The 566,751-nt window shown below is 39.0% G+C and overlaps 7 protein-coding genes, 1 long non-coding RNA gene and 3 other non-coding genes across 31 annotated transcripts; 4 read left to right on the forward strand and 7 right to left on the reverse strand.

Annotated features, from left to right (window-relative positions):
- Positions 1 to 689: 689 nt before the first annotated feature.
- On the reverse strand, positions 690 to 32,536 carry UBE2V2 (ubiquitin conjugating enzyme E2 V2). Of its 3 annotated transcripts, XM_062568246.1 has the most exons (5): positions 32,476 to 32,504; positions 24,759 to 24,846; positions 13,459 to 13,604; positions 8,799 to 8,924; positions 690 to 1,552 (listed from the first exon to the last, which is right to left on the reverse strand). In XM_062568246.1, exons 2-5 carry the CDS (start codon positions 24,844 to 24,846, stop codon positions 1,406 to 1,408), a joined length of 507 nt encoding a protein of 168 aa, XP_062424230.1. In that variant the 5' UTR covers positions 32,476 to 32,504; the 3' UTR covers positions 690 to 1,405. The 3 variants fall into 3 exon arrangements, with proteins under 3 accessions (XP_062424230.1, XP_062424231.1, XP_062424232.1); XM_062568247.1 differs by lacking the exon at positions 24,759 to 24,846 and having other exon boundaries at positions 32,476 to 32,536; XM_062568248.1 differs by lacking the exons at positions 8,799 to 8,924; positions 32,476 to 32,504 and adding an exon at positions 31,817 to 31,892.
- Positions 32,537 to 36,882: 4,346 nt separating this feature from the next.
- On the reverse strand, positions 36,883 to 36,955 carry TRNAA-AGC (transfer RNA alanine (anticodon AGC)). Its single transcript has one exon. It is a non-coding gene; the product is annotated as a tRNA-Ala (tRNA).
- Positions 36,956 to 48,677: 11,722 nt separating this feature from the next.
- On the forward strand, positions 48,678 to 48,750 carry TRNAA-AGC (transfer RNA alanine (anticodon AGC)). Its single transcript has one exon. It is a non-coding gene; the product is annotated as a tRNA-Ala (tRNA).
- A 995-nt stretch (positions 48,751 to 49,745) lies between these two features.
- Positions 49,746 to 49,818, reverse strand: TRNAA-AGC (transfer RNA alanine (anticodon AGC)). Its single transcript has one exon. It is a non-coding gene; the product is annotated as a tRNA-Ala (tRNA).
- Positions 49,819 to 59,404: 9,586 nt separating this feature from the next.
- MCM4 (minichromosome maintenance complex component 4) lies at positions 59,405 to 71,900 on the reverse strand. Of its 2 annotated transcripts, XM_062568249.1 has the most exons (17): positions 71,839 to 71,900; positions 71,648 to 71,748; positions 71,253 to 71,417; positions 70,252 to 70,415; positions 70,065 to 70,163; positions 69,834 to 69,929; positions 69,657 to 69,752; positions 69,064 to 69,202; positions 68,371 to 68,591; positions 68,132 to 68,252; positions 65,767 to 66,026; positions 63,449 to 63,814; positions 62,887 to 63,014; positions 61,359 to 61,566; positions 60,583 to 60,811; positions 60,260 to 60,393; positions 59,405 to 59,858 (listed from the first exon to the last, which is right to left on the reverse strand). In XM_062568249.1, the coding sequence occupies exons 2-17, from the start codon at positions 71,715 to 71,717 to the stop codon at positions 59,766 to 59,768; spliced, it is 2,589 nt and encodes an 862-aa protein (XP_062424233.1). In that variant the 5' UTR covers positions 71,718 to 71,748; positions 71,839 to 71,900; the 3' UTR covers positions 59,405 to 59,765. The 2 variants fall into 2 exon arrangements, with proteins under 2 accessions (XP_062424233.1, XP_062424234.1); XM_062568250.1 differs by lacking the exon at positions 69,657 to 69,752.
- A 596-nt stretch (positions 71,901 to 72,496) lies between these two features.
- On the forward strand, positions 72,497 to 156,846 carry PRKDC (protein kinase, DNA-activated, catalytic subunit). Its single transcript, XM_062570376.1, has 86 exons — positions 72,497 to 72,690; positions 73,302 to 73,378; positions 73,494 to 73,586; positions 74,385 to 74,459; positions 75,301 to 75,409; positions 76,661 to 76,773; positions 77,469 to 77,568; positions 78,107 to 78,162; positions 78,253 to 78,283; positions 79,063 to 79,220; positions 79,443 to 79,589; positions 81,300 to 81,464; positions 82,454 to 82,622; positions 83,648 to 83,697; positions 84,295 to 84,432; positions 84,738 to 84,887; positions 85,340 to 85,455; positions 86,097 to 86,256; positions 87,393 to 87,479; positions 87,860 to 87,979; positions 88,351 to 88,510; positions 88,943 to 89,046; positions 90,024 to 90,114; positions 91,497 to 91,660; positions 92,325 to 92,477; positions 92,834 to 92,941; positions 93,761 to 93,987; positions 94,461 to 94,555; positions 95,158 to 95,257; positions 96,294 to 96,427; positions 96,983 to 97,237; positions 98,084 to 98,310; positions 98,813 to 99,021; positions 99,160 to 99,292; positions 100,484 to 100,642; positions 100,938 to 101,141; positions 102,665 to 102,850; positions 103,331 to 103,435; positions 104,421 to 104,588; positions 105,160 to 105,287; positions 107,223 to 107,430; positions 108,810 to 108,988; positions 109,868 to 110,036; positions 110,556 to 110,621; positions 110,963 to 111,035; positions 111,259 to 111,407; positions 113,033 to 113,170; positions 113,351 to 113,470; positions 114,409 to 114,552; positions 114,767 to 114,918; positions 115,490 to 115,621; positions 116,064 to 116,175; positions 117,593 to 117,717; positions 117,811 to 117,960; positions 118,466 to 118,639; positions 120,118 to 120,216; positions 120,933 to 121,143; positions 121,730 to 121,919; positions 122,292 to 122,507; positions 123,616 to 123,728; positions 125,472 to 125,603; positions 126,740 to 126,919; positions 130,331 to 130,539; positions 130,933 to 131,071; positions 131,650 to 131,838; positions 132,381 to 132,605; positions 133,222 to 133,330; positions 133,860 to 133,971; positions 135,542 to 135,725; positions 136,870 to 137,044; positions 137,132 to 137,322; positions 139,017 to 139,197; positions 139,706 to 139,866; positions 141,355 to 141,566; positions 142,722 to 142,809; positions 143,505 to 143,648; positions 147,267 to 147,471; positions 147,972 to 148,039; positions 148,291 to 148,511; positions 148,804 to 148,896; positions 150,921 to 151,010; positions 152,245 to 152,316; positions 152,402 to 152,603; positions 153,031 to 153,219; positions 153,768 to 153,907; positions 154,923 to 156,846. Exons 1-86 carry the CDS (start codon positions 72,525 to 72,527, stop codon positions 155,125 to 155,127), a joined length of 12,426 nt encoding a protein of 4,141 aa, XP_062426360.1. The 5' UTR covers positions 72,497 to 72,524; the 3' UTR covers positions 155,128 to 156,846.
- Positions 117,431 to 160,928, reverse strand: LOC134137434 (uncharacterized). 7 transcript variants are annotated; one of them, XR_009957701.1, is made up of 8 exons: positions 160,852 to 160,928; positions 160,034 to 160,101; positions 158,945 to 158,999; positions 145,913 to 145,981; positions 137,209 to 137,314; positions 135,449 to 135,676; positions 124,935 to 125,144; positions 117,431 to 118,123 (listed from the first exon to the last, which is right to left on the reverse strand). It is a non-coding gene; the product is annotated as an uncharacterized LOC134137434 (long non-coding RNA). The 7 variants fall into 7 exon arrangements; XR_009957700.1 differs by lacking the exon at positions 117,431 to 118,123 and having other exon boundaries at positions 124,366 to 125,144; XR_009957697.1 differs by lacking the exons at positions 117,431 to 118,123; positions 124,935 to 125,144 and adding an exon at positions 133,587 to 134,140.
- Positions 160,929 to 161,451: 523 nt separating this feature from the next.
- On the forward strand, positions 161,452 to 163,176 carry CEBPD (CCAAT enhancer binding protein delta). Its single transcript, XM_062570377.1, has one exon. It carries the CDS (start codon positions 161,732 to 161,734, stop codon positions 162,737 to 162,739), a length of 1,008 nt encoding a protein of 335 aa, XP_062426361.1. The 5' UTR covers positions 161,452 to 161,731; the 3' UTR covers positions 162,740 to 163,176.
- Positions 163,177 to 164,473: 1,297 nt separating this feature from the next.
- On the reverse strand, positions 164,474 to 371,398 carry SPIDR (scaffold protein involved in DNA repair). Of its 9 annotated transcripts, none has more exons than XM_062570378.1 (20): positions 371,317 to 371,398; positions 363,196 to 363,351; positions 360,151 to 360,229; positions 358,469 to 358,654; positions 355,956 to 356,110; positions 313,572 to 313,828; positions 304,886 to 304,986; positions 288,569 to 288,788; positions 234,408 to 234,618; positions 232,432 to 232,691; positions 191,509 to 191,667; positions 181,801 to 181,888; positions 180,305 to 180,448; positions 180,148 to 180,207; positions 176,446 to 176,644; positions 175,147 to 175,299; positions 169,993 to 170,086; positions 168,366 to 168,480; positions 167,824 to 167,877; positions 164,474 to 165,131 (listed from the first exon to the last, which is right to left on the reverse strand). In XM_062570378.1, exons 1-20 carry the CDS (start codon positions 371,329 to 371,331, stop codon positions 165,003 to 165,005), a joined length of 2,835 nt encoding a protein of 944 aa, XP_062426362.1. In that variant the 5' UTR covers positions 371,332 to 371,398; the 3' UTR covers positions 164,474 to 165,002. The 9 variants fall into 9 exon arrangements, with proteins under 9 accessions (XP_062426362.1, XP_062426365.1, XP_062426363.1 ...); XM_062570381.1 differs by lacking the exon at positions 371,317 to 371,398 and adding an exon at positions 370,986 to 371,144; XM_062570379.1 differs by lacking the exon at positions 371,317 to 371,398 and adding an exon at positions 370,304 to 370,444.
- An 8,447-nt stretch (positions 371,399 to 379,845) lies between these two features.
- LOC134137437 (ethanolaminephosphotransferase 1-like) lies at positions 379,846 to 437,354 on the forward strand. Of its 2 annotated transcripts, none has more exons than XM_062570388.1 (10): positions 379,846 to 379,940; positions 395,221 to 395,289; positions 400,470 to 400,578; positions 402,759 to 402,833; positions 406,667 to 406,935; positions 414,144 to 414,252; positions 425,033 to 425,081; positions 427,207 to 427,387; positions 434,029 to 434,211; positions 435,537 to 437,354. In XM_062570388.1, exons 1-10 carry the CDS (start codon positions 379,884 to 379,886, stop codon positions 435,981 to 435,983), a joined length of 1,548 nt encoding a protein of 515 aa, XP_062426372.1. In that variant the 5' UTR covers positions 379,846 to 379,883; the 3' UTR covers positions 435,984 to 437,354. The 2 variants fall into 2 exon arrangements, with proteins under 2 accessions (XP_062426372.1, XP_062426373.1); XM_062570389.1 differs by having other exon boundaries at positions 435,215 to 435,627.
- Positions 437,355 to 438,023: 669 nt separating this feature from the next.
- MAPRE2 (microtubule associated protein RP/EB family member 2) lies at positions 438,024 to 543,909 on the reverse strand. 3 transcript variants are annotated; one of them, XM_062570391.1, is made up of 8 exons: positions 543,842 to 543,909; positions 515,990 to 516,051; positions 478,776 to 478,903; positions 466,554 to 466,699; positions 464,308 to 464,521; positions 452,150 to 452,289; positions 447,355 to 447,513; positions 438,024 to 441,059 (listed from the first exon to the last, which is right to left on the reverse strand). In XM_062570391.1, exons 3-8 carry the CDS (start codon positions 478,894 to 478,896, stop codon positions 440,988 to 440,990), a joined length of 852 nt encoding a protein of 283 aa, XP_062426375.1. In that variant the 5' UTR covers positions 478,897 to 478,903; positions 515,990 to 516,051; positions 543,842 to 543,909; the 3' UTR covers positions 438,024 to 440,987. The 3 variants fall into 3 exon arrangements, with proteins under 3 accessions (XP_062426375.1, XP_062426374.1, XP_062426376.1); XM_062570390.1 differs by lacking the exons at positions 515,990 to 516,051; positions 543,842 to 543,909 and adding an exon at positions 498,782 to 498,984; XM_062570392.1 differs by lacking the exons at positions 478,776 to 478,903; positions 515,990 to 516,051; positions 543,842 to 543,909 and adding an exon at positions 498,782 to 498,869.
- Positions 543,910 to 566,751: the final 22,842 nt, after the last annotated feature.

Here is a 566,751-nt window from a genome sequence, read left to right on the forward strand (position 1 = left end):
AATTAGTAACAGAATTAAAACCATTGTTCCCACTAGACAGAAGGTATGGAAAAAAACAGGCCAACAGTCACAGGAGAGGCAGAAAGTGTTCTAACTAATAAGACAGTGATATACTGGCATCTGATGCACACAATGCAGATGGAAATACAATCTGTGCCACAGGTGTAACTTTTTATTAAAGCAAACTGAAGTGGTTTTTGTTTTTTTGTTTTGTTTTTTTGTTTTTAAGTATTTCAGACAAGGCAAAAATGGTACAGGAGGGAAGAAAAAGACAGACAAGAGGAAAAGATGAAAGAAAGGAAGAATCAAGGTAGCAGCTGCTAAAGTGAGACAAAGGACTGAGAAGTAGGACAGATTTCAACAACGTGGTCTGAAAACTGTTCAGAGGCCACGTAAGCCAAATGAAAGAGTTTGACACTCATTTCTCAAAAGAATCTGGGGGAAGGAGGAGGAAGGGTTTTTTCTATACAGTGCAAGTTTGTCCAAAGAAGTGGTACTGCAGATGACAGAACTTACTCCTCTGCAACAAATGAAATATCCTGATATATCAAGTAAACTAATCATACAGAAAAGGTAAGAATAAAAGGTGCATGTAAAACCAGCAGCAATATTATGTTTGGCTTTCCACTACTTCTGCAAGTTACTGTACATATATTACATCATTATTATAGAAATGGCACAGTCTCAGACACTTTCCACATTTTATTTACATTTTAAGACTAACTTTAATCTCAATCACATATCCATACATTTCCTTTGTTTCACTAAAACTTAAATGCATGGTTTATTAGAACAAAGACTGTAAACAAATATTTGCCATGTCCGATACATGTAACACACAGGAGCTGCTTAACAGAAATTAATCCCCCCATTTTATAAATACAGGTATCAAAACAATCCTGAACATACTTTGTGACACTACTAGTAGTCGGCACCCACACCTTTGCAAAATTAAACAAGATGAGCAACGGTATTCACTGTACCTGCTACTTTAAAACAAATTTAATTGCAGCTCTTTTACTAAGCAAGATGGATAAAGCATGCCATTTATATTTTGCCTTCTCAAGAGATTATTTCAGAAACATATATTATTCCACAGCAATCTGACACTTTCTGTCATGCTTTCATCTTGTAAAACCTGAATTCCAATTTTAGGCTATTTCAGGCTTATGCGTAAATGACAGTGCCTTGATAAGAGAAAAAAATAATTGTGCTGCCTTTTTCTCCCATAGTGCCTGAAAACATATTGGGCATACATATATTATATATATTCTTACAAATGTCCAGGTCATGTATACCAGCTGAAATTCTTTTAATGTGTGGGTGTTTGCATTGTGAGATTTAATCAAGACATTAACATGAGTAGAAGGTTGTTTTAAGACAGAAGTTTGAGAATCAGCTAAAATTAATTGTTGTAAGTTTGTCCTTCTGGAGGTTGTGGAAGCTTCATATTTTCTTTGGACATCATTAGACGTCTTAGCTCTTGAAGTACAACTTTAATGCTATAAGAATTTTGCCATTTTGCTAACACTGGTATGCTCCTTGCATCCACCTGGAAAGAAAGAAGAGAAAGTTATAAGGAAATTAAGTTACTATGAAAAACAAAATTTCTACATAAATAATTTCTCTTTTTTCTAATAAAGATTCAAAGCATCCCCTGACACTTTCTCTATGGTATTAATATAATCCCTATGTTCATAAAATACTTCTGGGAAAACAATCGTAAGCTTACATACAGATACAGATACTCTGCAATAAAATCCATACAGCTGGATTCAGGGGATCCCATCCCCTCCACCTTTGCTGATATTAACATTTGTGAGAAGGAAAGGAGAGGTGGGGGAGACAGGGAATCAACAGTTTACTGCAAAACTGCAGCCATTTTTTTAATATTAATTTGCTTTAAATTATGCAAACAAAAAAACTCCACCTTATTTCATTATGCCAATACATACACTGAGGTTTTCCCAGTTTTTTAAAAGATTCAGCCACACAAGAGTCCAAACAATACCAACATGAAGAGGAACTGAAAAGAAAGCACATAGGACTTCTCCTGTTCCTTTATGGAACCTGTGGGACAATTTACACAATTCACAAGACAACATGGAGGTTTCCATAGGCAAGTCAGCATGTAACAGTCAGTTTGGGAACTGTTTTAGCAGCAACCGCCCAGCCTAGCAAGAAGCATCTTAACACACAGGGGGCCCTTAGTTGGAAAAGGACTTTTGCACACTACAGAACTTCACTGGCGCAGTAATGTGGCAGCCCACATGGCTATCAATGTTGGAAATCACTGCTTTATGATTTAGACAGCCTAAAAAACCAAGAACTTTATTTTACCATTTTAATTAGAACAAACAGGAAAAAAATAAACACTGGAATCAGGAATAAGAATGTTACCACAGAAGTTTCATTGTTCATACATGGTTCAAATTGAGACTGTCTAGTTTCAGAACACCAGAAGATGGGATTAAATATTTTTGTTGGAGAAAACTGAGGCCAAGATTTAACCATATGCTAGCTGCAACAGCAATACTAGTTTAAAAAACTTCTGGTCTCTCTCACTAGACACTTGTTCCTTTATCAGTGCTGCTGCTTATCACCTTCTCAGCTAAACTCTGAAATGTTCACAGGGCTACATTCTGACCTGAACGGGAAAATCAATTCAAATGAAAAAACACATGCAAGGAAGTGCTTAAGCAGGATCCTTGATCCATTTCACAGTTGGACAGAAACTCTGGAGAGTCCTCCTTTAACGTCCCTAGGACTGGAGAGCAGGGGTCTGTAAGAGATCTTGACACTTCAGAATAGAGTTCAGGTTCACACAAATAATGTCATTCCCCTGCTCAAACTCCTCCAACTCAGTACAGTTGTCAAGGCACCATATCACCAAAGCACAGCATAAGGCAGTAAGATTACATAATACTTAATCCAAACATTAATAAGCTAAGAAGAAAAAGAACATTGAGAGGAAAGCTGTATTATACAGCAAGATCATGCCGATCATGCCTACTTAAAGTAAGTATACATGCATATCAGCTTGTATAGAAAGGTTTTGAAAGTAATGTTGATCAGATCACCACTATAATTGCTGGACTTTTTCCTTTTATTTTTTAAGGAGCATTTGGTCTAATATGGCAAATAAAGGCACAAAATCAAGCGAGAATGATCTTTGTAACTGATAAACAACTTCTCTTTTCTGAAAAAGCAGACTATTGAGCAAAACCAACAGGGAGAAAAATGGAAACTCTGAGATTTCCTGTACTATCAAAGTAACAGCTTGAATAATACAGCTATTCACACTGAACCCTGTTCTGAGGTATCAAGATCTCTTACAGACCCTTCCTCCCCAGTCCTCCTAGAGAGATTAAAGAAGGACTCTCCAGAGTTTCTGCCCAACCACCTGGTCCTACAAAACTAGCAACATGAATTCATTTCAAAATTAGAACAATGAATATCACACTATTCAAAACTATTCTCCACACAGAGAATGCAGCAAGAAATGCATGGCCCCATCATTTTTTTCTGTGGGGAAAAAGAAGAAAAATTGCAGTGGTAAGCAGCATGGGAGCAGAAAAAAAAATGAGGGCTTAGATCATATATCCACTTGGCACATGCAGCTGCAGCTGTTTAAGAGGTTATTTCTCCGCTTCTCCCCAACTTGTTAATACTTCTCTGCAGCCCACCTGACATCCTCTTATATTTAAGCAAAATAGAACAAAACATGACTGTTTCCCGAAGGCTTCGGTATAAAGTCTGCCAGCACAGATCAGAAGTTCAAACAACTTTCATATTACCTGAGTCACAACACTGTCTACTGAAGTAGTTAAGGAGAGATCACATGACATGTCATTGGCCTGACAAGAAGTCAATAATCTAAGAAAAATAGGAGGAAAAGAAACTACAGTAAATGAAGTCAAGGGCCAGACAAGACTTGCAACAGATGATTGTCAACCAGGAAAGACACGTGCACTTGGTGAGGCGGGGGTAGGGGGAGAAGAAGAGGGTGGAAGTCCATATGATAATTAACTGTTTTAAAGGAAGACTGGGTAGATCAGCAAGGATAAGAAAAGTTTATATTTCAGCAGCTTTTGAGGAAGAAAGCTTAATATAATTATCAGTTCAAATAAAGACAGGATCAGCAAAAAATAGCTGGAAAGGCAGTTTTGGGAATCCAAAATGAAAAGTCTGTTTTCAGTCTGGCAATTCTGCTGCCATACCATTTTCCCTTTCCTCACTTCTCCTCAGCTTCATCTTTGTTGGCTCTTCTCAAGATTGAAGGATCAGTCTCAGTTAAAGCATTTACTTAGTGTTGTTTAACTAGGTTTAAACCAATTAAACAGTGCAATTGCACATACACGGATTAAGTAGGAATGTAAGAATTGACCACATAGAAGTAGGCTCCTCCAGAAAAAGTAACTCTTCTTTCTTGACTATGAACTTGTAGCAGCAAACTCAGACTGTGAACTCTTTTTTTAATCAACGTTATGAATCTTCTGAGCAAAGATTTTGGCTCAGGTTTTATTCTCTACACTGCAGACGTTACTTCCAATGCAGAGAATGCACAATAAATTTACGAAGAAAATTTTAAGATATTTGGAAGGGCTACACAAACTGTGTAATGTTCAAACCAAAGCATCTAGCTAATATTAGAAGTATGCATTCTGGTAGGAAGATTTTCAAGATCATATAAAAGTTAATAAAGCTCAAAACTGCAGCCTCAAGACTATTTTATTGTGATCGTCCACTGTAAATCCTTAAACAATAGCAAGAGCAACAATATGTATAATGCATGAATTTTTCCACACAGTTGAAACCTAACTAAATAATTTCACAAAGTGCTGCAGTGTTCAGTGTTTAAAATGATCCCAGTGTTTATAATGATCCCAGATCGCAAAGACTGCTGCAGAGTGCTCTCACAGATGCAAAAATCCGACACCTCAGAAGACCATGGGAAAATAAATATCATGTCAGAACACAACCTGTGTTTTATCTACATATGATAGATAAGTCTCCAAGAGAAAAGACCCCACTGCATTAAGAATAATTTAAACAGAATTTTACAAGAGTGACACCATTAGCAGAGAAAAGCATTTTGCTCAGCCCTACTTACCTACCTGGAGTAGCTTTTCTGAAGTTAGTAACCTAATTCTGTATACAGACACAGCAGTTGCATGTGAAAATTGAAAAGCAAGCCAACATAGAAACTAACCAGCAGATTGAAACAGAAAGGTACTTAAGCAGTGTGATTCAGAACACCTGAAATTGGTCTCTTGATGTAAATTCTCCTAAGTAACTCCCCTCTTTTTCTACACTAAACATTTTTCAACTAGTGGTCTCTGAGATTCCTGAAGATAAGCTGTTGATGAAAAAGTTATTTACAAACAATCTCCTCCCAATTAAACAAAATAAGTCAAAAAACCTGTCATTGTCAATAAGGATAAATTTATTATACAGACCTGCAGTTTTCAGGCAAAAAGTGAAGGGACTTGAAAGTTAAAAATGTTGAGAACCACTGCCAATGAAGCAGTTTGAGATTAGCTTCTTTAGACCAAAGTTAGCTCTGGTGCACGCTGATCTTCCTCATTATTTGCATGCCAACTCAACAAAAATCATCACCCTCTAAACTCACACTGGGGACTCTACTTTTCTTCAGGTGTTACTGGCACGTATCTTCTGTAATGTGTTTCTTAACAATGTTCTAAATGTATTGAGTAGTATGAGAACACTGGTACAACGTAAAATTTGTGTTGTTATTATCTCAAGCCTCTTTCTTTTCTGCAGGTCATCAACTATTTTCACAACATCTATTACCACTGTGATCAAAAGCTGCCCAGATGTCAAAAACAGGGTGCAGAACCATGGCTGGCAGTTTATCTGAATATAAAGGCCTGTCTGTTGTCTACAACTGTTCCAGGAATGCAACAACCCTGGAAAGTAATTACGATCTGTTATACCAAACACAATCAAATCAGAAAGTGAGACAGCAGCTTAGAAGAAACAAGAAGAAACTTATAAAATATGAAGCAGCGATGTGAACTGTTCCAGAGAAGTTCAGGAGTGTTTCAAGAGAAAAAGAATCTGAGCTTGTGGTTAAGACAATAGCATAAGCTTCATGAGACTTAGGTTCAAGTTCTGATTTTCCAATTAGCTTTTTCAGAAATATTGGTTATTTTGTCTTCTAGTGCTCTCATCCATAAAATATCCAGATTTTATGTTTTGTTTTCCAGCATTATACATGCACAGACATATGCAGATGGACTCCCCTTTTGCTTCTAAAAATACATCTGGTTTTAGTAAAACTTTCCTAAAGCTAGATTTAAAAAGAAGTTTACTGAAAAACTATTTAAATAGCATGTGACATATTATCAATATTCTCACTATGACTAAAATATCTTATCTAAATCTCAATTTTCAAAATATATGCTTAAAAGACTGCAAATGAAAACTGCAGTTAGTTTCAGATTCAAGAAAATACACAAAAAAAACCGTAAATACGTTACCCTCTAAAGCAGTCATTCACAACCACTATTTAAATAACGAAGAAAATACTTTAGAGGAAAATACTAGAGAACTGAGTGTTCATCATACTCAATCTCTGAAAAATAAAGACTAATTCACTTGCTAGATAAAATACATGAACTTATTAAATTAATTCAGCATATGGATTTTGTCATTAGATAGCATTTACTGAGCTAGTGATTCTTAAACAGATTCTACACTTTTATTCATATCTTTATTATCAGTAAAAAATAACATACAGTCTAGAGGACTACAGACTACATGGCTGAATTTTATAATATTAACAAGTATTCAGCTAATTCTTATAACACATGTTTTTAATCTAGTTTACATTTATGGAAACATAGTTATTAATTTACTTATCCAAAGAGGAAAAAGCTGGTGTGGGCAAAGCCAAATTCAGTCAACCAAATCCCAGTTCTGTGCTCGGATTTGTAAAACATGCCCTCGTTTATCTGACAGATTTGGCACAACTCTAGTAAACAAAATGGCAAGATAAGCTAAAATACAAGATACCAGGATGATGGAGACATTAAAAATTAAATAATGAAGGAGCTTTAGTTCTGAAAACTGTTTTCATTAACAATTTAATCTAATCCTACTAAAATCCATTAAAAAATATAAAGGATTTGATACACAAATGCATAAGATACACTAGTTCATAAAACTATGGAGGGAAAAATTGAAGGAAGATTTAGTATAAATTTATGAATTTATTAGAATAGAACTTTTCCTGTAGAGAGACTTGGATTTCATTGACTGCTTTTAAAATCACCTTATTCCTCAGTAGGCTGAGGAAGTCTGCACTTCTCACAACAAAATCCCCAAGCCAACTGAGTTAGTAAATCCGAGTTTTCAAGCTCTGCAGGTTTGAGATTCTGCTCCCTGAAACCAACATCCATGTACAGATGAAGGCACAAGAGCATATTTGTTCACTGATTTAGAATCATACATGTTACTAGGGGGAGGTAACAGAATAATATTTCAAATATATAAAAAAAAACTCTGCTGTGTTCCAAATTGGCAGCTTTGTCTAGTCACAATCTCTTAATGAATAATATACCTAGATAACCAGCCACAGCTTGGATAAAGGGCAACAGTTGATTTGCAGATAACAATTGTATTAAGACTTGCAGGTAGAGCTAAGCTGGTGGCTATGCAAGTTCTTTCAAATTAATTTTAAAGTATTTCTGAAATGTTAGTGCACTAGCTTTGGACATCCAATCAGCACATTATTTTACCACCTATGAGAGCTCAAATGAATGTCTAAGGATTTCTCTCTCTGTTACACTCTTTCAGATACTTAAGTTTCATGTCAGTATTAAAATTACTCAAATGCAAGTTAATCTTTCTTTTGAATCTTTTAAACTATTTCGAATCCAAAGATGATCTCTGACTCATCTCTAAGTATTACCTTAAACCAATTACTCTGCATTCATTTAAGACAAATACACATAGACATCAGGATGATAAGTTGTTTCCTGTCCATATACACATGTATCGCTGTAAATGCAAAATAGCTTGCCCCTTTTCCACTGAGATCCAAGGTACCTCAGATTTACTCAGAGGATAAGAGTATACAATGAGTAACACTTGCCTGAGCACTGCTTTTCCTTCCTGCACTTATCCCACACTAAGCGTGAGGTAAGTCACTTATTGCAAATGGATCTTTAAAATCTGAGTGATTGCCATCTATATTAAAATATCTTAAGTTAGAAGCTCAAAATCATCTCAGAATAAATCCAGTATAAAGAAAATAAAAATTTAATAGATTGGTTCATTACAGGGTAGTTACTACATCTAAAGTAGTGAGGATGAGGCAGAACAACCTCTATTTGTAATTACTGAAAACATAAGATAAAATTTAGATACTGAAACGTCTTTACTGCCTAAATGAAGTAATGGCTTGACCAATACAGAACTCTTGCTCATATTGGAATCTAATCCCCCTTTTTAAGGGGAAATACTTACACATTAAACAGTCATTTTATTCTGTGCAAAACTAAAAGCTTCAACTTCATTAAAAAAAAAAGAGTGTGTTTCAATACATAAATAATGCTTATCAGGTCTTACCGACAAGCCACCGATTTATTATAAATACCTGAAGATTTGAATGTATACAGCAGGCAAAGAAAATTTGATTTAAACCAAGTATCTATGTTGCAAAATTTAAATATGAAATCTCTGTCGAACATGCATCTCCTCACCTGAGTTTCCCCCAGATAAAATTCATAGTACAGATTAACAAGGTGGTTGGTCTTACCATTTCAACTTACCATTCCATTGGAATTATTTATTCCATTCATATTAATTTTAGTTACAAATCTAACTGTTGGAGGTGCTTCTGGATATTTAGGTCCACACTCTACTTTCAGACTGTATATTCTGTTTTCATAGTTTGTCTAGAAAGCAAAAAAACAGACTAATGCATCTTACTGAAAGATGAATATTTAAAAGAAAAACAAAGAAAGGAGGAATAAAGATGAATTAGTATGAGATAATTATAAATCTGTTCGTATTATGTATCAGTTCATGGTCTTGGATTACAGATCGATATTGCATTCTTTTTTTGTTATCTTGATTACCTGACGAATACGTACAAATTACATTACTTCCTAAGACGACAACATTACTATACAGAAGTTAAAAGTAAATACGAATTTTAAAAGTTTTCTATTATCCCTTTATTCCTCCCCCACACATTTGCATTCCCAAATTGCCTTTGGCACAGAAGGGAGGATCAATGATTGTTATGAAACTTTTCCCTATAAAAATATCTAACACTGCAAAAAGGTCAGGAATAGGGAAAAACAAATATGTAAATAGCGCAACAGTTAAGACACAATAAAGAATAAGATAAGAACAGTATTTGAAAAAAAAATCTAGCTGTAATTAGCATTCTAGAAGATCTCCAGGACTTCCACAGTTAAGGATTTCTAAGCAAAGAAGTGCTTCAGAGAGGAAGAAAATCAATAGCTGATAATTCTGATAATTTAAAGTTTAGTTTATTAGAGGATTCATACACTTTGTAGAATAGAATTAAATAACAGTTAGTTCACAGAAGACATCACTCCAAAGTGATCATGAACTAGATCATTCTTTAACTGTTTCAAAGTGCAAATATATTTTGAGAAAGACCATGCAGAAATTAACACAGTCCTACCATTTTGTTTTAAATTTTGTCAAGTAGGCTACGTTTAGTAAGAAAGTATCTGTGGCTCTCTTGTCACTGATGCACATGCCTTTGTACTCCAAAAGGGAGGAAGCCCAAACCAGCTTAAATAGCTCTTTCCAGTAGCACAACAGAAAAAGCTACTATGAACCCATAGTAGTAACATGCCTCAAGATTTCCCAGAAGTATCACCTTTCAGTGGCTCTGCATCAGCCAGCTATCAGTCTATCGAAGTACAAGTATCAGACACACAGTCAAGTTATCAAGGGACAGTTCACTCTGTGGTCAATTAAAAGGCAGAGTGGAAATCAGATTAGTGAAACATCCTAACTGTGACACACAATCTTAGGAAGCTACAAAGCTTGAACAGCAGCAAGACGAGAAAGAGAAAAAAAAAACAAAAAAAGGGGGGGGGGGGTTGTTTGTAGCTGCATGTAAGATTGTCCATCACTTCTTTGCAAGATTTTTCATCATGGAATGGAAAAAAAAAATCCTTGGAGTAGTAGTCATGGTAAGATTGCTGCTTTATCACTAGCATTTCTTAGTTAAAAGCACTAAAGGTCACTAAAAGACTGAGCGCCATCAGGGATAGGCCTTTAATATTCACTGACAGGAGAAAATTGTTTTGTCTTGATATCTGAGACCATATAAAAATTTCAATCAAGTGCACATTGACCTGAAGCTATTAAATCACCATTTCTCCCTGTTCATAATAACCTTCTATTAAAAGACTGAAGTTTTCTAAAAAGCTGAAGATCACTGAAGCTACCATAGAAACTAGTAGCCAGATAAAGCTACCAAACAATTTTTAAGAAGCAGAGTATCTTTGGTTACCAGTTTTTCCTAACTAAAGACATTTTCTCCTATTTTTTCCCACTAAAAACTGAAGTAACCAATGAAAGTAACCATGTCCTATTACAGACAACAGCCTCTACTACAGCAAGAAAACATAACAACTCTGGCTATTTAACTTGATAAAAACACGCACTTCCTTAGGGTGCTGTCAGGAATAGAGGACAGGACAGAATGTATATTCCCTATTCAGTAGTCTGAAAAAAAAAAAACTAAGAATGGCACTCACTCTCATTCCCTCTTCCGATTCACATAGCATCTCAATTTTAGTCTGTTTTCCCACCCCCTCATTTACTCTAAGTCAAGTGTCTCTGCCACCTCTCTCCTCAAAATGTCTAAAAAGAATATTTCAGGGTCAGAAAAATATCTCCTTTAATTCAAATCCCCCTTTCCCTCTGTGTTGATTCACCCTGCAGACAAAACAAGAAAAACTTACCACTCAATTATTTGCACAGCCCTAGTGAAACCACATATGCAAAGAATTTCATGCTCTAGCCAGTATTAGCAGCTTTCTTTACCTTCTGACAGGCTGTACATCATCTACACAATGCAACCGATTCCAAAAATCACCCACCTTCTACAAACCCTGAAACTGGATGGAATTCTTCTCATCAGAGTCCTACCATGGGCTTGGGAACTGATAACCTTTTACTTTACAAAATCACAGCTGACAACCATGGCTATTTTTGCATGCACACATTGCTGTGCACTGGAAAACAAGTATTTGAATTCCAGTTTCTACCACCGGCAAGTAAGTCTGCTTATTTTAGACTAACACATTTTAAAAGCACTCGAGGTCTCACGCAATACAAGTATACCTTAAAAAGAGTTGTATTTAGAGAAGAGACAGTTGCAGTGGCTCAAAGCAGAATGAACAGCAAAACATTGAATGGGAACCATCCACAGTACCCAGTCAACACAATTCAGTCAAATTCCTTAGTTAAACTTACTATTCCAGTCCACTCTACTGAGATTGCCAATCACACTAGCTTTTTGAGACAGAAAAGCTCAACACTAACTACACAAACTATTGACTGCCTCCACAAGTTTTAATTACACTATCAGCAAGACTGCATTCTTCAGGCCCTGAAACAGCCTAGGATATTACCTGCCTGTACTCCTTCATAAAGGAAATATATATGGAAAATGACAGGCTTTTGTTTTTTCAAAAAACATGCATGGGCTTCCCATAATAATCACTTCTTCCGTAAGACGTGGCAGGAGTCTGCTTTAGGTCAAACCAGGAAGCAGACAGAGACACTTGGTGACATGACACAGAGACATCTACGTTCTCCTCTGCTGTCATCTGGCTCTCCAGATTTCCAGTTCTTAGGGTACTGAGTAAAATTGTAAACATCACATTTCTTAGAGAATCCATCTATATCTGCACCAAGTCCAGAAAAAATAACTAATAAAAATATAAGTAGGCACTATTTTGAGGGGAGTTAACTTCCATGATCTAAATTATGATCACCTAGATGACTGAATAATGAACCATTTTATCACTGTGTAGTAACATGTGTCTCCCTCAGATGCCAGGACATGGTAAGAGGGCAGTTATTCCTCCACCTCCAAGATCATAATGCACCACAACCACCTACAAAACTTCCCTATATCACACAGTGAAATTCTAACATGCACCTCTGATAGGTGCATATCTAAGAAATACCTTTTCCCAAATGTTAACAACTGCTCTGTAGAACTACATAAATTTACAGCAGCTATAAAGCGACTAGAGGCTGTTCAGAGAGTCAGAGAGATACTACTCTAGCGGGCTCACATTTGCAAGATCTTCTTAAAAACTGTAAGACTACAAACTTTCTTTAAAACATATTCAAAGACTAATTGTATGGAAAATAGTATCCAAAGCATACTGTTATGTCTGTATTTTAAATTGGTCCTCTCTCAAGTGCATCCAAATATTAAGAGCACCACATGATCACAAGGATGTTCAAAAGTTACAGCTAATGTTGACTTCCAAAATGAGTTTGGACTACACTGGCAGTAGAACCGTCAGGAGACAAAATTATCTTTACTGAGACCAATTTCTGATTTAAATTCTTGTCTTTACTACATCTTCTAATAAGCCCTCCAGCATGGAAGGACAAACAAGACAGTAATCTTACATAAGCAGCACGACACATATGGTAACTCATTACAATATGCTACTAGAAGTAGAGTCATTTAAAGTCTGCATTTACATAGTGATCTTCTGTATCATATTGTAATTGATGAGAATGATTGCATAAAATTTACTCCTCAAGCAATGGTATATCTATCATATCTGCGCAGGTAACACAGACACTAGAGTTGATTGTTTCTTTTGCAGGTTGTATCATTGCAAATGACATTCTACAGAACTTCAAAGGTTAGATAAAATGTATAAACAAAGTTTAAATCCTTCTTCTTGGGGTAACTAGTAACTGCCTGGTCTTTAGCCACGATCCCAGTGGACTGTATACAATGCTACATTGAAAAATTATTCAATAAACTTGTGAAAGTTTAAAATATTCTGTCACTGTGGAAATTACCCACTACATACAATAAATCATGGAGTGATGTTGCCCTGTTTACTGCATTATTACTGTCCAGATTCTGTGTGGTGATGATAGAAATATGGACAGAGTATAATCATAACTCCATGTAGTAAGTCTCGAATCACAATGCGCTTACAGTTACAGATACGTATACTAGGGCAGGCTAGACTCAAAACGCTCACTAACATGCCAGGATGTGATGAATTTTAACATGAATATAGTGTTACAGAACAAGTTTAGGTAATGTTACTACAACTTCATACATTAAACTTTAATTAATTTCTTGACACCGTGGCAAAGTTATCATTTATCTTTTTGCAATCTGTATTGCCTACAAAAAATAAAAAAAAAAATGTTTTAACTTGCCACACTTACCCTCGGTGGCCCAATAATCATGCCTGTCCATCTGGTAAGTGTCATATCTTCATCATCTTCAAGGCCCCAGCTTACTGTACCATCACCTACTCCTTTCTGACCTTCTTCAAGTTCTTCCAATAAGCGAAAATTACGAGGTACTTTAACTAGAGAAAATGGAAGAATGTAATTAATGTTGGTCACAATAAGAAAATGACGGTAAATGATTTGTTTTTGTATTTTATGCATGAATAATTACAGAATCACAGAATTGGTAATGTTGGAAAGGACCTCTGGAGATCATCTAGTCCAACCTCCCTGTTCAAGCTGCGACACATCCAGGCAGGCCTTGAATATATCCAGAGAAGATATTCAAGGAGACTTCACAACCTCTCTGGGCAACCTGTTCCAGTGCTCTGTCACTCTCACAGGGAATAAATTCCCGCTCACGGTCAGGCAGAACTTCCTGTGGTTCAGTTTGTGCCCACTGCCTCTTGTCCTGTCACATGGGACAACTGAAAAGAGTTTGGCCCCGTTCCCCTGACACCCTCCCTTCAGGTACTTGTACACATTGATAAGATCCCCTCTCAGTCTTCTCTTCTCCAGGCTAAAGAGGCCCAGCTCTCGCAGCTGTTCTTCATAGGGGAGATGCTCCAGCCCTCTGATCACCTTTGCAGCCCTACGCTGGATTCTCTCTAGTAGTGTCATGTCTCTCTTGTAGTGGGGAGCCCAGAACTGGACACAGTACCCCAGATGTGGCCTCACCAGGGCTGAGTAGAGGAGGAGAATCTCCTCCCTCAACTTGCTGCAACACTCTTCCTAATGCACCCCAGGAGACCATTGGCCTTCCTGGCCACAAGGACACATTGCTGGCTCACGGTCAACTTGGTCCTTCTCTGCAGAGCTGCTCTCCAGCAGGTCAGCCCCCAGCCTGTAGTGGTGCACGGGGTTATTCCTCCCTAGGTGCAGGACACTGCACTTGCCCTTGTTGAACCTCAGGAGGTTCTTCTCTGCCCAACTACCCAGCCTGTCCAGGTCTCTCCGAACAGCAGCACAGCCTTCTTAGGTATCAGCCCCTCCTGCCAGTTTGATATTGTCAGCAAACTTGCTGAGGAGGCACTCTGTCCCTTCGTGCAGGTCACTGATGAATGAGCTGAACAAGACTGAACCCAGTACTGTCCCCTGGGGAACTCCACTAGCCATTAATTATTGAATATATTTTCAAAACTTAACAAAACATATCCTGGCTGAATTTATGCAGCACTCAAATTGTTTTGAAGTGACTAGCCTCTCCACTGGAAGCTAGTTAGTACCAACTGATAGCAACACAAACTATAAAAGAGAAAATAAGAGAGCTCTCTTTAGTTTGAGATTGCTTAATTCAGACCTTTCTCTTTCTCAAGTACAGCACTGTTTAGAGCCAATACATTCCAAAAATCAATTCACTGTCAAATTCTACTCAACTGCAATCTTGATTAAATTGACAGGCTAAATTTCTTCCAAAAGTAAGGAAAGTCAAAGAATGCAACATTTAACACGAATGATCTTAAGAAATGTAAACTGTAACAGAAAGACTAAAATCAATTTCACTTGATTGATACAAAAAAAAAAAATCAAAGAGACAAGTATCTGAAAAAAAATCAGAAATTAAGTCTTTTTTAGTCCAGTGATTATTATTCACACTTAACAAAAAAAATTAATTAAATTAATTAAAAGATTAACTTCTTAAAGAGATATAATGATGTTCATAACAGAATATGAAGACATAGGGGCTCTACAGAGCACTCATTAATATTCACTTACTAAACTGGTATTACTCAATTCTGATTATTATACATAAAGACAGATAGATGCTGACAGGTATAAAAAAAGGGGAAGCTTAACTGCTTTACATTACAGAACATAACATTGTATTGCAGCATTAGTGTAAGGAAGAAGGATAACTAATACTCATGCATGCAATCAAGACACAATTATTTTCAAATACAAAATACACAATGATGTAGCAGCAATATTACGATAAAACAAAACTTCAATGTGATTATGGCCACTTATCAAGTTTTCCGTTATTTTTACTAGCGAGCCTTTTCTTCTTCTTTTTTTTTTTTTTTTTTTTTTTTTTTTTTTTTTTTTTTTTTTTTTACTGAAAGAAACCAGGTAGTCTGTAAAACTAAAACTTTAAAACTGGGTACATACAGAGGTCTTAGCAAGGAACATACACTGTGCTAGTTTGAAAAAGATGAGGATCAAAGAAAAATACCCATCATATCAGTCCCTTACTGCTGAGGATCTACGTTTGACACTGCCACAGTCCGCATTCCAACCCATAAGTGCAAAGAATTAATGCCAAAAGTGTATAATGTGAATATGTTCCCATATGGATGAGTATGAATAAACATACTCTTGAACAACTACTTAAATAGCTTACCCTTCCCAATTATGGTTTCTCTTAAAATGCATTTGAAACAGTTATTTTTATAACACATATTAGGAAGTGGCTCCTAAAAGCTTTAGGAACAAAAAGTCTCCAAGTAATAACTTCCCCAAATTCTCAGGAAAAAAAAATAAAGAAAAAAAAAAACATTAAGACTACACATCAGGACAGTATAAAGAAATTAAGTCACTGGCAGGGTGTCTCTTTCTCTTGTGTTGGTATTACTGCTCATCTGAGCTCCCAATGTACTTCAGCTTGCTAACTGAGCAGAAAATTATACATTTGGGTTAGTCTCCTGACAGTTTAACCAATTGACCCAGCTCTGAGAGCTCAGACAAGTACCAGCAAACACTCAGATTATCTTGATGCAAAACTACATTTTAAGGGAGTTAAACTACTCTTAAAGCTTATTTTCACAGATAAGCATTCACATACAATTACATCAAAGTGTTAGCACAATAAGCATCGAGAATTGTTTCATTGTAAAATGAATTTTGTAAATTTGGCTTCCCTTTGTGAGAGGATTCTTGAGCACCTTCAGTAAACAAGAACATGACCTCCAAATACTCAATTACAAAGGCATTTGGAGATCTGTGTAACATCTCAACATTGTTTTCTTAATGCCTCTCAATTCAGTTTTACAGTGCATATCATTTCTCTCTACTTTAGCATAGATCTTCTTGGAATGCTTGACTGAAATTCATTTGTTCATTTCCACAGACCCATCCTGACTTCTTATTAGTATTAGATCTATGCACTACACTCATTTAATTCAGATTAAGTATGAGAACAGACATTCACACTTCTATCATACTATTACTGAAGAGTACGAAGTTTTTACTTTTGTTCCATATTTGTATATGTTCTAACATAGAGTTCGCCCGTAAAATATTAACGCTAACCTTTTATTTTCCCAACTTTTTTAAACCAGCAGGATAAACTTACACCATATCAGTGTTTAGTATCACATGACTGAACAGCTTTTGACTGGTTCACAGAGCCTCAAAACAACATACCTGAGCATCCAATGATTATCTTAGACCTCTCCTGTGGCTTAAATCCACCATTTCTCAGAATTCTGCTCTGAGCATAAGATTTCCAATTTACAGTTTACTTCTTTAAAAAGCACATAAAAGATGCAAGCAAATAAGCTTTAAGTTTCACTCTGATCTATTTTAATCACCTTTCAGTGCAGTTGAGATGACTCAAAACACACTTGCTCTGTCACTTACTGGGCTCTTCCTTCAGCTGAACTGGCACACTAATGTAGCAAAAAGCTACTACTTCTTTCTGCAAAAGTCAAATCTGACCAGTTAACAAACTGAATTGACTCAGGAAGAAGGATCAACAAATGTCAGCTGACTGGCAGTGTCTTTAAATGCCTTCCTTTATGAAAAAGTGGGTGTAGGGATGAGGGAACTTTCTGTGCCTAAAAACCGTTACACTGGTTCAGCTGCATCATAAAACTGTAGTCAACACAAAACCACAGGAGATGACAGTTATGAGAAAGTAACAAACTTTTATGACTGTCCAGTGTTTATCACATTTTTTCGCACTAAGTAGTCTGTGCTCACTAATTCCCGCAAGGTAGAATACAGAACTTCCTAGCAGTGAAGGACTTGGGAAACCTCCAGAATGTGTTCAGTAAATAACAGACCATCTCTGCAAAAAAATGAAAACATCCAAACATAAGAGTGCCATCCTACCTGCACTCACACTCCAATCAGTGCTTGAATCAGGCAGCAAAACACTGCTCTGAAGCGAAAAATGAGTCAAAATATTGGGAGTGAGAGGGGGGATGCGAAGGGGCAACCCACAGAGATTTCAAAAAATTCCCCCCCCCCCAAAAAAAAAACACTTTAAAAATCCTAGGGAGGGAAAAAAAGTAAAAAAAAAAAAAAAAAAGATCTTCACTAAAACTAGAATTCAAGATCTTCACTAAAATTGGACCAAAATACATGAAAACAGCTTCCCTTTCAGAAAATTACACAATCTGTCAACATTTAAGCTGGACACATTTTAAATGACTGTTTAAAATAAAACTGTTTCATAAGAGCACTTCTGTATACAAGCTGTTTAGTTCACTTTTGCAGACATATTCTATTATTTTACTTATACATTCATAGGAAGTACACAAGCTCTTACTACCTATCTATCCAATCCTGTAATAATTCAAGATCTGGACAACAACCACCCCTTGTATCTCCAAAAAGATGCCTTCAATGGCTGTCAACTAACAGCAGTGGAGGAGAGCAAGAAGCTGTGCACATCTTAACTATGAGTATCTATTACAGCTTTTTGCAACAAAGAATTAATAGGTCTCTATTCTCTAGCTTACAAAAAACAATAAACTACTTATTTGTTCCTGGAATACATGATTAATGTTTTATCCTCAATACTTCTAAGTTCCATTTGAAGTTAGTATTGAATGTTTTATTTCAAAACTATTGTTCACGATTTGTGACAAGTGACTTCAAAATCTTTCAAAATTAACACAGTAGATTAAAAAGCAAAAAATAACAAAATCCCGTTACCTTTACAGTGATTGTCTTAAGAACTTTACCAGTAAAATGAATTGGAATTAAATGCTACTGCTCTTTTAAGAGTCCACCAGTAGAGTAGTGCATTCTATGGGTTTGCTTTAGTCATGCTTTACAGAAAATAAATCCACTTAGTTTGAAGAACTTGTCCCAAATATGAAGTAGAAATTCTTATTTGTATCACTATTTCACATACTTGAGAGAGCATAACTTAAATTTGCACATTATAGGTGTACACACAACTTGCAGTTTTATCTCTAATTCAGACAATACTATCCAACAAATATTTGTTAAGAACTTTGAAGTATTCCTAAAGGAACTAAGAATAAAAATCAGTGTCTCATTTACAGAATTTGGACAATGAACCAACACCCTCGTGTTCCAGTTAAACAACCCAGCCAAATATTACTTTCCCCAACTCCAGCTGCTGAAGAGACCACTAACTCGCTTCACACAGGAGCAGACAGGTCTCCCCCTAAGAGCCATCCCTCAGTTAAACCCTATCGCTTCCAAGGGAAAGGGATTAAAGCAGTCGTGCGATTTTATCAGTGGCAAAGCTCCAGAAAAAGTAATCTCCAGTCAGTAGCTACGATTAATGGCTAGGTACAGCACTGCACCCAGTATACCTATTTGCAATGACTAAGGCTCTCTATGTGAAAATATACCTGGCTTCAACAAGATTAAAAACAAAACAAACAAAATTCCTTTTTCCAGTTTATCTGCAAAGCTTATGACACTGTGGATTTTACTGCCTAAATGCATCCTGACTCCCCCCTGCCCTGCCCCAAAAATCACACATATCATTTGTTAAAAAGTACTTAGCAAATTTTCAGAGAGTTGAAGCAAAAATATTTCACCTCTTACAAAAAATCCACTCAAGCTCAAATATACCAGTTGTTCTTAATTTAAAATTTTAATCTTTAATCTAGACTACAGCAAATGATAGCTATTTGAAGTGTGAAATCATCAATGAAGTTAATGCCTTGAAACAATGAGAGATAAACAAAAAAGGAATCAGTAAATAAAGATTTAAATTTAGTGGGAAGTGGTACCTCTCAACAGAAATCAGATATGTTTTTACTTTTAAAAATATGGAGCTACTTCAGATATCATGTTCTAGATCACCAAATTTTTGGTGATAAAATGAGAAAGAAAGAAGAGAATAAGAACAAAGAGCTATACTACACAGTGCAAATAAGTTACATTTATAATTCCACCCAAAATCTGAACAATCTGAAAAAAAAATCTGAAAGAAGAAGAAGAAAAAAAAAGAATCTTCAGGATCCTTTACTAGGGCCAACAATTTTTACTGGCGCAATAAAGGAGAACTGAACAAGATAAAGATTTTCTAGATGGACTTGTTCTTGTCTTTATGTTCCATGCTAATGCCAGAATACCTACTAGTATAGATTTAATCGGGATCAAGAGAGAACACACAACTGCATTCATGTCAGATTTGACAGAGCACACAGGCAATATTAATCTTGTTTTAAAGACATTTATATTGATGCAGCTCCTTCTCTAGCCATATACATCAGTTTAAACTTAAGCGCGCTACACTGACATAACTGTGCCCTTACAGATACATGCATTAATTGCTTTAAAATGCACTTAGGCTGGCAACGTTTTGGTTTAATGCAATAAATTACGGAATATTTCAGCAGGTATTTGCCTTTCTGTAATTTCAAGCTAAGCAATGCAAGAATGAATACTTTTTGATGTCACTCTGAGCAATCTATCTGTTAGAAGCCGAAGGAAAATTATATTCCCATGCTCTTCTAGACCAAATGAATTAAATTTAAGGAGTGTTCAGACTAAAGCAACAGAAGTGATATAACAAACTGAAGAAACTGACATATGCTAGACTAAGGGCTTAACTTGACTTAAGGAACGGGCAAGCACTTAACTGAAAAGTAAGTGTTAGCATGTTGCATTGAACCTAGGAGTCCAAACTGCCCATATGTCATTCACGGCAAGAGGCACAAGTGTGATAATCCACACTCTTCTCTTTTCTCTGCCCCTTATAAAAGGGAATCGTAGTTCTAACCTTTCACAGACTGGCTCACACACTGAAATATGAGGTTTTCTGTCCCCCATCCCCCAAACTATTTTTCATAATCACTATATTTTCCAATATCCCTATCACCATTCAGTTCCTCATAAAAATCTTCCTCTGCTCTTGGCCTCAATCACTCCTGAACCCTATGTTTGTAATACCAGCTTTTTACCACAGTAATACTGGCACATCATACTGAAAACATACTCCCAAACACAGCTCTAGAAACAAGTCTCTGTACTGACCCAAGAACAAGCTGTATCAATAAAATAATGTATATTAGCCCTGCTAGCATACTTCCAGGGATGTTATTCTTCCTGAGATAGCTGTGTCAGCAAAGGTCTATAGCAGGGAAAATTTTGAATGTATGCATTACTTTCTACCCATTTACTTTTAGCTAATGCAACCCTAGAAAAATATAAATATAAATGATAACCAAAAAGAAAAAGCAAACCCCATTTAACGGCTCCAGGATGACCAAAAAAACAACAACAAAACAGTTTTAGATGATCAGGAGTGGGTAACAGGGTGTTAGCCTTGCAAATTCTAGATTCTAGGCCATTAGCTATTTTTTTTTCCTGAGGCAGGGAGGAGAAGAAATAAAAAGTTCCAAAAGAAAGACACAGAAAATGACAAGTTTCTTTCAGCCTGAACAAGAAGTCTTGCTTTGGATAAAACATAGCAAGGAGCCAACGTATTATTGATATTGTACTAAAATAAGTAAAGTACACAAATATAAAGGGTCTACTTTATTTCCCAATATCATTTATTTTCAAATTGAACAAAGTAATTGCACAGAAGATGCACTTAGCACAGTACACAAATTCCCAGAAAACTTCACCTATATTCTGTCCTTCAAGGAAAAAAAATAAATAAAATAAAAGAACTACCATCTCTGAGGTATTAACAGAAAAACATACCAACAAAAACCATCCAGAAAGCCTCTAGTAGCCCCTGAAATGGGAGAAACAAACAATAGGGAAGAGGACTGTGCACATGTAAAGTCCTATTTTGGACTTCACATGGCCAAAAAAATAATCACTCTTTGTGGAAATAATTTTTAATGATTGCAATTCTATATTTACATATATTTATTTAAAATGTATATATTTATAAATATTTTATTTAGTTTTAATAATTATAGAACACACACTTCCCTCAAAAATCTGCTTTAAGAATATGATCTAGATTTTTGTTTTTCAGTTATTCTGCTCATACCATGTACCTTTTACCCAGTGAAAGATTCTGTGAATACACAGAACAAAAATGATTAATCTACTGCCAGGAACTTAGTATCAAAGTGTATTACCAGGCTTACTGTAATTACACCATAATTATTATCTGAGTTGGATCACAGTAACCTGGTTCCACAAGCCAACAGTATTTTTAATAACTTGCATATTAACAAAGTTGGGCATGAGAGTTCAGTCTACAGAAGAACTCCATTGCTACCACTAGTAATAGAATGCAACAATTATGTAGTGTTTTTTTAAAAATCAAAAATGCTAAAAACAAACATAGTAAAGGTGTTTCTAATAAGCAAGAATCATGTTGCTTTCTTGTACAAGGCAAATAAGAGATCTTGGCAAAAAAGCAATACATTTTTCCAGTAGCTTAGAAAGCATCCAGCTGCTGCTGTAGAGCTCAGTTTATAAATCAACACTACCGCAGACTATGCAACACGCAATGGGTCTGCACTGAGAAAACCATAACTTTACTTAATGAGTTCGATATATATTGAAGTTTTTGTTCAATGAGACTTCCGCTTTCTTACAACTATAGACACATCCCATTTCATTTAACTGCCTTACAAATAAATTTCATACTTTCATAATTTCATATACAATTCTGTATAGCAATACTACTTACCCATAAAGTTACATTTACTATGCATTGTTCTCATCTACTTTCTCCAGTCAGTATGTTCTAAAGTAATGAAATTCAGACATCAGAATACTCTGCATTAACAGCTTTTATTTTAAATTAAGAAAGCACTATATTGTCCTAAATGAAGGCAGTGAACAGCAGTATTTGAACCACATAATTGCTCAGGATGGTAAATTAGGTACTAAATGACTGCAGCATCTAATGGTTAAAACATCACAATAACTTAAGTAAATATTTTCCACAAGAATTTTCCAATCATCACTGATTTAGTCATATAAAAAAATACAATCATTCCTATCAATGACAATGAAATAAAAAAGGACTTATTAAAGTACACAATATAGACGACATAAAAAGACAACACAGAGACCCAGCAAACACTCACTGCTTCTGAAATAATGGGCAAAGAAGACAAACCCAGCTAAGCTTAACTGTGGAAATCTTCAATAAACACATAGACTTAAAGAAAAATAGATCTGACATAATCAGGTAAAAATCCACTTCCATATAAGATAAAACTTTTCAACCCTCCCCCCCTCAAAAAAAAATGAAACCTCTTTAAATTTGGGCATTAATAAGAAAACTGATTATCAGCTTATAAATTTGCACAATTCAAGTAAGCAGATGCCTCTTAATTGACAAGTAGAGAGCAACTAGTCTTGTATTCAATCTGTTTAATGTTTTTTATGATTCAGAGTCCATTTTACTACAATCCTAAACTGTCAGAAATACGGTATTAATGCCATTGTACAAGCATTAATTACAGAAATCACCTGCACTCAAAGGAACTGATGAGATGAGTACCAAATGAGCTACTTGCCTTCACAGGAATAAAATGAGATATATACACACATACACACACGTATATATAAAACATAATTATAATATAAAACATAGCGACATATACTTGACTGTAGGAACTCTTGGTAACCTGGTTAACTATTTTCTGCTTTTTATAATATTTAAAATTTAAAATTATAATATTTAAAATTTAAAATACTATTTTGAAAACTTAAGTTGGAAGACTCAAGGAGTAGGTGTAATTCTAGGAACTGCACTGAAGTTACCTGGTTTTTGAAAAATAGGTCAAAGTATGGCATTCCATCAGTTTTGAGGAGTTTGTTTTATTTCCTTTTAAAGACACTTCACCTGCTGAAACACGGGAATGTTTCTCAGCAGAAGCCAGTAAATAGTCACAGCAACGTTAAAATTATAGACCTTAATCTTAAAACCTACCTTTTGGTTAAAGCTATCTAAAGTGATATTTCTTTTCAGAACAACATTAGTGGCAATATTTATGTACTTCACACAAAAGAAAATTTTATCTTTGTTGGTATCTTAGCAGACAGTTCAGAGCTAAAGCTGGGTCACATGGAGAAACTTCCACAGAAGTCTCTTTCATGTTTGGGTCTAGCTACAGCCATAAACATTCTATATGTAGTTACATTAAAAATACAGCTAATTAGAAACCAAATTTTTTTTCCATGTTCACACAGTTGAAGTCTCAGATTTTTATGGCATCACAGAACGCATCTTTTGGATGAATGGTAGAAGGCCTGGATGGGTGTCTGTGCCTTTTGCTTATTTTTTTTCCTTAAACACGAGTGTTTGTGTTCTACCCTAAAGAAATAATTTCATTAAAGACAAAAGGTAGATGTACAGAAGTAGATTTTCTCCCTTAATTTCATTTTCATTATGCATGTTCATAATATGATGTCAGTTAACTGCTAGCAGTAATAATTTTAAAAAGATAAATTCTAAATAGAATAATAGTACAATGTATTTGGTTTGGGGATGGAAAGGAAATTAGTAGTTGGGACTTTCATAAACAAACACCTGATTTACAAACATAATTTAGAGCAACTTCAACTACAAATCTTGATAGTGGAGTAATGGACCACAGTCTATTAGAACCACAGAAGTGATATCCACTTATTCAACGTGCTTCAATTTGTGTTGCTTTCACAGCAAGAATGAAGCCTTGAACTTGACTTCTCCAGCACAATGAACACTTCAAACGTGAAACTTCATAATGTTTGTGCAATTTTAGGTTTTATTAATTATGTTCGGAAGTGCGAGAAATTACTAGCAAAATAAATAGGTCCATTATCAAGATATCTCCACTGAGGAAGTGTCTCCATCTTTCCTCTTATCCTGCCTCTTAGGTTACTAGACAGCAGTGAAATAACTGCTCCTATTAGCTTTTGTGTTCTACCAACTCTGCTCAGGGAAGGTTTTCATCAGATTACTTACTCAAGGCAGCCTTCTAGACAGAACTCCTCCTATGATAGCCAACAGCCTCCAGGAAGATACTACACCTATTCAGTTTTTACTCTAACCATATCAATGCACACTTCTCTCTCCCATTTTTCCCTACTCCCCACAGACACTCTTTTCCCCTTACCTTTCTCAGAAGAGTGGCTGACACAGAGGGAAATAAGGCTGCCATTAGTTACTTGCTTCATGAGAGCTGCTCCAGCCTTGACCAACATCTGGGGAGAGACCATTTCTCACAAATCCTGGGAAGGTTATCAATTCTTCACTATATCTCCTTAACAAAGCTTCACTACCTCACTGAAAAACCTTCGTTCTCCATCTACTGCAGTTCAACTTCAAAATATCCTCTTACCTCCCGTTTTTTTTAATGTAGAAACAATACCTTAAACATCCCAAAGTTGTACAAGGTACAACAGTAAAGTGCAACAGCCATCACATGCACGTCAATAAGCATAAGCACATAGAACAGCTAAGATCAGACAGATGCACACAGAGAATATAGTCCACCTCTGAGAGATGTTCCAGCTTGACTCAACCTTACTAGCTATTCATATGGGTGTAACAACACTTACAGTTTATTTCAGTCTATCTTTACATTTTCACACAAACATGACCACCTTCAGTAGAGTCACTGGTAAAGAATGACTGACTATGCTCATACAAATACACCTTTGAAGAGGTTTGCTTCATTACTGTTACATATGTTATTAGACTACAAATCAGAGCATAAGCAAGCTTTAGAAAAAAAAGGAAAACCTTGAAGAGTTCTCCCACAAATAGCTTCATTCAGAGTAACTGAAGTTATCACACTAATACAAATCCGTAAGTTTGAAAAAAAATAGACTGCAGTCACAATAAAAAACAATGTATATAATTTACTTAAAACTTATTTATTTTATAAATTTGCACCAGTATTAGTGGTATAAATATATCAGTTGAAGTATATTCAAGTGCAAGTTTTCTACTATAAACAAGACCACTGTTAACAGGTCAGACACTGCATGTCCAGCTGTGGCTAACTGTAAGAAAAAAACATACAGGAAGCAAACAGTTAAGTCACTAACTATCTCATCACTGACACCCAAGCTTGTTTTGGTGAAGAGTGCAGATGAACAGGCTGACTGTGGATTAAAAAGCTAACTCTCTATATGCAACAAAGGAATGAAACACAGATGAGATACTAAACGGTGCAATTGATTTCCTTAGCTTTTACTACATGAAGTGGAGGATTAGGAAAAATGACACACTTTGATGGCTTATCAAGTTGAGAATTTTATTACTATTCAGACTTCTTTTACAAAACAATGTAGTGCAGAAAACTTGGAAAGCAAAGTTAGTTTAACACAGATACAAGTGACTTCAAAAAATAATATAAATATTAATTATGATTTAATCATTCTACGGAATCAAGATTAATTGCTCAGTATCCGCTCAATTCTTGCAAGTTTCATTTTAAATGTGAGATTGTGCTAGCAGAGAGGATAAAGGATTTCAAACACATACTTTCTAAGCTGACTGCCTTTTTAATGTAAAAATTTTTGTTTCATGTAAAAGGACAGGAGAATTGGAAAACTAGAGCAACACAGCAGAGGCCAAAATTTCTTATCATGAAATGACTTTCACAGGGTCTGCTTTAATAGGAAGCAATAAAATCTGTGACCCAGATAACACGGATTTAGTTTAGCAAAGCTGTAAATCTGTCTAAACAGGTTACAAATCATTGATTAGCAAACAGTTAGACTCGCATAAAGGTCCTTTCTAACATGACTCAGCATCCACTAACAGTCCAAAGCATAAAAATCTTTTCTCTATAAAAAACAAATACTGTGATCTGTCATTATTGCTGTGATTTCACATAACTTTCAGTTACAAACCTGAGTATATTCTTTAAGGATGTAATCAACAAATATGTATCATTCATCAATATACTTACAGTAACGAGACTTGTCACTAGATTGCTTTCCTATGCTATTTGTGTGATAATCATATTTAAACCTTTGAGACAATGCATATAGATAACTACAAACTGAAATTATTTAAAATTTACATGATCACAGATTCTACTTCAGTGAGAAGAAAAAAAAAGATTTTCTTCCTTGAAAAAGTTCTAATCAATGTGGATAGAATTAAGATAATTATTAACACTGTATTGGTATTTTGAGTAAAGGACACTGCTTTTACATGTACTTTTATTCAAGCGAATTTCAAATGCACTTAGCTTAATGTTTATGAATAGCTACAGATGCAATAAAAGATGTTTTCTTTTTCTTGGTACAGTTAAACATGCCCAATGGAATAATTTTTTTAAAAAAGGGACAATGAGTCTAATTTATCTAGATATTAAATTTCATTTTATTGACATCATTAATGTCGTTTTCTAATCTAGTTGAAGCTTCTGATGACACAAAGGATTAACTCAAAGTTCTAAAGTTTTATGTTGCTGTTGAAGGTTCCATTTGGGGCAAAATGCTAGCCAGAATTAATTCAGTCAGTTTATATTACTTGAGAAATATCACACATTTAAAAATATAATACAAGCATGTGTTATTACAAATGTAAAGCTGTCACACTGATTTTGAGGTTTTTGTATTAACATACTGATTCTGTTCAACATATTGCTCGAATTACTGTCCAAATGACAAAAATAAAGAAAAACATTCTTTTGGGCAGAAGGCAGGGCAGCATACTGCAATCCTTCCGAATATAGCTTGGATCACCACTATTTTGAATGCTTTCTCACTAGCATCTTCTTGTCTCTTCAAAAGCCACTTTGAGGCTCCCACAGGCTAATTGAGATAGCAAGGAAACAAAATCTAAGCACATTTGGTGACACTAGTAATTGACCTTGAACTAGTACTTTAGATAAATTTAGTTACTAAAGGACTTAAATACTTTTAGTCAGATGAAGTATACGCCATACTCTAGGAAAAAACCTGTTAAGAATGGGGAGTAAGAGGAGAAAGGGTCTGTCAACAAAACAAGCCTGAACAATTTCATAAGAAGTACTTCCTCTACCTTAGGAAAAAGTCTTTCGTAAGGCAAAACACCACAAGCAATAAAAGTATGCAGGTAATTCAACTCCCACTGACTATTCATGAGATTTAGGAACCTAATTCTCACATAAAAGAAGCCTTCTCATTTGTGCTTAGATTTATACTATGGATCATTTCTCTCCAAACACTGAAAGACTAATCTTATTGAAATTTTTTATTTTGTGTCTCCATCCAGGCTAGAATTTTCTCAGATTGCATAATATAATTTATATATGCATTTTAATATTATACCTAGTATCTGGTAACATCCTTGAACTTCAAACAAATTCTTAAAAAAAAAAAAGTGGCCTATCTTGTAATCTTCTATTTATTTACCTGAGAAGCAATGTGTTTAGCCTGTGAGCATACTCTTGCCTAGCCATCATGGCACAAAAATGTAAGTTGGGGCATGTATTTAAGACAGAACTGTAAAAACAACATGAGACAGCTGAATGGTAAGGGAAAAGCTCTCAGAAGAAATACAGTACTTTGCCTATATATGCTACAAAATGGGAAAGCACTGAAGGTCTATATATAACTTAACAGTTATTTGTGAGCAAAATTGTTTTCAACCCAATTTATGGTTTGTCAAGACATTTTACACTGGCAGAACAATACCAGTTGCAATTCCTCGTGCATAGGACAGGATGTAAAAATGCCCCACACAAAGACTGCTGTCTCTCAGAATACAGTATTTTACTACTTTTGTTTTCTCTGACTACTTGCAGCTTTAAGAAATCTCTTCTTACAGAGCTAAAAATATAAATATACAGAACAAGGTTTATGAGGACTGTAAAATTTTCAACATCTTTTTTACTGACTTCTTAGACAGATTTGGGACAAGTGATTAAAAATATCATAGAGGCATAACACAAAAATACAAAGGAGGTATAATCCATCCTGAAAAGGTAAAATATACCTTATTAGATATACAACAGAGGACCATTCAATCCACAAGAAAAGTAACACTCCAATTGATAAGATGAAAGGAGAAACCTATTCATGATGAGTATGAGGATATCTAGATACAAAGCTAATTGTTTTCAATAAGGAAAAGATATTCTTTAAAGTACTATTCCTACATCCGTTTATGAAAAAACTCCAAAGAAGAGTCTCCAAACAGGGTATGGTGATCCATCAATCTCTATGCCCACCACAGAGAAAGACATCAGGAATCGAGATGACATATAAGGGATTTAATGGAAAGTATTATGAAGTCCTACCTCACATTATGGAATCATCTTCAGTGGAAGTTTTTAAGAAAAGGCAAATGAACAATAACAACAACTTGCCAGAAGAGACACACTCAGGCCTTGCCTAACAGCTCAGGGAATTAGATTAAATGCCCTCACGATCATTTCCAGGCCTTCATTTTTAATATTAGCCTCTTCACAGCTAATGTTTTGTCATGCACAATTCTTAGAACAGCTTTCACCACCACTAAATATTTAAAAATAAAAGCAAAAATCAAACTGAAGAAAATAAGACGTCGACAATGAGCATTATGCCACTTCTGTTCAAAGAACTGGTCATACTGAAATTCAATGAGAAAGTTGTTTATGCATGGGCAAGGCAGTTTGGATTTTATAGAAATCGTATTTGTTTGGGATCTAGCAGTGCTCCTTCAAAGACATTTATGCACACTTTCACAGAAGGTTGCTTGTGATTACATACTCTAAGTAAATCAGGAGTAAATGTAAATTAGCCCTCTTCTCTCTCCCCCAAGCTACTTCAATCCTCAGTGGAAGGAGAGGACAACCTTTAATAGCCCAGAGTAAGAACATGTTACTACACACTGCAATCTTAATTCTCATGTTTTCATACATAAGTTGTAATAACAACTTAGTGACACGATCACTGCATTAAGAATACATTCATATTCTTAAATACATACCTTATATACATAAGGTACTTTTAAGTAAATTCAAAATTCTGGAAATGCAAAAAAATAACTCCTTTTAATGCTGTTATTAATTATTTTCTCTTTCTTAAGTTGCATAAGAGGTTTTAAATAGTATACTTTGGTAATTTTTTTTAACCTGAAAACATATTAAATGATTTTTCTCTATAAAATAAGATCAATAAAATGCGTCTCCAGCTAACCAATCTGAAATCAACAGATTACATTTCAACAACAGCCACTCTCTTCTTAGAGAAATTAATTTGCCTTTTTTCCCAAGAGCATCCACACAAATAACATAGGTTTGGATGAACTGAACTGCAACTTAAAAATGAATTTCTAGGTACTGTAATATTTACATTTGAAATTAACCAATAGAGGTGATTTTAGAAAACTGTATGATACTTATTCTGCAACAATATAATGCTGACATACACAGTTCCTTTAGAACATATGAAAGGACAGTTATTGTCAAATATATTACTTTTTCTGAAATGCATGTATTTTTAATGTGCTGGTTCAAAAACAATTTATCTTCAGAAAGAAATATCTGAACTAAGACAACTGACTCTAGTAAAAGTTTTGCTGTTGAGTTCCTTGGGGCTAGAATTCCACTCCTGGACTTCACGCAATAAAAATAATCCTCATTTATTTCAGAAAAATGAGTAAGTTGAACGGTATAGGAAGAGCAGACGAAATTCACTGAGCTAGCTAGAGTTCAGTCTTTTTATTTCTATAGCAAGTCATTCCCTTCCCTCCTCCACAAACAAGTATAACAAACTTTCCTGGCAAGAAGAGTACTTCTGGATGAGTTCTTAGAAAAATCTAAAGTTCTACCTACTATGGGGAAAAAACAAGACACCCCACCATTCCCTAGACCCAAAGCACAATAAGGAGACAACAGTATTTTCCCCATGGAAATAAGTAGTTTGCTTTGGATGCCCTGACTAATTTTTCCAAGCGTTGTGGTGATGATGATTCTGTCTAGTTGTTTCATGATGAATTAAATTTACTAAAATCACTTAAATTTACTAAAAGCATTTAATTTCTGTAACAATGCATGCATGTAGTATTAGCATCTTAGGCTATCTGGGGTAGATTTACATATAAATAATTCTGTACACCTTCCCCATTTTTTAAACTTTAGACATGGCCATATTTCTAAGATGAAAACTACTGCAGTAAATATGTGTATATAGAGGCTTCCAGATATCACATGTAAGACTGCAAAGAATGCGTCTAACAGAAAAGAAACTATGCGTTCAGTCAAAATAGAGCTAAATAGTCTGTAGGAAGACAATAGCTTTTTTGATTATGAATTTTTAGTAACTAGTAATCTAAAATAGCCAGACTGAATACAGCGAGTTGCCAAACGCCAATACTCAATACACATGATGTTGAATAACTTCTTATGTATTACAGAAAACCTCAGGCCAGAGCCCAGGCATAAGCAGAAGCCTTTGGAAGTTGCCGTATAATAAAGCTAATAATAAAACTTCTTTTTAAACTCAGAAACAAAGAAGTATTTCAATAAATGTTGAAACCCACAGGTAAGAAAATACTCAGTTTCTCTAACAGATCCATTCTAACTCAGCTTAGCATGGGCAATAATGCACCTTTTTTGGATTTCTCTTCCTCACCACTCCCAGAGTTCCTCTATGCCCTGCTTTGCTGTAAACTCTCCTGATTCCACTCTCTAAATCCCACTTCCCCAAAGTCACATCACCAAGTGGAGCAGACTCTGCCTATACAAAATAATCTGCACAAGATCTCCTTCTCACAGAATCCACAGTGAGGCACCAAGATCACTTTCAATACACAGAAATTTCTTTTTTATCTTTATAGTCTCTAGCCTTCAATGATCCAATAGACTAGGAACAGAAATAAATTAATTTGACCAACATTCACTCTAGGCTCAATACTGAGATCACTGCATTCCTCTGTCCTGAGCTCTGTCAATCCCACTTACCTCTTAAGAAATCTCAGGGGACAGGAAAGGGGGACAGAATAGGTCCTGAAGCCTTCACCTTTTGCACTAGGGTAAGGATTTTTTATTTTTCAAATCTCTTTTAAAATGAAACTGAGACAGTAGGTCTGTACTTCTTAAATTCTGCATTAAGTACTTAGAGTTGTACTTTTGTCTCTTCCTTTACCAAAATAGTCTGCCATGCAATTGCACAACACATGTTGAGGTTACTGATACAGGATTCTCTCCTGCTCTCAAGTTACAACTTGCAGCTTTTTTCTCGTTACCTGTAAGATAGGCCCTTTGACTCTAGTGTTCACCCAGTGAAAGAGAGCAATACGCTTCACTCCTCCTCCGTTGTTTCCTGAAATGCTGCAGTCAGCACCAAAATTTAGTACCTTCCCCCCCCAAACAAAATATAGGCCTGATACCTTTCCCCCTGCATCAAGGGTCAGGGGAGAGGTAGGACAGTTCTTACTGTAGGCACTACTGCATCTCAACTTTTATACTCACAACACAGGACACTAGCACTTTTTCCTCTAGCATTTTCACTAGGGTAGTGACATGCCCTCCACTCCCCATGCACACATAAATTTATCCATTCCTGCCTCTCAACTGATCAAGTCTCCACTCTACTGCATTAATTACAGAAACCTGATCCCTTTCTTGCACCATTCATTCCTTCGATCAGATTCTCGTAGGGTGCCGCTGCCCTACAGATGTAGCGTGATCGTGACTGAAGCACAGCCTGGCCCGGAGCCCCTACAGATTCCCTTCTCCCTCGAAAGATACCTCCTCCCCGCTCCAGCCCCCTGCCATCAGAGAGCCCCCTCCCCTTCCCGTGAAAGGAGACCTCCCCAGTCCCTGCGAGGGCGTTCCCAAAGCGCAGACCCACCGCCCTGCTTTCTCGCACCAACCCCAGGCCCACCGAGCCCCCCTCACAGACCTGTGGATCCAGCCATCTTGTCCAAACCCCCCCCCACCGGTCCGGGCCTGCACGCGATGCGCGTCACTTCCGCCTGACGCACCGCATCACTTCCCGTACGGCAACGCCGACAGGCAGGGCGGAAGCGGCGGGGGCGGGATGGCGGGGGCGGAGCTGAGGGGAGGGGAAGCCGCGCCCGGGAGCTCTGGGGCTAAGGACGCTCCCGCCCAGGGCGCCAGAACTGGACTACAGCGTATGACTATTTACAAGGAGATACCGAGACACGCATGCGACTGGGTCTCCCTCGACGCCGCAGGCCATGCGGTTGCTTTGGTCCCTCTGGCAGCTGGCTCCTCCTGCAGTCTCACCCGTGGAGACAAACACTCGCACTTGGCTTCCAAGCCGCTTATCTGCTCACTTGCCGGCTAGTTCAGCTTGATACTCGCTAGCGATCACGCACGTACCCTTGCTCCCTTCAGGTGCTGGCACCACAGGCCCGCATGACCCGTAGTCTCACTCGCACTTGATTGCACTTGCTTTGTCTGTCCAGCTGCTGGCAGCACAGGCACAAGGGCCCTCTAATCCATGGTCCCACTCTAGTTCCTGGTACTCGGGCCCTCACTCACTCACTCCAATTGCTAGCACACAGGTCCCTATGGCCTGACTCCAGTTGCTTGCACTTCGACCTCCATCCACACACATGTAGACAGAATACAGAGCCTCTCACCCAGGAAAATAGTTAGAAATGGAACTTAGTAAGAAGATAGGACAGTGTGCTGATCAGCTAAAGGGGCATGGCCAGATAAGCCTACTGACCAGTTGCATTCACATCCAGCTGGCTCTTTCTAATTCCTTATTCCTCTATTTTCCCATATTTGTTCATACCCAAACCATCTTGATTCCTCCCTTTCCCTGCCTTTTCTTCCTCCCCTGAACATCCTCTAAGTCTGCCGCAGTCCCAAAATGCTCTTCCCCTCTGCATCCCACATGGATTGAAGTAATTCCCCTCAGTTGGTAAGGCAGCTGGGAGAGCTGCTCCTATCTTGGGTTTTACACCTGGACCGCAGTGCTGACGCTTCGTGGGCCAGCCCTGGCAAGAGCCAGGTGGAGGGCCTGTTTCTTTGACAGGATTATTCCCCCACCTGTTCCCTCTGTGTTCCTTCCTGTGCATGGAGATAAGCCATTTAGGGGCTGACTTATCTCCCGCAATGGTCCTGGAACTAGCCATGAAAGGGTATTATTTGGGTTCCCCCATATGCTAGTGTTCCTCTGTGCTCCTTCGTGCATGTGAAGAGGAGCTCTTTAACACACTACCTAACCATTTTTAGTTCTTCTGCTGATTCTACTTTTTTATAATGGGCAGTTACAAGTTTTGACCAGACATCTGTAACAGGAATGAGTGGAAGCTTCAGTATTTACACTAATGGAACTAGAAGTAAGCCTTTCAAGGACAGTGAATGAAAATACTACTTAAGCTGCACTTTAATGACTTATGGAGCTCCCTATTATCACAATTTGATTATAAGAATTCTATTCTGTAGCCTGTTTCAATATTTCTTTTGGTGGCAACACTAAGGACACTGAAAAAATACCTTAATATTTACAAACTTTTCTCCACCAACTATTCTATTACCACTGTGGAAAATATTGTGGTCTGGGACAGAATAAAAAGCAACCAGAGTTGCTTTTTCCATTTCCTACTCTTTGTGATAAAGAAGGGCAAAAGGGATACTGAAGATCACTACACAAATCTTCTTGGTTTAAGCAAGCTGACTTACTGCAGTAATTTGAATGTAGCTAAGAGGAAATTATAGCAAGCTACATTTCACTAGCCTATTTCTATTTGCAGTAAAACTAGAACTCCAAGACCAAAGGGAGCACTATGACCATCCAACTTCTGTGTACTCAGACCACTTGTTTTTTTCAGAAAGACTCATTCTTCTTTTTTATGTCATCTTATGATAGCTAGTAATAATACAGCTGTATTTGTACCATTGAAGACATGATACAAATACAGCTATAGTTTACCAGACCAAAGATAACTTGTATTCAGCAAGTCTCTGAAAGCAGACAGAAGATTTCACATTTCATTTACATCTAGGTGTATGACTCATCTTAGGGTTATTAGCAGCAAATTATTCCAATACTGATTTCAACCATGGGAAGTAAAGGTAAAACAGTAGCCAAAAGGGACAAAAAGCATAACATTGCCAGCAAAGGTGAGGTACCTTGTACTAAGTGACTGTAACAGCTTTGTTTCACTCTTCTAATGTTCAGCTAAGCTTACTGGGATAAAATGGAGTTCCTTGAAATATTGATGGTGAGATAAAACATACTTGGTTAATGAGAAGTTGAACAAATTCAAAGGCATAAAATGCTCCTTTCCAGGCTATCGAGTGCTTACATATGGTAACAACTCATCTCTCCTTGTCTTCAGTAAAAAGAATTCTTCCTTGAAATAAAAGTTCTGCTTACATTTTGATCGAAATATTTAAAGTTATGGTATTCATTACTACAAAAACATTTCAGAAACTCTACTGTTAAACATCATATAGCATCACTTACTAAAAAAAAAAAAAAAAAAAAAAAAAAGCTATAGTGTGCTCAGCCCAGAAAATGAGTGTGCCACAATCATGTTGCTAAATAAATTTATTTAAAGAAGTGTTTCAAAGAGTTAAGATTTTTGAGCATATGCTCTGCACACAACCCTCTTGCTGGAAAACAGTGTCCAGAGTTGCCAGGATAGTGGTCCCCAAAACCCCCCTCGCTCCCCTGGTGATTTTCTAACTAATATTTGTAACAAAGTCTCAAGTGTTAGAGAGAAGATAGATAAGGAATAATTATTCCCCATTTCTCAGACTACAACAAACGCAGACATATGGTAGTATTACCTTAAAACAGGTTTACTATAAACAAAAGTTATTTTCCAGAAAATAAATCATCTAACTCATTTAAGCAAGATGTTATACAAGACAAAGTCTATGTGAATGGCAATAATAATAAAAGTCAAACAAAGGTGCATTCTCTGGCATTTTTTTGTATACTGTACTTCTATGCAACTTCTAATTCAGAAAGCACTGGAGAGACATACCAGACTGAATCTGTTTACTTTGTTTCTACACATTTTGCCTAAGCAGTTTGTACTGCCTATCGTAAGCAACAGAATTTTATGAAAGACCCTTTAATCTGACCAAAGCAGTCTTCCTTTGACACGCTCAGCTCTGGGAACTACTTACACTATCATCAGGTAATTTCCCCCACAGGTAGTGATTTGGGGGGCTAGGACCCTATCTCTACCAACACAGTAAATTCTTCACATGATAGCCTAACTGAAGACACAAAACTTCACATGGGATGAGAAAAAAACTCTTACAGCTATTATTCATTAATGTTTATTTATTAGTACTTAGAAGCTCTAACAAATACCAAACATTCAGTATAGGAAGCTGTGCATAAATATAATGGACAGCCGTTAGTCTAGAGCGCTTACAGTTGGAAGCCATAGTCCTAAAAGTGATTGCAGACTGAACCTGTACAGAGCTCCACTGAAGTCACTCATTTAATCAATGCACAATTTGCATCTGCTTAGCAGAGAAAAGCAACATTACTAATCCTCTTCAGAAGAATAGGATGTGTTGGCTATTAAGCAGTCACACAAAAAACTACTGCAGAGTCTTACTCCAAGCAAATGGATATTTAAGTAATTACATGAACGCACATGGGACTCCTGAAGGTGGTAACATTCTCTCCAGTAGGTTTCATTCTACCTACAACTATCTAGCAGTCTTCAAGTTTCAATACCTCTTCTCTCTCCAGTACTTGGAGACAACAAAGGAAATAAGCAAATTCAATTTCCATCCCATCACTCCAGAGGCAAATCCTATCTTTTCACTTCATACAAGGATGTCAAAACTAATTCTCTCCAGAAGTGCCACACATGCATCCATGCTGCAGAGTATCCTTCCCCCTCCTTAAAACCTAATTCACAATTTTTGTTTCTTGATTTTCATGTGTTTTAATATGTATAGTCCCAAGATTGCACAGAATCACTGTATGAATTTTTATTACACAATTTGTGAATGATTTCACTTTCAGTTTTTCCAGGCAAACAAGGGCACCACATTTACAGGCACTAAGTTTTGCTCTGTTTGCTCATGCTGCCAAGATAGAAGTACAAGCAGTTATATACCTGCATAAGATCAATAAGCTTTATTTTTTCTGCTAAGGATTAAATTTTCCTCCCTGTATGTAAAACAAAATATATATATAATTTTGAAAAGAAAAAATTAAATACTGAAGATAGTGATTTTTTTATAATTCCTACATATTTTTATACATATTTTGCTTTTGTATGAAATAGTAATTGTAGTAAGTATTTTTAAGTACTGCTTTTTAATTCACAATGAATAAACTGCTTAAAACATACAGTGGAGAATGCGGGCATCGATCCCGCTACCTCTCGCATGCTAAGCGAGCGCTCTACCATTTGAGCTAATTCCCCAGCTGAAAAAAAACCCACTGTAACAGACAGCTGTACACTCTAGACATACTGATAACCAAAATACAATTGCTATTTATTATAATTGATTGTTTCTTGCTGAGTCATTCCTTCCACTCACCAACAACTGACTGCAACTCACAGCTGGAAGTGTGTGATAAATCTTTCAAAATATACACTATCAGAATAATCTTATTTGTCATAAATTTCATAATACAAGTCTGCTATTTAGCTGTTTTCATACAGAAGCTCATCAAAAGATCAAGAGTCATTTAAAATGTCTTACTGAAAACAAAGTATTACACAACTGTTTCAAATTCAATATGGAAACCCATGTTTTTTCCAATTTTCAAGGCATACAGTTTTTCATGCTCATGAAAAACTTGCCAAAAATATTTAATAAGAGAAAAATATTATATGCTTGATTGAAACTGAGTTTTACATTCCAAGCTTATGCCTATATATATGCACATGTATATATTTATGTCAAGAAGTAAGGAAAAATAAGGAATAGATTTCTTCTCCAGGAAATAATACAGATAATGTTATCTTTTTAGCTTCATAACCCTTTAGGTTCTGAGAGCTTAAAAGACAAATCCACATCTTTCACTACAGAGAAAAAAAACTAGCTTTGCTCCATTCTTGCCATCTTCCCTCTTTCTACCAACTTCCTTTTGAAGGGACAGTGTCTGGCTGCTGCTCTTCTGTGGGGTAACACAGTCAAGCAGAATTAAAACACATCTGTACTTTCCTTGTTTATTACCTCCCCAAATGCACTTCCCTACAATAAATACATAGATTCTAGCAACCTTAAAACACTGACTTTATGAAAAATGAATACATACAAGCACGACAAATGTTTGCATGACTTGACACAGTACATAAACCTTGTACCATAGGCAGGTACACAATTATGTACAATAGTGGCTTGTCTTCTTAACGTATTATTAATTTACATCTTTATCAGAGCAAATATTTAACTCAGAAGAGTCTACAGATTATTGAAATGAATTACCAGACATAATAGTAACCTTTTCTTAACGCTCTCATATTTTTCTCAAATACTATAGTCATCGTAATACAAAAGTATTACCATGTTTTGCTGTGATTTCATTCAGAACTCAAAAAATACAGCAGACAAAACAAAGTTTGTAGACAGAAGCAATATCTACTACTAGATCAACTGATATATTTTGAAAAAGTCACACGCACACACACCCAGCCCCACACACGCCGGCTTCAACCACCAAGAGCAGGTGCCAGTTGCATGTGCACTGGACACTAGTGCCTACGTCCCCATGGTAGCAACCCTGCCAGCTTGGGCTGCCCCACTTGGGCCACAGTGCATCAGCTCAACCTGGCCAGCGTGGCTGCTGCTGACAGAAGCTGGGCAAGGGCGAAACAGGCCTGCTTTCCTGCTGTTGGGCTTGGGCCAAGCAGCCTGGGGCCAGAGGTGGCTTGAGCCCAGGAGGTTCCTCTCTGTTCTCTACGTGCTCTGTGCTTAGTCACCACTACTGCAGTGATGCACTCTCAAGAGACCTGTCTCCACACCTTGTCTTCTGTTGCTCTGCGCCTGCATAACCTCTCCCAGTTGTTCCATGCCTTCAGCCACATTTCCTCAGATTACACCTCTCCCCTTCCACAAAATGCTGTCCTCGGTATTCTTGTATACTTCTGCAATTTGCACCCCCTAGTGCTCTGGTCCTTTCCTTTATTCCCTCTTTACCCCAGCCTCCTTCCTGCTGCTTCCTTCCCTAAACCCAACTACACATACTGAAGCATGGATGAAATGAGAAGTGGGATCAGGAAGTCTTGATGGGGATTGGAAAGCTCTCAAGGGAAACATGTTGAACTTGAGCTGGATCATGATGTGCTGGAGTTTTGAACAATCTGCATGTGAATGCAAGCCAAAGTTGCATGCAGTTTTTGTTTCTGCTGGGAGTGAATGTTTTTGTGGGTGTTCACTAAAGGCCACCTGATCAGCAAGAGGAAGAAAATGAGGCCTTCTGCAGACAGTTGGAAGTAGCCTCATGATGACAGGCCCTTGTTCTCATGGGGGACTTCAACCACCCTGATACCTGGTGGAAAGACAACACTGCTAGGCACAAACAGTCCAGGAGCACTGACAGTAACTTTTTGACACAGGTGGTGGAGGAGCCAACGAGGAGAGGTGTGCTGATGGACCTTGTACTAACAAGCAAAGAAGGACTGGTTGAAGATGTGAAGGTCAGGGGCAGTCTTGGCTACAGTGACCATGAGATGGTGGAGTTCACGAACCTGTGAGAAGGAAGCAAGCCAGTAAGTAGGATTGCAATCCTGGACTTCAGGAGAGCGGACTTTCGCCTCCTACTTGGAGGAATCCCATGGGTTATGCCCTAGAAAGAAGCGGAGGGGCGGGGAGTCCAAGAGGGTTGGTTAATATTCAAACATCACCTCAAGCTCAAGAGTGGTGCATCCTTGTGAGTAAGAAGTCAAGCAAAGGGGGCGGGAGACCTGCAGGGATGAGCAAGGAGCTCCTGGCAAAACTCACACAGAAAAATAAAGTACACAGAATGTGGAAGAATGGACAGGCCACTTGGGAGGAATATAAGAATGCTGTTAGAGTATGCAAGCATGTGATGAGGAAGGCTAAGCCCCATTTGGAATTACATCTTGCAAGGGATGTCAAGGACAACAAGAAAGGCTTCTTCAAATACATTAGTAGCAAGAGGAAGACCAGGGAAAATGTGAGCCCTCTGCTGAATGCAGTGGGTGCCCTGGTGACAGAGAATACAGAGAAGGCAGAGTAACTGAATGCCTTCTTTGCTTCAGTCTTTACTGCTAAGACCAGCCCTCAGGAACCCCAGAGCTTGGAGATGAGAGAAAGTCTGGAGAAAGGAAGAGGTTCCCTTGGTCAAGAAGGATCAGGTTAGAGGTCTTTTGGGCAAACCTGACATCCATAAATCCACGGGCTCCAATGGGATGCACCCACGAATAATGAGAGAGCTGGTGGATGTTGTTGCCAGGCCACTTTCAATCATCTTTGAAAGGCCATGGAGAACTGGAGAGGTGCCTGAGGACTGGAAGAAACCCAGTGTCCCTCTAGTCTTCAAAAAGGGCAAGAAGGAGGACCAGGAAATTACAGGCCAGTCTGCCTCACCTCCTTCCCTGGAAAGGTGATGGAACAGCTCTTCCTGGATGCCATCTCCAAACATATGGAGGAAAAGAAAGTGGTTAGGAGTAGTCAGCATGGATTCACAAAGGGGAAATCATGCTGAGCCAATGTGATAGCCCTCTATGATGGAATGACAGACTGGGTAGATGAGGTGAGAGCAGTGGATGTTCTCTTGACTTCAGCAAGGCTTTTGACACTGTCTCCCATCCTCCTAGGCAAGCTCAGGAAGTGGGGGTTAGATGAGTGGACTGTCAGGTGGATTGAGAACTGGCTGAAAGGCAGAGCTCAGAGCGTTGTCATCAGTGGTGCCGAGTCCAGCTGGAGGCTTGTAGCTAGTGGAGTTCCCCAGGGCTCAGTACTGGGTCCAGTCTAGTTCAGCTTCTTCACCAATGACCTGCACGAAGGGACAGAGTGCCTCCTCAGCAAGTTTGCTGACCAAACTGCTGGCAGGAGGGGCTGATAAATCCAAGGACTGTGCTGCCATTCAGAGAGACCTGAACAGGCTGGGCAATTGGGCGGAGAAGAACCTCATGAAGTTCAACAAGGGCAAGTGCAGTGTCCTGCACCTAGGGAGGAATAACCCCGTGCACCACTACAGGCTGGGGGCTGACCTGCTGGAGAGCAGCTCTGCAGAGAAGGACCTGGGCGTGCTGGTGGATGACAAGTTAATCATGAGCCAGCAATGTGCCCTTGTGGCCAGGAAGGCCAATGGTATCCTGGGGTGCACTGGGAAGAGTGTTGCCAGCAGGTGGAGGCACATGATCCTTTCCCTCTACTCAGCCCTGGTGAGACCACATCTGGGGTACTGCATCCAGTGTACTGTGTTCTGGGCTCCCCACTACAAGAGAGACATGGAGGACTGCAGCACCTCTCTTATGAGGAATGGCTGCAAGAGGTGGGCCTCTTCAGCCTGGAGAAGAGAAGACTGAGGGGGAATCTTATCAATGTGTGTAAATATCTGAAGGGAGAATGTCAAGGGGATGGGGCCAGACTCTTTTCAGTGGTGCTAAGCAACAGGACAAGAGGCAATGGGTACAAATTTAACCACAGGAAGTTCTGCGTGAATATGAGAAAAAAAAATTTACTGTGAGGGTGACAGGGCACTAGAACAGGTTGCCCAGAGAGGTTATGGTGTCTCCTTTTCTGGAGTTATTCATAACTCACCAGGATCTGATCCTGTGCAATGTCCTCTAGGTGACTGTGCTTGAGCAGGTTGGATTAGATGATCTCAAGATGTCTCTTCCAACCTCAACCATTCTGTAGTTCTGTGAATGTAGTTGATTAATCCAGCATTTTCAGAACTCAACCAAATCCAGGGGCTGACTTTATCTCCTCACTCTGCACTTTCCCCACATTTATTGTTTCAACTATGGCAATCTCTCAGCCAGTATCTTTGAAACATAAACTTATGTGTATACACAAACTTTATGGATATAAAATGACATACTCGATAAGTGAACTTGGACTCCAGTTCTCTGTAGAGTATGAAGATTTTACAAACTTCTCCTGATTTGACAGGGCAGTGTGGATTTATGCTCTTCTCTGTAGGCCGTATGTATAGTTGCACATACGGCTACCTTAATCTACCACACTGTGGCATTCTGACTGTTGATTAAGCTTATGCTCTTCCATTTACAGAGAAGCAGAGGTTATTGCTGTGCTGTAGCCCTATACCAGACAATGAATGTTTGACAAGTTATTTTTCATTTCACAAAAAAACGCAGCATAGAAGAGATTAATCATCCATAAAGTTTAAGTAAAGCTAAAGGGAAATCAACTGGACATCTGAATGAAAGCAAAATTGTCACCTGACTGGTTTATAACTGGCCTGACTTGTTTTCATGTTGTCTTACCAGCTTCTGCTGACACTGAATCTGATAGTTTATTCACATTAGCACTGACATGTGATAGCTCACTTGTAGCTCTTCTGCATACACATTCGATTGTTTCTGGAGGTGGCTTATTTGACAGGTGGCAACATAAAGCAGGAATAGTTTAATCTACTGTCTTTATTCTGGATGGGAGTTCACATGGTGTTTGACATACTTTCAAGTCAATTTGCCACAAATTTCCTGATGGTGCCTGCAACAGCTAGCCACTAGAAAATATGTGAAGAAAGAATATAGTACCCAGAAAAAAGAATGGAGTTAGTTGTCAGCTCTCTAAAGGCAGGAAGGGTGCAAGTGAGAATAAGAATCAAAGACAAAGCTAAATTTGTCTAAATTTAAGTTGCATTAGATAAATTTCCAAAAATACTAAAGCTAGATCTGACAAAGTTAAATACAATTCTTGTTTTTGATGAGAGTGAACGTTTGTATGTGGTTTATTAATATTTGTAGAATGTTTTAGAGGTCAGAAACAGCATAAAAGTGATGTACTTGTAGCGCTTGTGAAGTAAAGAGGGATCTTTGCAATATAAATATCTCATTTCAGCTGCTAGAACATGCACACAAGATTCAGCACATTTTCTCTGCTGAAAACATTAGATGGAAAACATACTAGGTTTCCGTACCACAAAATCTGAGTTCTTTCTGAAAGTTAATTGAAATAATTGACCAGTTATTGTGAACACACAAAGCTTGAGCAGGTCCACAGAAGGCACTGTCAAGAAGGCACTGTCATTGCACATATCTCTCAGTGTTTAGACTTCAATGAGAAAAAAAAAGAGTCATTCTGGTAGTGAAGTTTCTGAATATTTATGAGGAAACTACTCTGCAAAGGCTACCAAAGCAACAACCACATTTTCTTGTGTAGAAAGCCTTCCTATAGCAAGCAGTTGGTTCGTGCTAGCAACTATGATATAAAATCCTAGGGAAGTAAGGCACATGTGTTTTTCATGTGATGTTTTTTAGACAGATTCAGCTACATATTGACTCTCATCTGTGGCTAATAGCACCTCCTCATCTAATTATCTATAGCAATTTGGAGTGAGGTAGCTAACAACTAATAACTCCATGGCAGAGCCCAACCTTTTTTAGTAGGATGACAAAATGCTTACTTAGAACAGGCAATCCTGAATACTTCCTGGTGGTGTCTGTGTTGATTTTGTTTAGTATTCCCATGATCTTTTATTCCTTTGAGAAGCTGAAATAGTTTAAATTTTACTAGCAGAATATTCAGCAAAAGGTATACTTGTGAGCTACTGAAAGGTACTAGCTTTTACCACCAGAAAATCTGCTCAGCTTTTGCTTAAGGTAAGTTTTTTAATCTCTTTTTTTTTAACTTTTTTGGGGAAAAAAGGTTCAGTAATATGGAAAGATAACAGAATTACAAATGTTCTGGGGATGGGTTAACGCTAAAACCTTCAGGGACACCAAGGGAGTGAGAAGAGAACAGACAGCTGGACAATCTTAGTTGCCTGCACAGTTTCACCAACCCTTCTGGCAAAACAGACTGAAGGTAAATTTTCCCATCCTCTAGTAAAACTGCCATTTCTGGACACACAGTTAATAAAGGTAATCTGATAATATGGTACTGAAGGTTCAGAGGTCAAGCTTTTTTCTTAGCGTAAGCCAAGTTTTTACAAACCAACCTGAAATTTTATAGTCTTTTTAAGGAAAAAAAAAAGTAACATACAAAAATATATTGTAAATTCACATTATTTAGGAGTCATACTCTCAAATGCTATGAACTACAAGAAATAGAGCTGTGAGATCAGAGTTCTGCCCTCCTTAAACATGAGTCCATAGGTATATTTACACATTACTTTTTGCAACTTCTATCCTCAGAGTAGTGCTAAGAAAATGCAGGGACATGAATCTAAGCATGAATTACATGAATCTAAGCATGAATTTACATCTTTAAAATATGTTTAGGTTTACCTACAGGTATACGCTGAGCCATTATTATTTCTATTCAAGGCCATCACATCCAGGGAACCCAGAACAAAATCTGCTTTTTTGCTCCATGTTGCCCTCTGCACCCTCCAACAGGTACAGTGGTGGGTAGCTTCAACACTGGCCTGCTAAGGAGGGACCACCAGAACTGGGTGCTGGGAAGCGCTGCTGTAAGGGTGCAGCTTGCTTTGAAGACTCACCCGCCATCCCACAGGCAGTACCAAAGACCGGGAAGCCACCTCTCTGCGTGACTTGTTCATAGTCCCACGTTAAGACAGGTGTGGTGGAGAAAGCCATTTGTGGCGGCGCCGGCGGCGACAGCGGCCGTTAGGGGGCGCTGGCGCACGCGCTGCCGGAGAAGCTTCTAGCACACAGTGGGGGGCGGGGCGGCAACGGCTGGTGGCGGCGGTTGGAAGCGCGTGCAGACGGTTGAGTCCGTAATCGCGGAGCGCGGAGAAGAGAGTGATTTGCAGCCCTTCCTATTGCTGAGAGGTTTCCTGTTCGTGAGTTTTGTCCTCGTTGTCGCTTTCACGAGGCTTTGTGTTTCGAGGTGTTTGGTGCTTGCTTCAGGGTAAGGTGCGGATGGGCACCCTCCATGGAGGGCTCTGGCTGGGGGTGCTGCCTAGAAGGGAGAATGGCAGTGGAGGTTCTTACCTTCTTACCCCTGCAGTACCAGTATGAACTGGGCCTCAACTCGCCTTCCTCCTTAAAACACCAATTTTACTTTGTATTAGTAAAAGGTGTTGTTTTCTTCTCAGATGTTCAGTCGAAGTTTATTCAGAACGTATCACCACATCCCAGAAACAAACAGAAGGATTGAATTGGAGAATTAACTCGGGTCAAAAAACTTGATGAAGTGGGTGCTAATTTAAACTTACTGTGTTTTTAATTCAGTTTGGTTGTGATGTTTTTGTGCTATACTTGTGAGTGCACTGTAATTAAATAGCTTCATCAGTGAGTGCAGATTTCATACTGATAGGGACGGTTTCCCTGTTTAAATTCTAGAGTGACCGGGCAGTACAGCAGTGTATGTAGTTAATGAAGACAAATGCTAGGGTTTTCGAGTGGGCCTAAGTAAGCAGATGATAAGCATACATTGAATTTCAGTGAGTTCTATGTGCCGTATACCCTTAATCTCTGAATACAGCAGCCAAATATATTTTTCAGATCATTCTATGTAAATAGTTGTTCTGGTCTTGTTTTCTCGTGTGTGTGTGTGTGCACACAAGTGTGAGGGGGAAATGGTTCTTCTCAAAACTACTTCATTATACTGGAGAAATTATCATTTACTGGTGAGTAGATGGTTTTATTCCTTAATCCACAGGAGGGAGCTCAAGATGCAGGAATACTAATAAGTTGTTTTTTTTTTTTTTTTTTTTTTTTTCTCCTACTGATGCATTTAACAGAAGATTAGGCCATTAGCCTTGCAGTGAGACCTGTAGTTCCAATTTGCACATTCAGAGATGCTCACTAGTTACATCTGGTTCAGAAATAGGATCCTTCCATTTAATTCTGTTACGTTTTTGTGTAGTGAGGGTGAGGCAGTGCCAGAATCTTCGTCTCACAGGAATGCGGCAAAAAGAGAGTTCAGTTTGATCATCTGAGAGACTTGGTTTTGTGATGTTACAGAACCACAATATGTAACATGTATTAAAATGATATATAATTAAAATGCAGCCCACCACTTCTTCCTTGGAGAAGACATAGGGTAGTTTTGTAGATAGAAGATGCTGCCTGAGTAGCTGAGTGTTTCCTGTTCTACTTGTGATGAAGTTGAGCACAAACAGGAGCTGCTTTTGGCCCCTACCTGTCTGTGAAAGACAGGAACAAGCTTCGGGACGTTCCTTCTGCTGTGCATTCTAGCATTTTGCTAAAGGGTTAATGCCATAACTCGTGTTCCAGTGCAGGCTGGTACTGTGTCTGATGGTGTCAGCAAAGTAAACTAAGTCTGACTTACATTAAATAGAAGATTTTTATACAGCAGAGTTTTTTTCTGGGGGAGTTGATACAGCAGAAGAATAACTTTCATGTAAAGGTAATGCAACCTAATATTGCCTAATAAACATTCACTTTCTCTGATTCTGTGATACTTGCTTGTGGCTAAGAACAGACTTAATGTTGGCAGAGCACTCCCATAGGCATTCTTTTTGAATTACATTATGTCACACTGAGAACTACATAGAGAATAACTTAGGATATATATCTTAAATACGTAGTTCAACAAAATCTTTTAAAAATGTATACTGAATGATTTATTTCATGAGTGCAAATATAACCCTGGTTATAAAAAAACAAATACTCATATTTCAGTAATAACCTAAATTGCAAGGACTAGGATTTAGCTACTGTGCTTTCTGAAATCACCAAGTTCTTAGCACCTTGAGAGAGTTGAAGGATCACTACATGCCAGTGTGATCTGTGTATCTTAAAGAATGTCAGGCAAATCAAGAAAGAAACTGTATGAGAGAAGGTTTTTTTTTTTCCTAAGAATTATTAAATAAATGTAGTTCCGGAGATTCTTTTCTTCAGAGAAGCAATGATGTAAAAAAAAATGTTTTTTCTTAGAATCAGAGCAAATAAAAATGCCAAATTACTGCAAGATTTCTGAAGGATTAACCAGATTCCCCTTTTGTCTTTTCTAAGCAAAGAGAAATACAGTCCTCCAAAATTCCTTTTCATAGGATTTTAGCAAAGTCAATTGTTTGTCTTTCCGTTGCTGGCTCCTATTTCTTTTTATCCGTTTCATGTTAATTTTCTGACAGATTAATGAAGAGTCAGCTGTCCACTGATTAATAACACACAAATTACAATAGTTAAAGACACTCTGAATCAGCAGCTGTTTGGGAAAATGTAAGTACATTGGATATAGCTTGGATCCTCCAAGTTAAATGATGATGTAGAGAGTGAGGATGTGAGAGGCTGAAAGGCTAAAGCATGTTGATACTTGATTCTTGTGGAGATCAGAGTATCTATGTCAGTCACCTTAGGTCAACAAATCTTTATGTTCCATGTGTAGCTAAGTGGATCTCATTATATTTCATGATTTCACACAAATGTAAATTAGAAATAAAGTAAACTAGAGTTACTCTTTTTATTTTTTTAGTGCCACTTTAAAAGACAGAAGACTAACCCTTTAACTTCAATTAACAGGAAACATTGGAGACCTGTTTTACTTAATGTTCTCTGACTGCAGCCAAGCCACTGTCTGTGCTGTTTCATTATACCTGTGATTTTTTTTTGTTTATACATATGTATTTCTGATAAATGTGTATCATGTATGTGTGACTGTATTACCAGATAATGTGAACTATTATTTTCCCTCACAAAACAATGGTACTCATTATTAAGGAAATTAAATAAGCATGCAGACTACAGTAGGGATGTGAAATACTTGCTATCTGAGCCTTCCTGGTTATGTGTTCTACAGAAACCTTTACCAAATGAGTGTGTTATTATTCAAGACAACCGTCTTTAAAAGTTGGCCAGTCTTTTGTGTCCTAGTTTTAAGAGGTGACTGTGTTCATATTACTGATTTTTCTACCTGTTACACCTTGTTAAGAAGATTAATTTCATTTAATCAATATGACATGAAAAGACTTTTATTTTTCTTTTCCAAAGGAAATGCTTTGTGAGCAGGTTAGAAAACCATAAGGGTTTTTGGAGAGTCGGATAGAATTTCTCCATTGTCTAAACTTTTGCTTTTGGCTTATTTACAGCTTTTAAAATTTTCCTGTTTTAAAATTTATATACATGGAATATATTTTAAAGTTTTATCTTTATTGTGCCTTAAGCCTAAGTGTTCTCTGTTGTCTAGTTTAATTTATATATTAAAATTAACTCACCTGTTTCTAGAACAATCACTTCTTTTTATTTGAAGTATTTGATGCTCGAAAGTACCAAGAACCTGGGCAGGGAAGGGGGGTGGTTGTTGCTGTTTTGAGGAGAACTAGAAAACCAGTGGGGAGATGAGCAGGAACATACTTGTAGAAAATCTCCCGTAATCAGAATGGCTGTACATTTGGAGTGTGAACAAACTGATCTGTGCAGGATTTTAGTGTAAAACAAAGATACATTTTGCAGTGTTCCATTTGTCAGGGAACTTCCCTTGCTCTTTGTGTAACTTAGGCCCAGAAGTCTGTTGCCCCAAGAGGCTATTTCAGTGGTCAAGAACAGCCAGAGTGAAAGAACACTACTGTTCATTATGCAGTCAAATCTATTATATTACGAACTCTGGAAATGGATAAAGTCACTTGGCTGATTCTCTTTCACCTAGGGATTATAAATAGGAAAAATCTATTTTAGAAACATAAAATCACATTTCTCTGAAATCATGATGTTTGCTGCAAACATAAATCAACCATTACTTGGAAATGCAGACCTTCTATTTTTCAGACTCAACTAAACTGGATAAAACATTGTAACATGCTGTTAAATCAAAGAGTCAGATTTCAAATTAGGCAAAATTCCAAATAAAGCTGTCAAAAAAATTTGCTTTAAGAAAGACGTAATTGTTTCTACAGTTCACTGGAAAATAATGTTCTGTTACCTATGAAATTGCAGAGCCAGGCTCTGACTGACCAGCTGCCAGTGCGATTTTTTTTTTTTTTTTTTTTGGTAAAAGGTTTTGTGTTTGTGCTTAAGACAGCAGATCAAATTTCAGTGTGGTTTCTACTGAGTCTATTAATGAGGAACACAAAATTACTGAGTGGCAGTAAGCTCAGTTGTTTTCTGGTAGGGGGAATTAGCTCAAATGGTAGAGCGCTCGCTTAGCATGCGAGAGGTAGCGGGATCGATGCCCGCATTCTCCATTTTGCTACTTGCAAGTGTGTGTCTTTGTTGCCAGTGTGATTAATACTTTGAACTTCTGTTTTCCTGCTTTGAGAAAGAGTTTTGTAAATTCCTGTTTTACATAAAATTATGATAACTGCCTGCACAAAAAAGAAATACAATTTCTGTTGATGGGTTTTAAAGAATAAATCAAAAGCACACTTAACAAGTTGCACTGTTTTGATTTTTTCATTGTGATACAATTTCAGGGCTCTATGTATTTCTTTATGGTCTTTTTTTAAATTCAGGTGCATTTTTTTTCTATAGCAATTTTATAAAGATATGAAATGAACCAATTTTAAGATACACATGCATGATATGAATGATTTATTTAAGTAGTTAAAGTTGATCAAATATAGGCATCTTTTTAAAGTGCAAATTATTTTCACAAGGATTGAGGGAGAAATTGAAATGTTGAGACGTTTAAAAGAAAGCCAGTGCAGGTGATCTGACACAGAAAAGAGTATGAGCTAACTAGCTAAACAAGCTAGTGTCAGAAAATAATTCTGTAAAATATAATGCAAGATTAATGCCTCTAGAGATTGAGGTTAGGAAGAAGTGTATCATGCCCATCCTTGGTAGAAAAGCTGGGGCAAGATAGTTGGAAAGATGGTAATTCTAAACCAGTGAGATAATACTTCTTCATACTTCTGTGTCTTTTCATAGGAGACTTTACTAAATACTCACAGAATTAAAATCTAAAAAAGGAAAAATAAACCTATTAATGTATATGTATGGGACAAGTGAATTTATTTCCTGTGTTACATATTGACACCATTGGTATTAAATACTTTCATAAAGAAATGATTCTTCAGCTCATGAGTGCAGTCTACTAATTGAGATTATACTTTTTTATGAATTATTTATTTGCCTTATGAAATAGTATGTGTTGATAGCTATGTATTTTCTTTTAGAAACCTGAACAACATATGGAAGAAAATCTATACCATTTCTTTTTCCAGTCTTCTCAAAACACTGGAGAATGCGGGCATCGATCCCGCTACCTCTCGCATGCTAAGCGAGCGCTCTACCATTTGAGCTAATTCCCCTTACATGTTAGCAGAAAAGGTGGATATAGTTCTGCTGAATCACAGCTCGGCTGTCTGAGATTTAGCTGTTTTCCTTTGCTGAATCAATCTGTTTATTCAGTAACAGCTCATCATCAGTGTGGAAATTATCATATGAAAAGCCTATTAGTTTAAGAGCCAGAGTATTGACTTGATTTAGGAGAAGCAGTGGTATCAATACACTTTCTGCTATGTTATTTTGATTAAATACTACTTACTTTCTAGAATAAAACCTCCTCCAATGTTTGTGCAGGAAGGGAAGAAGGAGAACTAGTAGCAGTTTTATCTCTGTTACAATGCAGATACCAAGAGGCTTGTAAATCTAGAAGAAACGCTGTTAGGAATTACTGAAGGAGACTGCACATCTACAGATGAGATCTCTCCCATGTGGAATTTCACAAGGTTCAATTTTTCCAATTCTCTTTGCCTGTCCTGTGCAACCTGAGTCAGTATGAAAACAGTAGATTACCTCTCCCTATTTTTCATCCCCAAATCTCACTCCACTGCAACTGAAGTGGCCTAATGTTTGAAAAGTTCATCTTGCAGAAGAAAGGTTGATTAGATGCTGGTCAGACAAAGGTGGAGGAAGACCTCTGCTTCCGTGATAACGGTTTACATTGATAAAGAAGTGTATATTTCATTAAATTAATAGTCCTTTGGCTTAGTGATGTTGAATTTGTTGTGATGGTTAAGTTTTTGCATAGATTTATAAACAAAATTTTCTCTTTCCTCCTCTTGATTAGGAGACCTTCCTTACCTACGTGACTGAAAATAGCCTGGCCTTTTTAATTCCTGTTTCTTCATCTCTCTATTGGACTGTGGAGGTTTTGTGTCCTGGTACTCTCATTTAATACAGATCACTGCAGTGTATCTCCTTGTCAACACTAATATAAACTGATAAAAACTAATATAATCGGATCTGACTTTTGCTTTCTAGATTGTCTTCTCAGGGTACATTAAGGCAAATGCCAGTCTTGTATCTCATCAGGCTGTTCCATTGCATTGTTGTGATTTGACTTTCCTCCATATGGAAGAATTAGTTGCCTTTATCAAAGAAAAAGAAAAATCTAGTGCAAATTTGGTGGCATTGAAAGGCTGCAGCCCATGTGATGCAAGCTAGCATGAAGTGTCTTACATTATTTTGGGAGTTTACAGGAAGACCTTAAAAGTCAAGTAAGTCATAAGTTCAGAAACATGCCAACTTTCTACCTCTCTCACATCCACTGCTGTTACAACTTGATGAAAATGGGAACTTTTGAGGGGGAGGAGGTTCACTGTAAGGTATTTGCATGAATTTGAATTAGTGAAGGATTGATGGTTGGACACCTGTTAAACCATATATTTGTATGTACCATAGCTAGTAGAAAGTTGTTACCTGTTTTCCTCGTTTTTGTGAGGGTTCTCTGGGAATGCCTCCTACCTAGGAAAGATTTTCATTTACATACATATCCACATACAGTGGATTTTTATCCTGGTACATGTAGATGGAAAAGAATATTACTGGTATGATAATGAAAATCGATGCAGCAGTAAGTGTGGTAGAAAACTTTCAGAAAGAATAATATGTAGTAAATAGCTTTTTACGTACGCTTTTAGGGATGCCTTAAAGTAAATATTGGGAGGAAGAACAAGCATTTACTGCTGGCTCTTTTTACTAAAGTGAGATAGGAAGAAATGAGTTCTGCTGTAACTGTGGATAAAATACTTACTTACATAGTAAGTCAGTCACAAACGCTGCATCAGCATGCACTGTTCTAACTTAAACTATATTTACAAGTATAAACATATGTATGTTTCCTGAAGATGCAGTAATATTTTCTGCAGTTTCACATGATAAAACTTTTTTCCCTTGTATTCACAGAATGTGTAAGGTTGGAAGGGACCTCCAGAGATCATCTAGCCCAACCCCCCTGCTCAAGCAGGGTCACTTACAGCATGCTAGATGGGATTGCATCCAGATGAGTTTGGGATATCTCCAGAGGAGAATCCTCAACCTCTCTGGGCAACTGTCACTCCAGTGCTCTGTCACTCTCACAATGAAGAAATTCCCCCTCACATTCAGGCAGAACTTCCTGTGGTTCAGTTTGTGCCCCTTGCCTCTTGTCTTTTCGCATGGAACAACTGAAAAGAGTTTGGCCCCATCCTCGTGACATCCTCCTTTCAGATACTTATTAATGTGTATAAGATCCCCCCTCAGTCTTCTCTAGGCTAAAGAGGCCCACCTCTTGCAGCCGTTCCTCATAGGGGAGATGCTGCAGCCCTATAATCATCTTTGTAGCCCTATGCTGGACTCTCCATTAGCTCCATGTCTCTCTTGGACTGGGGAGCCCAGAACTGGACACAGTACTCAAGATGAGGCCTCACCAGGGCTGAGGAGAGGGGCAGGATCACCTCCCTCCACCTGCTGGCAAGTCTTCCCAGTGCACCCCAGGAGACCATTGGCTTTCTTGGCCACAAGGGCACATTGCTGGATCATGGTCAATTTGTCATCCACCAGCACGCCCAGGTCCTTCTCTGCAGAGCTGCTCTCCAGAGCTGGTCAGCCCCCAGCCTGTAGTGGTGCACGGAGTTATTCCTCCCTAGGTGCAGGACACTGCACTTGCCCTTGTTGAACTTCATGAGGTTCGTCTCTGCCCAACTCCCCAGCCTGTCCAGGTCTCTGTGAATGGCAGCATGGCCGTCACGTGTGTCAGCCACATCTCCCAGTTTGGTATCCTCAGCAAACTTGCTGAGGATGTACTCTGTCCCCTCATCCAGGTCACTGATGAAATAAATGGAACAGGATGGGACCCAGTACTGAGCCCTGGGGGACGCCACTAGCTACAGGCTTCCAACTAGACTCCACACCACTGATGGTGACCCTCTGAGTGCTGCCTTTCAGCCAGTTCTCAATCCGCCTGACAGTCCGCTCATCTAGCCCCCCCTCCCTGAGCTTGCCTAGGAGGATGTTATAGGAGACAGTATCAAAAGCCTTGCTGAAGTCAAGGTACACAACAACTTTGTTGTTGTACTCCCTAAATTTCATTTAATACTACTGACTTAAATTTTGATGATGTTTTTGTTGACTTTAACCTAGTAAAACATTAAATTTCTTGGAAAAATTCACTTTTTTTGTCATTTCTTTGGAGAAGGATAAGCCATCTCCCTTGTATTAAGGCTTTCCATTTCTCTTTTATTATACCTTCCTTATCCCTGTCATTTCTGACAGAAAAACCCAGACAAGCTCAAGGTCAGATGGTAAATTAGTAAGCATAGCGAGTGTTCTGAATGGCTGCCTTTGAATTAGTACCCATGTTAAAGGAGTGGAATGAATCAGCAAAGGCCATTTATTTTTGTGCTTATTAAAATCTATGGTTACAGAGTAAGCTATGTTGATACAGGGGAATTAGCTCAAATGGTAGAGCGCTCGCTTAGCATGTGAGAGGTAGCGGGATCGATGCCCGCATTCTCCACTGTCATGTTTTGTTTGTGATGGGAGGAAAACATTAATTACAAAAGATATTTTCACTTGTTTAACTGAAATCATACAGTGAGACAAGCTGTTGTCTTTTAGATATACATACTTTATTTCTCAAATGCTACAATACATTTGACTAGAATTTAGCCTGGCAAAGAGAAGACTGAGGGGGAATCTTAATAATTATGTGTATAAATATCCGAAGGGAGGGTGTAAAGTGTATGACACCAGACTCTTTTCAGCATTCCCCCCAAGAAGACAAGAGGCAACAGGCACATAGTGAAACACAGGAAGTTCTGTCTGAACATAAGGAAAAATTTCTTCACTGTGAGGATGACTGAGCACTGTAACGAGTTTCCCACAGAAGTTGTGGGATCTCCATCCTTGGAGATACTCAAAAGCCATCTCGCAAGTAACAATCTTTTTTTTTCTTTTTTTTCTTTCTTCTTTTTTTTTAATTGCACATTTGGAAAATACATATTTTTCTGGTTTGTCCTGTTTCTAGTCACTTCATTTGGAAATGTAATATAAAATACTACAAGTGAAATATTTGAAACTTGTTTTGGAATCTAAGTTGAATGCTTTTTCATTTGTGAAGAGAGAGACCACTCCAAGACAGAGAAAATATTACATGCATTTAAAACCTGCAGTTCCATAAACTCTGAAGCTCAGAGTTTTATGGGATTAGCTCAAATGGTAGAGTGCTTGCTTAGCATGCAAGAGGTAGTGGGATCAATGCCTGCATTCTCCAGTGTTTTGTTAAACAAGAATTGTTAAACCTAGAAGTAGAAACCATAAAAAACAAAACATGTAATTATTTTTGTAAAATGCTCATTTTTGTTTTAATCAGAGAAAAATGAATACTTTCTTCCTTCCTCCCTTGACCTGGTTTACTAACAAAGTAAGGTTTATACAGCTGTCTGTCAGTCCCGACTAACTCTTCAATCTTCCTTGCCAATGTCAGTCAAATTTGGCCGAAGGATAAAGGATTCTACAATATTAAGCTTTTACAGGTTTTAAAGATGGTTAGGTACCTGAAGTAGAATGTCTGTTTCTCCACGTGTCCAGCTAGGGTAGTGTTTGTACAGACAATGGTGTCAGTGGAAATGGCAGTTTAAGAATGCTTGTGCTTTCCCAGCTGCACATCTGGTTTCTCTCCAGAAATATAGCACCTTCTTCTCATTAAACTTTTTGTGAAGTCATGAGCTGGATCAGGGAATCAACTCAAGTTTAAAGAAAAAAAAAGTCATCTCCCACCTCCAAGTCCATGTCCTAGAAAACACAGTAGAGCTGTTTTGTCTTACAGCCGTGGCATATAAGCAAGTTATAATTAAGCCCCTGACCATTGTCTCCTACTTTTGGTTCTGCTGAGGTTCTGCCTCTTTTAAGAGAGGCTGCTGCCTGCCACACTTGTGCGACAGCTTCAGAAATAAATTTGAGCATCTAACTGATTCATTAACTTCTTCTAAAACCTTATGCTAGATCATGTGTCTTGTGATCTCTATCCACGTTGAGTGGTTTTTCATGGAATGCTTCCCCCAACTTCAAGACACGTCAGCACAGCAAGTGCAGCTCTTCAGATAATAGTGAATAGTGCTATTAAATCTACAGTACTTGAGTGTTAACCAAGCACTTTACAGTGTGCAGAAGGACTTGCTGCTTTCCTCATGACTTTTGTCCCTGGCTGAGGAAGAAAATATGCCTGACACTAGCAAAACATGGGTATTATTCCATTTCTTGAAATGTCTTCTCGTACTTTGGAGGCTGAAAACCCACTTTCTGTTCTACTTAAACTCTTGAGCATACTTAAACAATGCGTACCAGTCTTCGTGACTACTTTCTCATACAATCAGTAGACAAATCCTAGAGCTGTCATACTAAATGCCATTGTTCCGATAGCAGTTATTCAGCTATCTTTTGGTGTCTTTGGTGTTCAGAACTATTTATGATGAATGTTATAAGCTTTTTAGTACCTCCGGTAGCTGTATAGGTGAGTAAAAGCTCATGAGTCACAAAGGTAAAACCTTCTGTATCAGGATTTTATTAAAACTAACCTCTTAAAATAGAAGAAGAGGGGAAAGCTACTCAACCTCCTAACATTTCCTTTGAAGAACATTAGGAGTATAGTCCCTCTTCCACATAAGCTTAGTGTTTTCCTAGCCCTAGTTATGTGAATTAAGAAAGACCAGGTATTATTGTATCTAGTAGCTCTTAAGAAAGGTTAGAACAGACTATATGGTTTTAGCTTCAGTGCTAGGAATGACTTTAATTCATAGAGGAAACTTTCTTGTGCTTTTCTTGCATGTCTGAAGCACTTGATGTTCAGTCAAGACTAACAAAGGAGTATCAGCTTAGATGTAATACAAACCTAAGATGGTCAGTAAATTGCATTAGTATAGAAAAAGGATTTGTGTGATAACTATTAGATTTGGACCACGTAACATCAAAACTGTAGGGTTTAAATCACCAGTTTATAAAGGAACTGAGTAATTTAATCTAAACACGTAACATGTTTCACAACATGGATTATGTAGGCATTACTATGTTCCCTGCAAAGATTTCCATTCACAAATGAAGCAAGTAGAAATCTTAGCAGGGAATGGTGACTGGAAATGCTATGCTTCATTAGAAAAGATGTTCCACTTTAGACAAAAGCAATCCAAACCCACTCGTGCCCAATCTTTTGGAGATAGGACATGATCAGGAGTCACTGACCTTGTGAATATTTTGTCTAAAATGAGAATACAGGACACTGAAAGAGAATGCTTTACAGATTAACAAAAACACGAAGTAAAACAGTATAAGCACATCTGCTTTAATGATCACTTGCTTTTTTCTAAAATGCCAGTAGCAAATTCAATGTTCTGTTTTTCTTACTGAGTTCAAACTACCAGTTACAAGGGGAACCTGGGTGTGCTAGTTGAAAATGGATAACTGTATTCTTGAAAGCTTACAACCTACATTTTTTAATTAGCATTAAATAATTTGAATTAGTGCCAGGCTGTCTGTAAATGTTACTGTAAGGTGGCCATGCAAAAGGAGAATTGGATGACAGCTTCCATATTGACAATCCATTTACTTCCTGGATTATGGATCCCGTGATTAGACGTAAACTATGTATTCCTACAAGACTATGCGTAGTCTTGCAGAGTCAGAAACAACAGTAAAATGCTTTTTTTTTCCTGTCCCTATTGCTGTAGCCAGATGGCAGGTTACATAGGTATAAGATTATTAAATTATAGAAACATATTGCAAAAAAGTGAGATAAAATCACTTCCCAGAAAAAACTATTTTACATGCAGTCTTCTGTACACTTCCTTCTTTTCCAAAGATGATCCTAGTTGTACAGCTTATTAGGAAGATAAAATTGCAATTCCAGAGCAACTGCCAAAATGTAATAGTGAAGTTTGAAAAGGCTGACTAGAATATAGTCTTAAGGAGTATATTAGTTATGATGGGCAGGGGACAAGCTTGATACACTGTTCTTGTGCAGGATTTAACATCTGTTACTGCTGAAGAACAATGACAAGGTGATGATGAGGACGAAGTCACTTTACAAACAATCTGTGAATGCACAGAGAAATGAAGTACCCGCTTTGAAACTACCAACAGTGATAGCAAATTATATTTTGCAGCCTATCTTGTACTTACTTTTCTTCAACTAGTTAGTGATTGCATTCTACCGTTCTATTTCACTTTAACAGCAGCTTCTGTTAGATAAGATAGCAGACTACTTGAATTATAGTCTCTAAAAGTGAGTTACTATAAATTTCTTCTGCTAGTAGGCTTGTAGCTGTTTAAATATTTCTTTTGTAAAGCATAGAGAAGACTTCAGTGCCTTTCTTCTGTTTTGTTCTGACATTAAGTATAATCTCATACAGGAGCTTTTTCTCCTATTTAAGTATTACCGTCTTTAAATGACTTTCAGGTTTTTAAATGAACTTAATTATAGCTCATTTAAAAACCTGAAAGTCATTTAGTATAGTTTCTCTAGAGGTCCCTTCCAACCTTACTGATTCTATGATCTATGATTCTGTGATAGCTACTGACAGTGTAGGGTAAATGCAGCAGTAAAACAATGTATGTAGGGTTTAAGATTATTCCATAGAATAGGGAAAATATTCTCAGCCTGCATGCAAAGTAACTTACTAAGTTACTTACGTCCTCTCCTTGCTTTCTGTATATTTCACATTAGAGAGCACATAGATGGTTAAAATCTTTTATTCAGAATCCTTTAGAAAAGTGTTTCAGTTCTGTGTCTACTTAATTAAAGTTGCACTTGTGCTTACTCATCCTGGTGTGGGGGGTGTAATAGTACAGCCTTCTTCCCCTCCCCCCCCATCTACAGACTGATAAAGAGCTCCTTACTGCATATGGGTCTTAAGAGCCACCTAGTGGGGTTAATCTGCAAGTGACTCTCTATAAACATCAAATACAGAATAACCCCTTAATAAGCATTGTACTTAAATAGAAGTAGGGGATGAAGAGTCTTCCTAAGTTGAAAGGGGAGCTAAAAATCTGACATAGGTGCAAAACTAATCTGCTGTTCCCTGGAACACTTGATTTCATAGATAATGCTGAAATGTGTATCTGGAATATATATATATATACACACACATATACATATATACATATATATATATATATATATATATATATATATATATATAGCCCAATTTCTATAGCAATTGTTTCCATATTGACACCTGATTTTAACTTAAGAAATTCTGCTAGTGTAGCCAGATGTATTACTATACCTGAATCCATATTTTACACAAAGTTAGTTTTTGTAAAACTCAAAAGCATCTTTGAGAAACTTTTATGATGCTGTTTTGTCCAATAAGAGAAGGTACCAAATACTTGGAAGTTAGTAGTCCTGTTATAGCTATAAGTGCACAAACAGACAAGACAATTTAGAATTGAGGTAGTATCATTTTATGGACCAACCAGTATAAATGGAAGAATTGTGGAAGTAACAGTCTTCAAAAAATAAACAACAATTGCTTAAGAGTTTTACCAGACCATTTCTGAGAAAGTAGATAGCAACTGTGGAGTAAAGATATATTACATGGGGGAAGGCAAGAAAAGGTCATGAGATGGTGCTTTTCAAGCAAAATAGTTAATAAAATTCCAGAGAGGAAAGTAAAACACCATAAAAATCAGTGTCACTGGAGTCTATTATTCTGGTCTTCCAGGGAGTTTAGAATTCTATTTTATAGACTCCCTTTGAACAGAACAGTAAGCCTTAACTCAAGAGACCTAGACTTCCCCTGTAAGAGCATAAGGTGCACTATGGTGCTACTAAGCCATAAAACCCAAGAAGCTGAGTAGACAGTAATCTATATTTACTAATTGTAAAGGCTGGGGAGATAGCTATGACCTGATCTAATACTTCTGACACACATTAGGTTAACTCTTGGATAGAAGGAAAGTTTCTCCTCAAACTCAAAACAAGTCACTGAAAAATAGATTTATTTTAAATGCTACAGCTAAGAGAAGCAACTGGTGCTTTACAAGCATAATAAAACAGTAGTAAAAAAAATATTTTTTTTAGGTTCCTTTTCACATGGCAAGAGCAGATCATAGACTTTGCCTCATCTCTACTGAAAGCAGTGCAAGAGCATCCATTGCATAGCTGAGTTAGTTCAGTTTAAATGGAGCTTTGTGAGCAGCTGAGGTCAGCGTGGTGTTCTCTGCACTGAAGTGAATTAGGGAACACTTCTAGCTCAGTGATGAAAACTGTAGCAGCTATTGACATTCAATGGCTGAGAGCATCTGCCCCAGTTACAACTGTAAAAGAATCTCTAGTCATGCCCAACTAGGACCTGTTCCTTTTCAGGTCTTATCACGTGAACTTCTGGAGAAGGTGGCTATCCTAGTTTATCCAGTGACACTTAAAATTTCAGGTAGAAACTATCTGCCCTTTTGACATTGAGGATACTAACAAAGCACACCTAAGTCAATAAGAAAAAAGAGAAACTCTGAACAGACTCTCACAGAGACCTTCCTAGAAGTCATAGAACTCTAGATTAAAAGTGTTTATATCACAAGATACATTCATTTTCATGTTAAAAAAAGAATGCTAAAAAATAAAACTTAAATCCAGTAATTTTATTTCAGGTTTTAAAGCAATACTAACAAATTACATTTACCAAATAAGTCATATAAGATGAATTTTTACAATTCAGTTTGAATACATACCTGTTGTTTGGATGTTCTAAAAAAATTCATTAAAAAATTGTGGCAGTAACATGTTAGTAATACATTTAGCTCAAATGTAAATAGCCTTATTCAGCTAAGCTTATTTAGGTCCTTCATAATCAACTATGCTGATAGAAGTGCCACTTAAATGGTCATTATTCTTGTCATAGGAAATGAGAGTCCCAAATCTGGAAGATCTTGCAGGTCAGTAATGTTGTAAGTAGTAAAGCGAAGTAAAACCATGACAGCTGACTTGTAACAAAAGGCTAACTTACAGCAATCTAACAGTCTTTCCAGTCACAGTCAAGAAGTCGTCATCAGCCAAGGCACGAAGTGCTTCTTCAAACATTTCTTTAGTGATAGCCTTAAAGAAAAAAAAAAAGGCAAAAAACTTAAAACACAGGAAAAAAAATAATGCTTTTAACACATTTCATAGCAGTTTTCATATCAGGTTTTTCCAAATTTCAGTGGGGTTTTTTTTCTGAATTTTGAGATCTGGCCTAGAACCATAAAGTTGAATTGTTTTCTGGCTTCTGCTATAGCAAGGATTCAGCGATCTTAACTACCAAATCCATTAGTCTTCAAGTCTATATAAAACTTAGCTCGTTTTATCTGCAGTGGAATTGGCTTTGCAGTCATGTCAACTTCAACTGAACAAGGTTTCCCTTTTCCTTCATACTGTGATTTGAAGACCAGATTATGTTGATTTGGAGAAACGCCACATTAAAAAAAAAAGTACATTTAAAAACAATAATAAAAGTTTACTGTGTCAGACTGTGCTCGGAGATCGTCAAACAGCTGTTGGTATTTTAAAGCTGGTGTTTTGCCCTTTGACTGGATAAGCTTCCTCAAGGCTTGAGCCAGCTCCTCTTTCCGCTTCCGAGCTGTTGCACTCATTCCTTATAAAAAGAAAAAATAACACCTTTCAGAGATAAGTTATGAAGGACAAATTTATATATATATATATATATATATATATATATACATACACATATATACACACATAATATATTATATACACACACACAATGTGAGTGACAAAAGCCCACTAGCATTCTAACTTTGAAAATCACTTTGAAAATACAAACCTGTAGTGAGAATGGACACATCCACAATTCCTGTCCTTGGATCAGTGGCAGACTGTTTCAGAGCTTCCCGATGGAGGCGTTTTGCTTCTTCCACATCAATGGTTTCAACTTTACCTGAAAATCGTATTTTAGCATGCGCTTCTGCCAGACGGATCAGAGACTCAAGTTGTCGAGGATATGCAGAAACCATTCCCCTGCCACTACCAATTTTCCTCATATCCACATACGCCTGGAACGAAGAAATTCATTAAACACTTCAGTAAATCCTGTTATTTATTATTCATGTCATTTTCAGAATCCCCTTCATCCCCCACCTACTACTTCAGCATACAAGCTATTTGGCAAAAGCAGTTCCAAACACTCTACTTCCGCTCAAATACAGATATTTTATTTTCTTTTGCCACAAAAGATATGTATATCAGGTGTAAATCTTCCCTTGATACAACAAGTCATGATAATGAATCAAGTTTTGAATCACTTGAAAGACTTTAGACTAGTTTTACTTAGTTGCATCTGTACAGACAAGCTTATTTAACTTCAGTAGAATTTTAAACTTTAATGTGGTAAAAGCAAACCAACATACCTGAAAGCAAGCTAAAAGATCCTAGCATAGAATGACTTCTATACTCATCCATTTTTCCTTTTAAATGCTAGCGTTTATAAATTTTTGGAAGGATCTTAGAATTTCTATATAGGTAAGCAGCATACCTTCCAAAACGTTTTGCCATTTTTGACAGGTCAGTAAAGACTCGGTAGGCTAACTGCAATTCCTTTACCTCAATAAGGGCTTGGCTCGCTTCTTCACTTAATCTGGGATTTACATAAGTACGAGCATACGCAATATAATCCCTCAATACTGCCATATCCATGTATTCCTCCTCCATCTTTTCCTCACTTTGATAGTACAAAGAAACCAAATGGCGAGCAAGACGTCTGTCATAAGCTTCATCACGTGGATCCAACATTAAGAAGATCAAGTCAAATCTGAACAGAATAAGAATCCAGTATTAGTGTGTGTACTTTCTTGCCATGTAAAATAGTTTGTTTTAAGGTTTTGATGCCACAGATGGAGGTAGGAGTTATTTGACTATTGCTTCTTCTAAGAAGGAGTTGCTATATTAAACTGAAAAGCTAATTTTCCTAAAATTTTTTTAAAAAATAAAAAGGGTAATTACTTTGAGAAAGCTCTAAGAAATCTACAGTTTGGGTTTACTTTCAGCCTATAGTTTTGAAACTTTGAAGATGAGATACATTCTGTGAAATTTAGTTCCTTTGCTTGGACAAAACTGTCGGGGGCAAAATCATTTGTTTGTTTCTTTAAAAAACAGAACAAAGTTACTACTAATGTTATTGCCCTAAAAGGCAACAGCAAGGGGGCATGCACAGATAAACACACTTCCAGTTTAATCTGGAAGAAAGTCGTTTATAATAATTTTGTAAACTTAATACAGAACATTGTAGGATATTGAATATGCCCAACTCTAGATACAGGTGGACAGCACATTTTGGTTTGGTTCAAATCACCTCCTTAAGGTACTGTTTCTCACTGGCAGTGGCTAAACTAATTAAGTAGCTTTATGATTAAAAACTTCTAGGAACCTTCAGTTCTGCTTTTTAATTTGCTCAGAACTGGCAAAGTTCAATGTCTATCCCCTGATGCAGACATTTTTTCCAATATTCTCAGCAAATTCTAAACCAGTTAAGTGTTTTCAGGCTACACAGTGTACCATCAGCATACTTTATATTTCAAGTGTAAAAGTTCCTCACAAAATGCAACTGCAGCAGTTTTAGTATAAGCAGCCACTGAATATTACTCTAACAGCTGTCCCCAAAAAGGTGAGTACTGCCATCTCCAATGGTTAAACTTTATACACATAACACAAAAACAAGAAGGCTTAAAACGTCAGATTCTACTGCCTCCAGTGTAAGTTTCCTCGCTAATCATCCATGTTTCACTTTAGACTTTCAAGGGGCTAGAAAAAACACCTTGAGTTTGTGTTCAAGTTACGAACCACTGTAAGTAGTTCATCTTCTCTAGGAGATGATGAAACAAGAAAAAATATAAAGGTACATACAAAGAGACCTTACAAATCTCATCAGCTCTTCTATTTTAGATGGAGATAAAAACACTAAAAGACAGTTCTCTACTCCCATAGAAGCTGCAGGAACATTTAACAGGAATGCTACAGAAGTTTTGCACTAAGCTACAGAGAACTCAGTATAGTAGAAAAGAACAATTGAGTCATTTCCACAAGAGAAGGTACATCTCAAAAGAAAAATGAGACATGCAAAAGGTTGTAATACCTTGATAATAATGTATGTGGAAGCTGGATGTTTTCAATAGTAGTTTTTTTGGGATTCCATTGTGATTCTATAGGGTTAGCAGCTGCTAGGATAGATGTACGAGCATTCAGTTGGCAGATAATTCCAGCCTGTCAGGGGGAAAAACAAAAAAACAAACAAAAAAAACTTCAATAAAATCTGAAACTGGTTCTCTTAGAAGAAGCTTTTTTTCCAGCTGTGTACCACCAAAACTTTCTGTATTCAGCTTCATGAGATCACTTGTGTATTATTAAATGGGTTCTCTAAACCAAAAACTGTATTGCAAAGCCTTCCAGAATGATGGAATAACATCATCAACTGGAAATGCTACCAATATGTGGGTTGCAGCCCTTTGCACTACAAAAATCTATGTTCTTACGTAAATGAGTTACGTAATACAGAACTAATCCACTGGTGACAACAGAAAAGTGTAATGCCTCAACAGAAAAGCATAATGCCTCATTATTCTGTTAACTTTTTGGTTTCAGTTGCCTAGCTTATACCATGGATAATGGAGAGAACATGGAATTAAACAGAAGCGTACCTTTGCAATGGAGAGAGTCTGTTGTTCCATTACTTCATGTAGTACTGATCTTGTACTTTCATTCATTTTATCAAACTCATCAATGCAGCAAATGCCATTGTCACTAAGTACTAAAGCACCTGTCTGAAGAACCAGTTGCCGTGTTTCTGGATCCTTCATCACATATGCAGTAAGACCAACTGCACTTGAGCCTTTTCCAGATGTATATTGGCCTCTAGGAACAAGGTTATACACATACTGGAGCAGCTGTGATTTACTTGTACCAGGATCACCACATAGAAGAATGTTGATCTCAGCTCGAAAGTTGCCTCTTCCTGTGTGACTGAAATCCTTTCTTGATCCCCCGAAAAGCTGAAGCAGAATACCCTATAAAAATGGTTCTCGTTAAAAATCTAGACATCAACTCTTATATAGTCAGAGCCAATCCAACTGTTGAACTAAAACATCTAACAAACTGAAACACTTAAAATTAACAAAATTCAGACATAAGAACACATTTGAAATTGTTTTCTGAAGCCTTAAAAAACATTCCTTATTTATAGATATCCTCAGTTTCAGTTAATTCAAATTTAGTGCTTGGGTCCCACAAACTCAGCTTTAAAAGTTTTGGGTTAGATTCTTTTCAAATCTATTCCAGAAGTTTGTAATCAGAATTTAGGTAATCAATTCTGCTGACAATAGGAGGGCTAGAATAGAATACCATTTTCCATGAGGCTGCTTTAATCTAGGGCTAAGGTATTATTACTTCTTTCAAATCAAAAAGTCATTCATATCTGCTTTTTACTCAACAGGAAAAAAAATCCATTTTTATTTTTCAGCTAAACTGCTTTCCAGTGTTCACAGAATAGTTACATACAAATGCCTTCTTTACTTCCCTATAAAGATCAAGAGTGTAGGTTTTTATTTTATTGGAGTTTACCAAAACTTTGTTCTTCATACCACCTGAAGAAAGTGTCAAATTGCAATGTTATTAAATAAAAGGAACTAACTTCTACTATTTCGGAAATAGTGAAATTATTAGTATAAATCATATGCTTGTGACTTTCAGTAAACTAGAATCATCAGGAAGTTTTTATTACTATTATTATTATTCACGGGTTTTTTCAATATTAGTTTTCCCTAGCAGTGTACAGCTAGAAAGTCTGAGGAGTTAAGTCAATACAAATACTTGGCTGCTAGAGACAAGAAGGAAAAAGGAAAAACTGTACACTATTTCATGCAAGGGCTTTGCAGGTTTTTACAGTGGAGAAACTTGCAAAGTGGAGTAAGCTGTTTGTATTACCTTTGTTCTTACTCACTTGGAACAACTTACTGAGGTTAATAAAACATTTTTGTTAGATTCAAGAAGCATGACCTGCCCCCGTTATATTTTGCTAAAGGTCTTCAGTACAGAATATTGATGCTCCAATCCATGTGGATTTCTAACACTTCTAAGCATTAAAAAATAGGTATTTTGGACATTGTTGTGAACAAATTTTGGTCTGAATCTGAAAAGCCTCTGATGAAAGACCCTTAACTTTCCTCAACTCCACCCCCAACAACTGATGGGTCACATCAGCATGCTGAGATGACAACACCACACAAATGAAAGAGACAATATTCCTGCTGAAATGGAAAATCTCATGGTTCTGAATTAAATGGCTAGCCATTTCAGCAACCAGTGAATTATGTTAATGTACAAGTTTTGAGAAAAGGCAAAAAAAAGCTTTATAAAAGAGGATTTTTACAGTGTCTGACATTACCTTGAGATGTACTATCAATTGTAGTTTGTACAGTGATAAAGTTTTAGTACATTAGTTGAACATTTTATTAGAAAATGATAATTTTCAGATAAATCTAGGCAGTTGTTTTGAGATCCCATAAATTAGGGTCAACCAAATGACATTTTTAAAGCTACTGCTCTTTTGCAAATGCTTTTTAATGAGCGGTCACTTCCAAAGTTACAGCTACTTGTTTTTCATTGATCACATACAGCCTGGACATTCAGAAAACTTCAAGAAGAATCTCTCAATTATGTTTTGGCAATTCTGCCGCTTTACTAACTTCTCTGTATCTTCCCTCTAATTAACATTCCCCAAACCATGAAAATAACTATGATACACTTATAACCAACTCCTGATAGGACAACTTTAAGACTGCTCAATCATGCACCAGACTTTAAGAAAAGTCAGGAATCATATCAGTTAAAAAAAAAAAAAAAAAAAAAAAAAAAAAAAACTTGCAAATTTGAGTCTTCCAAGACTCAAGAAAGTCTTATAGCAGATGTTCATAATAAGTGAACTTGCACATAAACATGACTTAAGTAGAATTTAATTTACCTTTTTGATATCTTCATGCTCATAGATACTTGGTGCCAATGCTGAAGAAAGTCTTTCATATATATCTGGTTTTCTAGAAAGCTCTTTTAGCATTTCCACACGTTCCTCTGCAAACATTTTTTGTTCTGTTTCTTCATCAACACCATGCAGGCGTTTTGCATCAGTTTTACGATAGTGTATGACATCGATGTGGGTCTTATAGACAGATTTTACATTGCTGACTCTTGAATTAATTCGAATGGGGACTGCCCTGTAGATACCTAAATACAATTTTGAATCACAGCATTAGATGAAGAAAACATGATTCAAGCAACAACAGTCCCCAAATCCCACATTTTTACATTTTCCCTTGCAAAAATCAAGTCTTTCAATACAGCCTAAATACTTTAATCAGTTTATTCCCCAGTACCAAGAAGTCAGTGGAACATATTTACATCACCTAGAGCATATTTTTGCAGGTATGCATATATTTAGCATTCCTACTGCAAATGCTCTCAGCAAGTGAAATGCTTAGGCTTTTTTTTCCTCTCTCTCCAAAAATGGAGGCTTGAAAATACTTTTGATACTGTTTTATAATGGCTAAAAAAAGCATTTTCCCCCTTTTTGAGAAATGCCGAGTTTGATAGGCTTCTAATTTGTCCAGAAGCTAAGTATTAACTGATAGTAGTACAGCAGTTGTTTTAAAGCAGTAAGTGCTTTATCTACTTATCTCTATCTACTAATAAAATACAGTTGTAACCAACAGCATGAGAAGTTTCATTATTTTGTATTACTGCTCTATTGACAGATCCCCCTGAGCCTTCTCCAGGCTAAAGAGTCCCAGCTCTCTCAGCCTCTCCTCATATGGCAGATGCTGCAAGCCCCTTCATCATGTATATGTGCATCATCATCACAGCCCTTTCCTTGGTTTGCTCCAGTACATCCATGTCTCTTTTGTGCTGGGGAGCCCAGACATGGACACAGCACTCTAAGTTTAGCCTAACTAGAGCTGAATAGAGGGGAGAGACCCCTGACCTGCTGGAAGCACTCTTCCTAACGCAGCCCAGGAGGCTGCATTCATCTTCACACCGCAAGGGTGCATTGCTGGCTCATGTTCAACTTCTTGTCCACCAGGACCCCCAGGTCCTTTTCTGCCACTCACCAGCTCGTTAGTCCCCAGCCTCTACTGGCAAAGGGGGTTATTCCTTGTCAGGGGCAGGACTTTGCACCTTCGTTAACTTCTTAAGACTCCCATCAACCTATTTCTCTAGCCTGTGAGTAGCAGCGCAACCATCTGGTCTATCAACCACTCCTCCCAGTTTTGGATCATCTACAAACTTACTGAGGGTGCAGTTTGTCCCATCATCCAGGTCATTAACTGGTGACTGGTTCAAGCTGAATTTTGTACTACTGACCCCAGCAGTTCAGCTAGTTTTCAGTTCATGTCACTGTCTACTTATCTAGTCTGTGCTTAATCCGTTTGTCAGTAAGGATGTTAGAAAGCCTAGCAAAGCTTTTGATACGGTCAAGATAAACAACACCCACTGCTCTACCTTCATTCACAGGGCCAGTCATCTCACACAGAAGACTATCAAGTTGCAGAGTATCACTTCCACTTTGTAAATCCACACAGGCTACTCTATCACCTTCTGTCCTTCACACGTTTGGAAGTTGTTTCCAGGATTATTTGCTCCATCACAATGGTGTGAGATTGACCAGCCAGTAGTTTCCCAGATTATCCTTGTTGCTCTGCTTAAGGATAAGAGCAACATTTGCTGTCTTTCACTCCTCAGAAGCCTCCCCCATTTGCTGTGATCTTTCAGATTAATCTGGAATGGTCTTGTAATGACAACAGACAGCTCCCTCAGCACTCATGGATGCACCCCATTAGGGCCAATTAAGTGCACTCTCACTCACTGCAGTGCACTTATGTATATTTACCTACTTGCAGGGCCATGTTATAGTCAGTGCATCTCTGAGGTGACCAATAAAAATAAATCTCCCCCCCCCTCTCTCTCTCTCTTTGAAGTTGCTTCCCATCCATCCTAGAGTTCCCTTTAGCGATCTGGTTTTGAGTATATTCATATAAACATCTCAAATGCACAACTGAAGATTGAAGATAGCATATCATGGCTAGTGAAACAAACACATGGAAAGAAGGAACCCTCTCATGCAATGGTTTTGTGTTTCTGATATGAAATTACAAACAAGCAGATGTAGGTAATACTCTGCAAGTTAGACTGTACTTCCATATCAGACTTAAGAGGTTGTTGGCTACACCAACCAGCCTAACTATAGACATATTCAATTATTAGTTAAGCATAATGATACATTAAGCCATTAAAATGCAGTAAAAAAGGCTGCAAATACTCAAATTAAATTTTACCTGTAACATTAACTCTGTCACCTGGTTGAACTTTATCAACAAGGTCATTATGAGCAAACAGGGCAACAGTATGAGGGGTCTGTCCAGCTGGCATATCTTCAGGAGACTCCTGCAGTTTGATCTAACAAAAACACTGAGGTTTAGTTTCAAACAAGCAAAACTTTTCTACAAAACAGTCTCACAGCTCATTTGCAGAGACAAAATTGTTTCATTTTAAGCACAACCAAGATGCAACATACCATCTGTTTATCAGAAAACATGGATCGATTGTGAATCAATGCCATACTGTGTGTTGTGTTACAGTTCTTGCATACTGATGGTTCAGCAATTCTGCCACGATCAATTTCTACTCTTGTGGTGAAAGCGCAGACCTGGCACTTAAAAAACGCTTCCTGCATCTCTGGAATTAACTGGGAGCTTCTGATTACCATACCACTGATGGTGATAAGTTGATCAATATCTACAAAATATAGATACCCATGTCATCACATCATGCTTTTAAAATAACCTTCCAAATTCCACATTAAGTTAATTTTTAGGTGGAAAGTGGACATTCACAGTTAGGCACTAGGTATTTTGTCTAAGACAGAAAAAAATATATATATATGAATTATACATATGTTTACATACACACACACATATATATAGCATAGTATAAGCATTCTAAATTGCATGAGTACTAAAGAAAGGATTTTTTGCACTTGCAAGACCATCAGTAGTTGATGTCAAGAGACTTCCTTTAAGGATAATTTTTTTTCCCTCTCCTCTAGACCGTTTTCTTCCAAAACGGACCAGTGATATTAACCAAGGGACATCAGTCTAGATGGACCTAAGTCTAGGTTTGTGCAATTATTTATATAATTCTTTGTTAACACCCAGTAAGTTCATATAAATCCTTACAGTTGTTTCCAACATGATAATCAAGAGTTTACCTTCAGGATTTAGACTTCTCATATTTCTAGTCTTCAGTGCATTATATGGCCTTACTTGAATTTGATGTTCTAATATTGAATCTGGGTAACGATCAAAAAAGATCTCATTGGCAGCCATGTCAAATGTAGGGATAACTTCCTGTATAAAATAATCAGGAATAGTTAAGTTTCGAAGTAAAAACGCTTTGTGCAAAAATATTTCATTCTGCGATTTTTATGTGCTGCTGAACAGCCTGGAATGACTAAAGTTATGCCAGGTAAGCATTCCCCTACCAAGGGAGAAACTTGATATTTAGACCAAATGAATAATTTGAGCATTATAAACACAATAAAACACAAGATTCTGGACACAGCCTCTGCATCCTAGATACACTACAGTCTAGCAGCTAACTTTTTATTTATGTAAATGATAACATACTATCTGTGATCAAGTTCTAAATACTACAAAAGAAAACGTTTTATATTATAGAAAAGAAAGAAGCCACAGGAATTATACTAAACATACAAAACATCCAAAGCGTTTAAATAAAAACATTAAAAGATAGAAACATGAAAAATCCTCTTAAAGACCAGAAACAAATGCATTATTTCACCTGAGGATAGCAGATCAGTTGCCTATAAAGATTTTCATCAAATGACCTTAGATGGTCACAATTTACATTCAGAAATGGCTCCCCAACCATATTAATCTGCAAAATATGAGAAGAAATCTTTAGTTTAGTAGCATCAAATAAATAAATAAATAAATTATTTAGCCATGCTACAATTACCTCTTCAAGTCGTTGCATATAGCGTGGCTCATTAAGATCCAAGCCAATGTCTTCATCCTCTTTAGCTACTGGGTCAATGAAACGCTGAAGAAATCTCTGGATGTTGAAGGTGAGAGAGAACCGGAAGAGAAGGATTAATCAGATTTAGTAGTATACACACACTTTGTACCAGATAAGATAAAAACTAGCTTTTCTAATTTAAAAACAAAAAAAGTCATTTTTTTAACCTACCTGGAACTTTTCTTTGCACGAAGCTACATTAACATCTGTTCCCCAAATAACAAGTTTTTGTCCAAGAGATTGCTCACTTGCCACTACATCCTCAGCTGGCTGTGTGAAAACAAATTAAGCACACACAAATATGCATAGTTGTTCTAAAAAGAAGTTGTCAAATACAAGATTTGAGTCATCTACTTACCCCATCTGAGTGTAAATCAACTTGTCTGGCTTTGCGGACAGACCCAAGATCAGGCCTCTGCCTAACTGGAGTTCCTCGTACACCACTTCGTGGAGTACCTTCTACCCTGGAGCTGGGTGTCCCGTAAGTCAGAGGTGAACTGATGTCAAAGTCGAGAGGAATAGCTATGAAGAAAACAATTATGTTTATCAAGCCATTTTACTTTTAGATCAGACTAAAGATAAAAATGCATGGCTGTATTTGTCATTCTTGCAGCTTTACTGTCATAAAATGAATAACATCAATCCATATAAATTCCAGCTTATTATTACAAGAAAAATAAGTAGCTAGTCTACCTAGACCTTTTCTTTGCACTGACATGTTCCCAAAGCTGAGAAGTTTTAGTTAAGCTTTATTAAATACCTGCAAAGCAGTAGTTTTAAAATATGTTGGCGTTTAACCATAGTTAAAATGCACTATTTTCCAGTTAAATACTGGTAGTTGATTGTTAATTGCTGCCATTTATTTCACTGCTCAAAAATACACTGAGAACTGTATTTAACTGGAAAATACTAAACAAGCAACTACCAACTACTGCAATTAAAAACAACCCTACTTTTTTTAAAAAAAAAAAAAAGGCAAAAGGGGGCTTTTTAGAGCTAACATGGCAATCAACTCTGATCCTTTATGTATTCTTGGTTTATTAAATTATTTTATTCCTCGCAGAAATACGTAACAACCTAATACATGCGACTCGGCCGTATTTCCTTTGTTTCCTGTTTGAAACTACAAAAGTGGATCAATTAAGGTAACGCCCCCCCTACGACACGCTGGCCCTGTTCCTGCACTGTTCGTTGTACCAGACTGGACTGAGCAAGAGCTAACACTTCCCAGCCTAGGCTCGCTGCGCAGCAGCGCGCACGGCTGGGTGCGTCGTACACCTCAGCCGGCAGCAAACGCCCGAGCAGAGCGGCAGGGCCTGCCTGAACTACCGCCGAAAGCTGCCGGCGGCCTGAGCATACCTGGGTGGCGGAACTGCGGAGGGCTGGAGAACAGCGCGTCCTGGGCGGTCGGGCTCTGCAGGTCCGCGGCTGGAGAGGTCGGCATGGGCTGCAGGTCGCCCGTGGAAGTGGAGTCATCTGTTCGCCGCTTCTGCGAAGGCGGGGAGCGGGCGTCCTCCGCGCGCGCTGCAGGACACAAGCGGCGCCCCGCAGGCGCTGGCTTCGCCGCACGGCAGCCCGAAACCCGCGGCAGACAGCCAACGCCGCCGGGCACTAACCACGCTCCCCTGAGCGCTACGGGACGCAAGGCGACGGCCCGCGGCCCAGCCGCCACCGGCGGGACCGGCTGCCCCAGCCCCGAGCGCCGCCTGCGACCCCCCGGCCTGCCCCCGGCCCCATCCCGCCAAGGCACTCACGGGTCGGGGGGTTGCTGCCCCGGCCGCGCTTGCCGCGGCGGCGGCTGGGCGTAGAGGCGGGCGACGACATGGCGCTGCTCCGGCTCCCGCGGCGATCCTACCTGGGCGGGGGGAAGGCGCAAGCCGGGAGTCGCTCCGGCTCCGGCGGCGGCCGCTCGGCGGAGCGGGGAGAGAACGACCCCCGCGCTTACCTCGGCGGCCCCGCAGCAACCCGAGGAACTCCGCGCCAAGCCGGTCACGCGGTCACGCTCTCGCGGGCTTTCTGACCAATGGGTGCGCGCGATCCCAACGGGAGCTCCCCACCAGGGCAAGGAAGGGGGGGGTGAGGCATAGAGAAGGAAAGAAGGAAGAGGACGACGGCTCCAGGCCCCCGAAAGAAAGATCGCTCCTAACTCGCGCTGCTTCGAGAGGGTCAGAACTACACTGCGGGCTCCTCGCTGCCCTAAGAGGCAGAGGCCGCCCTAAGGAACGTTGCGCTGCCCCCTCCCAGCCGAGAGTGGAACCGCCCGCACTCAGCCCAATTTCGCGGCAAAACGAATCCTTGTGGTGGCGTGGGGAGGCTGGAGCAGCCCATTCTCCGGGGGGGGGGGGGGAGGCAGGGCAGGAGTAGCAGCAGGATTAGGAGCAGGAGCGTCCACAAGCCGCGGCGTGTGCACGTACCGAGCCCGTCCTACAGTGAGAGACACATGAATTTCTCCGCGGCCTCTTCCGCGCTGCCGCCCGCCGGCGTCGCCTAGGGACGCGGCGCTCCCCGCCGCTTCGTACGGCCCAGCCCAGCACCGCCCCGCTCGCCGTTCTGCGCATGGCAGCCGGTGGGGGAGGGCGCTGCGCCGCTGCTTCCGCCTTCGCCCCGTGGCCGGTTGCGGCCGGTGGCGGCATGGCGGGCCGTGCGCTGGTGGGCGCGGACGGCGTCCAGGACGGGCTGTACCAGCTGCACCGCTCCCTGCAGCACGGCGATGCCGGCACCGCGGCTCTGCACGGCTACGGGCTGTTGCGCGGCGTGGGGGAAGCGTGCCTCACCGGCGTCGCGGACGGCACGCGGGGTGCGCGCGCGCGCGGGCGGGCGGCCGTTGGGAGGCGCCGGCCGTTGGGAGGCGCCCGGGGGGACCGTGTGTGGGGGGGGGTTCTTACCGTACGGGTTGTTTCTGCCCTGGCAGTTTCATACATTATATAATAAACAATTTATTAAAGATTGTTCTACGACAGTTGCTGGTTTGACTTAAAACGTTGGTTCTGAGATGGTCTCTTACTCCAAATAGCCATTTCTCTTCTTAAAAATATTTGTGGCCCTGGCCGTTGTCAGGAGCCGGGAGTGCTCTTGCCGCACGCCTGCTCTCAGGCCGCCTCTCACCCGGATCCGGGCTTAAGCAGGGGCCCCGGAGGTAAAGCCGTGGGGAACAAGCAGAACACAGGATGCGGTTCTGAGCCCATCCTTATGTTAGAAAGCCCCTCTGCTTCCTGGGACTGTTTGTGTAAAAACTGCAAAATCAGATACCTGGGTTTTTTTTGTTGTTTGTTTGTTTGTTTGTTTGTTTGTTTTTGTGAAAAACATCAGTCGTAAGTTGTTAAGGTATTCCTAGAAAGCTGGCACGCAGGTTAGTGTTCAGCGTTGCGTGCTCAGAAAGGCTGACTGTTCTGTTTGCTTTGCCTGCAGCACTGCATATATCCCTGGTGTTCTCTCAAGAGTATGGGTTGCTTGCATTTATCCACAAATCTCTCAGCATTGAGGAAGTAAGTTGATAAAACTTCAATTTTTAAAGAAATGTTGAGATAATTCTGTATGAAGAGCATGTTATGTTGTACGCATTAAAACTAACTGAAGAAACTTTTTTAAAAAACTTTCCAGTTTCGAGATTGCAGAGAAGAAGCGCTGAAGTTTCTGTGTCTCTTTCTGGAAAAGATTGGTGAGAAAGTTCATCCTTATGCCTGCAACGTTAAGGTGGGTAAAGGAAAATTATTACTTAAACGTTTTCATCAAAAGCAATTTTGCTGGGTCTCAAACTGTAACAGGTTCATATCTATCCTTCACCCCTTCTTTGTCTGTGGTATACATCTGTAATTTCTTGTCAAAGCTGAAATGAACAATTTGATTTATATGAAGTACAATGAATACAGCAGAGAAGTGAGAAATTGATTCTTCAACTGTATGGTTAATTTTTAATATTTAACAGGAGATAATACTGGCTGTCTTAATAATTCACATAGATTAAATTCATAGTTTAAATGTAATATTTTACCTCCTCTGCTTCTGTTGATGATGTTTAATTTTAAACACTGATTTAAAAAAAATTATTCCTGCAAAGTTGTTACTTTTGCATTCTGTACAGAAGTCAGTGGAAATTGCAGTACTTGTAATAATGACATTCCTTGAGTATAAACTGCTGAATACTATGGCTTTGCCTAGAAATGCTGAGCTGTACCATTGTACTTTCTGTTACCAAGCTCGTTGCTACTTGTCTTAAGGAGCAATAATCCAGAGTCAGAAAATTTTCTATGTGAAGAGCCTCTCTCCTACAAATTACACTTCCTTTGTCTGAGCCTGTATTTTTTGTCAGACACTGTTCTAAGGTTGTCTATGATACCACTTTCAGGACTGAAGATTTTTATTATTTTAGTCTTTTTAAACATCTGCAACTTCTTAGGAATAGGTACGTTAAAGAAGAGGGTAAACACATGGTTATGTTTTAGTTTCCTTTTGTATTTCAGATTATAATAATCTTTCTTATTTTCTATTTAGCAAACTTGTATTAGTGTTTATACAAAAGACAGGGCAGCAAAATGTAAAATCTTGGCTGTGGAACTTCTGATTAAGGTAAAATGCATTTTATAATCCTCGTTTCTTAAAAAATAGTAGAAATCTATTATATTTCTACGATTGTACTATATAATGCAAAAAAGTTCACAATAATGAGAATGTTAATGGTCTAATATCTTAAATGTTAATAAAAAGATTTGTCTTAACAACAGATTTTCTATGAAGATTACGTAGCTATGAATATGTGATCTCTAAACCTGTTATAGCAAGACACAATTGATTGTTTTGGAGGTAGTCACCAATTTTCTCTTTCTTAGTTTATAATGTTACTTTATTAGGAAATTTTCCACTTAATTGTATTCTTACTCCAAAATATTATGTAATTACTTGTAACATATTAGATACAGTATGTGAAAGGTGCAGAGAAGAGCTTTTTTTTTTCCAGAAATTTTATTATTATGTGAGACTGATTTCTTAATATACTTCCTTAGGACGCTTTAGACCTTTGTTTTTCAAATACTTTGCACCTGCTTAGTTTTGCTTATGAGAAACAAAACTCCCTTCTGAGTTCCTCTGAGTTAATTCTTCTGTGATTTGGATTGGCTTTACAGCAGCAGGGAGAGAAATACAATATGAGAAAGGCTATTGTAGCCATTACTAAACTGTTTTTCTCATCTATTTGAGTTTTTTTGTATAAAAATACACATACAGGAAGGTAGCTTGTTGTTAGTGTAGATTGCCTGTCAATACTCTTTCTTGGACTAGCCATCTTAAACCTGTTTTACTGAATAGCATATTTAGGATGTACGTGAACTACATTTTTATTTAGGCTGAACAAGGTTATGATGGTGATATTAATAAGTTTTCTGAATTGTCAATTGTTTTTTATATATTTTAGTTGCTCCAAAATTTACGACATTCTTGTCTGATGGAAGAAATGAAAGTTGGAGAGATCTTTAATAAATTCTATGGGGAGCTTGCTACAAGAAATAAAGTTTCTGATACAGGTAGTTTTTAGTTTTTCTATCAATGTCATTTGTTTTATTGACTCTTAGTTTTTGTTGTATTATTTCTCACAGAAATGTATAATTGTTACTGCTGTGACAAGTGTGTTCAGAAATGGTAGCTGTCGTATTTTAAAATGAGTAAAATTTGTTGAGGTCTTCTGATAACAATCATGTAGTTTGTTCTTTTTTTTTTTTTTTTTTTTTTTCCCCGTAGCAGACTTATAAATATTTATGTGGGAGAAAATGTGTAGTTGAATTTAGTGGTGGTTGGTTCATATGAAATTTTACCACTGGGCTGATTTCAGATTTTTGACATATAAGTGTGTTTATATCTCTATTCTGTGATTATTAGTCCTTGAATGCCTGAATCCTGACAGTAATTCTAACCCTCTTGGTATTAACTAACTTAACTTTGTTAGGCTCTTAGACTTCTTCTGAATTCTGTGCTAATGTGGTGTAGCTGAACTTTCAAGGTTACTCCTATACCAGTTTTATAACTATACTCTCATATACTCCTGTAACTGGGAGCTTTAAAAGTAGTCCTAGTCCCGAGGGTGGGTGCCCATATCAAAAGCAGAGTAAATTCTAGGCCAGTAATTCCTGTCAAAGCTCACATAATCCTAGCTCAGTTGCTAAAATTCTTAATGATTTTATTCCAACTCTAGTCAGTCTTTTCTTTAGAGCTGCTATTTTAGTGTGATAGTCCCTGCACTGGTCAACCCTGTTCTGAGCTCATCAGTTCCTGGCTATTCTAGTTATATTACTTATAATATTAAGTATATTCATAGGAGTTCTACTTTGATGGTGTTGGCTAGTTTGAGTTATATCGTAGCTTGACAGATTTAGTCCTTACAAAGCTTGATGTGCCTACCTATTTGCCTGAACTGAAGGCTAGCAACTTCTGCAAGCTATTGACCTTAATTTTAATGATGCTTACAAGACCTAGCATAACTGCAAGGCTAACGCCAAGCTTGGATTAGTGGTAAATGTTTCTTTGGTGGTATGACCTTAATATTTTCTAAATCCTATTTAAAAGAGTAAATGTATTTAATTTATTTGTGAGGACACATCTCACATCGTAGTATGTTGTTACATGTACGTCATAAAGAGTTGTCTTTCTCACATGATAATCACCAATTAAAATCCTCAGTGATGGCTTTTTTATGGTTGCAAATTGTATAGGAATTGCAATGGAAATGTCAAACTAATTATTTTAATAATTAATATTTAATAATATGAATTGTTTTCCAGTTCTGGAGAAGATATATGAGCTTTTGGGAGTTTTGGGAGAGGTCCAGCCTAGTGACATGATTAACAACTCTGAAAAGCTATTCCGAGCTTATCTGGGAGAACTTAAAACACAGGTAGGGTTGGAGTTTCTTTTCCAACTCCTACATTACTTTGCTTTTTTTTTTTTTTTTTTTTTTTTGCCTCTGATGTGAGTAGTGCTGTTTGTTAGAAGACTGTTGCAACTAGTGCAATTTATAAAGGTTTAACTGGACAATTATAAGTGCTTTCTTAAGGACTCTTAAGGTTTGCATTCTCTGATTCTAGTAGAGAAGTTGTCAAAGTAAAAATTTAAGGCCGTCAGTGACAGCAAATTAATGTGAGAAAAGATAAATAACATATGATGATTACTGCAGCATATATTGCCTTTCACTGGTAATTTCTGATTTGTGCTCTATTAGCCGCAAAATCCTTTTTTGCTTTAGCACAGCTTTGCCTAACTTTACTTTCCTATATTCTGTGTTTTTAAGAGGTTAGCGTGTGCTATGTAAGTTTTGCTATGATTAGTTGTGAGGGAGCATATTTTGTGCTGGTCAAAGGAATTCTCATACTTCTGTAGTTAAAAGTATTTTTTCCAAGTGATACGAAGTCTCTGAACAATAGATGTTCCTGTAGACTTAAGTTCATAGAAGTGGGTGTTACTGAGGGTGTTGGCACACTTTTATTAATTTGGAATATGATTATTTTATCTACACTTGTAGGAACTGGGAGGTCTTGGGGTAAATCTGTGTTAGATTGAGGACAATATTTTTTTCAATTCCTGCTTTTTTAGATGACATCAGCTACAAGGGCACCAAAACTGTCAATTGTAGCAGGCTGTTTGAAGGGACTGGCTGCGCTCATGTACAACTTCACCAAATCTGAGAATGAAGGTACGTTCTTTTTCTGTGTGAAAAGCAGTTATACAGTTTGGTATATTTTGATGGTTATACTGCCCACAAGCAGCAACATTTCTGGTTGTGTACTCTGAATGAAATTTTCTCCACTCTTGTAAGGTTTATTTTTGCAAGGCCTATCCAGCTACATGAACCCCTATAATCTGCCTTTGTGGAAGAAGGCTTGATCAATAGGTTTCTGTATGTAAAGGTTTTAAATGCTATTTTCTAACCAGAGATTGGGTAACTGCAAGAGCCACGTTGAAGCTGGAATGCATTTATACAAAAATACGTTTTCCTTAGCAGAGATATGTCTGTTAAAACATGGATGTTCAAAAAAGTCTGTGAATATAGATGTAGTTTTGTTTGAAACTTAGAAGAATTACTGGAAAAAGTGTGTCTGCCATTTAAAATTGAATGTTTAAGTCTTCCAGATGTTGTTTATTCATACCAGGCTTAGGATAAAAATATCTTTTTCTTCACTCTACCTCTTGTGTGTGAATAATGAAATACTCTTTATTGGATTGTTCCGCAGATCCTCAGACATCAAAGGAGATTTTTGATTTTGCAATGAAAGCAATCAGGCCACAGGTATATCTGCCACATGTTAATTGATCTGCATAAATTAATTAGCCCTGCTGAAGAACAGATCACATATGACAAACATTTTTGATATTACAGGTTGATCAGAAGCGATACGCAGTGCAACTAGGTAAGATTGTCTTATTTCAGCTGTGGATACCATTTGCATGATAGTGTCTTCTGGCTGGAGATGTCCTCTGCTGGTACTTTTTGGATGGACCTAGTATTCAGCCTTCTAAGCTGATAGGGGAGCAAAGCTGGTGTACAAAACTGGAATCCAAAGAGATAAACACTTATTGGTTAAACTAAGCAAGGTCTGATAGGCTTATGAACAGAAGTATTGTACTTGATGCCATATGCCCCTGTCTGGGGTGAGTACAAAGCCCTGGAACGAGAAAGGGATCATGAAAGGAATAGCAACTGTGAGGTGTAAAATCCTCTTTAAAGATAGACTGACTAAATAAAAATTCCAGTTTTTGAGGGATCTTGAAATTTCATCTGTGCTGAAATCTGAGACTGTATTGTTACAAGTATTCCCAACTCTTTAACTTGTCCGCATTGCAGTTTGGAGGAGGAAGAAACTTGGACATGTGTCCTGACCACAAAAAACAAATCCTTGTAAATAGCGCAATCAAGTATTCTTGTTCATAACCACTGGCGTCCCTCTCTTTTTTCACTGATAATATAAATAACTTCATAAAACAGTTGTATCTTCCATAATTGTGTACATGAAGAAAGAGGATCTTGGAGAGTTGCTCTTTAAGATTTTAGTGTTTGGATAATGATACTATAATGGTTAGAAGAATATATTTTATAACTTCCAGTCAACCTAATACTTATTTTATAGCCTGGTCCATTGAAAGTGGAACATAAGTCTGAGTTTTAATGAGAATTATTTTTGAATTGCAGCTGGTTTACAGTTGTTCAGCAGGCATGCTGCTCAGTTTGGTACCTTTCTCCTGGACAACTATGTTTCACTGTTTGAAACAATGTGTAAATGGTGTGGCTATACAAATCAAGAGCTGAAGAAAGCAGGTCATTCTGCCTTAGATTCATTTCTTAAGCAGGTATTGTGACTGAACTGGGACTTCTGAGATTAAGGCAGAGTTAAATTTCTCAAAATAGTGGGGATATTTAGTGCTTGGAGTTTCAGTGAATCTGTTTAATAAGTAATTTTTCGGCTTCAAAGTCCTTGTATTATGAGCTAGGTGTTTTTGAAAACTAATGTGGGATGAGGGAGTTACTTGTGTGTTTCTGGAAAGTCTGAAATGTTTGTATCTGCTCTACAGATTTCTTTAATGGTAGCTAAGGACGCAGAGCTGCACAAGAGCAAATTGCAGTTCTTCATGGAGCAGTTCTATGGAATCATCAGAAGAATGGATTCAAGCAACAAGGAGTTGTCCATTGCCATTCGCGGATATGGGCTTTTTGCAGCAGTATGTGTGGGAAGCTTATTCTGATAAAGCAATATACCGAATGGATTTAAAGTTGGGATTCATACAGTTCGTTTTACAAATTTACGCAGCTTGTTATGTAGAGAGTGCTTCCGTTTCTAGATTAAGTATTGAAATTAGTCAGCTGCAGTCTAAAACGTGTTGTGGTTCAGTGTTATTGAAATGCCTCCTGTATTTAGTGGGAGCACTGTAGTTTTGAAGTGCAAAAACTGAGGGCATCTTATACAACTATCACAAAGCTTCAGGATGCACTTAATCACCGAAGTTACCGACAGTATCTTACTAGGTCTGTCTGCATTCCAGATGCCAATCCAGTGGCAACACAGATGGCAATACAGGCCAGCTCTGCTCAGGAAGCAGTTCAGATATGTTTTCTACAGAGCAGGAATCTCAATCAGAGTGGAAAAAATGGGCTGTTAGCTGTAGGACATTAGGCACTAATCTGTCAAATGACTGAAAATTTAAAAATGAAACTGTATTCACATTCTTATGTGCAGGGCAGAAATGCTTGTCAGGAAGCATAACTAAGAACCAACTTCCATTTTTTGTCAGCAATCAATTAGAGTGGGAGTGTAAAAGTAAAGGAAAATGTAGAGAAAGCAATAGTATTAACATACGTGTAGCCTATGTACTTTATGATGTTCCCCCAACTTTTATATAATGAAATGCTGATTTTTTTTCTTTCAAAAATCAGATTCTTATTTGTTTAGGGAGACTTAGGAAACATAGAGTGATAGAACAGCTGTTTAATTACCTGAATCCTTTCCATTTTGCTGCCATTTGAGCAAAGTTCATTTCTTCTATAGACCATAAACATATATTGTTGAAACCTAATGTTCTTACATGGTATGGGCTGGAAATGAATCGAAAGAACTTCATTAAAAATATCAATTATGGAATACATTAATTAAATTATATAATATAAATACAGAGGTAAGATAATTCTGTAAACTTTAACAAGAAAAAAGGGGGGTTAATGCTGGAATTCCTATACATTTTTAATGTATTAAGGAACATTAATGTTATTGGCCTATTCAGACTAACTATTGGCCAAGATTCAGATGCAAGATTGTGAGGAAGTGAGTCTTGCTGCCACTGCAATTAGTAACTTTAGACTAGATACAAGTTCAGTGACTGTTTCAAGAGAGAGTCCCTTTTCCACTGTTTAATTGCTAAAATAAATTAATAAGTAATACTTAGTTTTACAAGTGGTAAATGGATATTCTTAATTTTGCCACTCTGTTTTTAGACAGACTAGATTCAACCTTTAGCCTAACTCTTATATTCTGTGGTTGTACAAATCAGACCATTCTTCTGTCGTCATTCCTACTATGATCTTTGCCTATGACCTTTTCCTTGTTTCTTTTTCCCTTGAGAGCTCCTTTTGACCGAACTGATGGTAATTATTACAGCTTACAAATCATTCTACAGAAATCTGTAAGCATTACTACAGACCCTCTATATGTAGTGAGCAGAATACTAAAAGTATTAGTCAAGTCACCTTTAGCCTTTGCAATCTAGACCTTACTTCTAAAACATGCAAAATTCATTCAGATGAGTTTCTGGAAAATGTAAAAAAAGATTATTTTGATTGTAGTTCATTGATGACTTGGTTAGGTTTTTAGTGTTACAGCATGAATTTGCTTGGTTGTATGAAGTTCCTAAATCAGTATCTTATTTTTTGTTTATAAGCCCTGTAAAGCTACGTGTTCTAAGGATGTTGACTACATGTATGTTGAGCTTCTTCAGCGTTGTAAGCAAATGTACCTCACAGAGGCAGAGACAGTAGATGACCATATATATCAGCTACCAAGTTTCCTCCAGTCAATTGCAAGTGTGATATTCCATATAGATACAGTAAGTGGAGTATTTAAAGTACCGGTCAAATCTTTTTATGTGTCTAGGGATGTATAAGAGTGTAGTAGCTGTGCACTTACCTGTGGTAGAAGACACTTTTTTGTCTATAGTGTAATTGCTTCTAGCTCTGAGAGAGTATCAAAGGAATATCTTCCTAGATTTTATTTGAATAAAGAAAATGCACAAAATGTGCTAAATAAAATACTACAAAGCACTGTTTTAAAGATCGTGGTAACCAAATGCAAATGGGTTATTTATTTATTTTAGGAAAAGCTATTGCTTGGATACAGCCATACTCTTCTTTTTATGTGATGAATGTTCAAGGGGTCTGTTATTTCACTCTACTTACGTAGTTCTTTTTAAAAGGCTACTACATCTTCCCCCCCCCGCCACCGCCTTGTGCTTACCTTTACTAGAGCTTGGTATGTAATCAGTTTCTCTACCTCTGAGTCTTTCATGTTATGTGAATAATTCACAGAAACAACGAAAGCAGGGGAAGTCAAAACACTGTACCTCCCTGTTGCTGCTTTTTCTTTCAGTACTGATACTTAGCCTGCCTTCTGGAGCTGATAATCTGAATTTCCTCTGATGACGTGTGTGTTCCAATGAGGGCTTTCTAGATTCTGGGTGGAGCTGGGGAGCAGGCTTGGGGTGGAGAAGAGACTTCTGCTTAACATTCATGTGTTCAGGTCTTTAAGGATGAATAGATTAGACAGCTGTGTTCTTATTGTTAATTAAATTGACCCTTTCCTAATATACTTGTGACTGATTTTGATGAAGCTCTAATCTACTCAGGAACTGAAACATTCAGTTTTTCTTGATACTTGAGATGTATTCACTTGCTATGTCTTTAATCATTCTCAGAGTAGATCATAATGCAAAAATTTTTCTTACAAAGGTTCTGGAGGAAAACATTTTGTATTATTTTGCTTGTTAATAGAGGTGAACCATTGTCTTCACATGATGGGATTTTTTTGCTTTTCTTCTAGATTCCTGAAGTATACACTCCAGTTCTTGAACATCTAGTTGTGATACAGATTGATAGCTTTCCACAATACAGTGAAAAAATGCAGTCTGTCTGTTGCAGATCTATAATAAAGATTTTCCTAGCCCTGACAGGAAAAGGACCAATTCTCTGGAGCTTTATTAGCACTGTAGGTGAGTCTGTTGACTTTTTTTTTTTTATTTTTCTGAGCTGTTAACTGTTTCTAAGAGAGGCTTGGACAACAGCCATTTCGGGACAAAAACGAAGCCTTTTACATCCTTCAACAATGGAGGCTTACGGTTCTCATTGTGTTATTTTTCAACATCCACTGTTAAATCACTTAGGGAATACATTTAACAACTGTTTTGGATGACAGATGGAATATGGTCAAGGGCAGGAGAATAGTTTTTGTGGTAATCTGATTTCATTTAAAGGCAAGATTCCTGCTCAAAGGATTGTGGGGGAAAAGAGCTTTTGCAGGAAAATGTACAAAAATCTGTTCCTGGTTCTTTCCTTAGTCCTGCAGAAAGCCATAGGAACTTGGAGTAGTATCTTCTTTACCAGAAATACACTTTGTATTTTCTGGAACTTAAACACGGTAAAAGTGAAGATTCCAAATATGTATAGTTACTCAGATTTAGTCCTGCAAATATTAAAAAAAAAGGGGGGGGCAGTATTAAATGCTGACAGTTCCAGGAGCTTGCATGGTACTGGCATTTCATTATAATGATATTCCAAACTAATTGAATTTCTTTCAGTTATTTACAGTGGCTTTTCTCTATAACTGTGGTATTTTCGTTGTCTCCCTTGTTCATGATTTGGAATGTGATGTGCTCCCAAAGTATTATGCTGGAATAAATCCTTCTCTGTGAAAGTCATAGGTAGTTCTTGTCTTTTGTAATATAGGCATTAGGCCAATGCATTGACCACCACTGCATTCAGACTCAGGAAAAAGTTGAAGCAATATTGACAAAATGTATTAAGAAGCAAGTTCAAGATAGCTGCCCTGTGAAACATCCTAGAGTATTGACTCTGCTTTGATTATGTTTGTCATTTAAGAAAGATATCTATTCTTTTACTTCTCCCTCATCTTGACAGAATAAAGGAAATAGAAGATTGATTTAATTGTTTACTGATGTATAAGTCATATGGATGTTGTGTCTTTTTAAGTTTATTGAGGCTTTTTTTTTTTCCCCAGTGCATCAGGGATTAATCAGAATCTTTTCCAAGCCAATCACTTTTTCAAAGGTAAAACAACTGTTTAAATATACTTGTTTCTTCTAGATTCGTGAAGTATTCACTCCAGTTCTTGACCATCTGGTCAAGTAAATAGAGGAAGGCCCAAAGAACTAAAAATAGTACTGTCCTTTTAAAACCATGAGCCAGTTATTATTACTCACTTGTCCCTACTTTTGCCAGAATAATGAGAATGTCTCTCCTGTAATGAAAATAAAAGAAAATACTCCTTTGTTCTCTGGAGTTCTTCCTTGCTCAGATTGTCTGTAATGAAGTAGGTTGTATCTGTGGTCATCTAACTTTCTTCCGCATTAATAAATTTTGCCAACTTTAAAAGAAGAGGGAAAATTTTATTGAATGTTTGTCTTAAAGGGGGATTTAAAAGGTTTTTAATCCTGTCCAGCAGACTAACTATAGAGTCTCTACAATAACGGACTGTTGGGAGGAGGAGAAATTCAGAGACTTCTTAAAGGAGCTGTTTGTTTTCTTTTCAGCTTGAAATTAGAAAGCTAAGCATTTCAGGTTCCTACCAGTAGTTTTACAACATGTTTTGGCTTGAAACAGCTAGTTACATACACAGTGTTTCTGAAAAATACTGTGTCCTTTTAGGAATATTTTGGAAAAAAAACTTCTGGATCAGAAGAGTCCCCAGCAGCTGGAGAGGTTGGAACAGGGAAATGGAAAGTACCGACATACAAGGACTATCTGTATCTCTTTAGAAGTCTACTGAAATGTGACACAATGAAGGTAAAGGCATAATTAACATGGATATAGAAGAGGAAAGGCACTGTAGTCCTGACTGAGTCTTATCATTGTTTTTATAATCCTAGATTTTTTCCAAATGACCAGCCTGCCATGCTGTAGAACTGTCTAATTGTTTTAGTAGGATATTGGCAATTAAATTAAAAAAAAAAAGGATGAGTTTAGACTATTATACCTGAGAAACCTCTAAAGCCTGATTCTCTAAATCATTCAAAACCTGGGTTGTAAATTCAAGAATCAGTTCTCATTCTTCACTGTTGTGAAACATGAACTTTTTCCCTCCTGCGAAGGAATCTGTTTTGGAAGACGAAAATTTTCTTGATGCAAATTCAGCACTGAAGTCCCTCAGTCGTTTGTTATATGATGAACTTATAAAATCTGTTTTGAAGATTATTGAGAAGTTGGACCTGACTGTTCAGAAATTGAATGTTAATGAACAGGTGAGACCTGATGACTTGTTCATTAAGTTTTGCTTCTGTAGGGAAACCAAAATCCCATTCCTTGCTTTGTTATGATTATATAGCTCCTCATAGTGTCCTTGAATTAAAATTCTGGTTGGTGAAAATGTTTTACTTCATACTTCTGGATGTTGCACTGTAGTTAGGAGGTGGAAAAAGAAAAAATTACAGAATCTGTTATTTTAGTCTCCCTTTTCTGGCATGTAGAGTGGTTTTAGTTTTGATGGTCACTTTTTGTCTTGTAAGCAAGTGACCCTTATTATTTTTGAACTTGTTTGTGTGTGAATTACTACATTATCTCTCTGTATTGGACTAGCTAGCAGCAGTCGTAAAAAGAAGAGGCAGTTGCTAATCTTTTTTTTTTTTGGATGAAGGTATAAATGCTTTCTGTGTTGTCACAGATCCAGTGTTCTGGCTTCAATATTCATTTGCAGGATGAAAATGAAACTTACAGTGCTTTGGTTGTGCCTACTTCTGACCCTACTTCACACCTTCAGCCAACAAAGCCTACAGATTTTATTGCCTTTATTAATCTAGTGGAATTCTGCAGGTATGAATACATCATTTGTGTAGTTTAGTAGGTGTTATGAAGTGATTGGAAGAAAATTAAAGTATGTTTATTTAAGATGCCTGTTTCTGACTTATGACAAGTGTGTGTTTTTTTTTTAAGAGAGTACAGGATACAAGTCATTCATATGCATTTTTTATTGTCATCTTTTAGTACCCACTACAACTTTTAATATTATACTGACCGTATTTTCTAAATGCTTCAGAGACCAGAAATACAGTCTTCATAAAGTAGTATTTGAGCATTAAGTGAAAGGTACAGCATTATTTGTGAATGTCCAGTTGATTGTCCATAGTAATGTTGCGGTCTGTGGAAGTAACACGAAGTGATATGTGAGTAGGTGTGTTTGTATAAAGTTAGTAACAAGGCATAATGAGGAAGAAATGGTTTTGCCACTCTAAAGCAATATATAAATCTTCCTATACTTATATCAGAAGTGATATAATTATCCTCTCACTCTCTTTGGAGATACTCTACTATAGTAGTGCTTGTCTTTTGTGTGCTGACTTGAAATTTGAAAAAGAAAAGATACAAATGTTTAATTTCTTTTTTTCTGTTTTTTTCTTTTCTTTTTTTTTTTTTTTTTTTTTTTCCTGAATATTTTCTGTGCATCTGTTCTATAGAGAGATACTTCCAGAGAAGCATGTTGAATACTTTTACCCTTGGGTGTATTCTTTTGGTTATGAGCTTATTGTACATTCAACAAGACTACCTCTTATTAGTGGATTCTACAAGCTGCTTTCTGTTGCAATGAAGATTGCAAAGAAAATAAAATACTTTGAGGTGAGATCTCTTTTCTCAGTGAAGGTAAATATTGTGTTAATGATGGTGCACATCTTTTATACAAGGCTTTACACATGTATGCACAACAGAAAATAGTTACTGAAACTGCTGCCTGGTTTGTTTCAAATGTTAATGTCATTCTATGCCTCTGTAGTTAAAAATGCATGGAACATCAAAATTAGAGTGGAAGCTCAGTTTCTGAAGAAATACCATCTCTTCAGAATGTGCGGTGCTCTTTCCCAGATCCTGAGCTGGAGATGTGTTTGCAGTGTAGACTGTACAGAAGATCCAGCTTGGATATCAAAAACAATTTAACTAGAACAGCAAAGACATCTGTGTGAGTTAGTTACTCAACTTTTTAGGTATAGTTGTACTTTGCTACTCATTGATTCCCACAGGAAGTATGGTGTTCTGTTGAAAGATGAACCATTTGTGGTGTGGAAGCTATTGTAAAGTGAAAATGCTTCATCAAACAGCATTTAGCTCAACACAGAGCTGGGAACTGCTCTTGCCACAGGTGATGACAGTACTAAGTAAACTAAATTTAGGAATTCATAGAGTCACTGAATGGTTGAGGTTGGAAGGGACCTCTGGAGATCATCTACTCATACCTCACTGCTCAAGCAGGGTCATCTAGATCGCATCCAGGTGGGTTTTGAATATCTCTAGAGAAGGAAACTCCACAACCTCTCTGGGCAGCTCATTGGCATGGATGCTTACATAGATTTTCTTTGGGAGATGATACTGTTTGTGAATTGCTGTTTTCTCATTCCATCTGCATTCTGGCCATATGCCCATCCTATATTAGGAATTTGTTTTTTCTTTTGTGGCTTGTTGGATTAAGGAGCAAGGAGGAAATTCAACCATTTCAAAGTACTTTTTCATTCCTATGTATCTCAGTTACTTTGATATTGTTACTTTATGTCTGTATGCCAAAAAGTTGACTCTCAATATATGATACTAGTGCTAGCAACTAATCTTTGTGAGAACAAATGTACATTTTAAGCTTTCCATTCATGCAGAGTTCGTATCGGGACAGTACTGTATATATTTTGAGTTGTGGTTCGCATTTGTGTACTGTGTGTTATTCAGGATAGTTTTTCTAGCAGTACTGACTTGTGGTTTCTGCTTGGTAGGGTGTCAGTCCAAAGTGTTTCAGGAACTGTCCTGAAAACCCAGAAAAAAGTTCTTGCTTTGCCCTGTTTGTAAAGTTTGGAAAAGAGGTAAGTAATTTTGTGGCTAAGTTTCTTTGTTTAAATATAAGCATAAATGACTCAATCAACATTACATAATGATATCTTCTTAGACTCTGTATACATATGATAGCAATGTTTGATTTATACAACATAGTAGGATTTGGACAGCTGTTTTTGTTTTTTTACTTAATGTCAATAGAAGCATGTCGGTCACTTATGGATATAAAATTGAGCAATAACTTGCTTGTGGATTATACACTTCCTGATAACTGTCTCTAGGTGAATGAGATTCCATTATTGTTTTTGAATTGTGTATTTTATGTGCATATTGGTGCACACATAAAATAGCTAACATCAAGGACTTGTAAGATTTATGATTGTTCTTAACCTATATATCTGAATTTTAGGTTACAGCAAAAATGAAACAGTATAAAGATGAGTTGTTGGCATCCTGTCTGGTTTTTTTGCTCTCTTTACCACCTGCCATCATCATGCTTGATATAAAAGCATATATTCCTGCACTGCAGGTGGGTCAAAGTGATGTACAGCTAATGCTTTTTCCTTTCCTAAAACATGTTCAAAAAATTTGGAACAAAGTTAGTATCCTGTCAAGCAAGTAAGATCATCATTAAGCTTTGCGTTGTCTTCAGTAAAGTCAAGTACAAATGAGTTGATCTTTGGATGAGCTAGTAAATCTTCAGAGTTTGCAGTTGAACTTACTTGACTGTGTTAGTGCTAATATTGCAATGTAATAAATATCTTCGGTGTGGATTTTGTGAGCGAGGTGTTAAGTAGACAAAAGTGATGAAGGAAGATGTAATGTATGCCAAATGCTTGCAAATATGTTTTTTTCTTTTTAAATCATAGTAGTCATGATAGTTTTACATTTGATATGTAGAATGCGTTTAAGCTGGGCCTTAGCTGTACTGTGGTGGCTGACCTGGGACTGGATGCTTTGGAAGACTGGTCAGCTCACATTCCCAAACATATAATGCAACCTTATTACAAGGATATTCTACCTCTTCTTGATGGTTATTTGAAAAACTCTACATCTACAGGTATGTTTGGAAAATGAATTTTTAGTCTTGAGGAACAGAGAAAGAAATTTTCCATAGCTGTACCTGGGGAGATGAATGTGACATACTTTTTGTCTGTGTTATATGTTTTTGTCTGTGATTGGAACTCTACAATTTCTCTTACATCCAAAAGCTTACCTTTTTCTTAAGCTACAATAAATTTTCTACTGCTGAACAGGAATTAGTTATTTTATATGTCACTTTTCAATTATTTGTCTTTTGTATCCTTAAATCTATCTTATTTTTCACTAATCGAGATTTATTTTCCTTAATAAGGACTTAAAATGAGAGAAAAGTAATTGTCACATCTTAACATAAAGGTAAAAGGACAAAAATTGTTTGTTTGGTTTTTTAAGGAACTTAAGGTGCGGGTACAATAAATTAGTATTTATATGCTGTTTTCTTGTTTGTCAGGTGAACCCCAGAATAACTGGGAAATAAGGAAACTTTCTCGAGCAGCCCAGAAGGGATTTAGTAAAGTTGTGATACAGCATTTAAGAAAAGCAAAGACTTCATTGGTAAGAGCTGATTCAGAGTTAAATGTGAATGTATCACCTCTGTCAGCCTCCCTTTCTCGCTTTCTTATCTATACTTTTCTGATTTATTTTGACTATAGATCAGTATAATGATACAGTTCTACAGTGTGACTCAAAAAGTTACTACATCAGCACAGCTGGAAGGGTGTTATATTTCAAGGTAGTAATGGAATGAAGCAGGTGAAGGGAAAAGGAGACTGAAGAAATCTTTTACGTGTGCATCAGTGCCACACTAATATATTGCAGAAACAAAAATTTAACTCCCTACACTTAAAATCAGATCCTAGCTTTACAGTGTGCAGTTTGCATGTAGCATGTTATGGAAATGTAAGATGTTTTAATCTTTTGGATAGATTCATAATCTTAGAAGTCAAGCACTGCTGGTCATCACACACGTGCGCGTGCACCCCCACACACACACGCACGTACCCCTCTTTCCAGCCTAATGGTCTTTAAACAAAATGAGTTAATTTTCTATTCTACAAAGATTCCTAGAAACATTTGAAAATCAATTGGCTACTTACATGTAGATAAAGGATCTAAACTTTAAATTATTGGATTAAAATAAATGAAAAGAGTAATTTTTACTTCGGATTACCATTTTATAGACTACTACATCTTTCTGTGAGTGTAGTATCTGATGATAAAACTTCAACCTTTATTTGAGAAATGATAACTGAAAGATTACAAAATATGATGACCCAGAAGGCAGAGGATCTCAGTGTGGAAAATACGTGTACACATGTTAAACATTTGCCAGTGTTCCCAGCTTCTGTTCTTTGAACCAAAACTGTTCTTTTGTTTGATGCTATTCCTCTCCTCACAAGTTTTTCACTCTTCCTTTTTCATCCATATGTTACTAAGGACCGTAAATCCTTCATTCACTGTGTAAACCAGGTTATTTATTTGCAAAGGTAATTCTTCCTTCACTGTTGTTATTAATCTGTTGAGTTATTCAGGATGGTGATCCCTCCTTGGAAGCAGTAAGGACTAGAGTGGCACAGCTTCTTGGATCTTTGGGAGGGCAGATCAACCACAATTTGATTACAGGTGACTGTCCAAAAAATATTTACATGCATCTGCTCTCTCTCCCTCTCATGTTGATTTCAGTGAAGTCTCAACATTACTTTGTGAAAATGCGTGAACTTACCAAGGAAAGCTAGTTTTTGTTGCCCTTTTCTAAACAGAACTGCCTTTCTTTTATTCTGTCCTGCTGTTCGGGAAAACAGACTATTGACCAACTTTGCTATGCAATGGAGAAAGGGCATAGAAATCTTCAGCACATTTGGTTAAATGCAAAAAATCACATGCCTCTGAGGATATGATTTGATCTATTTTCTCTCTTCGCCTCTATCCTCTGGCTGCAAAGTCATTTTAAGACTTTGTCATAGTTTGCATCTCCTGGACATTATTCACACCTCTTTACTACAATTCTCCTGTAATCCAGTTTTGCGGAACTGCAGCCTGTGAATTGTTTTATGTAAATCTCAGAAAGCCTGCTTCTTGACTTGTGAGTTTAAGGAAGTGTCCTGCCTTTAGTAGGTCTAGGTATTAGCACTCCATTTGTGTACCTCCTCAGAAAAACTTGTTTTCTGTTCTCTGTTCGTCTGTTTAGTCTATGAATAAATGTTACAATTATTAAAAATCTTAAAGTGTAACTATTATAAGAATGGAAAATGGTACTGTGAGTACCTGACCATGAGCTTTCAAGGGATGAATTCAACTCAAAATTTAGCCAGTCTAAAAATTAATCTAGTTATATAAAGGTTTTGTTCCTTCTTTTACTGCTTACATTAGGTTTTTCTGCTTTTACAGTCAATTCTCTTTCTGGCAAATACTTCTCCTTTGCTTATTCAGAAATACTCAGGGAAAGTAACAGATTATTCTTTGGAAAATAAATAAGAAATATAGTCAGACTGTTTTAACAAATATAGGAATATAGGCAGGGAAGGGAATACTACTGAACACTACTAAATTAATCATCCTGTATACAGGAGTCTATGTATGTTGGATCTGCTTTTCTGATCTGACCTTCAAGCATTGTTCATAACAGTAGAAGACAAAACTAATATACTGGACATTCTAAAAAAGTGTTTTAGATCAAGTGTGGTTCCGTGTCTTTTGACTTTTATAATTATCCCCAAATTTGTTTCTATTGAAATTGGGGGCTACTGCAGTTGTCTCCTGAAAAGTTGGCTACAATTATTTTTCCCATGTGATCGCCAAACATCTGTTTGTCTCTGCAAATAAAAGCAGACCCTTAACAAACTTCTGGTGCTTATAACATTCAATAAATTATAAAACAATGTTTTGTGACAATTCAACTGAAGTAGGAGGAATACAGATTTTTTTTGACTGAATTACATAAGTATTTGTTTTGGGTATGCTGTATAGAACTTATTTTTGCTTTTGATCTTTTTCAAATGCATTAGCTACCCCTACAGAAGAGATGATGAAGAGATGTGTATCCTGGGACACTGAGAAGCGTCTGAGCTTTGCTGTGCCATTTGCAGATATGAAGCCAGTCATCTACTTAGATGTATTCTTGCCTCGTGTGACTGAATTGGCTCTTTCTGCTAGTGACAGACAAACAAAAGTATTGATGTGATCTTTTTGTATCTTTGTTTTTGCTACCTGATAAATACTGCATAAAATATCTTCCTCATTAAGGAAGAGCTGTTTTAAATCATAGGTAGAAATGTGCTTCCTCGGTGCTCTTTCATAATGATAGAATTCTGAGTGTTTAAAAAACATAAAGAAACTGTTGCTAAAAGCTCTATCAGACAGCCTTGTACTTTGATAGTTAGACTTAACATAAAAATGAAAAGTTTTAACTCGTTATCCTACAGTGTTATGTTGCCTCCTTCCCCTGCCTAGTCTATGAGCTTGTGGCTTCAGTCCAGCAAAGCACTTAAGCAAATATTTTCCTGCTTTGGTAGATTGGGATGTTGATGTCCAAAGACAGTCCAGATCAAAGATATTCTTGAACATGTGATAACGGGCTGCTTATTCAGTGATGTATTTTTTCCAGTTGAAAACAGATTGCATGATGATAGACACTAACATTAGGAGGAAGGCCAGGTAGAATGCATGTGAGTTATTTACATGGATATTATCTGTCCCTAGGGTAATGATGTAGCATAGATAGGAGTGATTTCTTAAGTACACTCTTTCTTTGGACTCGCTTCTCTCCTGCCCTCAATATTCTGTTTTATGTGAAAGCATTGGGTGCATAATCAAAATGGATTTTTAAATTTCAGGTTGCAGCATGCGAGCTGCTGCATAGCATAGTTGTGTACATGTTGGGGAAAGCATCTCAAATGCCAGAAGAACGTCAGGGTCCCCCACCCATGTATCAGTTATACAAACGAATGTTCCCAGTACTGCTTCGTCTTGCTTGTGATGTAGACCAGGTAAACAGGTTCGCTTGTAAGCATTTTTGCTCTCAGTGTGAGATTTCAATTATAATTGTACTTTAGAAATTATCCTTACATATGCCCCCTATTTATTTATTTATTTATTTTCAAATGTAATATGTTTTATAAGTTATAAAAATTATAACTTTTGAGAACTTTTGAGACTAGGTGAATAAAAAGCAGCTAACCAGATGTATATTTTTAATCTGTGGTGAGAGAATATAATATGAAGTTGAGTATTTGTTTTACAGATGCTTTTTAAAATAAATACTGTTTTTATTTGCCATTTGAATAGCAAAATAGCATAGAAATATATTAATTCTACAAATGTAGTTTGTTTTTAATCTTTTCAGGTAACAAGACAGTTGTATGAGCCTTTAGTTATGCAACTCATTCACTGGTTTACTAACAACAAAAAGTTTGAGAGTCAAGATACAGTGGCATTCCTGGAAGCTATCTTGGTAAGGCAGAAGTCTTCCTTTTCTTTTTTTCCCATGTTGTATGCTATTGTTTTTAAATAGTATCATCTTACCCTTGAAGGAACCAGGGGCACAAAAACAAATGAAATGCCTCCTTATTTGTCTGAAAGAAGGAAATCAGTTTACCAATATAATGACCTTTTATTGTTTCTTAACCTAAATTCTGATGATAGTTTTCTCTATAGCTGCATTTTGAGAATGTCTAAGAAAGTGTCTTCAGAGTCTTTAAGATTACTGAAACAGTTTTTATCATCAGTGTATACAAGGAAGTACTGAAATGCCTGTTTACTCCCCTCTAAATAAAAGTTGCTGTTGATATGTTTCATTTTCCTTTAAGCTTCTTTACTTTCACTGAGCAAATATTTTAAATTTAAAACTGGCTTTTTGCACCATCTTGAAGTAGCTGGAGACAAGATAGACTCAGAGGTTTCATAATACTTTATATAAAGGAGATTAATGTTGCCACATTATGTTGAATGTCATGCTCTAGAGCAGAGGCAATGAGCTTACCAAAAAATGAAGTGACTTGTCCAAGGCCCCGATACTATTGCATAGCTGATATAAGAATAGAAGCCCAGTTCTTTAAGTCCTAATTCAGTGCTCTGATGGCTGAAAATGCTGCCTTTCCCTGGAACAGTACTAGTTTTGAAGCCCTATTATTTCCAGGGAACTGAGAGTAAATTATTTTTAACATATTTAACGTATTTAACAAAACTGTATTAATAGGCTGCTTTGGTACTGTACTGCACTGAGACAATGAGCTTTTTCATTCCTGTAATGAATTATCTTGTGTAATTTCAGGCTGGCATAACTGATCCCATTGACAGTACTCTGAGAGATTTCTGTGGCCAGTGTATTCGAGAATTTTTGAAATGGTCTATTAAGCAGACAACACCGAAACAGCAGGAGAAAAGCCCAGTGAACACCAAGTCTCTTTTTAAACGGTTGTATAGTCTTGCTCTTCATCCTAGTGCTTTCAAGAGACTAGGAGCTGCACTTGCTTTTAACAGCATCTACAGAGAATTTAGGTGGGCAAACAGAGCTTGGAACTCTAACTAACCCTAATTAAAGCTACAAGGAGATAAAAATAATGACACTCATTCTGTTCATGTGTATAACAGCTGTAAAATTTAGTTATCCAGAATATTCACTGAACTAATTTAATTATAATTATTATAATAATTAACAATATTTAGCAATATAAAATAGTTATGATCTAATTATAATTTTGAGGACTGTGCAAGCAGAAAACATAAAAGTTTAAGTTTCCATAACAAGTTTATGAAACATTGTTTATATCTTTAAAGGCAGTTAGTAAATCTTCACTCATATCTGAGAGTTATTTTATAATGGTCTAGGTGTGTTTTTTTTCTGCAAATATTCTGTGCAGTTGTTTATCAAATAATTCTGCAGTTTTTTAATTTCTATATTTTTATTAGAATTTCAGGTGTAGTATTTCTTCTACTCATGTTTCTTGTCATATTTATTCCTAATTTTAAAGGGAGGAAAATTCTCTGGTGGAGCAGTTTGTATTTGAAGCATTGGTTGTATTTCTGGAAAGTCTGGCCTTAACCCACACAGATGAGAAATCATTAGGTGAGCTACAGCTAACTAATTATGGAATGAAGAAGAAAGCTGTCCTACCGAATCTTGAATTAAAGAAGAAAAAGTAAACTAAACTATGACTCTGTAACTGTAGGAAAAGTAAAGTGTGTTACTTTTGGAACAAAAGTGGTATTATTTTACATTGCTGATGGAGAGGTCATTTGATTTCCAGTCAGTAGCTGCTTGAAACAAGTCCATGCAATGCAAAAGTGTAAGATTTTTGTTCTGTGCTCAGGAAAAACATTTCGTAAATGTTTTACAGTAATACTAAAAATACTAGTGATGCTTCTGACTTGAGTCTCAGTTGTACAGTTACACAATGGAAAAAAATGTAGTTTAGTGAGACTCTCAAAGTCTACTTTTATAAAACAAACACATTGCTAAAAAATGACATTTCTCTATAGTCTGTAGGAAGTTTCCATTATTTTTAATACCCTTTGATGGTTGCCATGTCATTCTTTACACCAGTATGGAGTGGAGGTGTTAGACATTATCTTGTGTATTAGTCTCTTGAACCATTTCTACAGTGGTAACTTGATTGAATGAATTGAGATGTTACTAGCATTTATTTATGGTCACTTCTTTCTTAACAGGTACCACTCAACAATGTTGTGACACTATTAATCATCTAAAGCGCATAATCAAGGTTAAAGCATCTTCTTTAAATAAAGCAGGGGAACGACGAGTGCCACGGTCAGCAACTTGTTTGCCATTTTTTGACTTTTAAATACTACATTTTAGTTAACAGTATATGTGGTTCTGTTAAAGACTTAGCATTTTGAATGGGAAATTCATCCTGTGACTGCTGTTAATGCAGATTTATGTTCCTCAAATGTCAGGGAAAAAATTCTTTTCCTCCTGATATGTCTGTTGAATCGCTGATAGAAATGCTGAACGTGATACAGGAAAAAGGACTACAGTGATCACTCTTGATTCCAGTATAGTGAGCTCAGAACAGAGAGCTTGCTCTAATTTTGCAAAGATAGGCAGAAAAGAAAACCATGTTTCCCTCACAGCAATGTTTGTCAGCACTGGTGTTATGAAGCCTTTGGAGGAAACTTCTCCCAGGTCTTTTTTCATTGCTGTAGTTAGTTTCATTGCCCTGTTAGAAGAGGCAGGACAAACTGCAACAACATGATCAAGAATTAAGGTGTAGTGAAGAAGATGGAAGTAAACATAGATTCAAGGCCACACTGGATGAAGCCCTGTGTAATCTGCTCTGAGCTCATAACTGACCCTGCTTTGAGCAGGAGGTTTGACTAGAGACATCCTGATGTCCCTTACTACCTGAGTTACCTTGTCATCCTGAGCAAATGGCGAGCAGAGTATGAATGTTGGCTCACTGGTGTGTCACAGAGTGTAAATTAAGTGACTAAATAAATAGGGAGGGGAAAAACTGTGTAGAGCTTAATTTTTCATCTCTATTTTTTTCTCTGAGTGATATGAAGAGTCCTGATGCTGCTCTTTAAATTGTTGCCATAAAGCCTACACTCTGAAGATCCAGAGTAGAGTAGGGAGAAAGGAAAGCAACATAGCTTTACTTGTAGAAGAGCTTGTCCCTGTAGTACAAATGGCTGGGCTTATCTTGTTCTTCCTTTTTCCTTATTTTGGTTAGATAGATAAAAAGATTTTCAGAATGCTCATGGATTATTTAGATTTTTTTAATCTGGAACAGATGGCTTCTTGGTAGATGTCGTGGAGGATTGTTAATCTCTCATATTTTGTGCAGAGGATTTCCAGCTACTAAGACAGTGTGTCTTCTGGACATTGTCATGTGGCTTTTAGTGCAGTGTGGGCGACCTCAGACAGAGTGCCGGCATAAATCCATGGAGCTCTTCTATGAATTTGTTCCTTTATTACCAGGTATTGTGAGTCACTGTGTACTGTGTATCATTGCTTTTGAAATACTGTGCGTTTCTTCCCCATATATTTTCTTTGGAAAGTATTAATTGGTCTGTATTAGGAAAATTACTTTTGAAGTAGATGTGTGTTCACATGCTGATATTAAATAAGAACTGAATAGTTGCTCGTATCTGAAATCAAATACTATAAGCACCTCAGGGCTTCAGGTGGTTATGTGGGTTTGGAAGAAGGTTTTTTTGCAGATGTTCTTCCAGTCAGGAAGGAGAACTTACAGGCCCAGAGCTGCTCTTGCATCCAGCTACCAGGGCAACATTTGCTGACTGAGAACTATTGGGAGTGTCTCACAAACTGACCTATTCATTGCAAGTAACCTAAGCAGTATGACAAGGCTATACCAATATCTTCTCTTCTAGAAGGCAGAAACAAGATCTTAATACATTGATCCACTGTGTAGATTAAAACAGAAAGTTGGAACATTTTGCCTCTAAGTTTCCTGCCGACTTGAAATGTTTTCTTTTTTCCTTGAGAATTTAGATATGTGTTTGTGTCTATCAGGAAACAAGTCTCCATCTTCTTGGCTGGCTGATGTTCTGAAAGAAAAAGGCATTTCTTTCCTCATTAACAAATTTGAAGGAGGTGGCAGGGCTGCCGATAGTCTGTCTGGAATCCTTTCTCAGCCAACTCTCCGTGGTATGCAGGAGCCCTTTAGCTTACGGACTGTTGTGCAGTGGATGGGTATGTTCTTAGCATCACTGGACTGCTACAATACATTCTTTGAGCTGCAAATGATCAAACCTTATGAAATACTGGGTAAGCAATTAACTGTTGTGTTAGGATCATTCGTGTCTGTTACCCAAGCTCATTCTAAGATTAGTTCCCTATTTGGACTTGAAGCTTTTTTCCTCAAGTGAAGGATTGATGAATTTTATAAACTCTTCTATCTTTAGAAATTATGCTGTACAGCTGTATCTCCCTCTGCTGAGGAGACCTATAGTTTGTTCATTTGTTTTTTTTTAATTATTTCCAAAGCCCCTTACCTACTTTATTAGTGTCTAGAAGGGGCTATCAGAAAGCAATGAAAGAAGTCCCCTTCTCACTTCAAGCCATGTATGTATTATCTTTCTAATGCTTCAACTGTATTGGATTTAAATTCCTCAATTTTAAATTTTCATAATGGAACCACTGGGTCTATATCAAACAGTATTTCTTTTAATTATTCATGCAGCTTTAAACAAAATACTCTTTTGTATCATTGACAGCACAGTTGGATAGTTACTTCATATATGAGGTTTTGCCTGTCTGTCATCGTGACATCTCTGTCTTCATTTAAAACAATACTGTAAAATTGTTGTTAGATGCAGTTAGCGTAAGACCAGATTTTTCAAAGCTATAGGTTTAAAAATTTCACCCTTTTTATTACAAATGCTTAAATTATCCTCAGTAGTACATGCTTTTATTGGACGTGTTTCTATCATTCGCTGCCCAGAATGTTAATATTTGGAACTAGCATATGACCTTCAGGAAATATTGTTGCGAGAAATGGTTATTTTCTTCATTTTCATTATGTCAACATACCACATTAAGATTGTTTTCTTCCAAACACAAAATAATGTTTTTAAAGTTGGAAGTTGTTCAATTTAGTGTAATTTTTCTTAGGTAAAAATGAAAGATCTTCATTCTTAAAAGCTGTGCAGTTCTTCCTTGAAACTATTGCTTTGCATGACATCCAGGCAGCGGAGCAGTGCTTTGATTGCAGTTCAAAAGGCAGCATGTTCAGTCCGCAAGAAAGAGAAGTGTATGATTACAGCAAATGTACAATTATAGTCCGAATCATGGATTTTGTCACCATGATCTTGGAATCTTGCCAGCAGGATTTCTGGAAGGTAGGCACTGAAATCTCTAGTGGATAAAAGATGCATGTTTATATCTAGTTAAAGGTTTCTCCATTTGGTATGAGGTTAGTTTATTGGAGAACATCACCTTTAGAGGTGTTTTAATTCAAATTGATGTTTAAGCATGATGATCTTCGGATTTTAGGGAAAAAATATATATATAGATATATAAATTTATATGTATATGTGTGTATTATATATATATATTTGTATACGTGAACAGGCCTATGTGGACATAAAAGATATTATGTGCATTTTGATGTGATGGTATATACGCTGGTATATTAGATACCTAATTTCTGCATATTAGCATGATTCAATGAAAGTCAGACATTTCATAGAGAAGGAGAATGTCACCTAATGAGAATAGTTACTGTTCCATGTTTTGTTTTATTTTAGATAAAAGTAATGAAAAATAAAATAGGGAAACCGAATTGATTAAGACATGAAACTTTTCTCTCTCTCTTTTATTTTTTTCTTTTTTTTTTTCTAGCTACTTGAGAAGGAATTGCTTAATGCAAGCTTTATAGAGCTTCTGGTGATGACTGTGTGTGATCCATTGCACTTAGGCTTTAACACAGCTGATGTGCAAGTTATGAAAAACCTCCCAGATATCACAGTGAGACTCATGAAAGCTTTGATGAAATCTCCCTATAAGGAATCTTTGAAACTAAGCATGAAAAAAAGACTCTCATCACAAAGGTAGGTAGGGACCTTTGTGACAAGCACGAAGACAGAATAAATGTCATTCACTATGAGAAAGAGAAAGTAAATAATGTTGTGTATGGTTGCAGATGAAGCTCCTCACAAGGTATGTTGTTGCTTCCCTTTTGTCTTTAGCCTTGAGGACCTTTGTTCTGTTGCTCTGTTTGATTCAGATGCACGTTTTGATCAAGTCAGGTATAGTGCTGTCCTGTCTGCCTGCAAGCAACTCCAGAAAGCTAGCCTGCTTCATTCTATTCTTCACAATCAGGTAATTGTTTATTCAGAAAATAACAATGAATGTTTTTACACAGTAAAGAGATTTTCATGTGTAAAAGGCCAGTATGAAAACAGTGAACAGATCAGTTGAAGAAATTGTGTAAGATGAGATCAACAGTGAGGAGCTGGTATTGAATTGATCAGAAATAAATGTTTTATGTTTATTGAACAAATCTGAGTATTATAATATTGAGATTTGAACTGTTTTCATAAACACATTTGTCTTTCTCCAATGTCCAGGACCTGGAGGCAACTGGATCTACCTAAAATTTTTCTTTGCAGCGAGCTTCACTGAAAACACAAAAAAATCAAAATTTGTTAACCCGTAAAGATGTAGGATAATCAAAATTTTAAACAGAGGGTATTCAAAGTGATGAGGGCATTTTTAAAAGCATACATTAAAAAGAAAAAGCTTGTATGCAACTTTTCTCTTGCACACTGTACTGTTGCAGCTGGTTCTTCCTTCCAGATTTTTTTTTTGTTAAATTAGTGACTTCAATTGGCAGCAAATTGCAGTTGAGGGATGGATATAGACTATTACTAAATAAACCAGGTTTTTGATTGTGATCAATCTCTATTTTACTTTGGGCGGTGAAAGGAAAACAGGTTATGCAACAGCCAGAAGGATTGAGAGAATTTGTCAGCTGGTGAGCAAGGCTATATTTAGCAAGTAACAAAAGATTTAATTTCTATGGGGTGTCTGTCCTTGGCTTCAGTAACATCCATCATTTACGTCTAGACCAAAGTTTGAGCTGTGACTATAGGACAGATATTTGAGGGGGAACTGCATGATTTTCTTTTTGCAGCACACCCATTCTTAGTAAGCTATTCATTTTATTTCTGTAGTAGTAGTGTTCACCTGAAAAGAATTTGGGGGAAGATCAGAATCTTCTGGGGATTTTTCAAATGAGCATTGGTTTGTTCTGAACAAAAGCATTAAAAAATGCTGCCCAGAAGCACAAATAATCTGTATTATCTTTGGACACATCAGGGTTGTCTGGTTAAAAATCTTGCTATTCAATTAGAAATGTATCTTGTCTTAATATACTTTTGCTGCTTTATTGGAAAATAGCCTGAAGTTAAAGTGTTCGTTAGCTAGACAGGTGGATTGAAAGGCCTTTCTGTTATTTTTCATCTTATATTCCTCCTTGATTCATTGTCACCTATTTGTTTATTTGTATAGGATGAAGTGCCTCATTTCTCACTTGGCCATAAGCTTCTTTCAGTTGTTTATAAAGGCATTGCACCTGGAGGTGAAAGGGTATCTCTTCCATCACTGGACATCAGCAGGAAGCAATTAGCTGATAGACTCTTGCAGCTAGCCTTTGCTATTGATGGCCAGGTAGGGTGCGATTCTTCTGTTTTTAATACTTAATCTTAACCCTTATATATTTTGGTTAAAAGAGGCTGATGTTCTATTCATAGTCCTACAGGGGAGCTGTCAGCATTTTCTGGCTTACTTGAGTGACAAAGGGAAGTTGTAGATACAAGTATTTCAGTATTCTGTTGGTGCTTTATTCTTGAGCTTTCTGGTTTTGTGTTCCTCGTTATGTAAAACAACTTCTCTGCTTTTGTAGGAAAATAGTAAAACTTAATGCACTAGGGATAATTGTGTCTTCCCACTTTAATTTTCACAGTGCGAGGAACTGGTGAGTCTGCTGTTGAACACAGTGGTGTTATCTGTGCCATTATCAGGAGCCTCACAGAAGAACCTGATAAATTTCTCCCATGGAGAGTATTTCTACAGCCTCTTCTCAGAAACCATTAATGAACAACTGCTAAAAAACCTTGATGTGATCGTACTCCAGCTTATGGAATCATCTGTCAGCAATCCCCAAATGGTATTAGGCTTCCTTAGAACATAGTCAAATGAAAATATTAGATGTAACTCTTCTTCTTCTTCTTTTTTTTTCTTGGTTAAAGGTTAACATAACTGAAAGACTAAAAAGTGTTTAGTGGGGAAAAAGTGGATTTGCACTTTGTTTGGATAGGGTTGGATTGAATTCATAGAGTTTTGAGATTTTTGTTAAGGCTCACTGGCACTGCTTCATGCTTTCTGACAACCTAGCATAGCTAACGTGCTCTGCAGTCTCACTTCAAACTAAGCGGAAGGTGCTTACCTATTACTTATTCTGAAATCTATGAATTTCAGGATTTTCTTCTGCTTGGTACTTCAGATCAAGAATATCTTTTTGAAACAAGTCTGATTGTCTGCATTTGCTGTTCTTTGATTTTTAACTGTAGAGTGGTCTGTGAGTCTGAGGACAGGATTTGTTTTGGATAAAACTAAACTAGAAAATGAACTCTAGTGGTTGGACTTGGAGTGCCACTTTGAGTGCCAACCCAGTTGGCATTCAGTCCATCATAGGACCAGAGTAGAGCTAGACCAAAGTATTAAAAAAAGACAAACACATACACACACTCCCATGACCTGAAATGCATACATGGTAGGTGTCATATACTCAGACTCAGCACCACTTGTTCTGCTCTACGGATTTTCCTCCTGTTGGTCCACACTGCTTATGTAGATATAGCCTTAAGTCCATGAGGGAAGTTTGTGATAGTTGGGAAGCCTTCTGTCAGTGCTGCTGAAAAACAGAAGGATCAAAAAGAAAGATCATAAGTTTACTTTTTCTCCTGCTTATTAAGATGCTCAGGGAAGTAAACCACCCTTTTATAAATAATTGGACTTTTTTTTTTTAAGATAAGATATTATGTTTAAAGGTGTTGAGATGAGCTATTTCTTCTGTAGTTTTATATACTCATTTTAGTGTATGGGAAGAAAAAAAAATAAGTATTTTTTATTGTACCCCTCCAAAACCTGGTGAAATCTGAAGGCTGATAAAATTAATCCATTTTATAACTACAAGCTGTTAGAGAGGAGCACACAGAATTCAAGTTAGGAAGTTAGTGATTACTAATTTTAATCATATTTTTCTTTATTAGATTGTGAATCTGAGAAGAAAAGAGTTTGAAACATACTTAATTCCTATCTTGTATGCCATGTTTTATTTTTCTGTTCAGAATGTACCCAAATAAGCTAGTGTATGTACAGTTACTTCTGTTTCTCAGTTCCATGCTAAGTAATATTTTCAAATGTTAAGCTTTAAAGTTACTTTGGCTTATCAATTATCAATTAAAAAAAAAAAGTTTCTAATTTTAAGTACTTTTAGGACAGATATCTAAAGTCAAAGAGAAAGGAGACTGTTGAACAGATTTTCTTCCTTTTTCTTTTAATTCTGGTCAGGTGTTGAGTTCTCCTGAATCTGTGATGATTTTTTTTCTTATTTGCCCATACAAGTGAAGAAATACTATAATGGTTCAATTTAGAATGAAAGAACATCTTTATTGTTTTCCATTTCAGGTTGGTAGCATTTTGAATGGCATGCTAGATCAGAGTTTTAGGGAGCGCACCATACGTAAGCAGCAAGGAGTGAAGCTGGTCACGGCAGTACTGAGAAACTGGGAGAGGCTTGACAGTTGGTGGGCCAAAGGTTCTGCTTCTGAGAGCAAAATGGTTGTCTTGACCCTTCTGGCGAAAATTCTACAGGTATATGTTGTTTTGTAAAATCCAGGCATCTCTCCTAACTCTGTAGGAGCACAGGAGCATACCAATTAAAAGAATGGTGTTTTATTTTGAGGTTTTATGTTTTTTGTTTGGTTGGTTGGGGTTTTTTTAAGTTGGAGAATAACAGTGTCTGGTGTATTTTATTTGCAAAGTACAAAAAAAGTACAAAAAATATTTTGACAGGCAGAAATGTTTGACTTTTACTCTTCTCCCCTCCCTGCCCCTTTTCTTTTTTTTTCTCCACTATCTCATGTTCTAGCTGCCTTTTCTCCATCTGGAGAACAGGTACAAGTTACAGGAAATAAGTACTTCTATATATACTTTCTACTGGTTTAATATTTTTTTTAGAAACAAATAATAATTTTTGACTTTTTTTTTTTTTTTTTTTTTTGCTGTTCACTAGTAGGGAAATCTCTTTGCTTAAAAAATAATAATAGTTTTTAATTTCTTCCTTCTTTCCAGATTGACTCTGCAGTCTCTTTCAATACAAATCATGAAGCGTTTACAGCTGTTTTTAATACCTATACCAGTCTACTTACTGATCAGAATTTAGACTTAAATCTTAAGGTAATTTTCTCACTTCAGTGACTCCTACTTTCACACTCAAGTTAGAATGCTTGTGGTAGATGAAATCCTTGATACTGGGCTTAGATATTTACCTTAGTTTGCCCAATAGCTTGTATCACTTCCATTTTTATTCTTTTGTTCGACATCGTGAAAATTGTAAATCATCGCGTTTGCTCTTCAGACAAAAGACAACATCACAGATTTTGCGTTTTGTTTTTCAGATGTTCTTTTCTTCTTGCTCTGCTGACATGCATGTTTTGAGGGCTTTTTTTAAATTATCCTGTCAGTTGCAGATAGTTTAGAACTCTGAAAGTGTTCATTTGAGAAATCACAGCTAATCAGACTTTTAGCAAGAATTGGCACTTCCTGTTTGCCAAATTATGAACCTCTGATTATTTTCATGTCCCTTTCTGCAAGCATGAGGCCAGTACTAATCAATTAACTGCTATATGTGGCTTGGTCAAGAGAGAGAGGTGAAGTACTGCATGCTGAAAGTGGAAGTTACAAAAGGTGTTAGACTAAAAGCTTTGGACTAGAAGACTGGACATTTTCAACTTTCTAAACAGCATCTCATGGTTCCTGCTCTGTCTATAACTAGGCAGATTTTTCTGTGCTTTTGTCTGTGTTCAAAATAAATAAAGCTTGGGATCTTGCTGTAGCTTCTAAGAGTGCAGTCAGGATAGTGCATTAGATCAGTGACTTCTGTGATAATGGATGCTTAAAAGAACAATGAAGTCTTCCTTATAGCTGTGTCAGCCTTGAGATACTAATTAGTTTTTAGCTCCCATTTAGCCATGAGCAAATCTGTTTTCTGAACTAGCGCCATAAAAATGAACAGCAGCATAACTTATCTGTATCAGTACACTGAGCCATTGTCCCAGTCTGTAGAGCCAAAGCTGAATATTTTGCAGCCCTGTTCAATTCACCTCATAGATAGAGGATATATTTGTGTGTGTGTGAAATTACCTTTTTTTTTTTTTTTCAGAGCCAAGCAGTGATTATTCTTCCATTCTTCACTAATCTGACTGGAGAAAAACTTAATGACCTTAAGAATGCTCTTGACCAACTTATAGCTTTCAGTTTTCCCATGAGGTCAGATGAGTTTCCCAAAGGAACCTTGAAGTACAATAACTATGTAGACTGCACTAAGAAGGTCCGTACTTTTTAATAAATGAGTGTGTAATTAAAAGCCTAAAGGATCTGTGTACAGAAAAAGACATTTTCAACATGTTTTGCCATCTTGGAGATGGCAGGATTTTTCCAGGCACGATTTAGATCACAAATCTGTCAGTACTTATTTCTAGAGTTAATCTCGAAGTTCAGCATTACTAAGACTCAAACGCAGTGTCTGGTGTTGCAAAGTTCTCCTTGGCAAATCATAGCGAGGCTGTTTTAATTGTGATTGTCTGTTACATTTAGAAAAATTATATTCTATTTAATCTGTAATAGGGCAGACTGTACTTCACTCATGGAAGTTGAATTGTAAGGAAAAACATTTCATTTGAAGTGGAAGAAGTTCTCTCACTTCACTTAGAAAATAGAAAAACTATTTCCTTAAGTAATGTCCTTATCTAGAAGCTTGACTTGTACATCAAGTACGCATATTCTTTTGAGTAGCTACTTCTGATCACTATTGAAAAATGATTACAAAATTAAATAGAATTGATTTGAGCCAGTGTAACTCCTGTCAAGTTTTTTTATTTTATACATTGCTTCTTTTTCAGTTTCTAGATGCATTAGAGTTGAGTCAGAGTCCAATGTTGTTACAGTTGATGACTGAAGTCCTTTGTAGGGACCACAGACATTTCATGGAGGATTTATTTCAAGCCAGCTTCAAAAGAATTTCCAGAAGGTGAGTTTGGTCCTGCTCCTGTTCATACTGAAGTTTTGCTGAAACAAATTTACTTCTTCTGTTATGTTGTCCTTATAATAATGATGATTTACAACAAAATAAAGTTTTGTTTGACACTTTTAATTCAGATTTTGCTTTCTGCATATGTATGAGGGGAGGCTGTATTATTGTGAACTGTAATTTTCTTACAGTCTTGTCTTTGTTTTTCCAAAATACTTCCATGTGTGAACAAATACCACTATCTTCCAGACTCCTAATATCTGCACAAATTCTGTAAAGCCTTCTGTCATTGGTTTGTTCCGGCAAAATTCAGAAAAAGACACAATTATTATGTGTGATATCTATATTTGCTAGCCTTGTCTAACCATATGATCGCTTAAATAAATAACATTTATATACTGACAGTGAATTACTTTGTTCATCACCTTTGGATGGAAGTACAACATGACATTTATTTAATTAGAATGTTTCAGGATAGTAAAATGTTGCCACAAAACACTCTGTCCACAGAAGAGGTGTTCAGTCTAGAAACAAACATTCCAATTCATGATAAATTGTTAAGACATGACTATTCTGGAGCATTTTGTTTCTCAGATGACATTGTTTAGCTATGCTCAAAATCCCATTTTTGGAGTCCTAATAGTTATTCAAAATAACTGCATCTGATAACCCAACACATGACAGGCCAGAGAAGCAGCTGAAAGCAAGAAGTCTCCCTTCTTTGGCTCCACCCATCTTGGATACTAGCTATAATTTTTTTAAGGTTGTTAGTGAAAAAAGGACTGAGAAAGCCCTTGCTACACAGCACATTTGGCATGGAGATATTCTTAAGATGCATGTGTTAGAAATGTTATTGTTTAGGCATTACTGTTTGTGTAGGATGTCTCTTTGGTCATTCTGTTGTTGAAGTCACTAATTAAAGTCTATTTGGCTAAAGTAGAATGGTCTTTAGCTCTTTTTTCTTTCTTTTGATACCTACTTGTTCTCATGCTCTAGTCATGAGTATTAAGCAACAGTGGATGTTGAGGAACATCAAGCAGGTTTTGAAAGTTTTTAAGTAACTGTAAATGGGTTTCTCTGGTTATTGGCTATTGCCTTGTATGTAGAGTTTTAATTACTTGGTTCTTCAGAAATTCATATGTGGTTTAGTTCAGTTGATTAAAGCGTGGTGCTGCTAACGCCAAAGTTGTGGGTTCAATCCCCGTTCAGGCTACACTGAGGGTTGAACTAGATGATCTCTAGAGGTCCCTTCCAACCTTACCATTCTATGATTCTATGTACCAGTTCTATTTTACATTTAGTGATACTTACCTTGCATGCTAAAAAAGTGTGTGTGTGTGTTTGTATATATTCACACTTCCCTGATTTTTCTCATCTGTTAATGAAAGGCATCTCTCTGAAGTGAAACGTGGAACCTTTGTAATTTTGTTTAGCTGTCTTGTGGAACGTGAAAACAAAATATATTGAGAGTATGTCATCCAGTGGTATTTTAGAACACAGGTGTTGGAAAATAAGTTTAAAAATGGCAGTCATTTATTAACAGAATTTAGTTTCTTAAACTTCTTAAAGGACAGACATGCCTGTGACTCAGTTTCCTAATCTGGATCATTCCTAACTATAGTGATAAACATTTTCTTCTCATTTCTTCAAAGAGATGCTTTGGGCTAGGGAAAGTGACATCATATCTAATGATGTGCTTTGGGATTAAACTAACAATACTTTACAAACAAGTTTATCATCTGTTGCCAAATAAGAAGCAGAGTTTTTCTTTGAAGATCTCCACAATAAGTGCTAATTCAACCTAATCTTGGATGTCATGTAGGATGATAACCCAAGTAGGTATGAATGCAGACAAAAATTTTAGATGTTAGGGATTTTCATAATGTAAATACAGTCTGGTAAGTGTTTTCACCTTGAGATTCCCATTTTGTTTAGGAATTGCAGTGACAAGCAAGTAATGCTGTTGGACACTGTTCACAAAATGTTCCAGAGTGAAGACCTTCGTTCAAATGCTACCCGACAAGCTTTTGTGGATCGCTCCCTCCTCACTCTGTTGTTGCACTGCAGCATGGATGCACTGAGGGAATTTTTTGGCAAGATTATTGTGCAAGCTATGGATACACTTAATTCCAGGTTTACAAAGGTATGAATTTTATTTTATTTTATTTTTTAACGATTGGATTGTTACTGTGCTGGTGTTTCTAGGTACCTTTTGCTTAACTTGGAGTGAAGTATTATATTTGAAACTATTTGGTTTCCATATTTCTATATCTCAGAGCACAAGTCTGTGCTGATTACATAGTTTGATTCCTCTTATTAGTAGGATGCTTTTCTTAAAGTTAATATATATTATCATATCTACTTTATATAAAAACTGAAGTCGAAATGTTATCCATATATATCCAAAAGCGAAAGCACATTAAAACTTGTATAAAACAGTAGCCTACTATTACATTGTAAGAAAGAGATGTTTGGCCTGTGTGATGAAGGCTTTAAAACTAGATTCCTTACCTGCAGAGAAAGAACCAGATTTTGTAGTCATTGCAAAGATTCTTCAGCAAGTGATTAGGAGCAGAGACCTCTGTCTCCATTTACAGCCTGTCCTCCAGCTTAGAGTGTTGTTGCCTGCCCTGATCTCTTTGTCAGTGGAGATCTCTGGTCTTGCTGTAGTTCTCTACTTCCTCAGTGTACTCAGAGTGTACTCCCTGTATCTCCCTAATAGAGCTGTTTGACTATAGCAACACAAACAAGACGCTGAAATGATCCAGAGTTCGTAGTAGTAATAAAAAGAAAGAAAACAAGAAAGAAACAGGAAAAGAAAAAGGCATGCTTCTGTAGAGTCAGACCCCCACTGTGTTTCTATTGCTCTGTATTGTTGGCACCAAAGTGAGATGTTTAAAGAAACTCATGAATAGTGCCAAATGTACTGGCCAATGTGTTTTACAAGATGGTGGTTGTAGTAGTGGCACAACGTTTTATTTTGACTGTTTGTCAGCTGTGCTTTTTTTAATCTTTGTTTAAAAGATTGTACGTTGTTTAAAAAAAAATCCGTCCTGATTTTCATGGGGAGAGATGTTCTGTGTTTTCCGGCTGTCGTGCTAAGAAAATTTGTGTTAGTCAGGTTCCCCAAATTGTTGTTATTTCACAAGAGACAGTTCAAACTCACAGATTCTTTTATCACCACACACATTTCTCTTCTTGTATTGCTCTTACAATTGTGTGTGTTTTCCTTACAGATGTCCAAATTTGAGCCATAATTCATCATCCTGCTTATTTTACTCTAGTAGCACTCTAACGAGTTAGACCAATTGTAGTTAGAAAGTTGTAAGGAGCAGGTCAACTTAATAAATGTAAGACACAGGAGCTAAGAATTTGTCTGTCTTTTACTATCAATTCTTTTCTCTGTTTTAAAAGATGGAAGAAAGCTGAAGTCTGCTTAGTAGAAACTAGAGTAACTGTGGAGCTATGTAGCAAGGGCAAGATCTAAGAAATCTTACTGAGGTTTTGCTTATTTGTTTCCAGACCAATGAATCTACTTTCGATACACAAGTCACCAAGAAAATGGGGTATTACAAGGTGCTGGAAGTGATGTATATACGTCTCTCAAAAGAGGATGTTTTCTCCAAGGATTCTAAAATTAACCAAGCATACTGTGGCTCCATAAGTGTAGACGGAAATGAACTTACCAAGACACTAATAAAGTAAGACTTTATTTCTTTAATTTTTGTGTAGTTTCTCTTTAGGTTCTGGGCAGATACTCTTTAAGTGTGCTATTCAAAGCAGAAGTTTACTTTGCTCAGGGATAGACATAATCTGTGATACAACTTCTGATTTCAGTTGAAACACAGAATATTGAATTTGCTGTGATAGAATGATCTTGAATATAGACTACAATACTTTATCAGGATAATATCTCCCTCTTCTTTTTAATGATTGTTTTCATTTATTAAGCTCATGCTTTTTGATTTTGATTTTAATATGATTTTTTGCCTTTAAACTTGCTGAGCTTCAGTATACTTGCTTGTTTATGTAGATCATAGTCTTTATTGTAAGGTGTAGGTATTTACAAAGTCAGTGGGAAGATTAGATGAATTTTCATTTATATTTTATAATGTAACAGCAAGCCTAGCAGGTATGATTTGGATTAATCACCACTGTAGTGGACGACAGAAGATAAATTCTGAATGTATATGCTAATGAACATTTTTTCATTTTTTGAATACTCTGAAAAGCATAAAAGGTTACCTTAATTGCTGTTCAGTTTTATTCCACAATATTATGCCCTAATTAGAATTTTAAGGATTTTTATTTTCTTGTGCAACATGCTTTAGGTGACCCTGCTTGAGCAAGGGGTTTGGACTAGATGATTTCCAGAGGTCCCTTCCCACCTCAGCCATTCTGTAATTCTATAAAGAATTTCTTAGCTATGGTTTGCAGAAGAGGTGGTTTAATGCTGGTAGTGCTGTAATAATAAAGTTCTCTTGAAATTTCTGTTGATTCACTGGTTTTTAGTTTAGCCCTTTCCTGTGCTTCTTGAAAACAATTTCTGACAATGTTTTCTTGCCTGCTTTTGTTTTAAGATCATGCTATGATGCATTTACAGAAAACATGGCAGGGGAGAGTCAGCTGCTGGAAAAGAGGAGACAGTATCACTGCGCAGCGTATAATTGTGCCATTGCTGTTATCAGTTGTGTCTTCACTGATAGTAGATTTTATCAAGGCTTTCTCTTTACAGAAAAAGTAGAAAAGGTAAGAAGATATTGTTGCTTTTAGAAGGCTTCCAGAACATGAGCCTGACTTTCTTGGATTTACTGTAATCAAGTAATCAAACCTGAATGGGATGCAGTTATATAATGAACTACCCAGACAGTTAGTTGGAGGAATAGTAGCTGACTTTCTTGGATCCTTTATGGCATTTGAATTGTTGATGAAGGCTGTACCCTCTGTTTGGGAATGAGTGAAGGAAACATTTACCCTGTTTTCCCTCTGCTCTTGATCACTCTTCTTAAATATAAGGAAACACCTATTATCTGAGTTCTCTGGTGCTTGGAATGCTTTTTGCAGAGCATATTGCCTATGCTTTGAATTCTTGAGTAGTTTACTTAAAAAAAAGTTCTTAAAAGTTGATCTAAAGGAGCAAACATGCCTTATGTTCCATAGTGAGCTTTGAACTGTTGTACTTTAAAAAGAAACAAAATATTTTCAGAGCAACAGTTATTGTGTGCAGCATTATAATTTTGGTATTACCAAATGTACTTTGTTTTGCAGAACTTGCTGATTTTTGAAAACTTGATAGATCTGAAGCGTCAGTATTCATTTCCTGTAGAAGTTGAGGTGAGTGAAAGTTCTAGATTTTAGTGCTTCTAAGTAAAAAATGAGTACAACTTTAACAGTGTACTCGCTATATATTGGTCCTTTCTCACATGCAGAGAAAGAGAGTTCTATAGTGAATTAAAAAATGGAGTATTCCTCTAATCTTTTAGAATACTTTTTTCTTTTTTTTAAGGGAAATCCAGACTTGAAATCCAGAATACAACTGGAATCCAAATTCAGAATACAACTGTTAAACTTACAACTTTAATGTAGTGTTTATCACACTTACTCTGGTAATAAAATAAAAACCGATAAATAAAAAAAAAACCATAATTCTCAAACAATTTCTTGCTCTTGTTTAGATGCCTCTGGAAAGGAAGAAGCGGTATATTGCTATTAGGAAGGAAGCCAGGGATACAGGAAATGGGAGTCAGGGTATGACGCTAATTTATGACTATGAAAAAAAATTCCTTCTTGCCTTTCCTACAATGTTTATTGACGTGCTGCTAATTGACTTCTACAGTATGAGGAATAAATAAAAGCATTCACTGTACTTTGTCTAACAACCTATTCCCACCCACCCCAACTCTCAGTGCTCAATAAAGATCTGTTTCTTTGTAATTGCCTTGATTAATGGTGTGTACTTTTCCCTATTTAGATGAGCCTAAGTATTTACCTTCTGCATCATACATGATGGATAGCAGTTTGAGTGAGGAAATGAGCCAGTTTGACTTTTCTACTGGAGTCCAAGGGTTTTCTTATAGCTCCCAAGATGTTGCAGCTAGTAGTCCTCGTTTCAGGAGAAAGGTAATTTAGTGAATTACATACAGTGAGGAAGAAGTGTTTTATACTTTCTAGCAATTGTGTATGTTTACTGTGATTGAGAAATAGAAGTTCCAAAGGTGAATCCTGCTGAGAAATATGAAAGCTTTCTTGACAACAAGGTGGAATACAGCTGCTTTCTAAATCAATCTGTTCTAGATAGTGGGAATTCTGAAATTTAAGAGGAAGAATCTTTATTTGATCTGTCAATATCGACTGTCAAATATTTTTCCAGACTTAGAGATAAAAAATAAATTTAAAAGCATGGATTGTTTGTTATTAACCTTACTGGATTTGCTCTTCAACTGTTTCCAATAAATATATCAAATGACGAGGAAAGTTGTCACCTACTGAAATATTCGCTCTGCTGAACTTTAAAGGTGCCTAAGTTAAAGGGCTTGTCTCCCATATTCATTGTGCTTGATGAAGAATGGATTCCTCCAGGTGATGAGTGAGAGGACTTTAAGCTGTGTTCCTTCAGTCAGTTGTCCTCTTCCCTCTCTCTACTGACTACACAGCAAGCTGAAGAAAAACAATGTCTTACCTTGGGTTTCTAAAACTGAATGATGTGAGTGCAGTTTAGGTATTGCAAGCATTCTTAAGATGAGACATGATTCGAAGATTAAAGTCCAGCCCAAGATGTAAAAAAAGATAAGCTTTATGTGCACTCAGGAGTCTCCTATGATGGTTATGTTTTGCTGTTATTCAAAGTTTCCCCATTTCCCTCTTCTTTTGGTCTTTTAAGGCAGTTCAGCAAGTTGGTTGTATCAAATGCATGGAATAAATTATCAAGTAGATTATTTTTTATTTCTATCCTTGATTGCTGCTGTACAAAGAACAGTATTTAAAATCTTCGAAGACTTGAAGTTGTGTTCCTTTAGCCGTCAAGAGAGGTCACATCAAAAGTAATGCTGAAAGAATAGATATTTGCAATAAAATAGAAAGCTTGTAAAAAGTATCATAAATACTGAAGATGAAATCTGTCAAAATATTTGTAGAAACATTGGATAAGATAAACTGTTTCCATGTTGCAGCAAGGAAGTATTTAATTGCAGTGAAGCTAGCCAGAAATGTATTTTCTGTTTGCTTTGTGTAATAATGTCCTTTCTAACTGTAAACAATTATTTTCTTTTGTGCTTTACTCTGTATGTGAAAGGAGATAGCAGCTGTGTTTGCTAGTCAGGGGGGAAACAACATGTCCATAAAAATCAGACTTTCTGTGAAATTCTGGCTAAAACTGGAAGTTGGGGGGTTGCATTATAAGTAAATTGCATTATGGAAAGTGTTGACACATTCTTTCAGCCATGAAATTAAATCTTTTCCATGAGCTTCAGCTAACTCTTCTCCTTCCAGTAGTTACTGCCTGCTAGGATAGGGTTGGCAAAGTCAGAACAACACGCAATTGATATCTGTTGGCACAGAAAGTAAAAGCTATGCACAACTGGTATATATTTGAGAAATGTCTGAACAACAGATCTGATTCACTGTAGCAAACTGAGCAATCAAATCTGTAAACAGAGACAAAATCAGAATGACACATGGCATTATCATGGTGTAAAAGAAAGTACAGTGTGTGTATTTAGTTAATCACAGTAACATTTTTTTTTCAGGAGCCCACAGAATACATGACTTCAGATGATGAGATGGAACTGGAAATGGATGAACTCAATCAGCATGAATGTATGGCTTCAATGACCACTCTGATCAAACATATGCAGAGAAACCAGATCACACCCAAGGTGGAGGAGGTCAGTATCAAGTATCACCACAAAAGATTGGTAGTGTTCACTAATTGCACCAAGAAAGGGAGTCACATGGAATCCCTCTGTTTTGTAATTTTCAAGGCTACATTATAATGAAACCTGGGTGGTAAGCCTGGTTTGATTCAAGAAGTGAGTTGATTTTTGCTTTTCTCTTTTTGATTTCAGGGAACAGTTCCAGTAGACCTTCCTCTTTGGATGAAATTTCTGCATGGCAAATTAGGAAACCCGTCAGTACCACTAAACATTCGCCTCTTCATAGCAAAGCTTATTGTTAATACTGAGGATGTGAGTGATTTTTGTCATGTTCTTTCAGTTAAAATAATAGGTTGTATAACTTCAACTGTGTAGCTCTTATGTGGTAAAATATTTCATCAGCTGAAACTTCTGGGAGTTCGACTTTAGTACATTGTCTTGGTAAAAGAGAGTATGTTCATAATCCAAGGTTCCAGCTAGTGGCAGCATTTTGAATATAATAGAAATACCTTTTCTCCCAAACTCTACTCCTCCAAGTAGACTGTCCACAATGTATGTCTTCTGTAACTGATTTCTTGCTACTGGGCAAGTGGTTTGGCTGATTGTATATGCTATCTTTGCAGGAGCAAATAGAATGGGTCTTTTAATGGTCACAGATTACTCTTACGGAAACTCTTAGAGCTAAATGTCATTCTGATTGCAGATGTAAGATAGTGTGTGGTGTCTTTGGCTGTGAAGAAGCATTTTCTAACTCTTATTCTTGGGTAAAACATTCTCGTCCAATTTCAGCCTGTGGTTTTGAAGTATAATGTTTCTGTTTTAGATATGTATTTTATATCTAAAATACAGAGGAGCTGCATTTCGGAATAAATTCATGAAGCTTTTAACACCAGTTTAATGATACATTCTCAGTAAAACTCTCTTGAAATGGAAATCTGAAAGGGTAGATAAATGATACACTATTTCATGTCCTGCAGGGACCAATTTGATGCGTGAAAAGCAATGCTGTATTATGTGGGCTTTAGTGAAATAATTCACTTAATGTAAATACTTACTTAAAGAGTTCTAAGCAGAAGTGAGGAATGCAGTTATGGAGACCTTTTTATTTTAAAGTTACTTTAAAGTTTCTGTAGTTATTGGTTTGGACTAGGTTAAGCAAAGTGGTAGAGGTTGAGTTAAAAATTATTGAAAGCAAGTTATTAAATATTAGGATGATTTGTAGTTGACTGCTGATTCTCCATTTTCCATAGGTTTTCCGACCTTATGCAAAGCAGTGGCTTGGTCCATTGCTGCAGCTTGTTGTTTCTGGGAATAATGGAGGTGAAGGAATTCATTACATGGTAGTGGAAATAGTAGTTACTCTTCTCTCCTGGACAAGTGTAGCCACACCCAAAGTAAGGAAATGCGAAATTAATTTTTATTCTAGTGACTATTAGTAAGGAATGAGATTGGTTTAGTGTATGTATAATCATTTTCTACATCAATCAGCTGTTTCTTTAGTTATTAACTTCTAAAATAGTATATTTACTTGTATGCTTTCATAAAACAGAATATGTGAGTTTGTTTTGGAGTCATTATGTTGATTATTTTTACTCTCTTTTATTGTAGGGAAATATTAAAGATGAGATTCTAGCTAACAGATTGCTTGAATTCTTGATGAAGAATGCCTTTCACCAAAAAAGAGCTGTGTTTAGGCACAATCTAGAAATCATAAAGACAGTTATAGAGTGCTGGAAAAACTGTCTCTCCATACCTTACAGGTAGTCATTTAGGCAATTGCCTTCCTTTGTCAATATTTAAAAATATAGTGAACATTATCAAAGGATTTGGGAGATAAAAAGATAAATTCAGCTGCAATATGAAACTTCTTGTCTCTTGAGTAAACCATAAAACTTCAGAACAGAACTCTGCCGAAAGTGGGGAATTTGCAAATTTTATTTTGTATAACAGCAAGAAGGGAGGGAAAGAAAATGTGTAGAGGATGAAGACAAGAATAGCTGAGTAGTAATAATCTCTGCAAAGAGATTATTTTTTATTTGAACTGTTTTTTTTTGTCACTGAATATAACCTGTTATTACATACTTAGTAAGACTTCTGTGATTTGCTGTTTTCATGAATTTGTGGCAGAGAATTTTTGTGGGCTTAAAACCTTTTTAGAATTTTCTTTTACAAAGACTTCTTTATGAGGCTAATTAGTTTACTTCTTTATGAATATGTACTTTTTAGTGTTTTTAGTGGGGTATGTTTATCTGTGTAAAGATGCATAGATTTATGGTTTGTGTATTTTGTGTTTGTCATGTATATTGTCACTTTTATGTGTTTTTGCAACAGCTTAATATTCGAAAAGTTTTCTGGTGGCGATCCCAATACAAAGGATAACTCTGTGGGAATTCAGCTTCTAGGCATTGTTCTTGCTAACGATTTACCTCCTTTTGACCCAAAGTGTGAAATAGATCGTGGCAGGTAAGAAATGCAGCTTTTTGGAGGGTGAATTCTGATGCAAGCTTAAAACCAAAGGAGTGATTCTAATTTGTCAACATGAAATATAGGGATTGGATTGTTCACTTACTTGGTACTGTTGTCTCAGCACCCCTTTGCTAGTCTCTGTCCTAGGTAATGCTTTTCTAGCTGCAAATTGCAGAACCCATTTATTTTAGAAAATATCTGGAAGGATGTAGGCATTTTTACAGTGTGCCCCAGGGTTGCACTTTCATGAGAAGTAACAGAGTCAGGAATTGCCAAAGTAGGGATTTGGGACATTGCAGGTGGAAATCTATATGGTGCTGCATTCTGCTCATTCAAAGGTAGTCACTGTTCCCCTAATAAACTCAAGTGATTTTTTTTTTTCCAATTTAAAGTTGGATGCTGGAGTAGTTGCTTACAGGAGGTCTACTTTTTGTGCTAGGTATTTTCAGGCTTTGACCAGTAACATGGGCTTATTAAAGTATAAAGAAGTTTATGCAGCTGCAGCAGAAGTGTTGGGACTCGCTCTTCGATACATTGCTGAGAGAGAAAATGTAAGTGCACTATACTGCATGTTTGACCATTCCTGTCTTGATTCTTTGTGTATCCTTTATATGACTACTCAGTTCTGTTCTAAAAATGAAAATACTTATAACCCCAAAGTCTTTGTCGAACAGATGAAGTTAAAGAATAAATTATTACCTCAAGAAGATGAGAGTTTGAGACCAGGCTAAATACAGGCCTAGAATATCATACTTCTGGTATTTTAAGATTAGGGAAAAAAAGAACACAGAAAGCTTGGAGGTTTGGAACTACCTTTTGGTTATCTGTATCTGAGGATGCTTAAGAACTTGCAAGTGTAGACTCAAAGCTATTATGTTTAATTTTGAAGCCTTGTTGTGACACATGTGAGTAGTGAATCCAGTTGTTTTCTAGATTGTGGATATGGTGAATGCAAAATTGCTGTTCACCAAATCCTACAGTGGTAGAAGTAAGAGACAGACACTGAAATTCACAGAAATCAGTTTGAGACAAATACTAGGAAGTTTTTACACAGAAGTTAGTGAGTTTCTGGAACTTGTTGTCACAGGAGGTTCTGGAAGTAAGTAGCTTAACCAGGTTCAAACTGAAATTAGGCAAATTCGTGCACACAAAAATCCATGCCTGTGTGATAAAAAGGCTAGGCAATGGAGTACACTCTAGCAACACTAATTTAATAACTGCAGATGTTGGGTGTTTAACAGAAACAAAACATGGAGGCTGGTCAGGCTTATGTGCTCCCCCTAAATATCATCTTCTCCAGCCTCTTCTGGAGGCGGAATACCAGATTACTGGGTAGATGCATTAAGAGTCTGATCTTCTCTTCCCTTTCCACTTCATTGCCTTCTGTTTGTTCTTTCTCAGTTTATGGAGCATATTTCAATGCTTCATAAACTGAATTCCTGCAGTCTTCTCTTTCACAGTTCTTGAGTTCTTCTTTTCATTAAAAGCTGTAATTTTGAATAAGTGAGCAAAGATGGTGCAAATATTTTATCCTATTTTAAAATTGTTTCTTTGACATTAAATGAAAATGGCTATGACTGTTAATTTTTTGCTATGGCTATTTTTTTTCACCTTTTCACTGTTTTTTTTTTGTTGGTTTTTTTTACATTCTTTAATGGGAAATCTGCTATACCAAATAGAAACTGCTCACCATTTATGTGAAGATATTACACAACTTTTATTTCAGAATTAAGGTATTAGTCCCAATCGGATCAATGGAAGCTTACAAATGCTGAAAATCAGGCAATCATGTGTTTCAGCCAGGCATAACTGTATACCTTCCATGAAGTACAGTAGATGTCAAGATGAGGCAGGTTCAATGCCACTAGTAAAATGCACTAGAAACAATGCAAGAGCAGAACTATACATCACTTAAGTTGTTATGAATGTCATGGCTACACCTGTCTTTACTGACTTTCTCATTTTTAGATACTTGAAGATCCAGCTTATGACTGTGTCATAAAACAATTGAAACAGCATCAGAATACCCAACAGGATAAGTTCATTCAGTGCTTGAGTAAAGTTGTTAAGAGTTTTCCTCCTCTTGCTGACAGGTACACCATGACTTACATGTTATGTTTGCAGTAGATCTAGAAGGTTAATAAAAAATAACTTGCTTTTGTTTGTGGGTTTCTGGTCATGTTAAGGTTTATGAATGCAGTGTTCTTTCTGATCCCCAAACTTCATGGAGTGATGAAAACATACTGCCTGGAAGTAATAATGTGCCGGGCAGAGGAAATAACTGATCTCCACTTGCAGTTAAAGAGTAAAGACTTCATCCAGATCATGAATCACAGGTGAGTGGTCATGTGGATACATAGTCTAAACCTCATCTTTCGTGGTAGCCACAAAAACTGTACAGTCCACATGAATTTACAATTCATATTCTCTTTTTTGTTCATGACACTCCTAATTTGAGCACATCGGAATCTGGGAGTTGAGCATAAGATAGTTAGGTCACTGTAAAGAAAATAATAAAATAAAATAAAAATAAACAAAAACCACTAAATAGAAACAAACAAAAAACACTAAATAGCTTCAAGCTGAAATGCTAGCTCCCATACCTTGGGATGTGAAATTCATCTCATATATATATGTATTTATGTAAAAAATATGTATTTTATATATATATATATATATATATATTTAACTTGCAGTCTTGTTTTTAGGTTAGACTCAAAAATATTTACCTAAAACCCTTTAGGCAAAAAGACATATCACTGAAACCTCAACTGATCTTTTGGGTCTATGTGTAGCAATGAAGAGGAATCCAGAGTAGCTGTTCTTTTTTTCTCTTTTAAGGGATGATGAAAGACAAAGGGTTTGTTTGGATATAGTGTACAAGATGCTATGTAAGCTAAAACCACTAGAACTTAAAGAACTTCTTCCTGGAGTAACAGGGTTCATCTCTCACCCTTCCGTAATATGTCGACAGCGCATGTATGACATTCTGATGTGGATTTATGATAACTACAGGTGAGTATTCACTGCAGATGTTGTTTCTCAATGGTTTCTCACAGGCAGAGTAAAAGTGTTTGTAATATTCTCTTCCAAATTTATGTCTTTCATTCTGGGATTTTCCTGTTCTCAGGGGCTGCCTCTGTAGCTCTGGCCTTTGGTTGCAATTGTGTCATTTCTTCTAAGGGACAAGATTTGGATCTGGACTTTAGTCCAGAATTAGGATGTTGCATCACTACAGCATGATGGCATAAGAAGTCTTAGTTCTGATGTTCCTACTTTTTTTCCCTTGGTGACAGAATTTGTAACTGTGGTAAGAACCATACACTAGATAAATTTACCTGGAGGTAAAGGTGTATTAAGGTACTTTGGCATGATATGGATCCCTTCAATCTGATAGTATAAACATATTTTTATTTTTCAAGAGCAGAAGGTTTGAAATACATCGTGTCTAGATCAGTTCTTCTCCATCTGTCTTTAGAGCACATTGCTGCCAATCAGTTGTTAAACAGGAGTATTTTGTAGTTAGGCTACTATGGCCAAAGAATAATACTTAATATAGTAAGGGTATAGGAATGTCTGAAGACAGCTGAGTTGCAGCAAATTACCGCCCCTAGGAGAGACACTGAACTGTAGTTTTCTAAGGACAGATGTCTTCCACCAAATTTTCAGGCCTTCACTGTCATTCCTTCAGTGGAGTTTACTGCCTTCCCAGAAGCTGTTGCACTAGTGTTCTTCAGTTTCAGTTTACAGGTAGACAGCCCAGAATCTTTAAAAAAAACTAATCTAGCTTTTCAGAAGTTTAAGCTAATTCACTGCAGTGTAAAGTGAAATTGTTTAACCTGATCAACATGTCACATTATGTATGGTAACCTCACAGAGAGGAGTAAGGTAGTATCTAGGAAGGGTATTCTCTTAGGAGCTGTGTTCAGTAGTGAAGCAAATGAATTGTCCTTCATTTCCATTTCAAGATGGCCCATAAGATGGCCACTTAAACCTCGGTGATGGTGATTTGAAGTTAACATTGTTTAGAGCAGAGAACAAGCATACATTCAATTTGACAAGGAGGTTACTTTACATCCTGTAACTTATTTGGGTTCTGTTATATGCTTTTGCCCAAGATAGTTATTTGAATGGAAGATTGTTGTGAAGAAGTGCAAGCAATTTTTACTGCAGTGTCACTTGGTAACACTCTACTTCTTGCTCAGTTTTAACCTTACCAACTCAGCACTGCCTCTGCTGGGACTTTATAATGAGTAACTAACAGGTATTACTTAGCTTTCTGATTTTTATTTTTCTAAGTACTGCAGAGATAAGACATTTCTGGCAACGAGGACCTCATGTCATAAAAAAGTGCAATGTTGTCATGCCAAGGTTGAGATTTTTGGGGGAAGGGCATGTTCTGCCTTCACCCCAATCCCATCCTTATCCTCTTCTTTTTACTACGAATTGTTTGAGAAAGAAGTCATTATGAGGCATTTTTCTCCTAACATCAGTGATCCAGAAAGCCAAACAGATGATGATTCCCAGGAAGTACTCAAACTGGTGAAAGAAATCCTACTTCAAGGACTGACTGATGAGAATGCTGAACTGCAGTGAGTAAATAGTGTTGTGATGGTTGTCTGAAATGACAAATTCCCAAATTGTTGTTTCTTTGTTTACAACAGAAGATTGATCCTTAGAGATTTTTAAAATATTTGTAATAATGTAACAGTGAGATAACATTATCTCCTTTTCTTTCAGTAAGGCACATTGTTAATTTATAAAATTATGTTGCAGTATGCCACACAAAATTTAAACTGAAATAGTTCAATATTTAAAATGATGACTAGCTTTTGGACAAACCTTTAAGCCAGGGAGAAGTTACTTCAATCTTGTGGACCTAACTCTGGGTTAATGTTTTAGAGTTCTCAGATAACAACAATGTCCTTGATAGAAGCAGTCCAAAAGACCTAGATTCAGTGTTGGAGAATGTTGGATTTTTTAAAAAGATTTACTCTGAAAAAGTTATTTGTACTGTTATCTTCTCAAGAAGTGCTATCAGTAGACAAACAGACAGCTCTCCTTCTCTAACTTCTGCTGCATCAAAAAATTTAACGTCAGTGAAATGGCATAGTGAGTGGGAGATGAATGTGGAATTTGATGTAATTCAATGTAAGGTTCATGGCATGAAAGGATTAGTTGTCAAGGCGTTGTAATTGTTATTATTATATTTTTTAAAGGGACTTTTTGATAAGTGTCATGCACATCTATAGTATTGCATTTCCTGTTTGCAGATAACCAAGAATAACTTTATTCCTTATCTTTACAGATTAATTGTTAGGAATTTTTGGAGCGATGAGACAAGATTACCTGCAAATATTCTTGATCGCATGCTGACATTGTTAAATACTTTATACTCTACCAAGACAGAAACTCAGTACTTGAGTCTAATCACAAATTTTCTGCTTGAAATGACAAGCAAGAGCCCAGATTATTCCAGAAAAATGTTTGAGCATCCACTTTCTGAATGCAAATTTCAGGTGAATTGTAGTGTTTTATTTTTTGTGCAACCATATGACAATTTCCAATCCCTGATGTAACTACAACTTTAATAAGAATGGCATGGTGGAAATGATTATTTGAAGTGCATCTTCTATTCTGTAGTTAAGACAATCATGTGTTATGTGTAGTATCATAAGTTTGATTTTTTCTTGGGGGGGATAATTTTGCTTTCTTTCCAAAAAAAAAAAAAAAAAAAAGGAAAGAAAGAAAGGAAAGAAAGATTAAATTAAAATAATTATATAAAATAGTTCTGATATGTAGAGTACTGAAATGCTTAAAAGAGAAGGGAGTGGAGAGAGGCATCATAAGCTGAAAAAAACTGAAGAAACAGGAATGTTGGTACAAGAGCTATAAATTAGTATGTCAGCTGACCAGTACAAATTAGTGAGCTTTCTTGCTGAGATATGCAGACCCTTTACATGTTCTTTTATGTTCAAGTTCTGCATCTTTACCTTGGATGATGTTTTAAATTCTCTAATTTCATTTCAGCTATCCTATCTCAAGTCAGGCAGGCAGAAAACCTCGCTTTACATTACTCTTATTAAAATCTTTTTGTGTTCATAGGACTTCATAATTGATTCCAGCTGGCGTTATCGAAGTACTGTGCTCACGCCAATGTTTTTGGACACACAAGCTTCTCAGAATGCCAACAGGAGTTTATCACAGGAAAGATCCCCTTCCACTTCTGGGTCAGTAGGTGGTCGAGTGAGGGCTACCCAACAGCAATATGAATTTACACCGACACAGAATATCAGTAAGTACAGACCAGTAGCCTATGGAATTTTCTTGTTTGCTATAGGAATAATTCTGTTGTCTTCATTCCTGTTGCACATGTATTTTTCACATAAAAGTAATTAGATGTAAATACATCTAATTGCTTTTAAGAGTTATTTTGCGTAAAAAGAGAAAAAAATGTATTGTTGCATTTTTATTGGCCTGATTTGCATTTTACCACCAACCTAATTAGAAAGTAGTTTTTTTCTTACCTAAAGGCTTGAAATCTGTTCAGCTCATAAACAGTGGAATTATGTCTTCTGGGAGGAAAATGACCTGTTTTGTAGGTGGTTTCACCTGGACTATGTACTGATATGTGACAGCATTTTTTTTATTTTTATTTTTTTTACAGGTGGTAGAAGTTCTTTTAATTGGCTAACTGGAAACAGCATTGACACATTGGCAGAATATACAGTTTCTTCATCCTCTGAATCCTTGTCTTCATCCATGCTTTTAGCTGGCAAGCGGAGTGAAAAATTTAAACAAACAGCCTTTAAACCAGTGGGACCAGACTTTGGGAAAAAAAGGTTGAGTTTGCCTGGAGATGAGGTAGACAGCAAAACTAAAGGTCTGTAGTGGAGTGTCAATATAATTGTAGTATTTTGTTAGACTATTTGTGTCACTTATTTGCCTGGATGTCCATTGCCCTTGAGATGTTCCAAGAGATTTTGCTTCCAGGAGTATGTGATGACACTTTTTAAATAAGGATGGCCCTAGGAACTGCAAGATTGTATGTTACCAGATTAAAATACTGACTGGGTAAGAAACCTGCCAGTGAGATATTTGCATTCCTTCCTCTCCTAAGGTGACCAGAGCATGAATGTCAGACAGTTCTGTCCCCTGTGTTAAATTTAACTGCTTATCTCTTTAAAGAAACTGAACAACTTGTTAACATTTTTTCCAAATCATTTTATCTATGCTGACACAGTCTGCAACAGATTGCAATCAGGCAGTAGAATTATCTGCTCTTATCTGATACTGCTCCTTCATTTACTCACTCTATAGTGGAAAACATTAGCACTGTAATGGCTCAGGCTCATTTTGCCAGGAAAATATCAGTTATAGTGGTACATTTTTGTTTTGTCACTTTTTTTTTTTTTTTAACCCGGGAAATGGACTGCAATGAACAGTCCATAAAATGGCCTTTCTCCGTGGCTATCCTGAGCAGGAGTTGATCCAGGGACAGCTCTGTAGTAGTAACTTTAAACATATAACAACCTTTTGGTGGTATTATTTCCCAATCTCACGATATTTAGCTCCTTCTTCTTGTAGGTAGCTATGTGCTTTACAGAATATAGTGCCAATGTCATCCCTTCCATGGGGATCTTAAAATAAATTTGTCACATGGGGCAAATTTATTTATGAATTTTAGAGCCTTTCTCAGTACAATAGTTCACCCCTATACCTCATCTATGTGCTTCAGGTTTTGATATAAGTGCTTGCCTCTTTTCCTAAGAATAACTTACAGTATTATTTTAATTCAACATCACATTGAAAGGCCTTGTGTTGAGTTGTTAAATATGAACCATAGGAGGCTAGTTGGTAAGCTAGCAAATACAAAGATGATGCTCTTTATTGTATTGTGTGCTTGCCTTACATCTGACGTTTGTTCAAGAAAGGAAAAGCTGTGGACCCAGAACTAAAGGTATAAAGACTTTAATCCTTTTAATGCCTAGGTATAGATGAATGGGCAGAAATTCAAAGACTGCGGAGGCGTTTCTTGAAGGACCAGGAGAAACTCAGGCTGATTTATGCTAGAAAAGGTGTGGCTGAACAGAAACGAGAAAAGGTTTGTCAATCAAAGCAAGTTTAAAGCCTTAAGTACTGATGCCATCTACAATGTTGTACTTTGTCTCTAGAAATAACTTTGTGAGGAAAAGGTATGTGTAAGATACTAGTTACTAATATAAGAGCTTTAAAAGGTGCTCTTAGAATTTGGAAATCATGCTGCTTATGTGCACAAGCAAGAAAAGACGTGGATAATAACACTTCCGGTGTTAGTGGGTATGACTACATGTAATGAAAACCACCATAGTGATGGGAGATGTTCACAACAGAAGCTTTTTACAGCTGTCATCCTAGAAGTGACAAGCCGTGAAGCTAGAATACTCTGCAGGTATGAATGTTGGAGAACATTATCTATTATCTAAAGGTAAACTTAAAACTACGAGGCAGCAGCTAATAGAGTAACCCGAACTGTTACATACTCTTCACCTGAAGGAAAGTCATTTTAATCATTTGCTGAGTGTTTATTAGGACTGAAGTGTAGTTTTATATGGATTTTTTTGGTTGTGTTAAGTATTTAAAATTAGTTTAAATGAGTTTTAAACTCTGTTGTAGTTTTTCAAAGGTTTATGTTACTAAAAATAACATGCATTGTTGTCCAAAACCGATAGCAGTTAGACAAGAGCAAAGAAACCCAGGACTGAGAGGTACCAGTTTGTCACTTTTATAATTTTGTTGCAGATGCAGGCATCTATATAAACAGAATTTAAATCCAAAAGAACCACAAGAACATCTATTTTTCCTACTTCTATTTACTTGCAAACTAAAGTTATCCTTTTCCCTCAACCCCACAAGAAAGAGACCCGTTAACAGACATCAGCCTTTTCTGTATGACAGTCCAAAAATTAAAAAAAAAAAAACCCACACACTGTGATATTCCATAGTAAAAAAACAGAGATGGTTGGTCATGAGTGCTGCCGGGACCCCTTAGACTTCTGAGTGGCAAGAAATTTGTTGCATGTAAACAATGTTTGTTAATATTATGACTAATGGAGAGATAGGAAAAAGTAGATCCTTGTCACAGAAATATTTGGAAATACCAAAAGCTTTAGCAAAACCCTAGTGTTTCCCAAGATATTGCTCCTCGATTTTTTTTTTTTTTTGAATATCATCCATTTGAAGTTGTGTAGAAAAAAAAAGGCTCAAATATCAGATTTAAGCTTTTAAGGCCAAGGGCAATGGACACAAGCTGAAACACAGGAATTTTCACCTGAGTATAAGGAGGAACTTCTTCACTGTGAGAGTGACAGAGCACTGGAACAGGTTGCCCAGAGAGGTTGTGGAGTCTCCTCCTCTGGAGACATTTAAAGCCCACCTGGACGCAATCCTGTCTAACATCCTGTAGGTGACCTTGCTTGAGCAGGGGGATTGAACTAGATGATCTCCAGAGGTCCCTTCAAACCTCAACCATTCTGTGATTCTGTGAAGGAAGAAAAAAAATCTTTAAGCTCCCTTCTGTTTCCCTCTTCCATTATATCAATGTATGCATTCACCCAGAGTCTCCTGGTTTTAGTGGTACTGGCAATAGTGAAAAAAAATCCCAGCTTGTAAACTTACTGCTGATTTCCTTATAGCTTATCAGTGCTATGAAAAAAAAAAGGCAGAGGAAGCATTGGGTTTTGCTGAGATGTGACAGTAGCTCTTGTTCAGTTAATGCATTTCTTTAAACCTCAGCAGTAGACAGAGCAGCTATTTAACACCAGTTTACAGGATTTTTTTTTTTTTTGACATAAGCAATGTATTTCAGGAGATGAAATCTGAGCTAAAGATGAAGCATGATGCCCAGGTTATTTTGTACAGACGTTACCGAGTAGGAGACCTTCCTGACATCCAGATTGAATACAGCAGTCTGATCGCCCCTCTGCAGGGCCTTGCTCAGGTTTGTGTGTTTTTCAAAGGTCATTTGTGAAGTTATATGTTCTTATAAATAAAATGGTGTGAAGTTGAGCAGCTGCTTTCAGAATTGATCATGAGATTCTTTTAAAGAGTCTGATGGCTCCTAGGCTGGTGCAGTGATGAGAGAAGATGCCTTGTTGCTGGCTTCACCTGATCAATTGAGTTTAATGCTGAGGACTTAAGACTTATTACCCATTGCTTCTGGGTTTTCCTGCTCAAGAAACAAAGATGGTCTTTACAGACATTATCACATAGGACATCTCACTTTATAGGAACAGAACAGCCATTTTTATTCTTTTATAGGATTATAGTAGAGTTTTAAAAGTACAGGTGAAGTCACTGTGACTAAGACTGGGCTCAGACTAGTCAGTGAAGCTGATCCAGTATTTCTTTTCCAATGTGGATACAGTAGAAACTGTGGGCTGGAACTATCAGATTTTACAGTGTTTGGGAGGTCACAGTGTTCCTGATTTCTTTAATTTGTTTTGATGATCTCTTATCTCTGTTTAAAGGGCGGAAGTAGCATAATTATCAGTGTTCTGAATAGCATTAGATCAAACTCCTGTTCGACCATAGGCTGGGATGAATAGGATTATGGTATATTTGCAAATGTGTTTGTGAATTGAAGAAATGCCTTTAAATCTCAAGTGGCACCATCTGTCTGTATGTGTCTCTCTGTGTTAGCTCCCTTAGTGTTAGGTCTGAGTTTCCCCACACATTGATGTCTTCCATGTTTTCTTGGAATCCTCTTCACTGGCAGTAATGTCCTTAAGATGATACTGGGTATCTGGTCCCCACAGTGAGGATTGTGAATACATGAAAATTACAGATTCCATCCTCTTCCCCCAATATTCTGACCTGAAATCAGTAACATTGTCTTGGTATTGCTTTATGTAGAATAATTAAGATAGGATTTGAATTTATAGTACAGTAACTCTGAAAGAAGTCCCTACATGGATATGATTTATGCCTGAGCAATTGTTTATTCCACTCCTAAGAGTATCCACGTATCTCTCAATTTTATGCATTATAGTGTCACAGCAGTATTTAGTAGCTTTTTTTAATTTTTTTTATTTTATTGCTTTTTTATTGATTGATTTTTGCCTCTGCTTTTTGCAGAAAGATCCAACATTTGCCAAGCAGCTTTTCAGCAGTTTATTTACTGGAATTTTGTATGAAGTAGACAAATTTAAAACTTCTTCTGAGAAAAAAATAATCACCCAGAAGCTGTTGAAGGACTTCAATCATTTCCTGAGTATGAGCCTGTCTTATTTCCCACCATTCATTGCATGCATCCAGGTAAATTTTCTATGTGACAGAAAAGTAGTTGAACATAATGTCTTAGTCTGAATGTGTGATAAATCCAGTGGTGGTGAAGTTTAAATATCATTACTGAGATTTAGGCAGAAATAGAAGGAGAATTGTTAACAAAGTGGGTATTTCAAGTGACTCTTTGAAGTGAACTAAGCAATTCTTGCCTCTGATGTCTCAAAGTTTCTGCAATTTCTAATCTGTAAAGTTTGAGTTGCCTTTTAATGTTTTTAATTGCATCAGTAACAAGAAGAGACTTGATTTTAAATGAAAGCCGAGAGAACAATTGAAATGGTTATGTGGGTGTTGCAGTGCTTATCTTTCCTGTTTCTGGGAAGTGCTGCAAAGAGGAATACTTTGATGTCTTGAGGATATCAGTAGCTGTCAGACTGTTTGTTTTTAGCATGTCTTGCTTATTTTTTTGGCAACCTTTTCAAATTATTCTCCTGCAGTAGTTGTCTGGGGATTTTCAGTCATGAGGGAAGGACTTGTTCCCCCCAAAGAGTGACTGGGAGCACTACCTTATCGACTGGAAAGGAACCACTAACCTTTCCTTTTGCTTCTGTGTATAATGCTATGAGACTATACTGACCTGCAATAGCTTGTGAACTTTATCTTTTATCCCAGTTATCAGAGAGATTAAAATACTTCTCCAACCCCTGCCATGTGCTCATTCTCATTGTGTTTAATGTTTCTTGTTATCTGTGTTGATCTTAATGTTGTCTCATTTGTAGCTCTCAAAATAATCTATTTTTGAGTGCCAGAAAAGCTAGTTTCATCTTTCTATTGCAGAAGTTTAAATGCTCTGTAACAGTAGATGTCATTCGTAATACAGGAGAAATGTGTGGTTTGAACTAGCTTTTTAAACAGTGACACAATTTGCTTCTTAGCACTTGTATTTACACATCTGAAAAACTATAGTATCTTGTTTACTTTCTTCTCTGCAGCTGCATAATAGGTCAAATGCTATGGGGATTTTTCTGGACTGTCTTGGTATTTTTCTAGCCAACATCTCACAATAGCAATCTGTTAATATTCCCTCTTGATGCTTCACTTCTGTTTGTTCATTCTCAGGCTTTGTACTATATTATTATTTGTGTTGAACTGTGCTATTAGGCCCTGTTAATAACACTGTTACGTTAGGCTACTTTTTATGAATGGACATAATGAAGAGTCAGAAATCAGAGAGCAGTTAAAATTAGTCAAAAATATGGACTTCTTAAGTGCACTAAGAGCCTCATTGCCACTGAATAGTAAAAGAACGAGGATCACAAAGGCGAGCCTCAGCTGCACACTGCCTATCTGAGCATCCTGCCTAACTGCAAGAGGAAGCCTTTTCTCCAACGGGGATTAGAGTTCATATTAATCAGAAGACAGAACACACATACCATGCTGAGGCTGTCACTTCTATTCACAAAGGCTGTCCTAATATCTTGGACATTAAGTAGTACAGCTTCTGCTTCCTGTATACCAATAGTTTAATAAGTATTGGCTTGTTTCAGAAAGTCCTACTTTCCTGTCCTACAGGTTCAAGTTTCATCGGGAGAATAATTAGGTGATAAAAAGAGCCATTACAATCTACAAGGATAATCTTAAAATTGACTAAGAGGCTCTGAGGTTGGCTTTCAGAAGAAAAAATGGCTGAAGTACAAAGAAAGAACCTGATAAACTCATGACAAAAATTTATGTAGACTTCATAGAGATACCTGGCCTCTGAAGAACATAAAATTGCTTATAAATATTTTAGCTATCGGGCTGGCTTGGATGCCGTTCCTCCCTGATCTTTGAACCTGTGATGCAAGTAAAGACAGAACACATTGGCTGTATATGGAGGAAGGAACATTCTCTCTGCTTTCAGAAGATAAGTGATCAGGTTAATAGTCAACCAAAGTCACTAAATACAAAGACATTACTTTTTCTGTAGAACAGTGTCTCTAAATTGGAAGGGTCCAGGAGAGTATTCTCTGGACATATTTGCTCAGTTCTTACAGTTTTTCATAGGCATCCCTGATAAAGGGCTAAACAGACTTTGGTCTGACCTCAGCATAGCTATTTTTAGGTTTTTAGACTGTGGAACTGGCATGGCAAACTTCTCATAACCCCTAAGAGATGGCTGCAGGGGAACATAACACTGTTGCATAGGAGTTTCTAGAGCACATACACAGCTCTGATAGAAATTGCTAGTTGAAAATTGCCTGAATGGGGGATGAAGCATGTACCCAGGCCTCATTTGGATACAACGTGTCTGTAACTCAGGAAGCTACAAGAAGCTGTTCTTGTTTTTTCAGTGGATGAAAATATAACTAGCATGGTAGTATCAGCTAGACAAAATGTATAATGGGTCTGCTTAACTGAAATGCATGTTCTGCATTTTTCAGTGGTTGCTATTATCAACCAAGTGTAGCTTAGTTGTTCTTACGTACATAGTCTCCTGTTAAAGTTTCCAGTTAGTGAATTTTTGTGTAGTATTCTTGGACATTCTGTGTTGCAAGAATCAATCAACTGCTGCCCTAAAAGTCAGTGCTTTTTCTTGTAACAAATGTATTTTATACTTTTCCAGAATGTGGGACTTTTCTTCTTGTTTGGTTAAAGTATTATTGCAGCTTTCTCTTAGGTTCTTAAGCTACACAGCCCTGGGGTTAATGGACTTGCCTGTTATTCTCTCGATGTATTTACATGTATTTGGGGTAATTATTTATTAATTTTAGGTAACCAAGAATATTTATCCCTGGAAAAGGGGTTATTTTGCAGTGGATTGATGTTTAATAGGATAAAGATCTGCTAGAGATACTGTCATGTCTTTAAATCAGACAGGACTTGATGAGCACAAACAAATGAGTCTAATGGGAATCTGTGGTATGCTAAAACTAGATAAGTATGTAGACAGAAAGCCTCTAGCTCTGAGAAAACATCACGGTTAATCATGCCTTTGGCTTAAAACGGGAATGCACTGTTTGGTAGGTTAAGTAAAATGCAGCTGTTGGTAGTGTGATGCCCACTACACAAAGAAGAAAAAAGGAGGAGAGATTCAGACTGTGAATGTCTTCACTTCCTTTTCCCCCCACTACTAGTGTGTTTCTGCTGAGAGTTGTCTGGGAGGTAGATCAGGAGTAGCAGGTTGAAATGTTTGCAGGGTTCCTCAAATAATTTCTAATTACTTTTAATTTCCTTGCTTCCAAGGTAACCTCAGTCTTTAGCAGCCCTGGAGACAGATGAAGTAGCGGTGTAAGTCCTAAGAGCAGCAGCACAGAAAAAAAGCATTCAATTTTTTCCAGAGTTAGGTACTTCTGGAGATTTAACTGCTTATCCTTAAGAAAAAGATACCAAATAAGTGGTCTGTAAAATGCAGTTATCAGTATAGTTTTAGACTAAATAGGCACCTGTTGTTTTGTTTTATAGGAAATGAGTTACCAGCACAGAGAGCTACTAGAACTTGATTCAGCGAATGTGAGCACAAGCTGCCTTGCAAGTTTGCAACAGCCAGTAGGCATCCTCCTTCTGGAGCAAGCTCTGATTTCTCTGTCACCTGCAGAGGAACCCCCATCCAAACGGATGCGTGGGAGGGCAGAGCTTCCCCCAGATGTAATCAGATGGATTGAACTTGCAAAGTAAGTTCTTGTTTGAGACAATTTACTTCTGTTCAGATTTGCCTTGTGAAGAACTCTGGCTTTATAGCTTGCAGGATTTCTGTTTTTATTTTTTCCCCTTTTGCAGAATTAGGTCGTCTTTCTCATTTCTTCTTAGTTAATTACTATCTTTCAGTTATAGCAGTCAGACTTAACAGCTCTGCACCCTGCAAGTGCTGTTGGATTGATGAAAAACATCTTGTCCTTAGCTTTGCAACTGCAGAAGTTGCTAGTATTTAGGTGTTCTCCTGCAAGATGAAGTTTACCTTGATAGATACATATTTATAATCTGGTATAATAAATATGATCCTTTCTTTTCATATTACAGGCTAATTGCAGAGCAAATGAAAGTATATGATTTTTTGCTTTTACTAGGCTCTACCGATCTCTTGGGGAGTATGATGTCCTTCGTGGCATTTTCAGTGGTAAGATTGGGACTAAGGAAATCACACAGAAAGCATTGTTGGCAGAAGCAAGGAGTGATTATGCTGAAGCAGCCAAACATTATGATGAGGTAAAATGACTCCTCACAATCTTCCTCTTCCCCCCACCCCCCATTGCTTAACAATAATAAGCCAAAATGAAAAAATCTGAAGAGCAGCATATAGTTTAAAATATCTCTCTGTTTTTGATGGTTTGGTCTATAAAGGTAGGAGAAGAAATGTAATGAGCATTCACAGTAGAGATTAGTAAGTGTGATACTTTTTCTTTTCACTGTTACAAAGCTTTGCATGTGCCATGACCTAGGCAGACAAGTAAAAGACTTTAGTTATGCTACTGCCTGTAGAGAGCAAACTGCACATGTTCATGGCAAATGTTTGTGTAATAGTGGGTACAAATGAAGAAGGATCTCTTTTACCTTCTTTTACAAACTTTTGCTTTATAAAAATGCAAGTTTATTGAAGATGGCTGTCTGAAATTAATTTGTATATAAGTATCAACTAGCTTAAATTTTCACTGTTTTACGTTACAGTCACATTCTGGTAAGAGGGTAAATATTTTTGAGATAACAAATTGTTCTTGATTAAATTCTTGGTGACTTAGAATTCAAACTAGCCAAGAATCTCTCCCCTCCTTAAATTTGTTCTCTAGGCTCTCTCTAAAGAAGACTGGCAAGATGGGGAGCCAACAGAAGCAGAGAAGGACTTTTGGGAGCTTGCATCTCTTGAATGCTATGATCACCTGACAGAGTGGAAGTCACTGGAGTATTGTGCTACTGTTAATATCGATAGTGGACATCCTCCAGACCTAAACAAAACTTGGAATGATCCTTATTATCAGGTTTCTAGAAATCACTGTTTTGACACTACATTGTTTTCATCTGTACGGAGACGTCCTACCATAATGTAGCTGTGTGTAGGAATCAGTTACGTAATTTGTAGTTAACAGTAACAGTAGTTAATTGTAGTCAACTGTAGTTAATTGTACTGGTTTTCTCAGGGAAATTAGTGGCGAGTCTAATAGATAAAATAATTGAAGCAATTACTCCTGCTATTTTAATGGATGCTTAAATTGTACCTCAAGTACAACTATGTATGTTGTGCTTGCTACAGCACCAGGTTTAAGTCCTTGTTCTTCCTGAAGTTTTTGTGTTGCTTTTATCTCTTTTATTCTTCATACATTTTGAGAGTTGCCAAACCACTGATTTTGAAAATAGTGGAATTTGCTAAGTATCTTATAACTTCTTGAGCCTGTCAGAAAAGTCAGTTGTGATTTGTTGGCAAACTGGAGGGAAAACTCTTAAGAAATCACTGTAAAAATATCATTATATATATTTGATCTGCCACAGAAAAAAAAATGATCATATGTATCGCCCCTTGTAGGAGACATACCTGCCATATATAATACGCAGTAAGTTGAAGTTACTGCTCAATGGGGAAAATGACCAGACTTTGCTGACTTTTATTGATGAGGCAATGAAGACAGAGCAGAAGAAAGCCATTATAGAAATGCGATATAGCCAAGAGCTTAGTCTCCTTTACATCTTGCAAGATGATTTTGACAGAGCCAAATATTACATAAGCAATGGCTTGCAGATCTTCATGCAGGTAACAATTCCTACTATCTCTGATGTGATATTTTCAGTATAAACTCATGGAACAATAAAACTGTTGTTGCTGTTATTACTGCAAGATAAACATTTTCCCAAATATAATGAGATCTAGATGCCTTTCAATCATATGACAAAACTTCCATTGACTCCAGTGACTGCAAAGAAAAGAATCGAGTCAGCCAGTGGAGTGCCTCCTCCCTGTTTTAATTTGTTTTATTCTGCTAATTTCACCTGTTAGAAATTTTTCACAGTCATTATTAGCGCAGATTAACAGCAATTTTATTTTGTTCATCCTTTTGAAAGTCTTCTGCCCCCAGAACAAACTTGAAAAGAGAGTACTAAATTCAGAGGGTATAAGCTCCAACCATTACCAAGTTTCATTAGCCTGGAAGACTATTCTAATTCCTAGGGATAGGAGTTACAGCTAGAATATGCTTCCATACTTCTCTAAAACAGAGTTGCTCTCCAATTGCGGGTTACTAAATTATCTATAAAAGATTGGTTTGTAAAGGGTAATCATCGCAGCATCAGATATATAGTTTGTAGAGCATTAAATAGAATCATGTTGTAAATATCGTGTATGAAATCTCAATCTCTACCTTTCCTTTCAGAGCTATTCTAGTATTGATACTTTGTTACATCAAAGTCGAATGACCAAACTGCAATCTGTACAAACTTTGACAGAAATACAGGATTTCATCAATTTTATGACCAAAACAAGTAAAGATTTTTTTTCTCAAATATATTCTCCTTTCATTACATTAAATAATAATGATTTTCTCAACTTTGAATTTCTAAGTTTAGAGGACTGAAGTTTTAAACTAAGGTTTTTGTTGGGGTCGTTTTTGTTAGCAAATAGTGATTAGCAGAGATAAAAGATGGATATAGTGTATAATTTATAGCATCTGTGGTATGAATGAAATATAAATTTATGCACATAAACCTAACCATATATTATATTTAATTAACAGTTGTACTATATTTCACCTAATTCCTGAATAGAAAGATGGCGATTTTCAGTGATAATTGACACTGATCTCTTTGAGACTACTGTGCTTCAGCAAAAAACAAAAGTGCTATAATCACCAATAACAATATTATCACCAATAACATATTTAATACAAATCCAGAAATAGAAATAGGCTGTTATATTGCAATTTTAGGGTTCAAATATTAGTTTGGCTTGTTCTAGGGCTTTTTCACACTGGTTGGATTTAAATGCTTTTAAAATGTTATTAATTGATTTTAGGTAACTTAGCTTCACTGGCTTCCCTTAAGAGACTTCTTAGAATCTGGACAAACAGATATCCAGATGCTAAAATGGATCCTATGAACATCTGGGATGATATCATTACAAATCGGTAAAATGAGATTCTTCTGTTAGTTCTGCATGCCTGTTAAGTTCAGAGAGATGCTTTTTGTAATATTGCTTGTGTACAAATATGGCTATTTGATTCAGTATTTGACGTCTTTAAAACTTTTATAGCCGCTTACCTATTAGTATAATATTTTGTTTTTCATATGATAACCCTGTGAGGAGAAACAAAGGAAAATTGAAAAATGAATAAACCATATTATAGGGAAACAAGGCTGTTATTTTAAGCATTGCTTTGCATCAGTATTTCTGTAAATACATTGTACAGGAATACTGGTGGTAAGTCAAACTAGTCCAGCTCTGCAGCCCTTGAGCACAACCACATAAAATTGAGTAGATTGGGGCATTTAGCTCCATTTTGAATAAAACTGCATGCCTACCCTGTAGGCAGTTAAAGTTCTAATGTTAGGGAGTGTACAAAAGAAGCCAAGCACTGTCACTATTATTACTTCACATGTTTATATGAAGGTTAATGATGACTGCTGTAACTAGAGACTTCTGCTGTGCAACTGTTGCTAGAAAGAACAAAAGTTCTCCAGAGACTCCTTTGGATTTGGATTCTGAAGAAGATGCAATGCTTTTCAAATTTATAATTTTTCCATTCTCTCTACAGTATTTATCTTGATCGCTATCCATTCCTCCAGTGCAAACTTAGATCCTTTCTCCTTTCCTGGAGACAGCTTCTTTACAACTCTGCTGATACCCACCATGCCCCGTAATTTATTTTATTATCTCTGAGTGTCAGGAGAGCATGGCAACAGAAGTACTTATTGCAGTTAAATATTAGGCAGAATACATGGTATGGCTTACTCCTTACAAAGTTTCAAAACCTTTATGATTTGAAGGATTGTCAGTGTCTTAAATGTTTTTTTGTGTCCTTAGAAAACCTTTATCTCAGATCAGGGTGACAGAGGATTTGCTGTTTGTTACTATTTTTATACAGAGCTGAGCCCCAGGACAGACTGCAATACTTTCCCCTGCATTGAGTAACAGTCAACGTAATTTACCAGTACTCCTATCTAATTTAAAAGCACCTTTCATTATTTAGCATTGGTTCATGGCAATTCTCTTTCAAAGGTTGAATATGGTTTCTGATCTTTTCTACAATGCAAATTTTAAGAAATTGTAATTATGGCCTTCTTGTATTTCTTGGTGTCATGTATATTTGAGTTTTGGGTTGGCAAAACACAGTTTGGAACTTAGACTTTATAAATAAGATGGCCTTTTGTTCTCACTACTGTAAAGCTGGAGTGGAAGTTACAACTTGGTGAACTTAGAAATTGTAGTTATGACTTAAAAGAAAGAAACGAAACACGTGCTCTATTATGGACATTTTCTGATATTTGATCTCACTGCTTCAGGATCATGGGATGCTCTTGGAGTCATCCTGTCCCTGTTTTTAACTGCCCAGAATCTTTGGGGAGTATGTTTAGCCCTAGGTAAAGGTGATTACTGTAGCTTACCATTGATTTATTGTCAGGAAGATCAGTATTATATTCCCTTGCTTCCCCTTGCCAGATACCAGACTGATTTGTACTTCTGTTGTCATTATGCAGGTGTTTCTTTCTTGACAAGCTGCAGGAGAAACTTCCCAGTGATCAGGCCAATGATAGTATGGAGATGGATGAAGAATATGGTGACCAAATGGAAGTGGATCAACAGGGTGAAGACATTTCTTCAATGATTAGAAACTGCAAATTTAACATGAAAATGAAGATGATAGAAAGTGCCAGGAAACAGGTGACTGTGCTGTCTGATAGCTCCCATTTTATTTGACAAAATCCATAGCAATTACAGCTGGAAAAGCCTCATAGACCATGCGGGGCACCTTCTGGAAGTGCAGAACTCCTCACTTCTTGACCCTGCTATCGAGGATGTTTTGAATGTTGAAGAAAGTCCGTTCCATAGAGAAAGCAAACAATAGATAAATGTTAATTAAAAACTTGATAATTTGTCATTACTGGAAGTGTGCCTGAAGGCCCCTTTGATCTGCAGATGGTTTTTGAAACTCTTTAGGGCAGAAAAATAAAGCAAGCATCAGTCACTAGAGGAGAGGAGGCAAGAAACCAAACATTGTGCTTTCTCATTTACAAACAATCTCTTCTAAATTCTAATCAAATTCAGAGTGAATCAGTATCATTTACTTCAATCAGCAATAATGAAACATTTATTTTTTCTTATTCCATTACTATTTCCATTACAGTGTCATGATTAGATGTTAAGGCTAACATTTGTATAAAAAAGTAAAGTTAAAAGTGACAAGATTTTGTTCTGGACCTGGCTGATAAATGACTGAAACATAGTCCTTTTTGATGGTGGACTTTTGGTATTTCAAGCTTAAACAAGACCATTAAATCAAGCTCTCCCTGGTCTTCAAAGATCGTGCAAATATTTGGAATCAATGATACAGTTCATTATTGACACTAATAGCCAAATATAACATTAATGCTGTGTTAGACTACAGACGTTAAAGGGCTGGGGCAAATTTATTGTTATTTATATGGACTTTGTTCATCAAAAGACAAACACAATGAACAGGTGATTTTCCAAATGGTATTATAAATCAAGTTACGTTGCCCCTATGTTTGGACTGCAGAACAGTTGGCACCTGTTTAATCATATAAAAAGAATTATTTTAATTTCCTCAGTTTGTCAGACCTCTATTTTTTCTTTCTTTTCAAATGTCTCCTATTAGCACAAATCTGTTTTTGAATATGAAACCAAAAAAGCAGTGGGCCTCTTTTCATCTAGCAGGTTCTCTTACTATATTTTTCTTACCTAAATCTTTCCATCCCTTAATTTAGTTGCAAAAAGATTTTATTTCCTCTTCAGATACATTTCCTCTTTCAGATACTGAAAATTCTGTCTTACTCTGTTAATACAGAACAGCTTTTCCATTGCAAAGAAGCTTCTGAAACACCTACTCAGAGAGGCCAAAACCAGAGAAGACTGGCTAGTGAGGTGGAATTATGCCTATTGCCGCTTTTCCCACAGTTACAGCCGGAATCAGAGTTGTCCTGAACAAGTGCTCTCAGTGTTAAAAACCATCTCCCTGCTTGGTAACAACCTTTATCCGTGCTTCACTTTGTTTATTATATGAAGCTGCTTTGCTGTAAAATTACCAGCTTCCTTTTGTGTTCCAACAGAAGATACCAAGTCTGACTACCTAAGCAAGAAAACAATGGCCTTCCGAAACCAGAATCTTCTTCTGGGTACCACTTACCGCATCATCGCCAATGCCCTTAGTCACGATCCAAGATGCCTTGAGCAAATCAAGGAAGAAAAAGCTAGAAAAGTAGCAGTACTGTCAGGAGAGAGTCTTGAGAGTCCTGAAAAGGTAAATGAGAATGGAAAAGAGCTTTTAGGTATTTCAGTGTTGTAATCACTACTTTAATAGGTAGTAATGGATATGGATAGATACAGGGAATGCAAAGACTGTCTGCTACTAGCATTGATTTATCCATGAAACAAAGCTATGGTTCTGTCTACTGTTTGTCTGGTTTTTGCTCTCCTAGAGTTCTGCACTGCTGTAGGTTTCTTTACAGGAAAATGTTCTTGTGTTTCTCTGATCTTGTATTTTGTGTGAAGACGAAAGATGTATACTCAAAGCACCTTTATGCTTGGTGGCAAGACAAGGATTAGGAATACAGTCCACAGAGAATGATTTTAATTCAGCTAGACATTTTTGAAGTTATTCATACTGTTAGGTTATCTTAGAGATAGAGATAAGGAGATCTTTGTAATACTCATATTGATACTGATAATTATACTGATATATTTAATTTATCTAAATAATCCTAGTAATAGGGAGGAGAGGGTTTTTAAAATACATCATGTGCAGATCATCTTTGCTTTATTGAGAAGGTGTGCAGTTGAAGAATACATTGGCAGACTGTGCTGCACCTGAAAACATGTGTTTTGTCAGTTGTTCCAGATGCTCTGGCACTGACTTTTTGTCTGGCATATTGATTTGAGTGAGAATTTAAAGTATAGTTACTGACTTCTATTAATTCCCAAAGCCCCCGTCAAGGCCCTGAGATATGAACTATATCAGTATAAAGCAGCAAAAAGCAATTCTTTGGTTGTATTTTTATGGATGTTAAAGAAAAGCAGATAAAGAAGAGGTTCCTACAAAAAGACTTCAATTTTTAGGGTTGTAGAAACTTCCAAGGTTTGTAGGGTTGTAGAAAAATCCAAGCTTTCATGATTAGCTAATTATTAGAAGCACTCTTAAAAAATTTATAAAAGATGAGCATAAAAGCTCCTCTTTGTCAGATGAGTCAGACTGGGATATCAAATATTTCTGCAAGACTATAGAGTTTAGCCTTAATGTAGCTTAACATAAAACAAAATTCTGATCTTGGTAACTTCCCTCTACCTACATGAAATTCAGACTAGTTTATTTCAGTTATGGTATTTTGCAGTTGATCCAACTCATTTTGCAGGAATTCTGTATTTAAAAGCTACAGTGTCTGAGCTTTGTAGGTCTGTTGGCAATGAGAAAATATATGTGCATGACTTACAAACTTTCATTTGCGAAGGATCTTGTAAATTCCTTCATTATGGGAACTCGTTAGAAAAGTATGATCATATGACTGTGTAATAGAGGAAAAGCCAGCAGATTTGAAATAGTTTGAGGCATGTTCTTTTTTTTAACAAAAATCCTGAATATACAAACATTGCAGATATATTAATACAAAAAATAGCATTTGTTTTATTGTGTTTTCTGTTAACTGTTTGTAGAAACGCTAGTAAAATTAACTTTTTTGCAGGTGTAAAAATTCTAGATAACATTTCTGGAGATAATTTAAATTAAAGTCTGTTTTACATTTTGATTTACATTGAAAATTCTGAGAGTTGCTGCTAGAAATAGCATCCTTTTTTTTCTTTGTGCTGCTGAAAATATTTAATACACTTCAAGTTTTAGCTGCTAAATATTTGCAACCAAGCTTCAGTTTCAAAAGGAATTGTTGAATGCTACTTACTAATGTCTTTTTTTTTTTCTCTCTCTCTCTTATGGATGAATTTCAGATATTAGCAGGGCTGAACAAGAGGGCTTTTCAGTGTTTCAGCAGTGCTGTGAGAAAATCTGAAGAGGAGGTGCAGTCACACTCAATGGAACATGTAGATGTTGCTGGAGTTATCGAAGCATATATGACTTTGGTTGGTTTCTGTGACCAGCATCTACGTAGGGAAGAGGAAGGCTTGCTTGGTATGTCAGGACTCCCCTGAGCACATAAGGTGGATTTATCTGAGATACATCAGCTTTTGTGCTACCCAGGAGATCTCCCTAAGCAACACAGTTTGAATTTAGAAGAACAGTTTGTCCTCCACTCTGGCAGCATTTATTTTTTCGACCTTTTTTGACCATTACTGCTAGCTTTACTACTAGTGAATCACTCATGTAGTCTCCATTTCACTTATGAGATGCATATATCAAGCAGATGTTTCCTTTGTTCCTTCCTAGACCCCAACAGTGCTGTATTTAAAGCAGGCAAGATACCAGCAGTGATGCAGCTTCCTGATAACACTAATCCTTACAGTCCCCAAATACATGTGTTACTGATGTATGCAGCTCAAACAGAGGGGAAAAAGAACAAAGTAAAAATACAAAATACACTGGAAAAAAATACTGAATAGTAAAGACATGTTCTTGATGATCACAGACATGGAACAAGTGATGGTGTTTCTGATAATTTTTGTTTAATATTTCTTGGCAGAAATTAACACTGAAGATTTGCAGCTATTCCCAGCTATTGTGGTGGAGAAAATGATAAAAGCTTTAAAACTGAACTCTAGAGAAGCCAGGCTGAGATTTCCTAGACTGCTGCAAATAGTAGAAAGGTATCCAGCAGAGACATTGGGTCTAGTGACACGAGAGGTTAGTTGTTTCCATTTTCCTGGCAGCAAATATTGCTATAAATAGAATTTAAAAAATTGAGTTTGAGTTTGTATGGATAGAGGGGTTAGACTGGTAAGTTTTGTTTCAGGTGAATCAGCTAAATTTTATCCAACCATTGTTGCTTTGTCTTTTCTCTAAAGAACATGGGTAGAAATGTTTTTCTTAAAAATTGAACTTTTTATCATAATTCTAATTCCAAATGTTAGTTTGAGAGCTGATGAAGAAAAGTTATATTGCATTTTTTCTTCTTCTGAAAAATCTAAAAGTGGCTTGGTAAAAGTGGATAGGAATAGAGTGATAAATATATCTTATTTCTGTAGGTTGAGTTTCCTGTATGTGGGAAATCAGCAGCTTTTTCAGATAAATTTTACACTTTTCCCACTTTTCCCTCTCCTGCTTTATTTCAGGGATTTACTACAACTTCTTCCTCCTTTGTTTTTCTCACTTCCCCCTTCCATTACCTTTTCCTTACTTTTATATGTCAAGGTGCCCTGTGCGACAATGCTTTCCCTTCTGTCATGAGACATAATCTTGTTTTACTTATGACTGTTCCTGTTTTGGACTGCCCGTGTTTTCAAACTCATTTCATGCTCCTAGTCCACGCACACAGAGTGGCAGGCACGATCAAAGGAAGAACTCAAAAGCATGAGAGAAGCGGAAGTACAGCTTAGTTATCCGAGGAAACTGAGAATATGGTTAAGAGGTGGAAAAGGTGTGATGACAATGAAATTTTGATTGTTCAAACAGAACCTGATGGCTGGTCCAGCTAACAAACCTCACCAAGAAAAAAAAAGAAAAAAAAAAGAAGTATTTCTTTACCCTCTTCCCCTCTCTGTGGGATAAATACTGACAATTTGATTTTAAACTCAAAATGAGACAGGAAAAAAACTCTTGAGTCTGGCCTCTTGCTATCATAAGAAAATGTATTCTAGAATTCCTTTCAAAAGCAATACAGTTTGGGGGGAAAGGAGCGTGGAGGAGACTGGGGAATGCTCTAGTGAAATGGTTAATATCTGTTACCAGAAAAAAAATGTTCAAAGTTGAAGAAAGAGCAAAACTGTGGTGGGAGGTCCAGTGTTCTCCTTCCTATTTTACTTAGATCAAGACTTCAACTATAATGCTTCAAATTCCCCTTGACATTTTCAAGTTGTTCCTGTGTGATGGCCAAAAAATATTACATTCCATCCAGATAGAAATGTCGTAAGTTTGAGTATAAAGCTCCCTATCTTGATCAACAAACTACAAGTCTTTGCAATGGAAAACCTATCAAGCAAAAATAATGATAATAAAACCCCTCTGCTTCACTGGGGATGTTTGGTGCCACCTAGGTAACATATTCTTCCCCTTCCCCCTGAAGTGTTTCTGTCTGCTGACCTGGGACATGGAGCAGTTTTGTTTGTATTTGATTATATTTGGTATTTTTAAGGAGGACCAAAGTTGAAAGCACTGACTGTGTGTATTTTGCAGCTTTCTTCAGTTCCCTGTTGGCAGTTCATTGGTTGGATTAGCCAGATGATGGCACTGCTTGACAAGGATGAAGCAATAGCCGTGCAACATACTGTTGAAGAGATTGCAGATACTTATCCCCAGGCAATCATTTACCCTTTCATGATCAGCAATGAAAGTTATTCTTTCAAAGACACTGCAACTGGCTGTAAGAACAAGGATTTTGTAGAAAGGTGCATTTACAATCAATTATAGCTCTTTTTTATGTTTTGTGTGTTGTTTGGGGAAACAGGGATTTGTTTTAAATAAACATTTTTCTGTAGTGAGCATGAGAAACATTAGGGGGTAGTCCCATGCACACTATGCTTTGATTTAAAGGCACAAGGAAAACTTGATACGTATTCTCTCTTAATATTAGACATACTCAGATAGGTGGCCTGACTCCTTTCAGAAATGTTGAGTACCTACAATCCACAGGTAGTAGAATACTAGGATTTCCCGCCCCCCCTCCCCTAAGGAAAACAAAAGACTGCAGAGAGGCATTCCCTTTTTCCTCATAATTACAGGGAAGTCAAGGTCCCCTCCTCTTCATTTCCCTGTTCTGCTGAGGTCAAAGGGAAGTCCAGCATGTATTTAGACTCTTACTATAATAAGTTCACAAATTCACAGTAGTTAGAATCAGCATCCATCAGAGATGAAGCTGACATTTAGGACTTTTCTAAAACTAAGAGCAGAGATGTTCAAATATAATAGATGCTCCCATCAGATATCAGAGAGGACCAGTGAAGTGGATTCACCTTACCTTTTGGGGAGTGACAGTTTTGTTCTTTGCTTATTCGCTCTGTTTTTATTCTACAAACCTTCCCTTCCCCATTTTGCCATACAATAAAACCTGAGTTAATCCCTAGGCAAAAATCAACTGCTATCATACAGTGCTGTGGAACCACTAATATAATTTTAGGTGTCTCTTTGCCTTTTTTCCAAATTTCTGCTAGATTTGCAGTATTTCCTAGATTGAAATGAAAAAGTAAAGGCTTGTACTTCACAAACTGTATCACCCTTGAAGAACTGGTATAATATGTTTAGTCTTGTTAATGTCTATTACTGTTCCAAGAACGTTTCCCACTCCCTACCAAGCTGCTATTTTCCTAGTGGGGCACTTAATTACAAAAAAAGAAATGGAAATGCACAGAGAGGACAGGTAATATTTTCAACAACCCTGCGACCTGAGAGAAAATTCTGATTGACTCCTCCTATACATTAGCTCCCTAAAATTATTTAATCAGATATTCAAGAATATAGTAGAGGATCTGAGTCATTGCTTATGTGCAGACAAAGTGGTGATGGTAGTTCCTTGTTGCCTTGTGATGCGCTTTTTTCTTTCACAGGATCAAGAAAAAGCTGGACAGAGGAGGAGTAGTTCAAGATTTTGTTCACGCTTTGGAACAGCTCTCTAATCCCATGATGCTTTTTAAGGTAAATGGATTTTTCCCCTTCCCCTTCCTTCCCCATGGTGTGTGTTTACAAAAGAAACTGCTGGGCAGAGGCAGCCAGAGTTAGGTTGACGTTGCGGCCACAGGAAGCAGTTCAGCCCCAAATCTATAGAAAACAATGTCAGGGTGCTCTCTACAGCTTTCACTCATTTCACTTGCTCATTTTTCTCGCTTGTGGTGATTGGCTATTTTGCACAAGGCTTTTTAGGTGTCTCCTTCAGAGTCTCTGCCCTGTCCTTTGATCAGTCTGTCTTCATTAATTATTCTGAAACTGTTACAGAATCATCATTTGTGGTCATCTACAAAATTTTTCTGTCTGCTTGTGTTCTTATGCCTTTTTCCTATGTTCTGCTGTGTTTCTCTATTAAGATTTTGAACCCATTGTCCAAAGGATTCTCTTGTTTTCTGTTCGATATTGCTCCTAGTCCAACAGGGCCTTTCTTAATTTGCAATAGACACTATCCTAATGAACATAATTATGCTAGTAAATTTTGTTTAAAGACAGAATAAAAGGAAAATGCTCATAGCCTTTTGATTATTGTAGAATAATTCAGAAGATACTTTCATTGGCTATTAGTAAAAATAGGAAAACAAATGCAATCTGTACAGATTACCAAAGAGCTGGGGGTCAATAAACTGTTTTTCTCAGTACCCATCTGTTTCCCTCTGTGTTTGAAGGATTGGACTGACAGTGTCAGAAATGAGTTGATAAAAGCTCAGAGGAATAAAAATAAACTTCAAGAAATGTATGAAGAAATGTATAGGAATTTGGGAAATTTAGAAGCTCCTGGCCTTGGATTGCTGAGAAAAAGATTTATTCAGGTATGTGATAATTGAATACCCTTGGTATTGTGTGCTTTTCTAGAAGGCCCTAGAAGATCATGGACCAGATCACAGCTTGACAGATCAAGTTAGGCATATGGGATTGGGATTTTGTTGCTAAAAGTTACAGAATTGTTATAGTTCAGATTCTATTTCTGACTGCGCTGCAGGGATAAATGTTCCCACTTGCACAGCTGCTGTCTCCCGTTTCTGGTGCACTGTCAGGTTCTCAGGGCCTTGGCCTCTGTCCGTCTGTGAACCTGCACAGAAATCTGACCAGTTTTTATCTTGGTGCCAAGTACAATGTATCAGCACTTCAGAGTGTTGTACTGTATTGTGATAGCAAACTTGCTGCTGCTACTAAGTTGTTTAGGATAAGTTATTCAGAAAAGTGGCAACTATGAAGAATTACAGAAAGGACTTTACAGAACTGACTGAGTTCTAAAATAGTGAAAATAAGTATAGGAAAATGAAGTAGTGCATATGGACAAAAAAATCCTAATTTTGCATAAAATTGTTTGTGTCTGAGCTAACTCTTACAATTCAAGAGCAAGATCTTGGTTCCTGATAGGTATGTGAAAAAATCAGCTGTGAATACTCAATAGCAATCAAGAAAGCAAAACAACTGTTATTATTAAGAGGAGAGCACAAAACAAGGATTTACACATTGACATAACCTTTTCTGTTTCTTGCTTCTTGAACACTATGTGGTTGTAGTCTTCACTTCTCAACAAGAATAATGGAACTGGAAAAGATTTACAGTGGAAAGAATAATTCCTCTGTACAAGGAACAATTTCAGGATTCCTGTAGTTAGAAAAGACATCATGATGGCAGGTACAATAAAGCTCTTAACATCAGAGGTAGGAAGCAGGGAGCGAATACCCTGTGGAAGCCTAAATTTTCCACTACATGAAGCATGGAGTAGCAAAGGACACTGAAAAATGGCAGGTTCCAAACAAACAATGAGGATGTGTTTCTTCATATGCTGCACAGCTGAGCTTTGAAATCCTCTTCCAGGGTACTGTAGGTGCTAGAACCTCTCATAGGTTTGAATAGCAACTAGACAATGCCATGGGGAGGGAGAAAATGTTCTGAGACCTTTAAATAAAAATGCATGGCGTCTGGGTCCAGAAATCCCTGAGTTGCAAATTGCTGCAAGCCAGAAGAGCAGTACTTCTGTAGAAGCACAGCTGTACACTTGTCCCTTGTGCTCACAGACCTATGGTCTGGGCTAGGTGGACCCAAGTCTCTCTGTCCCATATGGCCGTTCTTGTGTTTCATTACCATTAGATAAACTTATCTAAGTATCTCAAGAATTCCTGCCCTGTGCTTTCAGGTCGGGGGTGTGGAGGGGGAGCAGAGAAGCAGAGGATATGAGGAACCAGGGCTGGAGGGAGCAGAGAGCTGGTGTGGCAGCAGCAAAGGCAGTTAGGAGTTTATCGGGATATTAGCTCTCTGAATGTGTTGCTGCAGGAAAGCTGAGGCTCTGATGATAAACTTGAGAAAGCTGAGAATAAGTATTTGCAGAATGTGCCATAGTCAGAGGTGAGGGGTAGAAGGAGGAGGGCAGCTGTAGGGTGAGCTGTACAGTTACAGCCACAGCAAGAGCCCAAGTTGGAGTGGTGACAAACCTTTTGGGTTAACTTGGGTACTCTTTTTGGGTACTGGGACTGGTACTGAAGGAAGAAGGAGATGAGTATTCCTTTTACATGCTAACATGAGAAGATGGTTAGGATTATGGTGTGCAGACTCTGAATTCTTTGCCTACATGAGGTAATATTAATGGAGAATTAAAGTGTGTTGTGAGGGTGACTGCACAATTTTCTTAATGGAAAAATGTTAGATTTCTTGACTGACTCAAAGTTGATTTAATATGTAGAGTAATTCAAATATATAATCTTTATAGCTGTTACTTATATACAGTTACATGTATTTTAAACTATAAACATCTTACATTTATTTTTAAGATGAAATTCTAGTAATGCATAACTTAAACACTGATGGGTTATATTAATTAAAATACAGTATTCAAGCTGTTACATATTTACTGCCTTGAATTTTAAAGGAAGCTAAAGAACTGAACAGAAAAAGCAATTAGATGATCACCTGGAATCAAATTTAAAGTGATAAAGATGTTAGCTGTAGCAGTCTCTTCTTCAAAAAGACAATATTTTCTGTATCTTTATTTACTTCAGTTAAATGCCTGTGTCCTTCATAGCTTGGGGAAAAAATGATAAAGCATGGAAAAAGCAGAAGAGTTTACCTGTCTTTTCCAAGCTGTTAATTCTCATCAGGTCAAAGAAGGATCAAGAGATCTGCTTTTTTCTAGAACCTTAAATGTGAACAGGAAATATCAATTCAGTTAACTACTAATAGATACGACTTCCTTTGTGTATTAAGTAGGTCAGTATCAAAATGTATTTGCAGTTTTCCTTTGTCAGCATATTAAAAATACTTGTAAAATATGGTTTTATACATTTTTGCATCCAAAAATATCTCAATGCAAATCATGAATAATAAATCTGATAGTAAACAAAACATTGAAATTACCATTTTCTAACATTGATGCAAAAGTTAAGTTTAATATTATAAGCTATATAACATGCATCAAATATACATGTAATGGACCTTCTTCTTAGCAAAAAGAACCAAAATTAAGTAGACTGTAGTTAGTTGCTTACTACATAGCATGGTTACTGCTAGTTTAAAAAAATAAAATAAAATAAAATAAACACTGAAAAACACACTTTCTGTAAAGCAGAGTATGGAAAATTCTAGGGAGACAGAAAGGTTAATTAACTGAACCCGCTGTATTTTTTTAACCATTGGTAAATTACACAGTTAAGAGGTTTTCTTTTGTTTTATTGGGCTACACTTGATGTATCATATATGCAGCAAGAGTCAGAAGAGCCACTGAAATGGTTGCAGCAATTTGAAAGCGTGATAACTTGACTGGGACATCAAATACAGGTCCTAGTAATAATCCTACATTTAGCTTCATGATGGAATTTTTATTTATTTAATGGGTACAAATATGAATATTTCCCTAGCTGTCCTTATATTTTTGTAAGAGGATGAGGTATATTCTTTACATTTAATAAGCAACACTCTTGATATTCTCACTTAGAGTCCATCTGCAGCAAGAGGAGGTAAAAAGGGATAAGCCTCTGTTTTTAATACGACAAAAAAGCTTTCTGATCTATGTCTACAGTATAAGCAAATCTTTGATATTGCTGGATTGGTAAAATGTAGATATTTCTGTTGATACTAGCTGGTGGTTCAACCAAACAGGCAATGAAAAGTTTCTGACAGACTAGAAATAACGGAGGAAAAAAAACTGGAGTAGAAGGAAGGCTTAGATATTTTAGGAGGACAGATGAAACTGTGTATTCTTAGGAACCTAAAGGCCAGACAAGTAGCAGGTTTATCCTACATCACACTAGTGCATAAATGTATTAATTTGCCTTCTATAGATGTTTTGAATTCCTTAGTATTCTTAAGTATTAATGTTCTTGAATCATTGTCTATTTTGACTGAAAACTCTCTGGAGCAAATACTGTTTTAATGTTCTTGGGAGAATACTGTGTTAAAAAGATTACTTTTGGTAAAAACTTCAGGCTTTTGGGAAGGACTTTGACCATCAGTTTGGAAAACACGGTTCAAAACTGCTGGATATGAAGGCTAGTGATTTTGATGTGATTACAAATTCTCTTCTCTCAAAAATGACCAAAAGCCATAAAGAACCTGGAAACCTGAAAGAATATTCACCGTGGATGAGTGAATTCAAAGCTGAATTCTTGAGGAATGAAATAGAAGTTCCTGGTACGTTCCCTTTCAGTGTTGACAGTTATCTGTCCTTTATAAGAAAGTTGCTAGTCTTCTCATGTTGACTTTATGGCTCTTCATTTTGGCCTTACACAGAAGGAAATTTAATCTGAAATACTTTTATTCATTCGTCATCTCTTAAATCTATTCTTAATCTGCATTCTTGATGTGATTTTTAAAATTGCATTTCTTAAAGTATTAAGTTTTTAGATAAATGCCTCATTCCAAGAAATCTAATCAACAAGGGTGTATCCTCTGAAACCATGAAAAGCTTCAAATCTAATAGCTTAAGAAAGAAAGAATATTAGTAATTCAAAGATAAAATTATATGGTGTGTATGATGTGGTTTTGTGTATTTTTAAATATTTTCTTCAGAGTTATCATTCTACCAATTTGACAAAGTATTTGGAAGAATGTTCTGTTCTTGAATAAACTTTTTAAAAAGATATATTTAAAATCAGACTATCACTTTGAGGTATTTTTCTCTGCCACTTCAGGTCAATATGATGGGAAAGGGAAACCACTGCCAGAATACCACGTGAGAATATCTGGATTTGATGAACGGGTATGCTTATAAATTTGAGTCAAAATCCTGTTTGGTATAAATTTGTGTTTATATACTGTTCAGAGAATTTGACAATAGAAAAATCATTGCCATGCGTGCATGCTGAAGCACATAAACGAATTTCTGTGAAACTGCATTTTTTTTGTAGTGGTAATGGAATAACATGATTTTGCCATGTTTAATTTCAGTGATGATTCTGTAACTTTAAGCCTTTTGGACAAAAATATTTTGCTTTTTTTCTGTCTTGCAAGATAAAAGTAATGGAATCCATGAGGAAACCAAAGCGTATAACAATCCGAGGCAGTGATGAGCAGGAGTATCCTTTCCTCGTCAAAGGTGGTGAAGACCTGAGGCAAGACCAACGCATTGAACAGCTTTTTGATGTAATGAACATTATTCTTTCCCAAGATGCTGCCTGTAGCCAAAGGAACATGCAATTAAAAACTTACCAGGTCATACCCATGACAACGAGGTAGGAATTTATCCTGAGGGACAGAAATTCTTATTTCAATGTCTATCATTGTTGGAAAGTGAGTCTTCTGTGTGCAAGATTCTGGTTCAGAGTATTCTAGTTCTTTGACTTGATTTACATATTTATGTAAGAACACTGAAGTTGCTTTTTCTGGAAACTGTTTTCTGAGAATATCTAAACTGGTAGCTTTAGAGCTTCTCATAGCAGGCGTTAGAACATGTTGCTTCCTGTTTGCTTTTCTGCAGTTCAACTCCGAGCTCCTTGTTCACCTCTCTGATTTCTTTTATTCCAGGCTGGGACTCATCAAGTGGCTGGAAAATACCTGTACTTTAAAAGAGTTCCTTAAAAATAGCATGTCTGAAGGGGAATACTTTAACTATAACAGGTGATGCTTGGTTTACTTACCTGCGGTAATAGACACCACAACCATTGGGTTTCTCATGATACTGGTGACCTTGTGGCAGCAATTTTTTTTCTTTAAGAAAGAAAAGTGCCTATAAGCAGGGAGGCACTTTGGACTTCCTGACCCAAATTAGTAATTGGCAACTGTTTGTTCAGTGAGTACCACTGTGCCTTTAATATCCTCCACCCAGCTTGTTTGAACAAGAGGCTTATAATCACGCGTGACGTCATTATCATCACCATTTCCTTATCAGCAGATTGATTTTACAAGCAAAGGATTTTGATCTCTTGATTTGATCAGGCAGGAAATGGACGCAGGTCAGCGAGAGGGGGAGTGATGGGGAGGGGAGCAGGGGCAAAGCTGTTTAGATATTCTGTGTTGAGCAGTGAGTCAGTGACTGAGGAAACTGGCAATAATTGTATGGAATACACCTCTAGAGTGCTGCCTTTGACTTCGTACAACGGCTAGATTTGAATAAATAGACTTTCAATCTCTTGATCATTTGTAATTGAGGGATAAGTATTTGTAAAATTAATTAATTCTAATGTTTCAGCCCGTTTCCATCCTGGGATTTAGAAATGTGGTTTCATTTACCAGCTTTGTTCCTAATATGTAACTCTGTTTGGGCTTGTCTAAGTGTTGTTGACAGAATTTATTTTTACTAGTTCTCTTGCTTTTGGGCCAGGCTGGAGGAAGAAATCCTATACTAAAATTTGCATTTGGTGAGGACAGACTTGTGCTGCAGACTTTGGGTCTTCTGGGACACAAACCATACCTAAAAGACCAGGCAAAAACCTTTAAACTATGTCCAAAGAATCTCTTTTTTTCTACAATTATTTGATTATTGGCCCGAGCAGGACCTACTACTGTTCCTTCATTACTGATGTGCAGTTTACTTTTGTGATGTTACTAGACAACAATGGTATTATGTTGCTTCCATTTGAATTGCTGGAAACGTGTGAGAGGGCTTACATGGTACCATCACATAAGGCAGGGAGGAGCTAGTATACTAAATTTGGTAAGATCGGGGTTTTTCTGAAAATAGTTAATAATTTATACTATTTTATAGTGGTTGTGTTGTTGTTGTATAGACTTCAATTTCAGTCAAATCAATTTGGACATTTTATACTGAGCTATGATTGAGTAACAGCTCTCAAAGAAAAATTTTAATTAAATTCTTACTGGTAATATTTTGGTTGGGGGAATAATAATCTGAAGTTTTAGAATGCTTTGCTTTCTGCAAAAGTGATAGGCTATATAGTCTATAAATGATGAATACTACTACTTAAATGGAAAGAGTGTATCACAGTACATGCTTTGAAAGGGGAGGAAAAGAAGGGTGCTTTAATGAATTGCTGCCTTGCTGGAATAGCAGTTTAGTGACTGGCACAGTAGTAGTAAGTTAAGATGGGAGAAAAATCAAATTATTCTTTTAGAAGAACTAATGTTCTTCTAGTTGAACTAATGAAGACTGGTTGCTGATGGATTAATACCTTAAGGTTTCTAAGCCTCCATTTCTCCCCTTCTGTACAAGCTGAGGAGATTATGCCTTCCTGTCATCCCTACCTGTTTGGCTGAACAAGTATCAATACTTACTGTAGCAGGCTACTTAATGCCTCTCAATGGGATAGGTGACTTAAAAATGTCTTTCCCTCCCTGGAGAAATTATTTGGGGTCTTTCCTGGTCTTTCCTCTCATGGCAACTTCTAATTCTCACAATACCTATTAGAAATCAACAGCTTTGAGATCTCTGGTCCTCTGTCCAATATGATTGAAAAAACATTCAAGAGCTGGGGAGAAGGAGATGGGTAGGCAGATGAGCACATGTAATGATGCATAAATTTCACTTCCATTGCAAGCTAGGTTAAAATTTACTCTAGATTCTTCACACCTTCTGTGTATAAAATTCTCATGGGGCATTGAAGCACATACTCAACTTACAGATATTTGAGGACAGAGTGATAAGGTAATACAGAGAAATCATTAGTCCTGTTTTTTGTCCACAGCAAAAAGGGACCTCGTGCTACTTACAATGAGTGGCTGTCCAAGATGGCTGGGAAAACACAAGGTGTCCCTCGATACCAGGTTATGTACAGGTAGGTTTTAAAATAAACTGTACAGAAATGAAACACACAGACTTCTAGAGGTCTCAGGGAAAAATATCTGCATGATAATATCCTGGCTGGATTTCCTTTTTTGCCCATTTTGTCTTATTCAAGATGCTCTGCAGGAGTAGTTTAGTATTGATGAAATCCCACCAGAATGCAGGAAAGCTTCCATAAGGTTGCTTATCTTGTTAATAAAGTGTCTAGCTGATGTTCCTCTTCAACTTCATTTTCTGGGTGTCTTATTTCTGATTATGCAGATGGGTAGGCTGCTCCAGAGCCAGAGCATCTACTGAAGTTGGACAAATAATGTAATTGTGATTTACTGATAACTTAAAAATATTTGATGATGTAGGTCCCAACTTCAGAATCCTCTCCAAAGAATTTCTGTACCTGCCTAGATCAAATATTGTAGTGGTGGAAATGAAGTTTCCAGCTGAGCATTTTTTTGATGAGCTCATAACCTGCTTTTAAAGCAGCTTTTTGAGTTTTTTTAAGGGATAATTTTGATTGTTCTTCTGAGTGTGCCTACATTAATATTTTTATTCAGAGCAGCAATGCGCTTTAGAAGTAAATTTCTCCCAGTCACCTCAATTAGCTTGTATTGGTTTGCATCACAGAGCTGTCCTTGACTGCACAACTTGGTTCCTTTCAAATGAAAGTAATCCGGAAGAAGTGCACCCAGTGCATGCCAGCTGCTCGTGACCATTCATTTCACAGGACTAGATCTGGACTAGTCCAAAGTAACCCCCTCCAAAATATGTACGGCATGGATGTCCTCAGCACCAGCTATTCAGTTGTATTGCCTCCCCTTGTGCAGCACTACTTTCTTGTGTAAACACAGCCTCTGCATGTTGCTGAGAGATTTAACACTGCACTTAGTCTTTTCCATGCAAAGAAACTATCCAGTCAAAATAAAACTGTATCTCTGTATTAAAACTTATCCCATCTATTTAACTTGGGGGAAACCAAACAAAACTGCATAATATGTTGTATTAAGAAATTTCAGTCTTGGAAAAAACTGCTTGGAAAAAGAGAGAGGGGGTTATTTTTAATACCAAATAAAACTTTATTGCCTTTTTTAGTGATTTTGGGCAAACTCGGTGTTTCTTGCTGGAGTGTCACAAGTAAACAGCACATGCTAATGCATTCATGTATGTATCTAAACTTTTAACATCCTTTGAGCAATTTCAGTAGCTGACACTATTCTTTCATTAATTTACAGAAATGCTAACCGTACAGAAACAGTGATGTCTTTCAAAAGCAGGGAAAGCAGTGTTCCAGAAGACCTGCTCCGGTAAATACACTGTTAATGACTGTGTATTGTGAAATGAATGTTGATGTTTTACTTGTATGCAACAAGTGACTTTTGTTTTCTTAAGGAGAGCCTTTGTTAAAATGAGTACAGCTCCAGAAGCCTTCCTGTCTCTGCGGTCCCATTTTGCCAGCTCTCATGCATTGATGTGCATTAGCCACTGGATACTTGGTATTGGAGACAGACACCTGTCCAACTTCATGATTAACAAAGAGACAGGTGGCATGGTGGGAATAGATTTTGGACATGCATTTGGTTCAGCTACGCAGGTATTTGTCCTCTGTTTAATTTGTTAAAGCTTTTGCATATGCTATGTGCAATTAGAAGTATATTCTGTGCTGAATTCTGTCTCATTTGCCATCATTTTGATGCAAAATAATCTTTACAAGTTATTTCTAATTAATAGAATAGAATCTCTGTTTCCAGATATTCTCAGGCAAGCAGGGACCTACAGAATTTCTTACCGACAGGACAGGGAATAAAAATGGTCCTGTTCCATTGAGTCGCACATTATTTTCACTTAAGTAACTAATAGGGTTTCAAAATTTAAAAGGAGAATTATTTTTTCTAATCTTTCTGTTCCACAGTTTCTTAATTCTTGGGGGGGGGCAGGTTGGTTGGTTGGTTGGTTTTTGTTTTTGTTTTTGTTTTTTTGTTTTGTTTTGTTTGTTTTCCACTGACTCTGTTCTTGTTTAGTTTTTGCCTGTGCCGGAGTTGATGCCTTTTCGTCTGACTCGCCAGTTTGTTAATCTGATGATGCCAGTGAAAGAGTGGGGACTCATTTACAGTGTGATGGTACATGCCCTAAGAGCTTATCGTGCAGATCCAGATCTCCTCATCAGCACAATGGATGTATTTGTAAAAGAGCCTTCTTTAGACTGGAAGGTGGGTTTTTTCCTTTTAGGTCGTGTAAAAATCCATAAACTGCAATAAGGATAAAACTGATCAAAAAGGAAGTATTTCCTGATGCTCAGTCTCAGTACTACTTTTATCTTTGCTTGTTTTGTTGAGTTCCAAGTGAAACTGGGCTAAAAGCATTTAAAATGCCAGAATTCTATAATGATGACAAGGGATGAAGAATAGTAGCATGTCTATTAGTAGTGTACTGTCCTTGTAGTGTCCATGATAATCATTTATGACAACAGAGTAAGTATTTTCAACTTCTTGTACAGAGCCTCTTAAATTTTACTTAACACTGTACACCTCAAACTAACAATTACAGAGAAAAAAAATCTAAAACTAGCTGTGCTTAAGTAACGGTAAATTAAATTTGAAGCCACAGGTAGAAATAGTTATCATCCTCATTAGTTTGTCCTCCATTGCATCTGCCGTTAAAGAGTTCTTGGCTTCACTTGCTATGACTGTATGGAGGCTTAAAGGTCTTTTTAAGTGTATGATTTATGATAAACAGGGCAAAATTGTTTTCTCCTTAGAACTTTGAACAGAGGCAGCTGAAAAAAGGAGGTACATGGATTCAGGAAATAAACACATCTGAAGTAAACTGGTACCCTTTGCAAAAAGTCAACTATGTCAAAAGGAAGCTTACAGGTTGCAATCCAAGAAGAATCACTTGGTAAGATACTCTCCTTTTACTCTGAACTCCTCCAATAAGAACTTTTGCTGTCTCCCGTGTCAAACTAGCAGCTAGGAAAAGGAAGAGGCAGGCAGGGCAGAATTTCAACAAACCTACTCAGAGAATCATTTTGCCGCATGTACAAGCTCTCAGAATCATCTTGTCTGTCAAAATACCAGATATCTTCCTGTGAGTGTTCTTGCTCCAGCTGAGGCCTCCTAAGCATTTTTACTGTTCCTGGCAACCCACCCATCCCCTCCCCATAGGCCTGCTTAATTTCTCACTGCTCAAACTGCTCTTCTATATATTCTTCTATACAGCTTTTAGGCTAGGGGTAGTATGTGAAAGATACACCTCTGCTGGACAGTTCCTTGTAACGGAACCTGAAACAGCTGTACAGGAGACGTGGAAGTCAGCTGCATTCCGAAAGCATCAAATTCAGTTCTGATGGCTGCCTCAGATTATTTCTGTCAGTCTAGTCAAGTCTGGCTCCAGTCAGAATGTCTTTAAAGTTCAGTTAAAGTACAATTAATCCCTTCCATCCTCTCTTAAAAAGACATTTTGGATTAATCCAAAAATAAAAAAGAGAAAGAAAGCAAGGAGAAAGCAAGAAAACAAGCCTGTTTTAAAAACTATGCAAATAGTGAGAAGTGCAGGGCTCAGGTGGACTCATTTGTGCTGTCAAGGCAAATGGAAAAGGCAGCATAATGCTTGCAGATAGAAATGTGTAGGGCAGCTACAGATATAAAACAGCTTGGATGTGAACTGCTGCATCTTTTTCTCACTTAGAGACTTTTGACAAGACTGAAATATTCATGGTAAATATTTGCTAATGATGGACTCCTGAAATCACCAGTGAAGGCCAGGCCTTCTAAAATTATTGAACAACTTCCAGGTGTCTTGAAAAATAAAGCTACACGCATGATGCTCTAGTACCCTTTCACATTTAAGAATCCACACCTCAGATTTTTTCATTTGATTGAATAAGAACTTATTTTCGTGTTCTCCATTTTAGTGATGAACTGCATCTGGGCCATGAGAAGTCGCCTTCTTTCAATGATTTTGTAGCTGTGGCCTGTGGTGATGCTGCTCATAATATCAGAGCGAGAGAAGCAGAGGACGGACTTTCAGAAGAGACCCAAGTGAAATGCCTCATTGATCAAGCCACCGACCCCAACATTCTGGGCAGAGTCTGGGAGGGATGGGAACCCTGGGTGTGAAGAGTTACTTTCTAAAGCACATTCTGTCAAGTGGAGCCCACTCTACCATACAGCTGTGGCTAGATCAGAATTTTAGGGCCAAAAAGAGAAAAAACACTTAATTTATGCTTTTATCAACATAGGTTAACTTAATTAATATTGGGAATAAGTGTTTTATATTAAAGCTGTCTACAAACAGCGATTTGTTAATATGATCCTGAAACAATAGAGTTGTTATGTCTTTGTATTAAAGTCATGAAAGGAGTATGTTAGCTCTGCTCAGAAGAGAGAATGGGAGAGGTTTGAGCTTCAAGGGTAATTTGAAAGGCACTGTAATCATTGAGAAGAGCATAAATTCATATCCTCCAAACCTGCAGGCCTTCTTAGAGTGAATGTCTGTGTTTTGGGTTTTTTTCATATGTGAAGACCTTGCTGGCAATCAAGCTGCACCATTCTGCAGACATACATTATTTGCAATGAAAAAAAAAAAAAAAGATTTTCATATACATAAAAACAATAAAGCATATGTTGCAATAAAACAGAAAAGGGCTTTTGACTCTAGATAACACCTAAGGTATTAGTGGATAGTTATTTCAGCATTGGATAATAAAGCAGTGATGAGAAGCTAATGTCAGTTTGTTCCAGCAGATTTTTTAAACAATTAGAGGTTTTAATCTGTTATATCTATATTCTAGATGTTTATACTCATCATGTTGTATTAATTGAAAATAGGTATGTGCAATAGCTACCTGAAAATAGGCATACTGCAGTAGGCAACAGAGCAGTGTGTTGTAAGCTTCCTGCCTTAACTGCAGCAGAGCAGACTGTCTATTGCACTTTGGTATTTGCTCATGACAAAGTTTAAAAGCTGCCCCAGAACGGGATCTTAATCTCTGGCAGCCAGTTTTCTGGTAACCCTTGTGGCAAATAGAGCGTAGCCCAGATAGCGAGGTGGAAAAATATTCCTCTAAAATGTACGGCTGCTTATTACCCAGAATTCATTGTAGAAGATATTTTCCATAGATGCTTTTAATAATTATCATAAAAGAGATAATAAAAGTGAGTCTTTGCCCTTTCACTGCCTACAAGCTTTGCCTCCTCCTTCTGTGGTAATGAAGGAGTCTCAATCTTGTTCGGGGCTGCATTTACTGCTGCCCCTCTGGCACCAATTTCCAGTGAATGTTTCAGCAGGAGAGCAGAGTAGTAAGTCTTAAAAGTTATGGTAAACCTAAGATTGAGAAGATTGCAAGCTGAAGGCCAATGAACATGGAGGGAGCCAGTAAGTAAGTAGTGCGTCTTTGTTCCAAATACTCTCCACAACAATTACTACATGTCATCTTCCCTCCTGCTACATACGCTCGACTGACACTCTTTGTACTGGTCAGATTTGACCTAAACAATGCAATTTAGTGTTATGAATCAAGCAACTCAGATTCTTTTATCAAATTTTATTAATTCAAAATATTACACAGCTACGTTTTTGTAGAGAAAACTTATCATTCCAGATAAGACCTTCTCTTTTTAAAAATAAAAAAGTCCTTCAGGTGTGGAACTCATTTCAAAAAAAATTGACAGTTCAATCACTGAAAACATCCAAATTTACCTCTCTATGACAATGATAATAAATGTAAAGGGTTTTTTCCATAAAAGTGTGTGATATGTATTTTTATGAACATGTGCCTGTGTAATATGCCTTTTGTTCCTTTCATCTCTGATATCAATAAAGAAGGTGACATTATGACTAAAGATTGGTTATGTGGAGGCACCCCAGCTTTGAGTTGTCACATTACATACGCAAGAAAGTTAAAGCACAATAAAAAGCTGCATGAAATGGTGAGGTGACATTTAGAAATCAAGTGGCTGGTCATGCGAGGTGTTAAATTGCACTTTTGGCACATACCTCAGATATTTACTGAGTACTTTGACCTGTACCATGGGGGATAAAGTTTAGGTTTATAGTTTAACAAGGCTCTTCACGCAGGACTTCTGATACTTTCAGCAATAATAGAATTTTCTGCTTCCCAAGCTAAGGCGGCTCAGCAGGCCTCGCTCCAGAACAAAACAAAGGTTTGTTAGCTCTTCAGAAAGCGCTGGAATGAGGAATGTGGAGTGGGACTTGAGCAAGAGCACAGCCCACCTCTTTCAGGTGAGAGAGACCATAACGAATGCTGACCTGTTTTCTCCCTTCCCTTTGGTCAATACTGAAAGGCTCTCAGGCCGGGCGTGGAAGCCTTTGCATTACATGAAAGTAACCGTAACTAAAAAGCTTATACCGTGTCTACAACACTTAATGTTCTTGTGGGAAATCCCATGCAAGGTTGAGAGCTGTATAGCTAAAAAGTTTAGTTTTAGCAACAAAATAAGCGCTCTGATTTGAAGCCATGTCAGTGATGCTAGTGATACATCTGTCAGCCTGACAAATCACCACAAAACACTCCTCATACAAAATAAGCGATATTACCCTAATGGAGAAATAAAAGACCAGACTGCCTCTGTGTAGCTAATTCTGAAAGTGATCTCCAACATATGTGAATCCCAGCTGCTATCCACTATCCTGACTTACAGTGCTCTAAATAAAATATACAAATTAAATGGAAAGACAAAAGCCAACTCACAGAATATCAATATATTGATGCAATAATAATAACAACAACATTTAAAAAAAAATCTCGGTTACATTGCTGGGCTCTGTGCTTTATGGGGTGGTTTGGGGTTTTTCCCAGAAAAGGGTAAGATGATGGGTAGCTCAAAGAAAGTAAGAGATTGTTGCAGGGCTCATGATGCAAAACAAAACTCAACTATCCGTAAGTACAGCAAAATACTTCTTTCTCAGGTTAACTAACCAGATGCAGCTTTTATCTGGAAATTCATTACTTACATCTAAAAAGCTACATAAACCAATAGCAGAATCAGTAGGATTTTTCACAGTAAGTTGTTCAGGTTGGTACATGGAAAAATTAATCCACAAGCTCAGCAGCTCCAGGTGCAATTAAATGAATCTACCATAAACTGACATTGGCATGGTTCAAATGCCCCATGGTGAGTCACAGCACAGCATTTAAAAGAGCTAAAAAGAAAAATCCTTCATTTACAGGCAGTTCCTTCAGCTGCTAACAGTGGTGTAGCCACAGGCTGAATCAGCACAATGGACTGATCCAGGTGAGTATAAATGAAAAGCAAAATACTGTTAAAGCGCCAGCATGAGGGAGGGCACAAACCCTGCAAGAGATGGGAAGAGGGTGCAGGGAGGACGCATCCAGCAGTTGCTGTGCTGGTTTACGAGAGCCAGCTACAAAATCAGAGGAGGTGCTGGCTGATCCTTGGGAGAGTGTGTGGGAGGGGAGTTCTTCCTCCCTCCCAGTTTGCATCTCCTCACCCAGATATCCCAGTCTGAAGTCAGTTCCAAACTGCTGCAAACTGTTTTACTGCAGGATTCTCTGCATCTTCTCCCTTCCCAGCTGGCTGTTGTCACCCCCTAGTCAGCCTTTCCCCACAAAACCAGGTGTCTTGAGGTACTTCTCTTTGATAGCATGTCCTTCCTGCAACGCAGCACTGTAGCTGCCCCACTGTGACCAATGAAGCCAGGAGTCCCCAGGGAACGTCGGGGCCCTCCTTGCATGACCTCATTGCTGTATAGCTCAAGCCCTGATAAGGGCACCAAGGACTCTGCAGCACAAGTTCAGCCTTGGTCAAGTTCCTGATCCTTCACTGGATCTGTTTTCTGTTACTATGATTCCAAGAGGTAAACTACGCTCGGAACTTCGGAGTAGTTTAATACAAATTTTTTAGAAAGGACAAAGCTATAAACTCCTCTTCAGCCCAGTGATCAGCCACTCACCTGGAAGATGCAGTCAAGTTTAAATTCTCCTCCTTGCTTGATTTAGTGCAGGAACCTAAAATAAGGTTCATCATAGAAAATATTCTGAAATGTATACATTGAAACTGTTTCTTGCTGCTGTTTAAAACTCACCGAAAGAAGCATTGAGTCAGTGGTTCAGATACTCAGCAGGATGAGTAAGGGAGTTAAGTTCTCATCTCTGCTTCATCATCTATGACATTATTCTGGCATCAGCAACGGGTTTAATTGCCAAGATTTTGGACAAATTATCCCATAGATCCAGGATGTATTTCTACCTTTAGTCAGGTACTTTGACAAGCAACAAGTATCACCCACTCACACACTCCTGATGTTGCTGGATTTGCACTAAAACCCCACTACTTGAGGCAGCAGGTGGCACGTCGAAGCAACAAACACTAGTTCCAGGTGGCTTTGGGTAACAGCATGTGGCTACAATTTTGCCAAATGAAGTGTGAACGTGTCTCCTAGGTCTTGAAGACAAGGTAAGCAACTCAGCACCTCATCTTTGGCCTATGTTGGGGCTTTGATATGGTACAGGTGGCAAGTGTTGAGGCTTGCACATTTTTTTTCTTTCCATGCCCAACAGTTCACACAGATCAGTGAGATATTTTGAGAAGCTAAATGGTGTCCTATGGTGCCCAAGAGGCAGTTAGGTGACTAAGCAGAGTCCTTGCTGTGAATCTAGTCTCTTTTTTTGTGTTAATATGTGACTGATATCAAAGGAGACTGTTTGGGCTGGCAGAGCTCCACTCCAACATCACCTTATGACCAGTTCTCCTCTGGTGATAAGAACTTCAGTGAGCTGAGAATGTAACACAGTTCTAAGTACAAACAATTAATTGAGATAGATATTTTCCAAGATTAATTATAATTTTACAGATAAGACAGCTGAGAAGTATTTCCTTCCAGCAGATCGATGGACCCTGTCACAGAGAGAGGAGAACGGGTCTGAGACTGCTGATAGTGTGCAGAGGTAGGTGCACAAAACGTAGGCTGGTACTTTTAGAATTGTAAAGCAAAGGGGGGGGGGGGAAGAGGCAAAAAGCACCGGTTGACACTTGCACTTACCTGCTAGAAAGCTAAGCCGAAAAGCAGCAGGGTGGTACAGAGTCCCGCAACATGAACATATCGTAATGCTTGATCACAGAAAATGACAACATATGGAAAAGGATTTAACACATTAGTTTTCATAGCTCAAAAAAAAAAAAAAAGCCTTATTTGCACCAAAAAATGCAACTGCTTACTGTGTCACATCAAATTCAGATTATAATACTCGTGTAAAGCAAGTCCCTAAAGAGCAAACCAGATGATTAGGTTTATTTAAACGCAAAGTTTCTGTGGATCTAACTGACTGCAGCATTACAGTCGGAAGAGAAACAACCCCCCTCCCCACGTAAACCCTTACCTGCCGGGCAGGTACAGTCGTCCGGCTGTCACGCGCGCGCTGCCAAAGGGAAAGCGCGTGCGCCGGGCCTGGCCCGGCTATTTCACTTAAAATACAGCCTCCTTTGACAAAAACAGCTGCGTTTTACTGCAACGACCCGAGCAAGGCAGCAAGCGCCGCCGCACAACTGCCGAGCGTGACGTTACCTACAACCCCGAGATCCACCTGATCAGCCCAAAACTCCGCCGGCCGTGCCCTAACGCTGCTAACGTCACGTGAACGTTCAGAGGAAAAGCCAGCGACCGCGATAATCCTACCGAGTCATGATAAATTCAACTACGCCGTCCGGAAGAAAACCCTCGGTATGCTTTTCGAAAGTTTTCATGTCTTTCGGTTAATCAACAAGCTGGTTATGAACCTGGGCTTTTAAATCTGCTTCAGGTAACCGGAGAACTTGCTATTTATTTCGTGTATTTTAAGAAGTAAAACAGCAGCCGTTTACCTCGAGTGCAGACCGCCCCGCCGGCGCGCTGCCCCCGCGGGGCTTGTCGGCGCCGCGGGACGAGCGCGGCCCCGCCGCGGCGCGGAGGCGGGAGGGCGGCGCCCGCGGCTGCCCCGCGCGCCTCCGCCGGGAGGGGGCGGCGCGCGCGCCCCGGCCCCGGCCCCGGCCCCGGCCCCGGCCCGGCGCCTCCCGCCGCCCTCCGCGCCCGCGCGGGGCCGCCGCGCGCGCCGGCCGTTAACGGCCGTTTAACCGCCGCCGCGGCGGCAGGTGGCGAGGGCGGCGCGGGGCGCCCCCCGCCGGGGCCGGGGCCGCTCGCGCCTCGCCGTCCGCCCCGCACACGCGGAGTGGGGGGGGGGGGGGGGCGGGAGCGGCCCGTCCCGCGGCGGCGCAGCCCGGCACGGGGCCCCGCGGGCGCCCCCCGAGAGGGGCCCGAGCAGCGCGTCCCCCGCCGCGGGGCGCCGCCCGCGGGCAGCAGCACCCTCCGCCGCTGCGCGGCCGCGCACGCCGCCCGCCCCCGACCCGCCGGTGCCAGCAACACCCGCTCCCGTCAGCGGGGCAGGAGGCGGGGCCGGCGCCGTATAAGAAGGGGCCGAGCGGGCGGCTTCACTCCCAGAGCCAGAGCCAGAGCCGCGCTGCGCCCGCCGCCTCCCGCCGCGCTCGCAGGGAGGCAGCGCCCGCGCCGCCCCCGGCGCCCAGGAGCAGCGGCAGGAGCAGGGACAGCAGCGGCAGCACCAGCAGCAGCAGCGGCGGCGGCGGCTCTGCTCTGCCCAGCTGCGCGGCGCGGAGGCTGGAGCTGCGAGCGGCGGCGCGGAGCGGCGGCTGGTGCCCGCGGCCGGGAGCCCCTTGGCCGCGCCCCCGCGGCGCCGCTGCCCGCTCGCCCATGAGCGCCGCCGCCCTGTACAGCCTGGACTCCCCGGCATGCTATAAGAGCTGGTGCCTGGAGCCCGCCAACTTCTACGACGCCAAGGTGGGCAGCGGCGGCGGGCTGAGCGCCGCCTGCAAGCCCGGCGCCGCCGGCCGCGCCGGCTGCAGCATGAGCGCCGAGGAGGCGGCGGGCGGCAGCGGCACCGACCTGGCGGAGCTCAGCGCCGCCGCGCCCGCCATGTACGAGGACGAGAGCGCCATCGACTTCAGCTCCTACATTGACTCCATGTCGGCCGTGCCCAACCTGGAGCTGTGCAACGACGAGCTCTTCGCCGACCTCTTCAACAGCAACCACAAGCCCGAGCGGGGCGCGGACTACGGCGAGTACCTGCCGCCGGGCGGCGGCGCCGGCCGCGACCCCGCCAAGGACCTCGGCGCTGCCATGACCACCCTGCTGGGCGCTGAGCCCCGCACCGCCTCCTCCTCCTCCTCCTCCTCTTCCTCCTCCTCCTCCTCCCGCGGCGCCCTGAAGCAGGAGCCGGACTGGAGCGACAGCGACCTCTCGTCCTCGCTGCTGCCCTCGCAGATCGCCACCTGCGCGCAGACCATCATGAACCTGAGCGGGCAGCCCACGCCGCCCACGTCCCCCGAGCCGCCGGGCAGCAGCTCGCCCTCCAGCTGCAGCACCCGCTCGCCGGCGCCCGCCGCCCCCGCCGCGGCGCCCGGCGGGCCGCCGCCCCCCGGCGGCAAGGAGCGCGGCGCCAAGAAGTGCGTGGACAGGTTTAGCCCCGAGTACCGGCAGCGCCGGGAGCGCAACAACATCGCCGTGCGCAAGAGCCGCGACAAGGCGAAGCGGCGCAACCAGGAGATGCAGCAGAAGCTGCTGGAGCTGTCGGCCGAGAACGAGAAGCTGCACAAGAAGATCGAGCAGCTCACCCGGGACTTAACCAGCCTGCGGCACTTCTTCAAGCAGCTGCCCAGCGCCTCCTTCCTGCAGCCCGCCTCGGGCACCGACTGCCGGTAACCGGGGGGGCGCGGGACGCGAGACACGGACTGCGTGAAACGGTGGATAAATACCTCAGAGGGCGGCGCCGGGGCCGCGGGAGGTGCCGCGCCGCGCCGCGCCGCTCCGCGCCAGCCCGCCGGGGCGCCGCTCCCGCCTCCCTCGGCGTTGTAGCGAGAGGCGCGATGCCCGGGGCTTTCACCACGAAACTTGCAGGAGAAGAAAAAGGAAAAAAGCTAAATATCTGTTGTTGTTTTTTCTCCCCTTAAATTATTTTTGTAATGGTAGTTTTTTGTCTCTTTTCTACATTTTATTCATACTGATGCAGCTATGGTACATCTGTTAAAGTGATTCAAAAACCCATGTATTTTAGACATTAGGATGAAAAAGACTGAGCATGCTCGACCTTTTATATCAATTTTTACAGCATTTCTAAGAATAAACGAGAATATTTTAAATCGGTTCTGCTCTCGGTTTGCTGTGTGTGTGGAAGGCGGCGGGTCCGCGCGTCCCGGGCCCCCGCGGCGGCGAGGCCTGCGAGGCGCGGGGGGGCCGGCGCCGGCGGCCGCCTCGGACGGAGGCTGCGGGCGGCTCCCGCAAGGCGAAGCGGGGGCGGCGAGAACATCCCGGGCGCGCTGCACGCGGGCGCTCGGCGAGGCGGCTGCAGCCGCGGCCCCGGGCCGGGCCGGGCCGCTCCCAGCCAGCCAGCGCGACGGGGACGTGTGAACACAAGCACAATTACCGAAAACTCCCGTTGGGGAAAACCTCAGAGCGGTTTCCACTCCGGAAAAATGCAGCGCTGCACGTACGCTCCTGTGCTGGGCGAAGTTTTAAATAGATGCAGTCTGTAGGTTTTGTACACCTTCCTTTCAGCCCTCCCGCTGGCCACTTTCACTGCTCCTTTCGAGTGAAAGTGAGGAATGTAAAATGCAGATCTATGAGTGAGCGAATACATTAAGTGAGATTAGGCAACATGTTTGAATTTCCAAAGCAAACTTGCAAAGATGACAGCGTGTATGGGACCCCAGCAGCAAAACGCGCCTAATACTATAAGCGTCTCTGACACCTAGAGCTTTTCAAGACGGAGAGACAGGGATTTCAATGAGCCAGATGATTTCAGTGAATCAGGCCTGGAAGGGTGCAGGGGTATCCCTGCTGCAGGAACAGACTGCCTTAGCTTCCTTCCTTAGAGCAAGACAGGTCAGGAAAGAAAAAAGTTTGGAGCGAGGTAGAGGGAGGGAGATGAAAAAGCTGGGTTATTCCTTTAAGAATTCTGAAGTTGTCAGCTCCAGTCACAGAAACAATTACTGTAGCAACAATTTCATTTACTTTTTTTTCTGTTGGATAATCATTTAACTGAGGACTACACAAAACGAGCTACCTCATTCTCTGACTTGTTACAGTGTTGTTCAATATTGTGTTCTATACCATAAAAAGGGTTAAAAAACTTCAGCCTTTAACTAAACTCTTGTATTAACTAACTCCTGCATTGATTCTAAAACAACATATTGGAAGATTCTGATAATATTTATCTGATTATATGGTTATAACCTTGATCTGTAATCCGTGTCTCTATACTGTCAGGTGAGTATAGTTATGTGGCCTACAAACCAGTTTATTCTTTACACATAATTGAGACTATAATAAAACACCCGCTTTGTGGGAAGCTATAGATAACACGGTATGTCTATGTTTAGATACCAATTAGCTATAAAACATTGACTTTATATACCTTTGACACTTTAAAACATAAGCTTTGTTCAAATCTGTATTTATAATATTTATTGCAAAATGATAACAAATTCTACAATTTAGACTTAGCACATAACACTGTTTTGCAGCGGCCAGTACTTCTGGAAACCTGATGAAATTGTCAGCCTAACAGATTGATATTCACTATCTATAGCAAAATATTTATTTCAAAAGCATCAGTAAAATATTTTCCATTGACAATAAATAGACAGCATTACAAAAACATCCTCTGAAATTTTTACAACCATTCAAAATTCCAGAACAAGATGTTTTACATTCATAAACAATAAACATTCCGAAGAACTGTATTGCTAACTTCTGAATTCACCAGAAAAAGAAGAGTTCAGAAAATTGAACAGATGATTGTTTTTATAGGCTTTTCAGTGTTGGCAATTATGTGCTTTATAAATCACAGTTTTAATAAACTATTTTAATACTTATCACGTTCGCATTGCGCATTATCTATGGCAATAGTTAACAAATAACCACAATACAAAGTCCATAGATATTACAATAGCTGACAGTGTTCAGTTCAGTTTCTCACTGCTTCCAGAAGAACAATTTCCTCCAGTCCAACACAGTTAGGGTGGCTGGTTACAGAGTGGACATAGCAGTTCAGAAACCCCACCTCCTTTCCCAGCACGCTCTTCACCTCATAACTCTGTAGTGATAAAAGCATGTTGATTAAAACAAACAGTCCTGTACATTCTGTTCTAAGCAGCATATAACTCAAAAGATACAGGGTGTAAGGTCCTCTTCCAAGAGATTTTTTTTTTTTTAATCCGCAAAAAGAAAATTGCACTAGAACTGCTGGAAAATAATATATTTGACTAGTGAATAAATTAGATTTTTCAATTAGATGTCACTCCTGTTTAAAGTTGTGCTTCCCTACCAGGCTCTTAAAAATGACTCCGTTAAAAAAGCTATTGCAATTCTAAACTCTGTTTAGCTGAAGATTAACCATTATAAGGAATACCTTTATAAAGTTTTCTTACACTCACAAGCTTTACATGTGGTAAGAAGGTATATAAATGCATATATATCCATGCTGAATACCATTTAGCAAATATCCATTACGATAGTTAACATCTACAAAAGGAAAAAAAAATAGGTCACAACGAATTTAACTCCCCCAGCCCTTTTTAACTCTGTGTGCTTTTTTTATGCTCTGTCAGGTATTACTTATGATCATTTGCATCTACATAGTTCCTTCTGCTTAATGATCTGATTGGCAGTTTTCCAGCGCGAGTTGTGGCGCACTTGTGAAGGCTGCATTGTGTGTGGAGACCAGGGATACACAGGTTGGATGATCTCCCCACGGTGACAGGGCCCGCCAAGGGAAGGACAAGGACGGCAGCACCGACTGCCGAAAGCCTCCTGGAGAGGCATCTCAGATGAGAGCCTTCATGCGCCTTTCCTTCACCAGCGGGACTTGCCCAGACCCACCCTCTGACCATTCCCACCTCTTTATCTGTGCTGGGGCACAGCTGTACAGACACCTGATGATAACCAAATCACTTGCCTGATTCAAGGTATAAACAACCCTTTTTCCCCCCTAGATTATTTTAACCCAAGAGCAGTTCTGCTATCCAATTCACAGTGCAGCTGCACAAACAGCTCTGTTGGTATAAGTGAAGGGTTGCCACAATGCAGGAACAAGTGGCCAGCGCAGTGGCTAACACCAACCTCACTGCCAAAAGAAATGCCTTCCAAACTACACCTTAGACAACTTCGCAGCATCAGCAAAAAATACCACCCAAAGTGGTATTTCTTGTGATTAATCTTAGTTGAGATGTGCTTTCCTTTTAAAATGCAGCAGTTGGGAGATGAAAATACTTCAGAGGAAAAAGTTATCCCGTATTTTGAGTAGGAAAAAAAAAGCATGTTTCTAAGGTGACAGTCTGCTACATACTGATATTATAAAATTTGAAACATGAGAAAGGGGTTGTTTGAATTGTAATAACTAGGAAAAGAATGATATTTTGTCAGTCTTTAACAAAAACAGACTTTAAAACTTAGCCAGGTTTAACAGCTATTAAAAGAGCATACATATTTTGGATATTTCTCATATCTCTTTGTTTAAATGAAATATGCACTTTCCAGTATATATAGAAAAAAAAGTTCAGTTTCAGAGAAACCTTCCACTTTAAATACTATCAATAAATCACATTAAAACCATGTAGCATGTAACTGCAAACTACTGCAAGACTGTGTAATACAGAGGAAAGCAAACCAACCCCAACACGTGTCACCTAACTGAAGATAATTTAACCGGGATGAGCTTAAATAAGATGAGCTGGCCTTTGCTTTCTTCTATGATCAATAAAGAGAGAGGGAGGGAGCGATTTCCAGCTCTTAGCTGGCCTACAGCCCCTCTCTGAAGGTGCCGCTCCTTCTCCGCTGACCATATGGCAGCCAATGACAGCCACGCACCTACCTTAAATGCCTCACTTACTCGCGATAAATCTGGGTCACTGTGCCAAATGTCAGGGTTCTTCTGATATCTCAGATTAAAGGAACAACTACTTGATGATTACGTAAACTGTACTTTAGCCCACGAATTCCTGTGGCTTATGTGTGTCTTTCTTACACAGATCCCAATTAAAAAACACTATCTTGCATGCATTTTTAAATCTGTCTACTACAAATACCTGTAAGTAATTTATGTTCCATTAGAAAATACTTGCAGTTTATAGGGTTTAGAAAAGCAGTTTGGAAAGCTGAACTTCTGGGACTACATCTTCGTTGTCCTTCGGATCAGACAGAAAATGATGGGCCAGGAAACGGTGCGTGGGCCAGCACGGCCCCTGCCGTAGCTCTGAATGCCCATATGACCACTCGCAGCTAGCTCTGCAGGACCCCACGGGAGCTAAAGCTGTCTGCACACCCCACCAGCCCCATCCTTCTTTCCAAAAGGACGGTGTTAGCCTGATGCCAGTGATGCAGCAGCAGGGCATCGGCGGGGAAGGCGTGATTGCCTGTGCTGGGAGCCACACCAACTTACTGCTCTGGAACTTGCTTCAAACCCAATCATGCCCTAGCTGGGCATGAAAAAAAGAAAAGTTTTTCCTAGTGAAACCTCCTACCGCTCCTGGCGAAGCACTGGAACAAGCTGCCTGGAAATGCAGTAAAATCTCTGTCTTTAGAGGCTTTCAAGACTCTGCCAAGGTAAGTCACAGCTGACTTGATCTCATGATGGCAATAGCCAAGTTGAGCAGGAGGTCGGACAGGATGGCCTGCAGGAGCCTGTTCCATTTCTATGATTCTAGTATCTTCCCACTTGATTCACAACATCTCTAGTATTCTACCTCTGTGTAGTTTAAATGTCTTTGGTAAACTTTAATTATACTTACCCCATCCTCAGTGGGAGAGGACATCAGCAGAGAACAGATTGTCTGCTGTAGCAGCTGCAATAAGAAAATTAACAAAAACTTATGTATGCAGAAACAGTCTCTTTGTCGGTTAAAACAGTCATGTTAAACAAACATTAATCATGTTAACATACAATGATTTTATTTCTCTGACCAAGTAAGCAGAAGAGAGATGACACAAAAACAGTTCAGAATGGGAGTCTAAAAATCCACATTCCTTTTATGCTGTGGACATTGAAATTCCCCAAGAGCTCATCCCAGCAAAGTCCTTCAGTGGGACTTGACGCAGCCAACATTTTGGAAGCCCCAGGGTGAACTCAATGACTGTACTATTTGAATAAGGACTGCAGAATTGGATTCTTAGTGCAACGAAGCCCTAGTCTAATGTCAGATTAAATTATGGGATTCTCTTTTAAATCTTTTAATTTTTCTTATAACAGAGCTATTTATAAAAGTGTAGTTTAGAGTACTTATGTGTCTACACTCATTATATTCAATACACTCCAACTCATTTTGTACCATACCTTTACTTTTACTGTACTTTGAGATCGAGATGGACAACTCAAAAAGACTTCCAGTTGCATTTTCAAAACTGGTGAAATCACAACTTCAGAGCACTGGTGGCAATACAGCAATTTGCTGAAACATGCAAACCATGATGGGAAAACATATGGAAAAATTATTAATCAGAAACTCAATCCACAAACAACTAACATCTAGTCTATTCTGTAAAATGCTTTGCTGGTAGACCAATAGTAGAAGAGCCAATGGTGGAGATACTGAGTCGATAATAGCAGATAAAGTTATGTTGGTAAAGGTAAGTAACTTTCTTGGAGGATGTAAATTCTTCCAGCAAAAGGAATCTTCCTTTCTTAAGTTTTGTCAGACTTAGGGGAGGCTGCTGTTCACAGCCACCTCACCTAAGCAGATATGAATCTCACAATCTTCTAACAGTTATGTGAAAAAAAAAAAAAAAGCTGTAGTATAGCTTTGGCCTAAATAACGTATTGATTTAGGCCCTCATTCAGCAAACACTCAATGTTTTCAGCACACACTTAAGCCATATGCATGAAATTAAGCACAGCAGTAAGTGTTTGTTGGAACTGAGGGCTTGAATGAATGCTGTTGATGCTCAGCTATTCTCCAAATAAAGCAAGACAGTCCTTCAGAATATAGAAAAAAAATCTATGTACTAAACTACTATGTATACATGCATACACTCTTACTAGTATAATATGGGACAACCTTACTCAGCTTTCCAGCTCCCCACCACTACCACCAAAAAAAAAAAAAGTCAATATGGTAACAAAGTCAATAACAAATAATAAATAACAAAGTCAATATAGTAAAGTTTTTCTTACTTAGGAAAATGTTACCCATTTCAAAGTGATTAAAAACCACCCTACTTCTCCTTAAACTTCTGTAAGCTTTTCCAGTAGAAAGAACCTCCTTTCTTGCTTGTAACACTCTGCTCACTCTCTTACTACAAGGCTTTTATCCCATTAGATATCTCGGACCATGCTAGAGCAAGCTGGCTAAGTAGCTAAGGGGACACTTCCACAAACATGCCCAAGTGACGTGGACTTGACATTTCAGGCGATAACAGGTTCTGCAAGATCAGTTTTCACATTTGTAACATTAATATTGCCAGAATTATTCTACATTATTTTTAGAAAGGTTATATATTCTGTAGGTCTGAATGCATCTCTTTTGCATTTATGTAAATCATAGCAAGGATCACAGATCAATTTTAAAAAGCAGGTGAATTAATAATCTACATGGTAACAACGCAGGACAGAAAAACACAATAAACTATTGTTCAAGGAGCTTAAAATCAGAACTGGGAGTTAGGTAGCATGTTAAAACTAACGTTGTGATGCAGTGGGGTATGAAATCTTTAATAATTCAGTATTGGCTTGCAAAATTGTGATTACTGTACATTCAAACCATTTCATATCTACTTGTATCTTTCTTAATAAATTAATCTAACCTTGCCGGTATTATCAGTTCATCAACAATAAAAATACTATGTCTCACTGCTAGGAAGGAACAAAGTGCAGCCTGTGCCTGCAGGAATGATTGCATCACCTATTGCTGTTATGGCTACACTTGCAAAGCACCTGGAATATTAAGGAGCATACTGACTCTTACCTGTCCTGGGGATAAAGTTCCAATTTTCCATTGCCACATTTGTCGCATGTAGGCCAGGAGAAAGCAGTGCTCTCATTAACCCCAACAACAGTGCCTAAGATAATAATAATAATAAAAACTTACAAAATACTAAATGTAAGCTAGCAAACTCCTGGCTTCCCAGCAGGCTTCATCTTTTCTGACTCTCATCTTAAGAATAAGACTCTTTCTTTCATGGTGCCAGAGAAAGAATCAACTTTTCCAACAATCTCGCCCTCTTCCTCCCTCCACCTTCCAAAAAGGAAAGTCAGTGAGGCAGAATGCATCAACAGTCTAAAGACAGCAGAAGATAGATATTTGAAAATGAACCTTCCAAATAGGTTCAGAAGTTCTGGTTTGGGATTTTTTTTGTTTGTTTTGGTGGCAATTTTTTCATCTTGGACCTCTGATGTTTCCTTGGCAAGAAATACTTGCAAAAGTCATTGGTCAGATAGCTTGACATCAATATTTAGGAAACATAAGACACAAATCTTTTCAGAAACAGTGATGTCAGTTAAATTCCACTAACAATGGAGTTATTCTTCATTTATCCTGATTTAACAGAGATTAGATCTGGCCCACGGATTTAAGTGTGTGCCCAAGAAGGGAACGCCAAAGATACTTTCAACTAATATAAAGGGACTTGTTAGTTTTGGCAAGAAAAACATACCCAAGTTTTATGAGAAACCAGTTAAAAGTGTATAATAATTTATGGTAATGAGATGCTGAAACAATTAGCATTATTTATGGAGAAAACACAAGTATTTTGAACTGTACGAGGCGGATCACCTGGAGGAACAAAACTGCAATAAAATAAACCCTCCATCTGGTACAACAGAATTATAGGGAGCAAGAATCTCACAGTTTTATAATAGAGTCAATAAAATAAAGCCCTGCAGTCTAGGGATCACTTACACTGACAGTAAAACAGGGTGGTAATCCCTTTTACTTTCTTTGCTTTCCAGTCCCCTAAGACAAAGACTGGCAGAAAGCAGGGAGAGACATATCAGCAACAAAACCTTAATTTTCTCTGGGAATTCAAAGGACAGCAAGTCTGAAGATCAGGAAAGCTATTTCCCAGATACAACATTTATGGCCCAATTTCTACGCATATAGCAAAAGAACATAGGTTACCTTGACAAAGTAAGCAATTCTAGGTATTTTAGAGGGAACCTTTGGAATGCTACAGCAATAACTTTTAATAACTTCAGCTTTTATGATAAACTAAGTGTTTCCATCAGCTACTACGATGTAGGACACTTCCTGCCACAGCACAGGCATGTTTCCTCTGTTCATGAAAAACTACTAAAACTATCAAATTAGCTTGCTGAATAAGTTTCTTTTTTTTTCACACAATTTCACTTTTTCATTTTAACATAACTTTTTTAGGCAGATCTGTTTCTTCCCTCTAAGCCTTTTCAGTCGCCTCTCCCTCAGTTTTGTACTACATTGCAGCTGCAGGATACAAAGGCACAAGAAACACAAATGCATTGGAAGGAAACGAATCAGATCATACTGACTAGCCTGTGCGTAGTGCAAAGGTTTATTTTGATGCCAGTCCCCTTGTGGTGCCACAGAAAATCACTAAAGACTGAACAAATACAACTCAAAGCAGTAACAGATCCAATAATCCAGTGACAGCCATTTGCAGCCTGCATGTATATCCTGAGTCAACTGCTGCATGCCTTTGTCAAGACTTTAGATTTCCCTTGACTTTCAGAGACCTTTCAGATGCTCTCCTGAGATCCTTCTTTTAAATGGAAACATATAGCCTTAAGTTGATTTTCGCATCTACTCTGCATTTTCCTGTGTTGTGGTCAACACCATCAAGAAGAGACTGATAATAGCTCAGTCAAAACAACCTCTGGCCAAACAGATCTCTCGTGAGGAATGCAAAGGAGAGCTGAGGATTAAAAGTACCATTCTGGCTGAAGGCTCAAAAAATGAAAAGCTACATTTATTTTCTTTTCTGATCAGTTACCCTGATTAATGAATAGAAAGGGAAAAAGTTCAGTCAAAAACTGAGACTTAAGCAAGATAATTAATCTCATTTGTTCAGGACAACTGAAAAAAATATGAGTAAGGGATGAAATATAAAAATATCCAATATGAAATTCAATCACTAAATGTAAGTAAGTCAGATACCAGGAAAATATCATTACTCCGGTAATATTCCCATGCCATATATGTGGCATGAACTACCTAGAATCTGCTCATAAGAATATTAGGAGGAAAAGTAGTTCTGCACAGCATGAATTGACAAAATTTAAGTCATCCGGACCACTGCAATACAGGAAAAAGAAGCCAGAAATTACTTTGCAATGCACAGTGATGAGAAAATCTGCTGGCCCTGAGCTCACAGCCGAGAGCAACAGCTCCGTTTTCAAAAGAAGAATAAACTTTCCAGTAGTAAGCTACCACAGGTTTTCACTCCTCTGCTGAAGAGTAACATACTGTCCATCTCAGAGTGATACAACCGAGTCTCTCTGAAACAAAGATTTCTGACTAACTCAGTGGATCTGTTTGGATTACAACACTGCCCTTTTGAGGGGGAGGAAGAATCTGATCAAGTATTACTGGAAAATTTCATTGGCAGAACACTAATAAAAATAATTAAACACAAGTTGCAACAAGGAATATTCCAATTAAATATAAGCAAAAAATTCTTCCCAGTGAGAGAGGCTGAGTCCTGGAACAGCTTGTCCACACAGGCTGCGGGATCATCATCCTTGGAGAGATTCAAAATGTGACTGGACCAAGGCCCTGAGCATCCTGAATGCAACTCTGTACTTGGCCCAGCTTTGAGCAGGAGTTTGGACTAGACAAACTCCAGAAGTTCCCTACAAACAAAGTTATTCTATGATTCTATTTATACACCTGATAAAGTCTTTCCTAAACTTCCCTTCCAAATAATGACTCGTCTGCCTAACCCTGGCAGGCAGTATGGTCAGTGCCCCTGCCCTCCTCCCAAACTTGGCATCTGTAGAGGTGCTGATGCTGTAATTAATTGCTGTATCCTTGGATGGGGGGTTGAATGACCACCTACATTTTTCAGTGACTAAAAAGATGTTTTTTCAGTGAAGCTTCACTAAGAAGGTACACTGCCAAATCTCTGAGCGTCGGGAGGAGCAGCAGGGACAGGAAGAGAATGGGCAGAAGCAATGCTTCCGGAGGAGGGAGAGCCTTTGCAGCACCTTTGGGTGTTAAGTGCGAGGAGGCCTACGTACAGCGTACGTAGTTGACCAGAAGTACAGGAAGCAAAAGGAGGGCACAAAGAAACAGAACTAACATTGCAGCAAAGGACATATTGCATCTCACTGAAAGCCCAATTAATAACTCTAGGAGTTTTTCTAGAAGAGATAGAGACAGTGAGGGAATTTCACAGAGGATAATTTTTCCTGCATGAATTACTCCATTGGATACATATGTTCCCACCAACAAAGTAGGGTTAATGCTGTTAACTTCATTTCTTCATTAGAAAGATGTAAACATTAACTAACCAACTTTCAAAACAGTGAATACCTATCATAAATGCTATTAAGCAATTTTAGTTACAATAGCAAACACACACAAAAAAAGAAAATGAAGGCTATCTGTATGTAGAACTAGCATAAATATTAAAGAAGGTATTTTATATCCTACATCAGTACAAAAGTATGGGAGCATACTGATAACAGCTACCCTAGACAAATTTTCAGATTAAGCTAGACAAACACAAGACTGTAGGATTAAGGTTGTCATTCTTCCTCATATAATGAAGAACAGGGAAAGCCCGACACTTCTAAGGTACGTAAAGGAAATGCTTGTTTACACAAAGAATCACAAAGGTATATTTTCTTTGCTTAACAGGAAAAAGAAAGAACAAAGACATATTTTGCTTTATTCTATTATATACACTGTCACCTGGACAAAAGAAGAAAGGCACTTCTTATGATTGGTATATAAAAAGTAAGAGCAGGGAAGTGATAACTGTTAGCATAACTACTGGAAAGGCTGAAAAAAAGGCAAAAAGTATTTCATAACTGGCGACAAAAACACCTTTCAAGAAACTCACAATATTCATGTGAGCTGTGCATAATGACCAAGGCTTAGAGCGAAGTGCCTGTAGTTGTGCTTGTTTTTCATTATGCAATTTCAGAGTTTAAGATTTGTCAGTGCAATGTAATCATATATTAATCACAGAGACATTGCTAACGGGTGGCTCTACCAAAAGAGTAGTAATGGCTCTGAGTGTTTAAAAACACTCAGACACTTATACCAAAACCACTTTTTTAGTATATTGTTTTACAGCTGAAAGTATTCATTACTACACTTTAGAACCATTATTTGCTATTATTTTATAGAACATTTCAAATGTTTAAGTGAATACTTGAAGGTGTAAATGTGAGTCAGTCTCAAGAATTTTCTACAAGGATTACTGTAATCTTAAGAGTTAAATTAAGAAATGAAATTATCTTTGAAAGCCTCAATTTGTTGGGCTTTTAAGAATTTTTCCTTACAGGTATGCCACAACTGAGAAGGCTGACCGGACAAAGCATTAGAACACGCACTGTAAGAAATGTTTCTGAACGACTAGGAAAAGTTAGAAAATATATTGTAAGAAATGTTTCTTCGTGTTGGTGGTAGGACTGAAGTATTAGACAAAAAAGTGATCCAAAGAGGTAAGCAAGTATTGGCCAAGTTATGCTAAATCTCTATGGTGAAACATTAAATCGTCCTATTTCAGCAAAGCTTCAGGGAAAGCAGAAGCTAATCCCTACTATTCAGAATCTGGCTATCTATCTGCCTGAAAAATGTTGGTATACCTTAGTGCTGCCAATATCAACAAGGCTGGTGTGAACAGAAGGCTCCTGAAAGAAGACGGTGTAGGAAGGAATATAATAAAACAGATTGTACATCAAACATTTATTCTGGGGTATCAGTGAGTGGGAGCAGCAGCCAAGCAGAGCTTGGCCAATAAAAGACAAACAGAACCCACAAAGAGGTATAAAAGCTTAAATATCCTAATGACCTACAGCAGTACTACGCTTTTATATCCCTGTACACCGTTTGTGCAAGAAATCAATATGCGGACCTGAAAGACTAAAGTGAACACAAAGAATTAAGCTCATTCATTTCAGAAAAGGCCATACAAACCTCTTACAGTACAGACGGAATTGGCCGGTGTGGCAGAATCCAGCTCATCGAGTTTGACAGGGCCAGTCAGCTCACCGAGGTCAGCACCAGCAGCCGAGCACAAAAGAGGCTTTTGTAATAAGAGAACAGTACGTTCAACACAAATAATCCTACCTGCCAACAAAGACATTTCAGTTCAGCACAGTAACAAGGAAGAAGGTGACCACGTTAATTGTCATGGCCAATAAAGACAATGAACTCTGCCAGTTACTAAGCAGATGGACAGACACCATCAGGTTTTCTCCACAACAAAATATTTTGCTTTCAGTGATACATGCATCACTTTGTGACTCCTGGGGAAAAGGATTCCACAAAAAAATTCTAACACGGCAAAAGAGAAGCGGACTCCGTTCAGAGCAGACTGTAACAGATTCCCTGGAAACATGCAGTTATTGTCCCTTCCTCAGGAATCGGTCTGAACACCTCTTCCAGTGTGCTTACTTTATTTCAAACAATACAAAGAGAAGGTACATGCAATATTTTATTCTCTGAAGCAGAGATTCTTTTGCTCTGTTTGCATGAACTGAGTATGATGGCTAGGAAAGGAAATCAGGCAGGTTAGCAGATACAGTAACAGGGGACACAGCCATTTACAGAGTTCGGTGCTTCCAATCCACTTATATTTGGAAGTGACTGAAGGCCACTGACTTCAGATGTCAACTACATACAGATGCAACAAATGAAACGATAGGTGAGCCTAACAAAAGAGCAACTACAGAATGAACAGAGAAGCGAATTATCTTCTTTATGATCTGTGTAGTGGTAAAGGCTCACTGCTAAGATGGTGTAGGATAGTTTCTAAAAGTTGTGTGCCTAGGGAAACACAGCAATAAAGTCTCTGGATTCACCATCTTACTCCTTTTAGAGGTAGCAAGTTCAATAAAACAAGTTTCTGCAAGAACATCAAAACTATGAAACCAATATTCCTAATATCTTTGAGTCTTCTATCAGCTATCAAATTCGATTGACACTAGTCATTAAATTCAACAGTCATCAGGGAAGACAGACAGACATATCAGTGGACATACAGTAAGATCACTTAATTTCTCGCTTAATTTGGAGATCAAGCCAAAACTATAAAAACCAAAAACTTACAGAAAACCTATAATTACACCCCCTTCAAATTTCTCATCCAGAACTTGCCATGTTTCATCTTCACCTGAGAATGAAAATCTCTGTAGATCACTTACTGCAGTGACAGAGACGAGGATGTTATTTCAGTTTGATTCCAGCTGCTTCAAAGCCACGAATAAAGCTTACCATTTCCCCACAGTGCGTCCCTGAAGAAGACGAGGCGCGAGGCGACAGTGAGGGCTTCCCTCACCTCCGTACCGAGAACACAGGACGCAGCAACTGACACAGCGACAACTTTTGGAACTACGTGAACCATGTTTTGCAACGTGAAGTCGGTCACAAACAGCCAAATCTCCCTTTGATTTATAGGAACATTATGTTTTGTCTATGGTTTCCAAACAAACAAACAAAAAGATACAAAATTGGAATACAGTCATTAATTTTTAGAAGAATGAAAGGCTACAATAACATTTTTAAAGTAACTAATAAAACTGACATAATCTACTACATTTAGGGTTTGTACAGGAAAATGAATGAAAGCTTTATTGGAATGTCTTTTTTTTTTTTTTTTTTTTTTTTTCCTTAATGCATATACAAACTAACATCTTCTACCTTAAATAGACCTTCTCAGGTTGAACCACTGGGATCTTGGCTTTACCTTAAACAACTATCATGTCTTAATTGAACTCACTTTGAGTGTATTTGGGATCTGAAAATATAGTTTATAAAAAGCTAATCGTCTGTTTTTATGAACAAAGACTTAAATGATTTTTGCCATAAAAATAAAAGAAAGGCTAAGACTACTACTTTTTTTTTTTTCCATGTAAGCAAATTTTCCATGTATTCTTCTCTGATTCTCACGAGCACCATTCCTTGGCTAATAGCTGCTATAAGTTACAAAGCTGGGAATTTTTCTTTCTGTTGAATAAACACATCTCTAATTTTTTGAATGATACACAGAAGTAGGAAAGAAAAATAAATGAGAGGAATAGGAAAGAAGAATAAAATGTTTAACTCATAAGAAACACAGGACTCTACTATAATAATAAAAATTTCCTGCCTGTTTAAGACAGGTATAAAAATATTCTGGTATGGTTAAAATAAGGTCTATTCAAACAAATGATGTCACAACCAACAACACCTACATTTTATGCCAAGCTTCATATCTGAAATCAATTAACCAGCACTTGCGTTTGAAAATTTTTTTATATTACGATGAGAACAAGACAGAGTAGACAAACATTATATACATATCAATGCTTTTTCCAGTCTCTTTAACAAAATCAGATGGCTTACAATTTGACCCTCCATGCTTTTCTTCTTTTTTCTTTTTAATAAAACTTTTATAATTTGTGTGTGTATGTGAATTCTATCATGTTTTAGAAAAACTGTTTAATAACAAAACATATTTCACATTTACCAGTTCAAGCAGCTTGCATTCTTTTAAGATTCTAATATTTCTAATATTCTAATAAAATGTTTAACTGAAATTAAATTACTTTATTTAAACAATTTTCATTATTAGAATAGAAATAGAAGTTCATATTTAAAATATATAAATGAGATTTAAATACTACAGTGATTGGTAAGGTACATACCACATAAATATTTTATTTCCAAATTAGCATTTCTCAGTCATAATGCAATGCAATGAGAACCCTAACTTTTAATCTGCAATTGAATTCAAACCTTGAAACCATTAACCATACTAAAACAGCTTTTTGGTCATTTTAACAGCTCTTGAACAAATGCAAATAATGACTGGTAAAATTCATAACTCAGCTGTTATGGTTATCCTTTAATACAATATATGCTGCCTATCGCATTTTCGTAGTTTCTTTCTATAGCAGCTACATGCATTGGAGTGCCTCCTCTACACAGACAGTATTAAAGCAGCTTCAAAGACAGGATTTCTAATGCTGTCCCATGAGAGCTACTAACACATTAAAGGCTGGCCTTCAGAAGAATCATGCAAGAAGTAAATAATAATAACAGCAAAAATCACAAGTTAGTATAAAATCATCATCTTGCTATGTGTGACAATTTGTTCTGAACAGAGAGGACACAACAGACAAAGAGCAGCAGGATTGAGTTATAAGGAAGGACAGCTCCTCAACCACAGATGGAATATATTTCCTCATATTCCTTCTGCACCGCAGTACAGATTCTGAGTAATAATAAAAGCATATTTCCATTCCTCTTTTAAACAAATGAAGCATCTCAGAATACTGCAGCTACATAGAATAAATATTATTTTTAAAGCGTATTTGAATTAACCCGTGTAGCAGATTCTTTAATAAAAAGTCTGCAAAATAAGTCCCTTCACATAATCTAGCATGATGATTTTGCATGGGAAGGATGAATCTTCCTGGCAGTAAACAAGTTGCTATTTGTGACAATCTTCTGGAAGGATCAGGCAACTGATACACTAACAACGGGTGTGTACACTTACATTTGTAGAGCAGTTATGCAGAACTTAAATATCTTCTATTGCTTTTTGATTATTACTTTCAAAAATTTATGAGGTCAATATTGTTCTCTTATGCAAATTTAGTGCTTATAGTTCTGTGAATAGCCATTAAATAAGACAGCTAATAAACTTTCCAAGAGCAGTAAGAAATCATAGACTTTTTTTTTTTTCTATTAGAAAACCCCCTGTTCTTCAAAACCGTATCTATTCCTGGGTACTTCATCTTTTCTCTAATTTAGTGATAAAGTGCATCTACACAATAATACTGATGGCACACTGCGTCTAAGATGTGGATGGTTTTGGTTTCATACCAGAAACCAAAAATGTCTAGCTAAGATATCACTACCTAATCTCTGTAATAGATATATATATATTTAAATAAAACAGTTTTCCTGGAAATACAGCAAGTCCACACATACATATGTCCATCTTTCTACTAACATCCTAAAGATCTCATCGAACCGGCTGTAATTTCAAATGTATGTAAATGTCCTGGTGTCACTTACCACGGAAAAAACACTGCCAAGTGGGAGAAGATAACTCCCCATCATGGAAGGTAAAAGTACTCCCTGTCTAAAAATCAAATTGTAAAGCTCTGGCTGCCGAAGCGAGAGGACAAGATAAAAATTAAATTTAGGTCTCACAGTGGTGGGGAGCATCTCCAGCTATTTTGCTGTCCATTGTGGAATTTCTTTGTCTTTGGTTCATATGCTTCAATTCATACTTTGTTTTCTGTGGAGCTGATGGACAATTACAAATTATCCTCCACCAGAATTCTGTGCTGGCTATACTAGGATCCAGTCGCCAGGAAAAAATAAATAAATCAGGAACAAAAAATGCCTTTAACTACTAAGAGAGTTAGCAACATTTTGAAGAAAATTGTAGCATCATTCAGAAACAAATAAATAAAACATAATTATAAGCTTTCCAACATAATATGGATGACAGATGTATTTACCTAAGAGTTCCTCCTTTTCTACTAACTGGACCATAAAAGCCAAATTTGCCTGAGGGGCTTCTCTTGAAGTCAACAAGAATGGTCCACTTGCATGCAAAGAGCAAAACTGTATTTTTATATAACCACCGTCTGCTAAATTCTATCCCTAGACACTCAACTGGCTGGGAACTTTTCATATGTATTTAAGTATTTAGCTTCACTGGAAGTCTCAACTAACTCGCTGGAAGCAACTTACCAAAATCCTGGGTGAAATATTCTCTCTGATTATATAACAATTAATTGATAAATAATTCATCTTCTAGACTAAATGGGACTGAGATTGAAAACTCAATTCATTGCACCCATTCACAGAAAAATCCAGAAGAAAATTGTTTTTCCTCTGAACAAGATAAATGCTGGCTTCTTTGCACATACATTATACTGAATTTAAATATATTTCATTGCAAAATGAAAAGATTACCTGTGGCCTTAGATATAGCACTCGTGCCCAAAAGCTACAGCGTACATTACAACCGTCAATCTGGAAACAATTGTGCAAAAACAGGGAATGAGACAAGTATGGCATTGGAAAGTTAATGTTACAAAATATTTGTTACCTGACCTCTAAAACCGATTACCTGAAGAATTTCCTTTAGACCATGAACAGCTGGTGGCTGGTACAAGTTAGAAATCTGTTCTTCCTCATCTACTTTCACATGTATTTCACCAGACTGAACAGTAAGAATATAACAGAAGCTGGGAGGAGGCAGATTAGTTGTCATCTATTAAAAAGTAAGGAAAAGAAATAAGACTTTAAAAATGGCACTTTAATTTAGTCAGTCAGTGTTTATAATGACAGTTAAAAAAAATAACATTTTAAGAGTGATGGAAAACCAAAATTATATGGTAAGATAACAACAACTTTCTGAAGCATAAGTTGATTTTATAAAACAACATTCACATGTTACAAGTGAAATCAGCTTGTGTGCATCATTCTTTCCAGAACCTGACATTGATCCTCATCACAAAAACATCTCATGATTTGGCACACTTGGCAAACACTGTGACTATTTCAAGGTGGCTGTTGTTTTTATGTTTTTTTATAACATAGTAGGAGTGCCCTAGTATATATATTTTTTTTAATATCCGTAACTTCTCTGAGATTTGGAGACTTTTGCATGTGGGTGGGTTTTTGTGATAGTAAACAGCTGAAGAACTTTTAAAGCTGCCAAATTAAATCCAGGACGGCACAAGGAGATAATGAAGAACAGGAACTCAGAACTACAAAATTTTTTCTCTTTGTGCTATGCCAGATTTTTCTTTCCTCCTTAAAAAGTGCTGTGACGTAACAACTTTATCGATCTCCATTTAATGAGATCTCAAACTAGAACAGCTTCTCAGGTATGAAAGACAATACAACAAAATCATTTTCACTGTGTATTTGGTAAAATACTGTTCTAGGCATGTTTTCTGTTAATAAATCATTTCACTTACTGAAAGAAATAAAAATCTATTAAAAAAAGCCATTGAAAAAATCCTGCATAAGGAAAAAGAGGCAAAAAGACATCAAACTAAGTTCTGTTTGCTTCCGACAGTATTAAATAAGAAAACTGAATGTACATATGGCTCAAAGGAAGTCAGTTCCACAGAACTCTTCCCAACATTATCAGTGTGTTAGTAATATTATTTATGTTTCTATGTATAAAACTCTATCTGCTTGCATAAAACTATACTGTTTTTATCAAGAAAAAATTTATCACAACTAAAAAGCCCATTCTTCCAAAAACTTGTGATAGGAAACTGTAAGTCTTGATCTTCCTTAGAATTAAAGAGTTTTTCAGACTCATGACAGAAGTGTAAATTTCATGATTATGGAAAGTTTCCCCCATTTTTAGATTGCTAGTAAAATAGAGACAATGAAGAACGCATAAAAGTCATAACAATGCTAAACAACATTTAAGAGCTTTGCCCCATCCATAAATACTCTCATTCTGTTGTCCACAACTTTTTTTTACACATAAAGCAATCCATTCCTCTGAGAAGATCAAGGGAAAATCAAGGAGAGAACTGCAGTTTCACTCGGTTTCAATCTTGCTTTTATGGCTAAGGTCTGAACTTTTTATTTATGACTTACCATTTCAGAGTCTTGACTTTGTCCAGGAACTTTTACAGGAACGACTGGAGGCCACAAACTGTCTATCAGACTAAAAAGTCCTAACGTCCTTCAAAAAGAAAAATAAAATCAGGTTTTAAATGTTTTCCAGTATTATATGCTATATTTAAAACATCCATTTAATTATTTGAATATCAATTTAAAAGATTAATATAATTCAAACCATTGCATGATTATGCAAACAATTTTAAATCACATTTGTTTTTTAGAAGCTGGTTTTGATTTGGTCTAATTAAAACTCTATAATTTCTGCTGCAGGGTGGAGAGCAAGGGAATGGATACATCACATTCAGTGACAAGCAAGTCATATTTAATTCTGTGACATGAACAGCCTGCAGCATGATAAAATTCAGAGAAACTGGGGTAAATGCTACCTTACAAAGGACACTAATACCAATACAACTTCTTGACAGCTTCACCACCCAGCATTTTTTACTGGTAGATTGAACAAAATGTTTTGCCTCTATCGTTTCTTGCTTTTCTCTATCAGCTGATCATAACTGCTTTTACGAAAGTCTGCAATGATCAGCCATGAACATCTAGTACAAAAACTGTCAAGATTTTGTTATCTTAAATGCACTCAGACCTTGGAGTACAAACATGCAGAGATCTATCTCCTTCCTACACCCCTCGTAATTTAGCTATATTTTATTTATTTATTTATTTTTGCAAGTTTCCCACTTTTTCTTCAGAAACAAACATAAAATTAACACCCCAGCACATTAGGGTAAACCGGCACAAATTCTCCAGTTTCAGCATTCAAAGCTGGAATCTGCAGGAGTTCAGCAGCTACTTGGTCAGCTGATACATAACGCAGGCAGTAAAGGCAGCAACGTCCAAGGCAGAGGCCAAAAAGAGTTGAGGGAGTGGAAATAACTACAAACCAACTTGAAAAGGCAGGTCTTTTGGAATTAAAGCTCTTAATTATTTTGTCCTAGTTCTCCGGGAATGTTCTGTATGGTCAAGTCACAGAGATCTGGATTTTAACCCCACACTGCCTTCCAGAACAAGCAGTCTGTCCCTCAAATTAAGAAAGCCACTAGTCCTGGAACAGCTCTAGAAATGAAGTCAAACACTTGCTAAAGGTGTTACTCGCTCCTGAACAAAACTGCTGGAAAAGCATACTCAGTGTACAGCCCCGAAGCACCTTGCAACATGCTGCTTCCCCTAAAGGAGTTAAGGAAGTTCTTCCATTAAGTTCTGCTTAAAGTTCACTTCTGCTTAAGGTTACTAATTCTTATTTATTTCTGTATCTCTCTAGTCTTTCTCCTGATCCTTAAGTATTTATACTTTGGGTATCTGTAAGTGAGTGAACATCTTTGATGTTTCTTCATAAAGCATCATGTATCATCTATAATACAATGTTAATACATTGTTGGGCCTGGTGGACCAACCACCAGAAGAGACTTTTCAGCAAACTGACCACTTTTTGATTCCTTAATAAGGGTGACATTTTCTGTCCTGTATTGTACAGATTGATTTCCTCTCCACAGTCATATGAGGACCACTGCTCAGTGGAAGTGTGTGTGTGTATGTGTGTGTGTGTATGCACAGAGATCACATATACATCAAGTTATAGCAAACAAGCTATGTTGTTGAAGTTTGGCTATAATCACTTCTCCACACAGACCATATATAGATCTCTCACTGAAATCTGTGTTTTGAAGCTTGCACATGAGACATGAAGTTGTCCCTTATTCTGTAGTTCTCTTCCAGCTTGCAATCTCTTATCAGCATATTTAGGACATCAGGTAGATTACCTTCAATTACTTGTGTCCTTTTGGAGAAGGTGATCTACTGCTTGAACTAGGAGCCCTTAATTATTAGTAAATTATTGTACTTGTTCACAAGAAGGCAGAGGAATAGAGTGTATAGAGACTGTCTCCTCAACATTTTGGACTCATCTCCTTCTTTGACACCGGTCAGGCAAACAACAGGGATATTTATCATCTGAAGGATTTGCAAGTTCCAAATCTCAGCACGCTGTGACTTCCCTCTACTAAAATGGCAGCTCTGTTCTGGAGCCGTCATTTATATGCCAGGAGTCGGTGTCCTTGATGAGCCAGCTCCTGTCTTGCTCCACCCATGCGTATGCCTCCAAAAAAGTTAATGCTGCCCTTACATTTATGGATTTTGACTTCTTGGGGAGGAGGGGCAACCACACTGCAGAAACGACAACACATTGTGTCCTCCTCTGTAGAAAATAATTATCCTCACAGAAAGAACAAAATTCATTCTCTTTATTGGCCATGGAACACTCATACCCCACTTCAATCTGACTTGAACAATGAGTGTACTTTATCCAGTATGTGTATCCTTCCTCGGCTATAGAGTCGGGACAAGTGATGAACAGCTGGCTCTGTGCTACAGTGAAGGGATTTGGTTAGCCCCAATGTGCACAAAGGGTCTTTCTCACTTCAGAAAGAGAAATAAAACCTTAATTTAGCTCTGTCTCAATTACTAGCTATTCTATTAAAAAAATAAATAAATGACAAACATTTTAATGAAAACAGGACAGATTTCTAAAAATGGGAAAAGTAAGGTAAGAAGCAAGAAGAAACAGGCTCAAGGATAAAACAGAACACGGAACACATGAAGTATTTTGAATAGTATTTTTTCTACTTAAGAGAGAAGGAATCTATTCTAATATTCTAAAACTTCACTTCAGTGTGGGGGAAAAAAAGACCTTAAATCCTTTCCAGGAGAAGGACAGAAATCATCTAGTAGATTCTAAATGACAGAGTTAATCCCATACTAACTTTGAATAATGAATTGAAATCTATGTTAGGTAAAAATCCTTTGGTTACATACTAAATACATGGATATACAGGGTTTATCCACCAAACAGGAAGACCACCAGTAGCAATGTAATAGAAAGATATAGAGAAGTATAGATACACAAGTATCTTCAAGCTTTGTCTGTATATAATATTACAATTTTTTTTATATATATATATATATATATATATACACACACTTATGTATAGACACATATATGTTTTTTGTATACACACACATACACAGGCGCATATATATATATATATATATATATTTAATATATAAAGTAATTACTCTTAGTATCCAATGTGCTTTAACAGCATTCACTTCAACTGTAATTTGGCTTGCTGAATTACGGTATGTCTTTTCCGTATATCCATAAAGGCAAACTGTCTGCTGTGAACACACACAGCAAGCAGAGAATGTTAAATGTTTCATACTGTTAAACATGCCGAATATATGGTTGAGAGAATGCAAAATATACCTTCAGCATTGGCACAAAGCAGTTCTGACATAACTAACAGATCATCTTAAACTACTCAAAAGAAAAAATACTAGAAGATAATGACTGATACTAACAACAACACAGCATTTACTTTCCCCTCCTCACGATTCTAGCCACAGATGATTGTGCTGCTCCGTGCTGAGGTTGCTCTCCTTTGCTCATCTAACCACCTCTTCCCCAGCTTCTCAGCTCAGCTGGAGACAGAAGTCACTTTCTGCTTCTAACTTTCTTAGCTTGTTTTGCCCTTCACTGCAAAGTCAAAGGGTATACATTCATATGTGTGCACACACACAAAGATGTTTGCTCTATGACTTCTCATAAAACATACATTTAAAGAAAAAGGCCCTTAAAACTGTAGTTACTTTGTAAAAAGATAAAGCAATACCTACAGCTTCAGTACATTGCTCTGTCCCTGTAGAAATTTCACTCTTTTCATACTACAAACTATACTGCAAAAATCAAATAATTTCAAATGTTTAAAACCTCTATTTTACTAGCTTTCTGTTTTGTTTACTTAAATTAGATTAAAGTGTTATAACAGAAAGAATCTGATTTGACAGCTTAATTCACAATTTACTGAGCAGACTTTCTCTCACCAACATGAAGTTTCATCTACAGTTTCGGTCCAATAACATTACATGGGACGTACCTGAACAAACTTTTTCACACTAGAACTATACCACTATGATTTTTGATCAAAACACATAGTTTGGAGGATTTTTCAATTTTAATAATTACAATACAGGGTCGAGGGAAAATGACTACACAGAGAACGTATCAGAAACATCCAAAAAAGATGAACAAGGAAAACAAATGCACTTAATTAAGAAAAGAAAAAAGCCAAGTCAGGTTTATGGAAGGGAACGGGAAGTAAGACTCCAAGATTCTTCTCCAACATCTCTGGCGACATCTCTGAGTTCTCTGGGGATTCAAGACTTAGCATTTTCCTCCTCTCCTCTTCTCTCAGATTTAGTCTAACGTAAACAGTTTTCTTTTGGCACTAACAAATATGCAATTGCCTCAGTTTGCAGGCTCACATATTAAGAACTCAAAAATAAACCAACTCGTAGCTCTCCATGAAACATCTCTTTGATCAACACTAAAAAGAAATTCAGTAATAGTCACCCGGATTGCATGAGTATCAAAACGCAACCAATCCAAACATAAATCTGATATTGTAGGGTAGCTCTCCCTCCAATTTATCTAATACGACCCCTTTAGTACACAAGCTATGCAATACCATATTTTCTCAGGCTTGAGTAATACAAGAGAAAAGCATAAAGAAAATAAAAAGCTTACGTATCATCTCAGTCAAAATCTAGACAGGTAGGAAAGGTGCTGGCTTTTTTTCCTGAGTTTTAGGATAGGTGTCGAGATATATGCATTTTTTTATCTTAAAATCTTAAAATCTAAACTTCTTTTGCCTGAGTTCTAAATATCTTTTAAAGAGTTAAATATCTTAAAAATATGTTGTTTAGATATATGAAATTATTTTGTTAAATAATATATTTTCATTCTTTAATAACTCAATCTTCTGTAAAACATTGGAAATTACGTATAATACATTAAAATACTGAATTTCTTATATAGAATTCCTTTTGATACAACATGCCTATTTTGTATTCTTCAATGCAAGTTATCAACAGACTTAGGATAGAAGCACTGAAGATGGAAGCAGCAGCCAGTGTTTGTTTAAAAGAAGAAAACCCAAGAAATAAAATTCTTTTCTGATATATAGCCAGTCATTGAAAATAATAAAGGGAATACACAGATATTCAAAACTTTAAGGCAATTACTTAAATTACGCTTTAAACAGAACTCAACTTTTAACCACAGCAATTACTAAAGTGTTTCAGGACCTCAAAACCTCAGACGTGGGTGGCTCTTTTAGATGGCCGCCTTTTTGGAGGAGGGAAAACCAAAGGAAGGAAGTTATGACTTCCTTGCACTGCTCAGAGTTCTTACTATTACATTTCCTGTCAACGTCTAGCAGCTGAAAAGTCTTCTTTTATGGCAGTTAGCAGTGGTCCTCTCTTCTGAGTGTAAAGCAAATTAGAGAGAAAGCATACAGTGAAAAGCAGAGGAAAAAGGAGGAAAAGGAGAAAAAGAAAAAAAATAAAGCTTGGCAAAATAGTGAATGCTAGTAGAGATTAGGACAAATATAGGAAGATTTCACACTTCAGTGCCTCCTAACATTTTAAATTTTAAAATGACAAAAGAAGACAACTTTATTTGAAAACACAGAAATTTCTCAGTGAAACATGATACTAGTTGATCAAATTCAATATTCAGAGTCTACCCACTTTAGAGGAAAATGCACCAAACAGTGTAGTGAACAATTATGGAACAGCCTGTCATTAATTAATGGTCAGGTCATGTGCTAAAGCTTAAGAGTTGATGCATCCCTCCAAGTATCCCACCCTATCCAGAGTAAACGTGGATTGTAGCATAATCCATGCAACAGTTGCATCTACTTTTGAGTCTTAAGATTTTTTTTAATTTAAGCACAAAATTGGTACTGACACTCTGAGTTAATTATGTATCATGTTAAAGCATCTTTCCTTTCCATTTTTAAACTGGTGTAATCTTTCTCTTGTGCTGAATAGAAATTCTTTATGTTCCTACCTTATGAAATTTAGAAACGATAAAGAACCAGGCAGGTCTGCTGCAGTCAGAAATAAAACAACACACTGGCAAATCAGGTGAAAAGGCACAAATAGTCAAAATATAAATTATTATCCTCTGCATAACTCCAGTCAGGCCTAAAAACATAAAACCAGCATCTTTGTCCATAAGATGGATACACAACTGCAAGCTTATCTCACTCTTTGAATTGAATTGCTGTTAGAATAAAAGCAGATTATGGCAATTTATAGGTTATTTACTCCTGAGATATTTCAGTGAATGCTCTGTCCCTGCATCAAATTGCATCCATTTAGTTACCGGTTATAGTGGAAGTACTTGAAAAAATGGGATCTACTAGAATAGGAAGGTTACATATTAGCTGCACTGCATGCAGATTTTAACTGATACTACTATCTCTAGCAGTACTCCAAAGAAATCTCACTTCCTCTTTCTCAAGGGGCTAAATTTAAAAGACTGACATATGGGGCAGTGAGAGGACGAGAGATAGAATAGACTAAGGATCGAACATCGAGTGACAGATCAACGAACATTTTTCAGTTTTCTCTATTTAAACCATCATAACTTTCACTCTCTGTTCTGCTGATCCTAAATGTGCAGGTTGGGGAACAGCTGCAGAAAAGACTTGGCAACAAGTATGTGTAACAGGAAGAAGGGAGAAGAATATCTGTATCAGGAAACAGATATTCAACCACATATATGCTGTTAATTCAGCTGCTACAGTACTGATTCTGACCTGATTCCTCCCTTATTCAATTGTCTCAAAAACAGACTAGAAGAACTGCTCTAAAAAAGATACTGAACTGTTTTGATATTGAAAGATATTGCCACTGATACGGCAACTTAGCCATGACTCAGCCATGTCCATCCGTCTTACACGATTGCCAGAAACTGGACTGCAAAGAGAAATACCACTTCCTCTATTCGATTACCAAGGAAAAGGTTTCTTGCAGTGATGGTTTGGGGGAGTGTTTTCCATGGAGTTTGGGTTAGGTGGTATTCTGAAAACCACCTAAATCAGTGAAACACTTTCAGATGACCTCGTAACTCTTTAGAGCTGATCTCTTCACCATTTTTAAAAACATATGGGTATTCAAAAACAATATTCATCATTAACAGTGTTTCATATATGAGATTACTATAAATCTAATTTTGCACAGGCTTGTTCTTGGTCAAGACATGACATAGTTGTTTAAGTTCTTAGCCCATTTTTCTTTTGGAACACAAGTATTTTCTTATCAGGTGGAGAAAAGGGTTTGGTTTCTTTGACTCATCATACAGTACAGGCTCATTCAAGTTAAGTTCAGATCCAGGTTGTCACCTGGATGCAAAATACACATTTTTGCAGATTTTAGTCTGAAACGCAGCTTTAGCTTACATGAGTAATTTTAAAATTGCATTTAGTGGAACCATGCTGGACAGTATTTCAAATTAAATACTTGATGATGCAGATGGATAATGATCCCTCAAAATTTTTGAACAATAACAGGAGTCTATTGATGCAAAACATTTGAGTAACTCTTGTACCTGGTAAATGAAAATCTCCTTCATCTCGCAGAAGGTCTGAGGAAGCACTCTGTCTCTATAAGAAAGACTACAATCCATGTGACTGTGGGACAACACACACATATGGGATTGTATGAGTTTTTAGCTTCCTCCATATCATGTGTTCCAAAGGCAGAAATAAAAATCATGACTTTTCCCTTTTATTTCCTATATTTTATTCCCTTTTATCCATATTAAAAAGCCACTGTCAGACTCCAGGAAGCAAACAGTTTAAGAGCCTTGTCCTTCCAAAAATCAATTGGCATTCTGGAAAAAAAAAAAAAAAAAAAAAAAAAAAAAAAAAAAAAAAAGGCAGCAGTCTTTCTTTCTTGCAGGACAGACCACATAGCTTTTATTCACTCATGTGCTGCAAGCCAAGGTTGGGCACTCACAGGCATATCCCATCATGTGCTCAGATATACCGCTGGCTCTGTGAGCCACTTATCCAGTGGCTATGAGTTCCACAGTCTGATTACACTCTCTGTGAATAAGTACTCCCCTATATTTATTTCAGCTATGGCTTTATTGTCATTTCCATTACACCTAGAAAGGCACAAAATGTGTCCCAACATTTAAGAGTAACAAGTTATAAAGCAGAACTTTGGCTACACAATCAAGGAAAAAAAAATCCTTACACACAATTCCCTCACCTACAAAGAAATCACGTTTTTACCACTGCACTGTCCCTACAGCTACACTAGCCATTTTCTTTTAATGTTTCCTAGCAGCATTACCATCAGCACAGCTCCAGCTTAGCCACCAGCTTTTTCAGCAGAGTGTTGTCAAACCATCCTCAGAATAGCCAGAAGTTACTGCTGCTTTGAAATAGAATTTACATTAGAAAAAGTCTGTCTCTTATTAGCTAGGCAGAGTACTGGAAACACCAGCAGCCAGTTGTAAAACTTCATTTGTATCCAGAATTCCAAAGCTATTATTTAATTTGTTTGGAAAAAATGCAACTTAAAAAAAAAAAAAAAAAGCCAAAAAAATAATTAAATAAGAAAACGTGTTTGTCATTAAAGATCCATAAAAATGCAAGTAGGCTTGAAGAATCTGAAAATTAACACTGAAAGCACATAAAAAGAAAAGCATACTGAATAGGGCTGGCTGGAAAACAGCAATTCCATTTTACTAAACATTTCAAGGCTTTGAAATTTGTTTTTGTTCCAGCATGAGGCAAAAATGAGACTTTTTTGAACGTTTTCATGAAATGAAACTGAGAGAGAGAGAGAGCATTCACTCCCTCTGGACCTGAAAAAAGTCTTCCTAACAAAAATTGTATCCAAAGTAGACAATGTTTCCATGAAACATTCTGGTTCTGATGAAACAGCATTTTTCAACTGGGGGGGGGGGGTGGAGTTTCAGCAAAAATATCACAGCCATTCCAGTATCAAAGGTTTATCTACATGGGACACTTGCACCAGAGTAAATTGTGGTGAGAGTTGAACCAAATTAAGGACATTTACATAGCTCCACATGCAAACACCATACCACTTTCCTTAAAAAGATATACCACAAGATATCTTGTCTCTATAAAGAGCTTTCTCTTAATTAACTAAAGATATTTTATTTTAAAAATGCTAAAGGAATCACAGAATTATAAAAATTAAACAGGTACCACAATTCAATCTGTTACTTATTTGGGGAGATTTTTCACAAAACCTGTGACATTCCTATTCTAAAATAACAATGGTTTTGTGCTTCAGTAGATTTTTTTAAAGACATTTAAATTGTGTTTCCAAAGCATATAGGTTTAACTGAATTTAGCTCTCATACATTAAGGAAAATTCTTTCCTTGAAATGTCATCCCAGACTGGACAGCAAAGTAGAGAAATACACAGTAATCAACATTTTTGAAAAGAAAAGGAAGTAAACTAATGTTTTTAAGTCTTTGAATCTACTGAAGAGGAAGAAAACATTTATCCTTCCTGAATGCAACAATTCATTAGGTAATTTTTCTCTGTAACTTTCTTTGCTAAATGTGCATTTGTGTGTTAGTTTACTTATGTGAAATTTGGAGTACGGTTGGGTCAACCACTGTCTGATCCAGCTGAGGCTTACTTGATGCCCTGAATATGGCAATTAGAGCAGTTAATAGAACAAAGCCTGATTCAGTTGTTCCATCTGACTGCTGGAATAAATAAAATGGCACATTGTCTCTGCCCACTTCAACGCATTTCCCCTCGAATTGTCCTCACCTTCCCCTTGTGGTTCTCTGCAAAATTTTCATTCCAGCTAAGCAGCAAAATTTTCCTTCCCATCTTCTGCAATACTGTTCAATGCCTTCTGCAGAATCCAGGGATTGCAACTGTACTTCACTAAACATCCCATAGGCATCCTGGACAAGGAGGCATAACCTGCAAAACATTCTTCTGTTACTGAATTGCTTTTGTTCATAACAAACTAGTTGGCAAATTTCTAAAAATTGTATTACTAGCCTCAGAACAGTACCTGCAATACTACAATAACTAGAGATTTCCTATTAAATAGTAAATACTGGTACTGGTATGAGTAAATAAAATCAACAGCATTACAGATTTTCTTATATACATTTGCAGGAAGCCCACAAATGAAATAGTGAAGCATGACTGCAACTGAGAATAAAAGACTTGCACTGGGGAGCCGATAAACTAACTGCAAAGCAATATGCAGTTGAGAAGAAAGAAGGCTGAGTTTTCCCTAACTTAAGGTGAATTCTGCAATGCAGACAGAGGAATGATGCAAATGCATACACGTATGTACGCATGTGTGCATACGTAGTATATATAATCATACAAATTCTGCTTAGAAGTAAACAAAGCAACATTTCACAAGTTATAATCACAGATGCTGAAACTGGTAAAATTAATAAATATTACATTTTCACTGAATTTAAAAGCGTTCTGAGGATTCAAAACCAGTTAGGTGTCACATTTTTCCCCTCCTTTTTTTAGAAACACCAACATGAAACTACAGATTAGTAAATTCAATTTTTGGTACGAAGAAGCCTTGAGGAACTATTTTAAGGAGGTAATTAAAGAACCTGCTAAACAAAACCATTTGATTAAAGCAATCTATGAGACCAAGGCTGGGAAGTATTGCTTAACCAACTTGCTGGCATTTCTAGAAGATATTACTGTCAAAGTAGATAAGGCAAAATCAGTGGATGTCATACATTTAGATAGTCAAAAATGCATTTCACAAGATTCTGCACCTGAGATGAGTAGCAATGATACCATGAGTCATGGAGCACTGGGGGAAGGAGGCTGCTGTCTACAGGATTAGTGTAACCCCCCCAGAAAGAAGCAGTTAAGCATGGAAACTTTTGGAAAGAGCGATAAGAATTACTTCTGAGGGTAGCACAAGCATCTTTGTTTCCGACTAAAGATTAGGAATGCGATAGGCAGCAGAATTCTGTTCATTTTAAAAGTGTCTGACAAAACTACCTCTTTCCTGAACAAGACAACTCGAACTGCTTTGGGAGCACATCATATAATGTATTAGATGCACCTCGAAAGCATCCATCAGTAGCTATTACTTCTTTATAATACACATTTAAAATGAAAGGAGCTCCTGCACCTCCCTGGAAGGAAACCATGCAGGAAAGCTTAGGAAGCCCATTAATCACAGTTTCCTTGTTCACTGCGAACTGTCCAACTTCAACCGGCTTAAAGCCTCAAGAGGGCCATATCCTGCACCAAATACAACCTCAAAGTCTTTCTGGCATTAGCAACTGCAAAGGCATCGGCTGAGAGCCTTCATATTTCACATTCTAGTGCTGGTTTTGAGGGACAGGGAGCAGCAGGACTGAACATAAATGAAGGCTACCATGTTTTCCCTGTATCTGTAGCGACGTGCAGGCTGGAAAGATATGTACTCTTAGCTCTGGGATAGGTGACATTCCCAGCCCAGAGAACCAGCGACTGTCCTAACAACACAAACCTGTGTCTTCAATAGCTTTAGCACTCCTTTTATTTCCTATATAAAACAATCAAGGAGATCCCTTGTGGATAAGTATCACAAGATCATCTCCAACTCAACAGAACAAAGAGTATGTCGTGTTACGAACATGACGGCCCAGAAGCAGAATAACTACAGTTGCCTGCCACTGTCTGTCTTAGGACCCTTCAGTCACTTAAAAACCTTTGTCAAGCTTTAACTGAGTGGACTGAAATTTCTCATTGTTTTGTTTGGAAAAACAGGGACAATATGCTCTGGACATTCCTGAAAACTAGACTAAGGGGAACAGGGAAAAAAAAGCAAACAGTTTTACTTATGTTAACAAAACATTCAGTGACTGTTCACTGTGAAAAATTAGGCCTTCATATTTTGATGCAAGAAAGGGCCAACTGAGTTTGTGTCACAAATGTCTTAACTGTGTTCAGCAGTCTCTTAACTGTGAACCAGTCACTGGAATTTTTCATATCTTTAGTGAGACATAATCAAATGCAAGCAAGTCTCAGACTAGCTGGCACCAGGCTCACATTAAGTCTTCTGGGACACGTTAATTGACCAAATAAAATTAACTTGGTTGGTGTTGAAGACATCAGTCACTAGAAGTACATGTCCCCAGTCCTTTTAAGCCAAGCAAAAAGCTGGCTGCTGTCAAATATGGAAGTCTCATATTAGAATTAATATGCAACTTCCATGTTTTCATCCCTTCATTGGGGCAACTTAAACAGGCTATGAAACTGATCTCACCAAGATAGCACTATAGCCACAAAGCACCTCCAGCTGTCATCTAACCAGCTCCTTGAAAATGAACTATGTAGAAGTAAATTCCAAATTGTGTGGAGAACTACTTATAGGCAAGAACATATTTTCCAGACTGGACTGGAAGTCTGAAGTTTCCACTTGAGCTGACTACTGTATGCAGCATGAACACTGCAGGTCATATGACAGGAGAATGGTCATCATGCAACCATGCCATTGTTTGGTATATAGAGGCAGAAGTGTACAATTTGAGGATTATACCACTAATAATCTCATTCATACTAGTAACGTGTTCATGATTACTAGCATAATGGAAAAACACAGAGCAGTAGAACCTCTTGCACCATGCTCCGAACACTTTTGCCCTATTAGGATCATGCATGTGAACAGACATCCGATATATTACATTCTCTCTAAGAGTATCCAAAGGTAGTCATAATTTCTCCAATATGCATTTAAAATGATATGAACATATCCACTCACCTGGAAGACAGAATTCCTCAATGAAACTTCAGACATACAATTTTAGACTGGAAGACAAGCAACATCCCAAACTAATTCCATGAATGGAACTTTATGAACAAATGTTCCCTGCTTCAACATTGTTTAACTAAAAGTTCAAATGAAAGAATGACAACTTGAAATATTCTTAATAGTGTTTGATCTGTCTCACACTAGTTAAATAGCTAATGCTATAGATACTTAGACACTTCAATGAGTGAAAACTGATTTTCCTGTTTAATGGCTTACAGTGACATCACGCGAAACATACACCAGAATTCAGCAATCTATTCAGAGGATTATTCTCATGTTCTCTGCAACGGCTTCTGTTTTTACAGATTTCACACATGCTGTTAGCATCACTGCCAATGCAGAGTGGCTTTCAGGGGCTCCTGATTCAAGGCCTTAACTTCTTCACCACTACCGCGTTTTCCTTAATTTCACTTTACTTTACTCCCAGAAAAGTGTATTTGTATTATTTTCTCACATTACAATGTTGTTCCCATATTGCAGCAAATGTTCTCGTAAATTAAGTTTTACCAGTAAGTTTAGTAGTGATTAAAGCAATAGATTGTCACACGATTTCTCTCTCCCCTTTGAAGCTAACTAACTACCCAGAGGAAAACTCACATCTAAGCATCTAAATTACAAGACATGCTGAAATTTCAAAAAAAAAAAAAAAAAAAAAAGGGGGGGGGGGGGAGGTATAAGGAGGTATTCCCCCTCCCATGGAATTCTGCATTTATTATTTGTATGTGCATCTATCGCAAAACATTCTTCTATAAAACATGGCATTTGTACTGAATAAGTTAATCAGCTAAAATCAACCTCCATTAATGGCTTGCCAGTAGGCATAATACTGTACTATTAGAAAAGAGAAGGGAAACATGACTGTTTTTATCTTTTTTTTATTATTATTTTTTTTTTTTTTTATCAGTGGTGTTTGTGGCAGGGAGGAAATAAGACCACCTTTCTGTGTTGGACAACAAGGTGTGCAGCCCTGCATAAGAACTGAATTTTAAAGATGCTTTTGGAAACAGAAATTTCTCATGCAAAGGAACAGAGAATTAATTTCAGGACAGAGGGGTGGTGTGAAAGCCAGGAGAGGAGTGCCTGTGGGAGATGCAGAGTAAGGAAAAGGTGAGGTATGACTCACTAGTAATAACAAAGGGGGCCAGGATAGAGAATGATAAGAAGTGAGGCAGAGATTAGCTTTTTTTTTTTTTTTTTTTTTTTTTTTTTTTTTTCTCCTTTTAAGTAATGACACAGTAAGTCTCATGCTAAAGCTTGGGAAGATTTTGTTAATTTGCTAATAGCCAGGAGCAAGGCTAGGGGGAGGGGGAAGGGGGGAAGATGAGGCTGATTACTCTGCATTATTTCTATGACTGTGCTGATATTTCGGACAAAATGTTTCCCAGTGGAAATCTGGAGAGGATTACAGGATTACACTGCCATGCCCTTCTCCTAGTTAGTCACTCCTTATGGGGAAAGAGTAAAACTTTCTTTTACTACTGCTTTTATGACACATGAAAAAATCATACATATCCACAGGCACCGCCTTGTCAGGCAGCTGACTTTCTGGAGAAGTAAGAATGAGAAATATCTTCAGTTTGTGCCTACGCCAACAGTCACTTTCCAGCTTCCTCAATGGCCAGTGGGAAGGAATAAGCAAAAGGCACACCTGGCCGAGGAAGAGATGGTGAATGCAGGGAAGCTTGTGGTGGCCTTTACTGCGTCTTGTGAAAACAAGCAGCAGAGATTTGTCTTTAAAAATCTTAACTAACAAACAATTGTTTTACCGTAGCAGAGGAGGACAACCATGTGGACCACCCCAGCTTTTACACATTCATAGTTAAGATATGCAGTACAGTGTATGCAAGACAGTGCAAGCAACGTAGAGGAGCAGACAAATGCAACCTCCTTCACAGTGCTCACAAGGGACTTCATTAGTTACTATTTCTTTGGAAGGGGAAGAAAAGGAAGAATCAGGGAAATGCCTGCAAACTAGTTGAATTGTATTAACTGTGATATTTGCTCCTTCTTTATCGGAACCATCCAAGAGGCAGCTGTTGCTCCTTTGTTTGGCAGAAGGACTTCTTATCTCCTTGAGGCGCGGTCCTAGCAGAGGCATAAAGCACACACACATACACACACACAAACAAAACTCCCCTCTCTCTCAATCACCAGAGGCACAACACTCTACCTACACAATTCCAATTCAGCAACTTGTCTGGTCAAGTCTCAAGGTGGAGCTGATTAATTCCTGCTAATATGGCTTAGATTCAAATTGTAACCTGCAGGACACCACCCTGCCAGGATTTAATGTATCCTTACATTGTGCAGTCCTTGCATTCACCATACTTGTATTACTGCTGGAAAATCAAAACTCAGGGCACACAAAGGGGCAACTATTTTTTTTTCTCTCTCCATAACATTGTAAGGATTTTCCTGTAAAAGGCACCATATTCACTGGCTCACAAATTGTTTCACATTTTCATTCTATATTTCATGCCATTTTCATGCCATTTGCTGTCAGGAAATACCCAGAAAAGCTCTACAGAGCTAAAATAACTATGGCTTGAATGATACAAATAAAAGATAACAATACAGTGCCACTGACTAACCCTTTTAATACTTTGGTCACCAAGTACACAGGTAGAGAGGAGGACAAGAGGACTACTGCTTCCATTTTATAGAAGGGGAACATCAGACTCAAAGCAGAGTCCTAATCACAACTCCCTCCAAGCAAGAGATTTCGAGCACCCAAGCTGCTGCTCTGGTTTGAAGTACCAAGACGATCAAAATGGTAATCATTTGCCTTGAGAACAGAAGGCTTAAAATCACATAAAAGTAGAGTTTATGATCACGTACATTTGTATTAGACAACTATGGGAGCACTCAAAAGGGAAGAGAAAAAGGGGAAGACAGTTCAAGAACGCTGGCCCTTGTAGAGGAAACAGAGTGCACAGTTAACACCAGATCTGCAAGTTCTCTCCAGCTAGAGCCAGTCTGTCTTTACAAAAATACTGGTGGAAGCTGCACATGTGACAGGAATATCACCAGGGAAATAAGCAAGTCTTATCTCAGCATCTGAAATAGAAAATATGTAAGAGAGGCCTCCCCAGTCTCAGGAAAAGAATCATTTTTTGCAGGCACTTCTTAACACATGCAATACAAAATATTTATATAACACATTTTGCAAATAACTCACTACAGTAACTATGCCAAATCCATAATTTTGCATTTTCCAAGTTGTTAATTACATTTTTATACCTATGTTAGAAATGAAAAAGAGAGCGGTTATAAAATAACCTTAGATTATTTTTATTCACTTCCTTGAATATTCAATTACTTCAACAAAAACTGGAAAATCAAATGCAACTTCCACAAGATCTTTCATCAGTCTCCCACTGATGATTGTTTTTTTCCATTTCTTCACTCAGGTTAATTCTTCCATCTACTATTTTCTGTCTATGACCTGAAGAAGTAATATTTACGTGGGAAACTGCTGTTGTGCACAGGAAGAGACCCATATGGGCCAAGCTTACTGGCCAGCATGTCTGCTTTTGAATGCAGAACATGCACGTAGTGACTGAAGCTCAGCAGAATTTTCATTTTTCTCACTCAAAATGTCAAACACTGACTGTCTGGTGGGAAGCAAATATAATTTCTAGGGAATGGGTGTAGCACAAAAACAGAGGACTTTGATACTGGCAATGAAATCAATGGCCTCAGCCTTGACTATATTTCTGTGCAAAACATTTTTTCTATGAAGCTTTCATATGGCACCAAATGAACTGTTTAAAATCCCCAACCCACACTGTCTCTAAGTGCACTTTCCAAACATTAAACTGCTGATGTGTATATTTTATTTGCATGCAAAATTTTCTCAAAAGTAAACAAACATTTAGAATGATAAAAGGACATTCCTGTTGTCCACTCAAACACCATATGGAGCCAAAGTTAAAATTTCAAACAGTTACAGAGCTGCTTTTGACGAATATTTTCACTATCTTCTGATTGCGTCAGATATCTTACATTCCTAAAGGAATATTAAATTTGTTCTATATTGATAGTTTTCACTGAAAATAATTATACCATATAAACAAAAATTTATAGTAATAGTTGGTCTGGGAGATACTGAAAGTTAAGGAAAGTAACTTCCTCCTAAGTACTGCTTAAAAACTTGGATAAGGTTCAGCCTCAACAAACCAGGAAGGCCTTCCTCCCCACAAATTACCCACATATCTTCCCCTCACCATGCTGAAACTGCATGTAATTTACGCTCGTTTTTCTAGGATACACTCCATTCAGTTTGTTACATAAATAGAAAAAGATTTTGGGTGGTAACAAAAAAACCCCAAGTACATTAGATCATCCCAGCTTGTTTTAGACTCACTATGCTGGTAGCAAGGATGCTGCTTGTGTTCTTCAGGCTCCTCAGTGCCCAGCACCACCACTTCAGCACAGAATCCCATTGCAATCACTTGCTTATTTCATTACACATTATAGAGAAAATAAGATTTTTCTGTACATCGTGATTTCCTAAGCAAGAGGAAAAACGTACATTTAAGAAATGCACAGACTCAGTTGAAAACTGCAAGTCTCTATTACAGATGATCTCCAATAGAAAAATCCTGTTACAAATATAATATGTAATTACCATCCAGCCACTTAGAGTACTTATCTATGAATCTGAGGAGGAGTTCTTTGTTTATTTTTATTACCTTAAGACTTTTTAATTACTGTTTTGGCATCCAAGAATTCCAACATCAGTGGGTGAAGTGCTGCCAAAAGATCTTCGCTTTGCAAGGTGCTCAGCACCATCCTTTCTAAGAAAATCAGCATTGAACTGCTGGTTCTGGCAACATTTCACGTCGTGTTTGTCGAGCTATGTTTTCTCTACGGCTCATCTGCTTATATATAAAAATCAGAAAAAAGCCCTATCTTCAAAGGGTGATCTAAAAACAATAGCTGAATAATATGGTGATAACTAGGACAGCTCAAAAAGTCTATTCTATATGCTGGATCCCATTTAAGTTGAGAGAGGAGGCTATATACATATATATAGTGGGTTTGCAGTAGCAACCTACTCCTGAGCTACAGGATTCAGAGAAGTCCGAACTCCTCCGTGGCAAACACTCGACAGAATTACAGCATCTGGAATGAAGCAAGAACACTGCAGCAGCAGTAGTGGTGTTGCTTATCTTTCAAGAACATATTATTTGTGGATTCACTAGATTTACTTCTAAACCACACAGTCTCTGAATGGGTTCCTAAAAGATTTTATTAAAACAAACAAACAAACATGAAATGAGCACTAAAAACTGCTCATTTTGGAAGGCACAGAACATCCTAAAACACATCGCTGACTGTGTAGCATTGCACCTGTGCTTCTTCAGTGAATCTGCAAGGTAAAGGAAATATTGTAATACTGAAGGATTTCTTAGGGAGCTGCTGTGCTCAGTGAGACATTCTGCTGCTTCAATGCCACATCATCCCACTCAAGTAGTAAAAAATAAAAAAAATAAATAAACAGCAGCAGACCAAAGCAGAAGCGAAAGCTTCCTGCGGATCCTTCTCCAGCAGAAAGGCAACCTTCTCTTCTTTTTTGGAGGGTTTGCCACTTCTGCCTTTCTCCCATGCTATTTTTTCCTCTTTACTGGCTGCACTTCGTAGGTGCGTTTCCAGCGGAGGGGAGGCAGCGGGCCCGGGCGTGCACGTAGCATGTTTACGAGAGTTCTGGTAGCGCTTCTCAGCAGCCCGTGGCGAGTTCTAGGAAACGGCCCCTGTTATTTCGCGGCGGGTCAGTGTCAGCTCGTGTCAGGCTGCAGCGCAGCGCCGCGCTCCAGCGCTGGCCGGCGGCCGCGCGGCGAGCGAGGCGGGCGGCCGGGCGCTGCGAGGGGGCGGGCGGCCTTCCCAGCCCTCTGCCAGCCGCCGCACGCCGCATCGTGATCAACACCGCGCTGGAAACCAGATACAACAGTACATTGTGTTCTTCTTCGGAAAAACAACCAGACTTCTGCTCACTTAAAGTAAACAGTTAATCCTGTTTATCTTTTTTTTTCCCTCCCTCCTTGATGAGTTGTTAACAGAACAATCTCTTCTGCAAAGCAAATGAGAGGTTTGTCCCTTAAATTCATAGTGATTTTCTCTTTCCTCTGAGGGGGGGAAAAATCCAATTCAATATGTAAACTTTCTACTATCGGCAAACAGTGTGGAATAACAATCTTTCTTGGCTTCAACTGACTTAACAAAGTGATGCCAAAACTGAATGAGACCTTTCCCTCACATATTTTATTCTGGAAAACTGAAGTCCCAAACAGAGTGCTCTGTTCATCTCATTTAACTATTCCTTTTCTGACAAGAAAAAGCAAAACTGGTTAAAAAAAAAAGAAAAAAGAACAAAATCAAAACTCTGGGATCTGTGGTGTCCTTGCAGCCCAATTAACCAGTGCATTGCATGTACAGATTAGCTAATGCAGCTCGGGGCTCCTCTCGGTTTTTTCTGTGCAAGGGGAAAAAAAGAGAAGTCAGAATCATGTATAATCGACTAAAAGTGAAGTGATAAACTATTATTCTCTTTTTCAAAGTGTATGCTCACTGTGCAAATTCCTGATGGCCCTGACTTTGCATATTAAGGATGATTAATTAGAAAGGCAGATGGAATTGATTATCTTGTTTTGCTGCAGTCGCCACATTCTACCTATTAACTACTTATTGCTGGGGAGTCCAACCAAGTCTACTAAAAGCTACAAGCTTTTCCAAAGGGAGTTCTAATTTTTAGCGCTAAGGAATTTAAACAGTACCGAAAGTCAATAATGAAAGTGTGCTTAACATTCCCAGTCAGTAAAAGTTTGTTGATATAGCTATTTATAATCATAAAAATATACGATTTGCAAAACTGAAGGAGCAGAAGGAAAATACTCTGTTTCCTTGTTTTATTTTTACCCATCTTGCAAGCTCAGAGTCTAAGATTCTGGGTTTTCTGTGCTACCAATGTCATCAAGTGTAAAAATGTAAAATCAGGTGTTGGTAGGTAACTAAAGGGGAGGCTCATTTGCAGACTAATTAAGTTAGAATATTTTACATGTTGAATTTTTATATTTTAAAAGCTTGTTTTCCCCCTTGAGATCTTAATTCATTTCGCATTTCTTTTTAAATCCTCGGCAGCAACTGCTGCATTAACTTGGCTCTCGTGATTTCTAAAGTGACCGAACGGAACAAAGCAGTCCTATTTCCCCTCCTAGAAATTGAACTCGTGAGGCAGCAATCAACATGCCAGGGCCAGATTCAAACCTAAAAAGCCATCGCACTGGCGCAGCATAGGGTTTATGCCCCCTAGTCCACCACTTAACCCACTGTGGCCTCCAGCCAGGACTGGAAGAGCGACTATGCGTCCGGTCAAGACTGGAAGAGCCAGTATTGGTAGGACACGATTGCTGTTGAACACGTCATCTTGCTCCATGGGCACTCTGTCATTTAACCTCCTCCATTCCAAAGCCGCGACCTGCGTAGATGAAGGAGTCGCTCTCTTAGGACTGCCGAGTTTGGCGCATCAAATTTCTCCCACATTGATACATGGTCCACAACGTTTCAAAGGACCTCACGCAGGTTAAGATGATACAGCCAGAAGCAGAGCAGTTATTAGCTGCAGCACGGTATGGGAGAGGCAAAGTACTGCAGTAAAGCTTCTCCCTCAGGAAGCTGAGGAGAATGTGATGGTGCCACGGTCTCTGCCTCTTGGAGAAACTCCTGCGCACAGGAGGAGAAGCAGTAAATCTAAGTAGTTTAGGTTGCAGACATAATCCACACACAAAGGAAGATTTCCCTTTGATTCTCCCCACATTTTGACCCCGTGTCGGGCAGCGACGGTCTCACACCCTATTTCAGGAGGGAATGTCTCAGCTGAAAGGAACGCGGACAAGAGATGAATCGATAGGAGATCATTGGGAGATGAAGCAACAGCAGGAGGAAAATGTAGAAGGTGAAGAAAACAAAGATCAGGAGGAAATATTCTGATATTACCTCTTTTCCACTGCCTTTCTCACACCTTGCTCTTCTCTGTATTTCTGGAGTTAAGAGATTAGGGGGAAGACATGCCTGTCTGTGGCAACTCTAGTATAATTCTACAAATGAAATACGAGCATTATTGACAGACAACATTCTTCCCAACAAGTTTGGAATTTTCAGATCAGAAGTTGCCGATCCAAAGAAAAAAATAAAAATAAAACTTCTGAAAGGACAGGGTAGATGTCTACAATTTTCCCACTTTGAAAATAAAAAGAAAAGATTTTGTTACACTTTACATGTTCCTACTTGAAATTTTCAAAACGAGAAATCCCATTTTTTCTGTTTAAGTTTATAAATTATTTTTGAAGAATCAGCAGGTTTGGGCCATTATCCAAAACTCACTCAAATAAACATCTTTCCCTAGATCTTAAAGTGCTTTATTTCATGCTGAAAAGCAGGCAGAGAAAACACATAAGCACACTGGCACTATTCCGCTACCTTGATCTCATTCAACCATGTATGCAAATTCTGTGTTCCTCTTTTAAACTATCTACACTTAATACCAAGCAAGAATCAAACACAAACAATGAAATAATTTTATAAACATCACATCTACAACTTCCCGTAATTTCAAGGGATCATTTCTTAGCAGGATCAGAACCTGCAGCATAGCACACAATAGATGGAAAAGAATGTTAAATACACCATATATTGATTGGGGGGTGGGGAGAGGGACTTTTTTTTTTTTTTTTTTTTTTTGTATTTAGCTGGATAATCTTAAGACATGCATAGAGAATCTCTCATTTCCTTCATCACTCTGGTTATCTTCTGATGCATCAAGAGACTTTAAATATTGTGTGTGCTAATGGAAAGTGTCCTAAAAGAAAAAACCTCTGCTAAAGCATCCTTAGCGCAATTATCCTATACAGATGATAGCCTTTATTTTATTTCTCATGCACATGGAACACTGTTTTATTTAAAGGTGTTAATAACATGGTCAGTGTTATAACACAGTTTACCATAAATCAGTGATTACACTGGATTTAAGATAACAACTCTAATCAAATACTGAACAACATGCATGGCATACGTGATTCTGATTTCCTTTCCTCCTACAAAAACAAAACAGCCTTTTAAGATATAATCTCTTGAAACATCAGTCAGGCATAGTCTCTGCTCATTATTTCAAATATTCAAGGCGGGGAGGTGAGGGGGGAAAGCATCACATCTAATCAAAACTACAGGAAGAGTTTAGAAAGACAAAAGATAATCATGTAAATTAGAACCGGATTAAATCCCTTAGTAAACCTATCTATTCATGCCAGAAGAGGTGATTTAATATTCTGTGGTTAAGATTCTGGTTTTGTGCCTTATCCAAAAGACTATCAACAACAGCACATTGTTCTCCTACCACCGCGCTGGTGTTTCTGACCCTGACTCGATTCAGCACTGAGTTGGAAGGGAGAGTAGCAGCTAAAGAAGCGCCACTTCCCTAGCATTTGGATTTTCCTTAGGCATCAGCCCTTCCAGGCCAGCAGGAGATACAACCTCACAGCCAAGATAACAAGACACCTTTTGTCTTTAAAAGTGCAGTTTCCTGTTGATAGTATTTCATATTGTTACATTTGTTGTCTCGCCCTCTGCTTCCCCTCACACAACCCCACTCTAATTGAGATTTGACTAGATTGAATTGATTAAGTGTTAGGGCAGTGACCACGTTTTCTACGGGCCGCAGCACATCTCACACACAGTAAAGCCCTGATCCTCACTGGAGGGTCCGGGAATTACTGCGTCACAAAACCAACCCGAACATTTGGCCTACAGGAATGAGCCATTTAAACACCAGTTGCTATTGCTTCTCCTTCTTAGTAAAAGGCAATAGGGCTAGCATGTTTGGTTTTGGCATACTGCCAGCATCTTAGCAGTTGAATTTTCCCTCTGAGGCTCTCCACCAAGTAGGATCTGTTTGTCAAGGGTCTCAAACCAGGCTACCGGACCCCTCCTTCAGCCTGACTTGATCCCCATACCCAGAACAAAACATTCAGGAATCACGATTTGAGGGTTGTTTCAAGAGTGTTCTCTCCTATGGGATAGGTAATAAAAGACAGGGAGAACCGCCACATTAAAATGAGGTTTTGCCGAAAATCCAGGCCACACATTTTAAGCATTATCTGTAGTCATGCGACACATTGCTCATGGAGTTATCTCCGCTGCCAGGTAGTGCTGGACTGTGGAAACGTTTTGAATCGTATGACACTATGTACTTACGTACCCCTAAATCAGAGCATCAGAAGAGCCTAAATTAAAAACTGAAGCATTCTAAAAGTAATCCAGATAAAGCCTCTGATCTGTATTCTTATGAACAGGAGACAAAATACCAGTATTTTTAATAAAATGTGCTATAAAGCCCAGATATGTTTCAAAAATCTTTGCTGACTTCCATCATAGCAAGAAGTATGAAAATATCAACAACGCAAAAATACAATAAGTAAAAACACAGTAAATTAATCCCACTTGGATAAATCTAAGCATTTTGTTTTACCAATTAAAAAATAAGTTAAAAAATCATAACTGAAATGGAATTTCTAAACAAGTGGTTCTAGAGTAGGAAAACTGTTGTACATTGTTTCAGAACATAGCATTTCAACAATTTCATAATTTTTCAATTGGTTGTGATGAGCTTTTCATAAGAACATTTTCATTTTTTATAAAATGATCTGACAGCAAATTGTTTCTTTGAAAACTTCTCAATGATTTTTCCTAGAAATATTTTTCAAATCTGTAATACAGTAAATATTATTACTTTTCAAGGCTATGGTTTGACAAAACTTTATTGTCCAACATAATAAAGAATAATTATCCAGTCTGCCTATAAGCAAAAGCAATGAACAGTAAAAGATGAAAACGTAATATATAAGCTACAACAAAACTGTGTGCACACAAATTTTAAGTTACAAAACTACACAAAATAGAAGGGAATTTCTGTGTTTACATCTTTTTTCTAGTTGTTAAAAATACCCTATTAAAGTTTAGGAAAAGTAGAAGCCTAGTGTAAAAAAGTCATTTTTAAATTTAGAGATCAAAAATAAAACAAAAGCCTGAGTTCCACAGAAAAATAAAGAAGCTGAGACTGCCTGCATTATGGCTTAATATAATTACGGCTGTGTTCCCAGGGAGCAACTGAGGTTGGTTCAAGGTCCTGACTCTGAAAAAAGATAGCACGACAACTGACTGCTGTATTCACATGTACCTGAAACGAAGCTCCCGGGTTGCAAGCACAGGCCAGTAACCTGCCCAAACGCCGCTGAGGACTTGGAGGCAGCTGGAGAAAGCTCTGCTTTTGGCAGCTGGTGGAAAAGCTCAGTGAGAGCAGAACTAAGCCAAGAGCCCCACTTCATCCCCTGCCTTTGCCTCACGTTATCTACACAGTCTGCCAGGCAGTGCTGACTCTGAAAAGGAACTGCATTTCCAGCAAAAAGGGGGAAAGATACTCAAGGGAATTTTCTTGGAGAAGAGCTGATAACTACAACCTGTACCCGACACCATTTAGGTGTGCAATTGTCACTAATTTTCATTCAAAAATGGCAACAGGTGTGAACTTTATTTCACTGTTCTTTTTTTAAAAACCAGTTGTAAATATGTTCTCTTAATTGCAGTCCCACAAAATATGAGAAAAATATTCCACACGCAGAACTAGATTTGGGAATGTTTTTATTTGTATGGAAGTCTATTTCACCATAAACCTGCCTTTCCTGACCAGAAGACATCCTTTAAGCACACAGCTAATTGTTACTATATATATTTAAATATATATATAACTTCATGCAGTGTTAAACCAAGCAGGTAATTGCAAAGGCCCAAAAAAGCATTTGTTTCAGGGGAACAGTCTCGTCTCAGCTTGATCTGATATGAAGAGCCAGAACACCCAAGGAAAAGCCTGGAAGTTGGAGATTGAAATGTAGCAGAACAAGACAGCGGGAGAGCTGGCCTTCTTTGGAAAAGCTAACGCTCTCCAGGTTGCCAGCCAAATCAACACTGCACATCCAGGGTGTGCAAAGAATTAAAATTTTTAAACTGCAAAGAGTTACTTAGAGCAGAGACAAAGATTTATGTTCTTGTACAGCAAGCAAACGTGATACTATCTGATTTCGAATTAGATACCAAAAGAGCATTTATTATACACTTGCTACTAAACTTGCTTAGTTTGGATTCATAACTCTCCCTTCTCCCATCCCTCTTTCCTCCTCCCCTGCAATTTGCCATACCTCATCTATTTTTCAGTGTCATATGTGCTGACCTTTTTGTACATTCTGACTCCAAATTTCAAAATTAGCTATCAAAGAAAGACTCCCACTATTCCTCATTTTTATGTTCTGCAGTGTAGACACTAGTTTTAATCCTATAGCTAGGGTGTTAATGTATTACAGTCCTTATAGAGACAGTATACCCTTTCTATGTCTTAATTATAATTTTTAATGATTATTAAGTTTTATAATAACTTTCAAGGGATGGGGACCCTGACACACCTACTTGATAAATACAGCTATACTAACAAACCAACGGAACTATCTAGTTAGCAAGATCTTTTTGTAGGAATCAATTACATTTCTCTATTGGGCAATAAAGTTTTCTAGCTAAAATACACTAGTTAACAAAAGATTATGGTGCAGCGGCCAGGAGAACCTGAGAGTGAATGAAAGTTATTCTCCTTTTACATGCAAGAATTATTAACAGAGTAACAGAAATCTTTACTCATCGATATGGATTGTCTTGTGATGCTGGTCAACTTCTTTAGCATTAGCGAACAAACCTTTGCTAAAGAGAAACACTGTCTGCAATTATTCCAACAGGAGGCTGTAGAAACAGCTTATCACTTTTAAAAAACTGGGCTACTTCAACACCTGGAGAGCTAGTACAGATGTTTGGAAGGACACATACTTGGAAAAGCACCGTCCTTATTACTTTTTCTACCTGTGGAACAATAATGACAATTCACCTACTTCAACAGGTTTAAAAACAAACAAGTAGAAGATACTGTTATAACTGTAAAATATTAGCTTCATGAACATTAAATACTGATCTTCTGCTGATTACACTGATTTTCTGGCTTCACTGACTCAGTTAACTACAGTTGCCAGAAAGATTGCCTAACTCCGACCACTGTGTAAGAGTTATGAAGTGGCTGAAACTTTGGGTTTATATAATGGAGAATGGCTGCATGATTTCAGCATTACAGTAAAGAGGGTGGACCCTGTGGATTTTAAGTTCTTTCTAGTTCTCTCACCTGCGAGTTGACCTGACATGAGGTTGGAAAACAAATAAAGCATCAACTCTGGACAATGTTTCATTTGACCCATCCATTATATAAGAAAGACCAAACTGCACAATTTAGAATGAATAATTAATATTAAGTGTATTTACGTCAAAATTTCACAGATGTTTTTTACCTGTTTACTTCTCTTCATCCAGCAACAATAAATTCTGCCAAAGTATTAAAGTCTCTTCAAATACCTAAAATAAAGCCTGCTAGAAATCTTTTGGCTCATATTTAAAGTATCTGGTCTTTTAATATTTCCAGCAATGCATACTTTGGGAAAAATTTAGATGTAAATTATGGCTTATAACAATTATACAGTGGACTATTGCTAATTTCTCCAGAACTCGTCACAACAAGCTCCATGCTTTCCTTGTTTTGTATGTTGGAATACAGGTAAAGAGATGGTTTAACTACAGAAATATATAAATAAGATAAAGTACTATGCATTTATACAACACAAAAACAACTTAAAACCTTTGCACGGCTACTCACAAAGTGACTGTAGCAGAAAGCAAGAATACTATTCTTCAATACTGCAACAGCATTTCAACATACAGCAAGAAACTTTCACACAGGCTTTGCACTTCACTAAGTTTCAGTCAGATATTTTCCAAAAATACAACAATACCAGCAAGCCAGGATTGCCTTTTCCTTGACTTTTCAAGTTCTTTCTATGACTACTGTAGAATCAAATCAAAATACAGTGATTTGTCATGAGGTCAATCTGCAGTATATGGGTAAGATTCAGAAGAGCACCATGTAAAAAGAAATAAAGATGTATACTATCCCTGTGACATAAGGCTGTACAAAGCTAAGTAAAACTGCCAAAGGAAACAAAAATCAGAATTTGCAAAGCTCAGGGTTAGAATACTTGGTCTGTGTAGAGGCAGACATACAACTTGGTTTGTAAAATCTGTGTGATACTGAGAGTGATTCTGGGTTGAAACTTAACATAGGAAATCTTAGGACACAGCAAATTTATTTACATTGTTTTTAAATTTCTAGCTGAGTAATGAAAGAAATATTAACGTCTCCACCTACACTTCCCCACAAACTAAACTTTTTAATGACCAGATTCAGTCAGAAAAACTTTCGACTTCTCATAACATGCATTTGAATGTTCTGTAGATTTCAAGATTATTTTTGCTTTCTCTAACAGAATTTTTCTCAACTACAAGTAACGTGAAATCACGTCCACTGAGGCATTTTTATGTGAAATTACAGAATTACATGTTCTGCAAGAGCAGTAAGATTTTAAACTAAACATTTTTTCCCATACACACATGTAAGATATACAGATACATAGATAGATGGACATCTGTATCAAACCTGGAGACTATAAAAGTTCTGTTTGTTGGGCCATATCAACATTTAGTATCCACAGACTCTAACTTCAGAGACTGTAGTTTCATATTATGAAGAGTTGAGTGGAGATACCCAATGAAGACATTTCAGCCCTGCACTATTCGTTCTCACTCCTAAGCTGTAGCACACAGTCCCCACTCCTCCCTCATAACTGTGCCTGCAAAACAGGTTGAGGCAGCACTACAAATCAGATCAGGAACCGATCCAGCTTTAACAAATAAATCTCAGAAGAAAGAATAAAAATATATTCTTTTTCCTTTTTACCCTTTTTATCAGTTTGCAGACTTAGTGCACAGCACCCCAAGCAGCTCTTGCAGCACAACTGAAGGGGCACCTTGGCACGAAGTAGCGGCAAGATATCTCACCAAGGTGCAGAGGGGAGGAGGCAGAAGTAGAGAGAGAATAATTTACACCAGTTTAGAGAGGGAGGGAACAATTTATCACAGACTTCTGTAACAAGAGATCACAATTTCAGATATATCCAGATGAAGCAGAAAAACAAATCGGCCTTCTTCCGAAAGCTCCATTGCTACGCTCCTGCCTCAAGTGTTTGTCCTCTAGTTTGGTTTTGATACATTGGTTGAATCCCCTCACCTTGCAGAAACAATCTTTATACAAAATATTGATACAGATGATAGCATATGATATAATGTTAAAAACAGTATCACATTTTAATTGTATAGCTGCAGGAGGAACAGATCAATTTAAAAATAAAAGCTACGTGAAAGCAATAGAATAAATGCTTCAAAAACACAGCAAATCATTCTAAAGCAAGACATGTTAAAAGCCCTGCAAAACCTTCAGATCTTTTCATGTTTTAAAGTCCATTTAGTCTTCTCAGAATACCTACATACATTTACACCATGCAAAAAAACCCCCACACAAACATAATCTAATATCCCCTATTTCAAGAAGTTTACTAACACTGAATATTTAAAACAGAATCTTCAAAAGTAAAGACCAGGCTTTCATTCTCAAATTTTAATTTGTCTTCAACTGTCAGCCACAATTTCTGGCTCATTTTGCTTCTGATGCGTATTCCGGATAGTTTACTGAATTTGCTCAACTTTTCTATAATTTAAAATATGGATATTATTTAATGATCTGCTTTACAGACTTTCTATCTTACTGAGAGATCAATTTTAGCAAAGTTCTGTTTAGAAAAACTTGTAGTGATATCTGCAACTGTTGATGTATGCAAGAGTGACAAAATATTGTATTCAACTAAACAGATTAACTTTAGCATTTCCTTTTGTCAGACTGAGACAGATCAGCTGGTAAATGAGGCAGTTGCACACACAATTTCCACTAGTTTATCACTTTGTACTTGTCAGAAGTAGGGACAGCTAGAGGGGTTTTTTTGTTTTTTAATTTTCATAATAAGCAAAATCCTACCCATTTGAACAAGTACCTTCTACATTTTACAGTAGGAAATTAGTGACAAAATCAGTAACATCTTTATTGCTGATTTAAAGGAAAACAAAAAAAGAAAACAAATCATGTTTGCTGTTTTTAAAGAACTAAATGGACATAAATTGTCAGACTCTGGGTCATCACTAAGCACAGGCCAAAGCATTGGCACGAACGACTGTGTTGTGAAGCCTACAAGCTTTATTTGGTTTTTAGTTCACATTCCTGTAGAGTGAGACATTCTTAATTCGGGAGAGCTACGGGTAAACATTTATGGGAAAAATTATTAAATATTTCCTTTCACAAAGGTAGTAGGCAAAACAAAAACAAAAGCAAAACCCCAACTCTATGCCAAGGTGGTCTTTAACCAATGAAATGCACCAAGACAGATGAGGTATTTACCCTTGTTTCTGCTCAAAGCTCAAGGCTTTTTTTATTATTGGGAACTAATCTTCCCTCCACCCTTTGTCCAGCACCAACTCATACTACACTTGTTTATTTTCCAGCAGGGCAGCATTATCCATACAGAAATCCGCATACTGAAAGGACTGCTCCATCATATGGAGATAACAGCAATTATCTGGGTTTTCTGCACATTTGCACTCTGATTTAACATTACAGAGGAAGGGAAAACACTTACAAGGGTAGTAACACTTACTACAACACCCGATGTAACATGTAACTACTGGTCACTTCCCAAACCTCTCTCTGAACTCCAGTAGCCTTTGAGAGCTGTTTGTTGCAATTCAGTTTATGATGCGATGTTTTAAAGGTTGTAATCCACAAGCTTAAAGGACACTTGAAAAATGAAGCCTATCCAAAAATTTTCTCTCTAAATATGAAATATCTTACGGTCTACAGAAGACTTCAGAATTCTAAACAAGCCGGATTCACAGTTTATTTACCCGGTGAAAGAAGTCACTCTGCAGGTTGGTCTAACACAGAAGACGACAACATGCACGACTAAAGAAAGGCAGATCTCAGGTTCTGCTCCTGGCTATAGCCCTCGGCGCTACAGCTTGCTCATCTGTCTGAGTTAAGTTTGAGAAATCTGCAGCAACACCTAAGAATATATCTCAGTTGTGTTTTGATCACTATGTACAGAGAGCAGAATCTTACTCTAACTTCACAAGCAGGAACATGTTGGCCTGACTGAAGATCAGGGATATCCAAACTTTGCTCCTCCTTGACCAAAATAACATGCATACATTCTCTACAGAAGATTCAAACGTACGCACACTCACACAAAATATTCCCACTCTGCTTTAAATTGTATGTGATTTTTAATCTTTAATAAAGGAGAAAAATCATCTCATTGCCCCTGCATCTAAAAAATAATGGATACCAAATGATTCCTGATCTACAGGAGACTGAATGTCATGTCCTGCTTTCCTGCTTCTCTGGGCAGGTAGATGGATTGCATTTTTCCTAATTCCTGGCTTTGATATTATTATTCTGTTTTTAAACCTGCACCATTTATGTCTGCTAGCTTCAATAAATGTAGGATGAGACTTCTATTAAACAGACCTATTTCAAACATGTAGCTAAACCAGGAGCAATTCCTGAACATAGAGCCCATGGGTACACCAAAGGTATTGCCTTCCTTAATGGCAAATAATTTCCAATGACTCTCTTCTCCAGCTCCTTTCAAGGGTTTTCCTCTCCCACTCTGTTCTCTATTTACTTGTTAAGACTGAAAATACTCATGAAAAATGTTACAGTATTCAATTTAAGTAAATCAGAAGAGTTTGCACTAGACGAGTAGATCTCCAAGAGCAACCTGGTAGTTCCTTCCTGTCAGGCAACAAAGATTAGGCAGCTTTTCAGAATTTTATCATGATTGTGGTAGGGCCAAGGTTTTACTAGTACTCTTGATATCTGATGCGGTTTCCTATAATCTCCCCAATGTAGCTCAAAAAAAGTAATTCCAGAGCAGTCAGTATAGAGAAACTGGGCACACATTTTCCTGAAATGCTTGACATACATCTAGAGGATTCTTTTTATGACACTGTCATTATGGTGGGATACCAGAAAGCAAAAAAATAATAAAAATAAAATGAATTTTGCTTTTCAGATGACCTAGAGTCATGGACTGATATGCCAGAGACTTAACCTTCTAAAAGAGAATAAATAGATTGCCCAATTATTTCACAACACTGTGTGCCAGCACAACCAACTATAAAGATGTCATATGGCTTGGCATTTGAGTAGAGCACAAAATAATTCAAAAACTGAGCAGACAGAAGGAAAGAAAAGTACTTTCTCCTAGGAACAGAACTATGCTAAATGGCTGATCCTCCCGAGAAAGCTTGAAGTACCATTCTTGTTTGACCACTCTGCTAGTCAGAATTGGGAGTATTAATTAGATGATACGTATCTAATGCTTCGAAGATGACTAAAGTAACACAAAGATGGTATGCGACTCTAAATGTTAATTACATTTGTGCAAAAATTTTGGTGCAATAATTACAGCTTCTTACAGATGAATGATAAACTGATGCGTTCCAGTTCACTTTACTGGTGATTTCAGAATTTGGTTAACTGTGCATAGGATAAATGTAATTAAAATATAGCCAAAATGAGGCATTTTAAAAATCACTCTAACAAAAAATCTAGATATTATGACATGGTGAAACAGATATTCCTACCTGATTGCTGCACCTTTTAAAATTATTTATACGGAGTCTTTTGTTCCACAGTATTGGGAATGTCATGTAACTCATAAATAATAATCTGAACCAGAACATACTATACTTAGAAACTCCTTATTTAAATGTGAAATGACTAAATTACTTCAAGTATTTGCACAGCATCTTCTTCCCTAACCTCTCTTTTAAAATAGCCAACCTTAGACTATACTCATGCCAGGGAACAAGCTAATGGCAAGCTGAATTTTTTCTTCACCTGATTGAAAGATTCACCAGGCAGTTTTAAATACTATTAGAAATGTTTACTATTATTATCATTATGCTATTTTAAAGCAATTATCTTCATGGTGGAAAAAATGAATTCCAATGACTTTTTAAAGTATGTGCTTGATGCTATTACCTGATTTTTATACTTTGTCACTTTATCAGCAATGTCAAAGATTGTTAGTAGAATTACAAGAGTAGATGAAGAATGTGCAAAGACCCTGACAATGCAATCAAGATTTAAATAACCCCATGTGATGAAGGTTTTTTTATTTTTTTAGTAAGGGTAAATATTGCTCAGTCTTCACATAGGAGTCACTCCATCTTTTTTTCCTCTTTCCATGTAACACATATATAAGCTTAAAAATATTCTTTTAATCAAAACGGTTTCTTCAGTTACTCACAGAAAATGGCTGGTTGTCACAGTTGGCCAGTGGTTTGCATCAACTTAATAACATGGAGAGACATGTTTTTAAAGTAGGGAAATCCCAGAAACCCACAAATACGAGCAATAGTGGTGCAAACAACCCCTGCACAAGTAGATGAGGGGACAAAAAAGAAGCAAGGTCAAATCTGGGTCAGTGCACCAAGAAAGACTACTAAATTAGAGTTTGAAGTATTCCTTGACAAGTAAAGCAAAACTTGCCAACATCCAGTAGCCCATATTAAAAAAAAAATAATAATAATAAATGGTTGTTCTCAACCAAAGCCACACTTGCTTAAACATACAGTTTCTCCTATCCTCCCCTATTGTCAAGTCAGAATTGATGATTATCTGATGAATAAATTGTTACCCAACTATGACTTAACCCAATCCCCATCAATCAATCTTTGGCACACCTTTCAAACCACAATAAAAATGAATGTTCACCTCCTCCTTTTCCCGTATCTCCTACCTCCCCTCCTCCCTTTTCCACTCCCCCTAGATTAACACATTCCGAGATTTACTTTCTTTTTTCAGATCCAAAAACTAGGGAATCCTCTACACTTTTTCTACATGGGACAAAGAGGAGATGCTGGCCCAAGTCTACACTCTTCACAGACTGTTCTGCTCCCACCTTCAGGAAAGGTGAAATTGACTGCTATGTATTTCAGTTCTAGTAGACCTCCTCCTTAAAAAGTGGTCCCACATTGCTCAATGTCCCTTGACTCTCCTTTAGACTCCTTCAATGCTAGTCTTTCAGTTTCTCAGCTCCTTTCAGAGGAGCAGCTCCTCAACCCAGCTTGGTTCATTTGTTCAGACAAAACTTCTATTCACCTTGAACGAACAAACTGCTTTTAACACAATATGGTCAAAAGAAAAACAGATTCCCGAATTAAATTCTAATCACAAAAATATGCTGCTCCACATGCTTTATAAATAGTATATATCGTATGCCATAAGCTAACATGTTTCATATATAGTGTTCACATTGTTATGCTCCCCATAATCTATTTGGAATACCACACTATACAGCATGCAAAAAGATAAGATCATTAATGTAAGCAAAATATGACCTTAGATGTGTGTAAATCTCTTGTTTATATGAAAGAGAAATAGCTATGAGCAACAGTACTTGTATGTGTAATTATTTATTTTACATGCCACATCAATTTTGCAAACAAATACTATTTAGCAACATGCATCTTTTTTTCTTGTATAATACTGAACTGTAGAGAGAGAAAGATAAAATTTTAAAGTTTCATGGATTATACCGATTATACGATGACACTGATTATCAGATAATCATTATAGTGACTGCAATCTAACTGGTACAGAAATCTCAAGTTTGTGCTGTGAGAACAAAACTATGGCTGACAAAACAGCAGAAAATGGAAAGAGCAACTCAATCCTAAAATCAGAACTGCAACAAGCTATGCTGCTCTGGGAGAAAACATGAGTCTAGAAAGAATAAATACACAGCTTGTAAGTATCATACATACATATGTACACACACATACACACACACACACATTTTCACAACCCTTTGTGTTAGTTTTCTTTTAATTTACTAGGCAAATAAAAATAAAACTTACTAAACTCTCTTGCATTAGGAAACTGAAAGTGGCAATGTTGAGTGCTCTGAAATCAACAGATGCCACATTTAAATTTTTTAGTATATCCTTAAATTCTGCCCTGTAGGAAATATGGTATTACCTCCCTTTTGAATACTTTCTTTTGTGCCTGTGTTTCTTAACATATTGTTAAAGAATATATATATGTAATTAGCAAGGTTTACAGTTTGACCACAGTCTGCTACTATTTGAATTAGGGGACGTTTGAGTTCCACTAGCAGTTAAGAGTAGAAAGCTTTCAGCCTTGGGTCTGAATATAGCAGAGTAGACCAAGTAACTCAGTCTCACCCAAATCTCTTCTGGTTTACACATTCGTGAAGCATGATGTGATGTCCCTATAGAGGGAACCGGATCAACTGAATTTGGAGGATAGTCTGGGAATAGCTTCACTGTAGGTCTCTGTCTTCTATCTTAAAATATTTCCTGCCCCGGGTGGCACAAACCTCTTGGGCTGAAGGAGGCAAGTTTACCTCCTATCCTTCTCCCCCTTATCCCTTATCCCAACCCCCAAAAGTTTCCATGGTAGAACCTACTATAGTTGCTGCCAAAGAAAACAAGGCATTTTCCTACCTTGAGGGCATTCCCCTTTGAACATGAAAAGTCTATAGCAAACAATGGGGTTGAAACAGTTTTGCAAATAAAAGGTCACAGTAATTTTTCATGATGGAAAATATCAGCCTTCCTATAGGCAGAACTTGCTTCCAGCTCATGAACATTACACATGCCTGCAAATGTACTTTGTTTAGAGCTGAACTAGTCTTCGCTGAGATATTGCATGGTCCCAGTGAAGTAACTCTAACTCATCCTCCCTCTAGCTCTTTTGTAATCACCTTAATTATCAGGTCTTAAAAATAATAGATTTTTAGTTCTTTGGGAAGGGAACACTTGCATGCAGTAAGAAGCCAAGCAAACTTCAGGGTGTTCTGAAGTAGCAGTTCTCAAATCAAGCAGCACATGAAGTGGGGGAAAGGAGAAAGGGCATGTGCTCCTAGAGAGCCTCAGGGAGAGTAGCAGAGCATGTGATAAGCTGTTGATGGAGCTGTGCTTAGTAGGCTTTAGTCAAGGGATGATTGAGCAATGCAGAGCCCTTGGCTGCCAGGAGCTGCTGAACCCATACCAGAGGCCTCCATGGAGAATTGGCAGGATGAGATTCAGCAACAGCAGGAGCCACATGGTTTCTGGGCTCCTATTCTCTGCGAGTGTGCAAGCCCAGCCCTCGAACCACAGCGTTGTCCCGTGGGGTCACACAGGACAGCTTTCCCTCACGGCCAGTCTGGCCACCTCATCCCAAGGGCACCCTCCTCCCTTCTACTCCCCAGCAGTATCCCTCTGTCTTCGACAAACACTCTTCAGTGGTCTCCCCTCTCTCTTGCCTCTCAGAAGTGGAGAGGTTGACAGGAATCTGTGATACAAAGTCTGAGTGCTGCTGCTATAAAATGGTGATGCCAACGATGAATTGAGAATTTATAGTCTCCGAACAAACAGTGAAATATGGAAAGTGACTTGAGACGCATCTAGTGGGAAAAATCCTGGAAAGCTACTGCTGTACAACTCTCCTACACTAACCTTTAGTGGGACTAAAAAGTCCTTCAAATGAGTATAACAAAGTAATTTTACCACAGAAAATTAAGACAATTTAAATACACAACCTAGATATTTCACATTCATTTCTGTGAGTTCACCACATATGTAAGCCTTTAGCAAGGACTGCAGCTATGATTCTCTTCATTTTTCCCAGCTCTGCATTTGAGCCTTGTTGGGGTGGAAGAAAGGAGCGGGGGATCTAATTCGAAGGCTCTAAATTCTCAGGGCAACTCATTATGTCAAAAACGAGAAGTCCCTTTATTTCATAAGAAAAATAGCTTGCTTTGGGTTTCTCTTTTGATCTCCCACTCTGCTACAGAACAGTTTAGCAGACACCAGCCAGAAGAGCTGGCAACTGAAAATGTATTTGAGCACTTGTGCATTAAAAGAATTAATCCCACTACACCTTTCACGTATCACCATCCTGTCAACTCCCATGGGAATCTACTCTGCAAAACTATCATTCTTATTTATCATGTGCAGCTTTTCCAAAGATTTCAGCACTTTTCCATACATTAATCCTTGATGTACTGTACTCAGTCCTGGAACACCCCTCCGTTCCCACCTTCCCCTTTCTCTTCCCCACCTAGAAAAGCCTGATCAGCCAAACTGCCCTTCGTAACAGGAAAAAAAAAAAAAAAAAAAAAAAAAAAAAAAGTGAGTCTGACTAATTGCAAGAACACACTCAAAACCACCAGAATTACTGCTGAAAAAGAAAACACGTGAGTTCCTAAATTTTAAATGCGAGTTCTTGAGAAAATGGAATTTGACTAGTAGAGGAAACTAGTAATTAAAGGTCACCGACAATTCAAAAAAAGTGTAATTCAGATTTTGTCAGAGTCATGGAAAACAGACTGTTCCCATTTGGTAACTTTCAGTGCTCAACCTGAACTGACCAAATCCCATCTTGACAAGAAGTTTACAGACACCATGACTTACATTTTAGCAGACGCTATCAATTCAGCGTTCATCTGCAAACCAAACTCGGCTCAGTATATCCAAACAGAATTAAAAAGTAAAAAGTGTAACTGGCGATATAAACCATACGAATAATAAGGGGGGGGGGGTTGTTTCTGTTTTTTCTTTTCTGCCATAAAGTACACCTATTATCACAGAACAAAGGTCTAGAAATCTCAGTCAAGTTCACATCCCATCAGCCTAAAGACATGACATATGCACCAGTTTTCCTTGAAGTGCTCACATGCCTTAGCGCTAACATGGATTGAAACAGAGGAATAAAACAAATGCAGTATGTGTGTGGGGGGAGCAGAACAATAGGCCAGGTAAATTATCTACAGAGATCAACAGGTTAATTTATTCTGCTGCCTTTTATCTTTATTAATGCTGTAGGGTGTATGGATGGCTCTCCCAATCATGCTCAACAAGGTCTCTGATTCCAATATCTCATCAAAGCTCTTCCTTCTTCAGAGCCCACCAATCCCCTGCCACGGACACAGAGAGAGGCCCCCTTTCCTTCTGCACTCCCAGGTTCTCCTGTGTCCTCTGTGACTGCATGATCTTTTAGTCAAAAGGATGTCTTCCTTCACATCCATATCCCAAGACAGCTCTTATTCTTTAAAGCAAGTAACGTAATTATTTCTCAGAGCTGAAATATACTTGATGTCGATATGGAAAAAAGAGAGAGAGATTCTCTATTTTGCAAAGGGGCCAAGAGAAGGGAGTTTTCTATGGCAATTAGTCAGCATGAGCAATAAGGTATATGCAAACAGATTAGATAAAATAAATAGTTGTCAACCTAATACTGCCTGATGACAAAAAAGTCAGATTGCAGCTCTATCTCTCTCCTACATGACTCCTGACATGATATCCATGACTCCTACCTATCACGCGCTTTGTTTTTCATTAAGGATGTTAAGGACAGAACACACGAGATGATGATCATCCTCTGTCAGTCTGGCCATCAGTGAAATCTCTCCCCAGATTTGGTCAGAAAGATTTAGTAGGGTTGCAGGGCATAGTTTCATAGCATACAACACTATCACAGCATTCGAGAAATGGGAAAATCCGTGCCGTAACTAGGTGCCCAGCCAAAATTATTTTCATAATATTCTCAGGGTCAAGTATGTCTCCTTACCTCTAAACACAAGTTCTTTACATATTGAAAAAACTATTAAGGCCCTTAAAATTAAAGAGAAGAGACAACTGCCTCAGGGAAGGGATCAGTCAGTTAAGATTTGGCTGTGTTAAATTAGATACCACAGAAGCATGGACTTTGAGAAAACGCTAACAAGGTCTTTGACAAATATTCCAAGGAGAAATAAAGTGTTTGGAGAGAAGGAGGCTACACAGCCCTACAACACAGTATCTAACATACCAATCTATGTCTGCAAAATCCAGACCTAGTGGCACAGTGCTGATTGTCTCAGCCATCTTTGTGGGAAAACTCTGCTGGAGAAAACTGCTTTTCCTAATTCTCCATATTCCTCCACGTAAGTTCTTGCTCAGAGGATTTTATTTCCGATCACAATAGCATAAGGAACAAATGAAAAAGGACCCTGAATGGAAGAAAGTAAATTCAAAACAAGCCCAAGGACCAACATATGATGACACCATATAGGTCATTTCCATGTACATAGTAAAAACAGCTTATGGAGCACTTAGGAACATCGTGAATATGAACAAAAATGTTTTCTATCAGATCGCAATCAACAGAAATCTCCAATGTACTTAACAACTGGTGAAAAGCATTCCAGCAGAATTTTGCCGGTTTGCATTAGAAGGAAGAATGTGAGTACATCAAAGCTCTACTTTGCCTGAGTAAGCAAATGATTCTCCTGGCCTTCGTAAGACTAGCAAACTCAGAAATCGGAATGAAAGGAGTCTTGACTCACATGTGTGAAGGTAATATTGAGTCAAATCACTGCACATGTTCTGTAGGAAAATCTAGATATTGCTGATGTAAGTTTTCCACCTGTATCTCAAGGGTAGAGCTGTAGGCATGGAACACATGTAATTGATGAGCTGGGCTTCCCTGGTGTCACAGTACTTGCAAGAGCCTTGTCACATTCTTTTTCAAGTGGATCATGAAGGGTGGTGTTCCTAAACGGATGGGTGGAGAAAATTTATCTGAGCGGGAGACAGAACCGATTCAATTTTGGGAGATTTTTTTTGTCTTTTTAACAGACTATAGTCCGACTATGTGAGCTGACATTGGCATCTGGAGTTACTCAGCAGTTTCACGTACAGACACTGTCAGGCAGATGTAAATCAACAGCATTACAAAGCTTCTTATTTTGAATCATAAAGGTATAATTTTGACACGATGATGATTGATGTTATCAAAATTTTCATAAGAAGGCTAGGCAAACAAAAAGTTTCTACCCAGAACTTTCTGAATTCTGGACTTGGAAAGTTCATCACTAACAATCTGTAGGACTGTGACACAGGTAAAATGAATGGAAATTCATCCTATAAGACTGCTTCACAATGTTTTTCACAATAACCATCTGCTCTAGTCTCTGAAAAAAAAAACACGAAAACAAAAAAACAAGCAGAGGCAAGAGATGTGGGAAGAAGAGGAATAGCTACGATGATAGCTATGATGTTCTCTAATGCAAACTACCTTCCTCAGACGGATAAACTGGAGGGGGAGGCCAGTCCTGAAACTTTCAATACCAAAGTTTTAACTATTAAAATGAACAGATCAGCTGTGAAAAAGGAATATGCTTATTCCACATCATCTACAGAAATACAAAGCACAAGATAAGCAAAATTTCATACTTCTTCTTTAGGCACCTCCACTGTTGCCTGGAGGAACAGAGTTGTCAGAATTGTTTGGGGAACACTGACCGACCAGGAAACGAAGGTGTCACACTGACGCAAACACCAGAGACCATGGCGCTTGTCATAGCGAAGCTTGAAAACCAGCACTTCTTTTGTCTTCCTTGCACTCTGTTTTGCAGTTGCTTTAGTTATTTGTTAGTTATTTAGTTATATCTTCCACATGAAGAGCAAAGAAAAAAAAAAGGGGGCAAAAACAAAAAAAGCAAGGACTGTGGGGGGGGGTGACTGGAGAAGGAGAGCTGAGCCATCAGTTCCTCTGGGCCAAACCCTGCGGTCCAATTCACCCTCTGCTCCTGCCAGCTGCTTACATCATTCATAGCAAAGAGCTCAGCACTCCAAACTGGGGTGTTCAGGACTTGCAGGAATATTGCTTATTCCTGTCTCATCCTAAAACCTAAACACAAAATATTTCTTGTAGCTGCATAGTTGCAGAGCATTATTTAAAAATACTAGCTTTTTATCAAGCAATAAGCAATTTAGAGAGGCAAATTTATGATTTGCTATGCTAAAAGATTTTACATAAAATCCCCTCGACTCCTGGAAATTTTAGTTAATTAAAAAGGTGCATGCTGTTCTAATATATATTCTGTGGCAGCACGAACAGCCTTCGTGTAAACACACAGCCGTGAGTACCATGAGTAACAACTCTGTTTCCATCAGAAGCCCTTTATCCTGCGTAAGAGGTCTGCACGCTAATAGATGTCCTGGGCTAACGTTAACTAGCTACAGCTGGCTCCCAGCTATAAAAAGCATTAATGAAAACATAAACACTAACTTCTCCGCTTCCCTCAGCCTGTACGTCAGGGCTGCGCAAAGGCAGCGCTTTCCAAGCGCTCCGTGTGAATGAACCGGCTGCTCGGAACCAGCTCGCTCTGGTTCTCCAAAGTTTGTTTACTGAACAGCGTGTGCAGCGCCGCAGCGCGCGCGGGGGACGCGGGGGCGAGCGGCGTCACGTGGCCGCCCGGCTCGCCCAGCAGATCCTCCCGCAGCCCCGAGCCAGGGCCGCGCGGCGACGGCGCGCACAAAGGAAGGAAATATCTGTTAACCGGGGAACAGAGCCACGGGCATGAGAACGTCAGGCTGCGCCGAAGCTGGACGCGGTCTCATTCCTCCGATGCGTTACTATCAGGATATGCTTTGCTGTAATGGTGTTGGGAATTTTGTTGTAGTAAATAATGAATGCACCGATCAAAGACACTTTATACGTTCAGTTCTATGCACTCTCAAGTTTTAATACGCGATTTATATTTCTCTTGTGTCAAACATAAAACAATATTGCAGAAGATGCATTAGTCTCAAACTTAGCAAATACACACACACACACACACACACACACACATATACATATAAAAAAGGAAAAGACATCTATTTCTATTTAATGGAAAAGAAGGTGCATGTAACTCCAAGGTTACAGATTCAGACAAAAACATCAGGATACTGAAGTGCTTCCACTACTCAGCAGCTCAACCATGCTGAACACACAGAGTCTTGGTTATTCTTTGACTATCAGACTGTCTATATGCCATTTAAAAATAGTTAATTTTGTCCCGAAAACAGCTACTTTTTCACTGTCTGCTTCTGTTTACTTCAGCATGTGACCTCAGACAGAGAGAAGCCCTTCATGCCTACACAGGCTTGCAGACTGGGTACAGACTGGCTATTCATTCGCACCAAGATAATCGCAGTACTGGTCCTGTATTTCCTGATTTCTAAGAACTTTCACAAGCTGCTGGTGTTCAAACATTATCCTCCTCAAAGGAAAAAGTGGAGGCTTCTTTTAGAAGCACATAAAGCATATAACAGTACTACCTAGCCTCAGTTTTATTTTGCATCTCAAAATGCTTGACGTGGATCTTAAATTCAGCTGCTGAAATCCCGCCAATAAATAAGAATCATAGCTAACTTTTTCATTTTTAAAAAAGAAAATTATTTTATGTCTAAGGCTGAATAGGAAATTTTGGTCTTCACCTTAAAAGCTTAGAAACACTCAAAAGTACATTAAAAATTATTATTTCACAGCACCATGGTTCTTCATTGGTTCTTCATGGTTTTATCCAACACATAATTTTTAATTATCTTTGATTCACATTACCCAGATATCACTTGCAACCACACAAGTCACCTCCAAATCTAGCTTCCACAGATTAACTGAGACCAAACTAAAGTTAGAATAAAATCTATTTGTCTACATAGAAGTTATCTAAATCTAACATACAGATACAAGAAACGTGCTACCAGACATGGCACAACCTTTTACAAGCATTTAAAAATAAACTAGCTGATTGCACTTTGTTGATCTGCTCAAGTTACTACCTCCAAATCAGAGGTGGAACCTCTTTTTGCCTTGGCTTCTTCCCATTCTCTTCTCTGTTCATAATGTGATTTCCAACTCATTTGTTTCAAATCCACAACATTCAGTTTGGCTTAGCAGAGTTCCTTCCAGCTTACACTGTTTAAATGAAAGCAGTCTCAGAGTCACTGATTTTTCTGATTTTTGAGGCAACTACTTTAAATGCCTGTTTTCTCAGAATGTTACTGCTACAGTTCTCTCCCAAACCCCAGTAGTTTGATTACAGATGATAAGTCGGAAATACACAGAAGCATCAAAATATAGATGAGCTCCCATTTCAGGTATTCTTCAACATTTCTGAATAACCTAGGCTGCAAGAGTTTTTTGGCAGTTTAAGCTCTCATGCAAAGGAAATATGCACTTAGAATTTAATAGAAATAACAAAGAAATGGAAGTATTTTTGCAAAGATTAGGCACTGAATGTTTTTGTTAACAAGTTCTTCTGCTTCCTATTTATGTTATTTAATATGGTCAGTTAATTTATAGCTCTATATTGAAGATATGACATAAATTGTTGTTGCAATAGAATTAATTTCCTGGCACGTTTTTCATCACGTCAAATGGAATTTACAGATTTTGGCATTTGTTCAGAAGTAGAGGAAAATACATAATCCCATCATCATGGGACAAAGACAAAAACATCTGTAAATGTCGTGACTAGATCATATCTGAGTTCAACAATGGGGAAACCTGGTGCCTCAGACAGGTAATTCATAGCAGGAACTACTTGCTCAAGGGGAGTTAATGGACATACAGAAAGGTAAATCACACAAAATGGTATCTTACAGTTTTATGACTACTCTCATATTCCCCATATGATGACCTCAGCTCCATGCAGCATTTCCTTCTCTAACCACCTACGAGGCACTCCCTCACTTAGGACTCTAATTCCATGATCCCAACACCATCTCCTACCTCTCGAACACTGGGACTCCAGTACCTTCTCTTATCCCATCTCACCAGTACTGCCTTTCTTGCATTGCCCCTGTGAGCTCACTCAGAAACAGAAGTAAAAGTCTCCTTGTTGCTGGACATCCTGCAGCAGGCACTGTGCAAGGAATTGGGACCCCTTGCACAGTTGTGGAAGGGACTGTACCTCTTCCTCAGGGAGGCACTCATAAGTAAGCTCCCCTTGGTCTGGAACAGTTTCCTTAAAGCCATCTTCTCAGAAACGGGGATGCTATTGCACAGGAGAAAACAAGACGAGATCATGCAGTGGCAACGCAAGTTCCAAGAGCCAAACTGAAGCACAAACCCATGGAGACTGAAAACCCTGAACAGGCTCCATTACACGCTGCACTGGAGCTTACTCTTACTTAATATCTACGTTTGTGGGTACAAGGAAGACAAAGGATAACAACTGCCTGGGCAGAGGACACACCATAAAAACAGGGAGAAACTGCCTGCTGCCTTCATTTCCATTTTTGCCCTCTGTCACTGCTTTTGGTAGCAATGAATATCCTCACCATGAGTCGAGGTGGCTGCTTGTAGCTGCATAGATCAGTAAACAACTCTGAACTGCAGTAAGCAGCTGCACAGAGGTATTTATTGTTGGCTAGTGGTAACTGCTTAGGTGGACAGGACTGCCTGATGGCTCAGATTAGCACCTCCAGAAGGGCAGGGTCGGGAGCTGCTCCTGTGAGAACCTTCTCTATGCCTGGTGTACCTGGTACTAACAGCAAGTGAACCAGAGTCAGGAAACCACTGATACAGAGAAATAATTTTTAAAATACGTATATTAAATCATGTTACCATGCAATGTAAAATATTGAATGAAATTGGGCCCACACCACAAGCATGATCAAAAATTTGGCAATTTCACAACATCATTCATTGTCTATTTAAATGCGAAGCTTCCCTGAAATACATTTTGCTTTCAGTTCTAGCCTTACGTGCTTTTAAAACCAACCATTCAGAGAAGCTCACCTTGCAGCCAAACGTAGACCTCAGTATCTAAAGTATCTAAAGTATCTAAACTCAGTGAGTTGCAAAAACATTGTAAATATGTACCAGGCATAGGCAAATCATTTCCTTTTTTTCTTAATATAGGGCTAAAATTGCAAAAATAACTCTCTCTCTCTCTTAAACACCTTTCTGCTCAGGTTTTTACACTGTGAAGTCTAATACACAGTAAATTTATCTCAAGACTTTGTTCATAGCTTTTTTCATTTGAGGAGCATGTTCTTCTCCCTGCCCCGCAAAGACCTCTTAAGCAAAAGAGGGAGTTGGGGGATTAACTTAAACAAGCTTGATGGCTTCTGCATCTGTGTTGTGAATCCCTACCCAGTCTGACACTGCTGACTTTGGCTGGCTGAGAGAAATGGGACAAGAATAGCAGGTATTGCAACTAGTCAGGACTTGAGAGAGACTGGCATGTGAGCTTAAGATAAGTTCATTAAGTGTTACTAACATTTATAAGTTATATCCTAATATTAAACCACAATGCTTACAAAAAGACATAGTAACTAAGAGGGTCTCCTCTAAAGAGTTTTATTTTATTCTTTTTGTTCACTGAATCTTAATCTTTAATATTTTATAAAATGAAGTGCATACAAGATTAAGAGTCAGCTCTTCAAAGCCAAACAATACAAATCTCTATCCTTTTTTATATTTATTAGTGTGTGCACATCAGTTTTAAAACCACACAAGATGGACTCTAAGCCACACAAGATGGGCTTTGGTATAAAAGACTTCCTTCTTTCCCAAAGAGTAAGATTATGTTCATATCATCCTTCCAAGAAGTACTGATTTGTCATATCCAAATAGAAGCTTTTTAAAAGCTGATGAAAAGTTATTCCTAGCAATCTTCATTTTGGGAAACTTGCTATTGTAATTCAGTCTATACTGATGTTTCTTTGCACATCCACTGATCTATGCAGATACTAAGTGAGTGCTTACAGAGAGCATTTACCTGCCCAAGTTGCACAGAAATTACCTACAGTATTTGGGTAGTTCAGACTTCTCTCCCAACTGTTACCTCAATGTGTGTCCACATAAATATCTGTATTTATAACATTTACCAGTGCTCATGGCCCTCACCTTCAGTACCATAGTAGCAGGAAAACAAATTCCAGAGACACAATCTGGCTTTTATAAAAGTTTTGGAGAGCTGCTCCAGCATGATTTTAACACTCCCTCCAGGTCAAGACTGCAGTCATGCATTTAGTGAAAGGTAGGGGTGTAAAGCACACATGGAGGATTTCTGCTCTCAGTTCTGTCAGCCACATAACTTTCAGAGATACAAAAATTCAAGGGGAAGAAAGGTCAAAAACAAGGGAAAGATTCCATACTTTTTACGTAGGCCATCTTGGAATACTTCTTGACAAATAACAGGTGCTGGAAAATTACTATTCCTGGTTTCAACTAGACAATGTACAACAGTACATACCTTTATTGTAGCTCTAGGGCTGGAAAATTACCTTCTCAAATTGTTGCCTTTTGACTTCCTAAATTGGTTTCCACTATAGGATAACATACGGGTGACTGTATCACTGTCCCCCTTCCCCCTCATTTTTTATATTCTTTCCAAAATAATTTTTCAGTGGACAAACACATAAAATGGACAGCAGCAAGAAATGAGGTGTTCAGGTACAATAAGGTTTCTCCAGGTTACTAAAGCACTGTCTGCAATCAGATGTGGGAGGAGGAAAAAGGTACAGTTGCAAAATGAGCGGTAGTGAATGCAGAACTATGCATAATGATGCTTCCATAATATTTATCTCTCTACATTATTTACGTATCTCTGGGATTTCTCTATCATGGGAAACATACCAATCAGTAGACTTATTCCTTTTTCTTGACCAACAAAATAATCTTTAGAGGTCCATATTTGTAAACACATGGACACTTTATTGATCAGTTTAAGCACTTACGTTGACTATGGAGGAAATATAAGCTAGCAACCAGTAGCATCAGTGTACCTAGCTGTACACAAGGCATGCAAACAGTGTTGCCCATCATCTGACTGATTGATTTCTGTTCCTGCACATTTACTTTCCAAAGAGACCAAATCAGTGTCATGTTTGAGGTCTATCCTGGCTACCATCTTCATGGGACTCTTTTTCTGCATCAGCAACTTTACCACTGTCCTGACAAGTTTTAGGACAACAATCAATTAAAGAAAAAAATAAATTCTTTTTATTTAATTGTCTACTCCCAGCACAGGGTCTAAACTCAGTGGCATATGTGGGAGGGGCTTCCCCCCCCCATACCAAGTAGGTCAGATAACAGTTGCATTCACCTTGCCCTCGGACAGAATAAGATTATGTAAATATTTAGCACTGAAAAATAAACGGTAATGTCAAACTAACAAATTGTTATACTACAGTGGCACTGGAAGAAGCCAAAGTTCCACCCATCCATCTGCAGCATCAGCAGCAGGGAAACCAATTTTCAGGGCTATCTGGGCAACAACATAGGGAAACTTCGATGTTAAATATATAATACAGCTTAATGTCTCAGCTGGATAATGTGATTTCAAAGCTGTTTTTCCAAAAGCCATTTGTCTTTAGTCTCTGTTTTGGTGCCCCAGTTTGAGAATTACAGAAAGGGCAGGGTGGAGACAAAAGGGAATAATCCAAGTATCAGGGAGTCTTAACTGTGCTTAGAAAAAAAAAAAAAAGGAGGCTTCGAAGCAGAAACAGGTTACTAGACCTTGAACCACAGCTGCTAGGAGAACTATTAAAGCCACTCAAGTAGCAATTAGATGACTTTGCAAGAATATTAAAAGCACGTATTTTCACTTCTGAGGAGGATCTGAAAAGGGGAAATCAGAAAATATCTAGCTTATGGAGTACTCTCTACTGCACTTCAGTTACCTATTTCCTGTTTATTTCCCACTTGAAAAAGCACATCCAAGAAACATAAAGTAATTTTTTTAAAACTTACATTTATGACCACTCCATTTAAAATGTTTTGTTGAAAAACACAAAAAAAAAATGGAACGCTGTAAACAGATTTTAAGTCAGCCACAAAAAATATACAAACAGATGTTAGCATCTGTGAACATGGATCTTTGTGACAGTCCTTTCCAATGTGGACCTTTTTCAAAAAATAAAATCTCCACTGTTTTTTAAAAAAATATGCCTTACAAAATTTAAGCTGAGTTCAGCTTACCTCAAGTATGACTTACCAATATATTAGTGTACCTTCTTGAAATGCTAGTTGTAGCTCTTGACACTCAACTTTTACTTGTGAATGCTGCCAGACAGGTTGATGCATGGACTGCTTTTGCGTTAAGGTAAACAGCAGCCATTATTAGATGAAGAAAGAGAGGAAAAAGGAAGTACTATTTTGAATGAATCAGTTTTACAGGATTATTACTTGCCAATAAAACCATTTTACACAGAATTACATAGGCAGAGAGTACACAGAAATTTGCAACAACTTGCTAGAGCATAATCAATCCCAGCAACTGACTGTAATGTTTCTGTGGTCCTTTTCAAAAATAGAAATGCTACTTTCCCCACGCTTCCATTTCTTCCAGCCACTCAAACAAATGCTTGGCTGTTCTAAATATTTTTCCCCCCAAGGGTCCTGCTTGCATGGTAGCTGGCCTCTTTGTTTCTCTAAGATCTAGCAAATAAAAAACAAAATAGAGAGTAAAACCAAAAAAACTATTGGTGACTGCAGAATGGAGGCGTATTACTTTATTTTTTAAAGTAAATGTGTTGTCCTTCTTTTGATCTTGGTACAGAATACGATTGTGGGCTAGAGCGCTAACATTCAGGTGAGAAGTAGGTCAAAATAATATGCCAAGAGAAACGAATGGAAAATTTCTTTACTCACCCACAAAGATTTTAAAATGTGGATTCACTGCCATTGCTAGCATTGTTTTACTTTAGAATTGCTTAGCTTTTCCTCTTTAATAGACAACACCCTTTTCTGTCCAGCTTCCTAAACCAAATCTTTCGAGCCTTCTGAATGGTTTAACTGCCTAGTAGTCCTAAAAAATGTGCCTATTTTAGTTTCACCAACTACCACACAATGATCCCTCTCCTTTAAGGAATAAAACTGACCAACTCTGTTTTTTGCAGAACTCACGTGGCCCACTCAAAACAAACAGATACTGGCAATAGCAAAATCCAAATTATACACTGCTTTATCCCAGGAACACAAAGTACAAGGTCGACACAGTGAGTCAGACACCTCAATGCCAAAAGCTCCTCAGGTTGACAGGATTCTTTTTTGGATTTGTGTGTGTATAGATAAGGGTTCTTTCAAAAAGAGTCAAAATAATCAGTTTTAGACAAAAATGTGTTGTATCATTTGTAGAAGTTTCTCTGATCAGAAGGAAAAAGGCAGCAAAAAGTATGCCAGGAATGCTGGAAAGAGGCAGACAGTCATGGCAAGTCATACTTTCTTTTTTTGTTTGTTTTCCTCCTTGAAACTCCTTGAGCATGAGAAGTTCATTTGCGAGAACAGTCGATTACTGAGGGAAAAGGCAAATGATTTGACAATAACATGGGAAATGTGAGAATAATTTAAGTATGACAGAAGCTGGAGAACATTTTGATCTCTGTAATGGTTTTTCATCATCCTAAGAAAGTACACTTCAACTAAATAAACTTTAAAACATTAGACATAATTACTTGTCTATCCCTAAAGGCAGTATGCTATATATTTATCTTTATGAACAACAGAGGCTACATACAGGTAGGTATTACCTGATTTCTAGCACTTCACTCATTTTAGTTTTAAATAATTCAATTAATTAATTTCCGTAAAAGGAAAATCGAGGTTTCTCCCACAATTTGCCAGTCTCCTTCTAGAAACTAGATGCCCTGAACAAAACACATTACTTTCTCTGTTACATATTTGATTTCATGCCGCTTTCATTCTACTGTGTTTTTGTGCTTCCCTTGGCAACAACATCTAATTTAGTGTGGAATGATATAAAAAAAAGACATGCAACAAAATAGCCTGTCTAAAATACAAACAAATTAACTATTCATCTGCCTTGTAACTCATTAGAATCTTTTGTTTAACAAATCAATGGATTCTCTCACTCATCCTGTCTTCTGAAATACAAGTGTTGTTTTCACAGCAATTTTACTTTTAAAAAAGAAGTTTACCAAAAAAAAAAAAGTTTTGCTTTACAAAAGAATGATCAATCAGTTGGTTCAAAGGACTGCCAGAGGGTGTCAGACCTATTCATTCGCTATCAGGTGACAGACAGATATTTTTGATAGATGACAAAATCTCATATGGATGCTTATGAGCCATGAAAATGGCAGGTGATGAAGCAGTACTAGGTGTTTGCCACTCCTCAGTCTCTAGAAGAGGTGGTCCTTCTCTTCTTTTCAAAAGAGTAAGAGGGCTGATTTTTCTCCTCAGAGAACATGGCTCCAAACAATAGCCTGATAGCTGAGAAGGACAACATCTGAGCTCTTTTTCTGAGCTGGAACATCTATAAAATTAGAGGTACTTCCAAGATTTAACAACTGCACATGAGATTATCCAGCTACTGCATGTACTTAAAAGCAAAGGACCTTTTTAAAAAAAATTTATTTCTATTTCAAGTTTGATATAAGAAGTGCAATCTTCAGCTTTCTGTTAGCTTCACCTCATTCCTGCAAAGGGTGTGGACAGAGGCAGGCTAACTACCTGAAAACCTGTGATTGCAAGTTAAGTAGTATTCTTGGTTAAGACTTTAAAAGGAAACATGGAGAGGGTATTACCCTTTGAACTCAGCTAGAATTAAAGGAGTTAACATCAATTTGAATCAGACTGTCAGCTGGCCTGACTTTTGATCAATTGTAGAAAGAAAATCTATGCAGAGGAACATTGTTGTCAAAATTATTAGACTGATTAGATTTGGTGCTGATAAAGTACTTTTCTCTCATTTTTTATAATAGTTAGAAACAGCTAAACCAATATAAAGCAATGAGTTCACACAACAAAAGCTATCAATTACTCTTTAAAATTGATTTAACTTAATGCAAACTCCATATACATAAATGACCTTTTATAAAATAATGGATACTGTTATTAATTTTCTACAGGTGATCAACTACGCATTTGAGGAAAGAATAAGCCTCCTAAATGCTTGCGAAGGAAGATTACTGACTGATGACTACTGTAAATTATTCAGTGGCATAGAAGGCAGCAAGAGATGGGAGAATTCCAGCATTTCAAAAACTCAGGAAGAGGGACCTGTGAGCATGCTATTACTAGCAGCAGAGTGGTTTGGAGGAATTCAAATTCTCCAAACCTTTGAAGAATCCCTTCAAAGAGTATTGCAAATTATAGCTAGGGAATTCTCAATGCAACCCTTTAAACTGACTGCAATCTCCATTCAGGCCCTAAACTCTTCAGGAAAAGAGAATTTCCTAATACTCTGAAAAGCTGTACTCAGAACTCTGATAAAAGCTCTGCCACTGTAGCTTACTTCAATAAGCTTCCCAAGAGAAAACAAAATTGAGCGTATTTGCCTCATAATAGTCTAACAAGGCATGAACTGAAAGTTAGCACAAAACCTAAAGGAAGGAGATTCAGTAAATAGCCACAGTGATCTTAAAGCCAGAGTTGCCGAGAAAGACTCTGAAATCAGTCTTTGGCCTCAAACCTGCAGGAACATAAGGAAAAAAAGGAAAGGGTTCAACAGCTCAGTACTGGTCAGAAGGGAGAACTGTGTCTAGCATATCTGTTCTATTTTCATTTCTCCATCTCTGCATATACTCCCGTTTCAGAAGACAACTCTCTGAGTTACTTGCACAGAGTTACTTGCATATTGGAGGCTGAATTAGGTAAATGGGAAGTAAATGGGAATTGGTTGATGTAACAGTCTCTCAGAGACTCTCAAGTAATAGTAAACATCTACAATCATCAATGGTTTTATATTAACTTTCCTTTAATTCATTTTCAACCTTCTGTCATCTGTTGCTACAACACACTTACTGCAGGCAGAAAGACAAATCCTTCCCTTCTCCGAGCAGACAAACCATATTTCACAATAAACTGTTTTAAAAAATGCACCATCACCATCAAGAACCAGTACTTTGTGGAGTGTGCTTATCCCCTGCTGAAAGAGGACTAAGAACAGCAGTTCCACCCCCTCCTTGGGCTTCTCATATGTTACAACCTCACCAGCAAAATTCCCATGTATCTTTTTACTCACCTAACGTTTGGTTGGTCTGAATTCATGATGGATGTTGCATGAGTAGGCTTGTTTTCTTGAACCTGGCATCTGAAACCCTCTTTTGCAGGCAAACAGTACACCCTTTGGATAACCACTCGTACCTGCACTTCTCTCCATCCCACTGCTCCCTGACTTTCTACCATTTCAAGCAGAGAATCATTAACAGTACTGAGGGCTAAGGAGTGCAGTTTGGAATCACACTTGTTACGGATTTGTGTAGTCTCTGGAGCACAAGCAACCTGGTGAAGGAAAACCCATTAATAGAAACATTTCACGAGACTTTGAAATCACATAGTGCAAAAGAATAAAACTTCAACACAAAAAATGTTCACAAAAAGTACAAGTTTAGTTTCAAAATACTTACTACGTATAAACTAACTTACAGACTAATGGCCAGCATTTATTGTGGATTTTTAATTAACACTCAAGAAAGAGCTCAGCACACAGCTCTCTTGTGTGAAACTGGTGTCCTGGACTGAAATAACTCAATCCATGACAAATAAGGGTTACGCTAGGAGGAAAACAGAACTGGCATTAGCATTTATCATTTTTCTTCTTGAATTGAGTTTCCTTTTTACTTCTAAGATGGCCTGATTCTTCTTCTCCTAGAAAGGGGTATAATCTATCTTCAATGCTCCAGCTTTCAGATTAAGCTGCAAGTAAGAAGGGGTCTAGTTTTATAGGATAATAATTTAGTCTTCCAACTTAAAAGTTTCAATGTAAAAGAATCTCATGATTAATGAAAAGTAGAAAACCTTAATCTCTTTCTATTCTTTTTCTACTTCCAAAATAATTTCTATTAATAAAATCATGATACGACTTGCCTTAGTTTGAACAAGTAACTTCATTAATTTTCATTTTAAAAGAAGTTCTTTCTTTTAGTAAAATTGGTATCACATGTCTCCTTCCCAGCACAGTCAAATTTCCATTTCGACAGTGAAAGGTTGAATGCCAAGAAGAGTTTTTGGAGTTATAAAGACTTTGTCATAAACACTATGCACCAGTAGAGAAGAATATTTACAGTATTTAAAAGAAAATGCTGGTGCTTTGCTACCTCTTGTCCACAAAGTTGTTACAGTGAACTTGTCTCCTGAGTTTCAAATGAAGTGTTTTTGTTTGGTAGGAAATATGAATGAAACAGGTCAATTACACTGGTTTTGGCATACCAAAGCAGAAGCTGTTTAAAAGGTGCAGTGGTTGCTGAAATAAGATTAGGATTTGATTAACTTAACTTTTTCATTCCCAGGCCTAAAGGAAGAGTTAAATATAAGGCAAACAGAAAATGTTGGGACTCAAAATTGTTTATCAAACTCTTAGGCCATACTTCTCAAATGTTAAGAATGATTTTGGATGGTCAACATAAAACCTTTACAAGACCTTTAGTTTCAGAAAGTGCTGGCACAGAGTATCAGATCCCTTAAAATACCTCAGCTTGTACAACCACATTTAAAGACATGCACAGTCAATAGCAATTTTAATATAAACAAAACCACAATAGGGAAAAAAGAAACAAAGAAGGGCTCAAGTACCAACTGATACTTTAAAGAAAGGATAGGATTGATTAGGAAATGGGTAAAGAAATGTGAGTGGAAAGAGAGTATTTATTAAAACTAATAATTTGAGTCAGTTAATAGAAAATGGATTTTGTTTCAAATAAAACTTGGCTATTTAGCTGCAAAGAATAAGAGAAAAATCAATGAAAAACCAAGCTAGAATTACTATTTAGCACAGTAGTGAGACTTCAGCAAAGTAACTTCACAGCAGTTCAGCATCTGGATGGGCCAAAAGCCTCTGCTAAGAAAACATTATTTAAATAAACATCACATTATTCAGCTTTGGCTAAATGAAAAGGGAAACTGAACAGGTCAGTAATTCAGAATTTTTAGTATGATTTCCAAACATCTGTTCACCAACTTCTTACAAAGTGCTCAACTGCAAAAAAAAACCCACCTTACCTGATTTTCTGAAGATTCCTGTGGTAGATCATCTTCACTGTCATTTAATCTAAATGTCTGTGCCAAAGATATAATATTTTTTCTAATAAGCATCTTTGCAGGACCATGTGTCTTCTCTCTTGTCTCTAAGTGTTCACTAAGTAGCACCTTCTGACTGAAGTATGTATTCATGATAACAGGAACATCTGCATTTCGGAGCAGTAGTTTTTGCCTGCAAAAACAATATTTAATTGGCATCAAATGCATTACAAGTTATACTACAGTAAAACACTTTTTAAAAATATGCTTTGTGCTGTATATCTCCCCTCTTTGTTCTACAGTCCTAATTAAAACACCCGAAGGTGAGTTATCCAAAATGCAAATAAACTATCCCACAGATCTAGCCAGCTCAGATCAGTCTCATCAGCTCGGGCAAAGCCCTGTACAAGCTCAAGGGACAATTTAGGTCTGGAAGCAGGCTTAGTTGGCAAGGCCATGAACCTCAAGCGGCTTCCCATGAAGTCTGCTTGGTGTCCCAGTGTGGCCGTTCCCAGACAGGACCAGGTCCCTGAACCACAGTAGGAGTCACAATGGATTTTTAATTCTGTTTCCGTGCTCGCTTGGTTGGAGCTGGTCCGGCCTTGCAGAGCAGCACCCCTCTCTGCTCAACACTTCCCATGAGCCAGAGCATGCCAGCTTGCTCCTTACCACAGCCTCTGGAGAGCTGATCCTTCCTCTCTTTCTCCCATCTTTTTCTAAAAGTAAAATCTTACACTTTTCCTAAGATACACTGCATATTATTTTGCCTCATGATCTATTTCCTGTATGTTTGCTGCTGTTACAAACTTTCTCTCTAAGACGCAGTTTTGGTTTCTGGTGCCAAAGTAAATTCCCAAATAGCTTCACGTGCAGCAATTTCTTGCCTACCTGATTAAGGTAATGGTTGGAGAATCACTAAACACAGAATAAATTCTGTAAAGCATGTCTGGATTTTTTCACATTAGTATCACAATCATATATTTAGAAATACACTTTTCATACAGGATAGAAATCTAATGAAGTCAGTTAACCAAAACAACCTGCAATCTCATTTTCTAGAGATGATCAAAAGAAAAATAAAACCCACTTAGTGTGTTTATTACAGGCTGTGTTTTTCTACTATTAGATTTGTATCGTTTGGGAGTAAAACAAGGTCTCCTGCCTTGGCAGCAAAACTGAGCTGACCTGAGTTCAGAAGTAACCTCAGGACTTGAGTCTCCAGATTGCTAAACAGTCATATTATGGAAACCAAGTAAGTTTTCACAATTATGAAATTATTTGTTAGAATACAACCACACAAAGTAAAAATGAAAAATAAAAAATTATTTATTTCTGATCTTTACCAGACAAACATTGCAATATGGGCTTGCAACAAACTGTTTTACTCTGTACAGAGTGGATAGCTAAACAGAATTTAATGCATACATATTTTCAAAACAATAAGAACAGTTGCAACAAGCTATTAAATATAAACCCAGGTACTTTTTAATTAGAAAAGCAACATAAGAAAATGGGAAACAGTTTGCTGCCTTTCAGAAAAGAGTATACATTTTAAAATAACCTTGTAAATATAACTCATACACGTTACAAAAAAGATGTATTTCTATTTGTGACTATTCACAGAAATTATGATTTGAAAAAAATAATTTCACAGAAAATTAACAGCACAAAACTAAGCAGTGAACTTCATCACAGTGCCTTACTACCACTTTCTAAGTGAGCAGTTCTTCCTTTATGGACACTCGATCTCTTGACCCCAGGTAAATTTGGTAACAGAATGCCAATTAGGAAAAGTACGACGGTACCTCACAAGGCTACCAAATAGTTATTGGCTGATTATTTTCTGCATTATAAGATTAAATTCAGGAATCATCACCTTTTTTCCCTTCATTTTTTTTAAATGAGCTCTTCTCCCAGATTTCATGGGCTGTCCATCTTTTAGGCATTAAAAAAGTGGCTACTGAACCATATATTTCTGACCAGGATGGTTTCAAACCTATTAAAAATTTGTAATTCATTAAAAATGAACTTGTGCTAAAATAATCTTATTTTTATGTCAGCAAACCAAGACATCTCTGATCTTATAAGATTTTTATGTCTAAACTATCATTACTCCTTCACTTTGAAGAATAAAAATGTACATACAGCTTGCAATGAACCTCAGAACAGTTTGGGCTGTCTTTGCATACAGATATGCAATGAAAACGTTAGCACCTCCTTTCTTGAGACTTCTGCATTCAGACCCAAAGTAAACAGGAAATCTCTCTGAACACGAGTCTGCTACGTCACTAATGTCAAAGAATGTTTGCTTGATCTAAATCGTCGCATTCTCTATAAACACTGACGTTAATAGCAAATCGCTTTCAGGAACTCTGAGGTTTATGGTTTTATTTTTTATTTTTATTTTCCTGCTGCAGATATGTGCTCAGCTTTTCTTTCTTTTTTCTTTTCTCTCTTTTTTCTTTTTTTTAAAGCCAGGCAGGTTTTACTGATACCCAAATTACGTGTACCATGGTTTTGCTATGCCTATGCATTCCATGCCTCGATTACTTTTATAACCACCAAGAGCTTTCTCTGCTCAGTTTTACATGGGTAATATTTTAAATTAATGACTAATCAGCATTTCTGAAGAGGAAAGAATAAAGACAGATAAACACACTTTCAGAAGTCCTCTATTTCTTACCTGCAATATGAGTTCCCTAAGAACACTTCCCCTAATCGATCACTTTTTTTAGACCCTCATACCTGTCCACAGACTTAGTAGTCACTATTTTATTTAGTCAGTGGAATAATCAGAGTGATCTGCTTATTTTTTTCCTATTTTGCTTTCTCCCAATAGGAAATGAAAATAACCAACAATAAATAGAAACAGTAACCAAGTAAAATGAAAGAATGAAGAAGGAAGTTCATAATAAGCTCCTTTATTTTTATATAGGTGGATAGCTAAATGAAAATATTATATATACCTTCTCCCCAAAGAATGACAACTATAGTTATATCATTTTTTTTTTAAGTGAGAAAGCCAGCTAAATATGTTCCAAGTCTTGGAAACTAAGGAAAACAAAACAAAATATTTTTAAGAGAACATGTTCAACAGAAACTGCAACAAGCCACAAGAAACTGTAAATAGAGCAAACATACTTTAAAACTGATTAAAATATACACCAATTTAAATACAGTGAAAGGATCAAAGGAAAGCTACTTTTCTCTAAATAATTTCACTGTAGAAATGCTTTTTCTCAAAAATAATATAAAACAAAAATTGAATGAGATTAACACCCTATAATCAATAGACAGGAGCGCCTTGTTAAGTGCCTCTCCACAAAAGTGGAAAGCTTGTTCTCCGAGATACTGCTCTGAAGCTTTTCTTGATCATGCAACTAACAAGACCTAAGTCTCCGCAGACGGGCATAAGCCATTTTCAGCCCTGGTGTATCAGCACATATGAACTAATTGAACGAAAACTCTTTCCTTTGCTAGAAATTCTTCCTAATACTGCTCAGCTCAAACTAATTCTGAAGGACAGGCATTTTGATCATCATCATTACAGAAAACTCTGCGTTGCTGTTGTATAATGTTCATGAGCTCTTTACAACAAAAACAACTGAGGTAAGAAAAAACACATGCACCTAAATTCTTGTTGTTTACTTGGAAGATACAGAGCCAGACAAAGAAAGCTGAAACAGTTTTGTTTTTGTTTTTTTTTAAAAAACAGTTCCACATTCATTGCTGTCCTGAGCTGCAGGTATTGCCGTGTACCTGAGACACCAGTGCTGATCCCATAAGCTTTCCCAATCCATCTCGACTGCAGCTTCCCTAGAAGCAGAAGTAAGCCTACTTACTTTTTCACTTGAACACTGGTGGAATCAAGTGCACACAGAGCAAGCAAATATGGTTAACTGATGCAGTAAATGGGGGAAGGAGGAGTCCCCCTTGGGTCTTTCTGCATTGCTGTGTATTCTTTGTGTGTGTTGTGTTCATGGAACAGGGCCTCTTAACAAAATATTTTTCCCACTGCAAAGCAAAATGACTGTAAGGCGATTTAAAGACGGCTTTGAGGGATTTCTAGTACATTCCGCAGGAGTGCATAAACTTACCAAAGTGTTAAATAAGTATTGCCAAGACTTCCATGATCTCTCCTAATTTTCTTCTTTTCTAACTCCTTCACTGTATTTAAATGCTTACTTTCAAAGAACCAGAAGGAGATATCATGTTATTAATCAAATCATATAGAAACAATGGGAAGAAAATAAAGTTCACACACAGTCTTGTAAGAATTCCTCTCTCATTTTCTTCTTGCTCAGCAAAGTGTATTTAAACCTTGGACTAGCGATCCACTTCCTCGCTGACCGCCTTTAGAGGAAAGGTCAGTTATAATGACCTGCAGTAGAGATTGTGAACTTTTTACATTGCAGGACATTTTTTTTCCCCGTATTTACTTTCACAGACAAGCAACAATTGCTCTAACCGGTCACACGATGAAGTAATATGAGGCAATAATGTTATTTTTTTTCTTTTCCAGCAGCAGCTTCCCTCTCCTAGGACGTGGCATGCTTGTTCTCTTCCTCCCCCGTGACGAAAGGGCCACCCAGCCGAGCGGGAGCCGGGGTGCTCGCCTGCTTCTCTGCAAAACGTGGTCTCTCGTGGCGTGAGCTGCGAAACGCTACAAAAGCCTACAGCAAGGGACAGGCTAACGTAGTTGAGGTTTGAAATTGAGGCAGGGTCTTAATCCCGTTGTCAAAGAGCCGGCAGGTTCAGACTGTGGTTTGCCTCGTGCAGCCGCTGCGCTCGCTTGCTGCCCGCGCTCGCCGGCAGCGAGGAGTGCCGAATCTACGGCAGCAGTTAGCTAACAAACCACAGACTTCCGCCGAGTTGTGCTGACATCAAACAGCGGGGCTGGTTCATGAACTCACCATGACTTTGGAGCACTTTAAATTTGAGAATATTTTTTGTTTGCTTACTTGGGAGATTTTATTTGTTTTTATTTTTTTTGTTTGTTTTTAACAAAGTGCTGGGCTTTTTTTTGAAAAGGGCAGTGTATTAATGGAACACTTGGAACATTTTGGTTTCAGTGCATGTTGTAGGTTGTTACAAAACAGATTCATTTCAAGCCTCAAAACATTGCTTCCTGGTAAAGACTTGATATCATCAAATACAACAGCAGTTGTACATGCAGAGTAGGGGCATGTCCGTATCTAGCGCTGGTCCCCAGGAGCAGGAGGCCCCTTTCTCCCATGCATTCCCAAGGGCCACCCCTGACTTCCCAGAAATCATTTCTCTTGCCCAATAGTTGATTGGGAGCACTCACATTGCCCTTCCCTTGGGGTTGAGGGCCATTTGCACTATTTTACCTGTGAGAAATTATAAAATGTTCAAAAAATGCCTGAGCACTGCATGTTCAAAAAATGCCTGAGCACTGCAACTAAAAAAAAAAAAAAAAAAAAATTCCCAAATCCAGATAGATTACTGTCCACCCACCCCCCAAGGACTGTCTTCCCAATATCTACCCCAAATCAAAAAGCCAGCTTCTGCCACGTCTAGAGATTGCCCAAATACAGAATTTACTAGATAGCAAGAATCTCAACATGAGCAACATCCATGAGTGTCTTTATTCATCAATATGTGAGTAATTCCATTACTCACGTAAGCTTCCATCAGTGTCATTTACCATCACTTGAGTGAGCTGTGCAAATACTACCTATGCTTATGTGATAACAGCATCATAAACAAAATGCAAAATTTCTTCCTCTGCCCCACCTCAAAGGCAGAAAACAAAAATTCAACTGTTATTTCTCTCTGAAATTATCATATATAATGGGACACAGTTCCCAGGGTTGACTGTACTATTTTCTCCATGAAGAAATACTATTAACCATCTAGATCAAAGTCCAGAGTTACATATGCCAACTGTAAATTCTCAGCTGTGTCAGGTCTCCAAAGAAATGCAACTTCAGTACTTCAGAGTAGTAGATCAGCAGAGGCTATACAATTAAAAAGCTATTTGGTCTATGTTTAAAATGTGTAATTTTAGTGTATGATGCATTTTATTTGTGAATACATAGATAGTAATTATGCTTCCCTATGGGAAAAATATTTTATTAGAATGAATACAACATATAGAGAAAAGAATGTATACTAATGCAATGTATATATTGCTATATCCCAAACTGTTACTATTTGTTCCTCAACTTTAAGTAAAAAGTAAAATTAAAGGAAATCACTAAAACGTTACAAGTAATTAAAGCATATCTTCTTCATCGCAGCATAAGTTCTTTCTAAAAAATAATATTGTTCTTCTCAACAATATTATTCGTAAACCTAAGAAATCATTTCAGCAAGAAATTACACTACACAAAGCCAACATTTTTATCACTTTATCATTTTATTAATTTCAAAGTAATCTCATAAACTAACCACGGGCTTGCCATAGTGCTGCCTTTTGAAATATGACACCCTGCAACATGAAATAAGTTGTATGGAAATATTTATATTTAGAAAGAGCTCTGCTATAAAAAGCTTGTGGTTAACATCATGCACTATTACCTCACATAGCCAGTGCTCTCACCTCTGCAGTGAGGTAGTGCTTATCAAAAAGGATGTACCCATCTTCTCATGTAGGAAAGCACAGACATATCAAAGAAAGTCTCATCCAGCTCCACAAAATTGCTACAATACCAAGCCTTAACAAGGTTGGAAAATAGCGGAGTTCCTGCAAGCCTAGAGCTCTCCAGTCACTTCCTTCAGCTGTAGAGAAAGCACCAGAAATCTCTACAATTCTAGACAACAGCTCATCACAACAAAGCTTGTCCTTCAGCACCAGCAAACATAAAATCCCCTTACAGCCTGCACTTACGTACAGTCTGGCATGAAAACAATCTCTTGGGCTTACTAGGCTAATACTTTTCAGACAATTTACTAAAAATCTACTCCAACTGTGATACTGAGACTTTTTTAATACCTAGCACCCATGTCATGCAAAACAAGTTTTTTAAGATTTAAAGTTCTACTAGAAGTCTGTTTAAAAAAGTTGCACACAATAGACCATTAAACTAGAGAGATGTTTTGTGAAAAATCCAAAACAACCCCCCCAACACATACAGGATGAGGGTGTTACAAGTAAGTAGGGAGATATAAATATCACAGTTATCTTTTCATAATCGAGATGTTATGAAAGAATTCCAGTCTCTGTGTTCACCCTGTATAACAACTTCTGTCTGACTATCCACGAGCTCATTACTCAGAAGACTTATTCTGTGTGCTCCCAGTGCTAAACTGCACGTAGGGTTGGTTAAAGCTGGCTCAGTGAGGATGGCTGCAGCCAGCAGAAGTTCAGGGATATGTAGTAGGGATTCTGAGAGGCAAAAAAAAGGAAGTGAGTAAACTGCAAAAGTTACATCATATTAAAATTTATGGTGAATGTTAGACACAGCACAGAAATGGCCATATTGGTGTCAGGTCAAAGGTCCACCTATCCTGTATTTGGGCTTACAGCAACAAACAGCAGATGCTTCTGGAACACTTAAAAAATAAAAGCAAGTATATAGTGAAACTTCCCCGGAATACTCTACAATAATAACTTCTAATAACTTTCAGCTTCAGGACTTGCTGAGGCAGAAAAAATCTCTTTGTGGTTAATAGTCTTTGGTAGATTTTTCTTCCGTGAACTCATCAGTCTGCTTTTTGAACCCTTGTAAAACGTCTGGCATCCACAATATCCTGCAGCATCCACAGTCTAATGCTCTACAGTCCTTTTGTTTGTTTTGAATCTGTCACCTAGTGGTTACACTGCTGCCCCCCACTTCTTGCTTTGGAAGAGACAGTGAACCATCATCCTTCTCAGTGCACTTCCTAATACAGACCTCTACCATACCCTGTTCCGTTCTCATAGGGAAGCTGTTCCATACCTCTCTTTGTCACACTTCTCTGATATTTTTCCACTTCTGCTCTGGGTTTTTGAGTTGGGGGACTGAAATTGCTACCTAAGGATGCACCTTGAATTTCTAGATTGACATAATGATGTTTTCAGCTCCCTTCCTAGTAATTCCTGCTATTATATATATTTTTCTGATAACTAGATGAAAAATAAGCTGATATGTTAGTGAAACTATTAGAATTCTAAAAACTCATTCTCAGATAGTAACCACCCAGAGCCACCATTTCATACGTGCGTTCTTCATTTACCTACAACAAATTCTTCATTGGAAAGATCAGATCAGATCCTCCCTCCGGCCTCAGTTCTAGAGTGCGCTACTGGAGGATGAACATCTCCCTCTGTCCAAAGGATTGTGAAGACCACAATTTGCCATCAAAGAGGAAGAAAATCTGCAAAATATTCTGTTGTACGGAAGCTGTCCATTTTTTCCCCCTTCCTAGAAAGCATGACATGATGGAGATTTGAGGCATTAGGTCCCACCAACCACTCCTCTGCTTATGGCGGAAATGTGAGCAGCAGGGCTGCCCTGCTACCATCACACAGCTTCACCACCCCAAGGTACCAGGAGGACCTGCTTTGAAGGCCAGAAGAGACACACCCAGGCAGCTGAGCACTATGCTTAAGAGAGCAGAACTAGAGTTCAGAGTTTCTTTCTCTGCTATTAAATTATCAGTGTATAAAGAGTCAGGATACTTGGTTGGTTGATTCAAGTTTGGAAGATTATCAGAGAAACTTTAACAAATAAAATGGAATTTATTTGGAATAAAATACATTGTTTAGTATTTTGTAGAAACTATTAAGAACATCACCCTTTCCTTTCATAGAAGTTTTACATTTACTATTAACAAGGACATTTTTCCAGTCCATGCTGACATATACATGCTCACAAGTCTTCACATGCAGACTAACAAGAACAAATGATCCCGAGCAAAATACAATATTCAAAAAGACAACATACGCATGCACTTAATTTTCTTTATGTCTTGGAATATTAAATCTAATCTTCCTAAATAAAGCATCAGATTTATTCTTCTACTATTGCCTTGTTTTGGTACTCTTCTCTGGGCATCTTCTGTTGGGTTTCTGGCAGGACGTGGAGCAAGACAAACTTCTAGTCCTGTCTAGTGAAATTATTTCTTACACAGATAAATCACAGTTCTCCACAAAGAGCACTTGGTACAGGACTGGTCACTCAAACTCCACTTGCCCTTTGTCTCACCACTGATAGTTAACAAAAAAAAGGCATCCAATGCAGGTGCTAATATGATTGCTCCTTCGTTGCCCTGGTCTCGATAGGTTTCCTTGTGACATAAGAGACTTCTTTTAACACAGAAATAGGCCACTGCTGTCAAAAAGGAACTAAAGTTTCATGCTAATTTTTCTGGATTATGTTCTGTACTGCTCTGAATATAAAGGAAGAGTATTGTTTGCTTGTTCAGTTATGGCCACTTTATATAATCACTTTACAATTACGGACTACAACCCAGAAACACAGTCTCACACAGGGTCTCAGCAGCAGCCTGTGGCAATCCAGACCACTTGGCCACCTTGTAAAAGCTCTGGAAGGTGCCAAGAAGGCACTTCAGGATCTGTGGCAGAACTCCACTATAGCCAGCTTTAGAATAGTGTGATTACAGCATGCTCCAAGGGAGCCTCTGTCACAGGCGAAGCTGGTTCAAGGTATGTGGTAGATGCCAGCAAACAGATTCATGACTCATTTCTGCTCTCAGAAAGGAAGGGTCAGTTCTGATTTGAGGTGAGCTGATACTCAGGTTAATAAATTACTTTGTAGACTCTCTATTTTCAGCTTTCAGAAAGTAGTAAAAAATGCCACTGTGCAGACTACCTCCTGTTGCGTGGGCTACAACATTACATACCCCTCTTCCCCAAACACAAGGAAACTCTGAAATTGTAAAAATTCCATGGGTTCACAATAGGCTTATCCTGTGCAAATCCAATACATGAAAGTAGTATATTTTGAGACTGATTTAGCAAGGAAGAAAATACTTCTAAATTATACCATAAAATCATAGAAAAGTAGTTAAAACATGACCATGTCTGTGTACCACATAAATCTGTTCAAGCAAGTCAGAACAGTGGTGCTAAAACTGGAATCTAGATTACTGCAGTCCACCCACTGGAGTCATCAGTATAAACACAAAAATGATAGGGGCAAGAGTGCGATTTTTTCTTTTTTTTTTTTTTTTTTTTTTACAGAAGTATCCTGGGAGACATAGATTCAAGGAAACATGTCATATAAGCAAAGTCAAAAGACTAAGCCTGCCACAGAAACACTCTGTTCTATGATAAACAAAATACCTTTCTTCTTTTTAGGGTGGAAAACAGCCATCAATGTATGTACTTTAAAAGTTATCACTCTCAAGAATTATTTTCAGACTTCATTTATTTCTGTGTAATAGTGCATATCTTTTCCATTAAATCACAGTAGATGGAATTTGTGGCATTTCTTTCTCACAACTGAAATAAAGAAAAACCCTCTAAGAAATAACAATTAAAATTAGATATACTCATAAACCCTGCCTTCATTTTGCTTTTTTGAATCAAGAGCAGTATTACTATTTACACATTACTTTAAAGATATAATTGTACAGAGCAAACAACATTCAATTTAATACTAAAAGTTTACATTGGTGGTCACCAGGTCATTGCTTAGCTTTTGATTTGTTTTATTTCATTGAATGCTTGCAATAACAATTAGCCACCAGATCATGCCAGAGTGAATTTTCCTGCTGTATCACACTATTTTTACATGCCACAACTTTTCTTTGGACTCAGGCAAGAGCGCTGGCATCTTGGCAGACTGGACCTAATAACGCAAAGACATGGGCCTCATACCTCTCTTGAAAACCCTGAATTGCTTCTTCTGTGGTCTCATCAGCCTTTAAAGACTAAACAGCTTCAGTAAGTTCTAGGTTTACTTTTCAGTTTCAAAGAATATTTATTTCTAGATGAAATCAGTTTTTTCCACTTCAGATAGAAGAAAATTACAGACATATAGAGGGAAGTCGAAAGTAGTTACTAATTTTTCTTTTTCTTCTTTTTTTTTTAACTTCTACACAGCTAAGCTTCTATTTCTTTAAAACACTTCAAGATCAACCAACTAAAGAAGCAAAAAAACAAATAAAACAAACAACCCCCCCAACCTTCAAAGTTTATCTACCACAATTCTCTGCATAGCACAGTCTTATGAATATAGCTCCTTGAAACTAATTTAAGCCAAGTTGAAGGACTGGGAAAAATACCAGGAAAATCTATACAGAGTAAAAAAATAAAAACAACTTTTCAGAACAAGAACAAGATCTATATTTGTACCTTCCTATAGCGTCTAACAAAATGGTAGTGTAACCTGATTCCTGCCTGGAAGCACTGTCATAAATATAACAAAAATTCTACAAGTCTGATAGAAAAGTATCCACTACAGCAGCAAGCCCTCAATAACCTTTAAAAATTGAGGAATCTCTTGGTAGCAATGAAGTGGTGTCTTGTGCTCCTAGGTGAAGAGCCAGTTCTTAGACAATCCGCTTCAGCTAAAGAGCTCTGCAGGAGCAACACATTCCCAAAGGAAAGGAACATTTGGGCATCTGGGTGTCTCTTACTATCGCATCCAGCCCTGCCCTTGTGAAAAGAACACAAACAAAACCTTTGAAGACATGGAAAAATACCTGCGTAGGCATTTTGGAGAAAAACAGCAAGACATACAAAGAGAGGAAGGTATGCTATTATGTAAATCTTAGTCCTGACAAGAACAAATAGAACAAAATAAAATAAAAAAGAACAGAACAGAATAAGATAGAATAAGATAAAATAAAATGAGATTTAAAGCTAAGATGAAATTCCAGAAAAAGTGAAACTACCCAGTATAGAGAAATGATTATACAATAAAAGGTGAAACACATTTTATTTCCACACATATTTCCCAAGTATACAATTGTAAGGTAATCCAGAACTTAAATATATCTTTTAACATTCAACAAATAATGCCATCCTTATTCACAGGCCGGGAATCTGCATACAAAGTTACAGAAGAAAGAATTTTGCAGACAAATCTGAAGACCTGTGAACCTATCTAAGGACTGCTGACTGATAAAGAAATCATCACACATTTTGATTTTCTTTTCTATACTTTTCGCTGTACCTGTAATTTTATAAAAATAACAGTAACTATTGTTTGCCTTATCACAGTACAATAATTAGGCTTTATATTATGCATACAGGATCAAACCAGCCCCTGTTTTTGAGTCCCATGCTAGCACAGGTAAAATAGCAGAAAAAATCCTTTTGATAACATGACCAAGCTCCAGTCAAACTAGCTCTTTTGGCACCTGACTGCTCCTACTACAACTGAAGTACTAGTGGTAAGAAATCACCTCTAGGAGAAGTGGGTTTGTGCCAGCTGGCCCCCACGCCTTCGTAAGCCAGAAGTCTTCACTTTTTCCCACCCTGGTGGCAAGACGCCTCCTGTTCCAAAGGGCGACCCGCGCTTGCCCAGGCGGGCCAAAGGCAGCGCGCTGCTTTCGGGCACCGCTGCTGAGGCGCGCGCGCCGCTGGGCACCCAGCCCGCGAGGCCTTCGCCGCCCCGGCTTTCCTGGCGTCGCCAGCGGGGAGGGAGGAAAGTAATATTCAGTATTCACACGCACTCTGCAATTCAGGATGGACCTAAATACAAATGAATCTCTTGCTCAACCCCAGCATTAAACAGCACCTGAAAGAAACACACTCTTGCATTAGGTTTGGCAAGTAAATGTGTTTAGGGTATTGTATTTTAACGCATACTTATACACTTGTTCTTAATGCAAAGCTGCTTTTGTTCCGTATTTGCTCCTTCACAATTTCTTTAAAAAAATGAAATGCATACCTGAAACTACACAACTATCTGGTACAAATACTTTTCAAAGAGGAGACTTAGGGCTGATATCCTGTATGCAAATGTGCTCAGCTGAAAAAATGTACAGGGTACAATTCCCCGACTACAACGCAACAAAAAAGAGACGCTCCCTGGCTTAGTTAACATCAGAGGGAAGACGCAAGGGATTCATCAAGAGAAAAGAGGCCGTTCCATAACTGCAGCATGTGCACGTACACACGCGCACAAGCGCAGGCACACGCGTGTGCGCTCGCTTCCCTTGCCTTCCTTTCCCTTCCCGCCCCCTCCACCGGGGAGGCAGCCGAGCACTCGCCACATCCCCTCCACGGAGCAGCTCGTCAAACATCCGATACGTTTTTATATTCAACAGGCTGCATGCAACATTCCTTTAAAAAAAATATTATCTGTTTGCTTGCTTGAAGCGTCACAAAGATAATATTCACGTCTGTGACCCTGACTGTCTCTGATCAAGAGGCAGAGAGATTGTGCAGACCACGTTGCTTCCCAGCACCCCCGGGACGCCAGCCAGAGAACAGCGCTGCCGTCTCAGCGGAGACGGTCGGACCCCGGGCCTTAGGCTAATGCCGCTGCCGCTCTGGCATGGCTACCGACTGAGAGGTGAACGGGATGAAAAGGAAACGTCCAGTCCTACAGCTACGATACCGACGTGAGCAGCAAAAGCGCTGGTGTCCTGAATTTTGGAAGAGAATGAAGAAGATATTTTTTTCTTTAGAGATCCTTACCTCTAAATCATTTGTCCTTCTGTTTCTTCTTTCTCAGTTTTGTCCTCTAAATTCCTACTCCCCCCAAGTATCTGCCAAAATATTCATATCTGTTTTCTGCATTGCAGTTGCATGTACTCAGGGACTGAAAATCATTTAAAGAAACTTATTTAAATATTCTTTATTGTTCTAGGATTGTTCGGCAAATCAGCTACACAGAGCCAAACAGTATCAGAGAATATCCTTTAAAAATCCTGGTTCAACTATGGCAGCACTTACTTTAAACTGATTTTAATTTACTTTATTATTCCCACAAAAATGTGCTTAAGTGATTTTTTTTTTTAAGTGTTGTCAGGTGCAGAAATACCACCTCTGGCCTTGGAAGTCCTTGAACTAAAGTTTACTGAAGGCTGGCAGGTTAATCCAAGAAAGAATCACTATGTGTTTGCCCAGTTCTTTTATTCTCCCACTGATGTGCACTCCTGGAGATAGGATACAAAGATAGACAGAACTTTTATCTGATCTGACATGGCTCTTCTGTTCATCATACCCACCACATTTTGCCTCCATGCCAGTAAAGTCATAGCCTAAGAGAAAGGTAAATCAAGAGAAGCCGTTAGGCATTATGCACATTTTTTAATACTTCCCAAGCTCATCCCTTCATGACAGTATTCAGTGTAACCACGACTTAAGTCGTATATGTAAATCTGTATAGCTATGTACACAAGTACATAAATCCAGCATTTCACAAATTTGACACAATACATGAAAGTCTTAAGATACAAACACTTTCACTTTATTCTACTCTAAACTTGTTCTGGGACTACTATTTTTATTTAAAACTAGTCTGGAAAGGTTAAAAAATTCTTCGAAAAAATTCAAGACCCTAATAAAAACACAAAATTCCGCCTAACAGAGAACACATTTCAGAAAATAGGTGGCCTTTAAAGGGTGTCCCGAATGTCTGGCTATTTCTGATCAGGTGAGCACATGTTAATCCAGAAAGCCTCTTAATGTCCTCTCGGTAGTTTCTCTTTCAAACTATCAGAGAGAGTATCTGGCTTAAGGACAGATGAGTGGACAGTGAGGTGGATTGAGAACTGGCTGAAAGGCAGAGCTCAGAGGGTCATCATCAGTGGTGCAGAGTTTAGCTGGAGACCTGTAGCTAGTGGTGTCCCTCAGGGCTCAGTACTGGGTTCAGTCTTGTTCAGCTTCCTCATCAGTGACCTGGATGAGGGGACAGAGTGCCTCCTCAGCAAGTTTGCCAATGATACCAAGCTGGGAGGAGTGGCTGATACACCTGAGGGCTGTGCTGCCATTCAGAGAGACCTGGCCAGGCTGAAGAGTTGGGCGGAGAGGAACCTCCTGAGGTTCAACAAGGGCAAGTGCAGAGTCCTGCACCTAGGGAGAAATAACCTTGGGGAACCAGTACAAGCTGGGGGCTGACCTGCTGGAGAGCAGCTCTGCAGAGAAGGACCTGGGAGTGCTGGCGGATGACAAGTCGACCATGAGCCAGCAATGTGCCCTTGTGGCCAAGAAGGCCAATGGTCTCCTGGGGTGCATTGGGAAGACTGTTGCCAGCAGGTGGAGGGAGGTGATCCTGCCCCTCTACTCAGCCCTGGGGAGGCCTCATCTCGAGTACTGTGTCCAGTCCTGGGCTCCCCAGGACAAGAGAGACATGGAGCTACTGGAGAGAGTCCAGTGTAGGGCTACAAAGATGATCAGAGGGCTGGAGCATCTGCCCTACGAGGAATGGCTGCGAGAGCTGGGCCTCTTCAGCCTGGGGAAGAGAAGACTGATGGGGGAGATCTTATCAATGTGTACAAGTACCTGAAGGGAGGGTGTCAAGGGGATAGGGCCAGACTCTTTTCAGTTGTCCCATGTGACAGGACAAGAGGCAATGGGCAGAAACTGAAGCACAGGAAGTTCTGCTTGACCGCGAGGGGGAATTTCTTCACTGTGAGAGTGACGGAGCACTGGACCAGGCTGCCCAGAGAGGTTGTGGAGTCTCCTTCTCCAGAGATAATGAAGGCCCACCTGGATGCAACCCTGTCTACCATGCTCTAGGTGACCCTGCTGAACAGGGAGGTTGGACTAGATGATCTCCGGAGGTCCCTTCCAACCTTACTGATTCTATGATTCTATGATTCTAAACATAATTGTGGCAGTTTAGCAGTCATTTGTGTAGACAACTCCAAACTACTTTTTTAGAGTCTTAAATCATCAAAGACAGCCACTAGAATGAATTTTAAAGAGCAATAAAATCACAGGCTCATTATGAAATATGTACAAGGTCAGTTTATTTCCATTTAGATAACACAACCTCATATAGAGATCATTGCTGCATTTTAATAACATTGCAATGGTAGAGATGTCCACAGGAAAGATAAAAAAAATAGTTGCAACTTTTTGGATGGCCACCATCAACAACAAAATAAGCTATGCTAGACCAGAAAACACAACAAAGGAATATTGAAAATTAGTAATTTATGCAAGAGAATGGATGGTTGGTAGGATTTCTGATAAATCCTTTGCCCACCCTACTCTCTTGCACTATCTCCTCTGTGGTTGAACCTTCTCCATGCTCCAGTCTCACCTAGGCTTGGACTGCATCAAGTGTGTTACACTCTGAAAAAGTCATAATGTCTCTGCCCTAACGTGGCAGCCTTGGACATACAGGGAATACAGCTGGAGAAAATATAACTGCACAGTTCCACAAAGGAGTAGTCTGAAGATAGACCGGTTATTGAATGCTACCTTCTTTTTTGTCTTTTTCTCTTCTTCCCAAAAAGGTATTTGCAAGCCTTTGTGCCTTCTCTCACTAGGCCAGCAACGAGTGAGCACCGTCCCATCATGTGAGATCTCAAAGGCAGAGTTAGGATTAAGCAACAGCTGAACAGGCGCAGCCACAAAACTAGACTCTGCGGCTAGGAATTACACAGTTCCACTCGGGATCCCTCCAAGTGCTAAAAGCTTCAAATTCTTCTCTTTTTAAGAGAGGAAAAAAGACAATGCTTCCAGGAAAAAACAGAACACACAGTAGTCCTTGGATGACATAAAAGCTTGCTGCATCCTGAAACCTATGAGCACTTTCCAGTTCCTCAATCAGAAGACACAATTCAGCCGTATCCCACTGTATTGCACAGGAAAGTCTAGTCATACACGTCAGAAAGAGATCTGGTTGAGTGCAGGACAAGGACTGCAGGTATGCTTAGCAACAATATCTCATACTCAGTGTGAAAAACATTCCAGAAGCCAGTGCATTTTTCAAACCATTTTTGAAATATTTATTACCATTTAGATCAGTATAATTTACAAGTAAATAAACAAATGCTCATGCTGTGTTGCTTAGCCTCACCTATTTACCTTGATAATCAAGTCAGTCAGTTTTATTTTCAGTGCTTCTTGCTGCCAAATTTAAGTTGCTACAAGGCACAGATTACTTGATTAAAGTAATTCTGTCTACTGGCATACACATATGTATTTGTTTAATACCTTGGAAGTATTTCTACACTTTTCACAAAAATTAGATATAAGTTACACATAAAAAAAGGAAAAGAAAAGAAAAGAAAAAACAGTTCCTGCAGATGCCCTCCTCACAAACTGTAAACAAAGCAAGAGACTTCTAATGTTTGTTTGAACACACTTGCCCTAAGTGATAACCGTGATGGAAAGAAAGGAAGTAATTTTCCTTACTCTCTGCCTTCAGGTGGCTCATTAAAACAGTTCCTATAAAAGGAGGATATGAGTCTCTGGTGAGAACTTTACATTTAGGTTAAGCATTCTAGGGGAAGGATCCTGGCAGCCAACAAGTTTAAACTCAATTTCTTGTTTTAATTTTGAATTTAATTTGTCAGCAAAACCAAACTTCAGAAAGCAGGCAAATTTTGACAAATTACAACTGTTACAAGCTCTGCTCTGAGCAGGATGAAACATAAATATTATTCTTCAAGTGAACAAATTACACCCATTGCATCCAAATTAAAAATGCTTACATTATAAGGCTATTCTACAGTTTGACTTCAGGCTGACTGCTAAGGAGAACTTGCTAATGGGAATCACAGGCCTCACCTTCAGATCGCAAAGCAGCATCGCACAGGGCAGCAGTGTAAGATAACAATTGGCCAGTCCTGACTTCTGGACTACAATTAGCCCTTTTTGTCTCTATACCTGTAAGACCTTTAATCTGGGCACTTCTAAACAGAAGGAGGTAATATAGACAAAACATCAGTACTTCCAAATGCAATGTTTGCAGCCTTGCTCAGCCAAGTCATTTGAACCAAGAAAGAAGATGGTTGCTTACAAAAACAGTAATTTAACAGTGTATCTAAAGTAAAATACAGCAAGCATACCAGGTATATGGTAGGAATGTTCACTGCTCACTTCAGCCACGGCATACCCATGAAATTAAACCTTTAAAATATTCTGTGTCACACAGGCTGCAGCACAGTCTGCAGGGAAATGTAAAATATCACATTAGAAACTATGATATCAATAGGCAGAGCTGTTCCAATCTTGACACTTTTACTGGACATTTAAGACTGGGATTTATCTACCCAACTTTATGAACCACTCAGCTAGACTCTCTTCATAGCTGATGACCAGCAGTACCTTAAGAATGCAGCTCATTTGATGCCCTTAAGAGGAGACTGAGTCACACTCCAGAAGTGCTGCTTTCATTCTCTCCATCGGCTACAGAAGATTCAGGATCCCACACTTAAAGCATCTAGAGTATACACATATAAGTAAAATACAGATTACCACGAAAGACAGGCATGATAGAGTGCAGTGTAGAGGTAATCTCTAAATCAGCAATCCCTTTGCTAACGCAGAAAAAGCTGCTCTCTATATAGCAAGCCCTATCATCATGACATACAAGGTTGTGAAAAATCATAATTAAGCTTCACTGAACTGCTCCCTGCCTCTTGTTATTAAATACACCTCCTGCCTAAGATGCGTATCTTCCCTTCAACTCTGCCTCCTTTTCTGCTTTAAAAAAATTTGGTTTTTTTTTACTTCAAACTTTAAGAAGACTGTAGTAGAATCACACAAATATCCAACTAAATCACTTGCACAGAAACCAGACAGGTTATTTCCCATCCCTGAAAGCCAAATCAGATGTCATGTGCCAGAAGGGAAAAAAATGAGAATCCAGCACAGTATCCCACAGAAGATTTATATTCTGCATTCTTCTACATTTTGCCAAACTGTGGGAGCTAATTATTGTACAAATGACAGTAACACTGCGGCTCAGCACAGTTCTGTCCAGAAAAAGCACAAGCAACTCTGAAGGAAGGAGCAGTACAGCAGGTATAGCAAGGCTACACTTACGGCCATATGACCAAGAACTCTAATATACATTCCTGGATATGATGTGCCACAACCAGGTCATTCTCTTCCACATTTAACTGCAGTGGCTGACCAGGTTCCCACTCACAGCTGTTCATCACCACCGACAAACAGGACTTTACTGTCCCTACAGAAAAACCAGCAAAACAGTATCTGTAACAGCATCCATTCAGTGCAAAGCCAGCCAGGTTAGCACAAACTGCCTTAAATCACTGGTTTACACCTAGCTCCCAGGTTCTGCACTAACCTTTATGAAGGACATTCCCACAGTCCTTTCCACCGCCTGCTGCCCCTTTCCCGCAAGAGGGTTGGAGTCACTTGGTCTCTGCCACCTGCCAAGCAGGCACGAACCAGTGGCCTTCCACAAATCAGGCAGCTTGCTGCCGCTGAAATGGCTGATCTTGCTTCCTTTCTGCCTTTCTCCTTGCTGCTACTTGAGGATAAGTTTGACCTTAGAGCACCAAATCAACGCACCAAAACAACAGAAAGGGATGTTCTCCCTTTCCCCCCTTTTTTTCTCTGGTTAGTTTTCCACTGGTTTAGTGATCTGAATCACCTTACTGGTACGTCAGGTGAGTACCAACATCTTGCAAGACAGTGTAATGATGCAAGCTTCCACAACAGCTCTAGTTTAAACTTTATCCTAATTCTTCAGTTTGATATCAATATTTTACACAGGTCATAGAAAAGTAAATTATGCTGGAAATGAGTTTAAAAAAAAGATTCTTTCGCATCTGTTCAAGCTGAGCAACTCACTTGTCAGCTTTTCTCGCTGTCAGCAGGCGTGCAGGTACTAACAGCGTACACGGAACTGGCAACATGCTTGCTACGCTAACACTTCATGCAGACACATCTGCTATCTCATTCCTGGGCTATGGGCTATCATCTTGTGGTTTTGTGCTTGATGCAGTTATTTCTCTGAGAGGACAGAACAGAGTGAATGGGGATAAACCAGAGATATAAACAGAAGCCCAAATCCCTTGCTGTCTACAACAGAAACACGTCACTCATAACCACAAAGGATATCAAAATCAACAGATAAAGGTCAGATAAAGCACAAGATAAAGTAGTGCGTACTTTTATATCTCAAAGATGCTATTACAAGGTTAATCGGTTATGCTGTCAAGATTTAAATTTCAGTTATTTAATGCTTAAGAAAAATCAGAATAGTTTCTTTTTACTTTATAATCAAAATGTAAATCAACCATGAAATCAGTACTTACATTACCAAATGCATATAACAGAATAAACTCTAAGCCTTAAGGGCACAGCTATCCCTAAGGATTTCTACAGTAGTATACCTATACCCAGCTTAACGAAGTGTGCTTGGCCTTATTTAGACCAGGTTCCACCACTGCTCTGCTTTTTTTTTAAACCACGGGAAGTCAAACAGTGGGGCTGCATCAGAGTTTAGCTGCTCCAATGCAAAAAAGAAACCCAAACGTTTAACACAGATAAGCCCTGAACTGGCTGACAGCAAACAAAAGAGCGCTTGGTTCACTACATGTTTGCCCTCATTTAGTTCCCTACCACATAGTCCTTGCTTGCCTTCTTCCAGCAATGCTCCCAGATACCATGATTCATAGATCTATTATTTCACACAAAAATCAGGAATTCATGTTTTTTACTTCTGCAACTACCCTTTGTTTTTGATCCTTTTGTACAACAGATTTTGGGTTCCTCTAGAGATTCATAATAATGGCTCCAGGTTCTCACAGACAGTGCAACACAACGGTGCCCCAGTCTTGATATGGGGAATTATTTAGGCTCATCCTATTATAACATTAAAGAAGAAAAGCAATTGGCAATATTTGTTCCCACAATTTATTCTTATTTTTAAAATTATTCTGAAAAAATAATTTTTCAGAAAGAGATGCAGGCACAAACTAAAATGCAATGCTTTTTCCCTGGCCTACTTTACACCTTTGTAGTATTCTTTCTTGAACCCTCTCAGTTCTGGGAAAAGCTAAGTCACAAAAGATGGGTTTAAGACTTATTCTGAAGCCAGACACATCTAAGGGAAGATTACCAGGAGTTCCATAGAAGTCATATTCTAACATTTAAGGGCCCGGTAAACAGCTTAAGGAGAATTTTAACTCCACCTTTACCAAACTATTACCTCTTTTATATATTTCCCCACATAACAAAAACCTTAACTGCCCAGAGGCTCTGCCAAGTCTGTTTTCTCACAGCAGAAACAAAGCATGCAGACCTGTCTAAAAGGAATATTTTCAAGAGAAGTCTACCAAAACTCACACTGCAACTCTTGTTGCCAAGTGTTAAGCATGAAGTTTCACATTTCACTAATTACACATTTATATGGTTACCAGCTTGTCTTGGAGCATACAGATTCAGGAACAGGAGTATCAATCCCTTCCTTCCCAGCCTTTTGAGAGAGACACCTTAGACACTTCATAGCTTTGTTGCTTGCTTGCATACTTATGTGGGTGTATCGGCCTTTATCAGACAAAGAAAGTGCATGAGGAAATTGAGGTGAAGCTAAACTGCATGAAGACTTTTGAATTTAGGACTGAAAGTACGTATTAGCTCCATGCTTTCACTTAACTCCTGAAATTAAATACTGCAGCGCAGTTCAGGAATTGCATTGCCGAAGTGCAAGGATCTTGTATAGTAGCCATTTACTTTGCAACGATGTTGTAAGAAGGTAATAACAAACTTAACTCCAAAAACTGGTATCTTGTACTATTAAACAATTTTAGGTTTTTTTTTTTCCTCACAAGTTTTACTGTTCTTTTGTAGCAGAGAGGTCACAGAAAATCAAGAAACAAAAGCTTGTTTTAGGATAGTCCTATAGACTTTAAGAGAGAAATCACATTTAGTGTAGATTCAAAACAGAAAGGAGAACACTAGTGAATTCACTAAACTTCTACTGAACATTTGCTATGTTTGTTTCACACTGAACCAACACCTTCAGTCCTCACAACACTAACAAATTACTGTCATAAAGACAGGAAACTCGGCATGGTTAGCTGTGTCTCAGAGTGCAGGATGCATCCTTGATTTTTTTCAAATAAAATTAAAATTGTTATTTCATGAACAGCCAAACATGCAACTGTTTAGCCAGTTAAAATAACTGGTGAAAAAGCACTAACTAGTTCTTAAATAGTATCTTTCTCTTGAAGATCTCAGAGCATGGCACAAAAACCAAAAAGCTCTCACAACAGTTTTAATAAATAGGTGTCTCACAATCCCCCTTGTAATGAAGGCATTTTTCTCCTCATCTCATGAAATCAGAAATGAAGGTAGAGAGGATGACTAACTTGTCTGAAGTCACACAGTAAAGGAGGCTCTGGTTTCACAAAACAAAATATGTTTGTTAGTTATTGCAGTTAGAGATATTCCTACCCTTGGCCTGTGGCCACCTCCCTCCCACCCCCTTTTATGCTGACGTGTTTGTTGTTGGGTTGTACTGCAAACCAGATCAAGGACTCATCCAACTTAAAAAGCAAACAGAGACCTCTGCCTTCAAAGAAAAAAAAATCTTATAAGCTGGCCTGGTCCCCCTGCTCTGATCCAGTTGCTGGCAGCACCCCAGCTAGGCTGGCCGAAGCGGGGCGCGCCGCCGCGGGGAGCGGGAGGAGAGAGCAGGGGAGCCGGCAGCAGCTCAGCCAGGACCACTGCTCTCAAACTCGGTGCACGGCGAGGGCTGGGCCTGGGGCGCTCCTGATCCCCCGTCCTGAACTCTCACGGAGAATCAGCTACCTCTTTCTGTACTGCCTTAAAAAAAAGCACACTAATGAATACCTTCAAATGACAGCTTCCAAGGGAAATGAAGTCAATGCTTAGGCTAACTGTAACTGCTGTTTTACAGTTGTGGTAGACAGCCAGGAACGACCCAAGTGTGTGAGAGGTGTTTGCATAGTTGTTCTTTTAATGCCATCCTAAATGTAACCTAGTTCACATTAAAACTGAAGTACCAAACAGTCCAGACTCCAAGTTAGTAAAAATAAAAGAAATAAGATGGGCTAAACACTAAAAATGCAATCTAAACACTTCTCTCATAATGTTCTACCTAATCTCAGTTTTCTATAAATCATTCACATTTTATTTCTGAAGAGTTAATTTTAGTCTTTTTACAGTGGGAATTTACTCCCTCTCTTCCTTAAAATAATGCTCTGTATAAGGATTCTCTTTATTACACTTAAGACAGACAGTGTTCCGAACCTTTCTGAAACTGCTTTCAAATGCCACGTGGCAGACAGAAACTATACACATTTACCCCAGGGTAAAATGTGAGTGATTATTTCAAGAGCTTGATGGCCTCCAAGCAGCTCATGTTCAGGGTCTTTGGTGGGGGGGGGGAAGACAGCAGAAACCTTTGACACAGACAACTGACGTCATTTCTGCTACTGGTGTTATGACACCAGTCAGAGCAGGGAAGTTTAAGCAAAGTCTTACCATTGCTCCAAGAGTCAGTGAGAGACTCATGCTAGTAGCTAGTGTGAATTAGCTGGCTACAGATTTGCATGCTGCAGTAAAGACAAACAGTCCCAATTACAGTATGGAATATAGACAGCAAGGGAAAAAAAAAAAAGAAGAAGAAAAACCTAACCTCACACTTCAAACCACAAAAGCATAAAGTACATGAAACATCCAACTACTAATGCATTACAAAATGTAAGAGGATGATGCTGTCCAGAGAAATGCTTCTCAACTCCTCTTCTACATGGCAGACAGGAAAAACAGCTTAAAAGAAATCTAGAAATCAAGATAACTGTTTTCATAAAGTAAAATATTATAAAATGAACACTTGTACAAAATTGATTCTACATGTGCTTAAGATGCTCCCTTAAATTGTTTACAGAATACAGTGCACACTGATGGAATCCGTTAACTGCATCAGTGTAAGTAGTACGCTACCGGAATCTTTTATAGGATCCCATCTATTCTTTTGCTTTAAAGAATCCTTTGTAAAAACAAAAAGCCCAAATGCAAGGAGGCCAACTGAGTTTGCAGACAGGAAGTAACAGATTTTTTTTTCCCCGTAAGCTTCTATGACAGTCATCTACCCAGAATTACCACCTGTGCATCTCTATTAACAGTAGAGATAGAAGCATAATGTGAGCAAGGGCTTCTGAACATCAATTTTTGGAATAAAAGCTGAATCTTCTCCTTGCTACGTGCTTTATCACTGCTAACGTAAATAGTGCTGAACTACCAGCTAATGGAAAATCCTGAATTTTCCAAGTGGAGACAAAACCTCAGGAAACCTCCTTTCATTACGGGTAGTCGGAACTGATTAGAAATTAGTGTAGGCTAACGATATACTATCTGGAGTGAAAGGAGATCAAAGTAGTTGAAGTTTTTCATATCAACTAAAACTTGAGTTTTGTGGAGGAGGTGGACTGACATACAGATCTTTGAGCCAGCAAACTGCCTTCATTTAATTTCAAAAAAAAAAAAAAAAAAAATCAGGATTTATCTGCTAAGACACTGCCTTTTTTTTAATTTAACACACCAAATTAACTAGTAATTACATTACCTTTACAAATTCATGAGCTATGGGTTGCCTTTTGTTAAGGGCACTAGCTCCTTTAGTCTTGTCTGTAATCTAATCAAACAAATAGGCAATGAATAAAGCCCAAAGGGATGTGGCAGCCCAAAGAAGAAGCTGCAAGGAAAACACTGCAGGCAGCAGCCGGCTCCTCACGCTACCCGGGCAGGGCAGGCATGAAGTGGTTGATCCAATCCAGTGGAAACAATGCAGTAAAGGGAGCAAGACAAATACTGCTGATCCGTACTCAGAGTTGCAACAGTGTGATTTACACTGTTGTGGATAAATCAAACATCACATCAACCACACACATTTGCACTGAGATAACTGCACCATGTATAGGTATGGTCATTTATCCTAAGCTTATACTCAAGGGTTTAAACACATCTTTATGGTAACACAATGCCTCAAGCTCCAGTATTAAGCAGCAAGATGCATCTGCAAAGTGTGTATCTATTTGAACCAAGAAAACCCGCCTCATTTATTTCTTAAAGGAACTGAGAGCCCTTAGTTGTCACTGGAATTGATCTTACAGTTTTAGAAGTTTGGGTGTCTTTTTCAATATTTTCAACACAAATATTTCAACACTTTTGGGGTGTCTTTTTCAATATTTCAATAGACACTGAAAAAATTCCAAAATGTTTGGGGCCAGAAAAAAAATCACTCCTTTATCCCTCCCTTTAACAGGGAAAAAGAGAGAACTGTGAAATCTTTCAAGTAGCTTCCTATTGCAAGTGTTTCAGTTCTGGATGCTGAGCCTGGTTTCCAAGAGCTGTCAGCCAGCACCATCACAGGGCACAACCCCACCTCTCTCTGAGCAAGCACCCTTTGACTCTGCTAGTGTTGGCACTCAGTTTAGATTAGGGCTTACTAAAGCTGGGAAAGATTTCAGATTACTTTTTCTCCTTAGCAGAACATTTATTCGCCTAGGCCAAAATGACACATGGCAAGAGCAAGTTTTGACAACTACTGTTTCTGAGCTTTTCTACTTGAACTCAAATTGAGCATTTTTTTCATATAAAACTCCTGAGACACAGACCAAACTCAAATGCAACAGTTTGTTATCAGAAAAGTTTATCTTTACTTCATTTAATTGTCAGTCACCAGCTTTAAATATCTTAGTTCAAAAAAAAAAGATGTTAAGGAAGGGAGTGTGTTTCAATTGTTACATAGAAATAGTGAAAAATACAGTAAGAAAAAAAACTTCTAGGCATTTGTTTGGTTGGTAGTAGGCAACAGGAACTTTAACATTATAACTTATGTTTAATTTAAGTATTGTCTTAAAAATTTCCAAATAAATGAAGATAAGCATAGTGTCAGTATTACAATCATTCATTACGGAAGACTCCCAGAAATTTGAGTCATCTTTTGCTTTAACAGTGATCATAAAATAAACAACAAAAAAAAATCCGAGATTCTGTGATCAGCCTATACAACTCTGTCTTTCTTATTGTATTTCACTATGCTAAGATTAAGCTTTTCTTCTTTTAGTCTTGATCTTTGTGATGTGCTCTTATTCCTACACAAGCTTACACGTAGTTTCCCAAACATGACAGAAAAACTCAGCTTGCCAACAAGCAGAAACAAGAAAATCCATTCGTTGGCATGCAACCTACTAAATCACTTATTTAAAAGTACAGACCACAAAGAAACAATTGCTGATTAAATTCCATTCTTTACTCAGCAGTGACAAAGTAGAGAAACTTCTAAGTTCTTCAGTTAAATTTTAACACTTTGGCAGAAATCAAGCATTTTTTTGTGTGTGCAAAAGGAAATACTGCTTCTAAGGAAAAAAATGTTGGTAAAAATTATTTATGGGCTCCATTTTACCTAGACTCTAGTAACTAGAGTGCTGAGTCATAAATTAAACTAGTGCTTTGACCTTTGCAGAACAACTGAGATCATAATAAACACGTCTCATATTTTCAGTTGAATCCCAGCAGACAGAAGCCCCACAGCACTTTGAAAAGTCTTAGGAGATGCAGTTTCTTAATGCACATGTAAAATCTATTAGCATTCAAAGTAACTAAATGTGAAAAGTGAAGAGTCTCCTAAGCCACTCCTCCCTCCTTACATATACTTCACATTAGAAAATAAAAGAATACAGACCGAAAATTATCCACATATACATAGACAGGCAGGCAAAAATATGTAAAACAACTAAAGAGTAGACCAGACAGTACAGTACAGTAGTATTTTTTTTTTGAGAAACTACAGAGATATCAAACAATCACTTCAGTGACGCATGTCTCCTAAAGGTATCTTTGAACATAAAGAATTATAAGAACAGGAATGTTTAGAAACTATCTCACTATACCAAATTCACATATAGAAATATTTTCCTATTGTGTGTCATATTGCTGCTTCTTCCTCTTAGCTCCATCTTCCCTCAGTCCAAAGAAAATTAATCTCTTCCTTCTTCTGTATCAAACCCACTATGGCCCTCCTAACACGTGAGTGCATGAGCAGTGCTATATCTATATTGAGGTCCAATATACCTGTATAAAATCCTGTGTTCATGCACGTCTTTTGACCCCTTATCCGTCAACATGAAGTTAACATGTCGCTATAGGAACACAGCTGCACCAGTGTAAGTATGCTTATTACTCTAGTGTAACTTATTCCTAAAGAGGGTAGAGACTATCAGCTGCAGTATTCCTCAGTATAAGGCTGCTATACCAAACAACAGTATACAGTATATAAAAAGGTCTCCTGGTCTGGTTTCATTGATGTTAAGTCACATTAAGAAGTTACTGCTCCACCTGTGTGTCACAGAGTTGTGACAGGCTACAATCAACTTAGCTTAAATTTCAGTCAAAAGTTAATTCTGGAAAAAAGATACAGATGTTTGAGAGATCTCTTTCCCACCCTGAAAAAAATGCCCTAGTGGAGACAAGATACATGGCTAGATGACTCAGCTGAACACCCCTAAGGGCTGGTTAACACTAAAAAGGCGGGGAGCGGGTCTTGGGCCTCCCTCCATTAAGTGAGACCCAGTTCAGTTCCCTAACCCTGAAGACACTGCAGAGCTATCTTAACGGCACTTGCTGCCAGAAGGCTCGGAGGTATCCTAGTAGAGACAGCACAAGAGACATGGCAAGAGCACCTCCACCTCCACCTCTGGGCAGCAGCAAGGCCTCTTTGCTCAGAAGTGTAAGTAGCACAACGCGCACGCACACACACACACACACACACACACACACACAAAATCCATGTCAAAGATGAAAAATATCCAAGCAGATGCTAGAGCGCAAGATAAGCATCCAAGCACCTCATTTTAGGTGCTTTTCACTGCCCTTTCCACATAGCCAAGTTGTCAGTTAGACCTAAGCCTCCAGGGAATACAGATCTAACACAGGAAAGATGGTAAATTCATATACGTCAAACATTAGTAACAACAGCAGCAGCAAACAAATGAGAAACATCAACTATTGCCACAGCCTTCGGTCTTACTAAATACAAAATGTGTTATTCGTGTTACGTAATTAAGTTATGAAGTACTTTCACTCTCACTTACAAGTAAGAAATTTCAATGTTAGATCTATGCAGCTCAAAATGCCTCTCAATGGCTTTAGCAAGGCCAGCAAAAAGATTTGCTATTATATCATGTGATGAGCTGTGTGTGGGTCCTGGCACAATATGCAAACAAACTCACTCACCTCCTTGGGTTTTCCCCTTCCTTTTCCCTGGCCTTTAAGGAGGATATGGAGCTCACAGGGAGTAGCAGGCTGGAGTTTGCTCTGTACTTTTGGAGTGGGAAAGAAGCCAAGATACAGACACAATGACTGGATTCAGCTTTTTAGGCAAACACACCGGAATGGCATGCATCCTCCTCCGGGAAGAACGCTTTCCACCACAACTTTAACAGGAAACCTAATTCAAGAGCAAGAGTGGGCTATCCCCTCATTCGCTTTCCACACCTGACTGACCAAGCTGTTCTCCCACAAGAAAGGCCTTCCTGTTACCGAACCTTCAAAAATTGCTTAAAACCTATTTATTTTGTTTCAGTATGACCTTAAGCAGTAAAGAGTAAAGCAGTAAAGAGTAAAGACTGCATATTACATGTAGTCTTAAATCTCTGGCTTTTACATTAAGATTTCAGTAAAAATATGGTTAACACTTCCATACTTGAAAAATAGCAGAGAGATAAAGAACATGCAGCATTAGCTCGTAAAACATATCCATACACAAAAATGTCTCAAAGTTTAGTGTATATTCATTTTCTGCTGTTAAAAGCTATTCCAGGGGACACTGACCATACGTGCTACATTCCAGTCTTCATTAGGCTCCACCTGCTTCTTCCTTCATTAATCTCTCTTCAACTGCTCACGACGTGGACAAATTAATTTGTTTGACCTGAAGTTCCCCATGTTTTAAGTTCAGGTAAGTTCTATATTCTCACATTTCGTACGAACAAGTACAGCCTAAGGAAGAGTCTGCACATGCCTCAAAAAGAAGCAGCACAACAGTCAGAGCTCAATTCAGAGTGGCCAGAAGTGTCTTTAAATCTCTTTCAATATGTTACTGCTCTTCCAGACTAAAACAGTCTCTCATACAGTTCATCCAAACACCTTAGCAAAAGGAGACTTTTTTTTTCCCTCTTACAAAGCCAGTATGCCAGTAATTCAGTAATGTTAATTTTATTTACTAATATAAAACTGTAAAACTAAGAAGCACCATTATTTTCATTTCTCATATGCAGATTTAAGGCTCAAACAGGTAACTTGCTAAAGGTTTTACTGGAAGCCTGTGGCATAAACCAAATCAAATTGTGAATTTTGAAAACAAAGTTTATCTTTCCTCGATTTAGTAGTCCTTGATTATACTCCTTCGTTAAATTGCAAGACATGCAAGTGTGCCAAGAGCCAGGAGGGAAGAAGGAGGGAAAATCCACAAAGGGAGTATTTTGACCACGTGACTGGCACAGGTCCAGCTGCATGACACGACCAGGGTTGTGGCGTCTGAGGTCAGGGCATGTGATCCTCCTCTGTCCCCATATAAACCATGAAAGTGACCCCAGCAGTCCAGCAGAGTTAAGGTTACACATATGGACTTAAATTTAGGTTTGCCTAAACAGTAAAATCTGAACCTGGGCCACGACTGTTGAGCACCAACACTAGCTTAAGCAGCAGTATGCAGCCCCTTTCTCCACCCCAGTGGAGTATCATGTAAAATCAGTAAAAGTACAGTAAAGTACTGTAAAAGTACAGTATCATGTAAAACTTCATGTTTACTCATTTGCTAGAAAAGGGAAATGTCCACTTACAATATTACTTTGTTAAGAAATTTGAGGTTCATCTCCTGAAGTCTTTATTCCAGGCCTCAGCCTCTTTCTTACCAGTTCAGAAAGGTCACAGAAAAAGTGTATCAGTTTAGACAGCAATTATTTCTAAGCAGGTTAAAACAGAAAGGAAAGTAAAAATGAACTAAGTTTAAGACAAAAGTGACATTTTTTTTTCCTTACAGAAACTAACACTAACTCTAAAAACAGTGTTTTTAGAAGCATAAGCTTGGATATTAATACTGTTCCTCAAAACTGGGAGAGGGAAAGAAGAGATGGGGGACAAGGACAGAAATAATCAATACAAGGTTTCCTGAGATTTCTATACTGAAAGAAAGAGAAATAAATATATAATATGTATTTTAGGACTACAGATATAAAAAGTAAACTTAGAATCACTAGAGCCATATCCCAACTCTAAGGGTTGTGGACACAAATAGAGAAATTATTTTAAATGAGATTACTAGCATTTCAATGTTTGGGAAATGGGGGTGGCTAGGAAGGAAGGAAGGAAAACTAAAAACATCTTTTGTTTCTGGAAGACAGTTTTTGCCAGTTTGAGTGAAAGCTGTCAAAAGAGGAAAGTTGTATATCCTGAAAATAACTGACTGCATGAATACCCCTTACAAATGAGCAGATTCTGATCATGTTGTTTATTCTAATATGAGACAAAAACTAATTTGCTCTGCCAATTGTCCTGGTTTAACATTGCTTCTCTAAAAACAAGTATGACACAATAAAAAACTGCTAAAAGATTCACTCAGCTATGGAATGTCCTTCCGGCTCAGCCTGGCTCACTTTTCACTTCGAGACGTAAAAGGAATGTCACGCACTTCTAAACTATGTCTGAGAGCAAAGCCTCAAATAACATGAATAAAAACACTGACGTTCTTCGCTATACCAATAAAAATGCTGCGTGACTTGCACTTAAGTGCAAGCTAAGACATTTCTAAATACAGACAATATCCATCACCCAAAGGAAGAACATTAATTATTATATCTGACATCTTTCTTGTGAACTGCACCCCTCCTCACTGACCAGAGCAAAGCCTCTGACACACTACAAGTTGCCCAGTCTTTTTATTTCTCCGTCCTCAACGCATTGTGTATTCCCTACAGAAGAGGAAAATCCATGAAGCAACCATCCATTCTATATGGTACATTAATTACCTCAGCCTAAATTTTCTATTACCTAAGCTACCACAACACAATCTCCAGGCAATTACCTACTGACATACATATTGAAGGCTCAGTATTTTACCTGTACAAAAAAAAAAAAATCATAAAAACTTGCTACTTGCATGTTTGCCATTTGCAGCTTCTGTTCAGAAGAGCAAGCTGCAACAGCATGCTAGAAAATGCCCAGATCACACGCAAACACGAAGAAGGTCCTTCAGCAGACATCATTCTCTTTGATCACATGTAATCTGATTGACCCAATGCTCTGGCCTGCCTCTGCGTCCTAGCTCTAACCTGACCCTGTACAGGAATGAGATAAAAGTGTGCAGCAGCATGCTTGCTTCTGCTGGAAGGAAACCTCAGCACTTAAGCTGGACACTGGGGAGGTCCAAAGTCCATTACTGCTGTGGTGCGCACACTTTAACCAACCCGGACAATACCTCTGTCCTACTGCCTCACCAAAATTTGGCCTCAAAGTACCAGAAATTCTTTACAGGCTGAAGCATCACCACCTTACCTTCCTTAGCTAATACATACAGGTCTCTTCTAGGTTTTTATGTCATAGTAAATTTGGAACTGATTTCTTTTCAAAATTACAGTGTTTAAAGACTGTTTTCCCCTTTTAGCATTTTAACTATCTGTTTGCATATGCTACAGTGCAAACTGTCAGTGATTTCTATGCTAGCCATGGGAATGAAAACTTACCTCTTTCAAGTAAATATATTCATGCTACAATGGCAATTCTAGCATGTTATCATAATTTCAGATATTCCAGAGGAGAAGGGACGAAATAGGATAAGGTCCTGTACTCTATTTACTGCAAAGGTAACTAAACAGTCATCATCACCAGACTGAGCAACTCCCAAATATTTAAAAGCTGAACTAACCAAACTCTTTTTCTCTTCTTCTTAGTATATAAAAAAAGCAACTTATTATCTGGGTTTTATTTGTTTATGGCTGTGCATCTGTGTATATGTATGACAACAGGAATTCTCAGAACAAGCCAAACTAAAAAAGACAGATTAGTCTGATCCTTCATCAACTGAGGGTGTGTCCACACGAGTGTTTTAGTTCAGATCAGACATGTGCTTTTGAAGCAAATCTCCCGCTGTGCTTTCGTTTGAATTGTGGAGCTGCCTTATGAGCACACAAACTAGATTCCTTCTGGATGAAAATAAACCAGAAAATGTACTCCAACTGCAAACAGGCATTCAGAATATCAGGCCCAGACTACATCCAGTCTTATGCAAATTCCACAACACATGTGGGGTGATGCTGAATCTCCAGCACCAACTGTTTTACTGAGCTGCTCCTACTGCATCACACTACTTTCTTAGCCTGTGTTAACACCAGATTCCTGTTCCTTGGCAAGTTTTTCTTCTGTACACATAAGCCCACCTGCATCCTTTGACAGTTTCAGAAGAATATATTATTGTGGAAGGCCAGGAACACAGAAACACTGACAAACTTTTCCACCTATAAATCAACACAGACATTTTGAAATGGATGCTGGACAGCACAGCAAAGAAATCACTAACTAGCATGTCTGGGGTACCCAGGGGTGCTAGGCAGATGGATGATAAGATTTTTGTATGCACAGAAGCATTAGGTCTGAATGCTCGGTCACTAACAAAGTCCTGACCAGGCCTACATCCAGCAATGCACAGTAAGCCTTCTCACCAGCTGCAGATGTAGTAATTTGTTGACGTACTTATTTCTGGGGCCACAACAACTGTTTGGGAACCCCAGATCCAGCTGCTAATTTTGATACTATCTTGGAATTCTGATGTCAAACAAAAGAAAGCAAAGAAAAAAACAGTTAAAATTCAGAGAGAAGGCTTAAGAATGGGAAAATTGAAAAGACAACAAGATGCTTAAGAGGAGTTGAAATGAGGCTATAAGAGCTCAAGATCCTTACAAAATAATGGTAAGATATTTTTTTCTTAATCCCTTGTTCATTCTTTCTATTCTTGTTCTCCCCATTAAAAACAAAATAGCTACCATAGATTTCTTGATTGATTCTAAAAAAATTGATTGATTTCACTCCAAACTGCTTGAAAGTAATAGCCTATATTCTTGGAATATATCATTCCTATATTCAGATGCATGCACACCTGTGTTCACTGTGCCTGTTCTTTAAATTTTCTCACAATGAGCTCTGTTAGTATTTACTGAAACAACTGGACTGGCACTACTTAGGATCCTCAAATTCTGATTATTAATCTTTAAAGAGTATTATCTTTACCATCACAATTTCCTCCTTAATAACACACAGTCCACTGCCTGACCCTTTTGCCTTATGCAGCCAACAGTAAAGTTATATGTAGTGAGCTGTTCACAGCCACTACTACTGTGTGTAGCCAACACAGGCTACTATGGAGATACACCACAAGACACAATTAACGACAATGCTATCAGAGTAGCGACGATAATGATAAAGCAGCAGATCAAGGCTTATCATTAATCTGCCTTTCTTGCTCTTCTTGGGTACTCACTACACCCACAAAGAAACAGTCTACCTTGTACCAAATCAAGGTACAAGAAGGGCAATAGAAATTTCTCAAGATCAACAGTATACATGATTTGTGTAAGACGATGACACAGTAACAAAAGGTAGCATGACAACTGGAACAGAAACATCATGAATCACTAAGATTTCACATAGATAGCAAGATTATAGTGCAACTAGCAGAAAAACAAATCAAATAGCAGGGAGATCAGAAAGCTAGGCAAGCACAGGTAGCAAGAGGCAATCAAGACATCTGAGAAGTCACGAGTTTTACCCTGTCACAAGCAACAAGCTCGGAGGGCATGTCTGTATTAAAGACAGCAACCAGACTGCAAAGTATGGTATTACTAGAAAGAACTCCTGGATCCTACCAGTACAGATTCAATTACAAAAAGCTGACTGTAAAATGAGTAGGTGTTCTTACTAAATTGATACATGTCGTACCAATATTTTTCCTGGAAAGATGGACAACATTCATGCTTTCCTTTTTTATTTTTATTTTTTGGAAGTTTGGGGACAGAATCTTTGCAAAAAGGTACATTCTGTGCCTCATCCAAATTAGAAAAGGGCCAAGCAGCAACAGATTGTAGTCTGGATTATCTGGAGTCACCCTGTCCAGTTGAAGTATGTCCAGCCAGGTCAGATGACACATCCATCTAAAGGGGACACAAGCAAGGCTTGTAGGTCTTGGCTCTTGGCCTGAATTTTACTGACAGGTGGCTAGAAATAATGTAAGACCTATATTATTTTTCCAAGTTTACCAGTGAGTGCCAGGAACAAAAGAAGAAAGAAAAGATGCTTATGCAAGACTTAAAAGAGACTTCACAACTGCTATAAAATCTTTCAGAGAACTGGCAGACATTGTCAGGAGAACGGCTTTCTCCTAGAGATTGGTAGATGGCAGTTAGATTCGTTAATGTGGATTTGATTGGAAAATTCTGTGATATGTGTGCAGCTTGTAATAACTTCTGTTGGCAAAAATCATCAGCAGGTCACATCCAGGAACTGTATTTCCACTAAAATGGGTAAGACTGGGACCTTTTCACAATGGTGAGCTAATAAATAAGCTCAATGCATCTCATGGGAACAGTGTAAGACTCTGAATAGTCTGGCCCAATCTCACTGCTGGCTACTTTGATGTTGTCCTGCCTTCTTATGCTTTTCACCATATTCATGATTTATCTCTTCTTCCTCCGGCAACACCAGCATATCTGGACTCTCAACAGAGCTGTTTTACAAGAGGAACCCAGCAGAGAAATATTCTTGCTCTTTGCTGGTGACATATCAGTGTCCTGCAGAGCAGGTATTCATTCAGTCTCAGGGTAGAAAGTGAGGGGAGCAGTTAAACACCTTCCACTTACACAAAAGAAATCTCCTTCCTCATGGAAACTGCATATCAGTTATTCTCAAGCTACATGCTGTAGGCTTGCTAGTAGGATGCGTGGGGTCTGGAGTATTTTTTTTTCTGGTAAAATCTGTTGCTTTATACTACAGGTTCTAAAATTGTTGGCACTATGGTTAGAAGAACTCTGCAGATCAGTTGCTGTTATATAATTCACTAATAAGACGCAAAAATGGCTTGAAACAGTTATACATGCAGATGCACAAAGTTGTGAGGGAATTCAATTTTAGAAACTAGTTATATACAAATTTTTACAAATTAGTATTCCATTTAAGATACTCTGTAGGACATCATATACATAGATCACACCAAAATACTCAGTGTTCGTTCAACAGAAGGTGTTACTACACCTACACGTATGTTAAAAAAATACAAGACAAAATCAGCAAAAATGTATTTTGAGAAGTAATACAAATCAAAATGAGTCCTTCCTCACTCTATTTTCTGGTCAACATTAGCAAAAAGCAGTAGGCAGCATTTTCTGTTCAAAAAGCAAAAAAGAATCTGCACAGGCAACTACTTGTGAAATGACTGCTAAAAACATGGGAGGAAAGAACCAAAGTAGCAAGCTTTTATGATAAGCTTGTAATAGCATCAATCAAGCACCTGCTGCATTTCAGCTTCAACAACTGGAGCTGCAGTCCCACCTCAGCAAGAGTGAGAAATACAGTGAGTAGGTAACAGCTCAGTTTCAATCCCAGCTGCACTGGTATCTTCTGGCCTGAAAGGCATTTTGAACTGCAGCGGTGGTAAAAGCCTTGCTGCATGAACTCCTCAAGGCACCTTTACAACAACTCATCTACTAGGGAAACAGAGAAGCATCTGTCTTTCAGCAAAACAACCTGTTTTCCAAATTCTAAAAATAGAAAAGAAAAAAAAAAAAAAAGTGCCTGTCATTTTGAAACCACTAGCAAGCATCTCATCCTGAGCAACACAGCCTCCCCCCGCCCCTGCTAAAAATAAAACAGTACATTACAGCAACATTTTTTGCTTGCTTCAGCCAAGAAGTCGAAAATCTCCCTTCAGCCCAGCCTGCGCTGGATCACCGGACTGAATACTGTGAGTCAGCACTTCTCAGCAGCTCTGGAAATTCCTCAGCGAAGTATCCACCCCGTAACAGGAAGCGGCCTCTCCATTTCAGCCTGTACCTGGAAACACGCTGGGCTTCCCAGGCCTCACCTGAGCAGCAGATGCAGGCACCAATATTTGGCTTAGCTACTAAATGCTCCCTTTTAACAAGCTTCCCACACAATATACCCCATAAAATATACTCCCTGCATAACAACCTCAGCTAACTCCTCACTCTGAAGATAAATAACACTTCCTGACATGGTAATGAATAAGAAAAGGTCAGATTAAAACAATCATGCCGCATGAGGACACCGACAAGGCTTGACACTACCACCTAAATCATATTAGTTCTTCTAACCAGAGATAGCAGCAAAACCAGAGGTAGTTCTGCTACGTGAACTATGGGGAGGCTCTGTCCTGTTTGAGGAAGGCTCAATTCTTAAAACACAAAACCGTGCCCTGCCAGGTAGCTAGCAGGGGCTCTCCAAAGAGCTAAACAAAAAGCAGTAGCTTCCCCCCTCCAGGCTGCAAAGCAGCCGTGGATTCACAACACAGCCACATCTGCAAGTAGAAGTGAGGCATGATCTCAACCTACTGCCTCCAACAGTACTTGCTTTACACAGAAAATTTTATAAACCATGTAAACCAAGGCTTGGTGTTTGGAAAAGGACGTGCTCCTTTCTGGGAGACACCCCAGAGCTGCCTGTTCCTGTCATCAGTGTCACCAGGTGTCTTCTGCCCACCGAGATACAAAGCAGAGCTCATTACAATAGCGCTTGGTGTTTGCTATTCACCAGCGTACACAGTCTTCAAGGAGGAAACACTGTTCTTAAAACTTATCTTGCACTTTCTTTAGATATAAAGAAGTTATTTAGAAATACGACCAGTGCTGAATACAGTTCCTGATGCCTAAATGAGAATCTACTATTATTTTGCTCTAAATATGTGCTTTGACAGGGACAAAGAGAGAGTTAGGAGAAAAGGAAGTACCTTGTGAACAAGAGTAATTACATGTTCTAACCTCTCCAGCTCATACCACATTTATTATCCAAACATCACAAATCAAGAAGCAAACTGAATTTAAAGATGTTAACTTGCAGAACAAAACAAAACCAACAGAAGAACAAAACAAACACTATTGCCTTGCTTGTTTCTTGCTTTAATATACTAATTATCCCAGAAGAATTTTGTCTTTTTTTTTAATTGTAAAAGCAAGCTGCCTAAAGTCAAGTACAAAAATCTGTTTTTCTCAACTGTTTTTAAATACAGAGCAATGAGATTAAAGTGAGGCAGATGGCCAAATACCTCAGCCATCATAGTCATTAATAGACGCATTTAACATTCGTGCAGCTTTCGAATGCAAAACATCTGGTTCTAATTTCCAATCTGGCTTTTAATAAAAGTGCCTCCCCCACAATACTTTTATTATAAAGTGTTCTTTTCCTCCTTTTTTTTTTCTCCCTTCTTTTTGGAAGCGGCCGTTCCTTCCTTCTTGCTGGAAGCCACCTGACCATTGCCAGGAACAGGAATGCAAAACATTCCCAGGAGCAGCTGCTGACGTCAGCGCAGCATTCCACCTCCCCGCGGTCAGCGCTGTCTGGAAATTCCAGTCCCCGGCACAACGAAGGCAACGTGATAACAGCTGGAGCCTGCGCTGAATCACACTCAAAACTCCTGCATGTTAAAGTTAGAGACAGCAACGGTATCTGCTTACTGAGGAAGGACAGAGCCACCCTGCTGTCCTACGAAGTCGCGTTTGTTGTCATTCACTGCTTTTTACTTTTTTTTTTTTTTTTGACACTAGAGGAGTTAAAAAAAAAAAAAAGGCTCAAATTAGAAATGATGGCAACTTGCTCAAGTTGTTTGGAGTTTTGTTTGTTTTTATGGGATTGTATATCATTTCTGTGTGTTTACTGCTTTGCTCACTTCCCCACAAAAGACAGAGCTTATATAAACCTCAAAAGGGGAATTGTGACTCAGCCAGAATGCCTTATGTGGGCTCAAGCTACTTCAGGATCGTTCCACGTATCTCTTCTTCTTGCCCTTAAATAGGAGTTTCTACTTCAAATAAATTTTGGATCTCTGGTGGTTTAAAGCAGCTTAGGCACTAACTCTTACGATACTTTCATTTAAGTTCTCATTTCTTAATATGAAGGCGCTTTGCTGAAGCATGTGAAGGAAAACAGTTATGCACTGTTGTTGCACTGTTTAGTTTTTTACTTTAAGAAATTCCAGAGAGATCAAGACATGATAACAATACCTAGATAAAACTAAAGTCTGAAAGGGGAGAGCTGCTTATTAAATGTGATAAAACTTGAGATCTGTATATGGAAAACAGATACAAGCATGGACTAATGTATTTTGGGGAATGGAACTTTCTTCCTCCTCCAATCACACGTATTTGCAGAAGGGAAATACTCGACCTTCCTCCTTTCAAATCATCAGTGAAATTGCCTGCTGAGGAAGGGAGAAAGTGGTAAACGGCCTTCATAAAACATGCTTTGGAAGATAAATACTACTAATTCTTTTTCTTTTCATAAAATATCCATCTTCCAAAGTATGACAAAATTAGAAATAAAGAAATACATACTGAAAGGAGTAAACTTACCGACTGCAACTTAATCGAGAATCTCACTTGTATAACTTTAGACAACGCTTCCTTTGAGAACAGAATAAAATAATGGTTCTTATTGTTGAAGTGTTCTGATAAATGTTATTTTTGGTATTATGTGCATGAAATTAAAATGAATTTCAACTCTGTGCATTTCTTTATTTCTAATTTTGTCATCAGTTCAGCTAGTCTAATATTTTGAGGACATAAATTTTCAAAAATCTATAAAATGTTCCAGTTGAAAAAAGTTACTTCATATATTTTAATGAAATACTGTAGCAAGACGAAAGAAAAGGAAAAGAAACAGTAGCTGTTATCAAATCTATGGTGAAGTCAAAGAAGAACTCCCTAATTCCACCAAAGCATGGATGCAGGAAGACAGATTAGGAAAGACCCAAAGAGCTTTAGAAAAGAAAGTTCATTTCTAGAGAATACGAAGAGTGAGCTCTTCGATAAATGCTCTTCTATTTCATGTGTTATTAATTGTATAATAAAAAGTTCAAAATATATCTTCTTTCACTCCAAAAACAAAAAGCTTAATTAATTTTAGTTTAATCATTAGTTTCCAGGAAATATGAAAGAAGCCAACATCCTTCCTGAATATCCAAGAAATATGACTGGAGGTGGTAAAGTGTTTGCTTATACCACTTTTTTCCAGACACATATTAAATAAAAATTTCTCAGTGTTGACTGACCATACTGAAAAAATAAAGTTCTGGAAACACTAAGCAAAGCAGATGCCTCATCTTTAATACTAATTGCAATTAAAGAGCTATTTGTTGTTACGGTTATTCTACCTATGTAACCATAATTCTGTATGTCAAGACCCAGACTGTTCCCAAACCTGCACGCTGTTTATCAATCCCAGTTTGTTTACTTCTCATTCAATTCATGGCAATTAAAAGAGATAAAAATATTTTCTTTCTCTCCAAACGTAATGACTTGATATTAAAGGGTCAAATGAACGTCTACCTGATGACCGACTTCATGTTATCTATGACTTCCTCTTAAGGAAATCTCCTCTCTGAAAGAACCACAAGTAGATATACACATTGCTTTCCTGGTAAGAAACCTGCATGTGCTGGTTAAACCAGCAGGCCACATCTAAACAGCTAGAAAACCCTAAACCACCCTTTTTCCCTCCTCTCAAGAGGTCACAAATATTAAAATAATGTATTATGTGTAAAAATTGCTATTGTTGACAAAGATGACAGCAATAATATTCTTTCATTTTATTTTATAAATTTTAAGAGGACCTAGAAAAGCCTATTTCCTGTAGCCATCATAGCCAACAATGATGCATCCTGCTGAAAAAACAGCTGATCTATGCTTTTACATATACAAATTTAATTGAAATCTGTTGATTTCAGAAAACAGCCATTGCTGTACAAGACTATCAGAAAATAACTAGTTATTTTTTACACTTATTCTGCAAAAGGTGACATAAAAGGAAAGTACAATATTGAAAAATGTCTGAATTCTTAATACACCATATTTAGTCTGAATGGGGATTGGAATGGGCACAAAGTAAACAAGAGATTAGAACTGGGGTGTGTTCTAAGCTTCCCTGAAGCTTAAATTCATTTTTTGCTTCTGTATTTCAGTTGTTTATTCATTCTATTATTCTTTTATCATGAGCAACGAGTTTGAGATGTCAAAAGCATGAATGAAGTCACAGCAATAATTTCCTTCTGCTTGCGGTACACCGCTTTAAGCTTCAGGTATGTTTCGGGAGGCTGCCTCAACAAATTGTGACTTATAAGCCTTGTACCAAGCAATCACTGCTATATAGTCACGGCCAACTTTCTCCTGGCAGAACCTGGTAAGTGATTTGGTCTCCATCTGTCAGCAACACAAGAAAAGGAAACTAGATTGCAAATTCAATCTCAGAAGACTTAAAGATACTTTAATGAAAAGATAATTTTCATAGAATCATAGAATCAGTAAGGTTGGAAGGGACCTCCGGAGATCATCTAGTCCAACCTCCCTGTTCAGCAGGGTCACCTAGAGCATGGTAGACAGGGTTGCATCCAGGTGGGCCTTGAAGATCTCCAGAGAAGGAGACTCCACAACCTCTCTGGGCAGCCTGTGCCAGTGCTCCGTCACTCTCACAGTGAAGAAATTCCCCCTCACGGTCAGGCAGAACTTCCTGTGCTTCAATTTCCCCCCACTGCCTCTTGTCCTGTCACATGGGACAACTGAAAAGAGTTTGTCCCCATCCCCTTGACACCCTCCCTTCAGGTACTTATACACATTGATAAGATCCCCCCTCAGGCTTCCCTTTCCCAGGCTGAAGAGGCCCAGCTGTCGCAGCCGTTCCTCGTAGGGCCGGTGCTCCGGCCCTCTGATCATCTTTGTAACCCTAAATTTTCATCAAAAAGAGTATCACATTTGCTATCATCCAGCAAAATCACAGTAGCTGACTTCTTCCAGAGGAAGAGATACCTTCCTTTTCTAGAACTTACAGATAAAAGGATTACTTTCTGAGTAGCAAAATTTAGAAAATGGAGTTCAGAGAAAAAGTGATCAGAAAATTGAGTAAAATCCAGAAATCAGTGAGAAAAATATGCCAACTCCTTTCTCTGAGGTCCTTATTCATGCATGTTTTGCTTACACTGTCAACTCCTTGATTGGACAACTATTTTTCTCCAAGATTAGAATTTCTATGGACATCATTGTGCATTATAATACCTGATGTACTTCTAACTGCAAAGAAATAGAAGGAGGGGAGAAAAAAACTTAATTTTGTGGGTTTACTCTTACATTTGGTAAGTGAAACAGCCCAAACAGCTAATGCTGCACAGCCTTGTTTGTGTAGGGCCCAACAGCCTTCAGACTCCACACTCCTGTTGTGGCTGAAGAACAGTGGTACCAGGAGAACATAGTTCTTTCTTAATAATTCTTCACTTTTGCACACAATCTACACAGATTCTTTTTTGAAATTTCCTCAAATGTTTTTGAAGCACATTCCTCCGTCTTCCCTCCAGTTTTCATTTCATGCATCTTTGTTTTCTGCTTCTGGCTAGAACTGGCAGTGGAACTGCTGAACAACAGCAGCCAACCCATCTGTATTGCTGACTCAATTCTGAGAGCCTGTTCTCATCAGATTTCACTGCAGCATTCCAGATTTCAGTACCCAAAAAACTCAAGATACTTATCTAACCCAAACTTCCTGAGGGTGAACTATCCCTAGTATTAAGATACTAAGAGGGCCAACACGCACTTGAGAAAGATTCCATGAGAGCACAGGAGACAGCATGCCAACTATGCTTAAAGCAATATCTACCTATATAATTTCAACTCAGTCTGACTTGGTAAATTACTGAGTTAATTGCCTTGGTATTCATATTTACATTCAAAAAAGGATATAGGAATCTGAGGTCAAATCATTAAGCTGTTTCATTAAAAACTTTGTTTTAGGCAAATAGGCTTCAGAAAAATTCTTTTGTAATGTAAAATGGAACCATCTGCACATAAATTCTGAGACTTCGATTTTGATGCTAGGTTTATTGATATAATTGAGTTACTAAGCCGTTTACTGCTTTAGGCCCCCTAATAGCTATATGGGCTTGTTAACAATACTCTAAAATCAGAGAGGTCTCTTTGTTTCCTTCATTTTGGAAAGAGAAAACAAAAGTTCCAAATGTTTTTATTTCCATGCTTTTTTATTTGCACATAGCATTTACTTATTTTAATGCAAAGATTTTACCATGATAATGGTTTTGTCTCAATTTGTTCAGCTTTACTGCTTGGAGAACCATACTATTACAACAGTATATATTATTATTTCTAATCTCAATTTTATTTAGTTATTTTTAAAAGAAAGAAAAGTCCAATGCATAGTTTCAAGATGAAGTATTTGTTCATATTCACTTCACTCTTACAGCAATAAAATGACTGCTATTACAATTACTACAAAAAGTAATAATTATGAAAAGTCAATACTGTGATAAAAAACCCACCATATCTTAAATTGTTCACTGTTTGGATTTGGAGAACTGCTGGTCTATTCCCACAACAGACTGAAGGGTGGTGGTGGGTAAAGTGTCCATACTGTAACAGACTGTGCTACCCAGCAACCCCTATCTGTTTACCAGAGACTGAAAAAGCAGCAGAAACCTTCAGTATGTATTCAATGCAACGAGTATCCCCAAGAAATATGCTAGTTTGAAGGGGGGGGGAAGTGACAGGGGATGACAAGACTTTAGAGATTGACCATTTAGACTGCTGGGACTTGGTTTTTAATAATAAAGGGACAATTAACTAATCAAAACTTCAAACAAGATTTTTTAATCTATGTTAGAAATATATCTAAGTAGGAGAGTGAGTGATTACAAACGTAATGTCACCAAACTTGCTCTCTGCTTACCATAAAGTACATCAGGAATCTGTATTTTTTGTCCCATTTGACCTCCTAAATGGATTAAATCCTTTAAATTTTGTCAGAGAGCCTTGATAAGGAACACTGAATCAGAGGTGAATCCAGGAATTAAATAAAAGGTTCCAATTAAATAAGGTTCCATGATAATTTAAAATCAGTGATGGATTTACCACAGCAGAATCAAGAGACAGGTGAGTCAAAAGGAATGGAATAACATTGAGCAAGAGCAAAAAACCTGTATACTTTCTCCTGAGGTTGGGAAATTAGTATTAAGACTGAAGAAAATGTTAACAGTCACAAGAAACAAAAGTCTTGCAATGGATTGTTTGAATTATTTAAAAAGATTTAAAGTTAGTTGTAATATGAAAAGAAGAAAAAATCCCCAAACACTAACAGGTCTGTGAGGCTTTCAACAGGTTAAAAACATGTCATAGCTAAGAGGTAGCTCTTAACAAAGCCCATGCAGCATGCAGGAAAGTTCTCAATTTCTCCTCTGCCAAAAACTTGCTTCAAAGCAAAAGTTTGTAAGCATCTTTCTGGCATTGGGGGAAAATGTTACGGTGTATTTCAGAAACATTTACAAGTGTTTTGAACAAATCAAAGTTGATCTTATCAGATAACTTTTTCTTTTACTGATCAAGGATTATTAGTCAGTATGCAAAATCAGTAAGAACCAGCGGGGAAAAAATCTTTAAGAAAGTAAGTCTTGAGGGACTGAAAGTAAGTTGTTGATGTTGAAGGATGGATGAGGAAGTTACATAGACAGTGTTGCAACTGCCTAATGCTCATCCAAAACAGATAATGTACTAGGTTATTCAAAGCAGTGCAAAAAATACTGGCATACTGAATTTAACAAATCTCTCATTTAGAAACTATTTTCTAATAGAGGTGAAGCTTTGATTAAGAAAAAAGTCTGAGACATATAAATGCTGAAGCTATAGTCAAGAGATCAGTCAACACAGTGTTAGCAGAACTATTTTACCTGGGCTTACGCTGACAACATTGCCACCTTCAGCAGCAAGTAGGAAGAACATAAAGAATACACGCAAGTCAGGTTAAGGTTAGGAGGTGTGTGTTCACTGGGTGAAGTAGCTGACAGTAAAAATGGAGTACCAAAGTCAGCTACCTGGCTTACCTTAGGGTGATAAGTAACTCTATTAAGAGAAGAATATTAGAAGAATTATCTGTAACTGAGAAATAGATACAGTCTTTCACTGGATTTGGAAATTTTTGTTAGTATTTCCCTACCCCTGAACTCTATAAAATTTTTATGTGAGTAGGGATTTCTCAAAGAACTTTAAACACACAAAAAGATACCTAGCATATGTAATACATTTTTAGACAATTTTTACTAGCACTATCTGAAACATTTCCATCTTTCGATGCTCAATCCTAATCCTGCTGTTAGGTCTACTGTACAATTTGCAAGACCACACTGTAAAACAGATTGCTGAAGAACCCTAAGAAGGTCACAAAAACAACTGCTCTGGTGCAACAGGGGGGCAATTAACACACAGAAGAGAACGGATTCTTTACCAAGCAGGAAAATAAATGTAGCACTGAACATACCACCAACATGACTGCTTGTGTCACTTCCAAAATAAATTACAAAGCTCAAGAAAGCCAGAGCAGAAGTTAAAGGCAGGATACTACCACTTTGCTCAATGCCCAGACTAAGGACCTCTAATTCCAGACCTCAGCTTCAACACGTTTGATTACAATCACGTCCTGTCTCAGTCAAGAGCGATAACAATCCACACGTGTTATTCTCGCTTATAGGTTTTCATAACATAGGATTTATGTATGTCAACATATGCATTTTATGTAAGCTTTAGCATCTGAAGAAGTTACACAACACAGCTTGATTCCATCCTGCCGGCTTACAGGGTATATTTTCCTACAAAGTATCAGCAACATGTGTACAGCTAATTAAGCAGTAGCATTATGATAGCAGTTAACAAATTTGTTGTAGTATGCAGCATTCTAGTAGATATTCTGTCAAATCTTTTTGTAGTAATTGAAACAGTTATACTCCACAAAGTTCATGCCAGCAACACTTAAAGAGATGGCTGAAGGTGCTATTTCTTTACTCTGCCTCAGTTCACAGTTGCAGGATACTGAAGATGCTAACAGACTCGGGTTCGCACTAACAGATCAGGCTGTGAACAGCAGTAGCTTCAAGCTGGACACAGGGGACTTTCTCTTACTCCAGCAGAGGGTCAGGGAGGATGACTATGGACAATGATTCCCCAGGAGGACTACACAAGGTCCATCTGCATGATCTGCTTTACAACAAACACCTACCATTTATAAAGAAATCCAAGACTCAAAAAAAGGGGGAGATAAAAGAACCAGCAAAAATAGAAAAGTCCACAGAAACATTCAGTAGACATCATAACACCTTGGGAGCCTCAAAGACATTAAAGCAAAACACGCACACAAACACACACACACAAACACACTGATTTGGCAAGACACATAGTGACTCCCTCAAAGGTAAAACTAACAGTTGTACACCTCTTCTAATGCCATGGATATAGTGTCTGAAACTGCAGCTGGGAAAGACTTGGCCTGCCAAAAGTTGTGCTGGGACAGTAACAAGAGCAATACTTCTTCCAGACATCCCAGGAAGCTGTCAAAGGCATCCACCACTCCAGCAGAGGTAGTATATTGCCATCTGCATGGCTACTGCTGAATCAGAAGACTGTTAGGAAGAAAAGTGTCATCAAACATGTCAAAGACTGCACTGAATATTTCACAGTTGAACTGTTTTATACCAACCAAATTCTTGCTGCTAAAAAATGTTAAGAACAATGTTATCTTTTCCATGAACTGTTAGTGTGAGGAAGGCAATCTGCCTGATAGAATAATAGCAAAACACTGCTTTTTTTCCCCTGAGATTGCAGAGATCTTTTAAATATTGCATTTTTGTAGCAAAATTCCAGAAGTTCCAGAAATTACTCCAAAAATTCATTTTTGAAAAAGTTTTTTGAAATTTGAAATGCTTTTTAATCATTATTATTTCTGTTATGACTGTAGTCATTAACTTTTGCTTACCTACACTTAAATATGACACTTGGGAGGAGAAGCCTGCGAAAACATACCCTAACATTGAAGGGAATCACCAAACAAAAAATTGAGAAATCTAGATTTTAAATATTTCTTTGCCCATACAAAATTGCATAAAGACACATGTGCACCTAGTGGGAAAACTCACTGTGATATATCTAGTAAATTCAAAATCCAACATAAGCGCATGCACAGCTGCATGTAAAAATCTTTTTGTGACTAGCCACCTACCATTATGCTATCAAATCATATAAGTTTTGCAAAGAGAATAGTACAAAACTCTAAAATTAATAGTACTAAACTCTAAATTTTTTTCTCCACAATGAAGCAATGGAAATATATTGTATTCCACAAAGTTAATATGGTAGTACTGGACAGCAATTCAAGAAGAAGAAATCACCATTTTTTCAAAATGTGAATTTTAAAAAAGACTAGTTGATTACAGATAATCTTAAACATTTACACAAAACCCATTCACACAGACAAAACTTGTTCTTTAGTGGTTAAATTACTGCAGGAATTTTGGCACGTAATCTTTTTACAAATTAAGTATTGTTTTACATGCCCCAAATGTGTTAGTCATAAACATTAGCAGAGGAATACAAATCACAACTTTTTAATAACCATGCAGTAATACTGAACTTGTTCATCTGAACTTACTTAGCTTGTTTTTGCTTCACAACTGGATAAAGCAGACCGTAGAACTGTGTGCAGTGCCAGATCTTGGCTCCATCAGTTGCTCATTAAACAAGATCTGGAATTTAGCATTGGATTGAATGCACAAGGGAACTTATGTGAAGCTGCTCATATATCATTGATAGCTCTGTTGCTAACACAGAGTTTATCCAAGACCATACATTTTTCATTGACATGAACAAAGCTGCTCACCATCCTCTGTTTTTGACGTCAGTGAACAACTACCCACTAGCAGTATCTGTCACTGCAAAATGCTTGGAATTTCCTCACTTATAAAAGCTGGAAAGTTTCAAGTACAGACCTTTTACTTAACAACAACAAAAAGAAAAGGTGCATATTATTAAACTTTAAGAATTAGAATACTTTGTGATAATTACATTAGGACATTTTCATTCTCACTGAATATTTTTCCTCTAATAACTTGAGAAGTCAAAAATAAATTTTCTTTTCCTAAAAAAAAGCCATGATCTCAAATACATGCAAAATCCTTAACATATAAGCACCGTTGTGAGGTACTTAGATTTTTTACGTTAAGTGGATACTACAATCATTCAAGTAAATGAATAGAGTGATATCTAGTATTTAACAAAAATATCTAAATCTTCTAGCATAATACCAGCTATTTACATTCACTGCCTCTTTCCCATGCTTCCTTTTTACTTTCAACTGAAATGCCACTACTGAGTAAAGTCACTCTGGTTGAGGCTCCCTCTGGAGCTCAGAATTATCTCCTAAGAACAACACAGAATGCTGCCTCTAAGCAAGGTCTCCGAAGTTACCTTCATAGCTCTTGTGAGCCTAGGAACTTAATAACCAATTGGATATAAACAAATCAGACTTCACCTTGACAAATGTAAGTATTCTACTCAAACACTCCATCCAAGTTATTAGAAGCATGAGCTTCTGGAGACTTTCATACTGATAATGATGAATTTAGACCTTGATCTGAAAACCAAGCTTTTGCTTCACTAACACATCATTTTCTTCTGACCCCTCTGATTTGGTTGAAAGCAAACAAATACATCAACAAAAACCAGCACAACATTAATACAATACAATGGAAAGTCCCCTTGTCCAGTGTGTTAAGATACTATCAGCTATTACCCCATGGACAGATACTCATGTTTAAAAATCCGCTTTTAATCTTCTACAGATCTCTGGATCTATTAACTAAAGCCTCCCAATTTCTAACATGTTTTCATTCTTTTTCTCATGGAAACCCCCTTTCATAAAGAGCAGTTCTTTCAGCTCTGTTTTTCAGAATATTAATTGAGGTATTACTTCCATACAATACATCTATGTCAGTCATAAAAATAAATACATTTATGTTACTGGAAAAGGCAAATCATGTTACTGTGTTTATCAGATATACCCCACATCCAAAATATCATATATCTATTGCCTCAGGTGGTTCTAATGAATCACAGAAAAGACACAAATGGACTGCTCTCCTTTTGGAATCAAAACTTCTTAAGTCTGTGTTTTTCCAATTATGTCCTAATAACTTATGGAATGTATCTACCTATGAATGAATATAATTATTCTTCTGAAAGGAACTTCAGTTTTCACAACTGCATGATCTCTGAGAGGCAATTCCAAACAGATGATCTGATCTGATCTGTGGCTTCAAGGCCATTCCTGTATGTACTTTAGAAACAGTGACCACACTGGCTTTACAACTCTTAATTTTTGCAGAATTTTATCTTCTGACTGAGCCTCTTCCCTCTTATCAGGATTCTCCCACTCTGCTGTTATAACATCTTCAAAGAAAGAATGTAAAAACAGAGCTAACTTCCTTTCAATGGGAGGAATTTGTCTGTTGATTTCTTTTCTATTTGTCTGAGTTTTGTCCTTTTTTTTTTTTTTTTAACACACACATTTAAATGTATGTATGTATGTATGTATATGTATCTATAAATACTTATGTTTCAACAAAGGAAGATGGCAAGTATAAATTGCTTTTTCCAACTGATCAATGTGATGTTCAGAGAAGCTGCCTCCCTCAGTGGAGCACGTAGAGAAATTGACTTTATACAGAAGTTATTTCTCCCACATCTTTTAATTTGGGCTTGTATTTTATTTTTATTGAATGAGAAAATTTTAAAGAAAATAGATTCTTTCCCTCTTACCCAGCAGGAGGAGGTCATTTCTACATTTCATTAATATATGGATCACAAGGTCCTACTTTGACCTGATCTTTTTTGTGACAGTGAGATATTCTGTAACAGTGTTCTTAAATGTCTCCCTTAACTAGTAATAGCAACAGCAATAAAAACTATGAATCCTCATCAAATGGAGGACAAACCTTTTTTTTAAGCATCACTCACACTGGTTCAAAACATCTATTTTATATTAGCTCCCTATGTTGGTATTCTCACTACTCACCAAGAATACGTGCAATGCAAAACTCACTGTAACACATTTATCGTAAGTCCTGATGATGAGCCAACAAACAGCTTGGGGCATATCCAGGATAATTCTAAATAAGACGTATGTCCACAAAACTAGATTGCTTCTCATAAATAAGCTTGTTTAGAGCTTGCTTGGGTTTTTCTACACCAAAAAGATCCACCTTAAGGGACTTAAGGCACAAGGTTTCATTACTGCACATGAGCTATCTGTAGTAATGTTTTGTGTGTACTCTTACTTGGTAGTAAATGTACAATAATTTGAGCTCATTTAATCTTCTTTCATTGAGGAAAGACTGAATCTGATATAAGACAAGTATAAATTGAAAAGTTTACATGAAACACTTCCACGAGACACCAGAAAACTTTCAAAGTCAAGTGATTATGAGTCCCACTGTTTCACAGGTAAAAGAAACAAAGCACAACTTTCAAATTGCTTGCTGATGTCACAGAGTTAAAAGCGTTTTATGTACTAACCATACTGCGTTCCTAAAATTAACATTTTTTACATAGAGAAGTTGTACTAATAGTGGCTAACCAGCCAAGGATCTTGTATTCTGCAGTGCTCTATGGCCACTATGTCTGCAGGTAATATAAGGGTAGAACATAAACAAAGTATTTTTTACCCTCTCCATACTATCCTAGACCTTCAGCTATTAGCAGCTTGTGAACCTTCCGAAAGACAGATTTCATACCAGTCCATCATGTTTAACAGGATGGACCTATAAGCCTGTCCAAACCAACGATTCCCATATTGTGACCTGCAGTTTATATTGCTATTACCAATAACTATATGAACATCAACATACTTTAACTGAAGAAATGACAAAAAATGCTTTGAAGTTGCTAAGTTTAGTGGCAAGGGAAAAGAATTCTAGACTCCACCATTTTCCAGCTGTTAAATGAATCTTGAAGTCTTTAAAATACCAATTCTCATCATTCTCTGTTAGGTATAGTAAGTTACATGCTATCATTTTTACAACTATACAAAATAAAACAACAGGCAAGTTGAAGCCATAAAATGACCTCCAGAGGAAGGTCTATAAAGACCTTTGCTCTCCTTCTCTCACTCGTCTTTGAAATATCAGAGTCTTCATTTTTTTGCTGGATATGTATTTGTGCAAAGTGAATAGAGTTAGTAATCGATTTAATTACATCCAGTAATAAGCTTTTCCTTTCCCAGCTGTTAAAAACACTTAACGATCCAGAAGAAGTTTTCAGAAATTACTAGGCTTTCATTTAAAACCTTAAGCGAAGAAATTGCTCAGGTATTGCAAAGATAACAGAAAGCAAGCCTGTACAGGCAGCACTGAGTTCTTGTGTCTCCTGGGTTCCAAGCCGGCCAGACATAAGCCCGTTCTAGCCTAAAACATGCAACTGCTTTAACATGATGTGTCCAAACCTTTATTTAGGTAGATTTAGGTATTTAGGCTTTATTTAGGTATACCGCTGCAATAATACACCTATACAGCTTCAGGATCAGAGCAGGCTTACAGCAGACAGCTCCAAGGGTAGGAAGCTGAGGTCCTTCCTCTACTGGACAAGATAGCTTGAAAATGTTAATCAGCCTATCCAAGTCTTTTTTCCTATCACCAAAGAAAATGAAATCCCTTTCATTCCATAATGCAAATATGTACCTTAGACACTAAACACTGATCTGAAGAAAAACATATCCAATTATAGGGCTCAGTCCTGCATATTCTTATTCCAACATCCAAGCTTCCTGAAAGTCAATGGGAGCCGCTTCATGGGGTATGTCCACACTGATAAGATTACTATAACTGCCTTCTTGACACTATTCGATTTTTTTAAAGTAACGAAGTAAAGTAAGTATTGTGTTCAAATGCTGAAGTAGCATGAGATTCTGTATGTAGAACACATGGACAAATTTCTAAACACTGCTTCCCAAAGTATTTCAGCAAGTATTCTGCCAGAGACATTTCACATACCAATTTATGCAGTTAGTTCACAACACATACAAATGTAATTTCAAAAGCAGCATCTAGTATCACAAAGGCTCCAAACTGATGCACTCAAACTTTGCTCATTAATGCTGTCACACAGTGAAGTAACCTGCATATATTTGCTACCTTACTTGCTTGGTCAGAAAGCCCAAAGCACATACCTACAGAACACAATTCTAGAGTGTAATTTTGAAGGTATCTGAAAATTCTACTCTATGGACATTAGTTCACAGCAGCAGAAGCAGTCCACTTTTAACTCACCCCATCTCACCCCATTTTGCCTTATGACACAAGCATCTCAAAATAGACAATGATGATGTATGTCCCAAGTACACTCGAGTGATTTAAGGATTAAGTATCTGCTCTTGCATCTACTTTTTTTTTGTTCTCTTTTTTCTCTATGATTGACAATATAAATAAGATAAAAAAGTGCTTATTTTACCAGAAGTTCTATCTAAATAGCTTTTGATGTTTACAGACACTTCTTTGACATATTCACTAGTTGAAACTGGCAAGGCAGGGGGTATTTATTAAGAAATTACCAGTTTTCTTTTATTATGACAATTCTGCCTTAAAAGAACAAAAAACAAAATAAAAGGCACAAATGTACTTGGGTTAATGTTCATAGACTTGCTAGTTGCCTATCTTCTAACAACCTGAGTCAGAAAGCTGCTGCTGGTATTCCTTGCTAGTATTGCTGAGGTGGCTGTGACAATTCAAATAGTAGTTCCAGTATGGTTTCAAGAACTTTTTATAATGGCCACGTGCATTGTTAAAGACAAAATTAAGTAATTTCCCCTTCATTTTAAGAAGTACTGTCTATGTTTGAAAAATACATATTTACATTATTTCTTCCAATGTACCAGATGTGCATATTGAAATATAATGCAATGTTGTTTACTATAAGACAAAACCAAATTAGTCTTATCATAGCTCCACCTATTATAGCGATCTTAGGTCAGGGTTAGATTTGTTTCATTCGTTTTTATGGTAGTTGCATGTTTAATTTGATAGGAAAACATTCTATCATAAGTAATATTTGTTTTAATGACAGAAGCGCAAATTCAATACAGAATATATTTCAACAATTCATAGTCCAGAAATAAAAAATTAATAGAACAGAACCTTGGAAATTCAACAGAGAAAGCTTCCACTAAGTATACAAGTCAAATTTCTACTTACTGTAAACCAAAATTACCAAATAATAATCTAAACAAACAACAAAGAAAAACAGATTAAATATAGCAATATCCAGCCCAACTTCATTTTACTTTTGGTCAAGTGAGCAAAGAAACAATTGGCATCAAGATAATTCCAAAATGATAGAAAATTGGACTAGAGAAAAGATAAAATGAAAATTTGCCTTTATTCACTAAATTATAAAGTGGCCTTGAGAGCCTCAGAGACCAGGAGAGCGACACTGACAGCTCAGACATATCCCATGCAGAAACATTCTGGTTTTATGAAATAACCCTTTGCTTATATGAAAAATGCATCCTACTAAAACAAAATTTTTCAGCTATGAAGATTTCTTAAAATATATCAGTGTATACGCACACATAAACACATATGTATATGTAACATTTATGTCCAGGTAAGTTTAAAACTGTTTCAAACAATTGAAAATAGTATACTAGTACTATTGATACTATTGTATCAATAAAGAGATGCACCTTCCATCAGCACACAGAATAACCTAAAGCAGTCTAAGGCACTTCGCCATACTGGGCATACTGACAGTAAATGTTAGTAAAAACAGTGATTTGTACGCTAACTGAAACAGTTTTGCTGGTACAGAAATCTTTGTTTAAGTCAAACCTACACAGAAAGATACAGTGGTATAAAAGCAATGCCTAGTAGTTTAGAAACAGGGATGGAAGTCAGTAAGAGGGAGAAACAAAAAGAAAATGGAAACAAAAAGATCAAATATAAAGCACGGAAACAGGAAAGAAACAAGAGAACAAACATAAGCACTTGGAGGAAGAAAAGAAAAAAAGTGACTTATTTCTTATCAGACTTCATTTAATATTCATCAGCATTTCTCTTAGCTACGGATCTATTTACATTTGAATTACCATTAGTTGCATCTATAGCCACAATAAACTATAGATTAAGCATCTTCCCTTAATTTTTGAATCATCTCCAAAAACAGTTAAATATCATTTTAGAAGGGAGAGAGTATAAATTGCAGAACACAAATGACTTGCAGCTATCAATTAAGATAAAAAATAGATGTGGACCTTGCAGAATAAGTATTTTGCAAAAGAATATAGTAAAATAATTAACAGCAGTCTTCTACTGCAGTTACAATATAAAACTCAGATAATGCACTGCCGAAAAATATTAGACAAATATTCTCTGCCTTATAATTTGAATGGGGGAAGAGAGAGAAGAGGAATAACAGCCCTACTTCAAAATGTTCCTGAATTTTTATAATGACCAAACCTTCCCATTTACAGCCATACAACGGTCAGCTGCTTTACCAGAAAGCTCATCACTTTTTGCCTCCACTAAACACCAGGAAAGCAATCCAATCCAGAAAAATTGCCATCTAGACCAAAAATTTTGAACAATTCCAGAAAAGGTTCAGCGAGGCACACTGAAGAGAGATTTGGGGAAGTTAAGACAGTGACAGCAGCAGCAATGGTGAAACCATGCAAAAGTTGTTTACTAATTCCTGAAGAGTACCGTAGTCTCTCATTTCTTTTTTCTTGTTTTTAAGCTGCACATTATCTTTGCTGAATGCTATATAGTTAATACAGACTTTTCTTCTGAAACATTATACCCAAACTGGAGACAACAGATGAGCATTCCTGAACTACTTTGCTACCAGAAAGTATGCACTTTATTGGCCTTATCATTGATAAGGCATCGCTCATGCCATTCTATCACACTAAACATGAAAATATTAAGTGAAAACAAAACTGAAGCCGTGGGCAGCACTAGAGGCATTATGCTATACATTTAGTTGTTATCCAAATTATCAGCAAGATACCCAAGATACCTGTCAAAGCCTCCCAAGCCGCTAGAGACGGATTGCCACAAGGGAGCCCTGCTTTCCCCCCCACCCCTAACAGGTCTTTTCTACAACACCGTAACAAGCAGTCTAACAAAACAAGCACTTGGTCTACAGTGCTACAGCAAGTATGACCAGTTCTCTGTACTTACCATGGAGGATAGATGTGGATGATATCCTGTGGCCCACTTTTCAGGTGAGCTGCTGTTTCTCTTGCAAAGAGGACTTTCAGTATTGGTTCTACTGTACTGGTGACAACATCTTTGGAGGCAGTCACCGCAGGAGACTGTTCCAGTTGCTGGCAGATGGCAACTTGCATTGTACACTCCTCAAACACTTCTAAAATCTTCACAATTAGGACACCAGATTTATCTACAAATTTAAAAATGGGGAGAAAAATGCAAAATTTGAGTGAGGGAAAAGAAATTCTGACACACTGTAGATGTGCATGCCTCTACTTTGCCCCACGCAAATCTGTTTGATCTGTAAAAAAGCCATATATGAAGTAGAATGCATCACTACACAGAAAAAATTTATGTTAAAGTTTTCAGGTTGGAAATTTTTATTTTTTTTATGGATACAATGAGTTGTGGAAGACAAAAGTGTACATGCATGCCCTCCAAATATTGATGAAATCACAAAGCTTTTTAAAAAAAAAGAAGAAAAAAGAAAAGCAGAATCTACCCACCGTATTTGAATTTTTTAATCTCAACTCATTCATCTTGTTCACACTCTAATTGAATACTGCACAAACTAGTTTTATTTAAAAACAGAAAAAATGCACCACATTTAAGGTGAAGCAGTGTCTGTCCTTCTCAGTCTCCCCGAAAACAGCAGATGTCAGGGACCAAGCTAAAAGAGTACCTGTTAGGTACAAAGAATCTATACTCTGAGGATTCAAATTTAGGAGCAAACAGAGAGAAGGAAGGAGTAATATAGATACATTGTTTAAAAGTAATTATTGTAAAACTAATCAGCCATTTCATCACTAGGTGACTATTTAACAATTGCAAATTCTATTCAGGATATAGAAGGCTCTTGTTTTAAAGCAGTATTAACATGCACAAATATTCCTGCAGTTTGATTCTAAGCATTTTTTCCGTGCTAAATAAGTAACAACTTTACACTGAAACAAAATTACTCCCAGCTCCCTTTGCAGTCGCCTAGCACAGCATCTCCTCAGGCAGACTGGGATAACCCTAACTCTGCCCCTATTCAGTAAGATTTTTCCCTTTCTCCCGCAGCCCTACTTAGAATGCACTCTGGTCACTGACGAGAGAGTTACCATTTTCCACCCACTGAAGTTTACTGTCTGTGGGTAAAGAAGATAGAGTGCCGAAGAACAGAGACAAGAGAACCCCAAATCTACCAATTCCGATTCACGAGTTATATTGGGAAAAACAGAACATTCCAAAAAAAAAAAACAGCTGATATAAATTGTTGTCTTCCCACAGAAAAGAAAAATCTGAGGAGGGACTGTGAACTTAAAAGCAGAACTGTGCTTATTTGTTTATTTTTTAAGACTCATTTCACAATTATAAATGCATTTCCCTTGGAAAATATTTTAGTTTCAGTTTATGAGAAACTTCAAAAACAAAAAAAAGAAAAAAGAAAAACCCTATGCTTAAGAAATACAAAAACTAAATAAACTGGGGCCTAAAACCTTTTAGGTTTATTCAATAAAGTCCAATTCTACAAAAGAAAACAAGAAAATATTTTGTCTGTTTTATGTTCTCCAGTCTTTATTACATTTTATAATAAAACTGAAATAAATTCATTTTGAAACACCAAACTGCAATGTTCTTGAAACCACTTTTACTTCAACCAAGTTTTTATTACATGTAACATGTTTCTGCAAAGCACTATTTCCCACGAGCTGGTATTTTCCAACAGGATAAAGGTTCCTCCAGAAAGTCCCCCATCTGATACACGAGCCTCTTCTGTCCAAACCATTACAGTTTGGCCAAATTTTCCAGATCTGTTAAGCAGGATTAAGAGAGTTGAACCTTTCTACCAAGTTCTTTAAGAACTAATGATGAAGAGCAGTAGACACCACTGCTATTACTCCTCATCACCTCCTGTCACTTTCTTAGAGAAGGCTGCAGCATTGCAAAAATACTCTAGAACACTCCAAATACTCACTAGACTGGTTAAGGTCTGCTTATGTGCAAAATTCTGCTAAGTTTGAGTATGGACTAGTTTTCTACACCTAAAAGCAAGGATTTAGAATATTCACACTTGAATTATATTTTGCCTTACTAGCTGCAGTTGTGGTCCTCTGTCAACTCCAAGTCATCTGGCATGCATAAACAAATTCTTCCAACCACAAAAATTCTCAGCCTTCAAAGCAACTGAACGTTTACCTCTTCCCCTTTAGACATACAAATGGGATTTTCATTTACTTTAAAAAAACAAGTCAAAAAAATCAATTCTGAAACACATTTCTCAACAGTTTACATACATACATATATATATACACACACACACACACACACATATATATATATATGACATCTCATGAGAAACAGGCTGTTCCTCACTTTTGAGCTATGCATTTCTTCTGTATAAAATTTCATGACAGTTCTTACTGGTCAGCACCATATATTCTAGTTAGTTGATGAAGCACCTTGAAGAAATGACTAAAACAAAACAATGGTCTGATAACATTCTTCTTTAAAATACATAATTATAAAATGGTTAAAAGTCAGGGGCAAAAGAAGCAGCTCTGCAGAGAAAGACCTGGGAGCGCTGCTGGATGACAAATTGACCATGAGCCAGCAATGTGCCCTTGTGGCCAAGAAGGCCAATGGTCTCCTGGGCTGCATTGGGAAGACTGTTGCCAGCAGGTGGAGGGAGGTGATCCTGCCCCTCTACTCAGCCCTGGGGAGGCCTCATCTCGAGTCCTGTGTCCAGTTCTGGGCTCCCCAGGACAAGAGAGACATGGAGCTACTGGAGAGAGTCCAGTGTAGGGCTACAAAGATGATCAGAGGGCTGGAGCATCTGCCCTATGAGGAACGGCTGCAAGAGCTGGGCCTGTTTAGCATGGGGAAGAGAAGCCTGAGGGGGGATCTTATCAATGTGTATAAGTACCTGAAGGGAGGGTGTCAAGGAGACGGGGACAAACTCTTTTCAGTTGTCCCATGTGACAGGACAAGAGGCAATGGGCAGAAATTGAAGCACAGGAAGTTCCGCCTCAACGTGAGAGGGAATTTCTTCACTGTGAGAGTGACACAGTACTGGACCAGGTTGCCCAGAGAGGTTGTGGAGTCTCCTTCTCTGGAGATAATGAAGGCCCGCCTGGACACAACCCTGTCTACCATGCTCTAGGTGACCCTGCCTGAACAGGGAGGTTGGACTAGATGATCTCTAGAGGTCCCTTCCAACCTTACTGATTCTATGATTCTATGAAATGAAGAATCACATTTATAGGAAGGCTTCTAAAAGACATCGGAGAAAAAACCCTACCAAAGCACCAACTCTTTTGTAATCTAGTCTTAAAGTTGCCCCAAAAACTGGGAGTTGATACTAAATGGAGCAGAATGCTTCTACCATTAAAAGCAGCACAATTTCAACAACTTATCCAAGTCTAAAACTTGGCAAACATACACATTCTACAGAACCACAATCTATTTGTTTATTTAGATGCACAGAGATAGTTTAATTTAATTACTTAGAAATTATTATTACTGCTGATGATAGAATGCTCTCTCAAACAACATGAAAAAGCACTTTGGATTTCTGGCATGTGATGAAACACCAAAGTTCAGGACACAGCTTTATTTTTAATTCATTTGGCTCTTTCATTGCTATGCCAATCAAAAATAAATCAAACATATGTGGTTGCACACAGAAGGGAGAATTTGTGGGTGAAGAGATAGGCTGAATCACTTCAATTTCTATAGCTTCCAGAAAAGTCTGCTTGTTTGTTCAGTCCTGTGAAGAGGTTACTTTAAGGTTTTACAATGTTCTCTCTCACCCTTGGATAATTCATGGAAGTTCTTGCTTGGTTGCTGAAGTCTTCATTCACTTCATCTGCAAAGCAGAACTACAACCCAAGAAAAGTAAGCTTACAAATGTGAAAGTTTCATGGAAATAGCCACTAATTTTAACCAGGGAAGAATACCTTACCACAATATATATGAAAGCCTGAATATAATAAATGGGGCAGGGGGGAGGATCAAGCAATAACTGTGATGCACAACTTTGTAATTGGCTTAGCCAGTCTAAGAACATGTTGCTCCTAAATAGGACAATCCTGCCTAACCCTGCACTACATATTCCTCTTACGACCCATTCTACTGTCTAAAGCCCTCACAAATTTATTTCTTTATGGTTAGCTTTTAATGAAATCAATGAGCTAATCCAGCTAATTACAAAGGCACCAAAGCACAAGAGCAAACACTAGCAAGAGGAAGGAACAAATGACAAAATGGTAGCAAGTAGACGAAGGGAGGACTGCTCTTTTAAATGACACCCAACCAGATTCCATTAAGGCAGTTTCAAAACTCTACTTGAGACAGAATATCTACAAAACTATGATTCAAATACTTTTTTCCCCTTATTGTCCCCAGGTTGGATTGTCCTCAGGAAGCTCCTTCAGCTACCAGAAAGGACAGGCAAGATCAAGAGAAGTCACTGAACACCAGTACCCCATCAAGAGAAGTCACTGAACACCAGTACCAGTTGCTAAAGGTGTATGGCCTACAGGCATGCTTCATATGTATATTCCAAAACTCTTGGCCAGAGTCTTTTTTGTGTTTTGAGGCTCATAATATCCACCATGGATGCACATCACTCACACTGAGGTGATGAAAACATGGGCCAGAGCATATCTAGTGTTATCTTTCAACCACAGAATCTAGGCATAACACTACAGGGGAGGCACTCTGAGAAAGACCGAAGGAATAAGAACTGCAAATACCTATGGACCACTCATTTCAACGTGCCTTAGTTTACTAACTTGCAGGTAACCTTTCCTCTACCATTGACTGACAAGTCTGCATCCTGTGAGCACATATTTGTCTGGATACATTTTGGAATCTTTCACTCATACAGTAACTTGAGAACTGCTAACAAAGTTCTGTTTTGATGCCATTACAACAGTGCAATGCTTGAGAAAGATAAAGATGGAAATCCAGATAGCTGTCTGACCAGTGTCAGATGTGGGTACATTTCTGAGCAAAGCCCTGGCACAGAGTCTGAGCTCCTGGCAGCAGAGGACTGCTGCAACTTGGCTGTTCTGGAACACACTCTGGCATGGACAGCTGCCCCTTTCAGCACCTTCCAATAATGTTCACACAGAGACAGCTGGAAAGTCACAGAAAATATCCCCTGACATACAGAGACTCAAGGATCATTTGAAGGATCTGGTCCCAAGAACATAAAAAGAGAGGGCTTATGCATGACAGGGGCACGAAATACAGCTTCAAACCTTGATACACAAGACTTGGGATGCAGAGAATGAAGAGTGAAGGGCACTGAAAGTCATCTGATTGAGAGCAAACTCTGGAGAGGAATTTGGGACTCACAATATGCATCCTCTAAATAGCACCATTTAAAAGGAGGGGAAGTTAGCTATTAAGACTTGTAGCCCTCCTGTGCTCCTGTCAGAATTTTCAGTAAGAAGAAATACCTTCACTGCAAGATACCCCAACAGGTTGATTACTAGCAATTCCAAAAACTGGTCCCAGGAGGGCTGATGTACAAACCTTCAGGTACCAGTGAGGAGCTGAGTCAGTTTCCACCCATAAAAGTCGCATCAATCCCTTGCAGAACACTTTGCTGAGGCAAGTGCCAACTACTAGAAGGTGAGAGACAGAAATCATTGCTAGATGGACTGTGATCAAACACCTGAATTTCTCTGGTACTAACAAGTGGTCCAGAACAACTGCAAGCAGCAGGAGGGTTGACTGGTAGAAGCAACCAGACATTTAACCACATATGTATCTCTGGTGAAGCCCTTCTACTATTGACAAGAACTTCCCTCATTGCCCAAGCAAGAGATGAGAACCACTGACAAAAGCCAGCCAGTATTGCCGTCACGAGGACTGGACAGGCAGACTCAGCACAGCCAAGCTCTCCATCAGCAAGCACAAGAAGAAGTGCTGTGCACTCAGGCATCTCAAAGGCAGATGAAAAGTCCTAAGCCAAACCTAGGCAAATCAACCTGTCACTGTCACTTTTATCAGAACCTTTGAAATCAGAGGGGAAGGTCTTTTTGGCAACAATAAAAAACCTGATAAAGATCTTGTGCACCGTTCCTGAAAAAGAAAGCCTGATACGTCACAATTATGAGACCAAAGCAAGCTTGTATTCTAAGTATGGGTTCAAAACAAAAACAAACAAACAATAAAAACCTCAGCAACTTTCTGGTAGGAAAAAAAATATATAAATACATGTTCAAAACCACTAAATACATAGACACTATTTCTGGTTCAGAAAGTCCCTGAGCCAGGGCTTTTTCGAAGTTGGCAGAATATTCCAGGGAAATGTCATTACATGTTAGCCCTGTTACAATTTTTCCTAGGTATTCTAGAAGCTCTTGCCACTGCCAGAAACAGGATCCTAATTAAGATGGACTTTTGATCTGACGACCTGGCATGCCTGCTCTTATGTCTCTAGTCAATTATTTAATTCCACATGACCTCTGGGATGTTGGTCTCTCTCGCTCCAATTTGCAACCCAGACAAAGAAGCTCAGTTCTTCAACTAAGATACTTCAACTGTGTGGGAGATAAACAAGCAAATCTCATACTTAGTGCACCAATCAAATTCCCCAGTCAATTCTTTAAATTTCTGTTTATTATTTCAGTACTTGGAGCAATACTGCCCTTCATTATATAGCATCACTCCAAAATTAATGTGTTGACACAATACCTTGCAGTTGTTCCACATTACCCTGGATTCCAGGAGGGGAAAAAGGTTTACTGTTCCTCTGGAGATCATGGACCCTGAAATCTTGAGCCTTTTAAAAACTTCTGCACTACTCTGGAGTTTCTGATAGTGCAAAGGACTGTATTTAAGGCACAGAGCTGCATCAATACTGAATGGTAAACGGTTCTGAAGGATGTATTGCCCATGCTAAGGGTAGTCTAGGTGCAAACAATTTAAGTCAGTCTTATCCTTTACCTCCAAACAACCAAAAAGTAGCTTAGAAAGAAGAAAAAAATGCTGAGGTATACAATCTTACAGAAGTGTTCAAACATTCTGGTTTCAGTCCCTGAAATATAATTCTCAGGTCTGCTTTAGTAACTCCATAACTATCAACAAGGAAGGTAACGGAGAAAGAAATACAGAAACGAACTCTTGGGCCTGGATAATTCCCATTTTTCTTGTTACACTGTGACAGGAAGCTGAAAACACTGCAAGCACAGGACCAATGGGCCTTGAAATGCCACATGGCAATACATCAGATATCAAGATATCGTTAAGACTCCAAGCAGGTTTCACCTCACTCAAGTGAATTCTGCTGAAATGCCACCGTTCAAGGGCTCAAAAAGAGCAGCAGTAGCCTTGAATAGAAAGACCTCACAGGGAACAAACTCTCTTTAGAATAGAACGAAGCTCTCCAGTAGTGAAGAGTCCCTACAAGACTGACAGGATGAGGAAAATTGCTTCAGGATTAAGCGGAGTATGCAACACTCCTCAGATCCTGAAGAGAAAGATAGCTTTGGGGGTAATTTACTATGTCCTGCATGATTAAACTGTGTTACCTGGGATACCCAAAGCCTCTCTGTGCAGCTTAGCTCAAGTAGGTTATGGATCTGAGAGAAACAAAGTAGACAGAGACTCCAACACTAGAAGCTCTTCATAAGTGATGGTACCATGTCCTGCTATAAATGCTAATCTTTGCCTGCATCTATGCATTTAGCAGTGACAAGAAATAGTAGTTAAAAAAATGACTGTAGTGATGGAACAGCTCATTCTGGATGTCATCTCCAAGCACATGGAGGAAAAGAAGGTGGTCAGGAGTCGTCAGCATGGATTCACCATGGGCAAATCCTGCTTAACCAACCTGATAGCCTTCTACGTTGGGATGACTGGCTGGGTAGATGAGGGGAGAGCAGTGGACGTTGTGTACGTTGACTTCAGCAAGGCTTTTGACACTATCTCCCATAACATCCTCCTAGATAAGATCAGGAAGTGTGGGTTAGATGAGTGGACAGTGAGGTGGATTGAGAACTGGCTGAAAGGCAGAGCTCAGAGGGTCGTCATCAGTGGTACAGAGTTTAGCTGGGGGCCTGTGGCTAGTGGTGTCCCCCACAGCTCAGTACTGGGTCCCGTTCTGTTCAACTTCTTCATCAATGACCAGGATGAGGGGATGGAGAGCCTCCTCAGCAAGTTTGCCAATGATACCAAGCTGGGAGGAGTGGCTGATACACCTGAGGGCTGTGCTGCCATTCAGAGAAAGACCTGGAGAGGCTGGAGAGTTAGAGGGAGAGGAACCTCCTGAGGTTCAACAAGGGCAAGTGCAGAATCCTGCACCTAGAGAGAAATAACCCTAGGCACCAGTACAAGCTGGGGGCTGATCAGCTCTGGAGAGCAGCTCTGCAGAGAAGGACCTGGGAGTGCTGCTGGATGACAAATTGACCATGAGCCAGCAATGTGCCCTTGCGGCCAAGAAGGCCAATGGTCTCCTGGGCTGCATTGGGAAGACTGTTGCCAGCAGGTGGAGGGAGGTGATCCTGCCCCTCTACTCAGCCCTGGGGAGGCCTCACCTCAAGTACTGTGTCCAGTTCTGGGCTCCCCAGGACAAGAGAGACATGGAGCTACTGGAGAGAGTCCAGTGTAGGGCTACAAAGATGATCAGAGGGCTGGAGCACCTGCCCTATGAGGAACGGCTGCAAGAGCTGGGACTCTTCAGCCTGGGGAAGAGAAGACTGAGGGGGGATCTTATCAATGTGTATAAGTACCTGAAGGGAGGGTGTCAAGGAGACGGGGACAAACTCTTTTCAGTTGTCCCGTGTGACAGGACAAGAGGCAACAAGCAAAAATCGAAGCACAGGAAGTTCTGCCTGACCGTGAGGGGGAATTTCTTCACTGTGAGAGTGACGGAGCACTGGAGCAGGTTGCCCAGAGAGGTGGTGGAGTCTCCTTCTCTGGAGATCTTCAAGGCCCACCTGGATGCAACCCTGTCTAACATGCTACCTCTGTCAACTCGAAGAAAATAGGAATCAATAGTTACAATCACAACTGTCTCAAGATCCTTTTTTTAATCTCAATCATTGGGACTAGCACTGGGAAACCGTACTCAAAGACTTCACAGAGCAAAGGCTGCTGCTGGTAGCAAGCAGCCATCAGCAAGATCAGACCAAAGGCAAGAAGGTTCTGTGGTGTAGTTCAGTGATTACTTCTGCATTTTGGATTCTTTCCTCTTCTGTAAGAAAAAAAATCTTGCAATGGCCAGGGAATGCATCTCATGCAGATCACTGAAAGACAATATCACATCTTCAGACTGAATATAACACCAGGTAAAAATAAATGCTCAGGGAGACCATAGCAAAAATGGTGAATTTTAAGCACACAGTACAGAGCTTATAAGCAAAGAAGAAATCTGAAGTTAGAAAAATGCCAAACAGTACACAGCTCTGCTCCATTAAGCATTTTGAAAAATAAATAAATAAATATGCCTATGTGTGGGCATGTAGAAGAACAGGGTGCAAACTATTACTGTAACAGAAATACTCCAATACTAAAGAGTATGTACATCTACCAGTAAAAAAGCGTATGTGTACTATCATTCAAAGAGAGAATGTCAAAGTAACAATCACAGAAAGGAATGTTTTGTAAACTCTCCTTATGCACAGGAGTTACACCAGTCCGTAAGTAACGAGGATGAAAGAAATCAAGTAAACAGGGTAAGACAGAAAAGGAAAAATACTTCAACATATTCCTTCCAAGTCAATAAAAATGATTGGAAATGATTCATGTAAGTACAGAGTCTTCCGAAAAAGCAAGACAAACTCATACGAAAACCCAAGAGACTGGGAGGAGGATGAGACTGCTTTAAATCATGATATTCTTGGGGGGGGGGGGGAGGGAATAAAAGCTAACAAATATTTGTTTTGTACAAAGGCAGTCAGGACAACCTGTATTTGTTCTCACCAGCTAAACAGTCACAATGTTTCATTCTTGATCTTAATGGTATCTGAATGTTATGGGAGAAGGACAGATGCTTTTAAGAAAAATTATTGTTACTTCTGCTCAAAGAACTATCAAATACAGACATCATATGTATGAACTGCAGTTTAGAAGCAAATTTGTACTGTATCTGACATACACTTAGTTGACTTCTAAAGAACAGTCTGAAGAAGTTAAATGATACTTTCAGTTAAATGGCAAGTTCTTTAGAAATGTGAACTACATGAAATACATGTGTTTGACTCTCTAATTTCTCCTAGTCCTAGCTAAAAGCTCTCATAAAATAACATTTCCCATTGAATGTGCAAACAAACTTGTGCGATTCATTTTGTTAACAGTATTTACTAAGAATAAAAGTCAATTTCTGCATTTGATTCTGATGGATTGATCAGATATAGAACACAAAACTATAAAATAAAGAAAACCCCACATTATCCCAATACTATACCTTGTTTAATAAAGCAAGCTAGCAACATACTTTCAAATTTGTCCCTTGGTTATTTTTTCAACAGTATTATTTTATCCCGAAGTCTCAATTTTCTGCCAAAACCATGCAGTACCCTGGAACAGCACTTGCTATCTGCACTGAAATAATAGCCAATTACTTTCATTCTCAAGCATAAAAAATATAAAATGTCCAATGACTGGCATAAAAGAAAAGTGTTCTTTTGCTTGACATCCCTTTTTTCTGTTCTGCCTTCTCCCCCTCATAAAAGATGCCAGGTACAGGTATACCAAACTTGGCAGCTAGGTATATACCAAGCTGATTCTTCCAATCCAAAGTCAATGTTTAAAACCAGAAGGCAGCATAGAGATTCTGACATTTTCACAGCCTGTACAAACACATCTGGTTGCTATTCTGATCTACACATATTGTTATTCTGAGCTGAACTTCTGAAGCCATTCAGAAATATTTTTCTCAAAAATACACTAAGTCTTGCAGGCATGATGGCTGCTTGCCATAGCTATATTCATTTAAAAGAGGCTGCTAAATTTGGCCCTACTTTAAACACTATACATTTCTTTATAAGAACATATGTAAGCTACTTAAAGTGACTGTGCCTGTCATTATTGTTTCTCATAAGAAAAGAAAAATAATACAAAGAATTCTTGTTTGAAAAGACAGGCTTATATTTGATTTTTCCCCCAAATTCTATAACAACTTCAGACATTCACCTAGGATAAGAAGAGAAACAAAACTGACCACTTGCCATTTTTTTAATTTATAGTATTAACCCTTAAATAATATCCAAAACATACTATGAAGAACTAAGATAATATGCAATAGCTAGCAAAGCTCAGACTTTTATATTTATAGAAGAATTTTGCAAGGTGAGCTGGAATGATGTTAAGGACTATTCTTTTTTTCTTCATCCACACAGATAAATTTGTGCATGTCTCATCTCATTCAAGCTGCCAAAATCCTTTCTCGCCCTCATCTTTACTAATCACTGAAAGTGGAAGGGGGGAAGTCACTGTTTATGTCCTCTTTTGCAAGCCTTTCAGCCTTCCTGCAAATGTGCTGTTATGCATGTAGTCTCATCTTCAAGGCTTTTTAGGGCTTTGCCCTCCTCCCTTTCATGTGTTCCCTTGCTTCAGTAACTTGTAGAATTGTTGCTTCTTCAAGGCCACCTCCCTCAAGGGGAAGGGGCAGTGTGGAAGTGAACATGAGTGTCCTAGGTTTGTTAACAATTTATTGTTCAAATTCAATTATAATCCAAACACAAAATGTTCATTCTAAATCTTAATCGCACCCCAATCTACACATATTAAAGGTGCTGATAGTGTATAGAGTTAGGTATACCAAATATTTCATAGCAGATTACAAATGCTAAAGTATATCTAGAATACAGAAGTATACTAGAGAACTGCCTTAATAATAACTGCAAGAGAAACAAACTGCAGAAAATAAAATGTATAAAAAGTAAAATTTCAGAAGTTCCTTTTAAAAACAATCTACACCAGGTTGCTCCAAATATTTTTTTGTATCCTCTCCTATAGACAGGAGAGTTGTCTGATGGAACTTAGAAGAACACTGTTTTTTACTTCTGCATCATGCAGTCCCCATATAACCAGCAGATGTTGACAGGAAAAAGTGGTTTTTTTGTTTTTTTTTTCCTTTTCTTTCTTCCCTCCCCTCTTCTCCCCTCCCTCTCCCCACCCCTCAACTGTCCACATCTCCTCTTTGCCCAAACAGGAAGCTTCACAGGGAAGTTACAGCACTGAACAGAGAAAAAAAGTTTGCAAATGGTCTAAAGGCCCTTGCACACAATACTCTAACCATCTGCTTGACTGATCACATTTACTTTATGGGGACTATGTATCTTTCAGTCTCCTTTTTGTATCTTGTTAGGAAAAAATATTGTTCTGGATTTGTGGAGAAGATCCTGATATCATTCTCTGTCACAGGATTTTGACTCCAATGACCATCAAACTAACTCTGTGAAGCGTAGGCAAGCTTTGGTGTTCTTCCTTTCAGGCCTTTGGCTGACAGGGCAAACCAGGGTGCATTCAGGGTGTACACAACTGTCAGTTTAGCTTTGGAAGTGGAATTACCAACCAGGAAGAACTCAGTTAAGTTGAATTGCTATATTTTGTTTTCCTTGCTTTAGGATATCCCCAGCTCCATAGTTGTCTAAGGTTTCAGGAGAATCACCATCAGTGTCTCTCACCTTGCAAAACACAGTCCTAATTAGCATCTATCCCAACCTGAGGAATGGCTGCTGAATATAACATTGAAAAATTTTCCAAAGGAGAAAGAATAAATCATGTTCTACATCTTATGCTCCATATGTTCTTAAGTGTTTTATGTCCACATGTTCTTATGTCCTATGAAATGATTTAGACAAAAGTGAGATCCCTGTGTAATGGATGATGACCAGAAAATGCTTGCTGAAAGGAGGTGCTATTTTCCGAGGCGGTGATTCGTCCCAGTGACCAAGAGGCAGCCAAACCACAATGGTTACTGACAGAAAGAGGTCAGGGGAGCAAACAGAAAGGAATTTTTAAAAAACAAAGCCAAAATTTTTTTTTTTTTTGAAAACATGGACATTGATACAATAAAAAAAAAAACAAACAAACAACAGCAAAATAAAAGCATTAAATTCTGTAACATGAAATGCCTACTGGGGGGAACGGCCCACGCTTCTGGAAACATTTTTCTTCTTAAATATCAAATGGAAGCAGGGCTTCAAATTGATCTTGCTGGAAACTGCCACCCTTTGCCTTATCACTAAACTTCTGGTTTGTATGTCAGTGTAAGATGCAAAGTGATTTGACAGCTCTCCCAGCAACTAAATGACTCCAATTCCTCCACATCGATCTTTGAGCTCATTTGGGTCTTCTGTGTCTGGCATTTGGTAAATTCTGTTGCCAAAGTCAGAAGCAATCCTGGGTGTGGTTTAGAAATACTAATAGGCAAAACTGAGGGAAAAAAAATCCCAGAAGAATCTCCAATCAGTGAGACCCCCTTAGTATGAAACTAAACAGATGAAAACTAGAAGTGGTTTACTTTTGCTGCAGAGTGCAGACAACTGGAAGTTCATTTAGTTACATTTCTAAAATTTCAGCCATCCGGGTTGATTCTTTCAAAATTAGGCACCAATTTTATTTGGGTGTCATAAAACTGTTTTGCCATTCTAAGAACAAACCACCAAAAATAAGTTTTGCCCCAGACTACAAAGATACTCCCAAAATATTATTATAGTTATTTTACTGATAATCGTACCACCTTCATGCCTTAGACTAAGGATTGAGAATGGGAAGTGAATGGTTGTGATGTTAAATTAGTCTTGAATTAAGACATGCTCAGCATCTTTCAGGAATTTAGTTATAAGCTTTAGCAAATGTTCACAGGACAAATGAAACAGTAATTTTTCCTGAAGACTTAAAACTTGCCTAAATTCTTGCAGATTTTCATCATGATAACAAAAGGCGTATCCAAGAAGCGGCTCATCTTCTGCCAAAATGAAACTGTCTTGAAGACACTCACCCAAAATTTTAAAGCATACTTTATTTTAAAGCAAACGATTCTCCCACAGCCTTTTTCTCATAAAATACTCAGCAATTCTGACTCATTTCTTGAAAGAAAGAAGAGCCAAAGAAAGAAATTCAGCCAGAGGCAGCTATTTAGCAAGGAGTATTTCAGCCTAAGAGTTAAAGTCTAACAAACTGGTAAACAGCCAAATATAAGCTTTGTAATAACACATATGACGCTAGGACAAAAAGAATATAACCAATGATTCAGATCCATCACTACAGAGAATATTAGAACTTTTAATGTAACTAAAATTTGACACAAATTTCTGTTTCATATTTCAGAAGAAGCAAGAGGATAGCCTCAAATGACACATGAATGATGAAGTAATCTCCTACCCATTAGTAACTCAGGATGAGAATAAATAAAATGCAGAAGGTACAATTAGTTTTAAGTCAGCATGCCTACATAATTATCCACATAGCAGTTCTGAAAAGAGTTGGCTAAAGATGTTTCTAGTTCCTTGATGTTACTTTCTAGTGAGCCTTCAAATACCAGTGAAATCCAAAAGATTGAAAGAATGATGACAGCGTGCTACTATTCAGGAAGGGCAAATTAAGTGACCTAGATAAATAAAGACCAGCTAGCTTGACATCAGGCAAAGTGATTGGAAAAATAACTGAAGAATTAAGGACAGAAATATAAGTAGTGCCAGTCCGTATGAGTGACACTTCATGAACATGTAGCATGCAAGTGACTACAGGATGTAAGCCCTCTAACGTCCCTGTGAACAACTATGAAATTAGTTTTAGCCAAAAATGTGTTCAACACGTTAGAATTAGTAAGGACTTAAAATTGTACAATATTCTAATGAAAAAAAGCCATTTCCATGATCAATAAGGTACCCTTTAAAAGGAGTGCAAAATATATTTCAGAGAACTAGCTTTCTGAACTCCAGTTAGAGCTCCTCATTAGCAGAGAACCATCATTGAATCAGAGCAGTTCCCACAGTATTTGGAAGTAAACACATAATTAAAAGGTTTCATCAATTATGTAAAAACAAGTTCCAAAAAAACTAATACCAAAAACATTGTGGATACCACAAATTGAAGCAAATTCATGACTAAATGAGTGAGCTAAACAGAATCTGAACTGCCTAGTTAACCGGGCATACAGACCCAAACATAGGCCTTCATACTTCCCTACATTTAAGCACAAGAAACAAGCCCTAACTGAAGAGTGGGGAACTGCATCTCAGAAATCAACAGCTGCAGAAGTTACAGAATTGCACTGGACAACCAGTTAAACATGCGCTCCCAGCATCACGCTGTGACCAAGAGCAAATCAAACCCCGACACCTACTACAGGCCTTTAACATAACAGAGGCTGAGTAGTGAACAGGACCTGGGTGACGGATTTGATGAGACTAGGACAGGAAGAATAAAAACAGAGGCAGTAGCACTGTATGTAAAATCATGTTGAAAAGCTTGAGAGGGAGCAATAAAAAGCCATGCAAATTACTTGAAGGCTGGAGAAAATACTTCAGAGAGCCTTAAAGAACTCAATCTGTTTAGTTTATGAAAATGAAGATTGTGACGCAAGTTAGTATGTGCTCAGAAACAATTATTGGGCTTAATACAGAGTAAATACTTACAGTCACACACACAAGTAGATTAAAAAAACAAAAACAAAACTGTTTCTTGAGACGTAATAAACTCACAGAGTTTAAGGAAAAAGAAATCTCACAGCAGAGTGGTGCTATCAGTAACTCATAACAAACTACCAGAGCCCCTCCACTCCTTCATTTTGACTGAAGGGCCCACTATACTCAGTCTTTCCACTTATTCTACAGTCATGTTCTATTTGCACATACTTGCTGTCATCCACAATTTCAGCACTTACCCATGAACATGGCTGACTTCAAACTAAAGATATATCAACACATTAAGAGGAAAAAGTGGTTACAGAGAAGTAACAAAGATCAAAAAACTGTCTACACACCCAAACCCACACTCTCACATAAAATAAACCTTGATTTGACCTACAGCCTGCTGGAAGTACCATTTCCCCAATGATGCAGGAAGTCTAGGAGCTCTAAAAGTTCTTCATCCCTTATATTCAAATGCTTTGATGATGGGGACATTACAAATCACCTTATTTAACTGAAATGAGATGTAAGTGCTGAAAAGAATCTGTAGAACATGAACCCCATGTTAGGCAATGGATACATTTTATATAAACTTTATTTATAAACTTTAATTGCATTGTGTACATATACATACATATAGAGTATATACTTTCAGTATTAGTAGTGAAAATTTCATGCTTTCACATAATAGTATAATACTTCTTACCTGGTGGGATTTCAACCTCTGAAATACACTGATGTCTCCAAAAGCTAATGGCAGACCTTTCTCTGTTCTGCAGTCGACATAACCTCTCAGCTAGCCCTCCTCTGCAGAGAATAAAGGAATGTTCAATTTTGCCAAGAATCAGTATTCAGTTTTGCCAACTGACAAGCCATAAGTCAGATGGAGTATGCATGCTTTTACCCTTAGAGACAGAAACATAGGGTAAAATTACATTTTACAGATTAGTTCATCTAATTTAGATTTTTCAATGGATATACACCCAATAAAACAGAGTCAGGCACAACACAAAAAACAAAACATTTTCATTATCTGGGTATTCAAAACCAAGTTTTCAGTCCTGTCTCCTACACAGAGACTTTTAAGGAAAGGTTACTAAATTTTCTCCGTACTTATCCACATATCCTGATAAATACTGAAGACAATTCTGAATTCAAAACAAACACCCTAAATCGTTCAGCATAACCACCCAACCACTTATAGCAGGTTGGGTTTTTTTTCCCCCAGATTTGTTTGTCTGTTGGCAAGGAGTGAACACAAAAATATTCTTTTACCCATACTTGACCCTATGATTCATTTCACAGCTGGGTCAAATGAGCAGTTTCAGAGGTCTGAACACTCTCCAAGACTGAATTAATTCAGCATTCCCAAGGTGAGGTGCAGAGGAGTGGCATCTAAAGCATATGCACTTAAGGTAACACTGAAATGATTCCTACTCCTGGATTCAAATCTGGAAGACCTCAGTTTCCTGCTAGGAGAACAAAAAGACTACTATGTTGGAAGCTGTATTTGGGCTATTCCAAAGAGCTTTGGACTACCACAGGAGCATTTGAGCATTTTTCTTTGGCTTATGTGCATCTGAATGGTATTTTTCAGAAAAAGAAAACAACTTGGTGTAGCCGGCATTGCAAATGTGAAACTGGGAGGACTCGTCCCTGTGGAAACCAAGAAGGCACTAAAAAGGCTAAGCAGCACTTCTGGTAGTCAATAAAAATCTTTCTTTGGTTAGTAATTACTAACAGTGACTTCACCTGCAGACAAGCCAATAGGTTATACAAAAATGAATTACCAGTCTTAGTTGAATTTCTAATGAGCTATGGATTTGCAAATTTGTAACTATCAGCAAGAATTATCAGATGCCATGGCTGAACATCTTAGCAGTGAAGACCACAGAGTATACACTCTGAAAAGCAGGAGCCATGTTTGACCCAAAGCGGTTAAAGTTATATAGTTTACGTTACAGAATCAGTCGCAGAACAGTTGAGTTTGGAAAGGATCTTTAGAGATCATTTAGTTCAACCCCCCTGCTCAAGTAGTGTCACCTAGAGCACATTGCACAGGATTGTGTCCAGGCTGGTTCTGAACATCTCCAGAGAAGGAGATTCCATAACTTCTCTGGGCAACTGCTAGTGCTCAGTCACTCTCACAGTGAGGAAGCTTTTCCACATGTTCAGACAGAGCTTTCCATGTATCAGTTTGTACCTGTTGCCTCTCATCCTGTCACAGGTCACCACTGAAAAGTGTCTGCACCCATCCTCTTTATACCCTCCCTTCATAAGCATTGATAATATCTCCTCTCAGTCTTCTCTTCTCCAGGCTGAAGAGTCTCGGCTCTCTCAGCCTTTCCTCATATGCAAGATGTTCCTTCATCCTCTTAGTAGCTGTCTGCTGGACTTGCTTCAGCAAGTCCATGACTCTCTTGTACTAGGGAATCCAGTACTCCAGGTGTGGCCTCACCAGCCAGAGCTGAGTAGAGGGGAGGATCACCTCCCTCAACCTGCCGGCATGGCAGCGCTTTCCCTAATGCAGCCCAGGATACCATTGGCCTCCTTGGCTACAAGGGCACATATCTGGCTCATGGTCAACTTTCTCCACCAGGACTCCTAGGTCCTTCTCCACAGAGCTGCTTTCCAGCAGGTCAGCCCCAAGCTTGTACTGGTATATGAGGTTACTCCTCCCTGCGTGCAGCACCTTGCACTTCCCTTTGCTGAGGCTCTCTGCTCATTTCTCCAGGCTGTCCAGGTCTCTCTGAACAGTAGCACAGCCCTCTGGCCTATCAACTCCTCCCACTTTGTATCATCACCAATCTTGTCCCTTTATTGTCCCCTGTAATTGCAATCTTTGCAGCACTGTCTCCGTTACTGCAATCTTTTCTATAGCTGTTGTAGGGAGGATAAACTCTGAGACTCTAAATTGCCATCTTTCAGAAAAAGGGGGGGGGGGGGAAGAAAAAGAAAACCCCAAAGATAAAGCACTAACTCTCAAGAAGCTACAAAACCTGTTATATCAAGGAGGAAAACAAATAAATAAAACAATGAGCAGCACAGTCAAGTTCAACACAGAACCTCATATAAATTATAACACTGTGCTCAGTCCCATTTCCTCCAAATCTTGAGCACACAAGTACTACTGCACTGCCACAGCTATGTACAAAACAGTTCTGTGAACACTACCAAACTCTGTCCACTCAATTTTTCTTCTTGGTAAGTTACAGTTTGCAGCTGCAGTCCTACTGCAGCTTGGCTGCACGGGCTACCCAAGCCATACTGGAACCTACTATCTAGCTATGCTTAGAAGCACAGCAGTTAAATGCATTTTGAGTTTGCTTGCATGCTTAAGTCTTGCATGTATGAGCCTGCAACTGAACTTTATGGCAGACTACAGCCATACACAAAGCAGCTAGCAGCTCAAAAACTTATTTTGGTGAAAAAACTGTTCAGCAGAAGCATTCTAAAACTTCACCTCATTCCCTCCACAAATCACATCCAACTAAATGTATCTTGTTTGTTCAAGCATCACTAGGAAGCCTTCCTCCTATCCAGTTGCTGTGCTTAAGGTACCTACATAAAACAGTAGCTATTTCAAGCTCACACTGTTCTTCCCTCCTCGAACTCACCTACAGCTGTGCCCAGTCACTCATTCCCCACTATTCCTTAAGTCCACTATCATCTGTGCCAGAAGCATTCTGTAACATTAAAGAAAAGTCCTGATTCCCTCACTACTGCCCACAGCAGAAATATAACACTCCTGTTTCAGGCCTGATATGTCTACCAAGGAAGGGAACGATTACTTTACTCTGATATTTACAACTTCATTACTAATTTGGTAACTATTGTGATAACTGTTGTCCTAATACAGAAAAAGTTCAGGAAACTCAAGCTATGCCTTTCCCTAGTAGCTCTTTGGGCAAATAAGAGTCACTGGTCTTTATTAATAATTACCCTTCCATTCACATTCCAAGTGTAATTAAAAATAGTTTAAACAGAAAATATAACAGAGCACTTAGCATTTGCTTGGGTGCAGAATATAAAATACAACCAAGTCATTTATGAGCAGTTCTCAGCTGCTCATTGGAAATATTTTTTTTCTGCATCTATTTTTGTACATTGCGAAATTGGAAAATAGGGTTAAAGGAAATGCCATGTACAAGAGGAACTTCCATGGCAGAAGAGAGAGTTTTTCTTTTAAAAAGTAAAAGCAAAAGAAAAAAAAAATTCAAAAACTATCCCAAAAGCAGGAGAACCAACTCCCTCTTTAGCTCAAATACTTTAAAAATACAGGTGCATGTGCTTTCTATTGCATATTCTGACAAATTTGATGACAATGATATTTGAGAACCATAAATTCATTTACATACAACACAGGTACACATTGTTGAGAATGTTGTATATGCTCTGAGATAACGTGTACAGATGAGAGATCATAACTGAGACTTGCAATCTAGTAAAATTTGATAGGCGGTTGATGTTCCTTTTCTTCTACTTAGACAAGTTCTCCTATTGAATATGTTCGAAAGAATTTAGGAATATCTTCTGAATTAAGCAGCTTCTGGAGCCTTCTTTTTTTTTTCTTAATTTTCAAAACACTGGTTTCTTACCAGCTCCTGAAAGAAAACAAGATTGCCCCAGCTCTCCAGGCCCATTCAGCCTCTTTAATGGTGGTGGGAGTGGGGGAGAACATTCAGACTGTGCTGTCTCTCTGATAGCAGACACAGTCACCAGAAGGAAGAATATAACTTAATAAGAATAGCTTAATAAGAAGCATCCTCATTCACAGAAGTCATTCCTTTTTTTAATGGTAGTTAAATAAATAAAGCGTCAGATTCATATCAAAATTTCTGGTAGAACAGAGAGACATAAGATTAAGAGGAACACTCTGCAGAAACCAGCTTTGATGGAATAGCTCAGCCCCACCAGACAGGAGACAGCCTCCCCTTCAATTCTGAAAGTTTTGTCTTGCCTGACCAGAGATCTTGCATGGAATAGTAAACTTAATGGTTCAATAAATCAAAGGCACCAGAATGACTTCTCTCTGATGGGGACTAACTACATTCTGTTAAACCACTGCAATCAAGAAAATCCACTATAGATGAAATAGGGGAAGTTATTGCTTTAAGCACAGACATTTTTGCACAGAATAACTTTTTTTCTGTTAACACTGATCATCTGGTCTCATGAAACCATCCTCATCTTCTAAAAACAACAACGCAGATTTTAATTTTCAGTAAGTGCAAGATCATTTGCCCATGTGCATTACCACTGATTACAAATGGTACCTCTGTACTGAACCCATGATATTCTTCAGTTATATTCTCCAAAACCAACAAGTTATTCACTAGCATGAGAAATTTATCTAATCTTTATAATTTCAGCATAAGATCAGGATGGTCAAAATGACTAGTCTGTTGCTGTTATACCCTTGTGCAATCTGTTCGTGTATTCAAGAAAAAAAAAGAGACAATTTTAGTGTAAAAGCTTGCTTCATTTGTGCCAGCTTCTTCCTCTCTTGGCATCTTCCTTTATTTTCAGGACCCCAAATGGCCTCATATGACAGAAATGGGTTACACTTACTACACAAAGTACCAGGACATTCTGTATTTTTCTCCTCTTTTGATAACGAAAAGTTATTTTCAGCAATTCAGATTTGTGTGGTCTACTGTTCTATACACAAACAGATATGAGCTAATTAAACAATTTTCCAAGATTTTATTTTACTATTAAAATAAAAATGGGCAAACATTAAAAAAAATGTGAAAATAATGCAACTGCTCTTCATAACTAAAAAGCTCAAGGTGACAGATTTAGGAAAAAAGGGGTTAACATTATATAATATATCTTAAGATATCCATTTCCTGAGCTGAAACCCAGACTTCAGTGGGTTTTTTCTTTTGCTGATGGAAATAAAATCTTACTAGAAAAAGCAAACAATTCATAAACCCTTCAAGAGAGATTTACTTGTAGACCAGAAAAGCTGAGTGCATAAATTTTTGAGTTTTCTTGTTTACAAATATTAAACAAACACTGGTTACTGGTTTAACTCGTAACAAATTTTGAGACTTTGAACATGCTCTTCATTTCTCCCTTGCTTTAGAAAGGAACTCAGAGAGTTAGAACTAATGCAAGTTTCAACATCTCACCCTGTAGAATTAATGTAAAAAACAAAATCCAAAAAGAGAAGCTTCCTGAAAAGTAGTAGTTGCAGTACATTCTTTTCCCCTCCCTTGTATCTGCAAATCACTTGCATAATTTTTCCATACATTGTCAACTCAAACTGAGAAACTGAAACTCTGTAGAGGAATAAAATGGCGAAAACATCTAAAACTAATACCTCTACCTAATCACCAAGCCAACTCACCTCAGCATCAAGTAATACTGGTCGCACCTCCTTATCAGCTGTCTTATTAGGTCAGCAGTGCAGTACAATGACATCACCTGTCAGAACACCTGGGAAAATTATGCTTCTTTTTTTACCCTCTTCTAATGTTGTTCAAATAAAAAGAGATAGCTACACAAGGTAGTATAAAATACCAATGATATTTAGGGTGAGGATGACCAGTAGCCATGGTAATGGTTGTGAGCAAAAGAGATGATGCCCTGCTAGCACAACAGCACAGCTGGCACCTTCAGGGAGCTCCAGGACTGGACTGGGACCACCAGCACCGCTGAACGACAGCGCTGTGCAGACTGTGGCTCTCCCTACACACTGTCAGGGAGAGAAGAGCAATCTTCACTCAGAACAGCTTTGAAAAACAAAAACTACCATTACAGGGGATATATGAAGAGATATTAGAATCTGGCAAACGAGCATAGAATACATCAAGCAGCAGGCAAGGCACAGAAAGATAAATTGCTTCTGCCATGCCTTTCTTCAGACGCAAATCACTCAAACTCCATTTAACCCCTAACAGAGGAAGACTGCAACATCTTCCTTCAATTTCCACTAACCATAATCAACTCCATAAATTTTTAGTATTTCTTTTGGGGAAACTGACTTCTCATTTTCATTCCACTCCAAGGTATCGAATTTACATTCAAATGTCTACTACTAGGATTATTAGAATTTATTTTAACCATCCATAAATTTTTTCTGTTCAAGTTAGTTCTTGGGTTTTTTTGTGGATAATGATAAATACACCTTTAATAACAGTAGTCTATCACAGTCAAACAATTTGAAAACATTCCTCCCATCCAGGCAACCACTCATTTACATCTTGGCACCAGGAGCATTTTAGGCAGACAGCACAGCAGAAAGTTAACTTACTTCAACTTTTTGACAGACTGTTACAGCTCAGAGATATATACACACACACACACATATATATATGTATGTATATATATTTTCTTGCTGGGGCAGGGAGCGGTGGTGTTTGAGATTTGGTATCAGAATGTAGCCACGGAGGTAACAGGAACACAGCTGTGATCAGATACTATAAATAATAATGCAGTATACCTAAAGAATACTGGAAGAGAGTTATACATATTTTTCAGAAAATATAAGCTAAAATTTTCTGACAACATCCTCTCTACCTGTTGAAGATGACTTTAGTCATCTCAAACATCAGAGACAGATGAAAACAGAAATAAATCATTTCGTTTTTCTCAAAAGTGGAAAAACAACGTGGGAGACCTATTCTACTTGCATCAGGACTCTTATAAGAATTAAAGATACTAATATAATTTGGCTTTGGATTAGTACCTTTCTCACAAAGAAATTCACACAGAAAGACCATAGCTTTATCATTTGCACCATCTCTTCTCAATCCACACTTCACGTAGCTAAGCTCTCTCATTTTGGGCTGGTACTAAGTACAGAAGCTCTCTCTTCCACCTGCTCCTCAGCATAAAAAGGTCCAAGTGGGAACCTGCAGGCCAGATCCAGCTTGCAGGATGAATTCCTTCACTCACTGCTTTTTGTACTGTGGTCTCAATTTTCAGGGCAGGTGAGAAGGAAGGAGAAGGGAAGAACGAGCAACTTTTACATAGCTTATAGCTATATAACTGGAAAGGAAGGGTTGTCCCTTTACCAATCAAGAAGCCAATAATTCTTTCCCTAAACTGGCCTCTAATTCATAGCACTGCAAATCTGAACCTTCCCATTTAGGATTCAGACTCTGATATCCCCTGTTGATACACTAGTGAAAATGTGAGACACCCTCAAAGTCAATGCCCTGCACGTGAGAAGCAAACAGATGAGCATTACCTGGACAATCAAATAACTAGATGAATGAAACTTGTAACTGAGGAATTTCCTGCTTGCTTCCCTGTTCCTAAAGAAACCAAAGGCAGTTTGTTACTCTTCCAGCCTGTGTTATCCCTTAAACTGTGCTCCTCTCTGTCCAATCTAAACAGATTACATTCTGCATTGTTAGAGAAGAGCAGTTTAATCTCTTAAACAACTCAGAGTATCTTTGCTCTAAAGTATAGTTTTGTACTAAGGTAGTTGACAGTAAAGGTCATTAAATAAAATTGGCAGACGCAGACTGAAATCACATTTAAGCTTTGGAACTCCAAACCATGGGATGTTACTGCAGCAGCCAAAAACTTAACTAACATGAAGATTTACTGTTTAAGCATCATGTTTTCCAACTGATTACTGTACGTAGAATTGGCTGCAACTAAAGTGAGAAACAATTACATTGTTAAAAAATACAATAGGTGTCTAAAGGAACACTCTTTACAATTTCAGTTTCTGTAGTATGAGACATACCCCTGCATACACCATGCAAGTTAAAGTTGTTTTTCCAAAATCAATACAGGAAGCGACTATTTCTGCACTGTAATTAGCTTGATAAATTCTGAACCATGAACATCATACTTACCCTGCACAGGTTCAAGCTCTTTCCCTTCAGCAGTTAGATTATCTTTTTAATGTATTTAATCTTGTCACAGACATTTAAACTTCAGGGGAACAAATACATCCCACTCTTGCCTGTCACTCTGTCCTGCCTTAAGCACTATTGCTCATCCACTCCCTTCACACAGTACTTGGATAATTTTACCCTGACAAATCTGGAAAGGACCAAAAAAATGTCAGAGGCACAGCATTTTTGCAGACCCTTTGGACAGGCATAAAGCCAGAAAATGGTTACAAGTTAAAAGAGAAGTATGCACACTCAGGTATCTGTAAGATGCCTTAAAGCATTATGAACAGTGCAAAAACTTGTACAATTTGTACAAAGACAGGAGTTCAACATTAAGTGCTATCACTACAGACAATAACATTGAAATAAGTGCTTTTTCTTGACTGCTTGTTTACAGATAAATGACATTCTTTGAGTTTTTGGAATTTGCATCTTTAAACTATTTATCCTTGAAATGCATTTGTACTCTTTTGTTCATTAACTTTAATTATTTACAATAACATTTTTTCTTAAGAAAGATAGGACATTTACCTTAGTAATTTCCTCTTTTTAGCAGAATCTTCTGGGGTTCTTGAGGCCTTGTTTGATAGTTTCTTAGGTGTTTGTAGAAGGGCCTGTGCAGACTTTAGCCAGTCACTGGCAGGTCTTGTCATAACCTTCCCTGTATCCAGTGCTAAATTCAATTGTAACCTCTCAGTGAATCCTAGATTAGTAGTCTCCATGTCCATTTCGCTTTCTTCCACGCTGTTATTATCAGATGAATATTCAGAAATTTCTGTTGAAGTTGTCTACACATTAAAAAAAAAAAAAAGTTATTTAAACAGGTTGCTAACAAGATTGATTTATAATTAAAAAAAAAACCCCAATTGGTTTACATCCCATGACAGGTGTGTGCAGACCATCATTTAGTAACCCAAAAATCAAATGTCAATTTTGTGATTAATATAAGTTGGACAACTTCATTTTAACTGCATAGCAGTTATCTTCTCTAAGCCAGTACAAAACTCCTGACTACAAAGACTACCTGTTGAGGACAACTGGGATGAGTAATACATTTATTTTTTAAATAACTAGACACAAAGAATTAATCAAAAGAAAAGCTGCTATCAGGAGAAGTTTCCAAACAGGTGCCAGGATTAAAACAAGTTTATAGGCAAACAGAAAGAGATTAATGAAGGAAAAGGAATCATGATTGGCAGGTGGACCCCACACACATACAAGATCTGTTAGCAAGCAGGACAGATTCTCAGAAAGAGTATACCTACTTAAACTCAGAAATCAAGATTCTTCATTGCTAGGAAGAGGATATACGTAAATGTCTTGTAAATAACTAAATTAAAAAATAAACAACCTAGGATAACATTGTATTTCAGCAATGAAGAGAAATGATGCATGCGTCCAAATGGAGGAGAACTGAGTAGACCATTCATGGCTGGATTCAAATAAGCAGGGACATCCTGCAATTTAAACTAAGGAAAGAAACATACACATCTATGATGCAAGACAAACCCCGACAGGCAAAAAGCACTTAACATTTTATTAGAACAAAAATGTGACAACTAAAGCTAGCCTTCACACATGTCCAGGCCCATAGCTTCCAGGGAAGATTTCGAAAATTTAGCACCCAGACTTAGAAGCTATAAGGCCATATTCATGCAAATCGAAAGAAGATTACTGTTCAACAGCCAGAACTATGAACAAGAACACAGCAGAGTTCAGATTTATAAGAACTTGCTGAAGAAGCTCTTACAGAATTCATAGGATGCACAGACCAAGAAAGGAAGGGAGCAAGTAAAGGGTAAGAAAGCCCCCAAATAAATCTGAAAATCTATATGAAAGTCTGAGGAAAGTGCTTACAATGAAAATCACCTCCTTTGGCCCGGATTGCTCCTCTCGGGCTCTATCACAAGCAGGACACAGTAGCAGGTTTGGCTCTCTAATGTATGCTATGCAGAGTTAAGTCCTTTTATGTAAATTATACTCTATTAACCCAGTATTTCTTGAAGTATGTAATAGGAACACTAAGCAAAAATACTTGAGAAGTGACATTTTACCCACTACAGAATGAAATATCCCAGAACTCTGAAGTAGACAGGAGACTGAGAAACATAAGGTGAGCTCAGTCTTTAGTAATTAGTTGGAAGAAAATCTTTTCAATTATCTCCAAGTCTTCAAATAAGGTATGGGACTTCTCTCAGTCAAAAAGTATATACTATGGTAACAACTCTCAACTTCACAGAAGCAAGGGCAAATCCTAGAATCATTCTGTAACTTCAGGTAAGACCTTGTTCCTTTCATTTGGAAGGCATACATCTGATATTCTTAGTTCTTCCGATTGTGAAAAACAGTCAGTGAACCACCTAGGCATCTCTTCATCTAGATTAGTAAAAAGTAGAACTGTTCACTTCCTAATAAGAGAATGGATATAACTCCTTCAAGAGATCTTTTAATGAACTAATTTATTTACTGGAAGAGACTTCAATGGAGTAATACAGCCCACAAAACTCTACTAGAGCTAAGCTACAAACCATGTTTGTAGTTGAGGTTTTTGTCGTATTTCCCCATCATTCTAAGCTAGCTAAAGATGGAAAAAGCAGTACAAGTCCTGGTGGGAACAGCATACTATCAGTCCCATCAATGATGGCAGAAGCTCTAGGATTAGCTTAACTCTAGAAGAGTTGGACATAATCATTTTTTAGAATAGGCAAGTTGGGCAACTCAGCCTGATACTGAAAAAACAAAAATCAATGGGTAACTGCAAAGTATTGTTTGTGTTACTAATGAAAAACTGAAAAAACTCAAAGACTGACTTTACTGCAGATAATGGTGCTCCGATCATACAATAGGTCCTCAAAAGAATTAAAATTAACCCATTTCTCTTGTCTAGCGCAGTAAACAGCTCTCCACACAGGCTGTTTGAACGGACAAATGGCTCTGATAATGACTTTAATGATAAAAGGAGGGGGGAAAAACCATTGAATTAATTGTGTTGTACATTATCAGATAGGTTAATTATCTGAAACCAATGTGGTATCTCTTGACTGTGCACAAAAATGAAAAAAAAGCCATTGCTTGTTATTTAATATGTTCTTAAAATAAACTATGAGACACTGCAGTAACATTTTAAGAACTTACCTAAGTATTCTGGAAATTGGAAAGATGTTTTTTGAAAGTTATCCAGAGAAGAAGAATAGCTAAAAGAACGTAATTAATATCAGCCTGCAATTTTTCTGTTTTAAATACAACACAGTCAACATTCATCCCTTGGCAACAACATTTCTGTGAAAACAAACTCCTTCCACTCTGGAAAAGAGCCAGAAATAAAAGATTTCAAATAGTACTAAAGAAGTAAGCAAGGTCTTCATTCTTAAACACCATTTTGATATGTTCTTTTGCTTTAGGAGTGCTTTACTTTTATTCAAATTACTACAGTACCATGGCATCAAGAAAAAGGATGTAAACTTGAAGTTCTTTGTGCAAGTAAAACACAAAAAAGAAATGCTACTGGGACTTGCTTAAAGTTAAGTACATGCTTTAATCCCACTTTAAGAGTTATAAAGCTTTCCAAAGTAAGGATGTCTAATAAATCATTTACTACTTTTACTAATATCTATTATTGTATACTCATTTAGGCTTAACTTCCCTAAGGAAACCATATTTGAGGGGGTTTTCTAATTAGTCGGTTCGAAACTTTTTTTTAGAAGAGGAAGTTATGGAAACGGAGAAGAAAAATAAGAACAAAAACCACTCTTTCTACTCTTTCCAATGCTATACATTGTTGAACTTTAGCCAACAATAAAAATATACTCTGAAAAGTATTTCTGATATTTACAAACATGATTTTTCACATATCTGCTTAATAAACTAGCATGTCAACGTAATTGTGGCAGCTATGAGAAGAAAAAATTAATAAATTTCTTAAGCTCATTTTAAAACAGTTATTGATAAACAAATTGTTTATTGTTTAAAAATAAATCTTAAGCGTCATGAAACTAAGTTTTCAGAAGTGTTTTTTTTTTTATAATAATAATGTTAACCACTCTAACATCACTTAAGAGATTTCTAAAGAGTGTCATTAATAAGCACACAGAAGTATCAAATTAAAAGTAGGTGACTTTTCCACATTGCTTATTGTTTTAAAATATAGTCATTTACCATTATAGTGGCCAAAGGTATATTGCTCCATACCATACATGGACTCAGTTTCTCTACTACATGCTCAGTAACACCTTAATCCCTTCCTCCAAACCCTATTGAGCCCAACCTCATTCCGGAGTTTTTCATTGCTCTCTCCCATATATCCCGGCAACTCCAAGTCCTCAGGAGCAGACTAACGTCTAAGATTTACTCATCATCTCCAGTGATGACCTCATCACAACATCCTCACCTATATCATCCTAACCATTCCTCCATTTCCAAGAGCTGAATGGAAAAAAAAAAAAAAAAAAAAAAAAAAAAAACCAACACAAAGGCTGACTTCACTATATCGCTAAGATTACAAACATGACTTATTGTTTTAACATAATTTGATTTGCTCTGTGACTGGTTTCATTTGAAAGGCTTCAAACACTCCTTTCTTTTAAGGGAAAAATAACTTTAGAATAAACGTACAGAACTGTCATTTTTTTCCAACAAGATTGGGCTACAGAATAAAGAAAGAAGTTGCTGACTACTGCATTAGAGCATCCTGAACCCTGTATAGCAGTCTTTTAAGGATATGCATGTTTAAATAAAAACGCATCAAAAGGGAGCTGTCAAGATGGAATTATTTCATAATGCATTTTTGACAGCATTCATCAGTACTAGCTAACATATGGGATGGTACAGATCTAAAAATAGATCCCAGAATGAGAACCAGCAAAATCATCCCCTGACTAAACAGTTAAGATTGCTAAAGATGACGACTGCTGTTTAAATATGTCAAATAAAAAAAAAAAGCAGAAACAGTAAAATCATGACCCAAATTACTCATCAATAAAGCTCTGACTTCAATGAAAGTAAAATAACCTCCTATGAGCATATATATTTTGCACCAAGTAGTGCAAAAGATAATAAGCTGTTACTTCTGTCATCAAATAGTCCCTTCCTCACCTTCAAGAGGTTTGCTTAAATTGTCTATTATTTTGCCTTGAATGTCTTTTAAGTTCGTTGAGACTGTTGTTACAGTATGCACAACACTTGCCTGAAGAAATTACCTTTGACTACAATAACAGTGAAAGCATGAAATATGCCTATTCGATCATTGTTAATAAAAACTGTGGACATTTCATAGTAGCTAGCAATAGGCTAATATGAGAAGTTTTAAATTTCCATTTAAATGGAGTACAATATAAGAGAAAGGTAGTTTAGGGCATATGATGCAACTTCAGCACAGAAAGCAGAACTGTATAAAACTTCCTGTATAAATGGAAAACTAACATAACATAATTCTACTTTAAAAACTTAACAGCTTCAAATTTTCAAAAAGGCTGTATTACACAGTGATTGGTAATTAGAAGCAAGAAGATGACCAGCTGGCTCTCCTTCCAACATACATTACCCATTGAAACTTTTCTGCAGAATAATTTCAATATATCACATACATTTGGACCTGTTAGACACTATCTTACTCACTCAGTTATCACACATTCATAAAGCATTGTAATCCTTTTTCAATTATCATGAAGGTACTTTGCAGATATGATACTTAGCAGAAGAACACAGATACTGTAAACAAGTCCACCAGCTAAAACTAAGATGCTTCAGCACACTGTAGAATGTTAGAACTCTGCATAGCTTGTCTCACTTTTTTTTGTCTGAATCTTTTTATTGACATAAAATGGCTGTCAAATTCTTCACAAACACTGAAATAACATTTTTGCAGGTGGAGCTTGCTTAGTCTGTGATTTCCCTTACTAAAAAGAATAAACAGCAAGATACTTCTTCCCCTCTATTACCTTACTATATACCTCAACCCAAACAGAAGAACACTTAGGTAACCAGGCTTTCCCAAGGCCACAAAGCAAAGCAGTGTCAGAAATGGAAATAGTATTTGAGAGCTTCAAACTGATTACTGATACATACAGAGGAAAAATAATCCTGTGGCATTTTCTCTCCTACTTCTCTTCTGACATATCTTTGCCTCTAACTTTGGATATCTTTTCCACCATCTCCTGTCTATTTTCTCATGGATTAACAAGTTTACTCCATTCTCTGATACAAGATGTGAGAACTCTTTTCAGAATCAATTTGCATTTCTCCAAACTGCTCTGTCACAATGGCTCACAAGATGGGTAGAAATTGACTATTTTCTAACAGACACCACACCCCAAAACTCTATGAATATCTTAACACCTCTCATTTAATATATTTTTCCTTTTTGGTAAGCAATGTTATGTTTGAACTACAGATAATCTTTGTTCTCATGCAAGCAATTGCAGAAAACTTCTACTGCAGGGAGGCAGCAACAGGTTGGAAGGAGGTTTTCCATCTTGCACAGTACTTCCCCTAAAAACAGACTGAGCAGAACACCTACTGAATTTGCCACAATAAGTATTCATGGGTCTGAATCACCAGCACAGTATGTCAAAGGCCTAAGCTATGCTAAAGAACACTTGACACTTAATTCCACCAGGAGCTGGCATGCAGGTTGTTAGGGAGTAGGGTAAAGGTATAACAGAAGTTTCCTCTTCACTTAATTAATCAACATAAAATTAATTCAAGAATTATGCAAACAGATAGTACAAAATATTATTCAGCTCTATAGAGATAATTAAAGATTTAAAGGGTTTAAAAGCTATAGACAGGTCTCTTTAAAGCTTTAGGCTTTTTGAAGCTCTAACTGAAGCACTGAATTTAAGTTAATGCCAAATACTTTCATAGCATCTTGAGGAAAAGGAATTTAGTTCATGGTAAGCTGGTTGCTTTCAGTCTAAAGAGAGAAAAATTCAGATACAGCTTCACAAGAAACTTGATTTTTAAGTGTAAAGTTAGGTGTGTGCCATTCTGTGGGCAACACCAAGCTTGCTTTGCACAAAGCAACCACAGAAACAGCAGGCAAAACGTGCAAGTTTAGGTAGCAGTGCGTGGGCAGAGATAACCATATGACAAAAAAGAACAATGAAAGACATAAATCATTAGTAATATATTTTTGGACCTACAAGCCCAAACCAACACAGCAGATTAACTGAAATTTAGATATCTGGAACAACAAAACAGTGTTATTATAGAGACAGCATATATTTAAAGTGGATCTTAGATAACGCCTGCTTGTTTAGCTAAGCACAGCATTCCTCCTCAGCACATACGCTTGTACCATCTGATCTGTCCTAAACATTTCTGAGCAGCGGTGGTTCAGCACACTAGGAAATGACTTGGCTGGCTCGCCACACGTATTTTGTGGCTGCCATCACAGGAAACAGAGCTGTACAATCTTCAAGAGCACAAGAATGGTCACCCCAAGCAGGCTGCTGCTTTTAGCTGCAGCTCTCCACAGCTCCCCGAGAGACTACCACTGAGCTGCCAAAGGGTTCAGTTCTTTCTCCCCTCTCAGCCACCACTAAGCATCAGCAACTTCTCCCTCCCTTCCCGTTGAGATGGGAATGAAACTTTGCTACCTCTTGCCTGTCACCACCCCTCGGCTGGAATGCAGTAGTTATTAGCACATAGAAAATCATTTATGCCAAGAAGCAAAGAATGCTGTATCTACTTGAATGTGGAGAAGTGTAGGCAGCAACACTATAATTATTCAAAGCAGAATTTGATCACAGACTGCATCCTCATCTCTTAATGGTGTTTTGAGACCTTTAAATGAGTGGTTAGGACTGCTCTTCTATGACTAAGTAGAAAAGCTCACTGCACCCGGCAGCCCAGTGCCTCTTATCATAAAGGAAACTAATTCATGATTATCTCAAGAGAAAGGAGGCCAGCTACCAAATCTGAAGCACCACTGCTTACACTACTGGGCCTTCTTCTGGAGATCTCATGCAGAAGTACTTATTCCATTTATTCTGTAAGCTCTGTCAAAAAAATACAGGTGCATTAGCCACCGTATTAAAAGGTTACCCCTATTACACACACAATTCAATTCAAAGCACAATTACTAATGCCTATTATCAAACAGCAAGCAAATTGGACACTTTTAGAGAAGCTTTCATGAAATGAAGGAGTTAAAAGGGCTTTGACCTAATTCTGTAGAAATTAATGGAATGATGTGCCTGCTCTTGAGCCCTACCATCAGTTATCCTCTTGTGATCAACTTCTTGCAGGATACTGAAGCAAAGAAGAGGTATGGAGGATGGCACTAGTAAAATAATTATTACAATCTTCAAAACACAACAAGGCTGAAGTACAGTACACAAGTACTATAGTTCTAAATGGTATAACATTGCTCATTGCCTTTAATAGTTATTTCATTTTAATTCTTCAGGTTCTGAAGAACTGCACAATTTTCACAATGCCACTTGTATCAGGAACACTACTTCATGTCTTAAAAAAAAAAAAAAAAAAAGGAAAAAAAATCCCACAACCACCATACTAACAGTCTCTTAGAAAAAAAGCAACCCAAATGACTCGGGGAAAGGAGACAGAGATCATGCATTCAACTGCTTCAGAACAGAATAATCTAAATCCCGAATGAGGACACCCATGGATTACTCAACCCATTTGCTCAGGGGAAAAAAGGTTTTTATACCACAAACAAAATAATAAATAACCTGTATCATCATTTATCAGTTCCTCTATCTTGTGCAGATCATACTGCCTTGATTCAGAAAATTAAGTATTGATTTGGAGTTCAAATGATGTTTGATTGTCTGTTTTTATTTTTATTTTTTTTACTGTTCAGGAGGTACTTCCTTTTTTGTTTAGTTTAGAGGTCTCTCGCACATAATCTGTAGATATACAATTAATAGTGTGTGCAAGCGTACTGCCAGCAGAGTGTAAGAGAACAGGAATGGAAGAAATAGAGCAAGATTTTACGCAAAGATCAATACAAATATTTGATGTTTGAAAGGAGTAAGGAGTTTCAAGGAGTTTGAAACTTCAGGAGGGTTTTTGCTTTGTTATAAATTCAAATTGTAAGAAAACAGATATTTATAGACCCAGTGAAAAGGTGGTCTGCTTTTTTTTTTCTTTTAAGTTAAGGTTAAAACCTAAGTGTCAAGGAAGAAGAAATTAAAGCTGTAACTTCTAAACCTGAGCAGAAACCTGAGTTTTTACAAGGCAAACAGGTTTAGCAAGATATATTGCTGAAGATACATCCACAAACTGTTCCAGCTTGCCTCTCCCAGAACAGGTTGTTCTGAGCCATGGATCATCCAACCGAAACAGGTGAGGCTGTCTTCTCAATTCAAATACGTTTTTATACAAAATAAGTAATTAAACAGGAAGTGTTATGTTTCTTTCTAAGTGTACTTTATAGGTGTAGAATTAAATGGAATTCTGAATATAGATATTAAAAAAAAGCGTAACTGCTGTCTGCTGAGCACAAGGGCAGGAAAGAATAGTAGAAGATAGCGAGCGAGTAAGGTACAAAATAGCCCGGAAGTAGAAGTTTACACAGCAGCAGTTAAGGTATACAGATTTGCACTGTAAGGAATGTGAAGAAAAGTCTGCAGCAATCTTGGCATCTGTAGCATTTATGCTGCAACTGTAACTCCTAAAGGCATCTTTTTAGGAGTTTAATGAGGCTTTAGAATGGAGAAATCCATCTAACACTAAAGTTTTCTGCAGTACTGGTGATGTCTCCATTAGTCTGTAGTACAAATAACAGTCAAATTCCAAGACTGCATAATGCTGAAAAATCCCATTACAGACAATCTAAAAGTGTTTCTTCTGCTTTGGCTAGACATTTTTTCCATCACACAAAAACACCTTTGGCTGCTCCGAGTGAAAATGGTTGTCTGTTAAAGACAATTTGGACCAGTTCGTGTATATTGTTAGCCAACATAATATGCAACCAAATTACTTTAACTCTTGCTCTCCATTCGTCCCTTTAAAAGAAAAAAAAAAAAAAAAAAGAAGAAAGAAAAGAAAAAAGCGGGTGCGGCAGGGAGAACACCTCACTTGTCCTATCTTGCAAACTATTCAGGGACAGAACCAGGTCTCCTCTCATGTAATTGTGTATTATCCCACGCATCTGCGCTCTCATCTTGATAAGGATTCTGCAGATGATAAAGACTCAGGTTTTCAAATACAAATACCTGACTCTGACAGGACATGCAGATAATTACATCATTTCACACAGAAGCCTCAACCTAACTTCATGGACTGAAGTTTGGACACTTGAGAAAATTTTAGTCGGTTTACAATACCACTTAAAGAGGAGTTGGTTCTTGACACTGATATAGGTACTTTCATGGTTTCAACGAATAGATGTCATCACATGATTTGATAGATTTGATAACCTACTTTCACATTTCTGTTTATAGTTATTCACTCAATTTCATTTATTAAAGTTGGTAAATATAGGCCATGAAACCTCAGCTGTATTGTCTCTATTTTAGGTGATGCTATGGTAATTCTCCAGGTTGGTAAATATAGGCCATGAAACCTCAGTTTTATTGTCTCTATTTTAGGTGATCCTATGGTAATTGTCCAGGTTAAAACTTGGAACCAACAAGAGTAATCAATTGAAAGGCATGATTAAGAGCTAAATTATTATTTATGTGCTAAATCCTAAAATACCTAGACTGAACACCTACTAAATTCAGTAGGAACTGATAAGGGAGAAAATATATTTCCAGTTGCAGCAGCTCTTTTGTTTTAAGTCTTCAAAGAGAAGAAATACTTGTAATGAGAGGTATTATCTTTTACTGGACAAAGAGATACACCTATGAGAAAATGAATAAGTTTTCAGGGGCTAAGCCCTTCTCCAGGTCCCAGAACTATTATCAATTATTTTCCTCAAAGCAGATCACTTGGTCTAAATCCATGAACTCTTTCTTTACATGTTCCTGCTCTGTTATATCCTTACTCTATACAGTTATGAATAATAATAATAATCCTTTAAGCCTTTTTTTTAAAAAAAAGAAATGAGAAAATACATACACAGTAACATGGCTGTTTAGATTGAATAGAATAATAGAATTGGTAAGGTTGGACCTCTGGAGATCATCTAGTCCAACCTGCAAATGAGTAGCCCACACGGGGATCAAACCCGCAACCTTGACATTACTAGCACCATGCTCTAACCAACAGAGCTAAGAGAACAGTCAGACTTCAAAAATAAAGTCACCTTTCATATTAAGTATTCTGGTTCAAAAAGTGTATGCAAATATGTTAGTACTGACATGAGAAGCAGCAATTCCAAGATAACTTCCATTTACAAGTATTACAGCTTTCAGTATCATTCCACCTCTATGGGAGTGGAATTTTGTCTCCACAATAAAAATTCAAAAAAAAAAAACCCAACAACATAGATTATGCACACTATACATTCATGTGGATGATAAACTACTGCAAAAAAAAAATCTCTGAATGAGGGATTGTACATAGATTCTTAATGGAAGCTCACTTATGCACACAGACATCTCATCTCTGGTTCATCTGCTTGCAGTTTCCTGTGAAACCGCTTAGCAAGTGTGTGAGAGACAACATAATTGAAACATAATTGAAAATACAAATTCAATACAATCAGCAATTCTGCAACAATGCTTAGCTCTTGGCAAGTACTTTTTTCCACATTTTTCTGCAGACATATGTACACAGGTCTTGAAACTCAGAATATTGCACAGCACTTCCAGCTCCTGCCGCGCCAGTGTTCACGGTCACGGCACCAACAGCGAGGCACCGGGCTGCAGTGAAGCGCAGCACAGGGCAGCACGGCGTGGAGCACTACATGCTTTTTCTTCTACTCCCACTCACTTCACATTCTTCTCACTTGACTCTTCTCCCCTTTGCCCCATTTACTGCTTCACAGCGCCTGTGGTACTGCCCCCAAAGCCTAAAATAGTCACTTCATCTCTTCCCTCCTCTTCATTTCTAACTTCTTCCAACCCTTTCTTTCCTCTCCAAAAGTCCTTTCAGAGCCTACCTTTTCTAGCACATTATTCCACATTTCTGCATTGTTAAAAACATTTTAAACTGCAAGCACTTCGAGGCAGGAAATGTCTTACCATGTCTGAAAGACTATATTAGCTATGACAGTGTATGTATGCATACAAAAGCACCACCTTAACCTAACCTGATTTTTAATGATGATGACAATATATGCACACATACAGACTAAAGAAACAAAAGATCATTTTCATTGCTTTTCAAGTACACTAAAGAACATCAAATAAGAAAATTAATTAAAAAATACATGAAATGTACTCTCTTAAAATTAATTGCATATTTGGTTAGAGCTCATGCTTAAGCTTTGGAGAAGTAGAAGGAAAATAAAGTAACAATGGATTGGGTCAGGCATTTCAGAAATGCACTACAGTGAGCGTTCTCAACATCTGCTCCTCTGCCTGCATAGCAGCATCTGGGCTGGTTCTAGGTAGCCACTCTGCGACCATGGAGAAGGGTGAGTGACATAAAAGATGTAATAATCAATTAAAATATTTATTTTTCTAAAATACTAAGCAGTGTTTATCAATCTTTATTTTCTCTAACAGCTGTTATTCTTTCTGTGGGGTATGTTCAGCTTAGTTTTCTGTGTAAACTATCAATAAATTGAACGTCTTTAGAATTACAATTTTTGTATTTTTTTAAATAATCTTCTTCACCAAATCAAAGACAGTATTTTTGCTGGGCAGCCTGACACACACTAAACAAACAGATGAAGAAAGTAAAAAAAAAAAAAAATAATAATAAAAAAATCCTAGTTAATTCATCAATCACCTTTCAGGCACATCAAGTGTGCTCCAGATGTATGGGCACATAGCTTACAAATATCACTAAAAATTAGAAGAGCCCTCCCAAATTTGGAAAGGGAAGTTAGAAGTTGTATGAAAATTGTATATGCTCAGTTATAAGAGCTACACAGACATTCAGTTAGTTTTGCAGTCAACTGCTGCAAAACTATTTGACACATTTAGTTGTTCAGATTCTTCAAATATGAACACAGTATTTAAACTCAGTTTAAAATGAAGAGTATTTAAAACTCCTTTGAGATATAGATTAGAGTAAAACATGCTGTAATGTATATTTTAAATTATATACGTATTACAGTGACATAATTTTCATAAGGTGTGTGTAACGCTCATTTAAAGGATACACCGAGAGAATCACAGATATTTAAAACTTTTACTAGTAAATCATATCGTATTTTTCACATAAAGCATATCATGTGAAAGCACCAGGAAAAACACTTCAGTGTCACTGTCAGGCAGTAATCAAACTCCAACCTCAAACAAACTCCAATCCCCTGCAAGTCCCTAAGAACGGGCTAAGAACTGGCTAGCAACTGACGTGCAGAAATTGTAAAGAGCCTTGAATCAGTAATTTGAACTAAGCAATTCCTTATAGGGATTATAAAAGCTGCATGAAGTACAAAGATTAAAAAGAATTAAGATAATGTTTCTCAACTGTAGGCAAAGAGAAAAGAAAAGCCTAAGTGCGTGGCTACACACTTTAATATACTTTAAAAAGTAATAGCTGATTGGTTTCCACAGCATTCACCAATTTCTTTTGGCTTCCTGCCTCTACTACCTCAAACCAGATCAAGAGATTGTGTTGGCTCAATTTTACTTCCATTCTCAAATCATTTCTTTGTTTACTTCAGAAAAGGGAGAGAGGGGGAAACCTGTAGAACTGTCATTTTCTTTTCCAGTAAGTTCGGACATGTCAATTTGTATTTATACATAACTTCTGCAAGATTCAGACTTTATTTTTTTTAAAAAAAAATAGAAGCTTGAAGTTGACAAAATAATGCTAAAAAACAGTTAATTCAGTTTCTCAGAAAAACATTTAAAACCAAAATCTTTGTGTTGTCCTTCCTTATATTATTAAACATTCTCTGCTTATTTTCCTCTTCTCAAAGTAATAATACTCATGTGATGTTTGTCCTTCATACTGAACTCTGCAGCTATCAGGATTACAAAAAATGCTGCAATTTTTTTTTTCTTAAACTGCTAAATGAAGTATTAGTGTCCCAAACAGAAACATGCATATAAAACAACTAAAAATAGTGAGCAAGATGCAAATTTCTGAAGTGTTTGCTATTTGAGGACAAACTCCTACCCAAAGTTTGTATTAAAAGGAAATGGAAGAAAAATATTTTATTAAACAGTATTTAAATCTTAATCATCAGCAATTGGAGGTCATGTTCTAGGAGCTGTGCTCAGGACAGAGATATGTGCGGAGGCGGCGGAGCGGGGGAAGAGTATAGGAAAAAAAACCCACAAGTTGAAAAAAGAGAGCCACAGTAAGGACAGCTTTGAATCAAGTGAGCAATTCTGTATGCCTGGTTGCAAAATTTTTAGGAAGTGGCTGAGATAGGTGACTTTTATTTCTAAATACAGAAGTGTAAATGTTGGCATCCACTTAAGTTTGGGATTATCTTATTGGCAACTATATTAATTAGAAGTGCTATTTCTTAATGGTTCCATTGACAACAATGTATCAGTCATATTACTCAAGTATTAATGAATGGTCACAAAAGTCTATCATAACTACGTGAAACATTGCAACATTTTCTTTTCTCCACCCCAAATCACCAAACGTACTTGTGCATATGCTATTCTAAACTGTAGCCTGGATGGTTGACAACAATAATTTCACTTTGGCCAGAAAGAAGGGTAAGATATTAGAGCAGAGCTGATTAAGAGGAAAAAAAATCAATTAAAATTCAAATAATTTCACATGCTTTTAAGGTGAAGCATTATAACATAACTGCAGGACTGCACTGAAGCAGCAACTTGCTATCTACTTCCCAAAAGCCAAACTGGCACATCTACATGCTACTTCACTGATTTTAACTCCAACTCTGTAGTTATAGTACTTTTGGTCAAAGCAAAAAAGTAAGAGATGTCAATGCATTGGCACTCTGCTCAAATAAGGAGAGTCATGGATAAAGCAAGACAGGTTTTTAGACAACAACAGAGCAATAGATACCACATCAGTTTTTCCAGGGCCATAAAGAATTCTCTCTTCATTAAAAGCAACACACACAGTAAGTAAAAAAAGTTACTAAAATAAAACAACAGATTCAGTTTCTTAAGAAAACGGAGAATGGAAACAAATGCAGCTGTTGCATTATGGTACAAGATGATTTAGTCCAGGCAAAAAGGGGAATATAACTTAGGATTCAGACAAGAAGTTGAGTTTTCTTGTAGAAAAGATTATTCCTCAGTTTTAAACTCCTCTGTCAAAGTAACACTTGAACACACTTGCAAGTGCATCATTTAAATTTTTGGTTTCCAAAATGCTTAAGATTTCCATTGGAGCTACTGCAATTCAGTACATTAATGTAACTAGAACACATACTTCAGGATAAAAAAAAAAAAAAAAAAAAAAAAAAACACCCTTCTGACATGTTTATTGACATCTACTACAGCCAAATTTAAACTTGGAAGTCTTAAACATTTTAAATGCATTTTCTCCCCAAATTGCCAAAAGTCTGATTCTGTTATGTACTAATCACTTAAGAGGGAGGGGAACCAAGTTTCTAGATCATAGGTTGACCATTTGTGTCAATTTGCAAGAGCCTCAAATGAAAGTGGAGTCTTTTTGTTTACATTTTACTACAAACAAAAGTCCTGGAAAATTACATCATTATAGCCAAATAGAAGTGTTATTATTCCAGGAGTGTGCTTATACAAGAAATGCAGAGTTTATCCTATGTAAAATAGCAAAACTTTACAATTACGTTTAGACTACCTTTAGAGACAAGCTATTCTTAAGGAAAAAAAGAGGGTTCAAGAAATTCAAAGTTCAACTTAAAAAGCCACCCACATGCTCAAACACCACAATGGAAAAAGTATGTGCACATGCCCCACTATATCCTAAGCAAAGGATTTTACAATTATTTGTTTTAATGTAAACAAGCTTGCCATTATCCATTTTGGAAACAGTATACTCCTCTCCCTAGTTTTAAGTTTGTCTTTGTGTATTTTTATTCACTTAATGTCAACCTGCTTGCAAACTTGTTCTTGCTGACCTAAGAGAACTCTTCCGTAAAGGGGTTCCTGAATTCAGTCTGCTTTTGCAGAATAGAAACTTTAGTTATCTTCAGTAACTTCTTCTATGTAAGGTTGTAATATTTCAACATAAATTTTAATTAAACAGAGAAAGAAGAAAGCATACATATGAAGCAGATACATGCACCTACACATTCATTCTTCGTTGTGTCCAAACCAAACTCCACTTCACTGCACAACACACTACCCGCACTCCGCATACACTCTAGGTTTAAAATCCAGAACAAACATTTGCAGAATTTTCTGTAATCCTTCAAATGTAAAGTTAGCTGCCACAAAACATACTGCACAAGATTGAGGGGGAAAAGTTGTAATGAGAAAGAGCTTTACTATACTGAAAAATTCAAAACTTAAGTTAAATAACTCAAGAGATTCTGCAGTTACTAGGGACACAATACTGACAAGCTAGGACTGATGACAGCAAAGCAGTGCCTTATTCAAGTCCTAAAAAGCATGCATGGAACTTAATAAAAAGTAAAGATGGATTGGCAAAGTCTTTCTATTTCATTTAAGAACTGTTTAAAAAGCAGCACAGTGTAGGCAGAGGATTCAGAGAGTGTATTATTAATTATTTTTCTCTTAAAAGCATCAATACTACATTTAAGTGCATGGGTTATGGAGATTATAATACTACCACAGATCCTAGCCAAGATTGTTAGGACTGAGTGCATAAAGCCGGGCCTCCCTAAGGATACATCTACAGGGACGGATTGCAAACAGCTGAAGGGGTGGCTTTTTTTTTTCCTTCCCCTCTCCTTCCACATGCCAGGCTGGCCTGAGCTAGCACCATGTGGGAATGCACACTTCCATAGCCACATGACATAGGACCCGACGTCCTTGGAGAGCCCGCTAGCTCTCCAAGTAGATATCGAGTCAGCAGATCTCCCCTCCCTCGCCCGCCATCTCTTTCCTATTGACATTCATACACACACACACACACACACACACACACACACAAAAATTCTGTCAGTCACTGCCTCACCCTGTTCCTTCCCTCCAACATTTGGGATTTTATCATGAATTTATAGCTGGACTTAATGTTCGTATTTTGCAGGGTTGTGGAATCTTTATTCTGGGTACTAATTTTTTCACTTAAGCTGCTACATGTTTCAAGTTTTCTTGTGGTTTGGCATATCATTTCAGAGTTGTTTAGAAGACCTGGATACATCAGAGCATGAAAAGAAAATAACCTCCAATCCTGGCCAAAAGAAGCACTGATGTCCAAAGAAATACGACAGACAATACATAAAACCACTTTGGTGGTGGCAGAAGAACACTATTTGCTGTAACTGGCAATCACCACCAAAAAAGATCGCTCATGACTGATGAAATAAAAACCAATTAGAAGACTTTTGGCAAGAGAGACTTTAGAACACAACCCAGAATTCAATAAAATAAATAAGTAATTGCTCTTGGGAGATGTACAACTCTGGGAAAGTCCTTGTAGAAGAAAAAAACATAGCTGTAATAAAAAAACAAGGATCTACGTAAAAAAAAAAAGCGCATGAGGTTTATAAAAGGACTGCCTGAACATGTGAACCTTCACAATAAAATATAATCTAGTGGAGTAAGCACAGGACAGTGAGTCAGAAAAGCCTGACATTTAAGACTAGATCTAACAAATTCCTGTGGTTTGGGATGCACTGTTTAAGACAAAATTTTCACAAGTGACTCTCAATTTTATTTGGCAACCTGGCTTTCAAACTTGATTTTCACAGGTGCTTAATGCTGAAATGCTGTCTCAAATTTAGAAGTGTGTAGCACCACTGATACTTAAAACCCAAGGGTGGAGGAAACAAAACTGAGAAACTTCTGCATTTGAATTTATCCTAGACAGATGCTCAAAAGTTAAAAGACATTTGAAAACTTTCACTTAATTGTTTAAACCTTTAAAGTAGGAGGGTATTGATCATTCTTGACAACTTCAGGGAGACCATGGAAAAAAAACTGTTAGCATTCTACACACATATAAACATTAGCTTAACCGCAGCTATGAAAGCTAAGACTTAAACTCCATAAGCCACTTAGATGGTATTTAAACACCAAAGTCCACGAGTTCTGTCACAAAATCCTCTACTCTTCTCTCCAAAGCCTCTAGACAAACCCAGTATCTAGTATTTCAAAAGTCCCTTAAAGCACCTCTCCTGCGCATACCCAGATGCAATGCAAATCTGCTGCAAATCCTTGTCTTATGTGACATATATGTGCCTGTGAGTACAAAGTCAGTAGTTCTATACCTAAGCATCCTTAGGAGCTTGATTCAGTAGGCAGGTGTTTATTTTCAGTAGAGATTTCAACATATAGCACGCAATAAAAAGCACTGCTTGCACTGAAAAGCATATTCAAAGGTGTAAATGCTCACCTCTTGCATAATAGTCTAAAGGCTTCAGCCTAACCAGTAAGCAACCAAAATTCTAGCAATAGTGGAAATTCTCCCCTCTCAGGAAGCATTCAAACCATACACACACATACAAAAAAAAAAAAAAAAAAAAAAAAAAAAAAAAAAAAAAGCACAAGATTCATATGCTCTTAAAGATCATAACTAAAGAAAGTACTGTTACAAAAACACATTCACTTGTAAAAGTAGAACAGAACCACCACGCTTGAGTTCCGACCCCTGTTCCACATCAAACAAACATTAGATAAAATGCAGTAACACCAGAGAGCTTAAGTGTTCCTTGGTCTGAAGGATGGTAGCTGTGAATCCTGGTATGTAGTATTTAAGCTCTCCTGTTCATTGTATACAGAATGCAGGCATGTAATGTAAGTTTAATTAATGGCTATTCTGCAGTCTAGGATGTGGATTCCTTTAATTCTGACATGGTGATAGGCTGCACTACAGCAATCAGTCCATTTATGTATTTGGCTCCAAACATATCATAGCATTTTTTGCAAATGCACTCTACTTCCAAAAGGCAAATCTCCCAAAGCCAATGCCAACCAAAGCAAATATGCTATAATTCAGTTCTCCTTAACCACCTAACTAGATTTAAATTAGTGCACTTTGGAATTTTACAATGACACAGCATGACCAAGTAGAACTTAATTGGGTTTTCATTTGTTTATTAGAAACAAATGAAAACTTCTATATTCACTTCTATACTTCCTCTTTCAGGCAGTGAAGAAATTCAGGCTGTGAAGATGATACTGAATTTTGCAATACATTCAAGACTTCAGAAAAAAAATACATTAAAGTGGTCAGATAAGTTAGTACTCAATAGGAAGTTGTTCCTCCAAAGGAAATTGCAAATTTCAGTCAAAGAGGAAGATGGAGAGTAGAATTAACTAACTGTTCCAAAAACTTTAGAAAGCAGGAAGGGTTTGTGAAGGTTATGTGAAGAAACTACATGCAACCACAAGAACAAGTTGTAAGGACTAAGTAAATATCTTAAGAGTATGTCTCCAATTAAAAGCAAAACACCCTAAATCTCCCATCAAGTTGTTATTTTTTCTGAAAGGACATAATTGAGATACTCTAACAGTTGTCACATTTGATCCTACTTATCAGTTGGATAGGCTAGAGGCATATGTCTAAAACTGTCACCTAAAACAAGGATATTTATATTATGCTTCTATTAAGTTACCAGAAGATATATAACAAATGTATTTAAAATCACAGAACTTTGAGAGGGGTGTGTGTGTGTGTGTGTGTGTGTGTATTTTAAAGTTTTCACTATGACTCACAACTTTCTATCATTCAAGTAAGTATCTAGTCTTCTCTACGATCAGTGATTATTTCAATCCACATTTGGCTAGCAGCAAAGCAACTGGTAATGTGATTTGGGCAATCAACCCATTTAGCTTAACTTATGCTCATATTCAATGCGTAAATTGTGGTTGTCTGACCACAAGCACAAACAGAGCAGTCTGCTAGACAGATCTTTCTAGTCCATTCTTATAATTTTACTAGAAAATGTTCCTCTATAGCTGAGGAAGACACGTATATTTATAAGGTTATTTAAACCAACATTTAGATATAAAAGCTACTGAATGAAGACTATGTTCTCTAGTACCTGGCCAGCAACAGAAACTTACTTTGCCCTTCATACACTAAAGGACCCACTTCAAGCAATTCCACAGTGTTCAGCTCTAATTATGCATATACACACGCACACACACACAACAGGTAAAAATTTTCCAGTTGCCTTCTTGATGTACCTGATTGTAACTGGGAACAGGTATAGTTCACAGATGCCGCTTTTGCTTTAATACTGTGACAGTGTGGACTTGGCACAATTACATCATATGAATTACCTTGGCAGTCAGGTGGCAGCAGCTCCAACTGAGCTCAAGGCCAATCCGTCAGCAGCTGCGCTGAATGCAGTTGTCTGCACATTTTTGCAAAGGCTTTCCCATTTATTATGTTTGTTTTAATTTATTGCCCTTATCTTAATCCTATACCAACATCCCTATGCAATGTTTGTATACCCATGTTTTGTGAGAAAACATGAAGTAACAGGCAACCAACTCTATCCTTGTCAAGACCACTTTGAAAATACAAATCTTGAGGTTTTTCACTGCTGATGGAATAAAATGGACAATGAATAACTAAGCCTGAAAACCCTGTCTAGTGTAAGAGGTCACGCACATGTTCTCAGAACCACAGGTCTGCTTGTTTCAGGCTTCTGGACCTTTTAGTTTGAGATCAGTTACTAGAACTGATCTCAACTAAACCTGAACTTCAGGTTCTTTCTAACCTTTTAGAATAGTATTCTCAGCTATTTTCTATTCTCCCAACCAATTTAACCTTTTAGCCTCAAACTAACCTATTGCATCTATGGAAAGGACAAAAAACCAAAACTGTACGTGCCTCCCTGCAAAATCTATACACCTGGCTCTATCTGGCAGAATTGCCATTCCAATTCTGCCTCCTTCTTCACTAAGTGGTATCTGTCCCTTCCTCTCTTCCATCTCAAAAGTTACTGTATTTCTGACTAGAGCAAAATATATATTTTTTTTAATACCTGCTAGTTTAAGCAAGGTCTGCAAGAAGCAACACTTACTAGGCTTTATTAAAATGACAGAATTAACATACCAGGGGAAAGTTGTAAGCTACAAAATTCATGCATTAGTTATAACACTACATTTTTCCTACTTTGAGGCTGAATATCAGTATGCCAGCAATTTGAGTATTGCATTTATTTTGCATAAAATGAAAATGACAGTTGCTGGGCTGTGCCTTTGAGAGGCTGTGAGGGCAAACTCACCTAGACCATTGTTTAGAGGAAGAGAGGATTTCTGGTGGCCATGCCTCTGCACTGAACAAGTTGCTTTCCACACCCACCAGCCTCCCAGAAGTTTAAGTAGCCCAGATGTACTACAAGGCAAGACCAGAAAACATCCTCTGAAGGTAGGGAAAAGGGTGAACAAATAGAGTAAGAAGAGAAAAACAATAGTGTCTCTGCAGATTTTGAGGCAAAAAAAGGAATCTACAGAAACATCACTCTCTCCCCTTATTCTCACCCTCCCTCTCGCCAAAAGAAGTAATAGTCATTTATACTCCTGCATTGGCTTTAGTACGCAGCGTGATTAAATGTGATGATGATGACTACAGGCCATACTATGCATCTTCAGTGGCCCCTCAGTGTTGAGCTGAAAGGCCTAATGGGGCTGTGTATCTGAAATATTTTAACTCTGATTAAAGGTGTAATTATATAGTCAGTCATAATAGCAGCCATACTTTAAAGAAACCCACCTCTCCTTCAGGGGAAGGGAAGAAAATTATGCGACTTTATTCATCCAAACATACTCTGTTAAATTCAAATACAACATGTGGACTAGATAAATCAGTGACACACAGCCACAAACACTTAGTGATCCAAGATAGAACAAGGAGATGAATCTTTTAACCTATAATCTTAGCAAAGGAAAACTAAATCTTATGATTAAGAGTTTTGTCATATCTATACAGGTATCAGTGGAGGCTGTGTGTTTTCTTCTCAACTGTCATAAGAAATTCATGCTGTTTTTAAGGTCTCCTAGATAATGAACAAAGACACTGCAAATGTGAGGTTTGACACAGTGCTTAGATTTACTTTTTTGCATGGTTAATGTTCAGGATATGTACAGAACTTCTCTGGGCATCCATGTATCTATGCAGACTATTCTGGCTCTGAAAATCTTACTCAATGCAAACCAAACAGAAAGGCATCTTTTCCTTCCTCTTACTGTGTTCTTAACCCTGCAACAGATTTGCTCTGTTACTGTTACCTTCAGCAAATCATCACTCTAGCTCCACAGGAATAGTTATTTTTGTATAAGAGGGGCTTTTCTTGATTTAGGTTGCCTTCCAAAGAAATAGTAACTGACGTAAAATAGCTGCTAATACTGATACAGAAGAGAAAAATGGGAAGATAATTTCTGTATGTATAACTATCACTTACATTAACCCTCCTGGTTACATGGAGGAGAGGGAGAAAAAGAAATGTGTGATAGACAAGTTATAGGCTTTTTTTTCCAGTTTTTCACTAATACTCTGAAAGTACAATTTTAACACCACCTAAGCACTTTAGAAATTCTTCCACAGCGAGTTCTGTCTGGAAACTCTCTAGGACATTCAGTTTCCTGAGAAGACTAATTCAGACATAATATAGAACTGGTTCACTTGAATCTGAATTGAGGTGAGGCAGGGTCTATGCAACATCCTGACGCATAGTAGTGCCAGCCTCCGAACTGAATAACAGAATTGGGTTGGAACCCAATTCTTCCAGGCAGAAAGAAAGGGGAAGGGGAGAAAATATAGGAGACAAAGCATCACCCTGGACAGAAAATTTTCTAGTTTTCCATATTGACACTTACCCTCCTTAGAAATTCCACCGCTGAAATAAGATATTCCAAGCATTTGATGTGTATTGAGTCTATTGAATTTTACTGCCTAGTGCCTCTCTCACTCTTTTTTTTAAGCATTGGTGTTAGAATTTTTGAATATTTTATAGTTTGCAGACTGAACACACACTCTCCACTCTAACAATTTGATAAGAGAGGGCTGACCAAGACCCAGGAGATGTACCACATTCCAGTGTTTGCTAGAAAACAGTAGTATAAGTCATCTTGATAGATGTGTGCAGTTTTTGATCACCATCCTTTGCTAAGCATAATTCAGCGATCAAGTCCCAAGAATAATGTTGTAAGTTTGGCCATCAAATTTTTTTCTAAGTGTTTTTCAAATAATCCAGTAGTTCTATTGCTATACGTTAAATTCAGTATCTTTCAAAATATCAACTGCTATTCTTTAAGTTTTTCATACTTGATAATGGAGGGATGAAAACATCAATAAAAATATACAGGTAAATTTTATCTTGCATCAGCAACAAAAACATAGATCAAGATATGTTATAAAGCAATAAAAATTACAAAACACCACATACAATAATTTTATGGGAAAGGAAGATGAGAAAATTCTTTTCCACATTTTACATCATTTCCTCCCCCTCCACACACATCCCCAATTTGGGTGAGGCGAGATAGGAAACAAAAGAGTTTATTACTTTTCATTTTGCACTGAAACATACTTTAAGTAATTGCAAGTGAGTGACACCTAGTGATGAACACAAATCTGATCATCCTCCACTCTCCCACACAGAGAAGATAAGCCTGCAAGCACCAACAGGTAACACAAGAGTGGGTGTTGAATCATGGGAACCTGACATTACTATGCTTCTCTCTCTTAAAGCCAAACATCAAGTGAGCCAAGACCTAGAAACTTGATGCACGGCTAAAAAAAAAAAAAAAAAAAAAAAAAGAAATAAAATAAATAAAATAACTAATGCAGCCAAATAAAAAGAAATGGTTCAAATAGATGTAAATTATGACCTGCAAATTCACTTCTCCATTCTCTTTAATATTCACACTGTGTCTCTAGAAACAAACTGTCTTAGAGATCTCATTCTTTATTGGAAAAAAAAATCCCAGAAGCAAAAGGGAAAATGGGTTTTTCATCAGATACTAAAATATCAACAGTTGTCTTAGAGACCGCTTACTGATGTCTCTGGTATTATAACTACTGTCTCGTTGTAAGGATTTTATGAGATTGTCAAAGACTCTTATTTTGCCAGTAGTTCCAAAATTATTGCTCACAGAGCAGTTACTGGAAGTGAAGGGGAGGGGAGGGGATCTAGTGTGATTTGTGGTAGGGTTACAGGAAGGAAAAGTATGCTACTATGCAAAGTAGCAACAACACAGTCCCCTGAAAGGGAAGCTGGAATAAAGAGACCAAGAAAATTGATCTGACTTTTCAGCACAACGATATAGGACAATTCCCGTAAATGGGAAGCTCACCCTGAAGAAGGGATTTCTTCAATTAATACATTTTTAACAGCAGCCCAAATCCCACAGGACAAAGAAAACAAACTGCAGAATTCTTCAGGGAAGGGAAGCAATTAAACTACCACAGTTATTGCAGCTTTCACACACTAAAAGCCACTTCTATTTTTGTCATGAGCAGGATTTTGTCACTAGAAACTCAGAAATAGCTCCCACTTTAAAGATCAGAAATATACACCATGGCTACAACTTGTCACAACAACAGGAGTCAAAAAAAGTCACTAAACAGAAGAAAAGAGGGAACACTAAATACATCACAACTTGTAGATCTTGTTTTCTCCTCCATAAACCACAATCATCTCATTTGCTCTCCTCATAGTTTCACAGGGGTTGTTTTGTTTTTTGTTTTGAATTTCTACTCTAAAGTTAAAGAAAAGTCAAAAGCCCCGAAATTTAAACAGTTTAAAGCCCCAAAATCCCAACTTCGTTGGAAAACTAGCACAAGAGAGCCACCTATCATGTGAAGACAGTACTGACATTGCTCAGAGCGAGAGCGTACACTGAAACTTATTTGAATGAACTTGACCCAGGTTGGCGCCAGGCCAGCACTCAACGTCACTAAATGACTTAACAGAACACTGTGTTCTTGGCACAAGCACAAAAATGTGTTGAAATCCATGCTGGAGAGAGGGGGAAAAAAGTCAGTATATGTTTCAAATTAATAAAGGAAAAATGGTAATAAAAAGGTAGTAAACATAGACAGTACTGGGCATTTTAAAATACATTTGATGCATCTTTCCCTCCTAATTGATCTGCATCTTTTGCTATTCCTTCATTTACCAAAGTGAAGCATACAGACAGCTCTCCTTATGACAAGCCCTTCCCTGTCCAAATCCCAGCCTACGCGCTCTCCCTCTCACCTCTCCCAGTGCTGTACCTGGAAAATTCCAGCACACCTTTCTGCTAGTGAACAGAGGGAGTGACAAGCTGCAAAGCCAAAACTACTTATGACTCACTTCCTCTTCAAACCTTCAAGTAAAGGTGACACTGTAGGAATCTCATGCAATACTTCTATATGGGATAACCTATTATAAAAGTTATATCATTCATAAATGGGTTATGTTAACTCTCTGCCATCAGATGAAAAGCAAACAAGTAGGAGGAAGACAGGCAAAATAAAGTTTATGAACCATGAACTTGATATACTTCCCCTATAATAGCATATGGCTAGTAGCTCCCTTTTCTATTTCCTCGCCCTGGGATTTCCCCCTTCTCTCCAAAGCCTGTTCTCAAGTCCTTTTTCCACTTCTTCTGTTACCCCTTCTTCTGTTTCTCATATCCTATCCTATCCTCCTTTCCAGCAAATGATCGAGATATTTGACTTCTGTAAGCACAGAATCAAAACCCTCTAGCAGATACATGCTCAGAGAACCCACTCCATTGAGTCACTTATTTAGGGTTCACTCCTGTCTTCTGTGATCCCATCAGTATCCTGGCAGTGCAAGCCTCCAGCAACACCTCCAGCAACACCCTCCAGCCAGGTCACAAGCACCAAAGGCAGGAAGATGGACCTAGTTTCATTCTCCTAGCCTTTTGCACACACATAGTCAGCCAAGCAGTTAGACAGATACATCAGAGGCAGTATGGAAAACATGCTCCCCACATGGACAGCCCAATGAATTTTAACCATTTCAGCACAAATCTGAAAAATAACATCAGTTAACAGCTGATCTAGTGCTCTACCACCCCTCAGCCACCTGCTGAAGGGGGATGACATTTTTATGTAGTTATAGTTCCACTAACAACACATGCAACGCATGCATCTGGGAGATGGTACACGCCTCTGGCCAGTCCTTCCAACATCAGGAACCTGTGTTAAATACCACAGTTGCACTGATTTTTTTTTTCCATCCTAAGTACTACAAACTGCAAGCTATTATGATTATAAACTACTTGCTAAACAAAGAGACAATAAAACTTGTATGAGAAGTACTGAGCTCCCTGTTTAGTATCACAGAAAATCCTTTCAGAAGTTCTTCCAATCAGAACCCTGCTCATGTCTTACAAATTAAAATACTATTACCTCCAATACTGTAATGTTAATTTGGGAAAGTAAGTCTGCTTTGATGCCCTAAGGATGAGGAAATAATAGGAAAGAAATCACATCCTTGAGGTTTTGTGGATATAGTTTTTTTGATTGCTCAAATTGCCATTTTCTGAGTAACTGTATTCTAAAGGAAAAGAAAACCTTAGGGAGATAATGAAAAATACAATTCTCCTGCCATTTTCTTTCACTTCTGTGTGGAATATCCTAAAGATACATTTACACAGGCGGTTAAAAAACAAATGTTGATTAGGACAAAGTAGACAACAGGACTACTTAAAGAATAAATAATTAAAAAGATTGCTATAAACAATTAATGATCACTTCATAGGACCAAGTGAGTATTTGACAGTGCAAGAGAAAACAGTAGAGTCACTTCTAATCTTCTGTTTCTATGATGGTCAGACTGCAGAAAGAAGAGGGCACCTAAAATGTAGCAGAGAGACTGTGAATTCAGAGTTGAGTAAGTTTCATGAAGGAAAGGAATTCAAGTAAAAAAGTATGTAGATTGCTAATAATGACAGGAATTTCATATTGAGCTATGTAAGTTTCTGAAAATAGGCCTTGACTGGGTAGATTATCTTTAAAAGTCCTCATGGAAGGAGAAGAAAGATTTTAGGATTTATTTAACAAAGACGCGGTAGCATTCACTCTGTATGCATTTAATGTCAAAGCCGTTAGCTGCTCATTCTCCTTCAAGCACAGCCAGAAACACCACTCAGCAGTGGAAATGGGGGGGGGGGGGGGGAGGAAGGGAGAAGGTGTTTAGAAAGAAAAGGGGAACTCTTCAGTAGTCTCATGCTTACAAAGAAACGTATTGGATTGCCAAGGAGAGAAGAAAACAGTAATTCCCACACAACATGCTTTGAATACACACAGTTAAATTCATCACAAAATTACAGGTTAGTTCTCCACCTAACTTTGAATGCCTGCCCCAATACCCAAGCCTCTCTCCTAACTGGGCTTGGCAAGGCGTCTCAAGTCACTGTTAAGTCTGAAAGTTTGCTCGAAAACCAGATCCACAGGTTAGTGAAGTTTTCTCGAGCCACTCCCAGTTGGCTAGTGGGCAAACCACTCGGAGGGAGACTGCCGTAATCTCCAAGGAGGGCAAAGTTGAAGGGAGGATGTGACACACTTACCACAGTCACGCTGGCTACTTGTCTTAATAACATGCAGAGTGGTTTAACCCTCAAGCAAATGCACAACAGTTGGTTCAAACAGGATGAGATCAATTTTTCACTGTATTGTTGAAGCAAGTAGTCAATAAGGTAGTTTCTTCTTATTCTCTTCAAAACTACAAATGGGACGTTTAAAGAATTAGTTGGGATCTCTTACCATTAAAAAGAAAGCAACGAATCCTCTTATTTTGTAGCTGAGTACAAAAAGCCAGCAAGCCCTGTGTTCCATCACCCTCTTCCTAAACCATCTAATCTCTCTGGAGCATTAAGTATTTCAGTCTGTTAAATCCTGAAATATTTTCATTTGTGGTTTAGAAAATCTCAAGTGACTGCATACAAGCTGAACAAGGACCAAAACTAGGATAACACATTCCTTGATTTCAGTACATGCTGTTTGAATTTAAACTTTAAAATTACAGCACACTGTTTGTTTCTTCTTTAACATACAAAAGAAAAACCCACCTATTCTCCAAATTCCTTAATGGCAAAGTCCCATCTTCAAAGCACAGCTGAATCGTAAACTGTAAATACTTCTTTAACCATCTTCAACTATAGTCATATAAAAGTAACCACAACAGCTCAAGACTACACCTAGAGTTACATACCTGCCAGATGTGTGCATCTTGGGGGGAGAGGATGGAATAAAACGAGAGACTGATTTTTTTTCTTTTATATGTAACGTTGTATTTATCTATTTAAAAGAAGTAAGATTATACTAGATGGATCATCTTCCTTAAAAGCAAGTATAAACAAGATTCAGATACTCATAAGCAACAGTAATACGTTTAGTTCCGTTAACATGTCAATTTACTCATTTGAGAGTTGGGTCATTTGGCAATAAAACTAAGTACTTACTGGACATCAGCAATGCTGAAGAACCTGACTATCTAATATGTTTGTCTACTTTCTCCTCCCCCATTTTTAAACATAGCTAAAATATCCATTTATAGGGTCAGAGAGAAGAATCTAGGACAGATCCACCATGATGAGTTCTAAGTGCAGAAGCAACAGAAAAACATGACTTCAGAGGAACAAGAAGTGCAATATCACATATGAAATATAATCATGTCCACAGGTAGTAAAAACAGGATAGTCTCAGAATTAGTTTAGCATTGCATTTGAGCTACTGGGAAATAAAAAGTCAAAGTCTTTTAATTGTATTACTATTTTACATAATACATGATCTGTCACAGTATTCATAATGCTTTGGTCTGGAAATGACTTTGCAAGGTGAAGAGCATACAAAATAGCTAGACATTTTTCCTTTCACCTACAGGGCAACAAAACAGGATTTACCTGATCTGTACAATAAATGCAGATAGAGGCAGACAAATTGGACCTGACAGTGCATACAAAATGCAAGACTCTCAGATTTATTAAATTACTATTGCTTGCAGTGAAGGAGGTGATATTCATTGCCAGCTATATGTGGGGACATATTTCAAACAGGTTTCTTCAGTCTTAATTTTTTCCTCAGACTTTGCATGTTCCTTTGTGTTTGTATCTATCATTTTCATCTAAGTTTTATGCTTCCACTTCATTAGTTTGTTTAGGCTAGTATTTTATCTGTGTATGCTTTTTGTTTTAAGCATTTTAGCAAGTATTGATTTTTCCATAATACAGACTTAATTTATTCTCTCTACAACACTATGTAGTCCAGCTGATAAGACTGAACAAAACAATTCCATTATTTTTCCAGTAATGTTTGTTTATATTTCTTCATATGCAATGAGATCAATCTCATCTTGCAAAAATTAAAGCATTATTACTTTTAGAAACTGAATTTCTAAAAATTGGAACTAAAGCCTGTCAGAGACTAAAGTTTCAGTTTCGCTGAACAGAAGTAACCAATCAGATATTACCTCATGTGAAAGGGAAGTATTCATTCTGCAAATTTTAAATGTAAGCGGCAAACCAAAACTTCCTTTTGTTTTTATCCTATAAACATTCAAAATACGCCACATAAGACATTATGCTAACCAAAGTCTGAAAGCTAAGGATTTAAATGCCTGACAAAGCAGCAATCAAAAATTTGTGGAGATCAAGGTGAAAAAAGTAAAAATAGTAATACCACATGAGGCCAAAGAAATGTTTAATTCAGTATCCTATCTGGCACAGAGGCATATATGAGATGTACTAAAAAACCAAAACAAAACAACAAAAAAACCCCCCACACCACACACACAAGTACAAGGCATGCATATACTTCTGCCCTAGTATGCTCTTCCACAGTGAAGTGATTTGCAAGTCCAGAACTTACTGAGCCAAAGATAATATTATTTGACTTATTAGTTCAGTGAATTCCCTCCCCCCAAATACTATTCGATTACTTTTTAACCAAATTCTGCACAAGTCTGATAATATCATACAACTTTTTAACATCCTTTAAAGTCAGTAAAGAAAGCAACCAGAAGGGACTGCAATCAGATCACTAGCCACAGGTTTCCAATCTAATCCTTGTCATGTATTACTGAGGCAACACCTAAAGAAGCCTGAAAAAGCCTACGAACTGCTATGCTAAGAACTGTACAGAAATGCAAAAAAAAAAAAAAAAAAAAAAAAAAAAAAAAAAAAAGGGAAAAAAAAATAAGGCAAACACTGTGCAAAGGCTTTGTGAGCTAAGGAGCCTGGAAATGAAGTGGAATAACAAGAAAAGTCCTTGTGCTGGGGGGTGGGGGACACATACTGAAAGGTGCTTTTCTTACAGGCAAACTCCACAATATCACTCACACTTGGGGCTCTCCTTCAGAAGATTTCTTCAGTGAAATCATCATTCCCACCTGTCATTCAGGAAAACACATAACCTACAGTATCATCTCCTTTTAAAACTGGAGCACAGTGCTACTAACAAGCAGATTGAGAACTATGATCTGCTGGCTGCAAATCTCAAAAGTTAAACGGAAGAACAGCAAATGAATTTAAAATATGCACGGTAACAAAGGAACTAAAATTAGCATTCAGTGCTCTCTTCAATCATCTCTCCCCGTCCAAAATGTGGTAATAAACTACCACATAGTATATCACCAGTAGTCTTACTCTTCTGCTCTATGACAACAACAAGGATTATGACTGTGTCAAAGCTGAATGGTTACAATCTACATTATTACTCACTGTTCAGAATGTCTGGAGCATGCAAGACAGATAGAAAACTCCCATCATCACTTTCCAAAATACTTACAAATTAATTGATGTCAACTAAGTAATAGCTGAGCAGCACTGAAAAAAAGTGATTCACATACAGACTATTTATGAATTTTTTGTTTCTTTACAACCAAATTTTTGAAGTCACAATCCACAAGCAATTGCTGTATTAAACCATGACTTAAATATGCAAAAATGCCAACTTGAGATTGCTCAAGTTTGTTGGTAAGTCATAAATTTAACAAAAAAATATTATGAAGAGTACTTTTATAGTGCCTTCCAATACTAAGTAAAATCATGTTCTGATTTTCCTTTCTTTCATTTCACCAATTATTTGATTTACCTTCCAATACAGTGACCTTTGCTATAATGAATTTATCTTACATACTTATAAATACTCAGCATCCAGGATGGAAGCTAAAGAGTTACATGCAGTATCTTTCACTTAGAGTCATAAAAGAAAACGATAAGTCAACTCAGCATCTTCATTATTATTAACAAAAGTGATGCACTCATCTTTGCTAATTTATTTCCTTACACTGAAGAAATCAAAATAGACTTTTTCTCTGATCTAGTTTCTTCTTAGAGCTCATTAGATTTAAGAAGCCATCAACAGATATGGGAGATACCTACTGAAACTATAAGGTTACATAAGAAAAGAATTCTCTGCCTTGTTCTGATATCCACTTCACTACTACTTCCCTCCACAACTCTTATGATTAGTACTAGGTTTTTAACTAGGAAATGGTCTATGAAGAGAAAAGCAATCGCAGACTCTTTAATTTAACGTAAGACATGAATCTAGCACTCCTGTTCGCGTAGGAAAAACAAACTTGGAAAATGACACTCAAGTGCATCTAAAGGTTAAAAAGCAGATGGCAACGATCACTCTCTTGAGTTTTTTGGGGTTTGTTTCTCGTGAAAGAATCAATTTTGCTGTTGTTTAAGCTGACAGTTTTATAATTTGCTGTCCAGCTCATTGCTGTTTAGGCAAATGAGAGTGGCAATTGTGCTCCATTTTATTTCCTTTTCATAAGTCTGTGTTAATATTCTAATCCTTTAAAAAGTCTAAAACAACAATCTTGCTGTTTTCTTAACGCAACTTTCCCCCACAAACTACATGAGAGAGATACTTCTCTTTCTTCTCCTACCTCCTCTTCCAATAACTACAGGTTAAGGCTCGTGAAAAAATACAGTTCTGCAGCACAGCAAAGAGCTCCTTTGGGCATTAAGCCCTCCTTTTTAAGCCAGTAAGTAACCTTCACATGAAAATTCTATCTTCCCAATACACCACAAGTATTTTATATTGTAAAAATGATCCCACTGAGTCCTGTCAAGCAGGAATACAGTAGCCAAAGTTCACTGTCAGTGAAGTTTCTGTGCACACAGCTATATAATCTGATTTTACAAGCAGTTACGTCAGGATCAATCTATACTATAGTTAATCCTTTTCTCTGAACATGCTGCCTGCAAAGATCACAGTAGTATGAAATAAGATGCTTTCTCCACAATTACCACAAATGAAATGTCGCTTTTCTGATTCTGTCTTAAATACACAACGCATTATTAGATTGGGGAATATCCACTGACCCACTCCAACCCCCACCAACATCTGGAGGCTATAAACATAAATTGGTTCAGAAAGACAGGACAACTTACTGAAATAAAAATTTCTCAAATGTCAATCAGATATAAATCTGATTTATATTTCAGTGCAGCTTCTTGCTCAGAAAGCATCTAAGCTGCAATAGAGATCCTTGTCCCACTGCACAGCATTCAACCTATACTTATATTTTTCTCCCAGTACTAACCATTATCATTCAGGACCCTAGCTAGATGAACCTTCAATATGATAATCCTCTGTCATCATGATTTATGAATACCATATTTATTTATTCCTTTGGTGTTATGGTCTGATTTCCAAATGTATCCCATACCATTATGCACTCATGCATTTACACACATGCACCAAAAGGAAGTTGCAACTATCCTGCTCATCTCAGAAAGCAAATTCAGTATTGTAGATTTATACTAGTTATTCTTTTGATACTTCTAATTATTCTCTCATTCCAAAATATCCTTAAGTTCCTCAGATTCTAGATGGATTGATTACTAGAGCATACCAGATTCACAGTGAAAGTCAGCAACATTGTTTTTTTTTTAAATTTCATGATGTTTAGACATAATTTTATATATTATATATATAAAATGTTATATAAAAATATATTAATATATATATACATGTGTGTGTGTATATACATATTTTATATATAAATATAAATATAAATAAGGTGCTTTTCCAGGAAGTCACAAAAATGAAGGATTTCATTTCAATTTAAAAATAGGTAACTCATGTTCCTTCAAATAAGAGCACACACAATTTTTTTCCTTTCCCCCTGTACCCCTCACCAATCAAGCAAGTTAAAGAAACTTAGTCAGAGAAGCCTATCAGCAACTCATTCCAAGAAAGCAAAAAGCTTCTCTGGGCAGGTCTGACTGTAGTCATCACTGTCTCAAAGAGCCCCTCTGAATGCCTAGGCTGTTCAGAAAGCTTTGTGAAAATTACGAGGAAAGCATAAATTAGATCACATAAAAAGAAACTTCATAAGCCACACAGAGCAGCAGGTGATAGAGAACTAAAGCTACAAAGGGTACCAACTGGAGATCCATTTGCTACATCATCTTTTGGTATCTGACTTCTCATTTGCTCTATGGAGAAAGCACCGAGTGTGGCAATGGAAAGAGGATGAAATCCATACACATTGAAAAATTCACACCAGATAAGCCTCGGATTAGTTGTAGGGGAATCTATCACAGAAAGATCTAGCCCCTTATTTTGTCTCCAACAGTGATTAGCAACAGATATCTAAGAAATAGTTTAAAACAGAACAAGCACGTGGCAATACTGCCACAGAAGTCACCCTAACTCCAGTTTATGGCTTCAACTAGAAGAAAGATCTTTGTATTTATTCCTCAGCAGATTTTTCTTCCATGAGTTTGTCCAATTATGTTCGACACCACATGATCTTTCACTATCTACAGCATCCTGTGGCAAGGAGCTCCACAGTTCAATCACATATGGTGGGATGAATAATCTGTTGTTTATGTTGAATCAACCTGCTAGTTATTGTATGAAAGCTAAAGGAAATCAAGTGAAACTAGTCATTTTGTTTATTTACTTCTTCCTATTGTGATCCATGAGTTTTTCATACCCTCTTCACAGCTTTTTTTCCATGCAGAAAACATTCCATATATCTGATCATTCTAATCAGCTTTCTCTGAAGCTTTTCCAGTTCCAGTACATCTTTTCTTGGGAATGGGAGGACCAAAACTGCTAGGCACAAGTACCGATGACATGGAAACGCAATGAATTTTTAAAGTTACAATGCCTCCAGCAACTTTTCAGTCTATTTCAGTCCCAACTCAAACCTTTTCTCTTCTGATCCATGATTGCTTTATACTAGGATGAAGCAGCACTCCTCTACCTTGTTGCCTTCACAAGCAGGCAGTTCCAGTCCGCTTTTCCTACTCAGATTCAGTAGCCCCCTTCCTATGCACAGGAAAAGATCCGCAAAATACCAACAAATCATTTCCTCTCAGAGAAGCATCAAAATTCCCAGTAGCCCCATGAGAATTCATATGAAAGGAGAATAGGAGCTTTACTACACTGATGAGAAGAATACAAGCAAAGAGAGATGAAACATCTTCCACAAGATACTGGAGATTGCAGCAACAGCATTGGCAAAACACCTGATCTGAGGAGCTGCTCCAGCTATCATTTTTGAAGAGTTACTACCATAGGAGAAGATTTAGCAGTGCAGAAGAGAATAGTTCTATTAGGCAAGAGAAAACAGATGAACTGAGTCCAAGCAATGACCAGGTGAGGGTGAATGGGGACAAGTGAATGAAATAGTGACTGAGCTGGGAAGAGGAGATTGAACAGGTGGACAGTAATTGGGACTGAGTCAAAAAACATGTCACCAGGTTAGACCAAGCAGTGAGTAAACAGTGAGGTGCAGCAGCTTTTTTGTGTGTTTAAGAAGTAAGGGTGAAATTGGCAGGGTGAAGTTGTAGGTACTGGGACAGATACTGTAAGAAGTACAAGTTTACGAGCATGTCTCCAGTGAAAGCAAGAGAAAGCCAAAGCTGCCAAACAGTCAAGGCTGTGTTATATTAAGAGAGAGAGAGAGAGAGAGAGACAGACAGACAGACAGACAATGTAGGGGAGCAGGGTTCTATACAGCTAGCACATGTGTGGAGAGTGTGCTGGTAAGTCCTTGAAGAACAGGCAAAATTCTCTTTAACATGTTACAAATATGGAGTGAACACATGAGTTCCAGCCTGTCTCTATAAAACTTCTCCTCATAAGGGGTTAATTTAGTCCAAGTTATTAGCCTGGAATGCAATTGTCCTGATAACAAAAGAATTGTAAATCTGAATTGTCATCTACAGATGATTCAGACATTTGTATAGAAACTATTTATCACAAAGTAAAAAGAAACAAAAGATGATACAGACCCTGTCAAACTGGTATAAGAGACATTAGGATTTTACCCCACCCCAAACCCATTTCATCATCTCCAAGAAAGCCATCCCTCATGCCCCACAGAAGTCCCCACCTCCAAATTTCTTAATTTTACAGTAAATATTCTCAGCTTTATTCGGCCTGTTCTGCTCCAGTTCACTCCTTTCTTATCTAGCCAATGCACTTCCACAATGCAATTGAAGCCAGAAATAAATGCTCTAATCCTCATAGCATGCCACCCAACTACATTCTTTCCAAGCAAAGGACGCAGTGGCAAGAAATAAATAATTAAACAGAATACAGACTTGCCTTCTTCCATGTGAGAAAAATAAGCACAAAAGTTACACAGATACAGAACTTGGAGAGAGCTTCAATCATTAAAAATATGGAGAAAGCACAGAGAAACAACAAGGTACTTTTAATAACCATCGATCTAGCTCTTAAACTTTGGTCTTCCCCTATTTTGCAAAGTATTTTAAGTTTAGTTCCAGATATTCAACATTCAGTAGACTCTACGGAGAATTACAAAGAATACAATAACCCTTACCTCAAAAGGAAATATTCTGTTCCTGTTAAAAATGGCAAAAACCTCATGAGCAGATGAAGCCTAAATGTTTAAAATACAGGGATAATTGGATAATTCTAGGGTACTTAATGGTTTACTCGGTTCACCAAGAATTGGATGACTTTGGATATTTAATACCTTATTTTCACTTAATAGACATTCTACATACAGCATTACACTTTTAATAGTTATGCATATTTTTTTTTGTATTGCCACAACAAAATCCCAGACCGATAAGTTTCAGCTTGTGAACAGATGCAAGCAGTAACTTCACAAGGTACCTTAAATGGGCAAGAAACATTTGCCTCACTAAAGGATGCAAAAATAAGTCGACTGTAAGAAAGCTTTTTACTTTTTCTCATCAGCAACTGAGTTCTTTCTCTGAGCAAACTAACTGGCTGGTGAGAGAAACAGCCATGTAAAGACTATAAAATTATTTTTAAAACAAACTTACAACACTAATATAAAAACAAAAGCTCTTCTGAGTGCTTTGTGAACACTTTGATAAACAAATTCTAACATATTTTAGATATAGATGTTAATTTCTCTTTGAAGTATACAGATCTCTTTTTGCAGACGGAAACAAAGTTCAAACCAATCTACTCTACTAAACCCTTTCCACAACTACGGTATTCAGAAAGCTCATTGATCATAACAGCAGATGATCAAGACTAGTCCTATGTATTCCACTAAAACTTCTCTTCCACTGTTGCCCACAAAAAGGATCTCAAACAAACTGAAATCAAGTTCTTCCACAGTTTGGCCTGAAGAGTCCTGAGGAAGACAAAGACAAATCAAATACCAGGAGCTTTCTCACTGTCCTCATGGCTCTTGGCAGAGTGTGAAGCTGTTTAGCACATTATCCATTATGAAAAACAACAAAGGATCTTGTCAGAGGTGAGGATAATATGGCAAAAGCCCTGCACTTCCTATTGATTCTGTTAACTCTTCTGGCTTCATCCTTTCAGAGTACAGCACTGCACTACCCAAGGCACATGTTCTACTCCTCCCTCATCAGTTCTACAGCTCTTTTCTGATCTAAGGTCTTCTCTGGGCTCATCAGCCCATGGAAAGGGAGATATGAGACTCTCTTTCTTTGCTTCACCTCCCAAGGCTGAGGTCAAGGCCCTGACAGGACAAGCATATACCTCTTTGCTTCTCCCCAAAACTTCAAAAGACTCTCTGCAATGTTCTTGAGAGTCACATCGCCAAGAGGTTCCCAGTCTGAGAAAACCCAGATCCCTCTCATGGAATGCAGCCACAGTAAAACCAAAACAAGCCACTGGGATCTTGTTTAAAACACTAGGCAAATGTGCAAAAGAGAGGATGGGGCGGGGAGGGGGGGAGGAAAAGAGGGAGGGAGGGAGAGCAATGAGTAGGGTATTTGATATGTGTAGGCGGAGATAGCTGTGCTGTCAACTGCACTTAAAGTTGTTGCTCTCCAGAGCCGTGTAAGAAAAAAAAATATACAGCTCAGCTGAAGCCTTAAGTTAAACAAAGCAGAGAAGCTGGATTAGTGCACACAAACAGCCCAGCATTTACATCAACATAAAAATATGGTCTTAGAATGACAGCACATAGCATCAAGGTCTAAAGTCTGTCTATGTCACCGTGGTAACTTCTGCAATTCATCAGATTTTGTACACCCAGGTTGTGGTAACAGGATTTGATTTTATACTTGTCTAATAAAATATCCAGATTATTCCACAAAATAAGCACAAAGAATTACAGCTACCCTGAGGTACAGTTGGATCTCATACAAGAGCACAGAAACATACATGCAAGCACATACAAGCATACATGCTTTGTCACCAGAGAAACTTCTTTCCAAACAGGCACCATGGATCTTGAATATTTTTATATTGCAAGAAAAAAAAAACAAACATTTATTGAGCATCAAGTCTCTCATATGACTGCACCATTCTTGAGGAGGATAATAAGCCAATTCAGCTATGCTGAAATTTGAACTCCTGTCTCCTGGAGTCATAAAGAAAAGTCTTCCCCAGATGAAATTTTAAACTATTCAAGCAAGCATCATCTGAACAGATTAGGTATTAGCTGAACCATTATCTTCAGTCCAGCTTTAAAATTAATGGGGTCATTGCTTAGCTGGAGACATGAGAGAAGCTAGTTATAAAAGAAATAACCACAGCTCACTCAGAAACATACTATTTTCTATCCCAATATTCTGATCAAGTCAGAATAACAAAATGCTGAGAAAACTATTGGTTTTGACTGAAGAAAAAAAAAAGGTGTTTACATTTTGTTTTTGGATCAGAGGATATAGCAACATGTCTGTAGCAGAAAGTAGCTGGTGCATTAGTTCAGTTTTGTCAAGTAGGTCAGGTATAAATGATTTCATCTCACTGTTATGAATTCAAATGGCATTTGTTTCGGTATAGTCATTGACTTGCAGCATTTTGACTAGTAAGTCTTGCTAAAAATGCCCACATAAAGAACACTGCTAGAAGAGACTAGTTCTGCATTAAAAATAAGCTGCTTGCTTAAAAAAAAAAAAAAAAAAGGAAAAAAAAGTGGCAGTGGTGGTGATGGACCAAGCAGACAGAAAAGGAAGAAGAAAATTACCCAGATAAGTAGTGTTGTCTCCTGGGTTTTCCAAGATTTGACCAGATAGAGGACTGAGCAACCTTGTTCAACCTCACGGCTACCTGCTTTGAGCAGTTTGGACTACAGACATTCTGCGGTCCTTTCCAAACCAAATTATTCCAGGAAGTACACTTCTAGAAATTATAGTATGCTTGTGGGTGTTCTTGTACATATTCTAGTATGCTTCCTTGGTAATGGACTGGTAAAAAAAAATAATTGCTTTCAACAACACGATCATATCATCATGCTTTATCAATGTTAAGTCATCAGCCTGACAGGATGACACAAATTCCATTTGTCATAATAATGATTTGCTACCTTGAGATAACCTATTTTAAATTGTTACACAACAGTAGTGCTAGACTCAATTCTAATTACCAAGCCAGTGATAATTACCATTATAAAGGACCAACAGAGCAAGGACATAAAGGTAGGCCCAGAAATAGTATGTATGTCGGTGAGCTCTACAGAATACCATTCAATATTTTGAATCTTCTCCATTCAACACCACAAAAGGAAATAGTCATTTTTTAACAAAATCGACAGCAATAGATCAATATACTTAAGTAACTGAATGGGCATAATTTCGACAGATCAGAAGGCCTCAAATACAAAACATGCACCTATGTATAGCCATAAGCAGGAAGAATTTTTCAAGTATGCTCTTCTTCACTCAGGAAAAATAAAAAGAAAATTAACTCTTGAACAGTATTACAAGAGTTTTTTTGCACAACACCTCACAAAATTGCACCAAATTTCCCACTGATAGTGCACACAGACTGCAGCACAATAGGAAACTCAAAATTCTATTGAATTCTCAAACGCATAAAATGTAGCCATTCTCTTTTTTAATTGACTATTACCATAGAGCAAGACCCTTTGGAGATATTACCATTCTATATGTATTTAAAGAAAATAAATTCTTAATTACGTGGTAAGTCAGCTTTTTGCTGAATTTTCAGCAAAATTAGATGTTAAGATTGCAGAACTAGTAAGTTTGTCTGTAATCAAGAGTGCCCACTATAACCAGGTAAGCTTTATAAGTGCTTCATAAAAAATACAGAAGACTGTCTAATTCCTAGATATTAACAATGTAAGGGTCAAAAACTCTCCTCATTTCGTTCTGGGATAAATCTCACTTGCTCTGCATATAAAGCAAGTAAATCTGGATGCACATCAGACACTGATAAGTACATTTAACACACAGGACAAAACAAAAGAACCAGGCTCCATAAGATACAGAAATTATATACTCCATAAAAATGCTGGCTACTTTAAGGGATTAAGTTACCAGAAGTGTTTCAAGGAGGGATCTGACTGTGGAAGAAGCAGCCACTCAGAGCATAGGAATGAGAAAGCTCCCAGTGTAGAAGGTAGTATGGCAGGAGGCATGTATAACAACACTAAATTTCATTTAATCCCTAGCATTGAAATATTTTCAAAATCTAAGTATTTTAGAGATTAATAATTCTTATTAGAAACTTTGGCCTATGAGATAAGCCCTCTACACAAGTCAGGCAACAAGCAGTCCTTCCCATTCCCAGCATCCATGGGACCAAATGCACCCTCAGCAAGCTCACAGAAAAATAACGAAATGGAGAGGAGTAGTTGACAGGCCAGAGGGTTGTGCTACCATTCAGAGGGACTGGGACAGCCTAGAAAACTGGGCAGAGAGGAACTTCATAACAATCAGCAAAGGCAAATGCAGGGTCTGCACCTGGAAGGAATAATCTCATGTATCAGTACAGCCTGGAGAAGAGAAGACTGAAGGGGGATATTAACAGTGTGTATAAGTATCTTTAGGGAGAGTGTACAGATGAAGCCAGACTCTTTGCAGTGCTGACCAGTGACACAACAACAGGCACAAACTAAAACACAGGAAGTTCCATCTGAACATAAGGAAAAGCTTTCTTCCTGTGAGGGTGACAAAGCATCGCAACAGGTTGCCCAGAGAGGGTGTGGAGTCTCCTTCTTTAGGAACATTCAAAATCTAGCTGGAGACAGTCCTGGGGAACATACTTTAGGCGACCCTGCTTGAGGAGGAAGGACTGGATCAGATGATCTCCAGAAGTCCCTTCCAACCTCAACTATTCTGTGATTCTGCAATACCCAAAGCAGAAAAATGTGTTAGAATAACTGAGGTGATTATACGGTGTGCTTTCAGAAAAAGACGTATGCTGAAAATTAACGTTAATCACTAGACATTATTTTAGCACAATAGTTTCCAATAAAAAGGTCTGTTGGGCCTCCTCCACAAGCAACCGAGAGCAGAAGAATTCTCAAGAGAAACAAACAAACAAACAAAAGACTAGAATCAGGCCGTGCCAGATCTTTGTCCTGCATCACTTTAAGCAAAAAAAAAAAAATAGTTCTTTGACCTATAACTAGTTGACAAGGGAAAAAAAAAAAAAAAAAAAAAAAAAAAAACACTCCCCAATACCCAGCCACTTAAAGTATACACAGAGGAATGTAAAACATGACCATACCATATCTCACATATAACTTTTTCAAAAAACCTGAATTGAACTAAAAATTAGCCAAGAGTTGCTTACCACAACACCAGCTTCAACTTGTCTTCCTCATTATTCCCTATCAAGTAGCTTTACACTTCAGAGATGACTAGTTCATAAGTAAAACATGGCACAGGGACTTAAAACGTAACACAAACTTAACTGGGAATATATTTTACACCCTAAACATAAGCAAAAGCTTTATCTTTACACCAGTACATCAAGTCTTTATATATAATTTTCACTAAACAGAAATAATTTTCAAATTAAATCTACTAGTATATTAGAGGGGGAAAAAAACAAAACACACAGCTGACAAGTCATTCATCTTTCAAGATTTCCCATTAGAAACCTAGCACACTCTTACCATGGGTAAATACTGCAATAAAGATATTCTGGCAGCAATCCTAAACCTCCTGAACCTCTTGGCATTTGGCATATTTTGAAGTGGGGTAAAATAAATTTCATGGTCTTTTGATTATCCACACACTCCATTAAGTTCCAGAGATTTAGTAAATACCACAAAAATGATGATATATCTACATTTGGCTTTTTTTCCTCCCCGCACTGTGAACCAGGCCACACAATTAACAGGCCTTTTTAAAGAATACTCATACAGCAAATAACCTCCTGTAGCGAACACTTCCTTTGTATTCTGTTTTCTTGGAACCCTCTCAAACAGCTTGTCTGCAACTTTTCCTAGGAAAACAGCAAATCCCAAGTAAAGCAAAGCAAAGAATGCAACAGACAATGATCACTGCAGATCTACCCTCCTGCATATACCAAATTCCCTGAAGAAATTTTACTGGTGAGGCTGGCTGCCCATGGAAATTCCCACAGCATGACACTGGCAGGGGCTGGGAGACGGAGGGAAAACTGCACAGGGATTCTCGGATTTCTCATGTGCCTACAGATTTTGTAGTAGCGTAACTATTCCAGTTAGGATTAAAAACTTTTTATTACAATATGGTGGCCCCTGAACAAGCCCCCTCACGAGCACCGAGCGCCGGCGCCTCGCCACCACGGCCGCGGGGGCACGAGCGCCGCCCGGGCGCCGCTGCCCGCCGCTGCCCGCGGGGGCGCTCCCGGCGGCAGGACGCGGCCGCCTCCCGCGCCGCCGCCTCCCGGCCTCTGGCGCCCCCTGCCGGCAGCGCCGCGGCGCCGGCGGCCTCTGGCCACGGTCTCCGGCCACGGCCGGGCTCGGCGGCCGAAGGCAGCCAAACTTGGGGGTCTCGGAGGCGCTCCGGGCTCCTTTGGCAAGCACCAGCGCAGGGCAGCAGGCTGGCAGGGGCTGCTGGAGGTCACCCGGGGCACCCTCCGGATCCCGAGAGATAAGTTCAAAGGCAGCTTGTTTATCTAATCAAGCGTTGAACCCTCCAAAATGGGGGCTCCACAGGCGCTCCCGAACCTGTTCTAGTGCTCTGCCACCCTCAGAGTGAATACCGTGTCCTCACATCCAGTTTTGGGCACAAATTGAAATACAAGAAATTGTGCTTCAACATAAGAAAACAATTCTTTTACTGTGAGGGTAATTGAACAGTAACAGGTTGCGCAGAGAGGCTGTGGAGTTTCCATTCCTGGAGACATTCAAAACCCATCTGGGCACAATCCTGGCCAACCCGCTGAGGCTGACTCTGCCTGAGCAGGGGGGTTGGACGTGACCTGTTGAGTTGCCTTCCAGTCCCAACCACTCTGATTCTGTGACCACATAACAAATTTCTAGGTGAGGGCACTGTTTGGTTTTGACGTTCGGCAGCCCAAAAACACATTGAACATCTTGTGTATAGAATTCCTTATGGAGAGTCAGGAGTAAGGAAAAACTTCACATTCCTCCAAATAAAATTCAGTCAGATATAAATACACTTGATAATTATTGCTTACCTTTTTATTTTTTTAAACACAGAAACAATTTCTCACCTTAAAAAGGTAATCATTATCCTCTTTGGCAGGCAGAGAATTTAGATTTGTGCAGGAGTCAGAGTCTGATATGTACAGCGAACCATCATCTTTTTCTGATCCACACTTACTGGGAGAATCACTGTCCTTCTCCCACTCAATGAATTGTGGTTCATCTAAAATAAAAACACTTGTTAAAAGACAATCATAATCCATATACTATTCATAAGTATGAATTCAGACACACTCATACTACAATTAGCTGAAGAAAAATGCAACATTATTTTGTTACACGTGTTCAGTGTATCTTTCCTATTTTTATAGATGATGAATGTGATCTTATCTCTCATAAAAGCCACTTTCTATTATTAGGCAACCGAAGTTTCTGTAAGTGAAGATAAAAAAAAAACAAAAAACAAAACACAACACAGCACACACTTCAGAGTGCTGCCCATAAGGTGACTGCTTAGGTAGGCATGTTTTTTAGTTTAGTTTTTTTCTTTTATTAGAAACTTTTTTATCGCTTTTAGTTAGTTTTTTTTTTTTTTTTTTGGTCCAGTTGCATTAGCTTTTCAAAGTGTACTTGCCCAAAATTAGCTGGTTTTAAGTACTTCAGACAGTTATCTGGAGCAGCTAAAAAGCTGGTATGTCTTAACATCTACTATAAGAGTAGTACACCCCAGAGAAATGAAAAGGCTAATTGAAATGGTAACCTTCTAAACCACCATGGCTAAATACACAAGTCTGTGACTCAAACCTTTAACCACATCAGACTGAGGATTCCTTCGTTAATGCAACTCCAGAAGTCCACTGGCACCATCTGATAACAGTGCAAGGATCTCTGAATTCAGAAGAAGCCATAGCCACCCTGATGACCTTCAGGTCTACCTGAACATGTGACCATAAGTTACTGAGATGAAAAATCTCATTTTATTTTATATAAATGATCTTACTTGGAGAAGAAGGGGCAAGGACTTCTTTGATTGGTTTTGCTTTTGTGCTTTTGCAAATAATGTAAATGTCACATTTCTAACACCGAAAGAACCATATACAGGGAACAGGAAGCAGAGTAAGGGGAAGGGAATATCTTTCAAGTGCTCTAGGCATTTTTATAGATACATGCATCTGTGATAGTACCTTTTAGAATTCACAGACCTACTATAATCTAAATTACTCATTTCTTAATGGAACTCTCAAATTCTGAATTCATCCAGACAAACACACGCAGAGCTCTGGTGTTTGCTTTTTCACACACACAAATGCATTTCTTTATCTAGCTACAAGGAAGCTGTATCAAAAAGAACTTTTAAACATGCACATTGGTGTCTAAGTAACACAAACAGGTCTGTTGAAGCTGTGTGGCAAGTATGACTGCAGCATAAACTCCTTAATGAAATATGAGACAATCAATTTTATCAAGCTGTCACTGTCTCTGAAGGTGAACTTCATATGAAAGGATGTAACACTTTCAAAAATACTTTCTCAGCTACCATCCTCACACATATGGTTATACATATATAATATTCATATACACAGATACAGTAATTACAGAATTGTGTATGCCTGTCTGATGTCTACCTGAAAAAAGAGAAAACCCAATGCTCTTTCTCCTCACTTCTTTCAGTAACTCGATACATTTGGAGGTTTAGAAGAATAGGAAAAGACTGGATTTCCTCAGTACAAGCATGTACTTTTCACAAAAATCAAGGTTCCTTCATTTATATGGAGAAACCAAATTTTGCTGTCTCATGAGTATAGTTTCTTGAGTAATAGCCTGCATATTCTCTTTAAAAAAATTAAAGGCTAAAAATCTGCAGGATATATTCATTGATACTGAACTGTTCATTATAAGGGATATATAAGGGACAATTGCAGTATGATAATACTAAAGACAGGTTAAAAAGATCCCTGTCGAACAAACGGACAGTCTTTCCATTTCAACAAGAAAGAGAGTTACTACGAATTACACCAAATGACCATTTCCCTCCCTTCTGTTGTCCCCTGCTCCATCAATCAGAAAGTGAATCGTAAGAATGCCACTCACTGTTGCTCACACAACACAGCTAACGGGAAACAAGGAGTACTGTGTACTGAAATGAAAACTTGTGCGACAGAAGATGATGATAACTGCAGCTGCAAAGTCTGCTACATCTAGGCAGTGGATGCAGACAGCAATATCACTAGTAAAACAGAGTGGGCAGGTGAAGGTGTCCACAAGCCCATTATCTATACCACAGCAAAGACAAAGAAGAGGGACAAACAAACTATAATATATTGAAATGAGCTGATAGGCTTCATTTGGTATTGTATAACCTCCCAACTCTACTCCTTTACCCCAAAGTTTAAATATTTTATACATAATTTATAGTAAGAGCTTATTCTACAATTAGTGAAATGGATGGAAAAAAAATCCAATTGATTTAACTGAAATAGGATCAGATCTTGCTCTTCTGTTAGAATGGCCCCAAAGTATTTTCATTATGATATCTGAAGATGACAGGTTTCTTGACAAATCTGCTTGCATTTGACCTTACCTTCACCACTTCTGTCCTCTGACAATAAATCATGTCTGCTATATGATTCCTCTGTTTTGGAAGCATGACTTTTTTCATTACATAACCTTGAAATCAATGTTTTATTTTCATCATCTGAAAAATCACTGCCACTAGAGCTCCATACTATGCTCTCAGAATCCTTGGAGCTTTCAGCAGCAGAAGATCCTATTAAAAAGAATTGTAAAGCATTAGAATATTATGGAAGAGTAATACAGTCACAGGTAATTTTTTTAAAAAAAAGCTATATGCTCTTTGAACTAGAAAAATATTATCAGTTCTGCCCCAAGCATCAGAGACAAATGCAGGAGCATTAACTCACAGGCATTTCTTATACATATCAGCATTGTTTTCATTTCAGTTCTGCAAGATAAATGCTAGCATTTCCTTTTACATGAGGAAGCAGTTGTTCAGCAGAGCAAGGAGTAAAAATGACTGTCTGACATACAGTCCTCTACTCACAGTCCTAATGCTCTCACATATGCCCTTTTAAAATGCTAAATGATTTAAATGAAGACTATCTGTACAGTTCTGGATTTAGGACTTCTCTTACTTTATATGACAAATAAATATAAGTATACCACCATTAGAGATAGCTTTCCAGTTTTGTTCTGAGAGAAAAATCAACAAAATTTTCAGGGCTAACAAAGAGTATCTGTTGTGTTTTTGAAGTTGAGTGAGACATACTTAATTCAAAACATCTTTGTTATTTTTAATAATAAAAGCAAAGAAAATGAAGGATTAATGCTTAATAGTAGAGCATTCACTATTAGCAACCACAAAAAGCATGATTTTCCACCTACAACCACTACCAAAGCTTTTTAAGTAAATGGGAAGTTCAACAATTATTTGGGATTAGGCAGGAGGGCCAAGGAGAGACAGACAGATGACTGTCTCTTCCTACAACACACAGAGATTCTTTTCAGAAACCTGGAAAGGCATGATTTTGAACCCCAAAGGAAGGTAGAGAAGAGCTCCCTAACATGTCATTTACTTTTAACACCAGGGGCAGCCTTGCAGCTAGAGCAAGCAGAAATACAAGAAAGAAGAAGCCACTTTCTCTTTCTTTCCTTTCCTCTGGAGTCAAAAAGTAAAAGAACCAAGCATAGTCTATAAATGCTCCTCCTCTTAATTATGCCCAGAGTTATTTTTTACCATGGTATCAAGTGGACTAAGGTAAGACTCTGAAAGCAGGCAGTTGACAAAATCCTGTTTTACTGTCCATTTTTTATACTTTAAAAATAGATTTTCCCTCATCTACATCTCCTTGTCTGTCTCCGGGAGGAACAGAATTGTTTCACCCTCTATCTAGACAGCTAAGGGTTCTTTCTCATTCTCTCCTCTTTAAACATGAATTAAAATATCCTGCCCCTGCTAGAACACCCACTATATACAGTATTAGCGATGCTTCTTCTATCTGTTCAAGACCAACAGCTGAAGTTCCCTCAGTTCTGCAGAAAATATTTCTGGTGCTCTAAATGAAGAGAGGAGCCCAAATGCACTTAGTATCAAATTCTGTCTCTTAACAAAGTTAGCCTCTGTATGCACAGATTATAATAACAAAAGAAGAAAAGAACCAGTATTTTGAGCCATTCTACCTTGAAAAGAGAAAAAGCAAAATGACAGTCTTTTAATAAAGCAAACATGAAATAGCCGTAACATACCTACTGTGCTTTCAGCAGATGTTAGCAGTGGTCCAAGATGCTTCTTAATCCTGGATTGCTTATTGGTAGGTTTCAGAGACTATATTAAAAAAAAAAAAAAAAAAAAAAAAAAAAAAAAAGGGAGATTTAATCACCAAGATGGATGTTAACAACAGTTTACTTGTAAGGCCAATATACTCATTAGAACTGTTATTATTCACGCACCTCAACTTGATAGGAGGATTTTAAATATTTTTTTTAATCTTATACCAGACTCAATACAACGATTAAGATAACAAATCATGAAAGTACAATAACAGAAAAGATGAATTTTCATTGTTTTTGAACATATAACCTTATGTGAAATATGACAGAAATTAGATCTGACCTTGCAAAGAACAAGAGGGGCTCAGGGAGCGGCAATGAGCATGGGGGAAAGCTAGCCCAGCTCCTAAAGCTCAGCACTGGAGTTCAGCTTTCTTTCCTCTTGTCATGGTCACAGGTTGGGGGCTGTTGACACATGGAGCTGAGGGGGGAGTGTCAAAGGCTGCTGCAGCAGTGCCTGGTGCATGGCATCCAGTGATACTCTTAGCCCCTGAGAGTCCCTGGAGTTTTGTGGTGAGGAGGAGGGATTTCTGTTGGGAAAAGAGCCCCATGAGTAGGAAGAGGCTTAGGGGAGAGGGGAGCAGCTGCTTGCATGGTAGGCCTGGGCTTCCAGCACCTGGAAGAGGTGTTGAAAGCAAGCCCGCTGCAAGGGTGTCAGGCTTTCTTTGGCAGGAGACTGTTGCCAAGTGTTAAGCTGACGGTCAATCAGCTGGGCAAGCTGGTGAGGAGAGCCTTCTAGCAGGAACAGATTGGAGCAGAGGGTGACTGCAAGAAAGTGAGGAAGTAATGGCCTGGGATGGCAAGGAAAGGTGCCAGGTGATTTGGGAAAAGGCAAGCCACTCAAGAGCAGCAGAAATGCAGGGAGCTGTGTCGTGGCCCACACAAGGAGCCAACGGAGAGTGTCAGGCTGAGGATTAGCAGGCAGAGCAAGGGGTAGCCTTGGAATGGATGTGTTCTCTGGAGTGCCTGAAGAAAGCCAATGTCACTCCAGTCTTCAAAAAGGGCAAGAAGGAGGACCCAGGAAACTACAGGCCGGTCAGCCTCACCTCCATCCCTGGAAAGGTGATGGAACAGCTCATTCTGGATGTCATCTCCAAGCATATGGAGGAAAAGAAGGTGGTCAGGAGTAGTCAGCATGGATTCACCATGGGCAAATCCTGCTTAACCAACCTGATAACCTTCTACGTTGGGATGACTGGCTGGGTAGATGAGGGGAGAGCAGTGGATGTTGTGTATGTTGACTTCAGCAAGGCCTTTGACACTGTCTCCCATAACATCCTCCCAGATAAGCTCAGGAAGTGTGGGTTAGATGAGTGGACAGTGAGGTGGATTGAGAACTGGCTGAAAGGCAGAGCTCAGAGGGTTATCATCAGTGGTGCAGAGTTTAGCTGGGGGCCTGTAGCTAGTGGTGTCTCCCACAGCTCACAACTGAGTCCCATTCTGTTCAACTTCTTCATCAATGACCAGGATGAGGGGATGGAGTGCCTCCTCAGCAAGTTTGCCAATGATACCAAGCTGGAAGGAGTGGCTGATACACCATAGGGCAGCTCTGCAGAGAAGGACCTGGGAGTGCTGGTGGATGACAAGTCAACCATGAGCCAGCAATGTGCCCTTGTGGCCAAGAAGGCCAATGGTCTCCTGGGCTGCATTGGGAAGACTGTTGCTAGCAGGTCGAGGGAGGTGATCCTGCCCCTCTACTCAGCCCTGGGGAGGCCTCATCTCAGGTACTGTGTCCAATTCTGGGCTCCCCAGGACAAGAGAGACATGGAGCTACTGGAGAGAGTCCAGCATAGGGCTACAAGGATGATCAGAGGGCTGGAGCATCTGCCCTATGAGGAATGGCTGTGAGAGCTGGGCCTCTTCAGCCTGGGGAAGAGAAGACTGATGGGGGAGATCTTATCAATGTGTATAAGTACCTAGAGGGAGGGTGTCAAGGGGACAGGGCCAGACTCTTTTCAGTTGTCCCATGTGACAGGACAAGAGACAATGGGCAGAAATTGAACCGCAGGAAGTTCCACCTGAATGTGAGGGGGAATTTCTTCCCTGTGAGAGTGACAGAGCAGTGGACCAGGTTGCCCTGAGAGGTTGTGGAGTCTCTTTCTCTGGAGATATTCAAGGCCGCCTGGATGTGATCCTGCGCAATGTGCTCTAGGAGACCCTTCTTGAGCAGGGAGGTTGGACTAGATCTCCAGAGGTCCCTTCCAACCTTTCTGATTCTACAATTCTAAGAGCTAGTATCTTTAGCATTAAAGCATCAAAGGTGGCATTAAAAGCTCAATAAAGCATATGTCCTAATCAAAGGTTAGGGAAAGAAGCATTCAATGGTCTCATCTCTGTTTTTATCAAATCCCACAATCTACAAAACACATGACTGCTCAGTAGCAGAAGAGGAAACAGAACATTTCAGTTGGAGAAGAGCATTTTCAGCACATAGCACTTCTCACTCAGAGCTGGGTGAACATATGACCAACATTGAAGAAAATTAAGCATAGTTTAATTTATCATCCAAAACAGCATATGCACCATGATCCACATCAGGGTCATCAAAAAGCAGAACTGTCTACAGTAAAATCATGATTGCAAATATACTCTTTGTATCTAAAATAAATTCTTCAGATGCAGACTTGAGTATTTTTGTTTCCTAGTTTTTAGGGAAAGGCAGTACTCCACTCCAAATGGCAAATTATTCGTGCACATCTAAGTGCACTTTGGCAATTTTTGAAGTCATAAATGCTATCCAAAACATAAGACATTAACATAGGTGCAGAAAATTATGCTGTTAAGACAGTGCCCTTAAATAACCTTGCTTTCCACTTCTGTCTACCTCAGCAGTTAATATGCTCTTAATTTGAAAACAACACTAAAAGAAGGGTCACATCTTGTAATTCAGTCAAGCATGGAAACTTCTTCAGTTGTCAGTTTAAATCTCTTCCTGATGCTTCAAGTAAGCCATCCTCTTACCTCAAGTACAGAAGTGCTCTGAAATCCATCCCCACACCTAAGCCATGCACTGGAAATTGAAGTAGTAGCTACTGATGTCCTGACATTTGATTTTTTCAGTTGCAGAGGTGCCTCATCTGGGAAGGACATGCATTCTGCGTTCCAAAATCGCTTCCGCTGGGAGGAAAAAACAAATCCATTAAAAATATTAAGTATTAATTACACAATTCTTTCCAGGTGAAGCTTACTTAATCTGGTCAGCCCCTTTATCCCAAATACTTACAAACATAAAATCCAATTTTTAATGAGATGGAAAAAAAAATCTTGAACACTTGCAACCATTTCATATGCAACATCATATAATAATACTCCCAATGACACAGGCAAATTTAATCTTTGATAACTGCATTACTTTCTGTTGATCGAAGCTGCATTTGTAGTTATCTGTTAGCTGTCCAGTGAGGCTGAAAATATTATGCTAAACAGGAATAGCTCAGTAAAATACACTTTAAGTAAAGAAGTGCTTCAAAATTACAATGTTGATTGTGATTTTGTGATACACTCTCAGCCAGGCTGGTCAATCAAGACTGTAACATACACTCAGAACTAAAAAAATAAATGCAGAGGCAAAGTGTCTGGCAGCTTTTTTCTTTTTTGCAGCTTATAATTTGTATGTTTTCTCTAGATCTTTGAATGCTTATAGGAAGGAAAAATAGCTTTGTCCCTACAGTCAGTGAGCTTTACTGCATGGTGAGACAACTAAATAAAATAAACTACAATTTCCTTTGATGGCAACTGACCTTACTAAGAACCTATTTGAAATCTGCTGAGGGTATTTAGATTGCAAAGTGGCTACTATGAGAAATCATTATTACCAAAGCCAAACTGTCCTCATATTTGCTCCCACTGATTTTTTGTTGTTGTTGTTGAATGACAAGTACAGCTTTGAATGTGCTGTGGTATTAAATTAAGAGTCAAAGCATAATTTTAAGGACATGGAAACAAATAAAGAGGCTATGGCAGTTTAAACAAGAAAGTTTACAATTATTACACAAACAGATTTGAAACCCTTCCCTCCAAGTAATGACACTGTCTCAATCCTCCATTTTCAGAATGTTTATGTGGGAACTTCTACACTGTGCTATCTTCTTGGCAAGTACTTCTGGTTCTGCATGGGCTATGGAAACATTAATAACCAAAAAAAGCTAAGGCCAATGTTCAGGTTCTGTGGCAAAAATGTCACTGTAATGCCTTAGTCCATTCATCTACATTCTCTTCATCTCCCTCTCTCCCACAGTGGGTGACATTTTCCATAACTGCCAATTATAAACAGGCCTGTGCTATCCCCTAAAAGAATGTGACATGTGATAGCTAGCAGGGGATAGAAATGTGCCAGGGTGTAAGGTAAGAATTAACAGTGTAGCCTGTGTGTACCTTTGCTCAAGCCCATGCCCTAGTTCTAGTGGTTTATTAGTAAGAGACATAGCAAAAGGGCCTGATTGTTCAAGCTTCATTTGAGATTATTCACAAAAATCCAGATAACAACATTAGACACGTATATAATGCTGTGCTATTTGTGATCTCATAAGAAATTATATAGGAATATCTAGCTATTAATTTGAGTGAAGAGTAAAACCCTTTATCACTTTGTAGAAAGCAGAAGGATAAAAAATGCATGGAGTTTTATAATTAGACTCACGTGATTTTACTCTTTGCAAAAAAAAGGAAAAAAAAAAAAAAAGAAAGTTACTTGTCCATTTGGCTGGAAGCCTTGCTTACATTTACATTCTTGCATCTTACAAAAACTTTTTAGAAGTCACAATTTACAGATAAAAGTTTACAGTATATGAGAAAATAAAATGCAGATCACTTTAGCTTTACTTGTTAAATGGCACTTTCCAGTTTTGAAGAACATATATCCATGCCAATAAGAGCACTATGACTTGCGAGGAAGTTTACTGTAAACTTCTTTCTATGGCCAATTAAAAGCAGAAACAGTCATAAACAAATAAAAAAATCCACACAAACACATTCATGAAGTTACATAAAGCAAGCTTCATAATATATTTCTATTGTTAAGAGGCCTAATAAACATAGAACTATAGAGTTATTCTGTGTTTTGATCAGCTTTTCATCCACGTTATCCTTAAATTCAGAAAATCCCTCTGACACAGAATCCTGTTTCTCTATACTGAGCAGTACCAAATGAAGTTAAAAAAAAAAAAAAAAAAGGAAAGAAAAGAAAAAACAAAAAAACACAAGCACAGCATAGGAGGAAGATAAAGAATAGCAGAACATGGCAGCTATAGCTTGGCCAGTGTTTCACAACTGACAAGACCTGGGAAGGAACTGCTGTATAAAAATGGGCAGGAGAAAAGCTAATGCATCAACCTCTCTTCCTAGCTAAGGAAAGTCCAGGTGCACACAGAAAGGGTAAGTCTTCAAACAGACACAACTGAAAAAAGCTAATATGAATAGAGTAAGTAGTTTTTTCTATGCTTAGATGGTTTAGCTCATCATGCTTATCTTTAGATGGTTATAGTAAACCCAAACTCATTTTGAAGCTTCAAACCCAATTAACAGAGACTAAGATATAAATTACCCTACCCAGCATAGAATCTTGCTGCTCATTAGCGCAACATGAAGTGGCACTGGAAGTTACTTTTAAACAGCTGGGAATATTCCCTTCAGTGGCCAAACAGTCATGACTCAATAGGCAAAAACGGTTTTAACAGTTAATGACTATGAAAAGTGTTATTTAATCCTCTACTTTCTTAGCCTGAGTAAAAGCGAGAGCTGAACAGATTTCAGAGCAGTACTACAGGGATGCATCTCAATGTGTTTTTACATTACAGATGAGGTGGCCTAATGACAACCACAGACCAGAGTCCCACTCCACTCTGCATTGCTCCCCCTCTCCCTTACTATTTCACTTGCACTTGGTACTCACGGGACCCAGTGCAGACCTGGTGACAGGGAATTAAGCTGGTGGAAAACTTATCTTGTGTGAGAAGAAGCATTAGTTACCTACAGCTGGCACAGAGGCAGCAAAAAGAATACAGGGATCGGTTGGACCAGTCTAACAGCTGTGTGACATGGTGTCAGTTCAATTACAAGCTGAAAAACTGTCAGTACTGCTAGCTCTTAGTAATTACATTGCCACATGTCATGGTATACAGATACAGGAAAATCTTAGAGTTTCTATTACTAGCAAGAAGCAATTTATAGCCATCATAGTCACTGAGAAACACTGAAAACAATTCCTAAAGCCCCAGTACCAGAAAGCAGAGAAATACGGTCTCTATGTAAGTTCTTCAACTCTCACAAATTCCAGACAAATACAATTGAGGGAGGCCAGAGAAGGAGTTAACATCAGAAATCCTGAGCTAACAGTAGTAACTTACAGATCTGTGCCTTTAATGCAGGTATCTTTGCATCATTTTCCTTATCCCACTCCTGAAGACAACTCCACTCCCCAATTTCCTGACAACATAAATCTCTCTAAAGAAATACCTGATGTGAATTCTGGAAATTGGACCTACAGCCTCACCTCATAGTTACTGAGGCAGGAGTCTGTGGTGGTAGTAGTACCACATGCATGTACACACATACAAACACACACACTGAATATTTTTTTTAAAAAGAAAAACATGTTGTATAAAAAGTATATCATTTTAACATGGATAAAGCCATATTTATGCGTACATGCACACCTGAAGCATATAAATGTATTCTAATTAAAAAGCTGTAATTCAAACATTACCTGCAGTGGAGAAGAGTTACAGATATACAAAGACAGAAGACATGCAATTCCTCATTAGAAAAGACCTCCAGAATACAATGACACCTGAGGGTAACCTTGGGTTACTCAGGATTAAGACAACAACCAGAAGAGTAGGAGGCAGACACAGTGACGACGCTCTCTACACAGAACTAGTATCGCCGCACTTCAAATTACAAACACATGATATTTTGAAGGGAGGCTGCCTCTGACACAGTGTGGCCATGGGACCCAGAAACAAGACAGAGCTGCGTGAGCGCAAGTGGGAAGAAGCGCTGCAGGGGCCTCACCGCCGCCGGGCCCTGGCCATGGGTCCCTGCCTGAGCTGAGCACCAGTCGGGCCGCTGACCCCACGCAGCCTGGGCTTTCCAGCTTCACTACAGACCCGCTCTATCGTGACAGGCTTGTCTGCCAGCCACTGGGCTGGTTAGTGTCACTGGACCTGTCTGGCTGTTCTCCTTTGGGCATGGGAGAACTGTGCCCTTGTCCGTGAGGGCACTGCTCTGCCGGCCCCTCAACTCCCCTTCGCCTGCAGGGCAGCCAGCCCTGCTGCTCCCTCACACTCTAGCACAAAGATTTAGTTTCCTAGGACCTCAGCTGCAGGAATATGTCAGCTAGCTCACAGAAATGAAAAGTTTTAATGGCTCTTCACTTCCGTTCTAGTCTGCTTCAAGGCAACAAAGAAACTAGTATTTAAAAGAACTGGTTTCGCTCAATAATAAATATTTATAACAACGCTAATCCCAAGGACATACTGTTCCCAAATAAATGCAGTGACAACAGCGAGTTCTCTTAATCTTGATTCACAAGGTTAATCATAGTCTTTTTCCTCTGACATAAAAATAGGACACATCAAAATATTTTGAGTAATTTATTAATGCTATAAATGGAGTGCCTAGCTATCTAAAAAAGGAAAGAAAACACCACACAATCTGGCTCAGAAGAGCTAGATCATATAGACTTGGTGTTCCTCATAAAAAAATATTAATTACAAAACAGAAGTTATGGAAAAAAATTGTGGATTAGGTAGACTACCTGAAGATCAAATGTGACACCTGAAATCGTTTTTTTTTTTTTGTTTGTTTGTTTGTTTGGTTTTTTTTTAAGGAGACAGGAGACTACAACGGTCAACTTACGCAGAAATTTTTTGCTGACCTCTATTTATTGCATTTTGTCTTGGAGCAACTCTTTCTAACAGAGTGAAACAAAAATCCTGTTGTTGGTGTCAGTGAAAGTAGGATCAAGCCCTCCATGCAGAACATATAGAATGTAATCCTTTGGCCATTATTCCTTCAGTTATTTTGAGTGAGATAAAGCATAAGTCACCTACATTTGGAGTGGGTAATGAGGAAAAAGGAAATGTGCTGAAAATTCAATAGATGCATTACGATTATATACTGAGCTCAAAGTATAAGGTGAGGTCAGGGGGTTGGTTTTGACTTTTAAATACACAGACCTGTCTAGAACATCTCCACTCAACCAACATACTGTTACTCATGCCAAACATATTAACCAGAAGCAACCTCAATAAAGTCCTTGGATGGTGTGTTCAAAGACTGCTCACTACATAGCCCTACAAACTCCAGACAATCTTACTTCTTTGAGGCAGTTTCAAAAACCACGGAATTAACTCCAAGAGAGCATTTTATCAATATATTTTCTATTTCAGATGCAAGCAGTATTTTTTAGACACTTTACCTTCTTTAACATATACAGAGCAGCATAAGTGTAAGAATAAAATAATAATAAAAATGCTTCACTGCGTAAACTCTTTCTGCTACTGACACATAAAACCATCTAGAAGGTAGTTATGTCATTCAAGTATTACTAGAAAGCATTTAAATACTATTGTCATATTCTCTCCTAAAACAGGGCAGACCGAACAGCAAAGCGCTGAAAATTCCAGCTCTGGTTTCCAGAGGTGTGTTGATTAAAACAAAAACAAAAACAAAAACAAAACAAAACACTTTTGAAAGGAACAATTGCAAAAAAACATATGGCAAGGTCAAGCAGACACTCCAGTATTTCCATCTTTCCCCTCAGTCCACATAGACTTCAATAAATAAATAAATATCCTAGGCTTTAAGAGATCTATTTTAAAACAGTAAAAAACATTATTTTTTGCAACGGGTGTCTCATTTTCAGCAAAACTCAGTATTCATATTACCAAGCTCCTGAAAGCGTAGTCACTGCTTTCGGTGCCTGGATAGAATGTAATTTTTGTTTAAGTCAGAAATGCAAGGATGTTTAAGGATCTGAAAGAAACAAGGATTTAACTAAAGATTGCAGAGTTAAAACTGTAGTCTGTATTTACTCAAGCCAAGACTCATTTTTTATTCCTATGAAAACAGGCATATATATTTTCCAGAGATTATTCATGTGAACACCTAACATCCTAATTGAGGAGGGGTATCATCAAGTTGTAATCATTGTTAAAAAAGAATTTGAACTGTATAACCACAGTCACGATGACCTGACCTACCTCTTAATGACTGTCAGTATGCTGTTTTAAAATTTTTTGGAAAAAAAAAAATTAATCACTGTTGATGTATGAGACTAAATCACAGCTTTAGTTTTTTTTTGTTTTTAGCACTCAATGAAAAACTATTTTAATTGACTGATATATATAGATATCTACAATATTACCTTTACATTTTTTTTAAACCTACACATCAAAACAGTCAAAACAGAAGTATTTTAGAAAAGCTTTTACAGGATTAAATTACTCAAAATATTTAGGATACGTAACAAAAGCTTATGGTATGTTTTAAAATAGTTGAATTAACAGAATAGTCATTGAGTGGAGAGGTTAGATAGCAGTTGCTTTGCATCTTACTTGATCAGTATAACTTTGGCAGATCCAGTAAGGAAAAAATGTTATCTTTGTTTTCAGAAGAAACTATTATCATCAAAAACTGTAGTTATAATACAAAAAGATCTGGTTCAACCCCAACATAGCAGAGCTTTTCACTAACAGGGTGAAAGTTAGTCAGAAGAAAATATGCCAACTGTTTGTATTTCTATGTAACTTAGGTGGATTATAACAGGTTACTTTAAGTATCTTGACATTTTTATTTTAGAATAATATATTTAAAATGTATTTATTTTTTAAACTGATGGTGGGAGGAATATTCACACTGCTTTGATGCATATACTAAAATTCAAAAACTTTTAATTAAATCTGCCATTTGAACTCTATTTGCACTTATATAGCAAACAACGAGGCTCTTAGTCTGTCTAAAACCTTTCAGCAGTACCTTTATACCAGCATAAGCACAATTAATCAGACAGAAAACTGCATCCAGCTTACTATCTTGGAAGTATCATCAAAAGCACCAAGCAAAGTACCTGAGTGAGAAGATAGAAAGCAGGTGATGAACTGCCTTTCTACTCGCAGTCCTGTGTCCCCTCAGCACCCAAAGAAAATAAGCTTTGCTTTCAAAAGAAAGGAAAATATTATGCCTAGCGATTTGGAGAAGAGTCTCTTTTCCTCTTGCAGTTTATCTTTACACACACTTATTTGAGTGCCACGTAATAAAAAATCTCAAAGTAACTATAATTTCTGCTCACTAGAGTTGTGCTTCCACTGTGTAACTACAAACAAAAGATCCGAAGATCTGTTTAGCACAATTATAATACAACCCAAACTGTTATGAAATTGGTATAAGTTTTCTTATCTGCCTTTTCTTCCAGCATGATGGGCTCTGTTTACTTTGTACATGAGTCCTACATACTAGTTTTGCTTTTGAAAAAGTCAAGGTTAAAACACCTTTTCTGGTAGTTTTAAAGACCGCACGTGTAGGCCTATAGACACCGCGTAAAAATCAGCATTTATACGGGGGATGATTTCACAGGGATCACTTGCACACCTCTAGGATCCCAGTCACATCCTCCTTAACACAAAGGGGGTAAAAAAAAAAAAAAAAAAAAAAAAAAAAAAAAAAGCAGCATCCGAGCTAGCCTAGAGAACGCATTTCTAACACTGCTTAGCTTTCAGAAGCCGTATTACCAAAAGAGACGGTTAAATTACGTTATCGCGTCCTCTCCCAGGAAACACTTATTTCAGCCTGTGATGAGGGGCTCTCCGCACCACCTCTCCCAGCTCGGCGGAGGGAAGAGCCGCCAGCCGCGCTTGCCCTTCGCCCGGAGGCGCCTCCCTCACCTACGCCCGCGCTTGGCGCCAAGCCCGAGGCACCGTTAGCCGCGCTCGCGGCCGCGGGGCCGGCGGCTGACCGGGAGCGCAGGCGGGCGCCGCGCAGCCCCGGCGAAGGCCGTGGCGGCCGTTACGCCGCCGCGCGCGCGCGCCCCCCCCCCCCCCCGCTGCTCCCCCCTCCCCTCCCCACGCGCGCACACGCAGGTACCTTCCTACTGGGCATCTCCCCCTGACTCGGTGGCCACGTCCCTCGTCACGTGGCAGGGGAGCCCCGAGGGGAGGAGCCACAGGGGAACCCCCAGCCCGCTCCTCGCACGCCCCCTCCCTTTCCAGCTTTGGCGCCACGACAGCCTCGGCGTCTCATTGGCGGACACGGTGCAGGGCGAGTGACGTATAGGGAAGACGGACGTTTTGGGGGGTGGGGGGGGGAAGTGGCTGCGCGGCGTGCGCGCATGCGCCCTGGGGGGCGGCGGGAGGCGGGCGCGGGTTGGTGACCCCGCGGCCCGGCCTGCCCGTGAGGGCTTGGGGCGCGGCGAGTCCGCGCCGCCGCCGCCGCCGCCGCCGCCGCCGCCGCCGTCGCGCGGGGACGGGGACGGGGACGGGGACGGGGACGGGGGGTGGGGGAAGCGCTGGGCGCCGCTGAGGCACCGCAGCCTTGGCGAGGCCCGAGTCGTCTGGTCGGTAGAGCGCTTAACACCGCAAGGAAATAAAAAGCAACTGCTATCTAAACTCTCACTAAATAGTTAAGTAATACCTAAGCGCAAAGCAAGATGCTGTATGAAAAAATATGTTCCCAGTTAAGCCATTAATTTTTTAGCTCCTGAAACTAAGATCAAGCAAGCAGATAGATTTACAGGAAAAAAGTCGCATCAGTGCTGAAGATACACAGAATTGCTTTGTGACTTGAATTTTTCTTCTGTAAAACAGTTAATTGCAACTTACTGAAGGGAAAAATTTCATGATGCAAATAGAAGCATTGGCAGGAAAGGGGTATTTGGGTTATTTATTTTTTTATTAAACTTTCTGTGTGCTCTTGAGAAGGTCACTTAGGCTGTCAGTGCTGCTCTTAAGAAGCACTAGGATAAAGAGTCTTTGCAAATAGAGGTAATTGTATCTTTTACCTCTTAACTAGAGTTTCTAAAGTACGCATTTTGATGGAAAGCACTATATGGCTGCAATTTTTATTATTAAACCCTAATTACATACATCTAAGTCTGCAGTTTACATGTATTTTTTCCAAGGCACCCTGTTGCCAATACCCATCTTGCATTCCCTTTATAAAACTGCCACTAATTAAAATGGATTTTGCAATGAGAGCAGAGCCGGAAACATCATCATCCAAAGCTCATACTGCATGTTATTGTTTTGTAAAAACAGAGCTAAAAGCACTCTGTTTGCCTCCTTCCAGAACTTAGCAGTATTTCTTCTACAATTATTAGATTGGCAAATGGATTCTAAAAGTGGTTTTTTTGTGATATTTGAAGAATTATGTTACTGTACTATTGCATTAAATGGGCTATGTTAGAGCTAAATCACTTTGTCATAAAGCAACCCTATAAATTAAAATAGAAATGTGATTGTTTTTAAATTAATATTTCTATGAAGAAAGAATAATCTGTGCCTAGCTTCTTCACAAGAGCTTCAGAAAGTGGGATAATACCAGTACATGTTTCTTCAAGTTCATTAAAAATCTTTGTAGGTTATGCTTGTGGCTGACATAACTAACATTTTTAGCTACACCATTTTTGAAGAAAAAAATTCATATACATCTGCAAGCACGTCTGTATTGCTGGCTTAAAGGAGAGTTTGAGTCTGCAGTTTCATCTGATATACTGATTTACTGTGTATATGCTCAAGATCAAAGTTGTCATTGCTCAAGGAATACTATGAAATAGTATGCTTTTTGTATTTTACCTGTATTATACTTCTATGAAAAATGTAAAATTCCTGTTAACAAAACTGTCTTTAATGAAGTTCTTAAGGAAGATCATTTATTTATCTGTGATGCTCGTGATTGCACAGATAATATTTCTCAATCCATATGCAAAAAGAACTCTCTCAAAGAAACAAAATGTAGTTTATACAAATTAATCAAAAGACAAGGAGGCTTAAATTAATGAAGCTTGGAGAATTTGTTTCCGTTGACCAAATACATTTGTCTTTCATTCTGATGAGAATTTATGGATTAATTTCCTCCTGTGAAACATTAAGTTACAGTCTTAAAAGTTTTCCAGTGAATAAAACCTAGTAAGAACCATGTCAAATTCAAATCTGGAGATTTGGGGTTGGGTCATTTCCTTAGTAAAGTCTATAAAAAGTCACAAACATCCCAGCCACTTAATTGCAATGAGGTAGAGGAGAAAAAAGTGATTAAGGGTTTACTGGTGAAGGATTTTAGAGTGTATCCTTCAATGTCAGCTTGATATTTGTGAATTATCAGGCAATAGATGATCCCAAGGCCTACGCTAGTTCACCCAGTCTAGAGCCAAAATAACATTCTGTTCTGCGGACTGCATTACATTGATGATTACCAGCTTTCTAAGGTTTCCTAGGGAACCACATGACAAATTCAGACTCTTTAATCCCAAAGGTGTGGTATCAATTCTTCAATAAATTAAGCTGGACTATTCCACAATATGATATATGGCTTGGCTGAGAGAAGGTACAGACTTGGCAAAACCCACGCAGGGGATGCCAGGTTTCAGTGAAGCAAATGGAGTAAACTTTATACATTCACGAGAATGAAAAGCTCATATCTAATCATTAAAAAATCAAAAGCAAAAATAGCTTTTAAATGAATCAACATATTCATGAGGAATCTTTAAACAAGCCTTCCTGCCCTCAAGTCACAAAGCTACATCATGCAGGAGATCCATCCCAGGGTTGCTCCACACCTGACCAGCAGAGGGTGGTTTTGTACAGGGTAGAGGCCTTGTTGGCATATATTGTATTCCTGTTATCTCAGTATCACGCCACCACACACCATGCACTATTTTATAATGGCTGACATTTTTATATCTTTTCCTGGAATTTCTTTGTGTTCTGTGCTAAAAACGAAATATAATTAAATAACTTTTTCATAGACAGTTAAACTTGGGACCCATATTGCCTCTTATATATCTCTAGTTTAACGAGATAAATGCAAATAAAATAAGGTTTTCAAAGCTAAAACTGAACAGCTATCATGAAAGTAATCTGTTTTGGCTGTATCTAGGAAAAAATTGTATCTGTGTATTTTAAGCCAGAAAAATGGCCTTTTTTTCACTTCAGTCTTAATGCCAGTTACTCACACTAGAGTTCTTGCTGTTTGTTTAATTCAGCAACATTTTAAATTTGCTGAAATAGTGATAACACTGCATTATATAAATTTGAGTTAATCTGAAACAGAATTTCCTTGCTTAGGTCAAATATTAATACTACTTTAGCAAAATCACTTTTATCTCCTTTTTTTATGGTGTGCCCTTACCTTGAATACTTTGCTAGAATTTTTCTTGAAAAATACTTAAGATGCACAAGGAAGAATAATATGTTGAAGAGTTTATGGGGACTGCCAACTGTTTACAGGCAGGAAGATCTTGTTAGTTTGAAAGCAAAAAGTTGATCTTTAGCTTCACTTAAAGCCACCCTATCTATACTTTTAGGCTACATCTATGCCACTAAGGGAAAGAAGGCTGCATGGATGGACTCACTTGCATCTGTACAGCTTAAGGAGCATTGCTGTCTAGCAAACTGAAGAGACCCATCTGGAGTAATCCAAAGCAGGGCTGGGAACAAGGTAAACATGTAAGCAGTGTGGTCAGTCAGATCCCACGTGCCACAGGCTTTCCCACCAGCTATGTCTATACTAGTGAACTAAAGGGAGCAAGGTCACAGGCTTGAGGACTGTCCTTGCTGTTCAGCTGCCAGCGGGCTTCCTGGCCTGGTTTAGGCCCATGCTAGCTGGCGCATTCCCAAGCAATGTCCCTGGCACTGTTTAGGAGATGGCTCAAGCCAGCACTTGTTGTCAGTAGGCAGTATGGATGGACCTTGACTTGGAAGGAGAAAACAGATTAATTATATGGTCACAAGATGTACTTTGCCATTTGCCTTACAAGCCAGAGAATGGGCTCAAGCCTGTTTTATTTATTAGTATAGTATTGCTTGATTTTTTGTTTTAAGAATATTTCTTTCATCACTATGGCAATATGCAGAAACCTCTGAGGAGCTGTGGTCTGCAGCATGCAATGGACTCAGATGAAACAAGAGTTAAGCTGTGGTGTTTGAACAGTCCTCAGTAACGGTAAATCCCTTGGGCTCATCTCAGTAGAGGCTACCTTAAAATTATAAAGTTTGCAGTAATGCTGCTAAAAACCAAAAAGTACACCCATTGCCACTGCCTAGGCATCCCCAAACCAAGAGCCTATTTCCTACTTCCCCCCTTTTCCTATTACTGATTCCATCTTCTTTAAATATATACCTTCACCATACAGTGCTTACTTTGTGAGCCTGCCTTTCTCTCAGTGTAAGGTCTGTTCAATGCTGTAAATCACAGCCTGGAATAAGGAAGAGCTGTCTGTCTCAGGAGAAAGTTAGCATGCATTGGTGTGGAATAACTTGCTGTTGTGCTCATTTTACTTCTACACGTACTGTTTTCAGAACAAATGAATTTTCCTTTCTGGATAGCAATTGGAAAGGCATCCCAGAAACCTCACACAAGCTGCATCTTCTTCTGGGAACACGGTAGTCTATATCTGCCCAGAATCACCAGTTACCTTGCCGTAGGGTTGTACCCAGACATGTCCAGCACAGCCTGTGGTACTCAGCACTCCTTGTCCTTCAGCTGTGTGAGTCTCTACACCATATTATCCATGTCTCCTAAGCAGCTCCAAGATCACAGAGAGTCCAAACACAGAGTGAAGGAATCACACCTGCTCCTTTGGCTAGGTTACACTTTACGTATCTAGCAGATACGTTCTGTTCTTTACAGAATCTAACATACTTCACTGACAAGTGCCATAGAGGAATAGAGAGGCTATAACAGTGCTGCTTCTCCTGAAATGGTCCCAAGAAAGCAGTGCACACCTGAACATAGCCTAAAGCAGTGGTCACTGTCCCCACTTGAGACCCAGTGCACTGGAGATACAGCAGAAAACAGTCTAAAGAGAGGACTGCGAAACACACTGATATCTCTTCGCATTTCCATTGCAATCTCTTATGGCTAACAAACCATAATTTGGTTAGACTATTTGCCCTTTTCCCCTATCATTTGTTTTCTAAACACTACCTGTGAATTCAGTTCATTATCAGTGAAGCAAGTTTCTAAGCATTAGGACCATATTCTGAAACTCACAAACTGGTCTTCAAGTACTTTTGTTGATGTAACAAAAACAGGTCTCATTTAACTTATTAAACAAAATTGGAGCTCACCTTTAAATCCCTTAGTGAACTCTTAGTACATGTCTGTCTTCATGGAGCAATGGGCAAACTGAAATGGCAAATGGACAACTGGCTCTGGAACTGATATAGCAATTTTTGAGGACAAATGTGATCATTTTCTACTGTGCAGTACAAATACTAGGTTAAACAGCCTTGAGTTATAAATGAGGTGAAAAAATCATGAAAAGTTTACAGGGAGCCTGAAACTTAAACTGAGCCTCTAGCCTGACTCTAGTAATCTTAGAACAGCTTTCTGCTTTTGCAGCACAGGCATCCTGAATGTCAACAGATCCCTGATTTAGCTGCTTTTGTGTCTATCAGGCAGTTTTTACCTGTTCACGTCATGATATTTTTTTTTGTGAGACCTCATGGTAATTCGTAGGGAAGTACTGCCCGAGTCCCACATATTACACATTCAAGGAAAATTTGTGGAGCCTCAAGTTGCTCCCATTTCACCTGTTCCTCCCAGTTCATTAGTGTCTTCTTTGGCTGCTTTGGTAGGTAATCATTTGGGTGTGCTCTCTGCTTTTTCTTATCTTCTTAAAGGCCAGAAATGTACTGTTAAATATCTCCTAGATAAAAGTTACTGCGTAATAGACAGCTTTAAGTTGGGGATTAAACAAGCCACTGTCATAAATTATCAAAAGCTTAAGTTGCCATACTAGGCAATATTCCCTATGTAAGAACTTCTGTCATTATCATTTTATTAATACAACTTGTAACAGAGACAGAAAATTCCTGAAAGCCAAGGATATGTTCTAAGCCATCCTGGGCCCTCATCTCCTTTCTTACTGTTTTGATGGATAAAGAATACAACCTGTCTTGATGTTTGGTTCCCCTTTTTAAAAAAAAAAAAAAGTTTTTGTAGATCAGTTATTTTTTTAGCATTTTTTTGCTTATGCCAGCATTGCTGTTTCAAAATAGTAAGTTACTATTTTTCTGTCATTGTTACAAATAATTAGTAAAAAGTAAGGCCTGAAAATTCCTCTGCTGATTTCACTGGATTCCGATCTGGCGTTGAATGATTTCCCTGTTAAAGTTGTTACAAAACTTAAGTCATTTCTATAGCGAAAGTTAACTGTGCTCTGATTTGGGATTTTGTCTTAGTGCCTGTCTTATCCATACTCAAACACAAAATGAAATTTCTTTCAAGTTACAGTACCCACTTGCTGGTGCCAGTTAGAACTGAGAGCTCCACTTGCACTCAGACTACAGCTCATTCACTTTCTGGAAGGGACACAGGGGAATGTGCTACAGCACTGCTGCCATTTCCATGGCTTTTCCCACAATCCTGCATATAGGACAGACAGCTTGAACCACAGTTAAGACAACTGTCTGGAAAAGAATTCTAAAACAGTTCAGCCTGAACAAAGTAACCGTGGGATAACCTTGAAATACACACACTTGTGTGCATGGAAACAGGGAGAAAATAAGGTATAGTGGTAAACCACATGGTTCAGAGGTGGCTAGCCTAAGTGCTTGATCTCAATGGCCAACTATTCATATGAATTGTGATGTCTAAAAGTTGTAAGTTTCTAAAATAAAAACCTAACACATGTCAGTATAATTTCCATAGTTTTCTCAAACATCATGTTACTTGTGTCATAGCTTGTTCTTTCCTTCTGTAATATTTCATACCCAGTCAGTAGTCCTTCCCTTCTGTTTGGCTGAGCTCATCTAAAGCGCCTCCTTTGATGTGGTCATTCGCAGACATAAAACATCATGCTGAGGTATAAATTCATATAATCATATTCTTACATATATGCAGTCTTTTACCTTCCCCATTTAGTGGAATATTTCTATTTTTTTAAGTGATTCATTTATCATCAAGACAATTTTAAGAGAAACCTAGGAAGTAAAACTTGTGTTCTATAAATGCTCTTTTTTGTTGTCTGATCTTGATCTCTATTTTCTGAATAGTAAACTGTTAAATGGCAATTCTCCTAACACTCCTCTTCCTTATGGCAGCTCTTAACATGAATTTAGAGGAGGTCTGCAAAGAAAAAATAGTCTGTGACCTTCTCGTTTTCAAAAAAGCAAGCCCCTTTTCTAACAGTGTTCTTCTATCTCCCACTAGTTCAGATAATCCTCTGCCTTTTTGTTTGAGACTTAGGAATGTTGGTGTTAGGAAGTGCAAGTGGTAACTGTAAACCTATTTGGTCACTTTTAGTAACTTCCATTAAATACTTCCATTAAAAACCTCAGCTGACTGCAGTAGCTGTTACAAGTCTTTTCTCAGTTAACCTTGTACATTAATTCGATAGCATATCATAACTTAAACCCAGTAATAAGAGGCAAAGGAGATCCCAACCCAAAATCCAGTACATTAATTAAAATTAGAGTTGGCTCCTGAAAATTTTCAGGTCTGAATACTCTTATCTTCAGGAAAAAGTGCAATTGGATTTTAAATCAGTAATCTGAAGCTCTGCACTGCAGTTTGTGTTGTTTTCAAGAGCTGAAGTTCAGAGGCTGCTACTGGAAGCAGAACGTAGGTGTAAGCACATCTCAGGTGATTAGTGTGTAATTAATAATACAAACAAGACCTTTCGTATGCAGTTTGCACTTAATGATTTTAGCTTGTCTGAAATTCCTGTCAGACTAGTGGAGTTTGTGAAATAACACACTCGTAGCCTGGAAGAGCTCGCAGGGTCTAAGTGATGGATTTTAATTGGTTTCTGGATAGATTCCATAATAAGAAGATCTCAGGGGCGGATGTGTCGTCTCCCCATCTAACAGTGCACAGTGACGGTAATACAAGGTGTCAAGCCATAGGCTTAAATGCATTTCCAGCTGAAACCTAACCCTGCATTCTTCCTCAGCTTCATGCCTACCTTCCTCCCTGGAAACCGGCAAGCTCTGAGCGTGCAGACGGATGGGAGAGGAAGGTCTCTTGCTGCAGGTGTTTTAACAGAGAGATGCAATATGCAGATTACTGCTCAAAAGCAATGCCAATAAAATCGTCAATCCTCAGTACCACCCGTTTCTCAAACGCGTCACTTCAGCAGCACCGGTTTGTACACCAACTTCACAGGCGCACATTAGCACGCGCTACGGGCGCGGCAGCTGTCAAAACACCTTCAACCGCCCCAAAAACCGTCCGGAGGGCCCACTCCCGCTGCGCGCCTTCAGTTACGGCCGGCTGCGGCCGCCGGAGCCAGCAGGCAACCGCGGGCTTTAGAGCGGCGCCCGCGCGGCGGGAAGCGCCGCGGAGCCGGCGCAGGCCGCGGCCCGGCGCGGGGGGGCGGGCGGGAGCCGCCCTCGGCTCGGCCCGGCCCGGCCCGGCCCGCCCCGCCGCCGCCTCCCCGCCCGGCTGGGCGCGGCGCGGCGCGGAGCCCGGCGGGGCGGCAGGAGCGCGGCGCCATGTGGCGGGCGCGGTATGTCACCGTGCAGCAGCTCGCCGGCTTCCGCCGCTACGAGGTAACGGCGGCCCCGCGCCGCGCGGGGAGGGCGGGCGGGCCGCGGCGGCGGCGGGCGGCGCGGGGGGGCGCCGCGGGGCTGCGGTTCTGCGACCCTCTTCCCTCACGGCTGCTGCAGCGAAGTGCTGCCCCCCCTTCCTATTTTCTTCCTTTCTTTCCCCCCCCCTTTTTTTTTTTTTTTTTTTTTTTTTTTTTTTTTTGTGTGTGTGTGTGTGTGTACGCAGTGGTCTTTTCGATCATTGCGCTATTTTTAGAAATCTTAAGATACAGCAGGATGAAGTTGTTCGGAAGCGGCCGCACCTGCGCATCGCGCCGGGTGTTCTCGGTTGTCTCCCCGCAAAAGTCCGGGTTAAATTCAGCGGCGGGAGTGAGGGCACGGGCGGGATGCTTAACCAAGTGCCGGGTCTTGGTGAAGATGTGGTGGGAGCAAGGTAACCGCGTTTGGAGTGCATATCAAACCCGGCAAAAGTTGTGTGCATTTTAAAGAAAAATAGGCTAGGAATGATTAAAAATTAATAGGTTTGTGAGAAAACGTACGTTGATGGTGCTTGTTTGCTTCCACACACACAAGAATGCTTTGGCTTTGGGTACTAAATAAGAAAACCAGAAAAAAAGCTTGCTTTTAAATAATTTGAAGTAAACCTCATATTTGCAAATATCAGGACTGCAGAATTCAAATGAATGGGTGGGTCATAAAATATTTTGATTTACCAGCGTTAGGTTGCAAACTGATGAGATACATGAGTTTTGTTCCCAGCACATTGCACATGCATTGCAGGGGATTATCCTGGATTGCTGCAGCTTAGCTGCAGGTATCTTGCATGTGCAGTGCTACCGTGTTCCCGTACCATCACCCCGCTCCCTGTTGCAAGCGCTGTGGACGTGCCAGCTCCCACCAGTCCAACATCCAACCACTTGTTTCACACTGAGGTTCATAGAACAGCTCCCACCGCACGTTCCCTCTGCTTCTTGGTCCTTGCTCTTACCACAGGCCTCCAAGCTTGACCTCCAACCCAACAGCTCAACTTCTCTTCCCCCAGCCTGGAGTTCTGTCTGTTCACTACCGTGGAGAAACTGTGGTTTCAAGAACCTTCTCAAGGTCATTTGAACTTGTTATGTGCAGTAGCTTGTTAAAGTGTAGTAACTTGTTTGTGTGTCCCCAGTGTGAGTGGGTTAAAACATGCTGCAGGCTGCATACGGCCAATGGCTGCGTGGCGCACAGGCCTGCGCTTGCACGGTGAAGCCACAGACTTGACTGAGATCATTAGAGGAAAAATTAAAAAAAAAAAAAAAAATAGCATGAACATACATTAAAATTGAAGTAATTTTCCCAGATTATTTTGGTTTGTAGTACAAATACAAAGAATTTTTATTACATTCTTCTTTATCATTTGAATTAAAGTTGCTGCAAACAAATGCAAGGAGGAAGATTATAACATTTTGTTTAAACCGTACTGTAATGATTGTATACTACTGATGAATTAAAGGGCAGATCATTATCGAAGGACTGAATCACATACTGAAACATGTCAATCCAGTTTATTAAATTTACTGTGGTTTCTCAGGAGCATTGCAAAGCCTCGAAAATATGTTAGACACTTTTGCTAACCATGGGAGGTGCAAGCACACTTGAGAAGTACCAGTCAAACCATGTTCTGGAAAACTATGATAAATATAGGCTTTAGAAAGTTGAAATCAAATGGTCAGCTCTTCATTATCTAAGGTGACTAGGCCCTGAGACATACTGGAAAATAAATATGTATAAATAAATCCAAATGACAGAGGCTACACCCAGAGAAATGCAGCTGTGTGAGGTCACTGCAGCTAAGCAGCTGGGGTATCTGCACCATCTTCCTGGTGCTCCAGATAGCAGGAGGACAAAGCAGGGACTGGCTGCTCTGCACTTGAGCTGACCATATTCCTGAGTGCTGCTCACAGTGTGTTAAAGCCCTCCAAAAATACAGGAGGAATGTGGCAAGGAAACACTTACCACAGTCACCATCTCCTCCTCACCTCCTCACATCACCTTCCCACGCCCAGGGCTGTGATCACAACTACAACTTTGCTCTTTTCATCTCCGAGGCCTGAGACATGCTCTTCAGCCTCGCGTTACCTTCTGGCTGCCATCTCCCCCTTTCTCCATATCGCCCTAGGACCTCCACCTTCCCAGTCCTGATGAGGAGACTGCTGTTGCTTCTACTGCTGAGTTGGCAGGACTGTCACTAAACTTGGATTACTGGGCCCAGTGAGACAAAAGTTGCCTCTATTTGCAGTCGCCTGAATATCTCTATAGCTCGTTCTCCAGAGCTGCTAGCTCTGGAATACAGTGGAGGGACAAATAAGTTGACCCTGTAAAGAGCTGGATAAACTCTGAAAGGATTTATTAGCATATGGTCCAGCCTGAGCTAAAATAGGATATTGCTTCCAGACATGAAGTGTGTGTAGGAAACGGGAAAGAGGCAGCCACCCCTTCATCATGCAATATTACATTTTGCACTGGTATCAGTGGCTTAGGATAATCCTTACTTTGCACAGTTTATCCATAGATAGCTGATTGTAATGCTGCTTAAAAGAATAATCTGTGTAATTAATTCTGTTTTACATATGAAGAAAATACTTGCCAATTTTCAAAATTTTCGCACAGGTAAACTATTTTTTTGCCATGAATGCCTCAGTTATGTGTCTTAGCCATTTTCTGTCTCCTGTTCATGTTCACAACGGATCTTGGTTACAAAACCAGTACAATTCTTTGCAAAGAGAATGGCAGACCTCATGAATTCAAGTTCAACACTGTTTAGCATCATCAGATGCATGCATGTTAGCATTTTAGTTCAGATCAGGAGTGTGCTTTTGAGGCAAAACTCCCAATCTTATGCAATTACAAAGCTGAGGTTACTATGTCAGAGTGATCTGGGAGAACACAAACTGAATTCCCGTTGAATGAACTAGAAGAGGTACTAGGACCACACCAATACACTTAACTGCTAATGAGCATTTAGAACATGGAATCAGAGTAAGTCCGGTCCTGTGTAAAACTTCCTAAAATAGCAGCACACGCTGTTTTACTCTACAAATCTACTCCTGTTGGAGTAGACAGTACCTGTTAATGTGGACATAGTCGTTCAAAGCTTAGATTTTCTTTGCTGTGCTCCTGTGTGCACAGGGTGCGGGTGGAGATGTGAAGATGCGTTGGTGAGATGCAATCCTGGGTATTGCTGCTGTGGTAATTTGGCCATTTTCCTGCCTTTGGGGTAGATGGGCATGCACAGACACAGGACTATTGCATGCTGCAGCTTGCATGTTTTGCTGCAGCTGTAGAGGACAGTAGGCTAGCAACTGGAATGATACACCTAAAAAGGTTCAACTAATTGCAATTGTAGGACTTGGGTCATGTTTCTTGTTCCTGCTTCCCCTTAGATATCTGTTACTTGCATTTTTTGGTTCTTGAGGAGCATCCATGGAATTACACAGCTGTCTTTTTCCTTTCTTTTGGATTACTGTTGGAAACAAGTAGTCCAGAGCCAGCCAAGCGATGAATGAAAACAAAACAAGAATTTGATTCCTTATTTTTATCCTCTTCATCAGGATCTAGTAAAGTTAATGGTGAGCTCTTGTTGCCAGTGCTTGTTCTCATCATAATGATTTTTGGATCTCTTGCAAATCTATCTTGAATCAGATTCTATAATACTATGGATTGAGCATTTGCAAGACTGAGAATTTGACACCATTTTTTCTTCCAGAATAAAAATGGTCCAAGAACAAGCTATAGTGATTTCACTCAACGAATAGGCTTTGCAAAACATCATAAGGAAATTGGAGACAACATTAAAAATTAAAGTTGAAGATTTGATATTTTCACCTTCATATGTCTAAACTATTTCTGTGTTTGTCCTGTAAACCATTTCTTGGAGGATAGCTCTCTGGGCAGAGAATGGGGAAGCAGTGAAAGAGGTGTATGTGATTACATTTCAGTGAGGCTTCTGATACCACCTTCTGGTAAATAAAGTAGATTGAGACAATTAAGATGAAATCAGCATCAAATGGAAATGCAGTGGGTTCAAAACACCCTGTTAAGGATAATTTTAAGTTTTCTGTCATGGGGGGAGGATATATCAAACATAATTCTGCATCCATCTTTCTGTTCCAGCTCTATTACTGTTTAATGCTTTCATTAATTGACAGAACAGAGAATGTTCTTGTAAAATTCTTGTGTGTGACACTAAAGCACCTTGAGGATACATTTAGGATTAAAAATGTCCTTGAAAAGTGGATTAGATGACCAGAACTCAATAAGGTGAAATTCCGTAAACAAGGCACAGTGCTTAGGGGAAAAAAAATCAAAATTTCAAATATGAAACCAGAGATAACTGACTGCAAAAAAGATACCTGGGAATCAGTGTGTTGGCAGTGTTTTGACTTATAAAAAGAGAAAAAAGCTTATACGTGTGTTAACAGAAGTGTTACTTATGCTGCTGTACTTGCATTGATCAGATATTCACTGAAATAATACGTCCTGCTTACTTTGGCAAACTTTACAATCCCCAACAAGATGGCATCGAGAATATTAAGCAGCTCAGAAAACATTAAACTGTGAGGAATAGTCTGAATCTTGTGAGAGTAAGAGTGTAACAACTGGTTATTCTTCATGCATGCACTTTTCAAGCAGGATAATATATAAGTTTAGTTGCGTCAAGAGACATTTATGTTGGATGCTCTTTCAGCCTTGTATTTGTAGGGATAGTTAAGCACTGGAGCAGGTACCAGGGGAGGTTGTGTAATCATTTTATCAGAGTCTTAAGAAATGATTAGATTTCTCTCAGGGAGAATCTAAAGTCTAATGGGAGTTGAAGAAAACAGTTGCTTATACCTCTTTTAGCAAAGTTGTTTTTACTGCGTTTTACTTGAATTTGCTCTGAGTACATACACTGTCATTTATCTCAAGCAATTGGAAGCCAGCAGCTCATTAACTCATGGTAACTTGATCTCCTTCCTGAATGTCAGGTAAACTTTATTATGCATGAGATGAAAGGGTAGACTAGAGAACCTCTAAAGTTACATCTCAGTCCCCATTTCAGTAGGTTAGAGAAACAGTATCAGAAGACACAATATTAATGTTTCAGGGACTGATTGTTTCATAGTGACTTACACCAAAAGAGCAAAGTGCATTAAGTATAGTCTGGTGAATTATATTACGTAAGTCCAGAACTAGACTAGCGTGGAAAAACATGAGACTGGATTTCTGTTAAGTTTTTATGTGTTTTCAAGGCTGCCTGTAAAACCATGAGGTTTAGAAACACAATGGATTCTAGTCACATTGATTAACTACAAGTTTTGCTTTCAACTCCAGTGGAGCAAGGTTTTTACACAATTTTGTAAACTGAAAATTTAGATTCAATAGGACAGATGACTTTCATTTGTATATTTATCTGGACCTTCTTAGGAGACAGGTAGTATCCTTCATGCTTCTGTATAGACAGTTTTGTATATGTTAAGAGTACAGTGTTTTTTATATAGTACTTTGCAGACAATATTTGTAGTCTTTTTCCTAAATTGTATTTAAAATACATCAGCATTTTTTCTATTTAGTTAGTTTTTTCAAATCATGTCAGTTTAATAAAAGCCATGACAATCTGAGACAATGAAAAAGATTCTCTGAAATTAATATTTTCCACTTCCGATAAAATTGGAGAGTCAACAACCCACAGTTTTGCAAATAAGATCTTGCAGTATTCTTCATATGACTTTGATGAATTGGAAGACTGGCAGTCTAATTAAAACTTGGTGAATAATATTTAAAATAAATCATTCATTACCCTTACATTTTCTGTCATTGCATACATGCATAGAAGAGTGCAAATCTATTACGTAATTCTAAAGGGCTGTCTTTGTACAGTATTTGTTATTCCTCATTCTGCGGTAATGGTAGCTGACATAATGTAGTATTTCAGGAGCTGCATGATCATTAATTTCCTTATACACAGCAAATGCTAATGAGGTAACAATGTAACAAAATCACATCAGAGAGCTGTTGTATCTGACTTGCCACAGGACTTTTTCCCAACAATGGTGTAACTGTATGTGTTGTCAAGTGCCATGTTACACCCATGAATTTACAAAGGTTTTCTGTTTCTAGATCATTTAGGGGACAAATATTCTACATATAAAAAGTTACATACTTTATTGAGCCTCATAAAAATGCAAGTAAGAAACACATGATTTCAATTTATTGCTTTATCAATAGATATCATCAAAGAGACATTAATGTTCTAGATTTTTAGTGTTTTGGATTTTTATTTGTAGGATATGCATGTATATACATATACATGTATTCATATGTGTTTATCTCTGTTTATTCATCTGTGTTTTGATAGCTCCTCTCTTCTGGGTCAGGATACTAGACCACACAGCTGCTTGACATGTGATACAGAACCGCTGTTTGGCATCCCTGATGAAAACTGCAACCCACTTCTAATACGTCTGTGCTTTTGGGCCTAGAGTTGTTTCTTTGGGTTCCCCAGAGATTTAAGTGCATCCTTTGGCAGAACTCCAGCTGTGTGGGAATTCTGGCTGTTGTTTAATCCTGAGCGGGCTGATAGTACCTGTGAAAGCACGTGTTTGCACACACATACAAATAGATGTAACGCAAAATCTATTTACTTTTACCAACCATAGGAGACAAAAAATACATAGAAATCAACTTCCTTACCACATTAGAGTATTTTTTGATTAGAGATGATTAAGTTTCTTTTGTGCAGTTCCATGAGACTCTGCAGATGTTCTTTTTACTCAAGTTAATGCTTTGGCTAATCTAGACCAGCTTCTAGGTTTGTCCCCTTACAGTAACAAATGTGTGTCTACCCTCTGTTATCTCTTTGTATTTGAGCCTATTTCTGTGTTCTTTTCCCATCATACTGATTTCTTTGTTTTGTATTTTGGACACTTTCCATTAAACAAACTCTTTTTCCTGAAGACAATTTAGGGCAACATCCTTAATATAACTACTGTTGATTGAAAAAGAGTTGTTGATTTCCAGTATCATTCCCTCTCCCAGGTTTGGGTGCTAACAGTCCTGTTGATAAGGATTCAGATTTGTCTAGTCTCACATATTGAGCAAGAACCTTACTCCTGAGGCCAGCACATTATGACTTCTTACCCCAACACCTGCTTCTCACTTGGTTGCAGTGTGGCTCTGATATCTCTCTCCACAGATTGCACATTTCAAGCATAGCTAGTCAGCAGATCTGTGATCCGTCAACGTCCTACTCCTGCAAATGGCATTGCGGTAAATAGCAAGCTGAACATGAGCCAGCAGTGTGCTCTGGTACCGAAGGCCAACAGTATCCTGGGCTCCATTAACAATAGCAGAGTCAGGAGAGTGGGGAGAATATTATTGCCCTTTACTCAGCACATGTCTAGGATACTGTGTCCAATTTTCGGCCTCTCCAGTATAAGAAAGAGAAACGAGTACATTCAGCAAAGGGATTCTGAGATGATCAGGGCTGGAACACCTACCCTGTGAGGAGCAGGCTGAGGGAGTAGGACTTGTTCAGCCTGGAGGAGAGATGCTTTGGGAGCCCCTAACAGCAGCCCCCCAGCACCTATTGGGAGCTCATCAAGAGGCTCTTCACAGAGGTGCAGGACGGGTGGATGAGACATAATGGACATAAGTTGAAATGAGAGATGTTCAGATAAGGAGAAACATTTTCGCCATGAGGACAGTGAGGCAGTGGAAAAGGCTGCCCAGGGAGGTTGTACAGTCCTCATTCATGAAGATTTTCAAGACCTGACCAGATAAAGCCCCAAGGAACCTAATTTGGCTTCTGGCTGAACATGATTAAAGAAGGAGGTTGGACCTCCTGAGGTCCCTTCTGGCCTTGATGAATTATCCTGTGGTCCTATGATCGTGTTCTGTGATTCTGTCACCTTGGAGCAGTGGCACCACTCTGCAGGCAAGCTGTGTTATTGTCATTACTGTACTTTACTCCCTAACACGTCTTTGCCCGTCCTGTGGCACTGCATGCCCCTTGACCTCATGGGCATAGGTGTGTACATACCTCCATTAAGTGACATGATGTGGCATAATGCCCAGTGCATGTGTCAGGAGTCATGAAAACGGGAAGGTCTGAATGATGAGTATACATCCACAAAGAGGCAGCCACAGCACAGCAATTTCCATAATAACAGCTTCCTAACAACTTAGTAATATCAACCAGAATCAATGAGGGGTGGGGGGGAAAAGGCAGGGTAGTCCAAACTAATTAAGGAAAAGGAGATACGGAAGAAGTCTATTATTTATGAAAAATTAATTAGATGGTAATATCACATAAAGTAATTCCATTATTAGGATTATCAGCCTTGTGTTTTTGAATGTATGTTATGATGGAGATGGAACAGGTCCCACACTGGAGCCTCCTCTAGGGCCAGCACAGAAGGGGGCTGCCCCATGGCACTGCCGCTGCGCCCCGACATCCAAACTGCCAGGAGAGAGGATGCTCTCCAGGCCCACAGGGAGCAGTAAGGACAGTAAAGCTCGCTTACTGCCTCTAAGTAATACCTTTTATTTTATCCTCCTGCAATTTTTTTAGATGTGGTGGAATTTTAAACTGGTAGAGTGTTAGAGCAGTTGGGTCACAAATAGTAGACAGTAAAACGTTACTGCTTGTTTAAATATTTCTTCAAAGATACACTGTTGAACAGTGTTTTCTCAAAGTATTTCCATTGGCAGATCCCTCAAAATTTTGCATTTGAGATGCGGATTGCTCCATATAAGTGTAGGCTGGATGACAATAAGCTTACAGTTTGCTTGTTTTAGAAGTAATCAATAGGCTCCCATGAGAAAATGCTGTTGAAAACTGCTTCTGTAGAGTTATTATTTTCAATAGATCATTTATTCAAAGAGTACAGTTTATATAATTTTGCCTATTTTGAATTTGATGGATTGATTTTCTGCTGTTTTTAATTGTCTTCCATTATTTTCATGAAAAGTTAAATGAGAAGGAGGATAAAATTATTCCCTCCCCTACTCGTGTTAAATAGACTTAAACAACTGTACAAATCCAGAGCTCACTTAAAACTACAGATCTGGCTCTAATTTGGTAACACTTTGAAACAGGTTTAGATTGGAGGAGAACAGTGTAATTGATGTGGAATAAGCTTTGGAGGGAACTTACTGCATTTTAGCAGCTCTCATTCAGGTGATTCCCCGAGAACAGATAAGAAGTACCTTACCATTTTACATTTAGGCGTAGGTTGCCTCAGTTCCTCAAATGCTCATCGTGCAGTAATGACATGCACGGAAACAATTGCTGTGGGGCATCTCCAGGCAAATAATTTGTTACCTTGTAGTAGCTTCTTTGTATGTTTTCACTCCTTTTCATCATTTACTGTTTTGCCAGACATCTTTGCTCACTAGTAGATGGTGAATTCTTGTGTATATATAAAACAGATAGGATTTAAGAGATATTTAGATGTTCACCAAGCCTACAGGATCACTGAGTTGTTAGAATATCGGCACATATATTCAGCTATGGCTCTTCCATACTTACGCCTGGCCTGGCTGAGTTTGCCTGGAGGAAAAGAGCAAACATCACAGTATTTATATTCTTCATGTAAGTCCTTAGGCAGTTGTTAGATGGCTTTCTTTTTTATGTTGAAACAGCTAGTGTATTCTTCAGTAATTTAAGAGGCATCTCTTTTCACATGACATACTACAGAGTTCACAGAAACATACATTCAGTGTATTTCAACCTAAATTGTGAATATTATCTGATACATAGCTGTTTTAAACATCACTTTATCTGAGAAGAAAGCTTTTCAGTCTTTACATTCTTAATTGTCTTGCTTATTGCTTTTGATAAAAGTGAACTCAAGTATAAAGTTGAGCTAAAATGGGCAGACTTTATTTGAATAAACTGATATTGCTTATACTTAAATTATGCATTTAAATATGACATTTTTAGCAATATAGCATTTATATTCTTCACTAGATACTCTTGGTGAATCGCAGCCCATCTGTGCTTCCGTCTTGCAGCATATACAATGGGGATAGTAAATCCTGTCTTGATTCACAGAGTTATTGCAAAACTGAGTGAACTAGCTGAGTCAGCTGATTTCGAGGCAGGAATGAAAAGTGTTGTTGAAGATTTGTCACTACTAATATGAAATTAAAACTCATGCACTCATTTTGGTAGTAACAATTAGAAAACACAAAGGTTTTGTTCTGTATCTCTGCACGGATGTGACTGTGTTGCACAGTGCTATGTTACAGATAATTTAAGAAAAGCAATTGTCTATTACAATAATGATCAGGTTGAGTTAAAGTAGCTATCTCCCAGTAGTTAATGCAACTGCATTGCTTCAGGGTTACCTCTGAAATCCTTTCCTGATGCTGAAGTTTGTGTAGACACACTTGATGTTCTTCCCTTGTAGTCATTCCAAAGGTTTATTCTAGGGTTACCTCCACCCTGTGACACTGGAGAAGACTAGGCAGGAAAACAGGGGGCTAGATGCAGCCGTATGCTCTGCTTAACAGATAGTTCACTCCTTGATTCTTTTTTCTTTCCAAGAAGCTCCCTCCATGACAACTGCTAGGCATTGTTTGGGAAGCAGTCCATTCTAGAGACTGGTACCAGAAGGCGTTGTGCACCATTTCTGGCTTTCACCATCCTTCCGTGCTATGCCAACAGCGGCTTTTGGATCTTCGAGCAGACACAATACAACCCTCACTTTCATGCTGTGAAAATAACATAGTGATGAGTTGCAATACAGTCTCCAAATTATTTAAGGTGCTTTGAACTGAAATATGCTCATTACTGAAGAGGAACGAGCTAATTTCCATGCTTCTTCATTCAATATTCCTTTCCCATCCAGAACACCACAGTTCATCCAAAGGCATAGAAAGGAACTGGGTGCAGTATGAATGTTCTTGAAATGTCTTTAGATGACATTACAGAAACTGGCTGTAAACAAAAAAATTTTTTTTTCTTTTTTATTAGTAACAGATAAAGACCATTTGGATTTTTAGTGTTAGACTTTGGAAGCCTTCAAGCAAACAAAACACCGACTTTGTCTTATGTTTTCTAGAGTATTTATATTAGAGCAAAAAAGTAATTCTAAAGAAACAAGATTATTTCTGCTTTTTTTTTCTCTCTTGGAAGCACGTGGTTGTTCTGGTAAGCCAGTGAGTGCTTTGGATAGAAAGGCAAGTCTTGCTGTTGTTATTTAATAAAGGATTTTATGATTTTGTGCATGGCTTTGAAGGATTGGAATGCAGGGGGGAAAGAGGAGAACGCAAAAGCAGAGGGAGCAGGAGCAGGTCATCCAGGTATTCTGACCTTTGTTCTTGTCTGAGTATGTCTGATTTCATTGAACGTGCTCATGGCAAGTTATCAAATATCTGAACTAGTCTTTGAAACTCAATCTTTCAAGAACAACTGAGGTAAGGAAAGGGGCAGTAGGTAGACTGAAACTTTTGGCTGATTTGTGGCCACTTGGAACCTCAGTAACTCTAATGAATACTTTGAATTTCCTTTCATTTTCAGAGGTTCTTCGTTGGTTCTTCTGTGAATTAGGTACTAGCTGACTGTTGCATTTGTATAGGCATTTTATACCTTAGTATTATTGTTGCTTTTGATAATAATGTAAATACAGCCTGTGGACAGTTTGGACTTGATTATTTGCGTGCAAGCAGTAATATCAAAATATTGATCAGCTGTAATAATCACTGTTTTAAAGATATAGTATGAATTGCAGTATCTGGAGCTGCTAATACATTTACAGAATAGTGAAAGCTGTAGTTTTAGCTGCAAATTCATTTTTGCTGATATAACATATTTAAGAATAATTTTAATATATATTCTGGCAGAAAAGTTTCTAATGATGTAATTGTCTCCTGTTTAAATAATAGTGGTGGCAGAAGGAGAGAAAAATGGTAGACTTAAGTGATCATAGAATCAGTAAGGTTGAAAGGGACCTCTAGAGATCATCTAGTCCAACCCCCCTGCTCAAGCAGGGTCACCTAGACCATGTTAGACAGGGTTGCATCCAGGTGGGCCTTGAAGATCTCCAGAGAAGGAGACTCCACAACCTCTCTGGGCAACCTGGTCCAGTGCTCCGTCACTCTCACAGAGAAGAAATTCCCCCTCACGTTCGGGCAGAACTTCCTGTGCTTCAATTTCTGCCCATTGCCTCTTGTCCCATCACATGGCACTACTGAAAAGAGTTTGTCCCCGTCCCCTGGACACCCTCCCTTCAGGTACTTGTACACATTGATAAGATCCCCCCTCAGGCTTCTCTTCCCCAGGCTGAAGAGGCCCAGCTCTCGCAGCCGTTCCTCGTAGGGCAGGTGCTCCAGCCCTCTGATCATCCTTGTAGCCCTATGCTGGACTCTCTCCAGTAGCTCCATGTCTCTCTTGTCCTGGGGAGCCCAGAACTGGACACAGGACTCGAGATGAGGCCTCCCCAGGGCTGAGTAGACGGGCAGGATCACCTCCCTCCACCTGCTGGCAACAGTCTTCCCAATGCAGCCCAGGAGACCATTGGCCTTCTTGGCCACAAGGGCACATTGCTGGCTCATGGTCAATTTGTCATCCACCAGCACTCCCAGGTCCTTCTCTGCAGAGCTGCTCTCCAGAGCTGGTCAACCCCCAGCTTGTACTGGTGCCTAGGGTTATTTCTCTTTAGGTGCAGGATTCTGCACTTGCCCTTGTTGAACCTCAGGAGGTTCCTCTCTGCCTGTCCAGGTCTTTCTCTGAATGGCAGCACAGCCCTCAGGTGTATCAGCCATTCCTCCCAGCTTGGTATCATTGGCAAACTTGCTGATGAGGCACTCATCCTGGTCATTGATGAAGAAGTTGAACAGAATGGGACCCAGTAGTGAGCCGTGGGGGACACCACTAGCTACAGGCCCCCAGCTAAACCCTGCACCACTGATGATGACCCTCTGAGCTCTGCCTTTCAGCCAGTTCTCAATCCACCTCACTGTCCACTCACCTAACCCACACTTCCTGATCTTATCTGGGAGGATGTTATGGGAGACAGTGTCAAAAGCCTTGCTGAAGTCAACGTACACAACGACACAACGTCCACTGCTCTCCCCTCATCTACCCAGCCAGTCATCCCAACGTAGAAGGCTATTAAGGTTGGTTAAGCAGGATTTGCCCATGGTGAATCCATGCTGACTACTCCTGACCACCTTCTTTTCCTCCATATGCTTGGAGATGACATCCAGAATGAGCAGTTCCATCACCTTTCCAGGGATGGAGGTGAGGCTGACCGGCCTGTAGTTTCCTGGGTCCTCCTTCTTGCCCTTTTTGAAGACTGGAGTGACACTGGCTTTCTTCCAGTCCTCAGGCACCTCTCCAGTTCTCCATGACTGTTCAAAGATGATGGAGAGCGGCCTGGCAACAACATCCACCAGCCCCCTCGGTACCCGTGGGTGCATCCCATCTGGGCCCATGGATTTGTGGATGTTTAGCCTGCCCAGAAGGTCTCTAATCCTAATGTCATGCTTTGAATATTTATAGAAAATGAATTAGTGGTGTACACTTCACTAAATCATACATTTTATTCCCTGCAGAAAGTTATTCTGCCCTTCCTGACCAGTAGTTCACAGGCGATTCCTTAGATATTTGCACGTAGATAACATATAACCATGTTCTAAAAATTTTATAAGTATACTACATTTATTGCTTGTGACCAAAACTTAACCACAGGTTTTAAAATAACTAAGCAAATGCCTTGTTTTTCTGGAAAGTAGTTAAATTTATTCTTTGTATGTACATAGAAAAAGGAAAGCTAGTGAAGAGTTCCAGAGCATCCTGCAGCCTGTTATCTTCGGTAGCTGGGAAAGATTAGACTAAAAGTCTTAGACTGTGCATTCAAAGACTGAGGCATGCTGCATTAATCTTCAGTCCTGCTTGAGCTTGCCCTCTGAAGGTCCATGAACTGCTCAGAGGTGTGCAGGGTAAGCATCTGTGCAGGTGCTTGGAGCCTGGGGAGACTGCAACGGGGATTATTGTTGCCTTATTTCAGACATCTAAAATGTGCCGAAGGTTAAGATAGATATCTGGGCTCCTTTGATAACTAATGAAAAGGAACAAATATTTCTGGAGTGCAATCTCATCCAAAGGTGTAGTTGGCTAAGAGGTGAGATAAGTTAACTATAGAGAGAATCACTGTGAGGAGAACCATTACTTGTTAGTTAAAGTTAGGTGAAATGGATTCGTCTTTATTGTCAACTCTTCTGCAAGTGAACACCTTCAAAAAGTTTTAATCTATGGAGTCCTTATCTTACATTATCCGCACATGTATGTTTGGACAAAGCTGTATAAGAATATATGTGAATTTTTGTGTGAGTTATATACTTCATGCTAACAACATAGGCCATATACACATTTTCCAAGTCCAAGAATCTCTGTACAAAATATATATTCCACCCAAATGAATACTAACTCCTGCCACAGTGGACCTGCCCGTGCTCAAGAACATAGTTGCAGATAGTATTATCGGTTAAAATCTTTCTTCTGTATAACTTCTTCTGTATAAATCTTTCTTCTGTATATGTTGTTCAGAGTTTGTGTTCTGAAATCTCAGGGCAAGATAATTATTGATACTGGACTGTAAGGAGAAAGTAGACAACACCAATTCAGTGTAGGTTCAGATTTCTGAAATACTTTGGGAAAGATGCAGGTATATGCTTATTGGAATTTATAAGAATATAATATTTTTACAAGTCTATCTAGGAGGGAAATTTTATTTTGATGATTAATTATAGACTCTGCTAGAGCGTATTTTTACAGTAACTTTGCTTTACAGCAGATTAGCATAGTGGAAATGTGACTGTTTTACTATGTAAAAACCTGTATATCTGTGTGAGGGAGTGTTCCACTTATGACCGTGTTCCACCTGCATTATATATTCTACATACTAGTAGTGAACTGCTGCTGAGACTATGCATTACATTAAACCCAAAATACATTGAAATGCAGAGTTTGGCAGTCTTGTAAAATGAGTAAGAATTTATAAGGAAATGGGACTACAGAACAGTTTGCTGTTGCATCAGCCTAAACTTTTGTGTTTGAATGTAGAGTTGCTAACGATGTATTGTAAACCAGGTCACTGCTTTTTAGTTAAACTAAGACTGTATGGGTGGTTATCAGAATGAAATAAATTTATTCCAGTCTCATTCAGAATGATTACTTTTAGTTGCTGAAGGATTTACATTGATAGAAAAAGATTAATTCTTCAGTGCTTTATTTATATGTTTGCTTATCTCTTCGCAGTACTGTGCTGTGGATACAAACCCTTTATCTGTGTATGTTATGCAGCCCATCTGGGACAAAATTATTAAGGTAAGAGTCTTGTTTAATAGAAATATGAAATGATAACATAAGAATTTGTTTTAAGATACAACAGAGAGATTTCATTTTTTGGTTGTATTTGTTTTTTTCTGATCATTGTGCAAAAAACATCAGTTTCTATTATAGCTTTCATTAAACAGCTTTAAAGCCATTAAAGGATTTACTTAGTACAAATTATTTTCCTCCAGCGTATGCTGCCTAACAACAGCATTCCTTTATCTCTGTGCTGTGCTCGTGATTTTATGCAAGTGCCGTCTCATTTTCTCCCAAGGGTACTTGCTCCAGCGAGCTGGGCATTTCTCTGAGAAGCTGAAAATGAGAGCGGTTGCCATGATCACCATAACGGCTGAGAGGTGGCGTCTCTCAGATGCATTATGATCTGCAGTTTTTAAAAATAGAACTGCTCACAATTAGTTTTGCTGCCATTGGCAAAAATAGAGGCTATCTCTCAAATAAATATAAACCGTATTGATCTTTAGGGAAGCAATGACTTCTGCATCTGTCTCTTAAATAGAAATCACTGGATTGGAACAGACTTGGATATGAACCTATATGCATAAAATGGATGTATGTGGTCAGAATGCTGTTGGAGTCATATTTGTGTTTTATAACCCAGCTATTACTTATGCTTAATATAGCAGGAAAATCATGATCTCTTGTTCATAACCTTAATGTTATTTCATGAAAGTTTTTATATGATCTAACTTCAGCATCAAAAAATATCAGAACAAGGTGTGAGAAGAAAACAATTCAAAGATGCTGAACTGAATTCAGAAATTCAATTTAGGGCCAGTTGTTTCTATTCCCACCACAACAGTGAGGAAAGCAATGAGGTTGAAAAGCCTCCCATTGCTCTGAAATCCACGTGGAGGATGAGCAGAGCCTTCACCATGTGTTCCCTCTGCCTTTAGTCCATACTCATGTTCTGGGTTAGGAGATCCATGTGTATTCAACTGCTATCTGACTGGAGGCAGAGTAGTAGTAGTATTGATGCAAAACTTCCTTTTGAGGTAGGTTTCTCTAGTGATTGCAGGGTTGTCTCAGAAAGAAAATAACATTCTGCTGCCAGTCCCCATGTAGTATAAAGGGTGGATCACAGATCCCATTAAAAATATAGTGACCTCTTTAGTTTTTTTAAACCTCCTTAAATTTTGCCAATCATGTTCACTTCCTGCTAGAGGGGAACTCAAACCAGAACAGTGGCCTGAAACCCTGTTTCGCAAAGTGGGAAATCTGAGTGTAGAAGTCAAGTCAGGAGCGCGCACCATGTTTGCTTTGTTCATTTTGTTCATTTTGAACACTGAAGACACAGCAATCAATTTTCAACTTTCCCTTCTGATCCAAGAACATTACAGGATAGTTCTCAGTAATGTATCATAAAAAATAAAAAGAGAAATTTTTACATTGCTTTCAGCTTTGGTAGAAGTAGTCATTCTAACATTAAATAGATACTGTCAGGTAAACTTAGCAGTGAGTTGAGTTTTCTTTTTTTGGAAAATGAGAGACTTGTAGAGGGCCTGGGAAAGCACTGTTACAGTGTAGAAACCAGTATGTAGTGGAGATTGCGACAGAGCTCAGGGCTAAAAATGAGAACTGATGGAGCACCAAAATTATTGGCCAAAAATCAGTTGAGCAAAAAACATTAAAACTATTTACTAGAACAGTTGTGTTTCTGGCTGAGTGCTAAAAAAAGATGTGTCATTAAATATTGTTCCAAACTCAGTCAAAAAAAATTCTACCCACTTGCTCACCAGAGAATATCCTTTTCTCCCCCCTGAAATGTAAATAAAACAGTGATATCATAGTGTGATCAAATCTTATTTTGAGAAGGAGAAACTTTGCATCCATTTAACTGTTGATTTTTTTTCCTGTGGCTTACACCTATAGTAAGCATTATAACTGGTCTATGAGCAGTGATCTAGAATGTAGTATTCAGTGTTGTAGAATATAATTTTGAATTTACATCTTACGGTATATCATTTTATTGCTATTTAAATAGAACTCTGCATTACAATAGGGAGATCAATTAAAGCTGGAATAATTTTTAAGGATAAGAAACATATTGTTTCTAGTATATTCATGGAAAATTAGGTGGTAAAAGTGTGCCGTTTGGTGACTGGGAAGTCTAATTTCTCTCAGATTAGACATCCTAATACACGTATTTGGATAAGATGGCAGACAGGTATGAATCAATTTTCTTTCAGTTTCTAATCTGGTGAAAGCATTCCATGGGCAGTATTTTCACTAGACTCTAGAGGAGTTAAGAAAAACAATACAAAAAATACTTGACAGAGCCAAGCAAATAAAAAACCCTCTGAGAACAGAGGCATGGGATTCAAGTCTGACCCTTAACGTGTCATTTTAGTCCTCGTTATGGAACAAGTTTCTTTATATTCCAAAACACAAAGGAAAGCCTTAGTGTTATCCCTTTTCATTCGGCAGTATCATTCACTGTAAGATGTGTTTCTCAAATTACAAGAAAGTAAGGAGAGCCGACATTAGACACGATGCAGAAATTTGTGAGCTCAGATGCTGATACACCTAAGAAGTGAGAACATACTGTCATAACTTCGTTCATGTAACTGTTGTGGGGGTATCAGCGAAGCGGACCGTGCATTTAGGCTAGACATTTTCCTAGGAATCTTGAGCATTACAGCATGATGAAAAGGGTGTTGTGCTTTCCTCTTTCTTATATACTGTGTCATGTCCGTGGGTCGGTTTGTGCGTGACTTTTGGATGTCTGTGCTTTAGATATCTGTTGACTTTTTACTGAAGTTCGTGCCCATACAAAGTGAAAAGGAATTGTTTTTTGCCTTGATTTTGTAATGTGCTTGAAGTATTTCCATAATGTGTGTGTCCAAGACAGCTTTTCCCCATTGCATGACAGTACGTGAAGAGTGGCTCAAATTCGGCATGCTTGTGTTAGTCAGCAGGGTGACAACTAACTTTCTCTGCATGTCATTTAAAATGATTCTGATTGTGCTGCTGTAGACATATTGTAAATACAACAAAAGGGATTTTGCCAGTTGGAATGCTTTCAAAATACATTGACAAATTAGGTCAGTTAAAGATCAAAACAGTAGGCATAGGGGGCTAATTGGAGAAGAGGTGGTTTTCTTGAGGATAGGTTTCTTGTAACTGTTCCCTGGGTGTCTACCAGCCAAAGAGGCTGCAAGTGTAACAACAAGCTTTGGTGGTTTCCTTAGAAAGTGCATGATGCCAGAAAGTGTGTTAAAATCATTCCTTAATGTTTGTACTGTGTAAACATAAATTATTTCCTGTAATAACATTAATAATGTCATTGTGTCTATTTCGAATAATGAGCCAAATCAGCGAGCTGGCATTTACAGGGCCCTACATAATTTATAGTCAACAATGATTATGAATCATGCAGGAGAAATCAGTCATTTTAAAACAGTACACTGGAGGGCATCTTTATCTCCATGTAAAGGGCTCGTCTACAGGTTGTCTTAAAGCACTACTTTGATCCTGGTTTTAGAGTAAAAGAGACCAATCCAGAATGTCTTCATCGGCAACAGTCATTCTTATTCCAGGTAAGGTCAAGGACATCAGGCGAACTGCGTAGCAGGAGATTGGTACCAGGCCTCCATCTTACTAAGTTTCTGCATCCACAGGTGTCAAAATTAGATGTGATGCTGTCACTGCATACTTAGCGTGCAGTGGATTTCATAAGGTGGGAATGTGCATGGAAGAGTTGTTCCTTGTCTGTTCTCTTGAAGGAACTTCAGGAAATATTTGCTGTCACTTTTTCTTAGGAATTTTGGCTTGGGCTTTTAAAAATTCATATTGAGAGATATATTAAAATATGCATAATACATTTTTATTGTAGCTGTAGGTATTCCATTTTATGTTTCTGTTACTGTAAAGTCTGCCAGAGTTTAAAATTCGTGATAAAATCCTATTCATGAGGAAAGCGGTTATCAGATGTAATAATTTTTCCAATGTTATTAGAAGAAATATCTAGAAATATAACTGAAAAATATTCAGGAATTTCCCTGGTTTTGAAAGTATACATTGTACATTATCAGTCGCACAGTTCCCCCTGAATATTATTGATTCTTTGTATTGTAATAGCAGGAAGAGGATCTAATCAGGATGATTAATGTTAGACATTCCAATTTTATATGTGGATTTTTCACATAGCAGTATGATAGAGGAAAGGTAATGGTTTATAATGTTTTATAGCGTTGAGGTACTTCGTTAAGTGCATTTTCAGTCCTTCATCATTCCAAAAAAATGAGTATAAGCCTCCTTTTTAAAATATTTTGAATATATTGATAGTGTATTTGAGTGACAGCAGTGGTCTACATTTAGACTGTTTTTCTGCAAATAGGTTCTGGACAAAAATTCTGTAAAAAGCTGTGTGTACTATTTCAGAAAATAGTTTGGAGAAACTGTCATGCTTGGTAAGAACTTTACAAAAAAATCCCTGTTGCACTGTAAAGAATGAAGCCACAAGGGACTAACATTTGGGAGTGGTTAATAGGAAGGAAGAATTAGAGGATCAGGTGAAAACAGGCATTTCTTGTCACCACTCTGCAAAGTAAAATGAATTAACGTAGTATTTATAATATATGGTTAAAGAGGGAGGCTTTGCCAAAAGTTAATATCTGGAGAAGTAGGGAGCTATTTGTAGCAGAGAGTTGTTCAGAATATAAAGAGTAATGCACCCAATGTCTGACTGTTTGGTGGATGTTTTGAGTTGGAAAGTATTAACATATTTTAGAAGAAGAAATTTGCTTAGTATAGTATGGGAACGGAATGCTTTAAAAAACTGCCATGTAGATGCTGAATTACCACACTGGGGTGCTGCAGTCTTCTTTCAGTTGTGTTAGACAAAATCATGAGAAACTTTCCTTAGTGTATGGGAAAATAAGGAGAGTGCATAATATATGAAATATAATGTTTTTAACTTACATTTTTACTGCAGTCACAAAATGCAGGCAGAGACATGACATTTAAAAATAAGTTCCTTCAGAAATAAAAACTATATTTTTAATTTGAAAATGGAAACATATACAGAAATCTGAACATTAGGGAAGTCATATAAAGATTTTCCCCTTCCTGGTAAAAAATATAAATATTTAAATAAAATAGGTCTTTTTATTGGAAATGTTATTTTTCTTAGTTTTTTTTTCTTTTTTTAACAGATCGTGCCTTTGTGGATTGCTCCCAATGTGTTAACATTCTCTGGATTTGTGATGATTTTAGTTAATTATTTTCTAATATCGTTTTATGACTGGGACTACACTGCCTCAGGTAAATATCTTCGTGTTGTAATTTTTCAGAACTACAGATTTGCCTGTGTCATAGGCCTGAATGATACAGGGAGGTATCAAATGTCTGAATCTTCCCATGACTTTAATGAGCTTCTGTGAGCATAAAGGAGGATTTGCCCTCACACATGACATTATAAATTTATTGGAAAAGCTTATTTAGTTTCATCCCTAAAAATGGATTTCAATGTGTGATGCGCAAAGGCTATGATAATATCTCATTTGACTTAGTATTCTAATACACAGTCATTTCTTAAATAAGATAACTGAGAAAAACAGAAGCACCCTAATGTTCTTCATAAAATTTTCATTAGTCTGACATTTCTTGATACCTAAATCCATGCCTGAATTCATTAATTCTCCTTTCAATAATCCATTAAAAAAGTTTGCTGTCCCCACAAGGAAAGACTGCTTCTAGACATAAGAAATACTTTTTAAACAAATCTTCCTTGAAATTATGTCTTTCAAAGTCCAAATCCCTATTTTCTTCTGATGATAAAACAAGTCAAAAGCTTTCCGGAGCTGATTGTTCCTGAGCATAGGGAATGTTCAGACCTGGAATTCTTAGACTAGTTGTTGAAAAAAACAAAAAAGCCTACAGTAAGTATCTGCCAGGTGATTAATACATAAAATCCTTGCTTTTCTTTAAACTAGGCAATTTGGAAAAGACTCAACACTCTATGTCTTGAAACAATTATATTTATTTTTTTGTTCCTTTTAGTATCTTAAGCCTGTGATTAGATTAGAGGAGGTACTTCTTGGTTTGAACTGTTTGTAGATTTATTAAGACAGTTCTAGAAGCAGACATACTTATTAGTAGTTTTGCCTTAAAAATAATCCTATATGAATATTAAATTTTCAAGGGCCAGTTACATAAAAATCTAGCCTCATCTTTATACACTTGTATTTTTATCAAAACGGTTGGTATTTACCACATTTTGTAAAAAAGTAGCATCCAGTTCAGACCTTTTCATTGGATAATTTTATCACCCATGACACATTCCCAATGGATACATATTGAATTTGAAGAGATGTGAAATAGTGATATAATGTATGTTAGAGTTTAGACTTCTATATGTAGTTTGCAAGCCTATTCTTAATTCCACATGAAGACACTATCCATCATTTCTCTATTGACTGAAAATGTTCACGCAACCCAACTAGTCTTTTGAGTATCATATATCAATTCCGTGCAGAGGATCAGAAATAAAAGCTGTAATTTCCTGGACAGCTGTTTTCCATTCTAGAGTTTGCAAATGTGCAGCTAAGAATCAGGAAGTGCCATCTTCTTTGCTTTCAGAATGGCAACATGAGACTGGAGCACAAACTTTCAGGAACGCTGCCTTCGGTACTGGCATCTCTCGGTTTAGTACGGGTACGCCTCCGTGTGCTAGCATTCCCTTTTGCTCCGTGCAGGATGCCAGAAACGTGAAAGGGTTTCCCACCTGCAGTTGTTCACTGCTGGTTTGTTCCCTGTCGGATTATGTTTAATTTAAATAGAACAATCTTTGGAGAAAGGCCTGATTTCTTTAAAAGTGCAACAATAATCTTGGGTTATTGTTACTAGCAGAACAATAACAGAACCTTGTATTCTGCCCAGTTCAGCTTTCTCTTCCGGGTTCATAAAAAAAAAAAAAAAAAAACAGGCACCTTATTGAAAGGGAAAAAAAGGGGGTGCTATTCCTGTCTCAGCCTAAGGGCAAAGTTTTCCTGTTCAGATCTATATGGTAAAGCTGCTGTACAAAACTCACATCAGTGTTAATAAAAATGATCGTGCTTGAAAACTATGCTATTTTATATATTTTGAATATTACATAAGCATTAACTAATTTTTTTGATGGGCAATCTTCCCGTGAACAGTGAAAAATGCCTAGTTACTGTCATTATTTTGTGGAGTATTGTGCTCACTTCAGCACCGAAAAGCTCTACCTTGTCTTCTTCTCTTTATCATAAGAGTTTATGCAGGCCTGGTCACTGTTTCCTTGAAAAGTAGAGCTCACTGATGACCTAGGTTGATTGAAGACCAAAAACAATTTTTAATTTTAATCCTGTTTTACATATTGGGCAAATTAGTGGCAGTTTGTTCTTATGTATATGCATATCTTGGTGCATTTCTTTAATCTTAACCACTGCTGTAGTGACTCTCTGTCCAATTTATTGCAGGTACCAGCCCTGGACTCGTTCCAACCTGGGTGTGGCTGTTCAGTGCTTTTACCACCTTGGGTGCTTATACTTTAGGTAAAGTACACGGAAGTAACTTACACATCTGAAGTCTTCATATAGTTTAATCGACTAGTTCCTAATTCTGCTATCCGAACGAAAAGACATAGTGGATAAATTATTGACCTCTTTCCAAAACAGTTGCCTGATACTAAAAAAAAAGAATTATCAACTATAAGACCTAAAAAAAAAACCCCAGCAGTTTTTAATGATGTATGGAGCTGGTAGCTGATAGGAGTGTAGCTCTTACTTCTCTTTAAAGTTCCTTTTTTTTTTTTTTTTTTTGTAGAGGGACAGTAGAAATCATTTCACAGCAAAAGCCATTACTGTTGGGTTTTGTAAAAATCTTCGCACTGAATAGCTGACATTCTGAGAAGCTACCTGACGCTTGCTCTAACAGAGATTGCTTTCAAGGTCAGGAGAAACAAGAGCAAAATAGAGAAAAAAGGGAAATTAATGTAGCATTCTTTTTTAACCTATGAGGCACATCAGTGCTTATGTGTGTCAGGAGAGACAATATGAATGTGGCAACAGAACTGAGCTTCAAGAAATGAAGTTTGTGTTCTTTTTTTCTCTCCTGTTGCTGCCTTTCTCCCACATCACCTTTATCTCATTTTCAGTTTTATGTTCCATATTCACTTTTTATATCCTTCCAGGGCTGTGTACTTTCAGGTCCGTTGCACTTTGCGGTGCAGTTCTGTGAAGATGCACCTCAGTGAGTTCAGATATAGACCTGAATTAATGCAGATCTCCAAGAGAGATCCTCATTAACATGCCTATCCTGCTTTCTCTTCCAAAGTAAACTCAGACCAAACTCATTTTTTCACATCATGGTGCAACAGAACTAAGTTTTCCTTGCACTTAAGCTGGCATATTTACGTGGACTGCAGTAGGTTGTGTTAACATGTCAGCTCTTGTGGAGCTAGTTCATGTGAGGAACTGGATGGCACAATGTAGCCATGTATTTGTGTACCATATTTAAGATACCTAACCAAGATATAAATATGTACTCTGTGTACACTGTTGTGCCGTGCAAAGATACAAGCTTAGAAAATCCTGGGAAGAGTACTGCATCTTAGCACAGAGTGTAATGAGTCCAGAAGGGCTGTATCGTGGGGGATAGACCAATTTTGTTTTCCAAGACGTGCATTTAGAGCCATCTTGATGAACCAGGGTTTATCCATTGTGCAGACGTCCCTCTCTATATATTTTGAATGCCTTAGCATTTTTAGCCAAGTGCTGAATTTGTGCCAAAATTATTTTGTCCAGAATTTCTTTATATTTCTACCATGTAAATTGTTGATGCAGTGATCACTTGAAGCTGCTTATCAGTCAGATTTTTGTAGTAGCTGTCTATAATCATCAGAAGCCTTTTCTTTTGTAAACACCTTTCTGTAGGTGTAGGGAATTTAGTGAAGTGGCTATTGTTTCATAACTAGGAATTCTCTGTTGGAGCTAAGTGTCTTATTGCATAACACCCCAGAAAGCTCATTGGAAATTTAGCTTCCAAGGTCTTAATGTAGATGTTACTTGCCAATGAGACGTATAGTTCCTAATACTCAGAAGACGAGATATGATGGTGACAGTCAACGCTATAATGAACTGATGCATGTGTAGATTTTTATGTCTGCTGTCCAAGCCACTTTATGAAATATTTAGTCTCAGAATTAATTCTGCATGGCAAAAGTTTTCCCTTTGGAAAACTGCAGAGAGCCATAATAACTAAGCAAATATTTAACTTAAATCTCTCTCAGTTTCTTTTCTAACGACAGAGTTCCTGTCTCCAGATTCCCAAGCATGCTGCTCTTTGTGTTTTCTCTGTTAAGGTAGTTTTGTAGCTTTGCCCTTTCTATAAAATGTAATGTTCCTGGCTGTTACTTTGAATTCCATTATTTATGTTACATAAACTTTAATAAAACTAAAGACTTGCAAACCTTCATAATACAGGAATCATAACATAGGAATTTGAGAGTAATGGAAGTATGGACAATGTATGTCCACTATTAAACATATACTGTTATTGTCATGAGTTACTTGAAAACTGACACCTAAAACAGAAAATATTTTCAAGATCTTAAACAGCTAGTGAAACCGCGTGGAAAACTGGGTAAGTGTTCTGTGAAGGTCCAGTTTTACTTATGTGTTACACAGTTTCCATATTTCCGCTAGTTCATTATTGTTAGAAGTACTGTATTCCATGACACCATTATAATGATAAGTCTGTTTAGCAAAAGGTTCGTACAAAATAGAAAACCCTGTTTCACTGTGATCTATACATTTTATCATCTATGTGAGTATTCTTATGTGAAGATCTAAAATAATTCATGAATAGACCAGTTTTCTCTGATTTGGGCTATGTGAAAGACCGTTTGTTCAGGAACATTAAGATCCCTATTTGCTACTTATTTTTCAGAAGCATCCTTTAGTAGAATAAAGGATTTCTACGTTTCTCACACCCTATTCAGGCAACCTCAAACATATACACACAACTTTCTTTCTGTAAATTTCTGTGAGGTGCTGACAATTCCATGGCACTGTTGCTGGAGAGCGAATATGGCTCAAGAGGGGACAAGACCTGTTTGGAATCCCCTATGAGATCTTTAATTTTTCAAGTTGTGAGAACCAGCTCAAGAGATTTATATTTGAGTGGAGGATATCTCCCAGCTGTTTAGGTATTATAATAGGGTGATATTCTAAAACCTGTGACAAAATGAAATTCCACAATTTTCTAGTTTAGATCCCTGAAGTATATTTACATTAGGCAAAACTCACAGCCCTGCCAAATAATCCAGCATATGATCTATAGCAGCTGTGGATTCTTAGGTCTCATCATGTTGAAGTTTCCCTTTGGTCAGTTATGGGTTAATAATGCTATCACTAGCTAATAATTGTTAGCTGTAGTACTTTCCAGGTAATGTTAAAGAAAGTTCTTCTCCATGTTATTTTGAGTTTCAGGATAACTATACTTAACTTTAAGAAGACGAGTAATTCTGAAAGCCTCACCAGCACACTCTCGGAGAAGAGACTAAGGGTACGGTGTGGCAATACAAGTAAGAGGAGTTACAGCTGCCAGGCCCCCTTCTTCCTTCTCCCTGTATTCCCTGTCCATCCCTTACACCACCTCCATGGCTTTTTGTACCCTTCATTGAGCCAATTCTTTTCAGTAACTCAGAAGAAAACTTAATTTTTTGTTGTCTTTCCACTAGTTGAGCAAGCTGCAGGTCTTTCCCTGTGCAACAGCAGTGAACTGTCAGATCGGCTCAAGGCGTATAGTCAGTCTGTATCCTCGGAGTGACATCTGTTAAAGTGACTGGGCATCTTTCAAGCTCCTGTGTGCTAAAAGCAATCAATATGTAGTTCACCTTAACTACACCCTAAAATGCACCCTAAAATTTTGACCAGAAGACTCTTTTTATCTTGTTCACACATACCAATAAACTTATGAAATTCACTCTTTTAGGCAGCCATTTGACTGTTAGTCATTGAAGTATTTAACATCAGGTCACCTAAATGTCACTAAATCTCCCGAAAGCAGTTTCCTAGAGTCTGAACTCTGAGTGCCATACAGGTGCATAGAAGTCTGTTAAGACCACTGGGGACAAGCAGTTATGAAAGTCTTTATAAAGCTTGTAAGGAAGGTGGCATTCAGTAGAAAAACTGCGGGAAGAAAACTGCCTGAGAACTGAGGTAAATATTCTATGAGCAATGATACATTTTGATATTGAAGGGACTGTTGTGCTTCAGTTTCCTGTCATCAGCATTCATTACGTATATCTATGAAATCTGTGTGAAAAAAATTACTCCTTTTTCTATGTTTTAATTCTTTCTTTTTCCTTTCTAAACTCTTCTAGACTCCATAGATGGGAAACACGCTCGAAGGACTCAGTCCAGTACTCCCCTGGGAGAATTATTTGACCATGGACTGGATAGCTGGGCTACCTCCATTTTTGTGCTTTCTTTTTTTTCTGTCTGTTCCCGTGACAATGGGAAGACTGGAGTTTCTGTATATACAATGTATTTATATTTAAGCATTGTCTTGTTTAACTTTATGTGTTCACACTGGGAAAAATATAACACAGGAGTTCTTTTTCTTCCTTGGGGATATGATCTAAGCCAAGTGGTAAGTAATTATCATTCCTGTTCTTTTTATTTTTTAACTATGTTAGTGTTTTCATAATATTACAGAAATAGGAAAATATAGCTCAAGGCAAATGTATTTGACCAAAAGTTTGAATGTGAAATAGTGTAACCCTGAAAGTACTTCAGGAGTATTTCCTGAATTTGCAACAAAGAGACATTCTCAAGCAAGTTGTCAGGATCAGAGATTCATTGCCTCACAGGCTTGCAGGAAGCCTAGCAGTCAGATGGCATACATGAGAAAGTCATTTAACTGTATTTGATTTATGATAGTAATAAGAATTATCTTGCAATCTGAAACCAAAAGCAATTATCCCACAAAAACTAGATTTTGAAATACTATGTGAATTAGTCCAACTAGTATTTATTAACAATTGTGGTATTGTTGGTATTATACAATATTAGACTTTTTCCATTCTGCTACCTCTTATATTGAATATGTGAGTGGAAATAATATTGTTTGTTCCTCTGCAATGAGCATACACTGTAATTAAATGGCTTTTACTGTTGAAAAAAAGTCAAAGTCATACCTTTAGATGTTTGTTTTTTGGGAATGGTGTAAACAGCATTCAGTAACATGAATTCCTTACTAGCCTGCAGCCAGTTCCCAGCTGACTTCCTTGACTGGCTTTCAGCCCTACCTCTGAGTGGATCTCTTCGTAAACCTGACCAGGCACCACAGTGAGTGATAGCATCATTGCACAGATGAGGTGGTAGTAGTTAGTAGTAGTAGCGGTAGTAGCAACAGTAGTAGTAGCCTCATTGCACAAACAGGCAAGAGCCCAGCCCTCGGATTTCTGGGCTAGTGAGCTGCTTAGATAGCCAGGCTCTTGGAGCCTGAAGAGGACAGTCCCAGTCTCCAAAGTTTCCTGTCATAGGCATGAGATGAAAGGTGGAGCCAAATATATGTAATTGAGAGGAAGTTTGACAAATACTCAAATATGTATTTTTATGGAAAAATGGTATTTGAATTGATGGCTGCAGATGTATTGTTGTAAACATGATCACAATCCAATGGTTTGAGAACAACTCAGAGTTGCTGGTCCAGCTGTGATGCATCTGTTTCGTCCCCTAGAAAATGAGTTCTGGGAGAAGAAGTTGGCTCAGGACTAAGACATTAGGCAGCCAGCTGCTCTGGAAGTTTCAGCCGTATCTGTGTAAGGCTTCTTAGTGAAGTTCTTTCAGCAGGAGAGGAATGGCTATGTTCAAACCGATTTCACTAGTTGCTTAAATGATTGCTGTAGGTGTGTATGTGAATACTTAGAAAACTCTTTTTGGCTGCTACAGCATCAGGACTGTATTAGTGGTTAAATATGGGAGTGGTATCAGCTAATGGAGCACTACTGTTAACTCTGCCAGTGCCTGTTAGGGACCTCAGCCACTGTGACAGCTTTTCCATCTGGGAAATAATGGTGATAACATTTTCCTGTCTTGCACATTTGTGGTGAGGCTTAATTTCAGTAAAGACTGTAAAGAAGTATGATTAACTTGGCTGCAAGATGCTAACAGCTATTATTTCCTGTTCCCCTTTGATGCTGAATTGCTGTCTTATATGCTTTCTTTCCTAGTAACTTCTGTGATGATCTACTTACAGTCAAAATGATAAGCGAATAAGTGTAAGGATTTTTTGATGCTATATAGCACAATCATGGATCGTATCAATGGAACAAAGGCTCTTTATTAAGCTTCCTGACTCTAGTACAGTTATCACTGAAGCAACCCACTGTAGTGGAAGATAAAACTTGAGAATAGCAAGTGTGATCTGGTTTCTGGTTTTTGTTCTACTCATCTTGCTCGATAGATAGACTGCCTAGGACTTAATTTTGGCATCCTTCCTTTTCTTTTTTCCTCCTCTTTTCTTTTCCTTTAGCACTCCAGCAATGGTAGATTGTACCATTAAAATGTCTGTATGTCAGTTTTCCCATCTATTAACTGAGGACAAAATCAAGACAAGGTTTGTGGGTCAAATATATGTATAGTTTTTTTTTTCTTTAGTCTGTATGTTATATATACCGGAAAGTTGTATGTTCTTTTCTAGCTGTACTAAGTGGTCTAGTAAAATATGTTAAGCCTATTACAAACATTGTTGTGCTCTTGTTTTGTAAGCCAATTCAGCAATTTCATATGATGGATGCACTATTAAAAGCAGTTATTCATCTCCATCTGCTTGGAGGAGAGGATATTGAGGTCATTAGCAAAGAGCTAGTGATAAGAGAGACAAGTATTGCCCTTGCTGTTTTTTTCACCACCTCTTTGCCAGATATTAACACAGTCACACTCAGAGGAACAGAGGGAGGGAGCACTTGTAGGCTGCTTTCAGACACATTCCAGGCCTTTAGTTCATTATTTCTTCTGTGACATTTTAAGCTAGATTGCTAAGTGAATGTGTTTTAAATAATTTCACTGGCAATATGACGCTGTTGCATTAGCATGTCAAACTCTCAGGTGGTCCAGTCTCCTATTTTTGTTTTTAAAATTTATGGCAGGCAGCAGCTCAGGACCTTATTATCATCACAAAGCTCAGAAAATACTGCAATTAATGCAAGTGTGCAAACAAATAACTGTGGACCCCCGTGAAAACCTAGCTGTCGTGCTGCTCCCAGGACACTGCTGCTGAGTCAGCTCATTGTATGCAAATCCGGACAACGCTCTCCGACTGGCTGTGTGCTAATTGCGATATGAAAAGAAGTATTACTCATGATAAAAAACCTCGTTCCAAGCAGAGAAATTTGCAGAACTTAACGCGGATTGAGTTTATTTGTGACTTGATGACTCGTCAGAATTGGTAACCTACTTACGGTATGTGGGCTATAATTGGCACCTCAATTAGCTTTGCTTACAGCACACAGCCAGTTATAAGAAGCTGTGGTATGTAAACTTGAAAAACAGCTGTAATGTGTCTGAAAGGTAATTGGTCGGAAGACTGTTATGTTTGTTGATACAGCAGCAAGGAGAAAGCGTCTGCGGTAATGGAACCTTTCCCCTGCCTCTTCCCTCGAGCGCAGCCAGCTATCTAGTACTCACGCCTCTGCAGCCGGAAAAGGATGCAGGGAAAGGAGCCTTTTTATACCATGCCATCTGGGCAATTTTGGATGAACACACTTTAAAATAAGCACATCGATTGGCAACCCCCAAAATTATGGCCTGAGGAAAAGGCTAAAAAAAAGTGCTTGCTCTATTTTTTGAGAAACCATTTCAAATATATCTTGTAAAAGGAAAAAAAAAAAAAAAACTCAGTCTTTTGTCGCAGGCCCAAACAAAGCAAGCTAATACCTACAGATTAAGTTTCTTGAAGAAAAGATAAGGCAAACTTTTCCCGAGAAATTAAATTTTTTAGCTTTATGCTGTCTGTTAATTTTTGTGGACATCCTCTTTGTTGTGTAAAAAACTATTTTTTCCCTGAAATATTTAAGTATACCCCAACCCTGCAGTTTCTTTTCGTAAGCCACTGCAGAGGAGTTCGTAATAGGGGAGCAAAGTACTTTTTTTTCCCGAACAATAAACTAGTGCTACCTCTGCTTACATTGGTACCGCAGGCTTGAGATCAGTCTTGAGTATTATAGGAAACTAACCCTTTTTCAAAATAGAAGAGAAGATAAGAACTGCATGAGAACTGGACTGATCCAGACAGATTCTCCACATCCCTTCCGGGCCGTGGGGCTGCCCCGCTGCCCAGCACCGTCCCACGGCCCCCGGTGAGGACACACCACCCACCTAGGAACTCCAGACAAGTGACGCATCTCAGGCAGGCAGCAGCCTAAGCACTGTAGGAGCTACTTTTCTCCATCCTTTCAGTATTTGTCAGAATTGGAGAAGGAGGTTTTCCAATGCCATATGCCAATTTATTTTACCTTGCACTCTTTTGTCAAACAGTTTACAAAACTTGTTCTGGAGCAACTACTGTTTTGGGAATCAACAAAGAAATCCAGAGCAATGCAAATACACATAGATCTTTCAAACACTTTGAAACTTCTTTAATTAAAAAGGACAGATCATGCTAAAACTAATTCCTATTCAAGTCATATGTAGGAAACTGTTAATATTACTTTTTTAGGCAAAGTTTGTCATATTTCTTTTAAGAGAATATATAACCCTATATTTTAAATGACTTTGTTCTTCAGTTGTTCAGCTGGAGCACAGGATTAACAGAACTATTGTAATATGCTAGAGAAATTTAATTTTACAGTAAAATTAATATTTTGTATTTTGCAGAGTCATAAAGATTTTAATAGCATTACCAGTATACTTAAAAATTGATGAGAAAATGTTTTTTTTTTCTGTGCAATACAAGCATGCACCATGCATATATGAAAAACACATTTGCAGAAAAGGAAATCATTTAGAAGGAGGGAATTTTGTGTGTGTGCATGTGTGTGTGTATTTTAAAACACCTTGGTCACAAAACTAATACCCATTGTAGTGGAAAGACAGGAAAGGGATGATGATTTTCAAAAATCAGATTTCTGAGAGAATTGTTATAAGGTTAAAAGCTGAGAGATTTTGAGGAGTTACAGTACCTTGTGTAGAACAGAATTCTCCAAACATCACGTGGAAGAAGCATTCTGCTGATTTTACAGATGGAGAATAGTGACTAAATTGTTGTCATTAAAAAAATGTGATAATATGTAGTGAGCCACTGCTTAGAATCCAGCTGTTCTGCTGTTCAGCTAGAGGCTGCCATGTCAAAGAACTTGTAAACTAACGCCATGTATTTTCTGATTTTGTTTTCATTAAGTACTATTGCCTCCTCGTAGATGAGGCCTATACAAACCAGAATTTTGCCTGGTCAGATGCTGCAGTGAGTTAGAATGTCCCAGTATGTGTCGGACACTAACTTGCCATACAGTCTTTACTTGTGTCATTTAATTTGGACTTCTCATTTTACAAAAGATTATAATTATGCATACTTGATAAAAATTAGAGTTGTATCTGAAAAGTACTAAAGCAAACCTGCCAGAGATATGAATAAAACACTTAGTCTTATTCTTAAGTACTCAGCTGCGCTTGGGAACACTGCTTTACTTTTTTTTTTTTTTTTTTTTTTTTTTAACTGGCAATGTCTTTTTAAAGTGGTCAACAAGTTTATGTAGCTGACTAACATACTCAGTTTTTATCTAATAATTTTGACAGTCTTCAATTTTTGCAAGATTTTAATTAAACCAAAAGAAAAAAAATTAAGTCTTGTGTTAGATCAAAGGAAACAGCTATAGTTTCTTATATTTCCAACTTCCAACGTGTGAGAGTAAGTTCAAGATGTCCATCAAAGCCAGTTAGAGTTTTATCATCAACTTTGTTGGGGCCAGGAGTCCATCCATCATCTTCTGTGGATAGAATGCAGTTTCTTTATAACACCAACTGTTAGCTCAGCTGTAGTCACTTGTAAAGCCCATTAGACACATCCGGCATTTAGACCAAAATTTTTGCTTACAGTCTTCAGTGACCCAAGGTGTGTTTTTATACTAGTGCCTGCACCTCTCCATTGCAGATCTCTGGCGCTGCTTATTCTTGCACAGGCAATTCAAGCATCCAATTCTGTGATTGCCCATTTGGACAAAACTTTTTAAAAGTTATATAATGATAGGGCAGGAATCTAGAATTTATAGTCAGAGAGGTAAGTGACGTCAAACATAGTAATATCTAAGTTTAATTAGAAGTTTAATTAACAAGAGTGTTCTGCTACTAATTTGGCATCTTAAACAGGCTGTTATCTATCAAAAGCTTTTCAGTTTACCTTTAAATTCAAGTAGTCACATATACCTTAGTTTCATTTAGAAGACTGGAAATGTGTTCATGAAAGTTAAAAATAAACCCATAATATAGTAAAAACTAGTTGTTTTACAAAACTAAACAAAAAATAGTAAAATCTAGAATACAGGTAAGGTTGAAAAATATTTGTGATTTCAAAGTGAGAAGGTATATTGAATGGAAAAATGACAGTTATTGAATGTTACCCGGCAATAAATAAATAAATACCTGCTCTTTTAAGTGGCATTATACTTACCGTGGTTGTTCTAATTTAGAGCGAGGGTGAATGTTCACAGGTCATTATTAATCCAGGCCCAGAACAGCTCAGGAAGTTGAGCCACTGAGCATGCAACACACGGACACTTAGGATTGCTTTAGCAAAATTGTAAATGGTTGAAAACTAAGTATGCCAGAACGAAGGAGGAGAAAAGTTAGGGTGGCTGGGCACCAGCACCCAAAGGAGTTGCAGTAGAGTGGGTGCCTGGAGTAGGGGAGGAAAGGGGCTTCAAAGGGAGGGGTCTGACGAGATGGCGTCAAGGGCAAAGTGCCTAAGAAACCACTGTATTACATTCAGTACTGCGTTTGCACATTACAGCCCTAAAATGGTCAAACTTCAGCAATTTGTGCCACAAACAGTGCTGCTACAAGTAATGCAATGGGAATGAAAGCTACTGCTGTAGGCTTTCGGCTGCACAAAGATTTCTGACCTCAGCTGGGTCACAAAATTCTCTCTGAATAGAAAGTAGAAACTGCATTTACATCATTACTAAAATGGGAGATGCTTAAGCGTATCGAGTGACTCATGAGCCTTGGGTATGAATCCTTTCATTATTAATGAAGTTTGACTACTTGTTTCTCTTTCCATCTTGTAATGATGTTATCTGTCAAACAAATTAAAAATCAGGGAAGACTTCCATTCCCTCCCCCTCTTTTGATGTCTTCATATTCAGTTGAATTCTTTGCACATTTCCTGTGAACTTAGATTTTTCTCTCTCAGATATTTCAATGTGATCAGTCCAAGAGAAAATAGATTGTGTAGTGGCAAAAATAATTATATTGCTAAATCAGATTTGGATGCCTGTATTCAAATACATGGAAGTGCATTTGTGGTGGGAAGATCTGGTTTTAAGAAGGGATCTAAAAATAGGACTTTTTGAAAAGGTACGCCAATAACACCACATGAGAACAAATACACACATTAGCAGGGAAGTTGCCTGCTTAGTTTATTTCCTACTTTTTAAATCATTTTGTTGGTTTTCTTGGAAGCTGCTTCGGTACCTAGAAGTAATTATTTTGGGGTGGCACCATAAGCTCTTGTAATGTGGGGAGGAGACTGGGAGAAAATAAGAGATCTTTTGTTCTTGATTGTGTGTTGAGGTGATAAGTGAATTTTTTCTGCCTTTAGAAATAAAGGATTTTTTAAAGGACTTTATCCTTTTTCTACAGGTATTAATAGCAGCATATCTGCTGACTGGTGCTGTTGGTGTGGAAGTTTGGCACAAGCCTGTCCTGTTTGGTTATTACATTACAGATATATTAGTAATCTTGCTAATCGGTAAGTGTCCAACAGATCTGTGGAAAACTGTGCTGTTTTTTAATTATTTTGATTAGATAGTTCTTATATTACCTTCATAATTTTTTGTCCGTCTGTAAGTGTTAGGAATTCCAAAAAACGCATTGATAGAGCTATTTAATAGGTTTTATACTGGAATAATTTGAAAAAGTAGATCATTTTGGAGACATTTTTCCTTGTTCTATTCATACCTGCTGTACACAAATGATAAAGAAAATGTTCCTTAATTCCATGTGGAGTTGAGTATTCTATGCTGGCAGGTTAACTATTTTTCAAAGTTGCAGGAATTTCTGCTGTCACTCAGATAACCTGTCCACATTTACATATGGTATAAATCTAACTTTTTAGCCTGCAGCACAATATGATTCCAAATCTTATGGAAAGAAGGAATAAAGGTATTATTTAAATAATGTTAGGTGGCACAACTGTAAATCCGACAAGGAGTCTAGGGGATTGCTAAGCACTTTGAAAAATTAGTTGTAGAACAGAAAAAATTACTTGTAGAACAGAAGTGATGCATTTTTCATACATACCAATAGCCTCTTTGCTCATTTGCTTATTTGATGCTGCTGCTGTAGTTTGAAAAAGTATTGAGCATTTCTTAAACTGTTACAGCTAGGTTGAAGCAAAAGTAGTTATATTTTAACAGTTTAAAATATGGTAGTCCCAGATAAAAACATGCATGTGGGAAATAACTTCAATATGTTGCTTAAAAAGTGAAAAAAAAAATCTTATGCATTTTATAGATTTTTATGTGAACATTCAAATTAGGAAAAGAGGGGACCAACAAAGTGTTTGACACATCCGGTAAAGACATATATCCCAGGAAATGTCTTTAATCCTTGAGCCAAAAAAAGGATATTGAAGTTCACTGACTCTAACTAGGAACTATCTGAGTATTTCCTGGAGGAAAATTTGAATCTACTACATTCACATATGTTCTCACCATCTTTTCTCATAGACAGATCTTCAGAAGATACTGTCCTAAGCCTCTGTGGTGCTTACCAGAATTCACAGATCCTAAAGAACTTCTGAAATGACCCTGTATTTTGGCTTTGTTTTTTGTAAGCTGCATGGACAAGGATATGTTTTGACAGTTCCTTGTGTTTCATCCAGAGTGTAAAGTTGACCGCATGTGACTGAGGTGGTACAGTGTTTTTATTTGTCAGGCTTGGTTTTTGCACTCTTAAGAAAATAAATAACAGAAGGGGAAAAAACAGAGCTTGCCTTTTTAATAGTTGATAAATTATTCAATTTATATCATCACATCATTGTGCTTACAAAATGCCCTCTGGTGGCTGGTAATAGATGAAGGGAATAGGGAATGATCTGAGCTCAGGAAGTTGCACTGCAAGTCCCGGAGAGATGGATGCTAGCTTGTCCAGAAGTGGCAAGTTAGATATGTGTTAGTGTTATATGTCAGCATGAACTACCCCATTGAACACACTTTTTCTGTGCCACGCATATCACTTCTTTCGTTCTTGTCACTAAGGGACATGACAACCAGTTCAGTGCATAAAGTGATGACTTCCCTAGTGCTTGGGAAGTCATGGATGAAGGTTTAGTTCACACTGTTCAACATGTGAAGATGATTTGTGGTAGGGAAGGACATCAATGCCATAAAATCTGCAGAAGCAAGCAGCCTTTTACGTATTCAGCCAAAAATAACTGTGAAAAAAAGACTAATGTCTCTTTCCAGTTACGAAGTGCTGCTTCTGTCTCATACAGTACTCATGCATGAATGGATCCTTAGGCAGAGCACTGAGTGGTTCTTCCATCTTTGTCCCAGGCAGATTAGGCATAAATTATTTAAAAACATTGTTTTCACACAGTATCGACAGTGCCACTAGCAGGGCAGCCTTTTCAGCTTAATATAGCTAAATATTGGTTTTAGGTATGCAGTGAACTGTCTTGATTGACTGTATTATTACCAAATAGTCACAGTACACTGTAACTTTTTAAAAACCAGATGCTAATTTTAAATTGTATTGTGTTAAAATAAGAGAGCAACTTCCACTTAGGATCACATAGATTCAGAAAACAATTCAACTTCATTACAGGTTTGAATCTCTGTTCAGCGACAGTGATTAAAGTGGTTATCATTGGGTGACCTGTGTGCAGTGAATATGGATGAATGGATGTATAAAGTTAGCAGAAGCTTACAATAAATTACAAGACTTCGCAGTGATTACTAAAAACCTGTAAGTAAGTCTAACCTTCAGCAAGGGCTGAGCAAGTAGGAACATTGAGCTATTTCTTCGCTTAGAGAGAGACTGGAGCAAGTTTATCTTGCTCATTCAGATCTGTTTTTATCAGAAAACCTATTCTCTAGCATTTTCAGTTAAATGCCCTTGTGACTACTTAAAATACAAAGCGACGTAGTAGGTCTGTGATGCTTTTTACGAGTTTGTTTCCCAGGACCCTGAGAAAAGCTATTAAACTCTAACTGGCTATCCTTTACTATTTGATGGCATTTATTAGTTGCTAGTGTTTGTTTTAACAATGAACCTGTATCTGTTTCATGAGTATTTGGCAAAGTACATGCATGTAGTTTCTTGCTTTTACTGTTCTGTACGCAACAGGAGTTCATGTGCTGAGCTCTCACTTTTCCGGAAACAGCTGGGCTTTAGCTAGTACCTTTTAAGGTGGGAAGAAATCCAAATGAAAAGAACAAGAGTGGAATTTTTCAAATGTCGTTCCTGGAGTTTCTGTTTAAAAAAAAAGAAAAGAAAAGAAATATCCCATATATAACCTACAGATGAACTCTACTATAAGCACATCCTCAGTGGAAGCTGTGGTTTCACCAGGTGACACTCATTCCCTGAAAATGGAATTTTTATCAGGTGCCAGAACACACAAAGATATACATAAAACTGCAGCAATACTGGTGTTTAGATTAGATATTTTAGGAAAGCCTCCCAAGAGAGGATTTTACATATGTTCTTGGGAACTCTCTAGCACAGTGAAGGCCAAGGCTTGAGCTGCTGAGCAGTGACCTTGGAGGACTCCCTTGTGAAGCAGAGAAAACTCTACAGAGTATTTTATGGGGATTCTTTTGCTACCCAGTGAATAGAAACACATAATTTTCGCAGTCAGTGAATGCAATTCCATCTTGAGGTTCCAGTCCTTAAGCTCCAAAACACACACCTAGCTAAACACCAAACAAAATAAATAAGGCTCTTCTTCTGTTTCCATAGTGTGTTATCCTGGCTGCTAGACAGAAATGCCTCTTCTCTCTTCACATGAAAGTAGCCAGACCTTTCTAACGTTATGTGCATGAGTGCTCAGCTGGAACTGATTACTTGTGGTCTCAGCAAGGCTCTTGTGGATGACACTCCAAAGGCCTTGTTGGGATTTAAACACAATTGTCCCATAGCACTGTCTGCCTAACTAGGGTCTCTCCAGAGGACACCACTGGGGTGAGGGCTATCATTTTGGCCCCTCCAGGGTACCCGAAATGTCTAGCATTCTCTGTCACTGTGCTATCAGGTTGTGAGTGATATAAAATGTTTATAATGAGCATTCTGAAACAGTTAATTCTCTAGATGAAGTCTAGTACCTCAAATGAAAGCCACAAGATGCTATAAACTTCATAAGATTTTCATTGAGAAATAAAAACCAGTAATTCAGGGAGGCGCATTATTAATTGATCATGGTTTCCTGAGGATTTCTGCCATCAATCTGCAATTAGATGACATATCAGATGCGTGTTCTGAATGAAACTTTTCCCATAGTTGGGACATTCATGCTAGCTCCCTATGCGATGGATTCTGTTACGTCTAATAAAGTTTGAGTTCAGGCTGCAGTCCTCTTTAGTCTTGGGTCGTAAGTGTAGATAGGTCATAGGTCTGTTCTCCTCTACCTGACTGTTTATCTCCATGCAACTTACAGAAAGTTTCTTCCGATCTATTGAGTTTGTTCATAATTGACCAGAGACTCAGTAGTTATGGTAGGATGCACACGAGCAGGCAAAGTATGATCACATCAGCTTCATTCCCTAGGAAACCAGATTGCAAAAATGACTCCTGGATGCACAGAAAGATTCCTTCTGCTCCTCAGTATTAACTGCCGCCAGGGGAATATACTTTGTGGTTAAAGGGCCACTAGAGCGTAGAGTGGATGCGATGCAATTCAGTGGTGTGTGGCACATAGGTTGGATAATTCCGTAATCCAGAAATAGTGGCACGTTTGACTCCACCTTATCTGGTTGGTAGCACTCAGATCTCCTGGCTAGTGAAGTCTGTGGCAAAGCTGGCACAGATTTCCACAGTACAGGTTCAAATACACAGGTTCAAATGTGAATGGAGTACTAAGAGCTGTCAGAGATCTGAAACTTGAACTTTCTTTTAGAAAGGGGACCAAAGTATTCAGAATTTTTTCCTGTGATGTGTATTGGATTGAGTTGCATGTTCCTTGGGATGCACTCATTTTCAGAGCTATTTAACTGTCTAAAGTACGGAATAAACATAAACAGTAACATAATAGCAGCAAAAAACTAATGATGAGACCAAGCTACAACATTTGAAACATGCCAAGTATATGCATTGTCATGCTGGATTAACCCAGCTATCCATCTAAAATAGTGCCTTGTTCTTAAACAGTGGCCTATATCGTATGTACCAAAGGAGGACACAGAAGTTTTTGCAATGAACAGTTATACAATAGTCTGTCCTTTTTTCAGTATTATAAAAGGTTTAGATGGACATGACCAAACAGTCATGGTCAGAAAGTCACATTTCTTTGGTTAAGAACATATTTTTTTGTCTATATCAGCATTAAAGTAGAAGTTAAAGTGTACGTGTAATTTTATTCACTTGAATATATCTCAGAGTCCTTAAGGCTAATCCTTAGGGGCGTTTATCCCCTATGAATCCATTCAGCAATTCTGCATTATAGCAAGTAGGCAGATTTCTTTTGGCTGAAGCAATCTGAATGTGGTACTCTAACTCTGCTCTAGGAAACTGCTGCTGAATGAGACAAGTTGCTTTCTCATGCTGTTTTTAGAAAACTTGGAATCTTGTGAACCTCTGTAGCAAGATCTTGAATTTCTTTTGCAGTAATGCAAAGCACTAATGACAAAGTCAACAAAATGCATTTCTGACAGTAGAAGGAATGAGCTTTTGTTCGTTTACATCTATTACTTACTTTTTTTTTTTTTTTTTTTTTTTTTTTTTTGCTTCATATCAATAAGTCATTTTGTGGTGGCTTCCTATGGCTCCCGTTGGAAAGTGGTTGATCATTCTGCTTTACTAATGAATAGCTAAGTGATTAAACAGAAAGTGATATGTTCTCAAAATTTTATGACTTGTACAGGCCTTGACTGGCCTTCTTTTAGAAGTGTAGTTAACATGTATTGGCTTGTGGATATGTCTGTCACCATTTTAGCATCCTTTAAAGCACAGTTGTGACAGATTGCATGAGACTTCATTGAAGTAAAGGGTGTGAAATACCCACCTGTCATTCAGGATAAACATAAAAAGCAGCTAAGTTAATGTTTGGAGTAACTCATCTGAAATAGCCAGCACAATAACCCAGAAAGCAAGAGCACTGAAGGCCAAAGGCAGAGTGGTTTCATGGGGTACTAATTGCAAGTGGGAATGGGTGTTGGTTCATGGTGTAATTTGTGAAGAGCCACTTCACAGCTAGCAAGAGCCTAAAAGAAAGCAAAACAAGGGCGCTCACTAGGCAGAGCGCTTCTGCCACCCAGTCCTGGGCTTTCAAATAAAGAAGCGCTTTCTCTGGTGCTTGATTCTTGCTGTGCCCAGAAAGGGAGAACTTCGTGTACATGCTTTGTAAATAGGACTACATCAAAGAAGCAATTGTATCCATAAATATATTTCTTATTCTGTACTACACTGACCAATTCAAGAGAGAGATGTATAGACTGTAAATCAGAAAGCATGCTAAGTGCACACCTTTATAGCCTTTGTTCTCCAGAAGCATCTTGCATGCTGAACATCCAAAACATACACTGCAATTTGCGCATGAGGACAGTGCTCATGTTTACATGGTGCTCTTTATCCATATCAAATCATTTTGTACAGTGTAGATATGTTTGGATATGTTTTCATGTATGTTTAAATTGCTTGATTTGTTCAGACTTTACAGGCTCAATTAAGTCTGAAAATTACATGTTCATTTTCCAAGAGTTTTTTTTTCAATTACTAAGTGCTTCTAAGTTTGCTATTGTATATAATAATAAAATGTAATTTTATGATCAGTGGACAGCTCAAGACATAATTATCTGTTTGCACAACCAATTTAAAAAGTTGTCTTCTCTAGAAATGGCCACAAAAATCCAAATGTTCCATAAAAAGCTGCTGTTCTAGTTACAAGTGCTTCTAAATATTCATCTTTTAATGAAACTTGCTTTTAGATACTGATTGGTGTGCTAAACATTCAGTGTGTTAAGATCTTTCCATATGTCTAGCTACTTTAAATGTGGAAGAAATTGAAAGAAATGTGGGAAAACTATACAGAGATTTTTTCAAAGCTGTGAGACCTAAATATTTTTAATCTGGTTTTTTTTGGTCTAGTTGCTAAGAAAGTGCAAAAATGTATTTAACATCCCATTTCTTTAACAAGCATTGACTATGATGAATTACAAATCTAGAGGTAGAAAGGGTAAGCAGTTAAGCAGTATACTGAAAAAGGCAACGTGGAGTGATGAACAACTGAAGCATCAGACAGGAGTACGACACATTAATTTTGTAGCCTGAAATGCAACTACAACTACTCAGTGTTAAAAGAGTTGTTTTTTATTGAGCTAAACTTCTGCAATATTCCAAGGAAAAGGTCTGCACAGAGCTCTTCACTGCAGCCAACATGGGAAGAAATTTTATTGCTCTGAGAAGACTTTTTTTGTTGGGGGGATGGGAAGAGGAATGGAAAGATCCTTATCTGAACAAATTCTCTCCGCTTCAAGTGTGGTGTCCACCTAAAAATGACATCAGGATATTGTACTGTCTGAGTTTTGGACTTTGAAATATCAGGAAGATACAATTACTAAAAACTATTTCAGCTGCTGGTTTTACTACTGTTTTCTTAGGACAGTGTAAGGATGGTTCACTTGTCAGAAACATAGCAACAAATGTGATTTGCAATTAGAAAGGAATGGAGAAGAAACAGCTAAGATAAACATAATTCCTCCTTTGAAGTGATATAATTTGTTAAAATAGTGTTTCAGGTGTACAGTTGCTTCTTTACTTAGTGTTTAAAATCTGTGAAGTTTGGTATGTTCAGGAACCTGGTTACCTGAGCTAGACTTTTCCACCTCTGTCTGAAAATCACGAGAGATATCTCTTGTTGGCTACTGAAAGAGCATTTTCTGGAATGACAGTAGTGTTAGGACTTCATGTCTGGACTTACCTTCTCTTTCTGTACAACAAAGAAGTCCGTATTTTACAGAAATGTCTAAATTCAGGTACAGAAGCCACACTAAGTAAGTACGTTGTGCTGTGGACTCATAGGCCAGCAGTCTACAGGTTTTGGATAAGGCATGGTTAAGATGCCCTCATGGAGTTAAGCTTGAGTATGTTGCCATTGGATTAGGGTGAGAGACTAACGCAGGGCACAAATATACTACGGTATCTGTCAGATGATAGCCTTCTTTTTGATTTCACTTAGAAATATTACACAGGTAACACAGAATTGTTTTGGAACTGAATCTGAAAGCACCAATTGAAAACTAAAGTTGTCACCAGAATTGATGGAAATTATCTTTTCGAACACACACACACACACACACACACACACAAGATCTTTATTTGTATGGAAAGCCAGAAATATCTTCATTTCTGACCTATCTCTAATCCTGAATTACTGAATGCATTGTTTGGGTTTTTCTTAATACAGACAAAATAATTCCTGATAAACAGCTTTGCAAATGCTTATTTTATTTCTTAAAAAAGGGAGTTAAGATAGTACAAGGCACACAAATGGGCACAGGACTGTACTTAAATCCTAGGCTTTGGGCTTGATACTTTCAGCCGAGCGTGACACAGGAATTCCATGTATGTGTCTGTGCCACCCATCTGTGCTTTAGTTTTTCTGCTTTTAAAACAGGCCTCTTTGTTACAGTTGTGTCTCAAGAATTAAGTCAGCTAGAAAATGGGGGAAAATATTAAAGGGAAAAAATACTGCAACAGCAATAATACTTCTAATAAACACTCAACTACTTCTGTTTGCTGTAATACGTTGAAAGTATGCACTCAGTATGATTTTTAAAAATAATTTTAAAATAAAATATATGCTTTTGGGACGTTTTTTTAAAAGTACCAATATCCTCCCTTGGGCAGCACTGGAGGTGGTTCAGTGCCAGAGCGATAGCCGTAAGGTTAGCTCTCCGGGCTGTACCTTTTGTTCCCAAGACCAGCAGGGAATGGCAGCAATGCGGAAGCAGCAGTTTAGCTCCTGGGCACAAAGGAATCCTTAATGCCAATTAAAAACAGTCTTAATGAGTTCCAAAAGCAGCCCCCAAACCAGGCCTCCTCAGCCAAAAAAAAAAAAAAAAAAAAAAAAAAAAGAAAAGAAAAGAAAAAAGAAAGATGGGAAAGCAACATGTTGTAGGAAATGATGGAATTTTGAAAATCCCGTAAGAAAAGGGAAACACCCTTTGCTTTCCCTGCCGCATCCTCAGCTCTCACTCAGTTAAAAGGGAATAAAAATGCAGAGGAGTAACTGGTGTAATGGTCCCATTCTGAAAGTGACTTTTGGCTAACTTGGGGATTGTTTGTGGTCAAAGTGTTATTTTTAACTAAAATGGCACTTCATAAAAATAACAAATTGTTGGCAACTATTGGTCTTTGAATTCTATTTCTAGTTCTAGTCTCTATTTCTGTTCCTCTTGGTTGCTTTTCTCCTAACAAATCAAACTTCAGGATTGCAGCAGGAAATTTAGATTTAACCTCAAGAGTCAATGTTTTGTCTCATGTCTGCTCTAATGTGATACAGATGTTGGAACTGCTGTACGTAACTCAAGATTTTATTGAGCTAGCCCTCCCTGCCTAATAGAAAACATAGCTAACTGCAATGCACATTAAACACAGATAATTTTGAAAGTGCTAAGCTTGAGAATTTTATAAATATATTTTTAAAATATTTGAGATATTACTTCAATTGCATATCATTCAGCTATTTGATGCTGCCATGGAGATACTGCCATAGTAAAGCAGCAGAGCGCCTTTTCTAATCTTTTGTAAAAGGAAATAACACAAGTAATAAAACACATAAAAATGCAATACCTGAAATTTTTCATCTGTATATTCTTTTTCCACATCTTGGTTTCTTCCTCTTTAAAAGATAATAAAAAATGCTGGGATTATACACTACCTATTGCATCTCTTCTTCGTGCTTTTGTTTTCTAACAGTCCTGATCTCCACTATTCTTGGTGGTTTAGTTTTCCTTGTCTTTAGGTGCTAGGCTGACTGGAGCATGCTAAAGACTTAGGTATTTCTGTGATGAGTACTGAATGGTAAACACTGACATTTCTTGCAATCCTACTGTGCCATGTTGGCCACAGTACAAAGTAATCTAAAATAGGTCTTTCCTATGTTCATTCTTACTGCATCTTAATTTACCTTATTTCCGTAAGTGAGATAAAAGTTTGGTTGTGTTCTGTATAGACAAACATTATGCTATTTTGTAATGGGGATTTTTTTTAAAGTTTAAACCAAAAAGTTTACATCATCAGAGAGTGCTATTCTACCCTGTAACAAAATACTAATTTTGCATGAATTTAGTGCACCTATGACAATCCTCAGGCCTTATAATATGAAAGACATAGAAATATGCTCCACAGAGAATTTCCAAGCAGCAAACGGACCAGGTGGAAAACACTTGATACCTAGAAAAGAGCAAAAACCAAACCAAAACAAAGACTCCTCCAGGGAAACACAGAGCAGCGAATGTGTCACAGACCAAAGAAGAATTATGTACTTTCTCACCCCCTTGTTGACTAATACTGGCACTTTGTTTTTCACCTTCATCTGCACTTCCTGCTGGATATTTGTCTTTGTCCCTTAGAGGTACCAGAATATTGTGAATGTGCATGTTAGGGCCTCGTGCAGCGGTCTTCGGTTAGCTCGAGGGCTCACAGCTGCTACGCTGGTGATCCCAGAGGTGGTTAACAAAATTCCTTGTCTTCTGCTGCTTAACTCTTAGCTCCAGGAAGGTCACAACTCTATTAAAAAAAAAATCGCTCATTCAAATGATGGCTATGGCAAGAGCTGTGACAATGAAGTCATTTCATGGTCATTATATCAGCAAAGTAGGCCATTAGGTGAATTAGTATTTTAAACTATAAGGCTATAATTTCCCCAGTAACATGGGCCGCATGGTTTGTTGTTAATTGTCCTGCCCTATCCCATTTGAAAGTGTTTGATGTCAGACCTGTTTCCTTCTCCAGGAACAAAGAGCAGCTAGGAAAACAGGGCAGGAGCTTTCTCGGCTCCTGCAGAGGATCTGTACTGCAGATGCCTGATCCTACCTAGTAACTATAGCATCATTGCTAACGCTCTTCCAGGTCTTGTCACTCGTTACGCAGGAACATCAGCAACTCTTTCTACTAACTAAATTTTGAAAAAATAAGGGAAGCTATGTTATTGCCCATATCCTCTAAACTCAGTTTATATACTGAGGACAGGAGTACTGAGTCATGTTATAAATATCAGACTGTCTCTGTTATCAGGGGAGAAACCTGTGAGGCCATCTTCACTGCATGACTGTAAATCATTGCATCTCAATCTTTTTTTTTTTTTCCAGGCTTCAGTTTATTTCTTTCATTTCCACAAACACTATACAACATTCACAGGTAAGTGTATTAGCATTAAATAATTTCTATCCCCTCCTGTTTAACTGAGTGTATTTAATGATTTCCTCACTTGAGAAATAAATGTAATGTTTGAAATGGCCTAGCTTCTTTCAGCCAGATCCTGTCCTGATAATGCGCGGTAGGGTTTTCCTGTGGTCAAGTTTTCAGAATCCGCCTGGCTTCTTTTCCATGTTTATAACTCTCTAGATTTCCTTTCCCATGTCATTCTCCAGTCAGTCCCACCTGGATAGTAAGTTGATGAATGCTCTGTAGTTAAAGATAGGTATTTTATTTGCAGTCAAGTGTGGTTTGTAAATTCTACCTGCTGTAGGTAAAATTCTGCAGCTGGCCATGCTCCACTCCGTCAACTAGTTTATTGTCGTTCAGAGCCATCTGTAAAACTCTTCTCCATATGAAGTCTGCAGATAACTGCTATCAGATACAGGCTAGGCAGGTGGCAAACTGTGATTACTGCTAACAGTTAGCTTACTGCACCTAGAAATTTTATCCACAGCTAATTTGTGCTTTGATGGCCTGTATTAATGCTGTCCTGCCTTTTTCCATACTTGCTTACTCATTTCACTCATGTGTCACATCAGGTCTCTCAGAGTCTACGTGTCCTGGGGCGGGGAGGGGCGGGAAGGGACTGTCACTCCCTGTCTTGAGGAATTAGTAGAAATGAATATTAATGTTTAAATTTGGAAGAGAATACAAAACAGTAATACATAGTGCCTAAACCACCCTTTTCACATTGCAGTACTCCCTGTAGTTTATAAAAGCATGAATAGCCTCGAATCTGGGGCAGGAGAAGTGGAAAATCAGGAGATCTGGGGCAGGAGAGGTTGAGGGAACTGCAGAAAGGCAGAGAAACCTGGAGGGGGAGGAGAGCACCTCTGGCACCACCAAGGCCCTCTAGCAGCATCATTTAATCTGAGGAATGCTTAGTTTTTGCTTTCTTCCTTCTTCTTTCAGGACTTTGGTGTAGTGTTTTCCTTCTCATGTCATGATCTGAGCTATTTTCTCTCAGGCCTTCTGGTGGGATTTCTCGTTCCTTGAAACAGAAGAGCACAGTAATTCTAAACATCCCATCGAGATTGCTTGGACTCACAAATTATTTGATGATGAAGAATTTGAGTTTTTCCAATAACCTTCTCCTGTTCTTCATCATGCTGCCAGTTCTCAAGTCTTATTTTATTGGAAGACTATTGGTTTTTAGAATGAGGGAAATACTTACTGGATTTTTGTCTAGCTATTTTTTATAAACACAAATACTCAGACATTTTAAACAAGACATTTCCCAGTACACATCAAACAGAATTTTCTGAACCACAATTACGAAGAATTGATTTATTCATAGTGAACTTTAGTGAATTAAACCTTCCATTCATTTAGTAGCCTCTCAATAGGAATTTTACTTGAGTGAGAAGGATGCAAAAGCTATTGATCTTGCAGTTAGCCTCTCCCTAGCTGACAGAAAATACAGTCCATCATTACTACCTGTAATGTGACTACCGTTAGAAGGAAGCTTAAAATATCCAAGAAAATATCCAGGAAGACACAGTAAATCAATAATTTGCATGTACTATAATTAGGAAAAAAAAAAAAAAAAAAGAACAACCCACTTTTAGGCAAGTTTGCTGCAGGGTGATGTAGCAGCATCACTCTGGACGTAGACAAAATCACTATCTGCCAGTCGTGTGCATGACTGTTGTCTCTGAAAATGTTTGGGCCGTATTGGCTGAAGTCATTTCTGTGTCTCATGAAGTTTAGTGATCTACAAATTTATATATGTTAAATTCACAGCAAGTCTATGTGCTATGCCTTTGGATGATAACAAGAGTAACAGAGCTACTGCAGCTCACTGTGCAAGCTTAGTAGTTTATTGTGAAACAGTGATGAATAGGTGAAGCTGACCAGAAGCTAATGAATAAAACGTAATTTTAGCCCAGAAATAAATGTTACTAGGGTATCTCACAGATTGTCTTTAAGTATCTGGGTATCTAACATGTTTGCACAGGTAGTCTTGTTTGTAAGATACATTCTTGAGGCTGGAGTTTGAAGTTAATGTGGGGAAGTAGACTGGATAAATTTTCTTACTCCGTAAAATCATTGTATTTATTTACAGAGCACATTTAAAGAAAACACTGAAGAATGATTCTTTGTATGAAGGACTGCTACCTCTTGTGTCACCTCTGTTGCTGTTCATTCTTCTTACAGTCTGGGTTGCTTTATCGCCAGGCAACATATTAGCAAAGCAACCAAGATTGTTTTTGTGGATGGTTGGGGTTACTTTCTCAAATGTTATTGTAAGTATATTTGTCGTGATGGTATGTATTTAGAGATAGCTTTCTGTCAGTGAGACTTCTAGTTTTACATGAATAAAAATAAGGGAACGGGAACTGTAGTTAAAACTCAGCAGAATCACTTACACTGCTCCTCCACCTCTGTGTTATGCTCTCTCTTGTAAATATAAACCACACTGCAGCAGTTATCCAGAGTAGTGAAACTTGCAGTACTGGATTTTGGATATTTATTCTATGACAGCATAAAATTTTTATGAGTTTTTCTTTCTTTTTTTTTTTCCCCAGAGTTTTATGAACAACCCTAGAGAGGCTTTACTTCCACAGATATAACAGATATTCACCAACTCATAAGCGGAACCAGAGACTTGGCTAAGTACAATAAAGCTAAATACAGACACAGATTTACCAGCAAGAGCAGGAGCGGCTGTGGCCTTCCCTGCTGTTCTGCCCATTAATGTGGTGCAGGCACAGTTCAGTTGATCTCGTATTTCCCCTTCACCGTTCAGTATGAGGTACCACTGACAGCAGTTTTTAGGGAAAGACGTTTAATGATACAGGGGCCTTGCAGTGGCTTTCTGCCCAGAGGTTAGTTTCTCCTATACAACATCATCACTGTGACCAATTTCCCTCTTTTTAATGCCAGCAGGGGAATGTAAACGTTGGTGAAGCCAGACAGTAAAGCTGGCCTTTGCAGGTAACCCTGGGCTTTCCTGTTTGGCTTCTAGGAGAGGGGGGGTGAGCAGCAGCCAGGTACAAAAGTGTTCCTCCGGTTGGCACTGAAATACCCTGAGGGATTGGGACTATTGTTATTTTAGGAACATAGTCTCCAACACCATCTAAAAAACCCTGTCACTGAGCACCACTACATCCAACTTAGAAAGTGAAAGTCTTAGAGTTCCCTGAATGGTGAGAGAGATCTTTGAAAATGCAGGATTTTAAAATGGAAAGCATAATCCCACTAGAAATTTGTATTGAGGAATGGAAAAGAAATCAGAACTGTGATGCTTGTTAGGTGCATTCTATGAGTGTGTGCTTCTGAGGCTCCAAAATCAAACAGTTCTCTCTTAAGGACTTAATCTTGCAAGAACTGACATTTTTATTTCATGAATTATAAGTTTTATTGTGTGAATTTTTCATTACTTACTGTATCCTTTTCTCTTAAGAGAAGAGCACATATTCCTAAATGAGAAATACAGTTTCGTACTGGTGAGGAAAGTGCTTCCAGAGCTTGACAGATGGCAGGTTCTGCATATACATTTTTAAACAAGCAAGAGCAATTGTAGCAGGATGCTTGCAGAAAAAAAATAGTAAGGCAGACCAGAAGTGGCTTAGTAGGCTGCAGTTTATTAGATGTTGAGTATAATGCATATTCCTAAGGCCTTGTTTTTTCCTTTTACCAAAACAACTACTGCATTATTAGAGGTTTACATGAATTAAAAATGTATGTGTTTTAGATTGAAATTTATAACATTTTAAAAGCAAAAATAAGCCCATATTTCCTTTTTTACCTCCTCTGCTACCACCTCCTCTGCTACCTTATACACCCTTTTCCTTCAGCAACAGAGTAAAGGTTGTCATAGCAATGCTTTTTTTCTGCATGATATTCTGACACATTGGGTGTTCATTATCTGTTCTGTAGACCACAAAGTGCAGCCTACATTTCTCTACCTGCCAGTATCTTGAACTTCTCATGCCTTTAACAACATATTTAGTTGCCCAGTAGATGCTTTTAGCTAAGCGCCAGGTTTTGAACGTGACCTCTCAACTCTGCAATGTCAAAACAAGCAAAGAAGGCTTCAGCCTCTTGGGAAAAGGAAGAAAGAAGGACTTGCAGCATGAGGATTTGAAAGATGGGCATTTTCCATCTTTTCGGTTAAAGTAAGGGAAAAAGCTTGCAAGGCAGCCAGAAAAAGAAAACTGCCTATCTCTGAGAGGAGAGCTGCTGTTTCCAGTCCCCGGCAGTGAGAGCAGGACTGCCTGCCAGGGTGACTGCCTGCCTTTCCCAGGAGTTCAGGCTCTGCTTTGACACTTGCATAGTGTCATATCATCGAGATAGCTCAGAAACACCTGCCTCTGAGTGCATACCCACACAGTGTAACTCACTTCCCATTTAGCAAGCCCTCAGAGGCAAGATTTCCAATCTGAGTTAAGGATTCGGGCCCCACGGAGGAGCCCACCCTGGACTCTGGTCCTTCCAAAGATTTTGAGCTCCTCTGAAGCCAGCTCCCTTCATTTCTGCCTTCACCTCCTTGGCACTGTGGCCCCTAGCATCTCCTTGGCTGCCTGGTCCCTGTCCTCTTGCCCCCTGCATACTTGCTAGCATTGCAAGACTGAAGGCGACAAGGACTGACAAGTGCGGGATGTAACCCCTCTGGCAGTGATGCCTCTTTCCATCCTGCGTCTCCTGGCTTCAGTGCTCTTAACTTCCAGTGCTGGTCTTGTCTCACTTTTAGAGTGAGTCTGTGCTTCAGGAGCAGGGGGACTAAGGACTTGAGGGAGAAGCAGAGAGCATACTCCATTTTGCAGCCTTGTGATTGTGAAACTGTTGTGGGTGTTTACTGCAGGCCACCTGATCAGGAAGAGAAAGTCGATGAGGCCTTCTACAGACAGTAGTAGCCTGCAGGCCCTGGTTCTCATCGGGGACTTCAACCACACTAATACCTGCTGGGAAGACAATGCTGCTAGGCACTGCTCTGCAGTCCAGAGTGTTCCTGCAGAGCACTGATGATAACTTTTTTGACACAGGTGGTAGAGGAGCCAACGAGGAGAAGTACACTGCTGGACCTTGTGCTAACAAACAAACAAGGAGGCAAGAGGCACAAACTGAAACATGGGAAGTTCCACCTGAATATAAGGAAGAACTTTATTGTGAGAGTGACAGAGCACTGGAACAGGTTGCCCAGAAAAGCTGGGATATCTTCTCTGGAGATATTCAAAACCAGCCTGGATGTGATCCTGTGCAATATGCTCTAGGAGACCCTGCTTGGGGGGGGGGGGGGAGTTTGGACTAGATGATCTTCAGAGGTCCCTTCTAACCGTTCTATAATTCCAAGCATTCTGTGATTCTGACTCATTGGAGATGTGAAGGTTGGGGGCAGCCTTGGCTACAGTGACCATGAGATGGTGGAGTTCAGGATCCTGTGAGGAGGAAGCAGGGCAATAAGTAGGATTGCAACCTTAGGCTTCAGGAGAGTGGACTTTGGCCTCTTCAGGGAACTACTTGGAGGAATCTCATGTCCTAGAAGGAAGTGGGGGTGAGGGACCAAGACAGCTGGTTAATATTCAGACATCACTTCCTCCAAACTCAAGAGCGATACATCTCTTTGAGTAAGATGTCAAGCAAAGGGGGCAGGAGACCTGCAGGGATGAACAAAGAGCTCCTGGCAAAACTCAAACAGAAAAAGAAAGTACACAGAATGTGGAAAAGGGGACAGGCGACATAGGAGGAATATAAGAACATCATCAGAGTGTGCAGGGATGCAACATGGAAAGCTAAGGCCCATTTGGAATTAAATCTGGCAAGGGATGTCAAGGACAACAAGAAGGGCTTCTTCAAATGCATCAGGAGGACTAGGAAAAATGTGGGCCCGCTGCTGAATGCAGTGGGTGCCCTAGTGACAAGGGATGCAGAGAGGGCAGAGTAACTGAATGCCTTCTTTGCTTCAGTCTTTACTGCTAAGTCCAGCCCTCAGGAACCCCAGAGCTTGGAGACAAGAGAGAGAGGAAGACTTTCCCTTGATTGAGAAGGATCAAGTTAAAGATCTTGACACCCACAAATCCATGGGCCCTGATGGGATGAAACCACAGATGCTGAGGGAGCTGGCGAATGTTGTTCCTAGGCTGCTCTCCATCATTTTTGAAAGGTCATGGAGAACAGGAGAGGCATCTGAAGACTGAAAGAAAGCCAATGTCCCTCCAGTCTTCAAAAAGGGCAAGAAGGAGGCCCCAGGAAACTACAGGCTGGTAAGCCTCCCTCCAAATGTGATGGAACAGCTCATCCTGAATGTCATCTCCAGACATATGGAGGAAAAGAAGGTGGTCAGGAGTAGTCAGCATGGATTCACCGTGGGCAAATCCTGCTTAACCAATCGGATGGCCCTCTTTGATGGAATGACTGGCTGGGTAGATGAGGGGAGAGCGGTGGACGTTGTGTACGTTGACTTCAGCAAGGCTTTTGACACTGTCTCCCATAACATCCTCCTAGATAAGATCAGGAAGTGTGGGTTAGACGAGTGGACAGTGAGGTGGATTGAGAACTGGCTGAAAGGCAGAGCTCAGAGGGTCATCATCAGTGGTGCAGAGTTTAGCTGGGGGCCTGTAGCTAGTGGTGTCCCTCAGGGCTCAGTACTGGGTTCAGTCTTGTTCAGCTTCCTCATCAGTGACCAGGATGAGGGGACAGAGTGCCTCCTCAGCAAGTTTGGGGATGATACCAAGCTGGGAGGAGTGTCTGACACACCTGAGGGCTGTGCTGCCATTCAGAGAGACCTGGCCAGGCTGGAGAGCTGGGTGGAGAGGAACCTCCTGAGGTTCAACAAGGGCAAGTGCAGAGTCCTGCACCTAGGGAGGAATAACCTTGGGGAACCAGTTTAAGCTGGGGGCCTACCCTCGGAGAGCAGCTCTGCAGAGAAGGACCTGGGAGTGCTGGTGGATGACAAGTCAACCATGAGCCAAGAATGTGCCCTTGTGGCCAAGAAGGCCAATGGTCTCCTGGGCTGCATTGGGAAGACTGTTGCCAGCAGGTGGAGGGAGGTGATCCTGCCCGTCTACTCAGCCCTGGGGAGGCCTCACCTCAAGTACTGTGTCCAGTTCTGGGCTCCCCAGGACAAGAGAGACATGGAGCTACTGGAGAGAGTCCAGTGTAGGGCTACAAAGATGATCAGAGGGCTGGAGCACCTGCCCTATGAGGAACGGCTGCGAGAGCTGGGCCTCTTCAGCCTGGGGAAGAGAAGCCTGAGGGGGGATCTGATCAACGTGTACAAGTACCTGAAGGGAGGGTGTCAAGGGGACAGAGACAAACTTTTTTCAGTTGTCCCATGTGACAGGACAAGAGGCAATGGGCAGAAATTGAAGCACAGGAAGTTCTGCCTGACCGTGAGGGGGAATTTCTTCGCTGTGAGAGTGACGGAGTCTCCTTCTCTGGAGGTATTCAAGGCCCCCCTGGATGTGATCCTGCGCAATGTGCTCTAGGAGACCCTCCTTGAGCAGGGAGGTTGGACTAGATGATCTCCAGAGGTCCCTTCCAACCTCAACCATTCTGTCTGATTTTGTGTGATTCTGTGATATGTTAAAGGTGAATTGCTCCAAACATTAATAAGAAATCTTTATGTAAAATAGAGTACTGTACTTAACATGGTGTAATAATGGTTGAAAACATTTTGAAATCCATTCACTGGATAGGTCCAATCATTCAGCAAAAAACCCCTCAACAAACAAAAGAAAAAAAACCCCAAACCTCTGTATATTCATATACTAGAGAGAGTGCTTTAGCACTTCCTGATAGTCTCTGGAACAAATCCCAAAGGACTCATAAAATTGATGTTATTTAAAAAATTCATTCATAATCAATACTGATAATGCATTATAAGCAAATATGTTTATATTAGGTACAAGTGCTGAATTCTCTACATTATTGAAAGTTAATTAATTTTTCATATTTTATTTTTGCATTCTTCAGCTTCCACAGCACAAGGAGTAAAGCGCGTATTTTTTTCCCTATGGTGGTTTCATTCAGACTCCTACTGTTACCGCCAAGCACTGCATAGGGATTGAATAGCATGCATGCATACATACATACATACATACATACATATATATATATATATATATAAACTATTTTAACTATTTTAACCATAATTTTAAACACATTTAAATTCTGAGTGAAATATAAAATGATAAAGTATTTCAGATGTGCCTAAATTCTGTTTTCAGTAAAGAGCCTAGGCAATGAGACAGATATCTTAAGGAGCTGAGAAAAACGCTTAGCTGCCTGACTATTTGAGCTCATCTCGTTGCATTTCTAGAGCTCCATGAAATGCGGCTGAGGTTTTCGGTTGAATCCTCCATCGTGCATTCATTTTCTGCCACGCGGCGAGGGATCCCTTACCTGCCCTCCCAGCTGCTTCGTCGGGGCTCCGATCGCCATAGCTGAGCCCAGAAGTGGTGTTTCCCCGGGGTGTTTGAGTACATGAAGGAGTGCTAGAAAAGAAGGAGAGAGGCAGCTATTGCTGCCCTGCTCTGGCATCCGGCGAAGCAGAATACGTTTCTGTCCTGCCGTGTGATGAAAGCAGCTCTGCCGGGGAGCAAGTGGTGGCGTTTTCAGTTTGGGGTTGCAGCTTTACGATTCGGTGTGAAAGCCTGAAATGTCAGGCAAATTCCCCTTTTGCAAACTTGTACTTCGGCTCGTAAAGCGTAGCCCGGCAAAGCGCTTGTCTCCATCAGAGGTGCACGTTTTGAATCACTTATAAAGTCCTTCCAGAATCACAGAGCCCAAGGCACGGAGGTGATCGTTCGTAGCACTTTTCGTCCCAGAAACAAGCCCCATCCTGCACGCTAGCTGGCTCCCCCCACGGAGAACACGGCAGCAAAGGGGCAAACGTCCTCTAGAGCCCCTGGCGCTTCTCACCCGCCGCCTTTCCTTCCCGCAGTGCAGAGTGATCGTGTGCCAGATGAGCGGCACCAGGCCCCCGCTCTTCCACTGGCTCCTGTTCCCGCTGGCTCTTGTGGTCTACGCAGCGATCTCGGGGCTCCTGGGCTGGACGGAAGAGGCGGCGCTCGCCGTCTTCACCGCCTTCGCCACGGCCGCGCACGTGCACTATGGCGCTTGCGTGGTGAGTGGGCGCTCGTGGAAGGGCGGAGGGGGGATTACACGGGCTGCGGCACCCGGGAGCGATCTCCGTGCTAGCCCGCTGGGGCGCTGGGCAGGATCCTGCACGGGAATTACGCCTTGTTTTGTTTTTTCTATTACTTGGTTGATTCAGTCTAAAGCAGAAGAAGGCGGAAGGAGCTGCCTTTTCGCCTGGACAGCAGCTGCAATGACATGAGCCTTCCCAGCGAATTAACTAGTGATGGTTCAAACCTCGCTCCACCGTAATACTGGAGCAATCTGTGCGTGTGGACCAGTTCCCCCAGCCATGCTCCCTTTTTTCCTTCCTCAGGTCACCTGAGTGAAAAACAGGAAGGTAAACTGCAAACTAAAAAGGCATCAAATTCATAAAGTAAGGTGGCTAACTTGGTTTTGTATCCACAAGCAAAATAGATGTCCAGACTTCTGCTGTTTTCTTGGCCCTCTGGGAGCGTCTCTCACGGTGGAGACACGAATGGGTTTCCAGGTCGTTCAGCCTTGCCCACACATTCGTGTGTCTGCTAGGTATCAGTGTTGTCATTTATTGCCACCTGAATTACTACTCAAATTCATTTTTCCCCAGTTAATGCCCTGTTTTTTCTACAGCACATTGTCAAATAATCCTTAGGAAAATATCTTAACAGTGGGTTATTTTCAGCTAAAACATCCTGTATGGCAGAGGTGTTGTTTAGTGGGGATTTGGGCAGCACTCTTTCATTTAAGCTTTGCTGTTGGACTGTAGGAGTTGCTGTTCCCTGCACTGGAAAGAGGCCTTCTGTCCGCAGCCGCCCGGGCACTGCAGGAGCTCATGCAAGGGGCTCCATGCTCCTGCCAGCGAGGAATTACCTGGGGGGGAATTCAGCCACGCAGGAGCAGGCCCCGCTGCCCTGCTCCTTCGGGCCGGCCGTGCGCCGGGGCCGCGGGCGCTGAGCTCCCCGCCGGGGCGGTGCGAGCCCCGGTTTGCTGTAACCTCTGCGCTTCATCCGTAGGGGAGGCAGCTGAGCGAGCACTTCCACATCTACGTCTTTTCACTGAAGAAACGTGTCCAAGAGTGAACGTTCGCCCTACGGTCAGGTTGCAATGCTTCATGTGGAGATTCACAGCGCTTTTTCTGTGATAAATACTGGAATTAATCTGACTAAAACCAAAGAATAGAATAGACCAGATATTCAAGTCACTGCGACTATGAGCTATGCAGGAAGATGCTTCATCTCAGAGAAAATTCCTCCCAGCAGCGGCGTGTTTACTAAGTTATTCAGCTGCTAATATTATTTATTCTCTTCACTAATGCTGTGTAACTACCCCCTCCAGAGCTTTCGCCGTCCTCCTTCTTGCCACTGTCGCTCCAAAGTCCTGGATCACTGCAGCCTGGGTTACACGGGATCTTTGGTATTTCATAACCAGCACTGGCTTCGTCCGTCCGTGCCGGCTCCGTTTTCCACGTTTCCGTGTTCGTTGCCTCACCTCTCATCTCTTCCGTACAGCCTCACGGAGGGCTGCCCACATTCAGGCCGCTCTTCACCTCCAACGAACGCACGAAGAAAAGAGAACAAGATGAGAAAAGGATGGGCACAGCAAAGCGCTTTCCAGAGCTGGTTAGCTGAGTGCCGGCTGACCGGCGTCTGTCCGCATGCGGCCTCCAGGCAGGAGGCAGTGGCCTTGACAGCTATTTTCTATGCAGTAACAAGCACTTTACTGATATTTAAGTACCAACAAACCTTTGAAGATTCTCATATTCACTGCAAAACTAGTGTCTGACCGATAGGCTCAGCACACGGCTTTCTAAACCAGGAAGCGAGTGGTGGGAAATGGGCCAGGTTCGCTCATTCTGCATATTTTTAAACCTCATCTATCAGTGCAAAATGCTAAGCAAGTAATTATTTGCCTGTACTCTTGAATTAAATCTTGTGATTTTAGATAATGACTAAAAAAAACTGAGGCAAGTTTTTTAACACTAGACATTTACATGCAGATGTAAACTGCTACCTTCATACGTAAGGTAATGTAGGTTTTCTGCATGCCTTGGCGGAAGGATGAGGGCTTTGAGTTTCGACTCTTTTCATGTGCTGCCCTCGCCAAAGGACTCTGTGGCCTTGAAGCACTAATGAAACAATCTGCCTGCTTCCCCATGAAACGTTATCTTATGTATCTTGCACAGAGGAATGTGATGGACTGACTGGCATTTTTGTTATATAGTTAAGTATCTGACTTGCCAGAAGCAGGGCAGAAGCAGAGTTGTTTAGCCAGTAAGCCTTAAGTTCACCTTTTTAAATTCTGAATATCTGGTTTTATCTTTTGCTTATTCATATTTTCCCCCAGTCAATGTTTTCTTACATCAGTACTGCTTATTAATATGTTCAGGTGAGCGCCTACTAGTTACATCTCCCACCTGTGCGTTACGTGAACTGCCCCGGTTTAGATTTGCGTGGCCAGTTACAGAAGGTGAGCTGCAGGTTTTCAAACCTACCACAGAGTTAGCAGAGTAGGTTTCCCCTGGCAGCTAAGTTAACATACAAGCCAGGAGACAAGTCTGCATAGCAGGTGACAGGAGAAGTGAGAGTTTGATATAGGCATGCACTCAGCAATCTCACTGTGCAACGAAGGTAAATGTCGAGGTGCCAGATACACTGGAAAAGTCTCACCTATTTTGGCCGTTTATTTTTAACCCGTTCATCAAGCATCTGGAGGAAGCCCTGATGAGAAAAGCATTAGAATACAGCAAACAATGTCTGGATTAAAAGTGGTTGTGTGGAAGAACTGCTTGGATAGGCCTTCCTGCTGTTCCCCATTTATTTATAAAACAGTTGGAAATAAGGGACAATTTGATGCACTGTACTGGAATACTTCGAAAATACTTCAACAAGTAAAACTGTAAAACTTGAAAGCCACTGGCTTTCTAAGGAAAAGTATAGTATCAATTTTAAAAGTAATTAAGCTCTGACCAGCTTTTTTGTATTTCATATAGTCATAGCAAATAACTTTTTTTTCCTTTTTAAAGCTACTTGTCAATGGAAGTTGTATAAAGACAAGTATAAACATAAATGCTGCATTGCACAGTGTATATACTGAATTGTTTGCCATCACAGATGGTAACTGGCTTAACAAAAGGAAATAAAGATGCTTTGGTCACAGGGTGGTAAAGTGCCAGATTTATTTTATAATGTCAGATAATAGCATGAAGAAGACTGGAGTTCAGTCTTCAGCCTTTCTTTAACCTGCTTTTTTCTTTTTGGTCAGCTCAGCTCCTATACGGCGAAAAATTCTGAACTAGAAAAAAAATGGCTTTTTTTAATGCACGGAGCATTCACAGAAGCGCATACACTTGCTACCCCGACTCCCACTCTCGTGAAGAGCAACGACGCTCCGTCTGCTCATCCGCTCTCCCCAGGGCCGGGCGAGCCGGGGCGCTCTGCGGCGCAGGAGGCTGCCCCCTCCCGCAGCTCCATCCGTGGCGACGCAGCGATGCAGCAGCGACTGGGAATTTCAGCGTCTTCGCTATAGCGTTCTCCTCACCGCCTGGCTTTTCCCCACTTCTTTGGCTCTTCATTACTTTTGCTTTTGCTGTATCTAAACTGAGTGATGCTAAATAAGATTTAGCGCTCTGAAATTGGAAGTGTTTGCCAGAAGAGTTTTCAGTGATTTTTGGTTTTTCTTTTTTTTTCTTTTTTTTTTTAATTTGTGAAAAGTGACACAGTTGCTGGGTTCGTGCAGAAAGAAACACGCCTACACACACACAGCGGAAGTGAACCTTTTTCTTCCTGCTCCCATACACGGTCAATAAAGAAGCAATTAAATATATGTGTTTAAAACAGGCAAGTATTATTTGAGAAAGTTTTGAATAGTCTCTTGAGCTACAGATTTTCACATATATTTTTTTATTAAATATGTAAAAAGATAAACGCAAGTCAAGTTATTCACATATTCAGACAAAAATCTACTCTACCATGCGACAATTTGTGGATAATGTAAAATGACTGATACATCTGAATAAGACTTTTTGTATCTATTATGCCATTACTTATCTTTTTATAATTAACAATACATATGTTTACATTCCTTTCAGTTTACATTTAATATATAACCAAAGCTTTATGGTGTGCTATTTAGTAAAGATAATTACAAATGCATATTAAAACCATAACGGAATAATGGGTTACTCACAGGGGAAGGGGGGGAGGACAACTCTTTTCCCTTTCAGAGCATCGCTCTCCCCTCAGCGCAGCCAAATTTCTAGTGCCCAAGAGGTAATTTACTGCCCCGGCTCCTCAGTCAGTCACTTCCTCCTTGATGCAAGCAGTGAGAGTGCTACGGCTCTCAGACCAAAAACAGGCAAAAGGGGATTTTCAGGAAACAAAACTCAGTTTCTGTGTGTGTGCTTTGAAGAGAGGAAAGGACAGTGGCACAACAGCCTGGCTCTGCTCCCGCTGGGGAACTGAACAAGTCAACCCACTTACACCTTCAGAAAAACATTTTCTCTTAAAGAGCTCTCCATGCATGCATCTGCTCAAGCATTAGCAGAAGGATGAACCGCAGTAATCACAGACCGCTGCTGCTGAAATAGAGTTTATAGCCTGATCCCAAACTCCTTGCACCATCAGAAATCCCATGTGCATTAAAGGACATTCTGAAGACTAGAAAAAAATAGTAACTGCTCTTCAGTTCAACAGTATTATGAAGAACTACTGTTTATTACAATGACAATTGTAATAAATACATATGTTCTAATAAACAAATACAATGAAAATGACAATTCCCCCATTTATGGTGATTCTTGGAAATAACTTCGGAAAATACACATTTTATAAATCAGATCTTATTGTAACCAATCGAAATTAGAAACGAAAGTGCTGCCCTGCAGGTTACAGTACTTTCACTATGATCAGGCAGAAGTGAGGTCAATGCTGGACGCAGCGCCAGAAAACTTTCAACCCAAAGAATTTAGAAACTCTTCTGCTGAGCAGAGGGAGCAACCAAGAAAATGAAATACCTGTTATAATGTTTAACAGTATTTTATATTTTGTCTGTGGTGCAAGCAACAGCAGTGATCTCATTTAGCTAAGAGCCACTTAGCTGCAGAAGATTTATTAAGAACAGAAAAGTGCATGTGTGTGTGTGTTTGTATTTCAGGAGCGGGAGGAAAGACAGATGTTAATTAAAAGCCTTTTGGAAGTAATATAAGCTGAGCGCTTGCACTTTAGGGTTCCATGAAGATCTAAGATGATTTAGCTGATCAACAGGTTTTTGAATTTTTCAGTGACTGCAGACTGGGACAGGACTTCTGTGTACCTGCTAAATCAGAGTAGCAACTCGGAATTAAGAAATGAAGTGAGAGACCAAGAATACCAAGCATTAAATATTCAGAGAGACTAGAATGTGCAGTTTCAAGATAAAAGTAAGGAATGCTTTATAACACATTAATATGTTTCTGTTTATAAAATACCATAATTTAGAACAGGATAATAGGGACCTTATTATGAAGGACCACTCTTGGTGCAGACATCTCAAGGTTAGACGTAGGTCTGCACGGCACTGGCCTCACCAGGAGAAAGGTCAACCAAGTGCAGAACTGCTTCTGTCCCCTGTCCCCCCCCCCCCGCCATCAGTTGGTCCCTCTCTGACACGTGCCCTGTCTCCAGAAGGACTTCTTGCTACTTCTCCAAGCTTCAGAAGCAGCCTCAACACTCATGAGATGGTCACTAAGCGCTTAGAGAGCGTGGGGTTTTCAGGGCTACTTCTGTTGCTGGCCTACAGGTAAGTTGTGAGCATGCCTAGCACTAACAAGGAAATTTTCCATCTATGCTTGTATGGCCAGGGCAGCAGGGGGAAGATAGCAGAAAGAAATGGTTGGCCTACTTTGTCCTCTTCTAGGGGGCTGAGAAGTCTTACGAGGTCAGAGATGGTGTCCTGCAGCTACAATTTCATCAAGGAGATTTCTCTCCTGAATCAGCCCTGAGCTCTGCGGATGCAGAGCTAAGGCTGGAGGCTGGGACAGAATTCCTCAGGAAGGAAGAAAAGCTGGGAAATGTCTGTTGACTAATCAAGAAACTGGGAGGGTTTAAAAAAAATGTGGATGTCTATCCTCCAGAAATAAGCCAAAAAACATATCATGCAGCTTTCTAACAAGCTTTCTAACACAGGGGTTTAAATCTTTCCTAGTGAAACAGATTTCTGCCTTCCATTTTGTGAAGGCAGGAAAGGAATAAACGTGAGCAACACAAGCATTTTTCCTCCACAACACACCTCATCGTTATGGCTTGAGTATAACTCCCACTGTATCCCTTTATTCCAATTGTTTGACCAAATTTATGCCCCAAGGCAGATGTACTAGAAAACGTCAAAGCACCACAAAGTGAGAGACACAGCTAGTGGTACGGTACTTCTTGCCACACAAAATGCCAATATAAATATGTTAGAACAAGTTACAAGTGTATCACACTTAAGACAAAAAGAAAAAAAATAAATATATATATATATTTTTAAAGAGCAGAACAAATCTCAAGCAGCCAAGTGGTGAAGTTGCAGTGATGTACAGTAGGTGATGTAGCCCTACAACCTCTTGGGAAGATACACTGAAAGACTTCTGCAAATGCATCTTGGCAAAAAATGGGTACAGAATGCAGTGGTTGGCTGGCACTCACTATGGTACATAAATGTTAATGGCAGACTGGGAGTGAACTGATTTCAAGTTTGAGGCCACACACGTTCCATTCTCCAGAAGAAAGTTCTCGCACACAATGAAAATTGTCAGAGACGTTGGGTGAGTCAGTACTCCTCCTGCTGCTGGGGCTGTTCATGGACTTGCTCTTCACCTTCATGCTCTTCTGTGTGGCTCTCCTGCAAGGGAGAAAAGACCCCAAAACATTCTTTAGCAGAAAGCATTCCTCAGGCAACCTAGTCTCACACTTCTCACCATAGCCTAGAGCTTAACTTCTCTCATTTTCATTCTAGTGAGAAAACATCGGTTTTCTCACTAATAATTTTGAAATCATCAACAACTTACTTGGACACTTGTATTTTTTCTCTTCCTGTTCCCTATCTGCACCCAATGTTTCTGTAAGTCCTTTTACACAAAGCCATAATTGTAAAATAACTTAACAGATAGTAAACATATTAAGACAAAGTTAAAACGAAGAACCTTTTTTTAAATCCATCTCAAATGCAATGGAAGTTAAATAAATGTTAACTCCTGAATAACATAATTCAGAACTGCAAATCAGTGAAACTTTCAGCAGCGATTTTGCATAGCTTTTCATTTAATGAGTTTTAAAACTGTAAGTTTGTTTACTGCAATCTCTTGCTGCAGCCTATAAGGGGTGAGTAGTGGTAAATAAATTCAAATGTACATTAGGCTAATCCATGTTGACCTGTTTTTATGAAGTTGTAAATTGTTTATTATTTCTCAAGTATCTTTGGACTTGCACATAAATACAAAATGAGTTGTTACCTCAGAAAAGCAGCATCTGGTAGAATTATAATAAAATATATTTACTTGTTTGTTTTTAATCAGTGCGTATGCAGTAGTGATATTTCCCCAGAGAAAGTGTCAGTTTTTGACATTAAGTGATGATTGCATCAGCAAATGAATATTTTAACTAGCTAGACAGTGAGATGCCCAACAGTTAAATGCTGTATCACAGCATCCTAATGTCATCCCATTTTCAGTCTGTCTAAGGATTTCTGAACCTGTTTGCTGTAGTTTTCACACAATCTTCACTCTAGGTTTATGTCACAAAAAGGACTTCACACTTTTGCTATCAACTGCTTTAAAAATTAAACTCAGCTACACTTTTAAGTCAGATATTCTCTCTCTCCAAAACAATTTACCTATGCTAATATAGACCAGAGTTCAAAGGATGCCAAAATTTTGATGTTTAACATTATCAGGAGAGTACAACAGAAGAGCTGCCGAGCATGAACGTTTTCCTATGAAAAATATTCAGTTCAGCATTCACAGAATTAATTAACAGCTACTGTTAAAAGTCAGATGATCCCTAATGCATACTCCCCTATTACAAATAAATACAATGCATAGTTATTTCCAGAGTTGTGGAAGGTACATTCTGAAGGTACATTCCTGCAGGAAGAAGACTCCCTGACTGAAAGCAACCCTGGACCCACAGAACAGATGCCACTAATTTTAATCAAATTCCAATTTATAGACAAGAGAGCGGGTACCTTGAGTTCGACAGGATATATCAGAGCTCAAGATGACTGATTCTTAGAGCACTACTTTTGTATCCTCATTAAGCATAGCTATATTCGCAGCTTCTCTCTCGGTGGATTTCATTTTTGTGGAGAATGGTTCACTGAAAAGATCCTATAAACTACTGCCTGCCCTGCATTAGTAGCACTCAGCTGGAAGTGACTTGGAAGGAAAACACTCTTCCAAGATGCTGAGCTGCCATTCAGAATGCACTGGCGTGATACTTCTGCAGAACCAGCCTGGCTCCCAACAGTTTTTTTAAAAAAAGGAAAAGCATTTTTGAGACAAAATGAAAACGAAATGGAGGTCTTAACTTTAATTTTCCCAGCATAGTTCAGAGTAGCTTATGCAATAACAAAATATTTTCCGTCTAGCAATAAAATATTCATCTTTCTAAAGGTCAGAAACAGGAGAGTAGGGTTCCTAACATTTGCTGAAACAGCAGAAATGTTCAGCTGTTCATCAAATCCAGAAATAGCGAAATTACAAACGAAAGCAAGCCCTCTATTACTCAGGAGCTATTTTCAGGTAGAAGCCACATAACGCCAGTGAGGGCAATTGCAGCTGGGCACCTCACAGCCCCATGGGGGAACGATGACCGTATCACATCATCTAGTCAAAACGGCTTGTTGGGTAGCAGCTAGAAATCACACCTTCTGCGATGGGCTGCAGGAGTGGAAGACTCGTACAGGACGCGAGCTGCACGGACACCAGCCGACAGCTGCGAGAGCACGCTGATCCAGCGTGACGGGGTGGCAACACCAACGTGCATTTCGCTGCGGGGAGTTACGTCCCCTTAACCCCCACTAGGTAAAGGGCGCGTAACATCGACCCTCCTCCTGCGTTCAGGTGATCTGCTCTGCAATGCACCTGTTCAATGGGCTCTGCATACACGCGTTTATGGGATACACCTATTAAAAAGGCACATTCAGGCAGATTTCGTAGGTCACATACATGCCATCCTTTCATGCATAGGAGGAAAAGCCTCCAGCCATAGGGAGCGGCTTGGGAACCTCCTCTGTGACCGTGAGCAAGAGCAGCAGCTCCTCTCCTGCCAGGCTTGCCTTTGATGGAAATGGTAAATCTTCTGTTGCTACTAAAGAAGTTGCCCGGAGATTTGGACATGTGCTTCTCAGTACGTACAGCTTGTATAAATACTTGAAACAAGAAGGACAAGAGTCACGATGCACAATTACCTTGGGACTGTGGAATCTCTTTGAATATCATCCCCTAATAAGGAAAGCAGTGGAAGGTCTATTTAGAGCATTTATTTCTGGCTCAGATCATAGGACCATGGTCATCTTTGTCTCCCACTATAAGAGCTGCTAGTTTCTGACCCTTCAATCCATCTGCTTCGAACTATTCAGGTGGGACTGCAGACTGAAGCGCTAGACATTAGGAAAACCAGCTGCCATGGGGCACCCTTTCCAGTAGCAGCAGCAGATGTAGTGGCTGCTAGAGCACGACGACACAAACCCCACTGAATTTAGAGCAATTCTCTGGAAACCTGAGCCAAGCAACTGATAGATCAAATAGCAGCAATGCATCCACCTCCCACCTGGACTGGACCAGAACAGTCCACGAAGGAAAGCAAAAGCAGCAACATTTTCCTTTATGCCAAAACCTGTATGGCTCAGGGTGTTATAACTAGACACAGTCTTTTCTGGTTCATCAGTCTGAAAGTCTCCCACTGTAAAACCGAACAGGCTACCACCAAATACTGTACGTACAGGCTGAGGCCTCAGTCCTGCCTTTAGCAGTGACAGCATGAGCACTATGGGCCACTTCCCTTGCTCCCCAGTGTATCCTTTTTTTTAAAATAGTTGTCAACTTTGATCTTTTTGACTAAAATGTGAGGGGATTACAAACGAGCAATTTGTAATTAAAAACTAAAAACAAAGGATTACAGACTAATCAGTCAGACAAACTTTAAATGACATTAGCAAATACAGCATCCCTCTTGCATAAGCAAAGACTGATAATGATGAGGTTTAGCATACCAGGGAAAAGAAAAAGGATCCTTTAAAATCAAGGAACGCAAACTGACATTTGTGCTGTAAATCTCACCTCTCAAATCTAAATAGCCCTTCCCTCACTAAAGAAAAACTCCAATTTTAAAAATTTAGCCTTCATTCAACTAAAAAACAAACAATCAAGCCCACCATACACACAAAAAAGAAAAAACAAGCAAAACTTAGGAAGTGGCATGACTGGAGCTATTTAGTGACTTGGAATTCTAAAAAATAATAATTAAAAAAAAATCCATGATATGAACCTGGTGAAATTCTCTCAAATGCAAAGCCACGATAATTACACTTCTGGAGAACACTTGTAAACAGGCTGTTTGTATGTATTTTGCATCACTGCACACAGAATTCACATGACAGCCTGCAACTCTCATGGGGGATCCATTAGCTACTGGGAGACGTGAGCTGCATCTCTGGACACATCTGTTGTCCAGATTTTTTTTTTTTTAACAAAGATTAAATTAAGTGTAACAAAAAATTAGTTAGAGATAGAGAGATTTGTCCCTCCTGAATAAAAACATTTGGCATGAATAAGTAAGACATGATCTCTATGAAGAATACAATAGATGCCTGTCAAGTTGCAGATAGGGAAGAAGAGTTTGAGAATGCTATCAAAAGGTTATTGGAAATGTGAACTGAAAACAAATTTAAGTCAGTAGAGTGATAGTCAAGTACAAGGCCTTGTTCAGGGATGACTTGTATAGCATGTTGCATCCCCTTTCTGAAGAAAAGCCTCATGGCCACAGTATCACTGATAATTGTAATGAATTTGGTAAATTAAGGTAGTCCTTTTTTCTACTGTGCTCCTGACAAATTGAAACACTCTGGAAGAGATATTTTATACACACACACACACACACATCTCTCAAAGGATAGGTTTACCATGAACTTATTAGCAAGAAACCAGGAATGCTGGAGTTGTTTGTGATTTGGGAATTGGGGTTATTTTCCTTTGGGGGATCAGGAAATCTAAACTGCAGTTACCAAGGGATGAACCTGAAAAATGTTGTGAGATAAGGAAAATTTAACTTGGAGATGAGGGGAAAAAAATTCAGTACAGAGACAGAAAGATACCCAGAACTTAAAGGCAAAGCAGGCCAATGAGAGGACACTGCAAGAAAAAAAATGTAGGCAGGATCTGCTCATGTCCTTCCCATGCAAGGATCTGTGCAAGGATCACAAAAGCTTTTGCTCTCAAATCTACGATCTTGCTTCAGAAAACCACAGTACATCTGAGTTCCAGTGGAGGAGATGTAACCAGGAAAATCAGTTCTCCCACTAAAAGATAGAAACAATTCAGTGGAGAACAGCCTCAGTGAAAAATAAAGTCTGTATTCTTCTCTAGGAGAACAGTTTTCTTCTCCCACTGGAAACAAATTTTAGATAAAAGCATAGTCATCACATGTAGTTCACATACAGGCACTGATGATGCTTTCAACAGGGAAAGGGCTGGAGGGAGGAAGCAGGTAAAATACTGAAATGTGGACTAAAGTAGGACATTTTGTAATGTGTTCTGCCAGTAATGAAAACTGCAGGAAGAAAGCAAGAAATATATTCCTTAGCTGGGAGTCACTTACTATTTAAGCCAACAGTTGTGGTGGGGGTATGGTGAGAAGGGGGATTTCTCTGGCTTCACTTTAGAAATAAATCATTGTTCTTGAATCCAGAAAACACTTTCTTTGACCGCTATACATGTGTAATTCTTTTATTCTGTTACTCACATGTCTGGCAAATTTATTCCATTTGTTTACTCCCATGAAAACAATGATTTCCTTTTCCTCTCTAGCACTCACCCCACGCTACTGGACAAATCCTCTTTTCTCTATCACTTCCAGTGTGAGTGGTGACCCCTGTCAGTGGCAACTTTGTGATCTCACATTTAACTTTCATTTATGCTCTACTGATCTTTTTTAAAAGAGCATATGGGTTAATAATTACTTCAGCGCTACTTCAGACATAAAATTTTAAGTCAGCTGACTACTGTAGAAGCAGCTTTCTGGGAACAAATATAAGAAAGTCTACAATATAACACAGTGTTACTGAAAAATTAAGTTGATGCTTATACACTCTGCAGCCAAAGCTATCATTCACTGGAGACCGAAGGGTCAATCATCAAAACAGGGCATACAGGGATTTAGTTAGAATGAGTAGGAGTTGTTCAGCAAAATCTCTACTGAATAATTATCTCTGAATGTGTCTGAGGAATTTAAGCAGCAACAAAGCAGAAAGCTGCAGAGCGTAAGTGTCTGTAGTGTTATGTCCAAGATGCAATGAGATTCTTGCTTAATCTTGCAGACAAGGTATTTCTGAAATTTTGGTAGTGGAGGATTATTGGGTTTGCACAGTGAAGAATTTTGCCTATAGCAACAAGATAAAAAATGCTAGAGCATTATCTCTGCAGACATAATTATGTTTTGGCAACCTGCACTGTACTTTAACTGCAATACATGGGCTAGAGACGGTTCTTAGCTGTAGACATTAAACAACAACTCTATGAGAATTTCTCCGCTTTTTAATTCTCAACACATTAAAGAATGTGGGTAAAAGCCTTTATGTTGAAAGGCAGCAGAGGAAAAAAATAAAACTAAGGCTCAAGAACATATGAAATCAATTTAAAATTGTGACGTACCCCTCTGCTTTCAGATTAACTTCAGCAAAAGTGCAGCACAAAACCTTTCCAGAAGCAATAAAAACCAATCAGCCTGCTGAATCCATTCCCCAAGCTGAAAAGTCTGATATTTATGAATGCAAACTTCCTTTTTGGGGGAGGGCGTGTGTAAAATCATAGCTGCTGTAGTTTCTCCTAACCTAGATGTAAGACATGACCCAACAAACAACCAATAAATTTGTATGGAATTAAGCTGTTTTGTCTCATTAAAAAGATTATTCTTGAACTTACGTGTTCTTCTGAGGCATAAAGAACTTCCATTAGCCGATGGACAAGGTCATTGTTCTCTCCCCCATGTTCTTGGCAGAGAAGTTCAATATCCCTTAATTTGCCGAAGTAGAAATCCCTTTCCTTCTCCACGCCTTCAAGTGCAAGTTTTAATGAATGTACCTGTGTATAAAAGCAGTGCATGATGCGTAAGTTGTGAGGTGCATCACAGAGAGAACAACTCAGTCTAAATTCATGCATGTCAACCATCATTTTAAATATATTCAAATTTTGTATCTTAAAGTGGATTCCATGCTTTTTGAAGTGCAAGACTGAATGTTATACAATACAGAATACTAAATCAAGCTTCCTCTTTATGTTGCTTAGATATACCTCAACCTTGATTTGAGAGGTTAGCTCTCTTTTATATCAAAACCTCAAGCAGCAGTCCGGGAAACAGGCCTACTTAAGACCTGGCTTTTAACAAAGCTGCCAGAAGTATCACAAAAAGGTAGTAAGTAAAATGTTCTTCACAGAAATTATACTGCTTTACCAGGATTAGTATGGAGTTATTGGGAAACCAACAATATCTACTTGCTTAAAAATATGTAAATTTGATAGAAAAGGGAAACAATCTAGTTAGGAAATTAAAAGGCCCTCTAGTTGCAAGTGCAAGTGTTCCCAGGTTGGTTTTTCATCTCTCTTTCACCTCCCAATTGCTGAACCACTGCAGAGCCGCGTTTTGCAGTTCCTACGCCACTGCTGCACCCAGTGACCACTCTCCACCAGGAACTTTCAGGTCTGACAAACAGCCCTCTGAACTCTCTCAAATTACAGAAATCTTTTCTGATTGTAACTTTGTTCATGAGTCTTCAGGCTGTACTGTTAGTCTCAGTTTCACCACTAGGTTTGCTGCAGTTCACTTACGGGCAACTTAACTATTAAAGAATAGGCTTCGTATAAGCCATGACAGATGTTGCAGGCTGTTTTTTGTTTTGCTTTGTTTTTAAAGAAGTATTCTGTGGGAGTCAAATAGAAAAATGACTTACTTTCAGAGTATAGACTATCAGGATAAAACTGGCTCTCAAATATGGAAGACAGCACCGTAACAACCAACAGAGATCATCACAGATGAGGCTGCCTACAGTAAACTCACTGACCCCAGTCATATCCCTATTACAGCCAAATAAGGACCCACATTTTAAGGCCTGCAGTTATGCAGATGAGTTTTCTGAAGAAAACATGTTAAATAAATTAAATTTTATCGAACTGTGTTTAAGTCAACACAAGTCAGAGTTTTGTGTTGCCAGTTCTACTCGAATGCAAACAAATTTATTCCTTCCACTTAGTAAAAATACCAGAAGACTTCAAGCACTGCTTTGACAGCTTATTAAATCCTGTCATTTCAGTTTTCTGTAACTGCAGAGCTAGTGCTGCCTTTTGCTGCCCCGTGACTGCACCAGCGCAGTGCAGCCACACAGCAGCCCTGGCCTGCTCCCGGGGCAGAAGCCCAGAGCAGCTCGTTCCCACACCGATTGCCTGCCAGCTGCCCGAGTTTGACACCCAGGTCTCCCAGTTTGAACCTACAATGAGTACAGTGACTAGATACCTTCAAGTCAACACTTAATCGTGAAAATAGGAATAGCAAAAAGGAACAAAAGCTTAAAATATTCTCATCTACTGCTATCTACATCCTATTTAACGGCGAGGAAGACCTCACATTTAAGAGCTGTCTTCAGGATCTGCAGCAGCGTATTCCTTGACAGCATCTCCTGCATCTGGATGGAGCAAGAACTTAACTGCTTCCAGATCTCCTGCTCTGTGTATGCTAAAGCTTGCAAAAATAACAAACATCAGCTGAAACATTTGCAACTAATAGTAAGTAGGTAAGAAGACTGAGACTGAGCTATGAAAGTATTCTTCTGTTTCCTTGGTATCACATTCACCCCATTTTCAGAAACGAGAATCACTGAACTATCCATATATGCGCACAGTTAATTAACTACAGTATAGAGTAAATATTGTTATAACCAAATCGTATATGCTTTTCTTAATTATGTATCAGCTACTTGTCTGCTACACATTAATTTCTGTTCCTTCAGTGACAGGTAATTACCACTTCCGCGCACTACTTTTCCGTCTAGTAACCAGGCGAAAGGCTAATCCTGCGCAAGGAAGAGCACGTGCCGCCTCCTGCGCTTCGCTGCTGCCGCAGCAGCTCCCCTCTGCAACCCCGCTCATCTGAGCTCGGGTAGCCGTCTCCTCCCAGCCGCCCCTGGCTCTGATACTACTCCTTGCTAGTCCAGCCACGCTGGAGATCACAGAATGGTTGAGGTTGGAAGGGACCTCTGGATATCATCTAGTCCAACCCCCCTGCTCAAGCAGGGTCACCTAGACAGGGTTGCATCCATGTGGGCTTTGAATATCTCCAGAGAAGGAACAACCACCCCCTTTGCTGAAGCCCGGGCTTGAATCTTTAGATCTTCAGTCTAACTGAATACATTATGACAACACCACCACCTTGGCTGCAGGTTTACAAAAGCTCCCTCAGTGGTAGTAAGCCGTTAACTGCTCCTGGGACCATTCTCCATATGGAAAGGTCCACATCCACGCTGTCAAAAAACATCTACCTTCCAAACCTGTTACCAAAACAGGATGGCTACATCTGACCCGCTTGCTGGGAATGGCCCCTGCTCTGTGTTGTCTCCTAATCTGCACTCAGGAACTCTCTGGGAGAGTGCTAGCTGGCACGGACTGAAAACACAGCAGGGACCGTTTCAACGCTTGAATATTATCGATAATCAAGTTCCAGTGCCCAGGGTCATTCCTCGGAGTTGCTTAATTTACTTGCATAGCCCAGGGCAATAGCTAAGACCATTTTAAGAGAAACTTTAAAATTGTTGGAAGCCATTAAGCTAACAAATATTATGAACAGCTCATGATTATTGCAAACAGCTCATAAAGCAACACTGTAGTAAAATACAGTGTACGGACTGATTTACACGTAAGTTTAAATGTTTCAATCTCCCTTAGTTGCCGTGCATGAAAAGGCTCCAAAATCTTTTACAGCCACATAGGAATATGGTCCCCCAGTGTGTCAGTCCATGTTTTTTACTGGTAATCTAGACAGCAAAAGGGTAAGCCTAGTGCTGCCCCTATCTCCCACTGGAGATAGCTGGTGAGTGGTAAAAAACAGGAAATACTGCTCTTCTAGAGTGTTCAGATGGGAGTCAGAAAAACCTGGCTCCAGAGCTGCCCGAAGCATAGCTTTTTTAGCTCATGTCATATGCCCAGGGTGCCCAAGTAATCATTAGTGGGAAATAAAATACCAAGTACTGCCAGCATTGAAAAAAAGGTCTCCCAGACCCTTCTAGTTAGAAGAGAGCTCTTAAGAACCAGCTATTAAAACAACTTTGCAACTCTCCTTGCAGTTTCTTTTCCATGATGGGGGAACTCTTCAGTTTTCCTCAGGATTACTGGTACATAAAGCTCAAAGTCTTTACAAATAGAACTTGATGCAACTGTATTGGTAGTGAACACAATAGTGACCATTGGTTTGTATTTTAGTAAAGATCAAAAATTGCTACCATTGCTCAGATCCCAACTAATCCTTCCCACTGAAGTGAACACATTGGGACTTTTAAGCACAAATGTCATGATTTTAACTACACTAAGCTGACATCTTCACTCTTACAACGATAAACATCCATTCTTTGCAGAATACTTTAAAACATTTTATTAAAGCAATAATCAAAGACTCATTCACAAAGCTGGGGGGGGCCTGTTGTGGTCTCTGCTGCCCAGAATCATACCCTAAATATGCAACACTTCATGTTTTGGATGTGGCTATTCATCACCAGATTAAGTACATAACAGTACCGAAGAAATTACCAAATTCTTTCTGCCAATCAGCTCATGCTCTGAAACATGATGTTTCCCCTTTCCATTTTTCACCATCCAGGGCAAATACAGGTGTCAAACCTTATTTATAGTACTGGCATTCACACCACCCTGACAGTATAGTCTTGAATTAGATGTAGATAGTATTCATATCTAATGCAGAGCCTTTAAGAGTGACAAAATGGTGTAAAAGTTGCATAGCATAAATGAAAACTAACCCCTTATCTTCTTACTATTGAAGAAAGTTTGAATTCTTATTAATTGTATTGCAGAATATTATTGACATTGGTTTTATAATGCAATTAAGCATTTTCACAAAGGTAAATCACATTTTAAAATCAAAAGGTATATTACCATCTTAATGCCCTCCTTCCAGAAAGCAAAGTGCATTGCCCAATTCATCTGCCAATCTCTAATACCCAAATATTACTAATACTTTGTTTTTCTTCATAAAGATACATTAAAATGATTTATTTCAAATCTGTAATACACAAGAACAAAGACCCTACTGGGATTTTCCTGCCAAATGAAACAAAAGATACCTTTCAAAATCTAATATATGCAACATAATATTCCTTGATTTTTAATTCATATTAAACATGGTGAGGGGACACGAATTCCTCTTGAAACTTTGCAGTTAAGTGTTCAGTTAAAAGTAACTTTAACAAATCTCTTAAACCTCAGCACGATTCAATCACCATTCTCAATATCACCTTTTAAAAATACTGGTACAACACCAGTTGTACCTCTTATATGCTATTTTTTAACAATAAACCACTTCTACTCTTCCCATCTGAGCTATTTCATTCTTTTGTCCCTTCACAACTTTGGAGACTATCATTCAACTGAGCGCAGTATTACATTTCATGCTTTTCTGTGACAACGAATGAATCTAATTTTATGCCCAAAGTAAATGTACCTGTTCACTGAGCTGTATGACTTGAGTTTCCAAATCTTTATCTGATTTGGATGCTGAACTGCTTGGTGCAGCTTTTTTTGCTGAAGATGGGCGAGAAGGTGTTGATCCTGGTTTAGAAGCTGGACTGGACTTAGCAGCACCTGAAAAGTACAGTACGTAAATAATAATCAAGATTTATCCTCATAATAAATGCATTCCTAGTAACCTGATACAGAGATAAAAGTATTCAAATTTACAAAAATGTCATTCTCACTGTTGCTTCAAGTTTACAGCGGAAAAGTCACTGCTGTATCTTAGGAAAAGTAAATTTCCTAGCCGTTTTGCTTTGCGCTTGTTACTGAAAATGAAGAAACTGAATTTAAAAGTCAAAATAAGAGTATAAAGTTCCCTTAGTTGTTAGAAGCTTCAGCATTAAAAAAAAAAAAAAAAAAAAAAGACAATACTCCCCAGCCTAATATTTAATAGACGTATGTATCTTCAAATCCACTGGAGAAAGACAGACTTGAAATAAAGCCAACTCAACTGCCTCAAAGCTTTCCTCATTTTCAAATGTAAACCATCACCAAGACAAGAGCATTAAAATTCAGACAGCGCGAGCAAAATTAAACCCATCAGTGAACTCACAGTTGCCATAGTGACCAAGACATCAGTGTTGATCTGCTTAGGTTTTGTTATTTGTTTTTAATTACTTGCGCTGCCAGTCCAACAGAAGCCAGAGCAACATCTCTTCCAGCAAAAGCGGCAACTAACAGGTGCAAGCAGGAGCTCGCTCACAGGCACGCAAGCAGAGAAGCGTTTCTGTGCGAGGCTGCGTAGCATCTCCACACGACCCTCGCGCAGCGCTGGCTCTGCCCTTCCGCCTCCCCGCGACCCGTCCGACAGCAGCTTCGATTTAGCCCCTCGACGGCCGTACGCACGTGCCCGGCTCGCAGCTTTCCACCCTGCCTCCTCTTCCCACGAGCACTCTGCTCTGACTCCTAATCTTTTCCTCCTCCCTTCCCGTTAGAAGTGAATTTCAGATGCAGCGACCATACTTCTGGTGCAAAAATTCCTTGAGTTCAGAAGAGAGAACGAACCAACCCCCCAGCCCTGTCTCCCACCTACTTTGCGCATTGAGCAGCCACGTGAATCAGAGTTTACCACTGCTTCTTGCAAAGACCAAAATGCAGATGTCTGGATCTGCTGATGGGCTCCATGGCCATCTCCTGTAATCAGTTGCCAGCTCTGAGCTACACTCCTTAAAATAATCTACACTTCTTAAAATAATCATGCAAGATTTTTTTTCTTTTACAAATTGATGACTCCAACCCAGCAACTTCGACTTCTAAATCCTTATAAATTACAGGCACACCAAGTCACCTCTAGCCGGTTTCAGTTAGAGTACACAGACTGGCCAAGCTGGGTAAAATTCAGTGTTGCCTACATGCCTGAAATTATATGTCTTTTAATATCATGCTTAGACCAGCAACAAACATGTAATTTGTGGCAAAACAGTAGAACTGCCAAGATCTTTTGCTGCTATTTCTTTTTTTTGGCAATCTCAAACTTTAGCACCCTGCTTTTATTTCTATATTTTCAGAATATATTTTCACCAACCAAAACTAAAATGTTTAAGAAAAGGATTGTTAAGGCGCTCTCAAAGCCAAGAAAATAACTTTCACTTGTACTGGCAGATAAATAAAAGAGAGCAAAAATATCAAAAGATGCAAGATAACATTCTAGTTATATCCTCAGGTTATTATTTTTTACTGTAGTCTATATCTGCAATAAGCAGTTAGGATCTCGACCGAAAATTAAATGTTGTAAACATGCTAGGGACCTTCAGATGTGAAACCTCACTTGGTGCAAATAGCTTCTCCCTCTGGCTCCCCTACACTTGTACATAAAAGCAGCACTGGACTTTCTCTCTAGGCAACAAGCGGCTCTGCATAAGCACAGGACAAGTTGCTGAGCCTTTAGGGCAGCACCCCTGGCCTAGGAGCTCTTCACCACGTCCTCCGGAGATCACGGTGCAGGACCTGAGCGAGGCACTGAACGTTGCTCGCTCGGATGTTCAACAGCCTTGTGAAGCAAGCTTGTTTTCTGTAGCTTGGGGTACTGATCACCAAAAGCAGAAGCTTTTTGTACATCCCTTTTTAACCTGCAGAGAGTGTAAGGACAGAGCAGGCATGAAAATTTAATCCACAGATATTCTAATTGCAGCTGAGACACCCTCCCAGGGTGTGCTGAGCAAGCTCACATCACCACTGTCTGCGGACAGAGAGAACATGATAGCACCAAACACACTGCAAGATTTTCTGCCCTCCTTTTGAAGCAAAAATCCTTTTGAATCTCTATAGTCAAGTGTTACAAAGCTTTATAAAGTCCCAACAAATCAAAAGAAGTTGACTTTTGCTTCACTGCTCAGGATCAGCTCCTGTTTCAGTAATGCAGTTAAAAGCCAGCTACATAATCTCAGTATTCCAGACACGATCAGTGACAGCTGGCTAGAAATTAATTGCAACATAAAATGCCCAGGGATTTCTAATTTAAAATTCTCTGAATTAAAAACAAAACAAAACAAAACACAAAGGCATAGAAACCTTTACTGCACACGTATTCTAAAACGTCAGTTATAGAATCAGTTCAGAGGTAACTCTCCTAATTTGTATTAGAACCTTAGAATTAAAGGATGCAGGTTGAAAGAATACTTCAGTGCAAAATGCTTGAGACAGTTAGGTATCTAAATGCAGGTGAAAGATTTTGATAGACATAATGACTTTGCTATAAAGCACCACTATGCCTTTGCAGTCAGTTACTGCAAGTGTGCAGTAACTCCTAATTCACTGCTCAGAGATGCTATGTTATCCAAGCAGTTTCATCTCCCTCAATGTAAGATCTTCTATGAAGATATTTATTATCTATCTGCAAAAAATTCAATTCCTAGTGGTGGCGATTATATCTTCAGCAAGACTTTTCAGATATCCCATGTGATCAATGTCACACAAAGAAAAGTAGTGCATTTTTTAGCATGCACAGCAGTGCATGAAGTTCTATTTACATATTTTGAGAAAGGCCAAAATTCTTCATACAAATATCGTATAACAAACACTTTTTACTGAGCACTGAGAGAATCAAATCATAGTCAGTGCCTTAGGTGTTACCCATTACTAACTTCTAGTCAAACTTACTTTTAAGTGTTCAAAACGGGAAGTGCAGAGTCCTCCCTGGGGGAAGAATAACCCTATGTACCAGTACAGGCTGGGAGCTGACCTGCTCGAAGGCAGCTCTGCAGGGAAGGACCTTGGGGTCCTGGTGGACAACAAGCTGACTGTGAGTTAGCAGTGAATAATCACAGCAAAGGTGCTCAACAACCTCCTGGGCTGTTGCCAGCAGGTTGAGAGAGGCGATTCTTCCCGTCTATTCAGCACTGTTGAGCCCACATTCGGAGTGCTGTGTTTAATGCTGAGCTCCCCAGTACAAAAAAAGACACGGGAGCTACTGGAGCAAGTCCAGTAAAGGGTCACAAAGCTGATGAAGGGACTGGAGCATCTGTTATATGAGGAGAGGCTGAGAGAGCTGGGACTGCTTAGCCTGAAGGACAGAAGGCTCAGGGGGATCTTGTCAACATATATAAATGCCTCATGGAGAGGAGTAGAGACAATGGAGCAAAATTCTTGTCAGTGGTGCCCAGGGAGAGTACAAGGGGCAACAGGCACAAACTGACACACAAGCAAATTCTGTCTGAACACAAGAAAACTCCTCTTCACTGTGTGGGTGACCGAGCTCCAGAAAAGGTTGCTCAGAAAGGTTAGATTCTGAATCCTTGGAGACACGCAAAACCCAACTGGTCACAGTACTAGGCAACCTGCTGTAGGCGACCCTGCTTGAGCACAGGGGTTGGACCAGACAATCTCCAGAGGTCTCTTCCAGCCTCAACTAATCTGTGATTCTGTGAAAATTTCCATTACAGCATGCTCTGATTTGAGATCAATACAGGCTCTAATCATATATATATATTTTTTCAAGTATCATAGCTGCTTCAATTAGCACCTCAATAACTTTTTACATCTGCCAAGTTCACACTAGTGGAGATAAGAAAAGCAAGTTAACTTCCAACCTTACTGATTCTATGATTTAGCACTGACTGTTTCCAAAGACAGAATCACAGAGTGGGTAAGGCAGGAAAGGACCTCTGGAGATCATCTAGCCCAACCTCCCTGCTCAAGGAGGGTCTCCTAGAGCATGTTAGACAGGATTGCATCCAGGCAGGCCTTGAAGATCTCCAAAGGAGACTCCACAACCTCTCGGGGCAACCTGCTCCAGGGCTCCGTCACTCTCACAGGGAAGAAATTCCCCCTCACGGTCAGGCAGAACTTCCTGTGCTTCAATTTCTGCCCATTGCCTCTTGTCCCATCACATGGGACAACTGAAAAGAGTTTGTCTCCGTCCCCTTGACACCCTCCCTTCAGGTACTTATACACATTGATAAGATCCCCCCTCAGGCTTCTCTTCTCCAGGCTAAACAGGCCCAGCTCTCGCAGCCGTTCCTCATAGGGCAGGTGCTCCAGCCCTCTGATCATCTTCGTAGCCCTACACTGGACTCTCTCCAGCGGCTCCATGTCTCTCTTGTCCTGGGGAGCCCAGAACTGGACACAGGACCCGAGATGAGGCCTCCCCAGGGCTGAGTAGAGGGGCAGGATCACCTCCCTCCACCTGCTGGCAACACTCTTCCCAATGCAGCCCAGGAGACCATTGGCCTTCTTGGCCACAAGGGCACATTGCTGGCTCATGGTCAACTTGTTGTCCACCAGCATGCCCAGGTCCTTCTCTGCAGAGCTGCTCTCCAGCAGGTCAGCCCCCAGCTTATACTGGTTCCCCAAGATTATTTCTCCCTAGGTGCAGGACCCTGCACTTGCCCTTGTTGAACCTCAGGAGGTTCCTCTCTGCCCAGCTCTCCAGCCTGGCCAGGTCTCTCTGAATGGCAGCACAGCCCTCAGGTGTGTCAGACACTCCTCCCAGCTTGGTATCATCCCCAAACTTGCTGAGGAGGCACTCTGTCCCCTCATCCAGGTCACTGATGAGGAAGTTGAACAAGACTGAACCCAGTACTGAGCCCTGAGGGACACCACTAGCTACAGGCCCCCAGCTAAACTCTGCACCACTGATGATGACCCTCTGAGCTCTGCCTTTCAGCCAGTTCTCAATCCACCTCACTGTCCACTCGTCTAACCCACACTTCCTGATCTTATCTAGGAGGATGTTATGGGAGATAGTGTCAAAAGCCTTGCTGAAGTCAACGTACACAACGTCCACCGCTCTCCCCTCATCTACCCAGCCAGTCATTCTATCATAGAAGGCTCTCGGATCGGTTAAGCAGGATTTGCCCACGGTGAATCCATGCTGACTACTCCTGACCACCTTCTTTTCCTCCATATGTCTGGAGATGACATCCAGCATGAGCTGTTCCATTGCATTTGCTGGGATAGAGGTGAGGTTGACCAGCCTGTAGTCTCCTGGTCCTCCTTCTTGCCCTTTTTGAAGACTGGAGTGACACTGGCTTTCTTCCAGTCCTCAGGCACCTCTCCAGTTCTCCATGACTGTTCAAAGATGATGGAAAGTGGCCTGGCAATAACGTCTACCAGCTCTCTCAGTACCCATGGGTGCATCCCATCAGGGCCCATGCATTTGTGAACGTCAAGTTTGCAAAAATGTTTTTGTTCTTCTATTGAAGCAAGTCAGATGAAACAGTTCTGCGAAGCATTACAGTTTTCTATTTTTGGTGCTCTAGAAACAATTAGTAGTTAGCCCCATCATAATTACATATTTCCTCCACAGTTCAGCCTTATTACTCTTTTTGTTAAAAATAGAGGTTTCACACACAGATCTACAGTTCTGAGATTTAAAACAGTAAAAATGTGGCACTGTAGAAGTTTTGTGTACAAACAAAGCTAAGCTTAGAATTCCAAATCACTTTGTATTACAAATGTGGTCTTATAGACTAGAGACTTATTTACTGCTGGAGGCAAATCTTCCTTGAAGTGTTATGAGTAACTAGCATGCTGTTAAATATTTATGTAAAATTCCATGAAAACATGTGCACAACTGCAGTGTGGAAATGCATGAAGACAGTGTGGAGAGCAATGGAAACCCTGAGCAAGCATCAGACTTGACTGACTCCTCACGACCAGTGCTTCGATGGAATTTGAGAATGATCTGCTGTATATCTTCGGTCAAATTTAAGGACTTTATAAAACCTAACGTATTCCATACAATTCCTGACACATGCCACAAAAGCAAAAACAAAAAGGCAAAGAGCCCCAAGTCAGAAGCTTACACTCTAAAAAGAAATAAAATAGTCCCAAAGGCCACAGAGCTAACGCTTTCTTCACGAGCTAAGCAAAAAGTCTCTCTCCAGTTTAAACAAGTGAGAACAGTAAGTAAATTCATATTTACACATGCTTATTGTCATAACTACTCAGGGATGCAAGAGACTCCTCAGATTTGGGATGCTTAACGGGACAAGTGATGACAAGTGATGCTTAATGGGAACGAGATGACCCTGGACAAAACCCGACTCGACCTCTGGCACTCCAACACGCAGCAGCACAAGTGCTCAGTTATTTTGTGCTCTCCTCAACTCCTCCATGGCAGTCAGATCCCTCTGGCTCGTCAGCTCTCCTGCATCCACTGCTGCTGGTCACAGTGCAGTCTGATGAGCTCTCTCATCATCCCTGCCAGAGAGCTGGCAAAGAAAAGTTTGTATGAATACTTGCAATTGAAGCTTCTTTTACAGATTTCAAGGTGAGAACTCATAATGGAGTCTACTCGTCGCATGAAAAGGTTTCACTGATGGTGCAGCCTCCTGGCTCATCTTTAATGGAAGCAGATTTCAGAGATGGTAGCTAACCATGGCCTTCTCCCTATCGCAAACCAAGACTTTTGCTATTTAAAATAATCAAAATGTTAATGGTGAACATTAATTGTTCCTAAATGATATCTCCGCTTTCTCTTGAAAAAAATATTTAAGCAGGGAAGTACAGCGTATGAAACCTACCTGGCACAGGCCTGACAGAAGAAAACATTTTAAAAACTAAATCCTCTGAAAAAGCTACATTTTATAAAATTCTGCAACTATCTGGCTAGCTGTCAGAAGCAAGCAGTCTCAAAAGGGAAAACAGAAAGAAAACATGCAGAGAGAATCACACTGATATATGAAGTATCATGGAAAGCAAAGTAGACACTCAAACTTAGGTGGAGCTTTCACCACTTTCTCAAACGCTGTCGTCTTTCCAGATGACACTGTCGTCTCTCCCAGACCTTCGGGCCTGCACTGCCGACAGTGCTGCTATCCGCTCTAAATCCCCCGTCTCAACGGGTTTAAAAATTAAACTCTCCCCACGCTGGCAGAGCGAGTGTGCCTATACTAGGCCGGAGACGCTTTCCTCCTCACCTTGCCAGGCCAGCCCCGTCACCGCACGCGCTGCTCCCGCTGCGCGGCGCGGTTCTTCGCTCTCGCGTGAACCGGGCACAAAAGCATTCCCAGTTCGTCACCTCCCAGCTCTCGCTGTCTTCAGCTCTGCCGCACAGCTCCGGAGCAACGTATCACAACGGGCAGATGTTAACGTTGCAAACATCGACTGCTGGCGGTGTTCCCACACGAGGGGGCAGGTTTTGGTGGAAAGCAAAGGAAGAAGTAGTCTTGGAAGGGCTCTCTAGTCTCTAAGACTCTTAACACTAACTGCTAAAGCAAAGGCTGCTTTTCGTTAAGCACATTTATTCCTCGAAATTAATTTAGAGCACATCTGCCACAGTAGGATACACCATGTCTCTAGAAAATCAGGGTTTTCCCTACATAATCGGCTCTTCGATGGCATATGCATTATATATAAAACATTCGTGGACAAACAGTTCATTCTGCCCTGGTTATTTTCCCCGTCACAGAGTGATTATTTTTAGCCCTCATGTGATCCTCCAGTATTTTCCAGCTCTGCTTTAGTCATCCTGCTCTCACAGAATATTTCAAACTAAAAAGTCTAACAGCCTTCAGATCTCAGAACCTCTTACATTTTTAGCTTACTATGTAAATAATTAATTTTATTAGGCTCCATATTTATCCATATAACACTCTGCATCCATACAGAAAACAGTGCTCTGTGTAGATTTGCTCTGATATACAGGAATACTTACATAAGACACTGAGCTACAACCCTGACTACCTGATATTTCAATCTGATCAGATGAAGCTTTCAGTTATTTTCTCCCAGGAGAATCAGAATTGGTGCAAAGAGCAACGCACTGATATTTTAATCCCTTACAATAATTTTGGCTCTACATCTGCAGGTTGTTTACCGCTTAGAGAAAAGCAGAGGTTTTAAGAGAACATCTAAAGGCTCAGAGCTGGCAGATGGCACCGTACGTAAGAGCAGCTGTGGTACTGTTGGCAGGAAGCCTGTAATGGTGGTCCGTGCTGTTGGTACCAATCCTTAGAGGATGAGAACAGATTCACTCCCCTCGCAGGCGCTGCTACCTGGCAATCCTTCGTGCAGAAGACTGTTTCTACAGGGAGCCTTTTATATACGTTATCGAAGTCATGCACCCTCCATACGCCTGTCAGCTTCACAACAAATTGGATCCGTCCCTCAAGGAAGAGGCAAGGCAACATGAGGGTGGCAGAGAAGATTAGTTGCAGGGAACTATTTATGCCTCCATTTTCGAGCTGCATTATCCGTGACCTCCACTGACTCTTCAGACTGATCGCCTTTTGACGGAGTAGGGAAATGCTTGTTGGAATGCCGATTAACCCAAAACCTGGTGCGTTTTCAGTTTTCTCCAAGTTTTTGAGTTCTTTCTGTTTACTTCACTTTTAAAAATGTTTTTAAGACCAAAACCATCACTTGCACAGCTACAGGTAAATACTCACTAATACAGTTACCAGATACCATGGGTCTACGAAGCTTCAGCATCAGCTTAAAACAACCTAAAATAATTCCTCCTCAGGACAGCTACCTTTCGGGGTTAGCTTTCATAGCAGCCTTTAGAGAATTTGCAATTTTTTTTTTAATTGAGAAACTGTTATATCTAGTCTACCTCTGAAAAGACAGCGTTAGAACAGAGTGTTGTAAACTAGTTGCGCATAATTGAAGAGATTAGCACCTCTTAAATCACTCAAAAACAAAGCTCTGGCAAACGGTACTGCAACAGTTATTCTATAGACAATACAAACCATCTGAAAGACATTTCAAATTACTTTAGTAGTAGCTAAATATATTACTCCTCTAAAAATCATATATTTGATCAATTTAGAATATTTAAAGGTCAATAATAAAAAGATACAACGTCATCTAATGTCCATACGCCTGCTTGCTCCTAACATTAAACAGATGACCACATTTAGGTATGTCTCTACCACACTGTTTAAAAACTTTTGGATTAGGTTAAAAGAAGTGCTAGTTTCTTTATCTCACTGTTGCTCTTTTCTGTTTTGTTAATAAACAAGATCACACTAACATTTAAAAACTTCAGCGTTAATGCAAAATAAATCACATAAAAATATCATTTAAAATGGAAAATGTATAAAAAAAGAGGCAAGCTATAGTAACAAACTACTTCTGACGCTGGCAAATGGTGTAAGAGGCTATTACATCAAGCAGCCCACAATGTTTACCGCTTCCACAACAAAGTCAGGGGAAGTAAAGCTGTGCGTAAAACCTCAGCCACTTCACTGAAGACCCAGCAACTTAGAATAACATTACGATGGACACAAAAGCTATAGATAGCAGTTTAAACGATGCCACCCGATGTTGCGCTTATTCATGGGCATGCATTACCTTTTCCCGATTGTGCCACCAGGAAAGATAAAATTCCAGATGGGGTGGGAAATTCTTACACTGCCATAGGAAAATTCACGAGCGCTTATCTTTTGTTGCCTTCTTAGTATAAATGGCTAAACTTGTTTTACTCACACGGCTTGTTCCATTTTAAATCAGCACAGTACTCACATGAGTAACTCACTCAGGACTTAGTTCATTTGTGTAATACAGTAAATTATGGTTCCCATAACAACTATGATGAATATTCCTTCATTTCCAACCACGTGCGCATGCACAAACACGCACAAGGCAGAGGCAGAGATGCCCACCTTTTACGAGCATTTCTCAACTACAGAGGACATGTCCACCACTACAAGGTACTTCCACACCTTTCCAGTTTTCTTCCAAAGCACAGGGGGCACATCAAGGTTAGTAGATGCATACAGCACTCCTCCTAGAGCTCCATCGACAAGCAGCAAACAAGGACTCTCGTCCTTTTAAGGAACTGGACTACACAATGTCACGAGGCAAGATGCAATACACTGATGAAATTAAAACATGCTTCCCCAGAGCCTGAATGAACCTATGAGTGACCGATACTTAACTGAAATAGTCCTGTTCTAAAATGCAATCAGCAATAAAAGTTAGATCTCTTACTTCACCTAGTATTATGTAATATTTACACACTCTCCCATCCCCCAGAACTACAGAAATTAAAACTAGTGTCCTGCCCATCGTAATTCTGAACTATTCTTAAATTAATGAGATGGATACTTTCCCAGAAAAAGCTAACTTCCAAAACCACAGAATCTTACCTAAAAATCTTCACGTGATACCTCAGTTGCCCTATTTCACACATACAAGGACTGAGGATGCATGTAACATAGTCCCTATAGAAGCAGCAACACGATGACATGACATTATCGTATCATTCTTCTCAACTGGCTAATTCCAAACCAATAGCTATCCCATTTCTCTAGCATTGTCACCTCCCCAGTTTTAATGAGGATCCCACAGCGGTGACTATGGTAAAACAGACTGTCTGCACAAGGAATTATAATTACAGTAAAGTCTATATTTAACCGAAGGGTATTTTCCAACGACTCATTTGGACAACAGCATGACACTTGGGTTTTTTGTTTTCAAAGAACGCGCATCATCCAGGAAATTACAAGGCCCTGAAGTTCAAAAATTCAGACAAAAAATGGTGCAAAACAAAGATGTAAAAAAACATTAGAAGCCCAGAGCACTACTGGTTTGTTATTAGATGTTCAACTTGCTGGAAATGTTAATGAGCTGAAGGCAGCTGGCCATGTATGCCACACACTGACAACAGAAATAATGAGAGCAGAATGATGAAATCTGGATGCAATTCCACAGTTTAAACCAGTCTGAAACTGAGCTTGCCTCATACCTGCCCCATCCCTTTTGTGAACACTGGTGCACATTTGAGCCCAGGACAAGACAGTTCACAGAATTAATCCCACTGAAAACTAACCATTATTTCAGGACTGGGTTATCATGAATGAGGGGAGAAGGGAGTTCATGCACTTACATACTTCTGTATGTACAAACCAACATACCCTAGAAGCACCCAACCCCAGCACCACTTGTTCAGAAGTAATTAAAAATTTTGTTGCTCTTCTGTTTAAGTCTGAATTACAAAAACAAGCAAACAACCAATCCCTTCCCCCAGCTCCCAAACAGGTTTTAATTTAGTGACCAATGTTCCCATATTACATAAACACCACAGCCTGGGCATAGTTATTTGTTTCTGCTCCAGAAATAAGCATTGAAAAATTAAGTCAGAGCTATATTGGAGAAAACTGGAGCACTAGTTGCATGTTGCTCACTTACAAGTCTAGTGCACCTGAACAATTAGCATTTTAAAAAAATATCTAAATCGATTCATTATATTGTTTTCTGGATAGCCATTAAGATTTGGAAGCATTCCACCGATCACAAAAAGAAGACCCCTTCCCCAGCCTGTGTTAGCAATTTCCTGCAAGGTTGAAGGTATATGAGAGGAAAAATCCCCATTTAGTAAGTTCTTAAGTACAGATACACACATCACATTCTGCAACAAAAAAATGAAGTGTGTTTGCCTCCATGATCAGAGATTACTAAAATCCACATGATTTATTAGAAGGGTTCAGTATGAGAGACCCTTTGGCTGATGAGGCTAGGCCAAAATAGAATGTGCCATGAAAAGCCAATTTATGCAGTCTCACATGCTAAGTCTATGACAACACAGGAAAAATAGTCACTGAACATAAGGCAAATATTTCTAACTAATGTTTACATAAAAGGGATCACAATTTATAATCATCTTCAGAAACAGAAAAGATATTCTGAGATGCAAAATACCTGCAGTAGGAGAGTTTGCGTGGTGAGACTTTTTGGGCAGGTTGAAGATCTGTTCACCAGGATCTGGTGGGGGAAGAGCATCTTGGCCTTGTCGAGCTTCCACAGGATCATATTCCTTTCCATCATAGTTAGCATCAAAGAACTTCTTAAACCACTGAATGAAATCCAAGTTGTCTTGGAAGCGCCCTTTGACCAGTTTTTCCACTGGAATTACCTGAAAGTTAGAACAAAAAGTTCCAATAATATATTATTGCCAAGGATTTGTTTTTAAAGATAAGAGTTACATATACATATTCCAATATTCATATTTCAATATTTCATATTTCATAGTAGACAAAAGGTCTTCTAACTATATATAGTAATATAGTAATATATATTCCTGTCTTCTTGTTTTCTTCATAAAAGAAAGGAAATTATGCTGGACTAGCAAGTGTGCTTAGTAAGAAATAAAAATGAAAGAAAAGAAAGATCCAGCCCTTGAGGTAGCCATATGATGCATATAAGCCTTTGTAACTGCTCTTCCAGACTTACTCCTTTCTTATTGCAGTGACAACCATGACGAATGAAGCTGCCCTGGGAGTTATGCTATATTCAGCTACCTAGAGATTTCTATTTTTTAATGAAGGTGCTGTAGTTGGGCATCTAAAAGTAAACAGCTCTTCAAAAGGTCCAGATGAAAGTTCTTGTTCTCTATTCTACTGCCTGAACTACGAAAGCTCAGCAACTTTTACCAGACATGTTGAAATTCAAACCAACCTACATTTTAGTAGTATATATTCATACTAACCTTGAGGTTTTAAATTTGTAACTTCTTCCCTTATATATACAGCTATACATAGAATAGTTTGTTGATGTGTAAAGTTGACTAAAATGTCTATGAATTTTTAGCAAAACAGAAGAGAGGCTATGAGGATGTCTTCTTATCAATATCTTGTAAATTTTTCATAGAAATGAAGTCTCTGAAAGGTGACCCTTGCCAGTACTACAAGTGTAACGATGGAGTTCTCTGCACTGCAGGAGGCCACAACTCCCTAGACTCTGCAGGCAGATGGGGACTAAAAAGGTAACGCTGCAGAAGGAGGGCCACCCCGTCTTGCTTACCTCACACTGCTGCCTGAAGTACCAAGTTTAATAGATCTTAAGAGATTTTCAGCTGCAAAAAGGATAGCTTAAAGCCTGTAGTTTTCATTTCTCCTCCAAGACTAAGCAAACTTCATAGTATTTTAGAAGTCTAGAGTACTCTAAAAAGAGTTCATATAGAATTTTGCATAATGTCAGGTTGTTCCGTTTGTATGTTTAATGCTGCACTGAAGAAGTATAACAAGTTTGCTCCCTATAGAAAAATTCAAATATTCAACTTCATTAGGCCTTCCGATGCTTCACTAGCAAAACAGGCTTTAAGTTTATAGTAGAAGCATCCACAACACATTGCTTTATAAAAGTCTTACAGGACTCTAGTAAGAATACTTAAGTTTCAGAAGAAGGTATGACTAAAAGCCGGAATAGAACCTTAAAATGATAACAGGTACTGCATCTGTGTAAAACTAAAACACAAAAACAAAGCTTTTATTACTCATTTTTATGAACATAGTAATTTTTTTATTTGTATGTCCATCAGAATTCATACATTTAAGCAGAAAACTTGAAGTGTTTCATGGTTGAACTACAACCCATTTTATAGGAGACTATCTTGCTTTACAAGTTCTCATGTGCTAGCCAACCTATCAGATCACTGGGTAAATTATTCCAATCCTTGAATACTTTGAATTCCTTAAATTCAGCTTTAGACAAGAAACATGCAATACTTATAAGAGCACAATATTTTCAAGTTATTTTGCTGGAAACTCAGGGCATGAGTAATCTTACTGTGCCTAAAATTAAGGCGACAGTGTTCACTGATGGTAAGGAATTTCCAACAGATGGTATTTTATTAAAAGGGTCTCTGACATTAAGACGTAATGAGTTAGGTTGTGCAATTCCTCAACAGACACATGGACTCAATTTTCACTTTGTAGCTAAATGGAGCATGCCAATTTTCTTTCCTTATGCCCAAATACCCTTTTCAGTTGCTGAAAAGTCAAGAAGAACATTTTCACATAAAACTTGTGACTCCAGTTCAGGATCAGAAGTCTGAAAGAAATGGACTGTAAGTATTTTGAAGCTTGTTTTCCCTATTTGATGACTTTAATCAGTTTATAAGTTTTGTGAAACTTCTAGGGGTTTAAATATAAATACAGAATGCCTACCTTATCCACATTCATTCTTTTAAATGATGCTTGCAGAAGTTTGAAGTTGTGAATGTATTCATGCTCCAGCTTTGCTTGAAACTTTACTTTCTTCAAGCTAATGCACCCTGGGAACAACATGTCCATGAACTGGCAGTAAGCTGCTCCTGTAACAAGACAGTGAACTGACATTAATCCAGGTGCACCCACCTAAGACCAAATGTCATCTTTTGTAAGAGGAGAAAACAGTTGTGCTGAATAAGTCACTGCTGTAATTCATTTAATAGTACGATCCAAAGACCTACTTGTCTACGGTATGCTGAACAGTGTGACACAATTAATACGGAGTTTTTCCATTCAGTCTGGATGCACCATGCACTGTTGTGCAACATCTGAAGTACCACCACTGCTAACAAAATGTAAATCTTTCTTTTATTAAAAACTGATGTTCTTGAAGTCCCTATACACAGTAGAACTGTCCATACAGGGAGAAGATGGCATTCAAAAGTTGTGAGTTATTCTACAGCCCAATGGCAATCAAGTCCACAGCAATCACTCAAGACTGCATCATGGTTTTTAAACCACGGTTTAAAAACAAGACTGCAAAGCTCCAGCTCATGGATACACACTAGTCAGTTTTAAAAACAAACATCATTACTGACTCTGCATCTCTGGTGAGAAACATTTCTGTAAGAGGCCTTTAGCATAGTCCACCTACTGTCCATGGATCTCGTAAGCTGGGCTGCCAGCTTTAGTTCCCAGGCAAAACAAGATTACTGAGTTCAACTTCGAGGGCTATGTGAATTTAGATATTAGCACACAGCGAGTGAGTGTGCGAGCATGTGTATGTGCAGTCCCACACAGGACACAGCTAAGTGTTTGGTAAAATGTCTAAAAAGCATACTGAATACAATTAATAGGAGTAGTTTCTATTGTATGCAGAGTTCTTCCTCCTGGAACATTTTCATGTCACCATCACCTGCCAAAGAAGTTTTTATTACTACAACACTCAAGTGCTTGGAAAATTTAGGCTTGCAAATGTTTGAGGAAATCAGAGAAAAAACAATTTCAGTTCTTTAAGAGAGAGCTCTCTACTCCATGAAGTGCTTTATATGCAACACAGATCCACTGAAGACCATTTCTGAAGTAGAAAAGCATGGAGCATTGTCGCCTCTACTGAGTGCGCAGACCAGGGAAGCGATCACCTAAGTACTCATCGCACGTTACATTTCATGTCCACAGAAAGGACTTCTGTGCATTTAGTGCAGATAAGTTTTGATAAACATGTCAAGATCTCACCTAATGGTTTAACTCAGTATCTACAAGAACTACCTTCATCATAAAATAATGCTCTTTAGTGCTTAGAGAGAGGCCAAATTAACAAAACTGGTTCCTGGCTTGTCCAGTTTTACAACAGGGACAATGATAATTTAAACTTTACCAAATTTGCCTCTATCAGTGTGCATGCATGCATTTTGAAGGGACTAAGTCCCAAATAGTTCTTATTTGCTGTATCCATCCAACCATCACATAAAGAGTTACAGAGCTTGTAACTTCCCCAAAGGCAAAGTAGACTTTAAGACCGGAGTCCAAAAAAGTTATCTAATATATTGACATAAGATTTGATAAGGGACTGACTAAGATCAAGCTTTAGTGCTTTTTAGTGCTGAAAACCACTGGTATCTTTTAAAACTATTTTTGCATTGCCTAGCTTTGTGGGAGAAAACTGGAAAAAAAATCTGATGTTTCAAGGACACCCTGTACTTGGTTGTTTGCAATGGTTTTGATATGGTTAGGAATCAAAGTGAAATATTCCCTAAATGAAAAGGAGCCTTCTGGCAAGTTACAAACGTCAGATGATACACTTGCATCTTCCTGTAGAAAGCTATGAAAACAAAATTATTTATTCAAAATTAATTCTGAGCAAAATAACTAATAAATATAAACCAACAGAAAAATGATAGAAAGCACATACATACAGATTATTGTATCACTTGATTACATTTATTACTATTTCACGCAAACGGACTATTATGCAATCATTGTGCATGTTATAAATTGAACTCGTTGCCAACTCTGTCCTTTCATCTCCCCCCACCCTTACCAAATTATAAGCTTTACTCTGATATTTAAGTAACTGCCTGAAGGGTTTGAAAATTCACTGCACAACCTTTCATCTATATCTTTTTAGAAATCTAGAAACCTATAGTGTTCACATGAGATATTTTTTTTTTCCTTCTGCTGGTAATACAAATTCCTTTTGCATGCCTTTAGACAGAGTCTCACTAAGCTTAAGACTCTAGTTAAGATGCTTCTCCATGTTTTCTTCTCATCATTCTGGCAGATGTCTCCATACTTTTTGCTAATCAGGAGGTGTTTCTAGGTCCACAGAATACTCAAGGGCGGGAAACACTGGAATATATCCACAGTACAGTATAAACCTCACCTGTGGTCTCCGATACAATAATGAATTCTGCTGCCAGAGCCCAGCAGTAAGATTTTATTACATTGACAAACACAATTTATTACAGTGTTCCTTCCTGAAGTACAGTGGTAACATAAATACAGCATGAACTAAACACTATAAAATACAGAAAGAGGAAACTCTTTGTGACTCCCAAAAGACAGAAGTCTACCTACCCCTGCAACAGGAAAAAAAAAAAAAATCAGGAGTACCATTACAGTTAACTGTGACTACCTGTAATCCAACTTGACATTGAGCTTAAATATATAGATATTTATACATAATACAACTATTTTATTTATAGGTTTACCTCCTAAAGCTTGTAAATTAATTGATAACTGTCCTATTGCATTTCAGTGCTAAACCTTCACGGGGCAGAGTCAGGACTTCACTTTCTACATCAATGACTGCCGAGATCTCGGAGAGCTAGAGGAAAGAGCAGCCCTCCTCAAGAAATACAGGATTGCTGAGCCTTTACTTCTCAGCCAGAAACATATAAAGAGACTTGGTTCTCTGCACACTGGAGAACATTTTGAGCCTATTTAACTTACTACACTATTGAACTTTCAATATAGCTGCAGGGAAAGGAATACTTAAAAATATAGTGAAAACAGCAATAGAGATAGTGACACCATGGCTTCTGACACATACCTCCTGTATAATTTATGTGAAAAATGGGGTTTTATGCCACTATGTTTTATACAAGATTAAAAAATTTCTTTACATTTTCTACAAAAAGAAAATCTAACAAACATATGCATGAGTGTTGGAAACACTGTCCAACCAGAATTGCTATCTCAGAGTTAATAAGTCTTCATTACCAGCAAACTGTTTTATATGCATAAACATGCACACACACACACACACACACACAATCATCTGAAATCTCTTCAAGTGAAAGATGAAAACTACAGCTGGTAGCGCTCCAGGAGAGGGATTATTGAGAATGTGGCAGGCACATCAGTGTTAAAACCCTCCTATTCTGTTTTAGCTAACACAAGCAATTCAGAATCACAGTGTAAAAACTCATTTAAATTTTTTCATCTAGAACTTTTACGCAGTCATTGGGTACAGGAGCTATTCAGGGGCAGGGTCCCAGAAAGCACCGGATTACCTGCCGGCGAGCGGTCCCCGCTCTCGACCCAGTCGGCAAGTGGAAATCCTGTGTAGCTCACGTAGAAAACTGAGGGCGAAACTGCTCAGTCAGACTTGTTTTAAATATTTATAAGAAAATAACTGAGTGGAGTCACTGTTACGAGACTCACTAGCCTTGAATCTGGCTAATACGCTTTGATGCTGCTCCTTAGACCAAGGGGAGACGTATGGCTTGGTTTTTCCTCCCCTTCTTCCGGAGGGATTTCACCGTGGCCGGGATCCAAAGGCCAAGCGGCATCGGCACGCTCGCGGGGGGCGGCTGCGGACACGCGGGGCCGACCAGGCTCCCAGTCAGCCAGCGGGGCTGCTGCCCTTTGCTGGGCTCCCCCACCGACGCTCGGAGTGCAGCACGCGGTGCCGAGCAGGCAGGCGCTGCTCTAGGAGGGGAAGGGATGTCGAGAACGAATTAAAACACAGAAGAAACTTTTTAAAGCTGTCACAGTTGAAAAGCTTTGGTGAATGCAGTAGCAATGCTGGAAACTCAGCAGAGTCATAGAATGGTAAGGTCGGAAGGGACCTCTGGAGATCATCTAGTCCAACCCTCAGCATAGCCCCGTACGGGGATTGAACCCGCAACCTTAACTTCTACTGTATTTATAAAAATCAGTACATTTTCTACACAACAATCAGAACATTTTCTACATTTTCTCCTTTGAGTACACAAAAGTGAACTCGTTCTAGCTTTCCCTCCCCATACCTCCCTTTCCCTGCTTCTCCTTCCCAGTTCATATTGTTTTATAATTCGCTCTGAGTCATAGGTACTTTCAACATCATGGATTTTCATTTTTCTCCTGTCTCCTCATTTTCCTTCCTCCTCTTCCAACACTCTACAAATGCATAAAAGTGTGTTCTTGATAATCAAAAATGCTTCTGCTTCTGACTATTTAAATTAAAAATAAATTAAAGCATATAGCAGTGAACACAGCAGAATACTGTTCACTCAGAGACGCTGCTTTCTATGAAAGGTCCTAGACTTCTATGTGAGAGCTAGATTAGATGCCTGTTTTTTGAATGGGTATGGTTTTACACTTAAAAAAGACTACTGAAATAATTACTCACAACCTAACTTCCTCTTTTAATGTGAAAGACTACAACATAAGCTCAGCTATTTCCAGTTTGCTCTTTGTCACCCTGAAGGATGAGTTGGATCAATCCCTCACGTCAACTAGCAGAAGACCGTCTCTCCCTGTTCATCCCTCCATCCCCTACCATGTGTAGGGTCAAAAGATCCCAGAAAGACACACAAAACCATACCAGACAACACTGGAACAGACAGGACCTGTCTGTGTTGGGGGGGCATCTTATTTTAATTCCAAGGTCAAAATCACAGCAAGAGAAACTAAGTTTTAGACTGGTGCTTTGCTAGAAATGTTTAGGAAGAACATGCTTCTAAAATAGCATGGAATTCAAGTTCAAATATTTCAAGCATATCCTAGTAGCACTGATTTTCAGCTAGTCAATTTTGAACAACTGTATCTGGAAAAAGGTTAATCACATATTTTTCTAAGAAATTAGTATTTTTTTTCTTTAATTCTTCAAATTATTCATTCACCCTGAAGTTGCAACAATGTCACCACATATCTGGGGGGGAAAAAAAGCACTATTTGTATGTACTTCAGTCATAAGCACTTTAACTTATCAGTGGTGGTGGCTAATGGTGATGGGAAAGTACACACACCCAGTGCTTCTGTTGATGGGATCAAAACAAAAAAAAAAAAAAAGTAGTATCTTGCAAGGAGCATGTGTGACATAATAGTTTTGATGAGAAAGGGGGAAAAAATGCAGTGATTCTTTACACTACAGCAGCATTTTAGGCTCACCTTTTAGCTCAGATTTCCCAGAAGTGCTTCGTTAGAAATGCTTTTGAAATAGCTGAATAGTAGGTTTTTGACTTATATATTGGAGTATAAAGCTTAGATTTTCCTTTAGATTTCAAATGCTTATGTTCTGTCATGCCACGCTTCAGTGGTTTTTAAAAACATTTTCGGTGATAACTGGGCAGGTCTGTGAGCATGAAGTCGTATTACATATAGCCACGTGGTTAATAGGTAGTACAATTCCTGTTGAGCACTTCACTGCAAGACACAGTCTTCCAAGTCCTAATTGCCTTTCCAGCAGCACCCATACAACCTACGGTGCAGATCACCACAGAATTCAATTGCTCCAATGAAATAATCTGATTTAAGAGGATCCAGCCCCCTGCAATTTACTGGTGCTTAGTAGTAACAGGGGCCATACTGAAACTTAACTGATAACTGTCATATTGCATTTCAGTGCTAAAGTTTAGCACTGTTTAGCACATTTAGTGAAGAGGAGAACTTAGCAGTTCACTGGACCATACTGTAAGCCATCAACAAAGCAACTGTTTCAAGCTTCCCTTCCTCAGTAACAGTCTTGCAAGGGCACTTAAAAAAAAAAAAAAAAAAAAAAAGATGCAGTGTAGAGTGCAGAGCTGCAAATAGTTGCACGAGCACAACTGACTCCGTGAGCGCAGAATGAGTGCCTGCATAGACAGGGACCTCTTAATGCAGCTTTGCTAACATCGAAAACATACAGAACTGTCTACGTCCTGCAAACCTAACTGACTATTATTGAGACATGCTTCTAGACTACAGAAAATCCTATGCCACACAGGGAGGGATATGTTTGACATAATCCAGATATCCACCCAACTTTTTAAATAACTGGAGGGAGGTTTCCTCTGTGTTAACTTATATTCTTAGTTTCTTAAGTATGTATATCATTAAGTTGCTCATGAATTATACAGAATTTTTAATTCTTAATTTTTAGTAATAATTTATTTCAGAATTCATTAATTTTGAAATGGGCAGAAAAAGACAATTTCAGAAAATGTATTTCCCATGTAACTTAAAATAGCCATGTATCCCACTATGCCTAAAGAAAAAAAAAAGTAGCAGACAAAATCTGACAAGCTCTTAAAAAAAAAAAGGGAGGGAGATACAGCAACTGTGAGAGACAGTGTTATGAGTAATTAAATAAAAAAGTGAAAACTTTCTTTAAGTTCTATTCCTTCCAAATTCTTAATGAATGACATTTTAAGAAAGAATTAGTATTGGCCAAAAGTCTCATGATACTGCTTTGCAAGTCTCCTTAGAAAGTTTTGAAAATGATCTTAAATCCTATCATCAACATTTATTGTATTTCTTTAATCCGAAACATCATATGGAAGACATCAAGAAGTCATTTACACTGAGTATCCTCAGTGTTGCAGGACCCAAGTACAACATGTCAGTTCCTTGAAACATGCCTTGGTTTCAACAGTACATATGGGATCAAGCCATGTTTTAACCATGTTTCCAAATTACTCTAGAGACTGAGGCTTTGCAAGGCTGCAAGCTGAGAAAAAACAACATTGCTATACGCTTCAGCTCAGCCTGTACCAGTACCCCAACACGTGCAGAAACCACGCTGGCAACAAATGCTCTAACAAGGTCCTATCACGCAGATTTTAGTAACACACATGTAGGAAGTTAATGGCTTAACACTGATGCAGAGCAAAATACATCTTCAGAACCATGAAAACTGAAACAAATACGCAACCAAGTCGCTAAACATACTCCCTTTGCCTATACAAATGACATGCAGAAGAAAAAAATCCTTCTCACCATTTCTCTGTCTTGCAAGTAAGCTTCTCCTCAGCCACCTCAGCCTTGCTCTCAAGATCCTTACTGTGTGCCACACCAAAACCAGAGAGAAAAGCCCCTTCCAACACTGACTGCACCTCCCAGGGGAGCTTGTCTGGCTCACTGCTTCGTATTGATACTGCAGGAGCTTAAGGCAAGCCGGTGCCGGATGCAGGACAGCTGCACTCCAAATGCCGCTGTGCTGGTAAACCTAGCGACTAGCCCCCTTAGCAGAGGGCTTGCTGCAAGGCACCAAGGCACCAAAACACCTCTGACAACCTTCACAAGCAAAAGAACAAGTTTCCTCACTGCAAATCACCAGCCAGCAGGGACAACAGGCCAGTACAGACGGTGATGAAGTTCTCCCTAAAAAACGTAAGCTGCAGAGATGACGCAAAGTCAATGAAGAAAAAACATCTGCCCTATCTCCTGCTTTCCCTCCTTCTAGATGGGGGGGGGAGGGGAAGGGAAGAGTACTAAAAATTTATCTATAAAGTGACCACAACATATTTTCACAGTAGAAGGAGCTCCAATCAAGATATACTATAATGCCAGCAGTCACCATAAGAAAAATTCCTGGTCATGACTGCCTTTACCCAAGGCATCTGTGGAGAAAGCATCACAGTCCAAAATTTCAAAATGCATGTGCTTTTACATGCTCATTTTATAATACAGACATTTGTTAAAAGCAAGGAAGGAAACAAAATGCATTTAATCCTTGATCTTTGCACACAAATTCAGAAAGACAGAAGACTGGTACACACTGGAGGCTAGACAACTTGCAAGTTTGTAGTTCTATGGAGAATTTTCAAATGCAGAAAGAAAATAAGGTGAGATTCTGTATCTGCTTCATCTCAAAGAATCACTTGAATTCAGCTGAGCCAGAACTTACACTTCATTTCAAACTGCATTTTTTTTCCTATGTACATATGCTATTTCTAGCTTCCTTGCTCATAACTTATACAGCTTATACACTTCGTACTGCTTCTTTACAATTCATATGCCAGCTCTCTGTAATTTTCTGTAATCATCTCCTGCCTGACTCTTATTTTGAATTTACTCTCCTGTAGCAGCCAAACACTCAGTATTCCCTATAGCTGAAAAAGTCTTAGGGAAAAAAAAAAAAAAGTTATAAGCTATTTAGTTAGGATTCTTAGAAAGCCACTGTTTATTCATTGCAAAAATATCATGACTCCTAATAAACAAATAATGTCATACTTCATTTGAAACTCCTATTCTCCATGAATATGGCTGTTGTACAGGGGGTCCTACTACATTAAATCTTACCAGTTCTCTATCATTACTCATTCACTTGAATTGAATTAAATGCTCCCTAGTCTAATGCCCACCTAAAAGCAACACACTGTATAAACGTGGTTTACAAATTTCAAATGCAGGTTAACAGTCTTGCGGAAAGTCAGCCTGGAGACCAACACTGACAAAATGACACTTCCTAAAGCTAAAAGAATTCTCTTGCTTTGAGACACTCAGAGAGTTTTTCCCACTTGTATTGTCAAAACTAAACTACCAGAGGAGATGCAAACTAAATTTAGACCCTCCAGGGCGGCATTCATCCATAACCTGGTCTTTCTGGCACATCACTGCTACAGCAGGCATTCAAAAAGCTCAGGGGACACTACACTTTGCTCGGCCTACTTAGCAAGGACAAAAACACATCTAAGACTCAAGAAGAATACAAATACTTTATGACTAAGCCAGCTTCTTCCTTTGCTGCTTCTCATTCGAGCTCTGTTGCTGTAACTGGCAACTGGGAAACAGGCTGGCATTTCCAAAGCACGTACACTATCAAAGCCACTTCTCCACAACAGTGGAAAAACAAAGGCTGATTGATTTTTCTTTATTAAGAACTGTCACATCAAGCTTTAGGTATGCTTTCGAGCTCTGAATAAAGGCATTAGTAAAGGCAGAACGTCATATTATTCCTTACTGTTTAACTTCAAAATGTCCAAAATTAGTGCTAGGCTTGATAAAAATCTTAGGCACACGTGAAGTCTTGCATTCAGGTGCTGAACACCAGCATGTAAGATGATGATGATCACAGCTAGGTGGCTCATGCCTCCTTAAAAGAAAACTTCTGTGCTGTTCATTCAAACTCAGCCCCTCTCATTTCTGGAGCCTTGTTTTTAGTTTTTTGCGGTCTTTAGAGTACTCCTTACTGCAAGGAATGAATACAAACTGAATATTCACATGACAGCCTGACAAATCTTAACACCTTTTTCTTGAAAAGAAGAAAAGTCCATACAGTTTTACATTAGCATATAAAAATCCAGTTGCAGTGGCTCTGTAACTCACTGTTAATACTGTGAAATGCTTCATCGTGTTATAGCACTTCCCACATATTCCTTCTCTTTGAAGTTTTTGAGAAATGCTCATATTTTATGGCAACTAATGTTAAGCAGCATGAAGCCTGCAAATGCTTTAAGGAACATCAACTAAAGGAATGCTAGAATGAATGAGAGAGACCACCAGTTCTCACGCTATGGTCCATACTGTGCTTGCTGGTGGTTTGCCTTTTACTTGGCCCGTGGTCATCTGTGCTACCACTCCTCCTAGTTTCCATCTGGTAAACTACACTAAATAAACTACACATTCATTAAATAAACTACTTGTAGTTTACATGGTAAACTACACTGAATACAGAAAGATTCCCACAGTTTATTTTCTGCCTACCTTCACTACCTACAAGGATGTTTTGCAACAGCCTCTGAGAAATGATCTACGCAGTCTCAAATGGAAAGGAACTAGCCCAAAAGACTACTGTGCTCTAGTATCTGCAGTCATCTAGTAGAGATTAGATTCAACAGTTCACACATTAAAGTCCTTTGAACCACAACAGAAAGGACTGTACTAGCATGAGAGAATGCTTCCTCATATAAGGAAATATAAAAGCCCATTTTGGGATTCTAATGAACATTCATGTAAAAGTAGCAATATGTAAGCCAAATTGCGAAATTCAAATTTATAGGTTTATGAGATATGAATGTAAAAGCATCAAGTAACAATAGCAATTAATACAACCCAGGAAATTCTAAAGGAATGAAAGATCAAATTTATACAAGATAGGAGCAAGCATTCTAATGAAACAAGTTTTTTTTTCTGTTTTTCCCTTGTGGTATGTCCTAAAATCCTTATTGGAGGTCACAGAAAAGAGTTGTATAAGAAGCTGCGCAATAAAATGGGACAGTGAGTTTGTGACAATTTCCACACTTCTGCCTGCCTGCCTTACCCAGCTGAAGTCTCTACATCCAGATCTTCTTAAGTAAATTTAACTAATTGTCTTCTGCATAATCAAAGCTTTCTTAGATCACCTCTTCCCTATTTTGGGAAAGTTGTTTTTGTAAGCCCACACACATTTAACTTGATGGAAAGCTAACTTCAAAAGCTTCCTTTCAACTGTTTAGGAGCATATGAATAGCTATGTGGGAACAAATCAATAACTTACCCTGTCTAGTATACTTCCTGCTTCAAACAATGGCAAATGTTGGGTATTTTGGAAAGAAAATGTGCATTTTCTTGTATCTTTCAATTTCTTTATAGGTATCCATATATACACTTGTATATAGAATACACACATGTGCACCCTCAAGCCTAGATCTCCTCAATATACAACCCACCAAAAGCAAATACTCAGACTAACTTCCAGAAATGTAAATATAACAATAGATAGGAATAACATTTCAATTTCAAGTTCTTTGACAGCTGTTAAACTTATATCTCATGTTCTGATGTCATTAGTCATGTCAATCAGTAACTAAGTATATATCAGTTACTTACATGCATTTTAACCTGCACTTTGTCAACCTTAATTTCATGATCATTGCATTTCTTTAAGCATGTCAGACTGCTGCTAAAGATCAGATTTGTTTTGTTTGTTTGTTTGTTTTGAATTAAAAAAAATATGCTATAGGGTTGTCATCTTCAAATGGATTTCCTCTATCTTTCAGGAAACATCTATGAGAAAGAAAAATCATCAAGAATGGTAGGTAAAATCCAAGTATCTGAAGAAAATACCTCATTTATGCATTTCAACTGGACCAGTAAATAGCTGAGAAGTGGTAATTTAGTTTCAGTTCTATGCATTAGAGCATTGTGGTTGTAAATAAGATATTCCCAGCATGTCACTAGTGTCTGGAGAGAGTGATCTAGTTAGATCTCCTCCAACACAAACATCTTCAATTTTAAAAATCACAGTAGGAAATCAGAAAGAATCACTCCCCAAGGGCATCTTGTGTTCTCAGTAAAGCACTGGCCTTTGTCTGTATCATTTCTAGTCATCATCTAGTTATAAAATCCTGTTATTTCACATACATCTTGTGGCTTCCACTTTGGTTAATCAAAGTGTCCAAAATATTGAAACCATTACTGTTTTACAGAGCTCACTACTAAATTTACTTACAGGAGTTCAGTCACGTTTAAAGAGAAACAGGCAAATTTGCCTGACAAACTGCTGAAACATCTTACAGCAGCTAAATGTTGGTTTCCTACATTTCATATTTTTCTTCACTTCACACAGTCATACTTTGAGTATTTTTATGCAAACAGCAGCAGGGATTTCAGAACCCTTACCAGGAATGAACAGGTGCTGGAGAATTTTATTCACTTGGGTTTGCTGTAATCTGTCACATTTTAGCTATATCCGCTCTCTCTCTAAAAAGATACCTCCCTGGTAGCATTAAAACACAAAAGCTTACCATTGTATTCTTTTCTTGCTTTTTATTACTTCCAAGTATCTTCTGCTACAATCATGCTGCTCACCTCTGCATTTGTCACGCTTTCTCAAGGCACTTTATCTTTCCATAATTAACATGGACACAGAAACGTTTCCTTTGTTTCCTACGTTAGCCTCTTTTCTCAGAGAAACTGTTTTATGTCAAAGCTAGAAGTTATCTATTTTCAGCAAATCAGACTTTTAAAGTGGTTTTAAAATAAACATTGGTAAAACATACCATATTTTCTTACCTGAACAGAGTTGTTCGACTTTTGTGTAGTTTAAAGCTAATATATCATTAACCCATGCGATGATGTCATGTCTGCTCATAGTCTCTTGGGTTATAGAGGTAGAGTACACGTTGACCGCCATTCCCCAACTAGGAAAAAAAAGGACAAAAAAAGTATTTTTGACATTTTGGTAATTGTTTTCCAAACAGAATGAATTTAAACAGCTTGTTCAGAGACAGGGAACAAAAAGAAAAGCTGCATTACTACAGAACCTTCTCTTTTATGGAGAAAGGAGGCTCATTTTTAATCTTAAGCAATGTATATAACCTTCCCAATGTCCTCTTAGAATCTATAAACATATTTCTCTTGCTGTCATTGTACTCAAATAACATACAAGTCTGCATACATACAAATCTCTCTCCTTCATGCTAATGAAGTAGGAACAAAATGAATCAAATATAGCCTAAAGATATAAAGACAGAATCAGAAACCTGGTGTTGTCATTTAGTGTTGCATGAATACACAGATTTGGTATCTCCACAACACCTTTTGCAATTGCAAGATGATCATATTCCCTAAATCAGTATTTTAGTTTAAGATAATTTACAGAAGATTAAGCTGTTCTGTTTACTCAAATACTGAATTCTTACTCAGATAGAGACCTTTTGGATCATCAATTCAGTGTCCAGCAGTTACACAGCATGCCAAATAATCCTTTTTTAAAATTTACGAACCTCTATCCTAAAAGTAAGTCAAATGTGTACTCCCCACAGTCCAGTTAGAAAGCTGATTTAAAGGAATTGAGTTCTGAAACATTATGAACATTTCCTATTCAGTTCAAATCCACTTATTCTTCTGCTACCACTATCCTACAGTTCAAATGGCTTTTCCCTCCCCAGAACTGATTTCCTGACGTGTTAGAGATTGCAAATAGAGTCTGTCCCAAAGCCCAGACAGGCTAGATTAAACAGATCAATTCTGAGTCTCTGATAAAGTCACATTTTCTTTTACTAGTCATTTTAGTAGTCCTTCTTGAATACAGCTACATGGAATTCAAATCACTGTTCAAAAAAACTTTCACCAAGACCTTGGATAACAGCACTTTGTGCTGAGAATTTTCACAGCCACATCGTTTCACAGAATGGTTGAGGTTGGAAAGGACCTTTAGAGATCATCTAGTCCAAAGCCCCAGGCGCTCAAGCAGCGTCAGTTAGAGCAGGTTGCCCAGGACTGTATCCAGATGGCTTCTGAATATCTCCAAGGAGGGGGACTCCACAACCTCTCTGGGGCAACCTGTTCCAACGCGCAGTCACCCTCACAGTGAAAAAGTTTTTCCTTATGTTCAGGCAGAACTTCCTGATTCAGTTTGTACCCGCTGTCTCTCGTCCTTTCGTTGCACACCACTGAAAAGAGTCTGGCCCCATCCTGTCTACATCCTTCCTTCTGATATTTATAGACATTGAGAAGATCCCCCCAGAGCCTTCTTTTCTCCAGGCTGAACAGTCCCAGTTCTCTCAGCCTTTCCTCATATGAGAGATGCTCCAGTGCCTTCATCATCTTAGCAGCACTTTGCTGGATTTGCTCCAGTAACTCCATCTCTCTCTTACACTGGGGAGTCCTTCACTAGACACAGTACTCTAGGTGGACCTCACCAGGGCCAAGCAGAGTGGAAGGCTCACCTTCAAGATTTCTTTTTTTTGTCTTAAATACATCTTCCTAGACAATCAAGGCCTTTTTCAGCAAGTATTTATAACTGACAGCAGGATTTATCATCAGTACCCAAATGCATATATGAGATGCATACTACTGATTTTTATTCCATTTCTATTATGCGACACTAGCCACATCTTTCTGTTTGGAGATGTTGCTAAGAAAGATGAGCATATTCAAGCTTATATCATCAGCAGTTTCAAAAAGCTCAGCCAAGTCATGATTCATGAAAATAGTAAACAACAATGTTCCCAAAACTAATCCTTCAGGAAGTCCACAAGTGAAAATCAGAAGTATAGCATCATTCAAAAATGATCAAATAATCAGCAAGTTGTAATATTATTCTTCAAAGGAAATGGTTTGGTTGGAACTTCACGCTTTTTTCTCTAGTGACATCACCGTCTAGTGACATCTCATAGATAACACAATTTGCTCCCTGCAGCACCGTCCTGCTGTGTCAGCCTTGGACCTCAACCTTCCTACTCAGTAAAGGAGAGCAGGATCTCATCGGTGGAATCTGAGGCTTGCCTGGATTATTCTCTTTGAGGATTTACAAAGACGCAACAGATTTGAAGCTTCATAAACAATTCTGCAGAGAACATAATGCCTGCAAGTTACCTCAATCCATTTTTAGGTAGCTGGAGCAAGTGGGCTAGATTTTTTTTTTAAGGCACGAAACGACTCAATAACATCTAAGTGTACAGATACATAGAGCAGAGGTGATGATCAAAACACATGAAGTTTGGGATAGAAGTCGCTTTTTTAAAGCGAATTTCACAGACAGAGGAGGTCATTTAAATTGTCCGCATCTACTGATGTGAAGAACCAAAATACAAAGTTCCCAAATTTGCCTTATCAGAGAGAGAGAGAGAGAGAGGCAGGCCAGTCGAGGTAAATCAGCCCTCAGAAATCAGGCTCTGATAGGCTACTGTCAGTATCCAGAGCAATTTGTTTAGGAGCGGACTGCCTCCCTACCCACGTCTATATGGGCACATCCCAGTACAGAACAAATTAGACTCTCCTCAGCCTGTGAAGTTCTTCCAACTTGGAGCTTCCTGCAGGCTCCCAGACAACACAACTAACTGTACGAACACTGCACTGTATTCAGCCTTAGGTTAGCAAAGGTTGTTCTCTTGGTACACATTAAGCTCCTGGAATGAACCGAGTGCAGGATTTAGAAATAGGGAGTGCCCTATTATTCTTAAAACCACATTATTACGGCTAATTAGGAAAACCGAGCTTCTAGCACTAGAATTGGAGATAGATTGTACAGATAAAAAGCACCTTTGTTACTCATGGTATCTCAAGTTTAAAACTTAATTTCTACCACATTTTAGTATTTTTAGCTCTTTTATAGATATTTTTAGCTTTTTTATAGTAGAAAGATACTAATATTTTCACTATTAAACAGATTAAACACTTTGTAAAAACAAAGTAACAATTTAATAGTGAATTTAACACCCATTTAAGATTCACAATATTAAGTTTAATATTAAACCAACAGTTCAATATGGAACAGTCCACTCGTTCTAAAGAGGCCAAAATATTTAGATAACATTTAAACATTTTAGATAACATTTGAAATAAAGCTACTCTGGTTTTGGAATTGCCATTATTTTGCTCAAATTTTAATTGGCCTCCTTAGGCCAAGCAAAACACTCAACAATCATCAGCTCCCAGTAATGAAAGCAGCAAGTCTATCCTGCTAAAAAGATTAAGAATATCTACACGCAGGAAAGAAGCACCACTCTCCTCCCAAAGCAACCGTAAAGAGAGACGCGTGTCTTCCAGTAAGCGAGAGGAGGGCAAACAAGCTCTTCGCAGCACTATATGGGACTGAGAACTATACATCAGGAAATGGTGACAGAATGAACAACCTGAGGTTTAAAATAACATCCCGAAGCACACCTGTAATGTTATTTACACTGTGTCTGCAAACAAAAACAATTATTATGATCTCTGGGTCAAGCAAAAGTTTTGCATATTTGCTGGAGACAGCAGCTTCACATTCCTATACCTATGTTAAGTTGAGTATGCATCAATTTGATTTTAAACAAACCTCTGCAAAATCAGTATTTATTTTGGTAGAAATCAACAAAATTATACAACCCACTATTTACAGTGACTTGGTAACACGTGTCTGAATCTTCTATGGTCTCTTCCCTTGAAAGGGTTTACAACGCCTTTGGTTCCTTCGTCCCCCTCCCTTCTAGGGTTATGTTTTAAACAAACACAGCTAGGAAAGATTTCCTTTACAATAAGTGTGTTCTAATTTGGTGCTCAGATGCACACGTATCCTGTTTGCCACACAGGCAGACCTTGGAAAAAATGAACAACAATTAAATAGAGAAGCTAAGGTATTCTGCGACAAGCTCAATTCCTGCACTTGAACCCCCAGCTGAGACCAGCTTTTTCTAACTGACTCAGTTCCCTGCATGCTGAACTACTAAAAATCTGATCCGGACTCAAAGCCCGTATTAATAAACATCTCTAATGCAATGCAAGAGAAGAGCTGAGCAGGTGGAGACCTGCATGCTCTGTGAACGGCCAAGTAGCTAACAACTTGTTTGTATGTCTTAATATACTACTTATTCCTATCTTCCCAATACATTATTTACATTTTCAACTTGTTATGCCTTCTCTTGTTTAGACTGAAGGCTCTCAAGCATAAAGATGTCACGAGGCTTATACAAGCCTGAAGAACAGCATCCACCTCACGGTGATGTTTAAGTTTCCATCTTCCACACAGATGCCTAGTGACTCCGTAGCAACCACAAGTAGCTTCAAGACAGAAAATCGCATCCTCCACTACACCCACGGGCTTTGAAGATTTAAAGCCTCTAGCAATGCACTGTTACAGTACTGCCTAGATGTGAAAGACTCTCTTTTATTTTACTTGCAAGAAACTGAAATTAAATCCCCAATAAATAAGAGCAATAGACTCTTTACTTGCTAGTTCAAGCCATTTCAGAAAACACTTCCACCCATGCACGACTAAGCACTACAGACATGAGTTCACAGGATTAGTTAGGTGCCAAAAATCATGCACATGCTTAAGTAACTTCCCAAATCAGAATCATACCAGCTCAGCATGTCCAATGGTCAACAGAGTATTTGTTTTTTAAGCCATTACACACAGCACAGAGTCTCCAGGTATTAGGTATTTTCCCATTGCTCTTGCCACAGGTAACAGCTGCTTTACAAGATCTTATCCAGCTGTGTTTAAGGATGGTTTTGCAAGAGCCGTATTTGCTTTGCTTCTTGAGGAGAGGGGAGAAAAGCAGTTGTTGACAGCAGACACTGTCTTATGCCAAAGCAATTGAAACACCAAGATTAGAAGGATTATAGCAATGAATCTATCTCCAATGCAATTACTGATCACATGTGCAATCACCTCTGAACCTACAAAGCTTTCTTGTGTTGTAGAATACGATACTGAAGAATATGATACTGAGTTTTTAAACATAGAGGATATCTGTGTAAAACTACAGAGCCTTCTTGAAGCTGTCCCCTGAAAGGGTTTTTCAGGTGAAAGCTACTGGAAAGCAAAAATCCATGAGAAAGGAAAAATAAATAAATAAATAATAATAAAAAAAAAATGTGAGCCTCTGTGGCCACAGCCCTACAGAAGGAGAATTTATTCTTTACTATAATCCTGAAATGGTAGTTGATTTGCAGCTGGACCTTGCCTGCTATTTTTGCATTTCATTACATACAGCCTTGTCCATACCATTAGAGTCCACTTACTCTTGGAGACATCTTTGCTGAAGGGAATCTCGAGGACAGAAAAATATTAAAAAAAAAAAAAAAAAAAGACAGCACATTCTGTCAATGCACTGTTCTTACCCTACCTTTTGAGCTGTGCTGTGCTCCTCTGGAAAATGCCATTGCAAAAACCAGCTCCCTCAAGGCAGAGTACTGTAACTGAAGTAACTTTTGCAGCAAGCATTATAAAATGCTCTATCCCAGTCAGAAACCTCAAACACTTAGAAATGAATCACTATGAGATATTGCCACAGAAAAAAAAAGCAGAAAATAATGCTCTGGTTGTAATACTGGGAAAAAAATCACACCTTTTAAAATGCTGAATGTCAAACCTCTTGTGCACTGTACCCCTGTTACTAACAGTGTTGAAATATTAAAAATCCTTTATTATTTATGTATCTCATTCACTTCCAAATGCCATTTTAGCTTCACAGCATGGATCTAACTTGAAGACCTAAAATCATGTGAAGCATGCTACAGAGTCGAGACAAGACTGCATCAATCCACGTACATTTTGATTGCTTGAATGCTGCAGCATCACCACCACCTAGCATGCTGAACCGTGTATTTTCTATTGTTCTCATCGCAGTTCTCTGTTTAAAGGCAAGTGAGGTTAGAGCACTAAGAGATTTATTTTGATTGGATTAGTGCATTTTTTTCAGTTTTGTTCTTTTAAATTAGAGACTGCCTGCCAATGCTGGGCTATTCTGACCTACATAAATGTTTATGATGCATATCAAGGCCTGGTTTACACCCTAATCTGAATAACTCCTACATAAACTGATGGTAATTCTGTTCTGTGGTACATAAGGCTTTAGAAAACAAAGAAAAAAGAAGACAAAAACAAAAAACCCATCCATATGGGTTTCTAAGGGGCAGAAAAATACTGTTTCTTTTCCAGACATTCACATCCTTCTGAAAAACACAACCAAAAGCATTCAAACAATATACACAATCTGAGCCAAAAATTCTGAGATGGCCCAACCACCACCACTGCCTTACCCTGTCTACTGCCTACTTTTTGCAAAATACTTTGCTTGAAGTTTATTCACTAAACAGTTGTGAAATTAGGGTAATTTCCATTCAGTGAGTCACTGGAATTTTATAGTTTTGATCAGCCAGCCAGATTTGCACAGCATAAGTGACAATTTTTCATTCTTGGACTACCTTCCGATTCCTTCATTCCTGCTGCCACTGACAGTGTAGAGCAATGGAATACGCTGCCCGTATCATGTCTCCACGGCAATACTAATGGATTTTATGCAGGACTCCCCTTTGCCTGCAAAAGTACAGTACAGCGTTAGCCCTTCACTACATACTGTCTTAATTTGGGTTGGAATTACCTGCATAGCCTGAAAGGCTCTTCCTATCAATTTCTATGAGTAAATGAATCTCAACTAAAAAAAAAATACACTCTGAGCAAAAGATAGAGACTCCAGAAAGGCAGACTTCAGTAGCCTATACGAAACAGAAGCCATTCACAGTCTTTGGCCGACACTGCTTCTAAAAAGGTATATTCACTAAAACTATTTACAAATGAACCACAGCAATGTACAGCATTCTCAGACTAGACCTTAGAAAAACTATAATCTAACACAGCGTTACCAATTCTCAGTGCTGTGAAGACAGGCACTGTTATTTTAGGGAAAGCATGCATGAATATGAATACAAAATGAATGTTATCACAAATTATGAAGGCATTTTTTAAATGAAGAACCAGAGAAACCTTTGAAATGAGCTGAAAGAGAGGAACATGGGCGCTAAAAAATAATATGCTGTTACTTACAATTATTATCTCCACTCTCCTCCACTAAGGCCTTTACCTCTAAAATCTTAAGATATAAGGAAGATATGCAACTGGTAATGTTTTCATAATAGACGTTTGAAAATAGCCCATTTTTCACAAGAGACACCAGGATTGTGAAAAATGCTGATTCAGAGAAAACTATTTCTCAGGCTTATATAAACAGGATAGAAGAGAATCTGCAATCATTTTGTAGCTAGAAAATCTTGAAAAAGTTGATGCATAAGCAAACAGTCTTCCATGAAACACATCTCAATTCACCAAGTCAAACATCGGAGTTTTGATTCTCTTTGTATTAATTTTTAACTCTTGTTGAAAATAACATTGGTAGGCATGCATACAGAACACAAGACAGCTAAAGGATTTCTAAGAAGTTAAAAACAAGATCTGAAGTAAGGTAACAGCATCGCTGAGTACAGTCATTATGGCACAGAAAGGATGCCTAGGGAGGCAGCACATTTTAGCAAGTCTCCAACTCCTGGCCTGGGTTCTGCAAATAGTCGATGAACCTTTTATCTGTTCCCACTACACAATTGATGAGTAGTTACATTTTCACACAGTGGATCTCCAAGTGCTCTCACAAATTCAGATTTGCTGGAGAGCGAAGACAGCAGCTGAGCAGAGCTCGTCCTGAACTCGCTGCCCACCTCGAGGGCAGCCCATCAACTCCCAGACAAAACACTGCAGATGCACCCAAGCAGTCCCCTGCATTTACACCACGGAAACATCTGCCCCGAGTAGGAGGGGATAAGAATAATCAGAAATCCTGATTAAGAAAAAACCCCAACTCTTGGAAGTAGCTTACGAGCACCTAGATTATTAGGCCCCTCAGGCTTTATTTTTAGCGATGCCAAATGCAGGCTACGCTCCAACCTTGCAGCAACTCCGACAGGGCAGGCGGTCCGCTGTTTTCCTGGAGGTTCGCGCTCGAGCTCGTTTCCGCCTTTTAAGTCCAGAAAATGGCGTGGGCAGGCTTGGGAGTTTCAACAGGGACAAGATCCAGCTAGTCAGCAAGATGAAGTCACCAAATTAATTTAGTTTTGACCCATCTGGGATTCCTCCCTCCCCCTCGTCCTCCCCAACGTGTATACGTTCAGAGGTGAAAGGCTAAAGTAACACACCAATTTACTCCAAGCATAACGTAATGTCAAATGAGATTTTGTAATACTATACAGCCCTCCTCAGAGGGGGCCGAAGCGGGCTCCAAGCGCCTCACATACTTGCTAAGAGCCAAGTATGCACAGCTCCGCGAAGCCGTGACTCAGCAGGAGAAGGGAACAGGACAGCCAGGGACTGCAAAAGAGTCTGGGAAGAAGAGAAAAGGGGAAGATTACACAAACAGAAATGCAATGATTTCTTCCTCAGTTTCCTCACAGGCGACTGCAGCACACTTAATAAAACCTGCTTATTCACGGCATGTGAAGTTTCACCTGGGAGCACTCTAGACGGCGTCTCACGGGAACAGTCTTGTGCTAGCTAGAGATGGACTACAATAAATCTTTTCCGCCCTCAAATTCTGTAACGTGATCGTGCTGGAGAGAACGAGGACCCTGTCATGGATCAACCGTTATCTCTTATGGTACAAAAGAACACAGATGCATCCAACTTTCATGTATCACAACGTTTCTTCTGCCCTTAATAATGCATCTTGCTGCAACCGTGGCAAGCGACCATGGCAGAAAGGTGATGACACTGAGCGGGGGTAAAGACAAGACAACATTTATTTTAAGCCACTTTTACCCTGCAGTTGTAAACAAGTATGTGACAGCAAATGAAGCAACATGCAACCATGCTGGTTGCTTTCACTGATGCAGCACTCCTTGAAACACTACCTTTTTTTCACTGCATAAAAGCTTGGGCTCTAGCACGGCTGTCCTGGGTTCCCATTTCTACTGCGGCTCTGCGGACATTTGGGGTTCAAAGGGCAATTGCCAGGCAAAACCCAGCTTTCTGCTGGGTGTGCAAGGCACTCAGTAGGCAAGTTTCTAGGACTCATGCTATAGAAGACAGCCACGAGCTGAACGATGGGTCCCGCCAGCTCTACCTCCTCACACTGCTGTGCCAGCACGCTAAATGCCTTTTAGTAGCTTGTGCGTTCAACATCTCTTTCTCTCTCTTTTCCCTCCCACCATCCCTGATGAAGTCTAGATTAAAAATGTCTGTTTTGACACCAAGTTTGTTGAAACAGGCCCAAATAAATACCTCTATCTTTGGGTCATACCAATTCCCTACAGATCATTATTAATATTACAAAGATTTCCAGTGTTAATGTTCCATGACAATTTTGCTTTTGGACACCAAAGTAGTGTTCACTTCCTCCTCCGTTTTCAGGACTTAATACTACAACAGCCAAAGAGACACTCTGCAATTATTCTGGTACTCAAGATATCTCCAGCTGATGACCTGCACTTAAGAATTACTCTTATTAAGGACTATTCAGAATATGAGACGTTCCAGTTGCTTGGAATAGCAGTTCAAAGTGGAACTCTAAATTCATTTTAGAGAAACTAAAACTACTATTCACTAATTCTTCACAGAGTAAATTGCCCTCTATAAATGTTAGCTCAATCATGTGTGATTTATGTAACATACTATTCTTGCTGTGTGCCAGTAACCACAAACTTATTTTACCACTGTTGCCCTACCAATGCAATTGCTGAGACTACCAGTATCAAGCAAAGCTTCTTCAAAACTGTGTTGGTCTTTGAGGGTCCATGCAGTGTTCTTGTTTTTAGTTTTAAAAGTCTCCTTCCCCTATTTAAAGGGGAAGCTTTATTTCCCCCCAAGCTTTATTTTCTCAAATAATGTTTTTTAGATGGTGCTTACTGCTTTGGTGCAATCGGAGCTGTAAGAACAGGCTTACTGGCAGTTACAACAGTCTTTATCTCGGAGCTCTGGTAAAGCCCTGCACCTTAAGCTAAGAGAAGCATGGATGTCCTGTTTAATAGGATTTGGCCTCCTTTCATGGAATATCTTGAGGTCAATTCCTAAAGTATATTGCTTCCAGCTGGCAAACAGCAATATTAGCAAGTTCAACTCCCACAGTAAACATGGAGGGGGAAAAAAGTTGATTGTATGAGTTACCTGCTAACTATGTATAATTGCAGTTAGAACGTAATAACCTATGCTATAATGTGAATATTTGTTTAGTTTTTCCAGCCCTCACAATGTTGGTGTGGGTCATGTGAGAAGACAGTTTCACACCACTCCCTGTAAAAGTAGGTCAAACTAAGCACACATCTGATACAGTTTAAGAGCTGTGCCTATAGCCAAGCTTTCTGCAGATTAAACGTATCAATAACATCAGTATTTTCCTCAGGAAAACAGATACGTACAATTTATTAAAAGCTGAGAGTGTGATTCATCAGGTTTTAGCTTCAAAACGTAATCCTTAATTGCAATGTACATAATAAACTGATTACATAGCAGAACTATTCTTCTGCTCTTCCCTATAACTTCTCTATAACCTTTGGTCATTCCTGGGTACTGCACTGTGAAAGAAGCTCCCAGTGATGCACAGAATGCAATATTAAGTAATTAATGCACTGAGGCAGCAGTAGAAATATAACATTGGCAAGACTTAAGTTAGCAAACAGTTCAGCCTGATGTATGTCTAGAAATTGTATCTTGAGTTTTTTAAATCCAAAACTGAGACCGTATATATACACTTTCAACTTGTAACTTTGAACACAGGATGATCTCATCCTGGTGCCAATAATAAATTAGTTGCCATATAATTTTCCTTCCAGTTTTGAAATGACCAACTTGCTGACTCTGTTTTTGTGTGCCATGTTTTAAACTTGGGGTGGTAGGGAGAGGAGGTTCACATTTATTTTAGTTACAGAATCAAATCACAAAGTAATTTAGGTCTGCAGGAAATTCCAGAGGTCATCTGGTCCAACCTCCCGCTCAAAGCTGAGCCAACAGAGAAGACAGCTGAAGGTCTCACCTAGCTGAGTTCTGAGTATCTCCTGGGATAGAGATTCCACAGCCTCTCTGGGCAGCATCTTCCAGTTCCCACTGTGGAAACGCTTTTCCCAATATTTAATTGGAATTTCCATTGTTGCAGCTAATATCCGCTGCATCTCTCTGTGCACCTCTGACGAGCATCTGGCTGTCTTCTCACTACCCTCACATCAGATGGTTAAACTGAAATGAGATTCCCCCTCCCCTGAGAAGCAGCTCAGGTGCTCCAGGTTCCAGACCCTTTTGGTGGCCTTCCGCTGAACTTGCTCCAGTACATCACCACCTTTCTCTATTTGAAGAGGCCAAAAATACACACAGTGCTCCAGATACACCCCCAAAGTACCAACTAGAGGGGAATAATCGCTTCCCTAGAGCTGCAGGCTACCCACTTGTCAACGCAGCCCAGTATGGGATTGGCCTTCTTCACTTTGAGGGCATGCTGCTGACTCATGTTCAACCTGTTCGACAGGACCACTAGGTCCATACTGTATAGCACTTCAGTAACTAGTTGAGAGGTAGTGCTTAAGGTGGTACCACAATCTATCACGTGTAGGGTGATAAACCTCATCCCACAAAAAAGTAGGGTGATAAACCTCACCCCACAAAAAAACAAGATGGTTTAAGACACAAGGCAATTCTATGGCATGCCAGCTGCTAAAACTCATTTCTCATTTGCGGAACACAGATCCAAAATGTACACTGGAGATCCCATCTTTGGCAGACAGAAACATATATGTAAATTCCTTATGCCTCCTCAAGTTTGACAAGTAGCACAAAAGGCATGTGTTGACTGAAAACAATGTTTTCAAATCCTGATTTACAGTCCACATCTGAAGTAACATTCTGAGGAAAAACATCTCAAAATGTTAGCGTGGGCAAAGAGTGATATGGACCCCAAATAATGTTTCAATAAAATATAAATTAACCCTATTCTGCATAACAAAGTTTTCAACAGAGCAGCTGTTTATATGTGAATGTTGTCCTTTTACAAAACGTATCCCTTTTATTCAACCAATTACCTTTTCACTGCCTCCACGTTCTCAGCACACACACATTTCAGTCTTTCTGAATGTGAAAGTTCCCAGGGGACTTTCACATCACTAGGGTATATACTCCACTCTCACACAAACTGCTACACACAGATTCTGTAAGTCATGATTTGTGTAACATTGAATACACGAATAAAGCAAATCCATATTTTGCCTTAAATATTTTAGTGCTTCCTATTCACGGTATTACTAGACCAGCTCCACAGAGATGAATCTTACAAAGTTAAGCGTAACAGCCATGCAAAATTTGCCTAAAATTAATTTTCATTCCCCCCAAATTGTTTAATACATATTGCCAGCAAGCCATTCTGAGAATCAACACTGCATTCCACAGTGACAAGCAAGAATTTGCATTCAAGTGCATCTCTGAATAATTACAGCTGTTTGGGGTAGGGGGTTTGTATAGTACTAAGAAACCCTGCGGTACAAGGGATGTTCACTTAAGTTACTCTTAAATGACAAAATTGAAGCCCACTAAAATGAGGCCTCCATAGCCTTTCTAACTACCTTTGAGAGTTCCAAAATGCCAAGAAACATATTAAAAATTAAATTTCTCAAGCTCTGCCAAAAATATATATACAAGCATATGAAAAAAAACAGGAACAAACACCATTCCTTTACCATCTTCCATTACAGCAAAATGTGCTGTTCATTATTCTAGCTGTCAACTGCCATGTTGGTGAAAAAGTGCAAAGCAGAAATCCCCAAAATTCCAAAATGAGATTTTTTTTCAGTTTACAATATCTTTTTAAATTACGATTCTAGATCACTACATGTTTCTGTTTAAATTCATAAGAACTCGGTCCAACGCTCTCCAGTGCTTCTGTCCTTGTCCTTCTATCCATGCAGGATCCCAATTCATATGCTTCATCTTCTCTTATCTCATCCATATTTGAAAATCCCTTCCCGCCCCCAGTCAACAGAAGAAAGAGATGCAATATGGACATAAGCGAGGCTAGAATATCAAGACCACAACCTGCAAGGGATATTCCTCTCCAGGCAGAACAACTTGGCACAGATGTAGGATTTCCTACGGAAGCTACATCCTTACAACTCTACACACTGATTAATGTTTACATTTCCTGTTTGGACAGCATAGCAAAAAATAGATTCAATACAAAAGCACAATTCAATAAGCATAGAGCTTTATGTAAAATGAAAAATCATTTGCAAGTGGTTAAGCCAAGACATTTAATGGGTATGTTTTCAGTATATAGAGCCTTCTCTATCAAATATTTAGTACTTTTACATACCACTAGGAAACTAAAAAAGCTTCTGTCAAAATATTACAGGCAGATTTTCATTTTCAATTAATATATGTTAACACGAGCACAACAGAACTGTTCTAAAAATAAAAAAGCCATCACTTAAAAAAGTTAAATAGATGTTCAGTAAACTTTTACAGACAATATTCCCCTTCCATCTAATTATAATGAAACAATATGAAGAAGCTTTATTGGTGGCTCAGGCAGCAGAGATCTGAGCATGGCAAGACTCAAACAGTTATTCAGTGTTAAGCTAACGCAATCCATGCACAGAAGGACCACGGATGTTTTTCCTTTATGTTTTGTGCTTCTGAAAACGGTGGCAAGCGATCTGTACCCCTAACTGGGGATCCGGCTTCAGCAAGCGCGTAGCATGCAAATATTCTTACGCTGTCTCCAGTGCAGCCCTATTCTCACTGCTGTCACCACTGTTATTCCAAGCTACAGCCTTCATGCCATCCCGTTCAGTGGTTTGTGTGATTGAGAACAGATGTGGTGGGACCACTCGTTTTCAATTATCAAACAAAGGCTGAAAGTTGCATCTCCAAAATGAAAAGCTGGCACATGCTTTATCTGCTTCCTTACCAAGCCTCTGCTATAATCATCTTTGGGCACAAGGAAGGCAAAAAGGCTGTCAAATTAAACTAACCTCCCCTGCCCCCTCCCACAGCCCCAAAACAAAAGCTTCTGAAGGTATTTTTAAAATGTCACTTATTCAGATGCAAAGGCCTCAAATGCAGATTACTACACTTGTTTTATTCTACTGCCCCTCAAAAGCAATTTTGCACCTTGAAAGGTTACTCCAGGGATTCTACCTGGGTGTAGTCTAGCCTATCTGCAAAGAGATAGTTGGGTCTCATTTTAACTAGCTGTTCATGCAGTAAAGGAATAACCCACAGAAATAGCTTTAATCAGGCTACCTTGGTCCATAGCCTCACTTCCAAATTAACTTCCTTCACACAGGTTCCATTATGCAGTATTTTTCTGTACCTGCCTTCCAGGGATTGAAGAAACTAGATTCAAATCAAAATACCTACTTCTAAAAAAGGCAGAATCAAGTTCACTTCCGTCACATGCTAAACCTATCCCTTCTTTTGGCAGCACGCAGGAAATACACCGGCGCTACTACACAGCTCAACAAGGTAGTTAAAAACCCTACGAAACAGAACCCAAACTCCCACCTACAGGATGCTTCAGAAACCCACAGAGTTCGGGTGCAACTCTGATCTACTCCGACTTCTTTGGTGAGAGCACTTGGGTACAAGCTGAAAAGATGGGGGTATCTGAAAGTCAGGTTCACTTCTTAACATGAACCGGGTCACTTGTGTGGCACTTTGTTTTCCCTTCTCCATCCACCTCCTTATAAAGTTATCTTTCTCTCTTAGTTTCTGATTTTTTTTTTGGGGGGGGGGGGGGGGGGGAAGGAAAGAAGGTAACAACACCTCCAACCCCCAATACTGTGCACTTGCTTTCTTTGAGGAGAATTTAAATCTAGATTAAAAGAGGTAGCCCACTAATGCAGATACAAAACATGTAAGCATCAAACTGCCAAAGTGGTACTGAACAGACACGGTCATCCTCATAACCATCTGAAATATTTACTCACGTTCACATGTGATTCTCAGTTATCTATAAACAGTTTCACATTGTACTCTGAGCTCCTTTTTGAGAGCTGGACCTGTCCAGCACACAGCACTCACCAAAACAGTTCTCCCAAGGCAGAGAACTCCATAATCAGAAAACAAGATTAAGGAAAAGCAGCAGTGGCAGCAGAGACAGGAAGCCAGCTTTATGAAAGTGAAAGAAGAGAAAATAGAAGGTACCTAAGCTCACAGGAAACCAGGGAAGATTTCTGCATGATACTGCTTATGCTGGCAGGTAGTTGCTTGCTGTAAGTCATCAGGATAGTTTCCTCTTGGATAGCGAGCAACTATGATGTTGCATTCCAGATGCTCGAAAGACAAGGGGATTATCACAAATGCCACTTTTAGAAAAACTCGAGCCAAATTTATGGGGTGTGATTTCTATAAACATTTATTATTGCCTTTCTCTTCCTTCCACGGAAGTCTAGAGTAAAGTTCCCATAACCTGCAATAGGAGCAGTTAGGCGAACAGCCAGCATGTCTGGAAATGGTGTTTAAATTACTGATGTATTTAGTAGCATTTGCTTTGACTAGCATTTACCATTTTACAGGATGAAGATGGTCATGCCTGTCAATATTATGAAATGAGAAAACAACTCACTGCATTTATTCAGCATCTTTTCCCCTGTCTCATCAAGAAAGGTTTGGGCCTTAATCCATTATTTTTTTATCAGCATAATTGGCCTTATTGATTTCAATGGAATTACCTACTTACTATATTCAATGGAACTTAATTTTGGAGTAAGATATGCCTTCTGTCCAAAGTAAGGTAAAGCAATAAATCTGTCTTTGTACCTCGAGTAAGGTTTCACAGCTCTACATGTATGGAAGAAACAGGCTTGCTACAAACTAAAGTAGGAGCAGTCCTGCACAACATTTCCTATGAAGCATGCACAGTGTGAAGCCCAGCGGTGCCCTCTGACTCCTTAGGAGCCAGGAAGGCAAGGACCAAAACAGATTTTTATATAACAGAAATCTAGACTTCCAGTGTGGAAGCTATCAACTCATACTGCAGCAAAATGCAGCCAGATATACTTTGTAATACACTGCAGCTTATTTCAGTAGTGGATGAGGAAATCATCATTTCCGCTCAACTTTCATTATTATGCACAGCACGCTCACACATCAGCAGCTTAAACAATGGCTTCTAAAAGGGAGAAGACACTTAGAAGAAAAATATTTCAACAGATACCCATTAGAAACTATATACTCATGGATACAAAAGGGTATTTTTAGTTTGTTTTTTGTTTTATAAATTGAATATATAAGGCCAAAACTTAATAAATGGAAAAATAATTGAGAAACTAAGAAAAAAAATCTCTCTTGAAAGTTCTGGGTATAAAACTAAATATAGCTAGTTTGCAAAGGACCAGTTAAAACCAATTTTCTAGCAGCATGTGGATAAAGAAAAAGTTAGGGGTCATAGCCTGCAAAAGAGGGTACAGTAGTTTTTCCCAGAGTATTTTAGGCTAGGTACACCATTCAAAACCTGAAATATTCAATCTTTTTGTCGGGCTAGCTTTAGAAAAAGAAAGATGAGCTTATCAACCACACAAAATGCCCAGACTGACCAAAAAACCCTGCCAACATGCCCTATTTACAAAATTCTCCACACAGCTGTTGATTTGGGTTTTGATTGAATTATTTCAGTCTTCTTTGAATATACAGTTGTGATGCTGTTCTCAGAAATGAGCCCAAATCTATTCTGGGGCAACAAAATGACACCTCACTTCAACCAAACTTCAAAGCTAGTCTAAGCTGAAAAGTCTGCAGCTGACATGTTTGAGTACTTCCTTTGGAAAACAAACAGCATTTTAACAGAGAAATATAGGTTTATTACAATTATTTATTGTCAAAGGTGATAGTCACATCTCCCTGTGACTAAATTTTATGCCAAAGTGCCTGGTTTCCATTTACCAGCTAAGTGAAGCTGGATGAGAAACTTAACACCCCAGGCCTGTATGTCCCAGTCTGCAAAATATAATACGTCCTTTGGAAGCCTCATGAAAACTATTTGTGGCTTTGTATACAGAGCACATGGTTGGGACTCGTGTGGTATAGGTTCAGTTCCCTGCTGTGTCCTCAACTTGGTCAGTAACTTAAGGCAATTCCTTTCATGTCAGCTTTCCAATCTGTAAAATGCTATAAACTTTACCCCCTTTTCAATCTGCTCCAAGCATTAGATATCTAGACTTTGACAGGAGCTGGGTATTTAAAAATAGTAAAGCTTTCTATTCAGATCTGAAAAGAGCTAAATTGGTAAAAACAGTTTATTCTGATCAACAATTATTTTGTGTAAAAAAATTTAAGAAATGGAGTATGTTAAATCAGAATGAGAAAGCATTCTGGATATTACGAGAAATTCAGTATTGGTGTTTCACCTCTTCATGTATAGTAGGCACAGTTACTTAAGAGCAAATCTGCAGTATGTTAAAAGTGTGCTGTGAGCTGAGTACGTACAGAAGCACGTCCCGTAAAACTGTGTCATATGGTAAAGTTGTATAGGTTGCTCTGAAAGCCTGCCTCAAAGTCTGTGTGGCACCAACATTGCAGCATGGCAGTAGGCATAGTAGTGCCCATCTGACAGAATGTCTTCATCTGTTATATGTAGTGATCTTCACTTCAACTCATCCTTAGCAAAGCCCAAACTAATCTAGTTATTAACGATTTGTATGAAAGTTAAAAGGACATTTTTTCTAGCATTAAGAAGAAGTTTTGCCACAGCTTTCACATATTTTCCTTAAGGTTCCCTTTCTGTTATGGCTGAAAAAAAAAACACTTCATAAAGTACTTAGAGCTACAGATGGAAACAAATTAAGTATCATTCTCCCCACTGGAGAAAGGGGGAACTGATAGAGTTGGGTACCGTGTTTCTGCAGAATTCTGTAAGCCTTCACAGGGAAAAGGGAACCTAAATCTGATTACTCAAATTAGTATTTTATTCACGCATTAAAGCTTTATTTCTTAGATACATTTAATTGGATTATTCATTTACTACTCTAAAATAACATGTAACATTAGCATTAGTAGTTCTGGATTCCATTATGTCCCCGCAGATAAACAATGCCCTGTGACACTGTGAGAAGTACTCATCTGGATGAAAGACTATTCAAATGCAGAGCAACTTCACGGTTTCTGGAAAACTGATATAATTATTTCTGGCACCATGTGCTTAACGCAGCAGTCAGGCAAAAAGTCTCTTCTAGTCATCACGCAGTGTGTAACGGGCAGAAGGTCAAGAAAACTGACTTGTTGACGGGTACAGAAACCACACGTAAACATGTGGCAAAAGCATAAGGGAGAATCCAACTCAAAGGTTTTCATAACCCTTCTGAAAAAAAAGATAGTAAAAAAGCAATCAGTAGCACCTAGGACACACATTAGGGTAACTGCAGATAGATGCATGGTAATTCAATTCAAATCAGCCTTCTATTTCTACTTAGCTGCATGACAGAAATACAGCCTTCCATGAAAGCAGAATCTTTTACTGCTCAGCAGAAATTCAGATCCGAGAAGTGAGAGCTCCAGTGTTTCTGCAAATAGGATTTGGTCTTCACAAAAGCTTTTTTTAAAAAAACAAGCCATCAGAAATTTGGTATTGCTAAATGTGTGCACTGGGTTTTCATTAAAGACAGTAGCAATAGATTCTGGGCAGGGGGGAACTAAATTTTGTGGTATTCAAACAAACCACACACTAAGATGTCACAAGTGTTTCACGATCACACGTACGGTCACGATCATAAGATCAGCAATGAGATTCACTACTAAAGGTTATTAGTGGTCAGCTATGCCAGTAGCAGCTACGTTACCCCTCAGCAGCAGCAAAAACACCGTGATTTTCTTCAGACAAACACGCTAAGTCATGCACATTTGTTTTGGCCTAACCGAGCATACAACTTGCCACTTCAGCCAGGCAGTCTGAAAACAGCATCATTTCCTGCTGCTCGAAAAATCAGCTTTAAGGGGCGTGTTCTCTGCAGAGGCTTCGCTCGCTGTCATCGAGGCAGCGTTTAAAATAACTGTGCACGAACGGGAGAGGGGCCACGGCCGCCCGCGCCCGCTCCCTTCGGGCCGCCCGCGGGCGGGCGGCGCACGGAACCGGCTGCGCGCCGAGCCACCCCTATCGAGCAGGGCAAACAATTTTAACGAGCTTATCTGCCCGAACACATTGTCAGATGCCTTAATGAAAAAAAAAAAAGGAAAAAAGGAAAAACAAAAAAACCAAACAAAAAGACGGCCCGAACGATGAATCCAAAAACGCTCATAACCGTGACAAAGGACATCCCTCCCCCTCCAAAAAAAAAAAAAAAATAATGCTCCCAAAATACGGATAAATAAGACGGCGCTGCCAACGGGGAGCGGCGCTCCGGCAGGCGCCGACCCCGCGGGGGCGGCCCGGCCCCGGCGCCCCCCGCGGCGCGGCTCTGCGCGGCTCTGCGCGGCTCTGCGCGGGTCTCCGCGGCGGCGGCCGCCTGCGCACCGCCATCCCCTGCCCCCTTCTCCCGCACGGCGCCGCCGCTGCCATCCGCAGCGAGGTGCTGCGGCTCTCTCCAGGGGGAGCTGGCCGGCCACGGTTTGCCATCATGCACACGCGTGTATTATTTTTTTAACATATAATCTGCATTTCCCCCATCAATAGGCGAGGCAGGAGGGGACCGCAAAGCGCTCTCCATCCGGACAATGCAAGCGCCGCTCCCCGCTGCATCCAGGCTGCCGGCGGCGCGGGGCCGGGCCGGGCCGGGCCGGGCCGGGCCGGGCCGGGGGGTGTCGGCGCCCGGCCCCGCGCCCCCCCGCGCCGCGCCGCGCCGCAGTGCCGCCCGCATACCTGTAGGAGCGCTCCCCCCGCACCGTGTGCTTCCTGAAGGGGATGATAGTCCCGTTATCCTGGATGATGTCGTTGTTGTTCTCGCCATTTGGGGACAGCGCTTGGGTCGGTCCAGGCATTGGCGCTCCCGCGGATCCCGCCGCCGCTCCCGCTGCGGAAGGTGGAGGCAGCCCGAGTCCGCCCGCGCCCCGCCGCGCCGCGCCGCGCCCGCACCGCCCAGCCCCGCCCAGCCCCGCTCCTGACGTCAGGCCCGGCCGGCGGCGCCCGCCACACGTGACCCCGCCCCTCACCATAGCAACCGCGTAACTCCGCGCCGCGCCGCCAGGCCGCGCCGCGCCGCCCGGAGCCGACGAGCGCCCCCCCACCCCGCCTCCGCCCGCTCCGGAGCGGGTACAGCGGGGCGGGGGGCGCCCTCGTGCCCGGCGGCCGCCGTGAGGCCCGGCCGCGACGACGGGGGAAGCCCCGGCCGCGGGCGCGGCGCGGTAAATCACCGCTCGCCATGTTCAGGCGGACAAAGCGCCGAGGAGAGGGGCACCCCCTCCACACACACACCCCGCAAGCTGCTGTACCGGCGGCGCCGGCGAGGCAACCGGCATCTTTTCTTTGACTCCGCCAGGTTGTTTGTACGTGCGCGGAGGAAGGTGGCACAGCAACGTGCCGTTTTCACCTCAAAGGAGGGTGAAGGGAAACAAAGGCGATTTATCTCCAGCCACCTCCTCACGACAGCGGCGGTCGTTATTTTACCCCTTATTTCTGAGACCAAGCCGGCGTACTTCGAGTATTGCTGCTCCGCAGCATCTCTCCTCCTCATACTCCAGCGCTATTTTGGGCTCAGGCTTTTGCAGTTAGCACGAAACAAGCCTCCACAACATGCCGCTCCATTACAATACCCAGATGGCAGCAGTATAATTCAAACATGAGAACAGCATGCAGCACCCTTCTTTCTGCTTTCAAGTGCCCGCGATAATCGCTATCTCCACTGCAAGGCTTGCCCTTGCTCTCCAGCTCGGCTGGCCACAGCTCCTGAGAGCAGGTTTTGTGTCGTAGCGTAGATACTAGGTGAACAAAAACGTACATGAATCTTGAGCGATCTTAAGGAACATGTCAGAAATCAGGCACTCCTAACAATAAAGAAATGTAAGAAGGTCTCAGTTCAGAGATACTGATTTTTCTTTCCCAAATCTGCAACTTAGCCTGGATTTCCCTTCCCTCTCCCAGCCAGCTCCAGGACATCTGAGTTACCAAGCTCTATTTCCACCCCTACAGCTTCACTGGAGGTTATAGTAAAACAAATGTTGGGCTGCATTGCGCATTTCCAGATTTCCCCTACTCTCACGCTTACACAGAGAAACCATTGGATGGCATGTCCTCCAAAACCTTGTTTGGGTCAAAGACAAAAAGGGGAAAAGCTGCCAATACAGTAACACCGGCCTGCTGGCTCTGCTAGTCCTATTAACATGGCCATTCACACAACTGCTAATCTCTTCCTCCCCTTCATTTCAAAGTGTTCCTTATCCCTCCCAGGCTATTTCCCTCTGCATACCTCTAGGTAGCTAAGATCTCTGCATATTTCTCCATGTCTAAATAGCAACGTCCTTCAAAATTTGAATTCAACCACAGAGCAAATTCTAGTCACCTCCTCAGAAGCATTTCTGCAATTTCATCGTGGTAAAATCTGCCACATCACAACAACAGAGCCAGACTCACATGTTTACATTTGAGAAAAACAAATGATCAAACTGTTTACAAATTGTCTTCTCTAAACCAGCAATAGCAAGAGCAAGGATGTCTCTGCATAGCTCTGTGTGACCTCAAGGGTGCTAAATGCAAAAGAGCAACAACCAATTGGAGAGATTTCCCAGCTTCTTCCTGTTCTTGAGGTGGGATGAGGGGAACATCTCAGAACCCAACTCTCTTTAAAAATGAGATTTAAAGTGATAGATCAAACTGAAGCAATAAGAGTATTTTTAATATATTAGCATGCACCTATGAGAACATTTTAATAAAATTCCCAATCTCAGACGTATTTTGATCAGAAAGTCTGATTCAGACTTTTTCTGCATAAAAGAAAATTGATGTTGCAAAATTTTAATGATCTTTTCTAAGCTTTCAGATCATTTAAATGGTGCTTTGGTAAAACTTAGTTTACGCAATTTTACCCATAATATAGGCTCTGAATTCACAGAGAAACAGGGAGGTGAATACAATCAATAAATAAACTAAAATTAGTCTGCCAGTTCACCACTGTCCTCTGAACATGAGCAGAAGAGCTTGTATTTATTGCTTCCCTCAGGTTTTCAAATATACTCAAAAAGAGAAATTTGCTTTCAGTATCCAAACTGTAGACACTTGCAGTTGGTATACTTTATTGAAAAATACTCCATTCATTTGGCAGTAGTAAACCCACAGGAGAAAGTTGCCTTTTTTTTTTTTTTTTTTTTTTTTTTTTTTTTTTTTTTCTCCCAAGAAGCAAGCAAATACATTCTGCTATAAAGGCCAGTAAGTATCTTGGTAACACTCAAGAGCAGGGAGAAGCCAGAAATGCTACACGGTGACAGAATATAAAAATAATCTATAGCAAGTCTTTAGCTGCCAGACATAGCCTTACCTGCTCTGCTAGGCAGTGAGCAGTAAAACATTCTGCTACCCTAACTTGTAAAAACATTTTTATTTCTTCAGCAGTGGCAAAGAACAGAAGCTTCTTTATTGAAGTCTCCAAAACTGTTTAAAACATGTACTGGCAAAGCTACAGCACGGAGCAGTGCGGGCGAGGACAGCACAGCAGCCTCACTTCAGACCCCTTACTGCCTTTGCATTAGGATTCCAGTTCAGAAAACACAGTTCTTCAAGTCCTGCCTCACCTTTATAAAAGCTGAACAGGCCTGGGCACTAGAAGTTTGGCTCAGAAAAACACACAGAAAGCACATATTTTTTCGGTTGATCTAGCACACCTTTGTGGGGCATGGAGTGCCATTTGGATTCCATACACAAGGCAGCCCTTCTGCTTATATCTCCATTTCTGAGCACTGTGTGGCCAACTGACACAACTCATTTTTTATGTCCACTAAGCTACTGTTTTGTCTTCCCACTGTCATTGTTCTGAGCAGAGGATTCTTAGATCTCAATCCAGTGACACAGAACAAGAAACAGGAACTTGTCACTATTATTAAATGACTGTGCATGACTTTATAGCTTTTATTTGCAATAGACATACAAATAGAAATGCAACTATAAGAATAAAGGTCAAGTCAGAATTGTGTAGATAAAATCTACTTACAGGAAGCTGAAAGTGGTTTTTACCACTGAAATGCAGTACTCACATGTGATACACAGCAAAAAAAGATCCAGGAAACCAATTAATGTATAAGGGTAGAATTAGAAAATCTGACCAAATAGATCTTCAAGCACAGAGAACCACAGAAGTGATGGCTGGAAGGGAACTAGGGAGACCGCCTAGCTCAATCTCCCACTTGGAGCAGGATCTTCACCAACATGAGATCAGTTCAAGTGTGGCTTGGTCTGGCTGAGTCTTGGAAACTTCCAAGGATGAAGATGCCACCACTTCTCTGGTCAGCCTGCTCCAGTGCTGCAACAGCCTGAATACCCTATTTCCCACCTAGTTTTGGCTACAAGGTAATCCCACACTTCCACTGCAAAATACAGATAGTCCTAGTTGTCATAAGGACAATCACCTTCCCACTCCCCTCCAAAAACCACCACACTGCACTAGCAGATACATTTTAATACTTAGATTTCTACCATGGTAAACCTGGCAGAGTGAACACCAGCGAGCATCACAACTACAATAGCCCAAAATATCATTTTCCGAAACATGGTTACTTCTTCCTCCTCAGAGCTTTCATTTTCAGTTCCTGTCTCATTACTCTTTCAGCCTCACTTACTGTAGTACAGAGGCCATGAAGCAGAGTTTGTAAAGCCTGAGGGTCAAATCCCTTAAAGACACCAAATGCTGTGTTAAAAAAACCTTACGCATGCTCAAGCCAAAATTTTAATCACAGAATAGTTAAGGTTGGAAGGGATCTCTGGAGATTGTCTGGTCTGATATTCTCCTCTCCTCCCCACCCCCCACCCCACTCAAGTAGGGTCACCTACTACAGGTCATCTTGAATATTTCCAAGGATGGGAACTCCACAACCTCTCTGGGCAACCTGTTCCAGTGCTCTGTCACTCTCACAGTGAAGAAACGTTTTCTTGTGTTTATGTAGAATTTCCTGTGTTTCACTTTGTGCCTGTTACCTCTCACTCTGTCACTGGGCACCACTGAGAAGAGTCTGGCTCTGTCTTCTTTACACTCTCCCTTCAGATATTTATATGCATTGATAAGATCCCCTGAGTTTTCTCTTCTCTAGACTGAACCCTCCCAGCTCTCTTAGCCTCTCCCCACATGACAGCTGGTGTCCTTTCATCATCACTGTGGCCCTTCACTGGACTCACTCCTGTAGGTCCAATGTACTTGTAGGTCTTGTACTGAAGAGCCCAGCACTGAACACAGCATTCCATGTGTGGCCTCATCTGCACTGAGGGGAAGAGTCATCTCCCTTGACCTGCTGGCAATGCTCTTCCTAATGCAGCCCAGGATACCACTGTTCTTCCTCAAGGAGGCATTGCTGGCTCATGGTCAGCTTGGTCTCCTGCAGGACCCCCAGAACCTTTCCTGCAAAGCTGATCTCCAGTCAGCTGTCACCCAGCCTGTATTGGTGCATGAGGTCATTCTTGCCCAGATGCAGGACTTTGCATTTCCTTTTGTTGAACTTCATGAGGTTCCTGTTGGCCCATTTCTCCAGCCTGTCAAGGTCTTTCTGAATAGCAGTACAATGATCTGGTGTCTCAGCCACTCCTTCTGGTTTTGTGTCATCTGTAAACACGCTGAGGGTGTATTCAGGTCCATCATCCACATCATTAAGATGTTAAATAGTAACCCTTTAGTATCAATGTCTAGGGGACACCACTAGTGACTGGTCTCCAGTTGGACTTTGCATCACAACCCCCTAAGCCTGGCAGTTCAGCCAATTTCCAGTCCACCTCACTGACCACTTATCTAGTCCATACTTCATCAGCTTGTCTATGAGAATGTTATCAGAGACAGGGTCAAAAATCAAATTTGACTTTGAGCTAACACTAAAATAAATTAGGAGTATTTTAATGCTGATAAGAAGTGACCAACGCACAGCATCTGAAATCAGGAGTGACAGCCACACTAGAAACTTCTGTCAATATAGTTGTCAGAAAAATTTTAAAAGTTTGTGACATCTACATGTGACACAGTCAAAGTACAAATACAATTAATGCTTGCAAAAATTTCCCACTACTTGTATAACATTTTTCTTGGATGGTAGTAGATCAGGAAAAATGCATTTAACACTAGAAAAACCAATGAGCATCTTTAGTATGACAGAAGTGCTATCATCTCCTGCTAATCAGCATATCACCTGACATCTCTGTTCACCTTCAAATTAGTAAAGGAAACTGAGCATAATACTTCTTGTACTGCGCTTATAATATGCCTCAGCTACAACTTTAAACCATAGCAAAACCCACTTAAGTGTAATCATTTTGGCCAATGTTCTTCACTTTTCAGTGGTGTCTCATGAATCCTTCTGTCACAAATGCAGTTTTTCCACTGGAAAAGCCTAATTTCAGGCAAACCGTTAGAAAGTAGCAACATCTTTTACAAAGCAGTAATCCTACCAATGTAGTCTCCTTTTCTAATAATTATTCTCATAGTCTAAATTAATGAGAAAGAGGGTTAACAGATTTCTGAAAAAACCCAACTGGCTTACACATGATGAAAAAAATTATCTTTTAGCATTCAAAAAGGTATTTTTATCTGAAACCTGTACAGAAACAAGTTCTCCCTGAAGGAATTAGCCAATACTGATTAGATTTGAAAAAAAGTGAGCAGGAAGAAGGCTTGGGAAGAGCTACAAAAGTTGCTCTAAGGCCTGGGCACATCTCAATTGTTCAGGTAAGCCCCGCTTCATTAAAGGTATGTAGACATGTATTTTATTCCCAGTGTGAGCAGTTTCAGTAAAGCGAATATAACCATGAGTATACCTAACGAGGCTGTGTCAAAAAGATTTCTTTTTCTTTCTGACAGCATAAAACCTGAATACAAGTTTCATTTAATAAGTAAAATCAGAAACCTTAGAAAATTTGGATTTCATGTCATCTAGTGGAGCTACAAATGAGATATCTGCAGCGCATATCTATTACAGAGTACTGTCTTGTGCCAAACTAACAAATTCACAGTTCTAATCTCTAATAACATATTACACAGAAATGTCCGTAAAGGAATTAGCAGCAGCTGACAAATCGTAGTAAGACAAGGAACATGTATCAGATATGATATAGTATATGACATGCTTCAGGTTAACCTGGGCTATGCAGAATAATTCACTTTTCATGTTTCACTGATGTATCATCAGTCTCACTGATTAGCCCGAAGGAAAGATGTGATATAACAACAGTGATATATAATTGCTTGGAGTGAAAATCCAAAACTAGAACATTAAAGATTCTAAGATTCTGTTTAAATAACACTGGATAAAATCTCCCACCTCCATCCTGTTACTTCATTCTATGCCTTAAATTTCAAGCTGTGTTGCATTTAAACTTACCATACCAAACAGAAAATGATAATTTTGTCAGGACAAAGAAACACTGCATGAATTTTATTAAAACAGCTACTTATCACTCCAGACATCCTGTAGATAAAGAATGAGCTTCCCACCCTTGGGGATTATAGTGTTGCCACTTTAGGCAAAGTCTTGATTATTTGCTCTCCCTGGGGAGATTGACAGAGAAAGAGAAAGAAAGAAAGGGCTGTCCCAATTACACAATGTGCATGGACCACATCCCTGTGAGGTATTTCAAGTCTATTTTTAAATATACGGGCATATTTATATTTCAAGGGTCATATTTTATATTTTAAGAAGCGTTCTGTGCCTATTAGGAGAAGTAAAAGAAGAGTTCAGATCTTTGTCAGCTAAGCAGTCTTGAAAATTTAGCCATAAACTGCAAATCTAGTCTGACCATTAGTGTATAAATTCCTCACTACAGAGAGTGATCTTGAAGAGCCACAGCCTGCGGGTATTTTTTTGTTAAAAGGGCAGCAGCTACCTTTTATAGTTACCGTAGAAATCAAACAGAAATCATAGGATTACTAGAGGATTAAAACATTGTCCACAGAAACAGAATTTTTCGTTCACAGAAACAAGATTTCAGAAGCCTTTAAGCAGTACAAATGTTTTAAAACAGTCATATACCATTAATATTATTCAAATAGTTAAAGTTATTAAATAGGTTTAGTGGGCATTGATTAAATCCAAAATTGTTACGCTTTAGCTAAATCCAGTTGCTTTAAAGGGGCGAAAAAAGCCTCTTACTTAGACAGGAGCATTCTTCAATATACACCAAAAAATACCATACTTAAGAACATTTCAGATATTTGGTGCAAACTTCTTATGTTTTATCCAACACTGCCTAGATAACAAAAAGCACTAATGACAGCAGGAAAAACCCAGTGAAGGATGGTTCCAAACAAGAAATTCTTACTTCCATTAACTCCAGATAAAACCAAAATTTTGAATTCTTTTAGTGTGTGTTACATTTGTCTTCAGTGATATCCACTGGGTTCTAGCCAAGTTTCAGGTACAGCTTGGGGAGCTGATTTCATGTGAAGACCAATAAACAGAGACCATAATCAATAAATGCTTGACATGACCATGCTGTCTCACTTTACCTTTAATACTGATTGAAAAGAACTGAGACAGGAGACTGACTCATGTCTCATTTATGCACACTTACATGGAGTTACTTGATTGGAGCTGTTCTAGATTTATAGTTAGTTCCATTTAAAGGGAGGCATTAAGTTTGAAACTAGTTTTCTCAATTTGTTTTGTCAGAATGCAGATGTAAACGTTGTATTAAGCGTAAGATCTAGATCAAAAGCATTAGAAAAATTCAGATAATCTGGGTAACGATAAAACCTTAATTAGATGTAAGTGAAATTAGATGTTCTAGAAAAGAAGGAGGTATTGGGGATTTTATACTTACTATATATGTGTGTGTGTGTGTGTGTGCATGCGCACACACACACACATAAATATACAGACACAGTTTCTATTAAAAAAAATGATTATTAGCATTTGTGTCCAGAGCTTCAGACATTCATATTATAAATACATTATAAACAAAACCAATCAAATCAATTATAAATAGTAATAGTGTGGAAGATTTAGGGAAGAGGAAAGAGTGAAGAAAGATCTATCATTTCTTTATATATTTTTCAACTGTTGAGGAAGCTTTGGCTTTCCTGGGGTTAAAGATAGATGGCTGAACAAAGGGAGGAAGAAATCCAATGCTTTATGCTATACCTTCTTGTGCTCTGCACTGGGAGTAACAGGAATACATTTTGATGGCATTTCAGTCTAATTTCATAAAAGCAGTACTGGGGAACTGAGGACTAACGAGCAGCTTTGCAAGACCGCTTACCAAGATTCTCTCTAGTGTGAGAATCTGATACGGCTACATCCAACACTCAAGTGATGCTGTATTGGTAGAGGATGATTTTCAACATTACTTGTTACATTGCTCGGCTGAAACTGGACTTGGCCTTGATATTATATACTAAGGGTTCAAAAAGAGCAAATAAAGATGCTCGGGACCAATGGTTCTCTGTTCATACTGTACAGCAAGCATTTTGAAGGTGGCAGTCATTTGATTTGCACACACTATTCAAGTAATTTAATCCTCCTCACAAATATCTGATACATGCATATAACATAAGGAAGAGAAGTTTAAATGCTGTGGAATGATTACTGGCTAAGGTCTGTTCAGCACACAGTGCTGCCCTTTGTCCAGCAGCAGCATTTACAGATCTTGAACATGAGAAGTTTGCTCAGGGGTTATAACCCACCGCAAGGAACACTACATTTGCCAAACTACCCAAGACATTCACCAGCGCTAAAGAGCACGTGAAAGCAATGCTTCCAGGAGATGGTCGATTAAGGCTTTGGATGCCTATTACTATATCAAAAATGCTTCAACTAGCTGATAGAAAGGGCTGGACCATTACAAATCAAAATGTGAAGGGGTTACTTCGTCCCAGGAAACTGTTAATTAGTTATCTGTCCTCCCACACCCAGCACAAAGCCAACATAAACATTATTACATACTCCAGCTAATGTGAAAGAAATATAGTGTATTCATGCTTGACTCTGATCAAAATTGTGCTGCCAAGTCATTCAGTAGTGCATAAATGTTTCAACAGTTGTAGAACCCTGGCCTAAGAATTCAGTGCCTTACTACAAAATATCCCGTAAATACTTTTCTCATGTTCCTGCAGTGTGTTACAAATCACAAAGAGAATGTCTAGTGTGTGTCCATCAAATTAGCAAATGCCAAGAAATCACACACAAATGGGTGTGCTTTTTTGTCTATTCCCCTCCCCCCTCCCACCCCATTGGGCCTTCATAGCATTTTACAAAAGCTAATCTCTGGCAGCTTTCCTCATTTTACAAACACCGAAACAGGGCAGATGTTATGATCAGCTTCCTCAAAACATACTCTCATAAATCTTGGCAAATTTCGCTTGCTTCACAACACTACTACATTGGGGCCAATCCTTTCTTTCACGGTTTCTCTTCCGATCAATATAGTCTTTCACCTCTGTTCACTTTCTATTCCCCAAACTAGCTCTGCAGCTAAGCAAATCCTATTCCCTTTCTCCATCACTCTGAGAGGGGTGTCTCCTGCCTTTTGTTGCAGGATTTCTCCCACTTTATAGGCTTCCCCCCCCCTGCTTCTGCCTCCTTCCTTTGTCAGGCGGAGCCCTTTGTATCGCTTGGGCAATTTCCACCCTCCTTCATCGGCCACCTGCAGAGAACCTTGCTCGGATCGGTGTCCTTCCCTCAGACAAGGCGCCTGGCGTACCGCTGCCCGGCTCACATACTGTCGTTCCTTAATTACGCTCCATTTTGTCTAGGCGAGAGGAATGTGCTGCAATCCTTGCCTGCCGAGGGACACGCACATTCACGTGCGGCCGGCCGGCCGGCGGGACACCTGTACTCAGGAGCTGCTGAACGCTGTCCGCAATTCACGCACTGGGTGACACATCGCCTCTATTAACATACTAAACAGCTGAAATCCCCGAGGCACTTTGGCACCTCTGAAAAAACAGGTGGCAAGGATTAGTTTGCGTTCATTGGAGGAATCCAGGAGTGCTTCCTCTTTTAGGCTAGAACTAATGCTTATTATACACACACAAATTTATCTTACCATTTTATTAGACTTGCTTTTATTTATTTCAGGCTCACTACAGGCCAAAAAGCAAGTATTTGAGTACCTGAGGCACTCTTTTTAATTTTTTTTTATACACATACTTCTTAACTTGCTGTTCATATTTAGATCTGTAACACATTTGCAAATAAGAGCAACTATGTGCAAATAGTAGAGCAAAGACTGACTTGCGAGCAAGCAACTGTTCTTCCAAGTACAACTTCATCACTAATTTACACAATCCCATTACTAATCTTAAACAAGTTTTAGTTTATTGTTTATTGATGGAAAATACAAACTTTTTCCAAAGGTAGCAGTTTTTATCCTCTTAGTCTTTATTAACAAAAATAATCTTCAGATGAACAAAAACTTTCACAGGCAGCTTCAACTGCAATGTTCCACTTAAGTTAGTACTCTGAAGAAAAAATAACAAAGATTTGCAAACTATGCCTGGAAACTTATCCCACTGACATGCATTTCTTAACAAAACTTTTGGAACCTGCTCTATTAGACCAAGTTTTTATGATTTCTTTTAGCCCTTTATTTGCCTAGCACTACAATTACTTTATTTAGATACTAATACAGAAAGCTTAACACTTCATAGTGATGCTTAAGCATCTTATGGAATCCTGAAATTCAAAATTAGCTAAAAAATCCCCTTGCCTGAGTATTAAGAGGCAAAACTAGCTGAACAGAAAGGTACTGTTGGCCTGCTTTAGTGGAAGATGCATCTATCTAGAAAAACATGTGCAGACACTAGGGGAAATAAGGAAACTGGAAAGCTTGTGAGCAATATGCAATAGTAAATTTCATTTTATAAAATTACAAATTAATGACTTTTTGTTTTAAAGATATACAGTAATTAAATTAACTTTACCAGATAACAGTGCTTTAAACTTGTGGGTCAAATGCAATATCAATTGAAATACTACAGAAATTTTTTGTTGTTTTAAATCTAACTGACAGGAGTAGATGAATATGTTATATTAAAACTCTTATATAAAACTCACATCTCTCCTCCAAAGGAGGGAGGGAGTACCATTAAAACTGTACATATCTCCGTTCAGAGCAGACAAGAGCATATAAAAAGTGCACGCATCTTACTGAAAAAATAAACAGCTGGATTTACTTGCTTCCATTAACCAGTGACCTACTTGTCAAACATAAGCTTTAGATTTAAAAAAGTGATTACATGAAGCCTCTTATTAGACAGAAAAGATCCTAGTTATGAAATCAGATCAAGTCTGAAAATACTTGAATGCAGTTTTGATACTGTTCTGTTAGAGATATGAAATGAGCACCAATTATTTGTTCTAAAAACATACAATATAATGTAACAGTATTGTCTATAACACTATTCAGAATGTGTTTATCCCATGTAGCCTGCTCAGGTCACTAGCAATGAGCCAAATCCAGACCTCATATAAGAGGATGAAGCTCTAATGGAAGCCACTTCATAAAGCTTAATTTCACGGCACTATCAGTTTGTCTTTACAAATATGTATTTATGGAAAAATCAAACTGGCACTCCCCACATTAAATGGTAACTATGAGATTTACCTAGCCTACCTCATCCCTCAGAGCAGAGTTTTAAACAGAGGCAATGTCTGCGCAGACTTTGGTGGCAAAGCTCCAGCTGAGGCTTTTGTGGCTCGAGTCAGCTGCATTGACTTTGCCCGCGCATAAGCTACTCCCACCACATGCCTAGTTTCTTGTGCCTACTCCAGGCTAGAGGATGAGCCAACGCACAGAAAATAACAATGATTACAAAATTTGGGGTTGGTGTAAGCCCTAATATCACAGAGGAAGCATACCAAGGACAACAAATTACCAGGTGTTAAGACACTGAAAACCTCTTTAATTCTGCCACCTTTTATTGTAACACAGCTGCAATGCACCCAGCAGCAGCCTGCCCGCATTTTACCTAAGGCTGAACAGGTCTCTAGGAAGGCAGCCCTAGCCATTATTATGAGCAATACTTTAATGTAAAGACAACTTCTAAAATTAAATGTCTCACCTCATATTGCATCCACCTGACCTCAGTAGCATGCTGCTGTGCATTGTCAGCAGCTCACGTTTTACTGTAACTCATTATGTAGGGTGATTTTCTGGGTGCCCTGGATCATGGTGTGTCTTAATTATGAGAATCTCAGCAGTCAGGTAGTAAAACCTAAGCTTTCCAGCTCCAGTGATTGCACAGAAATATTGGAAAGTGTTGACACTTGTACTGGGATTAATAAAAACAAAAACAAAACAAACAAATCCCACAGGAGTGTTTTAAATAGCTCTTTAAAACTATTTCTTTACTTTTGGGGGCAGAATTTTTCAAGATGGTCCCTACCAGGCACAGTGGTTTTTGGGGAGCTAACACAGAGCTGATCTGCTTCCTAGACCCCTAAAGGAAAGTACAGTGGGGAGTCTGGATTTTCCTCAGCTCCTGGTGGCCAGGAGCACTGGAGCATCACAGTGCCTGCTGCGCAGGTGCCTACTCGAGCTGCAGCACCCAAGGGGAGACCAGCTAAGGCCAGTGGCTCCCACCACACCACCAGATGGGAGCACATGTACTGCACAGGAGGTACCAGCAAGGACACGGCCATGGCGTGGAGCTCCACGTGCCCACCCACCACAGCCCTTTTGGTTTTGCGCCGTTCTTTGCTGTATTCCTCAGCAGCACTTCAGCGTGCTTGGCAGTGCAAGCCCTGCTTTGTTCCCATCTTCCGTTCAGTCTTCTTCTGCCTTCCTCGCCCTGTCTCCCCTCCCTTGCTCTTTGCTTTTCCTCTGATAGAGTTAGAGAGCTACTTACCACTTCGCTGTAACCACCTTCCACCTGCTACAGTGAGCGGCACTCAATCGTGGGCGCAGTCAGTATCACAAACAGACCATGAACAAGGCACTGAGGTTACTAGAAATAGATCCTCTGTTTTCCTAACTGTCTAACTTTCCTCACAAGTCTGTCTCCACGCTCAGGATGACTGCCCAGAATCAGTGTGTCTTCTGCTCATATTTTCAGGATTGTACTTATAAAATCTAAATCCAATTTGAAAAACAAAAATGCTATTTTTACAACATTTGGATGCACTACAACCACTTCATATTTGACATGTCTGACAAGGATTTTTTTGAAGCCCTTGAAGTATTCCTCTCTGCTGGAGCTAAACTTAAATCATTGCTTGAATTGTCCTTTAATAAACATTCTCCAGCTTTTAAATGGAGAATCATTGATAGGCAAAATGCAGAAGACAACAAAAAAGACAGTAAGGGTATCATTCTTATTTTGTTAACTATAGTCTGCCTTCAACAGCCATGACACAAAGTAGCAACATTTTGTAACCTCTGAACAGTCATACTGTGTATAAACTGAAGAAAGGTTTCTGTAACATTTTGAGAACAAAAGGTACTAGTAGGATTACAATAGTGTAGTTTCCTCATTACAGCAGTGTATTTTCATTATTACAGTAGAAAATGAGGTTTCTATTTAATAGAAAAAACACTCATCCACAAGTCTATGTATTTTTGTAGTTGTGAAATTTATGTCAGGGCTGTTGACAGCTTCTGCATTTGAAGGCATCTCATTATTAACTTTTAGCAAAACAACACACTATCTATTTGAAAAGCTAAATTAAATTTTTGATGAATCAGTTGCTTTGCTGAGCTCCCGTGGGATAATTCCTGGTATTGGACACTGAAAAAATAAATATCACCCCAAAGTTCAGAATATTTTCAGACAATACCAAAAAAGGATATTCAAGCTATTCAATTACTAAGTTAAGAAGGGAAAGAGAACTGGAGAGTATGAAGCCATAAACAAACATTCCATTTAAGTTAACTTTTGTCCATTAGGTTCAGAATTTAGGTCTCAGGTTTTCTTATATCAAATCAAAACCGACTATAAAGCAGCTGTGTCCAGTGCAGGACTGACTCTGAAGCAGATTACTGTAGTCCACTACATTTTGGTGGACCTTAATGCTGTTTCCACACACTGAAAAATGCTCTCCAAGTAATCCACTGAGTCTTTTTGTTCTTAATTCCTTTGGCTGATAAAGTACAAAATGACCATTACAGAAGTCAAGTCTTCCTTGGTGGAAATTAAGGTGATCAACTTGGGGAAACAAGCAGTGGGGAACAGAATGGGAAACATGGAGTGCCCTTATTTAGGAATGATATCACGTTCAGCACCAAAAACGGGCTTGGAGGAGGGCGGACAGAGGAGGGTGAAAAGTAAGGGAAAAATACTTTATTCTCCCCAGTTTAAGTTATTATAAGCATCTTCTGCAGGACAATTTCAGGGCACTATCAGTTTGTCTCTGCACTATTTCAGTGCAGAGAAGAAAAGATCATACAGCACTTTTTGTTCAGGACTCCCCCAAACAAATCATGAATTAGTAATTAAACATACGTATATGTTTTTATGAACATTTACTTTCTCTTCTCCTCTCTCAAAATTACTGAAGTATTACAGGTAATTCCTGAGCTAATGTTCCAGTTGAAGCCAGAACTGCTTTCTAATGTTAGGGTATATTGTAAATGTACATAATGCATCAAGCAAAGAACTACAGCTGCCAGTGAAAACCACCCTATCTACACATGGGAGATCCTAACATGAGAGCTGTAGAGTTCCACACTCATTCCTCACGTTTGTCTGCAGAACTTCAATAAGCTCACGAAAAAAGTATGCCTGTATCAGGCTAAAACACATTCAGACACTTACAGAAAGGTTTCCCAAATAAAAGCTAGTATACAACATGTTACATGGATTTAGCTTTTGCAATTGTAATAGCTCGGCTAATGCTCTAGCAATATAATGAATCTCTAAAACTAAAAAGTTGATAGCTAGATCTTTATTTGGACATATAATAGGCCATAAAGACTACAGGATTTGGAGAGGAAAGGCTACACAGTAAGCAGCAATCCACAGGGAATACACTGGAAAGCTGTCTGTTGCTTCAAGGATAGGGTTACTCATTCCAGGAAATCTGCATGTCTCAGATAAGTTTCTATTAGACAGGTAGGATGTAGTTTGCTTTTACAAGTGTCCATTTGATGGCTGTGTACTATCTGTACACTCAGTTTTCTTCAGATTTCCTGTTGTTTCAAAGTACTTGAGAGAATGCTGGTATAACCACAGTAATGAAGCTTGATTTAAACAGCATCACCTATTCCGTGCAAGATTAGAAAGTGACAGATTAAATCCACTGCAGATCTTCAGTGGATTTAATAATAAAAATGCAGGTCTGCACAAGGCACTGCCCCTGCTGCAGTTCCAGCTGGCACCTTCCTGGGAAGGAGTGTCAGCAGGGAAGGACCTTTCTTCTTCCCCTCAGTCTTTGTTTCAGATTTTCCCTGTTGTTCAGAACTATTGCTACCTCCTTGAAGCACACAAGCCTCTTGCAGCTCTAAATTATAGACTGTTTTTCACCTGAGCATTTCCAGGTGCACTTGGGACCTGCACATCTTCTAATTACTCTAAATTAACTCTTCTTCTCCAACCTGAAACATCTGAACTCTGTGGCTGCTCTTAACTTCCTCTGTCCCAGTTTCAATTTCTTTTCCTTAACTGCATCTGTGCCAGTTAACACAGGTAGTTCTTGTATTTGCCACAGAACTAGCCCTGAATAATCTCTCATCCATTGTGTATTTGGAGAAATTTTTCTGTACACATTTTTTTCAGGGCACTAAATAACTTAGAGCAAATCCCTAGTTTCACTATGAGGTCTTTAAAATGGCTAAGACACAAAACTCTTCTACTTTTAGCTTAAATATCAAGCACGAAAAGTGCTACAGCAAATCAAAATACCTCCTGCACCCAACATTAGGCTTTATACACCTTCAGAACTTTTCAAGCATTAGCAGAAACATGTTGCTATATTTTAAAATGAAAGCTTCTCACTAAACAGCCCTAATATCATTTAAGAGTTATATATATTTTTAGCACTAGCTGTGACTAACAACTATGCCCACCCACACACATGCACTTTGTTGCAAGGCACTTTGCCGCAGCAGGACGTCCCTTGCCCCGAGTTAAGGCATTCACAGCATCCAACACAGCGCTAGGAGCGGCGCCAGTGGCCAAGCTGTTCGAATGGGAGTTTCGCTACCAGGTACACCATGCTCCGTTTGGGCAATGGTTGCGGTTTCTTGTGTAATGGCACAGATGCAGCAATAATGGTGCAAGGGGAATAAATGATAGTTGCTCTGGGAGCCACAGCACTGTCGTGGGCACGAAGGCTTTCTAACATTGCCACCTTGTGGGCCTACCTCTCAGCATGCCACTGCTCCCTGCTGCTCTCAGTGGGTAACTCCCTGCCCAGATGTCAAGGACTCCAAGCTCTGGGTGGGACAGTTTAAGCAAAAATAATAATAGTAATAATAATAATCCAGCTCAGGTAGGATGTGATCTAAACTCAGATAGTTGAGAATTAAAACAAGGACAGAGCCTCATGATTTCTGATATAAATACTAACCACATATGGCAGTATTTGGTTTAGTTATCTCTTCCTCCATTTAACACTATGAAGGCAGCATCAATAATGTACAGAAGTGCTAGCATCTATATTCTTGTTTTCCCCTGTTGTTTTATTAATTTCCCAAAGTTCCTTAACAGAAGGGGAGAGAGAAGCTAGATTTATCATCTATCCTTAGTTTTTTCTTCTACTTTTCTGCCAGCACTTCCTTGTTATTCCAGTCAAAAACCAAAATATTTTCAAAAGGTTTGTGGCATCTAGCTTAGCTTTCATTATTTCTGTTTCATGAATGGATAACATTTAGCGACGTGAACCTATTCATTTTGTTGCAAAAGAATGTAACTTACTATTGACACCGAACTTACCCAGCTATTCCCTTAAAGACAAACGTTACTTTCTCAGTCAAAAGCATTGCAACAAACATGTTCAAATACACAAATGTACTTACCTTGAGCATCCAAACACTCTCCCTGGTTGCTGGTTTGAACTGTTCCTTGCAGCAATTTGGTACTAGAAAGAAAACATGAAAACATTTAGTTCAACAAATGAACAAGGGAGAGGAAGGAGAATAAATAAATAAATAAAATCACTGAATGCTCTTTGTCTATATCAGTCGTGCAGTGATGCAACAGTCATGTTCTAAAAATGGAATAAGTCCATCATTACAATACCCTAATTCAGCTCCTTTCACAATGGTTCAGTGTCCAGCACATCTGCACAACAATCAGATGTCCCTCTGATATAGTAGTAAATCTATTAGGTCCCTTATGCAAGGCTACATTCAGACTTTATTCATAATTTCAGGGCACATTACTGTTCCTTCATCTGGCCATGCTTCTTCTGAGCACAAACAATCAGTTATGACCATTGCAACATGGAACTGAGGTCTTGCTGCACTTGCCTGAATGGCTTTTGAGAGGGGGGAAAAAATCTACCACTGATCAACATGAACTGATGGCCAGGAAAGGCTATATTTTTGCTAACACAAAACTAAAAACACTGACAATCCTTTAAAGTGATGCTTCAAGGAGGCTGCCCACTTATAGCAACTGCATTTAAGGCCCGCTCTCTGCTTCGTTGCTAGATGTGATTTCCTAGAATTGCTATATTTACTCTCATATCCACTTTTCCAAGTACTAGAAACTGGCTACATTACAGAAACATAAGTGGGAGCAATCAAACATGGTTTTCAACTTGTGTCATCAGTTACATACTGGGGTTACATACTGGTATGGCTAAGTTTCTTAACATGACTCCTTCCCAGTCAGCAGGAAATCTCATTCCTAGCAGGTAAATAATTGTTTACAGTCAGACCAAGGCTCTGGTTATTGCTTGTCTTGCATTCCTAGTCAACTAGTTGAGACAGTCCAGAGGGAGGGGTACTGCAAAGGCATCTCTGTGTAACAGCATGAAATGGCATCAAACGGGGTACTCAGGCTGAATCAGGACTGAGGGATGCAAGAAGCTCCAGCAGGTGAATTTATATTTATCATAAGCCTTGTCTTTAGAGGAAGGAAATGTAAAGCAAAGCCTCACTCCAGTTCATTATCTCATCTGGGAAAGGTAAACAGATCTTTAAATTTGGCTTCTCTAGAAGACTGGATCTCAGCTCCAGGAGCTGGGTGAGTCATTTGGCAGATGACTTGACTTAAGAAGGCTGCTAGCACATTGGAAGGCTGAAGTTACCTTAAAGCCAAACCAGAATGGCAATTAGCTGTTAAACATGTTATTCTTTCATTTCTTTGAATCTCTCCAAACCTTTTAAGCTTTGCATTCCAATATATTATTCCTTTTTTCCTCTTCATTTGTTTAATGTGGAAACCGAATCCAGTACAGCCGACAGACCTCAGGCACCCTCTTGGCAAAGGAACATGATATGTTGGCTCTTACTCAAGCAGACCCTTGAACTTACATTGAGATCTAAGAGCACTACGCAAAAAACATGTAAGAATGAGGGAACTCATAAGACAACGAGTAAGGCAAGCAATCTCACATTAGAAAGTGTTGACCAGAATTTCTAAAAGGCAACAGTAGTGAAGAGACAAGCAGATTCCCTTAGAAACATGAAAAAATAATTTGCACTTCTGCTCACACAGCACTTACCACTCTGTACAGAGTGTATAGTGTGGAATTTATATGACATTGAAAATAGAGGTAACAATTTCATTTTCTTAGTTAAGGAGACCTCAGTTTGAGAATGATTTGAATAATATCACTACAATGAATTTCATTAATGAAGAGTACAGTCTTAAAAAAAAAAACTCACAGCAGAAGTTTCTAAAGCTTGAAGAAATGGACATGAATATGCTGCTGTGCAGCAGACATCCCAGGTTGCCACCTGCTCTGAAAGTCACGTCAATACCTGGACCTGTACTTCTGGCTCGAGGTGCAGGAGCAACATCCAGGCAGGGAGTGGTAGGAAATGCAGGATCATTAAGGCAAGGTTTAATTTAGGGGGACGAAGGAACATGGTAGAGGTCCTAGTTAGTGGGTATGAGGCAAGTAACCACAGGGAGCCAGAGCCCTGTTTGGAAGGGTGGAGGGGTAAAATCATGCAGTAGGAAGTTGAGGGAGGAAAGGATGCCATGCGTTTCCTCCCCCTGTGTGCCAGGTCACACACAGCTCGCATCTGCTGGCACAGGCATCGTATCACTGATCTACATAGAGCAGCACACAATTCAGTTCCTCAGCCAAAATTCCTAATGCACAGGCCACAGATTTTAAAGATGATCCCCATCTCTTGGGGTCACCTACCAAGACATCTAAAGAAATTACTCAGTCCACACTGGTAAGTACATAGGAAAAAGGCCAGGAAGTCAAAAAGGAGAGGAGAAAGATCTAGAGGATTTGGAAAAGTAAAAACTAAAGACCTAAGAACAGAGAGAAATATACTTCTCTACTGACCACTCAAAAAGAAGTCTCAAACCCCTCCACAATGAAACAGGTGAGAAAAGTGTCCTGGTTACACACTTCTCGGGACAGGAATTTATGTCTTTTTTGAGTTTTACAGTCATACATTGCTTATAGTACCCTGTGTTACATTGTTGCAAGTTTCCCTGATAGAGGATTGAGCTGCAGACACGGATCACAACCAGTGTTTAATTAGAGTGCCTTTTATGAATTAAATTTTTAAATAGAATCAAACTGTGCTATTCACATAGCAGATTCAGTTATTCCCTCACACAGTTCACCCCCGCAGTCACTTGTAGTTACCCAGATGGAGCAATAATCAGGAGGCCAAACGCAGCGATACTTTCAGAAGCCAAAGGAGGTCGTGCCACAGGGCAGGAGTTCAGAGATGCCCGTGTTTCGCCAGGGGTATGCATAACCCTGTAACCCTGCAGCCTTCGCTTGCGCATAGCAGCGCCTACGTTCTCAGATGCAGCAGGGTTACACTGTTGACGCTCGTGCGTGCTGGTGGCCTTGAAGGGATTCAGCAGACTCTCACTGTTCCGAGTTTATCAGTCCTTGTGGATTAAGCAGGACCACTGGTCTCCAGAGCTTATCAGTTCTTGGGAGACCTTCACACGCTGCCTCTTAGTGCATGCTTTTCCTCTCTTTGGCCCTGTTTTCTGGCCCCTATTGCTAAATCCACAAATGTAGGTATCAAATGCATTTACACAGACTGATGTGTACCCCACAGGAGGGGTTTCTGCAAAAATAATGTTTTACTGCATTTTAAGTGATAGTTTCAGTCAGAATAAACACTGTCCAAGGAGAAGGGAGAAAAAAAATAAACCAAGGGCTAGGCAAGAGGGTTATGAGAAAGCAGGACAAAAGCCAAGCAACTAAGCCAAAAGACAATAAAACAAAAGTGATCAAAAATAAGGCACCAGAGCTTCTAGAAACACATCACCATAAAGCCATACTATAAATGCAGCTGTTAAAGAATTGAGGACAAACTATGACAGAATCATACTAAAGTAATTCAAATCACGTGAAATGTGTACTATTTAATTTGTAAAACACACAGTCAATGGATTTTACATAGTTTGAGGAAGCTGGCATTTTCCTCGCAGTCGCAGAGCCCCATGTTCTGCTCCTGTGTTTCAGTGGCCTGGATGCTTCCTTTCCCCCCACCACCCTGAGCACTGGAAATGTGATGCCGCATGATGTAATTCCTAAAAACAATTCGTAATATAAGCTGATAGACACCTATTCAAATATCCTCAACAGTTACAGGAGGGGAAAAAAAAAAGCTTCAGAATCAACTTATTTTTAGCAACCGAAAGAATTCAAGTAAACCAGCTGTGGCTGCTGTCCAGGCATTTAGTGAGTGGAAAATAGCTTGACAAATTGCAGAAATAGGCAAACTCAGAGTATAAGCCAGAAAACAATGTATATCACTGTTTAAATCCCCTTTCCTTTTGTAAAGATGAACTGAAAGATTAATTCTAAAGCTCCCAGTGTCAAAGGAAAAAAAAATGCTGTTTTTTATGACCTGTGCATGAATTAAACCTTAACAGGTGGGAAGATACCTCAACATGCTGGTAACCAACAGCCCAGCCCCATGCTGTCTGACAGTTCTTGTGTACTCCTCTGCACTTATTTGTGGTTTCTTGACTGAGTCAGTTCGGGCTCTGCAGCTATGTGCTGAGGTACTCCAACCCAGGCACAAAGCAAATAAATCAAATAACAGAGTTGAGTTTAGTACCGTCTTCACCTTCAAAAAACATGAAAACTGCCCTAGTTTAACTCTGAACACTTCACAGGGAAGGCGGTCAGCAGCAACATAGCAGCAAAGAGCTGCTAGTGAGCACACAACAGCGCAGTGGACTACGGTTGCCTTTGCCATTCCAACCCGGCGTTGTTCCAGGGGTTCTGCTTCCCCACCACTGCCCCAATTTCCAGTCATAGGTTGGCAAGAAAAAAGATGCCTCTAAAACCCTGTTCCCTCCTTCTCATCAATAAAGCAACCAATCTTTTTTTGCACTTTCTCAGATAAAGAAAATCCAGGTGCCTTCTCCTTAACGACCCAGTAGCCTGCATACCATTTCCCAGGAAGACGTCTTCTGCTTTGCTTGCTTAGCTGCTAGATTTTCTCCCTATGGAGCAGTAAACCAGCTCATCTCATTTCTGCTGCCCTCTCCCCTCCTTCCTCAACATTTTATAAACGGGAGTTCCCAAGATGCGAGTGCCTTTGAACACAGCGTTCAAAGCTGCAGCCAGCAACAGTGTGACATCTGCGTCCTTGTGGCAGCCAACCTGTCCTACTCCTGTTGGCAGATACCTCACCTGCCTTCCTGACTTGGACCTTGCACACACAGTCATTATCTTCCAACTGGGAAAGGGTGTAACAGAGCTCAGGTCATCTGACATTAGAGCTGGTATGACAAATCTGGCAAGCCTTTTTTTTTTTTTTTTTTTTTTTTTGGCATAAACAAACAACGCTAAACCAGTATATCAAGCAGTAGGTGGCAGACCTAATGGGAAAAACAGATGAGAACATATCTATCATTCCTTTTATTTAGCAGCAGGCTGCCACATTATACTTAGCTCCGCTTCCACTGGAAAAATTTCTTCTTTGCTCCCTTTTGAGCAAACAATCTTTCATCAGTGATTTGAGACATCCTCTTCTATTTTTTTTTATTAAACTTTGGTTGAGCTATTGACATGTGCCTTTCAAATGTCTATCACACTAATTAAAAATTTCTTCTACTCGCATTGTCAGTGCTTACATCTGTTGGCTTCTACAACCAACACATGATCAGTTTTGTTAAGCATCTATCTGTCTCTTGCACATTTGACTGCAGTGTACTATTGAGGCTCTTCTGCACATACCAATTTATCATGCATTTCAGTGAATTTTTCTGGAAGGCAATACAGCATCTTCCAGGACGCATGAGGAATGAACAAAGCTCATCGGTTTTCTGCCTTTTGTCATGAGCTAGAATTGCTTCACACTTCTTCTGAATACTTTCCTCTTTGCAAACAAAGTCATGCAGTAGTGGTGCACATGTTTCACATTGGGGCAAGAAAAGCCAGCACTGACCCTAAGATTTCACATTATGAAGAAATCAGCAAAAATACTGGCTTATGATATTCTTGCCATCATGTTTTCTTGCAGTTTTCTTAAAAAAAAAAAAAAAAAAAAAAAAAAAGCCGTTGCCTGCATCAGAGCCTGGCGTGGCCCCGCCAACGCTTGGGCTGGCACACTGTGGCAGCAGCATGCCCTCCCGGGAGCACAGAACTCGCCACCCGCCACTGCCGACTACGAACGGTGCAGGGAAAGCGCCACTCACTAGACTGCAATATCAAGCTTTGAATGCACCCCTGCGCTGCTGTTAGGACACAGCCTGGAGACTAGTGGGCTAACATAGGGTTACAGCATGACACATATCATTTTCCCCGTTGTTCAACAGGGAAGGAGTAAGAGCCAGCAGCAACTGCTTTAGTCCAGGGTATTAACAGTTTCCAGTACCATTTACAGCTTCCCATGCTAAGCTTTAGGCTGAATTTTGTGGCTGAATTTTTATAGGCTAATCAGCAACTAAAAAAAAAAAAAAAAAGAAGTTGAGGAAAAAGCATAAAAGTATATATTCAGAGGTAAAAAAAAGTATTTTCTGTGTTCTAATCTGAGGTATTTTCTGAAGTTCTTTCGAGACAGCAAAATCTAGAGTTTAACCTCAGGAGCCCTGATGGCATAACAGTAATAACAGTATCTTGAATTACCAAAGTTAACATCTTTCAAGATGAGCATGCTGCACATTTCTACACAACAAGCATAGTTGAAAGTGCCCAAAAACAATTCTCATAGGAGGTGTTATACAGGCAGCTACAGTAAACTTTTGGACTTCTGGAACTCTTTGACACATCTAAATTGTACCAGATTTAGGACCAGCAAAATATTAGGCAAATAAATTGTGTTAAAATAAATTGTGTTAAAAACCAGACATTTAAGCTAAGCAAAAAAAAAAAAAAAAAAAAAATGCATTTAAGTATTACCCACCACTGTAATCCACACACATATGCCCTAGAAAAAGGCAGGTAACTCAGTCCTAAGATTAGATGGCCTGAATCCTCTTCTATTGTGAGATTTCTTTTTCAGATCTCCTTTACAGTAATTGAAGAGAAATAAGCATATTCAGAGAATATTCTGCAAAAATCAGTTAGATGTCCACAGAGAAAGCGATAAAGGCTCCTGCCAAACTTCTGTTCTAAAACTTCACTCAGCAAGCAGAAGTTGGCCAAGTCTGCAAGTTGTGGAGCCTACAAACCAGTAAGAAGAACTGATTTCTGCAAAGCTACATAATTCAATTTTTAATTAAAAAAAAGTCTCTAGAACACCAACATTCAATTACTGTGCCTATTTCATACCAGGAAAGAGGCAAGTGTAATCCTGGAAAGCAAGTATGCAAATTCTTGTCCCTGGGATGGAGTGACCCTATTGAACAGCACAGGTTACATGCCAGCTAGCTAGAGAGCAACTTTACATGAATCTGGGGGTCTTGATGGACAACAAGCTGAACATCAGTGTGATCTTGCAGTAGAGGAGGACAACTCCTTACTGAGCTGTGTTTGCAGGAATGTGGCCAGCAGTTTCCCCCATACGCAGCATTTGTGAGACTGCATGGGGGCGTACTTGTGTCTGGTTTCTGACTCCCCAGTACCTTAAAGATGGACATGCTGGAGCCCAGTCCAGTAAACCAAGATGCGTAAGTGGCTGCAGTACATGATGATGCACAAGAAGAAGCTGAGAGCATTGGTTTTGTTCAGCCTGGAGAAGAACAGGTCAGAGGGGGAACTCAATGAAGCCTGCAGTTACCTAATGGGTGTAGAGAAGATGGAGTCATGCTCTTCTCAGAAGCACATGTTGACAGTGCAGCAGGCAACAGGCAAGTTTCAACAGGGCAGAACCTGATTACGTGTTAGGAAAAGCATTTTCACCATGAGGGCAGTTGAACACTGGAACGAGATCCAGCAAGGTGGAGTCTTTATTCTTTGAGATATTCAGAGCTCAACAAGCCCCTGAGCAACCTGATCTATCTAAGGCTGCTTTGACCAGGGGCTGGACCAGACCATCTGGAGGCCTCTTCTAACCTGTATTGTTCTATGACTCCATGTAGAAGTACCATAACTACAGCCTGCTCATCAGCTGCACATGTCTTACCCAGGAGACAGACTCAGTTAAGATACTGAATTGACACTTTAGATATCTCAGTCCTTTCACCAACTCTGGCACGTCTTTCTCTGCCTGGTCCCTGAACAACAACAACAACAACAACAACTACAAAGAGAGAGAGAGAGAGAGAGAGAGAGAGAGAGAGAGAGAGAGAGAGATTAACTCACAAGGATGTAAAGGTAGACTGCAGTATCTGTGGAGTGTCTAGGTGGCAAAATAGCTAAAATTTTATACTTCAATTTTAATTCCCAAGCTTAAAAAAAAAACTTTGTTTTTTATGGGACTGGTGAAATAGTTTAAGAGTTCTTGGACTCCTCTTTTATACAAATATAATAGGTTACTTAAAATCAATTATAGATGTACAGGCCTACTGAAGGAGATAGGGCTACATTTTATAGAAAAGTAACCGAGAACCTCCAATTAGATAGGATGCTTACGTGACAGAAAGATACATTTAAGGGCGTAGCATATCTCTGTTGCACTGCATAGTTCACCACACTTGCTCTGGGCCATAAAACACAAGCCAAGACGTTAGAGCACGTTTCCCTCTTATTCACCTAATTGTGACTAACCAGTCATTTTTCCTAGGTGGCATGAAGAAGTCAATTATTCATAGCTCCACAATGGGATTGGCGTCCCCCAAGTGCCAAACCCTGTTTCCATCCTTTTCATTATATAATCAGTGGACAAGTCAAGTGCTCCCAACAACATAAGCACAGCCAGGTAGTCAGAATTTTTGGGAAGTCTATGTTTTAGTTTTCTCCCTGCCAATCAGGGACAGATTTCTATTGCTGTGAAAACTGAGGACACTAGTATTATGGTATTGACCCCATACAAATAATTTATACAGCTGAAATAGCAGAAATTGTGTATCTGACACAGGAATTATTGAACCAACGTAGCTTTCTGGATCTTGACTGTTTGTAGAGCTGGAAAATAGAAAGGTGTGTCTATTTTATGCTAAAGGAAATGAGGAACCTCCTAATGAGGCTCTTCAAAGCAAGACTACATTTGAAAGTGGCCTGATACGTTTCACTCCTTCAATTAAAATAACATCACCACTGGATCACAGCTTGTGAGCATCAAGTTGAAGGAAAACATTCCAACCTGTGAGGCAAGAATGATATCTTATCTCACTTAGTTTATTTTTGATATGCAATTAAAGCAAGTAATATGGGAGGAGGTTCTAAAGGTTGTCTGTCAAACTTCAGTCTCTCAAATTAACATTGTTGTGTTCTGAAAGGATAGTTTATATCTGATTTTTACCAAGTTTGCAGCTCTGTGGCTGCTTTCCTGCGCTGCAGTATTTCATCCAAGCAGCAGGAGAGTGAAATTCACAGGAGTTATCGTTATTAACTTTGTTCTGCAGACAAAAAGCCATAAATAACAGACCAGTGCACTAATTTCAAGACACATGCATTCAACAAGGGCAAGTGCAGGGTCCTGCACCTAGGGAGAAATAAGCCTGTGTACCACTATAGGCTAGGAGCTGATCTGCTGGAAAGCAGCTCTGCAGAGAAGGACCTGGGAGTGCTGGTGGATGGCAAGTCAATCATGAGCCAGCAATGTGCCCTCGTGGTCAAGAAAGCCAATGGTCTCCTAGGCTGCATTGGGAAGACTGTTGCCAGCAGGTGGAGGGAGCTGATCCTGCCCCTCTACTCAGCCCTGGGGAGGCCTCATCTCGAGTCCTGTGTCCAGTTCTGGGCTCCCCAGGACAAGAGAGACATGGAGCTACTGGAGAGAGTCCAGCGTAGGGCTACAAAGATGATCAGAGGGCTGGAGCACCTGCCCCATGAGGAACGGCTGCGAGAGCTGGGCCTCTTCAGCCTGGGGAAGAGAAGCCTGAGGGGGGGATCTGATCAATGTGTACAAGTACCTGAAGGGAGGGTGTCAAGGGGATGGGGCCAGACTCTTTTCAGTTGTCCCATGTGACAGGACAAGAGGCAACAGGCACAAAGAGAACCACAGGAAGTTCTGCCTGACTGTGAGGGAGAATTTCTTCCCTGTGAGAGTGACAGGGCACTGGCGCAGGTTGCCCAGAGAGGTTGTGGAGTCTCCTTCTGTGGAGATATTTAAGGCCTGCCTGGATGCAACCCTGTCTAACATGGTCTAGGTGACCCTGCTTAAGCAGGGAGGTTGGGCTAGATGATCTCCAGAGGTCCCTTCCTACCTCAACCATTCTGTGATTGAGATGTGACACATGCTCAGGAGAAAAAAAAAAAAATCAAAAGGATTCTATAGTGTTAGGGTGAATGCAAATTTCCTCAGTGTGCTGCTCTGGAAAGCTTTTTTCCTTCAGCTTACTGCCTGCAAGCACTGATTTGGAGAAGCAGTAAAAACTTATTTAAATAGTGAAAGAAATAGCAACACTAGCAACACTTAAAACTGTGTATACCGTCTTTCCTAGATGCTTATTCTGTTTCAGTTTGATGTCAAAGTTAAGCAAGAAATGACACCACTTGACCAAAGAAACAGATACTTTGGACTAATTTATCATTTACATGCACATTATTTCCTCTTTAGTTGACCTAACTTCTCTACTGGCAATTTTTCACAGCAAGAAGACAGTCTTGTAGTTTAGACAGGGTGATAAAGCTCCAGGAGCTTTTTGATCATTACTGTTCGATGGAGAACTTGACAATAAAGCTTAGGTATCTGTCTGACCTAATCTAAACGGGAAACCCCATATGTCTGAACATAAACAGCAGTCTCCCTCTTCATAAACCTGCTAGCTCAGCAAACTGTGTTGAAGAATCAATCTTGCCGTTTCTTCTTGGGCACATGCAACCTGTCCTAGACAACCAAGCCCCTGTTAATGTTGCTAAACAAGCTTTCTCAGACTGCAGACTCAGAGTAGGGCAACTAAGATTTTTGTACCTCGTGCCTTAATGTGGTAACCTCCTAGCAGCTAATTTTATATGGAGGCACCACGGTGTCCTTCAGCTGAGTCTGAAAGCTTGGCACATCTCCTGGTTTGCAGAAACTCAGCAAACTCTTTGCACCTAAGGTGCCCAGAATGGCTATTATTAAACGTTTTTTTCCACAACCACTTTAATAAATAGTAGATAAAAAGTGTGCATTTTGAGGATATAACTGCTGCAAATGAGATCCCAACTTCCCAAACATATACTCACTTAAAACCATTTTATTTTCAGTAAAATTAGTTACCTATAGGAAGTCCCTGTAATGTGGTATTAGTGAACATGCCCAAGGTGAATTAGCATAACTTGTTCAACAAATGAAGAGTTAACAACATCCACAGCTGAAGCCATCCAACATTATCCAAAAGCAGGTCTTACTTGTGCAATCCTATTAACAGTTTATGTGTGCTTATGGTATAACTCCAATTTTTCTTCCTTTTTGGTACCCAGCTTACATTTTTGCTAAGTGAGTTAACAAGTAAGGCTCAACCTACACTTTTCCAGAAGACTGATTTCCCTGCAGGCTCCATCTCAGACACTGCTGTGCTCTGCTCAGACACCCTTAACACCCTCTCATTCCTGGTCAGAACCCACCACACCTTCTGTCAGCAGAACAAGGCAGCATCTCCCACAGCAAACTGGAGCCTTGTGAGCAGGTGAGAGGAGAGTGATGCCGTGGCTCCACAAACACAGTCCTTCGATTTAAGCATAGGATAGGATGCTCAGAAAAACGCTGTGCTGGCCAAAGAGATTATTAGAAGATTGCTACAAGCTGCACTTGTGCGTGAATTAACAAGATTAGACAGGGTCTCTTTGGACAGAGGGTCACATGGACAAATTCTAATTCACCCACATAGTTCATGTATGCAGACAGCTGGAAGTCTTTGCAACACCCAAATGACAATGCTTGGCAGCTTATCAAGCAAACTAAATGCCTTATGCTCGTTGAGAGTACTAGCACATCATTTTACTTCAGTGTTATTCTCTTCTTCCTCAGTGTCATTTGTCAGCTTCTCAAAACTTCTGTATCCATAAAGAGTGTCAGTGTTCATCTTTGCTCCTCCTTTTGGATGACAAATAGAAGCTGAAGTTTAATTTCCAGGATAATATATTTTGACAGACAAGATTTGTAAAGAATAATATAACTGAAGCTGCCCCAATTTTAACAGTGAGGTATCGTTACATTTTAAAGTGCACTAGTTTTACTCCCAGAAATATTTCTCCTTTCTTTAATCAGTACAGGTCCTTATAACCTATTCTGTTTTGAAATGCTGTGTTTTTTCCTGCTATCCTACACAGGCAAAGCAGTAAATAGAATGTGCAAGCCAGTGTAGCAATTTTCTGACACTAAGAATGCAATGAGTTCAGAAACACAACTTGCTGCTTATTTTACAGTTGACTTGGCAAGTTGGAATAAAGCCACACATTCTGGCACTCGGAGTCCAGGACACGTATGCCTGTCTCTGCTTGATGCCTATGGAAAGGCATCCAGTGGCACTGTGAGAGGATCCGACTCAAAAGGGAGCTTTTATGTTCTCTTTCAAACACACATACACACACAGAGCGATATTTGATTGTTGCTTAGATTTTAAAGCACTTAATGAAACATCATAAAATGGTGACTACTCATCTAATGACCCTCCATGCCACGACATGCCATTTTGCCCTGTCAAAGCATTTGTGACAGCCAACACAAAGGACACTAAATAGTAGAAAAACAGTTCTTTCTTTTAAAACAGGGGGATGGTCAGGCAGCAGAGAGCAAAACCACCCAGGCAGTCCTGGCCCCCATGCACTGAGGCAGGTGAGTGCCTCTGGGAGGAAGGAGGACAGGGAAGAAGAGAGGTCAGCAGCCTCACTGGGACCACCTGGGTACTCTCATCTATGAGATGCTGTGGTGGGACAAGCTTTTAGCAAAACAACCCTGTGGTCAGTCTGCTGTGCAAGCAGATGTCAAGGGATGCCTGCAAGAAGAACCAGGCTCCTGCCAGGGAACAGAACCAGGCAAGCCCCAGGAGAAACAGAAAGAAACTTTTCTAGGGATCCTAGGGCAGTGCAAGATTGCTTCAACTTCAGATGCCACTAGAAAACTAGAAAACGTGGGAGGGAAAGACCCTACTGCAGGGCAGGGAAGGTATATATTATCCATTAATCTCACCTACCAGGTCTGTCACCTATTGGAAAGTGCTTTTTGTTCTAACATCTTTTGTTTCAAAAAAAAAAAAAAAAGTATTGTAGACTAGAAGCCTCTAAAACTCCATATGTGCTCACACACACTAGAAGAGAGCAGGCAGCTTCCCCTCAGAGCCTGCGCAAGCTCCAGGCCTTGCTGGAGAGCTTTGCATGCACACAGGCTAGTTCCCAGCTCCCATCGATTACTCCAAGCAGGCTCACCAGCACGTTTCAGGATGAGCCTTCGTGCTTTGAATAGATGACAGCAGCATGCATATGCTGCAAAGCTGTGCGAGAGACAGAAATGCCATTCTGCTTTACTCGGGACATTGCTCTGAGTTAACTTCTACTGCAACTTCAAGTTTTAAAACTCAGTTATCAAATGTAAACAGGTCATTATGAAAACCTTCCCAGATAACACCATATTCCTCAGGGGCCATATACAGGAAATACAGAGGCCTTACACCACTGTCTTAGGGGATTTAAATGGATGCATTTATGCTGAAGAATAACCTCTACATTTTCTTTACATCTTATTGTATCTCACTGAGCAAAACAAAACCTTGAATAAAATCTTCACTGTCAGAAGAACACAAGTCTGATGGTTTTTTTACACTAACTCCTAAAGAACGCCATAACAAAGCAGCATTCCTGCCAGCCAGCTCCTCTGTGCCCCAGTGCTTTAATGGACAGAAACTGTACCAGCAGCCACGCGTTCCTTTCAGAGGACACAAAGGATATCACTGCCATCGGTCAGACAAACATTTCTTGTTGATCGGCGCCACAGCTGCACAACAAGTTTCCCTGTCATTTGACAAGCCCATCATAGTGTTTCTCTGTCTGGTTTTGTAACATGTTTGTGTGTTGCTTGTGGTCCCTGTATCACAACAAAAGATTATTACTGCAGCAGAGACAATACATCATTCTAGAGTCATATGGAGGATGCTAATCACATCCTTTAACTCATGTGGCCTTCAAGCACTTGACAGATACACTTCACTATTGCAGTCTCAGGTCAAGTGACATTTGACTGGCAGTTATATTTCTTTCCTGGCATGTTATTTTATATGCAGCCATAAATAAAACATCCCTTTAGATCTCAGTTTTCTAAGGAGAATCTCCACGGTCACTGAACTAGCTGTAGAGCATCGTTTGCAACTCCTGTTTCAGCATTTACAAAACACAAAGCTGAACTTCAGACTTCTGCACTGCGATGGGAATTGTTGCTTATTTGAATGTCTCAGGTAGACAAGAACACTGCAAGAGTTGATGTCTACAGGAGGCACACTATTTAAACTCAGTAATTTTGTTTGACTAAAAGCTAAAAGATGATAGTAGAGGCCAGCCTGCACTTTCCTCTGACAACCCTGCTCTGAGGAAAAATGTTATTTAAGGAAATCCAGTCATGTTGAACAAACCAGAGTGATATTAGGATCTGTAAAACCCTTCTGATTTCAGGAATCAAAAAATCTAAACAAACCAAAGTTGAATCCCTCGGGGTATGTAAATCTAAAATGTAGTAAGCTCCTCCCTGAGCACCCATCACCACCACCAAGACCCTCATGCCTGCCTGCAAGCAGCCCCAGCTCAGCTCTGAACGCTCCCGCACTGCCATGCATGAATAAGGAGGGACAATCCAGATGAAAAGTCCATTTTAGCATCCACCCAAATACGCTGACATTTTTTGCTTGAATCTTCTGTAGCAAGAGTATTTAAACCCAAAGGGTCTAGTAGAAAACCACATCAGAGTGTTAACCAGATTTCAACATCACTCTTCATATACTACTTTGAAGAAATAAGTTACTGAAGGATTTTCATTGGACATCTCCCTCACCACCAAGAGGTCACCTTTGCAGACTCTCTGCATTTAGTACAACTGTGGCTTAAAAAATAAAAATATGGAGAGGAAAATGATTTGGCTACTCAAAAATAATATTCTAAAAATTTATCAAATATAGTAAGTAATCTATCATAGATCACTGTCCCTTAAATCATTCCTATAGAATAGGAGGCTAAAGTTAGAACTACGTTAATTTTACTCCATGAATACTGCTTTTCAAGTCACAAAATGACTGAATCTGTTTAACCCCTGCTTAGAGAAGGGGGCAAACACAAGTTAAGGTATGCATTGATGTTAAAAAAAAAAAAAAAAAAAAGCAATTCCACATTACCCACTTGAAAGAGTTCAAACTTTCTCCCTGCTTCTGAAAAACCATCCCTCCTCAAAGTTACCCAAGAACAAAAAGATTATCTGCCAGTATTGAAAGTATTTTCCTCTTCTTTACCTCCCATTTACTGTACTGATTAATAAAACAAAAAATAACAGTAAATATTTCTGAACAGTTTGCTCTCTACCAGTTTACAAAGCACTTAAGTGTTCATTGGTATTTTTAAGTGCAATGCATTTAACTGCAGCATGTCAAGATATCGGAAGTATGGTGCAGGATAAAGTCAAGGGAACTCCCTTGCGTGAGACTGCTATGTTGTCAAGAGAGACTCCTCTTGCTGCAATCCAGTACAGCCAGAGTTTGTTACTTATCAGTAAGAACAGATGGTAGAAAGCAGAAATGACGGCACTGTTGAAGTTAAGTCAATGTTGAACTTGTAGGATGCTTAAGAAACCCCAAAGAAAAGCCACAACATTATCAAGGAGGAAAATGTGGCTATTCAAACACCACAGTCAAGACGCAATTATTTCTCTTGCCTACTAATTGCACAAAGTCAAAATACTCAGCGAGCCTCTCCAGTTCACACTGCTCCATCTTGCCCAAAAGGCTGTCAGTCAGCCATAGCTACATAAATTCACAGTTCTGCTTGAAAAAGGAAACGCGCCCTACACCACTGTTTTTATGAAAACCATGACTTTGGTTGTTTTTGTAGTACCCAGTGATAATAGTAGTATGCTTTGCAAAATAACTGGAAAACAAGCCTCTGCCTTCAAATGCTTCCCATGTCTTGGGAGAAATGAATGAAAAAACTTCTACACTTTCTAAATTGAATATCACGGAAAAAAACATATATTATTCTTCTCTGATCTAGTCATTTAGAGATAAAAATTAACTCTTTTCTCCACCCACTTTAAGATACTTGTCTCTGTGGCTGATTATTAAGTTTTCAAAAGAAGTCTAGATGTTCTTTCATTTTCCCAGCTCTTGAAAGAAGCTCCTAAAAAGTATTTTCAAGGTTCATCCCATCTTCTTCGGTTCCTCACAATTCTTCTTTACCATCAGCACCTACAAAAGGCCCAGAGCTAGGTAGCTAGTGTAATGATAGCTATCTTTTAGCAGCATCCTTGACATATCCAGGTTGCACACCCTGGGTTGTTGTGATCACTGCTTAGTACTATGTATTTGATTTCAGTTAATGATTACAACTTTTTTTCTGGACATCTTGTAAACTGATATGGGCCTGTCTGTCCAAATCTCTGTTATCTTACAGTGAAATTAAAAGCTCTGAGAAAAAGGACTGAGGTTCAGCTGCTTCTCTAATACCAGCATCTAGTAACAGATGAGCGCACTGAAATCAAACTTACCTGCTTTCACATGTTCAAAAAAGTGCAAACTTTCTTCAACATATCCCTGTAACATAAGCACAGCTGGCAGCAGAACACAAGCAAGACAACCAATTTTTCTAGAAATAATCTGAGCTGAATTTTGTTATAATAAATGATGGCTGGTGCCAGTGGCTAGGAAGGTTGGAGAAGGTCATGAAATGACAGGGATGTGAGCCTGGGAATGGAGAAAGTATTTCACCACTGGGGTCAAGAGTGAGCTTTCCCGGTTGAGTCCCCTCAAACAAGAACAAATTGCACATTACCTGTACCTAAAATCTTACATAAAGGTGCACAGCAACGTTTGTTAGTGCTCGCCATTTTGTGGCACTGGAGGATTTTTCCGTTGGGTTGAACACTCCTCTAGGGAGCACAGGGAGATGTCCTATAACTAACCTTCACAGTGAGACTTTTCGCCTCATATCTACAGGGAGAGTCAGGAGCCATAAGCAGAACTGAAGAGGGATGCATGCTTTCTGGGCACACAGAATATTTTGGCAGCTGCAAATAGATCAGTTCAGTGCTTGCTTGTCTTTAAGGACACACATTTAGAAAGGTACAGGTGAGCACTGGAGGCACCAGCATATAGGCAACTGGGAAGCAAAAGCCACCTTGTGATCCACTCAGCCTTACCCCTGCAAGCTACTGCCATTACTTCTCCCTACAGGTGCCTGTTCTTGCTATCCAAGGAGACAAAAGAAAGCTTTACACATAAAAAAAGGTTAGGCTTTGCCTTAGGGAAGACTCCAGTTGGGAGTCTACAGAGCATGTGCAGCACATAGCAAGGTAGCTGACATGGGGAAGAGAATTACCCCAGACAACACTCAGCTTTGCAGCCCCCTCCAAGAGGCAACCAGGTCACCAACACACTGTAAGGTAGCTAAAAAAGAGTTGAGTTTAAACAAAACTATTATACAAACATGCACATGCAATAGCACACAGACTTTCATAGTCCCTCATCTCATTCAGGGAAAATGCACAGCAACTCAAGAGGCCTATTCTAAACTGAGTAATTTGCAGGTGGTTATGTGTAGGTCTACATAAGGAAACTGCAATACAGAATAACTCAAAAATTATGGCAGGATTCCTGGGTGTATCAAAGAGTCATGACTAAGCCACAGCAATTATGCAATTAAGTACAGCATTTATTTTATTTGTATGCTTGAGAAATTAATATTGGCATGGCTAAGGAAAAGCAGTATAATTCTAACAATCACAATAACCTATATATTGTGGACAAGTGCTGCAAATTAGCCCTCAAAGTCATCAGTCTTCAAGACCTGATCAGCCTGTAACAAATACTCCAATACTCTCCAAACTCTAATAAGTTGGTTTTTTTGTTTTTTGTTTTTTGTTTTTTTGTTTTTTTGTTTTTTTTTTTTTTTTTTTTTTTGTGGTTGCTTTTTTTCCCCTCCATTTGAATTAGCATTACAGGAAGACAAAACTATAGGGAATAAGACTCCAATTATATATGGCAGAAAAAAATACAGACCTTTAATTTATCACGCAGCTCTATGGTACAGAAACAGCATGTATAAAAAGGAACCAAAGTAGTAAAGTAGACTCCATTACTTACCTTACCTCGTTGTTTCAAAGATGTATTTAGAGAATCATCCCCACCATGGGAGCCCTTCTGAAGCCTTGACATGGTAACAAAATAAAACTGACAGTTGCTATAGACTGACAGTGAGGAGCTCCCCTAGAAAACTTCCTTTATAAACCTCACCATGGGTGTAGCTAAATGGCTAGCTCCACCCTTCATCCCACCCAGAAATTTGGATAGCCTATAAAAAAACTTTTCAAGCAACATGATCATTAATTTTGACAACTTATCATATACTTTGTTTACTAGGAAAAAAATTGCAGGGAACTTGTTGATAGATTTACAAGTCAGTGGAAAAAACATAGATAAAGAAAATACACCTTTTCTCTAATATTTGCATCTCCTACAACAGAAACATTTAGCAGGTGAACTTGCTTGTTTGTTTTCTTTTTAAGAGTGCTGCTATAGTAAAATACTTTTAGTATTATTTACATTAGTGATGCATTATATTGAAAACTAAACACATCCATGAATTTGCAACAATCAGTCCTCACATCACCACAGTATAGCAAGAGCCTCCACCACCACCAAAGGCTCCTGTTTTCATAACTTACATCATGAAAGTGATGTAAGATCAAAGCCATCTGCAAGCCTCATTGAATCATACATGTGCCCTGGCTATGAGGGAAACACCACCACTAAAAACTACTTTCTGTTCCTTTGTCGTGTAAGTACATCTTTTAAAAAGTCAACTTTCTGTTTTCTCAAGGTCTAAATCCAAGGGATGGGGAGATGACTGTGATGATACCACTGAGTCAGTATTGCTTGGACAGTTATATATTGCTTTGGTGTGTAATATAAACAGATTAAGATGCCTGCAATTCTGTTTCTTTCTCAAGCTTTTGTACTATCTCAACTGATAGTTTCTGTATTCATAAACTCAAGTATAAGGAACTATAAATGCAGAGTGCTTTATTTGTTTTTTCACTGAATACTTGAGGTTATCCTGACACTCCTGCAAGAACTTGGGTGTGAAATCAGAGTTTCTTGAGCTGTTTGGCAGGAATCCAACTATGCTTCTATCATCTGGGTTGGCTTTCAAGGGAGTGATTAGGAGATTATGTTCTTGTTAACAAGATCTGTGCAAGTAATAGCTATTATGCCCAACATTTCCTGTATTTAAGTTTAAGTGGATGTTCCATCTTGATATGAAGAGATGAGATACTTACTTGAGAATTAGTAACTTTGGCCAAATCTTAACTTTAATAGGATTGTAAGAAGAACATGCATCCCTTCTGACAAAACCAGCCCATGTTTGTCTGTAAATGTTAACTGGTCTTTAGATTATGTGTCCATATGAAATTTCTACAATGATATTAAAGCTGTGCTTAATACTGTCTGTGTTTCTCTTGCCCTTCCTGCCAAATGTCAGATTTTGTCAGGAGAAAAAAAAAAAAAAAAAAAAACTTATTGCAACAATAAATTTTGCCTAATAAACTACAGCAGTCACCTTTCTTTGCTGTTGTACTTCTACTTCGAGATCTACATTTAAAGGACAGATGCCTACATCTCTGTCTGTGGCTGAAAGTCTGCAATCTGGTGTTCTGCCATAGGTGAATAAAAAAAATCGGCAATACTCCAATGGCAGTAAGACCATTTCACCTTTTAGAGAAAGTCTGATGATTCTGGGAGTAAAAGACATCATCCTGAGGAGCTCACAAACTAAACCATGCAAGAGTGGGGGAAAAAAAGAAAACAAAAGTCAGTTTTACCTAAATACACAGTTGTGAGAGATATATGAGAGTTCATTTTCTTTCCTACCGCTATGAGGTTCTCTAGCAGACTTGCCTTCTGTGAGAAGGCTTCTTCTCCATCCACTTCAATTATTGACAAAACAAGTTAAGTCATACTTGGCTGAATTCTCACTTATTTTGAATTGATGTTCCCCATGTAGAGGGTGGGTGCGGGGAAATCCAGCGGTGCAGGTGAACGTTGGAGCAATATCCCAGGAGATGGGCAAAGCCAGTAAGCAGGGTACAAGGACTAGCGCGTTGTGCTCAATGCAGCTAATTGCATACTGACACACACAATAGGCTAGGACTTAAAACTGAGCTCTGTTTAGAAATTTGGGGCTGTGAAGACACCAGAAGCTTTTTAACTTCTAAGTGATCTGCTGTTTTAGCTGGTAGAAACTACAGTCTAATACTAAAACATGAAATAGTGGAACTGAGTATGGTCTGATCTGCAGCAGCTAGCAACTAAATCAAGAGCGAAAGTGCTCAGTGCCTGAGGTTCATTCCTAGTAGTCTCTGAATATGGGGAAAAAAATGTATTTGCTGAGTATCACCAATGCCTCTTACAATGGTAGGGGTACACCTGCACTCTCTACTACATCTAATTTATTATCACCCTAATGTAAGAGCGATCACACTTTTGGTGATCATAACCACAGGCAATTGCTAAAGCTCAGTTGGCTGGACCATACTTTAGCAGCTGAAATGAGAAGTAGTTACAAAGCTACAAGCAAGACTCCTCAGGCTAATCCTCACTGAGGAGGCGCTTCAGTAAAACCCAACACTAACAAAGTCACCTTGCTTTTGCCAGCTATTACCACGCAAAGGCAAGGCTTAAAAACACATTTGCTTTTCTGAGCAAGGAAGGCTCCAAGAAATCTGCTCTTAGTAAGGCATCAGTGTTTAAAGCACAGAATTAGTCTAGCTACTGGCACCTAAAGTTCAGGGAAATAGCTTGGTTTGATACCGAGTTCAGGAGCCAAAAATGCTCCTGAAGTTGATTCTCCCTCTTCTTGGTAAAGGATGGCATTTTCAGGCTTCACTGCATGGATAGAGTAAGGCTAAACTGAAAAGCTCCTTTGTGTCCTTTCCCGGTGCCTTTCCTCTCCTGCTGAACACATGGTTGGCCTGGAGAACAAGTGTTCGCTGTCAAGCAGCGAGCAACATCCACAGACTGCGGCCAAGACTCTCTGCCTGGTGGAGGAGAGGTTTAAACAGTCAGTTTAAAAGCATCAGGGCAAGTCGTAAGCAGGAACCCACACGAGGAAGGTACAAATTAGAGATGAAAAGAAGCTGCTCGTCCCCTGAGCTAAGGTGGAGGTAAGGAAGGAAAAAATAAGCAGACAAAATTACTGACAATAGGAAGTGGTTTAGTCAGGAAGTAGCTAAGAGGAAGAGAAACAGATAAAGAATGTGAAAGCTTTCATAAGAGGGCTTGTATGACAAAGAAGAGAGTACGGAAAGAGGATGCCGAAGAGGCACGAGTAAACGGCTGCAGGGTTCCTTCAAGGCAAAAAAACCCAGGAATGGCTCAAACCTTTTGTTTTCTCAACAATTTTTTTCATCATCTGGAATTATTTAATCTGCACTTCAAAAGCCTTCCAAGAGGCTGTGAACCTAGAACTACTATTCAGAACTTCGGCAAATGCAGTTTTTCTTCTGACATTCCCCAGACCTTTTCAGTGGCACTTTGCAATCTTTGCTTCCACTACAGAAATGCATATTCCTACCAAATTTCCTGTGACTTGCTAATGAGGCCTAAAGATCTTCACAAGCAATTGCCAGCATCCACAGTCTCTTGTATCTCTAAACTTAGTGCTTGTTTTGTAAGTATTTCTCATGATTATGGTTGACAATGAAGGGAAGGAGAGTTAAGGGTATGAAGTGGAATAGGACTGACTATAAAAAAATATTGCAGTGAATATTGATCATTTGATTTGAAAAAAAAAAAAAAGATGTAAAAGCTATGATAAAGAATAAATGAAATTCCTTGAGGCTTAGTCTATATGTTTCAAGCACTTCATTTCTGTAAGGTTTTTTACTATCTGATTGTTTGGGAATAACTGGTATTGTGCAGCTTTATAACAGACCTGCAGCCTAATCTGTTGCTGTGAAATGCAGCTGCATCAGTAGGATATGATGCACAAGGACTCCATAGCTGCCCAGACATGGAGCACCAGGGGAACCCCTGTGCACATAATGCTGTATGGAGTATCAGATCTCCGATGGTGCAGTCTAGTAGTCAGAGTTTAAGCAGTAACCCTGATAAGATAGGAGCTCTCCACTCCTTCTGTGATTATCTTCATTACAAATGTCACCTCTTCTCCTTTTGTCTGTATACTTCTATCAATATGTACACCTTCTATTAATACTAATGGTGTGTGCATACCATTTTCCAATGCAATATTTCCAATTTTATTAAGCAAAGCAGGCAGCATTTGCAGATATTCAGAAATGTATTTAACTGGCTATCAAAATCCACAAGACCAAAGCACTGCCAAACAATATTCACATTTGAAGATAGTCTTGAAGGACAACATGTTCTTAACTAATATCAGAGATGAAGAATTCAAGAATCTGGTGGAAATCAGGAGAGGTATTCATCTATTGCCTCAGCCAGTATTGTCTCTTAGTTTGGATCTTTGCCTCTGATGTGCAAATTTTCTTGGATCGAGAATCATGAGTTTTTCAAGGGAAGCGGCATTCTCAGAGAAGAGATGAGTCATGACATCCAAGGTTACTTTCAAATGCCATATTGCAATGGAAGCTTCAGGAATGAGCTTAGTCACAGCACTTCTATTTAGGCTGAAAGTTCATACTGTAAAGCCAAGAAAAATATATTGTTTTCCTTTGAGAAAACTTGACACCCTTTACTCTTTCAGTGCAATTCAAACTGTCTGAAGACTGTTAATACTATAGTCAATGTAGTATTAATTGGGAAATAAAATAATTACTAAATCAAAGTATGTTTTAATAACATTCCTTTGGAAGGAGTAGCCTGAGAAGATACTTAGCCATTTCACATTCAATGTTGCACAGCCAAACTATGCAGTGAAATCAGAGACAGATTTTTCCCATATTGACTTTAACAATTCTATCAAATCTACAAAGAGATTTACTAGATTAGAACAGCTTAAGTGTCTAAAGCTTATTTCTGATAACCTGCACATTATATCCTTCCTCCTTTTTCATCTGTCAAACCTATGCAAGCTTTGTATTTTCTGGCAAATTATTATCTTTATGTGGTCTTAGTTTGGCATTGGTAATTAAATCCACCTGAAAGCTTGTCATTTATGTGTATAATACACTACTGAGTGTTAGTGCCCTTCTAATTTTATCCCTTAATGGAAAAAGAAGTCACTGAAAAATTTGACTAAGTTATGTACTCATTGTCTGAAATTGTCCTGTTGAAGAAATACTATTGACTTCTTCCTATAGAGTAGAAATTTATATGGTCAGCCATTCTCAAAAGTGACTGGGAGATCAGGCTCTTAAGCATTAAGACATTAAGCATTAAAACACTTCCTAAACTTTAAAAAGGACAAATTTGAAATCTAGGGTCATTTAGGGTCACTGGAGGGGAATGGGATGAATGTAAGCCACCCTCACACAAAACCTGGGAGATTCTGGGACTGATGAGGTGATCAGTCAAAGCTCTTCCGCAAACTTTGCCATGTTTTCATTTTCTCTATCACCCCTTCCCCTCTTCTTCAGCACCATCAGGCACCTTTACCACATCACTGTGGAGTAATGGTCCCTCTGCAGAGCAGGCTGATCAAATTTGAGTTTGCTTGCCCCACTTGAAACCCTATTCTTGCTCTGCTCTGGGACTTACCAGACTGCAGGGTTGCTTTCCTTTGGCCTTTCTCATATGCTTCTTAGACATGGTCACAGTAAAAATAGAGGATGGCAGCCAGCTAGTGCTGGGCAGCCCCCCAGAAACCCACCCCTTAACTGTACCCGTCTTGTGACGGTGCTCAGGGATTGCAGTTCAGCTCACAGGGGACTGATGCAATTAAAGCAGCCCTGCCCTCGTAGTCTGCTGCTTCTTTAAATACTCATATGACAAATGCTTGTCTTGACAGCTTTCCTAGGGCATTCTTGTTATGGTGTGGATCCTTTCCCTGCAGTTCGAGTTTTGTGTTCTCCTCTCCTCTCCTTAGTCCCCCTGCCAGTCCCCTTTTCCTCACCTGACTCTCCCAAAGGCAGATAAATCACTGCTTTTTCATTACAGCCTGTGAAGAGTCTTTCAGTTCCCTTGAAAACAGTATCTTGTTTGAGGTATCTTCACTTCCCACCCACCTTTCCTACAGACAGGCAAACCCCACAGTTTCTCCTTAGAAAACACCCATTGCTCTGTCAAAATTCAGTCATTAAGTCCACTTTTCCTGGAGCCCAACATAGTAGGGACTGTCAGCAGGGAGGCTCCAGCAGGACCCTGTGATGATAAGGATGCTTCAGCTGTATGCGGGGTCCCCAAATGACCCCACCTTTTCAAGGGCAAGAAGTCAAACCTGCAAGGTTTCTTGCAACAGAAGCTGCAATAAATTCACATAGGCAGCTGTAACTATCCCCAAATGAGGTAGACAAAAACACTGAGAGTGTGTGTGTATATCCATCTATATGCATATATATATATATATATATATATACACATATATACATGGGTGTATATCCATATATATAGATATATATGGGGATATACACACACACATGTATATATCCATACACATATATAAAAAGCACTGGGAGGTTCAGGATCATGGGTAAGCCTCACCCAACCACTGCATGTGCCATCACGCATGCAGTGGTTGGACCTTGGGTCATCAGTGACTCAGAGCAATGCTATCAACACGCTCACCAGCACCAGGGGAAGATCTGCATTTTTCTTTCCACGTCTCATGCAACACTGGCCCAGCCCAATTCTTTCCGAGGCAAGAGCTTACAGTTTTAACATGATATAGTACCACTTTCCAGATGTGCCTAAGGGAAAAAATGCATTCCACTCACCTAATTGTGTTAGTCTAATGTTTTCCCCTCTTCTGAAATTAGGCTATCTATTTTACATTGACTGTGCTAAGTTTTCAGTGTTTCAAGATTTAGAAGAAAAATGGCTGGGATAAAGATTGTTTTAAAATAAATGAGAATTATATGTTTTAGCAAAAGTTATGGCAATTTTGAAGGCCCTAAAAAAAATATAAGAAAGATTAACCATGGAGAAATTCTAGTGATCATCAGCTTATGGGCTTTTTTGGAGGGGTTTTGTTTGATTTGTAAGTGACTGCTCCAAATATTTCACTGGTATTTGGAGGAATAGTCAAGAAATAACACAGAAAAAATATCTGGACAATATTTCAAATTAGCCAGAAGAGGAAATGATAAATAACTGAGACTGATTGGAGTTGTAATAGCTGAAAGGAAAAAAAATCTGACTGAGAATTGTGTGGTTAGATAGAGGACTTAGATTTAAAATATCAGACAACCAAGACTTTACCATGACATGACAGAAACGTAGGGCTGAAACACCTAATCTAGCCCCGCACTACCAGTTAGGATTGCCAATGCCTAGGATATTTTCAGCATAGTTTGGAGAACCAGTAATAAAGACTCTGTCCTTTTGAGCAACCTGGTTTTGCTGCCTTGGCAGACAGGAAATTTCTCCTGATTGAGGAGTAAAAGCCACAGCACAAGAGTCCCTGTTCCCTATCTGTGGGAGAGAGACTCTACAAAAGACTTAACCTTGAGCAGCAAATACATGATAAGGGGCCAATTGCCAAAATATTTAAATAAGTAAAAGACATCTCAACCAGCAGACCATATTCTGCATCTGATATAATTTGCTCAGGCAGTTGGCCAACTTACACCATATTACCATGGCACACCCCACAAAGTGAGGTCACAGAAAAACAGTCACATTTTTCTGTCTTTGAAACATATCCAAAGGCGTAGGTATCTCATAAATAGACACCAAACCCACAAGATGTTAATTGCCCTGTATGCTGCAGTCCTTGACTCCCTCCACCCCTCTTACTAAACCGATCGTTTTCTCCTTGTTGAGCTAAAGTAGCTAATGGATTCTGTATGCTGAATTTGAGGCAGATTGAAAGGAACCACACTTGCCCTCAATACACGTCAAATTTATAAACTCCTAGTTATTTCTGAAGTTCTTCGTTGCATTTCCATAGATTATATAGCATCTTAGTCAGCTATCTCTACCAGGTACTTCACCATCCCAGTAGAAATATATTAAATATTGTATGTTTTAGGAAGATACAGAGCTTTCTGCAATTCAAACACTGCACAAGATGCAGCCTGGGCACGTTAGGTGGTCGTAACCTGCACTTCTCCTCTCCCTCAATCACTTTGGGGACGATTTTCACCTAAGGGCTGTACTAATAAGCAGTCATTGAATCTCAGCAGTGGTTGTGGACAGTCCTCTGTGAGATGACCAAGACACTTTTCCGCTCTCTTTAGATGAAGACCCACTGAACATGTGTGGTCGTGTGACCTAAGCAAGGATTAAAGGAGGAGTCCCTGTGTCTCCGGAAAAGTGGTGGAGCGAGCACGAGAGAATCCAGCCCACGACCTGGGCAGCTGGCATGGCAACGCACACAGCTGCTCATTCATACCACTGCTGAATAAGAAATGGCTCAAGACGCCTGTGTAGAAAAGTACCAAATATTTCAAAACAAAAGAAAATCCAAGAAACTAATGATTCTTTTAAACACTTCCTGTTCAATAGCTAAAGGCAGATGCTATTGCGCTTCACTGAAAAAGTCAGAACCCTGACTAAAACAGATTACCCTGCGACAGTTTGGTATAGACGTTATTAAACAGTTCGCTTTACTTCAAAAGATAGGATTTTGTAAAAGAACATGTGAGTCTTACAAAATAAGCCATTTTAGCTGTATGATGAAACACTTTGTTCTGCTATTCAGTTTGTGAAATATCATCTCAGTATTTATTTCTCTTAAAACACAGCAAAACTGCACCAGAATTTCTTTTTAAAAAGTCTTCACTCTATTTACTCCTTTGGATTTCTCACAACTTTAAGTTATGAGCTTATACTGTTAGCCACCTTTCATGTGCTACATAGTTTAGAGCCAGAGATAAAAAATAAATATCCCTTTGGGAAGCAAGTAAAGTACGAAAAGGACTATAACTCATTCACCATAGAAAGCACCAGAGGGCTGTTTGTTCGACTTGTCAGACGACACCATTTGAATGAAAAACATGATGGTGATTTATTATTTTTTTTAAACCGACCTCACATGCATCACTGTTCTGCATAACGCTTGCAGCTTCAGCAGGCGTTAACATCTCTGCGTACTGCTGCATCCTTCTTTGCAGCGGTTGCTACGCTCGGTCAGGGGATGCAGCATGCTGATTCATCAGGCTTTTAGGTGTATTCTCCGGAATGCGATTTATTCATCACCGAGCTTTCCTGCTACACAGCACACTGAACGAAAGCTCCCTTCACCCCTCCGTTACCCAAAGGGCACAAGCTGCCTCGGACACTTCCAACACAGTCGCAACATGCAAACTGAAAGGTCCTGCCGCATGTTGAACGCATGCAGCAAAGCGCCTTCCCACTTCTAGCAAAACTCATGACAGAAACAGCCAACAACTTGCCCGTCTCCCGACTGTTTAGTTCTCAAAAACAAACAAACACGTATCGCAGCCCTTAAGCCCCCCAAACACGTAACTGATCCCAGATGCAAGTACTCATGCAAGCGTTTCCCAGTGCTCCTGGCTAACTACCGCGGGACGGGGCTCGGGTCAAGCGGTTCTCCGCGCTGGCCTGTCGCCTGCCCCTGCAAAGAACTGCCCTTTCCTCTTCCCGCCTGTGGCCAGATGACAGCAGCCGCCTCACCCCCCCGCTCAGCCCCGTCGGAGCCGCAGGTGACGCCGGCGACACCGGAGGTTTCTGGAGTCCCGTCCGCGCCCGCCCGCCGCGGCTGCGGCAGCGCCCGGAGGGACGCGGGGCCCGGGGCAGCCCGGCCCGCGGCGGGCGGCTCCGCCGACGGCGCTACCGGGCACCGCCGCGCCCGCCCCGCCAAGGCTGTGCCGCCCGGTGCCAGCGTGGCACGGCCCGGCCCGGCCCGGCCCGGCCCGGCCCGGCACGGCACGGCACGGCACGGCACGGCACGGCACGGCACGGCACAGGCCGCCCCGCGGGCGGGCGCTCGCCTCACCCACCTGCTCGCCGCTGCCGCCGCTTTTCCTTTCTCCCGCCCGCCGCTGGCAGCGCGGCTTTGTCAGCCCGCCCCGACGCCGCCGCCGCCGCCGCCGCCGCCCGCCCCGCCGCCGCCGCTCCGCCCCGCCGCCGCCACGTGAACCGCGCCGGCACCGCGGGGCCCCGCCGCCGCCGGCGCTGGGGGCGCGGCCCGGCCCGGCCCGGCCCGGCGCTGCTGCTGCAAGCCGCAAAGGAGGAGCCCCGAGGCCACCGCCGCGGCCGCAGCCCCGCGGCTGCCCCGGCTGCGGGCTCCGTGCGGAGGGAAGCGGCCGCCCGCGCCGCTCCTGCTGCGCCGGGCCCGCGGCCGCGCTCCCCGCGCGCCTGCGCCCGCCCGCTTTTTGCCCCGGTGCGGGGCGCAGGATCAGCCAAACGAGCGGCTGTTTTCCATCAAACTCGTACAAAATTGTCCACCACCTTTTTCTTGTTTTTTTTTTTTTTTTTTCCTTCATTTTTTTTCCCACTTTTTTCCCCCCTCATCCTCTTCAAAATCAGCCCACCTGCTCCCGGAAAGTGAGATTGCCTGAGGAAGCTGTCAGGGCCCTGTCTGCAGAGACTCAGTGCTCCGCAGATGGACTGTTAGTCAAGTTCTGCCCACGTGTGCTCTAGTAGTTTATCCCACGTTTGCTCTAGTAGTTTATGTTTCTAAGCTCTGTGTTGTGTAACTGTAAATGCTGGGGACAGGCAATCTTTATGTAGGATGTTTTTCCTATTTTTGTGAAGAGCTTGGGGAAAAAGAGAAACTGCAGATCATTCTCTCCCCTTCTAATACAACCTAGTGTTAGATTAGAACAAGTTTAAATGAAGAAATAATTAAATATAGAGGGGAAAAAAGCCTTCCAGGCTATGAAATAAATAGCCTGAATTTGCCGAAACCCTATATTTTAAACTTGCTAGTGCATTATGTGTATTAGAGGAGATAATGCAATTTCCTACTGAGCAGGACTGGGTAACCAAATCCTTCCCCAATATTTACAGGACCCCTTTTTTCCTCTGTTGTGTAGGTTCACAGGCCTCTCCGCTCTTCACCATCCCCTTCCCCTCCAGGGACTCAGTTACTGCCTGCACGGTGCAGCAGTTCCCATATTACGGAGGGAAATAGATCCCATATTACCAAGGGAAAGGGCAGCCTGGAAACGGAGAGCAGAAGACAGCCATAGGGGCTCCAACCTTGCCACCATCCCCAGCTTTGGGAGGTGGATCAAAGCAGAAGCACAGAGAGGTTAGTAAGTGGCGCTGGGCCCTCCCTCTGCAGGGTGCAGAGTAGGGCTCCAAATCCTACTCATGGTAGTTGGGGGTTTTGCGGTAGAAGCCAGGTGGTACCGTGCCATTAGTGGAAGCCCCAGCACCGCAAATGAGCCTATGAGCTGCCTCTTTCTGCTGAAACGACCAGCTGTGAAACTTGGTCTGGAGGCCAAGCGTACTTGGGTATGCACATGAGCTCTGGTGCTTCTCACAGCTCACAGACACCACTTGGAGGGAAAAAGCTTTCTCCGGCAACACAGAGTAGCCAGTCCTTCAAAAACCTGACATTCAAAGTCAGAAGGATTTCCTGATCTTTTCGGCAGCTTCTGAAGTCTGCTAATTTCTTCCTAATCTTTTCACTTCATATAGTAGTGACAAGAAATCTGTTTCTGTGCCCACAGAACATTGCACGCAGGCTGCATTTAATAGAGCTTTAAGATCAAAAGATATGCTATTTTTGTATGGTCTTCTTTGGGACTTACCACAGCCACGTATGAGTTCCTGTCGTATGATTTTATCTTTGGTGTGTGCCTGAAAGGTGGAGGAATTCAGTTATCTTCACTGTATATAGAAGGGAGGCTGCAGAACAGATTGGTGAAGAGTCAAGGTTAAAAACATCCTTCCACTTCTGACTATGTCCAGTCTTAAATGCCCATGAGGAGACCTGCCATACAGCAGACAGCAGGTCATCACTGGCTTGTCCCTCCCCGCTGCTCAGGCTTCCCCCACCGTAGTGGCGGTCACACGTATGATGCTGTGTCCAGTCCCAGCTACAGCCAGGTGCTCTTGTGCGCGCTGCTGATGGAGCGGGGCTCACGCTAGATCACGGTGGGCAGCGCGGGCCAATCCGTAATTTCCTTAGCTGAAGCACCTTAATCTGGTGGGGATCATCTGTCAGAGCCTTCAGGTACCGAGCGCTCGGAAATGAGGCTGTTTACAGTTACAGCCTGATGCTGAGGTCCACGAAGGCCCTGGGATGTGGATTTACGCTCTGCATTAACCCTAAGCCTGTCCGTCCTTTAGGCATCCTAGCTTTGATTTCCTTCCCTCAGAAACTCTCTGTTTCCATCCTACAAAGACGCTAGGAGTGGCATAAGGGCTATTGCTGCAGAAACAGCTATTTTTTTGTTGTAGTCCCTCTACAGCAGATTGACAGGATGCTGGATCACATAAATTCTCCAGCCCCTCTGCCATGCAAACCTGGCTGGATCAATTTAAAAGTTTCTAGCAGGCTGAACTAAATTGTTTCTTTTGTTTAACTCACTTGTAGTTTTCCACTGACTATTTTGGAGGCAGCAGCTAAAGGCTGGGTGTGCTAACAAACTTGCTTTACCTTCCAAAGCTGTTTAAAGAATGAACATTAGTCTCATCTCAAAAACAGATGCCTGTCTGTTATTTCACAATTAAATTCATTCTTAGACTCATATCTGGTTTCCTATTTAGCATTTAAAAATCAGAAAATGACTGCAAATCAACAGAGGGCAACGCAACACACTTGTGTCATGACTTTCCCTCAGCCACAGCAACAGAAGCACGGAAAGGTAGAGCAGCGACCTGGGCAGGGCTGCCCCCGGAGTCGGAAAGACCACTGCACTCCAGAGGGTTTAATAATTCACCTGCCACTGCAGAGCATGAGGGGAGCACATCCATCTTCAGCCACGCAGTCCCTGCACGACGAAACTGTGACTTTGAATTTTCTAAGAGCTCTTTACACTTGATCTATGCTCACTGATGGAACAGTTGCAGCTAGGTTACAAGATATAATCTCGGTATAATTTATTGCTAAAGGCTTTCTCCTGAACTCCTTTGGACCCTGCAACCTTCCCGATGCTAATCCACTTGCGAGGTCATGGTTGAAGAGGGAACTGGGCACTTTCACTTTCATTCTTCATAGCAGTATTTAATTATCTGCATCATCATAATCAATGAGTGCAGTTAAAGAGGGAGAGAGGAACAAAAGGGATGTCAGTCTCTCTAATGCACGTCTGATTTAGATGCTCTTCTGTGAGCAGTTGAATCTTACCTGTTACACCATAGCAAAAGTAAAGGATATCACTGATTCTTCTAGCACAGACATGCACTAAAGCCATCTATCCGAATACAAAGCTTAGCATTTCTTCTTTCAGATGTTTATCCACTTCTTCTTTTATTACCTCATTAACTGCAGGAAAGAATCCCATATGAATACTAGCTTGTTTTTACAGTAGCTAGCATATGCTATATGTTTCACATTAAAATAAATGCAAAGATTTCAAATTACTGGAATAGTTCCTAGTATAATATACAGCAGCCCTTGCTTTGGGGATGTATGGAAACAAAGTTATCTCTGGGTCAGTAATACTGCTTCCTAAATCCCACAATTAGTCTGGTTAAATTGTCATTTTGCAGAGCCAGTAGGAATAGAGTTTTTTTCCCTTGTGTAAAATTCCCTTCTTGGCTGAAATAAAAGCTTTTCAGTCTTTTTTTTTTCTTCTTTACCCACTGTCCTTTAAAACCACCAAAAAATCATATAAAATATTCCCTTTGATCAAATCATACAATTTGATATCCAGAAACATATGTGGTAATCCTTGGCAAACATTAATCTCTCACAGCTATTCATTTCTCTACTTGCTCTTTTGACTGATATGTTTATTTTTACCCTTTAACTTAGGTGCCCCTTTAACATGCCTAGAGCTCTGCTGTTACATCTCTTCCTCTACAGTAAAGCCTGCAGGGCTGGTGTATGCCCAACACCCAGAAAAGTTATTGTGCAACAAAACAGTAAGGTAAGAACTGTAGCTTAACAAACTGCTCGTGTTATAAGCGTGCCATGTTGTGCTACGTCCCACAGGGTGTAATACTTCAAAGAATACGTATCCTCATTTGTATACAGTGCCTCTGTTGCCTCTCTTTAAATAGCTGTGGTACCTCAGTGAGCAGAGCAGAACTTGCAGAGGCTTAGAAACCTTTATTATTATTTATTATTAAAAACCTTTAAAATGTCGACAAGATAATCCGATAGACATGTTGAACAGTATTTTTGTAAAGCTGTTTCTCCACACCAAAGCCTTACAAAAACAAAACCCAAATTCAGTCGCTGTGATAGTGGGCTATTAAATTGTTCAGCTGGACACACACCTAGCGCAGTCTATATGGTGGACATGCTACAGAAGTAATATATCAACTGCTATTCTCAATATCTTGTAGAGAAGTACATAAATCATCAGGGGGATAAGTCTGAAAATTCTTCCTCAAGGGCATATAATTTCATCACCGTAAATGCTGTGCTGCACAAAGGTAGGCTTGAATAGCACATCGTGTGGGATATGATAGTTTGCTTCTGTCACTGTCCTAATACACTATTTGTAGCTTTTTGGCACAGTTCTCCTTTCACTCCTTTTACCTAACATGCTTGCCTCCGGGAAGGACAGTGTTTAGTGGAAATTTTACCTCAGCCCAGTCCCAGCATTAAAAATTAGGTTGTTAGCTGTATTTACATATTTGCCTACTCTAGCTGTATCCCTGGAGAGCAATTCCTCTTATGTGACCTTGCTATGGCCCTGATATACCATATTACTGGAATGAATGAATGAGTTTTAAGAGTCCATTTAATTTCAGGGGTACTCTCACTAGGTTAAGCCCAAATGTGACCTTTCTAAAATGGTTCTCTACAGGGGAAAGTTTTTCTAACTCTGAAATATTCAAATAGTGGTGAGAAATGTACTCTTTTAAAATGAACAAGCAACATCTGAAAAAATAGATGCTATATGTAGGTTCTTCATTAGGGGCTATGCAACAGTACCTGCTACTCAAGGTGCTTTTTAGGAGAGCTCTTACGTGTGTGCTTTGTAAATCTAAATCCTTTCTTGACTAGAATGCTTTCTTGAATGTTGATAAATACCTAATTTCCAAAAAGATGCAGTCCATTTGAGCAATCCATTCTGATTCTCCTATGACCTTAAGTTTCAGACTTGGGAATATTTTTATTCATTAGCTGGGATAGGTTACCATCAGTGAGAGCCTGGCTAATTAAGATGTTTTTCTGCAGAAACTATGATGGTTAAACCTTTCAGGGTCTCTCGAGTGTATAAGCTTGAGGTTGCTTTTCCAATACCAGGGGGATTGCTGGATTGGATTGTGATTGCACAAGTTGGGAAAGAAGCAAAGCTGTCAAGATTAATTTCATCTTTGCCATCAACAACAGAGAAATGTTCGCCAGTGCTTCGAACAGACCAAAACCAGATTGTGTTTTGAAGGTGGTTAAAATGGGAAAATGATGTAGGTCATCTTTTTCAGTGGAAGGAGAATGTAGCCCCACTGCAGTGGGCACAATCTCCAGCTGCTGGGACCCATCAGATGATAGTTAGGGGAAACACACTAAGAAAGTGAGGAGCAGTGACCTGAGGCTGAAGATCTCCTTTGCTGGGAAACTTCACCTATGTGGAGGAGGGATCACAATGATACACGTGGGACAGAAGCAGGTGGCTGAGCAGACATTGTCTGTGGCATCTAGCAGAGTGCACAAATATCTGAGTGAGAATATTGTCCCCCCACTCGTAACGCTCGAAGGGAACCGTTACGGCTGAACAGCCTCAAGAAAAGCAGCAGAGATCTGACAAAATGGGTGCTAAAGGCGGCGTGCCACTGCACGAGGCCTCCTCAGCTTTAGTGGTGTCCCTCAAGCCAAGGCATCCTCCACTTCTGGGGGCCCAGATTTACCTTATTATGACTGGGAGAAATTCTGCTCCCAGAGGGAATAATTAGGAAACTGAGCTGAAGCTCATGTTGGACACACTTTCAGCGGTTTTCCTTCACAACAGCCCATCTGCCTCGGAGAATAAAATTTCTTTAAAAGCGTGGTGCACATCTCGTTGTAACAGACGCTGGAGAGGGCCGTGCTGTCCTTTCCATGGCTGCTGGGAACGGAAGCAATGAAACCAGGAGTAACGTAGGGAACTATCTAATCTGAAAAAAACATTTTTCCTCTTGTGAAGCCGAGGTCTCTCGGGATAATCATAGCAGCAACAAACATTTTGACACCCAGACACAAATTAATAGGCTTAGTTAGTATTATGGGCTAAAACAGCATGGTTTAAGATAGCTGACATTGGTGCTTCTAAATAAGGAAGCATAAGTAATTTGAAATCTCCTGTTTTAGTATCACCATAGAAACAAGCAAAGTAAGAAACAAACGAACTATGTTTGCAGAGCTCGATCAGGTCTTGTTTAAGTGAATATACAAGGAATAAAACTAACAATGGTGGAAGAGCGCAGGGGCCTGAATATCCCAGTCATCAGCGCCCCGAGAGAACCGCAGCATTGTTCGTCCTGTCACCACGTGTTTCTTTGTTCCCTCTGAGAATGAATTCTGCGCCCTACCCCTGTACGCACGTTTGCCTTCAGCTCGTAATAGTGCCTCACGGTGAGAGAACAAAAAATAACACGTTTTCCTGTCAGGCTGTAGATTTTCTACGAATAGCTCGCAAGTGATTTTGTTGTATAAAAGTTGAGTTTTTAGTAAATATGACGTTTGAATCCGTGTATGTCCAAGCCAGTGACTGTTCACCCATTACAGTGGATAATAAGGAAACTAATGACAAGTGACTAAACCTATTCCCAGAGGACTTAACAATTTGCATAAGCAATGCCTACCTCCACAAGCAACTTCCCATCCCACAAAGGCAGTAAATTTTTAAGTTAAATGTCGTATGAGAGGAACACTTGCAAAAGACAGTAAAGAAGAAATACTCAGCCCCTGAGCAAATACAATCACTGTTGAACTTAAAAAGCATCCTGGTTTTCATTCACATCAAATATAAATATTCATATCATCCTTGTAACACAAGAAATAAGTGAAATAGCGGTGTATATAGCAGGTTCTGCTTAAAGTTACAGCTTCAGAGTTTGATTGAAAACTCAGGCATTCAATTTATATAGCACAGAAACTTGTGTAGAGGTGCTGAGAACACATGCGTCACCGAAGTCAGAACGATTTCGGTGAGGAAGTGATCATGTTTAAGCAGGTAGTAGAGAAAGAAGAAAGATGGGTTAGTGTGAGAGGGTAAATGCGGAGCGCTTTATATAGGATATACTATATAGGTTCTTTTGAAATACTATCCCAAAAGCAATCTGGAGAATATTATGAAGGGCCTGGCCTTGCAGTGCCCCACTGATGCTGAAGAAGAGTTTCCCCAGTCAGTTATATTAAGAAAGTATATAATCTATCCTTGTCCCTCTCATCGCCTTCTTTCCGTGCTGCATGCCATTTCCACCTCGCTATGAGTAAGCGCTGTGGGTAGCACAGCACGACAGTAACTCAGGCATCGACATATTTAGGTTGTCACAGACTCTATTTTGCAAGGAGCTGACTATTTTGGCATTAGTTTGGCAAAATGCATTATCTTTAGGACAAATTTGGCCATGCCCACACGAGCAGGCAGGGGGTGACTTTGCAGGGTGAAGTGCCGGCGCTGAGAGCCTGCCGCCCGTGTGCTGGGGAGGGGTGACCTTGGACTAGCTCTCACCCGGCTCTGTGGGCTGAAGGGCCTCAGCACTTGAAGTTCATTAAGTGCACTTGTAGCACTTGCCTTCTGGTTTAGTACATCCAAATGAATCCATTTTGTGGCCTCTCATTCTGCTATACAACATAAAACAAAGCCCAGAGCGGAGAATCAGGAAATTCCCTCTAAATAGTACTTCAGTCTGAACTGAAATGTTCGTGTTGATGCATCCTTTGCTGACTGGGGCTGGAGTTCCCAACTTCGAGTGAAAGCAAAAGCTGAAGCGAGATTTTCAAATGAGCCAAGGAGAATCCCCATATCCCACACCAATAGAGTTTCACTGAGACCTGAGTCCCCAAAAGTAAGAACATAATTCCTGAAGTCTTGTTTAAGCTTACTTCAAAAATAGTTACTTGTCTAACATCCTGAAATCAAAGAAGATATCTCAGTAATTCCAGGATTTTCTTAGCATTTGGCACACACAAATGTGTTGGTCCGTATTCCCAGTCTCCAATTTCTCAAGATGATAGAAGAAAGTCAGATTGTTCTAGTCTCTTAGAACCATCATTCTGTGTTTAATTATTGATTTGCAGGTGAAGAAATATATCTCTTCAGTGGTACTGCTTGTGGGACTCCATCAGAAGAGAGCTGGAAGTTTGAATTTCATAGAATGCACACTGCAGACTCACACTAGGCAGGAACAAACATGTTTTCCACCGCAAACATTTTTAATTATTGGAATGTATTACTTTTTACTTGCAATAAAAGATGTTTTCTGCTTTGAAGAGAAGAGTGGTCTGGGAGGAAAGCCAAGAGTAGCAGTGGTAGGAGGAAGAAAGAGGAGAACTACAGATATTTTTGTTACAAATTGTCCAGAAAGTTGCTGCTTGTAATAGTTTAGTTAAACAAATAGTACTCACAATTTGTTGCACTGCAGATGCCCTGATAGTAATGATACCGGAGAGGAAGATACACAACAATAATAGTTGTTGCTTTTTACTGTTTTCCATCTGCTTTGGGAGAAGTAAACGGCAAAAACAAAAAATGGAAAAAACACTCTCAAATACCCTCCCATATGTTTTAAAAATTAGCTGTCTACAAAAGTGAACTTCTCTCAGCGTCTTGAGTTACAGAGTAAATATTGCAAGAAAGGCAAGATTTGTCGTGTCCTCGGACTGTGCTGGGGCTGGAGCCAGGTCCCCATCCATTGCACATGCACATTTATGCTCTCTTTGCCCTCCAGCTCTCTATGCTTTTCAAACAGACGCATCCTGAGAGAGAAGCGTAGGTCACATACATGTCTGGCAGTGCGTGGCTGCTCAGTGCACCTCACGATTAGGAAGTGTCGCTGGCATGGTGACACGGTGGCAAAAGCGGGCTGAGGCTGCACCGTGGGGCTTGGCTTCCTCCCCACCACAGCTCGCAGGGCAGCGGGACATTTCTGATGTCCCCAGGATGATCTCTTACCAGCCCTGCCGGAGCCCAGGCTTGTTACCTCTGCGGTCCAGCAGCAATGCCAGGGAGCGACAGTAGCTCGCAGCACATTGCAGGTGGTGCTGCCACATGCTAGATCTGCATCGTCAAGCCCAGAGTCTCTCTCCTTCATTGCATGCAACACGGTTTTCCATCTGTTCTTTGGATGCCTGGGAGAACTGGAGACCATGCAACAGGAGGTGATGAGGAAGAAGAAGGAAATCTTTTGTGGGATTTGAGGGGCTTAGGCTTTATTTCTCTGGGGAACATCTCTGCGTAGTTGCCTGAGGATTGATCCCTGCTCCTGGAAAGCTGAAGCATAACTTGCGGGGCATGTCTCCCATATCGGACAGCACTTACAAAGCAGGCAATGGTTAATACCTGAATGCATTTGATCTGTGGAGACCCAACCGAAGATTTCTCCAAAGCTGTCCTCCATGTAAACTCAACGCAGTCTTCACTAGAGTGCCAAATTAGTGACACATGTGCAGCATGTGTATAATTATTTCTCCCTCCTATGGCTCCTACCAGGAACAGGAAAACGTTCCTGGAAGAGCAGGGACGTTTGGGTTTGGAAACCAAAGGATCCAGGTTTAGTCCCTGCTGACCCCAGTAGCGGCTGTAATAATTGCAACACATGATAGTTTGTCATCTGCAAATATTACTAGCTCCTATATAAAATGTACACTTCTATGCAGTGAAAAAACTCTAAGTTGACTTAAATCAGTCAAATGCAGTCAGTTCTACCAAAACCCTGAAAGCTCTTTTCAATAACCAGAGCTGTTGCATGAGAAATTTCAGCTTTTGATATGCAAGAACTTCAGCTGTATGGATATGACTATTAGAAACATTCTGAAAAGGAATCTGTATTTTGTCCTTAAATTTAAAGTAAAATGATGTAGGCAAAGGTTGAACCATACACATTTCATTCAGAAGCTTGAAAACGTTATAAAAGTTTGAGAAGCTGAAAGCAAAAATTGGGGTTGGAACCCTTATTGGGTGATCAGTACAAATTGACAGGTCAGACTGTGGATTTATAATATTTTCAATATTTCCGTAAGGCCTGAAATTTCTAAGCAAGTGTAATGATTCCTATTCCCAAAACATGGGCATATTTTCAATAGACAGAAGTGAAGTTGCAAATGTGAACAAAACAGGTGTACAGCACCACCTCAACTAGATTTTGTGTGTTTTCCTCTATTGCTAATGGGTCATCTGAGCTGCTTCCACTGGATCAGTGCTGCTAACTCCTGCGATTTTATTGCGAGTTCCACATGATTATGCTATTCATCACTGTGCCGGCATATAAACTCGTGAGGCATCTGGATCTGGTTTCTGCCACAAGTTCTCTGCTAGAGGGTTGTAATAGCAGCAGAAGAGCTACATGGGAGGGCAACCAGGAGCATCAAGGAGGGGAGCAACTTCTGTTCACGGGTGACTGGTAGATTCACGCTTTACAGTGCGGAAAAAGGGTGGCTGAAGGGGTATGACAGAGAGCTCTGTGAAACCTTGAGCAGCGCTGAAAAGGTCATTTGGGAGTGATGTTTTTCTGCCCCCTGAAATACAGGAATTTGGGGTTAAATGTAAAGCTAGGAGGTGGCAGAATCAGAAGAGATGCAAGAACAAATGTGCTCTTCATACAACGGGTAGATAAGTCGGGGAACTCACTGCTATGGGACACAGGGGAATCTAAAAGGCTTTAAAGGGTTAAACAGTGATTGACTACATTAATGCAGGAAAAATCCACGGGGGCCATTAAACACAGAGATACCATCTCTGGTCTGGAAATTCTCTGAGCTGCAAGTCACAGAAGTCCGGTAAGTATATTTGGAGATTGTCACTACATTACTGCCTATTTTTATATTCCTTCCAAAGTATATAAAATTAGTTACTGCCAGAGACAGGATCTTGGGCTAGCTGAAACTTGAATCTCATCCAATATATCTGTTCTTATGATCTTATATTAACTTTCAGTGAGAGAAAAAGGGGGAGACATTCTAGCAGTCAGGGCTTTTGCTGAAAGCTTTTAATCTTTGAAGCCTGTTTGTTCAGTTCCCAGAGTCAACTGAAAAGACTCAAACACTCATGGATTTCAAATCATTGTTGTGACTGTTTTGAGTGATTTGTGATTCTTGAATACTTGGGCTATATGATATAATAAACCAGTACTTTGATATGTCAAAGGAGCATGTAGATAATAAACGTATTCTCGGCTGTTTTCTGAAAGTCTTGAAGTACAATAAATTGCATCATCGTTTAGAATTTATCTGTTTTTTCAGATAAACTATTTTAAAATATTTATTTTTTCTCCATAGATTTTGCCTTCCAGAAAAAAACAAGTGAAACTCCTTGGCAGTTTTTTATAAGTTGTCTGAGACCTTCCTTTGCTAAGTTTTGTATGTGTGTATTCACGTATCATCAAGTGCAGCCTCACATGAATTAAATTAAAAAGTTGTAATTAAAAGATTAAGAATGCAATTTGCTCTACTGCAGTTCTGAATCCAAGAGAGAATCACTGAATAAAGCTGTTAATTTGAACCACGATATTATACTGTATGCAGTTTTATTTTTCCCTCCTCTTTCATTTGAAGTTCTGATTAGTAAGTCATATTCCCAGGGGTCAGAAGAGAGAAGAAAAAAGATTATTGCTCAAAATTATCAGACTGTATAAGAAGCAGATTTAACCATCTCTTTGATTATCTCCCCTGGCCAGGATGAGATATGGTCTACAGTTCATGGCTCATTCCTCATAGCTAGTGAGGCAGAAATGTAGTGTAATGAAAATTGATCTATAGAACATATTCAATTAGAGAAATATGAGCAAATAAATTACTTTTGAAGAAAGTGAAAATTAAGAGAGTATATCAGCACAGACAGACAAATAGACAGACAGATGATAGGCATTACTTTTTCCCCCAGAAAAGCAGATGGGGTAAGTACAGGATAGATTCGCCAGACAAAGAGTTCATTGCTTCCCCTACATCTAAATCTCACCCTGTGCAACTACAGAAATAGAAGAGCAAAAATAAAAAAAATCTAATTTAATGTTGCATTCTTTCACTAATTATTGTAAGATAACATTTTGAAAAAAAAAAGGAGAACAGCTTCACTTCTAAAGAATACTCTATTGCAGCAAAACATGGCTTCAGTTCTTAGCTATTCCTTTGGTTGTGTGTGCAACCCAAGGCAAATCACTTATGTTTCTTTCTTCCATATTTCTTATTTATCAAATGTGGGTAGTGGTACACTAGAATTCTGTGGGAATTATTTTAATACATTGAGTGCTTTGATCTCCTTGGGCAACAGGTTTATAACAGCATAAAAATAGGTTGGGGAAATAAATGCATTCCCTCTTATCTGAAATGTGGATCTCTCATGTGGTCACTCGTATGTTCTCAGCAAAGTAATAACAAATGATCTTTCCATCTGCGCAGGCTCATTCTTATAGTACGGAAGAAAAATAACTTCTGTTGTTTAGATGAGCAATCAGAACGTGCAGCAAATCAGGATAAGCAAATGCTCAAGGCTAAAGCCATATAGCATTCAAGAGCATTCACAGATTGAAATGTGCTCATACAAAACTCTTTATGGACTAATTTAAGAAAGGAAATCATAAACATTTGAGTCTATTTGCAGAGAAACCATGAAGAGAAAAGGGTTAAATGTTCAGAATAATTTTTTCAGTGCAGATAGCTCTAATAACTCCTATGTATTATTTTGCATGGAAATGCTGAAAGCATTCGTTGTGCTGTTTGAGCACCTATGTCAGCGCCTAAATATATGTACAGATTTTAACTACAGTTGTTTTCAACGAATGTGTTTTTCTAAAGGACTTTGGTGTGACAAACCATAGGAAGTCCCTGCCCTACCTGCAGAGTTGGTCGGTATAGGCAGCCCGTCTCTGTGTTGCCCCCGAGCCGTATCTGCACACTGCTCCACCTGCGGGCACGGAGGCTGCAGATCGGCCGCGAGGGCTGTGGAGAAGGAGCGCTGCGCACGCGGCGTGCCCCACGTCCCTGCCACAGCCCAGCAGCTTCGGCCACGCTCCTGCACTGCCCTTGCCGCCCGCTGCACTGGAGACTGCTCAGCGCTGGAGGTGCTCCTCAGAGGACACCTCTCAGCTGCTCAAGGCTATACCATCAGCAGCCATTACCCTGATTTCCAGATGTACAGAGTTGGTATAATTGCTCATTTTGAGCCTTCATTTCTACAATCTCCAATTCCAAAAGCAGTCCTGAGAGCAGAATAGACGCACGCCTGTTCCAGCAGGATGTGTGAACAAATCCTCCCATGTGGGGTGGTCTCAAGACAACCTGTAGGCAGGTACCATTCCCAAAGGGAACTGCTCTTGTGTTGTGCCAGGGTGAATTTGAGCCAAAGATCTCAGCCTTGGGCAGATCCTTTCCTCTGTATTCATGCTCCTGTCCAAGCAAAAAGCAGCTGGCAGCTGAAGGATTAAAAAGCAGCCTCAGCCTCTTCGTGTTCATGTTGGTTAGTTTTTTCCTCTCTGAAGAACAGTAACATCTGCCAATAACACACTGTGATCAGGCTTGTACATGGCTACAGTTCTGCTCAAACGGCCCACTGCATGATCTCAGAGCGGCTCCACAGCTATAAACTCAGGCACGCTGTGATTTGCATTTTTTGGCAGCGAGACAGCAGTTTCTTCTGATAATAGTGGTGTGGGAGATAGTGAAGAGCTAGAAATGCCATAATGATGGAGATCCACCGAAAAGCGGGACTTTAAAAGCAAGCTTCCATTCCTCTGTGTGCAAAATGGTTTGCACATTTTCATTCCCTGAACATTGCAGGTGCATCCAAATTTTTAAACAAAACCACAGACTTATATTAATCCAACCCCTGTCTGTGCACAGCTAATAAAACCTCGTTGATAGTTTTGTCATCTCGGTGGTTTTAAGATGACAGATGCTTGTTTTGTGTTTCTCGTGACTCTAGGTCTTAATCTAATGTTTGTGGAAGTTGGTAGATGACCTTCCTCTACTTTCAGTCGTCAGTGAACCAGGCCTGGAGAGACACTGGAGCTGAAATTACCTAATGGCATCTTGCTTTTGGAAACATATTGACATCCAGCAGGTTGTAATTTCTTCTTGCTGAAACGTTGATGGCTCAAAGGATGCCAGTGTATTAATATGCTATATGATTTATGGACTTAGACACTGCAGAGGATTAAAAAGATATAAGGTAAATATTCTGCTGCTGAGTCACCCTGTTCTGAACGTTTCCTTCTTGCTCTGAAGCATCACTATATCTACTACCACTGCTATTTATTCGGAGTTTGCTGTGTGCCTCAAATTAACCTACAGCCCTGTTTTTTCACAGTCAGTGTGGTCTCATGGACAGATGTGAGCTTCCATGCCCAGCATTACTCATCCTCGGAAGAATGACTAGAAGAGAGCACAGAGGCCAAAAGAAGTGATGCCAGGACTATCTTCTGCTTTGCTTTTATTCAAAGTATTTCCATTGATTCTCTTCCACTTATGAAACTATTGGTGTCTGGGAATTTTGCACGAATTAAAAACAAAGAACCTTCTTCCTAAATCACTTTCTAAAGGAAAGATGCTCTGTGTTGAATTGTAGCACAAAGCTGTACTTAAAGTGCAGTGATATGATCAACTTTGCCACCAAGGAAATGTGGAGGGATGCTGTGCATCCTTCTAGCTTTCTCATCAAGCCCCACCAAATCTATGCAGTGATTGTACCTCAATTTTCACTCAGGGTTGGGTTCCCACTGTCATAGGTACCTTGTAAATCTGCATGTGGGGATTTCCTATTTTACTCACCATTTTTGGTCTGAACACCTTCCCTGAAAATTCCTGCTGGACTTCTATCTGATATTTCTATTGTAGAACCCAGAAACACTTCTCAGCTTTTGGTTGTTTGAGTTTTTGGACTCTGTGCTCCATCTGCAATGTGCCTCCCTTCTAGAGTGAACCCTGGTAACACTCATACGTCTTCCCTTCTGCAGCAGCATTTTTCTGAACATCATCAGGACATCCAAGACTAAAGTGTAGGACAGCAGGAGAGAGGGAACAAGAGATTAAAAGAGGAAAGGAAAGTGACAGAGACCCTTCTGACATTACACAGTATTAATTACATTTCAGCTGCATTCTAAAAAGAGAAAACAAAGTGAAATGAAAACCACTGCTCCATCTTAGCGATGGGCAATTGGTGTGCACAGAAATTCAGCGACACACCCATAGCAACTCAGGACACCTGTGGCAGAAGTGGGAATTAAACCTTGCCTACAAGCACCCTAACTGTTCTAATGTTTTTAACTTGCTTAATACATCCTGTGTAGTTATGATGGGAGGTCATGATTGGTGCTGCCAGAGCTGCAAAGTCCAGCAGTATGACTGAGATTCTGAAAACTATTAAAATACTTAAATATCTTTGAGGATCTTGGCTAAGTGAGCAGTGCAAGGGAGAGCGTGCAAAGAGGACTGGCTGTGCTAATGTTTGTGTCGAGCCTTGGAGCCTAGTGGGGCTTGCGGACATTTGAACACAAGGCAGAGCTAAACACTTACGCAGCCGACTATGCGCTGGGCCATCTCTCCCAATTAGCTACATCCCAGTGTGCTCTAGAATCATCCACAGCACCAGTAGATGCAGCTAGAGTGAGCTAGCCAACACCCCGTTTTCTGGAAGTTGATAGCAAAAGCCTTATTTGATGGAGCCAAGATTTTTCCTCAGGATATTTCTCAAGGTTTTTCTTGAGATCTGTACTGTCACAGGTACATGTTTCTTCTGCCTTCAGTCTGGTACACAGCTGGGTTAGAAAAGCAATGTTTTAGCTTCAGAGTCTTCATCTCCTTATCTGTCACCATCACCAATGGCTTCATGTCAGCAACCAGAAGGAATGCCACTTTGTACTACATAACCTTGATATATTTTTCCCTACTGCTAATACTCTACTATAATACTTTGAAGAGGTGAGGGATGTAAAAAGAAGCATTCCCAAAGCATCACAAAGTTTGCTATTATTTTTTTAATCACAGAGAAAGAAAATATAACATTAAGAAGATATGTCAAAAAAGAGATTTATTTGTCAGCTTTGTGCAGCAAAACCCTCTATCTTTTGGTCCAAAACTTTACACCCGTTGTGAATTAAGAATGAACAAGAAGTGAGCAATGTGGCTGTTGTCCCACCACAGAATCCTGTGCTCTGTGCATGACATACAATAGCTGGGCCTGAATGGAAATATGAATACTAAAGAATGATATAATAATCCCATGATAAAAGCATTTAAGTTGACATGGGTAAAAGTGAGAATAATTTACAACTTCTTCTGGACTCAGAACCAAGTAAACAAAAGAGAAACATGTTGATCCTCTGCAGCATGAGTGAAAACACCAATGCATAGAACAAAACCATAATAAAATTCCAGAAAAGTCTTATCCAGAATAGAATTAGATTTTCAATATCCAAGTACTTTGCAAAATTAAATGTTTTCAAGTCTGGAAATACTCTCACCATTCCTTAGTCTGCCACCTTTCCCCACTTCAACTGCCTGAGAGCACCCCAAGCAGGAGGGGGTCTGGCAGGTCTGCCAGGCGCTTGTTTGGATCCTGCCATGCGGGACACCCAGCCTGGCGTCACAGGGGCCCTGGGAACAGGGAAACAGGACCAATAACTCCTCCCATTCTCAGGTATGGGCTGGAAGCAGAAGGGTCAGTAAAGTTACTTATTTTCTCCAGGACCTGGAAAACAGTTAAGTTGGGTGAGATAGTATCTTCTCTGGAAGTCAGGACCAACAACAAGGAAAACCTTTCCTAGTATATAGTATGCTGTAACACTATAATGGTATTTTATTGAATCATTTGAACCTAAAGCTGTCAGTGCTCAGGGAGCATGATCTCGAAATGACAAGTAAGAAGTAATTCTCAGGTCTTTCCAACACTACTTTTCACAAAAGGCAGGCTAGGGATGCCAGTGAAAGATCTCCTAAAAAACCCACTTTCCAAAATTTCCTTTTGCTGATATGCCTTTTGTTTCTACAGAAAATAGATCTGAAAGGTTAACGGCTGCCCAGCAGCAGAGAAAACTTTGCTCCGTCTCCTTCGCCTGCTCGCTGAAATGCCCATTTACACACAGCGAGGGGGAGGGACAGATGGTTTACTTTGCTAATTTTCCTCCCTAGGGTGGGTAACGATTTCTCAGCGCTAATACGTCCTGACAGATGCACTCATACCAGTGCCCGCAGTCTGCATCTTTGTTGGCCAATTGGGGTCATGATTTGGAAAGCTGATCTCTTAATCATTTTATCTGATGGATGTCGCCTACTATAAATCGACAGTTGTTTGAGATGCTGGTATCGACCTCTTCTCTTCTGACCGATTCAGGAAACAGACTTTCTGTGTGCTTCATTCAGCTGCAGACCGTGGTGAAAGTGCCCGTTTGACAATTACGTGTTACTTCTATACGTATCTTGCACTTGAATTTTTTGGTGAGTTAATAATTGGCAGATACCAGGGCACAAATTCCATTTAGTATTGTATGTCACACTTTCTGCAGGACTTTGAACTTAGGTATGAATAGCAGATTATCAGCAAAGGTTTACCACGCCGTTCATCAGCAGACACCGAATTGTCAGAGCTTGGAGCAGTGTAACAAGCTGACCTTTGCCTAGACTACAAGCATTCCTTTTACTTTGAATTAATCTTTAAAAACTACATTAGTAGTACATTTGAAAATGCAAAACTACTTCATAAACTACAGTAGTATTACATGTAGTAGGAGTTTTCCTCTACATTTATATACTACTCAGATTACTAAAAATAAGGTAGAATGTGCTCTCAGTGCAAGTCAGCAGCTAGAAAAAGAATCCTCTTGGATTTTGCTCTGTTCCATATCGTGCTTAGTTTGAAAATAACATTTTAAAGGTGAGCATATTTACTGAGCAAAAGGCACAAGACAGAAGACAAGGATGGCCTAGATCATAAAAGGCACCATTTTCTTCCTGTCAGAAATAGGCAGATGTTGAAAAGCTAGCTGAACTCTATAGAAATCCTCTTTCCTCATTGCTGCTTTGCCAGTGGATTTTTATTGCAAGACCTTGTCTTGAAGTAAGTTTGCTCAAGGCGAGGTGCTTGTAGCCTTAAAATGAGTTTTCATTCCCTTAGTTTCTAGGTGGTTAATGGAGCTTTGATAATGCATCTTCTCAGTGGGCTCTGCCAGCTGGTTTTGCTGGTGGGCGGTGCGCAGGTTGCCCCTTGCTGCCACATGTTGCATTGACCAGTGGCTGCATGCTTATATAAGAACTAAAGCAGTGTCTGGAATAGATAGGTGCAATTAAGTGGATCTGAGCCACAGCACAGAGATTAATGAGGTAGCAGGAGTTCATAGGTTAAACCTGTACTGTTCAGTGTGCTGAGCACTGAATTCTTAGCAGCGTGAGGATATTGGAAACAGTGTTTGAGAACATGAAGCCAAAAATGCATCATTTACATTACTAAAGCAAATTAATACTGGAAGGTATTTTTTCCCTCAGAAAGAGGCCTCAAGAGACTGACTTAATTAATTGGCTTTTGGTTGCACCAGACAGACCCTTCTGCCTTCAAGCCACCCCAACTGGCTGAGTGCAAAGTATGAAATATATAGCACTGCATGAAGAGGGCCAAGCTGGGAGTATGCACTGAGCCTGCGATTTGGGATAAGCCTGTCTTCTAGGACCTGTAATGACGGGATGCAGGTGGTAACCAGGCACCCTTGTGAGCACTTGGGGGAATGAAGCTTTAAAATGGTCATAACATCAGCTGATACTGTGAGGCATGGCACGGGGCTCTCGTTTGATAAAAATCAGTGTTAAAATCATGCAAGTGGTTAAATTATTTCACAGAATCACAGAATGGCTGAAGGGACCTCTAGAGATCATCTAGTCCAACCTCCCTGCTCAAACAAGGTCACCTAGAGCATGTTAGACAGGATCGCATCCAGGTGGGCTTTGAATATCTCCACAGGAGACTCCACAACCTCTCAGGGCAACCTGCTCCAGTGCTCTGCCACTCCCACAGGAAAGAAGTTTTTCCTCATATTCAGGCAGAAATTCCTGTGGTTCTCTTTGTGCCTGTTGCCTCTTGTCCTGTCACACGGGACAACTGAAAAGAGTTTGTCCCCGTCCCCTTGACACCCTCCCTTCAGGTACTTGTACACATTGATCAGATCCCCCCTCAGGCTTCTCTTCCCCAGGCTGAAGAGGCCCAGCTCTCACAGCCGTTCCTCATGGGGCAGGTGCTCCAGCCCTCTGATCATCCTTGTAGCCCCACGCTGGACTCTCTCCAGTAGCTCCATGTCTCTCTTGTCCTGGGGAGCCCAGAACTGGACACAGTTCTCACCAGGGCTGAGTAGAGGGGCGGGATCAGCTCCCTCGACCTACTGGCAACACTCTTCCTGATGCACCTCAGGTTACCTTTGGCCTTCCTGGTTACAAGAGCACATTGCTGGCTCATGGTTTACTTGTTGTCCACCTGCACTCCCAGGTCCTTCTCTGCAGAGCTACTTTTCAGGAGGAAAATCATTTTCTACCGTAACTCTACAAGAAATACAGAAATCAGTGCTTTTATGAGTTAAAATTTTAAGTGACTGAGAAAAGGACTAACCCTTAGGAGTAGTCAAAAGTGAATGGTCGCCCTTTGCTGCATTAGCTTGGCACGTTGTTCCTTCATCGGGGGAAACGGAATATGATGGGCTGACAAAACAGTAGCGAGTGCAGGGCAACCACGCTACCTGTGCTGAAAATGTGCCGGAAGCATGTCTCAAGGGACTGCACAGAGGACAGAAACGTCAGGCTTTGGAGCTGTTTGGCCAAATACGATTCAGTGCAAGACCTGAGGGGGCCAAAGCTGTTTTTTCTGCCTGCCTTACGCCACACAGGGCCCCAGGTCTGCTGGGCCAAGGTCTTGAAGCAGGCCTGGTGTGTGCCTGGCTAAGTGCACCATAAAAATAGCAATGTTCAGCCCCTTGGGTGATTTCTAGAAATCTACAGAATGTAAATAAAAAAGCAAAGCTTAATAGTGTGCAGAGAGGTCCACACTACTATGGAAAAATTTTCAGAGATCCACTATTTGAAAATGACTGAAAGTCTCTTAGTCTCTGTGCTAAAGAGTGAGAATGGGCAAACATCACTTAATCTTTCATAATTCCATTACAAAATAAGGGCTATGCAAAATAAAGCACAAGATTAGTTTCATGGAATGATGCTAATATCACTACTTATTCATTTTGGTATCATTGGGTACCATGTGCATTTAGATCTCACATACTGCTGAGAGATTTTGTATTTTGTAGCACTATCATTAGTATGAAACAGGATCTAACTACTATAGAAATATATATATATATATATATATATATTTTTGTGGTAAAGTTTCTCCAACTTTACCTCATTCTTTGGCCAAATGTCAGTGAGGGACAGAATGAATTCAGATACAGTATGATCAGACAGCGTGATCTGTGGTTCCTGAAGCTTGTAGTGAACCAGCAAACATGAGATTTCCTTAGCCCTGCCTTCCCATTGATCGGATGTTGCTTGTTGTTATTAACTGCAGAAAACCTCCTGGAGGTGTCGTGGGAACAATCCTTAATTCAGCAACATGATTTTTGGCTGTTTATCTTCGGAAGTTCTGCGGAAGAAGGTTGCAGAGGGAAAGTGATGAGACGTATTTGTGGCACTGGCCAAGTTACCAGTGCAGGGAGGGGTTCAGCTGTAGCTGCTTCAAGGTGTACTGCCTCCAGCTGGGCCATTGGCACCTGGGTAATTGGCCATGTTCTCAGCCGATAAGGCTACATAAATTGCTGAGCAATCCAATTTCTGGAAACTGTGTTTCTGAGAATTCGGACCCATGGGCAACTTATTGGGGTTTCTTTTTGAGCTCAAGGAGGAGAAAGGTGGCCAGAGCAGATGTATAAAAGCAAGTTTGTGGAGGAAGAAAGAAGGTGGTACTGCTGACTAGGGAGCTGCACTGCAACCTTGGGCTTGTGCTTTGCAAAGCTCAGCCCAGGTGGGAGCATGTTACCTCTGGCATAGGGCAGCTGGGATAGAAACTAAACCATTTACTTATGCGTAACTTAGATCAGCTTAGTCATCGATTGCTACCTGATTTCCTAAATAGGGCTCTTGTGGAGTCATAATTTCACTAACTTTGTAGTCACCAGGATTTTTGAGACCTGATGAGAAGTAAGTATCTAGTCCAGGAAACAGAGACGCTCTTGAAGGAGAGAAACTTCAAAGCCAGCAAAGTCAAGGCCTTCATTGCCCCATGTAAATAGTGAAAAGCAGGGGGAAAAGCAATCCTATCTCTCTTGGATGTCACAGTTAATTTTTTGTTAATCTTGCTAATTTCTCCAATGTTAAGTTAAATGTGACCTCTCTGGGAAGGGCTCATCCCGGAAGTGGGCGATTCCCTTCTTGCCTACAAAAGCCTGGCTGTGAACTGGGAAGAAGAAGACCCCTCTTGACCCTCAGTAATGATCATCTGAAGCCCTGAAGTATGAGGCTTGATTATAACCATCGACGTGACACAAAGCTGTGGGATGGAGAAGTGTATTGAGCATGCTATAACCAGCCCTACTCATCTGTGGAGCAAAGGGATGCCTCACTACCACGTTTCCTAAAGCCAGGAATGGGACTGGAGAGGAAGAAAGACCCAGGAAGCTCATTGGGATGAATTTTGGGAAGATGTTTAATCTCCAGTCAAAAGTGGTACATAGTCACTGGTACACATGGCATCCCAGTTCCTGGGACAAGATGGGACTGGTCCCATGGGACTCTTCATGGCTGCTGTCATGAGGACATTGCTTCTGCCCACTAACGTCAGGTAAGGTGGAAGTAAACTGCAATGCAGATGCGTGGATGGACCAGGCCTAGGTGAGGATGCTGAACAGGACGGAGAATAATGGGCCAATGGCTGGAGATGTTGGAAAAGAAACATATAGTACTAGGGGAATTAAGGAGAAGAAATACAACAGCAGCAGCAAGTAGATTTTGGTGTTTTATTTCCCATAAATTGAAAACATAAGCCAACAGTGGGGTTTTAGGTATGACTTTATGCCTAAATACAATGTTTTCAACATCCCTTATGTATTAATTTACTCGTTGCCCAAGAAAATTCAGGGAAATTCTTTAAAACAGTTCCAAAGTGCTTCTTTCCTGGTCTTATTCACCACTGCTCTTTAGTTCCACTGTTTCCTGCAAATCTGAAGGAGCATAGAGCAAATAAACGGACCAAGATTTCATACCAAGTCATACAGTAGCTGGGACTGCCGGGTGGAATGAGAGGATGGCTGAAAATTATACAGTGTGCCAGAGACTTGGCTCACCAGGATTATTGTCTCTCCATGCAGTGAAAAGGGCTGTTCAAAATCTCAAGTCATGCCAAAAATCTATGCTTGTCATTGTTTTTGTTTGTCATGAAAAGTGTTACATGACTCTTCCATTCCTACAGTTATTCTCTACAGGAAAGTCCTTATCTCTAATAAATAAACTCTGGCCTTTTGAGCTTATTTCATTGCATATTTATTTTTCTTGCATTCTTCTAGTTTTACCACTTTGCTACTTACTTTCCGTTTTACTACTAGAAATCTGGCTCAATGCCGAGAGACAGCTGCCAGCGACAATGCAGCAGGATTTTTTAGATGACAGATGTGTGAGTGACTACTT

Source organism: Rhea pennata, chromosome 2, assembly GCF_028389875.1.
Source record: "Rhea pennata isolate bPtePen1 chromosome 2, bPtePen1.pri, whole genome shotgun sequence".
Classification (NCBI taxonomy): Eukaryota; Metazoa; Chordata; class Aves; order Rheiformes; family Rheidae; genus Rhea; species Rhea pennata.

What these genes read in the sequence shown, in the direction of transcription:
- UBE2V2 (XM_062568246.1), bottom strand. Translation starts at nt 24,846, where the DNA reads ATGTTGGTCAAGGCTGGAGCAGCTCTCATGAAGCAAGTAACTAATGGC. An exon ending in TGATTATTGGGCCACCGAGG is followed by an intron (nt 8,925 to 13,458) that starts GTAAGTGTGGCA and finishes TTTGCTTTCTAG; the next exon opens with ACAAACTATGAAAACAGAAT. An exon ending in TAAATAATTCCAATGGAATG is followed by an intron (nt 1,553 to 8,798) that starts GTAAGTTGAAAT and finishes CTTTCTTTCCAG; the next exon opens with GTGGATGCAAGGAGCATACC.
- MCM4 (XM_062568249.1), bottom strand. Translation starts at nt 71,717, where the DNA reads ATGTCGTCGCCCGCCTCTACGCCCAGCCGCCGCCGCGGCAAGCGCGGC. An exon ending in TCCGCAGTTCCGCCACCCAG is followed by an intron (nt 70,416 to 71,252) that starts GTATGCTCAGGC and finishes TTTTCTTCATAG; the next exon opens with CTATTCCTCTCGACTTTGAC. An exon ending in AGACTCTCTCCATTGCAAAG is followed by an intron (nt 63,015 to 63,448) that starts GTACGCTTCTGT and finishes TCCCCCTGACAG; the next exon opens with GCTGGAATTATCTGCCAACT.
- PRKDC (XM_062570376.1), top strand. Translation starts at nt 72,525, where the DNA reads ATGGCGGGCCGTGCGCTGGTGGGCGCGGACGGCGTCCAGGACGGGCTG. An exon ending in CCTTTGCTATTGATGGCCAG is followed by an intron (nt 100,643 to 100,937) that starts GTAGGGTGCGAT and finishes TAATTTTCACAG; the next exon opens with TGCGAGGAACTGGTGAGTCT. An exon ending in TACAGGAAATGGGAGTCAGG is followed by an intron (nt 111,036 to 111,258) that starts GTATGACGCTAA and finishes TTCCCTATTTAG; the next exon opens with ATGAGCCTAAGTATTTACCT.
- CEBPD (XM_062570377.1), top strand. Translation starts at nt 161,732, where the DNA reads ATGAGCGCCGCCGCCCTGTACAGCCTGGACTCCCCGGCATGCTATAAG.
- SPIDR (XM_062570378.1), bottom strand. An exon ending in AGGAATCTTCAGAAAATCAG is followed by an intron (nt 232,692 to 234,407) that starts GTAAGGTGGGTT and finishes TTCCTTCACCAG; the next exon opens with GTTGCTTGTGCTCCAGAGAC. An exon ending in GGACGCACTGTGGGGAAATG is followed by an intron (nt 175,300 to 176,445) that starts GTAAGCTTTATT and finishes CTTTGTTGGCAG; the next exon opens with GTAGGATTATTTGTGTTGAA.
- LOC134137437 (XM_062570388.1), top strand. Translation starts at nt 379,884, where the DNA reads ATGTGGCGGGCGCGGTATGTCACCGTGCAGCAGCTCGCCGGCTTCCGC. An exon ending in CCGGCTTCCGCCGCTACGAG is followed by an intron (nt 379,941 to 395,220) that starts GTAACGGCGGCC and finishes ATCTCTTCGCAG; the next exon opens with TACTGTGCTGTGGATACAAA. An exon ending in TGCACTATGGCGCTTGCGTG is followed by an intron (nt 434,212 to 435,536) that starts GTGAGTGGGCGC and finishes TACCCCCTCCAG; the next exon opens with AGCTTTCGCCGTCCTCCTTC.
- MAPRE2 (XM_062570390.1), bottom strand. Translation starts at nt 498,900, where the DNA reads ATGCCTGGACCGACCCAAGCGCTGTCCCCAAATGGCGAGAACAACAAC. An exon ending in AGTCGAACAACTCTGTTCAG is followed by an intron (nt 466,700 to 478,775) that starts GTAAGAAAATAT and finishes GTCTTGTTACAG; the next exon opens with GAGCAGCTTACTGCCAGTTC. An exon ending in CGCAAACTCTCCTACTGCAG is followed by an intron (nt 452,290 to 464,307) that starts GTATTTTGCATC and finishes TGTACTTTTCAG; the next exon opens with GTGCTGCTAAGTCCAGTCCA.